This window comes from Lissotriton helveticus, chromosome 1_1, assembly GCF_964261635.1.
Source record: "Lissotriton helveticus chromosome 1_1, aLisHel1.1, whole genome shotgun sequence".
Lineage (NCBI taxonomy): Eukaryota > Metazoa > Chordata > Amphibia > Caudata > Salamandridae > Lissotriton > Lissotriton helveticus.
This window is the reverse complement of record NC_136057.1, coordinates 1,396,871,518-1,397,348,589: the sequence shown is the minus strand read 5'-3', so window position 1 is coordinate 1,397,348,589 and position 477,072 is coordinate 1,396,871,518. Positions and strand designations below refer to the sequence as shown.

Genomic DNA, 477,072 nt, shown 5'->3' with positions numbered 1-477,072 from the left:
AAGATGAACCTCACAATTGGAAAAACATACAAATACTTAGGGGTCAATTTCGACTCCAGGGGTTCCCTTGTTAAACAACGCAGTGAAATATCACTTAAAGCCATGAACCTTCAGGTGACTTTTTCTAAGCTCTCAAAACAACTGTCCGGACCGAGCTTATCACCACTACTGGAAGTCATGAGAGTAAAAATTGGCCCTACTTTGTCGTACGGCATTGAAATATTTAGGGGAAAACTAAATGCTAACCTAAACCAACATGTGACCAAAATCTACAAAAAAATCCTCCACATGCCTAAATCTGCTTCTGCAGCTCAGATTAGATTAGAACTGGGTCCATTAAACTACGAATTTTCAAATACTGGCTCTTATTTGAATCTGTGCCACAAACTAAGACAAGCAGGGCCAGGTTCTCTGGAGTCATTACTTTGGTCAGACATTTCCCAGAAAAACCCAGGGGGGTTGTATGGCTGTTTTTTCAAGGACGCAGTTAACCAATTATCTGTGGGCGAACTACGGGATCTCAACCCTAGTAAGGCCGTTTTTAAAATTAGCATTAAGAAACGCATTCGACTGAGATCCCGAATTGCGGACAAAGCTCATTTTGCTAAACGCAAACATGCCTGGGCAATAATGAATTCCTATGGGCTGGCCACTCCTCTCCCCTATCTGTCTTGCACCTATCCCTTGTATTTAAAGCTTAGCTTCTTGGCTCTTAGATTGGGTGACTCTTAATTTTTAAAGGATTTACCTCACTGGCGTTGTACGTCAGAGGACGTAATGTGCAGGGGGTGCGGTAAGGCGGCTGAGACTTTAGAGCATGTGGTCTGACTCTGTCTTGCAATTGCGCCACAGCGCAGACCAAAACTGAAAGTCGAGTGGAATAGGCTAGGAACCCGGACTTGCAGGCAGGCAGTAATTGCAGCTCTGAATCCTGAGAACACAGTTTTAAACATAGGCCTCACAACTCTCGTACGCTACGCATACCGCAATTTTTCTCAATAACCGGTAGTGCTGGTCAACGTTTTTACTTTAATGGCATACAGTATACATTAAACCGTACTTTATCAACTGCTCCCAAAATTGATTATACTTGACTGCACTCTCTTTCAATCTGCTGCTAGTAGTGGACCATTTGATTGCATCCATCATCATAACACTGCTAATTGTTAAGTCCTCAAACTTCTTTTTTGCACAAATGCCAAACTCTTGAGATCCGGGAGGCAAGATGGCCGCGGGTGGGTTGTGGTGAACGGTCGCACCAAACCTCTCTCCCATCAGTAAGCAGTAATAGAATGCTATAATGATAGCACAAGACTCCCCTGATGGCCTTTGATTCTGTTATCGCTGGAGCTGGAGAGTGCATATCTCCTGATACATCGCAGACATTTGGTGCCTGGTTTAGAGGCAGTGTGATTCTGGAATTTGGCAGGCTCAGAAGTAAACTAAGGTCCCTCGCAAGTAGTTTGCTGCCACAAGTCAAGACTACATCCGATCGAGGAATTAAAGCCCTAGCCTTCTCGCTGCTCCTGAAAATGCCCCTCAGGCCTGGGAGGGCCGACAAAGCAAAAGCAAAGGACGGGATGGAGGTTACCAAGACGACCCCTAATGAGCCGGAGACACCCGTACCACCAAAGACCCTGGCGCCAATGAAGAATCCGGGTGCAATCAGGAAGGTGATCGCACCCCCGGCAAGGAAAAAAATGGACTTAAAGGGGAAAACAGTTAGAGGTGATGAAAACGCCTCACTGAATTCACGTTCGAAAGTGTCAGAAAAACTTGGGACTACTACGAAAGTAAGAAACAGAGGAACCCCCCTAAGGCAGCCCACCTTACCGGAGTCCTTTACCCCCCGGCCAGTCATAGCAGAATCAGCAGCGGGAGCCTCCGGTATCAGAAGCGAGGTGGAAACCGGTGGCAGAAGCGATCAGCAAAGCGTCCTCGAGGACGCAGCGGCAGCAGCTGGAGCAGCAGTGGGAGACGTGCGGAACGCCGAAGCAGCCGTTACCAGGCAACCGTCTTCGGTGAATGCCGGGCGGAATACTAACACGAGCACTGGAGGGACGCCAGGGCAGAGTGCTAATGCGAGCGCTGTAGAGAAAGGAGAGGCGGAGGCTCTGCAGCTGACGGTACCCCCAGCAGGGATTACTGAGAACGATGTTGCTGCCGGTAAGGGGGAGCTACGGGGGCAAGGAAAAGACGATATGTTGGTGGCAATTATGCAGGTCAAAGCTGAGCCATTAGCTAAAACCTCTAAATCCTCATGGGGAAGCTCTGTAAGCCTAGTGGCAGCAAGAACGACGGGCAGACATCCCAGGGACAAGGAAGATTTATGCTCACTGGAGGGGGAACATTTCTTTTCAGTGAATGAGGATTCTGATTCTATACAGCAGGAGGAGGAAATATCAGATGAGGAGGAGGTGGAAAAAGAGGAAGACGAAGATGTAGAGGAATCTTGGTCAGCCACTACCTCCTCGGGAACAGACATAGGCAAAGACTCTACGCAAAAGAGGAAACAGACCAGGGTGTGTAGACACGGAGGGTCACTCATAAGGGGAGCTGAGAAGAGACTGGTTTGGGATTACTCAGCGACATCTCAGACCTATCAGGAAGAGCAAGATGCAGCCCCTACGCAAGAAGACGCATTTGGAATGGTGTTCAGTATGCTGAAGCAAATACAAACAGAAGCAAGATCGACAAGCCGGAAAACAAGGCAAGATTTCAAGAAGATACAAACAACACTTCGGAAAACAAATAAACTTTATGAAGACTTGGCTGGGAGAGTTGCTGAGGTAGAGGAAAGGACTGGCAAGATGGAGGATGACTTTGATAGCCTTCGGGAATTTAAAACAGAACAGGAAAAGAAGGCAGACGATTTCCTCTGGAAGATGGAGGAGTTCGAAAATCGTCAGAGACGTAACAATGTTCGAATTTTGGGGGTGGCAGAAGGGCTTGAAGGGCAGGATCCTAGGGGGTTCGTGATCAACCTGCTAAAGGGCGCATTTCCTGAGTCCCAGTGGCAGTGGGAGACGGAGATTCAGAGAGCGCACAGGTTCCCTTTTGCCCAGCGGAAGACATATGGAGCAGAAGGAGGCTCCAAAGCAATACTCCCCAGGGCAATATTAGTATATGTGGGAAACTTTTTGCTCCGAGAAGAAATTATTCAGAAAGCTAGACCAGACAGCAAAAGAACTGTGGAGGGAGTCACCTTCTTCTCCAGACCAGACTTCTGCCATGTGACAGTTGAGAGGAGGTGGAGGCTCAAGCAACTGATCTCGCAGTTCCAGGCCCTAGGATCAGAGGCATACCTACTGTTCCCAGCTAAACTGAAAGTCATTACAAAGGGAAGAGTTAGGATGTTTATGTCGGAAGTTAAAGCCCAGCAATTCATCCAGGAGTTGGGGGGAGGGAAAAAATAGGAAGTTGTAGAGAAAATGTAATTTTCTAAGATTGCTGCAGGTTTAGTACTATGGGTCAATGATTAGGGGCTAAGAGTGGCCAAAGGGGGGGGGATGTTGGAAATGGTGGGAGAGGGGTGCGACTAACGCAACTCAGAAGCGGCCACATATAGGTCATTGCTGACCTATTTGCCTGGAAGGGGGGGAGGGTTAGGGTCAGGGGGGGGGGAGGGGAGGGGAAGGGGGTCAAAAATCAGTGTCAGTTTGTAGGTTGGTTAAGTTCCTTAGCGCACATTTTTTTCATATATCTTGTTGTCTGTTTAACGGGAAGAAAATATAGAAGAGAGTTTGATGATTGGGAAAGCACAACCGGGGAAAGTGCTAACATAAGTCGGAGATGTAGGAGAGGTCTTTATGATAATTCTCAATGTCTTGTAAGTTAGTTTCAATAAATGTATGTGGCTTAAACGATCCAAGGAAGAGGTCAAATGTAGCAGCCTATATTAGAACTTTACAAGCGGATTTAGTATGCCAACAGGAGACGCACATAGAAGAACAACAGATATACTTAATGAATCAGTTGGGGTTCGATGTACTAGCAGCTAGCAGGCAAGGATCTAGGACAAGAGGGGTGGCAATTTTGGGGAGAAGTAGGGATGTGGTAGTTCAAAGGAAGAAGGAAGACCAATGGGGGAGATGGGCTATGGTGGAACTATGCTTTAAAGGACTTAGGTTAACGCTGGTAACCATGTATGGATCCACTGAAGATGATCCTGAGATATGGCAATTTATGGATGCAGAATTAGCCCAGTGGCCTGAACCAGTGATATGCTGCGGAGATTTTAATATGCACGATCCAACAAGTTCTTTTTTGAATACAGGAGGGGGGTATATCAGAAGAAAGAGAAAAGTATATAGGGCTATTGCTAGTATGGTTAAGCATAATTCATTGGTGGATCCCTGGGTGATACAACACCCCTTTGTAGATAGTAGCACCTTTTATTCTGCACCACATCAGGTTTTGGTCAGGCTGGACTATTTCCTAATCTCAAGGACATTTATCTTTGGAACATTGATTGAAAAACAACCAAGGATCATTTCTGATCATAGTCCGTTAATATTGACAGTGAGGATTCCTCAGACACAGAGCAAGAGGTCGACGTGGACCTTTGAGCGGAGCCTTCTTCAAGACACTGAATATCAGAAACATATGGAAGGCTGGATTAAATTCTTTTGGGAAATTAATCATGGTACTGCCCCTGTAGGACAAACCTGGGATTGTTTTAAGGCAGGGGTAAGAGGAGAAACACTGAGTTACGTTTTGATAAGGCGTAAGAAGGAGAGGATGAAGATTGAAGCTATCCGGCAAAAGCTGATTATTGAGGAAGGGAAGTTAGTCACTGCAGTAGAATCTAAGTCCGGTCTGGAGTATTTGTTGTTAAAACTGGTAGTATTAAAGGCAGAAGCTGTAGAAAGCTTTTCTAGAAAGACGGCAGAGAAGTATCTGGCTAAAAAGGAGGAGGCTTATGAGTGTAGTGAGAAAGTGGGCCATATCCTTGCGGTTAAAATTAGACAACAGAGAGCGGCAGCTGAGATAAAAGAGATATCGGATTCACAGGGGAATACTGTTACTGATCCGGATAGGATTAGAGATGTTTTTAGAGTATTTTATGAAAAGTTGTATGCACGAGAAGATACAGGGGGAATTGTAGAAATTAGTAACTATCTTAGGGATATAATCCCCCCATCCCTCTCAAGGGAGGAAGGAGAAATACTAGAATCTGCCTTACGTTTGGAGGAATTTATTGAAGCATTGGGTAGTTTACCATCAGGAAAGGCCTCCGGGCCAGATCAAATTCCGGTCGAGTTCTACAAAGTATTCCGTAAATGTTTGCTGATATACATGTTTGAGGTTATGGTATATGTACAACAGGGGGGACAACCACCAGTATCATGGGGGGGGGGGCGATATAATTGTTATTGCTAAAAAAGGAAAGCCCCCATCACTCCCTGGTTCGTACAGGCCAATTACGCTGATGAATTCAGACGTTAAGATTTATTCAAAGATGTTGGCAAAGAGGTTAGCAGGGTGTATTGATCATTTGGTGAGCCCATCACAACACGGCTTTATACCCGGGAAGGGTACTACCCAGCATATTAGGATGGCGATAACTATGATTGATGCAGCAGGGGTCACAGGTGACCCTATCTCAGCACTCTTCTTAGATGCCGAGAAGGCTTTTGATAGGGTCGCCTGGGAATATTTATGGGAGGTTATGAAGTGGTGTAGTATAGGACCCGGGTATATACTTGTCATTCAAGCCCTGTATAGAGATCCGGCTGCAAGGATTAGAGTTAACGGAGGACACTCAGATTTAGTTAATATACAAAGAGGGACTCGACAGGGTTGCCCATCTTCCCCGCTGCTTTTTGCCCTATATATTGAGCCACTACTTCGCAAACTGGAGGGAAATCCGGAGATACAGCCTATGTCATTGAATGGTTGTATTGTGAAAACTCTTGCTTATGCCGACGACGTGGCCATATTGACTCCGAATCCGGATATAGCTATGGTAGGAGTGGAGACAGAGGCACATGTCTTTGGGCTGGTTTCAGGGTACAGCTTAAATAAGACAAAAACCCAGATAGTTTTGAATAGTTTCGCAAGCAGCGTGGATAACAGGGTGGTTAACAGTGCAACCTATTTAGGGATTGAAATCTCTACCAATTTGGAGGAGGTGGTCGAGTTGAATATGAGTCCATTGTTGGCAAAGGTTAAAAGGGATTTAGAAAGAATAAATAACTTACATTTGTCCTTGGTTGGATGCACTAACGTGCTGAAAATGGTTGTTTTGCCTAAATTTTTGTATTTATTTAGATCAATTCCTTTAATTTTTGAGAATAAATGGTTTAATATGCTGGAGGGGATAGTAAATAGATTTATATGGGCTCATGGAAAAACCCGCAGGGCTTATAAATGTATTACTCTACCAAGGGATAGAGGGGGCTGGGGTGCACCAGATTTTAGATCATATTATCTTGCTGCTGCACTCCAGTATATGCAGGGGCTAATAGGAGGGGGTGGTGGGTTGCCGAAAATTACTACTATGTCAACTGAAGTCTACGCAGCTGTATTAGGCCAGGATGCAGAAAACTGCTTCCTGTACCACACGGATCTGGGTTATCTTAGAAGACAGTCATATAAGACCCTTAGTGCTGCGCTTAAAATCTGGAGTTCTTTTTTAAAAAAGACAGGTATGGGAAGATTCAATAGGTATACCAAAATATATCAAAATAAATCCTTCCCTGCAGAGATCTTCGCTGATTTAGTAATGGCAGGCTGGGAAGAAAAAGGGATACAACAAATTGGGGATTTAAGAAATTCAGTGGCGATAGTTCAATTCGAGGATTTGGTAAATAGATATAAAATAAGTAGAAGTGACTTTTTTAAATACCTTCAGGTTAGGAGTTTTTTGAGAAATAAACAAGGGGGTCCGGCGGGGTTTGAATCTAATGAGTTGATGGAAGGGATAACTACGGGAGAGGAACATTTTATTAGGTCGATATATGCCTTTTTGTCAAAAAACAGACCGGATGACTTGGATAAACACAGGGATAAATGGGTGGAGAAGGTAGGGATTACCTCTGAATCTTTTCATGAATCCCTGGAATTAGGTCGGTCCATTCTCTGTTCTGCTCCTTTGCAATCCCAACATTATAAGACCCTATTCTCACTATACCACACTCCAGCCAGGATTGCGAAATGGGGGGGTACCGAGGGTATTACCTGTCCCAGATGTAATTCGGTTGATGCAGATATAGTGCATATGTTTGCTACATGTCCTCAGCTATATACGTTAATCAAGGATATTGAGTACTTTTTGGATAACTCATTAAGGATAAAGATAACCCTTAAAGCGAGCTTAATTATGTTGGGAGTTGGTACTGAAGATACCTCATTGGATCCAAATGATGCAATGTTTTTGTTTATGGTGACTGCTGTTTTTAGACTAATGCTAGCTAGAGTATGGTTAGACAAGAGTCCCCCATCCATGCAAACATGGTTATCAAATTTAATTTCCATACACAATTTAGAAAAACATATCTATGCAAGAAAGGGTAGGATTGGGAGGGCTCAGGGTATTAAAATTTGGGGGCCCCTGGCGAGATGGAGAGCAGGGATAGGTTGATTTTTTCTGTTTTTGCTACTATGATTTTGTGCTGACTCTTTGATTCTATTGAAATTTTATTATATTTTACACAATTGTAATGGTACTTCTTTGCGTTCTTATTTTGAGATTAACCAATGTAAGATGGAAAGTTGGTTAATTTTTTTATTTTTTGGAAAAAAAAAAAAAAAAAGAAACGCATTTGACTGAGATCCCGAATTGCTGACAAAGCTCATTTTGCTAAACGCAAACATGCCTGGGCAATAATGAATTCCTATGGGCTGGCCACTCCTCTCCCCTATCTGTCTTGCACCTATCCCTTGTATTTAAAGCTTAGCTTCTTGGCTCTTAGATTGGGTGACTCTTAATTTTTAAAGGATTTACCTCACTGGCGTTGTACGTCAGAGGACGTAATGTGCAGGGGGTGCGGTAAGGCGGCTGAGACTTTAGAGCATGTGGTCTGACTCTGTCTTGCAATTGCGCCACAGCGCAGACCAAAACTGAAAGTCGAGTGGAATAGGCTAGGAACCCGGACTTGCAGGCAGGCAGTAATTGCAGCTCTGAATCCTGAGAACACAGTTTTAAACATAGGCCTCACAACTCTCGTACGCTACGCATACCGCAATTTTTCTCAATAACCGGTAGTGCTGGTCAACGTTTTTACTTTAATGGCATACAGTATACATTAAACCGTACTTTATCAAATGCTCCCAAAATTGATTATACTTGACTGCACTCTCTTTCAATCTGCTGCTAGTAGTGGACCATTTGATTGCATCCATCATCATAACACTGCAAATTGTTAAGTCCTCAAACTTCTTTTTTGCACAAATGCCATTGTTGTTACAGTTGCTGTGTATATCTTTGCCTATTTTAACCCATGTATGTTACTGAAGTCCGCTAATGCAACTTGGAAGTTTTTATGTATCCACTGTTTTTATGTTTTGCTATTTTTAATAATTTGTACTGTCGCTGATATCTTCTGCCCTGTACTTTTATGGATATTTTTTTATCTAAATAAAGTTAACTAACTGTTAAAAAAAAACTGTCAGTGCACCCACTTGCCAGTCCCTCACCTTTCCTTTTCTTACATGTCAGCCACCCCTAAGGTAGGCCCAAGGTACCCCTGTGGGCCGGGTGCAGTGTATGTGAAAGGTAGGACATGCCTTGGTGTGTGTGGCATGTTCTGATAGCGAATTACAGCCAATTGCGTTTTTCGCCATTGCAAAGTTACCTGTTCTGCATAGGACAAAATGGGTAGTTTGTTTATAACATCTTATAAACATAACTGGCCCGGGGAATTTGGTAGGAAAATAAAGTTTAGTATGCCTGAACTCAGAATCTAAAGATGCATCTTTTCGTGAAGGTGATTTTTACATTCTGTGTTTGAAAATACCACTTTTAGGAAGTAGGTATTTTCTTGCTCAGTCATCCCGTGTGCCTCTGCTGGAATGTGGATTGCCTGTCTGGGTTTTGGATGACAGAAGGCTGAGGAGCAGGAGTGGCTCCAGATAGTCTAGGTGGGTCATCAAAGGGCTGAATAGACCTTGGACTACCAACGCCGGCACCATCGACTCCAGTTCGTCAGCCGACGACAACGCTTCACCCACGACAATGCCGCTGCTTGCACTGTGACCTGCCAGCACCGCGACCAGCACCGCCTTCACCTCGCACCGCGACCCTGGCCTCACTGATGACGCCATCTGACGCCGCCACCGAGCCGCTGCTCGCACCACGACCTGAGGGCACCACACACCGCACCGCTGTACTTCGCACCGCAGCACCCGACGCCTGCCGACGCCAGCGCTCCTGACTTCAACAGAGGGGAGTTCAACCTGCAATGAGTGTGACTTCAAGGGCCTGACCTCCGGAACCAACGCCTGCGGACGCCGTGCTTTCAGAAGGTCAACGAGGTCGTCGACGCCCTGCATTTCTAAAAGGTACTGTTTGCGAGTCTTACCGACACCGTAGCCACGAGGCTATATTTATGCTAACTTTGATGCCTTTTTCTCAAAGCTATGAAACGCTGAATTCCCTAACAAAACTATGCTGTTTTCGACAATTTTTTTAATCTTACTTTTCATTTATTTATATTTATACATGTTTTAATGTGATTTTATTGGCTTGGTTTAGTTTGGCCAAAAGGCTATGTCTCTTGCGGTCCCCTTCTTTTGAGAATTTAAATTGTCTTTGAAAAGAAAACAAATTCTGACAAGCTTTTTAGATGTCCCCCCCGCCGCCTCTCGTTGATGTGTTGACATTGAAAGCACTTTCCACCACCATCTTGTTGCGCAAAAGTGCTGAAGAGGCACTGGAGAGAAGGAAAAGGATGATATGGAGAGAGCAGCTTCCCGTCTAGATTGTGGTTTTCTCAAGCTCCCCTAGCTGTCTCCGCCAGGCAGATTGTGAAGCTCTCCCACGCCTGGTGAGGATGCCTTCAAAGGGCAATACAGTATTGTAGTACTGCGTGGTCGAGTTGTGAACAAGAAGATCACACCTTCCCACAGGTAATAGGGACAGGTGCATCAACGTATAGACTGTTGTTACCAGGGACCTCAGATGTGAGTTGCACATGTGCTGGAAATTGGGACGAGTGCCACAATCTATAGACTTCCAATATCAGGAATCTCAGGGGTGAGAGAGTGAACTGTGCAGGTAACAGGGGCAGGTGCATCAATGTAAAGAATGACATCACCAGAGTTAGTAGGTGTGAAATGGGGCCAAGGAGGTAGCAGGAAGAGGAACGGGCACATTCATCTAAAGTGTGACATTAGCAGGGACATCAGGTTTGAGAGAGCGGGCTGTGCAGATAACAGAGAGGGTGCATCAATCTTTAGAATTACATTACAAGGGACAGTAGGTGTTAGGTGGGGTTCTGCAGGAAACAGGAACAGACAGAGGAGTCTAAAGATGGCCATTACCAGGGGCATCAGGTATGAGATGGGGCTGTGCAGGAAACAGGAACAGACAGAGGAATCTAAAGAGGGGGCAAGAGGACCACTGCCAGGGGCATCAGGTATGAGATGGGGCTGTGCAGGAAACAGGCACGTAAGCATCTACAGATTGACATTACCGGTGATACAGGTAGGAGAATAGGCAACATGTACAGGTACATAAATCTATAGGCTGTTACCAAGGGCAACAGGGGAGAGAGGTGGGGCTGTGCAGGTCACCGGTACAGGTAGGGCTTTAAGTGGGATGAAGAAACTGAGGGGGTTTTCAAAGGGGCGTGGCCACTGTAATTAAGGGTGTGGCTTAAAAGCACTTTAGCTAAAAATCTGTGCTTAGCATAGTCAGTGCTTTAAATGGGCCGGTACTCACCGGTACTGAGTACGGGCACTTCCAAATTTTCTACCTGTCATTACTGGCACTTTTCTTTAGTCAGGGAGAGTACCGGTACCCTGATTGATGGCACGGCAGGCTCGGGTTCGGTATCTCCTCCAAATGCCGCTGTGCTTGCTGCTAAAGTCCAGAGGCGCCCCTTTGAGTGTCCCCTCACTGCAAGGGTTTGAGAGGGCTTGCATCACGCTGTGATTAACAGGACAGGGTCTAGGCAGACCCTGCACTGTTAATTAGGTGACCAAAAAGCATTCAGGTGAAAGTGCTAACTGCCAGCATGAGGTCTGCACCTTCCTTGTCTAGAAACGCCTGGCGTCTCGCTGGTGACTGGGCACTTTGGAAGCGTTTTTTTTTCAATGGCATGTTCATTGTTTGTTTACTGGCCTCCTTCGGCCCTGCACTTGTGACCTTCACAAATGCTATTTTGTATGCTGCTTTTCAGAGTGGGACATTGAGACATTTTGGCATTTCCCCTGAAAACTTCAATCCTTGAGTGCGTGCCTTCTTCTGATGGGAGGAGGATGGATTGTCGATATATATAGTCTTGAAATAAAGGCTTAAACTCATACATCCTGATTGTGCCGCCTCTTTTGTCTTTTGATATATATATATATATATATATATATATATATCCTGTTTGGCTTTCATTTTGTTTAAAGAGGTAAACTGTTTTGTTTATATAAACACATTTCTCGTGTTCTAATATGTACTGCAACTTGCATAGAAGTCATTATCTATAATTTTGTCTTGCCCTTAGCCCCGCCCACCTGCCACACCTCTAGCTCATTTTAATGAGTACCTGCACTTATTTTTTCCCATTTAAAGCACTGAGGATAGTGTGCCACCCGACTTGTAGTTTGCTGTTTCTGTCATTGCATCCAGATATATGATACAACTAGTAACATCATAGCTACAAGAAGTCAGGACTATTGGCTTTGTCAATGGTTGTTAGTTGCATAAGATAAATAAGCAGCAACTATGGCTTGTATATAATATTGAAAAAGTTTCCACTTAAAGCCCTGGTGACACCACGACAATGTTGCTGCTCCTGAGTTTCAAAAAGAAGGGAAATCCAGAGAGAAAATGACTCTCTTTAAAGGATTTCCCTTGCCCTACAACGCTCACCTGGCACAACGTCATGCCGTAACTTCTCCACTAGTGATTAGTGAGGAGTGTGAGCAGCGCACATCGATGTGCCTGCTGTCACTGTAGTCCGGAAAAAACGGACCGCCTGTGCCAGGGCACAAAACAGAGCCCGATAGAGACCCGTTTCGAGGCCCCCTTTAAAAAACTGCCGGTGAGACCCGGCCCGCTTAAAGCCCTGGGTACAGGCGCATCAATCTATGGACTCATGTTACCAGCGACAGGGGGGGGGGGTTAGATTGTGCAAGTAAGGGGAACAGATGCATAAATACACAAACTGCCATTAATATATAGACTGACATTACTAGAGACATCAAGTGTGAGGGAAGAGACTGCAGTAAACAGAAATCACGTCCACACGTTCCTGAGGCACACCTGAGCATTGCTAGTTCTTCCCATAATTCCTCGTCTCCAGATTCCGCACCTGCACATTAAAAGCACGTAAGGTCGCTATATAAATAGGCATAACGCACATCATACAGCACAGACTGACTCCCAGCAGGCGATTGTGTGCAACATCTATGGAGACTGGGCTCTGGGCCTGGCCGGCCAGGAAGTACGCGAAAACGACACATTTTTGGCTGACATCAGCATCCTGTTACTTCTGTTGTCTGTTAGTTTTTGTAATGTTTTTCCTTCGTGTTTTAACTGCGTACCCGAAGAGGGACTTGGAACCCAGTAAACTGCTGATTGGATTCGCAAGTGTGTGGTTGTGCAGGGGCTTCAGAGGTGCCCGCCTCAACCCAGAGCGGGGCATCAGCCTTTCTCGTCCCAGTGCGGCGCCTGCGAACAGCTGGAAAGTTACACACTGGCACATTTGGGGGATGAAAGCGAGCGGCTTCGCTTGCGTATGCTCTTTTTTTCCTGGCCGGTAAACAATTGAAAATTGTCCAAGAATACAATTTCTCCACAAAAATGTGAGGACAGAAGAGAGAGCTTTCCGCCGTCTGAATCCGCGGTAGATTTGTTTTTCAGGGAGAAGGACACAGGATGTACCAGAGGAAACGAGGGGGTGTGCGGGCGGGCGGCCTGCGGCCCCTCCTGCTCCATCCCGCGGCCAGTGTTGCGTTGGGTCAGGCCCGGCTATGCTATGGTTTCCGGCCTGTGAGCTGTGCGGCATGTGGTGATTCCTCACTGGGCGCCGGTTCCTGGAGTCGGCATTGAGCAGAGCGCGGGTTCCGGAGTCCAAACCACTCTTCCCTGAAAGCTGCTGACTCGGGGAGGAAGGCCTGCTGGTTGGGGAGGGCCCTGCCTGGAAAGACACGGGAGGGAGGGAGAGACGGCAGGGCAGGGCCTTGAGCGCGAGACATGTATCAGTGCAGGGCCTGAGCTCAGAGGAACCGAGGCACGGGGGACGACGGTCCCGCCAGCCTTCTTGCACGGCTTGCCTGGCCTGCCTGACCTGCTGCCTCGCCCACCGCCACAGACTGTCCGGCCTGAGTCTTTCCTCCTTGACTGCCCCCTACCTTGCTCAGACTGCCTCGACTGGCCCTCCCAGTGGCTTACCGTGCCTGCTGCTCACTGGAGTTCCCGATGGGCATCATAAAGCCATGACAAGCCTCGCGAGAAGAGTTAAGGGAACTCTTGGTATATATACTGCCTGTTCCAGAAGCAATTCAATATCTGCTGCTTTGCTGTCTTCCTTCTCAACCAAATCCACCTATTCTGTTCCTGGGAGCCTCAACACTTCTGCTCTAGCCATAGAATTCGGAATGGATTCCAGCTGGGCCTTTGCCTGCCCTGCCTCTGCATAACTCTGGAAATGTGGGTTCCTCTTGCCCTGTTGTGGCATAATGGAGGTGCATTGAGCATCAGCTTTGCCAGTGGCAGGAATTTATTGGATTTTGGCAAAGTCAATGACAGTGGGCTTACTAGATGCAGAAGCCACGCATGGCTGGAGCTTACTGAAGGCTGACCCTGGAGGAATCTCATTGAACTCCAATAGCCTTGATCAGTGGCAGGAGCTTCCATGCCAGCAATGCTTATCGCAGTGGCAGGAACTTAATTGGGATTAGTAGCCGACGGTGCCAGGAGCTTGTGAAAGTTGACACCAGGTGGAGATTACTGAACTTTGAGAATGCTGATGCCAGGAGTTTTCATGCAAGCAGTGGCAGGAGTCGATTGAATGTTAACGCTGTTGAGATCTTATTGAACATGTACTTGGCTCATCAACAACAGTAATTTTAATGCAATCGATGGTAAGAGCTGATTGATCGATGACTCGAGCAACAGTAGGAGCTTAATGGATGGACGAGCTGATGGTGGTGAACCTTATTTACTGTCAATTCAGTCGATGTCGAAAGCTGAGTGGTCTTCAATATCCGTGGTGGTAGGAGCTTTGATGCTAGCAATGGTGGGTGCATATTGAATGTTAATGCTGCCCAGATCTCAGCAAACCTTTACATTTCAGATTAACAACAGCAGTTTTGGTGCAGTCGATGGTGGGGATTTATTCAACGTTGGTGGTGGGAGTTTTCATGCACGCGACTACTTGATTTTATTGACTCGTCATTCAGGCAGTGGCAGATGCAAAAGTGGCGGGATCTTATTGAAAATGCATACAAGTAGTGGCTGGTCCTAATTGAACATAGACAAAAGCTTGATCTAGGGCAAATTCAGCCATGGAGACATCCTATTTAAATTCAGAACAGGCAATGCTGCTAGCCTTTTGAAATGGCAGTAACTTATTAAAAGTTGAAGCCAGCTCTGGTGGGAACTCATTGAACACTAAAGATGGCGATGGATGGGCATAGAGGAAGTCAACAACAATGATGCAAGGAACTTGTTGCACACCAAATGTTGTCAATGCAAAAGGTTTAAGGAACATTAGGAGTGGTAATGGGAGCAGCTTAATGGACCTTAAAAACACCAGTTTTTAACGATAATTGAATATCAGCAGCAGAGTCGACGGAAGCTTATCAGACACTGACGTTTTCAGTGTTGGTTGCTGCATGAAAGCTAGTACAGGTTTCTAGAAGAATACTTAAATCAACACGGATATCGCATGAATCTGACAGGTTGGCAGGGCCAGAGCCTCAGGGCGAGGGGCATGGCTGGCCTGTACCTAGATGACAGGTGGTACAGTGACGCAGTTCCAGAGAGGGGATGACAGCATTCGGGTGGCCACGAACTCGCCCCATCACCCAAGAAGAGCCCTGCAGTACTCACCGGCCCATAATCACCAGGATGGGTCGTGGAAGGCGGAGTTTATTTGGAGAGCGCCCAGCCCTCTCACGTAGTGCCCGTCGTAGCCTAGATCTGGACATAAGCAGTCGCGTGTCACTCAAGGCCTACAGACCACGCTGCTTGAGTGTTGAAACAGGACTCACAAGTAAGGTAAGTGCACAGTCACAAAGGGGCTGTTTCAACTTATTTAATATTTTCAATGGCTTTCTCTATATCTGTGCATATAAACTACTTTTTGCTATTTTAAACGTAGAATTTTGTTTGCAGTATCCTAACAATGTGTAGTCCCAGTGTGCGGATATGGTGAGAGACCTGGCTTCTCTGTGGGCTGAAGTCAGGTTGCAGGAGTGATGTCACTTTCAGACGTCAGGTGATATCAAAGTCAGACAATATATAGTATTTTTGGAACGATGTCACAAGCTGCTCCCCCATTAATGCCAGTCTAATGGCAAGCTTCTGAATCAATGTCACCAGCTGATATCCGGTTCCTGAAGTGATGCCACAATCTGACGCCCAGTTCCTAGACCAATATCACAATCTGATGCCTGGTCACTAAGTTGATGTCACATTCTGATATCCAGTTCCTGGGCGCATATCGTAATTTTACTTCTCTTTCCTGGACTGATATCACAGTCTAATGGTGGATTTCTGGACTGATGTAATGGTCTGACGTCAGATTCATAGAGTGAGGTCAGGGTCTAACATCCTGTTCCTAGAGTGAAGTCACAATCAGTCGACCGGTTCTTGGAGTGATGCAATAGTCTGAGGTTGAGTTCCTGTTATTATGTCACAGTCTGATGTGCACTTCGTAGAATAACGTCACAATATGACGTCAAGATTCTGAATTGATGTCACAATCTGCTGAAGTGAGGTCAGAGTCTGATGTATCGCTCCTGGAGTGACGTCACGTTCTGACGTCCAGTTATTGGAGTGATACCACAGCCTGATCGGGGTGTCCGGTGCTGAGTGAAACGTCAGTTTCCTGGAGTGATGTCAAAGTCTCGCGGCCAGTACCGAAAGTGATGTCAGGTTTAGACATCAGGTCCTTTGAGTAGTGGCACAGTCTGATGGCCGGTTTTCAAGGTGATGCTACAATGAGGCGTCCAGTCCCCGGAATTATGTCACCATCTGATGGCCGGATCCAGAAATGACTTCACAGTCTAATATCCGGCTTGTTATTTGCTGTCACAGCGAGAAGTCAGGCCCCTGGAATGATATCAGAGCCTGAATACAGGCTTGCTGACTGCAAAAGAAATAGCTTGTTTTCGTGTTTTCATACCTTTGGAACCGGTACATTATGCCTCTTAATCAGTGATCTGCAGATTAATTATACATCTCTGAGGCAGGCACATTAACAACGGTCTATTTCACAAGCGAGCTGTTACTTTAGAGCCCTGCATGCCATGGGATACAAAGAGCAGTGGTGGCCGGCGGCCCTTGCCAAAGGTCCCTGAGAAGTGGCAGGCCAGGCCTTGCAGGGAGTTTAGCACAAGCAGAGGCGGAGGGGGTTGTGGGGGAGAGGAAACGTGCCCTTTCCGCTTTCTGGAAGTCTGTCATCGAAGCATCCGCCCTCCCAAACGGACAAGCACCGGCCCACCACTCCAGTCTCTCGTGTTGTAGCAAAGTCTGTTACGGGGAGGCCTGGGGCCTCTAAAGCCGTCGGGGTTGGAGATGAGCCAATCTCGTTCCAGGCCACGGTGGCCACTGTGGAGGGCTGGACCCGCGTTAGTCAAAATGTTGTTGCCAAAGTAGGCTGGTGAGGCTGGGCTGGAGACAGTCACGTCAGACAACTGTCTCTGAAAGGCGACTATGAGGGTTGGAACAATTGATGGCCGGTAGAGCTGGGGCAGAGCTAGTTTCGTTTCAATTCAGGCCCTTGCCTCTGAAACGCCGCTGGGGCTGGGCGGAGTCGGTCACACGAGAGCCCAGATCTGAAACGCCGGCTCCGCCGGCCGCTTTCCAAGAGGCGGTTATGCTGAGGTGCACAGAGACCACGTGAATGGGCCCTCGGGTGCAGCCTTCATGGTGCTGGTGGCGAGGTCCGGGAAAGATTGGGACCCATAATAACCCCTCTTGGTTCTCCTCGCCACATGGCATCTCTGTAGAATTGAAGAACGACAATTCTATGTAGGTTGAATTAGGTTTAATACTCAAACAAGCAGGTACACAGCTGACAAGAAGTCAGTCAGCGTCAACTGAATAATCATAGAACATATGAAGGAAAGTGGAACACAGTACACGTAATTCTACAGAATGTGGAAATCCCATCCTCGTCGCCACTTGTAGAATTGAAGAACGACAATTCTATGTAGGTTGAATTAGGTTTAATACTCAAACAAGCAGGTACACAGCTGACAAGAAGTCAGTCAGCGTCAACTGAATAATCATGGAACATATGAAGGAAAGTGGAACACAGTACACGTAATTCTACAGAATGTGGAAATCCCATCCTCGTCGCCACTTGTAGAATTGAAGAACGACAATTCTATGTAGGTTGAATTAGGTTTAATACTCAAACAAGCAGGTACACAGCTGACAAGAAGTCAGTCAGCGTCAACTGAATAATCATGGAACATATGAAGGAAAGTGGAACACAGTACACGTAATTCTACAGAATGTGGAATGTGCATATTTAAAGGTACATAACATATTACACAACATAACAATCTCCTCATCTTTTTCACGCGTTACTTGCGTGATGACACTTATGCAATCAAGAACAACCCAGCTAGAGCTGTTTTACAGAAAGTAACTACATTGTTCTGATTTATCAGGCAAAGTCTTGGTGAGTTGTGGCGATTTGCTGTCATTCATAAAGGGTGTGCGTTACAGGGTTCTGACGCACTCTGCCAAGCTGTGATGGCGGGAAGCCCTAACTGTACCAGTTCCATGCCCAAACTAAGCCTAGTTAATAGCCACTCAAGGAACCATTTTACATCAACCAGCAGTACGCAGCTCAACTTCACACAACCTCACAACATCGAACAGATTATCATGCCCACCAAACCCCATCATACATCATCACCACAGTAAATTACACCACAATCTGTAATACGACATGGCAACATGCCACGGCATACAATATACACCTCTACAATCCACAACTAACACAATACAACAGACAATGCCACACCATACCCAACAGACAGCACCATATCGTAATCCCCCAACACATAACCATCACACCTTTGCCCATTAACCAGCATATCACTCCACACAATCCCTCAACATTCGACATCACACCATCCATAACACACTACATGCTCACACACACCTCGCCATACTTACTTCATCACATCTCCCTTCACCACACCAACCCATACATGCGGGTCTTGAGGCCATGGGCAAGGCCACTGGCTATTAGTATTCACACCTAACCTCAGCCCCACACAACATTATGGACAGCACCAATGCACAATGCAAAGACACTGACACCCATACCACACCCAACCACAAGCACACTGACTCAACATGCAAACCTCGTCTCCTACTCCAACACGTTGACAGCTGTAAGACCAGCCCCACAAAAAGAGCCAGGTAGCATAACCCACAGCAGAAAGAAAACAGTTATGTGGCACAGAGAACACCCAGGGAAGAGAGGGACAATGCATACCCCTCTATGAAGATAAAACGGCAGACACAAGAAACGCATACCGCGTAACAAGGTTAGATAATCTGCTCTGCTGGCACCCTCCACATTCATGAAGAAAATGGCAGTCTTTGAATCTTTTCTTGATGTTTGCTACAACTAGCGGTGGCACGGGAAGGTGGCTGCCTTACGTTGTCTTATACAAGCGCTGGCCCTGGTACATATACTCAGGCACGCACGGAGAGTTGTAAGACCTCATTCCGTCTAATGTCTAACCTCCTTTCTTGGCCATTCCACCGCCAGGCTTTGTTAAAAGTAAAAGCTATTGGAAGCAACCAATGTTGCTCTGTATATAACTCTGTAAAATAAACAAGACTTAAATTCTCTCTAAATGGGCCAATTTGCGTCAAAAGTATATACACCCTTGATTTGCACATTTGAATTTTAAACAAACGAGACCTGCCCTTTAATATTTACAATTTTTAGAAAATTCTACTGTCTGCTGGTCTGTGGTGAGATTTTTAATAGCTGTGTATTATGCTTATGCTTGATATTGAAATGGAGTGTATTTACTTAATGACATTATTTGCCGCTTTTACAATTTTTTATGACTGTTTTATTGTACTTTTATGATTGTCAAATACAATCAAATAAAGTAATTATTGAATTGACTTAAAATCTCCATATATGTGCACCCCAGTGTGGCCGGGCCTGGAAAGATTGATACACTGTGCAAGGCCACTTGCCTCGGGACCCTGATCCTAATGCTGTTAGTGTGAGATTAGAGAGCCCTTAAGAGGAACAACGTGGCCTAGCTCAGGCACACACATCTGCATTTATTCCTTGTCACAAAGTGAAATCATGAGTTCGCTCTAAAATTGTACATCTGTCTTTTGGAGCACTGATTGTTGGATCCTTGTTGGCATCATGCCTGCGATGGCTGCTCCACAAACATCAAAGTGCGGAAAGCAACGCAGAAGGCAGCATGTCTAGAGAACCACTGGTCCCCTAGTACACTGAACACTGGCTCTGAAAGTATAACACAATAAAAGCAACCATGAGTGTGTTAACCATTGTGATGCACAACAAGTTGTCTGTTGCTCCCTGAAGACCCTGGGAATGGATGAGGCACTAAGGCAATCAGATAACATAATATGCAAAGAATTCTGGAGTGATGGCCCCCATTAAAAGAAACAGACAAGGTGGCATGCCTTGGAGCCACACTGTCCTTAGCTTTCTGGGGAGTGGGCTTCCAGGAGGCAGCATGCCAGCTGAGCTAGAGCATGCCTAGCCTTAAAGGTAGGGAGGGGCCCTAGCAACAGGGGGTGGAAACAAGCAGACCAGAAGCTGGCACGACTGCTCAGCTGTAGCAGGCAGGTGAAAACTGTCCTTTTGTAACATTAAGATTATATTGCAATAACATAAAATACCAATGAGACATTAACTGTGTAGGTGAATACACACGGTACAACACAACAATATGATAGGGAAACGGATTCACTAGTACATTTTGGGGAATTGGTGGAAGGGTTAGGTAGCGAATCAAACAATTTCTTTTTTTAGTTGATTTTTCAATTAATTTGAATTGGAAAGCACAGGTACATGTACAAGCAGTAACAATACATTCACAATAACCATCTTATCATATTATATAGGTATAAAGTATTATCAGTTATATAGACCAAATGAATTTGATGTTGCCTTTAATGCAAAGGTACCCACCCGCAAAAAGTTACAAACGTAAGATTTTACTGATATACCTTTTAAGAAGAGTTACGGGGGTACGGAGTGATGATTAGGAAGGCTGCGAAGAACCTCCTTATCTGCACAACTTCGTAGAAATACCACATCACTGTAACTACAGTCGGGGGTCCCACCCTACTGAAGTAGGCCGACTGTCCTGAAAGTCATGCAGCGAGCCATGCTGTTTGACAGAGTCCACCCACCATGGCCTGCCTGACTCTGCCACTTATCTACTGGTTTCCTGTTCACCAGAATTACTATCAGCACTACTCTTGAAACAGAACAATGATCTTCCCCGAATACCCACTCGTCGTCTTCCAGGTCTCCAGAGACATCCAGGAAAAAAAGAAACATTCTAGGAATGTATTTTTGTTGAGTCGACTCTAGTCTTTCTAAGCTTCCTGACCAATATCTTTCCCGGACTAGTGCCAGAGTGCACGAGATTCTTAGAAGTGTTGCTGTATGTTCAACAATTCCAGAAGGATATCTGTAGCTCAGCCCCAATCCTCGCACACTTCATCTGTCGAGTCTCGTAAGACACTGTTTGACATCCATTGACAAGTTAAGTCAGGTGGTAAAAGGCTACTCCAGGGTCGGAATGGACAGAAAATATCCACAGGCACCAACATAACAGTGGCCCCATTAGTGAATTCGATAGCTAAACAAGTGGCCCATGTTTGCAAATTGGGGCAGTTCAGAATTGATATTGACACGGAGTGTAAGTGTTTTGTAGGGTATGGAGGACTACATGGATTTGAGCTTGCTGCAGGTAATGCTTGTTTTAATATCAGGGAAACCAACAGCAAAAACCAGCACAGCAGACCATAAAATAGGCCCACAAGCAGCCAAACAACAGCCCGCACGCTGATCTGTCTGAGCATCCCAACGAGCACTGCCCGATTGCCACGCAGACCAGTCCAACCCTCGCCTACTTCGTGTAGTATTGCATCTTTCTGGGCATTTTTTTAAAGCACCACGTTTACCACTTACTTGGCTTCTCAGCTCTCTTTGTGCAGACTGCAGGGGATCAATGTAGGTGCCACCTTTGAGATGGGTGAGTGGTTTGCGTGGTTTGGGTTGTTCCATCAGAGGGTTCTCTAGAGTGCGGGGGAGTCTTCCAGTCTAACCAGCCTGGATTACTGAGTGTGCAGTAGAGTTTCTTTGTGCGGTGACCCGCACTGGGGGTTTAAGACCGCTAGAAAGGTCAAACTCCTAACTTGATCAGTAAGAAAACTTAATTTTCTGCACTGCATCACCCCCTTGTCACTGATGGAAACAATACAGATATTTCATCTTGTTCACAAATAACAAAAGGTTACTTTTGCATTTACATCTGTTGAAAACAGACTGAAGAACCCTTGCAAGCTGTTTGTCTATTTTCTTCATTGTCTGAGAGAATCCCTTTCTTGTAAAGTTTGGGTCTAACAGTATAATATATCATTTTCATGCAACTGGGTATAAATCCTTCATTTAGTCCAAACCTTTCAGTTTAGTTACCCCTTATTAACATTGGCAATGGGGATTTCCCAGAAACCTGTATGAGCACAACTCAAAAGATGAATTCCTTTGGTTCTGAAGACCAGAAAAGTTAGTATTGGCGTAGTCAGAATGTTTGACGTTTGAACTGCATGCTATTAGCCTTGCCACTGCCAGTAATTGCTTGTGTTTTAAGGATTAAACACAGACAAAACCATCTGAAAAATGGATTCTACAGAAAAAAGCAGCTTTTCCTTTAGGTTTTGCCTACAGACAGCTTTTAGTTACATGTTGTCGAAGAAAGATTGCGTACAACACCAATACTAGCAGTGGGTTTGGAGTGAGCCTGTTGCTCATCATTGGTTGGCTTTCTTGTCAATCTTATTTGCTTGCTAATTCATTGGTTTTCCTTCATCTTCTTGTGCTGGTCTTTCTCCTGGAGCATAGCTTTTTTAATCATCTTTTTGACTGGATGACTTGTATCATTCCAATGAAAAACCTACTCTTCTCATGCAAATCTCTATAAACGGAAACCCCCTACCACTGATGCTGCATTGAAAACCCTGAACATTCCGTTTTAAGATTTTGTGAATCTACACCTTTTACATTTTGGAAATGTTGTGAATCGTGTAACGTTTGAAATATTTGTCGACATATGCATAATGGTGATCCTTTTAGTCTGTTACTGTAACGTAACATGAACTATGTCCAATGATTACCCTGATTTAATCGCCGTCATGCTTCTTTACCCAAGTCCCCATGTTAGAGCGATGCTATGTATATCTCTCCTCTGACCCAAAAAACGATATCTCTTTAAAGCAGGATTGTTTAATGTAGTCTCTGAAGGACTGGATCCATGCCAGGTTTTCAGAATATCCACATAAAATAAATGCATATATAACTAATCAAATTGTTATGCATAGTGGCTTTGAGGGAGATCTGGCTCATATCTTGCTGTTATGTATCTCAGTTAGACACCTCTACTCAAAAGCAATAGCACCAAGCTACCCTGACAGCAGGAAGGTGCTTCCCAAAGAGTATATAGTATCATGTTTGTGAGAAGTTGGCCTGATGTGCAGTGCTCACTATTCTAGTGATCACTATATATCAGTCCAAACAACCCTTATTGATGATTGGTTGTAAGTCAACCTTATAGACCAGCTATCCTAGTAGCATGGATACGAGCAGTCTAAGGCTAAGACTCTAGAGGGCGTGTTAAGCCAGCTGTTTTACCATCACATTACCCCTTGAACACCCAGTGAAAGGACACCACACAAGTTGTTATGAAAATAGACAGTGTATTTATTTATAACAAGACTACCCTGGCTCTTTATGAGACAGGGAGCTAAGCACACAACAAAACTCTTACGAAAATACTTTTAAGTTAGCACGTTACACAAATGCCCGAGGGGCACGAAAAACCATATACGCTAAAAGTGGAATGCGAATTACTAGCAGGTAAGTAACAGTTCTAATAGGCTTTGGAATCGCTAGGACTGGACTAGGGAATCGTTAGATTACTACTAGGAGGCCTAGGGGACTCGGGTGCAGAGTGTGCACTCTCACGCGGGATGCGGGACAAAGTCTATGGAAGCTAGAATTCACAAAGTTAGTGTTCACGGGCGAACCCGACCTGGTAGGGAGAAAACAACAGTGGATCCTGACCCTTGGATAGTGAGGCTATGCTGGGACACCGGAGTGCCGAAGTTACCTAGCCCAGGGGCTGCAGCTGCATAGGTCTGAAAAGACGTCGGGGATCTCGTTGCCGGACCAGGAGCCTGGAAGGAAGAAGTTGCTGGCAGGCGACCAGTGAAGGAAAGTTCGATGGATCCAAGCCTGGATCAAGGAAGAAGAAAACCTGAAAGCAGAGGGGACCAAGTTCTTGAATCACTAGCCAGTGATTAAGTGGGCACCAGGATGGCACCGGGCGAAGTCACCGCAGTCAGGTGAGTGGGCGCTGCTGGGCTCTGCAGTCTCTCGGACCAGGAGGCGTTGTCGGCGACCAGGATGGAGGTGCGAGCTGTCCCACGAAGGATGAAGTCGTTGGCGTCGAAGTTACCCAGGATTGGGCAACAAGCCTTGGCTAATTCAAGCCCACGCGGTGGACTCAAAATGGCGTCTTGAGTGGACCAGGAGGGTCCGGGGGGCTCCTCTTCTGGAAGGGAGCAAGGGCCAGTCTGGAGCAACCAGACCAGCAGCAGAAATGTCGTCGGGCGTCGTCAGGAAGGCCACAAGCCAACGGGCTAGTAGCCAAACAACGCGGTGAGCAGCGGAAAGCAGAAGGGCCCCACGCAGATCGTGGAGATGCTGGGGGGCTGCACTTCGGAGCTGGAGCTGCTCAGAGTCGGGGCTTCTCGGACCCCAAAGCACTCACCAGTAGATTACTCGGCGGGCTTGCTGGAAAGAAGTCGTGCAGTCTTGCAGATGGCCGGTCCCTTGAGGTCTCGTCGCACCCACGGTTCTCAGCTGGGCTGTAGAGGTGGGTAGAGGTCAGAGGTGCCAGGGAAGCCGGTTCTCGTCGAGCTGGGCAGTCGGATTCCGGAGGAAGGACTTACAGCAGACCGCAGTGTTCTTAGATGGTGCCTGCGGATGCAGGGTGACTACTCCTTAGTCACAAGGGAGAAATCTTAGGAAGAAGTCTTGAGTTCCTTTCGCAGAAAGTAGTTTCAGGATTCAAAGATGATCTGTTTTGGAAGGGGGCCAGTTCCTACCTTTATCCTGTAAAAAGGGGCTGGCACGCGACTAAGTCCTGCCCTAGGGGTGGGACTAGGAGGGGGGTGGTTACACCCACTTCCTTGGCGGGCTTTTCCCCAGCACAGGGTCTGGAGTGACCCTGGAACTGGTTCCAGCCAGCCTATGCACAGTGAGCACCGGGGTGCCACGTGCAGTCACCTTCCTCTAAAGCCCTGCCTACCTACAATACACAAAAACCCTGTCTGGGACGGTGCTGGCACCGCCCCTGGCAGGAAACCCTTTGTCCTTATCTCCTGCTCTGGGAGGACTCCCAGCAGCAGGAGGGCAGACTTGTGTCTCGGTGGCAGCATCCATTTTGTGGATGCTAAGGCTCTGTCTGATTTTAACCGGGGTTAGGGGTTACATACATGTCGTGTCCCTCTAGAAGGGTGGAATGCTAACCCCGTCGCCAGAATTGGCGAGGGGTTAGTATTCCAATTCGTATGACACCTTACTCGACATGTTTTGATAAAGCGATACCAGAGTTGGCACATAACCGCGAGGATTATAATGTACTTAAGAGTATATGGTATGCGATATCATGGAAACGGCTAAGGGATAGATCCCGAAAGCCGCAGACAGGCTCAGCTCATGCCAGAGCACCATCTCACACGATTCCAAGCACTCTGCCTTCAGGATTGTTAAGGCCTGCCATAGGAGTGACTGATAGGAGATCTGTGTGTCCATTTTAGGGTTAGATATAGGTATACTATATCTAAAGCAAAGGGTGATTACACCACCTTGCCCCAGCTGTCAAGCAGCCAGTTGTGTCAGATTTGGATGGCCAGCCAGGGGTGGCATAATACATGCTGCAGCCCCTGGTAGGCCCTGGGTACACCTATGCCCTGGGTACCTAAGGTACACTGTACAGGGGCTGATAAGGTGACTCAGTATCCAATTTAGATATGTACCTAAGGTACATGGAATCCATTTTACAGAGAGAGCAGTAGGCCTGGGGTCCTGAATAGCAGGGCCCCAGGTCAACTAAGTCAGAAAACCAGCAAAACACCAGGCAAAAAGTTGGGGGCAACCATAGTCAGGGCTCTACCTTCCTACATAACCCCCCCCCAAACGAAAGGAGATAAGGCTAGCCTTGCCAGGTAAGCCTATATTGCCTGAGTGGCCATATAAGGAAGTACCAGCACTGGCATGGTTACCCCCTATCTCATGGTCCACTAGGCAATCCCTCACCCTAAGGGTATCTGAGGGTCTCCACCATAGGGAATCTCTACCTGTGGTGTGTTTTGTCAAAGAAAAAGGCTGGTGCTGAAATGGAGTACTGAAGTGAGGCTCCACTAATTGTGGGCTCAACTTCCTCCAATCATTTTCCACAATAGAGGCCTTTCTTTCCAAGACTGAGTTGTTTTGGGCTCTCAGGGTCAACCTCTGGCTACCTACAGCTGGAGGTTGGGTCCCTCTGTTTGGCTTACTGGAGGGACAGGTCAGGTCTGGGGCCCTCAGGTCCCAAGTTTGGCTGTGCCCAACAGTGTCCATCTGTGGGAGGTCCCTAACTAATTTTAAGGGGGATCCCTCAGGAGTGTGTTTTATTTTCACTTGGCTAGGACTACTAGCTTCAGTGCCCTTAATCTGCTGATTGGGAATTTCTTTTGGACAGGGGGCCCCTTGGGGTCCACCACTGGCCTCCCTGACCTCCACAGCCCTGGGCTGACTGAGGCAGGGTAGAGAGGGGCAGGTTACCTGCTCCAGACTGGGTCCCACCTTGGAAGGGTCCACTGACATCAGGGGTTCTGCCAGGCTAGGCCTGACTACCTCTGTGGCAGTTTCTTCACAAGGGGTCAGATCAGTTCCCTGGGGAGGCTGATCCTTTCCTAAAGTCTGGTGGGAGGGAGATTTCTCTTCCTCCTCAATACTCTCTGTCTGAGTGGAGTGATCCATAGTTTCAGGCTTCACAACACTGTCATCTGTCTGAGTTTGAGCTGTGGCCATCACAACTCTCCCAACCTTTTCAGGAGGGGGCTCAGTTTGGGTGTGGGCTGTTACCATGACAGCCTTGACAACCTGTTCTGGGAAGGAAGTTGTCTGAGATTGGGTTGTGACTGGCACAACCCTCCTGACCTGTTCAGGGAGGACATCTTGGACTGGGGCTGTGGCTATCACTGCCCCACTAACCTTACCATGGGTATTTACCATTTTAGAATGGGTTTCTTGCTCAACTTCAGCCCAGGCTGAGAGCTCTAAGTCATTCCCCAGTAGGCAATCTACAGGCAAGTTTGGTGACACTGCCACTCTCTTGTGGCCAGTGACACCTCCCCAGCTGAGATTGACCACTGCCATGGGATGATCTCTCTGTACTCCATCAATATTGGTCACCTGGTATGTGGCACCAGGTAAAAGTTGCCTTGAGGGGACTAGACTCTCAGTCACCATAGTGATGCTAGCCCCTGTATCTCTATAGGCCTCAACTTTTATACCATTGATGAGGGGCTCCTGTCTGTACTTGCCCAAAGTGTTGGGGCAAGTTGTGAAGTTGGCAAACCCCATGCCAGTCTCACAGACAAGAGTATCTAAGTTTGGGGACCTGGTTAGGCCAGAGTCCCCAGGAACTCCCAAAGTAAATGCACCCAAATTCTTGGGGGCACTCCCACCACCTGGGGGATTACTACTAGTAGTAACAGGAGGTTTGGGAATGTTACTTGGGGGTATGTTTTCCTTATTGTTATTCTTTGGGCAACTGCTGTCAGTTTTTAAATGACCCACCTGTTTACAGGGATAACAATAAGGTTTCTTCTGGTTGTTGGAAGGATTCTGGGACCCATCCCCCTCAGAGGATTTTTGGGGCCCTGATGTGGTTTGATCTGTAGATTTATTCCCACCCTTCTCTTGAGGCTTGGTTGATTCCTTTTTCTGGTCACCACCTTGGTTCTTGGGCCTAATCCTGGTTCTGACCCATTTGTCTGCCCTCTTACCCAATTCTTGTGGAGAGGTCAGATCAGAGTCTACCAGGTGCTGGTGTAATAACTGGGTCTGACAATTATTTAAGACTTGCTCTCTCATAATAAGATTATACAATCCTGTGAAGTCAGTAACCTTGCTACCCAGTAGCCAGCCTTCCAAAGCCTTAGTGGCACAATCAACAAAGTCAGACCAGTCCTGAGACTGAGTTTTCTGGGTGTCTCTGAACAGCAACCTGTACTGCTCAGTGGTTAAACCAAACCCATCAACCAGTGCATTTTTCAGGACCTGGTAATTGTTAGCATCCTCCACTCTTGTAGTGAGGAGCTTATCTCTACCTTTACCATCAAAGGAGAGCCACAGTATAGCTGCCCACTGACTCTGGGGAATGCCCTGCACAGTGCAGGCCCTCTCCAGAGCAGCCATCCATTTCTGGATATCATCCCCTTGCTTAAAGGGGGGCACTATTTTAGTCAGGTGTTTAGTGTCTAAACCCTTCTCTCTATCTCTTGGGAGATTGCTGCCACCAGTGGGAGCTAACCCACTCATCTGCTGCTCTCTTGCCAGGGCAAGCTTCTCTTTGGCCAGGGCAATTTCTTCCCTTTCAATCCTCAGTTTAGCTTGTCTCATCCTTGCTTCATGCTCTCTTCTCTGAGGGGAAGTCAATCTCCTCTGGGGAGAGTTCCTTCTCCCCTGAGAAGAGGCATTAGAGTGCAGAGATCTAATGGAGTCCCTAGAAGGAGATCTATCTCTCCTAACTCCAAGGTTAGGCCTCATTAGGGTCAGTACTGGGGGTCCCCCAGATCCTTCCCCAAGTAGGTCTAAGTTGGCCCTAGTTAGCCTTCTGACTACCTCAAGACCTTTGTCTACCTCATCCCCAGAGAGTTCCTCTTGATCCTCCTCCTCAACTGCTGAATCAGTGTTGGGGAGGTCTGGATCCCCAGAGGTTCCCTCTAAGGCTGGCATGTTCTCATGTAACTGAGAAAGCTTTCTGGCATCATATGTCTCTAAGAGACCTATCAGAAAGGGAGTGGTGGGGTTAGACCCCTGCTTCAGTTTCCTGGAGACACAGATTTGTCTCATCTCCTGAAAGCTGAGAGCTGCATATCTTGAAGTGACCTGTGGAGGGTCAACACTGACCAGGGGAGTCTCAGTAGAATCTCCCTGGGTAGACATGCTTTTCTAGTGAGGTGTAAGTGGTGCACTTACCTACACTATATGTTTGCCTACTGATCCCTTGCTAGAGTTGTAGTTTAGGGTGTGCTAAGCCCTAGGAGCTACAACAGCTGGTTCAGTAGAACTCAGAGTATTCTAAGCTAAGTTATATGTACCTTTAGTACTTATGTGATCTTTCACAAGATATTCTTAGGGCATGTGTGGTAAAACAACAGCAAGCTCAAATCCCAACCGCTGCTCACCAATGTGAGAAGTTGGCCTGATGTGCAGTGCTCACTATTCTAGTGATCACTATATATCAGTCCAAACAACCCTTATTGATGATTGGTTGTAAGTCAACCTTATAGACCAGCTATCCTAGTAGCATGGATACGAGCAGTCTAAGGCTAAGACTCTAGAGGGCGTGTTAAGCCAGCTGTTTTACCATCACATTACCCCTTGAACACCCAGTGAAAGGACACCACACAAGTTGTTATGAAAATAGACAGTGTATTTATTTATAACAAGACTACCCTGGCTCTTTATGAGACAGGGAGCTAAGCACACAACAAAACTCTTACGAAAATACTTTTAAGTTAGCACGTTACACAAATGCCCGAGGGGCACGAAAAACCATATACGCTAAAAGTGGAATGCGAATTACTAGCAGGTAAGTAACAGTTCTAATAGGCTTTGGAATCGCTAGGACTGGACTAGGGAATCGTTAGATTACTACTAGGAGGCCTAGGGGACTCGGGTGCAGAGTGTGCACTCTCACGCGGGATGCGGGACAAAGTCTATGGAAGCTAGAATTCACAAAGTTAGTGTTCACGGGCGAACCCGACCTGGTAGGGAGAAAACAACAGTGGATCCTGACCCTTGGATAGTGAGGCTATGCTGGGACACCGGAGTGCCGAAGTTACCTAGCCCAGGGGCTGCAGCTGCATAGGTCTGAAAAGACGTCGGGGATCTCGTTGCCGGACCAGGAGCCTGGAAGGAAGAAGTTGCTGGCAGGCGACCAGTGAAGGAAAGTTCGATGGATCCAAGCCTGGATCAAGGAAGAAGAAAACCTGAAAGCAGAGGGGACCAAGTTCTTGAATCACTAGCCAGTGATTAAGTGGGCACCAGGATGGCACCGGGCGAAGTCACCGCAGTCAGGTGAGTGGGCGCTGCTGGGCTCTGCAGTCTCTCGGACCAGGAGGCGTTGTCGGCGACCAGGATGGAGGTGCGAGCTGTCCCACGAAGGATGAAGTCGTTGGCGTCGAAGTTACCCAGGATTGGGCAACAAGCCTTGGCTAATTCAAGCCCACGCGGTGGACTCAAAATGGCGTCTTGAGTGGACCAGGAGGGTCCGGGGGGCTCCTCTTCTGGAAGGGAGCAAGGGCCAGTCTGGAGCAACCAGACCAGCAGCAGAAATGTCGTCGGGCGTCGTCAGGAAGGCCACAAGCCAACGGGCTAGTAGCCAAACAACGCGGTGAGCAGCGGAAAGCAGAAGGGCCCCACGCAGATCGTGGAGATGCTGGGGGGCTGCACTTCGGAGCTGGAGCTGCTCAGAGTCGGGGCTTCTCGGACCCCAAAGCACTCACCAGTAGATTACTCGGCGGGCTTGCTGGAAAGAAGTCGTGCAGTCTTGCAGATGGCCGGTCCCTTGAGGTCTCGTCGCACCCACGGTTCTCAGCTGGGCTGTAGAGGTGGGTAGAGGTCAGAGGTGCCAGGGAAGCCGGTTCTCGTCGAGCTGGGCAGTCGGATTCCGGAGGAAGGACTTACAGCAGACCGCAGTGTTCTTAGATGGTGCCTGCGGATGCAGGGTGACTACTCCTTAGTCACAAGGGAGAAATCTTAGGAAGAAGTCTTGAGTTCCTTTCGCAGAAAGTAGTTTCAGGATTCAAAGATGATCTGTTTTGGAAGGGGGCCAGTTCCTACCTTTATCCTGTAAAAAGGGGCTGGCACGCGACTAAGTCCTGCCCTAGGGGTGGGACTAGGAGGGGGGTGGTTACACCCACTTCCTTGGCGGGCTTTTCCCCAGCACAGGGTCTGGAGTGACCCTGGAACTGGTTCCAGCCAGCCTATGCACAGTGAGCACCGGGGTGCCACGTGCAGTCACCTTCCTCTAAAGCCCTGCCTACCTACAATACACAAAAACCCTGTCTGGGACGGTGCTGGCACCGCCCCTGGCAGGAAACCCTTTGTCCTTATCTCCTGCTCTGGGAGGACTCCCAGCAGCAGGAGGGCAGACTTGTGTCTCGGTGGCAGCATCCATTTTGTGGATGCTAAGGCTCTGTCTGATTTTAACCGGGGTTAGGGGTTACATACATGTCGTGTCCCTCTAGAAGGGTGGAATGCTAACCCCGTCGCCAGAATTGGCGAGGGGTTAGTATTCCAATTCGTATGACACCTTACTCGACATGTTTTGATAAAGCGATACCAGAGTTGGCACATAACCGCGAGGATTATAATGTACTTAAGAGTATATGGTATGCGATATCATGGAAACGGCTAAGGGATAGATCCCGAAAGCCGCAGACAGGCTCAGCTCATGCCAGAGCACCATCTCACACGATTCCAAGCACTCTGCCTTCAGGATTGTTAAGGCCTGCCATAGGAGTGACTGATAGGAGATCTGTGTGTCCATTTTAGGGTTAGATATAGGTATACTATATCTAAAGCAAAGGGTGATTACACCACCTTGCCCCAGCTGTCAAGCAGCCAGTTGTGTCAGATTTGGATGGCCAGCCAGGGGTGGCATAATACATGCTGCAGCCCCTGGTAGGCCCTGGGTACACCTATGCCCTGGGTACCTAAGGTACACTGTACAGGGGCTGATAAGGTGACTCAGTATCCAATTTAGATATGTACCTAAGGTACATGGAATCCATTTTACAGAGAGAGCAGTAGGCCTGGGGTCCTGAATAGCAGGGCCCCAGGTCAACTAAGTCAGAAAACCAGCAAAACACCAGGCAAAAAGTTGGGGGCAACCATAGTCAGGGCTCTACCTTCCTACAATGTTGAAATCAGCTAAAAATTAAAGAATCGGTGACTATAGGGATCCTCTTAATGAGCCAATACATGCTTTTCATCTGTCAAACCCTCCAGCATACTATTACTTTGCCAGACGTTTGCTTCCTTTCAATCCCAACTTTTGAAAAACTATACCTTTTGACTAATTGATATCATTTTTAGGTCTCGCCTGTCGATGCGCATGCGCATCGAGCTTGCGAGCCTATTGCGGCTTAAACAACCTTTAACTAAGAAGCAAGGAATCATGGCGATTCCTTGCAGTGCCCGTGACTTTTAAGCTCAATGCGCATGTGCATTGAGCTTAAAAGCGCGTGCACATCAGTTCCCTCAGCCGCAATCGCCGTCTGTTCCCTCAGCCGCATTCCTCCCGACACCTTTTGAAGTGAAGCTTAGCTTCACTTCAAAGGCCCCGGCTTCTTCACACCCACATGCCGCTCTCCCCGCTCCGCCCCCTCCCCTGCCCGCCGTGTGCATTTCTCCTCCACCCCCTCCCCACAGCAATGCCCTCCGTCTTGTTTGTTAATTTCCTCCAACTGCCCATCTCCTTTCAATACGTTTCCATTTAATCGCCTACCTCTCGATGTCCCTCATCCTCATCTCAACTCATCTATCACTCCAGCTATCTCCTCTTACACGTTATACGAATATCTCTCTCTTCACCTCCGTCCCACGATCTCTCATCTCTCTTCCATTCACCCTCTAATCACGATCGTCTATTCTGTTGCTCTCCCCTCGCTAGCCCTCTCCCCCACCTATTAATCTTTTCTGTTTTCTACGCATTTTCACCCTCTTACGTCTTCCTTTTCTCCCTCGTGCTTCCTTCATCTTTCCTTCTCTAACCATTTTCCTCGTCCGCCTCCCGCCATCTCTATACACCTCTCCCCTTCTGTGACCGTCACTCTCCTTCCCTGCATCTCCGTCGCTCTAAGCACCCCTATATCTCAGCCCTCTTACCCCCGTCGCACCTATTTAATCTCTAACTTCTGTCATGTCTCCCCAGTACCCATCTACTCCTGTTGGGTCACCTCGTGCTCTTCTCCTCTGTCCCACATGTCCTTTCATTTTCCCTCTCGCAATCCCATTTTACAGCTGCTCTTCTGATGTGTTCTCTCCATTGCTGCATGTTTCCTCTTTCTACTTTTTCCTATTGTCTGTTTCCCTACCCTCGCTCTCCCCAGCCCCCGCCTCCATTTGTCTCCGCTCACTCTCTATCCATTTCTCTGCACGTTTCCATCTCCCGGTTAAATAATATTTTATTGGCAAGACAAATCAGCTAGACATTCACGGAAGAGAACAGGACGAGCTGCCAGCCCTCCAGCCCTCGACCCTGTTCAATATGCCCTGTTCAGTGACGAGGGAAGGCACATGCTGAGGTGCCATTTCTGACAGGGTGGAAATAAGCCGTTCTGCAGGCCTGTGCGCGTTTCCCTCAGGGGAAAGAGTCCGAGTTTTTGTGCCGCGCTATGTTGCCGTTTGTGGGAGACGTTCGCTTGCTGTGGAGCACGATGCCATGGTGTAAATCTACATGATGTCACCCCGTCCTTCCGAATCCCCCCCCCTCACCAGTTTCTCACAACTCAGGGATAGTCGTAGAAATTGAGTTCAAGGGGTACCCCAGCCTGTCCCAGCCTCCCCCTGCAGGAGCCTGCGCTACGCCCCAGGCTCCATACGATTTTTTTGCTACTCGCAATCACTCACCCTCACTCACCCTCACCCTCACTCACCCTCACTCACCCTCACCCTCACCCTCACTCACCCTCAACGCCTCACCCTCACTCACTCTCAACCCTTCACCCTCACTCACCCTCAACACCTCACCCTCACCCTCACTCACCCTCAACCGTTCACCCTCAACCCCTCACTCACCCTCACTCTCACTCACCCTCACTTACCCTCAACCCCTCTGCCTCACCCTCACTCACCCTCACTTACCCTCAACCCCTCAGCCTCACCCTCACTCACCCTCACCCTCACTCACCCTCAACCCCTCACCCTCACTCACCCTCACTCACCCTCAACCCCTCACACTCACTCACCCTCACCCTCACTCACCCTCAACTCCTCACCCTCACTCACCCTCAACACCTCACTCTCACTCACCCTCACCCTCCCTCAACCCCTCACCCTCACTCACCCTCATCCCCTCAGCCTCACCCTCACTCACCCTCGCCCTCACTCACCCTCACTCACCCTCACCCTCACTCACCCTCACTCACACTCACTCACCCTCACTCACCCCCACCCTCACTCACCCTCACTCACCCTCACTCACCCTCACCCACACTCACCCTCACCCTCACTCACCCTCAACGCCTCACCCTCACTCACTCTCAACCCCTCACCCTCACTCACCCTCAACACCTCACCCTCACCCTCACTCACCCTCAACCGTTCACCCTCAACCCCTCACTCACCCTCACTCACCCTCACCCACACTCACCCTCACTCACCCTCAACACCTCACCCTCACTCACCCTCAACCCCTCACCCTCAATCAGCCTCAACCCCTTACCCTCAATCACCCTCACCCTCACTCAGCCTCAACCCCTCACCCTCACTCACCCTCAACCCCTCATCCTCACTCACCCTCAACCCCTCACCCTCACTCACCCTCAACCCCTCACCCTCACTCACCCTCACTCACCCTCACTCACCCTCACTCACCCTCACTCACCCTCACTCACCCTCACCCACACTCACCCTCACTCACCCTCAACGCCTCACCCTCACTCACTCTCAACCCCTCACCCTCACTCACCCTCAACACCTCACCCTCACTCACCCTCAACCGTTCACCCTCAACCCCTCACTCACCCTCACTCTCACTCACCCTCACTTACCCTCAACCCCTCAGCCTCACCTTCACTCACCCTCACTTACCCTCAACCCCTCAGCCTCACCCTCACTCACCCTCACCCTCACTCACCCTCAACCCCTCACCCTCACTCATCCTCACTCACCCACAACCCCTCACACTCACTCACCCTCACTCACCCTCAACTCCTCACCCTCACTCACCCTCAACACCTCAGCCTCACCCTCACTCACCCTCAACGCCTCACCCTCAACACCTCACCCTCACTCACCCTCACCCTCACTCACCCTCACCCTCACTCACCCTCAACCCCTCACCCTCAACACCTCACCCTCATCCCCTCACCCTCACTCACCCTCACAACACATATTGTGTTACAATAGGTGTCACATTTGCGGAAGATAAAACTATCTAGAGATGTAGCATAACGACCAGAGCTGCCATATAAGTCACGTAAATACTAAACATGTTGCATTCCAAATGCTATAGGTGTCACATTTGCAAAAGTTATAACTATTGGCATTGTAAATGACAAAGCCATCAATATAGCAATTTTAACATCGCAAAAAAAAAAAATTATGTCATTTACAAGACCAATAACTACAACTTTTCTAATGCGATACTTATTGCATTCCAACACCACTCACACACGCAACGCCACTCACACATGCAACGCCACTCACACACGCAACGCCACTCACACACGCTACGCCACTCACACACGCTACGCCACTCACATACGCAACGCCACTCACACACGCAACGCCACTCACACACGCAACGCCACTCACACACGCAACGCCACTCACACACGCCACTCATCCACGCAACGCCACTCATCCACGCAACGCTACTCATCCACGCAACGCCACTCTTCCATTTGCAAAAAGGAAAATGTCTAACTATTCTATTGCGAGACCTATTGCATTTCCAATGCTTGTTAATTTTGCTATTTTGTTGGGTTTCTTTGCACTGTAGAAAAACTCACTCATCAGTCTGTCTAGTAGTTGGTCAAAACAGATTTTCTCAATTTTAGCTGTATATTTGCTTCAGATGCTATTTGTACAACTCCACTGACAGTCGCAAAATCTCCGTAGTCACATACTGTAGGCTTCTCGGAATCTCAGGTCTAGAATAGTGATTTTCTTCCTTCGCCCTCTTTACATTTGAAACAACTCTTTGCATGGCCATGATTTCACACTTAAAAATATTTATTTCTTGCCCCCGGCAAAGCTCACGTTTCTCAGTAAGATTTATGAGGGCTATCTTAATAACTGAGTAATGACAAGCAACTTATTGGATGTATACATTGACTCCCTGTGCTCCACCCTATTTTGAACATGTTTCTAGAACACACACTGCGGGCCCTGCTGGAGCACAAATTACGAAAGGATGCCCAGTAGAAAGTAGTGACAAAAAACACTATGGCAAAAAAGACTTCTGAGTGCAAGCCCATTTGACTTCCTGTAGTAGTGTCTTCAGATATGTTAATCACAGACTGAAATAGAGGAGCTAGAGCTGGTTCATCATGCTTAAAACAGTTGGTCTTGAATGGTGGGATGAGGCTTGCTCTTCACATTCGCCAGAACTGAGTTGACTCAACGAAGCAGTAACTAGCAAGCCGAGAGTAGTCAGGACTGGAGCTTGTACAAGGCGATAATGATTGTAAGGTGTAGACTCAAGTGCAGAAAAATGCAGGAACGAAGAACCTCAGAGCTCAGAGAGACAGACTGAAGGGATTTAGATAAAGCATGCCACAGCGCCAGCAGAATAGCTTACACCGTCATAAAGAAGAAAACCCCTGGCATGAAGGGGCATAGTGCCACACAGCATCATGGATTGGTTCTTCCCCAAAGGGAGAGTGGACTAAGGACCAGATGCCCGAGACATTGTTCACAAAATGCTGGTCACAAATTGTAACCAGCATTTTTGTGATCAATGTGGAATTTGTTTGAAAGTAGATGGTGGTCCTTGTATCACCGCCTACTCACCAAGCATTTTTTTTACATTCACTAAGTGGATGCCCAGAGAAGCATTTTCTTTTCGCAAATGGTTTACCTTCCTCCTTTGGGAGTCGGTAAAATGTAAATGTTTTGCTACTGGATTTGGGTCAGAAAACATTGATACATACCCTAATGAATCACTATGTAGAAGATGTCCTAAACATGCCCCTTCTACATAGCGATCTGTTATGTCCTTCTAAGCCTATTTTGCAATTTGGTAACCTGTTACTGAATCATTAAATGGGCCTCGTACATTCGAAAAGTAATTTAGCTGTCGCAAACCCTGTGATTTAGGGCCATATGTATCAACAAACTCTTTTGCGATTCCTAAATAGCGATTTTTAAGGAATCACTATTTAGAAATCGCAAAATGGTATGTATGTAGGAAATCGCTTCTTATTAGCGATTCCTTAACATTCCTAAATTGCGATTAGCAAATTGCTAATCGCAAATTTCCCATTCATTTCTGTGGGCCAGGAGGCCCATAGGAATGAAGGGGAAATTTGCGAATATTTTCAAGGGTGCAGGGGTGTCTCAAGAACACCCTGCTGCACCCCTGAAAATGACATGTGTGGGCATATGGCGCACATACATGCCCTAAGGGCATGTATGAGCGTCATATGGCACCTTTGGATTTAAAAAAAATTGCTTTTGTAAAAGAATTCGCAACTTACTACCAACTAGAAGTTGGTGGTAATTTGCGAATCCTTATGGGCATTTTTGAATTAATTTTTCTTTGTTACATTGCATTTAAGGAATCGCAAAATTTGCGATTCCTTAAGTGCAATCGCAAAATAAGGAATGGCAAATTTTGCAATTCCTTATTTTGCAGCCAAAATGTTTCATACATACCATTTAGCAAATTAGCATTCGCAAAGGCCGAAATTCTGAGAATTTCGGCCTTTGCGAATGTGAATTTGCTTGATACATATGGCCCTTAGAGAATTGCAGGGTTTGCAACCGCTAAATGACTCCGTGCATCTGATGTTAGATGCATGGCAACACAGGAAGCCTGTAATCGTCCTTGGGAATCCCCGCCTGCAAATTCTTGCCATGTTATACCTTCACGGGGTGCCAGATATTTCTATGCATTTCATGGTACAGTGCATAAATGTGTTGTGTCATGTCAAGAAGCATTTAATGCAACATAGGGTGTCCCGAGCTGGCCTTACAAGTACCTGGATACCAGGAATGAATCTATCACCACCCAAGCATCAAGAAAGCAAGTGCGCCAATGCTCCGTGTGACTATGCAGTAGCTCTACATGTCAGTGAAGGTGATATGTAGCAGTGTGTGAATGATAGAATCAGTACAAGAATCCTGAACAGAGTGAGTGTGTGCAAGGTAATTGTAATGGCTACCATATCTTTACAGGGTTATGAAACTTAGATACAGACTTACCACGGTTCTATGCCGGTGCCGTGTCACAAAAAACAGCGCCAACTGGCACAAAGGTTTGATTTGGAATTCACTTTCCAGAGCAAATCTGATGCGTGATGCTTTGTGCCTGAAAGTACCCCCAAAGTAATGTAAAGGGGGTGCCCCATGGGTGGTACATGGACATTCTCATGCAACCACCCATTGATTTTGACACCATATCTGCTAAAAAGGTTGAGAATGATGTGCGCTAAAACGCTATGCCTCATCCAGGCAGTCTTAATGGTTGGGAAAAGTTTTCTTTTCCCAAAACTTTTTTAGCTTTGCTTGTGTGCTGCAATGTACAGCACACATGCAAAGTTAGAAACCTTTTAAAACTATGTCTAAGCGTGGTATTTTGTACTGGCAAGGTACCCTTCCAGTGCAAAGCCTGTGATTTGACATCACACACACACACACACACACACACACACACACACACCCTTTAACAATCGTGAAAGGGTGGGTTCGTGGAGCAAGGCAACCTGAAGTGCGCCAGTGCAGGAATAGAGAGAAACAGTGTCATATCCTAATAGATATAGCCAGTGCCCTAATGAAACTTGAGGTGGCCCCCTCACAGTACAGGGAGGTCCCCCCAACCACGGCGGACCCAGTTTGGAACTCTCAGGCTAGTGGCCTGCTGCCCGTGCACAGGGTTGGAGGGTCCCCCTGAGCTCGGGTGCCCCCTTCCCCATGGCGGCAGCAGGGGCTATTGTTACACCACTGGATATGGCACTGTCCTGCTCTCTCCCTTTCAAGCAGGGCAGCATTGGTTCCTGCGGTGCGGTACATTGCATTACGTCTGAGTAAATTAGCTCCCCAATGTCTCAAATAGTTATCACAACCAGCAACTTGAACACAACCAAGCACAAATCAGGTCAAACCCTAACTCAAGTCTACTCCCAATGAAACGTAATCAGTGAGAAGCAATATGTATTTTTGGTAAATTTCTTGGTAAAAAAATGGTGGTCAACATTAATATATAAATAGGTCTAACGGGGAGGCGTGGCTGGGCGCCAATGGAGTAGGGCGATTTGGTCCGCATTCCTGCCGGAGATCCCCCATCCAGTGCCATCCAGAGGAAAATAAGGGGTCCTGAAGCAGGCAAAGCGAACCCCTAAGTGCAACAGAGCAGCAGAAACGCCTACCCACAGCTGCGGCTACGCAACGAGAAAGAGACAGAGCAGTGGCAGCGATAGCATCCCTCAGTGCACTTGGAAGACAAGACACAACATCACTGTCCGGGGATGACCTAAGAGATTCGGACTTGGAACACAGCTCTAGCACAGTGGGAGAAGCCAGCTAAGAACTCCCAGTGGTGACTCCTAGATCGGCAGATGAAATCATCTGAACTCTGCGGGGCACGCAAGTATAGCAGGGGGAATTACACATGGGGGGCCTCGGAGAGCTGAGTACATGTTATAAGGGGCTGAGAGGATCCGGGACCAGGATCTGATTCTTGCATGATATATTCACCGGGTGGGGGGGGACCCTGGGGGGGTGGTGGACGTCGCTCTTCTCTAAACTGAGTATCTGACCCGTCACTACCCGAACTTTGGACTATATCTAAAGACGCACGCAAGTGCACAGTTTGAATGGGGGAGAGAACCTCACTTGTCCTGGGGAGGGGATGGGGTGTTTATAACGTTTTATGTTGGGATCACTGCAGGACGACAGAGATAAATTTGATGATTGTAAGCGGTGATCCCACTTGTTTATCTCAATTTTCGGAGAACCCCAGTAGCCAAACAGGTAGAGGAAAGGGATAGAAAGCAACAATGAGTAAAAGAATGACATATAACCTGTTGTCCTGGAATTTCCGGGATATGCACTCCATGCATAAGCGACATAAAGTCTTTTCACACCTGAGTAGACGAGGGGTTTACATGGCCATAGTACAGGAGACTCACACTCTGGCCTCAGAGGGCATTGCACTACAGAGGAGACGGAGAGGCCAAGCATACTACACCTCAGCATTCGAGAGGGAGGTACTGATCTGTATAAGGGCGGGGTGCCTTTCCAGCACACAGGACACAAGATTGACCCAGAGGGCCGACACCTGATTGTCAGAGGTAGGCTGGACAGTCAGGATCTGACACTAATCAATATTTACAGGCCGAACACTGACCAGGTCACCTTCCTGGTGAGGTTGTTCGGTATCCTGGCGCCATACATGACTGACTCAGTCGTTCTGGGGGGAGACTTTAACTGCTTGGCAGACCCTGAGTTGGACCAATCCCATCCTCATCTTTGGGATTCCCAGGTACATAGGACGGCTAAAGCATTTAGAGAGTGGCAGACCCAATGGGGGTTGGTGGATACTTGGAGGCGCACTAGAGAATACTCACACCTCTCACATGCCCATGAACAGCATGTACGGTTAGATACCTTTCCATGTTCACCTGACATGCACACCTTGATGCAAGGAGGGGAGTATCTGACACGTACAATATCGGACCATAACCCACTCCTGACAAGACTACGATGGGGAATACAGCATCAACCAATCCCTACTTGGTGCCTCAAACCGGAGGCGCTGGAGGACCAGGTTTTCCTCCAGGAGACCAGGAGGCACATCACATCCTACTTTACTGACAACGACCAATCCAATAATTCCATGCTGAGGAGTGGGAAGCCATTAAGGTTGTAATCAGGGGGAGGTGCATGGCAACATCTATAGGGGTACGGTGGACACTACTTACGGACGTGGAAAGGGCAGGCGAGCGCTGGGAGGGATAGAGATATGACGCCATGAACACCCGGAGCTCCTGGATGCGAAAGAGGAAGTGGCAGCCCTGGAAGAACGTTTGAGGTGCTTGACTATAAAACATACACGGATGGAACCCACGTGGAAAGAGATAAGGCAGGCAGGCAGCTGATGTGGCTGGTTAACCCGGCTCACAGAGGGAATAACATTATAGAAATAGCTGACCAAGCGGGCCACTCCCTTTATAGACAGGCTGAAATAAATAATATATTCCTCGAATATTACAAATATCTGTATAAGCGCTCAGGGCCCCGAGGGGAAGAGGGGGCACAAGATTACTTGGCTGAGCTTCCTCTGCATTCTTTATCAGAGGAAGAGGCTGACCAACTGGGGGCTGAGATCTCAGAACACACAAGGTTAGAGTAGCTATCAAAGAATTAGCTAGAGGCAAGACCCCGGGCACAGATGTACTCCCTATGGAGTTCTACGCTACATATATGGAGGAGTTGGCTCCCAAGCTGGTAGAGTTATACGCAGTGGCCGGGGAGGAGGGAATCCTGCCAAAAATTACTCGAGAAGCTGTGGTGATCCCTTTGCTTAAACCTGATAAGTCCCCTCTTGACTGTACGGCCTACAGGCCTCTGTCGATTCTTAACCCCAATTTTAAAATACTAAGCAAACTACTGGCCACAAGACTTCTTCCACATATGAATTCCCTGGTCCACCCGGACCAGGCGGGATTCATACTGGGTAGAACACAACTCTGAATATAAGACGGCTACTCTCCATCTTGGAGTTGGGCAGGAGCGAGGAATAAGAAGGAGCGATCTTCACCATAGATATAGAAAAGGCCTTTGACAGCCTGGAGTGGGAATTTCTCTATGCCGTCTTAGCGACAATGGGAGTGGGTCAGGGATTCCTACACTGGGTGAGACTGCTGTACCCGAGCCCCCTGGCTAGGGTGCGCACGGGGCATACAATCTTGGATCAGTACCAGGTGGAGAGGGTCACGCGACAGGGACGCCCTCTTTCCCCCTTGTTATTTACCTTGGCTGTGAAGCCACTGACCTGCGTAGCACGGACCGGCGGCAGATACAGGGGCTTACGGCTGGGAGGTCAAGTACACCACATAGCGTTGTACGCCGATGACCTCCTGTTGTTCCTGAAAAACCCTGGAAGGAGCTGAGAGGGGCTAGAGATATGATGGAGGAGTTTGGGTCCCTTTCAGGACTGAGGGTTAATTGGCAGAAATCTCAACTCTTTCCGATAGTTGCGGACTGGACGCCGCCTGAGGGACTGGGAGATTTACAGCAGTGGAACCCCCCTTGTTTCAGATACTTGGGGGTGAAGATCTTTCATTCAACCCTGTAAATACAGGAAGGAAATATCGGAGGAGCAATGAGGCCATTGAAGGACAACATAGCCTTATCGGGGAAACTCCCAGTTTCTGTAGCGGGGAGGATCTCCTTGTTAAAAATGGTGACCCTTCCCAGATTGTTGTACTTTTTCACCACACTGCCAGTGCAGATTCCCAAGGCATGATTCAGAGAGCTAGATTCATGCCTATCGGCCTTCCTCTGGGGGACTAGAAGTAGGAGAGTGGCCCTGACAACTCTAAAGCGACCTCCTGCAGAGGGGGGCCTGGCTGTCCCAGAGGGTAAGGCATCCTATCTGGCAGGTCAACTGCAGAGACTCACACAGTGTATAGCAGGGAGAATGGCACAGGACGGGAGGGTACCTCCTTTCACCCCTGGGAGGGATGTCTTGATCCACACCTTTTTTTGAGAACAGCAAAGCCACAGCCGAAGATAAGGCGATACAATGGTTATGTTATGTTAAATGTCTTGTAGAGTACACATACACCAATTGGTTTCTTGGCGCTAACTAAGATATTGCTGGAGCCCCATGTGTTTGATCATCTACTGGGTTTTAGGTATAAGCTTGGATATATAACCAAGTCTTGAGAAGCCTCCTGAAGCTAGAGAATTCAGTGCAGGTTCTGATGTCCAAGGGAAGAGTATTCCAGAAGCTGGGTGCCAATGCTGCAAGCCTACAACCACCTAGTCGTTTCTGTTTGTATGAAGGAATGACTAGGAGCTTCTTATGAGCGGGGCGCAAGCTCCGAGAAGGTATGTATTTTTGGACAAGCCGGGATATGAATATTGGGCTAGCACCATGCAGGGACTTAAAAATGAGGCAGCAAACTTTAAATACACATCTTTATGGGATAGGAAACCAATGACATTTTTCCATAATGGGTGAAACATTTTCCCATCTGGGTTGCTGAAATATCAGCCTGGCTGCTTGATTCTGCACCAATTGTAATCTTTTAGTAATATATAAAGGGATGCCGAAATATAAAGAGTTGGCATAGTCCAAATGCGAAATCACCATGGGTTGGACCACCTGCATCAGAGCTTCCAGAGTAAGTAATCTTCTGATCTTTCTTATCTTTCTGAGCTGAATGAAAGTAAAGTCCACATTTGTAAAGCGCGCAATCACCCGTAAGGGTCTCTAGGCGCTGGGGGGCCGTCGGGAAGATTAAGCGAGCTATTGCCCAGAGTCACATGGTGCTGGGCTAACCTGCCGCCGGAGCCGGGGATCGAACCGTGGTCCCCAGATTCCAGCGTCAGTCGCCCTGGCCGCGGCGCCACACCTCTTCCACTGAATGAAACAGGTGGAGGTTACTGCTCCTAACTGGGATTTCATAGTAAGGTCACTATTGATGATAATCCCATGACTCTTGGCTGAGGATGAAGGAATGGGGGGAGAAGCCAGTTCACTTTGCCAAAAATGTGCGTTCCAAGGGTTCAGGGGACCCCTATCAGAATCACTTCAGTGTTGTCTGGATTAAGTTTTAACTGGTTACTATTCATCCAGTCGCGGATGTGCAGCATTGTTGCCTGGATTTCCGATACCGAATCGGGTGAATTATCGATAACGAACACCAGTTGCAAATCATCTGCATAGTTATATGTGCACACCTTCCTGTTTTTCAGGGACCGAAGTAGGGGGACAAGGTAGAGGTTGAACAAATGAGGGGACAACGATGAGCCCTGAGGTACTCTACCTGTCATTTCCTTTTTTGGTGCAGAGAACTGGGAAAGACGCACCGACTGGGTGCGATCCAGCTAGACCCTGCTTCCCATGATGCACTGGGCCAGGGACAGACTAATTTGCATATAGCCAGGTTCTGAGCTGGGATGGGGCAGTGAGATAAATAACGGTGATGGATCAAGCCCTGATCTTTGGACTGGGTAAGAGTGGTCTGCTTAATTCAGACACTCTGTTCATCACCACCCCCTTTTCTGAATCGTTTTTGGCCACTATAGGTGTGGCAGGGTATACTCAGACATGAGTCCCTTTCTCACTGCTCCATCAGGATTCAAGCAAGCCGGGCCGAAGAGGCTGAAATGCCAGAAACCGGTCCCCGGTAGCTTGTCTCCTTTCTGGTGAAGAATTGGCTTGGTAGTTTGGTCTGCCCTGTTCCCATGATGCACTGGGCCAGGGACAGACTAATTTGCATATAGCCAGGTTCTGAGCTGGGATGGGGCAGTGAGATAAATAACGGTGATGGATCAAGCCCTGATCTTTGGACTGGGTAAGAGTGGTCTGCTTAATTCAGACACTCTGTTCATCACCACCCCCTTTTCTGAATCGTTTTTGGCCACTATAGGTGTGGCAGGGTATACTCAGACATGAGTCCCTTTCTCACTGCTCCATCAGGATTCAAGCAAGCCGGGCCGAAGAGGCTGAAATGCCAGAAACCGGTCCCCGGTAGCTTGTCTCCTTTCTGGTGAAGAATTGGCTTGGTAGTTTGGTCTGCCCTGTTCCCATGATGCACTGGGCCAGGGACAGACTAATTTGCATATAGCCAGGTTCTGAGCTGGGATGGGGCAGTGAGATAAATAACGGTGATGGATCAAGCCCTGATCTTTGGACTGGGTAAGAGTGGTCTGCTTAATTCAGACACTCTGTTCATCACCACCCCCTTTTCTGGATCCCTTAAGGCCAGCAGCCCTGACACGGTTGATCAGGATACCATGATCGACCATGTCAAATTCCGCAGACAGATCCAACAATACCAAGGCTTGGGGGGAGCCCTTATCAGCTTTCTCTCGAAGTGTGTCCAGTATAGTGAGTATTACTGCCTCGGTAGAATGGGCTGGACGCAACCCTGCTTGGTTGGGATCAAGATAGTCAGACTGCTCAATAAAAGCACAAAGGCATTAGGCCATGTGAGATTCCAATATCTTGGCCAAATAAGGGAGCAGGGAGATAGGCCGGTAATTGGTCAGAGTCCTAGGATCCGCACCCGCCTTTTTTAGTAGAGGAACGACAGTTGCTTCTTTGAAAGCTCTCGGGACACTGCCCTGCGATAGTGAATTGTTTAGAAGTTCCAAGGCAGGTCCGGGAAAGGTAGTGATAATTTCTTTTAAGATGTGAGGCTGCTAGAATAGATGATTCCAGAGGACTCTGACTAGATACCCATACTCACCTGAATTGCCGTTTGTGATGCTTAGGGCACTACCGCATGGGGGACAATGGCGGGGCCTGGAGGAATGGGAGCAGGCAGGGGCCACGAAAGTAGGCTCCTGGTGCTCCTGGATGTGATGTCTCAATGATCGTTTCTTTGGGCTTGTGTGGCCAAATCTTCCACATCATTTTGCTGAGGAGACTTCCACATTGATGATTGTCCCTTCTCCTCTCCCTTGACACTCTTCGGAGACCTTTATCAAAGACCGGGCCCTCGACTTTCAGGGCACCCACAGCGCTTCAGGGCCCTACAAATCTTCCATCATTAGAAGTTGAATGAAAAAAGCGTAGGGGGTCATGGAATGGATGCCTTCAGGAAATGTCTTCAGTGCCACGCCAAATACCCATAGACTGACACAGTCTGTAATCTCTGTCTCTCCCCAGGCCACGACAACTCCAGGTGTGCCTTCTGCTTGGCATTTAGGTGCAAGAAGGCCCTTCTACAGCAGAGAGGCAGACACTGGGCACACATTAAGATGCAATGGTTGAAGGAAGACATGCAGGACATCTTCAATGAGACCGACCCCCTAGCAGATGAAGAAGATGAGGATGCAGATTCATCAGCAGTCCTGGCCTACCAGCTCAGCCCTGAGGTGATTGAATCTGGCTCCTTCCAGCTGGAAGAAGAGGGTGATGATGGATCATCAACTTCTTTCAACACAGGTCTGCACACAAAATCGACATAGAGAGCCATGAGTGTGATTGAAGTGCATAAGTCTCGCACCAAACTGCACGTTGAGGCAGAGCACGAACCCCAAGGGTCGGGCATCTAGCCCCATGCACAGACCACTGCTGCCTGCAGGTCCTCTGCTGCCTTCGTGCTCCAGTTGGCGCTAAAGCAAGGCATCTAATTTGAGACCAAATCCAACTACGAGCTTCAACACCCATCAGGACACTTTTTTCTATCAGCACAGAGACTTAAAAACAACCTTTGTGGCTGAGTACCCCGTTGGTCCTTCTGTCTTGTTCAGCACCAAAACCAGCATCAGTGCAGAGACCACCTTCTATTGCTTGCTCCAAGGACTCAGACAAACCCATCCTTTAAAAGCTTGAGGAGGAACTTGATGAGCAACATAGACAGATTTTCTACCATCCCCATACGGGAAGATCTATCAGTCACTGCAGAGAATTTGCCCAAAAAAAGGAATCAGGCACACGAGGAACATGCTGTCACTAGATTACTCTTCCCAGCCTGACAAAGCTACCAGTCCCCCCCTCCCTCTCCACCACCTCCACCTTCATCCCTACCATCGCCACCTACTCCAGATTCCCCACTGTCCTACACTGACACTGGCAGTCCCAAACCCTATCCCCTAGCAGAGGACTACAACACCCCCTTTTACCCACACAAGACATGTGGGCGGACTATAATGCAGACCCCCTGGAGATCCAGATATAGAGCATGTTCCGTTCATGTGCTCCCCCAACAACACCACAGCATGCCACACCTTAATACTGAGCACTTTAACCTATTACATGAAGAAGTTCAGGCACTCCAGAAAGATGTTTCTCACACCTAGTTTAGCCACAGGACCAATAAAGTAAATGGCTAACCTTTCCCACAGCTTCATGGGAAATTCTGAACATTCCAGGGGTGCCTGCCAGACCACCTTTGTTTTGTCACTATATGCACATGCCACACACATTTCTATCACAGCTTCGACATCACCATCCATCCCAGGCCACCAATAACACTGACACACTCTCCTCTTTGTCATGTTTCTTCCTGGATATCCTTCATGAGCTAAAGCAACAATTCGATTCCGAACGCCAATAGGACGCACAATATGACTCCTTCACAACACCTTATCCCCGACAGCACTCAACTCATCCCTCAATTTGTAGAATTGCTTTAGATCATAGTTCAAAACTTCATCTTCGTACCAACCTTGAACTATTCTACTGCTCACTTCAGTCAATATCAAATCCTCGTCCATGGCTAACTTCCATTCCTCACAACCTAGGGCCATTCCACTGTCTTCAGAATCCACAATCACCTCACTTTCTCCAAGTTTTCCTTCCAACATCTCCCTCTCCTTGTATTCTCCATCATTCACAGGCAACCTGGATAAACAATCTGCAACAATGTTCCTACAACCTTTGACATATTCTACTTCAAAATTGTAGTCAAGAACCGATAACATCCATCTCGATATCCTCAGTGTGATAATACCTTCTAATCCTCGACCACCTTTGAATATCTAAGTAAGTAGTTTATGATCACTTTTTATCTTAAAAGGAATACCCCACACATAAAAGTTGAAATGTTTGATGCCCCAAAAACAGGCGAGAGCTTCTCTCTCAATGACCGAGTAAGAAGCTTCTGCACCTCTCAACCTCCTCGATGCGAATCCTATCACTCCTCCTCACCATTCACACACTGCATCAAAACTGCCCCCAATCCAACACCACTTGCATCAGTTGTGATGTATGTTTTTCCTGATACTTTGCAATGTCTTAAGGTAGGCGCCTGTGCTATGCACTCCTTAATCTTTCTAAAAGGTTCCGTACAATCCTTCCTCCAGACAAACAATGTTTTTTTGCCATAATCACTCTCAATGGTTCAACAATATCTGTGAAATTCTTAACATATTTTATAAAAATACTCAGCGAGACCAAGAAAAGATCTGAATTCATCTTTGTTTGTTGGTTCTGGTGTGTTTTCAATGGACCTTACAAAACTCTCCTTGGGCCTTACTCCATTCGCATTTAATACATGTCCTAAATTTGTCACTTCCCTTTTTCTCAACTGACATTTCTCTCTTTTAATAGTTAACCCATGGTTCTCCAATCTTCTCATTACCCCATCAAACAGCACATCATGATCTTTTTCATCCTTTACTAATATAAGTATGTCGTCCTCGAAGCACATTACTCGACTAACAACCCCAAATATGGCGACACTGTTAGTGATTTTTGACTTATTTACAGTGCCCTGTCCTTGCTCTCTTCCTTTGCCTGAAAGACACCCCTTTCACCCTAATCCTATCTTTCCTTTTCCTCTTTTTGGTACGGCACAGGCTTGTGTCTTGTTATTTCGTTTGTATTGAAAGATTGGACATTGTTTCTTAAAAATAAACTCCTTTCCCGGCTGGGTTTGGAAAACCTTAAATCTTATAGCTTTCCATTGTGTTCCTATACTGTATTGTTTTTGATTCTCAAATAAGCTAAGGACCTTTGTTCATTATAACACTAATGTAAGTGGGCACCATGCACCAGTCCAGACAACCCTTATGGTGATTTAAGAGGTCTTAGACAACCTTAGAAAGCTCTCTAAGTGGTAGCTGTGGAGAGCAGCATTCAGGCTTAGTCCAGGAGTGTAAATCAGCGTGTTTTACCAGAATGCAATCTTATAGTATAGATTAAGTGAAAAGAACCACACAAAGTATTTATAAAAATATGTATTTATTATATAATACTCTCTAGAATGTTCAAGTATCTCCAACACGGACATAAACACAATGCACACAAAACTTTAGTAAAGAAATACAGTAAATAGCACGAAATAAACGGTGGCCCCTGGTGGGCCAAACCATATAGTAAGAAAGTGGTATAAGAACCACGACTCAAGTCAGGACAATGCGAGAGGACGTAGAATTGCTGGGGAGCCACAGAACCTCCCAAGGTAAGTAGATAGGAACCCCACGGAGTGCGTGTGCAGTGTGGGAACACGACCGTAGGCTCCGTACAAGTAAATGTAAATGTCATGGTACTTATAGAGCGCACTGTCACCAGACGGTCACCTTGCGGTGTCGCCTATTCGGCTTCCTGGCGCTGATACTCATACCGCTGTGGAATCCCTCCTGGCTTTCCCTGTGAAGTGTCCACTCCTGGGCACCCCCAGGGTGAAGCCAGGCATCCTTAGCGCGGTTGGGGCCGGTGTGGAGGCTAAGCAAGCTATTACCCAGAGTTGCAGCGTGGGGCCCATGATTAGAATAGGCACCGAGGCGAGAATTAACAATTGAGCCCGAGACCCCGCCGAGGCGGGAATCGAACCCTGGTCCCTGGCCAGAACTCTGCATCAGGGTCTGCCGCTCTAACCATTGAGCCACACTCCTCCACAAGTCTATGTGCAAGTCACTGTGGGATTCTTCGAGATTAAGGACCCTTCCCAGTGGACCCTGAAGAAACCCCGTGGAAGACAGAAGGTTGGTGAGCCACCCCACCCGTGGATACCCTAGTACCCACGTTACCTACACCAAGGAAGCCGGGTGAATTTGTGTGAAGTGGTGTCGGAAACCGCTGTCGAACCCAATGGAGAACTTCAGGAAAGTGCCGCTACTAGAAGAGGAGAAAGTGTCTGTGGGAATCCAAATGTGGATTCTTGAAGAATAGTACCTGAAAGCAGAGGGCAGAGGTTGGGGTTACTTGGAGTCCAATGCACTTGTCGTAAAGTTGCCAACAAGCATTTGGACTTGCAAAAGTACACAGTGCACAGGGGTTTGGTTAATGCAGCACCCACGAGGGGTTCTGGCCTCAAACTCATTAAGAGGACAGCTCAGGCCTCGAGGGACATAAGAAACCACCACTTATGTTGTTGAACCCTTCGGAAACCTCAGTAGCTCGGGATCAGCAGACCTATCAGCAGTGTGGAGGTGCCTGCAAATGAAGGGAAGTGACTTCTTCACTTCAAGGGAGATTCCTTCAAGTGTCTTTGATGCTCCGCAGGTCCTGCTCGGGTCCTGTATGGTGCACAAGCACAGACGATGTAGCAAACTGAAACGTAGATGAAGTCATGCCCAAACAAAGTCCAGCAAGGTCCAGAGTGCCAGAAGGTAGCAGTGCAGTGGTTTCAGTTCTTATTCTTATCCCATGACGAATCTAGGGGCCTACACCCAGGTAAGCCCTTAAATACCCTAGGGAAAGGGTTGGGAAGATTCAGGAGTCCCTCCGAGCGTTGCTCCCATGTCCTTTGTCGTCCACTTTCGCACCAGAGCGGGAGCCAACGGCTCCCAGAACTGGTTTGAACTGGACTATGCTCAGGGACCCAAATGTGCCCCTCATGCAGGCTTTCAGGCGCTGGCAAACGCACCCACCCGGTCCCAATACACTAAACCCTGTCTGTGAGGTGGTCACACCTCCCTGTGACAGGATGCCTATTGTTCCACCCCCCTCTGCTCAAGCTTGGCTCAGCAGCAGGAGGGCAGGAATGTGTCTCTGGTCAGCAGCAAAATGGGTACCATATACTAGGGACTGACAAGGGTATCGCAGTGTCTACTCTGGGATGTCCCAAAGTACTGAACACACAATTTAGGGAGAAAGAAGATAGACTGGGCTCCTGATTAGTAGGATCCCGGTCAGTCTAGTCAAAACACAGCTTAGTACCAGGCAAAAAGTGGGGGTAACCATGCAGAAGGATCCTACCTTCCTACAACAAGTGACCATCACCACGGGCGTGTCACTCACATGCTGGGGTGTTCGTCTAGCAGACATAACAGTGCAGGGTCTGTGGGTACCTCAAAGCCGTCTTTCAGGACACTCAGGGCAAGGTAGTCCTGATGTGAGCGGACAACATGACTCACATGCACTATCTACACAAACAGGGAACCATACATTCCTCGCAGGTTTCAGAACTAGTGCAGTGAATTTGGCATCAGGCGATTTTCCATCTCATACACCTCCTAGTGCAGTATATCCCAGGGTTGCCCAGCAACTTTGGAGGCATGCTCAGCAAGATGCATCAACAAGTCCATGAGTGAGAACTCCACCCAGAAGTCCTACTCCTGTCTCCTGTTCTTCCATTATTGTAATGTTCCAGATATAGACCTCTTTGCGACTGACGAAAATGCAAAATGCCAAAACCTTGCCTTCAGTTTTCTGCACCCTCACTCCATGGGCAATGCTCTATGGATGAACTGATCAGGAATCTTTGCCTACACTTTTCCTTTTCTCTCACTTCTCCTGTACACAGTGAAGCAGCTTCAGCAAATATCTCTCATGCCCAACCTGGTTGCACCCACCATGGCCAGTCAACCGTAATTCTCAACCCTCTTCTAAATGTCTGTCACTCCCCACGTGAAGCTCCCCAACAGGCCGGACCTTCTTAGACTCAAGGCACGGTGAGACACCCAGGCCCCAGGCAGCTCAACCTAACAATCTGGCTCCTGAGGTCTGAGAATTTGGTTACCTCCATATACTACAGGACTGCATGTACATTCTAAAGGAAGCCCACAGGCCCACAATGTGGGCCTTCTATGCCGCAAAGTGGAAAAGGTTTGCCCACTATTCCATCTCAAATCACATAGAACTCCTTAAACCTGTGGTCCTATAGGTTATATGCTACCTGCTGTATTTACAAAAATCAGGACTAGCCTACACTTCTATATGCCTGCACCTAGCTGCCATCACACCATATATGAAGAACCGATAAGACACCTCACTTTTCAAAATCCTTGTCATCAAAGCTTTCAAGAAAGGCCTTAAAAGGGCGGGGGCGGAGCTTGCTGGCGACAAGAATGGCCGCTTGAGCCCTGAGCTCCCATCTGTCGCTTCACAATTCTACAATTATCCAACAGTATTCCGCAGATGGATACCACCACAAGTACGATTTTGTAACCAGAGAGTATGCGGGGGCAGGGGAGCCGTCTCGGGCCAAGATCCGACAAGCCTGGCTCGAGCTCTCACCGTGAGTAAAGACCTGGCCCGTCTGCCACTAATCCCCGAACTGGTGTGTGGAGGCAGGCGGTGGAATGTCACCCGATGTGCGGCAGGCTCCCCGGACCCAGGCCGGGTCTGTGGGAAGCTGAGGCATCCTGGACTGGGAGCGCGAGCAGTGAAAGCTTCAACCGAGACCCGGAATAATAAAGGGCCCGGCTGTTGAGCGGAGGAAAGGCGGAGTCCAACCCGTGGCCACAGCAGCTGAGCAACCTGAATGCTCTGGGCCGCGCGAAGGCGAGAAGATCGATGCGGGGAATTGGACCGCACTAGCTTTGCCGGGTTGTTCACGCAGAGAGTAGCGGACCCCAAGCTGCTGCGGTGAGCAAGACGCAGCGTAACAAGCACTGTGCAAGTGTGCTTGTCAGTGGGCATGTGAGGTGTAAATGCTGCGCACATTGATCTATGAGGCCAAATGCCTGATATACCAGCGAGGAGGAGGGACCACGCTGCAACCTGGTGATTGAGACCAGACAAGACTGTGTGCACAGTCCTCTCTGAAGGCACCCCCTCTGGAATAGCTGAGGTGAAGGCTGCATGGTGGGTGCTGGCTGCAGGAGGTGGTGCCCGAAGCTGTCTGCAGAGATAGTGATGTACCACAAGGGGAGTGGGCAAGCGAGGGAGCCCCCCTAACATCTAGGTCACATTGGGACAACAATGACTCCCAGAGCATACAGGGCATCAACACTAGGATCTGCCAGCATTGCACGGCGACCTGTGTGAGTGAAGAGGCTAGCTGAATGTTGTGTTTGGACATTGGCAGACCCCCATAGAGCGTGATAAAGGCAGGTAGTTAGTCCTGCCTAAGTGGAGCATTGCCCTGACAGCTCACGTGGCTGGAGAAGCAAGGAAGCTGGGGGCTCATCGCGAGTCCATGTTGACCTGGAGTGGGTGAGGCGGAGACTGGCAACAGGAGAGATTCCATAACGACGGGCCTGGCACACTGCAGGCCTCACTTCCGGATAGAGGTGACACGCACCTGGCCTCCTCTGAAGGTATGTTGCAGAATCAAGTGCAGAAAAGGAAACACAGATTGGCAGCTGAACTGAGGCTATCCAGCCTGAAGTAGCGGACTCACTGTAAAGATGGGCAGAGGAGATAAGACACAAACTAAGCTCACCTTTGATCAGAAGCGCTCTAAATCGCATGACGCTACCACGAGTGAGACCTCATGGGTTACAGGCTCCCGAGAGCGAGGACCCTGAATCAGACATCCGCAGCATACTGGAATCCATGGAAAAAGACCTACACGGAGGCATCTCCTCCCTAGGCACGAAAATAGATGCTCTATCTTACAGAATGGATACAATGGCGGAACGGCTAGACAAGCATGCGGAAAGACTAGATATGACAGAGACTCACAGAAGTAGAGGAGGCACAAACTACCCTGGACTCAGACCACAAACAACTTGGTAGAGTTATGCGCATCCTACAGGCCAAGACGGAGGACCTAGAAGCCCATTCGCGACGCTGCAACTTAAGAATCACGGGCCTTCCGAAGACAACTTCTACTGGGAATATGTAACAGTTTATCAAAAAGCTGTTGACCTCTTTATTGGCAGATGGGGTCTTCTCTGCGATGTTCGTGGTGGAACGGGCGCACCGCGGCCGCCCCCCGAGAGCCCCTCCCAGGCCGATAATTGCGAAACTACTTAACTACCGGGACAGGGACGCGGCGCTTCGGCTTGCACATGAGAAACAAGTGTTAAAGTACGAGGGCTCAGAGATTATACCCGGATTTCACTATTCGGGTACAGGAGGCTTGCAGACAATTTATTCCCGGGAAAAAACAGCTTTGCGACCTCAGCATAGACTGTGCAATGCTGTACCCTGCAAAACTTCGAGTGAACATGCAGGGACGATCCCACATCTTCACCGACCAGAAAGCCCTACAACAGGCGATCAAAGGTTGGTCTAAGGAGCAGCGACGAAGCCCAGACGGCACTACTGGTTGAAGCAGCGGGGGGCGCGCTGGAGGACCAAGACTGAGACAACCGGCCGTTTAATTTCAGATGAGTAAGGCGGGAGGGGGGGGCGTTGGAGGAGCGGGTAGGGTTTGTGGGTCACTAGGTCACGTATAGCTGGGTTTCGAAAACTTATACTGCCCAACTGGTTAGGTGATACCAACTGGCGGTTTGCGGCAGTACAGGTGTATTAGATGGAGCCAGACTTTATGAGACTCTAGAACTGCCTGACGAGATGTGCAGACCTGTCTCAGCGAAAGTGTTTTGGGGCGCCGGGCGCTGTTAAGGACAATGACTATGGAACGCATTAGCAACACAGCGCAAACACTAGTAGGAGGGAAATGTTTAGCAGGGAATACTGTAAATGGTTTAAGATGACGTACGTGGGTTAGGGCACTGGAGTGAGTACTGATTGTAGATTCTGTGGTGTACTGTGCAACCTCCGCCCGAGAGTGCTATGCACAAGAGTTGTAATTTGGGGGTCTTATTTGGGGGGTATGGTGGGGGGGTTCAGTGGGAGTTCACGGGGATGCTGTGCGACCAAGTTGGGGGTGGGCTGCTGTGGGAGGAGGACGGGGGGGGGAATGACTGTTGTGGATTTGGGGTTGTTTGACTAGGGGGTGTTGGGGAGGGGGGTTCTCGAGAAGGGGATTGGTTTTGTTATTGCTTCTTGAATGCTGTACACATTCACGCAGTAAGCAAAAGCTGATGAGTGAGTTACTGGAGATGTTGGTTATAGTGGCAACCAGCGACACACTGTTCTCAAGCACACAGACGGCGGCACACTGCTCAGGTACATTCCAGACTAATGGCGGGTGATAGCGGAAGTAGAGAACCGATGCCGGTGGACTGCCTGAGTGCCATGACTTGGAACGTTAGGGGACTTAACGATTTCCGGAAGGTTCGTAAGGTGCTCAGTTTCCTACATAGAAAAACCAAAGGTGGTGATGGACGGAGCGTTGACAATACAAACACTCACCCCCAGTCAACTGATCTGGGTTTAATCCATCACCGTTCTTTAGCTCACTCCGCCACTCCAGTTCAGACATGGCCATATGCAAATCAGTCTGACCCTGTGCCTCATGGGCAAGCCATGTCTTCCCTGGACCGGAATCAAGCTTCCCAGGACCGGTTTCTGGCATTACAGCCGTCTTCAGCCGGGCTTGCTTGACTCCAGTGGCAAAGTGAGCAAGGGACTCACGTGTGAGCATACCCTGCCAACTTAGGGCGAACAAAGAAAAACTAAAGGTGGTGATGGACGAAGCGTTGACAATACAAACACTCACCCCCCAGTCAACTGATCTGGGTTTAATCCATCACCGTTCTTCGTTGTTCGCCCTAAGTTGGCGGGGTATGCTCAGACGTGAGTCCCTTGCTCACTTTGCCACTGGAGTCAAGCAAGCCCGGCTGAAGACGGCTGTAATGCCAGAAACCGGTCCTGGGAAGTTGATTCCGGTCCAGGGAAGACATGGCTTGGCAGTTCGGGCTGGACTGTTCCCATGAGGCACAGGGTCGGACTGATTTGCATATGGCCATGTATGAACTGGGGTGGCGGAGTGAGCTAAAGAACGGTGATGGATTAAACCCAGATCAGTTGACTGGGGGTGAGTGTTTGTATTGTCAACGCTCCGTCCATCACCACCTTTGGTTTTTCTCAGTTTCCTACATAGGCATAATATTGATGTAGCGCTAATACAAGAGATGCGCCTACCACAAACGAGTGCGATACTGAGAAGCAAAGGGCTACTAGGGAGCATCTACTCAGCAGGGTACACAACACATGCCAGCGGGGTGGTGACCTGGGTTAACCCCAGATCTGCTTTCACGCTAGAAATTCTGGAGTCGGACCCTAATGGGCGATACGTCATATCGAGATGTAGGAGCAGGGGACTCGACTTGATCACGGTAAATATGTATGGGCCTAATTATGACAGTCCCAAGTTTTTCGCGCAGTTAGCTACCGCGATGTAAAGGTACCAAGGCGCACCAGTTTTATCGGGCGGAGAGTTTAACTTGGTTAGGGATCCACGACTAGATAGGTCGGCGGGACAACATAGGAAACCGATAGCAGTCGCGAGGGAGCTGGAAAGGGTGATGACCTACATGGATCTAGACGATGTATGGAGGGCGCGTAACCAGAACCAAGGGGGCTTCACCCACTATTCGGCTTACCATAACATTCACACACGTATAGACTATTGGTTAGCCTCAACCACACTGTTAGAGCATGTCAGATCCTGTAGAGTTCTACAGCGCACTCTCTCAGATCACTCCCCGATGCTTCTGGTGTTGGCCACCCCCAAGAAAACTATACCGCCATTTACCTGGCGCTTCCCGCCGTATTCTTTGCTAGACCCTGTCTTTAAGGCGGAATTAGCAGAGGCAATCGAAACGTTCTTTGAGGTCAATATAGGCTCTGTAGATAGCTTTTAGACAGTCTGGGAGGCCTTTAAGGTGTATATACGTGGAATAGCAATGTCCAAACATTCTGAGGTGTTAAAGACCATAAGGCAGAGACTGAAGGATCTAGAGCTGAAGCTAAAGCAAATGGAGGATCAGCAGTGGACGGTTGAGGACAGGGGGCGGGAGGACGAAATAAAGGTGCTGCTTGAAGAATATCATGAAGCGGCAGATAGTGAGATAAAACATTTGGGCAAATATGCTACAGCCCGCACTTACGAGGAGGGTGATAGGCCAGGCTGCGTACTTGCCCATATCCTGAAAGCAAAACGTAGGAAGACGCTGATAACACAGGTCAGGTCGGATGAGGGAGACCTGCTTACAGAAGAAGCAGATATTGCAGAGAGATTCAGACAATTCTATGCAGATCTCTACACATCACGATTAGAGGACATGGAAGAGGACATGCAGGACTATCCAGCGCATATAGAACTACCCTGCCTCTCTTGAGAGATGAAATATTAGAAGCCCTGGTGGGCATGAAGTCGAGTAGTGCACTGGGGGCGGATGGCCTCACAGCCAACTTCTATAAAACCTTCATAGATATTTTTCTACCTCACTTAGCCACGCTCTTTGATGATCTATGCATGGAGGGCACCATGCCGAGATCCATGAGGGAAGCGATATTCGTGGCTATCCCCAAGCAGGGGAAATCACGGGAAGAGTGTAGCTCGTACCGCCCGTTGTCGCTTCCAAAGGTGGACACTAAAATATTTGCAAAGATTCTGGCCAACCGCCTAGCTCCACTGTCCTCGTCATTGGTGGCCCCAGAACAGGCTGGATTCATACCCAGCAGAAACCTCACTTACAATATCCGTACAACGTTTGGCACTATGCAGCATGTGAGATGGGATACCAAGGCGGTGGCGGTATTCCTGGATATGGAGAAGGCATTCAATTCAGTGGAGTGGGCGTTCATGCGTAGGGTACTGACAAGGATGGGGCTGAGTTCGGGCTTTTTACAGGTAATTGGAACACTGTATTATAAACCAATGGCTAGAGTGCGCATAGGTAATTTGGTCACAGACCGGTTTGCCATCACTAGACAGGGCTGCCCGCTAGCTCCACTGCTGTATGCCCTGGTCACGGAGCCCTTGGCATGTGCCCTCAGAGAGTATCATAGTCACGAGGGCATTGGCTTCCCGTCGTACAGGATCGTGGTATCAACCTACGCAGATGATACACTGCTGTATGTGCAAAATCCTGAACAGAATCTGTAGGCGGTGCTTCGGAAAGTGGTGCACTTTGGTGTGCTATCGGGCCTAAAGGTCAACTGGGCTAAGTCTATGATTTTTCCACTGACTGTGATCACGGAACCATTTCGATATGGAATACCTGCTACAATGGACTACCGAATCAGTTCGATATTTTTGGGGATTAAACTACATACAGACTCAGAGACGGTGCTGCGGGATAATTATAGCATGGCCATGGATAGACTGGAGGACGATGTAGAGGCCTGGTGCAAGCTCCTGCTATAATTGCTGGGAAGAATATCAATCATGAAGATGGTGGTTTTACCTAGGATGCTATTCCTTTTCACAAATATTCTGATGGTGCTGTCACGTGCCTTTTTTCAACGACTTACCCAATTAATGCTAAAGTTGGCATTGGCGGGTAAGCAGGCGAGGGTAAAATGGCAGGTCCTTACGTTACCCTATTATAGAGTGGCACAGAGCGCAAACTTACATTCCTGGATACATGGTGAGGCAGGTGTTCCATTCCTGCACCTGGAAACGTTGTTCGCCGCTCCGATCCCAACTCCAGCGACAATCTTCGAAGCGCTAGATCGTAGAACTGGCTTGCTTGACTCCATGAATGCTACTCGACATACATGGCATTGCTTACTGCAGCAACAGGCTGGAGCGTTATTATACGCGCCGATCATGCCTATAGAGTGGGTTCGCTGGTAGACTCCATGCAGGGACAGAGGAGTCATCAGAGCCCTACATGCGCTGAACATTAAGGTCACGGGAGATCTCTTTCAGGACGGGGTGGCAAAGTCCTGGGAACAAGTTGAGGGGGAAGCGAAAGTGAGCACACAGTTACAGCGCTTTCAGTTTTACCGGGTACGGAGGGTGATGCTAGACCTATTTGGGGAGGACATGCAGGAGCCTCCGTAAGTCCCAGAATTAACATATGTCATTAAATCCAAGTCCCCCCGTAAGACAGTCACCAATATATATAGAATAGCTCTGACACACAGAGCAAACAGATACACGACAGCCAGGCTGGCCTGGCAAAGGGATCTACAGATGACAATAGATGACAAGATGTGGCAGTATTGTTGTTCGAACACACGGCGAGTCTCACTTCATGGAAGGCACAGGCTCATTCATTTTAAATTGATTAACAGAGTCTATTACACACCAGAACGGCTCTGTAGATACGGGCTTAGGGAAGAGGCAACGTGTGAGCGATGCCAAGCACAAACTGCGGATTTCATGCACCTGGCTTGGACCTGCCCGAGTGTATCTGCATACTGGAAAGCTATATTCAGGGAATTGGGGAGGGTATTGGAGGTGGAATTGGCACCAGATCCTATCCTAGCCTTGCTAGGGTACTCCAAAACACTGCCCAAGGCACTACGCAGGCTTGTGGATATGGGACTGCTACTAGCTAAAAGGGTGGTGGTGCTATGCTGGATGAAGGGCCCAATACCAACCATAAAAAGATGGTCACATGATATGCTATATTGCTGCACGCAGAGGAAGAATTATAGTGAATTGCTTCCACCTCGTAGCAGACCAAAACATTTTTGGGGACTATACATGACATATAAGCAAAGAGAGGCTGGGGAGGTGAGTAAAGCCACAGACACGCACACAGGAGGAATAGGTACGAGTGCTGAAGAGATGGTAGAGGGTTAAGACGACAGATACTGGGGTACGACACCCGACATTGGGGAATGGGAGCATCAGCTTTGGAAAGTAAGTGCGACCGCTGAGGGAAAGTGTCTTGATGGTAGCAGACAGGGGAGTGCTGAGGGTATAAGGAGTGGTACGCTGCATCCACATTCTAGCAGTTCAACAGTGCACTGAGATTGGAGGGCCCTACCCCGAGGGTAGGCTAGAACAAAACGGGGGTGTATTGAGAGTTGATGTAAGAAGCCATGGTCACTCGGTCTAGATAACGTAGAGAATGGTGGAAGTCGCTGTCTGCCCAAATCGGGTTGTTGGCTTAAAAGCTGTGTAACCAAGAGATGCATGGGAGTGTTCTATATAAGGAACTGTGAAAGTGTGCCACATGATGACTGTAACTGGGTGTGTAAAAAAAACTTCTTTATAAAAAAAGGCCTTAAAAGGGCAAGCCCACCCAGGGTCCCACCGGCCCCAGCCTGGAACCTTAATATTGTCCTTAACAGGCTCATGGGCCCTCCTTTTGACCTGCTATACTCTTGCCCACTACAATTTCGCACCTGGAAGATCGCATTTCTCGTAGCTATTTCATAGTTTAGACGTATTGCAGGCTGTTCCACTGGAGGAGCCTTTCTTTCAAGTCAACAATGCTTGAGTCGTCTTAGGACTAACCCTAGGTTCTTACCAAAGCTCGTATCACCTTTCCATCTCAACTAAACTATAGATACTTTAGTCTTATTTCCTTAACCAGACTATGTAGCCCGAAAGCTTACTTCACACACTTGACGTTAAACGTGCCATAATGTACTACATCAACAGGACTAAATCTCTTTGAACAAACCTAGCAACTTATCGTTGCTTTTTCTAAACCTAACGAAGGTCATCCTATATCAAAAGCAGGTATAGCCACTTGTATCGTCAAATGTCTCCAGACATGCTTTCTTAAAGGCTAGAGAGCCTTACCTGCCCACACTCCACTCCTAAGAAGGGCCCAACAATGGCTTTCCTAGGAAATATCCCTATAGCTGACATTTGCAATGCAGCTACATGATCAACTCCACACACCTTCACAAAATATTACTGTGTGGACATTCTCACACACCAACAAGCTCAAGTGGACCAAACCGTCTTAAGGATTTTGTTTCAGACATCAGCACCATCTATTGGCTGACCACCACTTATGGGAGCACTACTTTCCATATTAGGCAGAGCATGTGTATCTACAGCCACACATGCTATTATCCTGTAAGCATCTGTTTGTACTGTAGTCCTATAGATTCACCTGCACCCGTCCACATCCGCTACAGTTATCCTTACCTTTAACACCTTTTATCTTATACACACCACCCACGTGGCCAGCACACTGTCCTGCATAGCACTCCATACTTAATCTCACTGGCTGGGCGGTAAACAATCCAATGGAGCCTGTGTCCATGCACATTGCCAATTTAGGGAGGAGGTATATAATACCCAGTGATTCGAAAGACTTCTAAAAAAAAAAACGTTACAGCTTTCTGAGCCCAACACTAGATGGCAGTAGTATGCAGAGCATGAGAATGCAAGCTACAAACAGATGTTTACAGGGTAAGTGACATATTCCTTTTTAGCCCTCTTTTCGGATTAGGGAATTGATTTCACACCTCACCAGAGGGGGCAGACAGAAAATATTTTTGTAATGGTTCTATTTAACAAGCATTAATTAAGAGCTCAGCCTTAACTGCTTCTGTTTAATAAATGTTGCTAATTGATCCATGCCATTAGCATAGATTTGCTTGTTATCATATCAGATCTAGTTTTGGATATGTTGATCTCACTTTCTAAACTGTGATGCCAATTAGCTCGTTATACATCATCCAAGCAAATGTACCTCAGAGGAAATCCTCAAGACTTCTAAATTGTGTATTCTTAGGGTAATTTGTGTGTCATTTACATAATTGTAGTGTATGAGATTAAAGGATTGGATTTGATCAGATCTGGTAAGGGGGTTAAGTAAAGATTAAATAGAAAAAAAGGAGATGATGGGTCTTTGTGGGATGCCGCAGTGCTGGGTGTGACGGGTTGAAGTAAAAGGCAGCAGGACATACAGGCTTTACCTATCCTTGAGGTATGAGGCATTTCCACTTTAGAGCATTCTTGTGCATACCTAGATGCTAAAGTCAAAGTAATAACGTCAGGTGGTAGACAGTGTTCAAAGCGGCCAATAAATCCAGAGGCAGTAGGGAAGCAACGCCGTTTTTGTCCACAGTAAATTTTAGGTCGTGCCATATGGATATAAGGGCAGACTCTGTCTGCCTTGTCTAAGTCTAGATTTGTGATCCAGCAAGTTATTTTCCTCAGCAAAGTTGGAGAGTTGGTGGGAGACCAGTCTGTCAATCAGTTGAAGCAGGAATGGGACACTAGACGTTCGTCTGTTTATTGATGGCTTAGAAGGATGAAGGATTTATGTTTTGAGAAGTGGTCTGATGTAGGAGTCTTCAACTCAGATAGGAAGGGTCCATGTTCCAAGTACTTGTTTACTATTCTCCTGGGTACAGCTCTGACACAGGTTATCAGGTGAATAACTTTAGAAAAATCTTTCGTGGGGTGGATTTAATGGCAATCCTGATGGCTTGTTTGCCATGATAACATAATGGAATTCTTATTCGGAGACTGTGTTGAAGGTGGTAAGAGATGGTTGATATGTAGTGTCTGTTTTGTGGTGGTTCTGTCATTTGAAGGGTGTGTTAGTTGCTTTATCCTTGAGACAGTCTTGTAGTTTTTCAATGTTTGAGATGAGCTCTTTGAAGATTTTGTTGCAAAAGACTTGAGATTGTTGAATTTCCAAGTTGTAACACTGCCAGATCTTGTGCAGTTCCTTTGATGAGCATAATGCCTCCCTTTTACATATTGAATAGTGATGTATTTTAGTAATTCAAATTGCAGCTTTTGCTTTAGCATTGCAGTACATTTTTGTCTTTGTTATCCTGTGATTTCTTCCATATATGTTGAGTCTGTTGGCTGGCAGGTTGTTTTTGAAAGTGATTGTTAAAATCTGTTATGGTGGGACCCATCCCACCATAACATGTTTTGACAATCACATTTGCGGGACACGGGGCAAGCAGGAGATTTTGGGCTAGATGTAGGTAATTGACATTTACCGATTCGAAAATACAGAATTTTACCGATTCGGTATTTTTGAATCGGTAAATGCTATGTAGATAATTTTTCGGTAAAAAATACCGAATCGTTAAGATTCGTATTTACCAAATCGGTAACCGATTCGGTATTTGCCATTCATTCCTATGGGCCTGGAGGCCCATAGGAATGAATGTCAATTACCGAATCGGTAATTACCGATTCGGTAAAATTGGGAAAAAGTCAAGGGTGGCAGGGTGTCACTTTGACACCCAGTTGCACCCCTGATTAGTGCTTGTGTGCACATGTGGCACATATACATGCCCTAAGGGCATGTATGTCTGTCACATGGCACAGGTGTAAATGCACAGATTTGCATTTACATAGGAATTCGTTATTTACCACCAATTAATAGTTGGTGGTAAATAATGAATCCTTAAAGCCAGAAGCACTCTTTGAAGTGCTTTCTACATTTCATTGAATCTGTAAATGATGATTCGGTAAATACCGAATCGGTAAATACCGATTCGTTACTTACCGAATCGGTAAATGTGCCTCCTACATAGGAAAAGTCTATTACCGGTCGGTAACGGGCGACTTCGGACGTTACCGACCGGTAATAGCCTTCCTACATCTGGCCCTTTGGATCTTAAATCATAGTGGTTGGGGCTGCCTACTACAGGTGTCATAAGGTCCATTCTACTATGGTGCTGCAAACTTTGCCAACTACACCACTATCGCACTTGACTCCCAGAACAGTGAGCTGGTCAAGGCATCTCAGGGAGTTAGTGTGCATGGCAAGCTGAATGGCGAAATTTGTTAGTTTGGCTACATATTTTTATATTTCTTTTCTCCTTCATTCTACCAGTGGCAGGTTTTGTTTTGGAGGCGGTGTATCTTTTTTTCTTTCTAAAGCAGGCGTTTTGCTTTACTTAGGACCGCGGTCCATCCTCTTGAGTGCGCTTGTTCATGGGGTGGACGCAGAGCTGCGAATTGGGGTGCATATCTTCACAAGACTTTGCTGCAGTATTTGGCTAAAATCCATCTTCTGCCGTGACCTTACAGTTGTGATGGATCAGTCATGGGGCTTAAGCTCTTGCTGTGCAAGGCCTTGGGTTTTTTCCTTGGGTCGCAACGTGGACCACACCTTACAATGGCCTGCAGTGTGTCGGCCTCTGAAGCACCACTGTCGTAGGAACGGCACCCCTTCTGTAGTGGGTAAACTGTGGCTACTCCCAGCCCTGCAGATTGTATTGTGTCATCTGCTCCGAGTCTCTCCTTGGCTGTAGTGGGGGTGATGCTCCTTCGTTTATGGTGCGTTAGTGAAACCTTGTTCAGCAAAAGCTTTCACTTATGATGGGCTCCTGGTCAGTGGTTTCAGCAATGGCCTCTTTGTCCTGCAATAAACCTCATGTTCATGGCCCTATATTCAGTTCTTAGGGGATCACTGCTTGTTAGCAGTGGTGCCGCCTTTCGTCTCCTTTAACTTCTCATGGTGTCGGCGAGACTCCTAGGCCGCGATATTAGTAGATCGTTTGCGGAGTCTCTTTGCATGTGTTAGCAGCTTGTTCTTTCAGTTTCTCACCGTGTTCTTGTGATTCATCCTCTGGTCTGTTATCAATGGCTTCTTTGTCCAATAAGATCCCGGCGATGCCTCTCGCCCCACAGACCTCCGCAATAGATTGTATTTCAGTTGTCCTGCAGTGTGTATTGGAGAGGGAGCCTCCTGAGTCTTGCGACCCCCCCCCTCCTGTGGTTTGTTGTGACCCGCAGGCCCTCGGTGCATCTCCTCCTCTTGTCCTGCAGTGTGTATCAGTGACGGTGCCACCTCCGCCAGTTAGCTTCTCAACTTGTTCCAGATCCAAATAATCGCTGTCTTTGTTTGCAGTACAGACCGGTTAGTACCAGTCCCTCTCGGTCTTCCTTTCTACCAGAAGAGCATATGTTGCGTTGGAGTGCTGTGTACGTTTATAATGGGGTGGTTAGTGTTAGGCCGGCGTGCCCCTGTTGAGCCTAGTGGGTGGCTCTGTGTGTGTGTGGCTCTATGTGTGTGTGTGTGTGTGTGGCTCTGTGTGTGTGTGTGTGGCTCTGTGTGTGTGTGTGGCTCTGTGTGTGTGTCTGTGGCTGTGTGTGTGTGTGTGTGTGGCTCTGTGTGTGTGTGTGGCTCTGTGTGTGTGTGTGTGGCTCTGTGTGTGTGTGTGTGGCTCTGTGTGTGTGTGGCTCTGTGTGTGTGTGTGGCTCTGTGTGTGGGGCTCTGTGTGTGTGGGGCTCTGTGTGTGTGGGGCTTTGTGTGTGTGTGTGGGGCTATGTGTGTGTGTGTGTGTGTGGCTCTGTGTGTGTGTGTGTGGCTCTGTGTGTGTGTGTGGCTCTGTGTGTGTGTCTGTGGCTGTGTGTGTGTGTGTGTGTGGCTCTGTGTGTGTGTGTGGCTCTGTGTGTGTGTGTGTGTGGCTCTGTGTGTGTGTGTGGCTCTGTGTGTGTGTGGCTCTGTGTGTGTGTGTGGCTCTGTGTGTGGGGCTCTGTGTGTGTGGGGCTCTGTGTGTGTGGGGCTTTGTGTGTGTGTGTGGGGCTATGTGTGTGTGTGTGTGTGGCTCTGTGTGTGTGTGTGTGGCTCTGTGGGTGTGTGTGTGTGTGTGTGGATGCAAATGCAATAGGTCTCTCATTTGCGAGAGATTAAGCCATTGGCAATGTAAATGACAATGCCATTTATTTATCTGTTTTCAAAACCAACACATAAATAAAAATGTTGTCATTTACAATGCCAATAGCTCTAACTTTTGCAAAAGGCGAAGCCGTTGCATTGTAAATGCTTGTTTGCTCATGGAAGAAGTCGTAATGTAAAACGTAATCCTCAGATATACGCAGTAGCTTACTAGGGCGGCACCAGCCTCAGCCTGTCGGATCACAGCCACTTTGACTGCTACCTCTTTTGCAGTGGAACTGCAGACATTTTGCATCCTTGTACATGGGAGAAGACATAATCATGTGAGTCACTGTAATTTCAGTCACCACAAAAGACAGATCTGGGCATTCCAAACGCAAAAGAAAGTATTGTTTTTTGAAGCCTGACATTTGTTGTCCAGAGACTTTGTGAATGTGGCCTCACCTCAGAGTGTGGCTTCTTCCAGACCTAATGAATCTGACTGAAGCTCCAGGGCTCAACAATGAGCGTTGGTTTTCATGGGGAAGCGCAAAGATGTTCTCACTCTGCAGCAGGGGTGCAGTGTTTATGCGCACAGAGCTTTGAATGTCTAGGTGAGCAGCAAATATTACTGCTTGGTTGGGTGCAGGTAGCTGGGCTCACTTACCGGCCTCGGTATCAGAGTTCAGGTTGTCTCCAAGCCCTCCACGAGTGGAGGAGGGCCATCTATGAGGTGGAGCATCCCCCCTGCCTGGAGGAAGCAGAGGGGGCAGTTGGGCCACTGAAAGAGACCTGGGAGCTGGTGCCAAGAGAGGCAGACCTTCTTGTGCTAGAACCTGTACTAAGGGCACCAGCAGCTGCACAGGAGCTCGGTAATGTCCTTCCCAGGGACCAGGAGCAGCCTTCAAGGCCTTTATGTTGTCATTCAGGGCATCAAGAAAAAAGTGATGAATGAAGGCACTCTATCCACTATTGATTATTGTGATTGGGTGACCTCATCCATCCTCCCTTAGTCTGTTGGGTCAGAGGCGTCAGATCTGTCTGCCATGGAGTCCTCTACCATAGATGGGACAGCATGAGAGAACATCTGAAGGAGTGAAGTTCTCAGGAGGTGGACTTCCAATACAGGCTGTATTTAACTTCAGGCCTGACATTTTACTGGGGTTTTGTGAGATCTTTTGCCCTACCAGGATCTGAAGAAGATAAGGGGAAGGAGCAGGGCCGGACTGGGAACAGCAACCAGCCCTAGCAGATTGCTGCTGGACCGGTCCTGCGAGGAGGGGGGGGGGGGGGTAAGGGGGGGAGGTTCAGGGGGGGAGCTAGTAAAAAACACTGCTACCGCTTTTGTTACTGGGGGCCAATATTGCAGCACTACAAACCCCCTCCAGTGAAAAAACTGGCCCCACGGCGAAAAAAACACCATCCGGCCCACCGGGGTAACGCCTGGTGCCCGCTATTGCCAGTCTGACCCTGGGAAGGAGTCACATACTCTCAATGACTGGGACTGGTGCCTTTCGGAGCCTGAGCCTCTTGTGCATTGCTGGGGCGGGGAGCTTTGGGTTCGAGCACCGGAAACAATGGCTGTACGTGCTTCCTGTTGTGACAATGCAGCTCGCCTGCCCTGGAGCCTTCTGTTTCTCAGCAGCCCCCTGCACGGAATAGTTGGTGAAATAAGAGGAGGAGTCAGAGTGGAAGACAACTCATCACGCTGGCACTGCCGCAGCGGGCACCCACTGGAGGAGTCAGGCTCTGTTCCCAGTAGCCCCAGATTGTACCGCGGCTGGGTGCTCTCCTTCACAATCAAGAAAGAGTCGTACCCACGCTCCCACTGCAAGTCATGGGCGCAGCATGGAAAATGAGCAATCTGCCCCCTAGTTAGGTGCTGATAAACTGCCATAGTCGGTGTGCAGCGGGCTCCCTACCCACCTGAGTCCTGGTGCTACTGTACCTGCTGCACTATTGATAGCTAAGCCTCTGATGCAAGGAGTATTTTGTGGAGAGCTAGCCAATAATGAACTTGAGCCATGTTATGCTAAACTAAAACCCAATATGTCGGGAAGCCTAACAGACTAGCATGCACGTAATGCCGAAAGAGCGCTTCAACACCCCATCAGGGGTAATAAGCGTTATATAAATGCAAACCTTTACTCTCTTCTATCCCTCCACTGTCCTTCTGAATCCAAATAACTGACTAACATATCCACCACTCAAATTACTTTCACATTTCACTTTCATATTTCACCATACTAATTCACCACTAATCCTTTATGGGTTCTGGAGTATTGTGCTACTTGCTGAAAAAGGGCTTTGATGCCTCGTCAGGGGTGGTAAGCGCTATATAAATGCAATTACAATACAATGTAATGCAAAAATAGCAAGCAGCACAGCAAGTAATCAGGAGATACTTGCCATTTCAAATGACAAAGTTCTCATCCAAAAAAGCCAGTTGAAGCATGTAATTCTAAAATGCATCCAATTTTCCCGCTTTTTATAACATTTTCTCATTAAAGAAGTCTATAGAGCATAAAGGCTTCAGAGAAATGTGTTACTGTGAAACTTTTCTAATGAGAAGGCGGCAGGATCTTCTCACAGAGAAAATTCTTGATGACCTTGAAACTAAGATATAATAAGTGAATACACTGCTGACTTCATTCATTTCCTGAAGTCACTCTTCTGGGTGTCAATATCTCTAAGTGAGCCTGTGCTTTACCACGAGATTCAGGAAGTGTGCAAATGACCTATCTGGAATAAAATTGCTTCTAGGCCTACAAGAGTCACAAAACTTAGCAAGCACTTTGAGGGCAAAGGGCACTTCGGGTTAGTTCAATAAAAAACGGAATGCTCGTTTGATTATAAAATGTATTAGCACATGTTATAATATACAGATGCAAGGGAACATTAATGTTAAAGCAATAGGAATACAAGGTACGTTTGCACAATAGCATGCCTGCTAAGTAACATCTTGCTTATCAATATTGTTACCGGCCTCTGATCCACATGATGAACCAGCAGCCCAGAAGATGATTCCATGCCAAACCATATGTATCTTAGCATGCTAAGTTAACCCCTTGACCGCGGCGAAAATTCCGCCGCGGTGCGGGTGATTTATGGCGTGGGCGTGGTTCGGACGGCCCCCGGCCGTCGTCCGCACACGCCCACCGTGACGTCGGCCGGCCGCCGGCCGTCCGACGCATGGAAGGGGTTAAAGGCATGAAGGAAAGAACTAGGGGCGGCTCCACCTACATGGCGGAGGAGCATCACCCCGCCTGCTGGGAGCGCAGCAGGCTCACACTAATAAATAAAATGGCATAATAATGCCATTTTATTTTGCCACCAGCTTGCGCTGTGTACAGCGCAAGCATGAGGCAAGGGGGCGGGCTGAATCCTAATATTGCAGGATTACTGCAGGCCCTTTCAGTGCGCAGGTCGGGTTGGCCGGCTGGCTATCTATGGCCAGCTCACATTGCGTACTGTAGACCTAGCAATCCCGGGCTGTAAAACAGCCGGGTGATTGCTGGCACAGGCCCCCAACCTCAAAATGAGCGCTGGGTTAACCTGCTCCCACCAATGCTGGAGCTGCTGTCATGCTGAGAGCAGCTCCAGAATTGGTCAGAATTCGCGTTCCACAGGGCAGAAGGGGAAGTTCTTCTCTTTCCTGCTTGTGGACACCACCATTGCCGGGAAAGCAGTGCTGCACCGGGCGGGAGCATCATTTGTGGCGAGTTGGGTGCATTGCGCCTTCCCATATTTATGTATTGCCAGCCGCCACTAGATGGGACTATGCAAATAAGAACCCGGAAGAAGGCATGGAGGAAGCGTTATAGCTTGCTTTGTATCTCCCTCTTTTGCACTCTTTGTCTCCATTCCGCTCTCTCTCATCGCTTCTCTTTCCCTTTCTGTCAAAGGGCTATGACAGTGGACAGAGCAAAAGGCTATATAGAAGGCATGATGCTTCTGGAACACAGTATGGGCAACATTCTGGAGAATTGGATTTGACAATGTACAGTGTCAAGTACAGTCCACAAAGTGGTGAACCTGCAGAGGTGCAGCATGCTCAGAATCTGCGTTCCAGGGCTCTTAAAACCAACCGATTAATGGCAGTCTAGAAGCTGGCATGGCTGGTAAAGCAAAGCCATATAGAATTCTTGGGAATTCTGATAATTCAGTTCCAAAAACATTTCAGATGGTGGTGTGTATGGGAGATTCACCATGCTTTGCATCCTTGGCAAGTCATCTATCCATAAGTTTGCTCATCCATCCACCCTTTTACTCATCCATCCTCCTTTTCACTCATCCATCCATCCGTTCCTTCAGCTACCCATCCTTTCACTCACTCATCCACCCTGTGACCCATCCATCCACTCATCCATCCATTAATTTAGCATTTTACTCATCCATTCTTTCACTTACTCATCCACCCATCTACCCTTTTATTCATTCATCCATCCATTCACCCTTTCACTTATCTATCCGCCCACCCTTTCATCCAGCCATCCATCTACCCTTCCTTTCACTCATCCATCCGTTCTTTCACTCATCCATTGAGTCACTCATCCATCTACCTTTCACTTGGTCCATCCATCGATCCACTCATCGATTCATCAATTTACTCTTTCACTCGTCGATCCATCCTTTCACTCACTCATACATCCATCCAAATTGCCAACCATCCATCCTTTCACTCATCCATCCATTTACCCTTTCACTCACTCACCCATCCATACATCCTTCCTCCCTTTCATTCATCCATCCTTTCACTCGTTCATTCATGCATGTATCCATCTTTTCACTCACCTGCTATCCACCATTTCACTCACACATCTATCCATCCATCCATCTGTTTACCCTTTCAGTCATCCATCCATCTTTTCACTCACTCATCCTTCCATCCATTCATCCTTTCACTCATCCATCCCTTCACCCTTTCACCCAGTCATGCACCTAGCCACCCATTCACTCATTCATCTATTCTTTTACTCATCTGTACTTACACTCATCCTTTTACCCATCCATCCATCCATCCACCATTTCAACTCGTCCATCCTTCCAACCTTTCACTCCATCATCCATCTTTTCATCTACACTCCTTATCCTCTTTCACTCATCATCCATTCTTTCACCTATTAAATCATCCAGCCATCTTTTCTCTCATCTTCCATTCATCACCCTTTCACACATCCATAACCCCCAACCCAGCTGCAACTGCTAAAGCGGGGGGGGGGGGGGGGGGGGGTCCTGATGACGCCCCTGACTTGGGAACTCCTACACAACAAACCTTGCCCTTTTTTTAAACACAGACTTTATTAGGTTTTACAGTTGCAACATTACATTGTTAAGTATTGTTAATACATGTTGAGTTTTCATTAATATTAGTCTCATATTAAACACGCAGCCTGCTATGAACTCGTTATGCAGGATATTTCAACTGTTAGTAAGCTGAGTCACGCTATTTCACCAGGAATAAATTATCTTCCATTTACGTTATAACAGTACAGCATAAATTACATGTCTAATGTATGTATTGATTAAAACCCAATGCAATCCACCTACCCTATCTCACCCACGTAAACCCAACCCATAACAAAACGAAACCAAAACAAGTACCGCTGTGTAGGTACTACAATTTTGTCCCGGTAAGAGAATCGGGTGATAAGTACTACCGATTGTGGTAAGGAGAAAAAGGGGGGAGGGGGAAGGAGGAGGACAACAGCAATGTGAGGAGCAAAGAAGAAGCAAGCATTGAAAATGCAATAGGTCTCGCGCTTGTTTCAGTTAAAGCAATTCTGCTTGTAATTAGGTGGCTTTTAGCTTTGCTTTTATTAGTGTTTTTCAAACTTTCATGTACATAACATGCATATGTATGCATATATGTATATGTATGCATGCATTCATATTTGTATTTATATAGATATGCAGATGTATATATATATATATATATATATGTTTATATATGTATGTATGTAATTATACACACATACATATATATAAATGCATATGCATATATATGTATATGTGTGTGCGCAGAGAGAGGTAGAGAGGTATAGAGTAGCAGAGAGAGAGATAGAGAGTGGAGAGTGAGTAGTAGAGAGTGAGTAGTAGAGAGTAGCAGAGTGAGTAGTAGAGAGAGTAGTAGAGCGTGAGTAGTAGAGAGTGAGTAGTAGAGAGAGAGGAGTAGAGAGGAGTAGAGTGAGTAGTAGAGAGTAGTAGAGAGTGAGTACTAGATAGTAGAGAGTGAGTAGTAGAGAGTGAGTAGTAGAGAGAGAGTAGTAGAGAGTAATAGAGAGAGTAGTAGAGAGTGAGTAATAGAGAGTGAGTAGTTGAGAGTGAGTAGTAGAGAGTCGTAGAGAGAGAGTAGAGAGGAGTAGAGTGAGTAGTAGAGAGAGTAGTAGAAAGAGTAGTAGAGAGTGAGTAGTAGATAGTAGAGTGAGTAGAGAGCAGAGAGAAGTAGCGAGTGAGTAGTAGAGTAGAGAGTGAGTAGTAGAGAGTCAGTAGTAGACAGTAGTAGAGAGTGAGTAGTAGACAGTGTGTAGTAGCAAGTAGTAGAGTGAGTAGTAGATAATGAGTAGTAGAGTGAGTAGTAGAGAATAGTAGAGTTAGTAGTAGAGAGTAGTAGAGAGTGAGTAGTAGAGAGTAAGTAGTAGAGAGTAGTTGAGAGTGAGTAGTAGAAATTGAGTAGTAGAGAGTAGTAGAAAGTGAGTAGTAGAGAGTAGTAGAGCGTGAGTAGTAGAGAGAGAGTAGTAGAGAGAGTAGTAGTGAGTAGTAGAGAGAGAGTAGTAGAGCGTAAGTAGTAGAGAGTAGAAAGTAGTAGAGCGCGAGTAGTAGAGGGTGCGTAGTAGAGAGTGAGTAGTAAAGAGTAGTAGAGAGTGAGTAGAGAATAGTAGAGAGTACTAGAGCGTAGTAGAGATTGAGTAGTAGAGAGTAGTAGAGTGGGTAGTAGAGTAGTAGAGAGTGAGTAGTAGAGTGAGTAGAGACTAGTAGAGAGTAGTGGAGAGTGAGTAGTAGAGAGTGAGTAGTAGAGAGTGAGTAGTAGAGAGTACTAGAGACCGAGTACCCATACTAGCTCCTTACACTGAGCTCTGAAAACATTTCCTCACACTGAGTATCGATACTAGCTCCTTACACTTGGCTTCAATACCACCTCCTTACACTGAGCACCAAGGCTACCTCCTTACACTGAGCTCCGAAAACATCTCTTCACACTTGAGTACCGATACTAACGCCTTACACTGAGCGCGGAAAACATCTAACACTGAGTACTGATAATATCTCCTTACACTGAGCCCCGAAAACATCTCACACTGGGTACCGATACTAGCTCCTTACACTGAGCCCCGAAAACATCTCACACTGAGTACCGATACTAGCTCCGTACACGGAGCCCCGAAAAATCTCCCCACACTGAGAACCAAGGCTAACTCCTTACACTTACTACGAACACAAACTCCTTACGCTGATCATCAAGGCTACATTCTTACACTAAGCACTGATACTAGCCCCTCACACTTAGCTTCAATAACACCTCCTTCACTGATCACTGATACTAGCCCCTCACACTTAGCTTCAATAACAACTCCTTCGCTGATCACCGATACTAGCTCCTCACACTTAGCTTCAATAACACCTTCTTACACTGAGCACCAATACTAGCTCATGAGCACCAAGGCCAGATCCTTACACTTAGCACCAACACAATCTCCTTACGCTGATCACCAGGGTAACCTTTTTACAATGAACACAAATACTAGCTCCTTACAGTAGGTACCAATAACATCTCACACTGAGCACCAATACCAGCTCCTTACACTGAGCACCAATACTAGCTCCGTACCCTGAGCACCAATAGTCCTTACACTGGCAAGTTATTCAGATTTGTAGAGCGCACTATCACAGGAGAGGGTATACAGGCGCTCAGCACTAACAGTAGCTCCTTATGTTGAGTACCAAGGCTACCTCCTTACACTGAACACTGATAGTAGCTCCTGAGGACCAAGGCTAGGTAGATCCTTACACTGAGCACCGATAGCACCTCCTTACATTGAGCACCGATAGTCGCTCCTTACAATGAGTTTCGATACTGGCTCCTGACACAGAAGCTAACGCTGGTCTCCTTAGACTGAACACCGAGGCTAAATCCTTACACTGCGCTCAATATTATTTAGTTACACAGACCTCCAACGTTAGCTCCTGAGAGCTGGGGCTAACCCCGCACTCCGTTTAGGACACCACCACGGCACACCTGGGTACTCTCACGGATGGGCCCGGGGACTTTGCAGCCCCTCTGCCCGCTCCCGGCACTCACCTCTTTTACCAGTCGGAGGCTCTCGAGTGTTGTGAATACCTCTCTCGTGAACGAAGTGTCCGTGATTCATTGTTAGCCCCGCCCAGTGCATGTCCTCCCGGTGCAGTGGACCTGCTCCGGTCACATGGCAGGTGAGTGTGGTAGGAGCGCTCCTTGGAGTGAGGGTGCGAGTAGGGCGGAAACACGAGCGCAGGACAGGGCTGCCTCTGCCCCGGGCTAAGGACCTGGGACGGGGCCGCCCCTCCCCCTTCCTGTCTCTGGCTCACATTCAAATGAATTTTATTGCCACGACAAGGCAAACGGGGGTTGCCGAAGTTAACCGGAATGGCGAGTTAGCCCTTCCTTCAATATACAACACTAGTTCGGTGGTCAGGGCTGTACATTTTACAAGTTAGACAAGCTGTGGCAAAGTAAATTTGTACAATAGACAAACCACCTACATCTGTTGCCAGGCAATGCTGTGCATTTCTCCACACCTTATCGCTTCTGGCCCGTGTGATGATGAGACAAATGTTACATAACGCCATCTCACTGATTCTGACAGCACGCCAGAGTTTTCCCTTTTTATTTTCGAACATTTTTCATCCATCTCGCTGCAAAGTGCATGTAAATCAGTCGAAAGAAGGATTGCCGTTTTTGATTTTTGCCGAAGTCTCTACAATGTAGCTAGATCAAAGCTCTACAATTTGTGTTTGAAAAAGGATCCGCATAACTGTGATTGGTCGGTGTTTGAAAACGCTGTTACAGGGAGTTACAGCAACATTATTGTGTGTGTGTGTGCGGAGGAGACTGAGAAAAAGTTCTGTCAAAATTGTTATCTACTAAAACAAGAACGGCCCACTTTCACTTTCGTCCATTGTGAAAGCTTTCTTGTCTTTATGGGGCCATGCCCCATAAAGATAAGAAAGCTTTTGTGACAAACGTAAATCAGACGAGCCCGTCCAAGTGTGCCGTCTGAAAAAGAGAAAAGAATACGTCACCATGAGCTCTTTCCCAATGGCCCGCCACCGTTTAGCATAAACGGTGACGCCGGCCAATGGGAAAGAGGGGTGGGGCTGAAAGCCGGCTAGTGACTCTCTCTCTAAATCATTAGATCTCGCCCGCGAGACTGCGCATGTGCGCAGTCTTACTCTAGGCTTCGACCTAAAAAGGGAGGTAGGGAACTGGCTATCCACATTGAGGACATTTGCTATCAACTAAGTCACTATGTGAGGGGGTATCAATTATCCACTTCACTGTTGGTGAGGGTTGTGAGTCCCCTGAGAACTCCTCCGTTTCTGTTTTAAAAAGTTCTATCAAGTGTGCCCAATCTAAGGATATTGGACGCTTTCGTAATCCCCTATATTTTTTCCACTGTAGCTCCTCCCTTTCTGCTGTCGCCCATCGGACGACCTCTTCTCTCCATTTACCCGCGCGTGGAATGCCTGTTGATGCACAGCTTGCTTATCATTCTTGAAAAAGGTATTTGGCAGTGTGGAGCACATAGTGCAATCTAGGGTGTGGAATGCCTGCTGCTCACTCAAACAAATAATGTAAAAAGTAATCCAGGAGGTGGCACGCTTGTTGAGTCCCAGCTTGTTTGGCATTCTGTGGAAATACTCAGACGACCAGAATTTTAAATGGGAAGGCGCTGTCAGGTACTGAGTACCTGCACTTCTTTCATTTGAAAGGGAGAATACCTGCACTTCTCAGCACTGCTGCAATACTTGCAAAGAGAGAGCACCTGCATTTCTCTCGGGTAGTGACTACTCACACTTTTCTTATCCATTTAAAACACAGCTGACGACAAACAGTACTGGGAGAGGAGACATGTTAGTTGAGCTAAAGTTTACTTGCTTGGTGACTGGCACTGCAATACCCAGAAAAATTGAACATTACAAATGAAATACTGTTCATAAATAATTAAGTTAAAAAAATAATGCATAAAAAAAGTAATAATTATTGTTCTTTCATCACATGCCTCCTCGGAGAAGTGTTTAAAAACAGTGTAAGTTATAGTGATTCTCCTTAAAACTAATGTCAAATGTCAAAGGCTTTTGTATAGCGCAACAATTCACCAGAGTAGGTCTCAAGGCGTTTGGCAGAAAGAACGTTGGCCCACACCTCAATCTCCACAAAGATCACGGGATTTAGGCCAGGAACGAGTATCGTTTGAGTCCCCTACTGGCGTGGATATCTGTTAGGGGTAGCAGTGCTTAGCAGCTGTTTATAATTTGGTCACCCCCAGGATTTCCCTTGTGACGTAAGGTCTCAGGGGTCCTTAAGGCTACACATGCAGTAGAAAATAAATGAACTCCAAGATCCCTTTTTGCTTGCTGTAATTTCCTTTCCTTGTCCACCCCTCAGGGGCATAAATCTAGCCCATCAGTGCAGTGGAGGACATGAACCTTTCATGGGACCCCAATCCTTCAGGGGCCTCCATTCAGCCCAAGGCCCATGAATATCTGTGATATACGGAAAACGAAGTGGTTCCTCTTCACATTTTGCAGGGGTGGGGTGTAATTTTGTTTTACGACACCGCCCCCCTGTAAAAGCTCAGGGCGAGATAGGGGGTAGCCTGCCAGTTCAAGGTTCAAAGCCATGATGTCACTAGGAAATAATAAAGTCCTTCCACTACTGGCATTTTGTGAGATTGACATCCATGCCCATATTACAGTCGAGCCCTGTGACCTCAACATCTACATGCACACACAAAAACTGAATTAAGAGATGCTGGTTTTCTCACTCCCCATACATCAAAGGAAAAGGCAAGCAGGGGCATAGCTTAGTTATTGAGATGGGCGGAGGTGTGAATCTCACAACTTCCCAACTAAAAAAGCTGCAGGGTAAATGGGAGAGGTGACAAAGGTTCAGGATGGACTGTTTCCATGAGGAGCAGGGTCAGTACTACTTTGCATTACGTGGGCCTCTAGGGTTTATTTACAGCTAGCTGAACAGGATACTCCTTCGCAACGGTGACAGAGTACCCTGTCCGTTAAACTCAAGATCCACCCACCTGGTTTTGAGTTTCGCGGATTGCAAGTTTTATGCCGACTGAGTAAAATGTATTCTGTTGGTGTAAAACATCCTCCAGCAGCTCAACTTAGTTGGGGATGTCGGAGGTTAGCCATCCAAATGTCCACCCTATTTACAGCGGACTGTCCAATGGCAACTGTCGGTTACCACCAGCTACAGCCTGGTGGTGAGGGACAGCAAAAAAAATAAAAGATAAATAGTTAAAAAAGAAAAATTACCCCCCACAACATGGTAGATAGCTCCCCTGGTGTAGGGGGCATTTGTTTTTTACTTTCCATAAACAAACTGCCGCTTTAGGAGTTTGTGTTTGAAAAATAGAAAACTTTGCAAAAGGTTGATGGTCAGCTGTCATGTTTGACAGAACAGTCTGTTGAAGGCAGTTCCTGCCAATGTATAGAGATGTCTGCTGGGCAGGCATGCATGCCTAAATGTTGCAGGCTGAGTGAAGGCTGCATGCCAGGCATAAAGTCCTCAGCCACCTTGTCTACCTTTAAGCTGTCCACTCAAACCTAACTTTGGCCCTCTGTCAAGCGTGGCACTGTAAGCAAAACCACATCCCTCTTGTATAACCCAAAGGTGAAGTTTGGCAATAACAGCTTAAAGTTGTATTTGTCTCAGTAGTTTTTATTACAATTATTTTACCATAATAAATGCATTAACAAATTAAATAACATATATACATATGCCTACCTAATCATTTCTAATCATGAATTTCACAATGAATCAGTACATTATTCAATTACAATACATCAATTTAATAAAAACAAAATTATACATCTAATTCTACACGGGGAACCAGAGAGACCGGATAGGCAGACCGCTACGCTTTCTAAATGAGATGCTGAACATCTCCTCAAATAATAAAGAGGGATGAGCATTGTGTGACCCTTTGAGGAGTAAAGAAAAGAATCCCTTCGGGCTATCCCAACTAGATCGTGAGACAGTGTTTGAAACGGAGCGTGGCGCCCCTTGGCTAGTAATAAATCCTCTGAAGAGATATAGAGAGGACGTGGAGGTTGAAAATTTACTGTAACCCCTGGGATACACTCGGTACCCATAAGACAAAATGAACATTAAAAAAGAAGATTTGATGTTTTTAACGAAACAGTCCTGAGGAAGGTGTTCTATATTAACAAAGTAGCCGTCGAGCTCTGGGACCTGCTTGACACCTCCGCCCCATATGTTGCCTTCCTGACCGAGACCTGGTGGAACGACTCCTCGGCACCCGACATCGCCATAGCCATCCCGGACGGCTACAAGATCACCCCCAGGGATCACGCCAATGGAACCGGAGGAGGAAAAGCCATCGTCCACAAGTCCACCCTCAAGGTCCACACCCTCGCAGATGACTCACTCTACTCCGCCGAACACCTGCACTTCCAGATCCACACCGACCCCAACACCACCCTCAGAGGAGCACTCGTCTACAGACCCCCCGAACCACGGGCCCAGTTCAGAGACTCCATCGCCGACCTCGCCAGCACCCACGCACTCGCCTCCACGGACTACATCATCCTCGGGGACTTGAACTTCCACCTCGAGAACAACAACGATGCCAACTCCGCCACCCTGATCGACAACCTCCCCAACCTCGGCCTCAGACAGCTCGTCACCGAACCCACCCAAGCCGCCGGCCACACGCTCGACCCCGTCTTCTCCACAAGCATCCACGTCGCCTTCAACCACACCACCGCACTCCACTGGACAGACCACCACTGCATCCACTTCACCTTCAAGAAACCAACCACGCACCACCGCACCCAACAGCTGCCCCGCCGCTGCTGGAGCAAAATCACCGAGGACCAACTGACCTCCACCCTCGCCTAGAACCCACCCACCGACCCCACCGACCCAGCCGCCGCCGCCCGTAACCTCAGACAGTGGATCGACGACTGCGCCAACACTCTCGCCCCGCTCAAGAACCCCTCCATCAACCACCACAGCAAGAAAACCGCCTGATTCACTGAAGAACTCCAGACCTCCGAACGGACATGCCGGAAGCTGGAGAAGAAGTGGCTCCACGACCGCACACCAGACAGCCACACAGCCCACAAGGACGCCATCTGCAGAAATCACCACCTCATCAGAACAGCCAAGAGATCCTCCTTCAAAACCCGCCTGGATAACAATGCACACAACAGCAAAGAGCTCTTCAACATAGTGAAGGAACTCTCCAACCCCAGAGCCAACACCAAAGACATCCCGCCCTCGCAAGATCTGTGCGACTCACTGGCCGCCTTCTTCCATCGCAAGATCGCCAACATCCATGACAGTCTCAACACCCCGTCCGCCACGACCACGACAGACCCCACCCCGAACGCCACCTGCACCAACCAGCTCACCTCCTGGGCCCACGTCAACAACGACGAGACACGCAAGGCCATGAACTCCATCCACTCAGGATCCCCGTCGGACCCCTGCCCGCACCATGTCTTCAACAAAGCAGACGCAACCATCGCCCCCCAACTACAGAAGATCATCAACCTCTCCTTCGAAGGTCATCGAGAAAATCGCCAACATATAGCTGACCTCCACCTCGAGGACAACAATCAATCAATCAATCAATCAATCATGGCATTTGTAAAGCGCGCTACTCACCCGGAGGGGTCTCAAGGCGCTAGGGGGGGGGGGTCTGCTACTGCTGGAAGAGCCAGGTCTTGAGTTGCTTCCTGTGGTGGTCCTGGGTCAGTCGGAGGTGGATGGGGAGGGAGTTCCATGTCTTGGCTGCCAGGTAGGAGAAGGATCTTCCTCCAGTGGTGGCTCTGCGGATGCGTGGAACGGCGGCGAGGGCGAGGCTGGTGGAACGTAGCTGGCAGGTGGGAGTGTAGAAGGTCAGGCGGTTGTTGAGGTACCTGGGTCCCAGGTCGTAGAGAGCCTTGTGTGCATGGATGAGGAGTCTGAACATGATCCTCTTGCTGACGGGGAGCCAGTGCAGGTCTTTCAGGTGTCCGGAGATGTGGCTGTGTCGGGGGATGTCCAGGATGAGTCGTGCGGAGGCGTTCTGGATACGTTGGAGTCTTTTCTGAAGTTTGGCTGTGGTTCCGGCGTAGAGGGTGTTTCCGTAGTCCAGTCGGCTGGTGACGAGTGCCTGGGTGACCGTCTTCCTAGTTTCGGTGGGGATCCAACGGAAGATCTTTCGGAGCATACGCAGGGTGTTGAAGCACGACGACGAGACGGCGTTGACTTGTCTGGTCATCGAGGGGAGGAGTCCAGGATGAAGCCCAGGTTACATGCGTGGTCCGATGGCTTGGGAGCGGTGCCCAGGGCAAGGGGCCACCAGGAGTCGTCCCAGGCGGAGGGCAATGATCCCAGGATGAGGACTTCCGTCTTGTCTGAGTTAAGTTTCAGGCGGCTGTTCTTCATCCACTCTGCGACGTCTTTCATCCCTTCGTGAAGGCTGGTTCTGGCTGTGGCGGGTCGTTGGTGAGGGAGAGGATCATCTGGGTGTCGTCGGCGTAGGATATGATGTTGAGGTTGTGTTGGCGTGCGATGGCTGCGAGGGGGCTCATGTAGACATTGAAGAGGGTGGAGCTGAGTGATGATCCTTGTGGTACGCCGCAGATGACTTCGGTGGCCTCGGATCTGAATGGGGGGAGGTCGACCCTCTGGGTTCTTCCGGTGAGGAACGAGATGGTCCATTCCAGTGCCTTCTCTTGTATTCCGATGTTTTTGAGGCGCTGTACTAGGGTGCGGTGGCAGACCGTGTCGAACGCCGCGGAGAGGTCCAGGAGGATGAGGGCTGCCGTTTCCCTGTTGTCGAGCAGGGATCTGATGTCGTCTGTGGCTGCGATGAGGGCGGTCTCGGTGCTGTGGTTAGCTCGGAAGCCGGACTGCGAGTGGTCGAGGGATCCGTTCGTCTCGAGGAAGGCGTCAAGCTGACTGTTGACGGTCTTCTCGATGACCTTGGCAGGAAAAGGGAGGAGCGAGATGGGACGGTAGATCTTGAGGTCGGTTGGGTCCGCTGTTGGTTTCTTCAGGAGGGCGCTGAGCTCGGCGTGCTTCCAGCTCTCCGGGAAGGTGGCGGTGTTGAAGGAGGTGTTGATGATTTCCCGGAGTTGGGGTGCGATGATGGAGTCGGCTTTGTTGAAGACGTGGTGGGGGCAGGGGTCGGTTGGTGATCCGGAGTGGATTGTGTTCATCACGCGGGCGGTGTCTTCGGTGCTGACCGGAGTCCAGGCGCAGAGGGTGGTGGTGGGGGGCGTTGGCTTGGTGGTTGGGTGCGTGGTCTGTGCGCCGAAGCTGTTGTGTATGCCGGCGATCTTGCTGTGGAAGAACGAGGCGAGTGAGTCGCAGAGGTCTTGCGAGGGAGTGATGTCGTTGCTTCCGGCGCTGGGGTTGGAGAGCTCTTTGACGATGCTGAAGAGCTCCTTGCTGTTGTGGGCATTGTTGTCCAGTCGTTCCTTGAATGCTGTCTTCTTGGTGGTGCGGATCAGCTGGTGGTGTTTGCGGGTGGCGTGCTTGAGGGCAGTCATGTTGTCTGTGGTCTGGTTGTTGCTCCAGGCTTTCTCGAGGGTGCGGCAGTTCTTCTTGGAGTTCTTGAGTTTGTCGGTGAACCAAGAGGCTTTTTTACTGCCGGGTCAGCTGGGAGGGGTCTTCAGTGGTGCGAGGGTGTCTGCCCAGTTGGGGATCCACTGTGTGAAGTTGTTGGCTGCTTCGTTGGGGTCCGTTGCGTTGGCAGGAGGGTTTTGGCTGAGGGAGGTGGTGAGCTGGTCGGCGGTGATCTTGTTCCAGCTCCTGCGAGGAACCTGTTGCGGGTGGTGGTGGGTCGTGGTTCTTCTGAAGCTGAAGTGGACGCAGCTGTGGTCCGTCCAATGAAGTCCGGTGGAGTGGCTGAAGGAGAAGTGCTTGCTGGAGGAGAAGACAGGGTCAAGCGTGTGGCCGGCGTAGTGGGTGGGGGTGTTCACCAGTTGCTTGAGTCCGAGGTTGGCGAGGTTGTCCAGAAGGGTGGTGGTGTTGGTGTCGTTGTTGTTCTCCAGGTGGAAGTTGAAGTCCCCTAGGAGGATGTAGTCCGCAGAGGGGAGGGCGTGCGGGCTGATGAAGTCTGCGATGTCTTCGCTGAATTTTGTGCGTGGTCCCGGGGGTCTGCAGATGAGGGTGCCCCTGATGGTCGTCTTGGGGTCGGTGTGTATCTGGAAGTGGAGGTGTTCAGCGGCGGTGAGGGTGTTGTCGGAGTTGGTCGTGATGCAGATGGTGTTCTTGTGTACGATGGCGATGCCTCCTCCGGTCTGGTTGACGCGGTCCCTCCGGGTGATCTTGTATCCGTCCGGGATGGCGATGGCGATGTCGGGGGCTGGGGAGGCGTTCATCCAGGTTTCCGTGAGGAAGGCGACGTCTGGTGAAGTTGTGTCGAGGAGGTTCCAGAGTTCCACGGCGTGCCTGTGGACAGAGCGGGTGTTGAGCAGGATGCACTTGAGGTGGTTGTTGCTGGTGTTCGGTTTGGCGGGTGCGGTGCAGGTTCGGAGGCAGGTGAAGTGGCAGGCTTTGCAGGTGAAGGATCCGTGGGTGCGTTTCGGGGTGGCTCGGTAGCAGGCGGTGTTCCGGCCGGCATTGAGTGCATTGAGGGTGGCTGCGTCGTAGGTCCGTCGGGTGGCCTTGCAGTGGCAGGGGCCAGGGGTCCTGGCGCTGGGCGCGGGCCAGGCGCCGGCAGGCGCAGACGGGCTTGCCTTTGGCGCGCCTTCGGCGCGCCCGCTGCGCGTACGCGTGAGCGGCATAAGTAGGGAGCCGGGAGGGAGGAGCAGCTGGGTGGCGGGAGCGGGGCGGCGAATGGGCAGGAGTGGGGCGGGGCCCCAGGGAGTCAGCGGCGGGAAAGTGGCGGCTCAGCGGCGGCTGGGGCGTCCGGCGACTGGAGCAGCAAAAAGTGAGGCAGAGGCGGCAGAAAATGAGGCAAAAATCGAGGAAGTAAGCGGCGGTGTGTGGGGGCGACCTCGCCTGGTTAAAGGCTCAGAGGTCGCAACATCTTAGACCCATCCCAGTCCGGATTCAGACGAAACCACAGCACCGAGACAGCCCTCATCGCCTCCACAGACGACATCAGGTGCCAACTTGACAACGGCGAAACTTCAGCCCTCATCCTCCTGGACCTGTCAGCCGCCTTCGACACGGTCGGCCACCGCACACTAAGAACACGCCTCCAAGAAGCCGGAATCCAGAAGAAGGCCCTGGACTGGACCACGTCCTTCCTCTCCGGCAGAACCCAGAGAGTCCGCCTCCCACCCTTCCGATCCGAAGCCACCGACATCATCTGCGGCGTACCCCAGGGCTCATCCCTCAGCCCGACCCTGTTCAACGTCTACATGGCCCCCCTCGCACAAATGGCCTGCCAACACGACTTGAACATCATCTCCTATGCTGACGACATCCAGCTCATCCTCTCCCTCACCAAGGACCCACACACCGCCAAAACCAACCTCCAGGAGGGAATGAAGGCCGTCGCCGAGTGGATGAGGAGCAGCCGCCTGAAACTGAACTCGGACAAGACGGAAGTCCTCATCCTCGGCCCCACCCCTTCTGCCTGGGACGACTCCTGGTGGCCGACCACACTGGGAACAGCACCGACATCCACGGACCACGCACGCAACCTAGGATTCATCCTCGACTCCTCCCTCTCCATGTTACAACACCCTCCGCATGCTTCGCAGGATCTACAAGTGGATCCTGACCGAAACCAGAAGAACAGTGACCCAATCTCTCGTCAGCAGCAGGGTGGACTACGGCAATGCACTCTATACAGGAATCACGACCAAACACCTACAACGGCTGCAATGCATCCAGAACGCCTCCGCCCACCTACTCCTCAATATCCCTCGATGCAGCTGCATCACCTCCCACCTAAGAGACCTGCACTGGCTCCCCGTCAACAAGAGGATCACCTTCAAGTTCCTTACCCACTCACACAAAGCACTCCACAACACCGGACCAGCCTACCTGAACAACAGACTCACATTCTACACCTCCGCCCGCCAGCTCCGCTCCGCCAGCCTCGTCCTCGCAGCCATCCCTCGCATCCAACGAGCAACATCCGGTGGCAGATCCTTCTCCTACCTCACTGCCAAGACCTGGAACACCCTCCCCACCCATCTGCGGCAGACCCAGGACCTGCTCACCTTCGGAAGCTCCTCAACACCTGGCTCTTCGAACAGTAGCAGCACCCCCTCCCCTCAGCGCTTTGAGACCCTCATGGGTAAGTAGTGCGCTTTACAAATTCCCTGATTGATTGAAACAAGTGCCAAGACAAATGCATTTATTTGGGTACTGTTATGTCAAAATGCAATGTAAGAAATCTGCTCTCAGAGAAATTTTGTGCATGGAATGGGCTTAAGGCTGTTTCACTGAATTGTTCTGCCTTATGAAGTTCCACGGAATTTTGTATTTTCTTTGTTTTGGTACCATTTCATGTCCGTTTCGTTTTTTTGTGGTGGGTCACGTACCGCAATGAAATCCCGATACTTTCCAGAAATGTCCTGCCTTTTTTATTCTGTTTAATACACGTGAAAACACAATTTCACGAATTTCAGCTGTTTTATTATTGGATTCCACAAAACAGGGAAAATGCTCCGGTCTGCAAGCCACCACCATCACAGACTTTAATAATAAGAGCAACATAAGTAAAAGTGCACTCAGTTTTGTTTAGTAATATCAAAACAGCAGCATGGCACAGCATGCCATAGGCTGGCCAACCACCACAAGATGTGTTCCTAGTTGCTATTGCCAACCGAAGGGCATCCAATGTTAGTTGGAGGTATAGGCGTCTCGCCACATAACGTTCCCTTTGAGGAAGAAAGTTTTCAGTCGACCACATAGCTTTTGCCTGAATAAAAACTTAGAATTCTGGAAAGAAACAGATGTAAGTGGACTTCCGGTCTGAGGTCGATATACTGCCTACTGAATCACATACAGCTTGCTTAGAAAGGTATTTGTGGTAAGGTCCCGGGTAATATTGGCAAGCAAACCAAAATGTGGTGTGTTCGCTGAGCTGCAGTTTACTTAACAATCTACTGAGACTGCTGTTCCAAGGACCATTGCCAAACGCGATGCCTGCTCGTCTCAGCTCGGGAAGCAACTTGGAAAAAGAACCCTGACAGCGGTTTATGGGCCAAGGAATCCAGACTGTCGCAAGCGGTCAGACCCACAGCTTTCTTAGCATTCTGAGAAAAAGCTCTTACTCAAGTGGTGGGACATGCCCCGCCCTCCTCGTCCCGAAGTTCAAGGGTCTCCGCTGTGTTTTGTGCTCTGTGTTTCTCGAGAGAGCCCTGGGGCGTCGCCCTTTCAGAAGCGATGCCAGCAGAGGCCTTATTTACACAGACGGAGTCCCAGACGGCGCGGGCTGAACCCCTGGCGGTTCCATCTCGGTGGGGCCTGTCCACGGTGCCCCGTGACGCTGCGGAGATGCCTCGTGACGGGGCACTACCGGGCCTTGGTGTCATATGTGTGTACGCTGACGTCTCAGGAGGCCCAGAGTTCTGCCCCCTGGGCTCAGGGCCGAGAAGTTCTCAGAATCCAGTCTGAGAAACATCTGTCCCAGCCAGAGGAGGGTAGGGGTGACGGCGAGTTCAGCCCTCTTTCGGTCCCACGCCTGGGCGAGGCTCTCCTCACCGACCACCACTCGCCATGGTTACTCCTCACCACCACCCCCCATCACTGTGTCACCACCGATCATTCCCTCGCGACCACCTCTCAGCTCCATTCCCCCTCATTCCCTTACCTACCACCATCCAGCCTGGCTCACTCACCACTTTCAGCCCTTGCCACCAGCATCCCCTCTCGCTATCACCCCTGCACACCATCAGGGCCCCTCGCCACCGCACTTCTCACCACTTTCACTCACCCACTCGTCCTCCCTGCTAACAATTACACTCAGTCAAACCATCATCCCTCGCCACAGCCACCACCCACATCAACCCTCACCATCATCGTCCCTCACCGCACCTTCACCATCACCCCCATAGCAACCCCTCACCACAGTCCCTCTAACCAGCCTCCATTATCACCCTAGCATCCGCCAGTCACGCCATCACCCTTCAGAACCACCCCTGCCCCAGTCACCTCCTGACCCCGTGCACGCACATTACCAGAGGGGGGGGGAGGGGGGTGAGTGCTGGTGCTGTGAGGAGCCCGCGTTGTCAAGTTGTGAGGTGCAAGCCGTGAATAAACTGGGCACGTGGACGTGTCTGGTTTCTCAGGTTCAGCGAAGGTGCGGAGAGGTGAGTGGGCGCGAACCAGTCCTCGCTGTTTGCAAAACAGACGTGTGGCGAGGTGTGTGCACTACAAACAGACAACAGTGCGAGCGAAGGGAGCCCCAAACAGAGCGGCATCTCCACTGACTAGTGTGCAGCGTTTCCCAGGCATGTAAACATGTAGGGATTGTCTCTCATTCGCCATAACTGGCCTCACACTCTTCAGTGGAGTCTCACGTGTTCCCTATTACTGGCCTCACACTCTTCAGTGGAGTCTCACGTGTTCCCTATTACTGGCCTCACACTCTTCAGTGGAGTCTCACGTGTTCCCTATTACTAGCCTCACACTCTTCAGTGGAGTCTCACGTGTTCCCTATTACTGGCCTCACACTCTTCAGTGGAGTCTCACGTGTTCCCTATTACTGGCCTCACACTCTTCAGTGGAGTCTCACGTGTTCCCTATTACTGGCCTCACACTCTTCAGTGGAGTCTCACGTGTTCCCTATTACTAGCCTCACACTCTTCAGTGGAGTCTCACGTGTTCCCTATTACTGGCCTCTCACTCTTCAGTGGAGTCTCACGTGTTCCCTATTACTGGCCTCACACTCTTCAGTGGAGTCTCACGTGTTCCCTATTACTGGCCTCACACTCTTCAGTGGAGTCTCACCTGTTCCCTATTACTGGCCTCAAACTCTTCAGTGGAGTCTCACGTGCTCCCTATTACTGGCCTCACACTCTTCAGTGGAGTCTCACGTGTTCCCTATTACTGGCCTCACACTCTTCAGTGGAGTCTCACGTGTTCCCTATTACTGGCCTCACACTCTTCAGTGGAGTCTCACCTGTTCCCTATTACTGGCCTCACACTCTTCAGTGGAGTCTCACGTGTTCCCTATTACTAGCCTCACACTCTTCAGTGGAGTCTCACCTGTTCCCTATTACTGGCCTCAAACTCTTCAGTGGAGTCTCACGTGTTCCCTATTACTGGCCTCACACTCTTCAGTGGAGTCTCACGTGTTCCCTATTACTAGCCTCACACTCTTCAGTGGAGTCTCACGTGTTCCCTATTACTGGCCTCACACTCTTCAGTGGAGTCTCACGTGTTCCCTATTACTGGCCTCACACTCTTCAGTGGAGTCTCACGTGTTCCCTATTACTAGCCTCACACTCTTCAGTGGAGTCTCACGTGTTCCCTATTACTGGCCTCTCACTCTTCAGTGGAGTCTCACGTGTTCCCTATTACTGGCCTCACACTCTTCAGTGGAGTCTCACGTGTTCCCTATTACTGGCCTCACACTCTTCAGTGGAGTCTCACCTGTTCCCTATTACTGGCCTCAAACTCTTCAGTGGAGTCTCACGTGCTCCCTATTACTGGCCTCACACTCTTCAGTGGAGTCTCACGTGTTCCCTATTACTGGCCTCACACTCTTCAGTGGAGTCTCACGTGTTCCCTATTACTGGCCTCACACTCTTCAGTGGAGTCTCACGTGTTCCCTATTACTGGCCTCACACTCTTCAGTGGAGTCTCACCTGTTCCCTATTACTGGCCTCACACTCTTCAGTGGAGTCTCACGTGTTCCCTATTACTAGCCTCACACTCTTCAGTGGAGTCTCACCTGTTCCCTATTACTGGCCTCAAACTCTTCAGTGGAGTCTCACGTGTTCCCTATTACTGGCCTCACACTCTTCAGTGGAGTCTCACGTGTTCCCTATTACTAGCCTCACACTCTTCAGTGGAGTCTCACGTGTTCCCTATTACTGGCCTCACACTCTTCAGTGGAGTCTCACGTGTTCCCTATTACTGGCCTCACACTCTTCAGTGGAGTCTCACGTGTTCCCTATTACTAGCCTCACACTCTTCAGTGGAGTCTCACCTGTTCCCTATTACTGGCCTCAAACTCTTCAGTGGAGTCTCACGTGCTCCCTATTACTGGCCTCACACTCTTCAGTGGAGTCTCTCACGTGTTCCCTATTACTGGCCTCACACTCTTCAGTGGAGTCTCACGTGTTCCCTATTACTGGCCTCACACTCTTCAGTGGAGTCTCACGTGTTCCCTATTACTGGCCTCACACTCTTCAGTGGAGTCTCACCTGTTCCCTATTACTGGCCTCAAACTCTTCAGTGGAGTCTCACGTGCTCCCTATTACTGGCCTCACACTCTTCAGTGGAGTCTCTCACGTGTTCCCTATTACTGGCCTCACACTCTTCAGTGGAGTCTCACATGTTCCCTATTACTGGCCTCATACTCTTCAGTGGAGTCTCACGTGTTACCTATTACTGGCCTCACACTCTTCAGTGGAGTCTCTCACGTGTTCCCTATTACTGGCCTTACACTCTTCTGTGGAGTCTCACGTGTTCCCTATTACTGGCCTCACACTCTTCAGTGGAGTCTCACGTGTTCCCTATTACTGGCCTCACACTCTTCAGTGGAGTCTCACGTGTTCCCTATTACTGGCCTCACACTCTTCAGTGGAGTCTCACGTGTTCCCTATTACTGGCCTCACACTCTTCAGTGGAGTCTCACGTGTTCCCTATTACTGGCCTCTCACTCTTCAGTGGAGTCTCACGTGTTCCCTATTACTGGCCTTACACTCTTCAGTGGAGTCTCACGTGTTCCCTATTACTGGCCTCACACTCTTCAGTGGAGTCTCACGTGTTCCCTATTACTGGCCTCACACTCTTCAGTGGAGTCTTACGTATTCCCTATTACTGGCCTCACACTCTTCAGTGGAGTCTCACGTGTTCCCTATTACTGGCCTCACACTCTTCAGTGGAGTCTCACATGTTCCCTATTACTGGCCTCACACTCTTCAGTGGAGTCTCACGTGTTCCCTATTACTGGCCTTACACTCTTCAGTGGAGTCTCACGTGTTCCCTATTACTGGCCTCACACTCTTCAGTGGAGTCTCACGTGTTCCCTATTACTGGCCTCACACCCTTCAGTGGAGTCTCACGTGTTCCCTATTACTGGCCTCACACTCTTCAGTGGAGTCTCACGTGTTCCCTATTACTGGCCTCACACTCTTCAGTGGAGTCTCACGTGTTCCCTATTACTGGCCTCTCACTCTTCAGTGGAGTCTCACGTGTTCCCTATTACTGGCCTTACACTCTTCAATGGAGTCTCACTCACTCACATTACTGGCCTCACTCTCTTCAGTGGAGTCTCGCGTGTTCCCTATTACTGGCCTCACACTCTTCAGTGGAGTCTCACATGTTCCCTATTACTGGCCTCATACTCTTCAGTGGAGTCTCACGTGTTACCTATTACTCGCCTCACACTCTTCAGTGGAGTCTCTCACGTGTTACCTATTACTGGCCTCACACTCTTCAGTGGAGTCTCACGTGTTCCCTATTACTGGCCTCACACTCTTCAGTGGAGTCTCACGTGTTCCCTATTACTGGCCTCACACTCTTCAGTGGAGTCTCACGTGTTCCCTATTACTCGCCTCACACTCTTCAGTGGAGTCTCACGTGTTCCCTATTACTAGCCTCACACTCTTCAGTGGAGTCTCACGTGTTCCCTATTACTGGAGTCACACTCTTCAGTGGAGTCTCACGTGCTCCCTATTACTGGCCTCTCACTCTTCAGTGGAGTCTCACGTGTTCCCTATTACTGGCCTTACACTCTTCAATGGAGTCTCACTCACTCACATTACTGGCCTCACTCTCTTCAGTGGAGTCTCACGTGTTCCCTATTACTGGCCTCACACTCTTCAGTGGAGTCTCACATGTTCCCTATTACTGGCCTCATACTCTTCAGTGGAGTCTCACGTGTTACCTATTACTGGCCTCACACTCTTCAGTGGAGTCTCACGTGTTCCCTATTACTAGCCTCACACTCTTCAGTGGAGTCTCACGTGTTCCCTATTACTGGAGTCACACTCTTCAGTGGAGTCTCACGTGTTTCCTATTACTGGCCTCTCACTCTTCAGTGGAGTCTCACGTGTTCCCTATTACTGGCCTTACACTCTTCAATGGAGTCTCACTCACTCACATTACTGGCCTCACTCTCTTCAGTGGAGTCTCGCGTGTTCCCTATTACTGGCCTCACACTCTTCAGTGGAGTCTCACATGTTCCCTATTACTGGCCTCAAACTCTTCAGTGGAGTCTCACGTGTTCCCTATTACTGGCCTCACACTCTTCAGTGGAGTCTCACGTGTTCCCTATTACTAGCCTCACACTCTTCAGTGGAGTCTCACGTGTTCCCTATTACTGGCCTCACACTCTTCAGTGGAGTCTCACGTGTTCCCTATTACTGGCCTCACACTCTTCAGTGGAGTCTCACGTGTTCCCTATTACTAGCCTCACACTCTTCAGTGGAGTCTCACCTGTTCCCTATTACTGGCCTCAAACTCTTCAGTGGAGTCTCACGTGCTCCCTATTACTGGCCTCACACTCTTCAGTGGAGTCTCTCACGTGTTCCCTATTACTGGCCTCACACTCTTCAGTGGAGTCTCACGTGTTCCCTATTACTGGCCTCACACTCTTCAGTGGAGTCTCACGTGTTCCCTATTACTGGCCTCACACTCTTCAGTGGAGTCTCACCTGTTCCCTATTACTGGCCTCAAACTCTTCAGTGGAGTCTCACGTGCTCCCTATTACTGGCCTCACACTCTTCAGTGGAGTCTCTCACGTGTTCCCTATTACTGGCCTCACACTCTTCAGTGGAGTCTCACATGTTCCCTATTACTGGCCTCATACTCTTCAGTGGAGTCTCACGTGTTACCTATTACTGGCCTCACACTCTTCAGTGGAGTCTCTCACGTGTTCCCTATTACTGGCCTTACACTCTTCTGTGGAGTCTCACGTGTTCCCTATTACTGGCCTCACACTCTTCAGTGGAGTCTCACGTGTTCCCTATTACTGGCCTCACACTCTTCAGTGGAGTCTCACGTGTTCCCTATTACTGGCCTCACACTCTTCAGTGGAGTCTCACGTGTTCCCTATTACTGGCCTCACACTCTTCAGTGGAGTCTCACGTGTTCCCTATTACTGGCCTCTCACTCTTCAGTGGAGTCTCACGTGTTCCCTATTACTGGCCTTACACTCTTCAGTGGAGTCTCACGTGTTCCCTATTACTGGCCTCACACTCTTCAGTGGAGTCTCACGTGTTCCCTATTACTGGCCTCACACTCTTCAGTGGAGTCTTACGTATTCCCTATTACTGGCCTCACACTCTTCAGTGGAGTCTCACGTGTTCCCTATTACTGGCCTCACACTCTTCAGTGGAGTCTCACATGTTCCCTATTACTGGCCTCACACTCTTCAGTGGAGTCTCACGTGTTCCCTATTACTGGCCTTACACTCTTCAGTGGAGTCTCACGTGTTCCCTATTACTGGCCTCACACTCTTCAGTGGAGTCTCACGTGTTCCCTATTACTGGCCTCACACCCTTCAGTGGAGTCTCACGTGTTCCCTATTACTGGCCTCACACTCTTCAGTGGAGTCTCACGTGTTCCCTATTACTGGCCTCACACTCTTCAGTGGAGTCTCACGTGTTCCCTATTACTGGCCTCTCACTCTTCAGTGGAGTCTCACGTGTTCCCTATTACTGGCCTTACACTCTTCAATGGAGTCTCACTCACTCACATTACTGGCCTCACTCTCTTCAGTGGAGTCTCGCGTGTTCCCTATTACTGGCCTCACACTCTTCAGTGGAGTCTCACATGTTCCCTATTACTGGCCTCATACTCTTCAGTGGAGTCTCACGTGTTACCTATTACTGGCCTCACACTCTTCAGTGGAGTCTCTCACGTGTTACCTATTACTGGCCTCACACTCTTCAGTGGAGTCTCACGTGTTCCCTATTACTGGCCTCACACTCTTCAGTGGAGTCTCACGTGTTCCCTATTACTGGCCTCACACTCTTCAGTGGAGTCTCACGTGTTCCCTATTACTCGCCTCACACTCTTCAGTGGAGTCTCACGTGTTCCCTATTACTAGCCTCACACTCTTCAGTGGAGTCTCACGTGTTCCCTATTACTGGAGTCACACTCTTCAGTGGAGTCTCACGTGCTCCCTATTACTGGCCTCTCACTCTTCAGTGGAGTCTCACGTGTTCCCTATTACTGGCCTTACACTCTTCAATGGAGTCTCACTCACTCACATTACTGGCCTCACTCTCTTCAGTGGAGTCTCACGTGTTCCCTATTACTGGCCTCACACTCTTCAGTGGAGTCTCACATGTTCCCTATTACTGGCCTCATACTCTTCAGTGGAGTCTCACGTGTTACCTATTACTGGCCTCACACTCTTCAGTGGAGTCTCACGTGTTCCCTATTACTAGCCTCACACTCTTCAGTGGAGTCTCACGTGTTCCCTATTACTGGAGTCACACTCTTCAGTGGAGTCTCACGTGTTTCCTATTACTGGCCTCTCACTCTTCAGTGGAGTCTCACGTGTTCCCTATTACTGGCCTTACACTCTTCAATGGAGTCTCACTCACTCACATTACTGGCCTCACTCTCTTCAGTGGAGTCTCGCGTGTTCCCTATTACTGGCCTCACACTCTTCAGTGGAGTCTCACATGTTCCCTATTACTGGCCTCATACTCTTCAGTGGAGTCTCACGTGTTACCTATTACTGGCCTCACACTCTTCAGTGGAGTCTCTCACGTGTTACCTATTACTGGCCTCACACTCTTCAGTGGAGTCTCACGTGTTCCCTATTACTGGCCTCACACTCTTCAGTGGAGTCTCACGTGTTCCCTATTACTGGCCTCACACTCTTCAGTGGAGTCTCACGTGTTCCCTATTACTCGCCTCACACTCTTCAGTGGAGTCTCACGTGTTCCCTATTACTAGCCTCACACTCTTCAGTGGAGTCTCACGTGTTCCCTATTACTGGAGTCACACTCTTCAGTGGAGTCTCACGTGCTCCCTATTACTAGCCTCACACTCTTCAGTGGAGTCTCACGTGTTCCCTCTACTGGCTTTATACTCTTCAATGGAATCTCACTCACTCACATTACTGGCCTCATACACTTCAGTGGAGTCTTATTACTGGCCTCATACACTTCAGTGGAGTCTCACGTATTCCCTATTACTGGCCTCACACTCTTCAGTGGAGTCTCACGTGTTCCCTATTACTGGCCTCACACTCTTCAGTGGAGTCTCACGTGTTCCCTATTACTAGCCTCACACTCTTCAGTGGAGTACCAAGGGTGGCCTATTACTGGCCTCACACTCTTCAGTGGAGTACCACATGTTCCCTATTACTGGCCTCACACTCTTCAGTGGAGTACCACGTGTTCCCTATTACTGGCCTCACTCTCTTCAGTGGAGTACCACGGGTGCTCTATTAGTGGCCTCACACTCTTCAGTGGAGTACCACGTGTTCCCTATTACTGGCCTCACTCTCTTCAGTGGAGTACCACGGGTGCCCTATTACTGGCCTCACACTCTTCAGTGGAGTACCACATGTTCCCTATTACTGGCCTCACTCTCTTCAGTGGAGTACCATGGGTGCCCTATTACTGGCCTCACACTCTTCAGTGGAGTATCACGTGTTCCCTATTACTGGCCTCACTCTCTTCAGTGGAGTACCACGGGTGCCCTATTACTGGCCTCACACTCTTCAGTGGAGTACCACGTGTTCCCTATTACTGGCCTCACTCTCTCAAGTGGAGTACCACGGGTGCCCTATTACTGGCCTCACTCTCTTCAATGGAGTACCACGTGTTCCGTATTACTGGCCTCACTCTCTTCAGTGGAGTACCACAGGTGCCCTATTACTGGCCTCACACTCTTCAGTGGAGTACCACGTGTTCCCTATTACTGGCCTCACTCTCTTCAGTGGAGTACCACGGGTGCCCTATTGCTGGCCTCACACTCTTCAGTGGAGTACCACGTGTTTCCTATTACTGGCCTCACACTCTTCAGTGGAGTACCACGTGTTCCCTATTACTGGCCTCACTCTCTTCAGTGGAGTACCACGGGTGCCCTATTGCTGGCCTCACACTCTTCAGTGGAGTACCACGTGTTTCCTATTACTGGCCTCACACTCTTCAGTGGAGTACCACATGTTCCCTATTACTGGCCTCACACTCTTCAGTGGAGTACCACATTGTAACGGGGTGGGAGCTGCAATCCCGATTGAATGGTGGAAAGCTGACTGTACTTCCCCTCCTTCCCTCCAGTCTGATTGGGACACCCGTCCCCTACTCTCGGACAACAAAGACGACTTGAGGGAAGGCGCCTTTAACTGGGATCGCAGCAGTGATGTGGCCACGCCCCCTCATGACGTAGGAGGACCAGGACTGGACAAAGGCCCGGAAGCCCTCTACTGGGGGTGTGTCGACACCCGGGAGGAAGGAAGTCAGGACGAGGAGGATCGAGGCGGAGTAGATGGCGTGCGAGGAGAGGACGGAGGAGAAAGCATGGAAGACGGAGGTGGAGAGCCAGGAGGCCAACGACCCGGTGAATCGCCGTGCCACACTCCCGAGGGAGGAGTGTGGCTTTCTCAGGTACGGCGGCGTTGGGCAGCTTGGGTCGGGAGTAAAGGAGCCCGTGTATAATATTGTATAGCGTCCCTCCCATTTCCCTTCCCGCTTACCTCAAACCCCCTACCCTCCTATCCGCCCTTCTGATCCTCACTCCCCCCCCTTTAGAACACCGATCACCGTTATTAGTTGTACAGCACAGGTGTCCCTCACTATCACTTGGTCCCCCGTGGTGACACCGGAATCAGTGCATTAACTGACGGTATCCCTCTCTGTTGGTTTTCTCGTTGCGGAGCTGACCAGGCAGAAACATCCCTTGACGTGGAGAGAACAGCAGCGTCATCCCAAGGCAGTACAACCGCCATCACGGACCGGGTGGAGTTTGCAAGAGAACGCTTGACATTCCGAACCAGAAAAACCTTTATACGAATAAAACCCTCTTTACGCAGAATTAGTGTTCAGCCTGTTCTTGAGTTGCCCATTGAACCTATCGAGCCCGCTCCCACACCCTCGCTACACACATGTTCCCTATTACTGGCCTCACACTCTTCAGTGGAGTCTCACTCACTCACATTACTGGCCTCATACACTTCAGTGGAGTCTCATTACTGGCCTCATACAATTCAGTGGAGTCTCACGTGTTCCCTATTACTGGCCTCACACTCTTCAGTGGAGTCTCACGTGTTCCCTATTACTGGCCTCACACTCTTCAGTGGAGTCTCACGTGTTCCCTAATACTGGCCTCACACTCTTCAGTGGAGTCTCATTACTGGCCTCACACTCTTTAGTGGAGTACCACGTGTTTCCAATTACTGGCCTCACTCTCTTCAGTGGAGTACCGCGGGTGCCCTATTACTGGCCTCACTCTCTTCAGTGGAGTACCACGGGTGCCCTATTACTGGCCTCACACTCTTCAGTGGAGTCTCACGTGTTCCCTATTACTGGCCTCACACTCTTTAGTGGAGTACCACGTGTTCCCTATTACTGGCCTCACACTCTTCAGTGGAGTACCACGTGTTCCCTATTACTGGCCTCACACTCTTCAGTGGAGTCTCACATGTTCCCTAATACTGGCCTCACACTCTTCAGTGGAGTCTCATTACTGGCCTCACACTCTTTAGTGGAGTACCACGTGTTCCCAATTACTGGCCTCACTCTCTTCAGTGGAGTACCGCGGGTGCCCTATTACTGGCCTCACTCTCTTCAGTGGAGTACCACGGGTGCCCTATTACTGGCCTCAAACTCTTCAGTGGAGTCTCACGTGTTCCCTATTACTGGCCTCACACTCTTCAGTGGAGTACCACGTATTCCCTATTACTGGCCTCACACTCTTCAGTGGAGTACCACGTGTTCCCTATACTGGCCTTATACTCTTCAATGGAGTCTCACTCACTCACATTACTGGCCTCATACCCTTCAGTGGAGTCTCACGTGTTCCCTATTACTGGCCTCACTCTCTTCAGTGAAGTCTCACATGTTCCCTATTACTGGCCTCACGCTCTTCAGTGGAGTCTCACGTGTTCCCTATTACTGGCCTCTCACTCTTCAGTGGAGTCTCACGTGTTCCCTATTACTGGCCTTACACTCTTCAATGGAGTCTCACTCACTCACATTACTGGCCTCACTCTCTTCAGTGGAGTCTCACGTGTTCCCTATTACTGGCCTCACACTCTTCAGTGGAGTCTCACATGTTCCCTATTACTGGCCTCATACTCTTCAGTGGAGTCTCACGTGTTACCTATTACTGGCCTCACACTCTTCAGTGGAGTCTCTCACGTGTTCCCTATTACTGGCCTTACACTCTTCAGTGGAGTCTTACGTGTTCCCTATTACTGGCCTCACACTCTTCAGTGGAGTCTCACGTGTTCCCTATTACTGGCCTCATACACTTCATTGGAGTCTCACGTGTTCCCTATTACTGGCCTCACACTCTTCAGTGGAGTCTCACCTGTTCCCTATTACTAGCCTCACACTCTTCAGTGGAGTCTCACGTGTTCCCTATTACTGGAGTCACACTCTTCAGTGGAGTCTCACGTGTTCCCTATTACTAGCCTCACACTCTTCAGTGGAGTCTCACGTGTTCCCTATTACTGGCCTCACACTCTTCAGTGGAGTCTCACGTGTTCCCTATTACTAGCCTCACACTCTTCAGTGGAGTACCACGGGTGCCCTATTACTGGCCTCACACTCTTCAGTGGAGTACCACATGTGCCCTATTACTGGCCTCACACTCTTCAGTGGAGTACCACGTATTCCCTATTACTGGCCTCACTCTCTTCAGTGGAGTATCACGGGTGCTCTATTAGTGGCCTCACACTCTTCAGTGGAGTACCACGTGTTCCCTATTACTGGCCTCACTCTCTTCAGTGGAGTACCACGGGTGCCCTATTACTGGCCTCACACTCTTCAGTGGAGTACCACATGTTCCATTATACTGGCCTCACTCTCTTAAGTGGAGTACCATGGGTGCCCTATTACTGGCCTCACACTCTTCAGTGGAGTATCACGTGTTCCCTATTACTGGCCTCACTCTCTTCAGTGGAGTACCACGGGTGCCCTATTACTGGTCTCACACTCTTCAGTGGAGTACCACGTGTTCCCTATTACTGGCCTCACTCTCTCAAGTGGAGTACCACGGGTGCCCTATTACTGGCCTCACACTCTTCAGTGGAGTACCACGTGTTCCCTATTACTGGCCTCACACTCTTCAGTGGAGTCTCACATGTTCCCTAATACTGGCCTCACACTCTTCAGTGGAGTCTCATTACTGGCCTCACACTCTTTAGTGGAGTACCACGTGTTCCCAATTACTGGCCTCACTCTCTTCAGTGGAGTACCACGGGTGCCCTATTACTGGCCTCACACTCTTCAGTGGAGTACCACGTGTTTCCTATTACTGGCCTCACACTCTTCAGTGGAGTACCCCATGTTCCCTATTACTGGCCTCACACTCTTCAGTGGAGTACCACATTGTATCGGGGTGGGAGCTGCAATCCCGATTGAATGGTGGAAGCTGACTGTACTTCCCCTCCTTCCCTTCAGTCTGATTGGGACACCCGTCCCCTACTCTCGGACAACGAAGACGACTTGAGGGAAGGCGCCTTTAACTGGGATCGCAGCAGTGATGTGGCCACGCCCCCGCATGACGTAGGAGGACCAGGACTGGACAAAGGCCCGGAAGCCCTCTACTGGGGGTGTGTCGACACCCGGGAGGAAGGAAGTCAGGACGAGGAGGATCGAGGCGGAGTAGATGGCGTGCGAGGAGAGGACGGAGGAGAAAGCATGGAAGACGGAGGTGGAGAGCCAGGAGGCCAACGACCCGGTGAATCGCCGTGCCACACTCCCGAGGGAGGAGTGTGGCTTTCTCAGGTACGGCGGCGTTGGGCAGCTTGGGTCGGGAGTAAAGGAGCCCGTGTATAATATTGTATAGCATCCCTCCCATTTCCCTTCCCGCTTACCTCAAACCCCCTACCCTCCTATCCGCCCTTCTGATCCTCACTCCCCCCCCCTTTAGAACACCGAGCACCGTTAGTAGTTGTACAGCACAGGTGTCCCTCACTATCACTTGGTCCCCCGTGGTGACACCGGCATCAGTGCATTAACTGACGGTATCCCTCTCTGTTGGTTTTCTCGTTGCGGAGCTGACCAGGCAGAAACATCCCTTGACGTGGAGAGAACAGCAGCGTCAACCCAAGGCAGTACAACCGCCATCACGGACCGGGTGAAGTTTGCAAGAGAACGCTTGACATTCCGAACCAGAAAAACCTTTATACGAATAAAACCCTCTTTACGCAGAATTAGTGTTCAGCCTGTTCTTGAGTTGCTCATTGAACCTATCGAGCCCGCTCCCACACCCTCGCTACACACATGTTCCCTATCACTGGCCTCACATTCTTCAGTGGAGTCTCACTCACTCACATTACTGGCCTCATACACTTCAGTGGAGTCTCATTACTGGCCTCATACAATTCAGTGGAGTCTCACATGTTCCCTATTACTGGCTTCACACTCTTCAGTGGAGTCTCACGTGTTCCCTATTACTGGCCTCACACTCTTCAGTGGAGTCTCACGTGTTCCCTAATACTGGCCTCACACTCTTCAGTGGAGTCTCATTACTGGCCTCACACTCTTTAGTGGAGTACCACGTGTTCCCAATTACTGGCCTCACTCTCTTCAGTGGAGTACCGCGGGTGCCCTATTACTGGCCTCACACTCTTTAGTGGAGTACCACGTGTTCCCTATTACTGGCCTCACACTCTTCAGTGGAGTACCACGTGTTCCCTATTACTGGCCTCACACTCTTCAGTGGAGTACCACGGGTGCCCTATTACTAGCCTCACACTCTTCAGTGGAGTACCACGTGTTCCCTATTACTGGCCTCACACTCTTCAGTGGAGTACCACGTGTTCCCTATTACTGGCCTCACACTCTTCAGTGGAGTACCACGTGTTCCCTATACTGGCCTTATACTCTTCAATGGAGTCTCACTCACTCAAATTACTGGCCTCATACACTTCATTGGAGTCTCACGTGTTACCTATTACTGGCCTCACACTCTTCAGTGGAGTCTCTCACGTGTTCCCTATTACTGGCCTTACACTCTTCAGTGGAGTCTCACGTGTTCCCTATTACTGGCCTCACACTCTTCAGTGGAGTCTCACGTGTTCCCTATTACTGGCCTCACACTCTTCAGTGGAGTCTCACCTGTTCCCTATTACTGGCCTCACACTCTTCAGTGGAGTCTCACCTGTTCCCTATTACTGGCCTCACACTCTTCAGTGGAGTCTCACGTGTTCCCTATTACTAGCCTCACACTCTTCAGTGGAGTCTCACCTGTTCCCTATTACTGGCCTCAAACTCTTCAGTGGAGTCTCACGTGTTCCCTATTACTGGCCTCACACTCTTCAGTGGAGTCTCACGTGTTCCCTATTACTAGCCTCACACTCTTCAGTGGAGTCTCACGTGTTCCCTATTACTGGCCTCACACTCTTCAGTGGAGTCTCACGTGTTCCCTATTACTGGCCTCACACTCTTCAGTGGAGTCTCACGTGTTCCCTATTACTGGCCTCTCACTCTTCAGTGGAGTCTCACGTGTTCCCTATTACTGGCCTTACACTCTTCAGTGGAGTCTCACGTGTTCCCTATTACTGGCCTCACACTCTTCAGTGGAGTCTCACGTGTTCCCTATTACTGGCCTCACACTCTTCAGTGGAGTCTTACGTATTCCCTATTACTGGCCTCACACTCTTCAGTGGAGTCTCACGTGTTCCCTATTACTGGCCTCTCACTCTTCAGTGGAGTCTCACGTGTTCCCTATTACTGGCCTTACACTCTTCAGTGGAGTCTCACGTGTTCCCTATTACTGGCCTCACACTCTTCAGTGGAGTCTCACGTGTTCCCTATTACTGGCCTCACACTCTTCAGTGGAGTCTTACGTATTCCCTATTACTGGCCTCACACTCTTCAGTGGAGTCTCACGTGTTCCCTATTACTGGCCTCACACTCTTCAGTGGAGTCTCACATGTTCCCTATTACTGGCCTCACACTCTTCAGTGGAGTCTCACGTGTTCCCTATTACTGGCCTTACACTCTTCAGTGGAGTCTCACGTGTTCCCTATTACTTGCCTCACACTCTTCAGTGGAGTCTCACGTGTTCCCTATTACTGGCCTCACACCCTTCAGTGGAGTCTCACGTGTTCCCTATTACTGGCCTCACACTCTTCAGTGGAGTCTCACGTGTTCCCTATTACTGGCCTCACACTCTTCAGTGGAGTCTCACGTGTTCCCTATTACTGGCCTCTCACTCTTCAGTGGAGTCTCACGTGTTCCCTATTACTGGCCTTACACTCTTCAATGGAGTCTCACTCACTCACATTACTGGCCTCACTCTCTTCAGTGGAGTCTCGCGTGTTCCCTATTACTGGCCTCACACTCTTCAGTGGAGTCTCACATGTTCCCTATTACTGGCCTCACACTCTTCAGTGGAGTCTCTCACGTGTTACCTATTACTGGCCTCACACTCTTCAGTGGAGTCTCACGTGTTCCCTATTACTGGCCTCACACTCTTCAGTGGAGTCTCACGTGTTCCCTATTACTGGCCTCACACTCTTCAGTGGAGTCTCACGTGTTCCCTATTACTCGCCTCACACTCTTCAGTGGAGTCTCACGTGTTCCCTATTACTAGCCTCACACTCTTCAGTGGAGTCTCACGTGTTCCCTATTACTGGAGTCACACTCTTCAGTGGAGTCTCACGTGCTCCCTATTACTGGCCTCTCACTCTTCAGTGGAGTCTCACGTGTTCCCTATTACTGGCCTTACACTCTTCAATGGAGTCTCACTCACTCACATTACTGGCCTCACTCTCTTCAGTGGAGTCTCGCGTGTTCCCTATTACTGGCCTCACACTCTTCAGTGGAGTCTCACATGTTCCCTATTACTGGCCTCATACTCTTCAGTGGAGTCTCACGTGTTACCTATTACTGGCCTCACACTCTTCAGTGGAGTCTCTCACGTGTTACCTATTACTGGCCTCACACTCTTCAGTGGAGTCTCACGTGTTCCCTATTACTGGCCTCACACTCTTCAGTGGAGTCTCACGTGTTCCCTATTACTGGCCTCACACTCTTCAGTGGAGTCTCACGTGTTCCCTATTACTCGCCTCACACTCTTCAGTGGAGTCTCACGTGTTCCCTATTACTAGCCTCACACTCTTCAGTGGAGTCTCACGTGTTCCCTATTACTGGAGTCACACTCTTCAGTGGAGTCTCACGTGCTCCCTATTACTAGCCTCACACTCTTCAGTGGAGTCTCACGTGTTCCCTCTACTGGCTTTATACTCTTCAATGGAATCTCACTCACTCACATTACTGGCCTCATACACTTCAGTGGAGTCTTATTACTGGCCTCATACACTTCAGTGGAGTCTCACGTATTCCCTATTACTGGCCTCACACTCTTCAGTGGAGTCTCACGTGTTCCCTATTACTGGCCTCACACTCTTCAGTGGAGTCTCACGTGTTCCCTATTACTAGCCTCACACTCTTCAGTGGAGTACCAAGGGTGGCCTATTACTGGCCTCACACTCTTCAGTGGAGTACCACATGTTCCCTATTACTGGCCTCACACTCTTCAGTGGAGTACCACGTGTTCCCTATTACTGGCCTCACTCTCTTCAGTGGAGTACCACGGGTGCTCTATTAGTGGCCTCACACTCTTCAGTGGAGTACCACGTGTTCCCTATTACTGGCCTCACTCTCTTCAGTGGAGTACCACGGGTGCCCTATTACTGGCCTCACACTCTTCAGTGGAGTACCACATGTTCCCTATTACTGGCCTCACTCTCTTCAGTGGAGTACCATGGGTGCCCTATTACTGGCCTCACACTCTTCAGTGGAGTCTCACGTGCTCCCTATTACTGGCCTCTCACTCTTCAGTGGAGTCTCACGTGTTCCCTATTACTGGCCTTACACTCTTCAATGGAGTCTCACTCACTCACATTACTGGCCTCACTCTCTTCAGTGGAGTCTCACGTGTTCCCTATTACTGGCCTCACACTCTTCAGTGGAGTCTCACATGTTCCCTATTACTGGCCTCATACTCTTCAGTGGAGTCTCACGTGTTACCTATTACTGGCCTCACACTCTTCAGTGGAGTCTCACGTGTTCCCTATTACTAGCCTCACACTCTTCAGTGGAGTCTCACGTGTTCCCTATTACTGGCCTCACACTCTTCAGTGGAGTACCACATGTTCCCTATTACTGGCCTCACACTCTTCAGTGGAGTACCACGTGTTCCCTATTACTGGCCTCACTCTCTTCAGTGGAGTACCACGGGTGCTCTATTAGTGGCCTCACACTCTTCAGTGGAGTACCACGTGTTCCCTATTACTGGCCTCACACTCTTCAGTGGAGTACCACATGTTCCCTATTACTGGCCTCACACTCTTCAGTGGAGTACCACGTGTTCCCTATTACTGGCCTCACTCTCTTCAGTGGAGTACCACGGGTGCTCTATTAGTGGCCTCACACTCTTCAGTGGAGTACCACGTGTTCCCTATTACTGGCCTCACTCTCTTCAGTGGAGTACCACGGGTGCCCTATTACTGGCCTCACACTCTTCAGTGGAGTCTCACGTGTTCCCTATTACTAGCCTCACACTCTTCAGTGGAGTCTCACGTGTTCCCTATTACTGGAGTCACACTCTTCAGTGGAGTCTCACGTGCTCCCTATTACTGGCCTCTCACTCTTCAGTGGAGTCTCACGTGTTCCCTATTACTGGCCTTACACTCTTCAATGGAGTCTCACTCACTCACATTACTGGCCTCACTCTCTTCAGTGGAGTCTCACGTGTTCCCTATTACTGGCCTCACACTCTTCAGTGGAGTCTCACATGTTCCCTATTACTGGCCTCATACTCTTCAGTGGAGTCTCACGTGTTACCTATTACTGGCCTCACACTCTTCAGTGGAGTCTCACGTGTTCCCTATTACTAGCCTCACACTCTTCAGTGGAGTCTCACGTGTTCCCTATTACTGGAGTCACACTCTTCAGTGGAGTCTCACGTGTTTCCTATTACTGGCCTCTCACTCTTCAGTGGAGTCTCACGTGTTCCCTATTACTGGCCTTACACTCTTCAATGGAGTCTCACTCACTCACATTACTGGCCTCACTCTCTTCAGTGGAGTCTCGCGTGTTCCCTATTACTGGCCTCACACTCTTCAGTGGAGTCTCACGTGTTCCCTATTACTAGCCTCACACTCTTCAGTGGAGTCTCACCTGTTCCCTATTACTGGCCTCAAACTCTTCAGTGGAGTCTCACGTGCTCCCTATTACTGGCCTCACACTCTTCAGTGGAGTCTCTCACGTGTTCCCTATTACTGGCCTCACACTCTTCAGTGGAGTCTCACGTGTTCCCTATTACTGGCCTCACACTCTTCAGTGGAGTCTCACGTGTTCCCTATTACTGGCCTCACACTCTTCAGTGGAGTCTCACCTGTTCCCTATTACTGGCCTCAAACTCTTCAGTGGAGTCTCACGTGCTCCCTATTACTGGCCTCACACTCTTCAGTGGAGTCTCTCACGTGTTCCCTATTACTGGCCTCACACTCTTCAGTGGAGTCTCACGTGTTACCTATTACTGGCCTCACACTCTTCAGTGGAGTCTCTCACGTGTTCCCTATTACTGGCCTTACACTCTTCTGTGGAGTCTCACGTGTTCCCTATTACTGGCCTCACACTCTTCAGTGGAGTCTCACGTGTTCCCTATTACTGGCCTCACACTCTTCAGTGGAGTCTCACGTGTTCCCTATTACTGGCCTCACACTCTTCAGTGGAGTCTCACGTGTTCCCTATTACTGGCCTCACACTCTTCAGTGGAGTCTCACGTGTTCCCTATTACTGGCCTCTCACTCTTCAGTGGAGTCTCACGTGTTCCCTATTACTGGCCTTACACTCTTCAGTGGAGTCTCACGTGTTCCCTATTACTGGCCTCACACTCTTCAGTGGAGTCTCACGTGTTCCCTATTACTGGCCTCACACTCTTCAGTGGAGTCTTACGTATTCCCTATTACTGGCCTCACACTCTTCAGTGGAGTCTCACGTGTTCCCTATTACTGGCCTCACACTCTTCAGTGGAGTCTCACATGTTCCCTATTACTGGCCTCACACTCTTCAGTGGAGTCTCACGTGTTCCCTATTACTGGCCTTACACTCTTCAGTGGAGTCTCACGTGTTCCCTATTACTGGCCTCACACTCTTCAGTGGAGTCTCACGTGTTCCCTATTACTGGCCTCACACCCTTCAGTGGAGTCTCACGTGTTCCCTATTACTGGCCTCACACTCTTCAGTGGAGTCTCACGTGTTCCCTATTACTGGCCTCACACTCTTCAGTGGAGTCTCACGTGTTCCCTATTACTGGCCTCTCACTCTTCAGTGGAGTCTCACGTGTTCCCTATTACTGGCCTTACACTCTTCAATGGAGTCTCACTCACTCACATTACTGGCCTCACTCTCTTCAGTGGAGTCTCGCGTGTTCCCTATTACTGGCCTCACACTCTTCAGTGGAGTCTCACATGTTCCCTATTACTGGCCTCATACTCTTCAGTGGAGTCTCACGTGTTACCTATTACTGGCCTCACACTCTTCAGTGGAGTCTCTCACGTGTTACCTATTACTGGCCTCACACTCTTCAGTGGAGTCTCACGTGTTCCCTATTACTGGCCTCACACTCTTCAGTGGAGTCTCACGTGTTCCCTATTACTGGCCTCACACTCTTCAGTGGAGTCTCACGTGTTCCCTATTACTCGCCTCACACTCTTCAGTGGAGTCTCACGTGTTCCCTATTACTAGCCTCACACTCTTCAGTGGAGTCTCACGTGTTCCCTATTACTGGAGTCACACTCTTCAGTGGAGTCTCACGTGCTCCCTATTACTGGCCTCTCACTCTTCAGTGGAGTCTCACGTGTTCCCTATTACTGGCCTTACACTCTTCAATGGAGTCTCACTCACTCACATTACTGGCCTCACTCTCTTCAGTGGAGTCTCACGTGTTCCCTATTACTGGCCTCACACTCTTCAGTGGAGTCTCACATGTTCCCTATTACTGGCCTCATACTCTTCAGTGGAGTCTCACGTGTTACCTATTACTGGCCTCACACTCTTCAGTGGAGTCTCACGTGTTCCCTATTACTAGCCTCACACTCTTCAGTGGAGTCTCACGTGTTCCCTATTACTGGAGTCACACTCTTCAGTGGAGTCTCACGTGTTTCCTATTACTGGCCTCTCACTCTTCAGTGGAGTCTCACGTGTTCCCTATTACTGGCCTTACACTCTTCAATGGAGTCTCACTCACTCACATTACTGGCCTCACTCTCTTCAGTGGAGTCTCGCGTGTTCCCTATTACTGGCCTCACACTCTTCAGTGGAGTCTCACATGTTCCCTATTACTGGCCTCATACTCTTCAGTGGAGTCTCACGTGTTACCTATTACTGGCCTCACACTCTTCAGTGGAGTCTCTCACGTGTTACCTATTACTGGCCTCACACTCTTCAGTGGAGTCTCACGTGTTCCCTATTACTGGCCTCACACTCTTCAGTGGAGTCTCACGTGTTCCCTATTACTGGCCTCACACTCTTCAGTGGAGTCTCACGTGTTCCCTATTACTCGCCTCACACTCTTCAGTGGAGTCTCACGTGTTCCCTATTACTAGCCTCACACTCTTCAGTGGAGTCTCACGTGTTCCCTATTACTGGAGTCACACTCTTCAGTGGAGTCTCACGTGCTCCCTATTACTAGCCTCACACTCTTCAGTGGAGTCTCACGTGTTCCCTCTACTGGCTTTATACTCTTCAATGGAATCTCACTCACTCACATTACTGGCCTCATACACTTCAGTGGAGTCTTATTACTGGCCTCATACACTTCAGTGGAGTCTCACGTATTCCCTATTACTGGCCTCACACTCTTCAGTGGAGTCTCACGTGTTCCCTATTACTGGCCTCACACTCTTCAGTGGAGTCTCACGTGTTCCCTATTACTAGCCTCACACTCTTCAGTGGAGTACCAAGGGTGGCCTATTACTGGCCTCACACTCTTCAGTGGAGTACCACATGTTCCCTATTACTGGCCTCACACTCTTCAGTGGAGTACCACGTGTTCCCTATTACTGGCCTCACTCTCTTCAGTGGAGTACCACGGGTGCTCTATTAGTGGCCTCACACTCTTCAGTGGAGTACCACGTGTTCCCTATTACTGGCCTCACTCTCTTCAGTGGAGTACCACGGGTGCCCTATTACTGGCCTCACACTCTTCAGTGGAGTACCACATGTTCCCTATTACTGGCCTCACTCTCTTCAGTGGAGTACCATGGGTGCCCTATTACTGGCCTCACACTCTTCAGTGGAGTATCACGTGTTCCCTATTACTGGCCTCACTCTCTTCAGTGGAGTACCACGGGTGCCCTATTACTGGCCTCACACTCTTCAGTGGAGTACCACGTGTTCCCTATTACTGGCCTCACTCTCTCAAGTGGAGTACCACGGGTGCCCTATTACTGGCCTCACTCTCTTCAATGGAGTACCACGTGTTCCGTATTACTGGCCTCACTCTCTTCAGTGGAGTACCACAGGTGCCCTATTACTGGCCTCACACTCTTCAGTGGAGTACCACGTGTTCCCTATTACTGGCCTCACTCTCTTCAGTGGAGTACCACGGGTGCCCTATTGCTGGCCTCACACTCTTCAGTGGAGTACCACGTGTTTCCTATTACTGGCCTCACACTCTTCAGTGGAGTACCACGTGTTCCCTATTACTGGCCTCACTCTCTTCAGTGGAGTACCACGGGTGCCCTATTGCTGGCCTCACACTCTTCAGTGGAGTACCACGTGTTTCCTATTACTGGCCTCACACTCTTCAGTGGAGTACCACATGTTCCCTATTACTGGCCTCACACTCTTCAGTGGAGTACCACATTGTAACGGGGTGGGAGCTGCAATCCCGATTGAATGGTGGAAAGCTGACTGTACTTCCCCTCCTTCCCTCCAGTCTGATTGGGACACCCGTCCCCTACTCTCGGACAACGAAGACGACTTGAGGGAAGGCGCCTTTAACTGGGATCGCAGCAGTGATGTGGCCACGCCCCCTCATGACGTAGGAGGACCAGGACTGGACAAAGGCCCGGAAGCCCTCTACTGGGGGTGTGTCGACACCCGGGAGGAAGGAAGTCAGGACGAGGAGGATCGAGGCGGAGTAGATGGCGTGCGAGGAGAGGACGGAGGAGAAAGCATGGAAGACGGAGGTGGAGAGCCAGGAGGCCAACGACCCGGTGAATCGCCGTGCCACACTCCCGAGGGAGGAGTGTGGCTTTCTCAGGTACGGCGGCGTTGGGCAGCTTGGGTCGGGAGTAAAGGAGCCCGTGTATAATATTGTATAGCGTCCCTCCCATTTCCCTTCCCGCTTACCTCAAACCCCCTACCCTCCTATCCGCCCTTCTGATCCTCACTCCCCCCCCTTTAGAACACCGATCACCGTTATTAGTTGTACAGCACAGGTGTCCCTCACTATCACTTGGTCCCCCGTGGTGACACCGGAATCAGTGCATTAACTGACGGTATCCCTCTCTGTTGGTTTTCTCGTTGCGGAGCTGACCAGGCAGAAACATCCCTTGACGTGGAGAGAACAGCAGCGTCATCCCAAGGCAGTACAACCGCCATCACGGACCGGGTGGAGTTTGCAAGAGAACGCTTGACATTCCGAACCAGAAAAACCTTTATACGAATAAAACCCTCTTTACGCAGAATTAGTGTTCAGCCTGTTCTTGAGTTGCCCATTGAACCTATCGAGCCCGCTCCCACACCCTCGCTACACACATGTTCCCTATTACTGGCCTCACACTCTTCAGTGGAGTCTCACTCACTCACATTACTGGCCTCATACACTTCAGTGGAGTCTCATTACTGGCCTCATACAATTCAGTGGAGTCTCACGTGTTCCCTATTACTGGCCTCACACTCTTCAGTGGAGTCTCACGTGTTCCCTATTACTGGCCTCACACTCTTCAGTGGAGTCTCACGTGTTCCCTAATACTGGCCTCACACTCTTCAGTGGAGTCTCATTACTGGCCTCACACTCTTTAGTGGAGTACCACGTGTTTCCAATTACTGGCCTCACTCTCTTCAGTGGAGTACCGCGGGTGCCCTATTACTGGCCTCACTCTCTTCAGTGGAGTACCACGGGTGCCCTATTACTGGCCTCACACTCTTCAGTGGAGTCTCACGTGTTCCCTATTACTGGCCTCACACTCTTTAGTGGAGTACCACGTGTTCCCTATTACTGGCCTCACACTCTTCAGTGGAGTACCACGTGTTCCCTATTACTGGCCTCACACTCTTCAGTGGAGTCTCACATGTTCCCTAATACTGGCCTAACACTCTTCAGTGGAGTCTCATTACTGGCCTCACACTCTTTAGTGGAGTACCACGTGTTCCCAATTACTGGCCTCACTCTCTTCAGTGGAGTACCGCGGGTGCCCTATTACTGGCCTCACTCTCTTCAGTGGAGTACCACGGGTGCCCTATTACTGGCCTCAAACTCTTCAGTGGAGTCTCACGTGTTCCCTATTACTGGCCTCACACTCTTCAGTGGAGTACCACGTATTCCCTATTACTGGCCTCACACTCTTCAGTGGAGTACCACGTGTTCCCTATACTGGCCTTATACTCTTCAATGGAGTCTCACTCACTCACATTACTGGCCTCATACCCTTCAGTGGAGTCTCACGTGTTCCCTATTACTGGCCTCACTCTCTTCAGTGAAGTCTCACATGTTCCCTATTACTGGCCTCACGCTCTTCAGTGGAGTCTCACGTGTTCCCTATTACTGGCCTCTCACTCTTCAGTGGAGTCTCACGTGTTCCCTATTACTGGCCTTACACTCTTCAATGGAGTCTCACTCACTCACATTACTGGCCTCACTCTCTTCAGTGGAGTCTCACGTGTTCCCTATTACTGGCCTCACACTCTTCAGTGGAGTCTCACATGTTCCCTATTACTGGCCTCATACTCTTCAGTGGAGTCTCACGTGTTACCTATTACTGGCCTCACACTCTTCAGTGGAGTCTCTCACGTGTTCCCTATTACTGGCCTTACACTCTTCAGTGGAGTCTTACGTGTTCCCTATTACTGGCCTCACACTCTTCAGTGGAGTCTCACGTGTTCCCTATTACTGGCCTCATACACTTCATTGGAGTCTCACGTGTTCCCTATTACTGGCCTCACACTCTTCAGTGGAGTCTCACCTGTTCCCTATTACTAGCCTCACACTCTTCAGTGGAGTCTCACGTGTTCCCTATTACTGGAGTCACACTCTTCAGTGGAGTCTCACGTGTTCCCTATTACTAGCCTCACACTCTTCAGTGGAGTCTCACGTGTTCCCTATTACTGGCCTCACACTCTTCAGTGGAGTCTCACGTGTTCCCTATTACTAGCCTCACACTCTTCAGTGGAGTACCACGGGTGCCCTATTACTGGCCTCACACTCTTCAGTGGAGTACCACATGTGCCCTATTACTGGCCTCACACTCTTCAGTGGAGTACCACGTATTCCCTATTACTGGCCTCACTCTCTTCAGTGGAGTATCACGGGTGCTCTATTAGTGGCCTCACACTCTTCAGTGGAGTACCACGTGTTCCCTATTACTGGCCTCACTCTCTTCAGTGGAGTACCACGGGTGCCCTATTACTGGCCTCACACTCTTCAGTGGAGTACCACATGTTCCATTATACTGGCCTCACTCTCTTAAGTGGAGTACCATGGGTGCCCTATTACTGGCCTCACACTCTTCAGTGGAGTATCACGTGTTCCCTATTACTGGCCTCACTCTCTTCAGTGGAGTACCACGGGTGCCCTATTACTGGTCTCACACTCTTCAGTGGAGTACCACGTGTTCCCTATTACTGGCCTCACTCTCTCAAGTGGAGTACCACGGGTGCCCTATTACTGGCCTCACACTCTTCAGTGGAGTACCACGTGTTCCCTATTACTGGCCTCACACTCTTCAGTGGAGTCTCACATGTTCCCTAATACTGGCCTCACACTCTTCAGTGGAGTCTCATTACTGGCCTCACACTCTTTAGTGGAGTACCACGTGTTCCCAATTACTGGCCTCACTCTCTTCAGTGGAGTACCACGGGTGCCCTATTACTGGCCTCACACTCTTCAGTGGAGTACCACGTGTTTCCTATTACTGGCCTCACACTCTTCAGTGGAGTACCCCATGTTCCCTATTACTGGCCTCACACTCTTCAGTGGAGTACCACATTGTATCGGGGTGGGAGCTGCAATCCCGATTGAATGGTGGAAGCTGACTGTACTTCCCCTCCTTCCCTTCAGTCTGATTGGGACACCCGTCCCCTACTCTCGGACAACGAAGACGACTTGAGGGAAGGCGCCTTTAACTGGGATCGCAGCAGTGATGTGGCCACGCCCCCGCATGACGTAGGAGGACCAGGACTGGACAAAGGCCCGGAAGCCCTCTACTGGGGGTGTGTCGACACCCGGGAGGAAGGAAGTCAGGACGAGGAGGATCGAGGCGGAGTAGATGGCGTGCGAGGAGAGGACGGAGGAGAAAGCATGGAAGACGGAGGTGGAGAGCCAGGAGGCCAACGACCCGGTGAATCGCCGTGCCACACTCCCGAGGGAGGAGTGTGGCTTTCTCAGGTACGGCGGCGTTGGGCAGCTTGGGTCGGGAGTAAAGGAGCCCGTGTATAATATTGTATAGCATCCCTCCCATTTCCCTTCCCGCTTACCTCAAACCCCCTACCCTCCTATCCGCCCTTCTGATCCTCACTCCCCCCCCCTTTAGAACACCGAGCACCGTTAGTAGTTGTACAGCACAGGTGTCCCTCACTATCACTTGGTCCCCCGTGGTGACACCGGCATCAGTGCATTAACTGACGGTATCCCTCTCTGTTGGTTTTCTCGTTGCGGAGCTGACCAGGCAGAAACATCCCTTGACGTGGAGAGAACAGCAGCGTCAACCCAAGGCAGTACAACCGCCATCACGGACCGGGTGAAGTTTGCAAGAGAACGCTTGACATTCCGAACCAGAAAAACCTTTATACGAATAAAACCCTCTTTACGCAGAATTAGTGTTCAGCCTGTTCTTGAGTTGCTCATTGAACCTATCGAGCCCGCTCCCACACCCTCGCTACACACATGTTCCCTATCACTGGCCTCACATTCTTCAGTGGAGTCTCACTCACTCACATTACTGGCCTCATACACTTCAGTGGAGTCTCATTACTGGCCTCATACAATTCAGTGGAGTCTCACATGTTCCCTATTACTGGCTTCACACTCTTCAGTGGAGTCTCACGTGTTCCCTATTACTGGCCTCACACTCTTCAGTGGAGTCTCACGTGTTCCCTAATACTGGCCTCACACTCTTCAGTGGAGTCTCATTACTGGCCTCACACTCTTTAGTGGAGTACCACGTGTTCCCAATTACTGGCCTCACTCTCTTCAGTGGAGTACCGCGGGTGCCCTATTACTGGCCTCACACTCTTTAGTGGAGTACCACGTGTTCCCTATTACTGGCCTCACACTCTTCAGTGGAGTACCACGTGTTCCCTATTACTGGCCTCACACTCTTCAGTGGAGTACCACGGGTGCCCTATTACTAGCCTCACACTCTTCAGTGGAGTACCACGTGTTCCCTATTACTGGCCTCACACTCTTCAGTGGAGTACCACGTGTTCCCTATTACTGGCCTCACACTCTTCAGTGGAGTACCACGTGTTCCCTATACTGGCCTTATACTCTTCAATGGAGTCTCACTCACTCACATTACTGGCCTCATACACTTCAGTGGAGTCTCACGTGTTACCTATTACTGGCCTCACACTCTTCAGTGGAGTCTCTCACGTGTTCCCTATTACTGGCCTTACACTCTTCAGTGGAGTCTCACGTGTTCCCTATTACTGGCCTCACACTCTTCAGTGGAGTCTCACGTGTTCCCTATTACTGGCCTCACACTCTTCAGTGGAGTCTCACCTGTTCCCTATTACTGGCCTCACACTCTTCAGTGGAGTCTCACCTGTTCCCTATTACTGGCCTCACACTCTTCAGTGGAGTCTCACGTGTTCCCTATTACTAGCCTCACACTCTTCAGTGGAGTCTCACCTGTTCCCTATTACTGGCCTCAAACTCTTCAGTGGAGTCTCACGTGTTCCCTATTACTGGCCTCACACTCTTCAGTGGAGTCTCACGTGTTCCCTATTACTAGCCTCACACTCTTCAGTGGAGTCTCACGTGTTCCCTATTACTGGCCTCACACTCTTCAGTGGAGTCTCACGTGTTCCCTATTACTGGCCTCACACTCTTCAGTGGAGTCTCACGTGTTCCCTATTACTAGCCTCACACTCTTCAGTGGAGTCTCACGTGTTCCCTATTACTGGCCTCTCACTCTTCAGTGGAGTCTCACGTGTTCCCTATTACTGGCCTCACACTCTTCAGTGGAGTCTCACGTGTTCCCTATTACTGGCCTCACACTCTTCAGTGGAGTCTCACCTGTTCCCTATTACTGGCCTCAAACTCTTCAGTGGAGTCTCACGTGCTCCCTATTACTGGCCTCACACTCTTCAGTGGAGTCTCACGTGTTCCCTATTACTGGCCTCACACTCTTCAGTGGAGTCTCACGTGTTCCCTATTACTGGCCTCACACTCTTCAGTGGAGTCTCACGTGTTCCCTATTACTGGCCTCACACTCTTCAGTGGAGTCTCACCTGTTCCCTATTACTGGCCTCACACTCTTCAGTGGAGTCTCACGTGTTCCCTATTACTAGCCTCACACTCTTCAGTGGAGTCTCACCTGTTCCCTATTACTGGCCTCCAACTCTTCAGTGGAGTCTCACGTGTTCCCTATTACTGGCCTCACACTCTTCAGTGGAGTCTCACGTGTTCCCTATTACTAGCCTCACACTCTTCAGTGGAGTCTCACGTGTTCCCTATTACTGGCCTCACACTCTTCAGTGGAGTCTCACGTGTTCCCTATTACTGGCCTCACACTCTTCAGTGGAGTCTCACGTGTTCCCTATTACTAGCCTCACACTCTTCAGTGGAGTCTCACCTGTTCCCTATTACTGGCCTCAAACTCTTCAGTGGAGTCTCACGTGCTCCCTATTACTGGCCTCACACTCTTCAGTGGAGTCTCTCACGTGTTCCCTATTACTGGCCTCACACTCTTCAGTGGAGTCTCACGTGTTCCCTATTACTGGCCTCACACTCTTCAGTGGAGTCTCACGTGTTCCCTATTACTGGCCTCACACTCTTCAGTGGAGTCTCACCTGTTCCCTATTACTGGCCTCAAACTCTTCAGTGGAGTCTCACGTGCTCCCTATTACTGGCCTCACACTCTTCAGTGGAGTCTCTCACGTGTTCCCTATTACTGGCCTCACACTCTTCAGTGGAGTCTCACATGTTCCCTATTACTGGCCTCATACTCTTCAGTGGAGTCTCACGTGTTACCTATTACTGGCCTCACACTCTTCAGTGGAGTCTCTCACGTGTTCCCTATTACTGGCCTTACACTCTTCTGTGGAGTCTCACGTGTTCCCTATTACTGGCCTCACACTCTTCAGTGGAGTCTTACGTGTTCCCTATTACTGGCCTCACACTCTTCAGTGGAGTCTCACGTGTTCCCTATTACTGGCCTCACACTCTTCAGTGGAGTCTCACGTGTTCCCTATTACTGGCCTCACACTCTTCAGTGGAGTCTCACGTGTTCCCTATTACTGGCCTCTCACTCTTCAGTGGAGTCTCACGTGTTCCCTATTACTGGCCTTACACTCTTCAGTGGAGTCTCACGTGTTCCCTATTACTGGCCTCACACTCTTCAGTGGAGTCTCACGTGTTCCCTATTACTGGCCTCACACTCTTCAGTGGAGTCTTACGTATTCCCTATTACTGGCCTCACACTCTTCAGTGGAGTCTCACGTGTTCCCTATTACTGGCCTCACACTCTTCAGTGGAGTCTCACATGTTCCCTATTACTGGCCTCACACTCTTCAGTGGAGTCTCACGTGTTCCCTATTACTGGCCTTACACTCTTCAGTGGAGTCTCACGTGTTCCCTATTACTTGCCTCACACTCTTCAGTGGAGTCTCACGTGTTCCCTATTACTGGCCTCACACCCTTCAGTGGAGTCTCACGTGTTCCCTATTACTGGCCTCACACTCTTCAGTGGAGTCTCACGTGTTCCCTATTACTGGCCTCACACTCTTCAGTGGAGTCTCACGTGTTCCCTATTACTGGCCTCTCACTCTTCAGTGGAGTCTCACGTGTTCCCTATTACTGGCCTTACACTCTTCAATGGAGTCTCACTCACTCACATTACTGGCCTCACTCTCTTCAGTGGAGTCTCGCGTGTTCCCTATTACTGGCCTCACACTCTTCAGTGGAGTCTCACATGTTCCCTATTACTGGCCTCATACTCTTCAGTGGAGTCTCACGTGTTACCTATTACTGGCCTCACACTCTTCAGTGGAGTCTCTCACGTGTTACCTATTACTGGCCTCACACTCTTCAGTGGAGTCTCACGTGTTCCCTATTACTGGCCTCACACTCTTCAGTGGAGTCTCACGTGTTCCCTATTACTGGCCTCACACTCTTCAGTGGAGTCTCACGTGTTCCCTATTACTCGCCTCACACTCTTCAGTGGAGTCTCACGTGTTCCCTATTACTAGCCTCACACTCTTCAGTGGAGTCTCACGTGTTCCCTATTACTGGAGTCACACTCTTCAGTGGAGTCTCACGTGCTCCCTATTACTGGCCTCTCACTCTTCAGTGGAGTCTCACGTGTTCCCTATTACTGGCCTTACACTCTTCAATGGAGTCTCACTCACTCACATTACTGGCCTCACTCTCTTCAGTGGAGTCTCGCGTGTTCCCTATTACTGGCCTCACACTCTTCAGTGGAGTCTCACATGTTCCCTATTACTGGCCTCATACTCTTCAGTGGAGTCTCACGTGTTACCTATTACTGGCCTCACACTCTTCAGTGGAGTCTCTCACGTGTTACCTATTACTGGCCTCACACTCTTCAGTGGAGTCTCACGTGTTCCCTATTACTGGCCTCACACTCTTCAGTGGAGTCTCACGTGTTCCCTATTACTGGCCTCACACTCTTCAGTGGAGTCTCACGTGTTCCCTATTACTCGCCTCACACTCTTCAGTGGAGTCTCACGTGTTCCCTATTACTAGCCTCACACTCTTCAGTGGAGTCTCACGTGTTCCCTATTACTGGAGTCACACTCTTCAGTGGAGTCTCACGTGCTCCCTATTACTAGCCTCACACTCTTCAGTGGAGTCTCACGTGTTCCCTCTACTGGCTTTATACTCTTCAATGGAATCTCACTCACTCACATTACTGGCCTCATACACTTCAGTGGAGTCTTATTACTGGCCTCATACACTTCAGTGGAGTCTCACGTATTCCCTATTACTGGCCTCACACTCTTCAGTGGAGTCTCACGTGTTCCCTATTACTGGCCTCACACTCTTCAGTGGAGTCTCACGTGTTCCCTATTACTAGCCTCACACTCTTCAGTGGAGTACCAAGGGTGGCCTATTACTGGCCTCACACTCTTCAGTGGAGTACCACATGTTCCCTATTACTGGCCTCACACTCTTCAGTGGAGTACCACGTGTTCCCTATTACTGGCCTCACTCTCTTCAGTGGAGTACCACGGGTGCTCTATTAGTGGCCTCACACTCTTCAGTGGAGTACCACGTGTTCCCTATTACTGGCCTCACTCTCTTCAGTGGAGTACCACGGGTGCCCTATTACTGGCCTCACACTCTTCAGTGGAGTACCACATGTTCCCTATTACTGGCCTCACTCTCTTCAGTGGAGTACCATGGGTGCCCTATTACTGGCCTCACACTCTTCAGTGGAGTATCACGTGTTCCCTATTACTGGCCTCACTCTCTTCAGTGGAGTACCACGGGTGCCCTATTACTGGCCTCACACTCTTCAGTGGAGTACCACGTGTTCCCTATTACTGGCCTCACTCTCTCAAGTGGAGTACCACGGGTGCCCTATTACTGGCCTCACTCTCTTCAATGGAGTACCACGTGTTCCGTATTACTGGCCTCACTCTCTTCAGTGGAGTACCACAGGTGCCCTATTACTGGCCTCACACTCTTCAGTGGAGTACCACGTGTTCCCTATTACTGGCCTCACTCTCTTCAGTGGAGTACCACGGGTGCCCTATTGCTGGCCTCACACTCTTCAGTGGAGTACCACGTGTTTCCTATTACTGGCCTCACACTCTTCAGTGGAGTACCACGTGTTCCCTATTACTGGCCTCACTCTCTTCAGTGGAGTACCACGGGTGCCCTATTGCTGGCCTCACACTCTTCAGTGGAGTACCACGTGTTTCCTATTACTGGCCTCACACTCTTCAGTGGAGTACCACATGTTCCCTATTACTGGCCTCACACTCTTCAGTGGAGTACCACATTGTAACGGGGTGGGAGCTGCAATCCCGATTGAATGGTGGAAAGCTGACTGTACTTCCCCTCCTTCCCTCCAGTCTGATTGGGACACCCGTCCCCTACTCTCGGACAACGAAGACGACTTGAGGGAAGGCGCCTTTAACTGGGATCGCAGCAGTGATGTGGCCACGCCCCCTCATGACGTAGGAGGACCAGGACTGGACAAAGGCCCGGAAGCCCTCTACTGGGGGTGTGTCGACACCCGGGAGGAAGGATGTCAGGACGAGGAGGATCGAGGCGGAGTAGATGGCGTGCGAGGAGAGGACGGAGGAGAAAGCATGGAAGACGGAGGTGGAGAGCCAGGAGGCCAACGACCCGGTGAATCGCCGTGCCACACTCCCGAGGGAGGAGTGTGGCTTTCTCAGGTACGGCGGCGTTGGGCAGCTTGGGTCGGGAGTAAAGGAGCCTGTGTATAATATTGTATAGCGTCCCTCCCATTTCCCTTCCCGCTTACCTCAAACCCCCTACCCTCCTATCCGCCCTTCTGATCCTCACTCCCCCCCCTTTAGAACACCGATCACCGTTATTAGTTGTACAGCACAGGTGTCCCTCACTATCACTTGGTCCCCCGTGGTGACACCGGTATCAGTGCATTAACTGACGGTATCCCTCTCTGTTGGTTTTCTCGTTGCGGAGCTGACCAGGCAGAAACATCCCTTGACGTGGAGAGAACAGCAGCGTCATCCCAAGGCAGTACAACCGCCATCACGGACCGGGTGGAGTTTGCAAGAGAACGCTTGACATTCCGAACCAGAAAAACCTTTATACGAATAAAACCCTCTTTACGCAGAATTAGTGTTCAGCCTGTTCTTGAGTTGCCCATTGAACCTATCGAGCCCGCTCCCACACCCTCGCTACACACATGTTCCCTATTACTGGCCTCACACTCTTCAGTGGAGTCTCACTCACTCACATTACTGGCCTCATACACTTCAGTGGAGTCTCATTACTGGCCTCATACAATTCAGTGGAGTCTCACGTGTTCCCTATTACTGGCCTCACACTCTTCAGTGGAGTCTCACGTGTTCCCTATTACTGGCCTCACACTCTTCAGTGGAGTCTCACGTGTTCCCTAATACTGGCCTCACACTCTTCAGTGGAGTCTCATTACTGGCCTCACACTCTTTAGTGGAGTACCACGTGTTTCCAATTACTGGCCTCACTCTCTTCAGTGGAGTACCGCGGGTGCCCTATTACTGGCCTCACTCTCTTCAGTGGAGTACCACGGGTGCCCTATTACTGGCCTCACACTCTTCAGTGGAGTCTCACGTGTTCCCTATTACTGGCCTCACACTCTTTAGTGGAGTACCACGTGTTCCCTATTACTGGCCTCACACTCTTCAGTGGAGTACCACGTGTTCCCTATTACTGGCCTCACACTCTTCAGTGGAGTCTCATTACTGGCCTCACACTCTTTAGTGGAGTACCACGTGTTCCCAATTACTGGCCTCACTCTCTTCAGTGGAGTACCGCGGGTGCCCTATTACTGGCCTAACTCTCTTCAGTGGAGTACCACGGGTGCCCTATTACTGGCCTCAAACTCTTCAGTGGAGTCTCACGTGTTCCCTATTACTGGCCTCACACTCTTCAGTGGAGTACCACGTATTCCCTATTACTGGCCTCACACTCTTCAGTGGAGTACCACGTGTTCCCTATACTGGCCTTATACTCTTCAATGGAGTCTCACTCACTCACATTACTGGCCTCATACCCTTCAGTGGAGTCTCACGTGTTCCCTATTACTGGCCTCACTCTCTTCAGTGAAGTCTCACGTGTTCCCTATTACTGGCCTCACTCTCTTCAGTGAAGTCTCACATGTTCCCTATTACTGGCCTCATACAATTCAGTGGAGTCTCACGTGTTCCCTATTACTGGCCTCACACTCTTCAGTGGAGTCTCACGTGTTCCCTATTACTGGCCTCACACTCTTCAGTGGAGTCTCACGTGTTCCCTAATACTGGCCTCACACTCTTCAGTGGAGTCTCATTACTGGCCTCACACTCTTTAGTGGAGTACCACGTGTTTCCAATTACTGGCCTCACTCTCTTCAGTGGAGTACCGCGGGTGCCCTATTACTGGCCTCACTCTCTTCAGTGGAGTACCACGGGTGCCCTATTACTGGCCTCACACTCTTCAGTGGAGTCTCACGTGTTCCCTATTACTGGCCTCACACTCTTTAGTGGAGTACCACGTGTTCCCTATTACTGGCCTCACACTCTTCAGTGGAGTACCACGTGTTCCCTATTACTGGCCTCACACTCTTCAGTGGAGTCTCACATGTTCCCTAATACTGGCCTCACACTCTTCAGTGGAGTCTCATTACTGGCCTCACACTCTTTAGTGGAGTACCACGTGTTCCCAATTACTGGCCTCACTCTCTTCAGTGGAGTACCGCGGGTGCCCTATTACTGGCCTCACTCTCTTCAGTGGAGTACCACGGGTGCCCTATTACTGGCCTCAAACTCTTCAGTGGAGTCTCACGTGTTCCCTATTACTGGCCTCACACTCTTCAGTGGAGTACCACGTATTCCCTATTACTGGCCTCACACTCTTCAGTGGAGTACCACGTGTTCCCTATACTGGCCTTATACTCTTCAATGGAGTCTCACTCACTCACATTACTGGCCTCATACCCTTCAGTGGAGTCTCACGTGTTCCCTATTACTGGCCTCACTCTCTTCAGTGAAGTCTCACATGTTCCCTATTACTGGCCTCACGCTCTTCAGTGGAGTCTCACGTGTTCCCTATTACTGGCCTCTCACTCTTCAGTGGAGTCTCACGTGTTCCCTATTACTGGCCTTACACTCTTCAATGGAGTCTCACTCACTCACATTACTGGCCTCACTCTCTTCAGTGGAGTCTCACGTGTTCCCTATTACTGGCCTCACACTCTTCAGTGGAGTCTCACATGTTCCCTATTACTGGCCTCATACTCTTCAGTGGAGTCTCACGTGTTACCTATTACTGGCCTCACACTCTTCAGTGGAGTCTCTCACGTGTTCCCTATTACTGGCCTTACACTCTTCAGTGGAGTCTTACGTGTTCCCTATTACTGGCCTCACACTCTTCAGTGGAGTCTCACGTGTTCCCTATTACTGGCCTCATACACTTCATTGGAGTCTCACGTGTTCCCTATTACTGGCCTCACACTCTTCAGTGGAGTCTCACCTGTTCCCTATTACTAGCCTCACACTCTTCAGTGGAGTCTCACGTGTTCCCTATTACTGGAGTCACACTCTTCAGTGGAGTCTCACGTGTTCCCTATTACTAGCCTCACACTCTTCAGTGGAGTCTCACGTGTTCCCTATTACTGGCCTCACACTCTTCAGTGGAGTCTCACGTGTTCCCTATTACTAGCCTCACACTCTTCAGTGGAGTACCACGGGTGCCCTATTACTGGCCTCACACTCTTCAGTGGAGTACCACATGTGCCCTATTACTGGCCTCACACTCTTCAGTGGAGTACCACGTATTCCCTATTACTGGCCTCACTCTCTTCAGTGGAGTATCACGGGTGCTCTATTAGTGGCCTCACACTCTTCAGTGGAGTACCACGTGTTCCCTATTACTGGCCTCACTCTCTTCAGTGGAGTACCACGGGTGCCCTATTACTGGCCTCACACTCTTCAGTGGAGTACCACATGTTCCATTATACTGGCCTCACTCTCTTAAGTGGAGTACCATGGGTGCCCTATTACTGGCCTCACACTCTTCAGTGGAGTATCACGTGTTCCCTATTACTGGCCTCACTCTCTTCAGTGGAGTACCACGGGTGCCCTATTACTGGTCTCACACTCTTCAGTGGAGTACCACGTGTTCCCTATTACTGGCCTCACTCTCTCAAGTGGAGTACCACGGGTGCCCTATTACTGGCCTCACACTCTTCAGTGGAGTACCACGTGTTCCCTATTACTGGCCTCACACTCTTCAGTGGAGTCTCACATGTTCCCTAATACTGGCCTCACACTCTTCAGTGGAGTCTCATTACTGGCCTCACACTCTTTAGTGGAGTACCACGTGTTCCCAATTACTGGCCTCACTCTCTTCAGTGGAGTACCACGGGTGCCCTATTACTGGCCTCACACTCTTCAGTGGAGTACCACGTGTTTCCTATTACTGGCCTCACACTCTTCAGTGGAGTACCCCATGTTCCCTATTACTGGCCTCACACTCTTCAGTGGAGTACCACATTGTATCGGGGTGGGAGCTGCAATCCCGATTGAATGGTGGAAGCTGACTGTACTTCCCCTCCTTCCCTTCAGTCTGATTGGGACACCCGTCCCCTACTCTCGGACAACGAAGACGACTTGAGGGAAGGCGCCTTTAACTGGGATCGCAGCAGTGATGTGGCCACGCCCCCGCATGACGTAGGAGGACCAGGACTGGACAAAGGCCCGGAAGCCCTCTACTGGGGGTGTGTCGACACCCGGGAGGAAGGAAGTCAGGACGAGGAGGATCGAGGCGGAGTAGATGGCGTGCGAGGAGAGGACGGAGGAGAAAGCATGGAAGACGGAGGTGGAGAGCCAGGAGGCCAACGACCCGGTGAATCGCCGTGCCACACTCCCGAGGGAGGAGTGTGGCTTTCTCAGGTACGGCGGCGTTGGGCAGCTTGGGTCGGGAGTAAAGGAGCCCGTGTATAATATTGTATAGCATCCCTCCCATTTCCCTTCCCGCTTACCTCAAACCCCCTACCCTCCTATCCGCCCTTCTGATCCTCACTCCCCCCCCCTTTAGAACACCGAGCACCGTTAGTAGTTGTACAGCACAGGTGTCCCTCACTATCACTTGGTCCCCCGTGGTGACACCGGCATCAGTGCATTAACTGACGGTATCCCTCTCTGTTGGTTTTCTCGTTGCGGAGCTGACCAGGCAGAAACATCCCTTGACGTGGAGAGAACAGCAGCGTCAACCCAAGGCAGTACAACCGCCATCACGGACCGGGTGAAGTTTGCAAGAGAACGCTTGACATTCCGAACCAGAAAAACCTTTATACGAATAAAACCCTCTTTACGCAGAATTAGTGTTCAGCCTGTTCTTGAGTTGCTCATTGAACCTATCGAGCCCGCTCCCACACCCTCGCTACACACATGTTCCCTATCACTGGCCTCACATTCTTCAGTGGAGTCTCACTCACTCACATTACTGGCCTCATACACTTCAGTGGAGTCTCATTACTGGCCTCATACAATTCAGTGGAGTCTCACATGTTCCCTATTACTGGCTTCACACTCTTCAGTGGAGTCTCACGTGTTCCCTATTACTGGCCTCACACTCTTCAGTGGAGTCTCACGTGTTCCCTAATACTGGCCTCACACTCTTCAGTGGAGTCTCATTACTGGCCTCACACTCTTTAGTGGAGTACCACGTGTTCCCAATTACTGGCCTCACTCTCTTCAGTGGAGTACCGCGGGTGCCCTATTACTGGCCTCACACTCTTTAGTGGAGTACCACGTGTTCCCTATTACTGGCCTCACACTCTTCAGTGGAGTACCACGTGTTCCCTATTACTGGCCTCACACTCTTCAGTGGAGTACCACGGGTGCCCTATTACTAGCCTCACACTCTTCAGTGGAGTACCACGTGTTCCCTATTACTGGCCTCACACTCTTCAGTGGAGTACCACGTGTTCCCTATTACTGGCCTCACACTCTTCAGTGGAGTACCACGTGTTCCCTATACTGGCCTTATACTCTTCAATGGAGTCTCACTCACTCACATTACTGGCCTCATACACTTCAGTGGAGTCTCACGTGTTACCTATTACTGGCCTCACACTCTTCAGTGGAGTCTCTCACGTGTTCCCTATTACTGGCCTTACACTCTTCAGTGGAGTCTCACGTGTTCCCTATTACTGGCCTCACACTCTTCAGTGGAGTCTCACGTGTTCCCTATTACTGGCCTCACACTCTTCAGTGGAGTCTCACCTGTTCCCTATTACTGGCCTCACACTCTTCAGTGGAGTCTCACCTGTTCCCTATTACTGGCCTCACACTCTTCAGTGGAGTCTCACGTGTTCCCTATTACTAGCCTCACACTCTTCAGTGGAGTCTCACCTGTTCCCTATTACTGGCCTCAAACTCTTCAGTGGAGTCTCACGTGTTCCCTATTACTGGCCTCACACTCTTCAGTGGAGTCTCACGTGTTCCCTATTACTAGCCTCACACTCTTCAGTGGAGTCTCACGTGTTCCCTATTACTGGCCTCACACTCTTCAGTGGAGTCTCACGTGTTCCCTATTACTGGCCTCACACTCTTCAGTGGAGTCTCACGTGTTCCCTATTACTAGCCTCACACTCTTCAGTGGAGTCTCACGTGTTCCCTATTACTGGCCTCTCACTCTTCAGTGGAGTCTCACGTGTTCCCTATTACTGGCCTCACACTCTTCAGTGGAGTCTCACGTGTTCCCTATTACTGGCCTCACACTCTTCAGTGGAGTCTCACCTGTTCCCTATTACTGGCCTCAAACTCTTCAGTGGAGTCTCACGTGCTCCCTATTACTGGCCTCACACTCTTCAGTGGAGTCTCACGTGTTCCCTATTACTGGCCTCACACTCTTCAGTGGAGTCTCACGTGTTCCCTATTACTGGCCTCACACTCTTCAGTGGAGTCTCACGTGTTCCCTATTACTGGCCTCACACTCTTCAGTGGAGTCTCACCTGTTCCCTATTACTGGCCTCACACTCTTCAGTGGAGTCTCACGTGTTCCCTATTACTAGCCTCACACTCTTCAGTGGAGTCTCACCTGTTCCCTATTACTGGCCTCCAACTCTTCAGTGGAGTCTCACGTGTTCCCTATTACTGGCCTCACACTCTTCAGTGGAGTCTCACGTGTTCCCTATTACTAGCCTCACACTCTTCAGTGGAGTCTCACGTGTTCCCTATTACTGGCCTCACACTCTTCAGTGGAGTCTCACGTGTTCCCTATTACTGGCCTCACACTCTTCAGTGGAGTCTCACGTGTTCCCTATTACTAGCCTCACACTCTTCAGTGGAGTCTCACCTGTTCCCTATTACTGGCCTCAAACTCTTCAGTGGAGTCTCACGTGCTCCCTATTACTGGCCTCACACTCTTCAGTGGAGTCTCTCACGTGTTCCCTATTACTGGCCTCACACTCTTCAGTGGAGTCTCACGTGTTCCCTATTACTGGCCTCACACTCTTCAGTGGAGTCTCACGTGTTCCCTATTACTGGCCTCACACTCTTCAGTGGAGTCTCACCTGTTCCCTATTACTGGCCTCAAACTCTTCAGTGGAGTCTCACGTGCTCCCTATTACTGGCCTCACACTCTTCAGTGGAGTCTCTCACGTGTTCCCTATTACTGGCCTCACACTCTTCAGTGGAGTCTCACATGTTCCCTATTACTGGCCTCATACTCTTCAGTGGAGTCTCACGTGTTACCTATTACTGGCCTCACACTCTTCAGTGGAGTCTCTCACGTGTTCCCTATTACTGGCCTTACACTCTTCTGTGGAGTCTCACGTGTTCCCTATTACTGGCCTCACACTCTTCAGTGGAGTCTTACGTGTTCCCTATTACTGGCCTCACACTCTTCAGTGGAGTCTCACGTGTTCCCTATTACTGGCCTCACACTCTTCAGTGGAGTCTCACGTGTTCCCTATTACTGGCCTCACACTCTTCAGTGGAGTCTCACGTGTTCCCTATTACTGGCCTCTCACTCTTCAGTGGAGTCTCACGTGTTCCCTATTACTGGCCTTACACTCTTCAGTGGAGTCTCACGTGTTCCCTATTACTGGCCTCACACTCTTCAGTGGAGTCTCACGTGTTCCCTATTACTGGCCTCACACTCTTCAGTGGAGTCTTACGTATTCCCTATTACTGGCCTCACACTCTTCAGTGGAGTCTCACGTGTTCCCTATTACTGGCCTCACACTCTTCAGTGGAGTCTCACATGTTCCCTATTACTGGCCTCACACTCTTCAGTGGAGTCTCACGTGTTCCCTATTACTGGCCTTACACTCTTCAGTGGAGTCTCACGTGTTCCCTATTACTTGCCTCACACTCTTCAGTGGAGTCTCACGTGTTCCCTATTACTGGCCTCACACCCTTCAGTGGAGTCTCACGTGTTCCCTATTACTGGCCTCACACTCTTCAGTGGAGTCTCACGTGTTCCCTATTACTGGCCTCACACTCTTCAGTGGAGTCTCACGTGTTCCCTATTACTGGCCTCTCACTCTTCAGTGGAGTCTCACGTGTTCCCTATTACTGGCCTTACACTCTTCAATGGAGTCTCACTCACTCACATTACTGGCCTCACTCTCTTCAGTGGAGTCTCGCGTGTTCCCTATTACTGGCCTCACACTCTTCAGTGGAGTCTCACATGTTCCCTATTACTGGCCTCATACTCTTCAGTGGAGTCTCACGTGTTACCTATTACTGGCCTCACACTCTTCAGTGGAGTCTCTCACGTGTTACCTATTACTGGCCTCACACTCTTCAGTGGAGTCTCACGTGTTCCCTATTACTGGCCTCACACTCTTCAGTGGAGTCTCACGTGTTCCCTATTACTGGCCTCACACTCTTCAGTGGAGTCTCACGTGTTCCCTATTACTCGCCTCACACTCTTCAGTGGAGTCTCACGTGTTCCCTATTACTAGCCTCACACTCTTCAGTGGAGTCTCACGTGTTCCCTATTACTGGAGTCACACTCTTCAGTGGAGTCTCACGTGCTCCCTATTACTGGCCTCTCACTCTTCAGTGGAGTCTCACGTGTTCCCTATTACTGGCCTTACACTCTTCAATGGAGTCTCACTCACTCACATTACTGGCCTCACTCTCTTCAGTGGAGTCTCGCGTGTTCCCTATTACTGGCCTCACACTCTTCAGTGGAGTCTCACATGTTCCCTATTACTGGCCTCATACTCTTCAGTGGAGTCTCACGTGTTACCTATTACTGGCCTCACACTCTTCAGTGGAGTCTCTCACGTGTTACCTATTACTGGCCTCACACTCTTCAGTGGAGTCTCACGTGTTCCCTATTACTGGCCTCACACTCTTCAGTGGAGTCTCACGTGTTCCCTATTACTGGCCTCACACTCTTCAGTGGAGTCTCACGTGTTCCCTATTACTCGCCTCACACTCTTCAGTGGAGTCTCACGTGTTCCCTATTACTAGCCTCACACTCTTCAGTGGAGTCTCACGTGTTCCCTATTACTGGAGTCACACTCTTCAGTGGAGTCTCACGTGCTCCCTATTACTAGCCTCACACTCTTCAGTGGAGTCTCACGTGTTCCCTCTACTGGCTTTATACTCTTCAATGGAATCTCACTCACTCACATTACTGGCCTCATACACTTCAGTGGAGTCTTATTACTGGCCTCATACACTTCAGTGGAGTCTCACGTATTCCCTATTACTGGCCTCACACTCTTCAGTGGAGTCTCACGTGTTCCCTATTACTGGCCTCACACTCTTCAGTGGAGTCTCACGTGTTCCCTATTACTAGCCTCACACTCTTCAGTGGAGTACCAAGGGTGGCCTATTACTGGCCTCACACTCTTCAGTGGAGTACCACATGTTCCCTATTACTGGCCTCACACTCTTCAGTGGAGTACCACGTGTTCCCTATTACTGGCCTCACTCTCTTCAGTGGAGTACCACGGGTGCCCTATTACTGGCCTCACACTCTTCAGTGGAGTACCACATGTTCCCTATTACTGGCCTCACTCTCTTCAGTGGAGTACCATGGGTGCTCTATTAGTGGCCTCACACTCTTCAGTGGAGTACCACGTGTTCCCTATTACTGGCCTCACTCTCTTCAGTGGAGTACCACGGGTGCCCTATTACTGGCCTCACACTCTTCAGTGGAGTACCACATGTTCCCTATTACTGGCCTCACTCTCTTCAGTGGAGTACCATGGGTGCCCTATTACTGGCCTCACACTCTTCAGTGGAGTATCACGTGTTCCCTATTACTGGCCTCACTCTCTTCAGTGGAGTACCACGGGTGCCCTATTACTGGCCTCACACTCTTCAGTGGAGTACCACGTGTTCCCTATTACTGGCCTCACTCTCTCAAGTGGAGTACCACGGGTGCCCTATTACTGGCCTCACTCTCTTCAATGGAGTACCACGTGTTCCGTATTACTGGCCTCACTCTCTTCAGTGGAGTACCACAGGTGCCCTATTACTGGCCTCACACTCTTCAGTGGAGTACCACGTGTTCCCTATTACTGGCCTCACTCTCTTCAGTGGAGTACCACGGGTGCCCTATTGCTGGCCTCACACTCTTCAGTGGAGTACCACGTGTTTCCTATTACTGGCCTCACACTCTTCAGTGGAGTACCACGTGTTCCCTATTACTGGCCTCACTCTCTTCAGTGGAGTACCACGGGTGCCCTATTGCTGGCCTCACACTCTTCAGTGGAGTACCACGTGTTTCCTATTACTGGCCTCACACTCTTCAGTGGAGTACCACATGTTCCCTATTACTGGCCTCACACTCTTCAGTGGAGTACCACATTGTAACGGGGTGGGAGCTGCAATCCCGATTGAATGGTGGAAAGCTGACTGTACTTCCCCTCCTTCCCTCCAGTCTGATTGGGACACCCGTCCCCTACTCTCGGACAACGAAGACGACTTGAGGGAAGGCGCCTTTAACTGGGATCGCAGCAGTGATGTGGCCACGCCCCCTCATGACGTAGGAGGACCAGGACTGGACAAAGGCCCGGAAGCCCTCTACTGGGGGTGTGTCGACACCCGGGAGGAAGGATGTCAGGACGAGGAGGATCGAGGCGGAGTAGATGGCGTGCGAGGAGAGGACGGAGGAGAAAGCATGGAAGACGGAGGTGGAGAGCCAGGAGGCCAACGACCCGGTGAATCGCCGTGCCACACTCCCGAGGGAGGAGTGTGGCTTTCTCAGGTACGGCGGCGTTGGGCAGCTTGGGTCGGGAGTAAAGGAGCCTGTGTATAATATTGTATAGCGTCCCTCCCATTTCCCTTCCCGCTTACCTCAAACCCCCTACCCTCCTGTCCGCCCTTCTGATCCTCACTCCCCCCCCTTTAGAACACCGATCACCGTTATTAGTTGTACAGCACAGGTGTCCCTCACTATCACTTGGTCCCCCGTGGTGACACCGGTATCAGTGCATTAACTGACGGTATCCCTCTCTGTTGGTTTTCTCGTTGCGGAGCTGACCAGGCAGAAACATCCCTTGACGTGGAGAGAACAGCAGCGTCATCCCAAGGCAGTACAACCGCCATCACGGACCGGGTGGAGTTTGCAAGAGAACGCTTGACATTCCGAACCAGAAAAACCTTTATACGAATAAAACCCTCTTTACGCAGAATTAGTGTTCAGCCTGTTCTTGAGTTGCCCATTGAACCTATCGAGCCCGCTCCCACACCCTCGCTACACACATGTTCCCTATTACTGGCCTCACACTCTTCAGTGGAGTCTCACTCACTCACATTACTGGCCTCATACACTTCAGTGGAGTCTCATTACTGGCCTCATACAATTCAGTGGAGTCTCACGTGTTCCCTATTACTGGCCTCACACTCTTCAGTGGAGTCTCACGTGTTCCCTATTACTGGCCTCACACTCTTCAGTGGAGTCTCACGTGTTCCCTAATACTGGCCTCACACTCTTCAGTGGAGTCTCATTACTGGCCTCACACTCTTTAGTGGAGTACCACGTGTTTCCAATTACTGGCCTCACTCTCTTCAGTGGAGTACCGCGGGTGCCCTATTACTGGCCTCACTCTCTTCAGTGGAGTACCACGGGTGCCCTATTACTGGCCTCACACTCTTCAGTGGAGTCTCACGTGTTCCCTATTACTGGCCTCACACTCTTTAGTGGAGTACCACGTGTTCCCTATTACTGGCCTCACACTCTTCAGTGGAGTACCACGTGTTCCCTATTACTGGCCTCACACTCTTCAGTGGAGTCTCATTACTGGCCTCACACTCTTTAGTGGAGTACCACGTGTTCCCAATTACTGGCCTCACTCTCTTCAGTGGAGTACCGCGGGTGCCCTATTACTGGCCTCACTCTCTTCAGTGGAGTACCACGGGTGCCCTATTACTGGCCTCAAACTCTTCAGTGGAGTCTCACGTGTTCCCTATTACTGGCCTCACACTCTTCAGTGGAGTACCACGTATTCCCTATTACTGGCCTCACACTCTTCAGTGGAGTACCACGTGTTCCCTATACTGGCCTTATACTCTTCAATGGAGTCTCACTCACTCACATTACTGGCCTCATACCCTTCAGTGGAGTCTCACGTGTTCCCTATTACTGGCCTCACTCTCTTCAGTGAAGTCTCACATGTTCCCTATTACTGGCCTCACGCTCTTCAGTGGAGTCTCACGTGTTCCCTATTACTGGCCTCTCACTCTTCAGTGGAGTCTCACGTGTTCCCTATTACTGGCCTTACACTCTTCAATGGAGTCTCACTCACTCACATTACTGGCCTCACTCTCTTCAGTGGAGTCTCACGTGTTCCCTATTACTGGCCTCACACTCTTCAGTGGAGTCTCACATGTTCCCTATTACTGGCCTCATACTCTTCAGTGGAGTCTCACGTGTTACCTATTACTGGCCTCACACTCTTCAGTGGAGTCTCTCACGTGTTCCCTATTACTGGCCTTACACTCTTCAGTGGAGTCTTACGTGTTCCCTATTACTGGCCTCACACTCTTCAGTGGAGTCTCACGTGTTCCCTATTACTGGCCTCATACACTTCATTGGAGTCTCACGTGTTCCCTATTACTGGCCTCACACTCTTCAGTGGAGTCTCACCTGTTCCCTATTACTAGCCTCACACTCTTCAGTGGAGTCTCACGTGTTCCCTATTACTGGAGTCACACTCTTCAGTGGAGTCTCACGTGTTCCCTATTACTAGCCTCACACTCTTCAGTGGAGTCTCACGTGTTCCCTATTACTGGCCTCACACTCTTCAGTGGAGTCTCACGTGTTCCCTATTACTAGCCTCACACTCTTCAGTGGAGTACCACGGGTGCCCTATTACTGGCCTCACACTCTTCAGTGGAGTACCACATGTGCCCTATTACTGGCCTCACACTCTTCAGTGGAGTACCACGTATTCCCTATTACTGGCCTCACTCTCTTCAGTGGAGTATCACGGGTGCTCTATTAGTGGCCTCACACTCTTCAGTGGAGTACCACGTGTTCCCTATTACTGGCCTCACTCTCTTCAGTGGAGTACCACGGGTGCCCTATTACTGGCCTCACACTCTTCAGTGGAGTACCACATGTTCCATTATACTGGCCTCACTCTCTTAAGTGGAGTACCATGGGTGCCCTATTACTGGCCTCACACTCTTCAGTGGAGTATCACGTGTTCCCTATTACTGGCCTCACTCTCTTCAGTGGAGTACCACGGGTGCCCTATTACTGGTCTCACACTCTTCAGTGGAGTACCACGTGTTCCCTATTACTGGCCTCACTCTCTCAAGTGGAGTACCACGGGTGCCCTATTACTGGCCTCACACTCTTCAGTGGAGTACCACGTGTTCCCTATTACTGGCCTCACACTCTTCAGTGGAGTCTCACATGTTCCCTAATACTGGCCTCACACTCTTCAGTGGAGTCTCATTACTGGCCTCACACTCTTTAGTGGAGTACCACGTGTTCCCAATTACTGGCCTCACTCTCTTCAGTGGAGTACCACGGGTGCCCTATTACTGGCCTCACACTCTTCAGTGGAGTACCACGTGTTTCCTATTACTGGCCTCACACTCTTCAGTGGAGTACCCCATGTTCCCTATTACTGGCCTCACACTCTTCAGTGGAGTACCACATTGTATCGGGGTGGGAGCTGCAATCCCGATTGAATGGTGGAAGCTGACTGTACTTCCCCTCCTTCCCTTCAGTCTGATTGGGACACCCGTCCCCTACTCTCGGACAACGAAGACGACTTGAGGGAAGGCGCCTTTAACTGGGATCGCAGCAGTGATGTGGCCACGCCCCCGCATGACGTAGGAGGACCAGGACTGGACAAAGGCCCGGAAGCCCTCTACTGGGGGTGTGTCGACACCCGGGAGGAAGGAAGTCAGGACGAGGAGGATCGAGGCGGAGTAGATGGCGTGCGAGGAGAGGACGGAGGAGAAAGCATGGAAGACGGAGGTGGAGAGCCAGGAGGCCAACGACCCGGTGAATCGCCGTGCCACACTCCCGAGGGAGGAGTGTGGCTTTCTCAGGTACGGCGGCGTTGGGCAGCTTGGGTCGGGAGTAAAGGAGCCCGTGTATAATATTGTATAGCATCCCTCCCATTTCCCTTCCCGCTTACCTCAAACCCCCTACCCTCCTATCCGCCCTTCTGATCCTCACTCCCCCCCCCTTTAGAACACCGAGCACCGTTAGTAGTTGTACAGCACAGGTGTCCCTCACTATCACTTGGTCCCCCGTGGTGACACCGGCATCAGTGCATTAACTGACGGTATCCCTCTCTGTTGGTTTTCTCGTTGCGGAGCTGACCAGGCAGAAACATCCCTTGACGTGGAGAGAACAGCAGCGTCAACCCAAGGCAGTACAACCGCCATCACGGACCGGGTGAAGTTTGCAAGAGAACGCTTGACATTCCGAACCAGAAAAACCTTTATACGAATAAAACCCTCTTTACGCAGAATTAGTGTTCAGCCTGTTCTTGAGTTGCTCATTGAACCTATCGAGCCCGCTCCCACACCCTCGCTACACACATGTTCCCTATCACTGGCCTCACATTCTTCAGTGGAGTCTCACTCACTCACATTACTGGCCTCATACACTTCAGTGGAGTCTCATTACTGGCCTCATACAATTCAGTGGAGTCTCACATGTTCCCTATTACTGGCTTCACACTCTTCAGTGGAGTCTCACGTGTTCCCTATTACTGGCCTCACACTCTTCAGTGGAGTCTCACGTGTTCCCTAATACTGGCCTCACACTCTTCAGTGGAGTCTCACGTGTTCCCTATTACTGGCCTCACACTCTTCAGTGGAGTCTCACCTGTTCCCTATTACTAGCCTCACACTCTTCAGTGGAGTCTCACGTGTTCCCTATTACTGGAGTCACACTCTTCAGTGGAGTCTCACGTGTTCCCTATTACTAGCCTCACACTCTTCAGTGGAGTCTCACGTGTTCCCTATTACTGGCCTCACACTCTTCAGTGGAGTCTCACGTGTTCCCTATTACTAGCCTCACACTCTTCAGTGGAGTACCACGGGTGCCCTATTACTGGCCTCACACTCTTCAGTGGAGTACCACATGTGCCCTATTACTGGCCTCACACTCTTCAGTGGAGTACCACGTATTCCCTATTACTGGCCTCACTCTCTTCAGTGGAGTATCACGGGTGCTCTATTAGTGGCCTCACACTCTTCAGTGGAGTACCACGTGTTCCCTATTACTGGCCTCACTCTCTTCAGTGGAGTACCACGGGTGCCCTATTACTGGCCTCACACTCTTCAGTGGAGTACCACATGTTCCATTATACTGGCCTCACTCTCTTAAGTGGAGTACCATGGGTGCCCTATTACTGGCCTCACACTCTTCAGTGGAGTATCACGTGTTCCCTATTACTGGCCTCACTCTCTTCAGTGGAGTACCACGGGTGCCCTATTACTGGTCTCACACTCTTCAGTGGAGTACCACGTGTTCCCTATTACTGGCCTCACTCTCTCAAGTGGAGTACCACGGGTGCCCTATTACTGGCCTCACACTCTTCAGTGGAGTACCACGTGTTCCCTATTACTGGCCTCACACTCTTCAGTGGAGTACCACGTGTTCCCTATTACTGGCCTCACTCTCTTCAGTGGAGTACCACGGGTGCTCTATTAGTGGCCTCACACTCTTCAGTGGAGTACCACGTGTTCCCTATTACTGGCCTCACTCTCTTCAGTGGAGTACCACGGGTGCCCTATTACTGGCCTCACACTCTTCAGTGGAGTACCACATGTTCCCTATTACTGGCCTCACTCTCTTCAGTGGAGTACCATGGGTGCCCTATTACTGGCCTCACACTCTTCAGTGGAGTATCACGTGTTCCCTATTACTGGCCTCACTCTCTTCAGTGGAGTACCACGGGTGCCCTATTACTGGCCTCACACTCTTCAGTGGAGTACCGCGTGTTCCCTATTACTGGCCTCACTCTCTCAAGTGGAGTACCACGGGTGCCCTATTACTGGCCTCACTCTCTTCAATGGAGTACCACGTGTTCCGTATTACTGGCCTCACTCTCTTCAGTGGAGTACCACAGGTGCCCTATTACTGGCCTCACACTCTTCAGTGGAGTACCACGTGTTCCCTATTACTGGCCTCACTCTCTTCAGTGGAGTACCACGGGTGCCCTATTGCTGGCCTCACACTCTTCAGTGGAGTACCACGTGTTTCCTATTACTGGCCTCACACTCTTCAGTGGAGTACCACGTGTTCCCTATTACTGGCCTCACTCTCTTCAGTGGAGTACCACGGGTGCCCTATTGCTGGCCTCACACTCTTCAGTGGAGTACCACGTGTTTCCTATTACTGGCCTCACACTCTTCAGTGGAGTACCACATGTTCCCTATTACTGGCCTCACACTCTTCAGTGGAGTACCACATTGTAACGGGGTGGGAGCTGCAATCCCGATTGAATGGTGGAAAGCTGACTGTACTTCCCCTCCTTCCCTCCAGTCTGATTGGGACACCCGTCCCCTACTCTCGGACAACGAAGACGACTTGAGGGAAGGCGCCTTTAACTGGGATCGCAGCAGTGATGTGGCCACGCCCCCTCATGACGTAGGAGGACCAGGACTGGACAAAGGCCCGGAAGCCCTCTACTGGGGGTGTGTCGACACCCGGGAGGAAGGAAGTCAGGACGAGGAGGATCGAGGCGGAGTAGATGGCGTGCGAGGAGAGGACGGAGGAGAAAGCATGGAAGACGGAGGTGGAGAGCCAGGAGGCCAACGACCCGGTGAATCGCCGTGCCACACTCCCGAGGGAGGAGTGTGGCTTTCTCAGGTACGGCGGCGTTGGGCAGCTTGGGTCGGGAGTAAAGGAGCCTGTGTATAATATTGTATAGCGTCCCTCCCATTTCCCTTCCCGCTTACCTCAAACCCCCTACCCTCCTATCCGCCCTTCTGATCCTCACTCCCCCCCCTTTAGAACACCGATCACCGTTATTAGTTGTACAGCACAGGTGTCCCTCACTATCACTTGGTCCCCCGTGGTGACACCGGTATCAGTGCATTAACTGACGGTATCCCTCTCTGTTGGTTTTCTCGTTGCGGAGCTGACCAGGCAGAAACATCCCTTGACGTGGAGAGAACAGCAGCGTCATCCCAAGGCAGTACAACCGCCATCACGGACCGGGTGGAGTTTGCAAGAGAACGCTTGACATTCCGAACCAGAAAAACCTTTATACGAATAAAACCCTCTTTACGCAGAATTAGTGTTCAGCCTGTTCTTGAGTTGCCCATTGAACCTATCGAGCCCGCTCCCACACCCTCGCTACACACATGTTCCCTATTACTGGCCTCACACTCTTCAGTGGAGTCTCACTCACTCACATTACTGGCCTCATACACTTCAGTGGAGTCTCATTACTGGCCTCATACAATTCAGTGGAGTCTCACGTGTTCCCTATTACTGGCCTCACACTCTTCAGTGGAGTCTCACGTGTTCCCTATTACTGGCCTCACACTCTTCAGTGGAGTCTCACGTGTTCCCTAATACTGGCCTCACACTCTTCAGTGGAGTCTCATTACTGGCCTCACACTCTTTAGTGGAGTACCACGTGTTTCCAATTACTGGCCTCACTCTCTTCAGTGGAGTACCGCGGGTGCCCTATTACTGGCCTCACTCTCTTCAGTGGAGTACCACGGGTGCCCTATTACTGGCCTCACACTCTTCAGTGGAGTCTCACGTGTTCCCTATTACTGGCCTCACACTCTTTAGTGGAGTACCACGTGTTCCCTATTACTGGCCTCACACTCTTCAGTGGAGTACCACGTGTTCCCTATTACTGGCCTCACACTCTTCAGTGGAGTCTCACATGTTCCCTAATACTGGCCTCACACTCTTCAGTGGAGTCTCATTACTGGCCTCACACTCTTTAGTGGAGTACCACGTGTTCCCAATTACTGGCCTCACTCTCTTCAGTGGAGTACCGCGGGTGCCCTATTACTGGCCTCACTCTCTTCAGTGGAGTACCACGGGTGCCCTATTACTGGCCTCAAACTCTTCAGTGGAGTCTCACGTGTTCCCTATTACTGGCCTCACACTCTTCAGTGGAGTACCACGTATTCCCTATTACTGGCCTCACACTCTTCAGTGGAGTACCACGTGTTCCCTATACTGGCCTTATACTCTTCAATGGAGTCTCACTCACTCACATTACTGGCCTCATACCCTTCAGTGGAGTCTCACGTGTTCCCTATTACTGGCCTCACTCTCTTCAGTGAAGTCTCACGTGTTCCCTATTACTGGCCTCTCACTCTTCAGTGGAGTCTCACGTGTTCCCTATTACTGGCCTTACACTCTTCAATGGAGTCTCACTCACTCACATTACTGGCCTCACTCTCTTCAGTGGAGTCTCACGTGTTCCCTATTACTGGCCTCACACTCTTCAGTGGAGTCTCACATGTTCCCTATTACTGGCATCATACTCTTCAGTGGAGTCTCACGTGTTACCTATTACTGGCCTCACACTCTTCAGTGGAGTCTCTCACGTGTTCCCTATTACTGGCCTTACACTCTTCAGTGGAGTCTTACGTGTTCCCTATTACTGGCCTCACACTCTTCAGTGGAGTCTCACGTGTTCCCTATTACTGGCCTCATACACTTCATTGGAGTCTCACGTGTTCCCTATTACTGGCCTCACACTCTTCAGTGGAGTCTCACCTGTTCCCTATTACTAGCCTCACACTCTTCAGTGGAGTCTCACGTGTTCCCTATTACTGGAGTCACACTCTTCAGTGGAGTCTCACGTGTTCCCTATTACTAGCCTCACACTCTTCAGTGGAGTCTCACGTGTTCCCTATTACTGGCCTCACACTCTTCAGTGGAGTCTCACGTGTTCCCTATTACTAGCCTCACACTCTTCAGTGGAGTACCACGGGTGCCCTATTACTGGCCTCACACTCTTCAGTGGAGTACCACATGTGCCCTATTACTGGCCTCACACTCTTCAGTGGAGTACCACGTATTCCCTATTACTGGCCTCACTCTCTTCAGTGGAGTATCACGGGTGCTCTATTAGTGGCCTCACACTCTTCAGTGGAGTACCACGTGTTCCCTATTACTGGCCTCACTCTCTTCAGTGGAGTACCACGGGTGCCCTATTACTGGCCTCACACTCTTCAGTGGAGTACCACATGTTCCATTATACTGGCCTCACTCTCTTAAGTGGAGTACCATGGGTGCCCTATTACTGGCCTCACACTCTTCAGTGGAGTATCACGTGTTCCCTATTACTGGCCTCACTCTCTTCAGTGGAGTACCACGGGTGCCCTATTACTGGTCTCACACTCTTCAGTGGAGTACCACGTGTTCCCTATTACTGGCCTCACTCTCTCAAGTGGAGTACCACGGGTGCCCTATTACTGGCCTCACACTCTTCAGTGGAGTACCACGTGTTCCCTATTACTGGCCTCACACTCTTCAGTGGAGTCTCACATGTTCCCTAATACTGGCCTCACACTCTTCAGTGGAGTCTCATTACTGGCCTCACACTCTTTAGTGGAGTACCACGTGTTCCCAATTACTGGCCTCACTCTCTTCAGTGGAGTACCACGGGTGCCCTATTACTGGCCTCACACTCTTCAGTGGAGTACCACGTGTTTCCTATTACTGGCCTCACACTCTTCAGTGGAGTACCCCATGTTCCCTATTACTGGCCTCACACTCTTCAGTGGAGTACCACATTGTATCGGGGTGGGAGCTGCAATCCCGATTGAATGGTGGAAGCTGACTGTACTTCCCCTCCTTCCCTTCAGTCTGATTGGGACACCCGTCCCCTACTCTCGGACAACGAAGACGACTTGAGGGAAGGCGCCTTTAACTGGGATCGCAGCAGTGATGTGGCCACGCCCCCGCATGACGTAGGAGGACCAGGACTGGACAAAGGCCCGGAAGCCCTCTACTGGGGGTGTGTCGACACCCGGGAGGAAGGAAGTCAGGACGAGGAGGATCGAGGCGGAGTAGATGGCGTGCGAGGAGAGGACGGAGGAGAAAGCATGGAAGACGGAGGTGGAGAGCCAGGAGGCCAACGACCCGGTGAATCGCCGTGCCACACTCCCGAGGGAGGAGTGTGGCTTTCTCAGGTACGGCGGCGTTGGGCAGCTTGGGTCGGGAGTAAAGGAGCCCGTGTATAATATTGTATAGCATCCCTCCCATTTCCCTTCCCGCTTACCTCAAACCCCCTACCCTCCTATCCGCCCTTCTGATCCTCACTCCCCCCCCCTTTAGAACACCGAGCACCGTTAGTAGTTGTACAGCACAGGTGTCCCTCACTATCACTTGGTCCCCCGTGGTGACACCGGCATCAGTGCATTAACTGACGGTATCCCTCTCTGTTGGTTTTCTCGTTGCGGAGCTGACCAGGCAGAAACATCCCTTGACGTGGAGAGAACAGCAGCGTCAACCCAAGGCAGTACAACCGCCATCACGGACCGGGTGAAGTTTGCAAGAGAACGCTTGACATTCCGAACCAGAAAAACCTTTATACGAATAAAACCCTCTTTACGCAGAATTAGTGTTCAGCCTGTTCTTGAGTTGCTCATTGAACCTATCGAGCCCGCTCCCACACCCTCGCTACACACATGTTCCCTATCACTGGCCTCACATTCTTCAGTGGAGTCTCACTCACTCACATTACTGGCCTCATACACTTCAGTGGAGTCTCATTACTGGCCTCATACAATTCAGTGGAGTCTCACATGTTCCCTATTACTGGCTTCACACTCTTCAGTGGAGTCTCACGTGTTCCCTATTACTGGCCTCACACTCTTCAGTGGAGTCTCACGTGTTCCCTAATACTGGCCTCACACTCTTCAGTGGAGTCTCACGTGTTCCCTATTACTGGCCTCACACTCTTCAGTGGAGTCTCACCTGTTCCCTATTACTAGCCTCACACTCTTCAGTGGAGTCTCACGTGTTCCCTATTACTGGAGTCACACTCTTCAGTGGAGTCTCACGTGTTCCCTATTACTAGCCTCACACTCTTCAGTGGAGTCTCACGTGTTCCCTATTACTGGCCTCACACTCTTCAGTGGAGTCTCACGTGTTCCCTATTACTAGCCTCACACTCTTCAGTGGAGTACCACGAGTGCCCTATTACTGGCCTCACACTCTTCAGTGGAGTACCGCGGGTGCCCTATTACTGGCCTCACACTCTTTAGTGGAGTACCACGTGTTCCCTATTACTGGCCTCACACTCTTCAGTGGAGTACCACGTGTTCCCTATTACTGGCCTCACACTCTTCAGTGGAGTACCACGTGTTCCCTATTACTGGCCTCACTCTCTTCAGTGGAGTACCACGGGTGCCCTATTACTGGCCTCACACTCTTCAGTGGAGTACCACATGTTCCATTATACTGGCCTCACTCTCTTAAGTGGAGTACCATGGGTGCCCTATTACTGGCCTCACACTCTTCAGTGGAGTATCACGTGTTCCCTATTACTGGCCTCACTCTCTTCAGTGGAGTACCACGGGTGCCCTATTACTGGTCTCACACTCTTCAGTGGAGTACCACGTGTTCCCTATTACTGGCCTCACTCTCTCAAGTGGAGTACCACGGGTGCCCTATTACTGGCCTCACACTCTTCAGTGGAGTACCACGTGTTCCCTATTACTGGCCTCACACTCTTCAGTGGAGTCTCACATGTTCCATAATACTGGCCTCACACTCTTCAGTGGAGTCTCATTACTGGCCTCACACTCTTTAGTGGAGTACCACGTGTTCCCAATTACTGGCCTCACTCTCTTCAGTGGAGTACCACGGGTGCCCTATTACTGGCCTCACACTCTTCAGTGGAGTACCACGTGTTTCCTATTACTGGCCTCACACTCTTCAGTGGAGTACCCCATGTTCCCTATTACTGGCCTCACACTCTTCAGTGGAGTACCACATTGTATCGGGGTGGGAGCTGCAATCCCGATTGAATGGTGGAAGCTGACTGTACTTCCCCTCCTTCCCTTCAGTCTGATTGGGACACCCGTCCCCTACTCTCGGACAACGAAGACGACTTGAGGGAAGGCGCCTTTAACTGGGATCGCAGCAGTGATGTGGCCACGCCCCCACATGACGTAGGAGGACCAGGACTGGACAAAGGCCCGGAAGCCCTCTACTGGGGGTGTGTCGACACCCGGGAGGAAGGAAGTCAGGACGAGGAGGATCGAGGCGGAGTAGATGGCGTGCGAGGAGAGGACGGAGGAGAAAGCATGGAAGACGGAGGTGGAGAGCCAGGAGGCCAACGACCCGGTGAATCGCCGTGCCACACTCCCGAGGGAGGAGTGTGGCTTTCTCAGGTACGGCGGCGTTGGGCAGCTTGGGTCGGGAGTAAAGGAGCCCGTGTATAATATTGTATAGCATCCCTCCCATTTCCCTTCCCGCTTACCTCAAACCCCCTACCCTCCTATCCGCCCTTCTGATCCTCACTCCCCCCCCCTTTAGAACACCGAGCACCGTTAGTAGTTGTACAGCACAGGTGTCCCTCACTATCACTTGGTCCCCCGTGGTGACACCGGCATCAGTGCATTAACTGACGGTATCCCTCTCTGTTGGTTTTCTCGTTGCGGAGCTGACCAGGCAGAAACATCCCTTGACGTGGAGAGAACAGCAGCGTCAACCCAAGGCAGTACAACCGCCATCACGGACCGGGTGAAGTTTGCAAGAGAACGCTTGACATTCCGAACCAGAAAAACCTTTATACGAATAAAACCCTCTTTACGCAGAATTAGTGTTCAGCCTGTTCTTGAGTTGCTCATTGAACCTATCGAGCCCGCTCCCACACCCTCGCTACACACATGTTCCCTATCACTGGCCTCACATTCTTCAGTGGAGTCTCACTCACTCACATTACTGGCCTCATACACTTCAGTGGAGTCTCATTACTGGCCTCATACAATTCAGTGGAGTCTCACATGTTCCCTATTACTGGCTTCACACTCTTCAGTGGAGTCTCACGTGTTCCCTATTACTGGCCTCACACTCTTCAGTGGAGTCTCACGTGTTCCCTAATACTGGCCTCACACTCTTCAGTGGAGTCTCATTACTGGCCTCACACTCTTTAGTGGAGTACCACGTGTTCCCAATTACTGGCCTCACTCTCTTCAGTGGAGTACCGCGGGTGCCCTATTACTGGCCTCACACTCTTTAGTGGAGTACCACGTGTTCCCTATTACTGGCCTCACACTCTTCAGTGGAGTACCACGTGTTCCCTATTACTGGCCTCACACTCTTCAGTGGAGTACCACGGGTGCCCTATTACTAGCCTCACACTCTTCAGTGGAGTACCACGTGTTCCCTATTACTGGCCTCACACTCTTCAGTGGAGTACCACGTGTTCCCTATTACTGGCCTCACACTCTTCAGTGGAGTACCACGTGTTCCCTATACTGGCCTTATACTCTTCAATGGAGTCTCACTCACTCACATTACTGGCCTCATACACTTCAGTGGAGTCTCACGTGTTACCTATTACTGGCCTCACACTCTTCAGTGGAGTCTCTCACGTGTTCCCTATTACTGGCCTTACACTCTTCAGTGGAGTCTCACGTGTTCCCTATTACTGGCCTCACACTCTTCAGTGGAGTCTCACGTGTTCCCTATTACTGGCCTCACACTCTTTAGTGGAGTCTCACGTGTTCCCTATTACTCGCCTCACACTCTTCAGTGGAGTCTCACGTGTTCCCTATTACTAGCCTCACACTCTTCAGTGGAGTCTCACGTGTTCCCTATTACTGGAGTCACACTCTTCAGTGGAGTCTCACGTGTTCCCTATTACTAGCCTCACACTCTTCAGTGGAGTCTCACGTGTTCCCTCTACTGGCTTTATACTCTTCAATGGAATCTCACTCACTCACATTACTGGCCTCATACACTTCAGTGGAGTCTTATTACTGGCCTCATACACTTCAGTGGAGTCTCACGTATTCCCTATTACTGGCCTCACACTCTTCAGTGGAGTCTCACGTGTTCCCTATTACTGGCCTCACACTCTTCAGTGGAGTCTCACGTGTTCCCTATTACTAGCCTCACACTCTTCAGTGGAGTCTCACGTGTTCCCTATTACTGGCCTTACACTCTTCAGTGGAGTCTCACGTGTTCCCTATTACTGGCCTTACACTCTTCATTGGAGTCTCACGTGTTCCCTAATACTGGCCTTACACTCTTCAGTGGAGTACCACGTGTTCCCTATTACTGGCCTCACACTCTTCAGTGGAGTCACACGTGTTCCCTGTTACTGGCCTCACACTCTTCTGTGGAGTTTCACGTGTTCCCTATTACTGGCCTCACACTCTTCAGTGGAGTCTCACGTGTTCCCTATTACTGGCCTTACACTCTTCAATGGAGTCTCACTCACTCACATTACTGGCCTCACTCTCTTCAGTGGAGTCTCACGTGTTCCCTATTACTGGCCTCACACTCTTCAGTGGAGTCTCACGTGTTCCCTAATACTGGCCTTACACTCTTCAGTGGAGTACCACGTGTTCCCTATTACTGGCCTCACACTCTTCAGTGGAGTCTCACGTGTTCCCTAATACTGGCCTTACACTCTTCAGTGGAGTACCACGTGTTCCCTATTACTGGCCTCACACTCTTCAGTGGAGTCTCACGTGTTCCCTATTACTGGCCTCACACTCTTCAGTGGAGTTTCACGTGTTCCCTATTACTGGCCTCACACTCTTCAGTGGAGTCTCACGTGTTCCCTATTACTGGCCTCACACTTTTCAGTGGAGTCTCACGTGTTCCCTATTACTGGCCTCACACTCTTCAGTGGAGTCTCACGTGTTCCCTATTACTGGCCTCACACTCTTCAGTGGAGTCTCACGTGTTCCCTATACTGGCCTTAAACTCTTCAATGTAGTCTCACTCACTCACATTACTGGCCTCATACACTTCAGTGGAGTCTCATTACTGGTCTCATACACTTTGGTGGAGTTTCACTCACTCACTCGTTACTGGCCTCATACATGTCAATGGAGTCTCACACGATCCCATCACCGGCCTCATTCACTGCAGTGAAGTCTCTTTGATTTGCACACATTTATTATATACAAACTCCAGTCCACTGACGGAGGTTCTAGGTAATCCTGTCTCACGACCCTTACCTACACAGGTTGCGCCAAGAGGCCAATGCGACTGAAATGTCCATGGGTGTACGCTTATAAGGACTTACGGGGCTTGTGGCAATCTAATTATTTATTTTAAGTGCCCAAGGGTTTGGCAAAGAAAGATTTCACTTTCTACACGAGGTAGAGCTCGTACCATGTTATCTTAGTTTTCTTGGCAATTTCTTTTTCAAAGAAGAAGTCACTGCAAGGGATGAATTCAAGTGTGTCTGCATTCATTGTCAGCTAGGAGCAAACCTGTCCAAGTTCAATTCCGAGAGGCTGGCTTGGATTCATGGTTGGTTGTTTCTAGTAGCAAAGAAAAGACATCTGCCTTGGTTAAAGAAAATACATTCTGCCTTGGTTGTGTTGAGTTTTTAGGTCTCGCCTCTCAATGCGCATGCGCATTGAGCAGAGCGAGACTATAGGGGCTTAAATAAGCTTTACCTAGACTGGCGATTGACTGGCGATTTGATGCTGTGCCCGTGCGCTTTTAGGTCAATGCGCAAGCGCATTGACCTAAAATGCGCGTGCACATCATCAAATCGCCATCTGTTTCCCAGCAGCACTCCTCCCACACCTTTGAAGTGAAGCTTAGCTTCACTTCAAAGGCCCCTGCTGCTTCACACCCTCATCGCCGCTCTCCCCGCTCCGCCCCCTCCCCTGCCCGCCGTGTCGCATTTCTCCTCCCCCCTCCCCCCTCCCCTTCTCTGCCTTCCCTCCGTCTTGTTTTCCTAGCACCCTCCCACCTCCCACCCCCACCCCCCTGTCCCCTACCAGCCTCCACTGAATGTTCCGATTTTTCTGTGAAAGTAACTGGGCTCGTGAGAAGTTACGCTTTTCTCCTTCCAGTCCTAATGTGCATTGAGTGCGGCTCCGGCAGCTTTCAGTTCTGCAGCACTTCGTCTATTGCTTTTGGAAAGCTGCATTTCTGTAATTTTGGCTCTCCCCGCTCTGCCCCCTCCCCTGCCCGCCGTGTCGCTTTTCTCCTCCCCCCTCCCCTTCTCTTCCTTCCCTCCGTCTTGTTTTCCTAGCACCCTCCCACCCCCCACCCCCCTGTCCCCTACCAGCCTCCACTGAATGCTCCGATTTTTTATACCAGTCTCAGTTTTCATAACATACGTGGTGGCGGGGAAGAGGGAATGGCAAGCTGGCTTATATTTTTACATATTCTAAAATTTCCAAGTAACGGAAAATGTGTAGTATTGAAGTCCAACTTCACTCAGTTTTGCTCCTTTTTTGTATGTAAACAACTGAGAATTAAGCACAGATGTTGTGATTTTCTTTTTTTAAATATATACGCATCGAGTCCTAAATACATTTTACACACCGAGCACGTGTCCTTTCACTACTGTTTCCCCCTTTAGCGTGCTTCTGATTTCAAGAGAAACTGGAGTTCTTTTACTTCTGCTTGTCACACCACTTAATGTAGTAGTACTCTGTGCTGCAGGTAAACCGCAGATGTGGCCTAACGACCAGAGCTGCCATCTAAGTCACGTAAATACAAAACATGTTGCATTACAAATGCTATAGGTGTCACATTCGCGAAAGTTATAACTATTGGCATTGTAAATGACAAAGCTATCAATTTAGCTATTTTAAAAACCAACACATAAATAAACATTTTCATTTACAAGACCAATAGCTACAACTTTTCTAATGCGAGACCTATTGCATTTCCAATGCTTGTTAGGCAGGCACTGGTTCTCCAAATCCAAGTAAGACTGAAGCAGGTTTTGAGTTGGAGATTGTTGTGAACAGAGGACATTTTCAGGTGGTGTTGCATTTCATCCAAGATTCCAAGCCAGACCAGGCAGGTTGGGGGATTTAAAGGTTCTCGTTTGGAAGAGTTGTTGATGTTTGGTGAAGTAGAAATTGAACCTTTGCAGGACCCTAAAAAAAACAGCCTGTGCTTGGTTTCAGTGTTGTGATCACAGAGTGGAGGTTGACCGAATCAAAGGCTGCAGAGAGGTCAGGTAGAATTACATGAAAGGGATAGTTTCTTTGACGCGATCAGAAGAGCATTGTCAACTACCTATAGGGCAGCAGTCTCTGTGCTGCAGCCTGATCAGAAGCTGGATTGGAAGTCCTGAATGAGGTTTTCTTGCTGATCTGGTTTGAAGTATAGTTTTGGACATGAATAGAGGCTGCTTTCTCGAGGATTTTGTGGTATTTGTCAAGGTTGTCTGGATTCAGGGTGGTGTTTTTCAGAGGGGGAAGGGTCTGTCCCGCTTTAAGTTCATCGCAGAAGGTTCTTTAACAGAGGGAGGAGTTGATAATGTTGATGAGAAGTGTCAGGGCACATCCATGTAGGAGTTTACTGATGTAAGAGGGAAGAATGTAGTGCGAGTTGGTGGTACCCTTGAGGGATTGAGGATGTCAATGATGTATGTGTGTAGGAGCAGGTTGAAGGTTGTCCATTTAGAGCTGAATTGTGGGGGAAATGTGGCAAAGTTGTGCCTGGTATTGTTGATATGAATTCTGATCCTGTTTATCTTCTTGGTAATCAAGTTACTGATTTTTTTTTTTAAACAGACTGTATTTCCATTTTCTAGTTAACTATTGTCCATTTGTATAATTTCATGTCTTGTATATTTCTACAATATTTTTAAATACCATTTTGCAATGATTTAATATATTACTTCTATGTCATGGTTCTGTCAGAATTACAACAAACTCCCTCAACTCCTCCATGTTAATTAAGTTACTGATGCAGTTGCAACTCTAGATTGAGTGTGGGGCTGGGAAATGTGTCAGGGAAGTGGATGGTGCAGATGTTTGTACGCCTTTAAGAGCTAGCTGTTTATGATGGCCTTCTAAAAGTGGCTTTCGCTGAAGTGATGAGGAGCCTGACGGTTAAGTAGAAAGGGATACTCAAAGCCTTTCTATGTCCCTTTATGTTATTGTACGTGTCCCATAAAGGAAGAAGAACATCGATTTCAATTAATGGCCCAACGTGTGACGCATGTACCCCATTTCTATACTTGTTTCTTTCAGTCCCTAAGAGGGGTGCCTTCCCTTCCTGGCCCAGTGGGAAGGACTCGTTTTATCCCTATGCATTATAATCTATACGACCTCTGGCCCCTCGGTGAGAGGTGCTTTGCCTTCCCTTCCTGGCCCAGTGGGAAGGACTAGTTTTATCCCTATGCATTATAATCTATACGACCTCTGGCCCCTCGGTGAGAGGTGCCTTGCCTTCCCTTCCCGGCCCAGTGGGAAGGACTCGTTTTATCCCTATGCATTATAATCTATACGACCTCTGGCCCCTCGGTGAGAGGTGCCTTACCTTCCCTTCCCGGCCCAGTGGGAAGGACTCGTTTTATCCCTATGTATTATAATCTATACGACCTCTGGCCCCTCGGTGAGAGGTGCCTTGCCTTCCCTTCCTGGCCCAGTGGGAAGGACTCGTTTTATCCCTATGCATTATAATCTATACGACCTCTGGCCCCTCGGTGAGAGGTGCCTTGCCTTCCCTTCCTGGCCCAGTGGGAAGGACTCGTTATATCCCTATTCATTATATTCTATACGTCCTCTGGCCCCTCGGTGAGAGGTGCCTTGCCCCCCTTCACAGCCCAGTTGGAAGGACTCGTTATATCCCTATGCATTATATTCTATAGGTCCTCGGTCCCTCGGCGAGGGCTGCCTTGCCCTCCCTTCACGGCCCAGAGGGAAGGACTCGTTTTATCCCTATGCATTATATTCTATATGTCCTCTGTCCCTCGGTAATAGGTGCTTTGCCTTCCCGGCCCAATGGGAGGACTCGTTTTATCCCTATGCATTATATTCTATATGTCCTCTGTCCCTCGGTAAGAGGTGCTTTGCCTTCCCGGCCCAGTGGGAGGACTCGTTTTATCCCTATGCATTATATTCTATATGTCCTCTGTCCCTCGGTAAGAGGTGCTTTGCCTCCCCGGCCCAGTGGGAAGGACTCGTTTTATCCCCATGCATTATATTCTATAGGTCCTCTGTCCCTCAGTAAGAGGTGCTTTGCCTTCCCGGCCCAGTGGGAGAACTCACTTTATCCCTATGCATTATATTCTATACGTCCTCTGTCCCTCTGCGAGAGGTGCCTTGTCTTCCCTTCACAGCCCGGCACAGTGGGAGAATTCGTTTTATCCCTAATCATTATATTCTATATGTCCTCTGTCCCTCGGCGAGAGGTGCCTTGTCTTCCCGGCCCAGTGGGAGGACTCGTTTTATACCTATGCATTATATTCTATAGGTCCTCGGTCCCTCGGCGAGAGGTGCCTTCCCTTCCCGGCCCAGTGGGAGGACTCGTTTTATCCCTATGCATTATATTCTATATGTCCTCTGTCCCTCTGTAAGAGGTGCTTTGCCTTCCCGGCCCAGTGGGATGACTCGTTTTATCCCTATGCATTATATTCTATATGTCCTCTGTCCCTCGGTAAGAGGTGCTTTGCCTTCCCGGCCCAGTGGGAAGGACTCGTTTTATCCCTATGCATTATAATCTATAGGTCCTCTGTTCCTCGGCGAGGGGTACCTTGCCCTGCCTTCACGGCCCAGTGGGAAGGACTCGTTCTATCCCCATGCATTATATTCTATAGGTCCTCTGTCCCTCAGTAAGAGGTGCTTTGCCTTCCCGGCCCAGTGGGAGAACTCGCTTTATCCCTATGCATTATATTCTATACGTCCTCTGTCCCTCGGTAAGAGGTGCTTTGCCTTCCCGGCCCAGTGGGAAGGACTCACATTATCATTATGCATTATATTTTATAGGTTCTCGGTCCCTCGGCGAGGGGTGCCCTCCCTTCATGGCTCAGCGTGGAGGACTTCGCGCGTTCCCCTCCAGCGCCGCTCACCTGGGGCCGGCGCCAGCGCTTCCCATGTGAAATGGCGGTCCAGCGGTGACCTTTCTCAGCTGCGCTCGGGTCAGCCCTCCCCTCCTCCGCCCCTCCACCCTCGCCTGACGCTGCCGGCCGGGCCTCTCTCCTTGGCGATGCTATCAGCCTCGAGTATTTAAAGAAAGCACAATCTCGGCACAACAAGCGCCGGCCGGGAGTGCTTGAAGGGCACCTGGAGAGAGAGGCCGGCGGAAGAGGCCTCGCTCCCCCCGGCCGGGCGGGGGCACGCCCCGGTGCGCCTCTCCAGACTTGGCACGACGTGGGCACACCCCAGTGAGCCAGAGCAGTTCAGCCTCGACAGGACGAGGGCACACCTGCGCCTTCGCTCGTACCTACAGCAGCTCGCCCTGCCTGTGCGCCCGGCGCAGCCGCGCCGTCGTGCGCCTCTCGGCCTCCGCAGACCCCGCTCGTCCTGGTCCTGGTGAACGTCTGGAGCTTAGCTTCAGCGTGCTGCACCTCTCCAGCCTCTATCATCTGGCTCGCCCTGGTAAAAACCCTTCAGTCTTCACTCCTCATTTCATTCCTTTACTCTTCATAGCCCTGCGGTAATTGGTGAGTGCAGTTCTCTGGCCTTCACAACCCTAACTCAGCCTGGTGGACCGCTCGGACCGGGCACAACACCCTCTTCCGTGGCCACGGATGGGACATCTTTCAGGGTGACCTCTCTTGCACTTCAGCTGTGTTGAATGTGAGCACCAGATGGCCAACTCTTACTGTCCACCTGCAAGCACAGTTGGTGACAAGATGTCCGCGATGGAAGTCAGTGAGCCAGAAAGCCCTGGCATGGGTCGAGAGCGAGCGGGGAGATCACCAGAGAGCCTGATGCAGGCTTTCAGACCAATGGATAGTGGGGAGCACCTGGGGAGACCGTCGGAGGGTCGAGAGTCCCCGTGGAGGCCAACAGAGACCAGAGAGCAAATAGAGAAACCAAGAAACACCCTGGAACAACTGGAAGAGCCAATAGAGAGTCGAGCTCACCCAGGAAGATCAACCGAGAGTTGGGGACAACCGATGAGACCTACGGAAAGCCAGGAGGAACCCATAAACTCAGCTGATTTCAAAGAGTCCGGAGAAAGTCCTGCTCAAGAGCAGGAGCAGACACCTGAGGCCCCCACGAATATATGTGCCCCCCGGGGCCGCACAGAGAGGGTCATGGCCAAAGAGATCACCATGGTAAGTTCACATTTCTACATGTGTTGGAAAATGGGTTGGTAAAGTCCACGAACACTGTGCCAGACTGGTATAATGCATTTCTAGTGCATACTCCACTGACCTACTTACCATTATGTGTCCGTGGGCATAGAACTCTGGGATTAGCCCAGGATACTTTATTGCCCATCAGAAGAGGATGGTTTAGGATTTACTGTGAAAAGTGCGGCGGCACTCTTGACTAATCTAAGGCTTCAGGCAGAGACCAGAGTAAAGAGAGGAGTCCACTGCCTTTGTTGCCATTCTTGCCTGGTGGTAACTAATTGTTAGGTTGAAGAGTGACGAAACCAGGTGGCATTGGGATGGAGGACACACCCTTGGGATTTATTTTTGTGGGTTTTCAGGCTTGTTTCCCTAGAAGGCTCTGTGCGTTTGGGGGGTTGGGGCGGGAGAGATTTTGCTCAGTGGGGCCAAAGGTTTCATTTTGCCCAATAGGGAGACTGTGGAAAGATGGCTATGTCCTCAAACATACTGTCACGGGCCTTCATCTAAACAAGTAAAATTATTTCACAAATGTACTGCTAGTGGAGGGATTTTAATGACAAATGTGCAGCAAGTGGAGGAATGTTAATGACTCTAATAGATTCACAGCCAGAGGAAAGTTGTTAATAGACTCCCAACCATTGGAGCTATGTTAATGATCTGGATAGATTCACTGCCAGAGGGTAGATGTTAGTGTCTTCTGACCGATTCACTGCCAGTGGCGAGATGCGAGCGGCTCTGACATCCAGAGCCAGTATTAGGAGATATGAATGATTCGGACAGATTCACAGCCTGTGAAGAAATGTTGACGAACCTCTGTCGGATTCACAGCCAGTGGGAGAGATGTTAATGACTGACATATTTACAGCCAGTGGGGACAGGGCACAAGTCCCATAAAAGGAAGTGGGGGGACTGCCAAATGCAAATGACCTCATGACGTCACGTGCTGAACGTCTCGCGGTGTCTGAAAATTACACTGGGACACGTTCAGCATATTTCTGTGGGGCCCAGCTTCTTGGCAGGGGGGACGGGGTCCTCCCTGCGAAAAGAGTGGGGGGACGCCGTGTACCTGCGTGTACCTCCGACTCGAACCCTGAGTGGGGGGATGTTTCTGACTAGGTCAGATTCACAACCAATGTAGATAGAGATGTTAGTGCCCTGTGACACATTCAGTTCAGTTTTTAACGTCTTTATTTCGAAGTTTTTCTTCATAAAAGACATACATATAAAATTCATAATCAAAACACACAACCAATATGTACAGGTTTATACAAACAATTAAAAATTTTCTCTAAGAATCTTGTTTAAAAAACAATTAAATAACATGGAAAGACGTTTATGTCAATGTTAATACAAATATAAAAGGTCAATTCAGGAATACTTCCCAAGAAAAATTAGTTAAGTTTGACACTCAGCTATTGGCTCTACATAATTACATATAATATAAGTTGAAAAAGACATGAGCCCAATCTATAGGAGCCTTTTCCTTGCTTATGAACGTGCTACATAGAAACCACAATACTGGTTACACATTCACAATTAGTGGGGAGAGATGGTAATAACTCTTTTACAGATTTGCCGACAACGGGGAGATAGATGTTAGTACCATCTGATAGATTCAAGGCATTTAGAGAGATGTTAGTGACTTTGACACAGTAACATCAGTGGAGGCATCCTATGGCTCTCTGCCTGGTCCGCATGGGAGAGTTGTTAGCGTTCACAGACAGACCGCCAGGGGTGTTTGTCTGTCCACGGGAACCCCACGGCTCCTAAAGAGACATTGGGGAGATCTCAGCGTCTGAGTGGCTGCAAAGGAGGTCTACCTCAAGGAGGTCTTCTATGGCAGCTCTAACTCTGACCACTTTATGACCGAGATTTGCAGATTTTATATAGCGCGAACTCGACCCGACGGTACTGGAGCGCTTTACATGAGCACCGGTTACTTACACATTCAGGCACTGGGAGATTAAGTGATTTGCCCAGAATCACAGGATGCGGACGCGACACCGAGGCTTGAACCTTGGTTTCCAGCACCAAAGTCGGCAGTCTAGCCGATGGACCACATCCTCTCCCCTGTTACAGAGAGGGCAGCATTACGTGCCAGGGGGTAACATTTAAAATAGGAAAGGCACTCTTCTGCAGCGCACGGATGAGACGGCGACTCGGTGTTTTCGCGGCAGCAACAATATAGAACGGGCAGTTTGATTTCTGGACGGGAGTTGCCCTTTGATGATCCTGTCGGTGACATCATAGAACAGAAAGAGGGAAAACTACTGTCCATTTATTTAGAGTTAAAGGAGTGACATTTTCGGAGTTTCAGAGTGTGGAAATGGGAACAGTGTTAGTCAAAGACAGCGCTAAGTTGGTCATCAGAGAGAATGATCATGTGAGCGCTGCGAGCAGTGTTAGTGCGTGCCTGAGGGGGCTGGGGGCCTGAGGGGGTAGGGGCTGGGGGCCCGGGTGGTCTGTGCGAGGGGACACGGGTACGTCTGCACGGCTTCTCCCCCCCTCCTGATGCCTTCGCCTCTGGCAGCGAGCTTCTCCCGCCGACCCCTGGCTGCACCTGCTCTTACACAGGCATTAGGCCATCCTTTGGGAGTTGAAAGTTTAGCACCAACACCTCCCCCACCCTCGCATCTGTCGAACGCGATCGGAAGCAGAGGTGGGGGGGGGGAAGGCTGTGCTTAGTCGGATCTGCTAAAAAGATATTATTTTATAAATAATAGGACTCCTTGCTGGCCCCGTGGCCAGGCCGCTTCTAGGTTCTGCTTGGGAAGCCGTGCGTGGTCGGTGGGCGTCGCTCCAGCAAACACTTAAGTGGCCCTTAAATGCGTACAGGAAAACGTCTCCCCTGGCCCCGGTTCGGCAGAAAGGCGGCTATTAATGGGGCGCACTGGACTTCTCCCACCTTTGTGTACCGGTGCCACTGCACCCGTTGCGCTAATGTGAGCCAGCAGTCTGCCAGAGGTTGTCTGCCCTTCCCTGCACACCCGGGTGAACACGAGCTGTGCCGAGGGGCCTGTGCGGCCAGCTGTGTTTGTGTGGCCGCAGCACTGAAGATGAACACATCTGTATTACCTGTAGTGATGCTAAGAACGAGAAATGCGATGAGCTACAGCGAAGCAGCCTCACCCCAGCCGGGAATGGTCTGAACCAAAAGGGACAGGCCCCAAAGTCTCTGACACAGGGGCCCATCCGGCATCAGCCTGGTTGGATGAATGGCTAGGCACTGCCCAGCTCTCGCCGCTGGCCACCAAATCGAGAGGCCTTACTAACTCTGACTTTATTGGGCGGAGGGATGGCAAAGACGAGAGGGAGTCCCCTATCTAGGGCTTCCTTCCTTGTCTTTGTAAGGCTCGCTGCTCAAAACTTCAAGTCTGTGCGAGGTGTTGGTCCAGGGTCAGTAAAATGCATCTCTTTAAAAACTGACAGATCATGCTTTTATAGGACAAGCAGCAGGAGGCAATATTCATGCTTAAACAGAGCATGGCTTGCCCTCAGTCCTTTGGAGGCCTGCATAGGGACGTCGCCAGGGCCGGCTTTAGGGCAGTGCCACAGGTGCGGCCGCACTGGGCGCTGACCTTTTGAGGGGGCGTTCACAAGCGCTAAAGCAGGCCCTGGACGTCCCAGTCCCTTCTCCCTCTGCCCATACCCCACTTTCCTCAATCCATTCCACTTTCTGCCTTTCCCACCCCTTCTTCTCTTATAGCAGTTAAAAGTAGCATCAACATCTAGATATACACCAAAACATGTACAAGACACACCATGGTGTGTTGTATTAAGTGCTGATGGCAGTAAGGGGATTGTATCAGAGCTCACATCTCTGGAGAAATCTGTGTGAGGTGGAGAGACGACGATGAGAAGTTAGGCCACTGTGCCCATTCTATCTTTGGCCTCTGTGGAGGGGTCCCTGCAGTAAGGTTTTCCGTTGGGGAGCAGAGTGTGCTTGTCCGCATGCCACCAATGTCTGCTTTTTAAGTTATAGTAATGCCATTTTTAGGTCTCCCTGTTAATTCTGTCCTTTGTCCCATTCTGGAAAGAACCTGGTAAGAGCAGAGGCTGAAAGCGTTTAAGTGTCTCTGGCTTTGGCCTCTCTCTGAGGAGTGTCCGTGACGGACCGGGAGAGGGGGGCATTTTCAATATTCATTCTAACTTAAGGGGTCAGTTTGAGGGCAAGTCACATATGTGCATTCCACAATTTTGTAGAGAGTATTAGCGCCAGGCTCCAAAAGGACTACGGCTACATGAACATAAGTAGCCCACAAAATATACATTTAACTAGCTTACCCGTCGGGCGTTGCTGCGATCTCCGAAGAAAGGAAATTCAGGGAAACTCGTTATGATAACATTCAATTTACATTGTGTCATTTTTATTGAAACGTATTCATTTTAATATGGAAAACATTTCAAAGTGTCATTTTAATTCTATTTATTTATTCGAGTGCTTGTGGATACACAATTTTTTGTTTTTCCGTCTGGTGCGTAAATCAGTATTCGAAAGATTATGAGGGCCCTGGGGGGGCCGATATTTAAAAAATGTTATGCCAGAAACCTTCGCGGGAGTGTACTCAACAACTTCCCAAAGTTTCCTGGCGATCGGATGAATGCTGTTTTAATTCTGTTTATTTATTCGAGTGCTTGTGGATACACTTTTTTTGTTTTTCCGTCTTGTGTGTACATCAGTATTCGAAAGATTATGAGGGCCCTGGGGGGCCGCTATTTAAAAAATTTTTATGCCAGAAACCTTCGCGGAAGTGTACTCAACAACATCCCAAAGTTTCCTGGCGATCAGATGAATGCTGTTTTAATTCTATTTATTTATTCGAGTGCTTGTGGATACACGATTTTTTGTTTTTCCGTCTTGCGCGTATATCAGTATTCGAATGATTATGAGGGCCCTGGGGGGCCAATATTTTTAAAAAATGTATACCAGAAACCTTCGCGGGAGTGTACTCAACAACTTCCCAAAGTTTCATGGCGATCGGATGAATGGTGTTTTAATTCTATTTATTTATTCGAGTGCTTGTGGATGCACGATTTGTTGTTTTTCTGTCTGGTGCGTACATTAGTATTCGAAAGATTATGAGGGCCCTGGGGGGTCGATATTTAAAAAAATGTTAAGCCAGAAACCTTCGCGGGAGTGTACTCAACAACTTTCCAAAGTTTCATGGCGATCGGATGAATGGTGTAGTAATGCATAAAGGACAAACAGACAGACAGACATACATTCGTTTTTATATATATAGATTAGATTCACTTTTTTAAAATCACAGTTATGTGTGTTTTCTCAGCTTATATGTTGCACTACAGCCATTCACTATGAAGGACGGCATTCTACCCTTTGACAAGGAGCACATACTCGCACAAAGGAGTTACCTAGAGTATCAGGGACTGATATGGCAATGTGCGCTTTTTGAGTCCTAAAAATATTTTTACTTTTAGCCAGTAGTTGTTTTTAGGTTGACGAGGGTCGCAGCTTCCCCAGCAATAATGTTTTTCAAAAACCATGCCAAGCAAGCAATGGAAAATTTAAAAGACTGGCGGGGGCCTGCGTCAGATCTATTGGCATTGCCAACGCTTGTTTTTAAATGGTTATATTTCTGCTATGCGTGCTATAGAAATCACATCTGTTACACTTCCAATACTCCATTCATTTTATGGAGCATTGGTGAATTCTAAAGCTCCAAGAAAGAACTCGTCTTTTTCTTATTTTCTGCCTGGTCAACTGTGTTGGGCGCCTTGTTCTTTTGGCTTTTCTTACTTTGTGACAGTGATCAGTCAACCTTTACTCCTTGGGCCGAGAAAAGTCAGACACTAATAATTTTATGCTGCTTTTCCGGCCTAAAATGTGTTTCCCATTATCTTCCCAGTTTCTGCCATGGCAGTGACTTGTGGGTAGCATTGCCTGCATGTTCTGTGCTCAGATTCTTACGTGTTAACAAATTCCTTACTCTTTTCAGTATTGCATTGAGGACTCTTGTTTGCCAATGTAACTTTTAGAAATTAAACTTTGAAAGTGTTGGGACCTGTAGCCCCCTGAACAATATGCACAACACGCCTTGGGGGGAGGGGGGCGGGGTCAATGTATGTATGTATGCTTTCTAAAAGGACAGATTGCAGGAGAGAGAGAAAGGACACAGAGATGGGGAGAGAGGAGGTGGGGTCGGGGTAGGGGGAGAGAGGAAAGAGTGAGCAGGTTGTGGTGAAAGAGCCTAGAGCAGACTTCTCCAACGAGTAGCTCGCGAGCTACTGACAGTTCCCTAGCTAGCTACTTGTAAATAGCTCTCCTGTGTGCAGCCTACTCTAGTACAGCAGAAGCTTTTGTCTGGCTTAAGTAATATATTCATACCACAATTGAACAATGTGTGTTTGAGAAGAAAATGTGAATATTCTCAGAACTCATAAGCTGATGTTTGGAGAAAAAAGGTTAAATTTCCAAAATATTTGTATGCCTTATAGTTGAGAGATATATAATGTGGCATTATTGAGACTTAACTGCTATTATTAGGATTGCCTTGGTACCAGGAGCATCCCAGCTATGGTTGTAAAGTATTAACTATGTAAAGACATTAAAAAGTGAAAAAACCCTTTTTGATATAACTGCTGGCAACCCTGCCTAATGCACTGAGACAATCACCGCTGGTAGGCATGCCTAGGATGGATCTAATGTAATCTTGTCTGAAATGGTCACTATTAGAACACTAATCATATCAGGAGCTCCGATGATATTCATTGAACATAAGCAGCTCTTATTACAGAAATGGTTGGAGACCCCTGGCCTGGAGAGAGACGAAATGACATCCGGGGTGGCCGCACACTTTGGAACTCTGGGTCATACAAAACTATCCCAGTGAATAATTTCCCAAATTCCTAATGTGTAACCTGTCAGGAAATATGTTCAGCACACCTTGGCATCTAAGTAGAAATCCTCTATAATTTCCTAAGATTGTACCAGAAGGCAAAGTAACACGAGGTTAGAGGACATGCAGGGGAAAGAGCGAGATGCACACATGCAGCTCTACCCTGAGCGTTGCACATCTGCCATTCCAAACAGGACCCATGCACAGCTCTGTCAGTGCACCTCACTGCTAATCTGTATGCGCCCAGCTATTGGAGAGCTGGAATATACATTCTGCTAGTGCACCACAATCCTCTTCTGCGACACTCCTCTTTGTAATGCATTGGGATGCACATACTCTGCCAGTGCACATCTGTCCTGACAACCAGCTACTCGACACTTCCAAATGCGGCTTCCGCAGCAATCACAGCACTGAAAACGCTCTGATCACACCTACCGAAGGCAACCGAACCCTCCTCCACCAAGAAGAAACAGCAGCTTTGATCCTTCTCAACCTCTCGGCAGACTTCAACACCATATCCTACCACACACTGATGGAAAGACTCCATCACATCGGCATCCAAGGGGACGCGCTAAGATGAAGGACTTCCTTCCTCACTGGTGAAACCCAGAGGATCCACTTCCCAACTTTCACCTCTGAACCCAAGGAGATTACCTGCGGGGTCCCCCAGGACTCATCCCTCAGCTCCATGCTCTATAACGCATATATATGACCCCGCTGGCCAACATCGTCAGATCCTCCAGTCTCATCATAAGTTCCTACCTAGACGACACCCAACTCATCCTCTCACTCACCGACGACCCCGGCCCCGCCAGAACCAACTTCTAGAAATGCATGACAAACGCAGACGACTGGATGAATAAAAACTGCCTGCAGCTGAAAACAGACAAGACAGAAGTACTAATCTTTTGCAACAAATAGCAGCAACATATGGATTGACTTCCGGTGGCCATCAGACCTAGGACCCACACCCACTCCCTCCAAACACGCCAGAAACCTCAGAATCATCGACAACAAGCTCACAATGAAATCACAGATCAACACCGTCTCCTCCGCCTGCTTCCTCACTCTGTGCATGCTACCTAAGATCTTCAAGTGGCAACACCTACACACGAGACACACCGTGACACAGGCCCTCATCACTAGCTAACTGGACTACAGCAATGCCCTCCACGTAGGAATCACCACACACCTTTTACAGAAACTTCAGACCATATAGACCACTGCAGCCAGACTCATCCTTGGTTTTCCCCGATAAACCCAAGTCCCACCCCACCTCAGGAAACTCCACTGGATCCCCGTACAGAAGAAAAGCCAATAAAACCTGTTGACCGATGCACACAAGTCTCTACACAACCAAGGAACCGCATACATTAACCATTGCCTGAACTTCCACCAACCATCGAGAAGACTACGCTCTGCCTCCTTTTCACTTGCCCATACTCCCCGCATCTACCAAACAGAAGTGGAGGATATTCCTTCTCCCACATTACAGCAAAGACCTAAAACAGCCTCCCCACCATCTCCGGAACATCACCTCACTTCTGGAATTCCGAATGGCCCTCAAGGCTTGGCCGTTCGAATTAACCTCTGGGGCTTGCAAGTATTTGGATACCCTATCGGGTGATTAGCCATGCTTTATAAATCCTGATTGATTGACTTACATACAGCACTCCATGCTCTTCCTGCACTTTGATACACTGGACTCTGCCATTGTACCCCAATCCTAGCTGGTGTAAGCCCCGAATTGTACAGTATAGTGCTCCACAACAAAACTCTACTAGTGCACCTCAGTTCTGACCTGCCGAACCCCTGGTCCCCCAGTACTAGTACTCCGAGCCAGCTCTGCCGGGCACCTCATTCCTGACACTGACAGACAGCATAACCTGTCATTCATGTGCTGGGGCTCACGCACAGTCCTGGGGCAGTTTATCTCAATCCTAGTCCCCTAGCTCTCCTGTTATTATTCCAAGTACTGCAGCCCACTCACAGTTCTGCCACTGCACGTCATTCCTGGCCTGCAGAAAGCCCTTCTAGTTAGTAAAGTACAGAAATCCAGAGACAATCCTGCCAGTCAATCAATCAGTCAATCAGACAGATTACTTGCAAAGTGCAACTACTCAACCATAAGGGTCTCAAGGTGTTTTGGGGGGAGGGGCTGTTCGCCAGGGACCCTGTGGGTCAGTCGAAGAGCCAGGTCTTAAGGTCCTTCCTCATTTGAGGCAGTGACGGTGATTGCCGGAGGTGGAAAGGCAGGGTGTTCCAGGTCTTTGCCGCAAGGTTGGAGAAGGATCTTCCTCCGACTGTGGTCTTGCGAATATGTGGGATGGTAGACAGGGCCAGTGGGCAGAGTGGAGGTGTCTGGTGGGTGCGTGGAATGTGAGGCATGGTTAAGGTTTGCAGGTCAAGCAACGTCTAAAGCTTTGTGGGCATGTGTGAGGAGCTTGAAGGTGATTCTTTTGTTGACTGAGAGACAGTGGGTCTCTCAGATGGTTGGTGATGTGGCTGCAGCGGAGTATGTTGAGTATGAGTCTGGCGGAGGCATTCTGAAGGTTCTGCAGTTTCTTGAGGAGTTTCTGGGTGATGCAGCAGAGAGTACGTTACTGTATTCGATTCTGCTGCTGATGAGTGCACGTGTGACCGTTTTCTGGACTCGGTGGGGATCCACTTGAAGATCTTTCGGAGCAGGTGTATCGTGTGGAAGCAAGATGATGAGACAGCGTTGATCTGGTGGTTCATGGTGAGCAAGGAGTCCAGGATGATGCCTAGGTTTTGTGCGTGGTCTATGGGTGTGGGGTGTTCCAAGTGCTGCGAGCTACCAGGAGCCCATGATGAGGACTTTGGTCTTCTCTGAGTTGAGCTTTAGGCCGCTGTTCTTCATCCAGGTGGAGACAGCCTTCATCCCATCGTGGCAGTTGATCTTGGCAACTGTGGGTTCGTTGGTTAGGGATAGAATCAGCTGGGTGTCGTCAGCGTAGGAGACGATGTTTAGTCTGTGGTTCCTGACAATGGCAGCGACCGGAGCCATGTAGATGTTGAAGAGAGTGGAACTCAGGGCGGAGCCCTGAGGCACAGTGCAGCTGATCTCTGCAGGTTCAGAGAGAAACTGTGGTAGTCTGACTCTCTGTGTTTGGCCGGTGATGAAGGAGCGGATCCATTCCAGGGCTTTGTCGTGGATGCTAGCGTTGTGGAGTCTTGCGCATAGGATGCAATGAGAGACGGTATCGAATGCGACTGACAGGCCCAGGAGGACAAGGGCTGCAGTTTTGCCTTGGTGGATGAGGGTGCGGACGTCGTCTGTGGTGGCAAAGAGGGCGGTTTCGGTGCTGTGGTTGCTTCGGAAGCTGGGTTGGGAGAGGTCCAGGATGTGATTTGCTTCGATAAATTCAGAGGGTGTTGATGGCCTTCTCGATGACCTTGGCGGGAAAGTGAAAAGAGCGATGGGTTTAAAGTTCTTGAGGTGCATCGGGTCGGCAGAGGGTTTCTTCAGCAAGGAATTGATCTCTGCATGTTTCCAGTCTTCCGGGAAAATGCCGGAGGTGATGGAGCAGTGATGGTGTGGCAGAGTTCTGGAGCGATAGTGGTGCTGGCTCTGGTAATGATGTGGTGCGGGCAGGGGTCCTAGGGTGTTCCGGAGTAGATGCTCTTCATGATCTTGAGGGTGTCGTCCATGGTGAAGGGAGTCCAGTTGAGGAGGGTCTGCTGGGGTCTGGTATCGTTGGGTGCAGTTGTTGATGGTGGGGTGGGAGGGTCCTGGGTATCGAGGCTGTCAAAACTGTCATATATCTCCTTAATCTTGTAGTGGAAAAAGGTGCCTTGCTTGTTGCAGAGGTTTTGGGAGGAAGGGATGTCTGCTGTCTCTGTGCTGGGTCTGGGGAATTCTTTGACCATGGTGAAGAGTTCTTTACTTTTGAGTGCACTGGTGTTGATCCTTTCTAGTAGGGCCGCTTTCTTTGATGTTCTGGTGAGGTGGTGGTGTGTGGTGACGGTGGTTTTGAAGGCTAAGTGGTCTTCGGGGGTTTTGCTGCTCCTCCATCTCTTCTCAAGCCGTCTACAGGTATGCCTAGATTTGTGAAGGGTGGGAGACAACTAGCTGGCTTTCTTGTGGTGCTGCTTCTCTGAGGCTTTATTCAGGGAAGCCAGGGTGTTGGCGCAGTTGGAGATCCATCGGAGTAGGCTGCGTGCTGATATGTTGGCATCCACAGATTTCGGTGGGGGGTTTTGCTGAGGCAGGTGGCGAGCTGTTCTTCGGTGACCTTGTTCCAACATCTGCGAGGCTATCGGTGGGCGTGGTGGTGTACGGTAGGTTTGGTGAGGGAGAAGGGGGACGAGAAGTGGTCGGTCCAAGGGAGCTCGGTAGTGTGGCTGAAGGTGATGTTGTTGCTGGCTAAGAAGATGGGGTCGAGTGTGTGTCCAGCTGAGTGGGTTGGGGTGGTGACCGGTTTTGAGTCCAATGGTGGCAAGGTTCTCTAGCAGAGAGGAGGTGTTTTTGTTGTTGGAATTGTCCAGGTGGAAGTTGAGATCATCGAGGAGGATGTAGTCTGTGGAGGCGAGAGCGTGGGGTGCGATGAAGTCATTGATGAAATTGCTAAAGGGTGGGCAGGGTCCAGGGGGCTTTTAGATGAGGGTGCAGCAGAGGGTGGGGTTCGGTTTAGTCTGGACCTGGAAGTGGAGGTGCTCCTTGTTGGTCTAGTGGTCGTCTGCGTGTGTGGTGAGGCGGAGGGTGCTTTTGTGTACGAGGGCAATGCCTCGTCCCCCTCCCCCCCCCCCCCGGCTCCCCCTCCCCCAGTTTGTTGATGCAGTCCCTGATCTTATAGTCGTCCAGGATGGAGGTGTGCGATGTCCGGGCCTCAATCCCTTGGCTCGTCCAGCTAGAGAAGATCTACAACATACAACTAAGCTGTTGCACCTCAGTCCTGAGCTGCATCTTCACCAGATGTTTGAGCACTGGGGTTCACGCGCCGCTCTGTAAGTGTACCCCAATCCTGATTTATAATGATTACTGACTGCTATTCCAGTGCTTGAGCACACGCAACGCTGCCAGTGCAGCACGGCGAACTCAGGGCTCGTTTGACTTAGTTCATACAGCCCTTTTAGCCAACACCACGTTGCATTCTGGGGCTTGCAGTTTCACGTTAATAATCTATGCGTGGACTAAAAAATCCCGGCAGAGAAAATGCTGTCTAGAAAGTCAAGCCTAGCTGCGTGTGAACTTTGGCCACTTGAGAGCCAAGGTTCACCTGAGACAAACCTACCCCGTCACTAAGATTGCATCGAAAGGCAAAAGTGGTCAACTGTGACTCTGAAGTTTAATTCTGCTGAACACAAGTCCTCGCCTGACCTTACCTGCTTGAGCACAGCCGGGTTTCATGTGTGTGTCACTTCCAAACAGTGTGCGCCTAGACCCCTGAAGTGAGTGCTGTACCAATAAATATCAAATGTGTCTTTAAGGCGGGAAGGGTTCCAGGCAGCGCCAGCCTGCGGTTTGCCCGATCCAGCCTAACTCGTTGGGCAGCTCCGGGGCTTCCTCGTCTTCCCAAGATGCCAGGGTGGCAGGGCGAGGCAGCCAGCAGTGGCGGGGCGCGGAGGCATGCCTGCGAGGGTAAGAGGGGAGCGGGCCTCAATTGTTTGCTTCTTGGGACAGTAGGTGGTCAATAAGGGACAGCGAGCTCCGGGCCACAAGGTGCGGGGGCAGTGATGCAGCTCATTGGGTTAAGGTCGCAGCTGCAGAAATCCGTGCCTAACCCGCAGGTTACAGGGTTCATGTTTGGAAAAATAGTTGATCAGATTAACGAAGATACTGTAGAGATATGTAGGTAAGCTGTGGTCACCGGTTCCAATATCGGATAGCTCCGTGGGCTAATGTACCAGCTGCAGAGATCTTTGTGTAAGCTACAGGCCACAGAACCAAGACGTAGCAAGATAGCTCAGCTAGTTAATGTGAATGCTGCAGAGATTTGTGTGTAAGCTGCAAACCTCATGTTTAAAAACTGGCGGCTCTTCTGCATAGCTATCAGAATATATCTATCCCCCATGTTGGGTTCAGCATCACTCTTTTGTGTGTGCTGTTGTCTTCGTCATTTGTATCTCTCCCTGAAATATTTGGGGTGCTTTTGTATTCATTTTTTGATATAGATGAATAATCTATAAACAGTTTTGAGATATGTGATCATTTGTTACAATTTCCCCAAAATGTGAGAGGGTGTGCGAAACCTCGTGTACTGGTGCCTGGAGTGATTTCTGCACGTTTCTGGTTCCTCCGGAATTTGAGGTGCGTTGTTGACATTTCTGACGTGTCGGATATATTTAGGGCGCCCTGTGCAAAATTCAGAAATCTGTCATGTGATTTCTTTAATTTTCTGACACAAAGTTAGACTGTATCTTGTGATTTCTGTCCTACCCAGTTTTGAAGTATTTTAAGATTCTTTCTGAGAATGTTTGAAAGTTGTCAGAGATGTGCTGTAATTTGTAGCAGTTCCTTAGACGTGTGAGTCACTGCCGGCTTGAGAGGGATTCCTGGTAGTCGAGTATCTTCTGCTTGAGTGCTGTTCATTTGGTGGTAGAAACACATTATTTAGTGCGCTTAGAAACTGCAGAAGTAAGGTATTGGGCGCTAGATAAAAACATGGTATTATTTTAGTCATTATAATTGTAGTATATGGCTTTCACAGGAAGTCTTTATTGTGAACAACCCGTCCAACATCGGATTTCTTTTGCAGTGATGTCACAACAGTGGTTCACCAAGGTGGTGAACCACTATTGTGATGTCACCCGGGGAAGTGTTCACTTCCCTTTGAAGTGAGCACTTTGAATGCGAGGGTGGTATTGCTGCTGGCAGTCTGTAGTATATTGTTGTATCTTATATCTTCCTGCTGCTCAGCTAGAATGCATGTGATGTGGAATGTTGGATGAATGGAACGTTAGTGGTTTGTGAATGTCAGTTGGGTGAGGGCTGAGCAGCAGGACAGCGGCTCCTGATGGGGTTATCTTTATATCTTAACATCTTTACTCAATAAAGTAACTTAAATAATCTATCTGAAGTATCCATCATCTTTCGGAATACATCATATATCACTTTAAGATCTGTGTAAGTATATCACTTTAAGATCTCTGTATTGTGTGGAACTTTGAGTATGTTCCAGATTTGTTTATATGTGTATGTGCATTCTTAGAGAGCAGTCTCACCCGCCTTCTCTGGATGGAAGCAGTAGGTGGCGGGGAGGGGGGTTGCAAGTATGAAGCCCTGCTGCTTTTGTTACTTGGGTCGATATTGCAGCACTGCTACAAAACCGAACCCCACCAGTAACAAAACTGGCCCCCGCTGCTGCAAAGCCGTCCCCCACTCTTCCAGCCTCCCTGGGAAATGCCCGTTGCCCTACGGCCAGTCCGGCCCTGGTCACCACAGACCAGAGCGAGACAGGAGACTGGCCATACGCCGCCCGCCTTCTCTCTTGTCAGTGTGCGTCTGACAGGCCTGCTCTGGGAGGAAAAGGAAGATGCGTTCACAAGGGCCTCTCACCGAGCTCTGTCGGGGCTTCAGCGCCTATCCACCCGTACTGTGAGAAGGGCTTCAGCGCCTATCCAGCCTATCCACCCTTACTGTGAGAACGGGCTTCAGCGCCTATCCAGCCTATCCACCCTTACTGTGAGAACGGGCTTCAGCGCCTATCCAGCCTATCCACCCTTACTGTGAGAACGGGACACATACGTTTGGGCTGGGCGGGGCCGGGATGACGCAGAGTTCAGTTTCAGTTTGGGCAATATGGAGGGGGTTTTACAGAGCATGGTGAGGATGGGTGGCAGGAGGCTGGGTATTCTTTTCCTGTTTGGAGTGGCCGGATGTTTATGCAGAGGGTGGTGTGGGTGGGTGGCAGGAGGCCAGGAATTTTTTTATACTTGAATTTGGAAAGGGAGTTTTTCAGAAAGCGGCGTGGGTAGCAGAAGACCAGATTTTTTTTAATTCGGGGAGGAGGGTATCTTAAGGGTTGGTGGTAGGGGTGGCATGAGGTCAGAATTAAAATATTTTTAAAGGTATTATATATAAGGCTCCCTATTTTCCGTTTTTACAAATTTTTACAGATAAATACTGACAGAATACATTGTGTTTTCTGTCTGCATTTATTTTTAAAGGTGGATAAATACAGAACATTGGGTTTCTTTTAAGTCCCTTTGTGCTGCCTTTCATGAACTATATGCCAACAGCTGAGCAGATGGACAGCACAGGAAATTTAAAAAAAGATGCAATTTCATTAAATAATGCCATGTGTCAACATACGTTTGTGGTATAATGCTATTTACCAGTGGATGTATTGTTATATAATATGCAGCAGCTGAAAATAGCTAAAACAGACAGACATCAAAGTATGTGTGCACGTCTATCAGTTAAATAAATATGGAAATATACAGTGTTACCACTTCATTTATCCGCAAAACACAAAATAAATATGGATAAATACAGAAGTGGGTAAAAAATAAATATGGATAAATACAGATGGAAATGCTAAAAAAATAAATACCATAAAACCGGAAGCCCGTATTATATATGGCTCCCCTATACTCCTCTGCCCCTTCACATAAGCTGGAAGCTGAGTTAAATGATTTGGTGTGGGGTGGCATATACAACATAAAATTATAGATGGGTAAATTTAAGAAACAGGGATAATTGTCCCCATAGAGGTTCTGAGTAACATCATAGACAACTCAAGCTCAACTCTCATTTATTTGATGTCACTCAGAACCCCTCGGTGATAAACATCCCTGTTATTCACAGTTGCCCATCTGTACTTCTATATGTTATATGTGTCTCACTCTGAGAGTAACTATTGTGAACTCCAGATTAAAAAACGGGTTATTCACTACTATGGTGTAGCAACAGCGGGGAACAAAAGTTGTTTTCCACTGTTGCTATATCATAAAAGTGTTATAGGCTGCTCTGATATGCTCCCCGAGAGCCTGTCACTGCAGAGCTAAAGAGCAGAAAGCACAGCTTCAGGAGGGAAGGGAAAGAGGGCCGAAGGCACAAAGCGTGGTGGGGTGGGTGGCAGTCAGTCAGCTTTTTAAAAAAAAAACATTTGAGATAGGGAAGAGAGGCCATGTTTTTTATGATTCCCTCATTATGAAAACAGGTGAAAGCAGGAGCCGATAATTTTAGGGGCTATACATGACGTAAAATTATAAATGAGTAAAAAGTTAATAATGGATACGTTTTTTACCTTGGGTTTCCGAGTGACGTCATAGACAACTCCAGCTTCGTTCTTGTTGTCTATTTATTGTAGCGCGGAAACTACTTGATGTAAAACAAACCTGTTTACTGTTACCAACTTATAATTCTATATATAACATAAATACCAAATGAAAAGTTATTGGAAGTCACCTCCTAGTTCTTCTCTTAGGTCACAGAACTTCTTGGCATCTGCAGTAGTTTTAAAACATGGTCATACTATGCACATTTTAATGAGCCTAACAGAACCATTCATTAAAAAGGTTGTAAGGGTAGGCAGTCCTTTCTTCCGACTTTAATGAGGGCTGTTGTCTGCCACCAAAATATCTCCTCGGAATAAGAATGGCAAATGTTTAACCTTAATATCCCCTCACTTTCCAATAAACCAGTCTCTGTTTCTCTCTTTCACATTCTTTTTCATCTCCCCCTCTCCTTTCTCCCCCAGTCTCTCTCCTTTCTCTACATCTCTTTTGCTCTTTCTCTCTCCCTCTCTCTCTCTGTCTCTTTCTCAGGCTCTCTTGTTCCCTCTCTTTCTCAGTCACTTTTGCTCTGTCCATCTCTTTCACCTTATATTACTTTTGGTCTCACTTCTTCTCGAACCATCCCTCACCTCTTTATCTCTTCCTCACCACCACTTAATGCCTGTCTCTCTTCTTACCTCCCACTATATTCTATAGTCTCCTTTATCTCCTCTCTTTCCTTCCCTCCTCTCTTTCTCAGTAGACTTCTGTCTACACCTCACCTATTCTCCCTCTTTCTGTCTCTCTCAGTCTATCTGTTTTCTTATGTTTCTTTTTATTGCTTTCTCCTTCTTTCTCTTTCCTCTCCCTTCTGTCGCTCTCTCTCCCTCTCTCTGCTTTCTCTACTCACGCCATCTCTCTTTTTTGAGATGGTCAATCGTCTGTTTTGGAAGATAACATAATTGTTATATTAATCGTTTATTCTCAGTTTTAAATTATCTAATATAAAAATCTACCCACCTAAAGGCTCACAAACCCACCTCTAGAATTAAAAATGTAATACATAATTCAACATACTGTGAATCATTGTAACAAAAAATACAAAATTAACAGTCATATTTTACACTTTTAAACATTCAATTAAAAAACATTAACCATTTTCCCCATTATCCCCGAAAACCCACAACTGATCTTAAAATCAATATTTTTTACATATTTAAAAAATATAAAAGTTAATTCCACAAAAATAACAGATATAACATAATCATCAAATTGACCAACTAACAATACCCTGTGATGTTAACAAGAATATGTGATTGATAAAAACAAGCTCTACCCACTCAATATCCCAATAAATCAAACAAAATGAAATAAAAAAGTATAAAACATTTAAAGAAAGAACAATTAAAAATACAATATAATAAAACAATGAATTAATCAGTACAAATTCAAAATATAATTAAAACACTACCCACTCAATGCCCATATAAATCCAACACGAAAAAATATGCACTGCGATAATACTTTAATAATAATAATTTTACAGTAACATATGTTATAAAAAAACACAAAACAATGCAATAAAACACCATAATTAAAAATTGTTTGAAAGTTAAACATATTTTAAACTTTGATATGATGGTAAAATAATTAACAATTGATATACTTACTTTCGATATTTTGATCTACAATATTTTTGTAGCCAAGATATTTTCACCACGATTTAATGGTTATATTTATTTATTTATTTCATCCCTTATAAAGCGCACTATCACCCCACGGGCATTTTGGCAATATCATACGTGTGCCCAACTGGGTTCATGGTACATGGGGGGTCTCGTCAGTTAAGTCAGTTTATACACTACGATAGAGCCATGTATTTAGTCTCTTCCTAAACTCTAAAAGATCCTCCAGCTGTCTCATCTTGAGTGGAAGACTATTCCAAAGTTGTGCAGCAGACATACTGAAAGCCCTACCTCCTGATTTAAAAAAAAAATCTTGGTACCTTCACCAGCTTAGCGCAGGAGGAGCGGAGACTCCTAGCTGGTGCATACTAGACACATTTATTCTATATTGGTTTAGGTCCAAAACCATGCAGAGCCTTGAATACTATGCAAGGGGACTTGAATTGAACTCTTTGCAGTATGGGAAGCCAGTGCAGCTCCGACAAGGTCAAGGAGGCACATGAATGTCTTGGCCTTCCCAAGGCTAGCTTAGCTGCTATCGTTTGAGTCGTCTGGAGCCTCTCAATCAAATATCTTGGGGACTCCAGCAGCAAGGCATTACAATAGTCCAACCTGCTTAAAACGGTACTACGTACTACCAGTGCTCAAGCTTAAACTGGCAGAATCGGAAGAACCTTATGAAGGTCTCTAATAATCGAGAAGCAGCTCCCCACTGTTTAATTACTTGTGATTCAAGGGTCACGGTTTCGCACAAAATTCTACTTCAACGTCTACGAGAGGCAGGGGTTGAGGGCACCGCTCTCGATTGGTTCCGCTCTTACCTATCTGATCGGACCTTTAAGGTTGCCACTCCACCGTTTGAGTCCAAACTCTACCCCCTGGATCTGGGTGTGCCCCAGGGTTCGTCACTGAGCCCCACATTATTCAAACTTTATGTGAGGCCACTGGCTGATGTCGTCAAGCATTGGGGCCTGACTATGGCCTCTTATGCTGACGACATGCAGCTGGCGGTCACCTTGAGTGGGGACTCCGACCCTGATGCCCCCAGATTTCAGGAAGGACTCTTGGCAGTGGCCAGCTGGATGAATACCAACTGTCTCCAGCTCAATGCCAAAAAAACAGAGATCATGATAGTAGGTAAGCAAGCGGATCTTTGGGATGATAAGTGGTGGCCTCCTGAGCTGGGTGCAACCCCTACCCCTGTGACAGAGGTAAAGAACTTGGGGGTTTGGCTTGACCCTGCCCTTAACTTCTGCGGCCATACGAAAAAAGTAGCGGCCACCTGTTTCGGCATATTACGTGGGCTGAGACCTATCCTTAGGTTCTTTGATGCCCCAACCAGGCAGCTGGTTATTCAAGCATCTATACTATCACGGCTTGATTATGCCAGCTCATTACTGCTGGGTGCCAACCAGGCCGAAATTGCGCGGATGCAACGTATCCAGAACGCTGCAGCCAGAGCCTTGGTGGGCTACCAAGGTTCTGCTCTGCTGAGAGTACCATTCGTTCTCTGCATTGGCTGCCGGTGGCACAAAGGATTCACTTTAAGACACTGTGCCTGTCATTTAAGATTCTCAGGTTGGCCTCCCCTCCGATTCTTGACAGTCTTTTGAAACCTTATGTTCCTTCGCGTCCTTTGAGATGCATGGGCCAAAATCTGGCTGTGCTTCCGCAATTTAGATTGTGCAGAGCGGGAGGACGTTCCTTCCGAGTCCTGGCCGCGAAGCTGTGGAATTCTCTACCGTCCCACATTCGCGAAATTGAGGAGCTGCTGAAATTCAGGAGAGCCATCAAGACGCATCTGTTCCCCCATTCCTCTTAGGATTCTGTCTTGTTTGCCTTCTCCATCTTTTTGTTGTGTTGTGTCTGGATTCCCTTCCAGAAGCGCCGGGACGCCCCTTTGCTGGGGCATCTGTGCGCTATAGAAGTGTTATTAACATAACAAGTGTTATTAACAATCTGTTATTGAACATAATTCCCAAATTACACACCTTCTCCAAAGAAGTTGGTGGAATGGCTGTGGGCAATGACCAAAAATGAATGGGACGTGGTGAGGGAGACTTCCCTGCTGCACAGTAAAGAATCTCGGTCTTGTCTGCATTGAATTGTAGAGAGTTCTTTCTTTCTGATATTGTTGAGTCAATATTTAGGTGGATAACGGACACGCAGTGTTTAGCCACTCTTCGAAAACAACAAGTAATAGCAATAGTTTCAGGATCCTTATTTATAAGTCTACCCCTTGCCCACCCCCCGACCCATGGCTGACTATCGGGCAGGTACCTCGTACAGGCCTGATATATCTGGGCTTAACCACCCTGTAGCCCCACGGATATCTTCTTAGAAAATTTTGACTTTATTGTTAATTCCCTCCCAGTCACTATCCTCTCCAGGTACTGGGTAAATTCAACCTTTATATGAAGAAATAACAAACAACTCTTATTAATATGCTACTGTCCACCTATAGAACCTATTTAGGTCTTGCGTAGACAGCACATTTGCTGTCTTTTTGAGCCTTTTGTTTACTGTTAGTGGGCTTAGAGCCCTCCCATTATTTATCATTGTGGGCTTTAAAGTCACTCTCAATTGCTTGCTTCCTGCTGGTCAGTTCTGTGGTTGGTACTTCCCTCTTCTTGCATGTGACCCTTCCCTACAGTACGGCCCAAGTACTCGTGTCCTTACAGTGCTTGCATTATTAGGACCTATTTTTTTTATTTCTGTTGAGCCACTCCCCAGAGTGCATCTGTCCTAGCAGGCTCTATCATTTGCTTATTTTAGGCTTTCCAGCTTGACTTATCTCTTTGTGAGTACTCGTTATCTGTAAACAGGCCTTTAAATCTTGTTCTTATCTTGTATCATTTGCTGTGCAGATGTCAAATGTCATGCTTTGTATTTCAAGGAACTGGATGTTTTCTTTGTTTCACTGACTTAAAAGTGAGAGAATTTATTTGACAATCAGTCTTGCCGAGTACTCATGCAAGAGTAGAGGCTGTAGGATGTTATCTTTTCTAGCACACAACAACAATTAACTGTGCTGATATTTCAGAATACATCACAATGAGAGCATTATAAAATGAAGCACTTTTTTTGTAATTCTGAAGTTTGGTGGAAACAAATATTTTAATATGATCAATACAAATCAATATACTTGATGATAACATTTCCAAACATTATCATTTGTGTGCAGTAAAACTGAATGTCTGTGCAAATATAATGGCCATTTTCAATTGGAAATGTGTTGTCTGTAATGGCAGTGCACCATCACACCATGCATACTCCTCACTACAAGACTCAACTTTACACTACTACTCTACAACATTCTACACCACTTCACTTTGCTCCATTCTATGTCCTTCCACTCTGTGCCACTATATGCCCTGCCACTACATTCCACTGTACCTCCACTCCAATCTTCCCCAATGCAAGCTACCCCACTGCACTCCAATCTACCCCAATCCACTCTACCATACTCTAATCCACCCAATCTACTCCGCTCCAATGTACCCACTCCACCCTAATTTAGCCCCACTCTACTTCACTCCAATCTACCTCACTGTACTCCACTTCACTCCAATCTAGCTCACTCCAATCTACCACAATTCATTCTACCCAAATCCACTTCACTCCAATCTATCCCACTCCAATCTACCACACTTCACTCAGATCTAACCCACTGCACCCCAATCTACCCCACTCCAGTCTAGCCCAATCTATTCCACTAAAATCTACTTCACTTCTTTCTAGTCCACTCCACCCCACTCTACCTCATCCCACTTTACTCCACTCAAACATACTCTACTCCACCCCACTCCACTCTACCCCAAGCCACCCCACTCCATTATACCCCAATCCAACCCCTACAATCTACTCCAATATACCTCACTCCACTCTACACCAATTTAACCCAATCCGCTGCTCTCCTATCTACCACAATCCACAAAAATCTACTATCTACCCCATTCCATCCAAATCTACCTCACACCGCTTCAATGTACCCCACCCCACTCCACTCCAATCTACCCCACCCCATCCCACACCATTCCACTTCAATCTACCCCACTCTACGCCAATCGACCCTACCCCACTGGATTTTTACATCACATACATTAGGGCTCCGAAGAACCAGTGGTGCCTGTTGCTCTTGTTTCATTTTGGGTTCCTCATGGGCACTGTTTACGCTATCTGTGTGCATTCACTCAGGGGCCACTTGTTTGTGCACTGTGCCATCAGTCCTTCACACCAGACCTGTGATGATATTGTGATGTTTTGTATACACTCTATGACTATTAATAAATATGTATACACATAAAAGTAATATATAAACATACATGTACCTGTATGTTTTTCCTTCCGGAAATAGGCGCAGCAAGTAGGGGTGCAGGAGTTGCTGCATCACTTCCAAAATAACCATGCTTGCCATCAGAAGGCGAATGAGCAATAAAGAAGCCTTTAAAATGTTTTTAATCTTTTCACATCTGCTGTGTGTTCAAAGACAGAGGTAAAATGTTAGGTTATGTCTTCTGGCAAATAGCTGCTTATTCTTTTAACATGCAGATTGGTGTTTACTTTACTTTCTGTGACTGTAAAGTGAGAGCGTTTTGAAAAGGGAACTACATAACAGTCTTGTTGGCGTACAGGGAGAGTGAAAAGAAAGGCTATAGTATGTCAGCTTTTTAACACAACAAAATGTAAATACCATTAAATGAACTGTACACATTAGTTAAAATATATCTGCAGTTAGGAAAGCACAAATGAGGCATTTCTTGTAATTCTGAAGTATGATGGAAACATAAATTTTAATATGATCAATACAAATCAAACACTTTACTTGGTTATGCACATACAATAAATAGTTGTGAAGCCCAGTTTCTACATAGTATTGTTTGTTGGCTGTGGCCCGTGTTACTTACCCTGTAAGCGTCTGTTTGTGGCATGTAGTGCTGTAGATTCACATGCTTGTATACTTCTGCCATCTAGTATTTGGTCCGGATGTGTGCAAGTTCTTCTTCCTTGAGGAAGTCTTTAGAGTCATGGCACAAAGTGATTTCTTCTCTTGGTGATAGTGCACAAAGGCATCGACTCCATTGTTAGATTGTTTTGCCACAGGCGGGTGAGAATGGAGTGTAAGTAAATAGCAGTGAAGAGATGTCCATGCAAATGAAATAGTGTAAAGGAGCTGCAACAACCACTGGTGTCCAGTGATAAGGGTGGGCACATGTGATTCTACAGCACTACATACCATGAACAGATGCTTACAGGGTAAGTAACATATTCTGTTCGAGCAATGTGTGGCTGTAGATACACATGCTCTGCATAGACTGTAAAGCAGTCCCTCTCCAAAAGAGGTGGCTATCCTTTGGGTGTTGCAGTTGTTTGAAAGAGAGTACTTAACACTTCCTGTCCTACATTGGCTTGTTGGTGAGCTAAAACATTCACAAAATAATGTTTAGTGAAAGTGTGTGGTGTAGACCATGTAGCTGCCTTACAAATATCCGATATTACCCAGGAAAGCCATGGAAGCCCCTATCTTATGAGTAGAGTGTGTTCTAGGGGGTGTAAGCAAAGCTTTGGCATAACATGTTTGAATGCATTTCACTATCGATCTAGAAATGCCTGTTTTAGAAATGGGCTTTCTGGTGTGAGGGGGCAAAGAAGCAACAATGGTTGTTTAGATTTACGGACATTTTAGTTCTGTCAATATAATACCTTAGAGCTCTTTTGAAATCTAGTGTATGGAGATCTCTCTACGCAACTGAATCGGGGGTTTTGGAAAGAAAATGGGTAACTCAACTGACTGATTTAGGTGATAAGGTGAAACAACTTTTGAAAATTATTTTGGGTTGGTTCTAAGGACCACCCTATCTCTATCTAGCTGGAAAAAAGGTTCTTCCAAAGTTAATGCCTGAAGCTCACTGACACATCTAAATGAGGTAATGGCTATTATAAAAACAACTTGTCAAGACACAAATTATAGGGAGCAGTTGTGCAGTGATTCAAATGGTGTGCAAATAAGTCTGGTGAGCACTATATTGAGATTCCATGCTGGTGGAGGTAGAACTCTATGTGTAATTACTAGTTTAAAGCATTTCATGAATGCCTTCAAAACTGGTACTTTAAGCAAGAAGAGTGCTGACCTAAGCTCTATTTTTTGTATGTATGCATACACATCAGCTTTCTAATGTGTAATCAGCACCTTTGGTAGTGGGTGATTTGAGCTGAAAGCACCTCAACCTGACTGAAAATTGGTATACTATTGATTCACACAAGATTTGACTATACTTAACGCTTCATCTTTGAGGTGCGGTCATTTTCCTAACTGGGGAGCACTACTACCTTATTCCAATTCATTACAAGGGCAAATGTTGCTTGTTTTTTAGATAGGCAGCAACTGTGGCTAGATGTGACCGTATGGAAATGTACGCAAGGCCTGAGATTTGTAAATATGGAAGGTAACAATGTTTTGCACAGTTGCTCAAACTGATTAATTTGTTTACTGCGACAGTAGAAAGCAAATCTCTTCCACTTTGCTGCGTAAAACGCTCTAGTTGTAGGTTTATATGTTTCTTTAAGAATGGTCATACATTCAGGGGAAGATTAAGGTATCATAATTCTATGACCTCAGAAGGCAAATCACAAGATTGAGCTCCTTTGGATTTGGGTGCCTGATTTCTCCATCGTTCTGAGTGAGAAGGCCAGGGTTGAGGGAAAGATCCATATAGGGAATTACTGAGAATTCGAGCAGTGCAGTGAACCATAGTTCAGAAGAGCAAGTGGAAGCCACAAGAATAATGATGAGAGACATTTGTCTGAGTCTCCGAACCACAAACGGAAGAAGAGAGAGTGGTGGAAAAGCATAGGCAAATATCCCTGACCAGTTCATCCATAGAGCTTTGCCTTTGGATAGAGGGTGTGGGAACCTGGAGGCGAAGTTTGAGCATTTAGCTTTGTCTGCTGTTGCAAATAGGTCTATTTTGGGAACCCGCCACTTCTGAAAGTATGGGAAAAGGGCCTGTGGGTGGAGTTCCCACTTGTGGACTTGTTGCAGTATCCTACTGAGAAGGTCGGCAAAGAGGTTGTCCATCCCTGGGAGGTGTTCCGCCAGCAGATGGATGTTGTGATGTATTGCCCAACGCCAAATTGTCTGAGATAGGCGTGATAACTGTAGAGAGTGAACCCCCTGTTTTTGTAAATAGTACGTACATGGTTGTCATGTTGTCTGTCCAGACTAAGACAACCTTGCCTGTGACATGAGTTAGAAATGCTTTTAATGCTAGGTGAACAGCTTGAAGTAGTTGATGTGGAGACCCTGGTGAGTGGTATCCCAGAGACCCTCAACTGTGAGATCCTGAAGGTGAGCCCCCCATCCTGTAAGGGATGCCTCTGCTGAGAGAATGATCTTGGGAACAGGGTAGAGGAACGGCCACCCTTCTGTCAAATGTTGTGTGTTCCACCACTGCAGAGAGCAATGAGTTCAGCTGTCTACCAACATTAGATCTTGTAGCTGACCCTGTGATTGAGACCACTGGTGTGCCAGACATTCTTACAGCGGCGGCATATGTAGTCGAGCATTTGGTACAATGGCTATGCAAGATGCCATCATGCCTAAGAGTCTCATAACTGTTTTAACTAGTATGTGGTGGTTGGGTTGAAACTACTGTATCAATGTTTGGATGTCTTGAATTCCGGCCATATTTGGGTATGCTAATCCCAATTGTATGTTGAGCATGGCCCCTAGATATGGTTGAAACTGTATGGGTTGATGGTGTGAGTTTTATATGTTGACAGTAAATCCTAGTTGATGTAAAAGATGGAGTGTAGTTTGAGTGTGCTGTTAACACAAGAAAGGAGTACTGGGTTTGATTAGCCAGTCATCTAGATATGGGAAGACATGAATGTCCTGTTTGCGCAGGTGTGCTGCTACCATTGCTAGACATTTAGTTAACACCCTTGGTGCGGTAGTGATTCCGAATGGAAGAACTATGAACTGATATTGCTTTCCAGCTATAACAAATCTGAGGTATTTGCGATGAGCTGGGTGGATTAGTATGTGGAGGTAAGCGTACTTTAAGTCTAGTGCTGACATAAAGTCACCTATCTAAAGCAGTGGAATTACATCTTGTAGAGTGACCATGTGGAATTGGTTTGATAGTGTGTAATGATTTAAGGGCCAGAGATCTAATATAGGCCATAGTGAGGCATCTTCTTTTGGGAATTAGAAAGTACAGAAAGTAAACTTCTGTCCCTTGATGTTGAAGAGGGACGGACTCCATGGCTCCTTTGAGTAAAAGAGCCTCCACTTCTTGTTTGAGCAGGTTTTGGAGTTCTGTGGAAAGATTGTGTCTGCGAAGTGGAATGTTTGGAGGTGTGTTTGTGAGCTCCAGACAACCATGTTGGATAATGTCCAGCACCCATTGATATGACGTTATGGTTGTCCAGGCAGGGAAGAAATGTTGCAGTCATCCCTGACAGACGTTAAGGGGTCGGGGGGAATGAGCAGAGAGTCACTGCTTGGAGGTGGAGGGGCCGAGTGTGTTTGAGGCTCCTCTACCTTTTTAATTATTCCCTCTGTAAGTACCCCTGTAGTACCGCCTGGATGGGGAGGTTTGAGGTTGCCTGAAGGAGGGGGTAGGGACATCAGGTGGCGTTGTTTTGGCGCCCTGTTTATAAAAGGGACGCTGAAAGGAGACACTCGAAGCAGGGGTTTGTAGCGCCCCCATTGATTTAGCTACTTCAGTGTCCTTTTTCATTTTTTCCAATGCGTGGTTCACCTGGGGACCAAATAGTTGTTCTTTATCAAAAGGTAAATTTAATAATGTTTCTTGCACTTCTGGCTTGAAACCAGAGATACGTAGCCAAGCATGTCTACTCAACAAAACACTTGTGTTGAACGCTCTGGCAGTTGAGTCTAAAGCGCATTTAATGGAATTGTTGGATATTAACTTTCCCTCATTTACAATGTCATGGCCCCTCCTTCTATATCCTCATGGAGATGTTGGAGGAGTTCCTCTATTTCATCCCAATGTGCCCTGTCGTATCTTGCTAACGGGGCTTGAGTGTTAGCGATCCACCAATGATTGGAGGATTGAGCTGCTACCCGCTTCCCTGAAGCATCAATAAGTTTTAATTTTTTTATCAGGAGGCGGAGCATCTGCTGAGGATTGAGAGTTGACTCTTTTTTACAGGCATTAGATACAACTAATACGTCTGGAGAGAGCTGACCCTAGATGTAAATAGGGTCTGAGAGTGCAGGCTTATAGTTTTTGCCGGTCCTGTGTGTGATTATGTGTGCATGCACTAGGTCTTTGAAAATGTCTTCAGCATGTCGAAGCATATCTTTAAGCATAGGCAGGTATTTACATACTCTGTGCATATTGGACAAGGTTCCAAATAGGAAATCATCTCAATAGGGTCTTTGTGGAAGGGGAACCTGGTGGTAAGCTGCTGTTCTAGCAATGAGGTCTTGAAAAGATAAAGCATCATTAGGGGGTGATGGTCTGGCCTGGTAGAGATCTGGATCAGAATCTCTCAGGAGATTAACACCATAATTATCCCAGGGATCTATGGGCGGAGGATATGAATCCTCTCCTACCCCCTGATCATCAGTAGGAGACTGTGGCGACCCTTGTGATGTGAAGTCGTATGGTTCTGGTGGTGCGGAGGGTGGAAGAGGTGGCGGAGAAGGATGGAAAGGAGGATACAAGGGACTGGTTGCAATGTCCTTCTTCATTTTAGCAGGTACTGGAACAGCTATGGCTTCCACAAAGGAAATGGGGAGCTTAGATGATTTAGACACTGAGTGCACAGGCTGAGCTAAAATATGGCCAGTTCAAGGCTGTATTTGTAGCTTTTTCTGCTTCAGATTAAGTTGCGGCTGTATGACGTAAAGGATGGGTTCTGAAGGCAACTTTGATGAGGAAGCCAAAGTTTTGGTGCCAAAGCTGGCTTCTTTTTCGGATCCAAAAGCAGTGGTAGCGGCTTGCTTAGAACCGAAGAATCAGATGGTCGACTTTGTGCAAAGTGAGATCAGCTTGGTGCGTGTGCCTCCTGTTTCGATTTGGCATTTGGGGCTGAGCCTGAGAGCGGGGCGTCCAAAGTAGATGATCGGTGCCTAAAATGGCTTGCTGACAGTGGTAGCCTGGTAGCTGAACCATCGGTCGAAACACAATATTTTTGCAGAGGTGGAACAGGGGCAGATGTACTCACTGTCTGCTGGCCCGAAGGAAGATCTTGTATTTGGTATCCAGAGTCGAGGTCAGAATCAAAAGCAGAGCCCGAATCAGAGTCATGAATGAACAAGCATTTACAATGCAACAGTCTCGCCTTTGAAAAAGTTAGAACTATTGGCATTGTAAATGACAACATTTTTATTTAAGTGTTGGTTTTGAAAACAGATCAATAAATGGCACTGTCATTTACAATGCCAATAGCTTAATCTCTCGCAAATGCCACACACAAACACACAGACCCACACAGAGTCCCACACACATACATACCTACAGAGCCACACGCAGAGCCACACACACATACACAGAGCCACACACACACATACACAGAGCCACATACACAGACACAGCCCCCCACCCCCCCCCCCCACCCCCCGTCGGGACGCACCCTCCAGGGCCAGCATGGACGGGAAGTCCTTGCAGTTGGAGATGCCGTTGGAGTCGGTGATGCAGGTCTTCCACAAGTTGGACCAGAAGGTGGCCGTGGTGATGACTGTGCCGTCGATGCTCGACACCTTCCAGTAGTCGGTGGACAGCGCGGAGCAGACCAGCACCCAGCCCGACAGGGCCAGCAGTAAGGCCACGATCTCCCCCGCCGTGCTGGCCATGGTCACCGGCGAGGGTCACAGGGCACAGGTGTCAGAGCTGAGGGCACGGGTGAGGGCAGAGGGCACAGGGGTAAGAGCTGAGGGCAGAGGGTTGAGAGCTGAGGGCACAGGGGTAAGAGCTAAGGGCACAGGTAAGAGCTGAGGGCACAGGAGTCAGAAGCGAGGGCCTAGGAATAGCTGAGGGCACAGGGCAGGGTAGGAGCTGAGGGCAGAGGGGTACGAGCTGAGGGCACAGGTAAGAGCTGAGGGCACAGGGGTAAGAGCTGAGGGCACAGGTAAGAGCTGAGGGCACGGGTAAGAGCTGAGGGCACAGTTAAGAGCTGAGGGCAAAGGGGTAACAGCTGAGGGCAAAGGGGTAAGAGCTGAGGGCACAGGTAAGAGCTGAGGGCACAGGTAAGAGCTGAGGGCACAAGGGTAAGAGCTGAGGGCACAGGGGTAAGAGCAGAGGGCACAGGGGTAAGAGCTGAGGGCACAGGAGTCAGTGAGGGCACAGGTAAGGGCAGAGGGCAGCGTGGTGAGGGCTGGAGGCCTGGGTTGAGGTCAGAGGGCACAGGTGCCAGAAGTGAGGTCCTAGGAAGAGCTGAGGGCAGAGGAGTAAGAGCTGAGGGCAGAGGGGTAAGAGCTGAGAGTACAGGGGTAAGAAGTGAGTGAGGGCCCGGGCTGAGATCAGATGGCAGGGGATTCAGAGCTGAGGGCACCTGCGAGGGCAGAGAGCAATGCGGCTCGCAACTTTAAGGAATGCCTGGAACGTTGGAGTCCCGCTCGGGGGACACTGAATCAGAAACTGCCAAAGAGATTCTCACAGGCACTAAAACAATAATGCCCCAGGATGCTGTGGCGGAATGATGGAGCGGCCCTCTGCCCTCCGTGGCCGCTCTAGAACCACTGCTGAGCCCACCAGACGCCCACACTCACCGGGCTGCTTTGGCGGGGGCTCCTCGTCGTTCCTGCGCTGCTCCTCAATGGCGGCGGCTCCCTTCACTGGCTGCGGGGCTCTCCCTTTACTCTGGGAGCCTCGCGGATCTCGCGGTTGGACTTCTATCTCTCCTCTCACTCCCCGGGGCTCTCCCACGCTCTTGGGAGCTCGGGGGGGGGGGGGGGGGTTTGCGGCAGCAGTATCTCTCCGGACACGCAGCTTCTAGAGGAGGCGGGGGGGGCTCCCGGCCTCTTCCTGTGGTCCCGCAGTCCCGCCCTCGGCCTGCATGACTTCCGGTTCGGGCGCCGGGCGGCGGGGACATTCTCGGGAAAATGAGGGGTAGGCACCCTCTCTAATTTAAATATAAAGCGAGGTGGGCACTCGCTCGGGCAATAAAAAAAGAAATCGCAGCAATGTCCCTGGCGGGGTTGGGCACTCGCCAGGGATTCCAAACTTGGCAATTAGCGAGGAAAATGCCGGGTGCGCACCGGCTACGAACAGAAAGCGCTCCCAAGGCACTGAAGACAAGTACAGCGCTTCCAGACGCTTTAGAGAAGAAATAAATCTCTCCCAGCGCTAAAGGCACAATAAAGCGCTTCCGCGACCCGCCCGCCCCAGCTCCATGAAAAAATGGCGGCCGCAAACATCCTGAAAAAAAAAAAAGGAAACACCCACAATTGGCCACCTCTTCATGATGAAACAAAGGGGGCGGGGCTTAAAAAAACCACAGAAACGCCCACAAATCTGCTCCAAGAATGAGTGACATTATTCTCTTCCAATGGCTAGCCTCCATTTATGGAGCTAGCCAATGGAAGAGGGAGGCGGGTTCAACCCCAGTAACTGAAAAACAAAATTTTGCGAGCTGTGTGACACTGCTGCGCAGTGTACGACAGTCGAGACCTAAAAAGGCCTCCTCCTCCTTCACTGTAGAGGCCCCTGAAGCTCTTCCAGTCCGACATCTTTACCGAAGATCTCAGGTGTCTCTTCTATCTCTTTGCGCTGCATATTTCTGCGACACGCCCGGAGGTCCCATAATGTCTTCTTTGATAAAAAAGATTGACACGTTTCACAGTCCGCCTCATGATGGTCAGAAGACAGACATAGGTTGCAAACCTTGGTTTAAGTCTGTTCCCGGGTACTTCGCTTGGCAGCTGGAGGAAGAATCGGAATGGCGTTCATTCCATTAGTAGCCCCTTTTTGGTCAAAGCTGTCTGAAACAAAGAGTAGGCCCGAACGGGTGAGGCCCGAAGTCCGTGATGGGACCAAAACGAATCAATGGGCACATTTTCTCTGATTTTCCGGACACAAGGATGACAAACGCAACTGAAACAATACAGACGAAGGGTGGAAATGAATAGCAACCGAAAGGAACTGAAGACAGTCTTGAACTGGAGCGCCAAAAAACACGTCTGAACCAGACATGAGAAAAAAAACAATCTAACAACGGAATCAAAGTCGATGCTCATTTTCACCAAGAGGAGGCTTCACTTCGTCCCGTGACACTTGACTTCTTCGAATTAAAATAACTTGAATGCATCTGGACCCAACACTAGATTGCGGAAGCATGCACAGCATGTGTATCTACAGCCACTCATACCTTGAAGATAGTTTTACCTGTAAAACTACGCGTCTCTGCAAATTTAGTGGCCATTTCAATGGAACATGTGCTGTCTTTAATACCATGCTTAAGTAATATATGTGTCAGTGTGCTCCATAGTATGCACCACGGTATGTACCACGCCATTACCACTCTCCTGCTTCATGAGCATGGCTCATTTGTTACACTTATTTTTAGTGTGATGCTTGACATTTTAACAATACTGATGGCTTTAGTGTTGCACCATTGATGGCAGCTTCCTCACTCTGAAACTTGTTCCAGCGCCACTGCTCTTGAGTGATCCATTCAGATTGTACTTTGAAAATTGAATTTATGACGGACCTTTCAGAAAGATAACTGCAGTTTCTTCTACATTGGACACACCTTTCATGTACTTAAAAGGAGTAGTATTATGCAGAAAATAAATTAATCTTTGGATGTACGTGTTTTTACAGCATAATCTTAAATTCCCAGACCTGTTGTGTTTGTCTTCTCGTTAGTGTGAGGTATATACATCTGTTTTGACTGCTTCCTAGACTTACCTGCAAGGTCAGTGTTTTTCTAAGTAGAGAAAAGAACAGTCCGGACATAGCAGGCAGCAGCAGCAGCCTGGGGTGCCAGAAACCTTGAGCAAGTTTAGCAGATGATTGATACATAATGTTAAAGAGCTGATGTGGCAACCCGCCTCCTTCCCTCCTGCAACTCATTACCCGTTATTCAGGCCACCTTCCTGCTGACTGCAACGCTTTTGTGACATCACAGGTTTTTTCCATCCATACCAGTTTAGAGCAGTTCGTGTTTCAGGTTAGAAAGCCAGATAGAGTATTACATCATTTTAGTAGGTCTGGCCTAGTGGGATGTTCGCTTTGCACTTGTCTCATGTAATGAAACCAATAATAATTAAGCAATATATAAATAAATAGAATCTATTTAGGTTTTGTTCCATTGGTTTGTTTAGCCGCCATTCACATTTTTTTTACGCCCCTAACAGCACAGTACCCGGGCCTAGGGGTCAGCCCACTTCAGCCAGTAGCTCTACTACACTGTGAATGACTGCATTTTATCTTATCACATGATCAAATCCACCTAAATAGAAGCTACAGAGCAGGTGGCTAATACTTTACTTTGCCAATGCGGGTTTTCCATGCGTCATCCTTTTACGTTTGTTTTTAGCCATCCTTTTCGGCTTTAACTATGCCTTCATGTTAAAGTAATACAACTCTAGTTATAGTCGTACCTTTTCCGTGTGCCAGTATGAATCATATTTCCCTGCAATGTGCATTTAAACTAAAAATGGTCTCTAAATCTGTTCTCAGTACACCTGCCTATCACCAAGCAACCTTACTGTTATATTACAATTGTATGCAAAGGTTATTTTTTTTATTTAAAATGTTCTTGCAAGCGTATAGGATGGCACCCATCAGCAGTATGAACTGTGGCCATCCCAATCCATCATGGCACCTTCAGCCAGCGATTGGCTGATGTTACACATTTTTATGAGGGCAGACACACAGCACTGAATAAAGTAGTGAAGCCCGGTTTTAATAGTGGGGTTACACCTCTAAATTTCCACACCCGAGCACCAGTATCTTTACATTTCTATCCTTTGTATTGGTTTTTGCACATCACACAGTTTTATTCAGGTTGGAGGTTTCTGATGATGAGAACCTGAGGTAGTAGGCGACTACCTACCTACTTACCCCCATGGCGTTACTTCCGTGAGGCACCTCCTTCCGTCTCCACACATTTTCCCTCTTTTTCTTTATGTAGCCCTTTGACACTTTATTCTCATAAGTGGGGAGGGTGAATTCGGATAACACAGAGTTTGGAAACAACGCAACTAATTATAAAATTCTTTAAAAAAAATTATTTTTAAGTGGTGACCCAGATCTGGTAAATATAGACGGTACTGTTTGCAACCGCTGTTCCTCGAGAAGTTCAGTAACGTGGTACGGATCTGTAGAGGAAGCTCATCGAGTGAGCAGGTCGGTTGTTGTGTACATGATGTTACACATGACCATTTTTCTGTTACATAAGGTACAGTCCAGATGCATCTCAGCTCAAGTATTTTTTCAATTGATTCATATTCATCACCCTCCGGTCTTTTATATTTCCCCCCGCTTTTATCTCTACCCTTTTTTCCATTTGTTTGCCCATTCCTGGTTCCGAATCGTGGATCCTGACAACCCTGTTTGGTTGTCCCATGTTAGCCTGATGTCCATACGCCCAGTTCACCACTGAACTCATTATTACAACCATCTACCATTCCAATGACATCTTTTAGCAGGGATTTAACCTCCCAGGAGACTCCTCTACCAAGCAACCTCACATGTACGTGAACACTGCCCACAATGGAAACCAAAGGAAGAGATCATCAACCTCCTTGATACCCTGAACCTCAAATAAAGCAACAATAAACCCCTTGACCTAATCTTCCCTTCCATGAAGCATCACTAATGCCACTACACTGGAAAGACCACTGCACTATCCTGACCCTCATCAACCACACACCCACCATAGTCAACTTAAACATCTCCGTACAATACAATTGCAGTACCGCTTCATCAAGGAAACCCTCTTTGCCACACATAAACAAGCCATCATCACCCTGGTGACCACAAACCATTACACAACTGTCTTCACCCTATAGGACATACTGATCCTCACCCATGAAGTTGTATTCTCCATACAAAGCCCCTTCACATCTTAGTACACCCAAGAAATGGAACAAACCGGAGTTTCACATGACTTCAGAAAAATCTAGAATCTTTCAGCTTATCACATAGCCTCACCACCACAGCCAGCCAAGACTATTAGTGTAAGCCAAAAAATGCAGAAGACTCCAGCATCTATGTAGCCCTCTTCAAAGCAAACACATATTCCATTAGTTTGCACCCAATAACAAACATGCTTCTCTCTCTCCAGAAAGGTAGAACACCATTAACTAATTTTACACCAAAAAGTCAAATTATGCACCATATACACCATGCCCGCAAGTACCCCTCCATCACATAACATAATAAAATAAACCACCTTCAGGCTGCTCTTAAACAGATACCTTATTGACATTGTTACATCTACCATCATGAAACCCATTACCGGAGAAGCATTTACTCACCTACTAAAAGTAGTTATCACTCTTTGCCAGACAATACAGCTTATTCAAGCATGACACATTCTCCTACTAGCAAAGAAAGAACGTTGGCTCAGACAATCCTACTAACTACTCAGCTACTGTTCACCTGCTACTTTCTAGACGATAACGGAGTGAGAATGTGCCATCCAACTGCAAGACTAAATCATGAACAACTGACTTTACCACAGGACTACTAGCTGGCTTCAGATCACGATGGGGTACTGAGACAACAACTAAGAAAGGCATGTGTAAGGAACTTCACATTACAGTAGATTGACATTCCCTGCCCTTCTCGTTTTCTATGCCCCCTTCACTACTACTCATCACCCTAATCCTGCCAACAAACAGACAGGAGATTCGACAACAGTTCTGCACTGGCCCTCCTCTGATACTTTCAACCAACACGGGTTCATCTAGATGGGTGTCTCCAGATCCTAGAGGATTACTTGTGACTTATGGAATATCTCAAGAACCTTTCCTCATCTTACACCTTCAACTTGTTCACAAAGACTCTTGGAGCCATCTCTGCAGCCATAGAACATAAATTCGAGAGGATGCTGATACTACACAACTCTTTCTGAAAATCTCCATAGTAATGGATGCTAACATACCCACAGCCTTCCTCCCCTCATCAGCCAAGCCTGGGTATCAGGTGCCTTGGCTAAGCTGAACCTGTTGAAGTCCAAATTCATCCTTATTAGAAATATGGTCGGTGGTTGGCAGTCGGTATGCACCCTGTCCAAGTAGGGACCCTCACTCTAGTCAGGGTAAGTAAGTTACACAGCTTAGATAACACCTGCTTACTCTCTTGGTAGCTTGGCACACATCTCAGAGAGATATGTGCCAAGCATGTGTAAAGCATTTGTTCATACGCACAGTAACACAGTGAAAACACTATAAACGGAGTCCACACCAGTTTAGAAAAATAGCTAATATTTATCTGAGTAAAACAAGAACACAACGATAAAAATCCAACCTACACAAGTAAAGATATGAATTTTGCAAGACTAAACTAAAGATACAGGGGCATATGTATGTAATTTACATTTTGCGATTCTCAAATAGCGATTTTTAAGGAATCGCTATTTGAGAATTGCAAAATGGAATGTATGTAATAAATCTGAATTTTTTTGCGGATCTCTAAAATTCCTTAATTGCGATTCGCAATTAAGGAATGAGTGTCCCATTCATTCCTATGGGCCAAGAGGCCCATAGGAATGAATAGGGATACATTCTCAAATTGCGATTATCTATGAGAAAATTGCAATTTGAGAATCGCAAGGGTGCCAGGGTGTCCAAAGGACACCTGTTGCACCCCTGGAATGTGTATGTAAGTACATGTGGCGCACATACATGCCCTAAGGGCATGTCTGTGCGCCACATGGCACTTTGAATTTTAAAAAAAAAATGCATTTTAACAGGAAATCGCAAAATACCATCTACTTGGAGTAGGCGGTATTTTGCGATTCCTTAAGCCAAAATCGCAATTTGCAAGGCACCCCCACATAGCATTTAAGGAATCGCAAAATTGCGAATCCTTAAATGCTTGAGCAAAATAATGAATCGCAATTTTTGCGATTCCTTATTTTGCTATGTAGCCCATACATACCAAAACGCCGTTTGCAATTCGCAAACAACGGAATTCTGAGAATTCTGGCATTTGCGAATCGCAAACGGCTTCTTACATATGCCCCACAGTTCCTTAATGTCGATAGCTCCAACCAGGGCTATCACAGCATCATGAGCAGCACAAATCCAAAAGTTCAACGGTGTAGCATCGGGTAGACCCACAAAACAGGCGGACGTCAGTTTTGAAAGTCGGGCAGAAGTCATTCAGGCCTTGGCATTACACACATTGCAGATCGATCTTTGCGATGCCGAGGTCAGGAGCGCTGTCGTCGGTGGGGCCGGTACTGCGATGTTGTCACAGTCGATGCACCATGTTCTTCACAAGCGAAGACCACGGTTTCAATGCAGGCAGCAGTGCAGCATCGGTGCTGAAGTGCTGGCATCGGCAGACTTGAGATGGGGCGATGCGTTGTGCTCTTCACGAACGGTGCCCTCGTCATGGTGCAGGCCGCGGCGTTGGAGTGGAAGTCCTAGTCTACGGCGCTGTTGTTAAAACACCAGAGACTGTGATGTCATCGAGGCGAGGCGCTGTGCTCTTCACAAGCAGTGCTCTCGGCTTCGGTGCAGGCAGCGGTGTCGATGACAGCATGAAGCTGTCATCGGTGTCGTCGGTGGTGCTGGTGGTTACTGTTGATGTGTTGCATTCTCAGCAAGCAGGGACCACAGCTTTGGTGCAGGCAGTAGCGTCGATGGCAGCGGCGGAGTAGTTTCACTTGGTTATAAGGGCCCAGGACTGGATTTGTCACTTTTTGGCAACACAAAACTCTCGGCAGAGGAGCACTAGTGCTAGAAGAAAGTTGTAGATAAAGTCTTTTCTGGCCCTGAGACTTCAAATAGGTGACAAGCACACACAAGCCCTTGGAGAAAAGTCCATCCTTTCACTGCTCAAGACAGAAGCAGCAAGCAGCAGGCCAACACAGCAAAGCACAACAGCAAAGTGGCAGTCCCTCCTGACAGTTCATCCAGCTCTTCTCCTTAGCAGAGTGTCCTCAGTCCAGAAGTGTTCTGAAGTTATGGTGACACATCAGTTTCGGCCTTTGAAGTAGGCAAGTTTCAAAGATAAGAGCACAAGACCCTCCCTTTCCCTGGCCTGGCTTCAGACACACTACAGGGGGGTGGAGACAACTTTGTGAGGGGACAGGCACAGCCTTACTCCGGTGTCAGTGACAACTCCTCCCATCACTCTAGCTCAGGAAGGCCCATCAGCCTGGTGATGGCTCTTCAGGATATGCAAGGCACACCTCAGCTCCTTTTGTGTGACTGTATAGAGTGAATGCACAAACAGCCCAAGTGTCAGTCCAAACCAGATGCAGATTCAACAGGCAGGCAGAGGAACAGAATGGTAAAGCAAGAAAATGCCCACTTTTTAAAAGTGGCATTTTCAAACATGCAATTTAAAAACAACTTTATGAAAAGATGTATATTTAAATTGTAAGTTCAGAGGCTCCAAAACTCCAAATCTCTATCTGTTCCCAATTGGAAGTTACACTTGTAAGAGGTTACAAGGCAGCTCCAATGATAACCTATGGAAGAGATAGTCCTTGCAATAGTGAAAAACGAAATTAGCAGTATTTCACTATCAGGACATGAAGAACACACCAGTACATGTCCTACCTTTTAAATACATTGCATCCTGCCAATAGGGCTGCTTTGGTCCTACCTTAGGGGTGCGTTACATGTAATAAAAGGGACGGTTGGGGCCTGGCAAGTGAATGCACTTGCTTGGTCGACATGGCAGTTTAAGACTGCACACACATACACTGCAGTGGCAGGTTTGAGACATGCTTATAGGGCTTCTCTTGGGTGGCACAATCAGTGCTGCAGGCCCACTAGTAGCATTTGATTCATAGGCCCTGGGAACACACAGTGCACTTTACTAGGGACTTACTAGTTAATCAAATATGCCAATCATGGATAGCCAACCACAGATAGAACTTAAGCAGGGAGCACTTTAGCACTGGTCAGCTGTGGTAAAGCACCCACAGTCAAAACAACAGGAGGTCAGATGCAAAAAACAGGGGGAAAACAAGCCAAAGATGCCAGGTCCAACAATCCTCATGAGCAACAGTATCAAAAATGCATTGACGAGGGCTGTATTTTTAACATAAAGCTAGATTGCTTCACATTGAAACTTTTAGAAGGTACACAATTACATGGATTCATTGTCGGTGCCATCCTCTGCTCTAAAGTCCACGAGAACAAGAAAACTCAACCAAGCTACTACCAGCTTGCCAATCCCTGCAAAGGAAAACGAGACCCAGATTTCAGTGCTAATGTCATTGCAATTGTTCTGTCACGGTGACACTAATGACATCCCTGAATCCAATCTGGAATCACTGAAAACTATCTTTCATGTCTGCCTGAATAAACACATCAATATTACCCCCACTTTGAAAAACTGCATATGCAGCCTTCATGTGTGCCTTGCTTGAAGATATGCTGCTTCACCTAAAGAACAGCAAAACCCAACACATATGTTTTCCTGGCCAAAAAACTAACCATCTCCGGAGGCCAGCAAATATTGTGAAGCCATGTCATCAGACTTGAAATCAATAAATGCCAAAAGGAAAAGACCAAAAAACAACCCCTCTAAAGCTGTACATCAAATGCCTGGAGCTAAATACAACCACAGACCAGAGTCACCAGACTCACTCCACCCATTTAGAAGGCACTGAAAATTCCTCTCCAAGGAGGACTTCAACTGGTACAGATATGGAACCTCTAAGCTCCTCAGCGCCCATGGGCCAAATTACATGAACATACACATCTCACACATCACCCTTCTACACCTGATTTGTAATTCCACTATTATGTATATCAGTTTGTTACTCCCATGTTAGAAGTGTCCTCTTTAGTTAACAATACCAGTATTATGTTACGTTAGACATTTTATTGGTTAGCATACTGCTATTACTATAGTCTTGGATAGCCAGCTATGGTACTATCTAGCTCTGATTTGAGGATTCTGACATTGAGAACAGTCGAACTAGGTTTGTGATTTGTAATGTCAGTATGTATCTGTGGTTCTATTATTGATTACAACACTCATTGATTCGTTGATAGGCTATGGAGTTTAACATGTGTGACTGGAGGTTTCGTCAAAGTATTTAGGGCCTGATTTGGATGTCGGATGGTCAGGTCACCGACAGGCCGTCGGTGGGGGTCTGCCCAATGACATCCCTTCAGTCCAACCGCCGCATTACGATGCTGGTGGTCGGACCCACTTCTGTACGACACAAGACAGCCGCCTCCACCAGGATCAGAGATCCCAACAAGGTGGCGGTTGGAGCTGCGTCCCAGAATGGCACAGTTGCCAAGGCAGGCACCGCCATCGGGATTACAATATCCCTTTCCGACAGCCTTTTCATGGGGACAACACCGCCATGAAAAAGTTGTCAAAAACGGATTAGGGGGTCCAAACAGGGCCCATGCCTGTCGTAGGCCACTGAATAGGTTCCCTGGGGGCACATGTAGAGTCCCTACACACCTTTGTGCACTGTGTGCTATGTGCATGGCACATGGTGCACAGATGTGCAGGAGGTGTTGCCCGGGGGAGGCATGTGCTGCGGCCCTTTTACATGGGTGCAGCATGCCCCCACAGCATTTCCGACCGCCATCCCGGAGGTCGCATCATAATGTGGCTGTTGGACCGCCCGGTCTCCTGACCGCTGCAATAGTGGTCGACGGTCTGACCGTCCGGCATCATATTGATAACCTTAGTCTTTCTATGAGTTCATTATCTTGCCCAGTGCCCCGCATATATTTGAGTGCATAACTAGAGTTTTGGGAGGTGATGGAGAGCCATAATACGCATCAATGGCCAATGCACCCCAGTGGGTGCAGGGGGCTTTGTTTAACATGTTCTCTTATTGGCTGGTGTGAGGGGTAACTGATAGGTAGATAACAACCGAGCATTTATTTCAGATAAAAATACAGATTTCCTGGCTCAAGGCCGGCAGTTAAAGAGTGATGACAATCAAACCTACTGGCTGTTGGTGGGCAGTGAAGGTAAAATATGCAGAAAGCTGAGACCCTCAACATTAGGGCGAGTAGTGACCACAGATTTTGCTGGTGGTCATGACCTCTGGTTGATGGTGGGAAGGAGAATTTGTATTAATTTATGTACATTGGATTTCTACAGTGCTTTAATCCAAATGTTTTAATAAAATAAAATAAAATGATACATTATAATTTTGACACGATGTTGAGAGAAAACAATATTAATTGAAGGAAATAATTCCAGCAGAAGAAGTAAGGGTGGTTAAAAAGGAGGAAAATGAGAAAATCCTGCCAGAATTGTATAAATGTCAGAAGTTGTAAAACCAAGGGCATGATTTAGAGTATTGTGGATAGAGTACTCCATCACAAATGTGAAGTAGTACCCCGGTCACCAAACTCTCGGTCCCCCGCTCTATTTTGAGTCAGATGAACTATCGGCTGGGGGCGGTGCTCTGTTGTATTTTCTGTCAGAAAACTTACTCTGATGGCTAGACGGAGTATGGGCTGGTGGAATAAGTCCATGAGACCGTCCATTGTATTTAGAGTTGATGGTCTGATGTCCTTTTTAGGTCTCGTCTAGGTAGCGCTTGCACTGTCTCATCGAGACATGCTGTATTCGGGTATGGATGTTAAACTTCACCCATTTTCCCACCCATCTTTACAATTGGCTTCTCTTCCTGTCCTTTGTAAATGATGGCTTGTGGTTCCCGAATAGGCTTAGTACTCCCTCCCTGGTACCTCCCTGTCTTCGGGGGCGGCTCCTCCATTAGGGCAGAGGAGCATTGCCCCACTGCTTTCTCACAGTGCGAGAAGCAGAAACATAAAGTGGTAAAACTACCATTTTATGTTTTTGCTTCTTGTACTGCGAGAAAGCAGAAGTGTTTGGTTGGGGGCGGGCGGGGCGGGGAGAAGTGACTTGCTCAATGTTGCGAGCCCAGACTGTTTGGTTAGCCCTCTGGGGCCGACCAAATCAGTCATGCTCACTCGCCTACATGGAGAAAATAGCCTCCTCATAGGCACCCGGCTGGGCGCCGTCCCCACCAATCACAACGCTGCCATTGCAGCATTGTGATTGGCTTAGGGGAGAGGAGGGAGGCTGCATGCTCCCTGTTCATCAGGAAAGCAGGAACACAGGACCCGGCCAAGAGCTGCGATGGTGCAGGACCAGGGAAGGTAAGTTAATTTTTTTATTTTATTTAAGACCCCACCCGCCAGTCATGCTGGCCGCGACTGCTAGTCTTCTGTTGTTACCTCCTATGAGGATCGCCCCTTTTACATGTGTCCTTACGCTATAGCTTTCATTAGCAGTTAAGGAGCACTATTTGCTTAATGCCTTGTTGTACCTTGTCTAAGAGCAGTTCACACAAGGGAGCCTCTGTGTTTTCTCTGCTCTGAGCGTTTGTTTAAACAGGGCCATAAATTCTATCTCGTTGCATTTGCTATTCATGCAAGACCGAAATCAAATGTCCCCCACCTTTCCCCCAGCAGTGCGGTGTTGATCTTCAAGTGCATCTTTTATAGCTGGCTCTGTTGTGTGCTCCCTCCCTCCGGCTGCGCTTGCTTGTTCGCTCTGCGTTGGCCCCCCATCCAGCACAATAAGAGGCCAGATGCCTTTGTGCTCATGAAAGCCTTCGACTTTTGCTGAAGTTTTTATATAGCGCCACATCTCCCCTGCACCCTACTGCTGTTTCTCCGAGCACGGGTGATCTCAGACAAGGGTGAAAGCCTATTGTGGCTTATTACTGCTTTGATAGCTCATGGCGCCCCTCCCCCTTAGTACAAAATGCCCAATTAGCTCCTCATTTCTGCTCCCCCCCAAAAAAAACATCAGACTCTGCATAATGAATTTTACAAAGTGTAGCAGGTGGTTTAAAAAAAGCCAGCAGGGTCAGGGTCAAGCTCTTGCCTAGGATCGGATGGCACTGACTAAATTCACCGACTGAAAATACGTATTGTGCACGCAGCATAGCGGCGCCCATAGGCTTTTGCTGTCTTCTGACTGTCGCATGCTGAGCATCCCGGTGCCCTCTTCTCTTATCACACAGTGTGCACGTTCGTCCCTTCCTCCGGTAGAGAGATGTAAGTCTGAGTCAGGCAGAGAACGGGTATGTAGATTTGCAGTAGAACTAGGAACAGTGAAGGGCCTGATTGCAGGCCGCTTTGCAGTTGTTCTTTGTAGTGTGCAAGGGCCAGCAGCTTAGGCTCTGGAGCCTCATATAAACAAGCATTTGCAATGCAATATGACTAGCATTTACACAAGACCTATTGCATTGGAAACAGGACTGCAGGCGGGCAAGAAGGCACGAACGGGAATGGGGGTTGGGGGACAAGACGTCACGGACTGCAGGAGGGGGGGGGACAGGAAAGAAAATAATGTTCCGAGTAGAGGGGCAGTAGCCATGGAAGGATACAAATGAGGACATGTCCATCATGAGGAGGGACAAAAAAGCCTAAAACCAATTGGAAGGCAGCATTTAGGACCTAAGCCAAAGAAAAAGATGGGTTGGAGAGTGGGCAGAGCTTCCACGAAGCTTCCACACTATACTGAATACTGCATGCCTCGCAAAGCGAGCAGCGCATGCACTGCAACGCTAGGCTCGACCTAACAAGCGAGGATCTAGAGCTCTTTTAGACAATGTAGACCTTTAAAAGACAATAACAGCCTTTACCGAACATGTAATACTTTCGCTCCCGTGTCCTTCTCTTCATATTTTAATAGGATCACCGGTGGTCGTCCTTGCCAAGGAAACAAAGTGTCATGCCACCAGGCCCTGAAGCTGTGTTTTCTTTTCCTAGCATTATGAAGCCCTCAGCATCTTTAAGGATACTAATTGTATTTGTTCTGTTGCACAAAAAAGGGGTAACCAACCAAAAAACTTGCAAGAGATGTGCGCTGTGTAGGACATGATTTTGAAATGTTTCTTCTGGTTTGTGTAAATGGTATTAACCAGAAGTTGCCAGATTACATTAGCGTGCTATTTAGTGCGTCCTTGGCCATGTATCATTCTTTTGCATTGAAGGACTATTGAGGGCTCCGGTGCATGCATCCCTAAAATATATCACTTGTAAATGCTCACTTTTTGGTAGACTTCATGCTGAAAGCTGGGTGTTCGAAATGTTTTCAGTGTGAGCTGTGCTTGTGCCTTTCACTGAAATGTACATGTTTTCTCATTCCCTGCTATTTCATGGTGCATTTCTTTTGGAGTAGTAAATGGGTGCCCAGCAGCTCTTACTTTTGTCTGTCAGCTCCAGGCTGGTCCTATCACAGGGATCTAATCAACGAAGGGAGGGAGCCTCAACATGTTGTCATGGTCTCGCCTGCCAGTTGGGGACACATATTATGTTCCGACTGTGACTGTTTTAAAATGGGTGAGTTTTTAGGGCCCTGTTCAGTGTTTCTCTTAACTACAACATTCTCCCTTTCAGTGTGAGGGATTTCGGCTTCTGTTGAGATGTGTACAGACAGGGGACGTTGAACATCAGCTCTGCTTTTCAGACGCTGCCTCAGCAGGATTTGCAGGTTGAGGTGCTCCGTGTTCCATGGGTGGGAAACTGTATTCACTGTTCTGCAGTTTCAAACGCCACAGAGCGGTATTCTTTGAACACACTCCAGGTTAGCGAGTTACTTCTAGCACATTACCACATTTGGGCAGAGCACTGTTCAATTTGATCATTTCTTACACGTTTCCATTCCACACCACATAATTCAACAACAAACCACATAATTCAACTCAACAACGCAATTACACAACAGACCCGACCCATACATCCAATCCACACCTCAGAATGCTACATCATGCCACAAAATTTAACAGCACACCACATAATTAAACCCCACAACATACCACTCCACAACATTACACTCTGACACCCAATCCATAATTCCAGTACACTCAATACCACATAATTACTATCCACATATTTCCACTGCACACCATGCCAAATAATTCCACAACACAAATCCACTCCACATTACACAATTCCACAACTAACAACTGCAATCCAATCCACATAATTCCACTCCACACCACATACATCCACCCCACTCCAAACCAAAACACATGGGTAAAAGACTTTGTCATTTACAACGCCAATAGCTCTAACTCTCACAAATGCGAGACCTATTGCATTGCAAATACTTGCATTCTGTCTGTCCTAGGAAAATTAAAATGAGATGGAAATGGTCCATGCAAGGGTCTCATATCCTAGCCTATCCTAGGCAGACGTGTGGAGTAGTGGACTGTGAGCCACGGGATCACCTGTGTCAATGCAAAACAGCATGCAGACTACTCCTAAACGCTAAAACCACAAGTGGTTAAACGCCCGTCACTGACATCTGCTGTGATCTGCTGGTCAGGAGATAAAAATCCCACTCGACGTCCGCTCTTACAGCAGCCGAGGTAAATAAAGCTGAGGAGGCAGTAAGCCGCTCCAGACCGGCTCCCAATCTCGCAATAATATACATGTGTAATGCACTCTGGCAGAGGGTAGCGCCACGAGTCCCCGAGGCGCTCGGTGCTTCACTGAAAGGAGCAGGCTTTGCTTCTCCAGGCGGGCTTGTGACGACGAAGCGTCTTGAGTGGGGGAACTTTGAGGATGTGTTTGATGGCGATCAGTCTATGCATTATTATTAACAAACTCTAACCGTACATATAATGGCGCCATAGAAAAGGGTACTAGTAAACCTATAGCGTTTTATTGGCTTTAAATCGATTGCATTTTACTAGCTCTGGTAGTTGAGAACTGCAGAGATCTGCGATGCAGTGTATAACACTGGCGTGTAAAATGAGCCCTTACGTTTGACTCTTTAAATAGGTTGGGGTGTCGCTGTATCCTTTGTAGAAAATTACCTCAAGTTCCATTTTTCACAGGATAGCGCAGCGGGTTAATGCTTGTATTGCGACGATCCTCATTTAACCAGCAAATGAGCATATTGGGTCAGTGAAATATGCAACCAATTCATATATCTGCATGCTACTTGCAAGTGATAATTATCTAATTCTTGCAGAATTTAACACAACGTCAGTTAGGATTTTAATTTGAGTACTTTGGCAGGGATCAATAGTCCCATTAAATGTCTAAAACATTGACGTTTTTAGGTCTCGCTGTGTTAACGCCCATGCGTTCTCAGCGAGACTTATGTAAAGGAGCATTCAAAAATGCTGCCAAGAAGGCGGATTGCCTACAGTGCATGTGTGCAGGCTCGTGCACATCAAACACCATGTGGCAGCCTGTAAGCCTCTCTTTGCACTCACAGTTCAAAGGAATCCGCTCCCCCGCCCACCTCCGCGCAATGCCGAGATCTTGTTGTTTACACACAACACCTCAGCTGCTTTTGATCCGGAATTTGCTCCCCCATCCCACTCCGCACAATGCCAGAGCTTGTTGTCCAGCAGATCACTGCAAGGCTTTATCATACACCTTCTTATAACACACATCCTCTGGTCTCAGGCAAGGAGAATAAACGTAAAATCTGTAGTGTGAGCGAACAGGCCACTGATCGGTTTACACTTTGTTGCAAGCACATACCATAAGACGTTCAATGTATGGTAATGTGAAGATTTATTCTCGCTTTTTCTTGGTGAATTAAGGAAGTGTAATGAATAAGTCATCTTAGATAAAGGATCTCCTTAACTCTCTCTACACCCCTCTCTCTACACCCCTCTCTCTCTATACCCTTCTCTATACACCCCCCTCTCTACACCCCTCTCTCTACACCCCTGTCTCTCTACACCCCCCTCTCTCTACACCCCCCCTCTACACCCCCTCTCTACACCCCCTCTCTACACCCCCTCTCTCTACACCACCCCACTCTCTACACCCCCCTCTCTACACCACTCTCTCTCTACACCCCTCTCTCTACACCCCTCTCTACACCCCTATCTCTACACCCCTCTCTCTCTACACCCACTCTCTCTACACCCACTCTCTCTACACCCCTCTCTCTCTACACCCCTCTCTCTACACCCCTCTCTCTACACCCACTCTCTCTACACCCCACTCTCTCTACACCCCACTCTCTCTACACCCCTCTCTCTCTACACCCCTCTCTCTCTACACCCCACTCTCTCTACACCCCTCTCTCTACACCCCTCTCTCTCTACACCCACTCTCTCTACACCCCACTCTCTCTACACCCCACTCTCTCTACACCCCACTCTCTACATCCACACTCTCTACACCCACTCTCCCTACACCCCTCTCTACTCCCCACTCTCCCTACACCCCTCTCTCTACACCCCTCTCTCTCTCTCTACACCCCACTCTCTCTACGCCCCTCTCTCTACACCCCTCTCTCTACACCCCTCTCTCTCTACACCCCTCTCTCTCTACACCCCTCTCTCTACACCCCGCTCTCTCTACACCCCTCTCGCTACACCCCTCTCTCTACAGCCCTCTCTCTCTACACCCCTCTCTCTACACCCCTCTCTCTACACCCCTCTGTCTACACCCTACACCCCTCTCTCTAAACCCCTTTCTCTCTACACCCCTCTCTCTACACCCCTCTCTCTACACCCACACTCTCTACACCCACTCTCCCTACACCCCTCTCTACTCCCTTCTCTCTCTACACCCATCTCTCTCTACACCCCTCTCTCTACACCCCTCTCTATCTACAACCCCCTCTCTCTACACCCCACTCTCTCTCTACCCCACTCTCTCTACACCCCACTCTCTCTACACCCCTCTCTCTCTACACCCCTCTCTCTCTACACCCCTCTCTCTCTACACCGCTCTCTCACTCTACACCTCTCTCTCTCTACACCCCTCTCTCTACCTCTCTCTCTACACCTCTATCTATCGCCCTCACTCTATCTATCTATCTATCGCCCTCACTCTACCTATCTATCTATCTATCTATCGCCCTCATTCTATCTATCGCCCTCACTCTATCTATATATCTACTGCCCTCACTCTATCTATCGCCCTCATTCTATCTATCTATCGCCCTCACTCTAGCTATCGCCCTCACTCTATCCATCTATCACCCTCACTCTATCTATCTATCGCCCTCACTCTATCTATCTATCGCCCTCACTCTATCTATCTATCGCCCTCACTCTATCTATTGCCCTCCCTCTATCTATCTATCGCCCTCACTCTATCTATCTATCTATCGCCCTCACTCTATCTATCTACCGCCCTCTATCTATCTATCTATCTATCTATCTATCTATCTATCTATCTATCTATCTATCGCCCTCACTCTATCTATCGCCCTCACTCTATCTATCGCCCTCACTCTATCTATCTTTCGCCCTCACTCTTTCTATCTATCTATCTATCTATCTATCGACCTCACTCTATCTATCTATCTATCTATCTATCTATCTATCTATCTATCTATCTATCTATCGCCCTCACTCTATCTATCTATCTATCTATCTATCTATCTATCTATCTATCTATCTATCAATCTATCTATCTATCTATCCATCGCCCTCACTCCATCTATCGCCCTCACTCTATCTATCTATCTATCTATCTATCTATCTATCGCCCTCACTCTATCTGTCTATCTATCTATCGCCCTCACTCTATCTATCTACCGCCCTCTATCTATCTATATATCTATCTATCTATCTATCTATCTATCTATCTCCCTCACTCTATCTATCGCCCTCACTCTATCGCCCTCACTCTATCTATATTTCGCCCTCACTCTTTCTATCTGTCTATCTATCTATCGTCCTCACTCTATCTGTCTATCTATCGCACTCACTCTATCTATCGCCATCACTCTATCTATCTATTGATCGCCCTCACTCTGTCTATCTATCTATCGCCCTCACTCTATCTATCTATCTATCTATCTATCTGTGTATCTCCCGCACTCTTATCTATCGCCCTCCCTCACTCTATCTATTGCCCTCCCTCTATCTATCTATAGCCCTCCCTCTATCTATCTATCGCCCTCCCTCTATCTATCGCCCTCCCTCTATTTATCGCCCTCACTCTATCGCCCTCCCTCCCTCTATCTATTGCCCTCTCTCCCTCTATCTATCGCCCCCCTCTATCTATCTATCGCCCTCCCTCTATCTATCTATCGCATCACCACAGCATCACTCAGCACCACCACAGCATCGCTCAGGGGCAGCACAACATCACTATGCGCTACCACAGCATCACTGAACGCCACAGCATCACTTGTCGCCACCACAACATCACTCAGCGCCACCACAACATCAATCTGTGACTGTGCAACCATTCAACAACTGGTTCAAATATGTTCTCTCGATGTTTCAAGCTTTATTACAAATGTCACAACAAGATGTTACTATTTCACTTCTGTTCTTGGATTTTCGTCACAATAAAATACACTGAGCATAATCTTCACAAAAGTTATTTACAAAAGTTTAAGCTATTGCCATTACAAATTACAATAACTTTTATTTAAGTATTAATTATTTAAAAAAAATAAAAGCCATTGTTATTTGTAATATCAATACATCTACGTCACGTAAATACAACACATATTGCAGTACAAATGCTATAGGTGTCACATTTGCGAAAGTTAAAACTATTGGCATTGTAAATGACAAAGCTATTAATTTAGCTATTTTCAAAACCAACACATAAATACAAAATGTGTCATTTACAAGACCAATAGCTCAAACTTTACTAATACGAGACCTATTGCATTGCAAATGCTTGTTACTGCGTGCTTTGGAAGCGATTATGAGAGTAGATAGACGCCCATCATCTGCTTGTCTGAGAAGCACACGGGCCTACAAACAGAGAGAGTTCGGGTCAAAACACTTTCAAATGTCCTTTAACCCCTGGCCATCTTGTACATCATTGACACTTAAGTGCAATTTTGTTTGGAGCTGAACCCGAAGCTCCGGTTGACCACCCCCAGCTGGGGTGGTGTACCCGATCAAAGAAATGAACAATCTTTCGACTAATGACGGGCAGGCCAGGAAGAACAAGCATTAACAAGCATTGGCATAGCCAATAGGTCTCGCAATAGAAGAGTTTTACATTTTTCGTTTTGCAAATGGATGAGTGGCGTTGGTAATCACGATCTATATGTTGTGCTGACAGTGCAGCCAGAAAATTTACTGTGTAGAAGCGATATAGTCCGTGTGTGCGCACCAAAAGGTTACAGAGTCAAAGAGACCCTTGTTGTGCTTTTATAAAAATCCATTCTGTTAATGATAACCGTGAGTTTTACATGCGCTTGCGATAGTCAGTGCCAAAACTGTGTGTGTTTTTGTGTGTGTGTTCATGCTATCACAAATATATACAAAATGAAAAAAAAAAACATGCCAGTGATGCTCTAAGCAGAGTGATAAACCCATGCTAAACCCATGCTTACAGTGAATAGTGGACACGTATGACGTGTTTGATAGCTGCCGCCCAGCAGCACTGTTTGAAAGTGGAAGTGTTTACCACTGTGCAGGATTAAAACCTATTAGCCCACCGTGAGCCACATGCAGGCGTCATAGTGAAAAGCCAGAAATATTTAAAAGTCCCTTGACCCAACCATGTAAATTCTGTGAGAAGCGCTACAAGGCTTTTATTTTGATCCGCTGTGCGAGTGCTTGCTATTAAAAGGTGCGCAGACTTCTATTAAAAATAATTGCCCAAACTCTGAAAGCATACAGCTACCTCCTCTTGTAAAGTGAAACTAATTACAGTATTCTTACTGCATGATAACCGCCAAGTCTATTGAACGGCCGGGGGGAGTTTGAAATCTGCAGGCAGTCAGCGAGCTTTGTGCAGGGGTAATTTAAAGCGGCAGCACCCTGTGTATAACTGTGCGCATTGTTGAAAGTATCGACAGAGGGGGAAAGGTTTAACAGACCTGACATACCACCGCCATAAGTAAACCGAGGCAGGCAAAGGGCAGGTGGGGGCAGAGGGAGATACGGCATCCCACGTTTATTTATTTATTTTTTATCTGCAGTGGAGTGCATGTTAAAAAGCACGCATCCTTCGAATAACAAGCAGGGGGGAGGAGTAGGGAGCCGCATCTGAGGAGACAGAACAAGTGACGGTATCAGGGGAGCACGAGAGAGTAGGGGGGAGGAGAGCAAGAGAGGGAACCGGTGTAGCGTCGCCTTTGGGATCCACCAAACACATGCCAGGCGGAAGGCAGCAGATGGGGTGCCTGGGGCTTTGAAGTAGGGTGTCCAGAATTTCAAAGCCAAACAAGACGGAGGGCATTGCTGTGGGGAGGGGGTGGAGGAGAAATGCACACGGCGGGCAGGGGAGGGGGCGGAGCGGGGAGAGCGGCATGTCGGTGTCAAGAAGCCGGGGCCTTTGAAGTGAAGCTAAGCTTCACTTCAAAAGGTGTCGGAGGAATGCGGCTGAGGGAGATTGTGGCTGTGCACGCGCTTTTAAGCTCAATGCACATGCGCATTGAGCTTAAAAGTCACGGGCACTGCAAGGAATCGCCACGATTCCTTGCTTCTTAGTTAAACGTTGTTAAAGCCGCAATAGGCTCGCAAGCTCGATGCGCATGCGCATCAACAGGCGAGACCTAAAAATGCAATAGGTCTCGCCTTTCATTAAGTTAAATCCATTTGCTTTGCTATACAACAGCATTAGCAAAGCAAATGGCTTTAACTTAATGAAAGGCGAGACCTATTGCATTTCCAATGCTTGTTTAATTATTCTATTCCGATAACATGAGCTTTGACTCGCAACAAAAAAAGCTGTCTCTAGCCAGACGTAATGCCTTGCCAAGGATAAAAGGCGTCGAAGGTCTGCTGGGGCCTTGCAATGATCAGTGAAGAGGGGTTTCGCCCCCTTACTAAGGGAGGGCGGGAGAAGTGACGTCTTCATGGAAAGCCGGACCCTCAGGCAGCAAGAACTTGTTGACCGACGCGCCAGGCAAGTGTTCTAGCTGCCGTCTGCCGGTGCCGGTCCCTGCCTATCCCCGATGCCCCTATGCCTGAAGCAGGAGCTTACCAGCAGCTGAGTCACGTGGAGTCGCTGGGGACATCGGGGCCTTGTGGGCAGAGAGCCTCGTGCCCACAGCCATTGGAGGCCATCAAGCGTGACGGAACTGGGCACGCTTCCCAGACTCGAGAACAACTGGCGAGCCAGCCCTTGAGCATCCTGCGTTACACCGGTAGGATAGCCTGGCGGGTTGAGCATCTGCTGTGGATATATTGGTGTCAGACTAGACTAGGGTATATATGCTGAAATCCTGGTCGAAAATGTCGTTGGATTACTGAGTCTGCTGTAGAGGTTTTTGAGTAAGCTGTGTGTGTGTGTGCCAGGTTCAGATCCTGGGAAGTTAGCACAGCGGGTTAAGCTCCATCTGCACCGATGTACGGGAAAGGCGAATAATGCCAATTTACATTGCGTGGGTTAAAGGTACTTGCTGGAGAGAGGGGTGCAAAAGACTGGGAGAGTGCACCCCGGAGATGAATGGGCTTGCTGCACGGATTTTATGTGTACATTGACGGTCACAGTAAGAAAGCTTGCTGGTTAAAGGACCTGACGTAGTGAATCGTGTTTCATATGTTGTGTTACTGAAGAGTAAAGAACCTTAAGAGCTTACTTCTCCAACAAACAGGAAGTTCCTCGGGGTGTGGGAGGGACAAAGAAGAAACCTGAAAAATGTGCACACCCCTAAAGCACAAGAACAGATCTCACCTTCCCGGTTCTGCCGCCTGAGGTTGCACAAGGTAGCTTCGAGGTCAGGAAGGAAAGCACTCGATTCAAGATTTCTTTTCCTCTTGGGAGCGCTCCAGCGTGGGAAGGAACCTTCATTGGCGGCGAGGAGTCAGAGCCACGCTCTGGTGCAGTGGGCGCCAGACTCACTCAGGCGAGGGCAAAGCGCCAAGTACAGCAGAGGAGGTGAGTGTATGAGGCGCCCTTCCAGAGCAAGGGATCACGACCGAAGCAATGGGCGGAGGCTAGAGATGGGCAAGCCAGCAAATGCATGGGAGCCGACCCAGGGCTTTGGCATCGCTCCAACAGACAGAGGAGTGTGGGCTCAATGGTTAGAGCGGCAGACCCTAATGCAGAAGTCTGGCTTGGAACCAGGGTTCAATTCCCGCCTCGGCGGGTCTTGGGCTCAATTTCCCCGGACCTGATAATTCTCGCCTCGTTGCCTAGTCTAATCATGGAGTCCCACTCTGGGCAATAGCTTACTTAATCTCCACAACGGCCCCCACAACGCTAAGGATGCCTGGCTTCACCTTGGCTTCACCTTGGGGGTGGACATTTCACAGGGAAAAGCCAGGAAGGGTTCCACAGCGGTATGCGTTACAGCGCCAGGCCAGGGTATAAGTGCGCTTTACAAGTACAAATTTCATTTCAAAGCACGAGTATGCAACAGCTGGCACTGCATTACAATTGTGTGCTCTATTTTCAGGGCCGCTGGATTTATGCAGCAAGGGAGTACGAGATTATGCGGCACTAAAAGATAAATAATGCGGCACACTTTCTGAAAATATTGCTTCGTTATTACACATGGTCACACTGTCTGGGCAAATATTACACCTTATCAGTACCAGTTTAATACCCAAATACAGCAAAAAGCAATTTAAAGATGCCCAGTCAACCTTTGTGAAGGGATTTCCACTGTGCGGGGACACATCACACGTATTTAATGACCTTTGATGCGTTTGAGCTAGAAACCTTTTTTTGTTACAATTTGCAGATTATGCAGCAAGTGATGGGTTACGTGGCAAATGCGGGAAATCTAGAATTATGCGGAAAACGACGCAGCCACAGAATCGCATAATGCCAGCGGCCCAGATTATATTAGCTGATTGTATTGTGACAGTAAAGGTTGATGACTCTATATATAGATTTAAGTAAGCTCACATGAACGAGTTTGCCATATGTGAGCCAGACTTTGGTATGTTTATATTTTAAATTGTATATCTAATAACTCTATCATAGGAAGCAGTAGTTCACTCTATTCAACTATATTTGAATTCCTATTTTTATTGGCCTAACTTTGGGCTCATTTTCTTATGGGTGCAATTAAGGAAAATAAGGTATAGTGATGTGAGGTTGCTTATCCAGGATCACACCGTTTACTCTAGTGTCGAAGCCAGGATTTCCCATCACACATTATGCAGTTCAGCCACAGGAGTTACCGCCTTTTCCATCTGATTTTACAGACATGAACAATGCTTTGTTCACAGCTCACTTTAGGTGGCTGAATCAGATTGCTGTGCTCAATACGATGATTAAATAAGACTTTAGAAAGTATATTAAACACATAATGAAAGGGCTTGGTACTAAATATATATTTCTAGGAACAAGGTTGAGGAATTAGGAGTGAGTGATTCCCAAAAGATTATTTGCAAGATTAGTGTGGGGCCTGACAACTTCAAGCCCCAACTGGAGTGTTCACCACTCAAGAACCCCAATGACCACATAGTCCAAACATTCCAGAATACCCTGGACGGATCCCTGTCCACACCATGGGCCCGATGTAGGTAATCCCAGATTATAGATTCTTAAATACCGAATCATACCGATTCGGTATTTAAGAACTGGCAATCGGGATGTAGGTAATATTACCGAATTTCTTACCGAATCGGTATGATTCGGTAATTAATGAATCGGTATTTACCGATTCGGCAATTGCCATTGATTCCTATGGGCCTTGAGGCCCATAGGAATCAATGTCAATTACCGAATCGGTAAATACCGATTCGGTAATTGGGGAAAACATTGAAGGGTGGCAGGGTGTCACTTTGACACCCTGTTGCACCCCTCAATTGTGCATGGGTGCACATGTTGCAGACATACATGCCCGGCATGTATGTCTGCAACATGGCACTGTTTAAAAAGCAAAAAAAATGCTTTTTAAAGGGTTTTCATAAGCTACCACCAACTTCTAGTTGGTGGTAAAGTGAGAATTCTTAAACCCCTGTAGCACTGATTACAGTGCTACCTACATGTCAAAATACTGATTCGGTAATTATACCGATTCGGTATTTTACCGATTCGGTACAATTACCGAATCTGTATTTTAACATGCCCCTACATCCCAAACTCCAAATACCGGTCGGTAACGGCCGAAATTACTGAATTTCGGCCGTTACCGACCGGTATTTGCCTACCTACATCTGGCCCATGTGTCTTTATCAAAGGATTGGACTCCATCAGTGAAGCTCCCACTCTGATTCTGAACAACTCAAAGTTCGTAGTCACGTACCCAGACACCTGGAAACGGACCGCAGTACTAACCTTCCTAAAAAAACCTCAACAGACACCGAAGACGCCAGTCAGCTACCAGTCTATGTCCCTGCTGCCCTACTAGCAGAAGTCATGGAAAAAAATAACAAACAGAAGCCTAGCCACCCACCTTAACAACAACCACCTCCTCTATACTACTCAATCCTGATTCAGGTCCAACCATAGTACAAAGAACGCCCTTATTGCCGTCACTGACAACATCCTGATGATCATGGACAGAGGTGACACTGCGGCCCTCATCCTTCTTGACTGTTCCGCATCCTTCAACACCAGCTCCCAACCTATCCTTATCCAATGACTCCACATAGCCGACTGCCGACTGCCGACATCCAATGACGCACATTTGGCTGGATTTGCTCTTTTCTGACAGGCTGCACCCAGTCGGTTAGCCTGCTCCCTTCACCTTGGCAGCTGCTAATCTCATCTCTGGAGTTCGACAAGGATCTTCGCTCAGCCCCTCCTAGCTCTTTGCCAACATCATACCATATGCTGGTGACACCCAGCTCATACTCTTCCCTTCTGACGAGATGCCACACAGCTAGACCAATTTCTCCACTTGCATGTTCGAAGTTGTCAGATGGATGAAAAGCAGCTGACTAAGGCTCAACACAGACAAGACAGAAGTAGTAATCTCTGGCAAAGACACCTCACTCTGGGACTCCACCTGGTAGCCTGCTGAACATGAACCCACACCCCTTCCGGCAACATATGCAAGAACCTCAGAATAGTAATCGCCAAACAACTCACCAAGACCAGCCAAGTGAATGCAGTCTCCATTTCCTGCTTCCACACTTTCAAGATGCTTAAGAAGATCTTGAAATGGCACCCTACTAACACTTGCAGAACCCTAACCTAAGCCCTCATCACCAGCAAGCTGGGCTACTACAATGTACTCTATGTCGGAATAAACACTCAACTGACCAGAAGACTCCAAACCATGCGAAACTCAGTGGCCAAGCTCACCCTCTGCTCCCACCCCACACTCCCATCACTGAGTATCTCTAAGAGCTCCACTGTCTTACAATGCACAAACAGGTACTCTTCAAATTCCTCACGCATGCATACAAAGCTTTACACAACATTGGCCCTAAGTACCTCAATAACTGTATAAACTTCCACTAACCTACCAGACACCTCTGCTTTGCCGGACTCCTACTTGCACACACCCCTGCAAATATAGACTCAGGTTTGGCGGTTGCCTTAAGCCTGGAACAAACTGCTCCTGCACACCATGGCTGCCATCTCATTTCTTGAATTCCACAAGAAAATGAAGACCTGGCTCTTGACCTAGAACCTACCCTAGCTCGGCCCATACAGCTTCTATTTCAGTACAGGAATACCCTCCTGGGTGAGGTGTGTGCTAAGCAAATACATATAGCATAACAATGTAAAACAGTGTAAAGTGCACAGATTAAACATGCAAAGCAATAGGTCTGGGTTTAATGTGCTAATGCATGTAGCGTTAGTGCATTAGAGCTAGAGACAGCGAGGAAGTTGACAGCAAGAGCTATAGTTGTAAAGTAGTGCCTTGGATGAGAGTGAATACTCCACTGGACTGAACAAACTCCTAATCCAGTGGCTAAAAAAGGCTGTTTAAAGCAAGCCAGTGGTTGAACGGAGCAGACCCAAAGCCCACTATATGTATAATGTTAGCAATATGTCTGTTTTACAGGGGTGCTGTCCAAACCCAGACCAAACACAAACAAGCATTGGCTAAGCCAATAGATGTCACCTATGCAAGAGCTATTGGCTTTGCCAATGTGTTTTACCCATATTGCACACCTGCCTGGCTGCTGTTCAGCATGGCTAAAAGTTAGTGGCATAACGGAGAGTGGCATAAAGTGGCGTTTCATAAAGTGGAGTGGCTTGGAGTAGAGTGGAGTGTTATGAAGTGGTGTGGAGCGGCAAAGAGTGGCATAGAGGAGAGTTGAGTGGCATAGAGAGTTGTTGAGGGAGTAGAGTGTCGTAGAGAAGAAAGGTGTAGAGTGGAGTAGAGTGTCATAGAGTGGAGCAGAGTGTCGTGGAGTAGAGTGATGTAGAGTGGAGTGGCATAGAGTGGATTAAAACAGAGTGGGGTAGAGCAGAATGGAGTGGCATAGAGGGTTTTGCATAGACTGTTGTTCAGAAGAGTGGCGTAGAGCTGAGTAGACTGTCGTAGAGTGGAGTGGCACAGAGTGGAGTACTGAAGTAGCATGGAATGGCATGGAGTGGAGTGGTGTGAAGTAGCGTGTCATAGAGTGGAATGGCGTAGAGTGGAGTAATGTGTCATAGAATAGAGTGGAGCAAAGTGGCATGGAGTGGCATAGAGGGAATTGTGTAGAGCATCGTAGAGTGAAATAGTGTCGGAGAGGTGGCATAGAGTGGAGTAGAGTATTGCGGAGTAGCATGGAGTGTCATAGAATGGAGTAGAGTTTAATGAAGTAGAGTGGAGTGTGGTGGAGTAGAGTGACCTAGAGTGATGTGGTGTAAAGTACAGAGTAGATTGGCATAGAATGCTTTGGCAAAGAGTGCATTTTTAGTAAAGTGGTGTAGAGCGCATTGGCATAGAATGCAGTGACTTAGAATTGAGTTGCATACAGTACAGTTGCTCAGGGTGGATTGTTTCAGAGTAGAGTGAAGTGGCGTAGTGTGGAGTGGTGCAGTGCGGAGTGGCACAGGGTGGAGTGGTGTAGAGTGCAGTGGTGTAGTGTAGATTTTTTCCGAATCAAGTGACCTGGTATAGAGTGGAGTGGTACAGGGCAGAGGTGTACAGTAGAGTGGCGTAAAGTAGAGTGGAATAGAGTACAGTGGTGCAGAGTAGTTCAGAATGACGTAGAGTGCAATGGCGTAAAGTGGAATGATGCAGAGTAGAGAGGCAGAGTGTAGCGGCATAGAGTGCATTGGCATATCATAGAGTTGAGGGGTGCAGAGTGGAGCGCAGTGGCATAGAGTGCAATGGTGCAGAGTAGAGTGGTGGAGAGTTTAGTGGTGGAGAGTGGAGGCTTGCGGAGTAGAGTGTCGTATGGTGGTGTGGTGTAGAGTGCATTGGCGTAGAGTTCTGGGGTGCAGAGTAGAATAGAGTGTTGAAGAGTGTGATGTCATACGGTAGACTGTTATAGAGCAGAGTATAGTAGCGTAGAGTGCAGGGGTGCAGAGTAGTTGGCACAGAGTGCAGTGGCGTAGAGTGCATTGGTTTTAAGTAAAGTGGTGTAGAGTGCATTGGTGGAGAGCTCAGTGGTTAGAGTAGAGTGGTGTTGAGAGCAATGGCATATAGCACAGTGTTGCAGAGTAGAATAGAGTGTTGAAGAGTGTGATGTCATAGAGTAGATTGTTGTAGAGCAGAGTATAGTAGGGTAGTGTGCAGTGGTGCAGAGTAGTTGGCGCAGAGCACAGTGGCGTAGAGTGCATTGGTTTTAAGTAAAGTGGTGTAGAGTGCATTGGTGGAGAGCTCAGTGGTTGGAGTTCAGTGGTGTAGAGCAGAATGCTGCAAAGCAGAGTAGAGTGGAGCAGCGTAGAGTGTAGAGCATAGAGTGCGGTGGCGTAGAGTGCAGGGGCACAGAGTGCAGTGGCGTAGAGTAGATTGTTTCAGAGTAGAGTGAAGTGGAGTGGAATGGTGAAGGGTAAAGTGGAGTCATTCAGAAAAAAGTGCAGTAGCATAGAGTAGTGGCGTATAGAGCACTGGTGTGGAGTGGTACAGAGTAGAGTGCATTGGCATGGAGTGCAGTGGCATAGAGGGCAGTGTTGCATAGTAGAGTAGAATTGAGCGGAGTGTCTAAATTGTAGCAGTGTAGAGTGTAGAGGCCTAGACTGGAGTGGTGTAGAGTGCAGTGATGAAGAGTGGATTGGTGATCAGTAGAGTACAGGGGGTAGAGTGCATTGGCATAGAGTACAGTGGAGTAGAGTAGAGAGGTGTAGAGTGTGTTGGCATAGATTGCGTTGGCATTGAGTGCAGTATATTTTATTTTAATTTATTTAGAGTTTTTGATAAAGCATGCACATGACCCAGGGGTATCAGAGCCCTGTACATAGGGCTGAATGAAACAAGATGAAAGGTATAGACACAGATATCTCTAGAGTAAAGAGCTGCATTGGGCTGTTGCAACAAATATCATAATTATAAAACTGTCAGTCCATTAAAATTCCATTAGTCATCGTAGCTCTAGCTGCTTCGTGGTGGGTATTAACTGCTGCTCTGAAGCTATTCACAACCACGTACCCAGAGGATCATAGAGTTAGAGGGTTCTTCAGTAAGCGACGTGACTCTTACCAATCTAGAGGTTGCTGGCATTCAGACGTCACTTGTGCCCTGTCTCTCCAAAAGACTATACCAGGAATCTATTCATTAGGATCTTTTTTTACCAGTTTTTTAAAGAAGTGGATCAATGGATTTGGGCGTACCGTGGGTGGTAAGGAATTCCAGATCCATGGCACTGCTCCCGAGAAGGATCCAGTGTACGTTTTTTGCTTTCGGAATCTAGGAGGTAACGGCCTGAGAGAGTTAGCGCTTCTTAGGTAGCGCCTCCCACCGGAAATTCGTATCTTTACTGCCAGGTAACTTGGTTCTTTAAAATGTAATGCTGTGTGTGTGAGGCAGGCAATTTTCAGTTGAGCTCTTGCTTCAAGGAGAAGACAATTTAGATGCCTAAGGAATGGGGTGATGTGGTCAAAGCATCTAGTACCTGTTACCAGTTTTGCTGCTGTATTAAGAGTCGGTTTGAGTGGAGCTGTTCTCGTTTTGGGTAGTCCTGACAGTGCAGCTGCACCGTATTCTAGTCTGGAGCCCACAAGTACTTGTACTGTTTGTTTGAAGTCTGAAGGTGGTAGAAATGGTTTAAGTTTTTTCAGTATTCTGAGTTGGAAAGTGGCCCTGCGTGTGATCGCACTGATGTGAGCTTTCATATTTAGACTTTTATCCAGTGTTATTCCCAGTGATTTTGTGGAATCAATGAAGGTAGGTGTGCAATTGAATGCGCCTAGGTGCTTGAACTAATCATGGATGCCTGAGGAGCTGTTTGGTGGGGAGAACAGAAGGAATTCAGTTTTCAGAGAGAGTTCAGCTTTGGCTTTTTTTGTTAGAGACAGGACTGGGTTTTGACTAAAGTGTCATTTAGTTGAATGACTTCGTCTAGTGAGGATATCTTTAAGTATAGTTGTGTATTGTCTGCGTACATGTGGTATGCAATGTTTGATTGGTTGAGAATTACAGTTAGTGGTTTCATAAATAGGTTAAATAGTGTGGGTGAAATGGTCGACCCTTGGGGGACTCCAAATCTCACTGGTGAGGAGTCAGAGAATGAGTTGCCGAGTTTGATGCACTGTGAGCGATTATGTAGGAAGGAAGCAAACCAAGAAAGCACTTTCCCTGATAACCCCATTCTGTGTTCTAGTACTTTTAGTAGGATGTTGTGATTGACCCTGTCAAATGCTGATGAGATATCTAGGAGGATGAGTAGGCACGAGTTGTTGTTGTCTGGTATCTTAAGTGTGTCCTCCATTTTATGCATGATGGCTGATTCATTGCTGTGTCCTGTTCTAAATCCTGATTGAAATTTGTTAAGTAGGTCGAATTGGTCAATGTGCTGGCTCAATTGGTTGTGCACACATTTTCCCAGCAATTTTGCTAGAAAGGGGATATTTGACACCGGCCGAAAGTTGCTCAGGATTGTAGGGTCAGCACCTGCTTTTTTCAAGAGGGGTGTCACTTGACCGATCTTCAGGCTTTTTGGAATCCTTCCTTGTTTTAGTAATGAGTTTACAATCTCAGTTAGTGTAGGTGGGAAGATGTGACTTAGTTCTTTCTTTACTGTTGTGGAGGGGATGGGGTCATTGAAATGTGAAGTTGGTTTCATAGATATTAAAACCTTGTAGACCTCGTCCTCTGTTGGTGTTTTGAACTCGCTTCATGTAGTTTGATTTTTGGTTTTGGAAGGGTGGTTCAACAATGGTTCCCTACCTTGGCCAGTAGGGTCATAGATGGGATGGCGATCATTGACTCTATTGTCTTGTGAACTGTGACTGTCGGTTGCAATTTCCTTTTCGATTTCTAAGATTGTTTCATTGAAAAATGAAGCAAACGCTTCACATTCTTCCACTGCGTTAATACTGAGCTTAGTTACACAGTTTGCTCTAGTTTGTTGGTTGACAATTTCAAACAGTCGTTTTGGACTTTTTTTGCATTATCTTGTTGGATTCTGAAGTATGGTGCTTTGGCTTCCCAGATGCTTTTTTTGCATCAGTTTAGTCGTTCCTGAAGTCTTCTTAGAAGTAATGTTGAGGGTTCCTGTCTCCATATTCGCTCCGCTTGTCTGAGACTTCTCTTTTCCTCATTTAGGCTTTGAGTGTACCACCGTTGGGAAGGTTTGTTTCTTTTCTTGAGTCTCAAGGGGCTACTGCCTCCATTATATTTGATGCTGTTCGGTTGTAGTGTTCGGCTAGTTCGGACACATTCTGTTTTGATGCTGGAGAGGTGAGGTTTCTTTTGCACAATTCTGTCAGTTTCACTTTATCTATGTTTTTAGTGTCTCTGACCCAGTATTTTTGTTTGGTTATTTGCCCTTTGGTTGACTGTGTGTGCGTCATTAGGTGGAATAATATTGAGTAGTGACCCGGCCAGTCAATGGGTGTTATTGAGTTTATTGACAATGCCCCTTCTCTGGATATGATTAGGTCAAGCGTCGAGCCTTTATTGTGTGTTGTGCTCGTGCAGGATTGGGTAAGGTTTTGGTCCTCTAGGAATTGTTTAAGGGTGGAGACCTGTGAATCATCCTCGTTGTTCCAGTGAAAGTTAAAGTCTCCGAGAATAATCGCATTGGGGTGTAGCATAGAATGTATTGTGATTGTTTCCATTATCTGTTCAATGAACAGCTGGTTGTCTCCTGGAGGGTGATAAAACAGGTGTACTTTGGTTAGTGATTTCTCTGCTGTGTAGATTTCTGCCCCCATTTATTCACAGGATGTGAGATTGTCTACAGGGAATGTTTGATTTGAAGGGAGTTCTCATGAATGACTGCAATCCCGCCTCCAGGTTGATGCTGTCTGTATCGGTGTTGGATGGTGTAATTTGGAGGAACAAGTAAATCCAGCATGGGTGCGGACCATTGATTTAGCCAGGTTTCTGTCAGGAAAAGACTGTCCAAGTCGTGGTGAAAAATGGTTTCGGCAATGTCTGTGGCATGTTTGATCGCTGATCTGCAGTTTAGTAACATACATTTAGTGGACGGTTTTGAGGGGGACGATGGATTGAGATTTAGTTCCCTTGGGATTTCAATTAGGTTCTCATGGTTTGTGTTCTGTGTTTTTCCCGCGGGTTTCGCCTTTCATTGAAATTCACGGTCTGTATGTTGAAGACTTGTGTGTTGGATGGTTGTGAATGGACGTTGTAATGTTGAAGCAAGTTTTCAATGTCTTTCGTGGATAGATGGTTCTGTGCTCTCTTGGGTCGACAAGTGGATGGCCAAGGTTGGGTGTCGTAGCAGCATGCTGAAGGTGATATGTTATTAGCAAACATGGTTACTGTTACTGTATACTCGTGCAGAGTAGAATGAAGTGGTATAGAGTGCAGCGGCGTAGAGTTCAGCGGCAGAGAGTGCAGTCTTGCAGGGTAGAATGCCGTAGAGTACAGTGGTATAGTGTTGAGTGCACTGGCGTAGAGTGTAGTGGTCAGTGCTTCATTTGTAAAATATAAAGTGCAGGTGCTCAAATGTTTGTCGGAGGCTACACCTACTTTTCTCCAGCTCCACCCACTTCCTGCACTGGCTCACCTCACTTCCTCAACTGGCACTGTTAAGTCAGATGTAATACCCAATCTGAATTTAAGCAAGGAAGCCTTCCTCATAATAAGGTTATGATCACACTAGAGGAATATTTTTTCTACTGAGCGAAATAAGTACATTTTCACTATAACCTTGCCCTACAAATTACAAGCATCGCTCAAAAGTATTGAACAATTAAAGATGTGTAACGCCCTGTTTGGGAGCATAATGTAGAGGATGCTATAATAAAGGGCGAGGATTCAGCTCAAAACGTACGATTTAGACAATCTTGATGCACAAATGGGTATAACGTCTGACAGATATGTTTCTAATCTCTCATCTTCATAGCTTGATTTTGCTCACTAGAAAGTGTCATTCATAGTCGTTGAAATGTCACCATAATTACACTGAATTTACAGAAATTATGAAAATGGCACTCTTAGCAATCTGAAACCTTGGCAGCTGTGCGGCGGTGTCAGTGTCACTGTCACTACCTGGCAAATAAACTCTCCACTGTGAGCCCTGCTGCCAAGAGAAGACCGGACACTTCCTTCCAGGCCTGGCTGTTCCCCATTTACTCATCCAGCCTCTGCCTGCGAGAGAACCAAGCTGCTTCCTTCTATACTTGCTGTTAAAAGCCCCCTACCCGAGTTAAGGGCCCAACTCGAAGACCTATAAGGGATAACGGGTGAACCCTTTAATAAGTGGTATTGACATACATACACAGAAGGTTAATAAGCTGTTAGCATTTTGCCCAATGGTAATATGATATTCTAAACTGGAGCTAAAAGTCTTCCAAGGCAGTGCAAGCAAGCACCTCAATCCATCGGTCTAGGTAAATGGAGAGAACACATTATTCGGCTGTGTCCGGCCAGTGGCTGTCTGCTGATGCCAAACTACACTCACCTGCTAAAGCCCCCAGGACCCTGCTATCTACAGAAACCTAAAGAAATGCCTCCATGCAAATAAGGAAAACCTTTCTCTGTGCACCCTCTCTATGCGACTGCATGGAGATATCAGCGCAGGGCAAAGGAGCAGGCAGGGGCCACACTGGGTGCCTCATATGAGTTGGCGCACTGACTGTGGCCACCGCTTGAAACGGGGAAAAAAGGAGGTACTGTGGATGCCCTAGACATCCCTCTCCGGGCAGGTGCAGTGACAACAGGCCATGTTGCCATTGCATTGTGAAAAGTGGAACAGCTACTTTAGTCAGCTGGTCATTTTTTCACTAATGTGCTGTCTCCATAGCAGTTTCAGTCAAGTGAGGTAGGGTTTCAATCTACTGAGGTGGAGGGTCCCTCCAGTGAGGGGAACGTTTCGGCCCATTCATTTAAGGGTCTCTCAGACTAACAGAAAGGAGTCTAAGAGACCAGTGAAACAAGAATGCAGCTGAGTGAAGAGGTCTTTGACCATTATTAAGGCAGGTATTTAAGGCTAGTGGCATGCTAGTATCAGTCAAGTGAGTCAGGTGGATGTCTCACAGGTGACAGGAGGTGTATCAGTCTATTTAGGAGGGTTGCTCATTGTGACGATGAAAGAGAGTGTCTAACCAATGTGAGTAGGTATTTTGTAGTAAAATGGTGTCTGAGACTAAAGGCCTGGTGTCTTGGTTCACATTGTTACTTGGGGGGCTCACAACAAGTGACATAGGATGCAAACACATTGCGGAAAGGACTCAGAGGCTTTGTGTGTAATCTTAGAGTTGCAGATTAGATGAAGATAGGTTGAGGTCTCATAATATTGAGTTTCGAGTCTTATCTGGTCTGCAAGTATGGAAAAATCACACTCCTTCTGGTTAAGGGGCATCAGCCATGGCATTAGGATCCGGGTCTCCTTTGGGGGCCGGGCCCACATCCTCCCTTGCTTGCTATCATGATTCTTTGGCCGGGGCATACATGAGGCACTTTATTTGTCTGTGATGCTGATAGGTGACTGGCTTCCAGTCCTTTTAAATACTTTAGACTCCTCAAACGTTCGCCCCTGCTGTAAGACCAACGGCAGAGGAGCAGCTTTAAAACAAGCACATAGGCAGGAAAATGTCATTCTGATGTTCAGTATATCCGATATGGCCTCTCCAAATCCAATATACAAATGAAAAGGTGTATGGAGCCAGTTGCACACAGTTGGGCGCCACACCTTTGTGGACTGAAGGCATTACAAATTGATCTGGTACTTGGTAGCATGTCATCAGTATGGAAGCATTGGTAACCAAATGAATATTAATTGGAGGCTGATGGAGGCTCATATGAGGAAATAGATGCATGGGCTTTAGAGCTTCTTCACAGTAGACACAATTACCTTAAATTCAGCGGTCACGCCACTATTTCATTCTGGCAAAGTTTCACTACTGGAACTTGATCTATACTCATTGTCAAGTAGTCATACAATAACTGCAAGAAGTGATGGTGAGCCAAACATAGAGGGAGACCTACACAGTCAGGAAAACCACATTCTGAGTGCACCCTGGTGCCCCTTGAATCGTAGTGAGTGGAGTACATGATACATTGAAACTCCTACACTCTGGCACAATGAATGAGTAAAGGCTTGGGGATACGGGTTAGGGTTCCAGCTTCTTGTCTCGCAAGTGCGGGGCAGGAGGTGGATGGCAGAAAGGTGACTGCGCAAGCTGCCTGTGCGACGTGCGTCACTCCCGGTGTTGCAATGGTAATGGGAAGCCTGCATCGGATTGGCCTTTCCAACTAGGCCATCGCACCATCATGACTGGAACTGCTGTTGTGCCCACAAGAATTGCTTCAATAATACAGGTCCATTTTGCCATTTTTGTGTGCTAGGGCCTAGGGCGGTTGATAACACATTCTCAGTTGGGTGGACAGTGGACTCCATGTGTCTATTTATTTTGGAGCAATACTAAGGGACCAGAATAGGACCACATTTCAGTGATTGCTCTTTATTTACTGATAGCCATCCATTCCAATTTCAGTACATGAACAAGCGCCATCAAATAATGTTTGTGTAACGGCGTAAGAAAACTGTAATTTAAACAGTATCACGAAGCTCGATAGCCCCGTACACAGACCCTGGTACAGTGCCACACCAAGAGGCTCATTCGGCAGCCCAAGCTATGCCACTGGCTGGGGGCGGACAGTAACGATGCCACGTTTATGGCTACTACTGCTTACTGTTAAATGAATACTGCTATTTAATAGTACTTACTGCTTACGGTTACATGTTGGACTGGGCCGGGCACACTGCCTTAGAGTCATAATTATTAAACCAGCCTGGGCCTGGTGCTAATGTCTGCCGCCTACCCTCAAGGTCATCGTTGCCTTGAATGATGATGGCTGCGGGTGTGAAGGGGCGTGGCAATGTGAATGAAATCTGCGCACATTGCCGCGTGCACACCTCCTACCCCGGAACAACCAAATCCAGCCCAATGCCTCAATCTCGATTTCCCGCCCACGGCGTAGAATACAGTCAGTGGTGCAGAGTAAAATACTGTAGCATAGAGTGCAGTGGCATAGAGTGTTTTAGAGTAGAGTTTTCATAGAGTGTAGTGGTGCAGAGTAGTTGGCGTAGAGTGCAGTAGAATAAAGTGCATTGGTTCTGAGTACAGTGGTGTAGAGTGGATTGGCAGAGACAGCAGTGGTATAGAGGAGAGTGGTGTAGTATAGAATGGTGTAAAGTAAAGCAGAGTGCAGAGTGCAATGGTGTATGATGCATAGGCGAAGAGTGGAGGAACGCAGAGTGAGTAGAATGGCGTAGAGTGCAGCGGCATAGAGTTTATTGTTTCAGAGTAGAGGGAAGTGGATTGGTTTGTAGTGGTGCATGGTAGAGTGCAGTGGCATAGAGTAGTAGCGTAGAGTGCACTGGCGTGGCATGGTACAGAGTAGAGTGTATTGGCGTAGAGTGCAATGGTATAGAGTGCAGTGTTGCAGAATAGAGTGGCATAGAGTGGAGTGTCATAGAGTAGAGTGGAGTGGTCTAGACTAGAGTGGCATAGAGTGCACTGGTGAAAAGTGCACTGGTGCATAGTAGAGCAGAGTGTGGTAGATTGCATTGCCATAGAGTAGAGTGATGTCTAGGAGAGAGGCGTAGAGTGTAGTGGCATAGCCTGTAGTGGCATAGAGTGCAGTGGAATAGATTGCAGTAGAGTGGTGCAGTGTAGAGTGCTGTGGCACAGAGTAGAGTGGCATAGAGATAAGTGGCAGAGAGTGCAGTGGTACTGAGCCGAGTGTCGTAGAGTGCAGTGGTGCAGAGTAGAGTAGCGTGGAGAGCAGTGGCATAGAGTACAGTAGTGCGGAGTAGAAAAGAGTGGCGTAGATTGTTGCAAAGAAGCGAATAGAGGCATAGAGTACAGTGGTACAGTGCCAATTGGGGTAGAGTGCATTGGTTTTGTGTTCAGTGGTGTAGATTGCATTGGCGTGGGGCTCAGTGGTGTAGAGTGAGTGGTTAGAGTAAAGTGCAGTGGCATAGAGTAGAGTGGTGCAGAGTAGAGTTGAGTGGCGCAAAATGGAGTGGTGCAGTGTAGATTGCAGTGGTGTAGAATGGAATAGCGCAGAGTTGAGTAGCGCAGAGTAGATTGTTTCAGATTAGATTGAAGGGGTGTAGAGTGGAGTGATGCACGGTAGAGTGGAGTGATGCAGGGTAGAAAGCAGTGGCGTAGAGTAGAGTGGCACAGATTGAAGTCATGTTGAGTGCAGTGATGCAGAATAAATTAGAGTGGCATAGAGTGGATTGGCATAGAGAGCACTGGCAGAGAGTGAATTGGTACGGAGTAGAGCGTATTGACGTAGAGAGCAATGGCATAGAGTGCAGTGTTGCAGTGCAGAGGGGCATAGAGAGGAGTGACATAGAATGGAGCGGTGCAGAGGAGAGTGGAGTGGCCTAGCGTGCAGTGGTGCATTGTAGAGTAGAGTGGGTTAGAATGCATTGAAATAGAGTAGAGTGAAGTGGTGCATTGTAGAGTAGAGTGGGTTAGAGTGCATTGCAATAGAGTAGAGTGGGGCAGAGCGGAGAGGGGAAGAGTGAAGTGGAGTAGAGTGGAGTGGTGCAGAATAGAATGCAGTGACGGAGTGTGGAGTGGCGTAGAGTCGAATGGCGTAGTGTGAAGTGGTGCAGAGTAGAGTGCAGTGGGGTAAATTGTAGTATGCATGGTGTGGTAGTGCTCTGCCATTACAGACAACACATCTTAAATTGAAATGACCATTACATTTGCCCAGACATACAGTTTTACTGATAAAAGTATACAGAGCACCAGCGGTAATTGTGGAACTGTCATCACACATTGTATTGATTTTTATGATCATATCAAAATATTTGTTTCCACCACACTTCAGAATTACCAAAAAAAGTCCTTCATTTGTGCTTATCTAATTCTGAAATATTGTGAAAAATCTGCAGTTAATTTACAGACATTTAAATGTCATGTGCTAGAAAAAATCCAACATCGTACAGCCTTTCATCCAGCACGCCCCCAGTAGCCAGCATGATTGTCGCATAAATCCTCTCACTTTGACATCTGATAAAGAAAAATAAACACCAAGCTCCCTGGGAATCAGAGCCTGCCATTTGACCTCTGTCTTTGAATGCACAGCAAATGTAACAATATATGAACAAGATTTAAAGGACTGCTTACAGAAATGGAGCCCAGGTGGAAGGTTGCTGTAAATAGGATATGGACCACGGAAGGGATGAACTCAAGCCTAAAACAAATTAAGCCAGCACCCTATCTATGCAGGACCAAGTATGCACTTTGTGCGGAAAAGCCTTTTTTACACTGAAACTTTTCAGACAACTCTTTCCCTGGATCCCATTAAATTGCAGACAAACGGTAACACAGGCTCTGCTCTTGAGCAGACTTGACTAAGGTAACGCCCTGTATGTTGGCATGGCTGACTATCTTTTCTCCGGACTTCAGGTGCTCCAGAACGCTGTCGCTAAATTAATATGCAATAAAAAAAATACAGTTCAGCTTACCACTGCTTGAAGGAATAACACTGGCTACCAGCCCGCCAGGGAGCCAGTTTCAAGCTCCTTTGTTTTGCGCATAAATCCTTGCATAAAAAAGGACCACACATTTTGCAAGATAAGTTACAATTCCATGTCCCTTTGCACAACTTGAGATCGTGCCATCAAGCCCTCGCCTCAGTCAAGCGTACATCCAAGGTTAGAATGGGGGACCGGTCCTTTTCCAAATCAGCCGCGGTCCTTTGGAACAACCTACACCTTGATCTTCGCCTGACAGACGATCACCTGCTGTTCAGAAAAAAACTAAAAACCACCCTGTTCCCTAGATTCTGATCCTACCTAAGAACAAAATTAACTGCATTCTAACCCGTCCTAGCGCTGTGATGTCCCTTGGAATGAATGATGCGCTCTATAAATACTATTAAATACAAAATACTCAGTTCAGAGAGCTAGAGCTGTCGAATATCAGTCATGGGTATCCTCTGCTTTCCAGATGTCTTAAGTGCTGCCATGCCACGTTCAAAGTCGCAACCTGGTGAATGATGTCACAATATGCCTCATAACCTACCATCAAACAAAGGAAGTCCTGGAATTACCTATTGCCGATTGTTAATAAGGTAAGCCTGAGTAAGCAGAAATGTTTTTTTCTATAGTGTCTGACCCCATTGGGAAGCTTATCGAATCAGATGTGAGTATTTCACCCCATGCACGGATCGCAATCGGCCTAAAAGTCCAGTGTGAGTAGCTGACTAACTCCAGAGGTCTCTAAGGTATGTTATGTCAGATGAGAGTCCTTCACCCAGAGCACAGAGACAGTCCTGTTCAGGCACATTCGTTCACAGTCTGAAACATGATCCTTTCCTGTGTCGTGTCTGTTCCGTGCCAAGGGATATCTCACATTGCTGAAGCCAGCACACATTAATGCATTTCTAGGTCTTGAGGGACAAAGTCCACCAAGAGGTGGTAAACAACCAAGAGGACATGTGTTAATAATATCTCTTGGCCTGCAGACTCGAATGGAGATATGTCTTTTCTTGGTCTGAGTCGGAATGAGCTTTTCTCTGCCCAGGTAGGAATGGGTCTTGGCATTTGGAGGAATGGGCTTTTCTTGACCAGGTCTGAAGAGTAATGTGCTTTATTTGCATGGGGTAGAATTGTCCTTTCTTGGTTTGGTAAGATTTTGTCATTTTTTTGTTCATAAGAGCAAATGTTTGCTCGGCAGCCTAAATTATTTTATTCTTTCCAAATAGTATCTTCGTGCAATTTTGCAACTGAATTTACCTAATGATTTGTACGGTATTGTATAATACGATACCTAATGCTTGTTCCTGCATTGTAGAAGATTTACCAAAGTATGCCAGTATGACTTTCAGGAGAAATGAGAAGTTTTTTTTGTCCAAAACGTCATGCCTCAATAATACAATGAAAGACATACCAACTGCTCCTAGAGCATTGATTTCATTGTGATGGTCACTGGGAGGACCTTTCTCTTTAGCTCTTTTAAGAAGCCATGTGTTAACAGGGCCCGTAAAGACAATATCTCAGAGAGAGACTTCCAGTAGGCCATGACAGCTGAAAGTTGAATTCTTAGGGAAGAATACTGCAAGACCACAGTGGATAGATGTAATAGTTAATGTGCTTATCACACCTTGTAACAGGGAAGAGGGTTGTGCTGCTTGCTATTTCACCTCCAGTTGTGAAACTTTTTCAACTTAAGAAAGTATGCCCTTGTGGAGGGGTCTGTAGGAATCCCTTAACCGCGGCTGCAATTCCGCCGCGGTGCTGGCGTTCTATTGAGTGGGCGGGGCTGCGACGGTTGTTGGCCGTTCGCAGCACTGGGGAGGGAGTGCTCCCGTTGGCCGCTGGGACTACGGAAGCGGTTAATGTTCTGTGCGGTCTACAGTCTGTCGTTTCTGGTGGCGACCAGACACAAGCTGTAAGAAATTGGTTGATTGTTTGTGGTGGGTGACTCCCCACCCCAAGATATCATCACAACCTTTGTTAGGGTGAACCCTTAACTCAACTAAATTAACCGGAGCTCAATCCCCTGGTAGGTGTACTATACTTAGGGCAGAGTGTAAACCACCTATGCAATACCAAAACAGTAATTAAGTAAAAATAAAAAACAAGAAAAATCCAAAAGCAAATAAGAAAAATTTAGTAAAATGTAATTTAACAAATGACACCAAAATGAGAAGAATGCAATAAAGGAAACTGGAGATATGAATTGTTTACGTTTTAAGTAGGACTGGCCGAAGAATCACAAAGTGTCATTGATAGTTGATGGGCACAGTAGACCGGGACCTAGGAACAATTTGAGGCTGGTCGTGCTGGAGCTGGCATCGGATACACCAACCAGGTTCGTACTGGTCAAAAATTTTACCTTCTGACTTACAGCCTGATTTAGAGTTTGGCAGATGGGAATTTATTCTGTGAGAGCAACAGAGTCTTCCTGCGAGAGTAGCCCCCCGCCACATTTTGAGATGTCCACCAGACCAATGGACATCTTTTGAAATTACAGGGACCGCCGTACATGCATTGAAAGTTTGACAGACGGCTACATAATCCATATGTCAAACTTTCAACTATGTTTTTATATTCCATACGAAAATATAAACAAGAGTGACCCCGTTGGGGGTCATTTTGCATTTTTTATTCCCCGTTGCTGCCTGGCAGTGATGGACAGTGACAACTGGCCATGTATTCACCCACTCTAAATAGGGAGAGTGAGCACATGGTCAAACCTCAGACAGTCTTTACTACATCGAGGTGTATGTAGGTGGCGGGACACAAAGTAGTCTGCAGCACAGAAGTGTCTCACGGAGGTCCAGGGTGGTCGTATAATGAATGCCACGTTTTCAGGATAGTCAGTTAAAGGAAATGTGCATACAATTTCTAGAAACGGAACTGCTTTGTATAGTTGGTGGTTATCATACAAATCCGTCCTTCCTTTGGACACCCCTGAATATATCTCTTTTAATGATGAACGTCAATTGCTCCGTTTCACAACTTGCCATCCTATAACTTTTTTATTTATTTCTGTCCTGTAAATTCTTCTGTTTGGGATTATTTTATTCAAGCTTCTCCCCGGTGCAAGCTCTGATGTTCCACCAGCTCGCTGCACTATGCTTGATCGAAGAGTACCCAAACTGCCCTTCACTCTTCTCCAGGGAGTGATGTCTTTGACTCTCTATGAGCGACTGCCTGGTTGATGGCAATGTGAATAATGCTCCTCATTGGAATGGACCCCGACCAGCTACTATGAGAACCAAGTATATGCTGGACCACTAGGTACAGGCAGGTAAAGTGATTGGCTTAGGGGTATAGGTTATGGTTCAGGAGGGATGCTAAAGTTAAAACTAAGGTGATGCAGAACACAGACTAGCGACTGGATCTCCTTTAGAGAAGACAATTATTGAGAGACGGGTAATTTCCCAACTCACTGATATCTCTCTCAAACTGGTACGCGTGGGGCAGAGTCATTGACATGGGATTGATTGACACGTGTCTGAATGTAGCCCAGTTCATAAACTGAAGTTGGTCTCTGCTAAGAACAGTGAGAGTCAGCGAAATACTTTGAAGCCAGGAGTAGGGGACTTTAAATATGTGAAGTAGGAATTGTGCAAATATGCAGAACCAAGATGGGAAAGGAATGCATTTCCCCATGTTGGCTGAGGGTGAGAGAGTGAGAAAAGCTTTCCTCATGGAGAAACAAGCATTTACAATGCAATGGTTTCGCCTTTTGAAAAGTTTGAGCTATTGGCATTGTAAATGACAACATTTTTATTTATGTGCTGGTTTTGAAAATAAATAAATAAATGCCATTGTCATTTACAATTCCAATAGCTTAATCTCTCGCAAATGGGGCAGGGCCATGACGAAGTTGTTGCTACACCGATTTTCAAGAAAATGATATAATGTTACACTGGAGCATTCTGCGCAGGTGAAGGCAGAGCTAGGTCTTGAAACCCACTTCATACCCTCATGCACCCCTGGAGAGTACCAACACTGTAAGCAAGGCTGTGCTGCTTCATGATTTTATCGGTCAGTTTATAACTGTAAATATGTTATGCACACAGTCTTCATATTACATACATCTACTAACAAAACGGGAAGACCCCACACACTGGTGTGAGATGGGATAGGAGAACCAATCAATGTTATATTATCCAAAAGAGGAAAACAGCGACACTTTAAAATCCAAACACCCTGCGGCAGCCCAGACATAAGTTGATTAATTAATCGCTTCTGTGAAACTTGAGAAAAACCAGCATTTAGGGCCGGGGCATCAGGGCAGTGTGCCCTGGCCGTGCAAAGGTGAGCACATACATTTGTATTTGTTTCTAAATCCATTCTAATAAATACACTGCAAAGGGAGAGGGTGTAAGTTCTTGAGTGCAGGTCCACGGAGATTACAACATAAATCAGATGCATTGGTATCACCCAAGCAGCTTGTTATTTTGTCAAATTGTCTGGGGATTACCCATGAGAATGTAAATACTAGTGATAAAACGAATTCGTTTGGACAGGAACAACGCAGATCCGATGCGTAGACTTGTGCGCCTCGGCTCTTTGAAGCAGCGGAGCCATGACACGAGGTGATTGACAAACTGAGGGGTAAATGGCGCACCTGCAGGTCTTGTCATACTGAGTATATGAGAACGCCCATGCAAAAAGTAAGTGTTCGAAAATACGCAGTTACTGGCCCAGTTTAAAAATGTTCTTAATGACCGAAGGTGTCACGAAGTTGTGTTTTAGGCCCGCCCCCTGACGATTTCCATCTCTTGATGCCTGCATGTTTATATCATAGAAGCTGCCTTCAGACTTGCGCCAAGTGTAGAATTTTCAACATATGAAAGCTGTTGCTCCCAACAGTGCTGTATGTTTAGAAAAGCCCACTTGCCGTGGCGTTGCTCAAAAGGAGGCCCCCCACTTGCAAAAGGATGCGCCTCACTCACGGGAGAGCATCTCACGCATACACCTCACTCAGAGAAGGGCATCTCGCCCACATCCCTCACTTGAAAGGGCATCACACGCTCACAACCCCTCCGTCCTCGGCACTCACTCAGGCAGAAATACTCATTAGGCAAGCCCCACGCCGGCCAGGAGACCCAGTCGCCTCACCCATCAGACCTTGCTTAAACGGTCATGTATTTCTTGGGCGGAGATTTCAGAATAATTCAAAATAATTACAATATCTACCTTTGCCAAACAGTTTACTTTTTAATTCTTTTTAGTGGGGATGGGGAGAATGTGTAGTAGTTTTAGATGTGCAAGCTGGTTTGCGTTGCGTTTTTTACATTTTGCATTTTTTAAAATTAATTTGTGTGCTCCTGTTTTCCCCGAAGTGGTCCCTTGCAGAAAAAAATAACATGATTGTGGAATTTATTTTAAAGTGTGGTATGTTGTTTAAACTCCACAAACATGTCCTGCATGCACAGGGTGCAATCTTCGGTCACCGTCGCTCGCGGTCCCCGGGGGATATTTCTCCGTTTTTACAGACTTCGTTTAATGAAAATGTGCGGAAAGAGACAAAGAAGACATTCTTTGACCCGCGTTTCGTTCTTTTTTTGTGGGGAGCGAGATTGGGCAGATCTTCGATTAGAGATGCAAATGGGTCTCTTCACCCCAAGGCCGGATCGGCCCTCGAATATTTTATTTAATTTGTAAGTTTGAGTGCTTAGATTTCTCCGTATTCAAAGCCAGTGTAAATTCCCAAGCGAGGCGAAGTCTGTCCAACATACCAATACATTTGGGCAGTGGTCGTTAAAATCCTCGGGGAGGGGGCTCCGGGTTGAGCGGGCCGGGCGAGATGGATGTTTCAACCAGGGCTGGGCACTGTAGGGGGAAGTTGGATGGGCGGGGTCAAAGCGTTTTGTGAATACATTAAGAGACAGTCTCAACCTTTGGGTGGGAAGTCAGGGGTGAGACAGAGAGAGGAGGATGAGACACAGGGGGGTGAGAAACGCAGGCAAAGGGCGTGAGTGGGTGAGACTAGGCAGTAAGCGAGAGACAGGCTCGAGGACACAGACGGGTGTAAGTGTGAAACAGGTATAGTGAGAAAGGCGGGGCGGCGAGTGAGACGGGTATGAGGTGCATGGGTCTGAAGACGCAGGTCACCGGTAGCCTAGTATAATGCGTGACACAAGGAGAGGTGGGCAGCCTGGGCGTGAGACAGCTTGCTTCAATATGGTGTTAATGTGTGAGGCAGAGTGCAAGGGACTGAAAACAGGGAGGGTGTGAGTGAGTTGCTCAGTAAGAGACCCTGACAACACACTTAAGGGTCGAAGCTGTGTCAGATAGAACACTGAGGGGCAGATTTACAAGTCCCTTGCGCTACTTTTGCGTCATTTTTAACGGTGAAAATGACGCAAAAGTGGCGCAAGGGGTTTGTAAATCTGTCCTCAGTATAGAGTGAAGGAGAGACATGCACGCTGAGTGAGTAGGAGAAATTAAAACAGTGGATCAGTAAGAGAGACAAGGCGCCATGGCAAACAAGGTAGGATTCGGGGGGGCGTGTTTTTCGCCCTCTCCCCTTCCCATTGGCTGGAAGGTAAAATTCCAGCCAATGGGAAGAGTAGAGGGCGGGACTTAAAAAAAGACCCAGAAACGCCCCCGAATCGCGTCAAGGCGGGCCCTGAACTCAGTGACGCTCCTCTCCTCCAATGGCTGTCCAGCATTTACGAGGCCAGCCAATGGAGGAGAGGGGCGTGTTCAGGCCCCCATACTACAGACATAAGATTTCGGCTCCGCCCACTGCTTACGCAGTGCGACTGTAGCCGAAACCTAAAAAGGTTTCCCTGCGGAGATATTTTTTATGTTTGCCCAGGAGATTCATGAGTAGAATTCTGTACAGGGGAAATAGGAGCTCTTGGGACATCTCACATGACATCCCCAGCAGTACGCCTGGAAACCTGTGTACACTATGGGAATGTTTGTGAATAGAAATAAAACATAAAAGGGTGCTTACACAGAGATGTAAATCTTTGTCTGTACTTTTATGTGTTTTGCTGAGCAGGCCGCTACCGCTCTAGGAAGTCCTTATGATGGCACCACAGAGAGCCACAAGAGCCCATCTGATTAGAGCAAATGAACGAAAAAAAGGTTTTGATGCTAGGGAAAAGTGAGCAGCAAAATATAATTTTTGGGGGGCACTCCAAAGACAAATGTCCTCACACTGTGCAGGCAGTTATGCAATTTTGCCCTTCTGCCTTATCGTGATATGCCCTAATGAAATTCATCAAGTGAACTTGAGAATCTGCAAGTCCACTCCACATTTTGATGACATTCCCCTATTATAGATGTGCTGGCCAGGGGGCGCTTCCAACGTGTAGTTCATCTTCAGCGGACTACAACCCGCTCATGCGAGGTTGTAGTCGATTGATGGCAGGTAGCAGTTAATTTAAGATCCATATCAGAATGCGCCTTACTTGTACACATGACGGTAAGGTTGCTCAGTCTTGAAATACATCTATCCCTCGCTAACTCTCTTGCCCTTGCCTCTCATCATACATAGGCACTGAATGCGTTTCACTTGAATGACCTACACAAACCCAGGAAGATACCCAGTGAAGGTGTACTCGGCTGTGACTGGCTGTGTTTTAAACTTTAAAGAAAGCCTGGGGCAAAGCTAGCCCCTGCTTTCCACCAGTGTTGTTAAAGTACTATAAATCCTGACCCTCATTAGCGAGAAACAAATCAGGTCTGAACTCCGAGGAGAAGCTCTGTGGCACCAGCACAGATGGGGTTTTGTTTAGGATTTGGAGAAGTGCTTCTCCTGGTGATTGCCTTGAGAGGAGAAGGAAGCTGAACTACCCTGTTTGAGTGGAGCAGGCCTCTAATCAAGAGTACAAAAAAAAGGACCAGCAGTCTGATGCCCGCATGAAGGTTTTCTTGAAGAAGTGAGCTGCCAATAAGCTACTAAGACTTTGCAGCCTCGCTGGTCTGAATCAACCCAAGGCCACCTTTGCTGCAAGAAGGTTGAGGGCCTGTAAAAGGAGTTGTAGGACTGTGAATGTGATGGGGCTACATTGTCCCCGACCGGTCAAGTACCACCACTCACTGTTCGTTTGGTCAATGTGCTTTTTGAGAAAGGCACAGATGTTTTCCTCTTCATCCTAGGCATTAGGGTCATGTCCTGATGTTCCAAGCCTTTCACAGTGTACCCAGAATTGTTTCAGCCACAACTCTAGCCATGACGGTTCTGGTAATATTGCTGTTTCAAGTCGCAATCTGCACTCGAAAATTAAATCCTAGATCCACTGTCTCAGATGGAATACCACTGAGTTCTACAGATTCACTAACTCAAAATCCCTATCTGTGACCCACCACCTTTGATACAAAGACCTGTAAACTCTATTAGCCCGACGCTAGTATGAATACTCCAACTCCTGAGACCATTTGGGATAGGAACACGCCTTTTGACATGAACTGGTCCCTGTACCCCAGACGCAGGCCACTAGCACACCTGTGGCTCTCCGTCATTCCATGGACATCGAAACTTGGGCAGATAATCAATTGGCATATTAATCCTACCGTTTTGACTCAGGTGGAGACATTTTTCTGACTCTTGGCAACCTGCGCTCAAAACTAGAGCTACAGAAACACTATCTCAAAGGATAGGTTTTTTTTTTGTCGCCGTTTGGACACATTATAATGTTCTATCTGACATCTTTTCTCCATTGACATTGATTAGAATTGAAGTGCAAAGTCTATATTAAAAAACTTGAGCCAAGTCTCCATCCATTGTGCTGAGGATTTGAATTTATCAATCCACCTAAATTGTTCAACCTGTAGACTTACAGCGTGCCAATTGGTTACTCAACAGTCATCTGTGTCTAGGAACTTTAGTATATTCGAGGCTGGATCTCTGTGACAGAAGGTGGTGGCACAGGGTTGTCGTAGGTGGATACAGGAAGGCCAAATCCATAAAATAATTTCAGAATAACCACTAAGTATGTAAACAATTTTCATTGACATTCATTGTATTTAAATTTATCGTATGAGGTTATCCTGCAAATCTAGCATAGGTCTGTTTCTCTTCAGTCTGTGAGGACTGACCAGTGTTGGAACCTTCTGGTTTTCTATGGGGTGCTTTATTTTATCTGTAGTTGCCACACACGGAGTTGACCTTTCTACCAGTGTTAACAGACCTTTGAGGACTGACCATAATCTTCGAGAGGGACAAGGCGAAAGGGTGACAGTTTGTACATGGATCTCATTAGGAGATATGCCATCCATAGCCAAGGGTTACAGTGACCAGAAGATTATCTTTGTGGAGATGAAGCATTTCAGTCGAAAATCAGCCTACCAAGGCCTGAGAGCATGAGAGGCTTTAGATATGTCCTTTCTCTATTTTTACCAGAAAGGTTCCTCATAACTTTATCGCTCAACAGTATCTGTAAGCAGTGGAGCCAGGTGCAGGTGGCAAGCAGCAGAAAAGGTGCCTATAGTATCCTTCTTTACCCGCGTCTTCGCATGATGCTGTTTCAGCAGTTGGAAGGGGGAGCTGGGAGATGATGGAACTGTCAGTAGACCTCTGGAAGTTTATCTGAAGGGAAAACGATATAAATGGAGACAGTAGTTATACACTCTTTGATATCAACCACAAGTAGTTTGGAACCCTGTTTAGTTTGGATTGTGAATTCCACACATTGTTTTTATCTTACCCTCTTAAGATTATGCATAGTGCACTTTAAGGTTGCCTTCCCCTTGCAATGTTTATGGCATCATGATTTGCCTCCCTTTCTCTGTGATAATGTCTCTAAACAAAGCACAACTTATTTTATTTTATTTTATTTTATTTTAAGGTTTTATAGAGCGCGAACTTGACCCGTGAGGGTATCAGAGCGCTTTACATAGTCAAACAGTAGTATAGAGCGTAGTATATCATAGGACCTTTACATCATAGAGCTTACAGCAATTGAGGGGTCGTAAGGTAGGCAGGAGCATTCAACAATACATTTATATTTGGGGAAGGAGAGACTGTACAACGGGGCATTTTACAAAGAACAAGATACATATAATTGGCAGGAAGTCACACGAGAACTGTACAAAGTCGCAGGATGAGGCAATAGTCTCTTAGGTAGCTGAGGAGCAGGTTTAGCCAACTCACTTTACATTATTTTGCCCACTGGTATTTAGCACCTCGGTCCCCCTTCTTGGCTCCTATCCTGCATAGTACGAATCAGAAGCAGGATCAAGAAGGACTGGTGTTCCTACAGAAACTTTACAAAGCAGACATTTGTTATACTTTCTTAAATTTGATAAGAAAGGCATTCCCAATTAGGAAACATTATGAAGAGATATATATGTGATTTCAGAAGGTTTCTATGCTCTTATGATTATTTGTTTTTTCTGAAGGATGGTCTTAATATTGCCTTTTGTTACTTTTACTGTTTGTATGCATACATTTTATATATTGTATAATTATGTGTTACTTTTATGGCTTTTGCTGAATAAAGATTATTGACTGTCTAACTGATAAAAAATAATCATATAAAAAAATACAAATCAAACAGACGGTGGTGGCCCATGTCATTAACAAAGAATTCCTGAACACAAATTAACATAACAATCAGATTTTTATTTAACGTGAAATTTCTTCGACCATGAATTGCTGCCCACAGTGATTATTCTATTTTTCCCCAAATACTTTCCCGGTATGATTTCACAAGTGCTTAACCCTAACGCAAATGCTATCCCTTTCTCTAGCTTTCATCCTCAACCTAACTGTTTTACCTTATCCCTTTCCCTGCTAGTAACCCTCCATGTCACCCATACAAAAATCAAACTCTTATCCTAAATCCTGACCTTTCCCTAATAGCTTCCCGTACTCTAGCTCAAACTATATCTTTTTGTAACATATATTTTCTCATTTCAAGGACAATTAAAAATAATCTTTGTGGGGACTTTCTTAATTTTCTCCTCTCATTGCATAAGAATTCTGATCAAGGTATTCTCTGTCATTGATATAATCCCATGCTGACATTAAAAGTAAATCACTACTTACATTTTGTTACGACAGTTTATTTTCACGTAATTTCCGGCACTACGCGTACGCTTTTGATGTGAAATGCCTTAAATTACACCACGTTGTATATTTTCCATACATTTGGGGAAACATTTTATTGTTGGGGTATAGGAACACGAATGAACAGAATGCAAGTGGCTGCAATTCATGTATGAGCGGTTTAGCGCTATTTTCACAGCACAAAATGCGCCCTAGCGTGACGCATTTCGCACAAAAATAATTGCTAAATCTGAGTTTGTGCTTTGCTTGATTTCACATAAGTTCCTGAAATGTAGCAAAATTACGCAACAGGAAATTAGGTGAATTTCATGCCCCTTCAAAATAATGAAACACTCGAGCCATTGCTCTGGCAAGCCATAACCAAGAACCCTAATAGTAACGACCATGCTTGAAGTTCAGGATCAACTGAAATGTTCCTTATTTTCATTTGGAGTATTCGTTTTATAAAAAAAAAATATTGCCCCTGGAAACAGCCTAGTGACTAGGAACTACTGTAGGTTTATAAGATATGAAGGAATAGGCCATTCTTGGCCCACGTTGGAATGGCTTTAACTGCCACTTGTAGGAATGTGCCTCAACTGAAAGGGCTGGGAGCACCTGGTGGTAGGCAAGCATGGTGTTTGACAGCGGGTGAGTGCCGGATGTGGGTTAATAGGAGCCCCACACAGCCTCCGTTTATTCTCATTCTCCTTATTTCAGAACCCGCTGCAAGAATGGGGAGAGGAGGTGGAAGATGGAGCCATTTATGGTGTCACCTTGAGGAGAGTCAAGATGGAGCCGGACAGCGCTGATGGCGGGGGACATACGGTAAGGAGGGTGGCACTGGGCATACACGGTCTTGCGCATGGCAAGCAGTGGTAATGCTTGGCAGTGTCCAGGCCGGCAGCAATGTTGGTGAGTGTATTCATCAGGGCTGGTAGTATTGCCAGTGGATATACTGCTCAGCGTTAGCGGTGGGTATATTGCTCAGGGCTGGTAGTGTGAACAGTGGGTATGCTGCTCAGAACTGTCTGCGTTAGCGGTGTGTGTAGCATTGTTAGCTGTGGATAAACTCAAAACTGGCGGCATTAGCGGTGTGTTTGGCATTGTTAGCTGTGGATAAACTCCTCAGAACTGGTAGCGCTAGAGGCGTGTGAGGCATTGTTAGCTGTGGATAAATTCAACTGGCAGCGTTAGCGGTGTGTGTGGCATTGTTAGCTGTGGATGAACTCCTCAGAACTGGCAGCGCTAGAGGCGTGTGAGGCATTGTTAGCTGTGGATAAACTCAACTGGCAGCGTTAGCGGTGTGTGTGGCATTGTTAGCTGTGGATAAACTCCTCAGAACTGGCAGCGTTAGCGGTGTGTGTGGCATTGTTAGCTGTGGATAAACTCCTCAGAACTGGCAGCGTTGGCGGTGTGTGGCATTGTTAGTTGTGGATAAACACCTCAGAACTGGCGGCGTTAGCAGCGTGTGTGGCATTGTTAGCTGTGGATAAACTCCTCAGAACTGGCAGCGCTAGAGGCGTGTGAGGCATTGTTAGCTGTGGATAAACTCAACTGGCAGCGTTAGCGGTGTGTGTGGCATTGTTAGCTGTGGATGAACTCCTCAGAACTGGCAGCGTTAGCGGCGTATGAGGCATTGTTAGCTGTGGATAAACTCAACTGGCAGCTTTAGCGGTGTGTGTGGCATTGTTAGCTGTGGATAAACTCAACTGGCAGCGTTAGCGGTGTGTGTGGCATTGTTAGCTGTGGATAAACTCCTCAGAACTGGCAGCGTTAGTGGTGTGTGAGGCATTGTTAGCTGTGGATAAACTCCTCAGAACTGGCAGCCTTAGCGGTGTGTGTGGCATTGTTAGCTGTGGATAAACTCTCAACTGGCAGTGTTGGTAGTGCATGCACTTCTCAGGATTTGGTAGTGTTTGGAGTCTGTTGAGTGCTCTGAGCTGCATTGTTAGTGGGTTTACTAGTTTGAGCTTGCATTGTTAGAAGGACGTGATCTGCCCAGGGCTGGAAGTGTTCGGAATGGGGATATTGCCCAGGGCTGCAGTGTTAGCAGTGAGTTTGCTGCTTGGAGTTGGCAGCGTTAACAGTGTGAAGGCTGTGCAGTACTGGAAGTGCTAGCAATAACCAACCATATTGCCTACAGCTGGCACTGTTAGCATTGGATATAGAGTCAGGGTTGGCAGAGTGTGCACTTGGCGCACCGTTTACATTTTCACTCTACCTAAAATCGCTGTTCCATGTTGAAGCCCAGTCGCCCATGATTCAGTTCTCATCGTGTGTCTCATTCCCTGTTCTTGTTCATCTTCCAGGTGGACCCAGAGGCGCCTCTAATGCCCGGCTGTGGGTTCGTCCAATACAAGACATGCAAACTGCGCACGCTGAAGGCCGGAAGCTTAGAGAAGCTGGTAGAGAACCTCATTGCCACTGAAGGGGGCAGTGACAACACCTACGTACCCTGTTTCCTGGCCACCTACCGGGCGTTCACCTCCATTGAGGCAGTGCTGGCTCTGTTACTGGACAGGTGTGTACTTAGTCACTACAGGAAGTGCTATGGGTACATATCCTCACTGATGGTGGGCTACTATAGCTCTACTTGTCCATTTCTGGTCCACATGCTGGGCATTCACCTCTATTAAGGTTTTGCAGGCACTATTTCAGTACCCTCCTTTCTAGTGACCCATTGATCTTCAGGTCCACCACGGTGTGCTGGCATTGCTGTTCACCGTACAGAGAATCTTGTACAACAAACATGGCCATCTCTAAAGGAACTGGGAAGGGTAAGGATATACACACACACTCTCAGAACAGGGCATTGGTCTACAGTCCAACATGCCATGTTTCCTAGCCCTCTACCAGTTTTTCAGCTCCATGAGAAGGCGCTGGTGCTGCTTTGCGAAAGGATATAGCTTTGCCAATCATGGGATATTTTAATCTTTAAAGAATAAACATGGCAGACAGTCCAGGAGCTGGGGACAGAAGGAACGAATCAATCAATCCTTTCTTTGTATGATTAATAAACACCATTGCAACATTCTCTAATTCCACATACTAAAAACATTAGGAAGTAACTTAGCATTGTTTTTAAGCATGTTTCTCAATAAAGAACATAAAATCAAGAAAACTAATTGCATGTCCCTTGAGGACTACATAAAAAGGGCTAGCTGTGACAGTCATGACCACATTCTACTACTGCCTCAGGATTATCTGTATACATATTGTGTGATGTCTAGAAGTAATGGCCAATCGCGATGATGTAAAAACATATATGTTAAGACATACGTATTAAAACATGGGTATCAAAACATTAAAATCAGAGCATACATATCTGGACATACGCCTCGCTAAAAGAGTAGGTAGGTCCCCTAACTGCGTTAAAAAAGTGTAGTGCTGCTGAATATTGCTACGGCTTAGGTCTGAGTGGCATTTCAAATTACTCTATTTTCCTGCCACTCTTACTTTTTTAATATAAATCAGATCTCAATTAAATTAAAAACAGTCATGGTAATGAACTGTGGTTACAAGGTAGCGGCCAGGAGCACAGGCCCTGCCTCTGGGACAGTCATCTGGTCTAACCTTAACCTAGACAGTGGCAGTGATGCAAAGCAGCCCAGACGCTTGCCACCCGCACTGCCCCGCAGATGGTACAATTATACCTGGCTGTCAGCTCTGAGGAGGGAGCAGCAAGCAGGCCTACATCCCTTGAATCCTGGACATGTCTCAAGTCTTCCTCTTCACCAAACCCTTCCCACCACTGCATCTAGATTACAAATGTGTACTTCGACCACTAACGACGTACCTAACTCCACCCAACAAATATATGCACAGTAAGGGGGTCCAGTACCCATACTGAAGAAGGAGTAGTAGCCAGCTCCATGTGCTCCGTTCAGTGCTTACTGTCCACACAGAGATCTTTATCTCCACCGCATGATGTTGGCACTATTGCGCGATAGGTGCTAGTCAAGTGTCACTGTCAAAGTTATGCATTAAATATGGTGGACAGCAAGGAAGCAGGGAATGGATAAGGATATCGATGGAAAAACTGTGAAAACACCTAGGGCTACATCTCTGGTATCCTGACAGCCTCACCAGCTCCCTCTCAGTGCAATACAACACATACATGATGGATACTATAGTAGCTGTGAGGAGGGACACACTGAGGAGGGAGCAAGGAAAAGGGAAAGCTAACTTGGGAGTAGGCGTGGCATTGGGGGGCAATAGAGCAAGAGATCGACAGAAAGGAAGCAAGTGAGGGAGGCAGAGGTGCTAGCGGAAAAAGGGCGCAAAGTAGAGGAAAAGGTTATTGAGGGGGAGAGGTGAAGGAACTGAAGATAGAAACAAAAGAAAAGAGAAATAAATAAAGCACGATGAGAGGAAAGGATGAATGATGAAAGAATATTTATGTAGAGAAAAGTGGTGTAGAAGGAGGAAAACCGAAAATGTGAGGCTCTGGCGAGGAGGAGGGAAAGCAGTGTTAATGCATACTTGACTGCCAATTCGGAAAATTTGGCAGGTTTAAGAAGACAATTAAGTGCATTATTTTTCCACTGTTGAAAGAAGTAGAAGATTTTTTAGGTTGATGTGGAAAATGCTGGTAAAACCATGTCAGTTCGGGGCAAATTATAGGCAGTATGTCAGCACAATAGGTAGAGTTGGCGACACTGATCAGATGTTAAGGTCTCCTATAGTCTAAATGAAGTCAAACATTATCCAAGTGATTTAAATGGACATATAGAAGTGTAGGCATTCTCTACCCCAGAGTACCTGTCTGCTACTGATCTACTCCTCTATTAAAGCTTCCACACAAGGACTGGAAAGTGGGTTCTCTCCCTTTCAAATTAATGAACAGGTACGCAGTTCCTGGCAATACCTGCCCATTTAAAGCACTACCCTGATACACCATGTTACTAAGATGGCACAGAGAAAGACCCTCCCTGTTTCTTGATCCAAGAATACTATATACCTGCATTAAAGATGACAGACTGTCTGCCGAAGTATCCAAAATGTCCGTTTGTGGAAAGCTCCTCACACCAGATGTCCATGAGCTCCAAGGACTTCAAACTACTTGTCCATGTTTTCAAAGCTCCTCGCACTGGCTATCCATGTGTCGCAATGTGTCGTAAGCAGCTTGCACTGTTCATATGCATGTGTATGCACGTGCCATAAGCTCCTCACAACGCCTTATGTCCCTTTCTTCTGATGTAGTGCTATTATTTGTCTTTCTCTCGCAGGAAACTTGGATGCCAAGAGGAGGACCGGTCTCAGTGGCCTGGCTCTCCTGCCCCAAACACAGCTGGAATACGCAGGTAAGAGTAAGCACGACCATGTGGAAGGCACTGGGCTTAAGAGGGCTGGCAGGTAGGCTATTATATTAGAGCAGTAGATGCTCTGGGACAAAAACATCAACCTTTTTGTTGGAGGGACTCTCCTGCTATTCAGCCTAGAATTGGTCATTTTTATGATGTACAGTTTCTTTCCCACTCTTTTCCCGCCCACGTGTTTTAAGAGGGGACCAAGAATGTTTGGTCTTTCTCATTCAAGATTCCCCTCTTTACACCTTCCTGTGGTTATTGAGGGGATGTTTTTATGTATTTCATTATTTACCTGGCACTAAATCCCATCGAGGCCTCAGACTAAGGAATAAATAACAAACTTGAAAAAGTTTGCCATTCTGTTGCAAAAGTGGAAGATCGGATACAGTGACCTAAGAGTAGGGGGCTGATTTAGAATTTGGTGTACAGGGTACACCTCTTCGCAAATGTGTTGTAGTACCCTGTCTACCAACCCCTCCCCCCATATCTGCCTGCCTCATTTAGAGTTGGCAGACCGTCACTATTCTGTCTTCAGCAGAGCCCCGGTTGGCTCGTCACAGAAAGCTTCTTCCGGTAAATTAGGGGCAGTTGGAGGAAGGGCAATACGCTGTCCACCTAATTTCAGATAGAAGGAGTGATGTATTTTTTTTCTGTCTGTCACTGCCAGGTATAACTTGTGTTTAAATAACAAAGTCTCACTTTTTCTTTGTTAAACTTTGATGGTTGACCATCAAAACTAAACATAATTTTTATTGTTTTGCTGCAGTCTCGCAAATCCAGCACAATTAAGAGCCAAGACAAACGTGTATATCAACATATTCCAGTGATCTTAATAAGCATTCAGGATTGCCTATGCAATTAAGTCTGTTGCGTTATCTGCGGCAGTCTCAATCTTCCAGTCCTGGCGCAGTTCGTGTGTGGATGCCGCTCTACTGTTCGTACCCAACTGACCCTAATCCCAACCCAAACTCGATTACCCCCAACCACCCCCTCCCTCCCCACCCCCCCAGGCGTGTCACTTTTGGATCATTCACTACTGCCCTTGGAGGCTAATACCATGAGTGTTCTATGCAACGGGACCAACGAACATCCTATGGTGTCAAGCATCCCACTTATGGGCCGAGTGCAGCTCTGTGCCGATAAGGTAGAGTGTGATGCACCAGACTGCTTTGTTAAGCCGTGGTGGCCTCAGGACCAACTGCTAGGACATCATCATCTGCGTCCTCAGGGGCTATAAGTTCCAGAACTAGCCTCTCCCAGGCTCTCACCCTCTCCAATGCCTTCTATGTGCTATTTGTAATCGGATAGTTCCCTCGCACTCAGCCCACTTTTGGAATTCTGCCTTCAACTTCTCTATACTAGGACCCTTTTTCGCTTTCCAATGGGTGGTTATAGTTGTAGTTGTATGTACTTTATTCGATACAAAAGATATCATAAAAGCATGGGTGGGTATAGTTCTTTTGACCAATAGGAACCCCAAATCAATAAATTTGCTAGTGATTTTGTTCTTTGAGGTGTGGGGGAACCAATGTAGGATACAATGTGTCATGGAGGGTTGTAGGTCTCTATCAGTATGACCATCAAAACTAAAGACCACTGTCCACCAAACTTTGGAATAAATGTCTTTATTTTTTTTTACTTTGAAGTTCAGAAGGGCAGAAGTATCTCCAACAAATGAGGCAGAGAATTCCACAATTGAGGTCTAATACAGCACCTCATGCCGCCTGTCCATGGGATAACATGGAAACCACCATCATTTGATTGGAGAATACAGTGAGTAATTTTTTCCAGGAGGTACACAGGAGCAATTCCAGCCATGATTTGTAAACCAGTTATAGGGTTTCAAAGAAGATCCAACTGGAAAAGTGTTTGTGGTTGGGTTGAAACACTATCACTCTTTTTTAGTGCAAGGACCAGGTCGGCATTTTCATTTGGCACCTGCTGTACTCAAGCACTCAATTTGGAATTTGGGGAGTCCCCTGAGTACTGCATATGTGTAGTCAACATTGGCATTAATCAACTTCAACAGTTCCTAAATGATTCATTTGATCTAGGAATGGCAGAATTGTTTCAGCTGCCTCAGCTCACAGGTAGCTGATTGTAACGCTGCCCCAATATGTACCACTAAGTTCGTCAGTTTCAAGTTACCATTTTAAGAAGAGCGCGAGAATAGATTTTTGGACACAGGAGGGCACATGCTCTTGATTCAGAAACTGGTTGATCAATTCAGAAACACACAATGCAATAGTGGCTACCATTTGTGTGGCAGACACAGCAGGAAAAATATTGAAATCATAGCCTATTAGCTGGAATTTTGTAATCATGGTTTACATTTCTGGTATCTTAAGGAATGTAAACTGGAAGCTTTTAAAGTGCTTTCTTTTCAGGAAACTGAAAATTGCACACAAATTGCGTATGCCTGTGAGATAGATAGTTGCATGTCTTGCATTATTTTTTGGAAATAAAAAGTGGTTTAGACTCCTTTTGAGAAATGGCTCATTACCAACTCTAAAGATAAACACCTCATTCCTGATATTTATCAAATCCTCCAGAATATCGCTCCTATGGGAAGTCCTCTGCACAGAGGCAGTGTAAGGTTGAACTGGAGCACATACTTTCTGACGAACAGTGGCGGCTCCTCTGCTGAGGTGGAGGAGCGTCGCCCCACTGCTCTCCGAGCAGTTAAAAAAGGAAAAACAAAATGATAATAACGCAACATTATTATAATTTTATTTTTCCTACTGCAGGCGCTCAGTTCGTTTCCTGCAAGCAGGGCTGGGCTTCGTGACGCTAGAGCACTGCAGGGGTAGGAGTGGTGGCACTCTCCAAGTGCATATGACGATTTGACCGGCCGTTTTGGGCCGGACAAACTGTCATGCACACTTGGCATGTTCTCCACCAACTGTATTGTACAGCCTGGGTGGAGAACATGCCCTGGCTCCCAGTCCCCGTCTGAGCACCAAAACCACAGCACTCAGACCATTCACAACACTGCCATGTAGCGTTGTGATTGGCTTTGGGGAGCCGGGGAGCCCCAGTGTTTCCTGCTGCAGTCTCCAAGAAGAAGATGAAGAGGACGGAGAAGAGCCAGTGGCTGGCCATACTCAGGTAAGTCCTTTTTATCCCCCCACCCCCATCGGATTGCAGCCACTACTGCTGACGAAGAATGGCCAGATATCTTCTACATAGACCCCACCTCTGCCACAAGTACTGCAGGTATGAAAGCCATGACCAAGGTCACTTTGCATTAGTATTACACCGCAGCTCGAATGCCGGCCCAGTCCCACACAAAATCCTCTGCATGTTAAAGGAAATGTGGGCACAGAAGAAGACTAACACACTTGCTATGGAGATGTTTCAAGTTACAGCATTACCAGCAGGAAGTCCTCACCAGTAGGAACACTTTATTCTCCACTAGCAACCAACTTACTAGGCTTACCTAATGAGCAAACACACCCACTCTGTTCAAACAGAGGCAACATGATCATTGGCTCTGCTAAGCCAGTGTTCATGGCACTATGGAGAAAGATATAGAACAAATTACGATGCATGGCTTAACAGATTATGACAGCTGGTGGGTATGGAGAAACTTTCCTCTAGCTGAGAGGGTAAGGAAACCCACTTTGCATAGCCTTCCTAATTCAAGAATTTAGAGCACTTACATGCCCTAGATCAATGCTCAGTTGCAAGACCAGCAAGCCATCTTCCGCAAAGATAGATCTTGAACAGACCAGAGTGTAGCACTGCACATCATCATTGAGCAGTCGATGGAATGGAACTCCCCGCTCTATGTTAACTTCATCAGCTATGCGAAGGCATTCAAAAGCGTGGACAGACAGACCCTTTGAAAACTCGTCCGCCACTATGGTGTGCCAGATAAACTTGTCATCACTCACTCTTACAAGGGAATGATATGCAAGAAAGTCCATGGAGAACAGCTCACTGAAGCCTTCCAGGTGAGGATCAGAGTCCGCCACGGTTTTTAGCTCTTGCCTTTTCTCTTCCTGTTGGCCATAGACTGGATCATTAAGGCATCCACGGCAAGGAGAAGAAATGGGAACCAATGGACACCTTGGACGCAGCTTGACGACCTGGAATTTAAGTCATCATTTGTAGAGTGCAGCACTTTCACCCCTGGGGGTGTCTGGGTACTGGGGTGGAAGGTCTCAGTCGAAAAGCAGGTCTTGAGGAAACGGTGGGAAGAGGTAAGAAATTAGCAGAAAAAGGCAAAACAGAGGGCAGGAAAATGAGTGAGCAGGAAAGACAAAACAGAGGGCAGGAAATCTAGCAGAAAAGGCAAAACAGAGGGCAGAAAAATGAACAGTAAAGGCAAAACAGAGCAGAAGAGGGAAAAACAGGGGGCGGAAGAGGGAAAAACAGGGGGCAGAAAACGAGCAGGAAAGATCAGAAAAAACAAAAAAGGGCAGAAAAACAAGCAAAAAGGCAAAACAGAGGGCATAAAAATGAGCAGAAAAGGTGAAACAGAGCACGAAACTAGCAAAGGAGGCACAAACAGAGGGCAGCAAGTAGACAGGCAGCAAAGGGTAGCGGACTGCAGGGAAGCCGGACAGGGGCACTGTCAAAGGTGGGAGCTGGCACGAGGACCTGCTCCAACTTTGCAGACGACCTGGAAAAGGAGAAGGGGGTCCCCTGAGAGGATTGTTTGCAATGTCTTCTGATATGGTAAATAGTGCAGGGCAAGTTGTCTTTTTTCTTTTGGAAAACTGCCGGAGGAAAAGGGGAGAGGGGGTGGGTAAGTTGGGAGAGTTGGGGTTTAAGGATATTTTTATATACCGTCTTCTGTGTTCTCACTGATCAGTTGTTGTCTATGAGAACCAAACAAACAACAATAAAACAGATATAAACCAAAAAAAGTGGTTTATGCTTTGCCAATGTCAGGTGAAGGCATGCGTTGAGGCAAAATACACAGGGATTAAAACATCAATGAGCACATTGAAAATGCTCTTTGAATAAGTTCACAACCTCCTACTCACTTCATGATTAAGATAAGTCTGTTTCCCCAAGAAAATATTCTTTCTAAAGACCTAGATCATCTGCCCTGTATTTCCTCAACTTGGTTCCAATCTTCAGTAGTGTCAGCATTGGGTTGCTGGCCAAAGCGAATATGGTAGAATGTCTAGCATGCAGACAGCAAGATTATTTCCTATGAATTGCCTTGAAACCTACCCATCTACTCCACGTGCCCTCCAAGTTAGTTGTATGTGCCTCTCTGAACTGCACTTCCATGGAGTTGTTCATGCTTACCTTGTACATACCTACACACTTATTAAACTATCATTCAATGGCCTCTAAAGATTGCAATGGCAGCTGGAAGTCCCATGACATGGAGTGAGATAATGAACAAGTGTCCATCGGACCCAAACACATCTCGATTTTCTCACAAGTGTGGTAATTGTTTAGGTTATAATAATAAACGTCTTGCAAGGGGTACTAAGCACTATACAAATGCAAATACTAATCTGTGAGTTTAGGAATCGACAGGTCTGCATTTTTCTTTTAACTTGAAGGCTTATACTGGTTCCTGTTGTACATTCCCAGTAGTCTGAAGCGTGAACAGAGGAGAAACGCAGCCTTTGGATCCTACTTCATTTGCAATTTAATATTAGATTACCCACCCCATTTATTTTGAAGATTAGTGATTTGTGGCTTACACACAAGAAATATTGGCACAACCTGAGATGGAAAACTGTGTGATTTGGTGAATTCTCCCATTGCAGGGTCGTGAGGCGCATCCTTAGCATTTGGATGGCGGAGTATCCAGAGGACTTCCGGCAAAAGCCCCAGTACTCATGTCTGAAGATAATTCAAGATTACCTGAGGGAAGGGTCTCCGGGAGCGGAAGAGGATAAGGAAAGTCTGCAGGTCTCCAGGCTTCTGCAGAGGTTTCACGAAGAGGGCACTGAAGAAGAGGGTAAGAAGTCCAGAGACTGAGGCAAACACCCCAAGTCTTTGGGAGTTGGGTGAATATTCAACTAGCAATCAGTGTGCTATGAGGGGTACAGTACACCTCTCACCTCTGAAGGAAATTTCGATCTCAAGTGGATAATGTCTTTCACTAATGACTACTCCTGCTAAACTATACATGCCACCAGGGAAACAGTGCTTATTTCACTAAGCAGCACCTATTAAATCAGAACGAAACCTGTGTAAGGACCATACCTGCTCTCAATAACACCTCCTAACACGTGTGTATATACATCTTTTCGCTAACACCACCCATCTCAGAACCACACCAACCTAAATAGATAAAACCTATCTAAGAATCAGATCACCTGCTACTTCTTCTCACTAGACAGCACTTTCTCTGAATGGCAGATACCATCGAGCAGAGCACCTTACTACTAACCAGAGCACTTTACCTCTTCTTCCTACTAGGCATCCAGAGAAAGCCTATGCCTATGCCACACTGCTAATCAAATGAAGGGAGGCAGAAGCTAATCCCTGTGTGCACCCTGTTTGTGCACTTACTACCACAACATCACAAGGGGTGTCCATGCCCTACGGGGGACTTTTTATCAAAACCTAATCCTCCCTGGCAAACCTATTAGTTTATCTTATGGAATGTCACCCACTATGTTTTCGCTCCAGTCGCGTTCTTCATCATCGAGCCCATGCCACAGATATTCTGAACATATCTGGGTAGGCTGTCCCAGTTGATGCAGCTATTTGTAGGCTCACAGTATCTACTGCATTTCCTGCTACACAGTGCTCAATTCAGTCACCCTCAAAAAGGCCATGCTTCAAACTTCTACATCTCGCTTCCTTGATGCTATCCTACCGCTTTTCAAATAGACCAAGGGCTCTACCACTAGTCCCAAGCTCCCTCCTGTCACCAAATACCCCACCCCAAAAGAACAAGGTTTATCTAGCTTTTGTTTATGGGAAGTCTGTGAGGGAGATACATGCTACATTTCTATGATAACTACTGTGTACATCACATACAATGTATTAACATACATCTCACGTTATTGCATGAGGAGAAATCTGAAAAAGTTGCATAGGTCGACCTTTGATGGGCCAAATACTGTAACTCTGCAGTACGTTCCTCATCTTTCAAATACACTCCACCTTCTCCCACTGAATCAAACCCCCTCCCACAAGTTCACATCACCTCCTTAAAAATCACCTACTTCCACTCACTCATTTTCTCCTCACACTAGATAATATGTCCTGCCATGTGACATCACCTGCTTGCTTGCTCTAGACAACTCCTACCACTTCTTAAACACTTCCACATATCAGACCACACCGCACTTCAGACTTATTATCTTTCTGCTACGCCCTATGAATGGGCCTCACTTTTTCCGGCTAGATCTACCCTTCATGGAAATTCTGCATTTCTTCTACTAGGCCCTGTGTTCTCCTACTATACCTTACATTCATTCATTAACACGTGCTCTCTAATTAGCCCCCAATACCCCATACTGTAACTCAACTTATCAGACATCACCTCTTATCACTAGACACTGCACTTTATCACATAAATTAACCAGATTAGAACAAACACTGTTTGGAACACTACCTGTCCATATTTGGCGGCCTTTGCTAGCTAGCATCTGAGAAAGGATCCTGCGTGTCTCTGTTGCTCCTCATATTCCAGGGCAGCGGTAAGATTGGCACACTGAGATTAGATACATTTGATGTTGCTGTTACCCTCTTCCACTGTTTTCATATGTCCCTTTTCATATCAATCTCTATTATTATGCAGTTAGTTCGCCATATCGCTTTAGCTTCATTATGCCAGAGGATGAAGCAGAACCTGACGTCTCAGAAGAGAAGGCTGATCTACTCGCGTTCCCTGCAGAGGAGGTGGCGGAGCAGCTCACACTGATGGATGCAGTGAGTCAGAATAAAGGGTGGGCTTAATGCAGAACATCTCAAAGGCATGTCGTTTCTTTCACACATTAACAAACTACAACCTAAGATGAGAGCAGTGTTTCTGTTTGACTCAGAGACAGGGACCTTCTCTTTTATTGTCTATGAGATGCCTGCACATCTCAGAGACTGAACACTTTGCTTTCATTAACAAAACCCAGTGCAGTGTGCCAACTCACGCGGTTTCTTCATTCATCACGCAATAATTCGGTGATAAATACAGTCTGCAAAGATTGGCTCCAATCAAACCCTACACAGGACATGGGAGGTGGCCCAGATGAATTAGGTCTTTCTGATGGGGAGGGCCGGTGTGACTGTTTGAGCAGTGTGGGCATCCAAAACCCCACTGCGCATGTCCTAGCCTCCTTCTCCCATATGATCACACAGTGAATATTATTCCATGGGTGGCAGGTATGTTCCACACATCAGGGCAGGGGACTTTATGTGTACTTTTTTTGTTTTTGATTTGCACGGTTAATGAATCATAATTCTAATATCCTTCTGCACTTTCCTGCAGGAGCTGTTTCGGCGTGTCGTACCATTTCATTGCCTAGGCTGCATCTGGTCACAGCGAGACAAAAAGGAGAAAAAACATATTGCACCCACAGTGCGTGCTACTGTAGTCCAGTTCAATGCTATCACCAGCTGCGTCATGGCATCCGTACTTGCAGACGTCCAACTCCGGGCACAGCAGAGAGCCAAAATCCTGGAGAAGTGGATCTCTATTGCTCAAGTATGTTTAAGTCTCAGGGAGAAGAAGAGGAGTGGGATAAGACTGCAATTAGGAAGAGGTGGGAAATATATATCAATGCTACTGATTTCATTATTGTGAGTAATAAAAAGCTAAAGAGGAATTTTCATTCTACACTACAGTTCTGCAAGTCTTCACTTTTCCTCCCTCTTTTGTGTGAATCATGTCCGATGACCTAATTATGTCAAGGGGGATAGCCACAGTTAATTGAATTGTCCTGGGTGCTTTTGGAGAGAGGCGCGTGGAGCCTATCACTAAACGTCCCCCTTTCCTTTGTCAATGAACTGAGAAAGAAGGTTTCATGAAAGGCTGGAAAGAATCCAAAACTAAGTAGCAAAAATACTACTAAATGTAAGTATACAAGCCTACATCTCTCCAGCCCTAAAGGCTATATAATGGCTTCCAATTGCAAGAAGACCCTCTTCTAAACTAATATGCACTACATACAAAGCTATAAATGGCAAAGGATCAAAATTCTTTCAAACAACAATTGTAAAATACTCCCAACTCAGGAACACTCCAGACTGTCATGACGCTCAATAGTTCTTGCGTACTGGAAGAAAACCATTGGTGGCACTACTTTCTCTGTTCAACCCTCAAAATGTTGGGACTCCTTACTTGCAAATTCTGAGCCACTGATAATCACTTAGAGTTAGGAAGTGTGGTTAAGACCTGGTTATTCCCAATGTGATCCAACAAAGTATCTAAATGAGCTCAATTTCAGGTCACAGACAGATACCCTCCAAAAGCCTCTATGATCAAGAAAGCACTAAACCAGCAGAATTAGTTTACAAACAATCCCTACTAACATCCCCCTACAAACATACCACCCATTCATCTGTCTCAAACAAATACATAAAGGAATGATCAATGCAAATCCTAGAGATTGTCCATTCCTCAAAATCTTACCAGATAAACCGCAAACAACTGCTATCTGAATATGCCACATAACTCTGTACCTCATATTAGAAAAAAAGTACAAACAATCTCAATAATGTTCAATATCTGTGTAAAAACAGACAGACTTTACCAACACCATCAACAGCCAACAAGAACAACCACACTTCGAAGCCTCGTCAGGGGTAGTAAGCGCTATATCAATGCAACAGATGCCTCAGATTCCTTTTTCCCAGTCCTGAGGCAAAGTAGCCGGGAGCTGGAGGTACTTTTCACGCAATAGTCAGAAAATTGTTTTTAAATAACTGCTTTTATCTTGTGTGGTGTCACTTACCCTTACTTGTGTTCTAAAGCGCCTCTGTTCAAAATGTGTTAGCGCACAGCCGATTTAACGCTGATCGCGCTTTCTGCTTCTTCCAGCGGCCGCCATCAGCCCAGGCGTGCTCGCGGGACATGCCCCTTTTAGGCCACGCCCCCTGCCCTGACTACAAAAACGCTGCTTAACGAGCGCCTGACAGATTCCTTTTTCCCAGTCCTGAGGCAAAGTAGCCGGGAGCTGGAGGTACTTTTTCACGCAATAGTCAGAAAATTGTTTTTAAATAACTGCTTTTATCTTGTGTGGTGTCACTTACCCTTACTTGTGTTCTAAAGCGCCTCTGTTCAAAATGTGTTAGCGCACAGCCGACTTAACGCTGATCGCGCTTTCTGCTTCTTCCAGCGGCCGCCATCAGCCCAGGCGTGCTCGCGGGACACGCCCCTTTTAGGCCACGCCCCCCTGCCCTGACTACAAAAACGCTGCTTAACGAGCGCCTGACAGATTCCTTTTTCCCAGTCCTGAGGCAAAGTAGCCGGGAGCTGGAGGTACTTTTCACGCAATTGTCAGAAAATTGTTTTTAAATAACTGCTTTTATCTTGTGTGGGGTCACTTACCCTTACTTGTGTTCTAAAGCGCCTCTGTTCAAAATGTGTTAGCGCACAGCCGATTTAACGCTGATCGCGCTTTCTGCTTCTTCCAGCGGCCGCCATCAGCCCAGGCGTGCTCGCGGGCCACGCCCCTTTTAGGCCACGCCCCCACTCTTTAAATATGTGCATGCATAGGACGCGCAGCGGACGAGCGCAGCGGGAGCGCCGTTTACGCGCCGAAGGCGCGCCTAAGGCAAGCCCGTCTGCGCCCGTCCGCGCCAAGACCGCGCCAGGCACAGGAAACCCTGCCCTAATCCCTCCACTTATTAGGTACACCCCTATCGACCTCCGCCGACTCCAAGGTTCCTCCTGCTGTTCCTATAAACTCGACCTTTCAAAGGCAGTCGGTTCCGACAATTGCCCCAATTGTTGCTGGACACCCACCATCGATCCCGACCAGCCAATTCCCCCTAAGAACCAGCTACCACTCTTCAAAAGCGGCCTGATAAATGCCCGGTCTATGTGCAAACATAGCCAAGATATTCATGACCTCATCATAGAACACGACTTCGACTGCCTCATGATCACTGAAACCTGGCTTACAGAAGACAGCAACCCTGACATAGCCGTAGCTCTCCCCCAGGGTTACTCCTTCTACAGACAGGACAGATTGAAAGGAAGAGGAGGAGGTGTCGCAATTATTTTGAAGAACACTTTTAACTGTCACACCTTCTGCCTCGACCCACTTACCGACTCAGAGGGGATGGGCTTTTCCATCAAACTCAGCCAATCCCTCTCCCTATCAGGAGGTCTGATTTACCGCCCTCCCGGCAACGCCTCTAAATTCCTCGACTCCCTCAATGATGCTCTGGGTCACTTTTTACTTCGTTACCCACATTTCACCCTTCTAGGAGACTTTAATCTGCCTCTTGAGTCCCCCCTCGATCCGCAAACGAGAAATTTTCTTCAAACACTTGAAATTTTCCAACTACAACAAACTGTCACGTTGCCTACCCACTCACTAGGTCATACCTTAGATGGTGTCTGCACTAATCTCCCTTCTTTCACCATCCTGCCTCCCTTGCCCCAGATATGGACTGATCACAGCCTGATTCCTTTCCACATCTCCAGCAGCTTCCCTCCACCTGTCAATAAATCCAATTCACATCATGGTCACTCTGCCAATTGGAAAACCGTCCAACAAAATCTCACTACTAATCCCATTTCCCAAGCCCACTCCCCTCCTCTATCCGGTAACATCGAAAGTGATGCCGACCTCTTCCATACCTGGCTCTCACAAGAAATTATTAAACGGAGCCCCACCAACCGCCATGACAGAATACAGAAAAAAACTAAAAACAACGCGCCCTGGTTCACACCTGACTTAGCCTCCGCACATCTAATCTGCAGGAAAGCCGAGCGCAAATGGCGTCGAACCTATGGCAACGACGACCGCCGCGACTATATCCTCCAGAGGAAAAATTATCTCTCCGCCATCAAATCGGCCAAGAGAGCGTTCTATGTAAAAGCCATCAATGAAGCCAGCCAAAAACAAAAAACACTCTTCACGATAGTAAAAACCTTCACCCATCCCAAAACCCTCCAACCTGAAATCCCCCCCTCCCAAGAGCTATGCGACAAGATCTCTGAATATTTTGATGAAAAAATTACCGCCATCCAAAAGAGCTTCCCCCCTCCTCAAACGCTCTATGGACTCTCCAATCCAGATCAACCTTGCTCGACAGCTGGCAGTCTTAAAAACTTCACCCCAGTCACCCTGGCCCAAACCAGAGATGCTATTCTCTCGTGCAAATCCGGCGCCCCTTCCGACCCATGCCCCCCCAAGATCCTCCACCAAATCATTGATGAGATAAACCCCATCATCAATGACATTATCAACCTGTCTCTCAGTTCTGGATCTGTTCCTCGCTTATGGAAAAGGGGTGTTGTCAAACCGCTTATGAAAAAAGCTAATAAATCCCCAGTGGACTTGACCAATCTCCGTCCTATCACCCTTCTCCCAGCTCTGGGAAAAATAACAGAACAGTTAGTACATAATGAACTTAAATCCTTTCTGGAAACCCACAACCTACTTCACCCTCAACAATCCGGGTTTCGGCCCAAACACTCAACCGAAACTGTTTTAATTGAACTGACCGACTCCATCAAAACGCTGCAAGATCAAAGGAAGAAGGCCATTCTGATCCTTCTCGACCTCACGGCAGCATTCGACACCATTTCCCATTCCATTCTGATCAACAGATTAATGGATATCGGAATCTCGGGCTCAGTACTATCATGGATCAGATCTTTTCTCAATGACAGGTCCCAAATTGTCGCCTTGGGCCCCTTTCAATCTAAAGTGAAAACAGTCTCCTCCGGAGTGCCCCAGGGGTCCATCCTTAGTCCCCTTCTTTTTAATGTTTATCTCATCCCTCTCCTCACCCTGATTGAATCATTCGGCATAACTGTCACCTCATACGCCGATGATACTCAGTTGATCATCCCCCTAGACGATAACTCCAACTATGCTGAGCTCAATCTCAAACATTGCTTAACTGCTGTATTCCATTGGATGGACTCCAACCACCTCCGCTGTAATTCAAATAAAACAGAGATCCTTCCCATCGGAAAGAACGCCTCTTTCAGTCCTGCTCTCTGGTGGCCTGATAATTCTGCCGCCCCCCCCCAGACCGTCTCCACCGCTAGAAACCTCGGGGTATTCTTCGACTCCGATCTCTCATTTGACCATCATGCCACGACCTTGGCCGGCAGATGCTTCGGCATTATTAAATCCCTCAGAAAGTTTTTTGACTTTCTCCCTTTAGATTCTAGAAAAACGGTAACAGCAGCCCTCATTCTTTCACGCATGGACTACTGCAACGGCCTCCTGGCAGGGACCAAGAAGTCCACCCTCTCCAAACTCCAAAGTATTCTGCATGCCGCTGCCCGTCTGGTCTTAAAACTACCTCGCAAATCCTCAATCTCTTCAGCCCTAAAGATCTTACATTGGCTCCCCCTGCACAAGAGAATACTCTTCAAAATTCTCATCATTGCCTTTCGGGCCTTCAACAAAACAGGCCCTGTTTACCTCACTAGACGCTTCAAACATTACAACCCTAGTCGTCCCCTCCGCTCTGCCCAAGAAAATCTAATGATCTCTACCAGGTTCAACCTGAAGTCTAAAGGAGGTAAAACCCTAAGCTCCCTGGCTATCAAAGCCTGGAACAGCATGCCCAGAAACCTAAGGCATCAGACTCTTGAGAAACCGTTCAGAAAACTTCTCAAAACATGGATTTTCAATCTCCCCGACGAATGGGCCAAAGCTTCCATCTAGCCTCCCCCCTTACCCTCTGCGACCTGGACTCAAGGATCACTCAGCGCCATGATGCTCCCTTCGGAGCGAACGCAGCGCTTTATAAATACCCCTCCAAATATCCAAATATCCAAACAACATGTATCGCCTGCCTAGAGATAACCAATGTCATCTTTCCTTTCTACACTTTATATTTCCTTTGATTGCATCCTTTCTCAATTTCCTACCCCCACCATATACTTAAAAACAAAACACTGCATGAAAACGGACTTTGATTAATAGCTAGGGATTATTCTCGCTCCTACATTGTCTATTTAAAAGATACTCTCCTAGACTCCATCCTTTGCCTGCCTTAGTACCTCTAAGTGTGCCCTCCTCTGTCACACACCTGCCTTTCTGAGTAGCCATTTCTGCAATAGCTAACCTTTTCTAGCCTTTCAATTCTCCCCACTGTAATAAATCATGAATTCTTCTCAGTGTTAACTCTTCTTGAAAAATCACAGTATCTAACCTCTTGTACTTTATTTACTTATTACATTTTTTCCACTTGCGCGAACTCACCCTGATAGTTACACCTAACTCCTATTAGCTTAATACACCATTAGAATCAACTAATTATTTCAGAGCACAGGACTAACCTAATAACCAACAATATCCTGCAATAACTAATACCAATTAACTTTGGGTCACGGGCTAGCATGCTACATGACATAAAGTGCTCCAATACCTTGTCAAGAGTAGTAGATCTATATAAATACAATTATAATACAATACAATGACACTGTGGGAGATAGGTAACTGAAATTGGACACATCACCCCTGCCACCTATCCTCCAAGTAAATCAATTATCAGACAGAGTTCCTAGGCAACACGACTGTGTCGGCAAATTTAAGGTAATTTTCATGAGGAGGGTGTTCCAGAGTACATGCAGGAGCCTTCAGTGCTGAGATCTCCAAAGCATATTCTGCATCTCCCTGGACCTGCTCCAGCTGCTCCAGTTTTCCTTTAATACCAATTACCGTTCTTTTCCAACAGCCTTCATGGAGCATGTTGAACATGTAAGCTGTGCGGGGGTACACCCATTCTCCCCACTTTGCATCCAGGAGCCTCTAAACTGTTATTTGTTATTGATAAAGCCCTTAAGCTCACTGCAGGGTAGATTACTCTTGTTCACCAGGCCCATTTGTTTCAGACAAGCATCCATGTTACTCCTTGTTGTCTAATGCTTGCTCCCACCTGGAAAGCAAAGTCAGACTGTGCTGGTATGTCATCCATTTGTCCTTCAGCCTTCATAAGGTGGTGTGGTTTTCTAGAGACTAGGAGCCATGTTCCTATGGGGTGGCCATATGTTGCTGCTCTCACTGAAGGAAGGTTGATGCATCCTGATGGAGTGCACCCTACTGTTACAACCGTTCCAAATGAATGTTCATTTGAGACATGGCTGCAGGTTAGAGGGACAGCCTTGCAGCTTGGTGCTATTTACTGTAGCGGCTGGAACGCCTCACATGTGATGTTGCTCAGACAGGGGGGTTGGGCTCAATCATTTAGCTTAGGTGTGCATTGGGCAGAAACGTTCTGGCCATTCTTCCTTTCTGCTTCCAATATCTACTTACGTGCTTCCTCTCGCTTACCTTCAGTGGATGACAGCCTTCTGAACATCTCATTATTTCTCACTGAGCTTCACAGCTAGGAAGGCAGCATAATAAGACCATGGCAGGATTTTGGAAGGTGTGTTTGTTTGGTTGAGTCACATTAGAGTACTTTTCATTGTGTCTGATTGCAAGGGGACGAGTGCTGCCCAAATAAAGATTCACTCTATTTGTGTTTTTAAGACCTGCACCAATTGACACAACCTTTCTGAAAAGTATTTTCAAGAAAGAGACTCACAAAATACTTAGATCTACTCTTGGTGGACATTTCTTCAGATACTCTCTACTATATGGCCCTGGGAAGGATATAGGTCTTCCCTGTATTGCCTATAGTTTCTTGTGTACATTCCAAAGCCGATCTGCCTCTTTACAGCGCTAGATGTGATATTTATGCACTTTGTTAAATCTGCCCTACTGAAGGGTAATGCTTGTACGACTGTAAAAGAAACAAGGGGCTTTAAGCCACACTCCTGCAAGCTTGTAGTCCAGCTTCCAACATAGCAATCCAAACTACCAGGCGAGACTGAAGGCCTGAAATAGTCGGATTAACTAATAGTCCAGAAGAAAGACCCCTCTTCTCGGATGAAATGTGCATTTTTGTATTTCGTAAAACCATGAAACATTGCTGAACTGTTGACAGTACCCAAAATGTAATTTTAGCCATTGTACACAGGGGCCCAAACATCCCCAGCCACCATGTTGGAAAATTGCTCCCAAAAGTATGTTTTTTTCCACTCGTAACACTTGATTTCATTCCTTTTTTCAGCTGTCAATTCTTTATTAAAAAGGATAGAGCAGCATTTTTACAGGATCAATCTTTACCTCTGAAACTCTTAATAACGTAACAAAACATGGATATTTCACACAGTAAGCTCATTATTTTACTGTTAGAAAGTGAAATGGCATAAGTAGGTTTCTAATGACACTTAAGTTCAAATATCAAAGGCATTTTTTATTGTTAGTAATGTACCAAAGTCAATTACATTGTATGATCACTTCACAACATGAAAACAAAGTTAACTAGGAAAAATTGTTTAGTTTTCTTCCTTTGTTCATTTCTGTCTCTTGTAAACTTTATTTTTCTATGAAGTAATAAAAGAAATATAAAAACATTATGTCAACATAAAGGATTTTTCTCTGAAAATGTAAAAAAATACCTATGTCCATGAAATTAAAAATCATCATGTCACAACCACCACTTAAACAAAGAGCACTGTAGGGTAAATCAGCCTTTATGTATTTGACCAGCAAAGCATATCCACCTTTACTCTTGCATATGCTCAATGATCATAACTTCGCACCTGCAGGCGGTAGAGTGATCCTTTGTGGGTGCCACAGTGAAGACTGTCTATCTCTGGTCCAAACCAAAAATATTTATGTCTGGAAGTTTAAGTTATTTCTGAAGGGCCTGGTCCCAAATATGTCCTGCTGACAGCCTACTTTGAGCACATGCTGTTGAAGGTCTTTCAGAGTTGGTTAGATATTATCTCAATCCCTGTGTTTCTGTGCAAATAATCCAAACCCGACCTTATTCACACTTGTTTCATGGCTGCAGCAGTCATATAGAAGAATGGCCAACTTTGACTAGTAGTCATATTTTTTACTGTCTCTTCCAATGTAGGTGAGCTGGATGGGGTAATAAAAAGGGACAGTGTCACTTCTGCATAATTTTTTCCATTTTTCCAGAAGTTTAGTTTACCTCTTTCTGAAAACTTTGATGCAGTGTCACTTCCTGTCAGTTATGAAAGGGTCGTGGGTGGCGTGCATTGGGCAATATCCAAGGCCTCAGCCATTCCACTTTTATCAGGAGTATGACAAGGTTTGCCTGCATTGAATGCAACCTATAGCTGGTCCTAGATCATGCTCTTTGCAAAGTGTATAGTCAATGCAACATTATTAGTGTCAGCATTATGTATGAAATTATCTTCTTACATTCAGCCATGCCATTAGCCACATGAAGAAACATTCTTGCGTCATCTTCCTCCTGGGTGTAGGGTTCCAGTCGCTCAGTTTTAGTTAGGGTGCCTTATTATGAACATATTACTATTTCCACGTGTTCAACTATAATCATAGTATGATATGGTGTTGCTGCATTATGGACAGTCAGCAGGTAAAAAGCTCTTGTTGTTTTGATAATCGTCAGGGAATTCAACCACTTTCTTTGGCAACGTTTTGCCAGCTTAAATCATCTACAAATGTATTTGCCTCTTTTAGGTCACAGAAAGAATTTTAGGTTGTTTGGTTAATGTTCAAAGACAATAATTATGGGGCACAGCCTGTCTTCACGTACTTTAGGTCTCGCACTGCGATTTGCAGGCCAAAGGCCTGCAGTCGCAGAGCGAGTCTTTTGTAATCGTTTCACGCGTTTTACTTTCAAGGAGTAGGCAGAGCGGACAAGAGGCTGTTACGCGCACGCAGCCGGCCGCAATGGGATCAGGTCGCGCGCTCACCCTCTCCTGTCTCTTCTTTCTCTCCTTGGACGCCTCATGCATACACACACACAGCCCCTGCTTTTCGCACAAGCACACACACAGACACACACACGGGCACACGAGCGCACATACACACACACACACATGCACACATACAGACACCAACTCCCCCCCCCGCCGCCGCCTCCACCCCCCAAGGGTGAGATGTCCCCCCCCTCTTTCCTCGCACTCACCTGAGAGGTCGGCGCGGGCCCCACCGAGCAGCAGGAGGCAGGCGGCGAGCAGCAGCGGCGGCTCCATGGCGCTTGGTCCGTCCGTCTGTCTGACTGCCGGCGCGTGCCCCCTTTCGGCCTCCTATACAGATGCGTGAGAGAACAAGGCCCAGTGCGCCCCTCTTACGCACTGAGCGAGCGCGCGCGTGCCCGCCCGCCACAGAAAGAGAGCACGGACAAGGACCCGGGTCTAATATCAGCTGCGCACGACCCGAGCCCGAGGACAGGGGGCAGACCAGGGCCATGGAAGTAGAAGGACAAGGGCCGCGAGCCCGCCTGCGCTCGTGTATCGCTTTGTGTGAGCACAGAGGCAGTCTACGCTGCCAGGTAACAGTGAGTATTCCCAATATTCGGCATTGCTTTGGGGGTGACCAGACACTCGTTTGTTTTACTTTTAGCGCCCACGCACGCACCACTCACGTGCTTGTTTTACCTTGTGTTCCAGAGCTCTCACCAGTCTCCTTTCATCATTCAAGCCTGTAGACAACTGAGAGCATTTATTTCTGTTTTCTCTCTTTTCGATAGTATTGGTGGAGTTTATCGCTGTAATTAGATGTTCTCTACGTTTTTTGGTAGTGAGGTCTGTTGAGCTGCTGGGTTTCCCCAGAGAATCCTCATTGATATTGTCCGGGTCTCTGCATGTGGTCAGAGAGCGCCTGGGTAATCCTCTAACCACTGTTTGACTGACAGGTCACCCTTGGAGTTCAGTCACATGATAAAATGTGCAGGAGTAGACCCTGCCAGCCTTATACGTGTAACTCTTATATGTGCTTGTGCTCATGGGGTGGGGCTGGACATACAGTGAAGCTCTAAGGCGCGCACGCGCAAGCACTGTGAGGCCCTGACCTGAATCTATTTTAGGGACTTCAGTTTTATTTAAGACTATTAGTAATGTTCTTTCTATACATTTTCCCTTCTCTCCCATTCACTCATTATCTCTCTCTCCCTTTCACTCGTAATCTCGTTTTCTGACTATATCTGTCTGTCAGCCCTCTTTCTTTCTATAGTTCACCCTCGTTCTCTCTCGCTCTCATATTTATACAACTTACTAGCTGCTCTGATTCTTCCCCCACTCTGTCCCTTCTTTTTTCTCTCCCTCAAGATTCCCCTCTTCTCTCCTCGTATGTCGGTCTCTCTCCTTCTGTCCGTCTTCTCCCCCCCCCCCCCCCCCCCCACCACCTCTCTCGTCCTGCCCTCGGTTATGTAAGAAGCTCTCCTTCAGATTTCTAGCAAGTACACACACAAGGGCCCTTACTTAATACACGTTCCGTAGGATAAATCTGTTTCTGGCAACTCCTTGGAAACAAGAATGGCGCAGATCTTTCTATCCCTGGAGTTGAATTTGTAATTTTCAGAACCTCGCTGTCTCGAGCAGAATTCTTGAATATAATTCTTTATTTTTACTAACGTTTACCTGGCAGATAATTTATTGCGACGCTCTTAGCATTTGGAACAGTTCCAGTCTCCCAAGCTGTCCGAGGAATCCACAGAACTAAGGGGCATATTTACAAACAAGAATTTGCAATGCAATAGGTGCCCTCATTTACGTGAGTTTGAGCTATTCACATTGCAAATAACAATGCCTTTTAGTTTTGTTTTCGTTTTTAAAACTTAAATAATAGGCATTGTCATTTATAATGCCAATAGCTTAAACTCACGTAAATGCGAGACCTATTGCATTGCAAATGCTTGTTTTATGTAGGCAATGCATTTGATGGTGTAGTTCAGAAAGATACTGGTTTTGTGTGATGTAATGGTATGGAGAATGGCAGGTCCATGTAGAATCATCTTATTGACATTAAGATCATGATGTGCATCATCCTCGTCGTCTTCTGCTGGAACCAAATTCTCAGACACTTGAGTAGGGCAGCTTTCCCATTACAGTTCTATGGGGCATGGTCTGACAATAGGTGGGCAAATATTTTTTTAATGAAAGAATAAAGTCATGTGTATCTCCATGGCGAATCGATAAGCTGTGTACAATTTGAGGAACACAGTTCTGTCTTGCAAATCTACTGCTATTGAAGAATGTCAAGGATTTTGCTGTTTGCGATTTACTTCTGAATAGATGGAACGTGTTCTGGTGAAAACTTTTTCTCTGAGCTTTATTGTTTTCTGTTATTCATTGAAGAAGTTTTTACTCAAACTTGTCCCAGATCTTTTATTGACTTTAAGGAATCAGCAATAGTCTCATCTATAATTTCCGCTGTATTTAAGATCAATAGATCTTCACCTGTGTCTGAAAATAAATCAGTTATTTCTATTATGGTGGCTTCCAGATTAAAGACAGAAGGTTTTTTGCTTGCTAAGAGTGAACTTACGGTGAGAGAATTGCTTTTTTTCAGCTGGTGTGATTAGACTCACAAACTCATTCACAATACTGGCTAACTCTTGTCCACACAACATCCACCTGAGTAGGGGATCAGATTTTTTGATAAGCCTACTGCTCCTACAGTGTCTTTTACTATAGCATTATATTGTCCATGCCTTTCATTGAGAGTTGTGTTGGAAAATCAACAACTTGTTTTATTTCAGGATATCAACTGCCTCCCGTGAAAAGCAACATGCCATATATAGATATGGTGATCAGGGGACATGGAACAGCCACCAACGCTTATACAAGGAGTATATGTGCAAACCAAAATCGACCTTCTGACCATCTGTATCCCAAGAAAATAAGTGTGTTATGAGTATAAGGTTTCAAAACTGAAACTGAGGGTATTTTTACCTCTTGAGTCTTACACCAGTCTTCCTCCGAAAGAATGTCAGTTTGGGCTCTACTTGCACAGTACTACACTTGAAAAACGTCCTCCCTAAGCCTGTACAAAGCATATGCTGTAATGTGATGTGCTTGTAAGGTTTTCTTAACACGCACTGCTTTCAAGAAAGTGCCTGCTGTCCCTGATGATGCCATCTTTGCTTGTTCGAGAGCTGCAGTCCTGCTACTGTTACCTAACAAGTCACCCGAGCACTTCAGGAGTGCCAACTTGATGTAGAACCCACCAAGAATAACAATAAAGTGATCATCTTCATAGACATCAGCCCAACACTATTAATTTTCTTTGATAAGTTTGTGGAATGGTTGATCACGTGGACTCAATAGTATTTGTTGGATTCAAAATGGTGACTGCATTCCTAATAACATTCATGGAATGATGTAGTGTACAAATGACTTAGAATCACCTTGAAAAAAGAGGAAGAGAGCAGTTTTCACGAGGGTGGTTTCTCTTTATTGTGACCAGAATGGAAAGTGGACCAACTTGCATGAATATTTGGCTTGACATCACTCTCCTTCTTTTCAAGCAGCTTAGAAACATGCATGCACCAACCAAGTATGCTGATTAACAACTCTTTCATCTACCAATTCTAAGGAAGCATTTCAAAATCAGGGTTTTTTGGAGGAGAGCCTTTCAGCTTGGTAACAGCATCTCGAGCCACTAATGAACAGCTTGTATGTGATGTCATTACCTTGTTGGAAGACTTTCTGCTAATTTCAATGATATGGCTTGTACCACTGGTTTCCTTGTCAGGAAGTTGGTAGTGAAAAGTACTAGTTCCATGGAATGGTCCCTTTGCACTAGTTGGATGTGGTTGTGATCAACGGTATTAACAGTAGAGGATATAAAGACACCGGGTTTTAAGTTTGGAGAGCTTACAGCACCAATATCATGAAAAGGTGCTGCAGTCAAGTTCCCTTGTTCAGTGGATAACCTTAAGACACAGACTGAAAAAATCACAGTTGTATGACAATGGTATGCTGAAACTAAAAAGGAGGTCCAAAGGTTCTTAAATCTTATTTTAAGTGAAAATAGGAGCTTCTAAATAATGCAAATGGTGTCTCTTGGACTTGATTGTGTCTTATAACTTTAGAGAACCGATTCTCCTCTTTAAAGGTATTGAAAGTGGTTAATTATGCTCAGGTTAGACTTTGTTGGAATCCATATGTTACTTCTCATTGTATTGTTGTGTCATGCATTATCATTGCTTTTAGAGTTAGAAGTGTAGAAGGGATCAATATTGTTTTGCATTCTTTGAATGATCCAGAAAAGTGTGGTTGTCTTGTAAAATATTTTAGTGTAATATTACTGCTGCTTGTGCCACGATCAATGCTTCTAAGGCCTCATCAAGTGTTCATTGTTGGCTCAAAGAGTACCCGACTTCTTTGTTTACAACTTTTAACAAACCTCTACCATATGTGTATGCCTCACGTTAGGGGAAATTAGCTAGAATGCTTTATTTTAGCCTTGTAGAATGAAAACTAGACACATTTCCTACAAGGTGCGCAATTCTCCTACTGCTGTGTCACTTACATTCACAAAGGTTTAAAACTGGCATATTTTCTTCACATTCTTTAGTGGATTGAATAAAAGCTATAAGTTCTACAGATGGTTTCTTGAATTTCAAACACTGTGAATCATTCTTTCCATCTCTGCTTGTTCTTTCCTATTTTTACAATACAAGCATGTGAGTGACCCTACATAGTGTACCGTACCCCTAGAAATCAAATCTCCCTCACCTAGCTTGGCAATGAGCCGTTCATCTTGTTGGTTCAAAGCACACTGCCTTCCTTTTGATATCCTACATGTTTTTCTGGGGGGGCTCTTCTCCCCTTTGGAGTTCACAACATATGGAGGTGGAAATTCATTGACTTGACGGTTGCCCTGGCTTTACAAATATTCACAACTAATTGGAAGGATACAACTAAAATTACTTATATCGGATGGGGGAATATGTTATGTCATCACCATAGACTGGATCAAGCACATGCTACTTCTCTTCCTTTAATGATCAAAAAAGATTTATTATGGTCACGCCTTACCTCATTCCTTTCTAGGCAATCGGCTCAATCCATGTCTAGGGTTTTTAAGTATGACCCCCCTTCAAAATTAGAATGTTTATAACACATTTATTTTTATTATTGCATAGTTGTTAACTGTTCGCTCTATAATTTAAATATAGCATTATATCTTCTTTTTCCCCTCTCTCCCTTTTCTTCTCTCTTCTTCTTTCCACTTTTCTTTCTTTACTGATCTCTTTTTCCTTTCCTTATAAAAATGGCTAAAATGCAGTTTGTTCTCAGCATTATAGTTATATATTTCAATTCAAGTTTTTAGGCTCATTGTCTATTATTATATGCTATGTTTACTTCACATGGTTTAAATACGTGAGTTTTTCTCCCCTATATTTATTAGATTTGAGTATTAGCCCATATTATTATATTTTTTAATATTTGCTTGGATTGGGGTAATGATGTTTCTTTTCATTTATTGTAAATGCTTTTTGTTCTTTGTTCTCTTTAATAAAGCATTTTTAAACTTAAAGGCACACTGCCTTACTCGGGGATCCTCTTTAAAAGTTGATGTGAGGGACAATGTTTCTTTCTGCACCTCAGTGTCTTTATTATCAAAGAAGAAACATTTCTGTTGAGACTTGTCATCAATTAAGGTATCTCTTTCCCAAATAAATCGATAGTAGAAGGCGCATCATATTCAATTGCTGATACTACCTATGCAATATTAGAATCAGAAGGATCCTCTTACTTGTAGCTTGGACCACTGCTTTCTGATTGTAGTGTACATTTTTCTACATAACTTGTTTTTAGACTACAGGAGGGTAGCAGAACATATTGGTTTCTGATTTTTGACCATAAAATACATTTCTTCCAGTCCATAGCTGACCTTGTGGGTCAGATGTAGTACCACCTTCGACTAATTTAAAACTTCTCTTCATATTTTCTTCGCATACAGCCAGTTTCCAATAAACAAGCTCTTCCTACGGGTACAGGTCTCAATAACGCCACTGTTCTTGAACCTGGAGTCTTGGAACCTTGTTAAGCTAGTAATAAAAAGAACCACTGCAATGACTTACATACTGTAACTGCTGTTATAAAAGTACACATTTATCATCTATCCCCTTAATCACTTCATTTCATGAGCGTTATTTAGATAAAAGATATCTTGAAAGCTGTGCAATCCAGAGTAAAAAATAAATATATATATATATATATACAAATAAGCCAAAATACTTTTTTTTAAATATACAATATACAATAAAGACATTAGAATAGCAAAATTCATTAAAAATAGAGACATTAAATAATTAATCATACCGCCACTCTTTTGTGCATTAATTTGGACCTTCTATTGGGTAATTAAGCCACAAATTGTTGTCCTTTTTCTTTTCCTTACATCTATTCTTTAGCATGATTATGAAATACAGCGGTAGCCGTTTTCAAATTTGAAGACTAGTAGTGCTTGGTGCCAGTGCCTACACTGCCTGAGTTTACAATTTTAGATATAAACAACACTTCTGACAAGTTTCAGCCTTATTGTTTAAAAATGTACAATTTTAGGCATAACTTTTACGACTCCTAAAATGGGATTAGTACTTAGGAAAAGTAATGTTATCTGCTGCAAACGCTGAATGTGAGTGTTTGCGACTGTTAAAATGCTTAGTACATCTGGCCCATTGTTCCCTTCTCTTATTTATGTTGCTAGAGCTTTGGACTCTGCTGGTGAGCATATGAAGTCAAAATACTTCACCATATTCATTCTGTTTATTACTAGTTTTGCTTCCCACTGTCCTGAGCCTCATACCTCTCTTTCTCTCACTCTTCTAGAAATGTCGGGTCCTACGCAACTTCTCTTCACTCAGAGCCATCTTATCGGCGTTGCAGTCTAACCCCATTTACCGGCTGAAGAGGGCCTGGGCTGCGGTGAACAGGTAACAGGGGAAACTTACTCTGACCTCTCTAAGCACCTGCACAAACGTCATTCACGACTGCCTATAGTTAAAATCTTAAAGGGAACAGACTGACATCCTACAATCAGATTACAGAGTTAGATGAGTGGCTGGTGGGAACAGACCTTCAGTACAGCACAGTGAAGCGTGTCATTATTGGCAGGATGCCCACTTTAGGCCCAGGAGTGACAGTTTGATGGCAGATTTTCAGAATATCCACATGAGATACATTTACATGCACTGACCCTCAATGAATTTGTCTTATGTATACAGTCATTTGGTATCTAAGAAATCTATCCACCTCGGCTGTCACACCTAGTGTGTAACACTTGTCAACAAGCATTTACAATGCAATGGTTTCGCCTTTGGAAAAGTTAGAGCTTTTGGCATTGTAAATGACAAAATTTGTATTTATGTGTTGGTTTTGAAAACAAATAAATAAATGGCATTGTCATTTACATTGCCATTAGCTTAATCTCTCGCAAATGTGAGACCTATTGTACCCTACGGACGAGCTCAGCAGACAGCAATTACTACCACACACACACACCCAGAGCCACACACACCCAGAGACAGCCAGACACACACACCCAGAGCCACACACACACACCCAGAGCCAGCCACACACACACACACCCAGAGCCAGCCACACACACACACACACCCAGAGCCACACACACACACACACACCCACCCAGAGCCACACACACACACACCCACCCAGAGCCACACTCACCCACACTCAGGAGAGCAAGCACAGCGAGGGGGCAAGGAAGCAAGCACAGCGAGGGGGCAGGGAAGCAAGCACAGCGAGGGGGCAGGGAAGCAAGCACAGCCAGGTGGCAGGGAAGCAAGCACAGCCAGGTGGCAGGGAAGCAAGCACAACCAGGTGGCAGGGAAGCAAGCACAACCAGGGGAAGGGGAACCAGGGGAAGGGGAACCAGGGGAATGGGAACCAGGGTAAGGGGAACCAGGGGGCGGGGGAGCAACCCACCGAGAGCCACACACACCCACCGAGAGCCACACACACCCACCCAGAGTCACACACACACACTCAGGAGAGCAAGCAGAGCCAGGGGGCGGGGAAGCAAGCACAGCCAGGGGGCGGGGCAGCAAGCACAGCCAGGGGGCGGGGCAGCAAGCACAGCCAGGGGGCAGGGGAGAAAGCACAGCCAGGGGGCAGGGAAGAAAGCACAGCCAGGGGGCAGGGAAGAAAGCACAGCCAGGGGGCAGGGAAGAAAGCACAGCCAGGGGGCAGGGAAGAAAGCACAGCCAGGGGGCAGGGAAGAAAGCACAGCCAGGGGGCAGGGAAGAAAGCACAGCCAGGGGGCAGGGAAGCAAGCACAGCCATGTTTCCAGTGCATGGCTATTCTGAGCAAACCACACGTGAGGGTGTTACCATCATAAATTGATTACTGCAAATATTCCTCTCATAAATGTATAGCTGCTAGCTCCAGTAATGTGGATGCATATAAATGTTGATATCTTTTAAAAGGAAAAATGTATACAATTAATTTTTAACTGTTTTGAATTATTCCTTGATCAATTCGTACTGTGATAACTACTTGTACTTTTATGCATTTACTAAATGCGAATAAAGTTATTTGACTGATTGACTCAGTTCGTCATCCCACCTTTGTACCAGCGTCAGAGAAGGACTCGACATTACCTTTAATACGTAGCTCACACCTGTGACACACCTGGCACATTTCCTCCTTGCCTAGTTAAAATGCTCCCTAAAAGTCCATAATGCGCCACATGATGTCATGACGTGAAACTCAGGGCAACATGTTGCACACCCAAGTCTGTTCCATGCCAAACACAGCGATGTGAGCATCAGAACCTTAACATTTGGTGACATTTTGTTCTAATGCCATGCTAGGTACCATGTACGCATTTTAATGCACACTGTTCCATGGAGCTGCCAACCACAATGACATGCTCAGCCCATTCCAACTCCTTAAGGATCCTCAGCAGAGGCCTGGTTTCCCTTATGCCAACTCCAAAAGTTCACTTCATCCTGTTTTGATGCCAAGTCACGCTAAACAAATGCCACGGTGTCATGATGCCAGCCCCAGAGTCACCTTCATCACATACCAGCCGGTCCTGTGGCTATTCCAAGTGACACAATCTTAACACCAACCGCAAAGACACCATCAGCACATGCCCCTTATGCCAGCCACGCAGACATTCAGCCCATGCCAGCCTACTCTCATGTCAAACCCAGAAAACACTCTTCGTATGCCATTCCTCGTTAATGCCAACCTCAGAGTAACACTCAGCATGTGGCTTCCTACCTTATGGCAACTGGAAAGACACCTTCAGCACGTAATGCCTACCTCAGAGGAATACCCAGGACATGCCATGGTGCCCTCATTCACACCCATGCCTACTTTGGGCATGCCATCTTAACTTAATGACAACTCATGAAAGCACTTGGTACATTCCATCCTCTCCTTTAAACACCTCTGAACTCTGCCAGGTGGCCATGATGCCAAACCCAGGGTTACATTCTGCACATGATGCGAGCCTGTCTTAATGACAACCTCTGAGGGCACGATCACGACATGCCACTCTGCCCCCCTTACATCTTGCTCAAAGTCACCCACAACACATTGTACATCCCGGATGCCACTGGAGAGGCAGTTCAGAGTCGCCAAACAAGCACCTCCTGACAGTAGTGCCCCGGGCCGCCACCCGCCATCAGCTGCCCCCTTACCGGTCTGGGCGCGCAGCACAGGATCCCAAAGGTGAGCCAGAGCAGGGCACGCTGCGGCGGTGGGCGCCAGGGTGCCATGGTGGCGCACCCTCCCGCGCTGGACAGGACGCCGCCTGTCGGCCGGAACTATCCCTTGCTCTCCGGATTCCCCAACCAGGTTATGCTCCCTACGACAGCCCTGCAGCGGCGAGAAGCCCTCCTGACGTTATCTGATGCTGGGGTAGGGGACCCTCTTCCACACAAGGCACCTCAGACTCCAGCCATGCTGTCTCCGCTCTGCACCGCAGGGTTCAAATCCCTCCCGGACTCACACGCCCCGCTCTGGCAGGCAGTCAGTCAGCGGCGCGCCACGCCACAGCAACTCCACGCTGTGCTCGTGGCCAGGGGCAGCGGAGTGCTCGAGGAAGCGCCGTGACTAAAGGCAGGCCCAGGCTGATCCTTACCTGATCGCTGCTGCCCTCCTCCTTGCTGCCGGTACGGATTTGCGGTGGGGGCGGGCACCACAATGTGCCCCGCGCCCCCTCCGCTCCACCCTCGTCAGGCTCCTCTCCGGTCTCCCTCCAGGCATGGGAGACCGGCAACACCGACAAAGGCTTCCCCCAGGCAGGGGGAAGCGGCAAACAGCAAGGCTTCCCTTTCCCTCCCCCGGGCTGCGGGTGCGGGACTTCCGGCCGGCCGCGAAGGGATTGGCCGGCCGGCCAGGTACTTCCGGGTCGCAGCGGGCAGCGCGGCGGCCCTCGCTAGGCAGGCAGGCGGGCAGAAATCGCGAGGTGGGCACTCGCTGGTGGCGTGAGAGGACACGGACGGCGGGAGGGGGCGGGAGAGGACACGAACGGCGGGAGGGGGGCGGGAGAGGACACGAACGGCGGGAGGGGGGCGGGAGAGGACACGGACGGCGGGAGGGGGCGGGAGAGGACACGGACGGCGGGAAACGTGCACAGGACAGCAAGGGCGGCGGAAAGGCACACGGAGGGGGCGGGAATGGACAGCGCATCTGAATTCACTTTCAGTGAAAGGGGAGGGAACGGGAAAAAACGTAACTCCGCCCTGGGAAAAAATCTCCGGAACGCCCCCGAATCTGGTCCAGCCTTGATGGACAGATCCGGCACTCAATGGCTAGCCTCCATTTATGGAGCTAACCAATGAGAGCCGGGGGACGTTCCAGGAGTCCTTATTGACGACATAGGATTTCACCTGCGCTGAAGAGCTGCGCAGAGCGCAGCCTTCGGCAGGCGAAACCCAAAAACCTAGAAGGGATCAGAAGTTGCCAGATATCACTGTATATTTCTTGCCAGTTTCAACAGGAAAGGCAACTAAATGGTTTGGGGACTGATGGGCACAATCTCATATTTCCAGTGTTTAAATGTCATACCATATGTAGGATGCTGGAGGTGATGTGATGTAAGCAGGAGGTGAATGCTAAGACAATAGCACGTTGGCAATGCCAATATGACTGGCTTTAATTTGCTGCACCCAGGGCTTACAAACGCATGACGATTCACATTGGCACACCTCCCACCCTGCACTTATACAGACACACCACTCACCCTGCACTCAGAGCCACAGTGAATGCAGGGTGAGTCCTGCACCTCTCACCCACCACACATGCTGCGTTTCCCCGTTAGTCAGACATCACATACTCTGCACTCTTACAACGCACACCCTGTACCCACCTACTGCTCATCCTGTGCTCAAAACACCGCTCACCCACCTCTCACTATGCACTCACAAACCACTAAAACAAAACTTCCCCTGACTGCTTACCCTTTACACACACTCAATTCCCCCACACCACTCACCCTACGCTAACACACCGCTCACCTACAAACAGCTGCTCACACTGCACACTTACAAGCCACACTCACTACAGTCACACACTATTAACCCTCCACTCACTACCCTCACCCTGAATTCACACTGCTCACATACTTCTCAGCTTGTACTCACATCAGTAACATACCTCACCTAGCTCATCTAGCACTTGATCCTTCAAACTCTTACGCAACTCACCATGCACACTCAAGCACTGCTCATTCCCTCTGTAGTGGTGCTTCCTGGTCGTAACTGACCACTGTGCAGTAGATGTTCTTGTGTCGCCACAGGGTGGTGCACATACGTTTTCTTACCGCCTGGGTGAGGTTCGGGCCGGGGTGGGGTGGGGCGGGAGGGAGGGGGAGTTTCTGGGATCTATGTTCTTGCTTTGACATGTATAGATCTGCATTCTTGTATGTGTATTTCCTGTGGCATGTCGTTGATAAAATTGATAAATAAAATAAAACATTTTTTTTAAAAACACTGCTCATTCGGCACATATATCCTGCAGGGATACTGCTCACCCTGCATTCAGACACATCTCATCCTCCACTCAGACACTACTCGCTTTGCACTCTGACAGTGCTCACACACCTTGCACCAAGCACTGACACACCTATTACTCAGCACGCACACATCTGTCACAATGCACCGGAATCCCATATGCATCTCACTTTCCACTAACACAACACTAATGTTGACCGCTCAACCTGCACTCAGTTGCCTCTCACCCTGCACACTCATATACACGTTTCATCCTGTACATTCACAGTGCTCACCACGAACATTCACACACTACTCGCACTGCACTGAGGCACCTCTCATCCTGGACACTCAGCCTGCACTGCTCACACACATCTCACCTTGCACTCACACACCAATCATACACCTCTCACCCAGTGAGGGCGAGGTGTGGTGCAGCAGTCAGAGCGGCTGACTCCAGAGCTTGGGGCTCAGGGATGGATCCTTGGCTGCCTGCGGAAGCTCAGTTCAGCAAGCTGTGACCCTGGGTAATAGCTCACTTAGGGCCAGATGTAGGTGGCCAATTACCGGTCGGTAACGGCCGAATTCGGCCGTTACCGACCGGTAATTGGATTTTGAGATGTAGGAGCATGCTTTACAGAATCGGTATTTTACCGAATCTGTATTTACAGATTCGGTAAAATTACCGAATCGGTAAATACAGACTCGGTAAAAATACCGAGTCTGTAAAAGCATATGTAGGTAGCACATCTTTGAGTGCCGCAGGCCTTTCAGATTCGGTATTTTAACACCCAATCCAATTGGGTGTTAAAATACCGAATTCAGGTGTGCATGCACATGTGTGCATGCACACCTAGCCATGTGACAGACAGACATGCCCTTAGGGCATGTCTGTGTGCCACATGGCGCACATGCCTATTTTTGGGGTGCCAGAGGGTGTCAAAGTGACACCCCCTGCACCCTTGCTAAAATCGGTATTTACCGATTCTGTAATTACAGAATCGGTATTGCCCATTGATTCCTATGGGCTTCACAGCCCATAGGAATCAATAGGAAATACCGATTCGGTATTTCCAGATTCGGTAAATACCGAATCTTAAAGATTCGGTATTTACACATCTGGAAATACCTACATCTCCCCCCTTCATATTTACCACTTCTTAAATACCGAATCGGTAAAATTCGGTATTTAAGAAGTGGTAAATAAGAATTACCTACATCGGGCCCTCTATCTCCCCGACGGCCCCCAGCGCCTTGAAACGCCTAGCGGTGTATAGTTCTTAATTTACAAATACTGGATACACACAGCATTCACTCATTGCTGACACTGCACTCACCAACTACATCCTGCACGCACTGCTCACAGTACAACTCATACACCACTTATGCTGCACCAACCTCGCTCACCTTACATTCATGCAGAGCTCACACAAACACCACACATTTTACACACCGCTCACCCAGCAGCCACACACAATTTACAAACCTCTGCAGCTGCACTCAGACTACTCACACATCTCTCACCCTGCACTCAGAAACCTCTGAACACTGGTCGCAGATCTTGCCCTCATATATCTCTCACCGTGCACTCACACACACTCAAACCTCCCATACCTGAGCACTCACATGCTTGCTACTCATGCACTCAGACATTTCTCACCATTCTGTGAAACATTGCCTAGCACTCAGACACTGCTCACCTTGCACAGAGAGCGCTCAAGCTGCGCTCATAAAGTCATGATGAAGACAGGCCTTCGTTCACTGTCGGATAGTTGTGCTAGTTTCTGTTCAATTTCATAGTAAAGTGATCAAGTACATTAATATATTATTACCATTTCGTCGCCAGACTCGTTTCAGACACCTGTATAAGGCTTGTGCGAAACAAAAAAAGGCAAGTCTCTCCGATTTTACAGAATCCAGTTACAAACAGAACAAGGTGAAAAAAACAAGGCAGGCGTATGATACTCCCTAGAAATCCATACTCTTTTAAGATAATAAGGTTCAGAAAATTAAATGTAGGCGCTGTAAAGGAAATAAAAAGTGCACATATTTTATTACAGAAAACAGTCTACATGTATGAGAAACGTATTTCACTAGATTAAAATGAGGCCCAACACAATCCCAAGAAAAGAAGCAGTTGCGTTTCTGGTGATTTATAAATGTAATAATATATTACTCTTTCCTCACAAACCGAAATACTGGTTCGTTTCTCCTTAAAATATATGAAGGAGTCACTTACCAAACGTCCGCCTGCACAATCACCTGGAGTACGTGGAACTCTTGGTTTTAAGGAATAGGTATTAAAGCCACAGGGACTACTTGTAAGCACCAAAGCCGCCAGGCCTGCCAAGTGTCACGCATCAGGCGTGACACTAGCGCATTTCCGTGTGGTAATCCGCATTACCGCACTGAAATGCATTGTCACGCATAATCGTAGTGTCTCAGCTGGTGTCTAAATGTGAAGTGCTACCACGGTAGTAGAAGCTGTGCTCCATTAGGTGAGCAGCATGAGCTTGGTGCGCTGCTGGCAGCATGCAGTTGACAAACTGTGAGCTATCTGACCTCCGCCTGCTGCACACAACCGAAGCATTGCAAACTAATGTATGGTTTGTAGCAGGTGAAAACGGGAGTGGCGGCCGCGCCATCTTCAGGGCTCAGCTGCAGCTTTCATTCTCACAGCTCTGCTCAGGAGGCTCAGCCCGGGCGGCAGCGGCGGCATGTTTCGCACTTGGGTTCAAGGAAGTCAGGATATTTTAGGTTATGTATGAGGGATATAGCCCCGAGGTTTTTTGAGGATTTGGTTGCAGAGGGAAGATGATTGTCGTGACATTCCGTCGTTGCGCAGCAGTTTCACTTTAGTGCCTTGCACAAGGAGACTCCTGGGCCCAGGCAGCCGTGATCAGCTGCTTGGAGCCAGTGCCGGTCATGAAGGTCTGCCCTGGGCATGGCTGAAGGCTCGAGGCCCCGGGGGTGCTTGCCCTGGGCATGGCTGTAGGCTCGAGGCTGCGAGTGTGCCTGCTGGTGTCTGCCGCCGTTAGTTTGACTTCGGCCTCGGCCAGCCAACAGCCGCCTTTACTTGGGCTAAGGCAGCTCATCTCTGCCAGCTTGGCTCTCTGCAGCTCTTCTACATCTCACTGCAATAACAGATCACAGCGAGGGGAGAAAAAAAACACTTGCAGCACTCTATAGAAAGTAGAGATTTCTAGTTTATACACAGGGCACGTTTCTTTACTGGGCTCAGGTGTGAGTGGTGTACGAGAGAGACTGCACACTGGAAGGGAGTGTGTATTCCCGGTGGGTGAGGGGGAGTGCTTTGTCGGGGCCCCGAGTATTGCAAAGGGTTTCCTTGCCTGAAGGAGGGGGAACATCGGGTAGGAGAGTTGTAAGGTGAGCACACAAGAGCGCATCAGGGCTGAAAGTGTTTGAGTTAGTGGAAATGAGGGAGGGGCTTCGGTGCAGAAGGAAAGGGGGTAAGAAGAAAGCAGAGGAAGATAATGGAGCAGTGACAGATGAAAATAGCAGGAATGAAAAATAACCTACAAGACTGAGATAAGAACACAGGAAGTGCAGGGTGATTGAAAAAATAAGCATGACGTGGAATCAAAATGTATAAGCCTTGGTATTGTCTGAACCCCTACATTCGGCAGCATGAGTGACAGCCTCTTTAGAAAAAGTATGAGCTCCGTCTGTTTTTAATTTGATTGCAAATTAGGCATGGCACATGTATAAAATACCAATGAACTTGGCCTAAATGCCATCAAGGCAAGCTTAATGGCACACCAAAAAATTATACATGTATCAAACAGGGTAATGTAAAGACTAGCATTTGAACATAGCTCAGCAAACCTAAACTATGTAGGATACTTGAAAAAAACCCAGAACTCATGCCCAGATGCTCAAATGGATGTAATATATGATATTGATATGTTTCCCTGGTTTTCATTGCTTGAGTTAGTTCACGAGAAAGTGTCACTCATGGTCATTAAAATGTCACTCATAATTGCACTGAAATTATGAACATGTCGCACATTGCAATGTTAATGTTAATGTTAATGTTAATATTCATTTATTAAGCGCTCGTACGCCCAAGGGCTTCATGGCGCTATAGGAGGGAACTCAACACAACGGTTAAAAGTAGAGATAAAACAACTCAGCAGTAAGCCTGGGAGAAAAGCCAGGTTTTGAGAGAGTGTCTAAAACACAGAGTGTTACCACTCAGTTTCAATTGAAGAGGAAGGGAGTTCCAGAAGGTGGCTGCAAGGTGATCAAAGCAGCAACCGCCTAGACGCTTCCTCTTGTAAGAAGGGACACTCAAAAGGGATTTGTGAGCGGACCGAAGATTACGAGAAGGATCATATCTGATGAACAGATCTCTGACGAATTTAGGGCCAAAGTCATGTAGGGACTTAAATAAAATGCACCCTGTTTTGAAAGCAACTCGCTGCTCAACAGGCAGCCAATGTAGCTGTTTCAACCCTGATCTAACGGACTGCCTTTTAGAAAGGTTCAGAATAAGTCTGGCAGCCTGGTTTTGGACCAGCTGGAGGCGTTTTAGCTCTCCAATTTGGAGCCCAAGATAAAGGCTGTTGGAGAAGTCTAGTCGCGACAGGACCAAGGCAATAATGATCTGGGTAAGGGCATCCGAAGAAAAGAAACAAGCAATTTTCTTAATTTTCTTTAGTTGAAAAAAACTGGATGACACCACCGCGCCTACCTGTCTTTTCAGGGACAGATCCTCGCTAATAAGTACTCCCAGACTTTTAACTGAAGATGACTTGGAGGGTGGCGCCCCCATGCTGGATGGCCAGAAGCATGGGTTCCAGCTAAGTACACTCTGCCCAGGCAAGACCAATTCAGTCTTGCCAGGGTTAAGTTTCAAATGATTGCAACTCATCCAACCCTGGATGTGAGACATGGTATTTTGAAATACCTCCACTGAGTCCTTGGTGTTCAAAGGGAAGATGAGTTGCAAATCATCTGCATAATTAAAGATGGTAACTTTCGCTTTTCTTAAGGAGTACAATAGGGGGCGTAGGTATAAATTAAAAAGTAAAGGTGACAATGATGAGCCCTGAGGTACTCCACAAGTGGTGGAAATAGTGGGAGCTGTGAAAGAGCCCAATCTTACAGATTGAGTGCGGCCAGAGATGAATGAACGAATCCAACTCAACGCAGGGCCCCTAAGACCAGCTTGCTCGACACGGTTGACCAAGATGGTATAGTCAACCGTGTCGAACGCGGCCGAGAGGTCCAAGAGCACCAGGGCCTGGTGGATCCCGTTATCTGCGTTCCGCCTCAGGGTATTTTGTACCGCCAGGATGACTGCCTCTGTCGAATGACATGGGCGAAAACCGGCTTGGTTGGGTTCGAGGTATTCACTTTCTTCGACAAATTTGGACATATTGTCACAGACATGAGCCTCCAAAAGTTTAGCACAGTACGGCAGCAATGATATAGGCCTATAGTTGAGCGGGTCGAGCGGGTTTGCTCCGACCTTCTTAATCGGGGGAATGAGTAGAGCCTTTTTGAGGTTGTTGGGGACTTTACCCTGTGAAAGAGATCCATTCAGCATATAAAGCATGCCCTCAGGAATAGCAGTTCCCACCTCTCTCAAGATGTGCGGAGGGCAGATGTCATCGGGTGAGCCTGATTTGACCCTAGTGAGCAGCTTAGATAGAGTATCACCATCAATGAGGGGAAATGATTCCAAAGTCGAAGAATTATAATACGCATCAGCCAAAAGGGGGGAGGACAGAGTAGTGGAGATGCTTTGTTTTATAGTACAGATTTTATCAAAGAAAAAAGAATTAAGTGAGTTACAGAGGTCCTGAGTAGGAATCACAGATTGAGTAGTTCTATCACTGCCGCTAAGACCTTCAACGATATTAAACAGTTCTTTTGATTTGTTACGGGAATTCAGAATTTTTTCCGAGAAGTAATCTGTTTTATGTTTTTGGACAAGTTTCTGATAGTCCTTTCGAGCCCTGCAATAGTTGGCTTTATTTAGTGCCGAATAATCCGTTCGCCACTTCCGCTCTTTTTGACGAACCTCAAGTTTTAAAACCTTCAGGTGAGGTGTAAACCACATGTGGGCGTCATTAGGGCGGGAGCGGGGTATATTAGAACAGGGGACATGAACGTCAGCTGCTTGACGTAGCCAGTTGGTAAAGGCTTCTTCAGTCCCATCAATGTCCTGATCCAATGGGGGGAGGGATGAAGTCAAAGTGTCGATGAAGGCTGAGATGTCAATGTTCTTCCAAATTCTGACTTTCCCACCTTTCTGGAAAGGCTGCTTTCTACTTTTCGCGATAATGATGGTGAAATGTATCAAAAAATGGTCCGTCCAAATACAAGGAGTAATGGAACTAATAGCCAAGGGGATATTCTGTGACCATATTTGATCGAGGCTATGCCCTTTTTCATGGGTGGGTAAGTGAATCTGTTGGATCAAGTTCAGGTCTAATAAAATCTCTTTCAACGCGGCTGCCTGGGTATCCAACGTAGTAGAGTTCAACCAAAGATTAAAGTCGCCCAGCAGCACGATTTTTTTGTGGTTGATAATTAAGGGGGCTAGGTGTTCTGCCAAAGATGCCGCAAATGTAGGCATATTTTGAGGGGGGCGGTAGATAAGGATCATTAATAGTGATCCACTATCAGTATCCATTTTAAAGATCATATTATCTGATCCTAAGAGGTCAAAAGATGGTAAGAGTGAGAATTTGTGGGTGTTGCGAATAATAGCTGCTACTCCTCCACCCCTTTTGTAAGCAGGTCTATTAACATTTAAAATGTAGTAGTTAGAGGGAATAGCTGCTAAAATATAGGGTAAAGAATCTGCGTTAAGCCAAGTCTCTGTGAGGAGTAAAAGATCAGGTTGCTCGGCTTGTAGCAGGAAAAATATATCCATATGGTGTTTGACCATAGACCTGGTGTTTAAATAGTAACATTTAAGCGTGGTCTCTAAGTCCAGTGAGGGTAGAGGGGGGGTACAAGGATTAGGGCGCATGGCTTTACCAGCAATGTGCTTGGGTTTAAGAATGCCATAAGTGGCGGCGCGCTTTAGTACATACGCTGGTAGAGCTGGAACCAGATTGTCAGTGGGTCTAAGTTGTATCAGGTCCTGGCAATCTGAAACCTTGGCAGCTATGCAAAGCATGCAGAAGATCACACAAGCTAGCAGCTAGGGTATGGGACCAGTGGCAGCCACTACTTAAGGGGGGTGGCGGGGTAGGAGGATAGGGGTAACGAAAAAAAAAAAACACTTACCTACAGGCCGGCCGCCGCTTCTCAGTTCTCGGTTCTCTTCGGTCACTCCAGGAGTCCAGGAGCAGGAAGCAGGAACCAGAAAGCACACAGGCTTTTAGATTTCCCTAGCCAATCACGATGCGGCGTTATAGCAGCCTTGTGATTGATCTCAGCGCCGTGGTTCGGCGCTCAGAGAGGGACTGGGAGGCTCTGCATGTTCTTCACCCAGGTTGTGCAATATAGCCGGTGGAGAACATGCAAAGTGTGCATGACTGTTTGGCCGGCCCAAGAAAGCCAGCCAAACCATCAAGCGCACTTAAAGCGTGCTCACCACTCCTCCCCCTGGCGCCGGCTCTGGCCAGCCCCACCCGCACCTAAGCAGGTACAGGAAAAATAAAATGATAACATCGTAGAGCAGTGGGGCGACGCTCCTCCGCTTTAGGTGAGGAGCTGCCGCTGTATGGGACCTGAGCAGATGAACCCCACCCCACAAAGATGAAAACAGGACTGAAAATACTGCTTGCATGATGCATGGCTGAGAACCTTTTTAAACTTTGTTGTTATTCTTTTGTGCGCAAGTATTTTCTTCATGACTGAATGGAAGAAATGAATATTAAATAGAGACAGGCATATCCCTTTTAACCCCTCCCATGCTCGTGACGGAACGGTTTCGTCACGAGCCACGGGTGGGCTGTGCTGGTGACGGAACGGTTCCGTCGCGGCCCGCTCGCCGCGCCTGAGCGGCGCGAATTCCGTGCCTGCGCTGACGTTCTAAAGAGCGGGCGGGGCCGTGACGGAACTGTTCCGTCACGAGCCTTGGGTGGGCTGTGCTGGTGACGGAACGGTTCCGTCACGGCCCGCTCGCCGTGCCTGCGCGGCACGAATTCCGCACCAGCGCTGACGTTCTAAAGAGCGGGCGGGGCCGTGACGGAACCGTTCTGTCACAAGAACAGCTCACCCGAGGGCCGTGACGGAGCGGTTCCGTCACCAGTACGGGAGCGCCGCGCGGCCCCGCCTCCCCCTTAGCGCTGCGGTGGAATAGCCGCCGCAGCGAAGGGGTTAAGATAACTGAGCAGGATATGCAATTTGTTTTTTTAACTGGAATAGAAGTTACAGGCACGATGCAGCAAACCTTTTCTATAGTGTTTATGCTTTAGCTTTTATGGCTCAGAAAAGGGGGTGGTGATGAACAGAGTGCCTGAATTAAGCAGACCACTCTTACCTAGTCCAAAGATCAGGGCTTGATCCATCACCGTTTTTTAGCTCACTGCACCATCCCAGCTCAGAACTTGGCTATATGCAAATTAGTCTGTTCCTGTCCCAGTGCATGATGGGAACAGGGCAAACCAAACTACCAAGCCAATTCTTGTACTGGGAAGGAAACAAGCTTCCGGGGACCGGTTTCTGCCATTTCAGGCGTCGTCGGCCCGGCTTGCTTGAATCCTGATGGTGCAATGAGCAAGGGACTCACATCTGAGTATACCCTTCCACGCTTATGGTGGACAAAATGATTCAGAAAAGGGGGTGGTGATGAACAGAATGCCTGAATTAAGCAGACCACTCTTACCCAGTCCAAAGATCAGGGCTTGATCCATCACCGTTTTTTAGCTCACTGCACCATCGTACTGGGCCAGGGACAGACTAATTTGCATATAGCCAGGTTCTGAGCTGGGATGGGGCAGTGAGCTAAATAACGGTGATGGATCATGTGGGCAAGTAACAATTAGAACGCACGATTTCTGAAGCCACAATAAACAAGTTAATAACTCGGCTCACCGCTCTGCAAAATAAATATGCTTTTGCCCCCATTTAACCTACAGCTCACACGAATATTTCAGGAGCTTATACATTAACCCATTGGGCTAACGACTGCACCATGCAGGTAATTGTGTAACACATATATTTTTAATATACTTACAAATCAAATGCAATGTTAATTTCTCAACAAAATTGAACAGTTTTTGCCGTAGTGGAAAAGGGCAGCCAGAAATACACATGCTCTACATACTCCTGCCATCTAGTGTTGGGCTTCGACTGTTGCAACTTGTTTATCTTCGAAGTCTTTCGTGTCACGAGGTATCAGTGATTCCTCCTCTGGTAGTGAATGCACATGGGCTCTGGTTCCTTTGTTAGATTGTTTTTCTCTAGTATAAAGTTCGGACATGCATTGATGTTGCTCTTGGTCCCCACGCATTCGATACTGATCGTCGCGGTCTCAAAACTTGTCTGTTACTTCCCGACGACAAGAAGCGTTCCACTTGACGCCTCGTCCCAATTTCATCTCCTTCGCTCAAACTGCTCCAGACAGGGTTGGATTGGGATTAAAAATCGGCCCGGGCACAATTAAAAAAAAAACAAGCATTTGCAATGCAATAGTTCTCGCATTTACGCGAGTTTGAGCTAGTGGCATTGTAAACGACAATGCCTTTTATTTATGTTTCGGTTTTTCAAACATAAATAAAAGGCATTGTTATTTACAATGCCAATATCGTAAACTCGCGTAAATGTGAGACCTATTGCATTGCAAATGCTTGTTTTTTCTTTTCATAGTGCTCCTTGCCGGCCTCACCTTCATCCTACTCCTCACAAGTTTTTCGATACAAATGCATTTTTTTGTTGCAGTTTTATATAGCGTGAACTCGACCCGAAGGTATCACAGTGCTTTTCATGAGCACCAGTTGCATTACAGAAGGAGGCATGCATTTCTAGGGACGGGGACATTAAACGATTTGCCCAGAATCACTGGATGTTTGAACCTCCCGCCAGACTGGAACCTGGTTGCCCAGCTTCAAAGTCGTCCGTTCTAGCCGTTAAGCCACTCTCCCAAAGAGGACATGTGGGGGCACCAAGTTTGGTTTTGCCCAGGGCGCTCTCTGACCAAAGGCCAGCCCTTTCGCGGCGACCGGAAGCCCCGTGCTGTTTTTTTGCCTGTTTTCTTCCTGCAGGTCCTCTCCCTCACACCAGGCCGCGGGGCGCAGTTTGCGCAGGAAGAGCGCGCAGACCCCGTACACTCTGAATAATTTTTCCTTAGGCAGCAAATCTTTTTCAAACACCCCTGAGTAATGCTGCAATAAACCAAAACATGACCACATGACACCTGAATCTGCATTAATTTTTCAGCGGTCATCTCCTTCGGGCCAAACACGGTGGGAGGAAGGATTGCGTTAGAGACTGAGAGCAAAGGCAGAGCAGGCGAATATTGAGCAGGCCACTGGCAGAACGAGCCTGTCTGCTGTCCGTGGTTGAGTATTCTCAAGAAATCGCGCTGTGGACAGTATCGAGTTTTGTTGTTTATTAGTGTAGTGCTTTGTGCTACTCAGACTGAGGGTGCCTAAAAGCGCTCAGAGAAAAGGAGGGACGCAAAGAGGGACAAGATAGCGAGAGGAGGGTTAGTGGATCGAGATCTGTCCCCAAAATGCTAGCGTTTGACTGGACCTAGCCTCTTTCATTATGAAGTTCTTCTGTAACAGGATGGTCTTTATTACTTCATACAAGGGCTGGTACTACTTTAAGGCAGCTGTAAGAAGCTGCCTTGCGCTGATAATGCAAAGGGCCATTCGTAAAAGGGTGCAGATTATAGTAAATTACATCGAAATAGAATGTCGCGGGGGGCACTTTCTTGTTCATTGTTTACTTTTGCTAAACGTGGCAGTCCCGCTAGTGGACTACACTATGATAAACAAGCACATGTTTGTTTTGTACGTTGTTTATTGTCTTGAAACCCAATCAAATAAATTTAAACACAAAATAGAATTTCGTCAGTGTCTCAGAACATCCCTGCAGCAGAGCTGATGGGCATTGTTTTTCTGCACTTATTAAACAAAACAGGGTTGAAGTCCTGGCCTCCACTGTACAATCCATGTGATCTAGGGCAAGTCACTTGTACCTACCGGTAACTCAATTGTAATTTCAAAGAAATTTCACATTTCCGAAAGTTACAGGCTAAAGTAATTTGAACAATTTGGACAAAAACGTAACTGTTTTCTGTGCGAAAACACCTGACCAGGCATTACTTAAGCGCTCACCATTGGAAGCAGGTAGTAGTGGGAAAATAAACTTACCCTACAATTCTGACAGGAGTTTGTACAGAAGGATACACGTTGAGTAGAGACAGTCGAGTAGGTAAATACCAGGCGATATGATGCTAGTTGTGAAATCATATGTTCATATACCTTTGGTGAGGCTTTGGTGAGGCTCCAATGGCTGTCAGGACAGCTCAGTAGGTTTAACGCGTTGCTGCGTATATCTGTATGAAACCCGAGGTTGATTATGCTATAATACAACTGATTACTATTAATTATTTACTGTGCGTAAAAGCGCATGACATGAGTATATTCCAGTTGAGTGTGGCGGAAGGCCAGGCTTTTTCATAAAATGAGATTTGCATGGGAGGCTCAGTAGTTACTCCCTGTGATCCTGCCTCAGCGGACACTGTGGTGTACGATGCCTCATGTTTGACAAGTTCATGCTACGATTCCAGTCATCTCTGTGGTAAGTGCTCGACTGCTTCTCAGTGCTACGTCGTTATATCAACAGCATTACGTGTGGAACATTTTTATCAAAGGAAGGGCGCCCTCTGTTCCGTATCGACCTCTGCTGACCCCTAAAGCCCTTTAAACCTATGCACTGTTGAGCGACCATTAGCTACAGAAGACAAGCATTCTTCGAAGATCATAAGGGGTTTCTAGGCTCCTAGTCACAGGGACTGAAAACGCTTCCATGGACGTCAAGCGTTAAAGGCGAGACTTCACTCTAAAAGGCGCAGACGGAGTCTGTGGCCACCGGGCTCGTTTCTCTGGTGCCATGTGGCTGCCTGCAGCAGACTCTTGCCCTATAGGAGCACAAGCAGCGCTGTGAACGCAAGGAGCTGTAAAACCTGCATGATATACGACGGGATGAAAACACAGCTTTCATTTCCGTTCCTCGCCAAAACGATTTCTTGTCTTTTTTGGGGCCATGTGACATGACCCCATAAAGATAAGAAATCTTTTATGACCAACGGAAAGCAGGCGAGCCAGTCCAAGTGGGACGGCTCAAAAAAACAAAAGTATACGTCATCAAAAGCTCTTTCCCAAAGGCTGGCCACCGTTTAGCATAAACGGTGACGCTGGCCAATGGGAAAGAGGGGTGGGGCTTAAAGCCCGATAGTGAAGCTCCCTCAAAAACATAAAATCTCTCCAGCGAGACTGCGCATGCGCAGCCCACGCAGGCGAGACCTAATAAGTATCCCACATTTGCATATTGCCTTTACAAAACAATGCTTCAGCGACATTTTATAAAAAAAAACAAAAAGGTGGTGGGTAAAAAAATGCACGGATTAGCTTGCCCTGGTGAAACACACCTGAATACAAGTGAGGCCACTTCTGCCCCGGCCCCCTGCCCTGCTCAATAAGCATATATTAATGGGCCGGCCCCAGCGAGAGAAAGGGAGTGACACCTCTGCCCTTTGATAAGGAAGAGAGGCCACCCAGGCACCCACTGGGCCACTGGCGGCATCCGAAGAATGCAGAAACTGCCAAATCACCCCTAGACTGCTCAAAAAAGCAGCCCACAGCTGGAACTGGACAACAGCCCCTCGGGAATTGCCCGAGTGCCCGCGTTACCAATCCGACACTGGCTCCAGATATTGTGTTCGAAGTTTGGGCTCTCTGCCTTCTTGGTGCTCCGAAAAATTCGGGGCCCTGCTCATTCCTAATCGGTTGCTCTGGAGAATGAAAAGGCATAGAGGGTGATGGAATGGAATCCCTTAGAGAGATGCTCTCAGCCCCTCTCCCATTATCTGTGGGCTGACCCCCATGCAGCCTGTAATCTGTGCCTTTTCCTAGGGCATACCGACACCCCCTGCGACTCCTGCTCTGCCTTCAGAGCAAGAGGATAATAAGGCACGGAGAGGCAGGCGTTAGGCCCGCAACAAAATGTACCACTCCTCATCCGAGACGCCTAACACCTTCAGAGAAGCAGATCTGCTCAGCCCCAACAAGAAGGAACACAATGTGCCACACATATACCAGCCATCTACCCAGCTTGTAAATAATCGGATCCGAGTCTTTGGAGCCAGAAGAGGAGGAAGCTCACGAGCAAGAAGAGCAGCTTAAGGATGCCTCTGTCGACCCCAAACCTCGCACTGAGGTCCCCTCAGATGCATGAGTACGTTTAATTCCCACACTACCACCCAATCCTCGGGACGTTGAGCCCCATGCACAAGCTACGGCCGCCCCCAAGTCCACTGTTGCCTTTGGATTAAGGTCAGCCCTGAGGCAAGGCATTAGAGCTGAGACGGGTTCCAGCCATAAACCTTGCTCATAGCCCCCCATATACACATCAGCCTTCAAGCCTGGGAGCACATCTCTGCACCAAGACATCGAAGTCTACACCTCAGTCAAAGCCAAAGGAACAGCCAGCTCCAAAAATCAGCGTTGGGTCCTAGACCATCCTTGGCCGATGCCTAGGAGAGGCCCACCCGTGAGAAACTCCAACAAGAGCTTGATGACAGAAAGTGATGCATCCTCATTAATTCCCGCACAGGCAAGATCTTTTGCCACTGAAAAGACTTTGCCTAAAATGCAGAAGTTTGCCTTTGAGGACATTCCACAATTGGACACTTCTCTTGAATTGGCACCAGCCAAGCGAATAAAGGAGAAAGCAGTAAGCCTCCCTTCCTCCTCCTCCCCCCATCTTCCACCACCTCTTCCTTATTTACTTTCTGCAACTCCTTCGCAGGGATTCAGGCAGCCATAGTCCCTCCTATGCAGCAGACGACTTTGGGTTGCCCATCTACCCACATCCTACAGACGATCCTTAGGAGGACTATGATTTGTTGCCCCAGGGGAACCTGAACTCCAGCACGTTCTTGTTAGGTTTTCCCCACCTGACGATACCACTGTATACCACTGTGTCATCCAACAGGCAGTTGCCTTTCACAATGTAAATATGAACGTCATCCTGGAGGATGATGATTCCTTCGTGGAGATGTTGTCCAGAACCAAGTGCTTCCTCCAGTATCTCCTTATGTTGAAGGGCACAGTGAAGTCAGCCCAAGAAATTTTTAAGGAAGCCTGTGAAATCCTGGTTGTTAACACCCCGGATTGAGATCAAAATTAAAATCAGCACCACCTGATCCTCTCTATACCAAAGGTCATCTTCCATTATATTCCCTGGTGGTTTCCACCACCCGAAAGAGAGCAGCAGCCACAGATGATGCTAAAAGGGTGGGAGCTTGTGCTGTCATTTACTGGTGCATTGCCAGTTCAGAGGACCTCCTGTTGCATTACGCAGAGCGTGAAGGGAAGAAATGGAGGCTTTACTCCAACATCTCCCTTACCAATATCGCAAGAGGGGAGAAGAGATTATTGAGGAGGGTAAAGCCTTATTTAACACCACCATAGGGTGTGAGCTGGACTCAGCTGATACAGCTGCCATAAGGGTAAATGCCTCTGTCATACTCTGCTACCCCTCCAAGCTGCCTATTTCTGGCGTTAAGCTAAAGATCCCAACAATATCTCTTCTACCTCCCATTTGATTGAGAGCACCTCTTTGCCTCACACGTTGCTGAGGTGCTGGACAAGATAAAGAAAGACACAGACACCACCAAAGCCATGGGTGCCTTTCTAGTACCACTGTCCAGAGCCTCCTTTCGGAGGCAGCAGACAATGGGTGGGTCCAAAAACCACCTCCCTCGGCCCAACACAGTTATGCCAACGACAACAGCAGGCATATTACCAATTTGGAGGTAGGGGATACACATTGGAGCACCTTTAGTGGTGGCAACTCCAAGGTCCAAGGAAGAGGCACCCCCTAGACTGGAGCCTCTACAGTCAAACATTGACTTACCCTGCATGCTCCTGGTTACACTACATCTGTCAGGGGAGGCTCCAAGGATTTCATCATCACTGGAAGGTAATCACAATGGACCTGTGGGTTTTATTTATCATTGAGCAGTCCTGGTGCCTCAAACTCACCTCAGCCCCACCAGGCATCCCACCTGCACACACACCCTCAGCCCAGAGCACTTTGCCCTTCTATAAGAAGAGGTCCAGGCACTCATTCTCAAAGGAGCCTTAGAGCCAGTACCCCTCAACACCAGGGCACTCCCTCTACTTCCTCATTCCCAAAAAGAACGTCTCTCTCGGGCCAATCCTTGATGTCAGGCCTCGCAACAGATACAGCCTTGAAGGAACACTTCCACATGGTTCGCTTGCAGGATATCACCCCTCTGCTGCGGCGTGGTGACTTTAGTGCCACACTGGACCTGAAGGACGCCTACTTTCACATCACTCATCCATCTGGCCCATCAACCCACCTATTCTTCAAGGTAACTGGTCATCATTACCAATTCAAAGTGTTACCTTTCAGAGTTACCAGAGCTCCAAGTGATTTCACCAAATACCTAGCGGTGATAGCTGCCCGCCACAGAAGAGGGGTGACTCAGGTATTTCCCTACTTAGATGACTTGCTGATCAAGAGTGCAATCAAACAGGAATGCCTAGCCCACACCCTATTCTACAGCTTACACATTACAGTCCACACCACCAAGCCTCCCCTTCCGCCATTTCAGATCCAACTCTTCCGAGGGTCCGTTTTAAACTAGTCACGTCTAAAGCCTACCCAAGCGATCAAAGGGTAGCAGCATTCCAGCAGCTACTCCATTATTTTCAGTGACTCCGTCCACTCATAGTTCGAAAGGTGATGTCCCTCCTACACTTGATGATGATGGCCTCATGTATAGCCATGGTCCCTCACGCAAGACTCCTTATGTGTCTGCTCCAAGAGTGCCTTTGAGCACAATGTTCACAAGCGGAGAGTCACTGGGAAGATCTAGTGTTGGTAGGGGCCAGCACCCATCGCTCTCTGCAGTTGTGGAACAGCAACAACCTGTTGCGGGCCGGAAGTTCGTAGACCCAGTTCTGCAAGTAAGCATCATCACAGATGCATCAGTTGCTGGAGATGGGGTCCATCAGGCAACATGACAGTCCAGGGTCTTTGGCCACCTCATCAACGGGGTCTCCACATCAACCACCTGGAACCCTTACTATACACCTAGCCCACAAAACCTTTCTCTAAGACATTCAGGGCAAAGTAGTTGTGTGGACAGACAACATGGCCACCTTGTTCTATCTGGAAAAGCTTGACGGCACACATTCTTCTCAACTGTGAGCCCTAGTGCAGCAAATTTGGCATTGGGCTATCCACCACCAGGTGCATCTTCTAGCACAGTACCGTCCAGGAGTGAACAACGACTTTGCAGACCAGTTTAGGAAGCCACATCAACAATTCCATGAGTGGGAACTCCATCCACAAGTCCTACTTTGCCACTTGCAATAACATGAAATGGCTAAACTTCGCCTCCAGGTTACCACACCCCCAGTCTATTGTGGTTGAAGTAGTCCGGAATCTTTGCATATGCTTTTCCCCCTCTTCCATTTCTACCAGATGTGGGGCCATATGTAGGTGGCCCAATACTGGTCGGTAACGGTGAAATTCGTTAAATTTCACCGTTATTGAACGGTATTTAGGCATTTGAGATGTAGGGAGAATTCGGTATTAAGGAATCTGTAAATACTGATTCCTTAATACTGATTCCTTATGGCCTTGCATTTAAGGAATCAGTAATACCGATTCCTTAAATGCAATGTAGGTAGCACATAAAACAGTGCACCTCAGCCTTAAGGAATAGCTATTTACCACCAACTCCAAGTTGTTGGTAAATAGCGATTTCCTTTCAAAAAACACTTTTTTGCTTTTTGAAATGTGCCATGTGTCACACATCCATGCCCTTAGGGCATACATGTGTACACATGCACATTTCAGGGGTGCAACAGGGTGTCCTTTGGACACCCTGTCACCCTTGAAATACCTCCAGGTATTACAGATTCGGTAATACCGAATCAGTAATACAGAATGTCTTCACATTAGGAATGAATGGGTAGGTATTCGTTATTACCGAATCTCAATTACCGATTCGCTAATAACAAATATTAAGAATTCTGTATTTTTTACCGAATTCTTACCTACATCTGAAATACTGATTCCTAAATACCGAATCGGTAAAATTCGGTATTTAGGAATCGGTATTTCCAAGTTACCTACATCTAGCCCGTGGTGAGGGAACTTAGGTAAACATCCATCACCCTCACTCATGTGGGCCAGATAACCATGGTTCTCAACCCTTCTAGAGATGTCTAATGCTCCACTTGAGAAGCTCCTTAACAGCCCCGACCCTCTCCCACAGAACCAAGGCAGAGTAAGACACCCGAACCCCAGGCAGCTCGACCAAGCAATCTGGCACCTGACATTCGAGAGCTTGGTTACCTTAATTTGCCTCAAGTGTGTATGGATATACTAAAAGGAGCTTGTAGACCTCCACTCGCACTTGCTATGCCGGTAAGTGGAAGAGTTTCATATAATACGGTACCTCTAACCACAAACACCCTCTTACACCAAAGGTTCAAGACATCATTTGTTATTTTCTGTATTCGCAAAAGTCAGGTATAGGCTCACCTCGATTCGGCTACACCTAGTCGCTATCACCCCATATATGCAGAACAGGAACACTCCGCACTGTTTGAGATTCCTTTAGTTAAAGCCTTTAGGTAAGGCCTCAAATGGTCATCCCATTTAGGGTGCCACCTGCCCCAGTCTGAACCTCAAAGTTGTCTTTATAAGACTCAGGGGTCCTACTGTCAAACAACCATACTCTTGCCCCTTACAGTTCCTCTCCTGTAAGGTTACCTTCTTAGTAGCCATAACCTCCCTCAGGTGCATTAGTGAGTTACATGCAAACATACAGCAAGAGCATTTATTGCATGCCCACAATGATAGGGTTATCCTTAGAACCAACCCCACATTTCTACATAAAGTGTTTTCCCGTGTTCACCTGAATCAGACAATTGAGATTCCAGTCTGTTTTTCCTCAGCCTGACTCCGTAGCAGAAAGACCACTACACTCACACTTAACGTCAAGTGTGCTCTTATGTATTACACAGATAGGTTACAGCTCTTCCATAAACACAACAGCTTTCTGTTGTCTTTGTGCTGCCTCATAAAGGTCACAGCATATCAAAGGCCAGGTACAGCCAGGTGGATAATCAGATGCATCCAAACCTAAAGGACCCCTGGCCTCACCCCACCCGCAAACTGGGCGCCACTATAGCCGTCCTTAGGAACAGACCAATAGCTGACCTCTGTAAAGCTGCCATATTGTCAACTCCTCATACCTTCAAAAAACACTTGTGTGGACGGTCTGGCATGGCAACTGGCTAGAGTAAGCCAATCTTTCAGATTCTGTACCATGCACTAGCCAGCAACTGCTTAGGATAGCACTGCTTTACAGTTGATGCAGAGTATGTGTACCTACAGCAACGCAAGCTACAAAATGATTATGCTACTTACCCTGTTAGCATCTGTTCGTCACATGTAGTGCTGTAAATTCACATGCACCCACCCTCTAAACCGGAAGCCAGTATTTGCTACAGATATCTTCAACCTATATTCAAGGCTCTATTACTTAACACACGTTCCTTACCGAAACATGAATCTCAGATCTTTGATCTACTGCAAGAACATCTTCCTGATTTGATATTTCTTACGGAGACCTGGCTCTCGCAATTCTCAAACCCCACCCTTGCAGCAGCAATTCCACGCGGCTACAAGGTCCTAAGGTTGGACCGCCTGGTCAGCAAAGGAGGGGGTGTAGCTATTATTTATAAAGATCTATATTTATGTAATCCTATTACCCTGGATGAGCTGTCAGGTGCAGAATGCCTAGGATTTAACTGCTCCCTATCTGCACAGCAATCTGTGATTTATAGGCATCCAGGCCCTGCAGGCTCATTTCTCAACTCCTTAAATGAAGTGATCACCACCCAAGCCCTTAGGTACAGCCACTTTATGATTTTGGGTGATTTTAATATCCATATGGATACTTCAACGGAAACTGAAACCATTCACTAGACAGAATCTCTCTCAGCCCTCAACCTTGCCCCTTTTGTCTCTCATCCTACTCACAATAGGGGTCACACCCTTGACCAGATCTTTTCTAACATGGAGCTTGAAGAAGGTATGCCTCTGCCTTTGATATGGTCAGACCACTATCTTATTAGCTTTAGGGTTCCTAAGCTGGGTAAAGGTCATCAGGTACCCGTAACTACGAAAGAATACAGTTTCAGAGCTTTCCATCGTGTCACATCCTCTACTCTACTGGGAGATGTGTGAGGCTTCCACCCCTCTACTCTCGGGTGACCCTGAGAGAGACACCCTTCTTTTAGACACATGGGTGTGTTCCAGCGCTCATGAATTAGCTCCGCTTCAGACATGTACCCCTAAGATAATTAAAACTTCTGCTCCCTGGTCCAACACGGCACTCAGATCTAGTAAGAGTATCTGCAAACACTTCGAAAGGAAATGGAGGAAAAACTTTGACCCAGATGCCAAATGCGAGAACATACGGGCACTGAAGTCCCACTATACTAAAGTTTATCTTTATCTGACAAGCACAATTGAATCATCCAGTAACCAAAGTAAGGAGATATTTAAAATCATTAAAGCCTTCCCCATCCGTCTTCTGTTGCTAAGGCTCTACCCCTTTCTCTCGAATGGACGCATCAACTTGCAACGTTCTTTCATGGGAAAATTCTTACCATTCAAGAGTCCTTTATCAAGGGGTCCCCTGAGATCATGTTCTTAAAGCTTTGCCAGATGCGACCTCAGTATTTACGCCTGGAGCTTCCCTTGCTCTCCTGCAGTTTCCATGGCTGCACCCTGAGGTTTCCCTGGCTTTCATCAAGGACCTTAAGTCCGGCTCCCCTACTGACCCATGCCCCGCAAAACTGTTGGCAAATGTGGCCACGGTAATCAATCCGGCGGTAAATAAAATTCTTAATTCCTCTCGAAACACTGGCCATATGCCTCCTATATGGAAATAGGCCAAAATCTTGCCACTGCTTAAGAAGCCTTCAGCTGACCCCAAAGTATCAGCGAATTACAGGCCCATCTCCCTGCTGCCAGCTTTTTCCAAGGTCCTGGAAAAATACGTGAACAAGGTTATTGTGGACTTAGCAGAAACTATTAACCTCCTACATATCAGCCAGTTTGGCTTCAGACCCAACTATAGCACAGAGGACGCATTATTAGAGGTCTCCGAACACATCAAAGAGAGCCTTGATGGGAGTGGGAAGGCCATACTGATCTTATTAGATCTGTCAGTGGCCTTCGATACCGTCCCCCATAATAAGCTCTTGGACAGGATGCAGGCAGTCAGCATTGGCGGCACGGTGTTAAACTGGCTCTCATCTTTTTTGAAGGATAGAGGTCAGGAGGTATGTTCACCCCCTATGCGGCTGCTATCCCCAGTCTTAATGTCGGGGTCCCTCAGGGCTCCATTCTGAGCCCTACTTTATTTAATTTGTATATGTCCCCACTCGCATCTTTGGCAGAAGCATACAGTGCTAAAATTATCTCTAACGCCGACGACTTGCAGCTCCTGTTCACATGTGTCAAAGGAAAAGACTTTGAGAGTGGAAAGATCAGAACCTGCCTCTCTAATGTGTTTGCGTGGTTTGGGAACAACCAATTGAAATGCAACCTGGAGAAGACAGAAATTATTTTCTTTGGAACCCCACTTGCGGTAAAAAACCCTGGGCGTTATGATAGACGATTCTCTATCTATGAGAGCCCAAGTCCAATCTGTAGCGGGAACCTGCTTCAGCCTCTTGGGGATTTGAGGAAATTTCTTCCACCTCTTTCAGTGAACTGTAAAAAGACTGTGGTCCGGGCATTGGTCACATCTAGATTGGACTATGCCAATGTTCTGTATCTGGGTGTGCCTGATTACCTGCTTAGGCGCCTGCAGGTGGTCCAAAACATAGCCGCTAGAGCAGTTCTTTTGCTGAAACCGAGGACCCATATTTCCCCTCATATTAAAGCTCTTCACTGGCTCCCAGCGGTAAAAAGGATCAGGTTCACGGCCCTGGTGGTATTCTTCAGGGCTTTTCATGTGAGCGGCACGCACTACCTCAACAGGAGGGTGGCCCAATATGCACCACCTAGAACCCTGAGATCCTCCTCCCGGAACCTAGCTTCTGTTCCAAGATTATTTCGCACACGACCAGGAGGCCCCTCCTTCAGGTTCTTGGGTGCACAGGAGTGGAACTCTCTCCCGTTGTCATTAGGATCCGTAAAGGACCTAGCCACGTTTAGGAAATCACTTAAAACCTGGTTATTACGTCAATAATTGGTCGTTTCTTTGCAGTCTTCTACAGCATTAGCGACAAGGTGTTTGTTGGCTGTCAGGCAGGCTGGTCTGAGCACCGGGACACTCTAGTTGAGTAGGTGTGTGCTATACAAGTGTCATTTTACTTTCCTACTCACTACACCATACCTTCTCTCACCTGCTGGGTGAAAATTAATCTAACAATGGAGGTGGTGCCCATGCCTGTTCACAACCAGAGGAGCAGTCACTGATACCCTGTGACTCAAAATACTTCTTTGAAGAATAATAAGTTGCAACAGTCCAAGCCCAACTATAGATGGCAGGAATATGCAGAGCATGTAAATCTATAGCACTACATGCAAAAAACAGATCCTTACAGGGTAGGTAACATAATCCTTTTCCCTGTAGCTGAAGCAGCATTCATTTTCATAAAAGTGTTTTTCCATTACTCCATTGGTAATTATGCTGTTGGTATGATAGCATGTACAACATCATGCTAAATGATCTGTGTTTTTTAACAGGTTGTCTTTAGTGTCAATATACTGGGTAACAGTAAAACCGTTATTTAAAGTTTGTAATGACAGAAGTGTGGTAAATTAATCATATTATTACGTGGATAAACTGTGCAGAATCTATGTACATACACAAATAACTAGTGCTGATTCTGTGCTATTTAATGGAAAATATTATAGGTGATTTTGTATTCATTAACAGAATATCAGGATAAATAGTGCAGAATCTATTTAGCCAGCTATGTGCTGTATGTGAGATATTTAACAGGGAATTCAGAAAAACAATGTAGTGCATCTTTGGTATTTAACCCAACACTCAACTAATTTTGAAGCTATACCGTTTAAGAGGTCAAAAGGAAAAAATCGTACACAACCTGTGCTATTTAACAGAATGTCTGGTACATAGTTTAGAATATGTGCTATTTAACAGTATTCCCAGATGACTAAAGCACAAAGCACAGCTGTCGCCAGACCTTAATTGATTAACCTAAAAAAGAGCTTTCAGGAGTACTACAGAGAGAGGCTTTGGCCCTGCCCACATGTTGGCGGACACAAGTACATGATTTGATTGGGCAGAAGTTGTGTGCTTTTACAGAATAAAGTGCTTTCCCTCCATGCAGCGGTGATTGTTTTGTTTATTCATCAAGCTGCATGAGCTAGAAGCAAAGTATCAAGCTTCTAATTGGATGGAGTTTGAAATTTCCGGGTCACGTACATGGCACTTAAAGTGTCATAAATGAGTAGCTTATTCACAGTGTTTGATTTTCTCTGGGAGCAACACATATCCCTTTCCCTTTCTCTTTCCCTTTTCATGTTCATCATTAAATTTAGACTTCGGAGTGCAGTTGTGTGTTTGAGAGCAGTATGCTATATTTAGGAGTACAATAATCCACAGGCATTTTTAGGTCTGCCTTGAAAGTGTAGCTGTCGCTAGACCTTAGTGCTTAACAAAAAAGAGCTTTCAGAATACTATGGAGCGTGGCCCTTAGTCTCCACCCACATGCTGGTTTTCCTGAGTAGAGGATCTGATTGGACCGGAGTGTGTTTTCACTAAATAGAGTGCTTGTGTTGCACTTTTTTGCTTGTGGCAAAGCTTATACTCAAACCAGCAGGACTGAGTTGAATATGGAGGCAAGCCAATGAGCATGGCGATAGGCCTAATCTAATGTGCGCCACTCTACAAAACTCCTCTCTAACCACTCCATTTTACTCTACGTCATTCCATACCACTCTACATCATTCTACCCCACTCTACACCACACCACTCTAGTCTATGCCATGCCTGTCTATGCCATTTTACTTTACTCCATTCTACTCTACACCACTCTACTGTTTGAACTTCGCTTTATGTCACTCCACTCTATGCCAGCCTATCTATGCCACTCCTGTCTATACCGCCCTACTCTACACCCCTCTACGTCACTCTACTCTGCTCTACACTTTTCCAATGTACTCTATGCCACTCCATTCTACGCCACTCCACTCAGCTCTATGCTACTCTACTTTATCCCACTTTAATCTAATTCACTCTCCTCTACACCACTCTCCTCTATGCCACTCTACTCTAAGCCCCTCTACCTTATGCAAACCACTAACTTTTAGCCAAGCTGAACAGCAGCCACTCTACTGTACAACATGGATAAAAGACATTGGCGAAGCCAATAGCTCTTACATAGGCGAGATGCACAGCTGTCTTTAATCATGGTTTGGGTCAGTCACCTTAAACCATTGGTCTTTTTGGACAGCTTGCAAACTTGTGAATCACATCTTAGATCAGCCCAGAGCAGCATTTTTGTCTTGCTGTCATGCTCTTGGCTGTTTGGTGCATAATTCTGTCTATTGTGGAGCACTTGCATTCAAGTGCATGAGGGACTATTTTACATCTAAAACTACACTCAATCGCCACCCTTTTATCACATGCATTTGTTTTATACAGGAAGTATCTTTTTTACTAGAGATGGCTTTTTTAATGCTTTTACTGTGATATGAGTGGGAGTCTGAACTTAACATGGCCTTTAAATTGTATTTGTTCATCACATTAGATCGCCATCTTGGGGTCACGCTGTCCCAATGTAATAAAAGCAATTAGGAGGTGTGCCCATGTTGATACCACCAATACCATCACAGCAATACCACCACCACTTCCGATATCACCACTAATGCTACCATCAATACAACACCAACATCACAAACTACCAGTACCACCACATAACATACCACAGCACCATTATCACCAATTCATCCTGGTCCACTGCTACGAAAACGACAGCTAATAACACAAACATCACCATCAATACCATTACCAATACAACATAACCCTCAGAGCTACACAACACCAATACCACCGCCAACAATAACTTGGCCACCACCAATACCACTAATTATGGCACCTACACCAAAACCACCCTCATTAATATTAGTACCACCAACAATCACACTAACACCTGCACCAATACCAACACCCGCACCAATATTACTGGAGCACTGGTGTCACAGCCAATACTTCCATCACTAATACCACAAATTGCAGCACCTCTCCCAATACCACTAATAGTATCAAGATCATACCTCCACCACCACCAACACCAGACCATATTTACCACCACTACCAACACCATCTTCAGTACCACCACCGCCAATACCAATGCCACACCACCAACATAGCTACCATCACCACAAACACCAACAACGTCAGTAATAGCACCTGCACCAATACCACCATAAGTACCATAAGTACCATCAACATTCACACTAACACCAGCACGAATACCAATAGCAGAACCAATACTACCACCAATACCACCCAAGAACTGCTCCTACCATCTGTACTTCCCTCACCAATTCCACTAAAATCACCTTCACCACCAATGCCGTCACAACCTATACCACCACAACCAGTATCACACCACCTCCACCATCACTACCAATACTGCCTCCAATACCACCATAAATACCATTCCACCAACACTGCAACCGTCTGCATGCTTCCGTACTTGAAATCCAGACTTATTGGCTGTGCCAATGCGTGTTCTAGCATAACTCTATGTAATGGATTAGTGGAAATTATTTCTCCATTAAGGAGAGCCGTCTCTTATCTTTTGCTCAGCACAGACCCATACAATATTATATAAAGCACTCGCATGATAAACACAGGCCACAGACTTTGCTGAGGCAGGAGTTTACTATTTACCTAGTTCATCACGCAACACAGAACTCAGTAAGACAGGTGCTTTCTCGAACAGGGGCAACCTTTCTTCCATTCCATTAACCTCCCTGTTTCATTAAGAACACCCTCTGCTGCAATATACAGTACAAAATCTGTGTCTACTGCAGCAAACAACATGTGATGCTTCACATTCTCCCTGTGGAGCACTGAGGTCTGCATGGTGTATTGCATATAAAACTGAACGCCAATCAGAAACTGTGCACACAACATAAGCCATCGATGTACTGCACTGTACATACAATTTGTTCTATGCAGCTTTGTGCTAAGCACACAATTCTGTGCAGTCTATGTCCCACAGTTTAAAGCACACACTTAGCGCAAATCTGTAAAGCTAATGATACCTTAAGAAAACACTAGGTTGGCATATTTGGTTATACACAGCTAGTAAACATTTGACATGGGGTCTGTTGCAAAAGTGTCAGTGTGCACAAACTCAACCGGTTCTTTATTCACCTCTTTACAGAGAAAGCGTGTCTACCTTCCACAAGCTCTCTGACATATTCTCGGATGAAAACAACCACCTGACCAGCCGTGAGATCTTGCTCCAGGTAAGGCCTACAGACATGGTTTCCTCCACCTTCTTTCACCCTAGTAAACCTCTGTGTCTACTAAAAGCATCTCCTTGCTCTCTGCTACAGGAGGAAGCGTCTGCAGTGAACTCCAATGAGCATAGCTTCAAGGAGGACTTAAAGCCAGGCCAGAGGTCCAGTGCGCAAGACCGGTACACGGTGAGGATGCAGGCGCGTCATGGGCCAGTAGCACACCCAGTGCAGATAGTTTGTGGTAGACCTGTGCTAGAGGCAGACAGCAATATTCAAGAGTGTGGAAGGGTCCCGGATGGAGCTTGCACTCTGCCTCTCGCCCACGGTGGGTGAGCTAACATGTGTTTGTGTATTGGGAAGGGGGTATCATTGAAATAACTTCAGGGGAGTAACGGGGAGCCCACTTGTCCATCACACACCTTACTCTAAAACACAGCTCACGCAGTAGGTTCTGATAATTACTGATGATCAGAATTCCCATCCCCCACGAGGAGCCATGCCCAGGGCATCCATCTTTGCAGTTTGTCAAGGATTCCAGTGATGCCCAGAACCCCCAACACTGGGGGCCGTCACCAGAGCGTGGGAACCTCCTCACAGCAGACCTTTTGGGGAGCACATTACTGTGCGCTTCTAGCCTCACATCTTGCTGTCCTCAAACCTGGCTGTCTGCCATGACTCAGAGATTCCTTATTACGGGCTGCGATGTATGTCTGACAGCCCTCTGGCTGTGGTCTGCCTGCTCTGCCCAGGTTGCTCCTCAATATGGACTGACTGCCATGTTTGAGATTCTCTTCTGTGCAGTTACCACCCATGTCTACTTACTCTGAGCCCAAAGCCACGTGGTGACCATCTTCACTGTGGCTATCAGTAATGGCCATAGATCCTTCCATTGAGATGGCCAAACATGTCCGGGAGCGTCTTTGTTGCCAACAGACAGCCAAAACTGAAGCTCCCTTCACCATGGCCCTTAGCCATCCCAAGAACACCCTACACTGTGAGTAGGCGCCATACCACATCAATATAGTCTTGTAGCCTCATCCTTGAGACTCTTCAATCTAGTTAGGTTTGAGCTTACAGCAGCATTCATGTGGTCTGAGCAAAATCTCAAATCTATATTGTCTTCCAGAGGCCTCTTCAAGCCACTGTGCCATACCTTGGCACCTTCCTGACGGACCTCATCATGCTGGACACTGCCCTGCCAGATTTTCTCGAGGTAAGTTCAGACACCTAATTCTCACTTTCCTACTACATATGGTGGTATGTATATAGCGGCAACTCACTAAATGGTGCTTTGCTATACACATATCTTCGCTCGCAAAGTGTGATAGGCTATATAAATCCATTACTAGTGCTGTGCTGGGAAAGTTGCACAAGCTCACAAAAAGGAACTAACTACTGATTTTCAAATGCAACATAGTGCAGTTATCTTACACCATCAGCAAGACCCCGCTGAACCCATGCGGACATCACACTCAATAGCAATGAAGCAAAACCTGTTTATTTCAGTATTTACACCCAAGGTGAAGGGCTTTCTCATTTACTATGATCTAGAGACTATGTACTCTCTGAAGTTCACTTTGGATTACGAACTCCTTCGTTTCTCCTGCGCCTTGGGCATTGTTGTAGTGTACTGACCCCCGCCACATTCTCCATCCCTATATGGCTTTGCCGCTAAATGGATGTAGGTCTCTCCTAAGACACGCCCTCTAGCACATCTTTGATTTGTAAATCATGAAATATGTGTGGTACTGTGGCAACCTGTTGTTTCTATTGAAAGTTATTGATTGGCTATAAAATGTAATGTTGCATTTTCGAGACTATTACTATGATGTACATTGTGCCTACGGAAATAATGACAAAAGCAATAAAAGATATTCAAACAAAAAAAAGGTGGAGGGCTTTCTCATACATCCATGTGTGAAACTAAGACATATGTTGTAACTTCAAATTTTGATAAAAGAGCAGCATATGTTACTTGCTTGAGTAACTAAGCCTGAACTACTTACAAGAAGTGTAAAACGTATCACTTGGTGGACTGTGCAGGAAATGTATGCTGAAGGTACTAACCAGACAGATGAAAGGCCCATGGGCACCTCCTCTACGTACCCCTTGCATGCCTGCTCAAACAGTTCCTTAATGATCGCCAACAAAAGAATGGACTGAATCTGAGTTTGTTTATTTATGTATTTAGCAGCATGATGTTTCGTACCAAGGTGGAACAGTAGTACATAGCAGGTGTGTGGTTAAAAGAAATTGTACACACCGCGAGTTCAACAGAAAGGAGACACAAGTATTATTCAAGAATACAAACACATGGCAGCATTATATATGCATAGCTTAAAAGCAGCCAACATGCACAGGGGTGCGAAGGTAACTGAAATTGAGATATTTTATGTGTGTGTGGGCAGGCAAACTTTAGAGTGAACCTTTGTCTTCCAGTGTCTGAGGGTAGTTCTAGAGGACATATTTTAATTCCTGCATAGAGAAGGAAAGTGTGGTTGTCGCAAACGGAGAAGGGGTGAAGTCAAAATTTATTGAGGCTGTTGACTGGCTTTTCCTAACTCTTGCTCTCTGCACCTTGCATTTACATGAGAAAGTTTGTAAATGCAATGAATAGGAAGATGGCAGAAGCAACATCCAGAACATATCTTCTCATAAACGGAGTTTGAGTAATTGTGTTTGTAGAGTTGTTGTGAGGTACTCCTGGTGCATACTACATCAACGACCACATGCCTCTGGATCACCCATTGAGGTGTGAATGTTCACAATCATTCCCCAAGAGGAAGTTCTGATGATGTTTGTTCAACCCAAGGAAAACGTGATAGTTCTTCCGATCAACAAAGTTGTAAAGAGCCTCTTCCACTCCAGGTGTGTGGTGCCCAAGGTAGAAGTCATGTCGAACTGCTGGGTGGCTAAGAGGTTCAAGGAGGCCAATTTCAAGTGTATGTAGGATTCATGTCATAGACGTTGTGTAAGGACAACTCTGTTTTTGTTTTTTAGGTCGTCCATCTGCTTCAGGAACAATTTATCTGAACTTTAACCAAAGTTCAGTCGGTGAATATGAAACTTTAAAAAAAATACCATCCCTATCACGGGGGTCTCAGAACCAACTGCACGAGGTCTTCAACTATTTACATTAAATTATGACTGCAGGGTCTGAACATCAGTGAACACCCTGCACCAAATCCTTCTGCTTGGACACTACAGTGGCCAGCCTTCGGCGATGAGTATTCCTCACTTGGTGCAGGGCGTGGGCGCAGGCCAAATGCTACTCCCGGTCAAAATGCCTCCGAACATTGTGTGCAATGCTATACGTTGTGCCCTCTGCATGTACGGCAGGACCTCTGACCGTAATGTGTACTCATTTGTTATGCCTCTGAACCCACTACCTCATTCATGCATAGTGGTGACTAAGCACAGGAAATGGCTTCAGTCCTCGCCCTCCACCCAGGCCTCGTGCATCCAAACCCAATGGGCCTAGATTTTCAATATGTACGGTTTGCACTAGGTAGAAGGCTTAGCCCTACGTCATGCTTTATGCCCAAACCACCCTGAATCGACTGTATATGGCCCATGGCTTCTCACAGCAACACCTAGATGCAAGCCGTAACCTGTTCCCAAGCTCTGCAGCCAGTTTTTAATTCTCAAAGCTGCAGCTCTTTGGCCATACACCGTAACCACTATCCGCAGGGTGTGGTTTATGCCATGCTTTCAGCAAAGTATTTTCCCTCTGAACCCCCTGATTTCACCTCTGTGCAGCAACCATAGGGCATAGGGCTTCCGGTCATATTTTGTGTAAAATCAATGTTCACTCGAACTCACTGTTCTCTGCAATTGTCCATGGCAGCAGCCACAATGTGCCAAGCTTGGTTTTTGGCACAGCCTTGCTACAGTCCTTCTGTCCCTGAACCACTGCACACAGCCTTCAGCTGTGCACAACTCGAATTTGTGAGACCATGTCCTGACCCACACCTTGTACCCCTAAACTCACTGTGCATGGGGTCTGGCCATATGCAGTGTCACAGGTTGGGCAGAGTGACCACCGGCCATGCTCAGCTATAGATCCTTGAGTCGTTGCCTTGTTCCCTGTCTCTTCATACAGAGTGAGCCTAGAAGTAGGATATGGTCTTTGGCCTCGGCATACACCGTGACCTCACTTCACTTAACCTACTGCATGTGTGGCCACCAGCCACACACTGTACCGATTCATCATTTTTCCAACCCTACAGCGTACAACTTATGTCTGCATGTAGCTAGCACTAGGCCCACATAATAGACACCAGACATGCCTTCGATGAAGTCCCTGCACCCATAACCGACAGCAGATCTATTTTTTTGGCCATACTCTGTGGTCACTCAATGCAGGGTGTCGTTTCTAGCAATGCGGTGACCTAGTTCTTATGCCTCTTAAGCCAATGGGTGCAGGGACCTTTTTTTAATTAACTTTATCTTGTTTTCCCTTTTTTTGATACTTTATTCTCTGTGGAGCACAGCCAGCTCCTGAGATAGTATGTGTTGTCTTTCTGGCTGAGGGAGTGGTGTCTGTGGTCCTGTAGATTTGTTTTTAAAACTCTTGACTGCTGGGCACCACAAGAGTCAGCTGGGTTCAGAAAGTCCAACTCCTTCTTCTCCCGTAACCTCCTATGATGGGTGTAGAGCTGTGCAGGAGTCTGCTCTCCAGATGCGAATTTGATACTTGGACACCAGTCAGCTTCCTTGATTCTTAGGAGGACCATGAAGCTGACAGCTTCCAGAGTGCCCCACTCACCTTCTCGGAAATGGGCATCAGTGGGAGGGTGGGCATTTTGCTAACAGGTCGCTCCAAGTCATTTCTCATTTTTCAGAAGGTTAGCAGGATATGCACTTACTTGTCCAGTCTTTGGGCAAGTCCAGGAGAGGGTTCAGGGGCTCAAGGTGTGGGCGAGTCCATTCCTTCCGGTCCTTAGGCAGCAGTGGGACTCCCTGCTGTGCATCTGCAGTGGGTCTTTCCTATGCTGAAGGTTATAGTCTCTTAAACTCCCTTCAGTGTTCACGAAAATTGGGAGGGTATGTTTTTTTAAAGGTATGCTATACCCTGTTCTTCATTTTCGAATGGTGTTTCATGTTTGGTCTGATCTTAGTTTTAGCTCCAGGGCACAGGTCCTATTAATGAGAAGGTGTATTTTTATTTTTCAAATATCTAAACATTTTCGATAGCTGAATAAAGTAACATACTATCAAAGTTTCAAGAGTTTGCAAAATGATTGATCAATCTTATTATTGTATTTGCAGAACGGAATGATTAACTTTGAAAAGCGTCGGAAGGTGAGCCCAATAATGTTGTTTCGTCGAAGTGCCTGTAGTCTTCTTAGGTCTACGCATGTCCTCGTAGTTCCCAGTAAAAAAACTGAAAAAAAACATTACAACACAAAGTAGTAGTGTCTTTGGAAAAAAAAACTGCATACAAAAAAGGTTGTAAAAGTTGAGAATAAATGCAGTATGTATGTGGGTAAGAGTTGCGATAGGGAAAGAGGAGGGGATTGTATAATGAATGCTGTAGGGTAAGGGCTATGTTTAGGATTGGGGTAAGTGTGCAGAGTAGGAAAAGCAGTAGTGTCAGGGTTAAGGTTTGGGTCAGTGTTGGGATTAAGGTTAGGCTATTATTAAGCGAATGGGCTAGGGTTAAAGTCAGAGATAGTGTAAGTGATAGTGTGATGGTTTTAGTTAAGGCAATAGCTATTTAGAGATAAGAGTTAGGATAGCAGTTGTGGGCTGGGTGAACGGAGTAGCATTAGGATTAGGCTGGAGTTATCGCTAATAATGATTCAAGGGCCCAAGCAGTAAATGTTGACAGTTTGACCACATTTATGCACTTTGTATAGAAATACATGTTATTCACAACTTTTTTGTTTCTACATTTCTGGTTTCTATATATTCCTCCTCACCAGTGCCTAATTTGCAGAACAATAAGTGCTGGGGCCCTCGTCAGGAGGTCACCGCAGTTTACACCACACATTTCCACGTACTTACTCAACTACTAACCATCACACTGTTACAAGTGTGACAATTCAGAATGTTTGAGGGCGCCAAACCTTTAAGAATGGCTTGGGTGGCAGGTATTAGTTGTTTTGAATGTATATCGACTTAACAAACAACAGTTTTTCTCCTCATCTTTAAATTACACAAACAGCGTCACCATGTGTCAGCTGTCGTAAGTACAGGTTTCGGCAATTAAGTGCTGATGCCGGAATTAAGTGCCGGTGCCGAGCACTGGAAACCACTGGCTCCAATTAAGCACTGCTCCTCACCATTCTTCATGGCAAGAAATTATTCTGAGGTGTATGCACAGTATTTCGCTCTAGCACAGACAGGCTTTTTGTGAAGGTCTCCAGTGGTTATAAACCACCTCAACTCGCCTCCTGACCATCACCCAAACACAATCCCTCTGCCACCAATGGGAATCTTTCTTTTTTTAGGCACACCTAAATTGACAGCCTAACTTCTACAATCTGCTAAACAGAGGAACTCATATCTTCCATAAAATGTTTAGACATTTTCCATTTTAAAGCAACATCCTCCTCACAGTGGTGTGCACCCAGTACAATTTTTTATAATCTTCTGTTTAGTGTTCTAACCAACACTGGCAGAACTAAAACTGTATATACATATGAATAGTCATCCCACCTTTAAACAAGCTCTATTACAGCCATCATTCCATTTGGGCCTTGACCGGGCATCTCACCCCCCATGAGCAATTGCACTTTCCAGTTGCCCCCTTATATATCTTGAAAATGTCATGGATACTCTCTCCCCTCCTCATCACATCCTCCACCTCGAAGCGGTCTATTATTTTGTTGGTCAGAAATTCTGGTCATCATTTCTGCTCATTCAGCCAAATCTTCTGTCACTTTCTTATCTCGTCACAATTTTGTAATGTACAGTTCATCAGCCAATGGTCAATGTTGTACATTCTTTCCCCACCTACTGGCTATGGAGGTCTTGGGGATGTTCAATGAATCGCTATTTGCCTTTTTGCTAATAACGTCCCCAATGCCATCATTCATGTTTTCATTGTATGCTTACATCTAGGAAATGTACCCAACAGGCACTGTTTTACTGCAGTAGACAACCCCAATCCAATGATGTGTGATAAACTAGCAATAAACTCAACGTTTGAGCAGGTTCAAGTCTGATGTAGAAAGTCTGGCCCATTTGAGCACAACTCTTGCATGCTTATGACCTGTCTGGATACATCCTTACTAGCCGCTGGGGGGTTAAGTACGTTCTGTGTAGAAAGTGGAATTGTATCAAGCGGGCGTTAGGAGAAACACTGTCCACATGTTTACAGGCCCTTCCCTATTCAGTCAGTGATTCTGGGAAGTCCTCTACCCATTTATCCTAGGCCTTCTCTGTAGTCCCATCCCTGTCCAATATTAGAGCAGCGTACAGTTGTGTTATAAGTCTCCCACAGCCTCCCAATGCCACGAGTTGTTGCATAATACTATGTTCCGGCTGGGCTTCTGGGAAGGTATTACAGATGTCTCTTACAATGTACCCTATCGAGGCATATTGTAAACTTTGTCCTGCCCCACCTTGAACACCTCCTGTGCCTGTGTGAAATATACAAATCTGTAACTAAGGAATAAATCTCCTACCTCCTGACACCCACTTTCTGCCACATCCGAAAAAGACATTTCCTTCATCATATTTTAAACAGGACGTAGGGCCCACAGCGGGATGTCCATCACAAACGGTTTTCTCTTAAGGACACCTACAACAACCCTATACCACACCTCTCCCATCTGCCGGACCAGATAAGGTAGATCTTCTATTGCTCCTTTTCCCAACATAAGGAGTTCTGGCAGAGTGTGGGTGGCACATGTTTGCAGAACTAGAGATTTTTCCTCCAAATGTAGGCCGTCTACACACCAATGAGTCGCATGTTGCAGCTGGTCTGTTGCATCATGTAAAAATAAGTCTATCATCGCCAGGCCCCTCTTTGTCCATGGACGTTTAAGTGTGGCCATCTTCATTCTACTTTTTTTACCAGCCCGTTTCACAAGGAAAGACCATCCAACTCCTGGAGTGTGGTACTAGGTATAGGGAACATTGTGTTTTGTAAAATGTATAAGCATTGCGGCAGTAACACAATTTTGCCTAATGCTATTTTCCCCTTGATAGAGACGTGCAGGGTTCTCTAGAATGCCACCATGTTTTGTAAGTATGCCATTACTCTCCCCACATTACAGGCAAATTGGTGCCCCGGTCCCGTGAGAATCACATTCCCAGATATCCAACCCCCACCCCCCGCCACCTCCTCCCCCGGCACCCAGTCCAGGCCCATATCCAGAGGTAAATCATCCAATCAACCCGCCACACTGCGATCGCTTAAAGGAAAAAGCTTGAACTTACTCTGGTTTGTTTTCTTTCCAAGAGACCTACAAACCCCTTCAGCTCCAATAACAAAAGCGGGACCGACCAGGCCTGATCTAACAGGTGAATTAACGCGTCACCGGCTTATAAAGACATGGTGTGTAGCCTATATCCCATTGTGATGCCACAAGGTTGCAGATACTCTCACAGTCTACAGGCGAGTGGTTCTACTGCCAGTACAAGGGGCATAGGGAACATCAGGCACCCCTGTCTAGTTCCTCACTGCAATCTCCATCAGATATCACCCTTTCCATTCAGACCAGGGTCGTCGGGTTCACATATAGTATTTTACCCACTGTATGAAATTAGGGCCTCATTCCATAGTTTCGACAACCACCCATATATTACTTCAGCTCAACGTATCAAAAGCTTGTTCCAGGTTCAGTGTTGCCAATGCACACTGTTATTCCCCCCCCCCCCCCTCCACCATGGCATGCATAATATGTGTTAATCTTCTTATATTAAACATCATGCTCCTACCAAGAATACATCGAGTCTGGTCATCATTCACCAGGGATCCCACAACCAAGAGTAGTCTATTGGCTAATGTTTTAATTAGCACCTTAGCATCTGTTTTGAGACCACAAGATGGACCTGTAGCCTGACATCTGAGTATGATCCTTATCCTCTTGGAGCACCAAGGCTATCAGAGCTTGCCCCTGATTGGGGGGCAGGTAGCCTACCTGCTTTGCCCCCTCAAAGACACCCAGCAACTTAGACCTGCCAACTCTTGGTAAAAAGTCAGCAGGAATACCACCTGATCCCATGGGTCAGTCCTTTACCATCTTTTCCAACGCCTTGTTCAGTTAATGAGCGGTATTGGTGCATGCTCTCTTTCTATCTGCCCTTCTGTAAGTTGCGGAAGCCCCACCCCACCCATATAACTTTGTATTTTCTCGTACCTGCCTGCTTCTAGTCTCATATGTTGCCCTCCTATGAACTCCCTACAAAGATCATTGATGCAATCCCGTCCTGTAACTACTTTACCATTGTCTTGTTGCAGTGCTAATATATGTGGGGTCTCTTGCGCTTAAAAAGCAAGGCTAGGAGTCTGCTGGACTTGTCACACTCTCTGAATAATCTACGGTGATTTTGTGTGTATGTATATCTGTCCAAATGCTTCCAAGAATCCTCCATTTGTCGCTTGCCATATAGTATTTTGTTGGGAAACCTTCGGGTTCGTGCAGCCTATTTTTTCAAATCTGCCAGTGTTAATTCTGTATCCACAAGCCTGTCTTCCAATTGGCCCCTTACCCTAAAATGCACTCCTCGCTTAAAGCTACTTTATATGCCTCCCCTTCCATAGCCCTGTTGTTTGATGAGCCAGGATTATCCTGAAAAAACACTTTAGTAAAGTCTTGCATATTCTCTTGGATGATCTGATCCATCAGGACTTCTAATTTTAAACTCCATAAGGGTATATTAGGGTTGAATTAGAGAATGGTAATCGTGAAGAGCAGTGAGGAATGATCAGACAACTAGCTGTTTGAGAAATTCACATTTCCAAACAGTTCCAAGTCATCTCTTCTGCCTCGTACATATTCTATTCTGCTATCGAGCCATTTGCATGGGAAGAATAGGAGTATACCTTATCCATTTGGCGTTGATGCCACCAAATATCAATTGAATCTTACTCTGTCATCGCATTTACAATTACCACCTCCAAACTCGGCTTTAGACCCATCTTGGAGTGGGTGCTTGTCAACCTGCCAGTCTATCACACAGTTATGGTTTCCTTCCTGAACAATACGAATTCCTAGGTAGAAACAGGCAGCTTTCATTATACTAGGCCTTGGTGGAGTTCGCGAAGTTCCACGAAGCAGAACTCCGCGAAGTGACAAAAAAACTCTGCGGAGTTCCGCATGCAGCGGAGTGCTGCGTGAACTGTTATTCGAGCTGATCATCTGCCACTTGGGTAGAAATTCTACAGGAGCGGCAGATCGTGCTCGGCAACTTACCATTGGCGAACGCGAGCGGAGAAAAAACTCTGTTTTCTGCACTTTGCGGTGTGCAGAAAACTCAGAAAACTTTGTGAACGGAGCGGAGTTCACCGCCCAGGCCTACATTATAACGGGAAATAACAGTTTTACGTCTGCATTTGGATTAATCGGATATGCCTCCACCCCCTCTAGAATTCACACTATAATAACACATTTCCCCTGTAGGTCCTTTTTTTTTACATCCTGGAGCTGAATGGGGACTGTGAGAAGTTGGCCTGGTATATGATGCTCACTAGTTCTAGTGATCACCTTGTACCATGCCAAGCAACCCTTATGATGATTGGTTGTAAGTCAACCTTGATAGACCAGCTATCCTAGTAGCGTGGACAAAGCAGTCTTAGGCTAAACGCTGTAAAGGCATGTGAAGCAAGCTGTTTTACCATACACAATCCCCTTGAATACCAAATGAAAGGACACCACACAGATATATATTGAAAATATATATATATTTATTTACTACAAAATCCCCTATACTCTTTATGAGCACAGAAGCAAATGCGTTAAAACAAAACACAGTTTAAATATACAAAAGTTGCACAATATGGATGAGCCCTAGGGGCCACTTAAACCATATACTAAAATAGTGGTATAAGAACCACCAATCTGAAAGGAAAGAGGCCTAGGGCCTGGGGAATCGCTGGAGCTGTTCGGGACTAACAGTGAAGAAGTCGGGAAAGGCCCGCGGGACTCGGGTGCAGCGCTTAAAGTGCACGCATGCACCAATGCAATGTCAATGGTGCGTACAAGTTACAAAGTTAGTGTTTTAGGAACCTTCCGACTGACCTAGGAGGACAAAACTTTAGATCTAGGCACTAGAGGTGTGTACCAGTGTAGGAACACCGGCTTTGCTGAGTTACCTCACCCACAGGAAGCGGGTGCACAGGTGCGAAGATGTGTCGGGTTTCGTCACGCAGGTCGATGGTGCCTGGAGATGAAGATGCTGCAGGCGGGTCGTCGAGGAGAGTTCCGGTGGATCCAAGGATGGATCTGAAGATGTGAAGACCTGAAAGCAGAGGGGACAATGTTCAAAGTCACTAGCCAGTGACTACCGTGGAACCAGGATGGAACCAGGCGATGTCGGGTGCAAACAGGTGAAGAGGTGCAGCTTGTCTCCGCAGCCACGTGGACACAAAGAGGTCAAGGACGTCCAGGAGTCGATCACGAGCTGTCCCACGAAGGCTCTAGCTGATGGCGGTGTCGGCAACTTGATTGGAGCAAACAGGCCTTGGCTAATGCAAGCCACGCAGGAAGTGGAAAAAGCTTATTACTCGGACCAGCAAGGTCAGAGCGGGTGCTCCTTTTCAGAGGAGCAAGGGCCAGTCTGGAGCAACCAGACCAGCGGTGTAGTTCGTAGATTTCGTCGCCAAGATGGCCGCTAGCCACGTGGCAAGTGGCCGGGATGGCGCGTCGAGTGGCAAAGTGCAAAAGGGCCCCACGCAGATCGTGGAAATGCTGGCGGGCTGATCTTCGGTGCAAATGCTGCTCGGTGGTGGGGCTTCTCAAACCCCAAAGCACAGCGTCGAGGGTGCCTCGGGTGCTGCGCAGTCAGCTTCTTGGGGGTCTTTCGAGATGGCCGGTCCCACGTCTCTCGGTGCCTCCACGGGTCTCTTCTTTGCAGGGACTGTGGATCGGGCTCTGAGATGTCTGGGAGTCTGGGTCTCGTTGGGCTCTGGGCTCGGGCTCCGGCAGGAGGCGGTGGCAAAGCAGACATCGATATGCTAGTTGGTGCCTGTATTCACAGGGTGGTCACTCCTTGGCCACAAGGGAGATTCTCTTCAGTCTTCTGTGCAGCAGAATGTCGAAGTCCAGTTTTCTTCTTAGTTTCAAGTCGAGTTCAGGATGATCTGAAGTCTTGGGACACAGCTCCTACTCTTATTCCAAATCTAGGGGCCGGATTACCTGCTAGGTCCCTCCTCTGGGTGGGACCAGGAAGGGGGGTGGTTACACCCCCTTTCCTTTGTCCAGCTTCGCGCCAAGACTGGGGCTGGAGAGCCCCAGCACCGGTGTGAACTGGCATATGCACAGGGACACCTTGTGTGCCCCAGGCATGTCTCATTCTATTCAGCCCTGTCCTACCCAATACACAAAATCCTGTCTGGGGTGGTGCTAGCACCTCCCAAGGCAGGAAACTCTTTGTCCAAGCCTCCCTCGCTGGAAGGACTCCCAGCAGCAGGAGGTCAGACTTGTGTCTGTGGTGGCAGCATCCATTTTGTGATGCTGAGGCTCTGTTTAACTTTAACCGGGGTTCGGGTTTTGTACATGTCGTGTCCCTCTAAAAGGGTGGAATGCTACCCCCGTCGCCAGAACTGGCGAGGGGGTAGTATTCCAATTCGTATGACCCCTTACTCGACATGTTTTGATAAAGCCAAACCAAAGTTAGCAAATAACCGTGAGGATTATAATGCACTTAAGAGTATATGGTATGGCAGTATCATGGAACAGCTACAGGAAGTGGTTCCGAAAGCTGCAGACAGGCTCAGCTCATGCTAGAGCACCATCTCACATATTTCCAAGCACTCTGCCTCCAGGATTGATGAGGCCTTCCATAGGAGTGGCTGATAGGAACATATGTGTCCATTTTAGGTTAGATATAGGCATACTATACCTAAGTAAGGGGTGATTACACCGACTTACCCCAGCTGAGTGATCAGCCAGTTGTGTCAAATATGGAGGCCAGGCCAGGGGTGGCACAATATGTGCTGCAGCCCCTGGTAGGCCTTGGAAGCACCTATGCCCTGGGTACCTGGGTACACTGTTACAGGGGCCTATAAGGTGAACCAGTTCCAATTCGTAATGTACCTAGAGTGCATTGGTATTAATTTAGAGAGAGAACAGCAGGCTGTGGGTCTGATTGGCAGGCCCACAGCCACATTAAGTCATAAACCAGTGAAGCAAAAAGCAAAAATTTGGGGTGACCATAGGATAGCAGACCCTACTCTCCTACACAACCAGTTGTGTCTTCATGTTCTAAGTGGAAGTACCTGGAGAGACCATCTGCGTTACCATGGTCTGTCCCTGGGCGGTGCTCCACTGTAAAGTCCATCCCCTGTAGGGAAATGGACCACCTGAGCAGTTTGGGGTTTTCACCCTTCATCTGATTAAGCCATAAGAGGGGCTTATGGTCGGTCTGAATCTTGAAGTGAGTGCCAAACAAGTATGGTCTCAACTTCTTCAGGGCCCACACCACAGCAAAGGCCTCCCTCTCAATGGCTGACCAACGTTTCTCTCTGGGGGTCAGCCTTCTGCTAATAAAAGCAATGGGCTGATCTTGACCATCTACATTAAGTTGTGAAAGCACAGCTCCCACTCCCAACTCAGAAGCATCTGTTTGGACAATGAACTCTCTTGAGTAGTCAGGACTCTTCAGGATAGGTGCAGAGCACATGGCCTTCTTCAGGTCATCAAATGCCTTTTGACAGTTTACTGTCCACTGAACCTTTTTGGGCATCTTCTTTGATGTCAGATCATTAAGAGGTATCACAATGGACCCATAGTTCTTAACAAACTTCCTGTAGTACTCAGTCAGGCCCAAGAAGGCTCTGACCTGAGTCTGGGTAGTTGGAGGGGACCAGTCCTTTATGGTCTGGATCTTACTCTCCAGTGGTTGAACTTGGCCTCCACCTACAAGGTGGCCCAAGTATACAACCTTACTCTGCCCTATCTGGCACTTTGTGGCCTTGATAGTGAGGCCTGCCTTTTGCAGAGCCTCTAGCACTTCCTTCAGGTGGACCAGGTGATCCTCCCAGGTGGAGCTGAAGACAGCAATATCATCAAGATATGCTGCGCAAAAGTCATCCAACCCAGTAAGGACTTGATTCACCAACCTTTGGAAGGTGGCAGGTGCATTTTTCAAACCAAAGGGCATCACCACAAATTGGTAATGCCCACCTGGGGTAGAAAATGCAGTTTTGGCTTTAGACTCCTCAGCTAACCTGATTTGCCAATAGCCAGCTGTCAAGTCAAATGTGCTCAAATACTTGGCAGAAGCCAATTTGTCTATGAGCTCATCTGCCCTTGGAATAGGGTGTGCAGCTGTCCTGGTGACAGCATTGAGTCCTCTGTTATCCACACAGAACCTCATCTCTCTCTTGCCATCTTTGGTGTGAGGTTTGGGGACCAGAACCACTGGGCTAGCCCAGGGGCTCTCTGAAGGCTCAATGACACCTAATTCCAGCATCTTTTGCACCTAAGTATTTATACAGTCCCTGACATGGTCAGGCTGCCTGTAAATCTTGTTTTTCACAGGAAGACTGTCACCAGTGTCCACCACATGGGTACACCAGTTAGTCTGACTGGGTGTCAATGAGAACATATGTCTGTATGACTGCAAAACTTGTCTACAGTCATTTTGCTGATGTTCAGTGAGGCTGCCATCTAAGGCCACACCATCAACTGACATAAACATTGTAGGTGGTCCGCACTCCGTTATTCATCCGTTTCAGTCCGTTTTCTTTAAACTAGAAAATTTCAACCAGATGCGTGCGTCCCTGGGTTGTGCAAGCCCGAATACACTACTTTAAAGCATAGACATGTGGGGAGCGTGTATGAACACACTCCACTCCCAGGTGCACTGCTCATGAGGATATCAAATCCAACGTCATTTTAAACCATTTCACCTCTTCACAATTTAGACATTATTCTTCATTATTATTTTAACATTATGTTCTTATCGCTTTTGGCCAATCCACGTAATACTCGTACTGTATTTAAGCAACTTCTCGTATTTCCATGTGTCCATCCGGACCTCTTTTGAAAATAAGATCTTAATACACTAGATTGTTCAGAGCAGCAATCTTTTATTTCATTTAGAACCCAATGCATTTCGGGCTATGGTCCAGCCCTTCGTCAGGGGTAGCTGAAAATGGACAATTTTAAGCAATGTATTATTTTTGGATGGTATCAATATTATTTACAGCCTTTTTAAAAAAAAAACATCTTAAAATAACATTTTCAATACAAGCGATCTTATACCCAGTGTTACTTAATATTACATACATCAATGCTACCTGAATATATGAAGCACATCCTTGTCCCAATCCTAAATTACGTGCATAAACAATGAATTTAACTAAACTTACATCACCCTAAAATATCTATTCTGTCACACATCGGGGGGTTTTCTTTACCAGGCGCTTAAAAACTTGTTTGACATTACGTTGGAAACTCAACATTAAACGGTTGCTTTCACAAATTATTTCTACTCGCTTGTGCACTTATCAAGGACTACAATCATCAATAAGATCTTAATCTAGTGTATTAAGATCTTATTTTCAAAAGAGGTCCGGATGGACACATGGAAATACGAGAAGTTGCTTAAATACAGTACGAGTATTATGTGGATTGGCCAAAAGCGATAAGAACATAATGTTAAAATAATAATGAAGAATAATGTCTAAATTGTGAAGAGGTGAAATGGTTTAAAATGACGTTGGATTTGATATCCTCATGAGCAGTGCACCTGGGAGTGGAGTGTGTTCATACACGCTCCCCACATGTCTATGCTTTAAAGTAGTGTATTCGGGCTTGCACAACCCAGGGACGCACGCATCTGGTTGAAATTTTCTAGTTTAAAGAAAACGGACTGAAACGGATGAATAACGGAGTGCGGACCACCTACAATGTTTATGTTAGTAATGGAAGCCCCCCGCTGGTCATTGCACCCATAATAAAATCTTAAAAGAAGTATGATGAACATTCACGAGTCCACATGGAATTGAACAACGTGTTCGGAGCCACAATCTATAGAGGCGGCAATTGTAAACACGGAAGGACAATAAAGCATCCTGAATTTAAATTGATTACGGACATTTTGTGCAAGCGGTTTTCTTAATAAACGTTTTTTTAACATGCGCTATTAGGTATAAGTATTGTGGTGCACTGTGGGGAACGTAGTTAATGGTTCTAACTGAGAACACATCAAGCTTGGTGAGGAGATGGGTGGAGCAGGATGTGGTTATAAAAAACGCAGGTTTGCACATGTGGGAAATTCAATTACCGGCAGCGCGCAGCGCGAGCTAAAAGAGACGAGAAAATTAGCAGGTATGACAGGCACGAGAACGGGGTTGCTTTTTAATGTTAAGACATTCTAAGAGGGTAAAAGATTAATGTGTACGGTACTAGCGAGCATGAAAGGCAAAATGATTGTAGTCCTTGATAAGTGCACAAGCGAGTAGAAATAATTTGTGAAAGCAACCGTTTAATGTTGAGTTTCCAACGTAATGTCAAACAAGTTTTTAAGCGCCTGGTAAAGAAAACCCCCCGATGTGTGACAGAATAGATATTTTAGGGTGATGTAAGTTTAGTTAAATTCATTGTTTATGCACGTAATTTAGGATTGGGACAAGGATGTGCTTCATATATTCAGGTAGCATTGATGTATGTAATATTAAGTAACACTGGGTATAAGATCGCTTGTATTGAAAATGTTATTTTAAGATGTTTTTTTTTAAAAAAGGCTGTAAATAATATTGATACCATCCAAAAATAATACATTGCTTAAAATTGTCCATTTTCAGCTACCCCTGACGAAGGGCTGGACCATAGCCCGAAATGCATTGGGTTCTAAATGAAATAAAAGATTGCTGCTCTGAACAATCTAGTGTATTAAGATCTTATTTTCAAAAGAGGTCCGGATGGACACATGGAAATACGAGAAGTTGCTTAAATACAGTACGAGTATTACGTGGATTGGCCAAAAGCGATAAGAACATAATGTTAAAATAATAATGAAGAATAATGTCTAAATTGTGAAGAGGTGAAATGGTTTAAAATGACGTTGGATTTGATATCCTCATGAGCAGTGCACCTGGGAGTGGAGTGTGTTCATACACGCTCCCCACATGTCCACACCATCAACTGAGCCATCTTCAGGGTTCTGAGTCAGCAGGTCTGGGAGAGGGCCACTCTCTTCCTCCTGCCCCTCATCTGTAGCCATGAGCAAGCCCATGTCTGCCCTGTCAACATATGCCTTCAATCTGTTAACATGGAGCACCCTGTGGGGGCTCCTGGGAGTTCCTAGGTCCACCAAGTAGGTAACCTCTCCCTTCTTTTCAATGATAGTATGGGGTCCAGACCATTTGTCTTGGAGTGCTGCTGGGGCCACTGGCTCCAACACCCATACTTTCTGTCCAGGCTGGTACTCAGTCAAGACAGCCTTTTGGTCATATCAAGCATTCTGTAATTCTTGGCTGGCCTCAAGGTTTTTGGATGCCTTCTCCATATACTCAGCCATCCTGGAGCGGAGACCAAGTACATAGTCCACTATGTCTTGCTTGGGTTTTCTGAGAGGTAACTCCCATCCTTCCCTCACTAAACACAGGGGTCCTCTTACAGGGTGCCCAAACAACAATTCAAAGGGGCTGAAGCCAACCCCCTTTTGTGGGACCTCTCTGTAAGCAAACAGAAGGCAGGGTAGAAGGATGTCCCATCTGCGCCTGAGCTTTTCTGGTAATCCTTTGATCATACCCTTTAGGGTCTTGTTGAACCTTTCAACAAGCCCATTGCATTGTGGATGATAGGGAGTGGTGAACTTGTAGTTGACACCACATTCCTTCCACATAGCTGTTAAGTATCCTGATATGAAGTTGGCACCTCTATCAGATACTACCTCCTTAGGAAACCCCACTCTGGAGAAAACTCCAAGTAAGGCCCTGGCCACAACAGGAGCTGTTGTGGTCCTAAGGGGAATTGCCTCTGGGTACCTGGTGGCATGGTCCACCACCACCAGTATGAATCTGTGCCCAGATGCTGTAGGGGGATCCATTGGACCTACAATATCAATCCCCACTCTTTCAAAGGGGACCCCCACCACAGGTAGTGGTATCAGGGGGCCCTTTGTTGTTCCACCTGCTTTGCCACTGGCTTGGCAGGTTACACAGGAGCGACAAAACTCCTTTGTATCTTCAGACATGTGAGGCCAGTGAAAGTGAGGGACAAGCCTGTCCCAAGTCTTGTTCTGGCCTAGGTGTCCTGCTAAGGGAATATCATGGGCCAAGGTTAGAAGGAAGCCCCTAAATTGCAGAGGTATAACCAACCTCCTGGTTGTACCAGGCTTGGGGTCTCTACACTCTGAATAAAGGAGCCCGTCATCCCAATATACTTTATGGGTACCTTGAGCATTCCCAGCAGCCTCAGCAGCAGCCTGCTGTCTGAGGAGTTCAAGAGAAGGACAGGTTAACTGAGCCTGCCCCAAGTCTGCCCTAGAAGGTCCCCCTGTCCACAGAAACTCAACCTGATCAGGTTCAAGCTCTTCAGGGACAGTTCCGTCAGGGGTCTCAAGATCATCTTCCTGTGAAGGCTGATCCTCACTTGTAGGCAGTTGGGAAGGCACAGCCTTTACCCTCCTGTTCTTCTTCTTGGAAGGTGCTTGGTCCATTGTTCCAGGATCCAAGACCTGAGGTTCAGAGAGGCACTTTTTGGCCTGTGACCTGGTCACAGCAAGGACATGTGATGATATCCCTAACATCTCTGCATGAGTCCTGTACTCAACTTCTGACCATAGAGAGTTCTCCAGGTCATTGCCCAACAAACATTCTACTGGGAGTTCAGCACTAACCACAACTCTTTTTAGGCCAGTTACCCCTCCCCAGGAAAAGTTAACAAGTGCCACACTATGTGTAGTAGTGACATTGCTGGCATTGGTCACCAGGTAATTATCACCTGGTATGTATTGTCCAGGGTCCACAAAGCTAGGTGTCACCATGGTGACACTGGCACATGTGTCCCTGTATGCTTGAGCCACTTTTTCATTAATCAAAGGCGTCTGCCTGTACTTGCCCAGATTACTGGGGCTGACAGTAGTGGACAAATCTATGTCCACATCACAGATCAGAACAGCCTGTGTAGGGGTTCTGACTAGGCCAGAATCTCCCTCAGTTCCTAAGGTGATACCTACTACCCCCTTAGTTTGTGGACCAGCACTGCTGACTGTACTATTGGGTGCAGGTGCCTTAGGGGCTGCAGTGTTGGGGGCTCCACCCTTTTTACACTCACTTGTCCAGTGAGAGGTGTTTTTACATGTACTACACCAGGGTTTTCTTTGACCTTCTTTCTTCTTCTTGGAAGTTTGGGACCCACCCTCAGTATTAGTTTGGGGCCCTGTTGAAGACTTCTGGTCTTTAGCTTTCTGCTCCCCACCCTTCTGGTCTGTTTTCTTTTGGTCACCACCCTGGTTCTGGTTCTTTCGCTTAACTCTGGTTCTAACCCATTTGTCTGCCCTCTTTCCCAATTCTTGGGGAGAGGTCAGATCTGAGTCAACCAAATGTTGATGCAACTGCTGGTTCTGACAATTATTTAAAATTTGTTCTCTCATAAGCAAATTGTACAATCCTTCATAGTCTGTAACCTTACTTCCCAGCAACCATCCCTCCAGAGCCTTAGTGGAACATTCAACAAATTCAGACCAGTCCTGAGTCTGTGTCTTCTGGGTGTCTCTGAACATTAACCTGTACTTTTCAGTGGTTAATCCTAACCCATCAATCAGAGCACTCTTCAGGACCAGGTAGTTTCTAGAATCCCCATCACTAACTGTGAGGAGTCTGTCTCGGCCTCTACCTTCAAAGGAGAGCCACAAGATTGCTGCCCACTGCTCCTGAGGGATCTGCTGTACTCTGCAGGCTCTCTCAAGTGCAGTCATCCATTTGTGGATATCATCCCCAGCTTTGTAGGGGGGCACAATCTTACTCAGGTTTCTATTGTTATAGGACCTGTCTTTATCCTTTTGGATAATGCTGCCACCAGTGGATCCTAATCCACTCTCTCTAGGCTGTCTTGCTCTAGCAAGTTTCTCTTTGGCCAGGGCTACCTCTAATTCTTGCTTCTGGATCCTAAGCTCAGCCTCTCTCATTTTGGCCTCATGTTCCCTTCTCTGAGGGCTAGTCAACCCCCTTCTGGAGTGACCATGAGAACCTCTAGAAGCTTGGGAAGTATTGGATTCACCTGAGTGATTCCTCCTCCTCCTTTTCTCCTGGTTAAGTCCACTTGGGGGGTCTGAGTGGGTTTGACCCTGACTCAGTCCCAAATAGGCTTAAGTTAGCCTGGCTAAGCCTTCTGGCTGGCACCTGACTAAGTCTCTCATCATCAGAATCACTTTCTTCCTCCTCCTCTTCCTCTTCCTCATCCTCAGGCTGAGTATCTCCAGTGTTCTGGTCTTCCTCATCTATCTGGACAACAGGGACAGGGGCATCAGTGTTATCATCTTCAGCGGGAGAGCCTCCTTCAACATTCCCTGTGGGGTCTGTTTTAGAGATCTTTAGAGCTTCAGACTGGTCTAAAAGCTCTCTGAGGTGTGCTGTGGTAGGGGCTGGACCCGTCTTGAGACCTCTTAAGGTACACAGCTGCCTCATTTCTTTAAAATTTAACATAGCAAATTTGGATGGTGCCCTTGGAGGGTCACTCTCAACAGGGACAGGTCCAGTGGATCCCTCTGCTCCAGACATTGCTCTAGTGTGGGTGGATATGTTGCAATCTACCTACACTGGTGTTTACCTACTAAACCTATCTAGTAGTTGTAGTCAGGGTGTGCTACTCCCTATCCTCTACAACAACTAAGTTCAGTAGAACTTAAGTATACTAGTCTTGTTTTATATGTACCTAACAGGTACCTGTATGATCTTTCAAATGATACTCTCAAAGATTGTAATGGTAAAACAACAGCAAGCTCAAATCCCACCGCTGCCACCAATGTGAGAAGTTGGCCTGGTATATGATGCTCACTAGTTCTAGTGATCACCTTGTACCATGCCAAGCAACCCTTATGATGATTGGTTGTAAGTCAACCTTGATAGACCAGCTATCCTAGTAGTGTGGACAAAGCAGTCTTAGGCTAAACTCTGTAAAGGCATGTGAAGCAAGCTGTTTTACCATACACAATCCCCTTGAATACCAAATGAAAGGACACCACACAGATATATATTGAAAATATATATATATTTATTTACTACAAAATCCCCCATACTCTTTATGAGCACAGAAGCAAATGCGTTAAAACAAAACACAGTTTAAATATACAAAAGTTGCACAATATGGATGAGCCCTAGGGGCCACTTAAACCATATACTAAAATAGTGGTATAAGAACCACCAATCTGAAAGGAAAGAGGCCTAGGGCCTGGGGAATCGCTGGAGCTGTTCGGGACTAACAGTGAAGAAGTCGGGAAAGGCCAGCGGGACTCGGGTGCAGCGCTTAAAGTGCACGCATGCACCAATGCAATGTCAATGGTGCGTAAAAGTTACAAAGTTTGTGTTTTAGGAACCTTCCGACTGACCTAGGAGGACAAAACTTTAGATCTAGGCACTAGAGGTGTGTACCAGTGTAGGAACACCGGCGTTGCTGAGTTACCTCACCCACAGGAAGCGGGTGCACAGGTGCGAAGATGTGTCGGGTTTCGTCACGCAGGTCGATGGTGCCTGGAGATGAAGATGCTGCAGGCGGGTCGTCGAGGAGAGTTCCGGTGGATCCAAGGATGGATCTGAAGATGTGAAGACCTGAAAGCAGAGGGGACAATGTTCAAAGTCACTAGCCAGTGACTACCGTGGAACCAGGATGGAACCAGGCGATGTCAGGTGCAAACAGGTGAAGAGGTGCAGCTTGTCTCCGCAGCCACGTGGACACGAAGAGGTCAAGGACGTCCAGGAGTCGATCACGAGCTGTCCCACGAAGGCTCTAGCTGATGGCGGTGTGGGCAACTTGATTGGAGCAAACAGGCCTTGGCTAATGCAAGCCACGCAGGAAGTGGAAAAAGCTTATTACTCGGACCAGCAAGGTCCGAGCGGGTGCTCCTTTTCAGAGGAGCAAGGGCCAGTCTGGAGCAACCAGACCAGTGGTGTAGTTCGTAGATTTCATCGCCAAGATGGCCGCTAGCCACGTGGCAAGTGGCCGGGATGGCGCGTCGAGTGGCAAAGTGCAAAAGGGCCCCACGCAGATCGTGGAGATGCTGGGGGGCTGATCTTCGGTGCAAATGCTGCTCGGTGGTGGGGCTTCTCAAACCCCAAAGCACAGTGTCGAGGGTGCCTGGGGTGCTGCGCAGTCAGCTTCTCTGGGGTCTTTCGAGATGGCCGGTCCCACGTCTCTCGGTGCCTCCACGGGTCTCTTCTTTGCAGGGACTGTGGATCGGACTCTGAGATGTCTGGGAGTCTGGGTCTCGTCGGGCTCTGGGCTCGGGCTCCGGCAGGAGGCGGCGGCAAAGCAGACGTCGAGTTGCTGGTTGGTGCCTGTATTCACAGGGTGGTCAATCCTTGGCCACAAGGGAGATTCTCTTCAGTCTTCTGTGCAGCAGAATGTCGAAGTCCAGTTTTCTTCTTAGTTTCAAGTCGAGTTCAGGATGATCTGAAGTCTTGGGACACAGCTCCTACTCTTATTCCAAATCTAGGGGCCGGATTACCTGCTAGGTCCCTCCTCTGGGTGGGACCAGGAAGGGGGGTGGTTACACCCCCTTTCCTTTGTCCAGCTTCGCGCCAAGACTGGGGCTGGAGAGCCCCAGCACCGGTTTGAGCTGGCATATGCACAGGGACACCTTGTGTGCCCCAGGCATGTCTCATTCTATTCAGCCCTGTCCTACCCAATACACAAAATCCTGTTTGGGGTGGTGCTAGCACCTCCCAAGGCAGGAAACCCTTTGTCCAAGCCTCCCTCGCTGGAAGGACTCCCAGCAGCAGGAGGTCAGACTTGTGTCTGTGGTGGCAGCATCCATTTTGTGATGCTGAGGCTCTGTTTAACTTTAACCGGGGTTCAGGTTATGTACATGTTGTGTCCCTCTAAAAGGGTGGAATGCTACCCCCGTCGCCAGAACTGGCGAGGGGGTAGTATTCCAATTCGTATGACACCTTACTCGACATGTTTTGATAAAGCCAAACCAAAGTTAGCAAATAACCGCGAGGATTATAATGCACTTAAGAGTATATGGTATGGCAGTATCGTGGAACAGCTACAGGAAGTGGTTCCGAAAGCTGCAGACAGGCTCAGCTCATGCTAGAGCACCATCTCACATATTTCCAAGCACTCTGCCTCCAGGATTGATGAGTCCTTCCATAGGAGTGGCTGATAGGAACATATGTGTCCATTTTAGGTTAGATATAGGCATACTATACCTAAGTAAGGGGTGATTACACCGACTTACCCCAGCTGAGTGATCAGCCAGTTGTGTCAAATATGGAGGCCAGGCCAGGGGTGGCACAATACGTGCTGCAGCCCCTGGTAGGCTTTGGAAGCACCTATGCCCTGGGTACCTGGGTACACTGTTACAGGGGCCTATAAGGTGAACCAGTTCCAATTCGTAATGCACCTAGAGTGAATTTAGAGAGAGAACAGCAGGCTGTGGGTCTGATTGGCAGGCCCACAGCCACATTAAGTCATAAACCAGTGAAGCAAAAAGCAAAAATTTGGGGTGACCATAGGATAGCAGACCCTACTCTCCTACAGGGACCCTGTTGCAATCTATGTTAGGAGCCCTCTCGAGTAGTTTGAATAACTTGCGGCGTATACTTGCTTCCTCCATTTTTTTACCCAAGTTTAGTGCATCGGCTCGTAGAAAGTGGTTCTCCTGAAGCAAATCAGCTTGGATTCTGTGTCTTTTTAAGTAGGAGACTCTATATCTTTGTGGGAAAGCAGCAAGCCCATTCACATTCCAAGTTTCCTCTGTTCTGTGTCTGGCTGCCATCCCATATGTGATGAAGAGCACTGGGGAATACCGATCAACTCAGTCAGGTTTGTGGTGGGTCTGGTCAACTACTACAGTTAATGATGCAGTTAGCTCTCGACATCTCTGTCATAAACAGTGTGCCCGCCCAAGCCCCTCCTTTGGGGCAAGTGCAGGCCAACTAAAAGCCGCATTCAGCCACGTGTGTCCTGGGCCCACTTATACTATCAGATGACCATACACAAAACCATCCCTCCGTAAACAATCAAGGCACACCCTAGGTTATGGAAAAAGTTGCAGGTAGTTTTCACCCTGTAGGGCCTTTGTTTCCTCTCTGCCGCGGTTTTCATGGAGTAGGAATCGCCATGAAAACTGTGGCGGTCCCGCCAAGCATTGCAGGCCTCAAAACCGCCGTGGCACTGTCAAGGACCTCTGATCCCTGGCGGTCGCGGCGGTGTAATGGTGGTCTGACCGCCCTAGTTGTAATAAGGTGGTCGGAAGACCGCCGCACCCCCGTGAGTCTGGTGGTCATTTATAGATTCTGAAAATATGTGGGTCCTGAGCAACCCCATGTTGGGCCTGAGCAATCTAAGCCAGTGGTGCCAAATATGATAGCATTGCAAATGAGAAGAATGAGAACATGCCTTCGAATATAGACTATCACAGCAAACATTCCAAGCCATTCTCTGTACAATATCCCATCTGCGTCGAGCAAAAGAAATGATTGTCTGTCTTTAAAGAAGGAAGATAGTCATCTTTAGATTAAGAAATGCACAACTGTGCCTCCGTGTAATCTTATGTGAACCGTATGGATTAACAACAGTACTGCACATGAATAATTTAAATGCTCCTCCTCACCCTGAGGAAGTGTCTGCCTTATGCTTACAATACTGGCTCCCACTCTGAGGAAGCGCACCCTGTTATAGAATACTTTAATTTCTAGAGTTTCTTAACCCGAAGCTTTGACATGAACACTAACATTTGCAGAGCTCAGCTAGCTTCGAGTTTAAGTGTAATGTTTACACTTTAAATATCACAAGGGGCATTACTCAAAACTGCATCACAAAATGTAGTGAACTTTATATGACTTACTTTTAAATTAACGTGAAAAAAGTTTAGTTCCAGCTATATTTAACTCAAAAAATAAATGTGAGGAAAGAGAAATAAAGAAAGGATAAAAATAAGTATGAATGAATACAGAAAGAAAGGTCAAAGTGATGAATACTAATGGCAACAACTGTGTGTCTAAAATGTTCATTTACGTGCGGAAAGTTGTATTGTACATGTCTGAGGTTCATAGGTATGTGTATGTATTTCTTCCTAACTTCTTTAGGAGTATGATGTCCTCTCACTGATCCTGAGGCTGCAACAGACATGCCAGCATTACTGCTTGAGCCCGCGGCCCCAGATTGTGAACGTGTTTGTTCGCCATCGGCAGCTCACCGACGACCAGAGGTATGGATGACAGGGATGGGGAATGCTTCTAGTCAACCTGAAAACAAGTATGAGAATAAACGAATTTCTGGGATAGGCCACCCTGTGTTCTCCTCTGCTGTTCTTAAGCACCCCTAAAAGATCTCCCTCGTTATCGATCAGCTGATGTTTAGCACTGCCATAAGAACCTGTGGATTCACCGAACAGACTGATGTAGGTATTTTACCTTTCGTTGGTGTTTAGCTGGCTGGAAGATCGTGGACCCTTTACACCTTATCTGTGGCAAGGAGATGCTCTACATATACTCACACCTTATTTGTTTATACACGGGAGAGGAGAGCACATGTTCTTATTATAACTAAATTATCATATCAGAACTCGCTTTTAATAAGAAACAGTCACCTGTCACCTATAATGATTTATTACTAGTGACAAGTGACATTATGAAGGCTTACCAGGCAAGGGTCTCCATTGGTATGCAACTCCCACTGCATTCTTCAATTTCTCACTAACTGACAGTGAGAAGAGAAGGAGGCGGGTCATCACCGGTGCACTCAGATTCTAATATTTTCTGCTCAGTATTGTTTCAGCTCAAACCACGTTCCCAAATGAATAAAATATTGGCAGTATAACTGCTGCAAAACTACACAGCAGTGGCGCACTAAAGTCTGAGGGGGAGCCTTCTCTGGAATATGCAGAGCGGGGCCACCCACACCCTGCCCTTTCCACCTTCAGCACAAAAACCGGTGCCTTTTACATTTTCTTCCTTACTTTGTGGATAAAATCAGCAGCTGGACACTCGTGGCGGAAAAAGAGAGGACAAAACAACAATCCGGAGGCGATTAGATTCACATATTAATTTGGGTTAAAAGCGAACAAGAAAAGCATTTTAGAAATACAGATGAGCCAGCAACAGTTTAAAGCAGCCACAACACAGACATTCAGCCACTCCTAACTCATTCTCATTACTTACTGCTGTTTTCAAGGCACTTTTTGCTAGAGCCAGAGCCTGCTCACCAGTCACAGTTCTGAACCAACGGAGGTGCTACTCAACTCTTAGGATCGGCCTCCACTCTCAGGATGATCCTCTCCTCCATCTGTGTCTAGTACGCCCGGGGGTTCACTGCATCCCCAAAGGTGCCGCCGACGTTCAGGGTGCCCTGTGTCGCTAGGGCTGCCCATCTACTCCTGTGGTGTCCTGTACTTCAAAGGGTGCCTCAGATATGTCCCTACTGGGGTTATTCCCCCTCCAAGGGTGCTCCCAATGAAACTCCTCGTATCAGTGTGTTACTCACACACATGCGTGCTTTGTGCATCAGTGGTGCTTTCGAACTCCTGCGTTCGCCACTTCAGTGGGTGCGCTATGTGCACCTTTTGGGATGCCACTTTATTTTCTGTGTACGTTTTAGGTGTCTGTACTTTTAGAGATTATCTCTACTCAAGGGGTGCTCTTTTGGTCTGTACCACTTGGTGTGGTCCACACTACTGTAGTACTGGGTACTTCTAGGGGTTCATGTTGGTGGGTCCACTGGGTCTGCCTCTCTGCGGTTGGTTCTTTTGCTATGTACTGCAGAGAGTGATTCTCCATTCTGTGTGGGTTCCATACTTCCAGGAGTGCTCTGCACCTTCAGGGATATGTAGCATGTGGTTCCAGGTGCGTTTCACACCCTCAGGACTGCTGTTAACTTCTGTTAGTCCTCCTTTGTTCTCGGGCACTCTGTGTGCTTCTAGAGCGGCGCTTACCTTCTTCAGTTGTCTCTACGTCTCGTAATGAGCGTTGCCTCTTGGGCTCCTCCGTACCTCAAGGTAATCCTCACCTCCTGGGGTGCCTGGTGTGTTTCGCACCCTCAGGACTGCTGTTAACTTCTGTTAGTCCTCCTTTATTCTCGGGCACTCTCTGTGCGTCTAGAGCTTACCTTCTTCGGTGTTCTCTACGTCTCGTAATGAGCATTGCCTCTTGGGCTCCTCTGTACTTCGAGGTGATCCTCACCTCCTGGGGTGCACGGTGGATTAAGGCCGCTCCTTACCTCCTGAGCCACTTTGCCCCTATTGAAGGGTTCCTCAACACCTGGGATGTTATCCCCACTAAGGCTGCTCCTTTACTCCTGAAGTTCTATGTCCTATAGTCGTGCTCCTTTCCTCCTGGATTGCCTTGTGCGTTATGAGTGTTCACTGTAGTACTGTGTAGCGCTTAAGGTGATCATCACTTCCTGGGTTCTCTGTACTCCAGGGGATACCCACAGTGTACCTTTAGGGGTGCTTTTTCCTTACTTAATCCTCCCTTCCTGCAATACTCTGTCCCCCTAGAGGTACTCTTCACCTTCTACGTTAGTGCTCCTCATTCATAGATGCTGCTGCAGTTGCAGGGGTGCAACATGTGTACCTTTGAAAGTGCTCTAAAAATGCTCCTCACATGTGCCCTTAATTGGCTGTAAGCACCGGTCTATCTTCTGCTCCTGCTGTATTGTATCGTAATTGCATTTATATAGCACGTACTACCCCTGACGAGGCGGCAAAGAGATTTTATGGCGAGTATCATACTACTCCGGAACCCATAAAGGATTAGTGGTGAATTAGTATAGTGAAAATATGAAAGTAATTTGAGTGGTGGATATGTTAGTCAGGTATTTGGATTGAGAAAGATAGTGGATGGATAGAAGAGGGGGAAAAAGCTTTGCATTTATATAGCGCTTGCTTCCCTTGATGGGGCGTTGAAGACCTTTTTGGCAAGTGTCACGCTACTCCTGAGCTCATAAATGATTAGTTGTGAATTAGTATAGAATTTAAACTAACTGGCTGCAAGGCCGTATGCTGGAGCTTACTCTCTCCTTCCTAGAAGGGGCCTACCAGCATAGACACAACCAGCCCACCTCCAAGCTCCCACCCCACAACCCACTCCAGAAGTAAACATGGCGGAGGGCCTCGCCTCATGATGGATCTTTTCATCAGAGGAAGTCTGGTCATGCTTAATGCCTGTGAACTGCTACACATTGTCTGTTTCTTTTCTCTCACTTTTAGTAGCTGCGCTATCACACTGCTTGCACACAGTTAACAATAGGCTGTCGGTTAGTTTTACAGCAGCCTGGCAAGCTAGTGGTCTAAGGTGACAGGTGAAATAGGGGGATCACCAGGAAAGGGAGGCCAGCACACCCAAGCCATGGGTTGGGGGGCGAGGGCTCTGTAACATATGTGTTTTTTGCCTTCCCTCCTGTGTGTTACTTTCCCCGTCACATACCCCTGCGCGCTCTCCATGTTGTTCTTCAACCTATTTTTCTGCTGATGCTGAACAGCATTGCCAACACGCATTTGAAAAGAGAATTGTTGACTAAAACTATTGAAAGTGGAAACCTACTGATTTTGTCAATGCTTGTTTACTGACTTTACCAATGCTTGTTTCCTGAATTTCTTTCTTTCCAACTGAGGCCTCTTGTTTCAAACTTGGTTCCACAGAGAATGCTTGTTTGAGCCTGCACACGTTATACGCTAATGTGACATGACTTGTAGATTGCGCTGGTATTTACACCGCTGCCTGATCCCCGGCGCTGTGGACGCGCACAAGATGACAGAGAAGCTAAGTGTGCTAGCACACTGAACGTAATCTGCTCATTGTTTTTAAAATTGTACTTAATCTCTGTGCTGCTGCATTTTTAAAATCACTTCTCCTACCTTCCTGTATGATCTGCACTGCTCCCCGGTCCACCACTGGTTTTACCTGCTTGAGTGGAGGGAGCACGGGAAACATCCTTTACAACGCAACTTTTACCACGCAGTGCCTTTACGACGCAACTTTTACAACGCAAACCATTACAAGGCATTGCGCTGGGGGGCGCTCTAAGATAGGGAATACGTTTAATTTACTATCCAACACCTTCCCTAGTGTCCACGGGGACTGGAGTTGGAATAGTAAATTAAACTATTCACTATCCAGCACCCCAAAGCGCTATGCGTTGTAAAGGTTTGCGTTGTAAAAACCGCGTTGTAAAGGCATGCGATGTAAAAGCATGCGTTGTAATGTCATACATCCGGGAGCACCCACCACCTTTCTCCCCCCACCCGCTTCTAGCCAGGAGACCGGAGGGGGCGGAGCTCTCTCCCTATTCACACTGATATCTGATCTTCCGCGCAGAGGGTGCACCGCTGGCGCGCCAAAGGCAAGCCCGTCTGCGCCCGGCCGCATCCAGGGGCCACAACCCCTGCACGTTCTTCCAGCAACATCATAACTTACAGCCCCCAAGAACTACTTTCGCTGAGAAAGGAGGTATACCTAAATTGCAAGCACTCATTCAAGGCCACTAACGGACAATCTCGTTACCTCTATTGCAACTTACTGTCCAACCATCCAACAAAACCATGATACCTGTGACCACCCAACCCCCTCTCAGGATGTTCCTCCTGAACTGCAGATCACTACCTAAACATACAACCAAACTTGCCCAAAATTGACGCCCTTTTTTTAACCGAGACTTTGTTTCAGGCTGAAGCTGACCCCGTCATTATCCAAACCCTCCCCCCCTGTTATTCAATACTGAGAGCTGATCGCAAGAATGGTAGAAGAGGAGGCATAGCAGTGGTGTACAAAGACCTATATAACTGCCGCACCACCACAGACCCTTTATCGGAATGCGAGAGCCTGGCCTTCTCCTTGGAGTTTTCTCCAATGAGTACCTTCTCAGGCCTATTAATTTAACGCCCGCCCGGGGCTCCAGGCGAATTTCTCACGGCCCTTTCCACCTCTCTTGCTAACTTTTTTTTTTAAAACTATTTATTTGTGGCTGCATATTATAATTTACAACTTATCATTGCCTTTGCATACAACATACAGTCCATTTTAATTTTTCGCCCCCAACATATCCCAACAGGTTAAATGCTGGTAACTGAACAAGTACCGTTTCTTAAGAGGTATAAAAAACAGAAAGTTGAGTGCATTTGTATACTATGTGCAGAAAAGCATCAATTTGTTTAACATCATTATGCAGCACATCATAGTATGCACAAGTCATGCAGGATTGACCATAATTACTCAAGTCCGTAACCTGTCCCTCCCCCCCTCAACCTCCCCCCCCCCCCACGTCTCCTGGTGCATCCAATTTAGAGGGTAACATCTCATAACTTAATTCTCAAGTGACTTAGCAAAGAACGTGCAGAGTCTAAGTGGTTCCACCCTGCGTGGCTCTGGGATCCTATGCTCCCGCATCTCATTCGCCGCACTCGTAACCTAACCCACCATTTACGATCCATCTACTTGCGATGGTCCAAGTTCCATCTCTTCTGGTTCTAGTAGCATACGTTCCCAGTCTTGTGCAATTGGGTATTTCCGCTGCCCTCTTTGCTCCTCTCTGCGCAAGGCTGCTCCTTCTGCCCTACCCCATTTCAGCAAATCAGAGTGCCACCCTGTTAGTCCAGGGGGTCTGGGAGATTTCCATCTCATTGTTAAGGCTCTGATTGCTATCAGTAGAGCCAGATCTAAGAATCTCACTTGGGCCTTATGGTGTTTGGGACGTTTACGATGCCCCACTAAACAATATAGTGCATTCTCTAGCACCGGCAAGGCGGTGACTGTACGCAGTGTGTTGCAGACTTCCCCCCATTATCCGCGCAATCGTGGACATGCCCAGAGCATATGAAGAAAGTCAGCCTCATCCATCTTACAACGAGGGCAGTAATGAGGAGAGTCTGGGAACATTCTGTGTAACCTGTGGGGGGTAAGGTATGCCCTATGCAACACCATGACCTGGATACATTTAAATTTAACATTCCTGGATACTTTCCTGGGGTGTTCAAGGATAACTTTCCAGGCCCCATCCGATAAAACCTCCCCCGTGTCCAGTGACCAGGCCTCTCTAAGTGTGTTGAGTGGAGTGGCTACATGTTCCCTGATCCCGGTGTAAAGCCATCTGACCAGGTGTCCTCCTGTCCCCATATAATAGATTAGGTGGACCAGTTCATGTTGTATAGGTTTATCTCGTTGTGGGGCCCATGTGTGTCTTATGTAGTGTGATACAGCGGCATGTAGAAGGAATAAACCTCATGGGGCCCCTGTGGTTTGCAGGAAGGAGTCGTGATCTAGCAATGTGTCGTCCCCGAAAAAGGCCCCTATGTCTTCCACCCCAGCTTCCATCCAGGGCAATAGCCTACTTTGGTTAAGCCGTCCGTGCGGCGTTGGGATGCCTATCAGGGGAACATTCGTTGCCAAGGGCGCGGTCATGGAAGTGTATGCCAGAGCCTTCCTCCAGCACCACAGGGCCGTGCGCAGGAGAGGGTGGCAATCCTGAGGAATCCTGGTCTTAGGCAGTAACAGATAGTGGAGCTCCCCGCTCGCCATTCTGTCTGTTGTAAAGTCAATCTCGTGCAGGTTTCTACCCACCACCCATCGCGTCAGCCATTGGAGCTGACTAGCATAATAGTATCCACGCAGGTCCGGCACGCCCAGACCACCCAATCTAGTGCTTAGTTGGAGTTTTCGGAGGCTGATACGTCTCCGTCCGGACCCCCAAACTAGAGTTATCAAAATCGTATTCAACGTGTTAAATATCTCCTGCGGTAGGATGACCGGCAGATTAACAAAGTAATAGAGCATGCGGGGAAGCATGACCATCTTTGAGATGGCGACCCTACCCATGACGGACAGGGGCAGTGACGTCCAAAACCCCACACTACTGCGAAGGCTAGTAATAGCTCTTCTAATGTTGCCCTCAATTTGGTCTTCAGGCGTTCTATAGACTTGAATGCCCATATATTTGAACGTGGTCTGGGCTATTGGGAACCAGTATCGTCCAAATTGAATGAGAGGGGGGTGTTGCGATTCCCTGAAATAAAAGCCGGTAGACTTTTCGGGGTGAATAGCTAAGCCAGATATGATCTCGAATCGTGTAAAGGTGTTGGCTATGGCCGAGTGACCCTCTTCCAAATCACGGAAGTACAGTAGGATGTCGTCTGCATATATTGATATTAGACTGTGTGTCCCCCCAATGGTAATACCCATCCTGTCTTCACGAGCCCGAAGGGCTATTCCCAGGGGTTCCAGCGTTAGCACAAATAGGATGGGTGACAGGGGGCAACCCTGCCGGGTTTCTCTGTATACCAGGTAGCTGTCTGAAATGTACAGACCAGTGCGCGCTCGGGCAGAAGGGTCCGTGTATAACAGACGCACCCATTTCAATAGGGACTCCGGGAAGCCGAAGCGCCGCAATACCTCAAACATGAATGTCCATGACAGAGAGTCGAATGCCTGCCTGAGGTCCAGCGCAATACAGCCAGCCCGGGGAAGATCTTGCGGTGTGGCAGCCATGAGGGCGTGGAGTCTCCGCGTATTCTGGGATGTACTCCTGCCCGGGAGGAAGCCACATTGGTCTGGGTGTATCAGGGCGGCGAGATGGGGCTGTACCCACAGAGAAATTACCTGAGTATCTTGTACTCTGTAGATAACATCGAGAGAGGCCTATAGTTAGTCAGTTCGAGCGTATCTCTGCCAGGTTTAGGTATGGACGTGAACAGAGCTTGCATCGTCGAGACGGGTAGATGACCTTCCGCAAATGACGTCTTATATACCTTCTCGAGAATGGGTACCAGTGTTTCCGAATATGTCTGGTAAAACTCTACTGGGAGCCCATCCATGCCAGGCATTTTATTACGGTTGAGGGATCGGATAGCCAATCTAATTTCCTGTTGTGTTATGGGGCCGTCAACTTCCTTCTGCACGTCCCGAGACAGGGCTGGGAAGGGCAATTCCTGCAGGAATTCCACGATTGCACCCGAATCCTCTGCGGGTAAGGGAGCGTATAATGCCTGCAAATGGTCATGGAATGCCTTATTAATGTCGGACTGCGTGGACACTATGTCACCCGACCTGGTACGGATCTGTGTGATTACCGGGGGGTCAGGACTATCTCAGACCAGGCGGGCCAGCAGGGCGCCTGACCTATCCGCTTCAGCTTGTTGACGGCGTAAGTATTCTTTATGATCTATGGTTATCAACGTTTCCAACAGTTCCGTGTGTTCTATATTCCCCGCTTGCAGTTCCCCTTTCCGTCCCGGGTCTAAGCTTGCCTCCCTTTCTAATGTCTTCAGGCGGCTTTCTACCTCACAGAGACTCTTATGGATTTCCTGTCGTGCTCCCACCAACTGTCCAATGGCAGCACCTCGTACAACTACCTTCATGGCATCCCACACTATCAAATTGGATGCCGCTGTATCCCAGTTCTCCCTAAAATAAGTATCCAAAGTACCCGAAAGGGATGCGCGGAAGGGGGCATCCTCCAACAGCATCGGATTAAGTCTCCAAGTGGGCACCGGAGATGGCACCCTACCCCAGAGAAGGTCAAGTGTCAGTGGTCTGTGGTCGGAGAAGGTTTTAGCCAGATATTCTGATGCACCGATCTTAGACAGCAGAGAGCTAGAGCACATAAATCTGTCAATGCGCGTGTGTAAGTCGTTTACTGGGGAGTAATAAGAGTACTCTTGGTGGGTCGGATTTAGTGCGCGCCAGGTATCGACTAGTCCCCACCCTGCGGCCCATGTCTGAAACGTCTCAGCTAGTTTAGTGATCCCAGCCATCTGGAGAGGTGGGTGCGACCTATCCAAGCCTACGTCTAACACCATGTTCCAGTCTCCCCCTAGAACCCAGGGGATGTCCACCCAGTCTGACAATGCCCGCCCCACCTTAGTAAGGAATTTACCCTGATCAAAGTTCGGGGCGTAAATACTGCCAAGAACCAGTAGCGTGCCATCCAATGTACCTTTCACCATAATATATCTCCCCTGGTCGCCCACTTTCCTTTCTGTTTCTATAAAGGGTGTTCCATGACGCACCCAAATAGTCGCCCCCCCTAGAAAAGGCAGAGTAAGAAGTAGAGTATATAGTACCCCTCCATCTCTTTCTAAGCGTGTGTATTTCGGATACCGTTAAATGAGACTCCTGCAGGAATGTGATCTGTGTATGGTGTCGCAGTAAGAATGCATGGATCCCATGTCTTTTTTGTATGGCCCCGAGCCCACGCACGTTCCAGGTGGCCAGCTTATATTTCCCAATAGTGTCAGCCATAGCCATTTCCAGAGTGTGTTCTAAGTGTTACCATTTCCTTTCTGACGCATAATGTTAAAAATAACCAGGAGACGTATCCCTTCCCACCCAAGAACAAAACTAACTTGGCGCAGCCTAAGAACATCACTGAGCCTGACAAGAAAATTCTAAACAAAACGAACCAGGTATTGGTGCATACGCCATTGGGGGGGGCCAAGCACTGTCCTATACATTGGGGCTGTCCATCCGGACGCAGCTGGCTCAACGGTTCGCCAGCCCAGGGATATCATTATCAGGACATTTTTCACAGTCGTCTCCTGGAAGAACCCAGTAGTGGAACTACAGAATCTAGCGGGACCCAGCATTCCAGGTGGACCTACCTTCTGGACTCACCCTTCAGTAAAACTTGTGTGCCCTGGGCCCATCATATAGAATTTTAATCATAACTAGTCCATCCGCCTCCCCATACTCGTGCCTGTGCTACAGACACTAATAACCACCAGGTATTACAAAAAGGATATCAAGGGTCCTCAGGGGAGCCATCCAGCTCTCGTAGAGTCTTGTCTCCTTTCAATTGTCCAGTATGTCATCTGCCGCCCTGGGTGTCACGGTTGGGAATAAAACCACACTGTTCTCCGAGTCCGAGTGGAGCGTGCTGTCGTCCGTGTCCGTGTTAATCTTCTCCTGCTCCTCTCTGAAGTTGCCCACCAAAGCAACTGCTTCCCGCTGCTCTTCTTTCTGTTGCTCCCGCGAGGGTCTATGTCGTCCGGAACTCTTCCCTAGGCCAAGAGAATCTCCATCAGTACGTCCCGAGTCATTCCGGGATCGGCCACCAAACATGTCCTGAGTGGCCTCCTGGCTACTTTCTATGCCCATCACCTCGAGCCACTCCTCCACATCAGTGGGACTTTCAAAAAAGTGTGTATTTTTGTCGTACACCACCTTTAGTTGGGCCGGGAACAGTAACGCATAGCGCAGTTTGACCTTTTGGAGCCTTTTCTTGACCTCTAGGTATGAAGAACGTTGTTTTTGTACCACGTTGGTATAGTCCGGCTACAGCGAGACGCGGCGGTTCTCATATTCTATAAGAGATTTCTCCCTCGCCTTTTGCAAAAGAACATCCCTGTCCCGATAGTTAAGTATTCGAACAATCAAGGGACGCGGCGGTTGACCTGGTTTGGGCCTCCCAGTGGGGATGCGGTGCGCTCTCTCCACACAGAAAAGTGGCGACAGGCCCTCTGTGGTGACGTGGTCGCGGAACCATCGTTTCATGAAGTCCGCCTCGTGGGACCCCTCACAGCGCTCCGGAAGGCCAATCACGCGGGTATTGTTGCGTCGATTACGACCTTCTGCATCCTCCACGCGGTCCATCAAGGAGGCAACCTGTTGTTGCAGTTGCTGGATGGAATTAGTATTGGCCTCCACCGTCAGGGTTATATCCGTTATCGCCGCTCCTTGGTCCTTGACCTTGTCAGCCAATTTTGAATGATCTGCTTTGAGCAAGGAGAGGTTGGTTGTAAGAGTTCCCAGTTGTGACTCCATCGCTGACCTGGAGTCTCTGATCTCTTTTAGAATCAGGTCCAGTTTGTCCATGTTTTGCCCCTCCGTGGGGTTCAACTCCGCTGCCCCCGATAAAGCCTCTCCTGCGTTCGTGTCCTGATTGTGCTGATTGTGCTGCATCGCAGTCGGGCCATCTCGGCCCTCTAACGCTTTCGCCCCTTTCCGGACCATGGTCAGGGCAGTCCAAGGCACTCCGTACCTCTTCACACCATTCGGCAATCTCCTTTTGCGCTGATGCGCAGTGCGTCCAGCAGAGACCCACCACAGCACTCCTGCGTTAGTTCCTCGTGTCCAAGACCACGCAGCCGCTCCCCTCGTTGTTCTCGGGTCTCCTGCGCGCCGTCTAGGCAGTGTTCAGGTGTGTCCCCGGTTCACGAGCCAGCAGGGTGCCCCCTCGGGGGGTGTGGGGGGAAAATGGGGACCAGGGGACCCCAGTGCCTCTTCCAGCGCCGTCACGACGTCCAGGCTCCATTCGGCGTCAGCATCCCCCTCACTGCGGCCATCCTTCTGCAGCGCCGCTTTAGCATGTGGGGGAGGGGGGAAGAAGAAGAGGTGGGCAGCGGGGGGTCTCTCCCCTTAGGTATCGCCCCCCTTACCCCCTACCTCCAGGCCTCCGTCCTCAGGGCCGCGCTCCAGGCACCCAGGTTTCAGGATTCAGCCCCTCTCTCAGGCCGGCTGCCCTTGGCCACCTCGGCCTGGCAGGTCAGCCTCACGCCGGTATCTTCCTTTTACAGGCGGCGGTCCGCTTGGGGCATATCCACAGCCCCTATCGCGCCTCACTCGGGTGCTCATGCGCCAGAGCACGTCGCGTCGCCCCGGGGCCCAGGTTCCGGCACTTCCGGTCTCGTTGGCCCGGGACAGTCCGGGCTCGCCTTGCACTCCAGCCCCCGGCTTCGTCCGGGAGGAAGGCCGCAACAGGCCCACGTTTGCCGCCGGCTCTCCGCAGCTGTCGGAGTCTCCCAGCCCCTCCAAAAGGCTCCGGGGGTACAGCGCTACCAGGTCCCCTGCACTGGTATGGTCCGGGGTCCGCCAGAAGCGCTCTGCAGGGTGTCAATCCCCAGGTGGCACCGGAGCTCTAGCTGCCTCCGTCCGCCATCGTGGCCTGCTAGCCACGCCCCCCCATCTCTTGCTAACTTGGCCTTCGCCCCTTCCAATTTTACTGTACTTGGGGACCTTAATCTTCATTTAGATGACCCTAACAATCACACAGCCAAGGAACTGATCACAAACCTATCTGCACTTCAGCTCACGCAGAAAGTCCTTTCTCCTACGCATGTCAAAGGCCACCTTCTCAACCCGGTCTTAAGTAACCTACATGAACTCATTGTAGGCACCCCACAGCCGCTCCCATGGTCGGATCACTACCTGGTTCCCCTAACCTGGGCTGTCCAGCCCCCCTTCCCTCCCCCAACTCCATCCCGGTTCTGAAGCGGAATCGGCCCAAACTCCCCACTGACCATTGGATGTCAGTACTCGAAGCCTCTAGACCAGTTATTGATCCCAATCCCACCCTGGCCAACGATAAGTTCAACCATTGGATCACTAGCTCCCTTGACTCAGTTCTCCCAAAAAGACCCACCCTCAAGAAGTGCAGGCTGAAATCGGCCCACGGGTTCTCCCCTAAGCTTAGAGAATCAAAACAAGAATGCAAAAGACTTGAGTGAAGGTGGAGACAGAACTATTCTCAATCCAGAAAGCTAGATTACAGAAAATCAATCAGACGTTATAAATCTGAAATGAATGCTGCCCAAGCTACCTTCCACCAGGAGAAAATCCACGCAGCCGCCAACTGCCCCAAAGTAATTTTTCAAATTGTGAAAGCTGTCTCCAACCTGCCCCAGAAACAACAAACCTGAGAGGGGGCACTTACGCGATGTAACAACCTAGCGGAATTCTTTAAACAGAAAATTCAAAATATTTATCTGTCTTTCCCAGCCTCCCAGTGTGAACCTCCAGCTCCCCATATCTCAGGTATGCCTGATGAATCTCGAATCTCACTAAGCCAATTCCCTCTTCTGGACCCAGCCTTACTGGATTCAATCATGACTAAAGTAACCTCAGGCTCACCCACTGACCCTGCTCCCCCTCAGTCCCTTAAATTACTCGCCAACATCGTCCGTCCCGCAATACTTGATCTCTTAAACTCATCTATCCACTCTGGCACGGTCCCCCCCTGCCTGGAAATGTGCCCTGGTCAAAGCCCTTCTAAAAAAACCAATCTTGACCAGGCCAACCTAGCCAACTATCGCCCCATTTCCCTGCTTTCCTGGCTGAGCAAAGTGTCAACGTCTTGGCCGTTCCTTTGTTTTCGTATGATGCAAAAAGGGGTCCACCTCCAGACTTCCCCAACTCTGGATATCAACCTCAGAGTAGTAAGGTAGTCAGGCGAGGGAAAGAAGGAATTAGGGAGGGAACAGCGGGGAGCGGGAGACCTGTAACAAAAGAATACAGAATTAGCACAGATTCTACAACAGTCTACTCTCATGTGATCTCACTAGGACTAACTAGTACCTTTGACTTGGCAGAGGGAGGTCAAACGATCATACACCACCCTGGCCGAGATATCGTGATCTAAGACTGGATACAAACCTACAATAACAACACACAACAGATTAGTGCTCATTTCTCACCACTCTCTCCTAGCAAATACTGGGATATTCTCAACATACATACCCAGACAATTTCTTGTAGGCAAAAACAAACTCAAAACTAAAGGCAAGGCTTCTTTCCCCTCCGAACAGGATGTAGGTAAGTTCCACGATACTAACAAAACGCTCCTCTAGATCCAGAGAAGAACAGTAATATGAGAACGTACCAAAATATAATAAACTCAAGGTCCGTATAGTAATGGTCAGGAAAGCACGATATCAAGTTATGCCAGAACAGAGTTGCGCTATACTAGCGCGGAGAGACCGCAAAGTTCCAAATCCAAAGGTCAACACAAATAAGGGCTTCCTTAACAACCAAATCCGATAATGAAGGCTTACCGGAGATGCGAGGATTTCATAGCGCTTCCATCAGCGCGAAATGTTTTCTGAACAAAGTCTCCCCAAAGTAAATCCCAGAGCTACCACGGCGCGGTGAAGTCATATAGCGACAACCTCGTTGTCGTCCCAAGCGCTAAACAACAGCGCGATGCTCCTCAAAGGAATGGTCTCTAAACAAAGATGTGCGCTTCCCTTCAGCGCGATGTCCGGAAACGAAACAAAACCAAAGAGGGCGCTTTTCCCACAGCGCGAAAGATCTGAACTTCCGTAGTTCCAAAAGTAATTCGAACTCCAAGGACACTAAGAGCCTCCGCAGATCAGAGCGAGACTCGGACACCCAAACCGCATACACAGGTGACGGAAAACAAGCCACAGAGTATTCCGAAAATGGCAGATTACGCGCACTTTCCTCAGTGCACCACTGGGTAATATAACTAAGGCTCCGCCCAATTTCTGGACCTTCTGGGAGTTGTAGTTCCCCAATGTCGTAGCAGTCGCGATATGCTAGGAGGGCAGGATTCAGCGCCTGACACAAAGTGCTAGAAAAGCACATAAACTCCGTGCTGGTTGAGTACTTAGAATTGAACGTTGTCCTCCACCATTCCCAAACCGGTTTCTGCCCTCAGTTGGGGACCGAGACTGATCTCCTTGCCGCAACTGAGGAGGCCAGAAGGATACTGGACCAGGGCAGCACTGCCGCTATCATTCTCCTTGACCTCAGTGCCGCTTTTGACACTGTCAATCACAACACCTTGATCCTCCATCTTAAGAACCTAGGAGTATCTGGCACTGCACTAACATCGCTCTAGTCATTCCTCAGCCACCGCTTTTTTCAGGTGTTTGAAGGAGATGTTGTCTCCAACCGGCTGCCGTTTAGTTGTGGGGTACCTCAGGGCACCTCCTTAAGCTCCACACTGTTTAACATCTACATGAGACCCCTGGCAGAGAGATTGTCCATCCATCTGGCATAAAGAACAACACCTATGCAGATGACACGCAGCTCGTGGTGGCACTAAATCACCCCGAGCGGTGATCTAGCACCCTAGGCCCTTGCCTAGAGGAGGTTGCCAAATGGATGGAACTCTCCTGCCTCAAATTGAACGGGGATAAAACCGAGCTCATGCTTCTTGGCAACTCTCCCTCCTTCAACCCTGCACTGCTATGGCATCCTTGTCTTGGTCCTGCACCAAACTCTGAAGACCAGATCAAGAGCCTCTGCATGTGGCTTGACCGCTGCCTTAGCTTTAACTTTTAGGCTACTAAGCTCTCAGCTACCTGCTTTGGCCTGCTGAGGATGCTTCGCAAGATCCTCCCCCTTCTCCCATTCCAGGTGAGAAGGATCCTGAACCAAGCCCTCATCCTTTCCCGCTTGGATTATGGAAATGCTCTTTATCTGGGAGCCCCTCTATCCACTATCTTCAAGCTCTAGATCATCCAAAATTGTGCTGCCCGTCTGTTTCTTCAGCTCCCTCGCAGGCAATCTGCTAAACCAGCACTAAGGAACCTTCACTGGCTCCCCATCAGGGTAAGGATCCTGTTCAAAGCCATGTGCTTGGCACACAAGGCCTTCTGGAAGTGTGGCCCTGCTATTTCCCAATCCCTGGTCACACCCTATCATCCGGCTAGGAACCTCCGCTCCAGCCTCACCTTCTCTGCCGCTACGCAAAGAATACGGAGAGCCAGATGGGTCGGGCGCTCCTTCTCTTTAAAGGCTGATAACTCCTGAAATTCCCTCCCTCTCCATCTGCGAAAGGAGCCCAACCTGTTAGCATTTCGAAAACTCCTGAAAACTCATCTTTTTAACATCCCCCTCTATCACTTGCTCCCGTTCTGCTTGATCCGTCTGCAGCGCTGGGAGGCCTCAGGGTAGTCATGACTATACAAGTTCTACTTCATTCATTCATTCAAGTTGAGGTGACTATGCTAGTAGTCATGTTGCACTTGTGCAGTAGCATTATGTTCCAATCACAGGGTCACTACTGGAGGAAAAAGCCTGAGGAGTGTCGCAAAGGAAACCAGGGACAGGACATCACAATAGAAAACTGAAGAGAAACCAGATCCAAGAAGCAAAACGGATCCAAAAACAGTAGGGACAAAGGAGAAACAAGGGGTGTAGACCTTACGGAAAAAAGGCTCCAACTGTATTGGCATGCAGTTTCTTCTGATTCCTAGACCCTTAAATTGTGGCAACAGGAAGTGGGAAATAGTAATGAAACTTTACTGCAAGTAAGCCATCTTGGATTGGTAAAATCAAACTTCCTGTGAAAATGGACATTTTAGAAAAGTTAGGAACTGTGCTCATCTATAATTCGAATGCCACCATTCCTCTTAATCTTCCCTGTTGTAGTCAAAGAGTGACAAGGAGGATGTGCAAGCTTCCGGAAGGTAGGAGAAGCCCTGCCTGCGCTTCCAAAGCCGCTGCTAACACACAAAGTGACAATACGTCACAGAAAAAGGCTGCCATCCAGCAGGATAAGGTAATACAATTGACAAGCCTCCCATGAGACTGGCCTCTGTCTAGAGATGTGCTCTGTTCTGCCTGCTGAAGACAGCATGAGAATTGCTGCACTCATTGCCTGTTAGAAAGGCCGGTTCGCAGGGCCCCCGGAGACAAAAGCACCCCTTATTTGAGGATCTCGAATTATAAAGTTTAAAATACACCTAAGTGTACAAAATGAGGAAATATCAAGTCCACTGTGGAGTTCGCTGACGTTATAAAAACACTTGGCCTGTGACTTCGTGCATTTTATATAGCCAAGGAATTTTGGTCGGTTGCAATTTCCTGACTCAGCATAGTTTGAGGTATTTTATTTGGTATATAATTAGTGGGAAAACATTGTAATCCTATACATTGAGTACATTATTTTCTTATTAAACACGTTTTTGGATGTCAGAACAAAAAATAGCATCAATATTCACCTGTAATAACTTATTACAAACTAGTAGCCATGTTCTGGAAGGCGTAGCCCCGCTTTTGGCTTCTAGTTGCTGTAGACACCCACTTACACTACATCAAGACATAGATTTCACTAACATGCCATTTGTTGTAATATGTTTGCTTACGCCTACTGATTATATTTAAAAACGTACCACCCAACTTGGGACGTTAACATATTAGTTTGATTCCTTTATAAAGGTACTTGGACTGTGGTTCTATGGTCATGAAAGGCATCAGTGAATTGAAATATCCGCATAATTTACAGTTTGGGCACATATTCCCATCTAAAGTTGTTCCATATTAAAACAATAGTTTTGCCTTCAACTCGCCCCAGTGAGTTATGGCAGCTGCTGCTGAGATCTGTGTCGTCATGCAGGCCAGTGGCTCCAATCTTGGAGAGGACAGCTAAGTGTTTGAGCCCCTACTGCTAGGTTTCTCTGTGTAACCTGCAGATCACTAGTTCAAATCCTAGTAAAATGTCTCATTAGGTTACGAGGCTGATATTTGCCGATGATCTGCTGAGCAAAGGTTTGAATTCTGCTATGACAGGTCAGTGGTTTGATGATATGCTGCAGAGATCTGTGCTCGTTTAGGAAACAGTCAGAAATCCATTTAAGGCACGTCTTTGGGTTAATGCATCTCCCGCATCAATCTGTATTTACTGTAAAGGTCGCTGATATAAATCCTCGCTGGTTTGAATCAGCCTCTTATCCTTTTCAAGCAGACAAAAGGAGTACCCTTGAGTAAATTAATAAGAGCACATGTATCGTAATTCGAGAACGATAATTCGATCAGCTAAATGTATGCTCAGTATTGTTTTTGTCTTACCGTGGTGACAGAGCAGTCTGTGGTCCTTACAGCTCTGTTCTCAGGACGTGTGTGTATTCAGTCACTCAATACATCTTTGTCAAACACCTGAAAGGGAATGAAATGCAAATTCAGTGGGCCGTATGTCATCAGTTCCTTGCTCATTATTCACACGATTAATAATTTACTGACTACTTTGTGTTACCAAGGCCCACATGCATCAACAATGCCATTTGCGATTCCTTATTAGCGAAAAATAAGGATTCGCTAATAAGGAATAGCAAAAGACTACGCATGAAGAAATCGCTAAAGAAATTGCGATTTCTTAATATTCCTTAATTGCGACTCGCAAATTGCGAGTCGCCATTAAGGAATACCTCCCCATTCATTCCTATGGGCCTAGAGGCCCATAGGAATGAATGGGAAGACATTCTCAATTTGTGAATCGCAATTAGCGAATCGCAAATTGAGAATGCAATTTCAAAGGTGCAGGGGTGTCCAAAGGACACCCTGTTGCACCCCTGAAATTGATCTGTGCACATATGTTGCGCACACACATGTCCTTAGGGCATGTGTGTGCGCAACATGAAACATTGAAAAATGCACAAAAGTGCATTTTTCAAAGTTTTTGCAAATTACCATGAAGTTGAACTTCATGGTAATTTGCTACGCCTATTAGCGAAATCGCTAATTTTTTTACTTTGATGCATTGCATTTAAGGAATCTCAATTTGGGATTCCTTAAATGCAATCGCAATTTAAGGAATCTCAATTTAGAGATTCCTTAAATTGCGATTTTTGCATTTGGGATGATGCATCCCAAATGCAAAAATACCGGTCGCAAAGGGGCAGATTCTCAGAACCGTTTGCGACCGTTTTTTAGCTTGATGCATGTAGCTGTAGGGGCACTAGATTGCAATATGGAACAGAAACCGTGTCAGCCAATGACCAGCAATATGATTGGAAATCCCACAGTTGCAAAATGTACTCAGAATGAAGAGATAACAAGCATTTGTAATGCCATAGGTCTCGCATTTTCGAGAGTTTAAGCTATTGGCATTGTAAATGATAATGCCTTTTATTTATCTGTTTTGCGAATTAACACATAAATAAAAAGCATTGTCATTTACAATGCCAATAGCTTAAACTCTTGTAATGCAAGCCCTATTCAAAGAAGCGGCTGCCATTGTCCCAGACTGCTCGGAAAGTGAAAGTATGCACGGCGCACTAAATGTTGCAGGAAAGCATGTTGTGCCTGCAGTAGGAGAAACTCATTAAAGAAAATAGTGCTTACAGACTAAAAACAAGCATTTACAATGCAACGGTTTCGCCTTTGCAAAAGTTTGAGCTATTGGCATTGTAAATGACAAACTTTTTATTTATGTGTTGGTTCCCTAAAGCAGCTGAAGAGAGGGACCTTGAAAAACTGGTATTGGGCATATCCTTTGGGCTGAATGAGGGACATCCACTCATACAAAGGGTCATCTCTGAGACTCTGGGGGCTACAGGAAGGACCACCACAGCACTGGCACTGGGTCAACCCTAGGGGGCTGGAACGACACTGCACGCATGGCACTGGGCCAACCCTGGGTCTGAAAACGGGGAGAGCGCAAGAGTGACACATTCTTTTTTGTTAAAATCTGCAAAGCATGCAGCAGATGTTGGATTATGTGGCAAATGCGGCACATCCTTTACTTTGCAAAAACAGACATCTCTGTCAGTCCATTTCCGAATGCGCAGCATTAGAATATTCATTCTATGTTAAACCAAGTGATAGAACACACATGGCTATAACCCGATCTATGCAAACCGAGACCTCGATGCTCATAGATTAGACATTCAGGATTCTAGGAGCAATGTTTTACTTGCGGTTACTTTCACTTTAAACCCTTGATTTGTTTCTTGGATATTTGATTGATATTACATAATTCAAGCGACATTCCAAAGTCCACCAATAAAAGCAGTTGTCGACAAATAGATAAACATTACATCGAGCAGCTTTTTAAAATTTCCAATCTTGCAGATGAGCGCATTTTTAAAACGGCTATTTGAAGACAAAAAACGTTGGCACAAAATAATGCGCACTTACCCACAGAGATTCGTCACTCGTTTCCATTCAATTTACTGAAGGCCACATTCTAAAGAACACTTTACTGCACTGTTCAGCATAATCTTTTCAACAACCATATCCAACTAAGTACATTATCATTGATTGATGAGGTGTGCATAGAGGGCGTAGCTACAGTCCGGGATATGGGTTGGTTAGCGTGTGCCCTGTGCACTTCACAGGCGCGCAGCATTTTTGACTTGCATGGTAAATGGGGCCGCTCGGGGCAGCGCAGTCTGCGCCATTTGAGCGGAGTTTTTCCGGTCTAGCGTCTCTCTTTCCATTAGAAACGCATTTCCGTTGTGCGCAGGAGGAGCAGTCCCTGCTTTGTTCTGACATCTCCAATCAATCCTTTCCACACCTTGCGGGGCTGTACAGCGCGGTCAGCTTCGTGGTTATTGAAAAGCGCAAAGCAGACGGTTAAATACAGCGCCAAAAGATAGCTTCAGGGCACAGGGTTCGGAGTATTAACCCACGTCAAAAGTTCTGAGTTTTATCGATCTTGGAAGGGGACATTCTGAATGGGCCCCTTCGGGATTCCTTACTACCTGTGACCTGCTGCCTGACCTCCCAGGCAGCAGGCGCAGAGCACACAGACCTATTCTCAGCTGAATACAAATTACACGTTTTTGAAAAACCTATGAAAGGGCAGGTGGAGCAGTGGTGCCTGCGACAGGCGGCATACTAGATGTAGTATGTTTTTCGGTAGTATGTTGTCTTTAAAGAAAAGTCTGGGAGGAAAGAGGCTTCCGTCCTCACAACAAAAGACAAGTGGCGTGAACACTCTCAGGGTGAATCTGAGTCAGAGAAGGGCCCATTTGGCGATCATAGCAGTACTTTAGTCAGCATAATATAAATCAATGCACGAAGACCGTGGAGTGTATTGACAATATAAAGACGTTATCCGATAACCAAAAACAAAAGTATCTGACTTGAGAATGAAACAAGTCAGGTCCCGAGCGGGCAGCCAATCACGGCGCGGCCGGGGAATGACGTCACGGGGGTGTCCCGGGCCGGCTGCCAATCACAGCGCGGCCCGGGAAATGACGTCACGGGGGTGTCCCGGGCCGGCAGCCAATCACAGCGCGGCCCGGGACACACGGCAACAAGGGGTGGGACTTAAAAAAAGAGTCAGAAACGCACACGATTCGCGTTCTGACCGGGAAAGAGTGATGGACAACCGTGTCTTCCAATGGCTAGCCTCCATTTATGGAGCTAGCCAATGGAAGAAGGGGCGGTTTCAAGTCCCCACTATTGAGATTACATTAGATTTTGCCCTGGGCGGAGCAACTGCTATGCAGTTGCAACACCAGGGCGAAACCTAAAAAGACGTACCGTGTAACTACCAAAGTAACAGTGCCAGTCCTCATGAGAGGTTAGAAATTAAGACAAGGCAGTACTAATGAGGGACTAACAAGCCTATTGACGAATCAGAAGCCCGCATTTATGAAGGGCAATGACACAAGCCAATGACAAATATGGGCAGAGAGTGGGCGGGGTTTCTAGTCCATACTCCAATACAGCATGCTGCAGAGCAGCACATGCGCTGCCCAGGCGTGACCTAAAAAGCGCTCTAAAGGAGTCCTTGTTAATGGTGTTCTTTAAAAGGGATCACATTAGTAAATTGTATAGTATTCAAATTTTTAAAGGCATGTTATTCCCGCCTATAATCTGTGACAAGGAAAGCAACAAGAAGTTACTTACATGTAAAACTGGTTTTGAAGCTTGCTATCTCCTGTAGACTTAACTTTACAGACTTCTCTAGTTCGGTGGGCTGATCCGTAATAGTAACCGAAAAAAGCTAAACAATTACTGCTGGTATAAGCAGTTGGAGTGTCACCAAAAGTGTTGACATTGTATGTTGAAATAATGTAATGTGTTTGAAAGACACAGTAAACATTTACAGAAATGGACCGAAGTTTCACTTTTTTCCAAGGCGAATGCGATTCAGTTCAATTGATTGTTTGCAGTCTGTTCTTTCCATAGTTTCAAATTGAACTTGTGACTCCAGTTCATTTCACCTTGACACCAAAAATTGTTCAAGAAGCTCATTAGTTCACATAAGGTATATGGATACATCATAAGCTGTGGATAGACAGGTGTGTCATTTGTCTTCCACTGATTGGAAGATATGAGCCATTACAACAATTCCACAAAGATATTTCTGTGTCACTTGATTGCTCAGAGGAATGCTGCATATGTCCTGTAGAACACCCATTTTTATATATTACCCATAACATTCATTCTATCAGATGCAGAGACTTTATTGGAAGAATTTCTTTCCTAAACATGCCATATAATCTTCCCCTGATAAAGTTACTTTTCTGTATTTACAGTTACAGGGTTTCCCGGACCATCGAACCACCTGCAGACTCCTGCCCCAACTCACCTAGGATACGAAGGCGGTTAACCAAACGTTTCAGCTCGTGAGTATCTATGGAAGTGTGGGAATGCCTCCATTTGTATGTATGAGACAGTATTCAAATGGCAGTGTGAACACGTGATAGGCTTAGACCGTGTGTTTCCGTGTTAATGTGATAATGGAAATGTCAGTCTGTTTATACGTAAGCATGTGCACATGCCCATTTCCCCATTTTGAGTTTTTAGAAATGTGTAAGGCCTTTATTTTGATGTCTCAGAGCACAAGTGCAGGGGAGTGGAGTAGACATTGCACAGCCCCTTTATCTTCTCCACTTGTAGTGATTTGGCATCTATTAACAATGTTTTGTTTTGCAGCCTTCTACTAGGGTCAGAGGTGTTTGGACCACGCCAGAATGGGGATCGTGGTGGCATCTCTCCTTCAGGCTCCAGCAGCAGCTGTGACATGGAAGATGGCCTTCTAAGCCCCATGTCGTGTGTCCTCGACGGGGCCTCAGCCTTCCCCAAGGTGGGCACTATCACATGTTTTCTCTTGCAAGTTGGTCTACTATGTGAGTATGTGGGAAGGATGGGAGTAACTCTGTCTTTCTCAAAGTGGAAGCCATCACCCATACTCAGTGTTTAATTTGAGCAGGTGGGAGCCACCAGCACTTATTTTTCTGCATCAGACATTTATCGAGAGCAAGAGAAGGAGAAACAAACTAAGTGGAAAGACGGAGGAAGAGAAGATGGAAAAACCGTCATACAGGGGGAAAGCTTAAGCCTGCAAAAGTGAAATAAAGGGGCGGGCATGTCCGGTTGTAGATTTAAGAGGCATGAGTTGGATTCAAGACTGGGCAGCCATAATATTGAGTGCACTGACATTTAATTGCGCCCCCTGTTGATTTCTGAGCAGAGATTTGTGCACCGGCACGCATTATTTTACAAATTAAGCACTGCCTATACTTCGCTACATATCAGCTTCGTGTAAAGATATTGTGGGAGAGAGGTTGAGGATGTCTCTCTCTTCCTCAGGGTTAGAGTCATCATTTACTCTCCATTACATGACCGTATAAGCTACAGGTGTGTATAGGAGAATATGAGTTATGTACGTTACTCGTGTAGGGGTCATCATGTGTTCTGCTACACGGCTTCCTATGGTGGATATGGCTGAGGGATTGAGGTCGGGACTACACTGGTTTCACAAAGGTGAAAACTATCAGTAGTGGGAGATATCACATGCTCTAAGATACACATCATTTGCCTACGTTGGGGTGATAGGTTTGGGCTGCTGCATCGTTCCTCATAGTGTGAGCTACCGTCTGCTCTCGACTACTTGGCCCCGCATCATGTTTGTGGAAGTATGCTGAGACTGCGTCGGTCTTCAGCAAGGGGCAGACAGCATGTACTCTGTGCGGCACGGCCCTCTATGGTCGCAGTGGTGTGGACATAAAGGTAGGACAGCTGCCTTAAAATGATACACTGGTATTCCAGGATGTTGACTTGTTACAGTTTAAATAAACCAAGCTGGACAGGTTCCATATTCCATTGGGGATGCAGGTCCATGCATTTTACATCCATTGCTTGACAAGTCCACCAGTTGGCAGTTTCTCCATTTCACAGAGCTTCCCCTAGAGCTTTCTCGCTTGTGCTGCTATGACTGATGTCCACTGACTGACCAGGACTGATAAGGTTTCAATAGCAGGTGACAATGTATCTTGATTGTCACTGTGGGAGATAGGTGGGCCAGGACTACAGGAGTCGGAAGGAAAGGAGAGGGGGTTTCAGTAAAACCAGTGGAATTGTGGTAGTACAGGGCTGTCAAGGGGTCGAGAGGGTAGGGATCAGGTTGAGTTCTAAAGTGTTGAAGAAAGATGGGCTGGATCAGGAATAAATAGGGATGCAAGAAGGGTGGCAGAAAAAACGAGGGTTAAAGGGTGGTCAGGACTACCAGCTTTCTGTGGGGAGGGAAATCTGGTAGGACAATATGGAGAAAGGAAGGAGGAATGCCAGGTTTGTGAAGAGCAAGAAAGTAATGTGGCTCTGACACTGATTATAAGGGGTCGAGCAGCACTGTGACAGGACCAGGAGGATGGCGACGAGAGACCGGTGGGATTTGGAGGCTGTCCTTTGCATGACACAGAAGCCTTGATTCTGAGTGGCACATAAAATCCCATCTGCCTATTAGCAGTAGTTACAGGGTCCATGTGGATTATAACTTGTGCTGTTTCACACAGAGATTTCGATTGCTAAAAGTAGCCAAAAATCTCCATTTAGAACACCAGGGAAAAACGTGCTAATCAGTGCTGAAACACCGATACCTACATGTTATTCGCCAAAAACTTGTAACTCCTATATTTCACCATACCCAAAATAACCTGAGCCCCGAGTAACAGTAATTGCGGGGCATGGATTTTAAGGGATTATTTCAGGCCGCTCATTATTGAGACCGTATCCTTCTATTTTTTCTTCCCAGTGAGAGGAAAACACTATAATAGTATGTTCTAGGCATATGAGCTGCAGATTGCACACTATCAGGCGCGCAACACCCATTGGGCTCACGGGGCTTCAGCCCCCCCCCCCCCCCCCCCCGTCGTGTGTGTCAGCCCGGCCGGAGACAGCTTCGCGGGCTGGCGAGCATTTAATTGCAGCCGCACCCGAGTACTTAACAGGTCTTTAAAAGACCATTTACGTGTAAAGGAGGCTTTTGTTGTGTGTTCGCCCCTTCTTACAGCCACTCTGTCTATGTTTGGAAGAATTAGCCCCCCCCCGAAATATTTTTCACCCCCCCCCCCCCCCGAAATTTGGCTCCAGTTGCCAGCCTGCACACTATGCATAGATGGCCACCTAGTGTTGGGCCCGGATGTTTGCAGTTTGGTTTGTTGTAGAAAAGTCTTTGGAAGTCCCAGTGACTCCTCCTTTGGATGATATTGCGCATGGGCATCGGCTCCATCCCCAGATTGTTTTTTTCCGCCACCGGGCTCGGATGTGTTTCCAGCGCTCCGTGTTGGAACTGATTTCCTTCGGCGCGCAATCCTCACCGACTTACAGAAATTAAGTTTTGAACGCTTTCCAGTCGACGCTACTCTTCAACACCGAAAACTTCGATTCCGGTTGTCGTCGACGACCTTCGGGCCCAACTAGGTCTCGACTCGAGCTCATGGAAAGGACGCCATTTAAAAAGTGTCCTCAATGTGGGTCGAAGTTTCCCCACACCGACCTTGATGAAGTGTGTAACCTTTGCCTCTCCCCAGAGCACGAGGCCAAAGACTGTTCTGCTTATGCCTCTTTCCGCTCCAAAAAGACTATCCGGGACCGAAGTGCGAGGAGAACAATGGCTCGATCTTCAGCTTTGATTCCGGACGACATCTCTGAGGAAGGTGTCAACGTTCCAGAACAACACGACGTCGACAGCAATTCCGAGGCAGAAGACTCCAAAGTCGAGGACATCACTTCAGCGCAGCGGGTCGTAAGTAAGACTGTCGACCCCGACCCTTCCTCGACACACCCAAAGAAGGCCCCGGTCACATCCTCGCCCTCGGGTGCACACCGATACACTGCTTCTACTGCCCCACCTTCGGACCCGGCTAAGAAGCTAACTAAGCCTTCAGGCGACTCGGCCTCGAGTCGGCCTTCGCACGGTGCCGGCGCACATTTACCAGCACCGAAAAAGACAACTTCACTGGCTACGCCAACATCCAAACCATCGGTGCCGAAACAGACTACCACCCCTTTGGCACCGAAACCCAGGTCGGAACCAAGCAAACCCACTTCGGATTCGAAAAAAACACCGGAACCGAAAAAACCTTTGGATCCAAAAAGTATACCAGAGCCGAAAAAATCATCGGAACCGAAAAAAGCTTCGGAGCCGAAAAAGACTCCTGCTTCTTCGGTTAAAGACATTGCCAAAATCCAAAGCAAACCACTTCGGTGCCGAAACCTTCCTCTGCACCAAAAGATCAGCCTCCTGCAGAGGACTTACTTTATCCTGACCCTGCTCAAAAGACTCTAGCTAAAGATCCAATTACTGGACAGCTAATTTTGGCTTCAAAAAAGCGACCACTGGACACACCAGCTCCAGCTCCGCATTCAAAGAAGAAGGACATGGCTACGTCTCCCTTAAGACTGCCTTCCCCTTCCCTTTCACCTGTACCATCACCACATCCTCCCATACCACAACATTCCCCAGCATCTTCTATTAATCCAGACGATGACAACAGGGATGATAGCTCTGATGATATGGGGGGTAACATACCTGATCCAGCTACCCCTACAGGATCACTTGACCCGTGGGATGATTATACCACCCCAGATGTCCCAAATGTCCCTCAGGATGACATATACCCCTCAAGGCCTTCCCCACCAGAAGACACTATGGGTTTCAATCAATTCACAGAGTTGAGCAATACCATGGGGTAGACATGCACACAGACCTTATAGATAAAGACTTCCTAATGGATACCTTTGATAATGCGCAAAGGTCCTCATCCATTTTACCAATGCTCAAAGGAGTGATTAAGCATGCTCCTGAAGTCTTCAAGGACCCAGTCAGAACTCGGGTCATTAAGTCTCGTATAGAGAAAAAATATAAAGCTGCCCCCTCAGACCCAGCATATATTAAAGGTCCAGTACTGCTAGACTCACTTGTAGTTTCCAATGCACGCAAGAGAGCAAACTCACAAACATCAGGGGAAGCTCCACCACCAGACCAAGAGTCTAAGCTACTTGACGCATCGGGGAAAAGAATGGCGTCTCAAGCAGCAAACATGTGGCGTATTGCCAATACACAGGCATTATTAGCCGGATACGACAGGGCACATTAGGACGAATTAGAATCACTAATAAGGCACCTCCCAGATAAATTCAAGGATAGAGCAAATGAGCTCATCCGAGAGGGGAAAAATATTACAAACACCTCTATTCGGTGTGCACTTGATGCAGCAGATACTGCCTCTAGGGCAGTTAACACCAGCATTTTATTACGTAGACTCGCCTGGCTACACATATCAGGGTTCAAGCCTGAAGTACAAAGTGCCATTCTTAATCAACCCCTTGATGAGCAACACCTATGCGGACCTAACGTAGATGTATCACTTGAAAAAATGAAAAAGGATACAGATATCGCCAAATCTATGGGAGCCCTGCAGTCGCAGGCTCCCAGACGTTCATTTCAACGCTCATCCTATCGAGGTGCCACCAGGGGATACTCTTCAGACACACCTCCTACCTCATACAAAGCCCCTACACAGTCCACTTACAGCAAGGGCTACCAAAGGGGTGGGTACAGGGGTAACAATAACAAAGGCAGAGGTAAAAATAACAACTCCCGCTCTGCCTCTACCCCTGCCCAATGACTCCCTTCCCCTTCCCCGTCCCATTCCACTCCTGTTAGGGGAAGACTTCAACAATACCTGCCAGCCTGGGAAAACATCACATCAGACAGGTGGGTGCTCCAAATAATTCAATCAGGTTACTGTCTAGAACTAACATCCACCCCCCCAAACATACCACCCAAGCAGCATCCAATGTCACACTGCTCACACAGGAGGTAATATCCCTCCTGCAGAACAATGCAATAGAAATAGTTCCAGAGCATCAGAAAAACAAAGGAGTATACTCCCCATATTTTCTAATCCCAAAGAAGGACGGATCTCTAAGACCTATCCTAGACCTCAGACCTCTAAACATTTACATACAGTCGGATCATTTTCATATGGTCACACTCCAACAAGTCCTTCCACTCCTGTTACAAAACGACTTCCTTGTCACTCTAGATCTCAAGGACGCCTACTTCCATATTCCCATCCACACAGCGCACAAAAAATATCTCAGATTTGTGCTAGACGGGCAGCACTACCAGTTCAAAGTGCTCCCATTCGGAGTCACAACAGCGCCAAGGGTGTTTACAAAATGCCTAGCAGTAGTAGCAGCACACTTAAGAAGACAACATATTCATGTCTTCCCATATCTAGGCGTCTGGCTCATAAAAGCCAGCTCATACAGCCAGTGTGTACAACACACTCATGCTACTATTCAACTGCTTCACGACTTGGGATTCACAGTAAATCACACCGAATCGCATCTGCAACCCTCGCACATACAGCATCTCGGCGCTACAATAAACACCCAACTATCACTAGCTTATCCCTCTCCAGCCAGGATAACAAGTGTACAAACTCTCCTAACAAAATTCAAACTGCAACACTAGCTACCAGCTCGAGTGTTCATGCAGCTCATAGGAATGATGGCATCTTGCATATATGTAGTACCTCACGCAAGACTGCAAATGCGTCCACTTCAGGAGTGCCTAGCATGCCAATGGAACCAGGCTCAAGGTCAACTAACAGACCTAGTGTTGGTAGACAGTCAGACTCATCGTTCTCTGCAATGGTGGAACGCCAAAAACCTTTCCAAAGGGCGACTGTTTCTAGAGCCAGTTCCTCAAATAGTCATGACAGCGGATGCATCGCTCTCCGGCTGGGGAGCTCACTTACTGCATCACACGATGCAAGGCAGGTGGACACTGCAACAATGGTTACTCCGCATCAACCACTTGGAGTTACTAGCTGTATTTCTAACCCTAAAAGCATTCCAAATGCAAGTTTCAGGCAAAGCTGTCTTAGTCCGCACAGATAATATGACAGCTATGTACTACATAAACAAACAAGGGGGAACACACTGCAGCTCTCTCAGTTAGCACAGCAGATATGGAGATGGGCTATACCACTAAAGATCTTCCTCTTAATCTAACACGTCCCAGGAGTACAAAACACTATGGCAGATCTGCTAAGTCAACAAACACAGCAGATCCACAAATGGGAACTTCATCCGCAAGTTCTTCATCCGTTCTTTCAAATGTGGGGACAACCTCAGATAGACCTCTTCGCCACCCACGAAAACACAAAATGCCCAAACTTTTCCTCCAGATACCCACACCCATTGTCCAAAGGCAATGCGATATGGATGAACTGGTCAAAACTATTTGCGTACGCATTTCCTCCTCTCCCACTACTTCCGTTAGTGGTACGCAAACTACAACAACATTCCCTGACGCTCATTCTAGTCGCTCCAACTTGGGCCAGACAACGTGGTACACCAGGCTGTTGCAGATGTCTGTAGTACCACACCAAAAACGAAACCTATCTCCACGCCTATTAACACAGAACCATGGAGAGATCAGACACCCGGACCCAGCTCAGCTCAACCTAGCGATCTGGCTCCTGAGGTCATAGAGTTTGGTTACCTCAACCCTCCTCCAGAATGCATGAACGTTATCAAAGAAGCTAGACGTCCCACTACTAGAGCATGTTATGCTGCTAAGTTGAAATGGTTTGTCATATACTGCCAAAACAACTAAATAAACCCTTTAGACGTTTCTATGCAACACATCATAGGATATCTATTACACCTTCGAAAGTGTAACTTAGCCTATACATCTATCAGACTACACCTCGCTGCCATTGCAGCATACTTACAAAATAGACAACATCTATCTCTTTTTAGAGTACCAGCTATAAAAGCTTTCATGGAAGGACTTAAAAGGATAATTCCTCCCAGAACGCCACCTGCACCAGTGTGGAACTTAAACATTGTTCTCACAAGATTAATGGGACCCCCCTTTGAACCATTACATAAATGTGAATTGCAATTCCTAACCTGGAAAGTAGCTTTCCTAGTAGCTATTACTTCTCTCAGAAGGGTTAGTGAACTACAAGCATTTACCATTCAAGAACCCTTTCTGCAAATGTATCATAACAAAGTGGTTCTTCGTACTAATCCTAAATTCCTTCCTAAAGTCATTTCGCCATTCCATCTAAATCAATCAGTTGAGCTGCCCGTATTCTTCTCGCAGCCACAAACAGTCGCAGAAAGAGCTCTACACACCTTGGACGTCAAAAGAGCATTACTGTACTATATCGAAAGGAGACAAACTTTTCGTAAAACAAAACAACTTTTTGTGTCTTTTTCACCGCCACATAAAGGCAACCCCATATCAAAATTAGAGATCGCTAGATGGATTGTTAAATGCATACAAATATGCTACCACAAAGCCAAACGTACATTAACAATTCCTCAAAAATCCCATTCTACAAGGAAAATAGGGGCTTCAATGGCATTCTTAGGGAACATTCCCCTAGAAGATATATGCAAAGCAGCTACATGGCTTACACCGCACACATTCAAAAAGCATTACTGTGTAGATGTGCAAACTAAACAACAAGCCACTGTGGGCCAGGCTGTACTAAAAACACTGTTTCAAACAACTGCAACAGATACTGGTGGTCGCCGCTAGGTGTGGGTACTGCTATACAATCTATGCATAGCGTGTAATCTGCAGCTCATATGCCTCGAACGGAAAATGCTACTTACCAGTATGCATCTGTTCTTGGCATGTAGATCTGCAGAGTTACACACGCCCACCCGCCTCCCTGGCTACCTTTATCTGGTCCAGTATTATCTTAATTAGATACAAATAACTTGGACATCACTACCTCTTGTACAGCTCCATCCCTTCCCTAATGGCGAAAAACAATCTGGGGATGGAGCCGATGCTCATGCGCAGTATCATCCCAAGGAGGAGTCACCTATCCCTTGACTTCCAAAGACTTTTCTACAACAAAACAAACTGCAAACATCCGGGCCCAACACTAGGTGGCCATCTAAGCACAGTGTGTAACTCTGCAGCTCTACATGCCAAGAACAGATGCATACTGGTAAGTAGCATTTTCCTAACTAGTCACTGCCTGGAAAGTCTTGTGCGAAAGGGCAGGGTCTGGCATCGGCACTAATGTGGATTTGCCTTACTGCGGCTGGATAGAGAGGAAGGAACTGCTTTTGAAGGAAGCAAGGTGCCAATGGCTTTTCAGAAAAGGGAAGGTGCATTGGTACATAGTGATGTGAGGCGAGGCATAGCAAGAAGGCAGCACTCTGCGAGGATGCTGTAAATAGAGGGATGCTGTGGGTGTGGAGCGTGGGAAACAACGAGGGAATGGAACACATTTTAGAGCTACATGACTCTCAGTCACCTCATGGCTCTGTTGGCAATGGCTTTGAATTTTCATGACTCTGTATACAGGTCCCTTAAACTATGTAAAGTTTTATTGACATTTACATCCGTGTCATTTGAATGCTGTCTATACAACATGGATAATGCCAACGTCAAATAGCTGAAGTAAGCTTATAAAGCAGGCCTCCTTGTCCTGCAGGTCCTTCTGTTTTGCAATAGGGTTCACATGCCAAGGTGCACTGACTAGCCACATGGCAGTGCACAAACTCATATTCAATGCCCTGCCTTATTTATCTAGCTGTATCATTTCCTCAACTCTATTCTTCCTTAATGGCATTTGACTTTTTCTCCATTTTGAATCCCTCAGAGCATGCTGGATCTGCCCTTGAGCAGTCCCACCTCAGTTTGCTCCCTGGAGGATTCCTCCACCCCTGCAGTGAGCCCCACCCAGCCCAAGCAGCCCTTGGCCAGGGTGTCATCGCTTCCGGTCTACAACCAGCAAATCGCAGATCTCTGCATCATCCGAGTCAGCATGGAGAACAACCACGGCAACCTCTACAAGAGCATACTGGTGAGTGTTGGGCAGTGTGAGCTTGGTGTATAAGAGATCTTCATATGTACTGTTGGCAGAGTGAGCACATTGTAATTCGCATCTGGAGAGTCCTGTAGGGAGTGTGACCACATCGTACAAGAGCATGCAGTGAGGGAGCTACGCAGACATGGCGAGCACACTGTACACCATATAGCGAGGGAGCTATAGAGACATGGCGAGCACACTGTACAAGAGCACACAACGAGGGAGCTATAGAGACATGGCGAGCAGACCGTACAAGAGCAGCAAGCGGGGGTTATGAAGACATTGTGACCACACTGTAAAAGACCAACAGGGACTGTGTTATGTAGACATTGTGAACACACAAGAGCAAGCAGGAGGTTCGAATGATGTTGTGGGCAGATGATACCGGAGCATGCAAAGGAGCTCTTTTGGTTCTGTATGCCCATTGCACAGAGCTGCTGCTGAACATTTAGGGTACGGTGAACACAATGTACAGAAGCGTACTGGGGTTGGGATATTGTGAGCACAGAGCACTGAAATACGCAAGGGAGACTGTGGGTGTGCCCACAGAACACCAGTGGATAATCTGGTACACACAAAGCCACAGTTCCCCTGTGGTTTGTGCTCACAATGTCCCAGCCCCAGTACACATTGTAGAGGAGATTACAGGGGCTGATGTGGACGAAGTCCATTCAAGGTACAAGAGGGAAGAATGAAGACAATGTCAGCACAAGGTACAAGAGGGTACCATGAAGCACAGCACACGGTTCAATGAAGCCCCCAGTGCATTGGACTAAGGAGCTATTTTGCAGACGCCGCTTCGAGACACACGCTGTGGATTGCTGCTCTACCCGATATTTCGGTCTGAACTCGGTGTACTTACCGGGATCTCGGACATGTTCACTTGCCTTCCAGTATGATGAGAGAAGGAAGTTTTTCATACTGAGGAATTTGAACTAGTCTGGGCGTATGGCCCTTGGACTACTCACTGTATTGTTCTGTTACACCTAAATAGTACACATATCCTTGCCCTGATGAAGTCTGTTGGCATAAAAGCTTGACCAAACATATGTTGGCAAGATCTTTTGGCTTTCCATTGGCTGAGAAATTTCCTATTTATGGATTGTGGCAAGAATTTCTATTTGTGTTACCCTGTGGCTGGAAAGAATTGAGAATTTATTCAATATGAAGAAATCATGAAATAGTAACAAAATACCTGACTGCAGGTTTTAACACAATGTAATAAAATTGCACCTTTAAGGTCCTCCTGATTTTAACTATGCTTTTCACAAGAAATAAGTGAAGTGTACCGCCTTTGTCATAATTTCTCATACTAACACAACCACATCAGACCTCTGGCATCCCACTAATCAGGCCTTTAGCTTTAATCTTTGGCTTGTAATGAGCACTTTTTCCCACAATTCTGCCATCAGGCTTACCGTCATAACATTAATTACAGTTGGCAAAAAATATTTATCTCGTCCTAAAAAGGATTCTTACAGTGCAAATGTTCCACTCTCAGGTTTCTCAGAGGGGGCAATGAACACCAAAATCCTTACCCACAGTGGTAATTTGTGAGTTTTGATGTTACAAAACATCTATCTAGATGCTTTAATACTGTTTCTAATACCAGTCCAAGTTTGAAGGCCTACTGACTTTAAATATGCTTTTTCACAAAAAAATGTCATGCCTACTTTTTTGTTGTTGTAACTTTTCAAAATAAATAGATCAGACCTATGGCATCTGACATAACATTTCCCCATAAAACAGATTTGACCTTCAGCCTTTATCATTTGCTTGTAACCCCAACCAACTCAAGCATCGTGTATTCAGTATAAGATTTCCTACAAGGCAACCATCAGGTACACATTTATAAAAATTACAAATATGTTCGACGTTATAGTTGGCTAACAATCCATATCCTCTTCTCAGAGCATCTCGCAAGAATTATCCTAGTACTTTTCTACCCCCAAAGTTAGTCAGTAGTGGTTACCAATACCAAAACCCTCGCCTTCTATAGTAATCTGTAATCGTCCAAGTAATTAATTCGTTGTCTACTGGCTTTAAAATAGTGTAATAACAATCCTCCCTTAAAGGCAAAGTGCATTTATGCTTTTCACAATAATCAGTTCTATGGTACCTGGCAAAACGTATCCCAGTGAACCAATCAGGTCTATAGCCTCAATTTTTGGCTTGCAACGAACCACGCAAGCCTACAGTATTGAGCATAATCCAGAATTAATGTAATATAAGCAACATTTATTATTTGAATTACACATTTTCTACTTAATCAAATCCTGTCAGAAGGAAGAACAACTTGTTAGTACAGCCAAAGTCCATCCATCTCTTAAGTGGTTCTTAATGCTATTTTTCTGTTGTTCACATAAGGTACCCAACAGTAGCCCTGCCAAGCCAGGCCTAAAGATGTGTTGATCTTTGTATTTTGGAATTTTCCACAGCAAAATCCAGTGCTGCTTGTCAGGAGAAACCCAAACGTGTGTTTCTTGTGGCAAAGGTTCCTGGCAGAAGCACAATGCTTGGGTTTTGGGGCAGGAGGGAAGAATGGGCAAACGAGGAGAGCACAAGGAGCCAGTGAAAATGCGAGTGGGGAAGACGTCAGGGGAGGAATTTCCAGATATCTCCCATTTGTGAAACAAAGGAGAGACAAATGAATAACTTACAAAGCAAGCTTTGGCAAAGCCTATACTTATTGGCTTTATCAGTATGTTTTAACAATGGTTTCTGTTCAGAATGGCTAAAAGTTAGTAGGGTAAAGGAGAGTGGCATGGAGTGGCATAAAGTGGAGTGGACTTTTACGGAGTGGCGTGGAGTGGTGTGAAATCGAGTTGAGTGCCGTGGAGAGAAATGAAGTGTTATGGTGCTGCATTGTGTTGTGAAGTGTCGTGGAGGAGTAGAGTGGAAGGGCGTAGAGTTGGGTGGATTAGAGTGGAGCACAGTGTCATAGTTGAGTAGAGTGCCGTAGAGTGGAGTGTCGTGGAGTGGTGTAGAGCAGAGTGGAGTGGTGTAGAGGGTGTTGTGTAGAGTGGATTAGAGTGTTGTAAAGTAGAGTGGTGTACAGCAGAGTAGACTGTCATAGAGTGGCAAGGCATAGAATGGAACAGTGTGTCAAGAATTAGAGTGGAGTAAAGTGTCATGGAGTGGCACAGAGGAGAGACTCATAGAGGGCAGCAGTGTCATACAATGGCACAGAGTGGAGTGCTGGAGAGTGGAGTAGAGCATGGGTACTCACAAACTTTCTGTCGGGGGCCAAGATTACAGTGTGGTTTGTGGCCGAGGGCCGCACCAGTAGGGGTGGGGTCAATGGGGTGGGGGGGGCGGGGCTAGAGGGAAAAAAACGTTTTCAGAACATTGTGCAATGCTGTATTTCAAAAGCAGATGTAACTACAAAGAGCACATTTTGACAATACATTTTTTTAGCAGACAATAGCAATCTAAAGAGGCATTGCATAGCTACATACACACTTTGTCACCAATTCCATCACAGACTCTCTCTCTGTAAGTCAGTCTCTCTCTCTCTCAGTCAGTCAGTCTCTGTCCCAGTCAGTCTCTCTCCCTCAGCCAGTCTCTCCGTCAATCAGTCTCTCTCTCTCTCTCTCAGCCAGTCAGTCTCTCCGTCAGTCAGACTCTCTCTCTCTCTCTCTCAGCCAGTCAGTCTCTCCGTCAGTCAGACTCTCTCTCAGCCAGTCAGTCTCTTCGTCTGTCAGTTTCTCTCTCTCTCTCTCTATCTCTGTCTGTCTCTCTCTCTCTCTCTCTGTCAGTCTCTCTCTCCAAGTCCATCTTTCTCTGTCTCTCTCCCTCTGTCAGTCTCTCTCCCTCAGTCCATCTCTCTCTCTCTGTCAGTCTATCTCTCTCAGTCAGACAGTTATGTTATGTTATGTTATGTTAATTGATTTTTTGAGCGCACAGCTGCCCCAGCAAAGGGGCGTCCCGGCGCTGTATCTGAAAAGGTAACATAACTAACAGAATAGACAAGGTAGAACATTTTTTAATAAGACAGGGGAAAAAGATACGTTTTAATAACCTTCCTGAAAGCAAAAAGATCTTCTAAAGATCGAATATGCACAGGAAGCGCGTTCCAAAGCTTGGAGGCCAACACAGTAAAAGAACGGCCACCCAGTCTGCATCTCTGGAAGCGCGGAACAAGTGCTAAATTTTGACCTGCAGAGCGGAGGCTTACGTGAAGGCGTGTACAGGGTCAGGAGATGCTGGAGGATGGGAGGGGTGTCGGTTTTAAGAATTTTAAACGCGAAACACAGAGTCTTAAACTCTATGCGTCTAATTACAGGCAGCCAGTGTAGTTTAGAAATTGTGCTGCGGGCAGAACAGAACCGTGGCAGGCCTACCAGAGCCCTGGCAGCCGCGTTCTGCACCCGTTGGAGTCGCAGGACCTCCGCCTGATTAACACCTAGAAGCAGTGAACTCGCATAATCAAGCCTTGATGCAATGCTAGCTTGAATCACCAACTGGCGAGTGGAGGCATCGAAAAATTTGAGGATAGGCCTCAAACCACGAAGGATGCCGAAGCATGTAGATGCCACCTTCTTAGTATGACACGAGAAGGTAAGTTTGGAGTCCAGCCACACGCCAAGGTTTTTAAGTTCGGAGACCGGTTTAGGGGGGGGGGTCCCAGCTCGTTAGGCCACCAGCTGGCACCCCACAGATCAGGATGTTTCCCTAATACCATCACCTCGGTTTTGAGGGCGTTGAGCTGTAAACAATTGGTGGTAAGCCAGCCAGCAACAGCCCTCAAACCATCCGCAAAATTTGATGCCAATTGGTCAGAGTCCCCATTGAGAACCACTGCCAGCTGGGTATCATCGGCGTATGATACCATTGTGAGACCCCAACTCTTCGCAACCGCCGCCAACGGTTGGACGTATAGGTTGAAGAGAGTGGGGCTCAACGCCGATCCCTGTGGAACTCCTTGAGCGATGGCATGAGGTTTAGATCTGAACGGTGGCACTACTACCTGAAATGATCGTTCCGAGAGAAACGATTGGAACCAATCCAGCGCCTTGCCAGATATACCAGCCTCACCAAGCCTGCGGATAAGAATGGTGTGGGATACAGTGTCAAAGGCGGCACTGAGGTCTAATAAGACCAGTGCCGCCGTTTGACCTGCATCTAGTACAGAGCGGAGATACTCAACCATATATAGGAGTGCCGTCTCTGTACTGTGCCCAGATCTAAAACCATTCTGTGTAGGGTCCAGTAGGTGTGCAGAGGTCAGATGTTTCGTTAAGATGTTATTCACATGAGCCTCTGTGATCTTTGTCACCCATGGAAGGAGGGAGATAGGTCGATAGCTCTCCGGCTTCACTGGATCCAGCCCCGGTTTCTTTATAATGGGCATAACACAGGCAGCTTTCCAGCTAGGTGGGACTAACCCGGTGGTAAGGGATTGATCCACCAGTTGTCGAATCGGTGGGAGGCAGATAGACGCCGAGTCCAAAAACTGGGCCGGTCTCAAAGGGTCATCCGGCGAACCAGACTTAACCTTGACCGCTAGGAGATTAAACTCCTGTTCCGATGGTATGGGAAGCGCAGCCAAGCACTGTGATGTACGCAATGTAAAAGTCGTACTGTCAGGATCAGCTTTGGGAAAAGAGCGATAGATGGTATTTACTTTCTCCACAAAAAAGCTAGCTAACAACTCACAGTGAGCAAGGGAGCAAATCTCCGTAATAGGAAGTCTGTTCGTCGTGAGCTCCTTTAAGACTTTAAAGACCAGTTTGGACGGATTGGAGCTCGCCTGGAACTCTCTAGCATAGTAGTCAGCCCGAGCCCGGCAGACAGCTCTATGATATATCTTTACCCTTGCCAGGTAGCAAACCTTTAGATCACTGTCATAGTTCTTCCTCCATGCTCTTTCGGCTTGACGGCAGGTGGCTTTAATCCGCCTAAGTGCCTCCGAGTACCAGGGGTTAGGCTGAGAAGATCGATTTCTACTCCAGCAGGCCGGGATTAGTGCATCAAGCGCTTGGACAATCCAGGCGCAAAAGATGTTGTACCCAGTTGCAACGTCATCCTTAAGAACCAGAGGAGTGGTGGCCAAAAGACGGTGGAAATCCTCCAATTTAAGCTTTTTCCAGGGACGCCTGAAAGATGTTTTAGCGGGCTTCCCGGTAGAGCGAGTTGCCATTGTAACATAGAGCTCAATGATATGGTGATCGCTCCATCCCATAGGTCTAGGGGGAGAGACCTCGGCCAGTTGGAGATTGGTAAAAACCGGGTCAAGAATATGACCACCCTCATGGGTCGGGAGACGGACCAGTTGGGACAGCTGCAGTGCTTCAAGATCATCCAGCAGGCTTCTAACCACTGGTAACTCCATGGCATCAAAATGTATGTTAAGATCGCCGATGATGGTGATATTGGAGGAGGACAAAGACAGAGAGCTAACCAGCTCCGGAAGAGCTTTCCTAAAGGCACAGTCACTCCCTGGGGGGCGATATATCAAAAGGCCTGATAATGTTTGTGTCTGACCAATGCTGATGGAAAAATGAGCACACTCAGCACCAATCAAGTCCATGGGCTTCCAGGTACAAGTGTGGCAAGTTTTAAAAGCCACAGCTATACCTCCTCCTCTCCCCTTGCGATTTAATGTGTGGATTGCGTAGCCCGGAGGAAGGGCCAAGTTGATAATAGCCACATCCTCATCGCCTAGCCAGGTCTCCGTCATAAAGAAGGCATCAGGGCCTTCTAACGAGATAAGCTCGTATATATCTCGGTAATGCTTCGGCAGGGACCTGACATTATGGTGCCAGAATTTAATGGCACTGGGGGGAGGAAGTATCTTATTCCGATGTAGTGGTACCTGGCTGGGGGCCATCAACGGTGCTGTTAGTTCCCACCGGCCACATGGGCAGGTATAGGGACCACACAAGGGATGCTGCACTGATTGTAAGCAGGAGGGCAGACTATGCCCAATCAGATGGAGGGCCTGACTGGAGTACTGAATACTCATGATAACACCACACCAGGGTCCTGCCGCAGTCCGCACGTCCTTGGCGCAGACGGGCGCAGACGGGCAGGACTCTGGCTTGACTCCGGCGCGAGTCAGGCGCTACCGCTGCGCGTTACCGCTGCGCGAATAGAGCGAGCTTTAAGTATCGGCTCACCTGGGCTCCTAAGGAGCGCTAGAGCGCTCAAACCAGTGGCACGTTCTGCACTAGCCACCCCCAAGATGGCGACCAGGTGCCAGCAAGAAGGTAGGAAGAAACAACAAAGTCCGCTAAAAACGCGGTGGGGGGCCCAATTACAGTGCAAGTGTGTGGGCACAGCGACATGTAATTAAAAGCAGGGGAAAATACAATTTAGGTAAAACAAAATACAATAAGCGGTAATTTTAAAATTAAGCAGCGCTATGCACTAGGATCACAACAGCGTAGCGCGCGTGCGTGCTATCACCTTTTCAAGGCCGAGCAAATGAACTGCTCGCCTTAAGTATCGGCTCACCTGGGCTCCTAAGGAGCGCTAGAGCGCTCAAACCAGTGGCACGTTCTGCACTAGCCACCCCCAAGATGGCGACCAGGTGCCAGCAAGAAGGTAGGAAGAAACAACAAAGTCCGCTCAAAACGCGGTGGGGGGCCCAATTACAGTGCAAGTGTGTGGGCACAGCGACATGTAATTAAAAGCAGGGGAAAATACAATTTAGGTAAAACAAAATACAATAAGCGGTAATTTTAAAATTAAGCAGCGCTATGCACTAGGATCACAACAGCGTAGCGCGCGTGCGTGCTATCACCTTTTCAACAGTCAGTTTCTCAGTCAGACAGTCACTCAGACAGTCACTCTCTCAGTCACAGTCACTCTCTGTCAGTCACTCACTGTCAGCCTCTCAGTCAGTCAGTCTCTCTCAGTCAGTCAGACTCTCTCTTATAGTCAGTCTCTCTCTCTGTCAGTCAGTCTCTCTGTGTCTGTCTCTCTCTGTCTCTCATAGTCCGTCTCTCTCTCTCTCTCTCTCTCTCAGTCTCTCTCTCTTTCAGTCAGTCTCTCTCTCTCCCTTAGTCAGTCAGTCTCTCTCTCTCTCCCTCTGTCAGTCAGTCGGTCACTCTCTGTCAGTCTCTCTCTGTCAGTCAGTCTCAGTCAATCTCGCTCTCTCTTTAAATAGCAGTATTTCTCTACTATAAACAGACACGCAACAAAACCTAATTTTTAGATTGAACTCCGGCGATGTATACACATAACTGAAACGGATCGCCTGGGTACAGGGTTTTAAGTGGGATGAAAAACCTGGGGGTTCTCTGAAAGGGCCATGACCGATAAAATTAAGGGCATGGCTTAAAAACATGTAAACAAAAATCTGTGCTTAGCATCTTGTGCCACCCTACTTGTATTTTGCTGTTTGTCATGATATATCAGATACAACCAGTAACATTATACCTGCAACAAGTCAGGACTATTGGCTTTGCCAATGGTTGTTAGTTGCATAAGATAAATAAGCAACAACTATGCTTTGTTGTATATAAATTATAATATTGAAAATGCTTCAGCTCTGAAAAGATGAGACAGTGAAAGAACTAAAACTAGTATATTTGAAATTACATCACAATCTTTGTGCAATGATGCTACTGAGATAAGATTTTTTTTTTGTTCACCCTGAGGGCCAAAATGGAAACCCCAATAGCTTGTTGCATGAGATAAATAAGCCAGAACTATGACTTTGTTGTACATAATCTATAACATTGAAAATGCTTCAGTTCTGAAATGATGAAACTGCGAACAAACTTAAACGAGCCTATTTGGAATTACATCAAAGGCTTTGTGCTGCTGTTGAGTTGAGATTTATCTAAGGGCGAAAATGGAGACCCAAGTGGTTGTTAGTTGCATAAGATAAATATGCAAAAACTATGGCTTTGTTGTATGTAATATTGAAAGCGCTTCAGGTCTGAAATGATGAGACTAAGAATGAAAACAGTCGATTTGAACTGACAAAGGTTTGCTGAACAGTAGTGCTGCTGCCGAGTTGATATATATATTTTTTCACCCTGAAGGCAAAAATGGAGCCCCAATAGCTATCCGTCTCAGCACCTGCTTTGAAGCACCTGGCCCACTAAAACCCCTGCCTGTTATCTTGGGGAGAGTAAACTCTCATAAAAAGTAAATTTCAGCTGATGATTAACTCTCAATTGGTCACAGAAAGCGGCACGTTCGCCTAAATTAATATGTAAAACCTCCTAACCACTCGCAATAAATCGAAGAGAAATACATACATATCTCTGCCCAAGATTTTAAGCCCCCTCGAAAACCACAAAGGATATATTTACCTTTTGTGCATGAACAAGGAGGTCTAGCAACAGAAAACCACAAAATATGGGGCCAGCAATAATAATGATGGCATTGGCTAAACTTACTGCTTTCAGAGGCGAGGATGCTGCAATTTGTGCCAGGTGCTGGTGAATCTCGGCTCCGTTTCAGCTGGGCACAGGCTCTGGGGTGAGCATCTAAGACACTATTTGTCTGCGCATGCCCATTTGACCCTTTCCTGGCAAATGTGGCCCCCGAGGAATTAATTACAACAGCAGTAATGGCGCCGAGTCCCTGACTGCTGTTGTTTTCGATGGGGGCCGCAAAGGAAGGTGTGGCGGGGCGGGCCGTACTATGAGTACCGCCGGAGTAGCGTGTCAATGGAGCAGAGTTTAATGGAGTAGAGCATCATAGAGTGGAGTGGAGTGTTGTAGAGTGGCCTAGAGTGAAGTGGCATTAAGTACTGTGGTGCAGAGTAGATTGGCGTACAGCGCAATGGCATAGAGTGGAGTGGTGCAGAGTGGAGTAGAGTAGCGTAGAGTGAAGTGATGTAGTGCCCAGTGATGTAGAGTGTAGTGGTGTAGAGTGAAGTGGTGTAGAGTGGCGTAGAGTTGAGTGATGGATAGTAGAGTGCAGTGGCATAGAGTAGAGTGGTGTAGAGCGCAGTGATGTAGTGTGCAGTGGTGTAGAGTGTAGTGGTGTAGAGTGTAGTGGTGTAGAGTGGCATAGAGTTGAGAGGTACATAGTAGAGTGCAGTGGTGTTGCGTAGATTGCCGTAGAGTGCAGTGGCATAGTGTGCAGTGGTGTAATGTACAGTGGCGTAGAGTGTGGTGGTGTACAGTGCAGCAGTGTAGAGTGGAGTGCTCCATAGTATAGTGCAGTGGCATAGAATGCTGTGGCATAAAGTGCAGTCATGCAGAGTATGTGCCACAGTGCAGGGTTGTAGAATGTAGAGCCATAGAGTGTTACAGAGTTGCGGAGAGTAGAGTACACTATTGCTGAGTAGAATAGAGTGGCATAGAGTGCAATGACGTAGCATGCAGTGGTACAGGCTGACGTAGCATGCAGTGGCATAGAGTAGAATGTTGTAGAGTATAATGGCATAAAGTGGAGTGGTGAAAAGTAGTTGGTGTAGGTGCATTGGTGAAGGGTGCATTGGTTTTGAGTAAAGTAGTGGAAAGTGCATTGGCGCAGAGTGCAGTGGTTTACACTATAGTGGCATACCATCGACTGGAGTGGCGTAAAGTGCAGTGGCATAGAGTGCCAGGGCATAGAGTTGATTGTTTCAGAGTAGCGTGGAGTGGTGAAGAGTAGAATGTAGTGGCGCAGAGTAGAGTGTAGTGGTGCAGGGTAGAGCGCAGTGGCATAGAGTAGAGTGGCACAGCATTGATTTCCGTTGCGTAGAGTGGAGTGGCACAGAGTGGAATAGAGTGCTGTGGGATAGAGTGCAGTGGCGTAGAGTAGATTGTTTCAGAGTAGAGTGAAGTGGTGTAGAGTGGAGTGATGCAGAGTAGAGTGAAGTGGTATAGAGTAGTGGCATAGAGTGCAGTGTTGCAGAGTGGAGTGGCGTGGAATGGTATAGAGTTCAGTGGTGCATAGTAGAGTGGGGTAGAGTGCATTGACATAGAGTGGTGCAGAGTAGAGTAGAGCGGGGTAAAGTGAAGTGGAGTAGAGTGCAGTGCCAGAGTGCAGTGGTGCACAGCATATAAGAGCGGTGCTCAGTGCATTGGTGTAGAGTGCAGAAGAGTGGCGTAGAGTAGTGCTGTGGCATAGAGTAGAGGGGCGCAGAATAGAGTGGCATAGGGTTCAGTGGCAGAGTGCAGAGCTGCAGAGTAGAGTCTTATAGATTGCAATGGTGTACAGTAGAATGGCATAGAGTGCATTTGTTTAGAATGCAGTGGCATACAGTGGTGTAGAGTGAAGTGACAGAGTGCAATGGTGTAGAGTGCAATGGCCTAGAGTAGAGTATAGTGGCGTACAGTGCAGTGGTGCATAGAGTGCAGTGGCATAGTGTATTGGTTTTGAGTAAGGTGGTGTAGAGTGCATTGGCATAGTGTGCAGTGGCATGGTGTGGAGAGGCGTGGTGCAGAGTGCGATATAGTTGCGTAGACTGCAGATTGTTTCAGAGTAGATTGTTTCAGAATAGAGTGAAGTGGCATAGAATACAGTGGTATAGAGTGGAATGTCGTAGTGTGTATTGGTAAAGAGTAGATTACAGTGGATTGGCATAGAGTGCAGTGGCATATAGTTCAGTGGCGTAGAATAGCATAAAGTTGATTGGCATAGAGTGCAGTGTTGCAGAGTTAACTGTCGTAGAGTGCAGTGGTGTATTGTAGAGTGGCGTGGAGTGTCGCATAACCAAGTGGCATAGAGTGCAGTGGCACAGAGTAGAGTGCACAGAGTTCAGTGGTAGCAAGTTCAGTGGCAGAGAGTGAAGTGCTGCAGAGCAGAGTGTGGTAAAGTGCAGTGGTGTACAGTAGAGTGTTATACAGTGCATTTGTTTAGAGTGCAGTGGAATACAGTGGTGCAGAGTAAAGTGACGTAGAGTGCAATAGTGTAGAGTGGAGTAGAGTGCAGTTGCATAGAGTAGAGTATAGTGGCGTACATAGAAGTGGTGCAGAGTAGACTGGCATAGAGTGTAGTAGCGGAGAGTGTATTGGTTTTGAGTACATTGGTACAGAGTGAAGTACTGTGGCATGGTGTGGAGAGGCGTGGTACGTAGTGGCACAGAGTGCAACAAGGTGACGTAGACAGCAGTGACAGAGTAGATTGTTTCAGAGTAGAGATAAGTGGCGTAGAATGCAGAGGTATAGAATAAAGTGTCATAGTGTGCAGTGGTGCAGAGTAGAGTAGAGTGGCTTAGAGTGGATTGGCATAGAGTGCAGTGGTGTAGAGTTCAGTGCTTAGAGTTCAGTAGCGCAGAATGGCATAGAGTCGAGTGACCGAGAGTGCAGTGTTGCAGAGTATACTGTTGTTGAGTGCAATGGTGTAGTGTAGGTTGTCATGGAGTGCATTGGCGTTAGGCGCAGTGCAGCAGAGCTGAGTGGCATACAGTGCAGTGGCATACAGTGCAGCGGCACAGAGCAGAGTGGTGTAGAGAGCAGTGGCATAGAATACAGTGGTGCAGAGTAGAATGGAATGGCATAGAGTGCTGCGATGCAAGTAAAATAGAGTGGCATAGAGTTCAGTGGTGTAGAGTGAATTGGTGCAGAGTAGATTGGCATAGAATGCACTGGCTTTAAGTAAAGCGGCGTAGAGTGCATTGCAGTAGAGTTCAGTGGGATAGAGTGCAGTGTTACAGAGTAAGCTGGCATAGAGCGGAGTGGCGCGGAGTGATGTAGAGTGGAGTAGCGAAGATTGCAGTGGTGCACAGTAGAGTAGCGTGGGGTAGATTGCATTGGCATAGAGAAGAGTGGGGTAGTGTAGAGTAGAGAGGCTTAGAGTGGTGCAGAGAAGAGTGCAATGATGCAGTGTGGAGTGGAGCAGTGTAGTGTGGAGTGGCGCAGAGTAGAGTGCAGAGGCATGGCGTGAAGCGGTGTAGAGTGGAGTGGGGTAACGTGGAGTATGCATGGTATTGTAGCGTACTGCCATCACAGAAAACACATCTTGAATGGAAATTACGATTACATCTGCACTCCCATACAGGTTTACTGATAAAAGTATACAGCACACAAACGGTAGTGGGGAACTTTCATCACCCAATTGATTTGATTGTCAGTGCAGTTTATTTACAAACATTTACATTTTATTGTGTGCTAGAAAGAAAAATAACATCTGTACAGCCTTCCTCAAGCAGACCCCACTAGCCAGCAAGATTGTTACATAAATCCTCTCATTTTGAAGTCAGAGAAAGAAAAATAAACACATACGGCCACATGCATCAAAGTGCCCATTTGCGATTTCTTAATTGCGAAAATTAAGAAATCGCAATTAAGAAATCGCAAATTGGTATGCATTAAAAATTCGCATTTTATTTAGCGATTTCTTAATTTTCCTTAATTGCGATGAACAAATTGCGAATCGCAATTAAGGAAAACCCTTCCCATTGATTCCTTTGGGCTAAGAGGCCCATAGGAATCAATGGGAAGGCATTTACAATTTGCGATTTTCAATTTGCGAATCGTGCAGGGGGGGTCCAAAGAACCCCTCCCTGCACCCCTGAAATTAAACTCAAGTGCAATTTACACACACACATGTCCCAAGGACATGTGTGTTTGTAACATGCAACTTTCAAAAATGCATTTTTGTGCATGTTTGAAGGTTTTCGGTAAATTAGCATGAGGTTCAACCTCGTGCTAATTTACCATTTCCAAATTGACAATTCGCAAATTTTAAATTATCATGCATTGCATTTAAGAAATCTGAAATTGCGATTTCTTAAATGCAATCGCAATTTTAGAAATCGCAACATGGTTGCGATTCCTAAAATTGCGAAATGCATGATGCATTCCAAATTAGTCAATTGCATTCGCAAACGGCCGAAAATTGCGATTCGCACCGTTTGCGAATGCAATTGACTTTGATGCATGTGGGCAATAAGCTCCCTGAAAGGCACAGCCTGTTATTTGGCCTCTGTCTCTGAAGATAAAGCAAATGTGGCACGATAACAGCAAGATTTAAAAGCCTGTTTACAGAAAGCGAGTTAGTGAAAGAATACAGTAAACAGGGTTTGGGGAACAGGAGTGACGAACTTGAGTTGACAGCCTAAAGCAAATAAAGCCAACAAATAGCCAGGAAATGTGGGTTACAAACTACAAAGCCAGCCGTAAACAAAGGGAGAAATGCATTCCTAGGTCAACTTTTTGAATGTCCCCAAGACGTCTTTATCAAACCAGGCTACGACCTACAAAGGATCATTCAAGATCAACATTTAAAGAAATGATTACAGTGTATAAAGAGCACTGAAATGTGATACAGTTTTGTATGTTGCATGGCTGTGATCACAGTGGACATGCATGCTGGTGTAGAGCAAGCTTAATAATATATCTTCTTTTTTTGCAGTTGACCAGTCAGGATAAAACCCCTACCGTCATTCTCCGGGCACTACAGAAGCACAACCTAGATTCCTGTGCTCCAGAGGAATTCCAGCTCATACAGCTCCTGGATGAAAACCGAGGTGAGAGTCAACCCTCACTGGCAGTGGGAGGACAGGCTAGCAAGAGACAACCTTGCCTGGCATGATAGTAAGAGGGCAGAACAGCAAGAAAGAGCCCGGGCTGGCAGGATTGATAGTGACCGACATGAAAGGGAATGCCAAGTCTGAAATGGCAGTGAGAGAGCAGCATGATGTGATAGTGCGAGACAACCCATCTTAGGCTGCCAGTCTAGTCTGGCAGAGAAGAAAACGTTACTCTGTTCGCCACAATGGGTATCTTCATTAATTTCATAAACATTGACTATGTCCTGTAATATCAGTTTCTGGGACATCACCTTTTACGAGAAGATAGTGAGTCGTCACCAACAAGATGACATTAGATGATTGTGCTCCCACAATTAGGTCTATTCACAATGGCAAAATACACCAGTGCATAGACTTCACGTTGGGATATTCATAGCACAAATCCAGAGGTTGGGCCCTTTTGATCAAGTGGCCATACTCCTTCCTGTACGACTTTCTCCCATTCTATTCAATTTTTCAAATTTGTCTGCAAGTGTAAGCAATCAAAAATAAGAATTATCTTTAACTCTTGGCAGCCCTTGCCAATGGTGGTATCCATACTTGTTTCTCCTATTGGACAAACCACACAAGTGATTGTAGTGCAGATGGGATCTTTCACATAGAATGGTCACCAAAATCCTCCATAGCAGAGTATATTTGGCAGTCGTTTGAGCTCACTCCTGACTCAGAATTTTTTTTTTTTAGTTGAGCATCTGGCAACACGTTCTTTAAGTACAAAGGGTTGTGCATGTGTTGTCGTGGGAAGCAGAGCGAATCAAGGACCTTGAAAGAAAGACAGTCCTACCTTTTTCTTTATTCACTACATTTGGCTTTTCTCCATAAAAATTCACCTGCTATCTATTATAGCCTTGTAGAAAACATCCCTCACCAACATAGTTCTTCATTCCAAAGACCAAAGATTTTTTGGAGGATTTTTAAATATGTTTCCTCCCTGGTGAGAAGACCACTTTCCAAATGGAAATGAAATAGTATTCTTATAAAACTGAGGTGTCTCCTTTTTGAACAAATGCATACATCAAACCTTAACACTCGCCTTACAAGGTAGCTTTCCCAGTGGCCATTACATTGGCCAGAAGGATGTGCGTGATACAAGCCTTGTGTTTCCATAAGCCATGCATTGCTGTATTTGTACTGTTGTTTTCCTAACTTCTCCTCAAAGGAAGAGGGGTCTCTACAGACACTTACGGTGACTAGAAAAATTAGATATCACCTTCACAATACTAAGCACATTAGCAACTAAATGCAACAATGTGTAACCTTTATGAACAGGCTAGTGTACCTCTCAACAGTCAATAGCCAGGTGGATACTGGTTTTCTTCATTATATAGTATCAAGGGTTCAAAAGACCTCTACTAGGTAGAAATAGAGACGTTTCAGTAAAAACAAGGTACTACTATCTAACTCTGGCAATTGCAGGCTGGGCACTTAGAAATCAGTATACACATGTGCCAATTTCAAAGATTGGATTATGGTTGCAGAACCGATGTGTGTGTCCTAATCTTTTCTGCTGACTCATTTAAATAATCAATCTTTTTTATTCCTCTGCTCTATTCTACTGAATGATGCAAGGGAAAACCCTGTCATTCTATTTACTGTTTATGAACATGAATAAATGAATGGATAATTGAGAAGGAAAAGGTTCTTGTTTTTCATCATGGCACCTTCATTAGATTGAAAAACCATTCTGGCGGTCCGGTGAAGTCAGAAGAATGGACAGAACGTTTAGGATCAAGAACCTATCTCTATATCTGGCCCTTGAAAATATACCGACTTGGACAGCTTGTTTGTCTTAATGTCATAATATGTAACTTTCCGTTCTTTAGGCTAATTTCCCTTCTGCCTATATTTACTGTGCATTATCCTGGGAGAATCAAAACGGCTTTCCGTTTTAATTGCTTACTTAACCTTAGATTTAATTCAAAGTGTATTTTGAAAAAAGCAAAAAACTAAAAATATAGAATTTTGATAGTTATTTGTTTAAAAGTAGGCAGAGCTATGTAATGTTTCTGAATATCAATGAAGACCCAGCAAAAAGGAGAACTCAGCTTGACATGCTCATGAAAACGTAGGGCTGGTATGTGAGAACAGCCTGGTAAGTTAGTGATAAGTCACCCTGACTTGCACTGACAGGATGGCAGTGCGATCCCCGCCTCGTCTGGCATAGACAGTCAAGTCTGGTATGGCCGTGAGAGCCCAACATTGCCTTGCAGTGAGAGGCCAGTCTTGAATGCTAGTGAGAGAACTGCCTGCCACAGAAATTAGAGGCAATTCTGCATTCATGAGTGGGCAGTGAGGTGTGACATTAAAGTTCAGCTTGCTTGCAAGACAGTGAAAGCTTAGCCCGGCAAGGTGAAAATAACTTCTTTGACTACAGGTTCAGGCACTTTGGCTCATGCAGTGCGCCAGACATCTTTCAAAAACCTATGAGCCAATCCTGAATCAATATAAAGTTGCCAAATAGAGGACATATTGATACACTCAAAGATCTTAAAGGAACGTCAACAACATTCTCCTACCACCCTGTCTCAACTGCAACAAGATCATGTGCCGTACAAGCCAGAAAAATGCAATTTAAAAAGGAAGTCATTGAGTCTTTCCCCTAAAGGAATTTGAGTGGATCCAAAGAAAATCTCCATTCTGGACTAGCCTTCACCGACCTTTAAAGTTAAAGAAACACAGTGCTTTCTGGGCTTGGTTAATTTGTATCATCCATTCATGAATGGATTTGCTCTTGAAGCTAGCCAACTAACTCAATCCTTAAAAAGGCCAACTTGATAAACATATTTAATTGAAGCACAGAGGCAGAAACGACTTTTTGAGATTTTTACTGAATGAAAGCACCTGTTAATGGAAAAACATGAACCTTTTTAAGTGAGAACCAACCAAAGAAATATAAAGTATGTTCAGATCATGCAGTGTCGCAACAGTTGTCAAGCTCACTGTGCTTTTTTCTTTTCGCAATTTGACTTTTAGATCATCTATAGTCTTGGTTCACAAAATCGTCTTGGGTTGGTTCACTCTTTTCTCCAAGAGTGAAAAATGGCTAAATTCAGTGAGCACCAAGAAACTTAGAAGACATTCAGTTCAAGACACCTTTAGTTAATTGGCAGACTTTTAATTCCCAGCAACAGGCATTGTTTATTCAAACTAAAGAATTAGAAGAGTCACTGAAAAATGTGCCATGACACAATGATTTCTCGTCACAGATGAGTGAGGCCCACTTGTGATTTGTTTTGTAGCTCTTTTTAGTGGCCAACAGTACAACACTATGTGGAATTGTATATTTGTACATCTCCAGTCTGTGCTCGAACCATTTGGATATTTACAACCTTTTCAAGTAGGTCCTCATCCTTGCAATACCATACATACTGACTTTGTGTTGATCTGCCTTCTTTTGATAGTTACAAAGTAAGTATGATTACTGTAGTCAATTATTCCAAGGTGGCACATTTCACTCCATTGAAGTCCTTACCTTTTGCTCCAGCTACGGTGAAGCGATTTGTTACAGATATTTCCTGCTACATATCATTATTTTTGGTAGGGGTTTGCAGTTTATTTCCAGTTTCATGAGAAATCTATGTTCTACTCTAAAGATTCATCAGTGGCTTTCTTCTGAGTTTCGTCCTCAAACCAACGGACACATTGAAAGAGTAAACCAATGTTTAGAGCAAAACGTGTAATGTATCTCTGATGCTGCACAATCCTGAATGTATACAATTGAGAGAATTTGCATATGATAATGCCTTTTCTTCTGCAACCAAAATAACACCCTTCTATTGCCATCAGGAATATTATCCTTGTATGGGTCCTTCTCCACCTCTAATAGATCTGTTAGTTCCAGCTGCCTTTAATTTTCTCAAACGTTTACATGAACGTAGATGAATTATTGCCAAGACTCTATTAGTTTCTAGGTAGTCCATAAAGAATGCAGCTGATGCTCATTCAAACTGGAGACAAAATATAATTAACTTCAAGTAGTCTGCTATACTGGCAACTACCGATCAATATATGGCCATGTTTCTTTTGGCCTTTACCACAAGCAAATTTATAATCCTGTAGTGTTAGACTATAACTGCTAGTGTCCAGGAAACATCATCCAATTTTCCTGGTCCTCAATCAAAACATTATCTGATAGATCAATGTCAACTGTTATCTCCCCCGCCAGTTCATTTTTTTTCCTAAACATATTGTATTGGCATTTTCATAGCATAACTGCACAGCAACAGTGGTATCGGGTACGTCATAATCCTCCAACAATATATATACAATTCTGGTATACATAGTAGAAATACTTCTCCCACAGTAGTTGCACTCTTTCTAAGAAAGGACCAACGATCTGGTCACCCTGCCAAAACAACCCTCCCCTTCTCCAAATTCACCCCCCCTCCCCCCCCCGCCCATCCCTCCCAACTCAGGTTGGCATGAGTAATGACTAACTAAATGAAAGTAAACACAAGATGAGAGTGCAGATCAAGAGTCCTTCCAGGTAACTGCACGGTCCAACTGTTCTATTGACCCCTTGTTGTGGGCTTGGCGCCCTCAGAGGGTAACACAACGACAATCGCCCTGTCTGCATGAAGATCCTAGGAAGCCGTGTGCCATCTCATCAAGAGTATTACACTTTTGGTGACAGTGGCGCAGCTGTATCTTCACCCTCACTCAGTATCGAGTCCCCATTCGTGGTACTATCCCCATCGGAAGCTCTGCCAGAAGACCCTCCCCTGCCATGCTCTAGCTACTTCTATGGATACCTGACACCTTTTAGCCTCTCTAAGGAGAGTAATGCTCTCATACTCCCCCCATCAAGTTAATTCCCTGGTCCACCCATTGACTGTGGGACTCAACTCTGCCTTCCATTTAAGGGTAATCTGCCGCTTAGCTAGGATAAGGCCCAAGTACAGGAAATATGATGTTACCTTGTGTTTAGCCAGGCACAAGAATAGCCCCAGGATACACACCAGTGGCGACAAGGAGATGCCACGGTCTGTGCCATCGCTAAGAATGTCAACCACCAGTATTCTGTGAGCTGGGCAGTTCCAAATAATATGCATCAACCCTGCCCCGAGAGCTCCGCACCTTGGACACATAGCCTGAACTGTCAGGAAGAACCTAATAATTCACTCCAGTGTGAAGTACGTTCTAGGTAAAATATAGATGATCAATGTAAATCTTGCATTTCTGGATACCTTTGGCTTATGCTCCAGAACCTTCACCCACGCCTCCTCTTCAATGGGTGTCTCCATACCAGTCTCCCTCTCAAAGTAGCCAGAGGGGCCTCCATGTCAGTCCACAAGGCCCGATAAAAGCTCGAGACAAGCTTATCTGCTTCTTAGTAACTGCAAAGAAAATGGCAGCCCAGATGAGTCATAGGTTCCATCAGTTCACCTGGCCAACGGCGCCTTAGTGCTGCCGCCAGAGGTCCATATAGGAAGAAGTGACCCGGCGCTATATCAAAATCGGCCTGTAATTCTGGATAAGACATCCATACTCCCAGCCTTGTATACATTGCCCAAGCATACTATATCGCGCTCCGCCCATGTGGCCAGGTTACTTGGGTGATGCAGTAGGAGAAGCGTGGACAGCCCCTGCAGAGGTATATCTGGCGAATATGGGCTCCGCACTTTAGTTTTGTGCAACCAGCGAGTCCAACAATACTGAGTCACCACCATACGTCACCCGGTGATGCCTTTAACCATCTGGGCTCCAGTAGTAACTGAGCAAGCCACCACCATGGGGAGCCTACAGTGACATTCCAGGCCGCCTCTTTGTTCCCCATGCAGATCCATTGCACCACCCATGGGTTTCTGGGTTGCTAAATAGTATGGCTCATTATCTTGGGCCACTAGCCCCCCTTCCATCACCAGGCGCTGCAGGTTAGTAAGCGCCACCCTACGCCTACCTTTTTCCTCCTCCAGTTCATGCCAATGATCAGAATAGGAGATTTTGCAGATCTGTGAGACCTGCAATTTTCTAAAGAAGATACAGTTTTTCGGTCACTGGAAACCAGATCTACTAAGTGAAAGTTCTTGAATTCCGGCAAATGAGGTCCATGCTTCAATCATGATACGCCCTTTCTACTGCACCTTTCCAGATAAACTTGAAGCATCAGAGAGGGTTATTCTGTAAAACATTGCTCAGACCTACTCTTACTGGTGACATTTCCCACAGTTTTTTCTGCATTCGTAGTGCACTGTGGCCTTGCCTCAGTGGCCTTCCTCTAGGACGTGTCTGTGGCTCCATTTCACCAGAAGTCTCAGAGGGTGGCCTGGGCTTTTCCTCTGGGGCGCTCATGAGTGGCTGGGCCTCAGCACAAAAGATCATAAAGGGATGATAACCTCTTAATTATAGATAGGATCTGGTCTGCACCTTGTTCCAGGATCTTCTAAGTTCCACTCCACAAGCACTCAGGCTCACCTGGCTCAAGGGAAGTTTTGGTGCTTTACAGATGGCAACATCTAATTCCCCTTTGATGCTTTGTAAGAGTCTGAGAATCAGAGTATATGGTGTCACAGAAAAGTGAGAGCATATTTTCGTCTGGATTGTGGTCCCTTGTTTCCGTTTTATCCACTGTTTTGCACCTGCCTTGGTCATTGGATCCTCCAGTTTTCTCTTATGAAGTTTAAGCCCTTGTTTCCTTTGATACTATCCTTCAACTTATGTTTTCTATCTCCTGGAGGTTTTTTTCTGCCATCAAACTTTTTCTTTCATTGGTGAATCTTCTCTACAGGCACATGTCCTTGGTAAGTACCATTATTGTAATAGGGCTTCATGACTAACAGAAGGCATCGCCCAGTTTTTGAAAAGCCCTGCAAGATCTATGATCCACATCGACGCTTCCCATAACAGTCTCTGTTCCTGTAGTCTGAATCTTTTCCAGTGAAGGTTTTCACATGGAAATCAGTCTCAAAGTTATCGATGATGCACGCCAGCAAAACTTTGGCTGAGAAATTGGGCCGAAAATGGCTGGGTCTGAAGTTTCCCAGTTGAGTTTTTCAAGCAGGAAGTGACCTCTGCAGTTTTTAAGTTAAGGGACAAAATACCAGATTGGAGAAATCTATTTAGCAAATGGCAGAAAGTGGGGCATTGGATATGCCTGCTCTTTTATTTTTTAAGTTGGACAGGGTTCATGCAAGCAGATGGTGCTTTATACGAGGTCATGGTTTCTTGAAACAAAAATAGATGCAGAATGCTACGAAGTGAAAACAGGAATTTAACAATTAGTAGAAGATTGCAAACAGATAGTAGGAATATTATTAGTGATGGGGCATTCTGCGGGTGAGCCTAACCTGGCAATGGGTGGCCAACTGTTCAACACAGAGTTAACCCACCATGGCATGTCATGGAGGTCAGTCCCACATGACAGTGAGAACAGCTTGCAAGACAATCAGAGTCCAGCCTGGCATGCCAATTAGAGCCTGATTTTGCATGCAATGTGTCCAGCCTGGCAGGGTAGTGACGCCCAGTCTCAAAGAATGGCGCTGGGTGTGAGCCTTGCAAGTCTAAATACCCATTCTTCCACCATCGACCTCCCAAGGTCAGTACTTAATGGTGCCCCAGTTAGACCTATACAATCTTTCTGATCGCTCGTCAAGTCACTGGAGATGCTGATTTGTGAACGGACTGGCATATAAAATGTATGCATTGTAGTATGCATGGCTGTAGGTATACTGAGTTTATGCATCTATATTTCTGTATATGAACTCATGTTTGCATATATGATTTCATGTTTGTGTGTTTGCACATATATGTATTTATGCATTATATGAACACGTACCTACTAATCTTGTCTTCACTCCTTCCGTAGAGTTCGTCATCCCAGAGAAGGCCAATGTCTACTACGCTATGAGCACATCTGTAAACTTTGACTTCATCCTGAGAAGAAAGACAATTAGTGGGCCACTCGCACGCCCATCGTCGCTTGTACCTCTGTCACGGGTACCCACCTCCCCATCGACCCCTGTATCTCCATCAAGGATACCCAGCTCCCCGTCGACGCTGGCACCCCCGCCACGGACGCCTGTCTCTCCGTCAGCACTGCTACCCCTGCCCCGGACTGTAAACCCTCCATCTGCACTGCTCCTCTTGGATGGGCACTCCCTGCAGCGGTTACTCTGACATCCAAACCTAGCCAAACAACCTGCCCCCAAGAACAATGGGGGACTTGGGTGTCGGGTCAAAATGCTGCGTGGGGCACTGCTGAAAGGAACTGCATCCCTCGTGGTCAAAGACCTGCACAGCGAATGCTTATATATCCAGCGGCAGTATCTGCATCCAAGCACCTGGGGACAGAGCCAAATACGCTATGGACCAGACTATGAGAAGGAAAGATGAACTGTGACTCCTCGTACCCCTGCGACAGCTGCCCAGTCAGCAAGGATCTGGCTAACAGTTGGCTTTGTTGCCTGACTTTCAGAACTAGAGATGAATCTACTTAAAAAAAAGGACTGTCATATGGATCCATTGACATAAATAGGGTCTCCTACTTGTCTTTTCTTTGTGTCAGAACAATAACGGTTGGTCAAACCGGGGAAGTCTCAAAATACTCTGAGATCTGTGAATCGGAAAAGGGCATTTATAGAATTTAAGAACCTGAATAGCAACACCGCAGAAACACACATCATTCAAGGTTGATGCCCCTTTTACTTTAAGGGCACCAGGGCGAGAGCCTTCCGACATGACATCAATACCTTGTTTCAGACAGCAGTGCTTACAGAACGCATATGAGACTGCCCAAGTGTCTGCCCTGCAGGTCTCAGCCCTTGTTTATGACAATAAGAAACCATCTCCACAGTATCAAGGGCTCTCGGATCTGGCTGCCCAGCTTTCACAATCCATGGGAGTTTGGCGCAATTATGGAGTTACGTCAAAGACTGTGTCTTGGAAGTTTAAAAATCTGTGTTTAGTGTGTCCCAAGTCCTGTTCACACCCTGACTCCGCACCTCTTACACCTTCGGTGCACCTCAGGTCTTTGTTTTACACCTGCACTTACATTTCACTGGCTTTTTTAAACCTAGCTGAAACGTTTTGGTCATTTTTAGATGCTTGCACTTTAATGTTTCACCTGATGGTGGGCAGGGCTCCGCCGCAGAAAGGTATGGCATTCTTTGCTGGAGTCACTGGCACAAAAGGCCAGTCCTCAAAACGCAGAGTCTGGGCAGTGCAGCTATGAAGCTGGACACCTACGGCAATGCTCCTGATGTCACCCTTCCCCTCCAGCCTCTTGGAGAAGCTGTGGTAGAATCCATCAACAAAAGACGTCTCTTTCTGAAACCTGCAAGGACGCCACTTGGGCAACCCCCGATGTTTTTTCGAACCCTCCTCTCTGGGGGCAGTTCCGAGAACAGATGTTCAGTCCGCCCTCAATAATTGGATCCCATATGATTCATTCAAAAGTGGTAGAGGGAAGTTATTTATATGTACTGAATCTGACTCTTGATATGCCTTCCATTTCAAGCTGAGATTCTGAGCACGCTACAAGAGGGCGTGAAGTGTCCACTAATTACAAAAGGAAGGCGACAAAGGACTGCCGAAGTTACTACTGTGGTACATTGCCTTACTTCTACAAACCAGTAGTGTACGCAGCACCCTGTACAGAACTATGTCTGACAGCACCCTGTTCATCGCTAGGACTGACAATAGAAAGGGAGACAGCACACTGTAATGGGCCAGAATGGGCAAGATCTTTTGAAACAACAATCCAGACATCAAAAGGAAAGTTAACAACCTGTGCAGCACTAAAGTGGACAGCATACTCTTCTCAGTACCGTGACTGATAGTAGCGAAGAAGGAAACACCCTGCACAGCAGCACCACAGAGGAAGCAGTGCTCGCTGCTGCTATAGAACTGACAGGTAGCTAAACAACACTATTACTCCTACAAGCACCATGCTCAAGGAGGGAAGCAATTCCTACATAGCACTAATACTGACAGCAACCAGCACCACATCAGGGATAACTGTATCCTGTGCATCACTGGGACAGCCACCCTGCACACCATGTCTGACAACAGCAAGGAAAGGAGCATCTTGCACAGCACTAGCATTGTCAGCATATTGCACAGAATAATGACTGGCAGTGTCCTGCACAGCACTACGCCAGGTGTAACAGGGGAGGCATCACACTACACAGCAGCAGCATACGAAGCACTAACTACAAGGACCAAGAGGGAAGCACCTTATCCTTGAAGACTGCACTCCGCACAATTCTACGACAGATTGTAATCTGGAGAACACTACACCCTGCACATTAAGGGTCAGATGTACGACCGTTTTTAGCAGTCACAAACGGAAAATCGTGCCATTTGCAAGCTCTAAAAAGGGTTGTAACTTGCAGCCTATACAAACCCTATTTTGCAAGTCGGTAACCTATTACAGACTCGCAAAATAGGTTTTGCGAGTCGCTATTTGTAAGGGGTGGGCCAAGGGCGTCCCTTCCTAATAGCGAGTCACAAGGGGATGTACAAATGTTTTGTGACTGCAAATGCGGTCGCAAACAATTGCAGTTACCACCAATTTCAAATTGGTGGTAAGCCAGTCGCATTCGGGAAGGGGTCCCCTTTGTGTTTGGCAGTGAAAATATTTTTTGGGAGCAGGCAGTGGTCCCGTGGACCACTGCATGCCCTTAAAAAATTAAAAGAATACTTTTAATTTTTTCTTTTAAAAGCATCCTGTTTTCCTTTAAGGAAAACAGGCTGCATTTGAAAAACTAAAAGTTGCTTTATTTATAAAGCACTGTGGTGTATAAGAAACAAGGGACACCCTACTCACAAGGAACCAGGGTACATACTATATAAACAGAGACAATGGCTCCTGTGGACAAATGTAATTACTAGTCAATAGCAATCATAGGCTCAATGGCAATAAAAAAGAGGGTAGGTGGATGATGAAGAGAGATATTACCCTATAAACTGCAGGATGTTTATGAATTCAAATGTTTATATATACAGTTTCAATATCTAATCACAATTAAGTGCATAGCGTCCCCAGCGAACATGAAACATACATATTTTGTGAAATTTTGTGAGATACATAAATGGTTTCTATACATACAAAGTTGACCAAGACATAAATAACAAATGGTCACAGCCTTCTGGTGCAATGACTGAGGCTGATATATGGTTCACTTTGAAACTGTCCTATTTCAAAGTAAACCATATAGCAGACTCAGTTATTACACCAGAAGGCTGTGTCAATTTGTTATGTATGGCTTAGTCAACTTTGTATATATAGAAACCATTTTTGTATGTCACACAATTTCACAAAATATGTAGGTTTCATGTTCACTGGGGACACTATGCACTTAATTGTGATTTTATATTGAAACTGTATATATAAACATTTGAATTCATAAACATCCTGCAATTTATAGTGTAATATCTCTCTTCAACATCCACCTACCCTCTTTCTTATTGCCATTGAGCCTATGATAGCTATTTTCTAGAAATTACATTTGTCTACAGGAGCCATTGTCTCTGTTTATATATGATTTATAAAGCAAACACAGAGATGGTGGCCTGCTGTACCCAGGAAGCCACCATCCCTGTGATGATAGCCCATTCCCAATGGGTCGCAAATTGCCACATGACTCATGGATATTGATGAGGCAGGTCATTTGCAACCACATTGGGAATCGCTAAATGTGTCTGAGACACATTAGTACTTTCCGTTTTGAGGGTTGCAAATTACAAGTTACAAAAGATTTCGCAATTTGCGTCCCCCAAAACGGAATGGTCATACACCTGGCCCTTGGAGTAGAGGCAGCAACCAGTAAAGAGGCCATCACTCTACACAGCATTAGGAATGACAGCACACTATTCAGCATTAGGACTGAAAGCAACAAACATAATTTTAGGAGATGGCATCTACCCAACTATTATACTGACAGCACAAATGACCAGCACAGTGGGTGCAGCACTCTCATAGCAAAAATACTTGTAGTAGGAAGGACCAGTAGGTCAAGCACCTCTTGCACAGTACCATATTGGAAAGAAGCAGGTGGCAGTACCCTTACAACACTAAACTGACAGCAATATATACTACTACATGGAATGCAGCACACACAGCTGCACTATGGCTGACAGGTCCACCCTATTCATTGTTAAGACTGAAAGCAACTTGAACAGCACCAGGACCAAGACAGCACTACATATTAATGTCAGCAGCAAGTGACACAGCACTAGGAATTTCCCTGCCCTTTCCCCCACCGTTTACCGCCAAAGGTACCCACAGCCCTAGGGCCAGGAGAGCAGACAGCGGAACCCGGATTGTGGTCTCCGTGAATGAAGCTTCAGTGATCGGCCACTAATTCACAAACATGATCATGGAGGCAACTATCAGGGTACAAGGCAGTTATTGCCTTGGGCTGATGGGGCATCAATAGCAGTCAGAGTGATTGAGACTGTACAACAAATGACGGAGGTACCACCTGAAGTTCAGACTGAAAACACAAAGAAGCACTACTCAAGAATTATTTTTCAGATCGAGCTGCCTCTAATCAAGACCTTCAGAACTCTACCCAACACCCCAGCCGTGTCCTCTAAACCCTGACCCGGTTCGCCAGATGAGGTCTTCGGGTTGAACACAACTCTTCAGGTGTAGGTGACCTTCAGACTTTGTCAATGTACTCCACCTGAGACCCCATTAAAATCTGTAGTGAGGTGAGGATGGTGTCCTCCTGCTTGTGTTAGGCCCTCAAGTGTAGGTCACCATCATGTTTCAGGACTGTTAACTAGTCAGCTACTTCCATTCTTATGTTAAATGTTGAACTCTGAACAATAACATTATGGTTGACATTATGTGCGTGCCACCAGTTCTGGGTAGAGTGTGTGTTGTGCTCCTGTATTTTCACACACACACACCCACAGCATATGGACCCTCACAACTCCCATCCCTCATGGAGGATTGGTACAGGAGACACCACATCCTCCCGCTTCCAGAGCAACGTGAACCTGAATGTGGTAGAGTGCACAAGGCAAACATTCCTTTCAATTGCCCATGTGGACTGCCAACCAATCATTCTTGGCAGAAGCAATGAAATACTTCATTAAAAAACTGATCACGTAACCATGCTCTGCTGTCATTTATGAGTGTACTGTAAATGCCCGTCCTTTCTGGACGGTTCTTAACGTGCTCTTGTCTTGTTGTACATGTTATTTGCGTTGGGTGGGATGGTTTGAAAGTCATCGTAGGGTCTCCAGAGCACAATACCCTCTTAATTTACCAACAGTCTACCTAGAAGTAAGACCGAGTGCCAGATTTTTCCACAATTGATTAACTGGTTGATCTGGACCACTTGAACTACTTTGTATCGAGGTACTTTACCCATTTAAAAGGGCTGATGGAAAACGTTTGGGCTTTCGTAAAGCGCTGCACTGAGCATCCTTCTGAAAAGAGGCTGAAAGCTACCTGCACCAGGGCTACTAGTAAAAGGGAAATGTACATCTATCAATGGGTCAATGACAGAATTAGATTTCAGGTGGGGTTTAACATCCCCTCCACTGAACCAACTAAAAGATACTGCTTTAGAGTGTTGGAGACAGAAATCCTTTTGATAGGGTTTCTAGCCATGGGCGGAGGAGCATCACCCCACTGCTAAAATGCAGCAGGCAGAAGAAAACTTAAAATGACAATAAAACTACTTTACTGTCATTTTATTTTTGAATTCCAATCCGCGAGTCTAGGGCAGGGCGGGCGGGCCATGTTGCTCCAGCAGCCGTGGGGAGAGTGGTAGGTGGCACTAGAAGTGTGCATGTCGGTTAGGTCGGCCGTCCACGGCTGACCAAATTGACATGCACTCTTGGATATCTTGAACACCACAACTGGTTTGTCAGCCTGGCACATGACTGATGTGCTCTCTCCGGCTCTGCTCCTTCTTAAGAGTACAGACAAAATTTCAATCCACATACTTGTAGTACTACATGTAGAGATCTCTGTCGATGCTAGCCAACATCAGTAGTCATGAAGGTTTTCTGGGCTTCGTCATAGTTTACGGCGATATGCCTATCTGATAACCGGAGGTCAAGTCGAGGGCAGACGCCATATACCCACTATTTTTCAAGGTTAGACGCTGTCTACCCTGCCAAAAGGTTGGGCACCACAGAAACATACTGAACTCGTCCCGGTGTAATTTTCTGACACAGCACCAGCACGTTGTCTGCTTTTATCACGAGCAGCAAGGTGCAGGCAGTGGACGGGCTTATCAGACTCCAGCTGTACCCATAACAAAGGCCGAAGTTAAGGGGCCATCATGCCTCTTTTTGTTAAAGTATCCTAGCTGGGAGTGATCGGGAGCCTCCCGCCTAAATACAATGGAGGGGAAACAAAGGCTCAGAGCTTATCACTTCGAAGGTACTTAAAAGTGAAATGCTTTTGACTTTAAACTGATATGGGTGAATAAGGCAAGTTAGGGGCAATGGAACATAGTTTCCATAATAATTGAAATGTAAACAACCAATGCAGTGCTCCAAAGAGTAGGGATGTCAACCTGCATCACCAAGTAAACATCAATTGAAACGAGCTCCGCGCACATGCGATCTTTAGTCCAAAAGAAAGTACTCCAGCAGTCTTCAGGTTCATTAAATCTTGTCTTTAATCAATTAGCCCCTCTCGCACCAGCCAACACGTGTTTCGTCTTTGGGTAAGTCACCCTACGACTTCCTCAGGGCTGTAAACTCAAAATTATTCGCTCTTCACAAAGTATGTCTCTGAATCATATGTCCCATATTGTTGCTATTTATAGCTGTGATGAACGTCTCACTATCAGTTATAATTTCTCAAAAATTATCAGTTTCAATAAAATCCTGCTCGTTCCTCCCGAGTGCCGGCTGGTGTTTCTGATTCTCCCAGCACTTTGTTTGAATCAAGCGGTTCTACACGCCGTGCTGGGGGAATTGGAGACCCAGAACGCACTCGGGAGACGCAAGCCAGATTTGATTGAAACCGATAACTTTTAAGAAATTATATCTGATAGTGAGACGCTCATCACAGCTGTAAATAGCAACGATATGGTACATATGATTCAGAGACTGCTGGAGTACTTTCTTTGGGACTAAAGATCGCATGTGCTCAGAGCTCTTGTTTCAATTGCTTTTGACTTTGTTCAGTCCCTGTATATAAGAGATATGCAAACACTGTAACAATGTCAGATGTGTTGGTCACCACAGTATTTACACAAATAATTTAAATATCACTACTTTGTTTTATTTCGTTTAGATCGCTTTAGCACTACTCAGCCCAATGCAGGGTGTCAGATAGCTTTATTTCACACTTACATATTAAACATTGACAATAAATCATATGTGTGTACATCAATATAAAGGATGTGTTACATGAGACAGTGAAGCTTACAAGGTGTAGGAGCCACATGTCCTTCATACTCCACTGTGCTATATTAGAAGGATTACAATTTATGAACTGCGAGTAACAAAGGGGTCTCTTTCTTAAAAGTAGGAACTCACTTGTCTATTTACATAAAATAAAAAGCTGTCATCTGCGTATTACATAATGTGCCATGCAGGAGGCATATTAACCCTCTTTGCTACTTTGATTCAAAACTGGGAGTGCACAAAACACAGATCTCTCCAGCAAACACGTTATCCTCCAAAGTTATTTTACCATTATTATTATTTCCTGAGATTTAGCTGGCACACAAAGATCTCTGCAGCAGGTGCCTTGCCCCATAAGATATTTTAAAATACAGACATTGCAACCAATTAAACAGAACAGAATTACTGCCACATTTCTCCTTGCAGTCAATTTCTTTGTGGCAGGGTGTAAAAAAAATTAGTGTTTAAATTGAGGACCGGATCTTGCGTCTGGGTTGCGTCAATATTTTGGCCCAACCCTGACGCAAAATCTAATTTGTTAAATATTGTAATGCGCTCATATGTACTCATGATAGCCCTGCTAAACGTATGTGAGGTCTTAAGATCTGATGTCACTTCCTGTGAGGTCATGGGTTGTGATGCCACATGCTATGCCAGACGCCATGATGTCATTTTCTGTGAGGTCACATGAAGTAATTTCACTTCCTGTGATGTCATGCACTGCGCAGTGATGCCACACCCATTCTGCCTAACTTCGGTGAATCCCCCCCAGTTTTTTTTATGACTTAAGCCTTGCTGATACCCTCTGTGCTTATGGAGCAACCACCTGCCACTCGCAACTATTATAAGTTTGCCCTTTCTGCAGCTCAGTTTGTAGGGCAAATGACAAGCCTAGGTTCATAGGAAAATATGAAAGATGAGCAAAAGGGAGATAGTTCCGTTTTTTGCAACCACCGTGGGTCACACGTTCTAACCCTTTCTATCTTCAAAGTTTAGCAAAAGCAGGGCGGGCTATAAAATAGCGTTGAAGCATAAATCTACGAGTGACCTCGGCGGTTTTTAAAAAATGGTAAATTAAAAGAAAAGGCGGTCACCGTAGCGGGGGGAAGTAATTCGTATTGAAAAAGAAAATTCTATCATTTCGAGTCGCATTTTTCTCCGAGCTCAGCTGTCAAGTTTCCCAGGTCCTTCAGTGAACAGATTATAGGGTCCCGTTTTGTTTTCTTTTCATTTTAGGACGTGTACTGCTGATTTTACAGATGAAAAAGAACTGCAAGCCCCAGAATGCGAAGCAAGAGCCTGGGCAAACTGAGCGACTCTGGCACGGCTATTATCTAGTGAAAGGGGACTGAGAGGTCATTTAATCCAAATTCAGAGGCGGGGAGGAGTCAGTCCTGAAGACTTTGACAGCTCCCCGGGTGCCTGTGACTTCAGGTAGACTCGCGCGGTTTAAATCACAATAATAACACTTACACTCCTGTCTCCCTTTGGCCACGCCTTCCCCACGGCATCAACATGTTTTTGTTTCTTATCAGTCCTGCACAGGACATGCACAACTGGCAGCGCGGCGCTGCTGGCCCACAACCGCCGACAAAGGCCTTTAGCCAACACGAAACACTGACCCACCTTCTGGGAGGTCTGCGGCCCGTGTTGTGCTACTTGTTGGTGGCGAGATTTCGAAAAACAAAAAAAAAGGGATATTCCGCCAATATAGACGTAAGACTATAATGTGGTATCCGTCGAGAGGCATATAATTACTTAATAGACAGCGCTAACCAACAAAGAGACTGACCACAAATGGTAATTTACATGTAGCTTTTTTACACAGAGGATCATGTATGTTAAATTGCTTTCTCTTGTTTCCACAGACACGTTCCGGTAATGTTTATTATGCCTTAGTTACACAGTATTAAAGGGGTAGGGCTCCACGTAGCCTTATGTCTGGGGAACCGAACGCCATGCTAGTGCCCACACCGTCATCCGCTCCCCCCCTGCATTTTATACACTTGCCCATATAATGATTACACAAGACACATTATTATGGGTAAAGAACTGCTGCAGGTTTATTTTCATACAACAAAAAGTATGACGTTTTTTGTGGGTTACCTTACGGGCGATCCAGGGCAGGCAGCCCCTCGCTGCCCCGCCCGCCTTATGAGCCAGCCGGCACGGTGGGTCGACGCCCGGACAGTGCAGCCTTTGCTGATCCCCCTACGGATCACGTGATCATGTCTTATACTCCCGCCCCCCCTTTCAGGGCGGAGCGTGGTGTGGCACACCCCCGGTTGGTAAGGCCCCCCAACCGCCCAAAGGACTAACGGGGCGCCGTCGCGGTTTTCCCGGAACCTCCCTGCGGCTCCAGGTCTTTGGCTCAGGCACCCTTACTGTGCCAGGCAGAGGTACCCTTACTGTACCCGTCTGCCGCAGAGGTACCCTTACTGTACCAGTCTGCCTCCAGATCGCCTTGTAACTCCGCCACAGCTGTGGCGGAGGCTACCGTCGACGACAGAGCCCCCCACCAAGAGTTCCCTAGTTACGTCACGCAGCTTCTAGTGCCTCCCGCACGTCAAGGAGAAACATGTCCTTTCTGACTTTGTCACCTTGACGAGACACTTTCAAGTTATGTTCACGTCATCCTTGGCGCCCTGAAAATGGGGTCACCACCGGAATGAAGGAATAAAGCACGGTGTCCCATCTAAGTCGTTGCACATTTCGTGGGGTGCAAAACCTACCGATGGACCCTGTTATACACCTGTACACCTGTGACCGTGGATACTTGCACAATTCGTGAAGTGCCAACCTGCAGATGGCCGGACCCTGTTGTCCGCCTGTGACCCTGGGTACTTTTGTCGGACTACCGGATAGTGGGTCACTGGTTGGCTTACGAGCGATGGGCGTGAGCGTCCATTTCTTGGTGCCTGCTTGCAACCTTAATGTAATCTCCTTAGTAGGTATCCGTCGAGAGGCATATAATTACTTAATAGACAGCGCTAACCAACAAAGAGACTGACCACAAATGGTAATTTACATGTAGCTTTTTTACACAGAGGATCATGTATGTTAAATTGCTTTCTCTTGTTTCCACAGACACGTTCCGGTAATGTTTATTCTGCCTTAGTTACACAGTATTAAAGGGGTAGGGCTCCACGTAGCCTTATGTCTGGGGAACCGAACGCCATGCTTTCACTCGTTGTCTGGGGCTGACACCTGTTCCTTAGCTTGCCCTTGTGTTAGGGTAGTGTTCGTGTTTGCTGATCGATAGTTAGATGCGGGCACTCCACTTGAAATGCCGCTCGCCCGCCCTTTCCTGTAGCCATGTGACTCCATCTCGTCACTGTCATCCGAGAACCAAATGTATTTTGTAGTGTTTGTGAATTGTTTCTGTTGAATCAATTAGATAAGAACACACTATAGGAATATTTTTTAGGTCAAAAGCCCAGGACAGGAAACAGCGTCCATGGTGATATACTACAGGAGTCATGTTCCAGCAAGGGACGTAACTTACTTTTATTACAACACTACAGGTGAGGGCTGGGGCCGATATAGGGGCAATGGCTGATATCATGAACTTTTCATGCATCAATGTTATAAAACGTATTTTTATACAAATACAAAGTCTAAATTACTATTTTGGTTGGGGGGGAAAAGGGCAGAATAATAAAAAACTAAGTGTTATTTAACATTTTACAGCACTGCCAAGTTGCTCTGTCATGTGTAATACCACCTGCCGTTCCTTACTCTTCAGCCAACAGCTAAATATATATATCATAGTGTCATACAATCTAACATGTAAAGTGATGTTAGCTAAAATGTGCAGACTGAGAGAAGGCAACACTAATGCCATGGTCAAGCTTGACTGCTATATTTTAAAATATTAAAAAACTCTACAGAGTAATCCTGTCTTTTAAGATAATTCACTGCTTTTGCATGGAAAGGGCTCTACAGAAGTCTCAGTAGTAGCACAGTAGTGCCTGTTGCAGGCAGGTATGGAAGTGCGAGAACAGGGGTATGCAGTTCCTAGAGAAGACAGGGAAAGGAAATGCGGAAGGGGGCCGGGCGGGGGAAGGTGGGGTGATGTACCGGTGTCAGAAGGAGGAAGGATAGAGGGGGGATAGCTCCTTTTAGGAGCAAGGGCCCTCACACACCCCGAGAGGTGGCATGCTTCATCACGGGCAGCTCCTCGTTGGGCCGGCGCTGCAATGCCCAATGGGTCCCGTGAGGGAGCTCCTTGCCAGAGGTTCTTTTCTTTTCGCTGATGTGCAGTCTGAGGGTTGGAGAGGCATATGTGTAGAGAGTAATATGATTAGTAGTGGGAAAGAGTAAGTGCAGGATAAAAATAGCTAGAGGACCCTTGCTCCTAAAAGTAGCTATTCCCCTCCTCTATCCTTCCTCCTTCTGACACCTGGTACATCACCCCACCTTGCCCCCACCCACCCCCTTCTGCATTTCCTTTCCCTGTCTCCCCTATTAACTGCATACCCCTGTTCTCGTCATTAATACAGAGGGGCACGTATGCTGGACCGCCCGAGTCCCTCTCCTTGTGATTCATATTAGGTATGGAAGTGCATCATGAAATCTCTGTGAATGTCAAAGTAGTGGGATATCAGGTCATGGTTCCGGCCTGAATAAAGGAACATTGAGTAGTATATCCCATGAATGCGTTGCCAGAGTCGAATATGCAAGATGGTTTTGTCAAGGTGTAGCATGTCAACCGCTCAAATTAGTTTCCTATTTCCCTATACTAATTCCCCACTAATCCTGTTTGGGATCTGGAGTAGCATGCTGCTCGCCGAAAAGTGCTTCAACACCTCATCAGGGAGTCGCTAGCGCTATATAAATGCAAACCTTATCCTCTTCTATCCCTCCACTATCCTTCTCTATCCTAAGAACAGACTAAAATATCCACCACTCAAGTTAATTTCATATTTCATTGTACTAATTCACCACTAATGGGTTCCGGAGTAACATGCGACTCGCCGAAAAAGCACTTCAACGTCTCATCAGGGGTAGTAAGCGATATATAAATGCAATTACAATACAATACCCCAACCCTGACCTATAAAGACAGCAACAGTGGACTAAACTGGGACCCACATACATCTCTGCCAAATCAATATACCTTAAATGTGTCTTGTATCAGGCATGACCATTTTCTCTTTCCAAGCAATCCAGCACAGGACCAAAACAATAAATAGAATTTCAGGTTGGACAACCCAATGCAGTTGATGATCATAAGAAATACTATTTGTTCATGATCATAAGCAGTGGCAGCTGGTGACATTTAAAGTGGTGGGCCTAAAATAATTGTCATACTGCACTGCGGTGAGCAAGCGTAACGAGCTTGCCCAAACAACATACTGGGGTTCGGGGCGTTCTCCCCTCCCCCGAAGACAATTTTGAAACAGTAGTGGACAAATGGTGCATTTGCAAGCAAATTTGAGAAAGCAGGAAGATTAATAAAAAAAAATGGTGAATCTGTTCTAATAAAGACAGTGACTGGCAAAACTGTCAGTCTAATCGGATGCATATCAGACGCCAGCCTACCACATGCTCAGTCTATCTGTGCCACTGTGTGCTGTTCTTTCCCAGTAAGTATGTGGTTGTTCTATTTCCATTGATGCTCTAGGTCTTTTTGCAGTGATATCTCAGGTCTGTGTGTGGATGTGAGCATACAGCCCTACGCTCAGTGGGGGAGCAAGCACAGACTTAGATCAAGACTCCTGCCAAGTCAAGCTGAGACAGAAAGTGTGAGCAATCACTGCTTGAAGCCTTCAGGGCCCCCTTCGAAAGACTGAGCCAAAGACTCTGTGGCTGGCAGACAGCAACAGTTATAAAGCGGTGCAATTTAAAAAGAAAGACTGGGACATAACCACTTTACAGGTCCTCTTTTTAGCACATTGGTCCCCAAGATGGTATCCCTGTTGTGTGAAGGTGCATGTTCTAGACCTCATTATTCGCATTACCTATGAGCGCGTTAAGAGCTATTCCGGACATTTATCTCTGGGGTGCTTGGTGGACGCCTATGGGCATCTAAGCCCCTTTGCATAGATCTTCTAATCCAAGGGCATAAGTCAAATGCTTCCGTGAGCACTGTTAGCCTCACCCTTGTGTAGGCTGCATCCAAACTCAATTCGTAACTCCACCAGAGCAGTTAGGGGAATACAGGAACTAACAAGCATGACAAGATAAAACAGAGAATACATAAGGTCCAAGCAAAGGTAGAAAAATAAATAGTAAAGAGCAATAATAATAAAATATCACTAAAAGATCGAGAGGTGAAACTTTTAGATACATCGTATGTTTAGTATTTAATTAATCTAAAACGTTTTTCTTGCTTGATCCTCAATGAAAATCGTATCTGCTGTAATTTAAGCATTTTCATATATTAAAACATTAAAAGCTGTAACTGCAAAACACAACCAAATGAATGCAAATCTGCAGTCTCGCGGGAGCTCTATAAAGTTGGAATGTCCAACAGTATACTTGTCTGCAGTTTCCATGTATGAGAGCTCCACTATGCATATGCAAATCACTTAGCGGTCTAGCCCATTCCGTAGCCTTTGATTGGGCATAAGTAACTATGGGCAACACTAGAAAGAATTTGGCGAATCATTTGAAAATTCTTGTCAGAATTGAAACAAGGCATGAAACAGCAGTCACAGCATACATAGTGACTGACCCCGTGCTGCAAGGTAACGTCCGGAAGTAAATCTGCACAAGAAATTACCGTTTCGAGCTGTATTTTCATGCCACTACCAAGCTGTTCTGAGTTAATGGTTCTGTAAAGCTGCAAAATTGTTGACATATTTGGGCATGAATTGCACTTGTTTTTAGGAGGGTGAACTGTGATCAGGTTATACTATACCCAGTTATTCCTAGAAAATTGTACTCCAATTTCGACCGGAAGCAGGAGTTTACGCCTGGGACTAGATTAGCGTTTCACTTGTAATCACTCAAGCAGAGTCACCACAACCAGGGAGAAGACTAGCCACACCCTGCAAATACAGGGAGGTAGGTTGAATGAGCTAGGAATGCTTTCAGTGAGGAATATCCCCACACCGTTCTGGCACCAAGGGATGAGATGTATCCTTGCCATCCAAATCATACGACAAAATAACTGAGACTCTATACCCAGAGAGAGAATCTCTTGTACTATAAAGAGGGAAGTATGTGCTTTAATGCATTTTATGTCCAGGTGTACCACGCATAGTGTAATAGCGCACCGTCCACCCTGAAAGCTGTTATCACAACTTTCTGCGTTTTGGTTATTACCGCATTAGGGTTATATAATTGTAATGTATTTGTGTGTAGAAGTGCCTGGGTGATAGGCGCACATGTGTGTTCTATTTCACACTGTCGCTGGCACCGCGTTCTTTACTATTTATTGAGCAGTTGGTTTGATAGCCCCTACTTGTCTGGACTCTATATTTTTAATATCTCAATGTTTGTAGGTTTTGCCGTAGAGAATATTGTAGGCACGCTTGTCTCATATGTGTACGTCATAGTCCTTGGGTATTTTGGGCACTTCTGCTGAGGGAAATGTATGCTTATCTTCCTTTATGTGTGTTTTGTGGCATACGTTGGCAGTTCGGGCTGGACTGTTCCCATGAGGTACTGGGTCAAGACTGATTTGCATATAGCTGTGTCTGAACTGGGTGGTGAAGTGAGCTAAAGAACGATGATGGATTCAACCCAGATCTGTGACTGGGGGTGAGTATCTGAAAAGTTTCAGCGCTCCGTCCATCATCTCCTTGTGTTTGCTTTGTTCGCCCTAAATTGGCAGGTTATGCCCAGACATGGGTCACTTACTCACTTTGCACCTGGATTCAAGCTAGCCTGGCTGATGAGGGCTGTTAGCCCTAAACTGGTCCCAGGATGCTTGTTTCCGGTCCAGGGAAGACATTGCTTGGCAGTTCGGGCTGGACTGTTCCCATGAGGCACAGGGTCAAGACTGATTTGCATATAGCTGTGCCTGAACTGGGGTGGCAAAGTAAGCTTAAGAACGATGATGGATTCAACCCAGATCTATGACTGGGGGTGAGTGTCTGAAAAGTTTCAGCGCTCTGTCCATCATCTCCTAGTTTTTACTTTGTTCGCCCTAATTTGGCAGGGTATGCCCAGACTTGGGTCCCTTGCTCACTTTGCCAATGGATTCAAGCTAGCCTGGCTGATGAGGGCTGTTAGCCCGAAACCGATCCCAGGATGCTTGTTTCCGGTCTAGGGAAGGCATGGCTTGGCAGTTCGGGCTGGACTGTTCCCATGAGGCACAGGGTCAAGACTGATTTGCGTATAGCTGTGTCTGAACTTAGGTTGCAAAGTGAGCTAAAGAACGATGATGGATTCAACCTAGATCTATGACTAAGGGTGAGTGTCTGAAAAGTTTAAGCGTTCCGTCCATCATCTTGTGTTTGCTTTGTTAGAACAGATTCACAATTGCTTTATTAACCTTCCTGCTTTCTCAAATTTGCTTGAAAATGCACCATTTGTCCATTTTTTCTTCAAACTTTTCTCAGGGGTGAACCCCCCCGAACACCCTTTTAGGTTGTTTGGGCTCATTCGCTATGATTGCCTGCCGTAGTGCAGTACGACAATTATTTTACATTCACCATGTTCAAATGTCACCAGCCGCCACTGATTAAATGGTAGCTTTTCCATTTTATGTTTCTGCTTCTGGCACTGCGAGAAAGCAGTGGAGCGACACCCCTCAGCCCTAATGGAGGAGCCGCCCCTGATCATTAGAAATATCGTAAAAGGAACCTGGAAAGTTGTAAGGGACACTGGCACTATTTTTGTCCATGCTGCAAATGTTGTGTGTGTAAGTGGAACCTGCAGTGCAGCTGCATGTGCTGTGCTCGACCTGTATGCATGGGGAAGTTTACTTTGTAGCTGCTTATATGTGTGTTTGTGAGTATGAGCTAAGTTTGCATTGCTTCTACAGAACCTGCCAGCATTGTATATGAAGACTTGCAGAGCAGATGTTTGGCCTCTTCCTGCTCTAATCTTATGCTGCTGCCTGTGCAGCCCTGACTATTCTGTGTGTGAAGGAAACCTGTGCTACCTGCGCTGTACCTGTTTTATGTGAACAGAAGCTTGTGTTGGGTGTTGCTGTTATATGTGCTGTGTTTGTTCTGTGTTTGAATGACGCTTGTATGGTTGCTTCCATTGCTGTATCTGTTCTCTGTTCTCTGGCTAAATGTTGCTAAATGTTGCATTTCCATTTCAAATGCTGTCAGTCCAGCCACAACCACAGTAATAATTAATATCACAGTAATCCACAGTAATACTGTCACAATAGTCCACAGCAATATTATCACAATAATCCAAGGTATGATATTACTGTAATCCACGGTATGATATCACAGTAATCCACAGTGACAATTCACAGTAATCCACGGTATGATATCACAGTAATCTACAGTGATATTCACAGTAATCCACAGTGTAATATCACAGTAATCCACAGTAATATCACAGTAATCCACAGTATGGTACCACAGTAATCTACAGTGTAATATCACAGTAATCCACAGTAATATCACAGTAATCCACAGTGATATTATCACAGTAATACACTGTATAATATCACAGTAATAAATAGTAATAAGGTCACAGTAATCTACAGTATAATATTACGGTAATCCACAGTATAATATCACAGTATTCCATAGTAATAATATCACAGTATTCCATAGTAATAATATCACAGTAATCAACGGTATGACATCCCAGTAATCCACAGCGATAATATCAGTGATCCAGAGTATAATATCACAGTAATAATATCAGAGTATTTCATAGGAATAATATCACAGTAATCCACGCTGTAATATCACAGTAATCCATGCTATAATATTTTAGTATTCCATAGTATTAACATCACAGTAGTCCATAGTGATAATATCACAGAAATCCACAGTAATAATATCACAGTAATCCCCATTAATAATATCACAGTAATCCATGGTTATAATATCACAATAATATGACTGAACAAGATGGGGATGTTACTGTTGGACTGTCTTCGTTTCCTGTGTCGTACAAGAGGCTTCTGTGACAGTTTTGTAAATGTTAAGCAGGTTTGTTGCTTTATACAAATGCCCGCCAGATCTTCAGCGAGGGGCAGGGAGTATGTAGTACTCAATTTCTTATCTCAGGAGGAGCAGTTCCCCAGTGCGTGTGAAGGGAGAGAGATAAGAAATGAAAAACAGAAACGTGTTGTGAGCTCTAAAAGGACGGGCAGAAACTGGGAATAACAGACTGTATCAGCACCAGAGCACAATAACAACAATGGCCGATACCTTGGTCATTGCATTGGTTACAGACTGATTCCCAGCTTAACACCAAAATGTGATAAAAGCAAATTCCTCAAACCTACCCCTTCTCTAGGGCCCTTTCATGGCCACTAACTGCATGATCATAAGGAGAATGAACTTTTGTATCATAGAAGCCAGGTTCATAAGATTATTGGCAGGGCCCCAGTCACCTGACCCAATTTTGAAAATAAATCGGGGAGAATAGCAGGTAGAATGAGAGTACGGCGGTGTTATCCACTTGTGAAATGTAAGCAGTCATCCATTTTAAGAGGGGACAATGCTATTAATTTTATTGACAGACCTAATTGTAGCCAGTGATGTTTGAAAATGGTATTGTATAGTGTTGTAATTATATAGTGCTTACTAACCCTGACGAGGCGTCTAAGCGCTTTTTCGGCCAGTAGCACACTACTCCGGAACCCATAAAGGATTAGTGGTGAATTAGTAGGATTTTTCTGAAGAGAGTGAGCCACACTTCTTCTATCGGAATTCTCCTCTGAGAACATTTTGTGAAAACAAAATCTTCAAATAGCGCACTTGAAAGGGAAATTTTCAAATACATTTGTTAAAAAGCTAAGGACTTTGAAACGGAACTCATGAAATATTCCAATAGTTTCAAGGTGTGCCAAGGAAGTCAGATCGCCCCCAGGTGGTGACCCCACTTTTTACAAAATTTGCCATTGGTTCGTCACATGTCAGGAATATGCCAGGGCCAGCATTTTGTAATGGATGTCTCCCCATATTCCACTGGTGAACGTTGAAGGCCAACAATTACACACAATATATCAGTGACAGAATTTTGCCATGGAGGCCCCAATATACCACGTGTGCCCCATATGACAAAAATGGCCTACAATATACAAAGGCCAGCATCTTGCCATGGATGCCACCATATCATGGTTGCCCTCTCTTATGCCAAGAATTGCCTCAAGCATACAAGATTGCATTAGTGGTCACCATACGCAAAGATTACCAGCTGTGACCACTTCAGTGCCTCAGGCACGGTTGTCAGCACTAATATAACAAGCATTTGCAATGCAATAGGTCTCGCATTAGGCAAAGTTTGAGCTTTTAGTATTGTAAATGGCATTGGCTATTTTTTTTGCAGTAGTTACGTTTTGTTTTTATAAAAAGGGACATATAAACCCAATACAAGGTAGGTCACTTGGTTAAGTGGAGCTTCAGGTCTGGACCAGACTGACAGCTGATACGGACTTGCTGTGGCTGTTAGTGTCGGGACTGTGTTGGAAGGTGCAGGGGAAAACAATCATGGGAATTTGGGAAACGTACGCAAACAAATGCTGTCGTGAAATAGCCAAATGACAAATGTCCAAACAGACGCCCCACTCCACTGCAGTTTTCAAAAATAGGTCGTGTGCTGGATTACAGACAGCTTCCTGATGCAAAACTACAGAAATGTTATTCAGCATAATTCCCCTGCTAACATGAAATGGAATGGTGCAAAACTGTTTGTGCGAGGAAATATTACAGGAAGATTTTCAAAGCATGAGCAGAAAATGCAGCAAACCAGTTTATCACTTGTAAAATATACAAGTTAAAACCGAGCGTGAGGCTAAATCAGTTAGCTGAGCTCCCTTTCTTATTACAAAATAAGCAACCATTGGGCAAATATAACGGTTGCTTCATTTGTGTAGTCATTCACGGAGCAGTCGTTTTACTTGCTAAGAACTGTATTCATTTAAATACTGAATAATGTACAGTTTTAGTTTGCTTTACATTTTTATTTAATCTTACCCAGAAAAAAATGTCGAAGTAGCGAAGGATAAAGGAAACACGTTTGCATTAATCCATGTTACATAAGCAGCACAATCAGCGCCAACGAGCATTTTCGACGTTTTGCATAGTGAAAAGTTTATGTAATACAGTATATGTATGGGTTTCGACACAGCTTTACACAGACACCCCTATAATGGATTAACATGGGTTTCTGCATCCCCGCTGCACCTATATATTAGGGTTTTGTTGCGGAGCGCGGGCACCTGCTCCGAGTTCGGCAGCCCCCCTCCGGATTTCTCTCTGCTCCGTGTTTCGAGGGCACATAACGGCCCGCGTATGCCAGAGAGCACGGCGATGGGGCCGGAATAAAAACCAGGAAACTCATTGGTGCTTTCCAGAGATCACGAGCAGATAAAACATCGTAAAAACGAAACAGCGCACATAAAAAAAACAAGGTTTTCAATCCCGGGCGGAAGTCAGGCAGGCCGGGGGCGGGACGTGAAGACACACCGGAAGCCCGGGCGGGCTCCCGTGAGGTGAGAGAGCCTCGCACGCACAGAAGGAAGAGACCGCCGCCGCTTGCAACGAGCCCTCGCCTGAAGACAAGTACCGGTGAGTGGGGGCCTTTACTGAGCCTTTACTGAGCTGCGAGGGCGGGGGGCATGTGTGTGTGCGTGGGGCGGCGGGGGGCTCTGTATGTGTGTGAGCGTGCGTGTGTGTATGTGTCTTGGAGTCTGTGTGTATGCGTGCGTGTGTGTATGCGTGTGTGATGACTGCGGGGGGGAGGGAGAGAGTGTGTGCGAGCGAGTGTCTGTGTGTGTGTATGCGCATGCATGTGTGTATGTGTGGGGATGTGCACGGCGGGGCCTTTACTGAGCCTTTACTGAGCTGCGAGGGCGGGGGGCATGTGTGTGTGCGTGGGGCGGCGGGGGGCTCTGTATGTGTGTGAGCGTGCGTGTGTGTATGTGTCTTGGAGTCTGTGTGTATGCGTGCGTGTGTGTATGCGTGTGTGATGACTGCGGGGGGGAGGGAGAGAGTGTGTGCGAGCGAGTGTCTGTGTGTGTGTATGCGCATGCATGTGTGTATGTGTGGGGATGTGCACGGCGCGGGAATTGCTGTGAATGTGGACGGAGCCGACGTGCGCGTGCAAGCAGCTGAATCCAGCCGGGGAGAAGCGCGTGCACCTTCTCGTCCGTCCTTCCCTCGAGACAGGTGACTATACGTCTCCGTCCCTGGAATGCATCCTTTGGATGCTTATTCCAGGGCGAGACCTAAAAATGCTTTGTCAATATGGAATGCCTCTACGTGGGTAATATATAACAGCTATAGATTCAATGCCCCGGTCACCAAGTTAATCATATTAGTAATCAATCTCTCCAACACTGTTCGATTTTCTCACTCAAATATAATTTTTAACTATATTTTGGCAATTCAACTATTTTCACCCACAAATCAGCTTATGAGTTCTAAAAATACACACATATTTGTCTCAAATAAATGCTTTTCTATTTTGGGTTACATATATTAATTCAGCAAAACACAAGCTTCTGATTTAGTTGACTAAGCTGCTCACAGGAGAGCTACTTACTGGCAGCTGGAGAGCTATTAGTAGATCACAAGCCATTTGTTGGAGAAGCCTACTCTAATGCTTCAATTACTTACCAGTAAGTGCATTACTCTGAGTCCTTCCCTCGCTTTAATTTATTACAATGTGAGGCAGTCATGCCTTTCAGACACCACCAATCAGCACCAACTTTCCCTTAAATCACATCCTGTTTGTACCAAGCCACATACCCTACAGTTGACCTGGAAACAATTGGGTGGGAGGGAAGTAATGAATTAAAGCAAGAGTAAGACTCAGAGAAATGAAATTACTGGTAAGTGATTAAAGCATTACCTCCTTGTCCCCCTGTTAAAATAAAGAATCCAGGTGGCTCTGAAAGTATTTATTTTCTTAATGCAGCACAGCAACCATAGCGCGACTGACCAGCAATAAGGACCAGCGTAACTGAACTGTTCGAGCTAGCAGCAGCCACAGGGTTACAGATGGAATTAGAACACACATTGTAAAATGCACATTGAGGTGATGCAACAGTGAAGAGAGATACAAATAACAAGCATTGTTAAGTGCAAAATATAAACCCCCCTTCTATGACTTCATCAGGACGTGAAATGTACCCAAGCAAAACACCAGGACTACTGGGAATCACTCCTCCGATCTTCATAAACATGGGTTATTCAGTGCCAAGATACCCTTCTGGGTGAACGTGCGCTTTACAAATACACGTTAATACATAATATTGTATGCTATCTTTAATACAAATCAAGTCTTTCTCATATTCAGTCCATAGAAGAAAGTACTTTGAAACCGAAAATGTCCTTTACATCGACTTCTTGCATTATCCTGTAATTGTTCAGAAAACTAGAGAGAGTTGTCCAAGTTGCTGCCCTGTAAATTTTGCTAGTGAAGCTTTCTGAACCTCCACTAAGGATGAAGACAAGACTCCGCTCTAGTCAACCTACTCTGAACACATAGAGAAAAGGGAAACCCTGATTCTTTGTATGTCAAAGTTATCAAGGACCTAACTCATCTGCTATAGGTTTGTACTGTAGGTGTAAACCCCTTCTCAGCTGTCCCAAAATTATCAAAAAGAGTAGAGGAAACTCTGAAATCATATAGTCTGTCTAAATAAACGACAACAACCCTTCTGATATCTAAAGTGTATAGAATGATCTCTTTTGGACTCTCAGTATTGGGATAAAACTGGAAGCACTACCTCCTGCTCCTTATGAAAAGACTGATATACTTTGGGACAGGGACGCAAAATTATTTTGTCTTCAAAAAATTTGAAAAACGAATGTCTACAAAACAGGGAACCAACCTCTCCCAGACTTCTGCCTGATGTTTCTGCTACTAGAAAGAAAGAATTCAGAATCAACATCTTAATATCCATTAACACTAACAGTTGAAATTGTGAATTCCCAAGAGCCTCTAGAGCCACAGAAACGTTCCAGGATGGAAATAAAGGCTCTGCCGGAGCTCACATGTTGTTAACACCATCGGAACTGCTTCTGGACCAAACCCTGTTCACCCAACAAGTTTTCCCATGACCATCTAAATGCCTTTATTGCTGCCCACTGAATCTTTAATATTGAAACCTTATTCCCAACATACATCCAACCAGCAAAAAAGAGAGAGGATCTGAACCCACTCCTTGGTCTGTTGCTTTATCTGGCGTGCTATACACAACTTACTAAATGTGTCCCAATGCTTAGAATACGATTTTAGCGCAAACGCGGTCCAAAGAGCAAAAGCCAAATGATATTAAAGACCCCTCTTCTTCAGTCCTGCTCTTTCAATCTTCAGTTTGGTAGTCTCAGCCTCACCAAGAACTGAGATGGAGAGGAGGAAAGGTCAGAGGAGAGGGGGGCAACAGGTAGGATCCACTTTGGTACGCTTCTCATTGGCATCAGGATAGGTACCACCATGAGCAGGGCCTGGCTGGTGCAATCAGAATCGCTGCAGCGCTTTCCTTCTTTACCCTGATCAAAAATGTGAGAATCAACAGAACGGAAGGAAAGGCATAAGCAAAACTCCTGGGCCAAGGACACAAGAATGCATCCACTCCCCAAGCCCTGTCTTCCTTTTCCTATGTTATGCACTGAAAACAGATAGAGGGGAGTTTTTGGGTGAAACCAACAGGTCTATCATCCCCCCTCCCTCTGACCTACAAATCTGAGCAAACACACGAGGATTCAGACAAAACTCCAGGGAGAATGGAATGATTCTGCTTAACCTGTCCGCTAATGTATTTGGTACATGCTGAATGTGTACTGCTTCCAGTGACCTGATCTCACACTCTGCCCAACTAAATATCTGATCTGATATCATAGCGAGAGAGAGATGCTGACATTGTCTCTCTCGCTCGGTTGATGTATGATTTAACTGTCATATTGCCCATCCTGACAAGAAGCTAACTGCCCAGCATCAGGGTAGAAAGCCGGAAAGGCTATAGAAATGACCTCCAATTCCCTCCAATTGGAAGATCTGAACCAATATGATCTGAATATTTTGTGAATCCCTCATTCACCCCATCCCCCTGCCCTGGCGTCTGTTTTTACAGTTAAAGGAGGCAGAGCGAACATTTGAATACCCTTGAACACATTCTGTGGCTTGAATCACCATTGTAATTCCTGTCTCATTTCATGAGACAATGGGATCTGCAGTGAAAGATCTTGACATGATGACCTGTAGTGGGTGTGAATATGTCTCATTACTTTGTGGAAACCTGGCTCAAGGAACTAGAATCACAGTCACTGCCAGGTGCTGATAGGATCTTTGGGGACGGGCATAGGGATGACTCCTGAGTCTGGAGTCTAACCATCAAAGTTGATCCGATAACTATTTCTGACTATGTTCAATACCCATTGATCCGAAATGTTTTTCTGCCACCTTCCGTGAAACCTCATGATCCTTGTTCCTACAGTGTCATAAGGATGACAGTAATTTTCAGGATTTGCACTTGGAGGCACCTGTAAACAAACTGCTGCTTCTGAAGCATTTAGCGTCAGAAGTCCAGATATGTGTTCCTAGATCTTTTGAACCATCTTGTCAGAGTTCCCAGACCTGTACCGAACCTCCCTCAGGTAATCACCCTATCCTGAGAGGGAGCCTGTTGGGAAATGGTTATGTTTATCAATACCTGTGATTCTTCAGTACATACAGAACCTTTTCTGTTTGAGAACCTGTTAGGGTCCTTGTCACAGGATTGAGTAAGCAGTCATCCAAATTGAGTTGAATATACATCCACATGGGTGTCGGAACCTTGGTTGGGACCTGTAGTGCAGATTTAAGCCCAAATGATACAACTCTGACTGGAAGTACTATTCACTATTAAGAAGCGTCAAAACCGCTGGTGTTTTGCACAATTAGGCACATGAAGCTAGCATCTTGTAGATGGAAGGTGGCAAGAAAATAGCCTTCTGAAATCATCGGAATTATCTTTTGTAGCGTGATTATCCTGAAATGAAATGCCTTTCTCCAAGAACAGACTCTTTTGAGGACCAGTACCAACATTTATTTATCTGAGGCCTTTTGGACCAGAAAGAGTATAGAATAGACACTACTTCTCCTTTCTTGATAGGATCTTTGGGGACGGGCATAGGGATGACTCCTGAGTCTGGAGTCTAACCATCAAAGTTGATCCGATAACTATTTCTGACTATGTTCAATACCCATTGATCCGAAATGTTTTTCTGCCACCTTCCGTGAAACCTCATGATCCTTCTTCCCACAGTGTCATAAGGATGACAGTAATTGTCAGGATTTGCACTTGGAGGCACCTGACATGTTAGCAGAATCCTGAACCGTATCCAGCTTCCTGTGCTGAAACATCTTTCTCCACAATGTAGAGGATTTTGGATCTTTCATGGAAGCTCTGGTTCCAGGACTTAAGGGAACGAAATGGTTGTCCTTAATATGGCAAAGTGTACTTCCTATCAATGAAGGATTTTGTGATCATAGAGTCTAACAAATCTCTTTTTGACTGCAAACCTCAATTTTCCCTTGGGATTATTTCTCTGAAAAGACTGTTTTCCAATCCCTCATTCACACATTTGTCCTGGCCAGGACTGTAGCTTCTAAAGCTTCCGCTGTTGATCTCAAAATGCCCAAGGAGATCTCAACTAAGAATTTTGCAAATTGTTCAACCTGAACCAGGAGATTAGAACAATATGTACCCTCTTGGATTGGTACAGTAAGTGACTTGAAGTCCCTGACCAGGGTCTGAGATATATAATCCGCGTAAGCCGATTTAAGGGGTCAGGTTGTTTGCTGCAAAAGACCTGTTTAAAAAGCTATCCACCTTTCGTTCCACTACATCACATGGAGTACAGTCCTCTGTATTCACCACTGTCCACCCAACAAAAAGAGGTAAGATGAAATCAAATCTGACATTATGCAAAATGACTTTCTAGGAGTCTTCTAACATATAAGTTTTGATTGAGCCACCTCCTTCCATTGCCAAAAAATGTATTCTTTAATCATCTTATGCATGGTGAGTATTACGGACGAAGGTATAATATGCTGCAAAAATAGACCCTCTGCATCATTTGGTACTGGAGCAGGATTAAATCTGAGGATCTCTTTTATATGGTCCAAAAGCTGTGGAATTTCTTCCCTCCTCATTTACTTACCAGAGGAAGAAGCACTTGGGGCCTCTGTGTCATCAGTGTCTAATAAAAGTTCAGAAACGACTGATTTTGCAATCGTTTAGCCTTGGTTTTTTGTCTTTCTACATAGATTTAGCTACCAAGGCTTATAAACTGTGCTTTCTATGATACCACAAGCAAGAAAAAGGTAACATTTGTTGCAGCCACTGATCCTCAGTACTCTGCACACTGTCCTAATTTGGAGTCCAACCAGTGCCTATTGTCACCGAAGAGAACACAATCCTATCTAAACATTCAGAGTTAGGACCTGCTATGTACTGATAACAATATTTTGGAATGAGTGAAAAAGTCCCCAAATGAGCTATGGGTTCATATCAAGCAGACGTCTAAGCTTCTAATGAAAGAGGGCAACGGTTTCCTTACCAAAGAAGAGTAGTTGGTGCTCTGCCTGCAAACAGCTCTGTCAGGTCAGCTGTTTAGGTGAACTGTGTACAAGTTCTGGGAAAGCAAAAGGAATTGCTCCATATCTAACATTGTTTCAGAAAAGTGCAAACCAACATTTTATAGAATGAGTTGTCACAGGTTAAAACCATTGCATCTACTTACCTTATTTTGGTGGAGTGGTCGGTTTGTTTCTCTACTCTCAGAACTGTAGCTATTTCACCAGGACTCTGTACTTAAAGCACTCTTTACTTAAAGAACCCTGCAGTTAGTCATGGTTTGCATGCCTGTGAGGTTGGTACAACGTGAGTGCTACCGTCCTGGATCCTGCACTGCTTGTCATGTGATCTTAAACGTGTGTTAAAGAGGACTCTTCCTGCGGTCTTATTTTCAAATATGGGCTTGATGACTCGAACTGTACCCGAAGCCAGCCGAGATGTAAGATGAAGAGCGATACTGCTTATGGAAATCTTTCTGTCAGCCAAATGAGTAAGCAAATTATCTTGCGATGTTTTAAGAATTTTGTGATTTAGGGTGCACAAACCAGGGAATATATCTCAGCGGGTGGGCTGCAAAATTAGGCCTCTCTGTTGAAACAGAATGTACTCCTTAGTGGTAGAATGTTTGGGGGGATCTATCCAAAGTATGCGAAGATCCGGAACCAAAAATCAAGCCAGTAGGGTGCTACCGCATGGAATCCATGTCTAGTTCTCAATTTGAGTGTAATATTTGGAATCTTTAGAGGAAGAGTAACAGAGGGAGTGAAATTGCCTTCTCCATTATAGAATTAACACATCTCTTGAACAGTGAGGGTATTGTGATGTATTCCTATAGGTTCTGTATCGATCCCCCTATTCCTGACCCTGTTCTGGTTAACAAGTTAACTAGCAGCCATCCCATGATGCAGAAACCGTTATCTGATTAAGCCACACTACGGCACAGGAACGTGTTATCTGATTAGGTCATAACGCTTGCCATCTAATTAGACAAGCGATATTCCTCCAGCCCCTGATAAGGCATACGGAGTTCTCAAAACAAATCAAACCTATGACAACCTGGGAAAAACCCTGCGGCCATTGTTTTGATTTCGCCGAGAACTTCAGCAAAAGAATGTGCTAACGACCAGCTCGTATGACATCCTTATTGACGTATCTATGTCCATCCTTACGTCAATCTCGGCACCTTACAGGTATAAATATTACCGGTATTGCCTTAAGCAAACACACGCGGTGGTGACGAGATCGGAGCAGCCAGACTTGCCGAAGCCCAGAGCAGAGCAGACCCCGCTGGCGCAGCCCCGCCTTCCTGACGCGCTGAGAACGACACGCTGCTTTCTCCTGCCGAGAAATCCAGCTCCAGCGCTTCCGGGTAGCCCTCGCAGGCAGCCTGGAATATCGAGACCAGAGACGAGAGATACCATCCCTCATTCATCCTAGATTCCAGGTACAGAACTGAATAACCCCTCGCAGAGAATTCTTTAGTCAGTCACTTGGCAAAACAAACTTAACTTAAACTGATACTTTCTATTCCCGCCCACGTATTAGGCTTAGGTCAGGTACACTGGGGTAGGCGTAGTTAGAAACACCAGTTGAGTACGTTTAGTCAAATGTATATGTGTATATATCTATTTTATCCATTTTAAACCTTCATATGGCTTAGAAACCATATAAATGTTTTTACAGTATTATTTTATACTTCTGCTTTTATTGTATGCACTTTACTTAACCATAAGTATTGCGATAATATCGATCCATTTCTCTTGTATGAGAAAAGAGACTGATCAATAAATACCATCTTTTATGGAACACGCCCGTCTCTTCCTTTTCTCTACAATCTGGTGAGACTAAGAATGCACCTACTGACTGAGTAAAATAAGTTGTCTTTTGTTTTCACACGACTCTAGAGATACACTCTTGATTAGGGGAGAGCAAAGTTGTCATGTTCTATGGTTGTCAGAAACTAAATCCCTTCTTGTCTATCCAGGGAGGTTCAACTCCTCCTTGCCTATTCGAGAAAGTTTCTAGTGAACTCTGAGCTAGCTGGCAAACCCAAAACTTTAAGTCTAATATCGACAGTAGAAGACCTAGTTAACGTCTGGTCTAGGCCTATACTATTGAAGGTATTATTCCAATGCGCAGAGCCTATTGGGATAATAGGAACTACACTTCATGGCGCCCAACGCGTTTGGCATAGGCGATAAAACTAACGCAAGACATTAGAGTAACTCAGTCGTGCTTTTTCACTCAGACCCCTTTTTTCCCATAATACTCCAAAGACGTCTGGAGTGGGTGAAAGGTCATATCCGCCAAACCTCGCAGGAGGAAACTCCTATGTATGGTTCTTGGTTTAGTCAACGTTGAAGGATACACTGTTCCAAAAATATTGTGCATCTAATCTTTGTTTCCATAAGAAAACCTGATCTGCAAACAAATAAAATAACCTTCTGGACAGTACAATGTCAGACAGTGAAGGAGAAAGAGAGGCAGCTAGAATAACAGCTGAACTCGTAGCAGCTGATAATGCTATGCAAGAAACAGACCCGAATATAATACTCATCCCGGTCAACATAAGAAAATCTATAACTTTAAAACTTATAGAAAATGGACTGACACCTAGAGGTGGCACAGTCATATTCGTAATAGAGGCACACGAATATCGGCAGACAGAGGTATTCTATTCATGGATAAACTTTCCAGCAGCTAATGCTGTAACAAAGGTCTTCCACTATTACAAAACAGAGGAACCTCCTGAAGAGTACACTCCTTTCGAGGAGGTGGAAGTACCACTTAAATTTCAAGAGCACCTGCTCTTATTTAATGGCGCCCTAAAACACAATAATCACATCACCAGGCTCGGTCCGTTAGGTAGACCAGGAGCAACGTGGCCGGTCCTAGCCGGATACACACCACATCCAGACATCGATGGGATGTCTGCAGCAAATCTTTTAATACAACTAAAACAATTAATAAAATTACACAGACAATTAGTCCAATATGTAATGCGGACTTCAACAATCCAACCAGCAATTAAAATTCCACAGCTGACCCCTCATCAGGGGAACACAAATAAAATTACACCACAGAACATACAATCCTGCCTAGGTAAAGTACCAGCTAAACGGGAACAAATACCATTCTGGTTAGCACAAAAAATCACCCAAATAGAGGCGGTGTTTCCAGACACCACCCCGTTAGAAAAACACAGGATTCTGACTATCTGTCTTCCAATGGGAATCGCACCACACGTGGAGGACTGTGACACTTGGGGTACAGTCTTTGCTTCCATTTACACAAAAACGCATGGCGTTCCATCCATCTCGGTAATACCAGATGTGCTAAAACAAATTCAAGATGAGTACGGTCCAGAACCCGCTTTAACTCTTGGTATGAAATTACTGAAAGACTTCAAGCAGGTCTCGGCTATACTATTAGCCAACATAAAGGGAGAAGCAGCAAACGTGGCGATCCGCCAGAGGTTAAAAGAAATAGATATTGCAGAACAACCAGCTGAAATTGCCAGAATCATAGAAAAATCCTATGAGGAACTAGGTAGAGATAGTTTAGGTGGAATACCAGTAAAACCACAACTGATTGAAAGTCCTGAAAAAGTATTTTTTAATAATAATTTAACATCACAAAAAAAGAGCTGGGATGGAAACAAACAATCCAATCCTAAAAAAAAGAAATTCCAGTCCAGAGGAAGGTCTCCTCGGCGGAGAGAAAGATCTCCTAACCAAAGACACAGGTCTCCCCAAAGTGATCCCTCTGGGAAAAGATATAACCTTAGAAATAGGGATAATATAAAGAAGCCTGATAGATATCAAGATTTTGATACACGCCCCTCTCAATCTTTTCAGACTTCCTCGCAGAAATCGGAAAGAAGAGGACGATCAGAAAAAAGAGAAGAGCACGCCAAGTCCAAAGACAAGGAACCTGCTCATCTAAAAAAGAAATTACAATTTCCAAAAAAGAAGGTAGCCAGTATTAAAATAGTTAACAATGCCGAGAATACTGAGGACACAACTGAAAAACGGAGAATGGGCTCAGACAATGCTAGACAGCGCAGCAGAAGTGAGCATAGCTCGCAAAGTCCTTATGAATCATCTGGAGACAGTGGACACGAATGAATATCTTCAAGTGGAAACTGCAGACACCAGAGTTAGCAAACCTCACAAAATATATGAAATAACATTAGGTATAGAGGGGGATAAGACTAGAAAAATAAGGGGACTATTTTGGGATAATCTCTCCAAGGGCTATGACATCCTTCTAGCTGAAAAAGACTGGCCACCAGAGTTTGTCAGGGACTGCCCTCATGGCGAAGAAATAATTATGCCTGCCTTCTCAAATCATATCCCAATTCATAAAAAATACACACTTGCTAGAAAGTGGGCAGTAGCTCAAGCTCCTGCTTTATATAAAAATCATGTAGGATGGGATGAGGACTCTCCTCCTCACAAAATCCAGTTAAAATCACAACCTACTGCACAAAGACAGTACCCAATTAAGCAAGAAGCTAAAAAACAGGTAAAAGAAATCCTAGATCAACTAAAATACCAGGGGGTGATTGAAACTTGCACCTCACAAATGAACAACCCTTTGTTTCCGGTCTCCAAACCAGACAATTCATATCGTCTAGTTTTGGATTACAGACACCTTAACTCATGTTGCAAAACTTTTGCAGTGCAAAACTCGCATAGTGCTGCACTAATGAATAACATAGTGCGCAAAAAATACAAAACAACATTAGACATCTCTAATGGATTCTTTTGTCAAAACATAGCACCAGAGAGCAGATATTTATCCGCGTTCTCAATAAATGGCACTCAAAAACAATTCTGTCGGTTAGCCCAGGGGTACAAGAACAGCCCAGGAGTATTCTCAGCAAGAGTGACAGAATTACTACAAACATATGATGACGAAGCATTATCGTATGTCGACGACATATACTTAACAGATGATGACTTGGATACTCACTTGAAGAGAGTGAACACCATAATACTTGGATTTGCAGCAGAGGGTTACAAATTCAACTTTAAAAAATCTAGAATTGCCCATCTAACAGTCCTGTTCTTAGGATACGAATTATCAAGTGAAGGCAAAAGCCTGGCCGACAATTTCCTAGAGAAATGTGCCGTACTCCAAGCACCTAGAACACTAAAAAACCTACAGTCAATTCTAGGCTTCCTAAATTTCGGAAGAACATATATTGCAAATTACGCAGAAAGGGTCAAACCCCTTTATGATCTAATAAAACCAGATTTTAAAAGAACCAATTGGACTCAAATACACACAGAAATTCTGAGATCCTTACAAACAGACATGTTAATTAAAACAAAATTAGAAACACGTGATAACACACGCAATCTTGTGATTCGAGTCATCCCAGGAAGATGCGGATTCACATACCTGACCTCTAATGAGGGAGAAAAGGTACCAATTGCATTCAAATCACACTTGTACACAGAAGCTGAAAAGAAGTTCAGTATTAAAGAAAACATTGTTCATGCAGTTCAAACCGCAATAGCTAGAGAAAAAGATAAAGCTGACGGTAGACGTATCACAGTCAGAACAGCAGAATCAGCCTTTGAGGCATTAACAACAACATGTAATTTACCAACAACAGCATTGAATCCTGAATGGATACAATGGGTGAATTCAATTACAACGGACAAAGTATACTACTATTTTGATCCAGAATTAAAGGAATTAAAAAACCTAGAATATGAGAGAGAATACCCTCTGCCAACCGACATTCTATCCCTTACGACAATACGCTTGTGTAATCTATACAGACGGACATGCTCAACCCTCCGTTTGGGGAGAACAAGCATACAACCCCACATGTGAGATTACAAAAGAAGTGTGGCGCGGAGGTAAACTAAGACCTCTATTAACAAAAACACACTCAGTAGAAACTAATTCAGAACAACAGACTGAAATAATAGCATTGAAAATCCCGCTAGATAATGCAGATCGCGAATTCCCGACACTTATAGTGTCCGATTCATATTACTGCGTCAAATCATATAACAACGATTTGCAGACATGGATTCAAAACGGTTACAAAGATGACACAGGTGCAACAATAAAGCAAAAACTGCTTTGGGAACAAATAGTTCTGTTACAAAAAGAACTACCAAAGACTCACGTGATACATACACTGAGTCATAACGTGATGGCGTTCACGTTGCCGGGAATTCATTGGCTGAGACAGCCAAAGCGGTAGCAACTAAATCGGCTTCCGTAGCTAGAAAAAAGCGTACAATGAAATACATTGACGGTGAAACAGTGCTGGCGGTGAAAACGTCATCAAAAGGCGACTGCTCAGCGCTACCGATCAACTATCCACTCAATTATACATACATAATCGATGCAAACTCCGTCCCTTTTGCTCGAATCCCTGGAGTGGGGGATAGAGTAATTCAAAACATGGACAGGAGAACGTTGTTAATAGCAGACGCACATATGGGCGAGGGTCTTAGACACCTCAAACTAAAAGATTCTCTGGAAGAATTACAATCAGTGTACTGGTGGCCAGGCATGAGCCTGCAGCATCACATTTTTGTAAAAAAATGCCCGGACTGCAACAGAGATCGCAGTGGCGAGAGAAACGGTATACTACCGTGGCGTTTCACTCCAGAAAAGATCACCAGTAAAAAGCAAAGCGTCCGATTAACATATACAGGCTAGTTTCCACTTATAATGTAGATCCCCATTACTCGGCTGACGTCTGGACTGTTATACAAAGATTTGCGAGTCTTTATCGGCACATACGCAATTGGCATGCTGCATTCTGACCAGGGTCCTGCTTTTAGCTCTCGAGCTTATAAGGAGGCCATGACCAGCATGGGCATTGCATTGCGGTATTCTTGTCCATTTCACCCTGAGGGGAACGGAATTGTTGAAAGAAAAAACCGTGACATAAAGCAATCTATAACAGCAAAGGTATTAGGTTCGGGAGCTGGGTGGGTCAAACATCTAATAAGTGTCCAACGTAGTCTAAATAACCTGCCAAGAAATTCTCTGAAGGGATTCAGTCCGTACGAATTATTGTTTGGAACTAGGATGTTAGTCTTAGATCTCGACAGTCAGACTTCAGTGGTGAAGGAAAAAAGCTTTGATATCAAAGATCATTTGGCTATTTTGCAGGACTTAAACAAAACAAGAAAAGACCTGAGCAACATAAAGTTGAAACAGCAGCCAACAACCACTGAAGAACCACCACCTGTCCCAGCATGACCTGTCTGGATTCCAAAAGTCGGGGATCTAGTCAGAGAAAAGATCGCGGTAAAGAAGGAATTTGGGCCTTCTTACGGAAAAGCAGTTCCTGTCTTGTCTATCAACGGGACAAGATCAGTTGTACTACCGCCGCTTGCTGGTAAAAAGGAGAACCGAGTTGTATCCATCGACCTGGTAAAACCACAATCATGTGGCCGATAACAAATAGTAGGCCAAGTGGACTCCCGATAAGTAGTAGAACACCAAGGTTTGCTACCAATACAGAGGTCCTAACTAAGAGGCTAATCACATTCGAAACGCCTACAGAAGAACAACAAGGACTATGCAACAATGCAATGGAACTTAAACCTCTGAAAACCCAAATAAAAACATTTAGCAGAGACACACCAACCTACAATGAAGTAACAAACGAATATGCAAGAAACAGTAATCCTGAAGCAATTGGAGCAATTGACAGAACTGCATCCGGCTACTTTATAAACTTCGATGATTCCTCTGAAGACCTCAGTGAATCAAAAACACAGCCATCAACAAAAACCTTTAAAGATAAAGCTAAAGAACTTTTGAAACAACTGAAAGAAACATATCTGATTTCTCCATGGACTGAATTTTGGGTGGGCTTTGGTGCATTTATCCTCATACTTTGGCTCATCATGGTACTAACTTTGGGACGCTTCATTGAGGGAAAATATGCTAAAATGGACACAGCAAGTCAGAAAATCAACTTGATCCTCAAACCACACACATCTTCACACGTCGAGAAAAGAGAACTTTCTTCAGTCAACTTCACAGCCAATCCTATACCGGGTGGGGTAGCATGGGACAACACTGACTACGAAATGTATGGTCCGGTCGAAATCCTGAAATATCCACACCAAATCAAGATCTCATTGAGTGACTTTGTAAAACCAAGCTCATTTGCTGATGATTGGGACTTTGAAAGCATTAATAATATGATGTCTGACTTAGTGATGTCTGCTAAATTTACTAAACATGATTATTTGCAGGGTTCGACTAATTATGATCGTATGTACTGTTACAACCATTATGGTAACCATTTCCTACATAAATCTGCACAACCTAGAAATGTTTTAAATTATAATCAATGGGAACATTGTGCAACCCCTCCAAAAGGAAGCTCAAGAGCCTTTTATGACAAATATTCATACTTTTCAGGTTTCAACACAAGTAATGCTGAAACATTTTATTTCAAATTGTCAAATAAGACCGGGACAAAGACCATGCTAACGAACACAAAATTGATACATTCAGACTCATTTTTTGAACAAATGAATACTTTTGGTTTCGATTATTGGGACAAAAATGTTGAAGTAAAAAGTGTTTGGGGTACAAAAGAATGGCAAGTACAAGGTATAGAATCATTGTTTAGAGCTTGCATGATCCCAGAACAAATTATATTTTTAAATGACACTGTTCAACAAACTACCTGTCTTGGCCTAGCCAAAATCAAAGACTTAAATAAACCGTCTATTCCAAAGCCAACAATGAACAGCAATAGCTCTACAGATGAAGAGATAGACGTAAACTATGTATTGAACCAAAACAGAACACATCCTGATTGGAAACAGTGGTTGATCTGGCCCACAGATACTAATAACTGTCAAGACAGATTCCTGAACAAAACACAGGGGTTCAAATTGACCAGGCCAGACCCTAGATATTCCCAAAGACAACACCCAGGGATAATAACCACCTACAGTGTGGGCAAATTATGCCTTCAATGGCTGCAAACTTCCACACTGACCGAAATTAAGCAACACCTAACTTTACTTACTGATGGTGCTGACTTGCGTGATTTCATTATGGGACCGCGCAAACAGCGTCAAAAACGCTTCATAGCAGCCTCTGTATATGCAGCTTACAACGAGGCCTGGAAGGTAACTCAAATTGAGACAGCAGAAAGTATACGGGAAATTGACCGTATTAATTTGGAAAAATCACTTTCTGTAGTGGACAATGGGTTAATGACTCTGTCCTCCAGAATTTTTTCTTTGGACAGCATTGTGTACAGCTTGGCTGGACGTTACAAAATCTGCGTTCAGGCTATGTGCCTTGGCGTTTAATCAACACAACGTCACTATTCAATATCTTTAACCTTACTGATAAACAAATCAGTATGGCACAGAAGGGTGCTGATTATACAATCCTGAGCATTGAGAAACTCGAAAGATTACCAGTGACAATGTCAGAACGACCTGTCAGTGAATGGATAATACATGGGATAATTAATATTCCAATATCAACCTTCAGGTTTCAATACTGCCAAAAATATATACAGGCTAGCATGTACGAAAAATTGGGAAAAGGGTACATTAAGACAACATGGAACTTGCCCTATTCACATGCATGTGTCAGTAATAAAGGACAGAAAGTGTTTCTTAGTGGCAATAATTGTGCGATGTCACTAAGCGGTACACTTCTGTGTAATGGAATTAGTTTGCATGGAGCCTGTGAAGGGAACTCAAATAACCTTTCATGTCACCAGCTAGGCGCACCTGCAACAGAAATAGAACCATTCTTTAAAAGACTCTATAATGGGAGTTACATTCTAATTGTGGATCGCAGATGTTGTAGTCTTATGCCCGGGACTCCTTATCTCGTAACTACGGCTGCGAAGGTCATGTGCTGTGGACACTCATTGTTCCCCAGCTCCTTTCCAGACAGGGAGGCAAGGGCATGGCCTAACTTGAAAATTACTTCTATTCGAATAGATACTTTAAGCAGAATGAAAACAGTGCTTCTTCAGACGCCGACCAGGCTCACGTCATCAAAAGGAACGTATGATCTCCTAGTCGCAAGGACGACTGCAGAGATTCACTCATTGTTATCAACTAATTCCCCCATACATTTTGCAGAAATCCTGAATGAAATCTTAAATATTTCTGATACCAGTGGAGTCTCAAAGGTATTTAAGACAGCATTTTCGATGGCATTAACACCATTCAAAGCCATACTGGGTATTTTTCCAGATTTCGTCCATTCGATTTTTGGCGGACTTCCCCTCATTTTGGGACTAATTGCAGGAATCCTATTCTTGGTCCTAATATTTCGTTATGGCAAACCGTGTCACAGACAAAACACCTGCGACAAGGGAAGAAACAATCCGAGCCATTGGATACCGGGACCGGATATCAAAAATCCTGGGACTATCCCGGCTTAGAGACCTGAACATGACTTGGTTTCTTTCATTTCGACCAATGTGGCATCGATGTGTTTTACCTGTATTAAGGTGCTTGCTATGCGGAGAAGAATGCGTGTTGGACACCTGTCTGACGCTACAATCGGATGCGCCAATGGATGCAGAAACATTGTTGAGTCCAATAAAGGCTCATGCTTTGTGCTGCCCTCAACGGCTACCAATCCTGATGACGGCATTCGTGGAAACTTCACCACTACGATTGAGGGGTAGTGAAGTTCAAGATGAAAGCAGCATTGATCAGGTACGACCTTCTGTCAGCAATACTAATCAAAACGTCAATGGAGACAATCATGCGCACGAATGCATGGTTACACCTTTTTCCGAGTTAGTGGAACTCTCCCAGGAAGCTGTTGACAGCTTTTTCGACAGTCTAAATGATATGATGTTCTCACCAGAGCAGAAATAGAGACTTTTGAGCAAGCTAACACACGGCGTTCCCTGAATTTGGCCTTCAACTTTAATAATAAAGTAGCATGAACAATTCCCCCTCCAGTTCACGGACAGCGATTTTTTCAGCAGCCCCAAAATATTTCTACGATTTTTCGGGACACTTATCTTCTGCTTAAAGTAAGAACTATTCTTAGAGAACTAAAATTTCTATTTTTAGATACTTTATAGACATTAGCTGCCCGCTGGTATGTTCATAATTATTTTACTCTGTGATGAAATGGTCTCGAACCTTTTTTCTGTATTAAGAGCCATTTCATGTGTAAATTCTCATATACCTATTAGCAATAATGTATACATATGCGTGATTACTTTAGCATTATTCTACAGCTTGAGTGCATATAATACATGTGACTGTTTTTTCCGTATATTTGATAATTTCAAAATGCATTTTATGTATTTTGGGGTGGTAAGGTATACACGATACTCTACAGTATGTTTTACTATGCCTAGATTCGTAAAGATGGCCATAGTTAGCTTGGAGTGGGTGTGATGTATTCCTATAGGTTCTGTATCGATCCCCCTATTCCTGACCCTGTTCTGGTTAACAAGTTAACTAGCAGCCATCCCATGATGCAGAAACCGTTATCTGATTAAGCCACACTACGGCACAGGAACGTGTTATCTGATTAGGTCATTACGCTTGCCATCTAATTAGACAAGCGATATTCCTCCAGCCCCTGATAAGGCATACGGAGTTCTCAAAACAAATCAAACCTATGACAACCTGGGAAAAACCCTGCGGCCATTGTTTTGATTTCGCCGAGAACTTCAGCAAAAGAATGTGCTAACGACCAGCTCGTATGACATCCTTATTGACGTATCTATGTCCATCCTTACGTCAATCTCGGCACCTTACAGGTATAAATATTACCGGTATTGCCTTAAGCAAACACACGCGGTGGTGATGAGATCGGAGCAGCCAGACTTGCCGAAGCCCAGAGCAGAGCAGACCCCGCTGGCACAGCCCCGCCTTCCTGGCGCGCTGAGAACGACACGCTGCTTTCTCCTGCCGAGAAATCCAGCTCCAGCGCTTCCGGGTAGCCCTCGCAGGCAGCCTGGAATATCGAGACCAGAGACGAGAGATACCATCCCTCATTCATCCTAGATTCCAGGTACAGAACTGAATAAACCCTCGCAGAGAATTCTTTAGTCAGTCACTTGGCAAAACAAACTTAACTTAAACTGATACTTTCTATTCCCGCCCACGTATTAGGCTTAGGTCAGGTACACTGGGGTAGGCGTAGTTAGAAACACCAGTTGAGTACGTTTAGTCAAATGTATATGTGTATATATCTATTTTATCCATTTTAAACCTTCATATGGCTTAGAAACCATATAAATGTTTTTACAGTATTATTTTATACTTCTGCTTTTATTGTATGCACTTTACTTAACCATAAGTATTGCGATAATATCGATCCATTTCTCTTGTATGAGAAAAGAGACTGATCAATAAATACCATCTTTTATTGAACACGCCCGTCTCTTCCTTTTCTCTACAATCTGGTGAGACTAAGAATGCACGTACTGACTGAGTAAAATAAGTTGTCTTTTGTTTTCACACGACTCTAGAGATACACTCTTGATTAGGGGAGAGCAAAGTTGTCATGTTCTATGGTTGTCAGAAACTAAATCCCTTCTTGTCTATCCAGGGAGGTTCAACTCCTCCTTGCCTATTCGAGAAAGTTTCTAGTGAACTCTGAGCTAGCTGGCAAACCCAAAACTTTAAGTCTAATATCGACAGTAGAAGACCTAGTTAACGTCTGGTCTAGGCCTATACTATTGAAGGTATTATTCCAATGCGCAGAGCCTATTGGGATAATAGGAACTACACTACAGTATAATGGGTTGAAACAGGTGTGTGTTAGAATTCTCAAAAGTTTGATAACAGAGGAGCCAACCAATACAAAAAAGCTCCTGCTCAAAAGGAGCAAGGGAAAGTGAGTGGAGCCTATATAGTCGCTCAGTGGGCGGCGGAAAGTAACATTGACTGAGGCAGGCCACATCTACAAAGAACAGGAGGTGGGTTCCTCCACCTTGTTTACATAAAACACTACAATGGGCAAGTTGATTAAGAAGAAAACTCTCTCCTTTCAGAAATTAAAAGAAGACTTAGGTTTAAAGATAACCTACAGAGCAGAACATTTATATTCAAGGCTGTGTTCATGAAAACCACACAGGTGCAACTGAAAGATCCGGGTTTGTGCTACAGCCATAATCTGAACAGAACATTTTTATATATACAAGTCTACTGGTTGGCCCACACCATGACTTTTACTAACACTTAAAAGCTGTAGAATGAGACAAAACTAATATACACCAGACACAGACACGCGGGGGGAAAAGCTTTACGCATGTTTAGTTAACATGGAATAAATGCAACACGTCTAAAACTCGTTTTACCTTAGAAAAAAGCTTTGCGCATGTGCAAACCTGAATTATGTAGAAGTAACGTGACTAACCCGCTTTTAAAGGGAAAAAACTCTCACGCATGCGCAAGAAGGACTAAAATGTGGTTGTGAGGTACCACATGCACGGCATCTGCTTGCTTGAACTAAAAAGAAAGCTTCTATTATTAATGCTTTTGCTCAAGAGAATAATAGTAACATGGGATAGAGGAGAAGTGGGTGGTGAACAGTGAGAACTATGTAGCCAAATACCGGTCGGAAACGGCCGAAAATACCGATTTTCGGCCGTTTCCGACCGGTATTTGGATAGTGAGATGTAGGGGCATGTTAAACTACAGAATCGGTAATTTTACCGAATCTGTAATTTTTCCGATTCGGTAAAATACCGAATCGGTAAAATTACAGATTCTGTAATTTAACATGTAGGTAGCACTGTAATCAGTGCTACAGGGGTTTAAGAATTCTTAATTTACCACCAACTAGTAGTTGGTGGTCAATTAAGAAAACCCTTTAAAAAGCATTTCTTCTGCTTTTTAAACAGTGCCATGTTGCAGACATACATGCCCTAAGGGCATGTATGTCTGCAACATGTGCACCCATGCACAATTGAGGGGTGCAACAGGGTGTCAAAGTGACACCCTGCCACCCTTCAATGTTTCCCCCAATTACCGAATCGGTATTTACCGATTCGGTAATTGACATTGATTCCTATGGGCCTCAAGGCCCATAGGAATCAATGGCAATTACAGATTCGGTAAATACCGATTCATTAATTACCGAATCATACCGATTCGGTAATTAATCCGGTAAATATACCTACATCCCGATTGCCAGTTCTCAAATACCGAATCGGTATGATTCGGTATTTAAGAATCGGTAATCTGGGATTACCTACATCGGGCCCAATATATTTGTTTATGATTCCTTTATTGATAGTGCACATTTGGGCCAGCTATTGTGCACGAACGAAAGAAAATGGCGCTGGATGAAATGTGAGCCATGCATGCTCAGTGGATTCGCAATGTGAACTAATGACCGCCAAGTTGAATGGCTGCCAAAGAACAAGGACAGAAGTTGTGAGAAAGAGGAGATGTGTATCCCTCGTCAGTGGAGCCTGTATTTAATGTTAATAAATATTGCAACAATACCTATATGAGAATTAAAGTGGTGAATGAGCTAAAGGGGAAGGGTTTGCAGGACAATAAGAATGTTAATACAAATTAATATGTCAGCATGGTGTGATGAAAACTCCCCTGGCCCTGTCCAATCATATTCAGTATTTCATCAATATTTGCCACTTTTGAGGGTGGAACATGTAGAAATAAAGACTCTAACTAGAGTAACATAAGTTAGCAAGGTAGACATCGATGCTGAGAGCGAGAGACAGAGAGGCGAGAGCTGCTTGAAGAAGAGAGAGCAGACTGGGAAGATTCAGATCCAAATGACAGCCTGATTAATTTAGAAGATTCCGGAACAACATCGAGGAGGGAGGGAGTGTAAGAGAGGAATGTGCCCTGGTGCGTTGGGTTGATAAAGAAATCTAGTAAGTATCTGTCCTGTCCTATAGTCTTTGTCACCTGACCCTAATTCAGGGGACCCCCACCAGTCCATTGGCCAGAGGGGTGTTTTTTCAGTATTTCTTTAGGTAATTATCATTCTGTCTCAAATTTGCATATTTTCTTTGCTTATGTATTTTATCTATATGCCTTTTGTCTCTACATCTATCCACCCTTTATGCATTTAATTTTGTTGAATGAAGTCTGTGTTAATGTGTGTCCTTGCTAAATGATTTTTTCTCTCCCCTGTTAAGAGTGATGAAGCTTGCACTGTGAATCTGTAAATAAGCGTTCAATTTATGACTAATATCCTAGATAAAGCTTATGAATCTTACCCAGAGTCTGTGGTTATTTCCCTGAGATCTGTGGATTAGTTAAATAGTTGTTAATATCAACATCAACTAGCTCAACTAATGGTCCATCGACCAGAGGAAAGAGTGTTGATTTGTGAGGATTAGTTAGGCATTCAAATGTTAATTTAAACCAAATTTGTGATTACAGGGAATTAACTATTAAGAACTTAGGTGAATTATAAAACTTGACCCCCCCAGCGGATTGGCCAGGGAATTTGAATGAATGCAAGAATCAACTCTGTTTGCTGAAGGGCTATCTGACAAGCTTGTCCATGACCTCTCCAATGAAATGGAAAAGTTGCAATGACACCAAAGAGTGTCTATGCTTGTTGCCTGGAATTCCAAATGGAATAGTAGTGGAAACACCTGATGGATGGAGGAGGCAGTTTACAATCCAATAATCCTATCATCCATGTGTGGGTAGTGTTAAAAGTATGACATCCAAAGTAAAACACTCTCCTGCAGTGACGTTGGCATTAAATTGAGGTGCAGATCAACTTTGAAGGGGTTTTGTGTAGGCCTCTTGGCATGACTCAGCTGCAACGGCCAGAAAGGACTGAACAGGAGACATTAAGGGACATGGGGCCTCATTTAGATGGCGGCGTTTACAAGTACCCCATCAAGCTGACAGATTCCCGCCCACCATATTTAGATGTGGGCTGGCTGATCCTCCGACTGCGTTGACAGAGTGTTTTCCGTTACATAAGCGATTCACCTCCGTCGATGTGGTTGACTCCCCTTCTGGCTAACATTACTACATCACCATCAGGGTGGCTGGATTGCACCAAGCCTATTTAGATTTCTCAGGTGTGCCGGAATTGTCCTACCGGCGGATTCCTGACAGAGGGATTCCATCAAGGGACGTGTTCCACATTGCATTATTATTCCTCTGGCTTTTGGATGAATGCTAGCATGACACACTTTAAAAAATATATATACTCTATTGAGCAGATTGCTATCATACAGAATAAAACATGAGAAAGAAAAAGAAAGTACTTTTTCAAACCAGATAGCCTACATGTAGCAGAAGGCATACTTCAACAATGCTACATATATATTTCTTGTGGCCCGAATTACTATATACCTTATTTCCAAAATTTTGACTAAATTACATTGGATCCCATTAAGTACTTCTGCCCTGCCATAGAGATAACAGAAAGAATGGGCACATACATACATTACTATAGTGCAAGTGTTGATGCCTGTTACAAAATGTAGGAGAAAATAATGTGCAAAAGAGCATCATTGCGATAGATTACATTAAATCACATTAGCATACCCGAGTACTAACAGAAGAATGGACACTGACAGTCATTCCACTATGTTAAAGTGCAAATGCAGATTCATGATGCAAAGTGTAAAGGAAAACGTGCACTTTTTTTTATACACCCACGTTGTCTGTTGGTAAACCACCACAACAGTTAATTATCACCAAGAGTTACTGTCTCCAAAATAGAGATTGGTTACCGTATTTGAAGAGATAAAGATAACTCAAAAGAGTAACTACACAACCTGCACTTAATGGGTGTAGGAAATTTGTAATGAAACAAAACAACACATCAGGTGCAAGACCTCTCACCTCCTGGTCAGAGACCTACTCTCTCCCCCAGCAGCTTCGCTGTTGTGCTACTGCCACTGCCCTGTGCAGGTAGGTGTTCAAGGCCTCCTCCACTCGCAGGCTGCTGCCTGCGCCTCATCCCTGGTGCTCCAGTGGGAGAGCCTTGCTCTTCTGCTGGTCCCGCTGTTGTCTGTATTGTGTTGTGCCCGTTCTCTGTCTTTTTGTGATTGTGACCTTTCTATATCTTTTTGTGATTGTGCCGTACTCTGTCTTGCTGTTATTGTGCCTCTGTATTTTTTATTTGTTATTATTGTTCTGCCTGTTCTCTTTCCCGCCGCTGCTGCCCCCGGCCCTTCCCCCTGCCGGTCCCCACTCCCGCCTCCCAAATGCGCTTCCCTCCCCCTACCTATTTAATGCTGGTCGCTGCTCGGGTGTCTGAGCAAGACTTCTGTACTCCTGATCAGAGACCTGCTGTCTCCCCCAGCAGCTCCGCTGTTGTGCCGCTGCCCTATGCAGGTAGGTGTTCGAGGCCCTCCTCCACCTGCAGGCTCCTGCCTGCGCTTCATCCCTGGTGGTCCAGTGGGAGAGCCTTGCTCTTCTGCTGGTCCCACTGTTGTCTGTATTGTATTGTGCCCATACTCTGTCTTTTTGTGATTGTGTCAATTTTCAGTCTTTTTGTGATTGTGCTGGTTCTCTGTCTTGCTGTTATTGTGCCAGTTTTCTGTCTTGCTGTTACTATGCCTCTGTTTTTTAAATTTGTTATTGTTGTTCTACCAATTCCATTCCCGCCGCTGCTGCCCCCCATGGCCCCATCCCCTCTACTGTTACCCGCTCCCGTCTCCCAGCTGCGCTTTCCTCCCCCTTCCCTATTTAATGCAAGTGCTGTGCAGTCACGCGCAGCAGGTGCGCCGCTGGTGCGCTGAAGGCAAAAGACACACAATTGATGAACGGAATGCAGAACAAATCAAAACATTCACCCCCAGTCAAGAGACCTGGGTTAAATCCATCATTCTTTTGCTCACCATGCCACCCCAATTTAGATCTGGCCATATGCAAATCAGTCTTGACCCTGTGCCTCATGGGAACAGGCCAGCCCGGACTGCCAAGCCAGTTCCTCCCTGGACCGGAAACAAGCATCCTAGGACTGGTTTCGGAGTTTCACCCCTCATCAGCCAGGATAGCCTGATTCCAGTGGCATAGTGAGCCCAGGATCCATGTCTGGGCATACCTGGTGCACTTAGGGCAAGAAAGCAAAAGACACACAATTGATGGACGGAATGCAGAACACATCAAAACATTGACCCCCAGTCAAAAGATCTGGGTTAAATCTATCATTCTTTTGCTCACCATGCCACCCCAATTTAGACCTGGCCATATGCAAATCAGTCTTGACCCTGTGCATCATGGGAACAGTCCAGCCCGAACTACTAAGCCAGGTCCTCCCTGGACCGGAAACAAACATCCTAGGACCGGTTTCGGGGACTCACCCCTCATCAGCCAGGATAGCTTGATTCCATTGGCACAGAGAGCCCAGGACGCACGTCTGGGTATACCTGGTGCATTTAGAGCGAGAAAGCAAAAGACACACAATTGATGGATGGAATGCAGAACAAATAAAAACATTCACTGAAGGCGCACCAAAGGTAAGCGTGTCTGCGCTCGTCCATGACCCAACCACGTACAGCGCCAGGGACCCTGAATCTCCAACCACCCACCGCTACAACTCTGCTGACCTCCTCGGACTCAACCCTGGAAGGAACAACAACTGCCAGCTATCTACGCCGAACACCACCCACGGCCAGTTCTCCTGCCATCACTGCAGTCATCCACACACCAGATGCCAGCACCCCCGAAGCCCTGTGATGCATCCTCCTCAACATGCACTCCCTACACAGACACGCCGTAGATATCTGGGACCTCATCAACACCCCCACATCAGACGTCGCCATCTTCACAGAAACGTGGACCAACCCCGCCTTCGACCCTGACATCACCACCGCCATCCCAGACTGATACAAGATCCAGAGGAAGGACTACCCCAACTGCCCAGGAGGAGGACTTGCCATCGCACACAAGAACTCCCTCTGACTCACCACCTCCAGCTTGAGCAACAGCCAGCCCACCACCGAACACCTCAATTTCCAGAGCCAGACCAGCCCCAGAATGACCCTATGAGGCACCCTCGCCTACAGACCTCCCGGACCACAAACCACGTTCACCACTACCATCGCCGACCTCATCGCACCCTACACCTTCACCTCCATGGACTACATTCTCATCAGAGTCCTCAACTTCCACCTCGACAACCTCATCAACCTCAACTCCGTCACCCTCCCGGACAACCTGGACAACCTCGGACTGAAACAACTCGTCACCACCCCCACCCACAAGTCAGGACACACCCTCGACCCCATCTTCGAAGGAGGTAACAACATCCACTTAAGCCACACCACGCCACCCCCTGGACGGACCACCACTGAGTACACTTCCACGTCAACAAACCAACCGCCGCCAAACCTGCACCCTGCCCTCCGCGAAGGAACTTAAAGCAAGATCACCGAGGAGCAGCTCAATGCCATCCTCAACCGTGATACCCCTAACCTCGCAGCCAAAGGACTCCACAAATCGATCAACTGTGCAGATGAGCTCGCAACCCTACATAACCCGGACAGACAGCGCCCCAGAAAGGCGACCTGGTTCCCCGCCAACCTCCAAGAATCCAGACACACCTGCAGATGTCTCAAGAAGAATTGGAGAAACAGCAAATCCTCGGAAGACCCCACCACCGACAAGAACGCCATGACAGAATACCTCCAACGCATCAGATCCACCAAAAGGACCTTCATCCAGAACAAGATCCTCACCTACTCCAGCAACTGAAAGGAACTCTTCAGCATCATCCAGGGCTTCACCAAACCCTCCAGCAAAACCACGGACATCACCCGCTCCCAGGACCTCTGCAACAAGTCCTGCTCCTACTTCTATCTGAAAATCAAGTGCCTCTACGACAACTATAACGATCAGACACCTGACTCAGAAACCACTCCCTCTGCCAGCCCACCATCTCCTCCTGGATCTCAGTCACCACCGAAGTCAACACATCGACCATAAAATGCATTCACTCAGGAGCCTTATGGGAAATAAAACACCCAGGCAACAACTGTACACTGGCAAAGTATCAGACAACAAGTTAAATAGAAAATGATGAAGCACTGAAATTAGCACAGAGGTTTCAATTTAATAAATTGTATAAAAATATCATGAACAGACTCATTGACATATGGATTAAAAAAGCAATAAAAAGGTTTCTCAATTGATATAATACAAAAATATGTTTTGATTTCTTTAGTCAGGTGATACAATGTGGAGATGGTTCCGTCACTCATGAGCCCCCACGGACCCCTGCCCTCCGCACATCTTCCACAGAGCTGCTGCCGCCATCTCACTGGAACTACGACGCACCATCAACGCCACCTTCGAAACGGGCACCTTCCACAATGACTCGAAGCGCGTGGAAGTCAGGCCCCTACTCAAGTAGCCCTCAGCAGATCCAATGGACCTCAAGAACTACCGAACCATCTCCCTCCTCCACTTCACAACCAACTAACAAAATTAATCGTAGAGAACTCTATCCTCAACCCCTCCCAATCTGGATTCCACAGCACAGCTCTACTCGCCGCTACAGATGACATCTGCACCCTCTTCGACCAAGGACACACAGCGGCCCAGATCCTGCTCGACCTCTCTGCAGACTTCTAAACCATCTGCCACCGCACGCTAACCGCCAGACTCCAAGACGCCGGCATACAGGGAACCGCCCTCGGCTGGCTCCGATCCTTCCTCACCGCCAGTACACTAAGAATCAGACTTCCACCCTTCCTCTCCGAACCCAGAGATCAACTGCGGAGTACCCCAAAGATCGTCGCTCAGCCCTATGCTCTTCAACACCTAAAAGGCACCCCTCTTCGCCATTGTCAGAAACTACGGACTCGGCATAGTATCCTACACCGACGAAAGCCAGCTCATTCTCTCCCTCACCAGGGATCCCACCACCACCAAACTCAATTTCCATGCAGAAATGAAGGACGTTGTATCCTGGATGAGCAGCAACTGCCTGAAGCTCAACTCGGAGAAGAGAGAGGTCCTCGGACCCTTCCCCTCTGCATGGGACAACACCTGGTACCCCACTGCCCTCAGAAAGCACCCCACCCCCACGGACCACGCCAGAAACCTCATCATCGTACTCAACTCCTCCCTCTCCATGACCGGACAGGTTAACAACGTTGCCGTCGCATTCACCTCTTTCAGCACCCTCCGCATCCTTTGGAAGACCTTCAAATGGATCCCCCCTGATCAAGGAAGACTGTCACCTAAGCACTCCTAACCAGCAAACTGAACTTCTGAAACGCCCTCTATGCCGGGATCAACATGTCACTGCTCCACAAACTGCAGACCATACAGAACACTGCAGCCAGACTTGTCCTCGGCATCCATCGACACAAACACATCACCCAACACCTGGAAAACCTCCACTGGCTCCCTGTCGAGAAGAGAGTAACTTTCAAGATACTCACCCACGCCTACAAATGTCTCTAAAACACCGGAACCCAATATCTCAATGATAGAATCTCCTTCCACGTACCCAAGAGAAACCTTCGATCCACCGACCTCTCTGTCGTCAAACCCCCGCGCATCAGCAGAGCAAGAATGGGTGGAAGAACCTTCTCCTACATCATGGCCAAGACCTAGAACGAGCTCCCGATTGACCTCAGATGCGCCCCCACCCTGCACATCTTTAGGACGTCCCTCAAGACCTGGCTCTTCGACTAACAGGGGCTGCTCCCCCCTCCCCAGCGCCTTGAGACCCTCACGGTTAGTAGTGCGCTTCTAAATTCCCTGGTTGATTGTGTGATCAGGTTATCAAGGAGGTAATCAGAGGTGAAATAATTTTTTATCATGAATACTTCCATCAATTTATTTTCATCTTCCTCCCGGTTAAAGACAACAACCACGCTTGTAACAAAGACCTGAACATGAATGTACTTACCTAAGCACTCATTTAACATTAATATACATAGGGATCTACTCTACAAAGTTCTGATGAAGGCCGACTGACCCACAAAGGCTCAAATGGCCGAAACATGTCGTTCGAATCACTAGATGCCAAGGATTGGTAATACGTCTGGGCAACATCACAATGTTTTTAACCTTATCCCATTCCTTCTTTCACATAACATTCACATTAATAAGCACAGGAGGTAATTGTATTACACTGTTCAGATCCCACCATTAACTTCATCCAGACTATCTCCCTCCAGGTGGAGGCGTCCCTCACCTAGTAGATCCAGTTTCCAGGTGGAAAACCCGATGATGACACTGCCCACAATATGACTGCAGTGGAGATTATATACATTACTGGTAGTAAATAGTAGTTGAGGATTTCCAAGACAATCTTTACGGAACTCTGGCTTCAAGACCAGTGTGGTTCCCTCCCCCTTTGATCTGCTTTGTGAAAGGGTGTCACCACTTTCAGCAGGAAAGAGACACATGTTCTCAGAACCATTATATCTGGGAAACAAGTTGCGTAAGGAGGGTGCATTGAGAGTGCGTCCTGTTCACTAACCCTTCTGGCCGATGTAATGGCCACTGGATAGGTTGTTTTGATGGTCAAGAGATGCATAGCTGTATATGCTGGAATGGTGAGCAAATCAAAAACGTCAAAACCAAGTTCAGTTCCCATTGGAGCATTATGAAAGGTTTAGGGGAAAATGTGTTGGGGACTTTTGTGAAAATTGATGACAACAGGTGTTTTGAACAAGGATGGCTAATCCGGCAGCCATAAGAAAGCCAATATGGCCGAACTATCAACTTTAACAGTGCCCAAACAAACGGCTTGCCAGGCTAATGAAAGAACAAACAACAACACATCAGACCGAGGTGCAGCAAGGAGACCAACATTTGTGGTAGTACACCAGGCCACAAATCTGCCCCAATGTCAGGCGGCGTATGCTGTCTTGACTGAGGGACGCCTGACTGCCAGAATGACATCGCACACTTCTGCAGGAAGGTCAAAAACTGTCAACTGCCTTAGCTCAATATTTCCATGCATGAAGTTGAAGTGTACGCAGCTTGCGGTGCAGGACCCTGCCCTGTTGCTGGGACAGTAGATCCTCCCGAAGAGGCAGCCTGATCGGAGGACCAATGCTCATACTCAGGAGTTTGGAATACCATACTCTCTCTGCCCAATCCCGAGCTACAAGAATGACTTGGGCCTGGTCGTTGCTGATTTCTTGAGAACTCTGGGCAGGAGTGTTATCGGCGGAAAGGTGTTCCGGAGGCCTGAGCTCAACTTGAAATGAAATGCATCTCCGAATGAGAACCCCCTTGGAAACCCCGGCATGCAGAAGAGCTGACATTGCGCCTTCTCTGCAGTGGCGAATAGATCTAACCAAGGTTCTCCCTAATCTCTGAAGAGACCCTCCACCACCCCGGATGGAGATGTCATTCGTGAAACACGAGGCATCGATAGCAGAGTTCCTCCACTCGGGTGTTCAAAGAGGCTGACAGATGTTAACCAGCAGGAATATGCCCTGAAGTTCCAGCCATGTCCAGAGGGCCTTTTGACACAGGGTCCACGACTCCACCAAGCCCTATTTGTTGCTATACCACATGGCAGTGGCATTGGCCCTGCACACCCGAACCAGCCTTCCCTTAATGGAAGGAAAAAAGGGCTTTCAATGCCAGTTGAACAGTTCTCAACATTAACAGGTTGATGTGGAGCTGAGACTTTGCCAGAGACAGGAGTCCTCTAATCTCCAACTCTCCCAGATGGCCGTCCAAACCCAGGAGTGACTTCGCTGTCACCACAGTCAGTTCTGGTCGGGGAAGTGAGATGAGTCTGCCGCTGATCAAATTGGGGTTCTTGAGCCACCACTGCAGATCTTTTACAGTCCACTCCAAAATCTGGAGCAGGTTGGAAACATTTCCCTGATGCTGTATCCACTGGGAATTCAGGTCTGTTGTCAGGCAGCTAGGAGACACAACCACTAAGAGACTTTAAGTGCACAAAACAAAGGATTTCAATGCAGATAGTCCTCTGGTTACAATAGGAAAACAAGGATATAGATGTCTGGAATCAATTGGTAATAGTTCATAAGGTCTTTCTTGGTTTGACGTTCTTCTCTCTCCTCCCGGAATTCTTTCCAGCTCTGTATCCATGGTATGGAGATCCTTGAAAAGAATGACACAAGTATACACTTGTTACTAGGGTTGTCCTCTGGCGGGTTCCTTGACCACACCAAAGTGCTATGGGGGGCTTCAGGGGGTGAAAAGGGATTCTTGGGACACAGGAGTGAAGTGCTCAGGGAGTTTCAGGGGGGGTGAAGAGGGTTTCTTGTGGTACAGGGGTGAGGTGCTCAGTGCCCTTGGATTCAGAACGGCCCTGGGCGTCGTGAGGTCCTCCCTCCCACCATTGTTGGACAATATATCGTAAGAATGGGACTTGCCTGAAGCCACGACCCTCCAGGATCGTGGCGCTAGTCGTCTTCACCTCCTCTGCCTCACCCAGGCCTTTCAGCGAAGGTCCTTCTCCTCCTCTTCTGTGTCGCTCTTCTGGACTGGACCTCTTTTGTGCTTCCCTCTCCCCGTTTTCTCGTCTCCAGCTTTCCACGTCCTCTCTCACACACTCGCTGTTCCGGCCGCTGTCGTCTTCCTGAGCCGGCTCCGCGCTCATTGGATCGAGGTCGGGTGACCTCGTGACGTAGGCGCCGACCGCTGGACGGCGTAGCTGGGTCACATGTGTCCATGACGCCGGATCACAAGGTCCCATTGCAGAGCCCACATATGTCAGTAGGCATGAGTTACAGCAGGAGGCCATGAGTCAGACTTACCAAAATCTAGGATAGAGGCTGAAACATCAGAATCATAGCCTGAATATCCTAGACTCGCTACTCTGGAGGAATGGCTCGAAACGGCACTATGTCCAGGAAGGCTCTGATGAAAGGTAGCATCAGAGAGGGAGTCAGGTGTGAATTTGGCACATTGATAGAGGTGGGAGGTGACTGTCTGGGGCTAGTCCACCTTCAACAGACAGTTGTCAAGGTAGGGGAAACTGGAACCCTGACCATTGCAGATGGGCTGCGACCACTGTCATCACCATGGTAAACAATTGAAGGACGCTGGTGAAGTGAAAGGGAAGCACAGTGAACTGAAAGTGCTTGTGGCCCACCGTGAACCGCTGGTGATGCCTGTGGGCAAGCAGGACAGGTATATGAAAGTAGGCGTCCTGAAAGTCCAGCGCTACCATCAAGTCTCCAGGGTCTAGGACAAACAGGACCTGAACCAATGAGGGCATCTTGAATTTCTCCTTCTTCAGGAAGAAATTGAGAGGGCACTGAACTAAAATGTGGCGGAGACCTCTGTCCTTCTTAGGCACCAGAAAGTAGTGGGAATAGCAACCATGACCTACTGCTGATGACCGACCCTCTCAATAGCTCCCTTGGCAAAAAGAGCCTGCACTTCCTGACAGAGCAGGGAGAGTTGGTCCTCCATCAGCTGGTCTTAGGATGGTGGCATGGGCAGTGGGGATTCTACAAAAGGATGGAGTAAGCCACTGAACAATTTGAAGTACCTACTTCTCCGATGTTATGGATTACCAGCAGGGTAGGTGGTGTCAGATCCTGCAACCAACAGTAGCCCATATTGGTGAGAGGGCAAACTAAAGGGGTTTGGAGGCTGTGGTTGCCAGGTGGGTTGCAGACTGGATAGACCTTTGGCTGTGCATCCCCTGGGCTTGTGGGAGCCGCATCCGTGGCCACGAAAGGACTTTGGAACCTGTTGGTCTTGATGGTTGTGCAGGAATGGGCGAGGCTGGTAGCCCCTACCATAGCCACTGAAGAAGTGAAAGACAGAATGGGGTTGCTGTGGGGCCATGGGAAGACCCAACGACTGGGCAGTGGCCCTGCTGTCCTTAAAGCGCTCCAGTGTGGAATCTGCCTTATCGCCAAAGAGGAGGGTGTCTTTAAAGTGTATGTTTATAAGGGATGCCTGGACATACCTAGAAAAGCCAGTCGATCTCAGTTAGGTGTGGTGTCTGAATGCCTTTGTTGATAGTCGTATCTAGTCCGCAGCGAATGGTTTGCTGCATCCTTGCAATCGGCAGTAGCCTGGGTTACGATGGCTTGGCATCTGTCTCAGACAGGAACCACAGGGTTTAGAGCTCATGTTTTTTTAGGGGACATCCTTAGCACAAAGGGAGACAATGTTCAAAAGAATTTGACAAAATGTTGAAAAAAGGCATATGGGCAGAGGTAACTCAATCCGGATATGCGCTGATGGTGTGGAAAGAAAAGGACTAATGTCAGCTCGCTGGGGTGGAGCCAATTTAGGCACCAAGCACATCACTTTCAGTGCTGATGATGCCAACAAAGTGTTGCTGAAAGATGCCACCTGCCGGTGATCAGAGGTACTGTTCAAGAATTTTCTGTATCCAGTCTAAGGCCTAGGGAATATTCTATAGTAAGGAATCTGTGGCTAGAAGTCTCTATCAGATACCGAAGACAAGAAATGTTTTGTCTTTGCACAGTACTGAATGGATGGAAGTAGTTTGTTAGTCAATTAAAACCATAAACATTGTGAAAATCATATGTTATAAGATATTTAACTAAAAAGGTTCAAAAACGTATTATACATCATAGCAACCGTTGCACATCTTAATTGAAAGACAGTTTCATTATTTGGTGCCCTTCATAGTTATAAAAGTAAAAATACCAGTGTACAAAAGGTTAGTGGGGCTCAGATAAGGCGAATCAGTCACATCACCTACCTTCAAATCTAAAAGTAATTTCTCATAAGCCAGTTTTTTCCCCGATTAGCTAGAATTTATACACTTGAGTGACTGTGCGGCTAGTTGTAAATATACCGATAAAGTGCAAGTGTGCAAGGCTATAATACGGTTAAAGTGCCAGCGTGCAAGATTACAGAGCGGATAAAGTGCCAATGTGCAAAAAATAACTGTTTGTTAGGCAAATATTTCCATAACTTGACGGGATAGGGAGCAGCTTCTATTGCTTTTCCTAGGAGCCCGTCCTTACACATCAATTTACCAGTTCACAATTCCTAGCAAAGCTTGACTGGATTGACCAATCCTGGTACCAATTTCTCAGCAGCCCATACCAACAAAACGGTGAGCCCGCTAGGTGCCTATCAGGTCAATTCACCGCTCCCCCGACCCAAATCCAACCAGGACCGGACCTATACTTCTATCAGGTTTTTAAAAACGGACAGAAACAGCACTAATCTAATCTTCAACATTATTTTCTTGGGTTCAATTACTACATCAGAGCAGTCACGCAAGACCTGATTCTCAGATCGATGAAATCTCTTCTTAATAGGCTTCTTCGCTGATTAACCAGTACTGGACAAATACATATGACGTGCTGTAGAGTCTCGAACCCCTGATGGCATAGTCTGTAGCTCTTGTCTATGCCTAGGGCGCCTTTCCTCCATTTTGGCAAGAAGTCTAGTGTGGGTATCTCACCAAGTCTGAGAACTTTTTTTTAATTTTCTTCAAAAAATATATGAAGTGTTTAATTTTTTATTTTTAGCATTGCTTTCAAATTTATATTTTCATTTAAATGAAAATATAAATTTGAAAGCAATGCTAAAAATAAAAAATTAAACACTTCATATATTTTTTGAAGAAAATTAAAAAAAAGTTTGTTGTGTATCTGTCACCTTCAACATGAATAATGTGATGTATACTTGTAATGAATAATTGTGGCCAATGAGGGAACTTCTTTCTAGTTGTACTTTATCTCTTCCCCTCTGTTCCCTGGCCGTATTCCGTATTTTGAGGGGGTCCCATCATTACTGCTTTAATGCCGCCATTTGGTCCAGACCCTTCGAAATTTTTTCGGGCACCCCTTTGCTTTATATGTCACTCTCTCGGCTGCCATGTAAAGGTCCAACCCTCTTCTCCATTCCTCTAGCCCTGGCGGCTCCGGTGACCCCCAGTACTTTGCAATATCCCTTTTCGCTACTACTAGTGCAAGAACTAGGAAGGTGAGGAGTGGGCGTGGCAAGTCTACCTCATTAGTCATACCCAATAGTGCTAGCTTGGGTTCCTGTTGGAGCGGGACCCCCAAAACCTCCCCCAGTTCCGTGAATATGTGTGTCCAGTAATTTTGTATCTTGTCGCATGCCCAAATGGTGTGATAAAAGTCTCCGTCGTGTTGACAGCATCTAAGACAGTGCGAGTCTTCTATTTTCCCCATTCTATGGAGTCGCATTCTATCGTAGTAGGTTCTATGAAGCACTTTGAACTGAATTAGGCGTAGTCTTGATTTAATTGCCACCTCCCGGGGTTGCATTAATACTATATCCCAGTCTAGGTCGTCCATGCCTCCCACCTCCGCCTCCCACGTGTGTTGAAGCCTCGCCAGGTCACCTAGCATATTGTTAGTTAAGGTTTTGTATGTGAGGGAGACCGTCTTCCCTTGGATCCGTTCTTGGAGGAGCCGTCCCTACAGTGGAGCATATTCTGGGATATCGCTTAGTTGGAGGTTCTGGGCCCGCCACACATGTCGCAGCTGTGTGTATTTGAAGAGCTGTGAGTGGTGAAGCCCAAAGTCGGACTTTAGAGCCATAAAGGATTTCAGCTCCCCTTTGGCGATCACATCCCCTATAGTGGAGATACCTATGTCGTCCCATCTTCGGAAGCCTCGTAGTTCATTGAGCTCCGTTAACCACTGACAGTGCCATAGCGGCGTCTGCCGGAAGGGCTTCTTCTCCCATCCCATACGCTGTGTGGCCTTAGTCCATGTATTTAGTGTAAGAGTCGTCGCTGGAAGGAGCGGTGCCCGTCTCGTGCCCCCATAAAGATAGTATAGTAAGTTCTGTGGCGATAGTTTAAGTCTCTCTAGTGCATAAGTGGGGTGGTCCGCCGGGGCATGTAGCCAATCGTTAATTGGTGCCATGTGTTCCACCCAATAGTAGGCCTCCAGGTTAGGGAGTGAGATCCCCCCACTATATTGGTGTCTTTGGAGCGTAGTCAGGGCCACTCTAGGTTGCTTACCAAGCCAAAGAATGGTCCTCAGGTCCCAGTGGATTTTGGCTATTAACGTTGTCGGAAGCGGGTAGTATTCGTTTTGTAGGGCATAGAGATATTTAGGTAGGATGATCATCTTATACATGGCCGCTCGGCCTAGAAGCATGAGTGGGAACTGTCTCCAGCGGTCCATCTCCGCCACGGAGTTCATTATGATCCGTTCCAGGTTCTTTTGGAATGATATCGTCTTATCGAGGGTGATGTATATCCCAAGATACTGGAAGCCCTCCTTCGTCGTCAGTAGTTGCCCCGGCAGCCTCCCCCAGCGATCTCGTCCCCTAGGGTCGTACAAGATAGACTTGTGCCAATTTATTGTGTATCCCGCTCGCCTACCATAGTGCTCTAATTCCCGGAAGAGCTCCGGGACCGTAGTCTCTGGTTTCGTAATATACAAAAGGACATCATCCGCATAGAGTGATATCTTTTCTTGTGCAGGGTCTGCGTCAATTCTTTTAAAACCGGAGATGCCCTCATTTTGTCGGATCCTGGCTGCAAGTACCTCAATGGTAAGTGCAAAGAGAAGGGGAGATAGGGGGCAGCCCTGACGGGTCCCTCTCTGGATCTGGAATTCACGCAAAAACCTTCCGTTTACCCTCACCCTGGCTCTTGGTGCAGTGTAGAGGAGCTGGACCCACCTCTGGAACCTAGGGCCAAAACCAAATTTGTGCAGCACGGCATAAAGGAACGGCCAGTGGACCGCATCGAAGGCTTTCTCCGCGTCGAGGGAAAGAAACCAGTGTGGGTCTTTCCTTCCCTGTACTTCCTGTAGCCAATTATGGGTACGCCTAAGGTTCAGTCTGGTAGCTCTGTCCGGTAGGAAGCCTGTTTGGTCCAGATGTATAAGGTCTGGGATCACTGACCTCAGGCGAAGCGCCAAAATAGTCGCTAGAAGTTTCACTTCTGTGTTCAGGAGGGAGATGGGGCGGTAAGACGCACAGTCCTCTCGCGGTTTGCCCTCTTTATATATCGGGACGATCGTAGCCATGGAGAGGTCTGGTGGGAGCCCCCCCTCCTGGTAAGCCCCGGTGAAGAGACCCTTTAAGTGGCGAGTCAATAGGTCCGCCGTGCGTTTAAAAAACTCAGCCGGGTAACCGTTCGGCCCTGGTGTTTTACCCGGTCTCAGTCTGGCTACAGCTGCAGATATGTCGTCTACTGTGATGTCCGCCTCCAGCACCAGAAGGGCCTCGGGAGACAGCGTGGGCAGGTCCGTCTGTGCCATATAGTGTATAGCTTCCTCTCGTGTCCCCAGGTCCCTGGCTGCGTAGAAGAGTTCGTAGTGTGTTGCGAATGTTTCAGCTATTTATGCATCAGTACTGACAAGCATCCCGTCTGCATTCCTAACGTGATCCACCCATCTAGTTGCACGCTCCTTTTTACTCAGCCAAGCTAGTAGTTTGCCTGACTTATCCTCCACATCGTAAAGACGGTGAAGGGTGGCCAGGGATTGAGTTTTCGCCTCATTAGTGACCAGCTCTCTGTACTGTCTCTGGGCATTTAGCAGTCTTCTAAGGGTCTCAGCGTGTTTCAAGCTCTGGTAGTCCCTCTCTAAACCCAGTATAGTCTGTTCTAGTGCCGTGACCTCGGCTTGGAGTTTTCGTCTTTCCTCGCCCAGTCTGCTTTGTATTCTATCTCTTAATACCGGTTTCAGGGCTTCCCAGAAGGTGACATTTGACTCTACTGTTCCCTCATTTTCGGCAACATAAACCTTAATGTCTGCTCTCAGGCCTTGCAGGATCGTTGCATTTTGAAGATCCCAGGCTGCAAGGCGCCAAGTGGTCCCCAGAGTGCCCCGGGTGTATCCTACCCTCACTAACAAAGGTGAATGGTCAGAGATGCCCCTAGCCTTATAGTCTGCAGTGTCGTCCACCTTCAAGTACTGTCTAGACATAAATATATAATCTAACCTCGAGAACACCTTATGGGCCCCTGAGTAGTAGGAATAGGCTATCTGAGTAGGATGCAGACATCTCCAGATATCAGTAAGCCCTATATTAGCAATCTGTTGGGACAGAGTAGTCCGGTTCCCCCCTCTACCTGCAGTCCCTGACCGATCCTGACTTATATCCATCACATTATTAAAATCACCCCATGATTTGGATAGTGTCAGCCGTTTCTAGGAGGATATGCGCGAGAGCCTTGAGCGTATTAGCCTGTAGCTTGGGCGGTGCATAGACTGATATGATCGTGTATGCACGCCTATTCCATGTCCCCTGGACCCCTGCATATGTTCCCAGTGGATCTATCCAGGTGCGTGTGGTACAGAATGGGGTGTTTTTTTTAATAATGACAGCTACCCCTCTGGAATCGGTTGTATAGCCCGCATGAGCCAGAACTTTATGGCGGCCCCTGGCTATGAAGGCACAGTGTGTTCCTTTAAGATGGGTTTCCTGCAGTAGGGTTATATCTGGATCTAGCCTCTTATGGTATGAGTTCACTAGACCTCTTTTAACTTTAGAGCCCAATCCGTTCACATTCCATGACAGGACGCTAACTCCCCTGTCACACACCTGCGAAGCCGCTAAGTCACTTGCCATTCAAGATGGGGATACTGTAAGGAAGTCGGTCTCTGGTTTGGATGTATGGTGTGAAGCACCAAAGTGCACAACTGCATTTCTTCGACTGTTACCCCTCACCCCAACTCTTCCTCCCCCTTCCCAACTTAAGTTAACGTGGAACGCCCTTACCCCTCCCCCCACCCCACCTCCCTCCCCTTCCAGTCTCATCCCCTCACAAGATAGAACTGGCAATAGGAGAAGGCCTGTGGCCCTCCCGCACATCCCCCCCTTTAGTCTGCTCTAACCAATTCCTCCCAAAACATGCAGCACTACTTTCCCCAGACAAGCACTGTTATCAACAATCTGGAAAGTTGTGTGGTTGAGAACAAAAACCAATGGAAACAATAAGTGTAGTTATAAAAGGGCGTGTCAACTTGCGTACTACCCAGCGACGAGCTGCAGTAACCATACTCAGTTCCACCATTGTTCATGAGTGAGAGTCTTGAGTGTCTGTTTCAGGGACGCTGTTTCGTCCCGACGTGTCGTGTCCCAGGTCCCGGATCGCCTCTACCAGCGGATGGATGGAGCGCAACCCCCCCTCCTCTTCTTCTCTCCCAGAAGTACGGCTCCCAACCTCGTCCTCGTCATCTCCCTCTGATCGAGCATGGCTTTGTAGACAGCTGTATCTGGATCCCGCCGTGGCGCTTCCTCTCGGTGAGGCCGATCGTCCATGCCATGTGCCTCCTGAGCCATGTCCCTGGTAAGGTGTAGCCGGGGTTTGTCTCTTTGCCCTTCGGGACTTCAGTCTCTGTGCTTTCGGCAGTTCCCATTGGGGTCTGTGTGACGGTGACCTGTCCACCAGTTCGCGACCAACGGTCTCTCTGCCATGGAGTATAGGGCTTTCCTCCAGCCATTGCCAGGCATCCTCCGGATGGTTAAAGAAAATTGACTTTTACTTGTAGATTAACTTTAGCATCGCAGGGAAGAGGAACATGTAGGAGATATGTAAATCCCTTAGTTTCGCCTTCACTGCATCGAAGGAACGGCGTTGTTTCTGCACCTCCTGGCTGTAGTCCGGGAATATCATAATTAGGCTGTGGGGTTTTAGGTTTAAACCTATAATAACTGATGAAACCCCACTGAAAGAAAAATAGCCCTCACCGGTGAAAACATATAAACACTGAAAAAACACCTGCACAACCACAAACTAAATGCCATTCAAAGAAAGGAAAAAGAAAGTGAAAGAGTCATTTTGTTCTTACTGAAGGGGTCAATAAAATGTAACTTTGTAATACAAGCTAGCAGTAAGAAAGACTGGCGGACATTATTCTGCTTGAGTTTTGTTCTGATGCCACTAAAATATTGTTTCTTGTTCCTTTTACTTTTTTCAGTTTTATGGCCTTTGGTCTAAAGATGCAGGGTTTAGTTTCAGGTTTTAGGTTTAGTTTAATTATTTTATAAACTGTAGAGAATCAGGACATATCAAACCCACATTTGATATTTTGACTACATTTGATTCTTTCACTGATAGGTAAAATGGCTAGTTTCATAAAAATCTTTCCTAATATGTGTCATCACAGTTACCCACAGAGAATGGGTAAAAACCATTAATACATCAGACCATAGTTTCTAGTGGGTCAGTATTGATAGTAGGTGAATTGCAAACACCTCAGACTTTAAACATTAAATGCAAGGTATAGTGACATGTATATATATCACCAAGCATCTGGGATAGTGGTGAAAACGTTACACCAGACTTTTGGAAAACATGGAACGCAGTGTCACTTGTTATGCTCTGCAAAAAAGGTTCTTTCCAAGTTCAAGATTGGAGTGATATTGTTTGTATTTGTAGTGATTCAGCTACGTATATAAAAAATGTGTGTGATGACCTGTCAAAATTGATACCCGAGCTGAAGTGATTCCCTGTAGGAGATCCTTGCCTCTTGTTAGATGGTATGCTGAAAGCATCTTTACAATCTTCAGAGTTAATGAGGGACGCTATTGACTTTTTAGTTCATTCTGGTCCACTGTTTTCTTATGCCCAGGATCTAAAACGCAAATATTTATCATTTCGTGCTTTATGTGGCATCAAAGAAAGAGTCATCCCAACTGTGTCCCTTAGCTGACGATTCTTAGCCCAAGGGGATAAGAATGCTGAGAGGGCCTTTTCACGTAAATTTACATGGGAAGGAAAGCGCACATGACCTAAGACTCACTGAAGAAGTATTTTATTTGTATGGTGTACTACAATAAGATTCATTTGGACCTCTCTTTGAACCTCATAAACACTACACGTGCACCGTCTATATAGCATGTTCTTTCAGTGCAGAAAGCAAGCAATGACGTTCCATAAACACCAGAAAAACACTTTTTCTGTTGTTTTTAGTGGCGTGAAAATGTGTAACCACTGATAACAACTGTTTTTTTAAGATATTGAAAACACTGAAAAAACCCCACCAGAATTTACCAAAAATAGAAACTGAAAACAGGACAGCTTAATCATAATGTTCGTGTTTTCCAGTCGGATCTCCCCCAACTTTCTAGCCTCTCGCAGAATCAGGTCCCGGTCCGTGAAGTTGAGAAAGCGTGCGATGACCGGTCTGGGTCTCGCACCCTCCGGCGGCTTTACCAGGAGGGCCCTGTGCGCCCTTTCGATGATGAAGCAAGTTGAGAACTGCACCGTCGGGAAGGTTTTAGTCAGCCAGGAGTGGAGGAATGCTGTCATGTTCGTCCCTTCAATTCCCTCTCTAAAACCTACAAAGCGCAGGTTGTTGCGTCTCGCCCTATTCTCGCCATCGTCCACCTTCCACATCAGTTGGCGATGGGATGCTTTGAGTTCAGCCATGTCTTTTCTTAGGGTGGAGATCGAATCTTCGGCCTCGCCTATCCGTGTCTCAGCTGTAGTCACCCTGTCTGATAATTTTCGGAAGTCTGGTCTCAGTAGTGTCACCTCGGATCCCACTTCCCCAATCTTGACCTCTAGGGCCGCCCGGGATTCCTGGATGTCGGCCCGTGACTCCTGAATGGCTCCCATTAGCAGTTCAGTATCTGAGCGCACGCCAGAGGCAGCGGGGAGGACATCCGCCGACTGTCTAGGCGCGGCGAAATTGTCCATAGGCCCCTGTTTGGAGGGTTTGGGAAGTGTATCCTTCTTCCCCATGGCTTGCGTTACCATGACGTTGAGCCTGCGGGGCAACTTGTGTTTCACGCCGTCTCTGATACTCTGGCCGCAGTCTGGGGCCAGCGACCTCCTCAGTCCGCTACAAGGTAGTGCAGTCCAGCCTCCTCTCGCTGCGGTCGCCGTGGGCCATTTGCGTAGTTTTCCCGCTCCCCGGGGGCCCCGGCTCATGTGTTTAGCTGTGTGCCATTCCCGGACAGTACTCCTATGGCTGCCTCAGCTCAGGATTACAGGCCTCGTCGGCTGCCCCACCCAATGTCCAGGGCTGCCGCTCCGTCGTGGGGTCCGGGGATCGCCGAGTGTGGAACTCCCCCGTGTTTTCGACTCCCGATGTTACCAAGGGTCTCTCTCAGGGGGGACAAGAGCTCCCCAGCAGGATACAGGGCCGCGGGGACACCACTGGGAGACCCCCTCATAGACAGGGGCAATGCAGAACCGGGGGAGTCTGAGAGCAGCACCAGACGGCAGACTGTGGAGAGTTTTTAGGGCTACAGGGCATAGGCACGGCGACGGGACCAGGAGCAAGTCCGGGGTACTCCCAGGCACTACTTCGCGGCTCCGGTTGACATCTTGGTGAAGTGTCCGCTCGTCGGGGAGGTCCCAACGTCTCCACAGGGGCCTTTCCCCGATTCCACACCACCACGCAGGCCCCGCCAAGTGCCCCTCTCGCTCTCACCTCCTAGCTAGCCGGTCAGCGGCAAGATGGTCCCCGGGCCCGTTCTATCCTTGCGGCACCGCTCCGGCCGCCATCTTGGTGAAGTTCGCCGGTCCCGTCGGGACGCCCAGACACCGCACCGGAGCCCTCACCGTCGACGTGGCACCACACAAGGGCTCCCACACTCGGATTCTCACCGTGGTGGACCACCACAGGGCCTGGTTGCCTGTCTTCAGCGCCGTCCCCGATTCTCGGTCACGACGGCCGCCATCTTGTCGCCGCCGGATCTCCCGAGGCGATGACACAAAGTCGGCGTTTTGCTGGCCACAATCGTGCAAACTTCAGGGAAGTAGTCTCTACGGAGTCTAGCTGTTCCGTGGCGACCCTCTCGTTATTTTGGTGGAGTAGGGTTAAGTATAAAGACGGATTTGGATGCAGCTCGCCGGGAGCTCCGGTGAGGCACGTCCTAGCAAGCCATGCTGTTGGCCACGCCCCCCCCCCCAATTTCGACAAATTTGAATCCCATAATATACATAGGTGGCTGCCTCATCAATTTTATTTCCACGGAGATGCCACTTATTTTTGTTGCTGCACCGATTAAAAGCCTTGCATTTGTTTTTTTGTGATTTACTTCCAAACCATTCTTGCCTGCATAGATACCAAGGCTTTTAAGTAGCCTTTGAAGACCTATGTGAGGATTACTAAGCAGAAGTAAATCATCAGCAGAGATGATATTTTACAGTTGTTGAACACCCAAACTCGGTGCGTGAGTTGGCTGCCCATCTAACTGTGTTGAAAGATCCGTGATATATAGGTTGTACAGATAGAGGATAATACACAGCCTTGTTTTAGGCCTGTTGTTGTTTGAACTTTCTTTGATACGTGAGTACCATCTCCGATTTTAATCTTGACCCATGTGTCTGAGTATATTAACCTGATTGCTTGCAAGATGTTAGGTGGGATACCCCATCGCTGGGGCTTGGCCCATAACATAATTTGTGGAACACAGTCATAGGATGCCTTAAAATTGACGAAACACATTTAGAGCATTGTGCCGGTTGCCTTTGCTCTATTTAAAATGAGGCTCAAGGTCATGAGATTGGTTATTGTGCCTTGACCCCTTATAAAACCGGTTTAATTTAGTGGAAAACTATTTAAGATTGACATCCATGAGAGCGATTAGATGGTAATTAGTTGGCGATCGTGCCAGTCCTCCCTTAAAAATGGGATAGATTATTGAGCCCCTCCAGCTTTCAGGAATAACAACCCCTTTGGTGCTAAGGCAATTCCAGCAATTTAATCTAATTTCCATTCAAATGAATGGGCACTGCATGACGAGCTGACCTTGTCATTAGCATGGAAGTGGTTTTAATTTGCCAAAATGTAGTTAAACATTGATGCAAAAAGGCTGCCCACCTTGATGTGGAATGCTTAAAGAATGCCTGTGGAAGCCCATTTGGGCCTGGTGCACAATTTCCCAGCGACTTTTTGATAACTTTCTCTACCTGCCCCAAGGTACATACACATGGTGGCAAGTTTTTTTATAGGGCCAGTGAGAACTTGTTACGTCCAGAGAACTTCCCTTAAAGTGTAGTTTTAGATATTGAACTCACTCCGACTCACTGATATTTGTGTTATTCGCTGCTCCCGAACCTTTCTCGATATTATTGACAAGGTTCCAGAAGCTTCCAGATCTTTTTGAATCATTTGTTTTCGTGGCATGTAGCAGCTGGGCCAATAGTGTTTCTTGCTTGGCTTTTTTATACACCCAAATCTCTTTTTTTAAACGATGTCTCTCGGTGTGAAAATGCTTTAGTAATTCTATGTCTCCTGAAGTTTCAGGTAATTGTCCGAAGAGTTTGCCTACTTTGTTTTTTGAATATGGAGTGGAATAATTATAGTTTTACAATGAGCCAGGAGAGCTCCCTTAATCCGACTATTATATTTATAGATTTTGGTCAAATTGTCGGTGAATATCTCCCATGCCGCGATTGTAGGCTGTTGGGACTAAATCCTTCTGGCTTACTACTGCTTCCTCTGTTAAGCTCTTAACTGTGCTTGAGGACCACTTAAGACGTTTCAGATTTCCCGTGCCAATGTTCCCCTGTAACATAGATACCGCTTTGTGTTTACGTATGATTGTATTTACTGTAATCACCTGGGGATTGTGGTTGCTCTCCACACGACGAACAATGCTAAAATCGAGTACCCGATTGAATAGGAACAGTGAAACAAGTGTGTAGTCTATAATGGAGACTATGGTGCCCCAGACTCTTGTCCAGGAGCGCAGGGTGTTGCCTGTTTTCCGGCCATTCGGGACCAGTAGGCCCATTATCTCACAGGCCTTTATTAGTTCTTCTCCAATTTTATCCTTCCAGTTTTTGGGTGGCATTACTTGCACAGGAAGGTTTTCAACTGCGTCAGTGTGTTTCTCGGTTGGCTGATGGAATAGGTTTAGATTAACGTCTCCTGTTACTAGCCAGCATGATTTGTGATGTATATATTTTAGTTGGGTAAATTGAGCTGCCATTCTTCTAACTATTGCTGCTTTTTTCTTTGGATTGATATATAGATTAACAAAAATAATGGATTCTTCTGGATTGCTAGCTCAACCATACATTTTCAATTCCAGCATACCTCGATCGTCCACGTACAGTTCTACGGTCTTCACTAATAGGTTAGTAGTGATGTACGTTGCCAGGCCACCTTTCGCCATGCTGTGTATCCGAATGCTCCATGCACTCCTAAATCACACTGCAGGATTTTGTACCTAAAGTGAAGATACCTTGAGCTAGACGCTGCTCTTGGATATAAGAAATTCTGAGATCAACATAGCTTCCAAAAAAGCCTTAAAATATTTATTTTTGTTTAGGATGGTCAGCTGCTGCATGTGTTAGACCATTGTGTGGATCAGCACCTCGAACTTGTTCAGTATTCGAGTGCTTTACGAATAAATAAATAGATACAAAATTAATACATAACTAAATATGGAAATTGTCTGGCATTTCATACCTATAGATGGAAATATCTAAGTTCAATTGGAAATGGTTTCAATGATTAATCTTTTATAATAGCAAAGACATGTTTCGTTAATATCAATTTGTTGACTGAATTGATTTACAAATTTATGAACATCCCTAGCATTACTCCTAAAATGTACTTTACAAACTTGAACAACTCCATCCTTCATTTAGAATTTCAAGCAATAGAGGTTATCCAAAGCGATCCTACATTTAGGGATTGAATACAAATGGGAGAATATTGGCTCTAAGCTCAAATTTCACACATTTGTTAAATGTTATCGTTACACAGATGGGCACTAGAATTTGATAGTCATACTGCACAATCTCAATGTTAAAAACCACTCAACTATCTTAATACTGCAACAACTTAAGAAGAATGTAATAAAAGTACATTAACTTATGGAGAGAAGAAATAATATAGAAAAAATCTCCAAGTAAGTACCTTCACTGCTGAGTCTACCTCTTTTGTCATCATCAGAGTATGAAATTGGTAGACATCGACCACCATGGCTCTCTTAAAGACATGCTTAATATGGTTAATTCCCTCCTGTACAAATACTGCTTCATAAATACCTATGGGCCTTGATATGAAGGGAGTAAGATACTATAGAAGGTGATATTCGTAGCAGAATAACCTCTTGATGAATAGCTATTATAAATGAAAAGTGAAATCGTGATCTGGCTTTTTATGGATTTTGTAACACTCCAGTAACAAAAACAATTACAATACACATGTAAAAACAAAGTTTCTTTCAAAGATTATATATCATTACTTAGTTAAGCTCTAACACACAAGCAATTACCTGGTTGAATTTGTTCACCTCACCATGTGTGATATTCCTTCTGCAGTATTCAACCTTAGAAATTGACCATTGAACGAATTGGTGAATGTCACAGATTTAAGTTAGTCAAAAATTTAATTTAGTTGGAATACAGAAGGGTCACTCTGTTTCCTCCCCTCTGATTTCTTTACATATAAACTCTTTTTTCCAATCCATATCCTTAATCTCAAGGCTTCTTCTGAGTCTGCGTTTGGGGTATGCGACTTTCAATAGGAGTTTTCAATTGAACGACCTCTTTCCTTTCCTCTGCGAGTTCCTTCACTCTAACAAATTTCTTCTTAGGAAAGTCAAATCTTTTTTTCTCTGAGCACTGGACATCGTCTACCAAAGAATGCCTGGTAGAGACACAAGGTTGAAGAAGAAAAATGTGATCTACACGATTAAATGTCCATGTGGACTTTTATATGTAGGTAAAACTTCACGGAAAGTTAAAATTAGGATCACCGAACATAAGAGTACCATTCGCACTAAAAGCACAAAGTCATACTTTGTTGCACACTGGACAGAGCACCACCACGCCAATGCTCAATTGAAATTCACCATTTTAAAAGTGTCAGCGCACAAATCAGGTCAAGACACAAACAGATTGCTAGCACAGAGGGAAGCTTGGTGGATTAAGTACTTACAGACCCTCACACCAGGGGGCCTCAATGACAGGATTGAAATACTGTGTTTTATTTAACTATTTGCATTCGTTGTTTCCATCAACACTGTATGTCGGACGGATGTTAGCAGGCTCCATTATGTTGCAGATTGTACGTGTGTCTTCTTTTGGTCAATTGCAGCAAACGCCAAGTGGTTATCTAAGGTAGTGGCACTCTATTCTTTATTATTAATTTTCTTTTCATTGATCTATTCATCTCTTTTGTTGAATCACTTTTATTTTGTTTCACCACCAGGTTTTCTGGTTATTGTTTTCATCATGACTTTGTGTTCTCAAAATTTTCGAGTAGTAGACAGTGTCCTATAGTGTTATTTTCAATTACAAAATTCATGACTTTTCCCAGGTTCTCGGGGCATTGTTCTTCTTCCCTTTTGTATCCAAGTGATGGTTGCTCACTAATTATGCCCATTTAGGAGCAGTATTAAGAGTGACATGTTGCTTTTCAATTTTGATATAAGAGTGAGTATTAGCATTTTCACATTTTCTGAACATTGCTCAAATCAGTCCGCTTCTGTGACCAGTTCGTTCTTGCTATTGCCTTACTCAGCCCCATACACTATCGGTTTGTTATACACTCCAAGATGGTTGCTTAGATCAGTCCGCTTTCTGTTTCCAATCCGGACTCGGCCCCCACATCACCGCGTTTATTAGTGTTACCAGAGAGTAATGGCTACACGCCTCATCGTGGAGATGCTGTTGCGCATTTTGGAGATTCTTGTCACTTTAGAGGCAGGTAAGATTTGTTTGCAAGTGGCGGTGGACTTTGTGGGATACGGAGTACCAGTATTCAGGTTGAAGGCAGCTTCTTTTCGTTTTTAGGTCTCGCTGAACCAACGCGCATGCGTTGTTCTGCGAGAGTATAGTAGGCAAAACAGCTCTTGAAACCAGCGAGGATTGTCCCCAATGCATCTGAGGTACTCAAGCGCGACGCTTCCCCAGCGCGCGCTTGAGTACCTCACATGCATTCCCTCCCGCTCACTCGCACATCAAAGGCTGCTGCTCCCCCGCCAATGTGCTCCCGCCCGCCCCCCCACAGCAATGCCAAGAGCTTGTTTTATTGCCGCGCGGTGTCACTTTTACAGCCGCGCGGCGCCAATGCTTGTTATTTTATTTCCCGTGCTTTCCCCTCAGCCTCCGTCCGATCACTTTCACTTTCACGGCTTGTTTCAGCACTCCACATGAGTGCTTTGTTTTCTCCTCTACCTCCGTCTGATCACTTTCACTTTCGCAGCTTGTTTCTGCACTCCATATAATTAAAAGCCCTTCCTGGGCTCTTGATTGAATATATCATATTTAAGGATTTTTGATTCCTTAAGCTGGCGACGTTTCCGCACAGAACAAAACTAAATATTCTATCATGGGCTGCCTTATTAAAGAGCCCCTCAGTTCTTCCCCGTGAACAAATGAGGGCGCCCCCCCCCTTGTCTTGCTGTGTTACTACAAGACTTGTAATTAACTACAAAAATGAAATGCCCGTCCTCCTTTTCAGAATGCGTCAATGCGATGATTGCTCTGTCGTGTTTATCAATTAATGTCTTACATTGTGAAAATGCAGTTAGCCGTCTAGCAGATTTAATTGAATTTGCAAGTCTTTATTATTTTTAAGCGCAGAAAAGCTTCTCAGAACATACATTTACTTTCTTTGTTGGCTGCAGAAGCCGCGAGCACAGTCATGATTTAAGATTTACGGATATTGCTTTTTTCTTGATGTTGTCTCCCGTGAAATGTGAAGTTGCCTACCAACATTGGAACCGAAACGTGTCAGAGAAATATATGTATAATTTTATTACACAAGGGAACCCAAGGAAGCAATATGCTAGGGACCTTAGGAATTTACGTCTTTACACAGGACAAGGGTCCCTAGACAAAAAGGTATTCTGCAAAATAAATATAGGCTAGATAGCAACTATATTCTTTGTCCAGCCGGATAGTATTTAATTTCTGATAAGTAAAATGTAAACAGAGTATAGTGCAATACAAGCAGGACACCAGCCGATGCCCAGCTGACACACTTATGAAAGGACAAACAAGAATTTACAGGCAATTCAGGTAGTCTGTGTATCACGATTCACAGTCAGACGATATAATTAGCACACTATTGTTTGCATACATTAGCATAATTCATATACATATAGTGTGACTGATGGAGCAAGAATTCGTGCGTAAAGCGGCTTGCTTGTATTCATGAACCTCGAATAACATTAATGAACTAATTCAACCTGTTTTGTGTTACTAATATTGCACATTTTACATTACACGGGGTGTCCCAGAGACGCTTGCCTATGTGCTTATTAATATTAACAACGCTTGTCATTAAAATGGCCGCTGCTTGGAAGGGTTTTCTTCTGCGCATGCGTTGGTCACACTCACGTGACGCGACGTACTCGCAGTTCTGGTGGGAATCTTTGCGCTTGCGCACTAGCATTAAGATGGCCGCTTTTTGTTCTCACATGCCGAAGCTTGCGCTGCTGCTTTTGCGCTACTGTTCGTTTGCATTAATATTTATGCTATAAGTTAGTATAAAGTAAGGGGAGTCATATAGGGATTCCTGGTATACAGTGTATTCATTTATTTCTGTGTTTTAATTTGTTCTCGCTTACTTTTCATGTATCGTAACCCTTAGGCCTGGGAGGGAGTCCAAACCCCATCTTAGAAGTCCCTACTGCGCATGTCATCCTGGCAGAGGGAAGAAAACCTTGTACCAGTGGAACTCAGCCAGCTGGCAGCCACAGTCAAGATGCTCATGAGAAAGTGACCTGCGACCTAGCAGAACGAAGCTGAACTGTCCTGCAAATGCAACAATTGTATTTTATTCATTGTATTCTGTAGAACATGTCATGGGAACCCCAAAATCAATAGGCGGTTCCAGAGTATGTAAATTAGGACTTGTAAAAATGAAATGTGGTTGGTGTGTTAACCTGGCCTACTTGGGGACCAATCGAAATTGGGGATTCTGACACTTGCACCATTTGGGGGGTGGTACACTGACCCGAAAACAGTATAACTAGCCTAGGTTTAGCTAGAGAAATTGTCCGACTTGTCCGAATAGCTGACCTGTCACTGACCCAACGCACTCAATAGGTGATTGATACAGAGAGCAGCGGAGCACTCTGTCCGTAATTTCCTTAGACTCAAGCGGGGTCTTGGAAACCTTAAGTGCTGGCAGAGCACTTTGCTGGGGAGTTCGTTAACCCAATCGGGGTTCTGACTGATAGCTGCAGAGAGGGTGGAGCTCAGGCGTTGCTTCCGAACTGCGGGTGCTGGTCTTACCTTGGTGATCCTGTCCTGATCCTAATCTGGTTTTCCTGTCCTGTCCTGGGGTGTCCATTCTGCACCTGCTGGCCCACTGGCGACTGTCCTTCCTTGGGGTTCCTCCTGTCCTTAACTGACCCGTGGCCAGGGTTGGTCTTCACACCATACTATGTAAATATAGAGCTGAGAAATCTATTCTGCATCTCCTATTTTTCCTTTCTTTGCTTTAGTAAAGTCATACTCTTGCATATTTGATTTTCCATGCTTTTCGCACCACTATATGAGCAGGTCATATCTTATCGTTATTATTTTAGCATGTTCCATTGTCTTACCCATCCTTTTAGGTACATTCTTTTTTTAGTTCGTGATATATAGATGTTCCTTTTCTTTACCCAACCTTTAGTCAATTCAAGTAATTGCACCGTTTTATTAGTATGGTCCATTCTTACTTTACCTATGGTTCCTCTTCATGGGGAAATATTTCACTGTGAAATTCTAGTATGTGCCTTATTTTTCCCGTCCTTTAGACAACATACTGAGTCTAAACCTTGAAACCTATATTAGTATATTCCCTGTTTTGACCTTCCTTTAGACTCTTAAATGTTTGGTCTCATCCACTTTCTATATGGATATGTGCTCTTTATAATTTTAGTTATTGATAGTTTATTTGCTGTAAACCTCATGCTTTCTGAAATTGAAGAAAACTAGATAAAGGTTTTAAAACTTCCCGAGTCTGTGATTATGTTATGAGTGAAAATATAGAAAAGTATTTTGGTGTCTGCCTTTCTTTTACAGCTAGCTCCCTGATCCTTTGTGGTCATAGGTACCCGTAACGTTGGATTGGTAAGTCGGGTACAGTAGGAATAAATAGGAAGGAACAAGGGATACTGGTAGTAGAGTGTAAGGTCACCTGATTAATAAATATGGTAAATTGAAATATATGGGCCCGATACGTATATGGTAAAATTGTTGGTTAGGTGACTTGCGCGCTCTATCAGTATTTTTCTGGTAGCAGAGCTATGGTTAGGGACTAGTTAAAGTTAGGTAGGACTAGTTAAGATAGGTAGGTAGGTATATGCTGCTAAAAATGTTTTTGCTGCTACAAAGATTGATCAATCGTACTGTTTTAAAATTGTTTTGAAATTACTATGAAATGTTTTAAATTGTTTTTCTTGCTGCTATATTGAAAATGTACTAATAAAACTCGTTAGTGATTGTTATATGTTTGTCTGGAATCCCCGGGGAAATTGAATAACGGGTGGTGAGGAGAATCCACGCCGTAGAGAGGTCACTTGCTAGAGGAAAATTGGTGCAGGTTAGGCAGAACTGCAAGCACTAATTAGGGTTTTCTGAATGTATGTCTGAATAAATGGTAGCAAAGAGTTCGCTGGCAAAACTTCTATTGTGATATAACCTAGTAAGGGTCACACGGAAGAAGTAGCAGGTTCGTCTAAGCTTGATTGTTAGCAAAGGAGTTCGCTAGTGAAACTTTGGACTTAGTATATATCCCGGACAGAGTGGATGAGTCAAAAGAAGTAGCAGGTTCTCTAATGCTTGAGTGAAGGGTAGGCAGAAGAGATCTATCCGTAGTGTATGAAAAGTAGACAGAAGAGGTTTACTTGCAGTAAAACAAATCTTTCCTTTCTAGACACTCGAGTACAGTGGCGAATGTTTTACTTTGTAAATTAAATACAGCACTTGCACTTTAAGAAAGAAATCAAGTTTCCGTTACCTTGTGAAGGAGGGAGTCAGTTGCGGAGCTGCTCTGACGTCACTCTGTGCCGCGCTGGTATTGGTAGAGGCAGCGGGGGTGTAGCGGAGCTGGAATTGTAAAGGAGGGGTGAGTGCCGAAGCGCCAGACCCTGTCTCGCGAAAAGGCCGCGCACCCATTGCCTGAAGACATTTTGAATTCACGCATTTGATTGGTTGCATGGTTTGTATTGGAAGTGATTTTGTAAACAAAGAGAAATTGCGGAAAAGTATATGTGGTATCCAGAATTTTTACCTGATCCAAAATATTTGGGATTTGCTAAAGAACAGATGCTAAAAGGCAGACCTTACAGTATGTACTGAATCAAGAGAAAAATGACATTAGTAGACAAAGTAAAGAATTATTTTAAAAAGGACAAATCTATTAAAACTAGAGAAGGTGTTGTCATTCCGCCACCTAATACTCCCGCATCTTTCATGATGTTTGATAAAGGGTACCACTCGTGTGTATGGTTGGAAAATTGGGTGGAATACACGAAGAATTACGGAATTTTGGCATTTCCGTTAGACGGTACTTTTAATAGTCGGATTCTGTTCAATTTGAGAACCCGAATGAATGATTTACACCCCAGACCTAGACTAACGCAATATGAAGCTTTAGAGGAATGGGAGATAGAGGCCTTTGAACGAGACAGACCTAGAATTGACAAAGGAATAAGTAAATGGTACCCGAAAATGCGAGGAGAAGCTAAAGAGAAAAAGATGAAACAATGGAGACAGAACATGATAGTAGAAGGATTGTACCCTATGATGGCACTAGGAGAACCCATGGGAGAGAAAAGGACAGAGAAAACAAAACATTTAGGGCCAGATGTAGGTAGCCAAATACCGGTCGGTAATGGCCGATTTCGGCCGTTACCGACCGGTATTTGGCTTTTGAGATGTAGGGGAATTGCAACAGGCCATTTCGGTAATTTTACCGATTCGGTAAATATACCGGTCGGTAAATTTACCGACCGGTATTTTTACAGAATCGGTAAAATTGAGATGTAGGTGGGACTCTTCTGAGTCCCACAAGCCCTACAAATTCGGAATTTTACCATCAAATTCAATTTGATGGTAAAATACCGATTCAGGTGTGCATGCACATGTGTGCATGCACACCTGTGCCATATGACAGGCAGACCTGCCCTTAGGGCAGGTATGCCTGCCACATGACCCCCGAACCATTTTTTGGGGGTGCTAGAGGGTGTCAAAGTGACACCCCCTGCACCCTTGTCAAAATCGGTATTTACCGATTCGGTAAATACCGACCGGTAATGCCCCATTCATTCCTATGGGCTTCAAAGCCCATAGGAATGAATGGAGCATTACCGGTCGGTATTTACCGAATCGGTAAATACAGATATTTACCAATTCGGTAAATGGAACATCTGGATGTTCCTACATACCCCCCTTCTTATTTACCGATTCTTAATTACCGAATCGGTAAAATTCGGTAATTAAGAATCGGTAAATAAGTTCTACCTACATCTGGCCCTAAGTGACCAGTGGGGATTCAGATGATGATTATTTGGAGGAAATATTGATGAAGAACCCACCTCCTTATAATGAGGGGTTAAGACCCATAGGTGCCAGAGATGCCTGTCTAAGACCACCTTTTAGTGGAGAGTCAAGATATTCAGTTGAAAGAGATTTCTGTCCAAGACCTCCTACGAGGATGAGACAAGACCCTTAAGCACAGGGAACCCGTTCATGAAACCAAATTATGGTGAGGGACTCAGTATGACGCATCCAACGGCTCCGACTTATGCCCCAACTTTGACTCCGCAGGTAGTGCATGAGAACTCTCTGGAAAGAGTATTGCAGGAAAGAGAGCGAGAGGCTCTAGCCAAACAGAGAACCGAATTAATTCAGAAAATCTCCCAACTAAATACAAGTCTTGAAGCCTTGACAATCCCAGTAATTATTGGATCGGTTGTCCCTTTGTATGGGGATAAACAAGGGAGCCCAAAGACTCCGATCATTTCCCCAGCTGTAGTGCAGCCGAGAAAAGAGCCCTTAATCGTAGATGATCAGGCGAGTGAATGTGAATCTGAGATTTCTTTAATGGATTTACCGATCAGGGAACTAGGAAAGGGGTCGCAGAAAAGAAACACTCCTTTCACTTCCGGAGAAATTCAAATGGAAACAACTTCAGGTACTAAAAGTGCCACTGTAGTGACTCCTGAAGAAATCGAGAGGTGGAGTCGAGAACTAGAGAGACAAACGCCTCAGTCAAAACCCTTAGATATTTACAAATTAAGAATAGAACTGGAAGAACTGATGGCTGGAAATGTGGGGTTGGACAGACTAAATACCTTTTCCGAGGAAGAACTGCTGTTTATCTGTAAGAGTATCACCCGAAATACTAGGGTGTTCCATGAGAAATTAACGGACACCGCGGCTAGTATGGAAATTGATATTGGGAAATCTAAATCATTGCAAAAACCCTATAGAGCAGAGTTCTCAGACAAAGATTTAGAAAATATGAATGTGTCAGGGAAAAAAGTACAGATTAGAGAATTGTTGAACCTGTTGCAAAAATGGGGAGATTTAGAAAAATGGAAAGCCAGATGGGCGAAGAAAAGGGAAGACCTTAGATCAAAACAGATGACTTCTGAGTATGTTTTAAAAGAAGCTGACAAGCCAGAACAAATATATCCTATGCGAGAAGTACCAGGTGGAAAGTATGTGCACGTTCCATGGTCCCGACAGGATATTGTGTCCTTTACCAATGACTTTCTGAAATTACGAGAAAAACCTGTAGAGTGGTACAGACAGGTAGAAAGGTTTGTAAAAGTACAAAAATGCCTTTGGAAAGATCTGGATGGGTTTTTCGATATCGTAGTTCCCGTAGATTTGTGGACAGAATGTAAAATTGCTATTGGTTGGCCTAGTAAGGAATACCCGAGGGACCCTATTACAGGAGCTCCTTCTGATAATGTAATGACCAAATACAACCAGGTAATGTTGCATCTGAAGGGAAAAGTGCCTGCAAAAGAAACTGATTGGACCCGAATAGATAGAACTACCCAGGATAGAGATGAAACTGTGCATTCCTGTTATGAACGACTGTTACAGGTGTTCAAAACTTACAGCGGCATAGACAAAATTAAGATGAAGGACATGACTCACTTCATTTACAGGTTTGTAAACGGTTTAAGACCTGAAATTTGCCAATGGATCAAAGACAACAAAATCTGTTGGCAGTCTAAGAAAATTGATGAAGTTTTAAGGTATGCAAAATACTGCGAAGATGAGATGGCTGACAAACGAAAGGCTTTAAAGGAAAAGGTCATGTGGGCACAAGTAAAACTAGCCGAACAGCAGGAAAAGCAGTTGAGTAAAATGAACAATAATACCCAAAACCAAGGTTCTGGGGGTGGAGGGAAGCCCAAAGTAAAAATGAGCCGAGAGGAGGCCAAAAAGAAGTTCCCCTGTCACGGGTGCGGACAGATAGGGCACTGGAGAGACGAGTGTCCATACGCACAAAATGATAACCCCAAAATTAATGATTTAAATCCACAGACGCAGAATGAAAAGCCAAGAAAGACCCAGCAACAGGTAAAACAGAGTCAGTTGCCCCGTGCACCTAGACCGAATTTTAAGGGTAAAGCACCGCAGGGTGAAGACATCGAGGTATGGGGAGGAAAGGAGGTTAGAAATGCAGCAACTTCACAATTTTTGTTGAATGATACTTTCCTCTGTGATGAACCTTATTGACGGTGCCTGAGGGGGGAGGACAAGGAGTGCGTGCTTGGCGCCTCCTTGCCGGTAGACCAGTCAGGGCCATACATTGAAGGAAAGGTTGAAGGAAATGATGTCACCTTTCTGTTGGACACTGGGGCTACCCGTTCTACTGTAAGAACAGTAGACGTTCCAAACCTACCCCTCTCGGGAGAAGCGATCCAAGTAGTGGGTGTATCTAATCAACTGATTAGTACCCCAGTTACTGAGCCCATGGAGATTACAATAGGGAATTTCAAAGAAATGCATAGATTTGTTGTCTGGGATTCTAGTCCTGTAAACCTATTGGGACGTGATTTGTTGTGTAAAATGAACTGTACCATCTTTTGCACACCAAAGGGCGTCGAAATACAAACCCCAGACGAAGATGGAATATACAAATTAATGCTAATAAGGCCTGACTCAGAAATTAAAAGACTGACAATCCAAGACTTACCTGAAGAACTTCAACAGACAGTGAAACCAGAAGTATGGGATTTTACTGGAAAATATGTAGGATTAATGGCAAATGTAGACCCAATTAAAATAGCCATAAAAGAAAATGCAGTTTACCCAAATACTAAACCATACAAAATGAGTGCAGAAGTGAAGGCAGGAGTTGCCATTGAAATAAAAAGATTGCTAAAAGCAAACATCATACAAGAAGTGTTGAGTAGTCCTTGCAACTCACCCATAATCGAAATCAAGAAACCTAGTGGGAAGTACAGGGTAGTGCAGGACCTGAGAAAGGTAAATAAAATTGTTGTTCCTTGCTGTCCTATTGTTCCAAACCCAGCAGTGATTTTGTATCAAATTCCCTGAAATGCTGAGTGGTTCACTGTAATTGATTTATGTCACGCATTCTTTTCAATCCCATTGCATCCAGACAGCACATTTCTATTCTCATTTGAATTCAACAGTCACGCGTTCGTTTGGAATCGCGTCCCTCAGGGGTATACAGAAAGCCCCTCAATCTTTAATCAGATTCTGAAAAAGTGCCTTGAATCCTTGGTTTTACCTGGAGAATCAGTTTTGGTGCAATATATAGACGACCTCTTGGTGGCGTCTAAAAGTCAGAAAGACTGTGTTGTTGACAACATTGCCTTACTGAACCACTTGGGTGAAGGAGGACATAAAGTATCACCTGACAAATTACAGTTCTGTACCTCTTCAGGAAAATATCTGGGGCACCAGATAGAGAAAGGTATCAGGAGAGTTACTTCAGAAAGAATTAGGATAATTCGAAACATGCAATTACCCAACACTCAGAAAGAGATCTGAATGTTCCTTGTGTTGGGAATCAGGTGGTTTAGGCACCCGAGGTACTGCGTTACCTTTCTCATCCTTCCTTTTTCTTTCCTCAGTCCTCTCTCTTTGTGCATGGTGGAGGTCACGCCCCTCTTCCTGCGTCTCCCGTGTGCTATGTAAGCGAGGCCGGCGGGGTCAGTCCTTGCTTGGTTTCTGGAAGGTCACGTTGTTTTCCTGTTGTTTGTCTTCGTGACCATAGCGTTGGATTCCTTGTCGGGTGGGCTTCATGGGAATGCAGACGCATTGGAGAAAAGCAAAGCGAGGCTTCGTTTTGCGCAGCGCTACAAATGCGGTAGTGTGACTATAATTGGGACTTTCGAACTCGTGGACCGGGCAAACTGCGCTCGGACTTGGGATTTGGAACTGTTAGAGTCTGTACGCGGCTGCGTGCAGACCGAAGAGACGTCAGAGACGTTTGTTCCTGGAGTTGTGTTACCTATCCGCCTCGTTGTGAGATATTCAAGATGTTTTCTCAAGCCGGCTGTTAGTCGGTGTTTGCTTTTGCTTTAGTTTTGTGGCCACAAAGTAGGATTTTCGGGTATCGGGGGTGTTCACCGCGCCCCGCTTGGATATTTACGGGGTTTTTTTAGTCTAAAGATTTTTTTTCCCCCTTTGTGAAAATAGAAGAAACATTATTTTTGGGATTACCGTTTTGGATCATGCCCCTCTTTCCAGCTCATTAGTGGATTCCCTTGGTGAAGTTCTCACTTCTCGGACTGCTGAATCCCGAAGACTGGTAAGACAGAGAGGAGGGGTTGTTGTTATTGTATGAACAATGCGCAAAGAGAAACGACTTATCTGAAAGCTGTTTAAGTTTCTGACTTGGATTTTGTTTCTTTTCTCCTCTGTGCAGTGTGGGAAGTCAGTGTGCTACAGAAGTTGGGATTAATGGGAGCTGGAGAGTACCAGGGTCCATCGACATTGTTTCTTTTCCCTTGTTTCTTTTTACCCTTCCCTCTCCCCGGACTCAGCCTGTATTGAGTTGCGTGTATCTGCCTGCACTCTGCAGTCTGGGTGGGGTAGCGGGTTGGGAATATCGTTGCTCCTGCAGCGTGGTTCTGAGTGGGTGACAACTTGACAGAAAACCAAGCCCACGAATAGATACGCTGCCCGAGCGAGGATGGATGTGGAGGGGTCAGGCAGTAGTCAGGAGGAAAGAGTTCCTACTATGCAGGAACTTATGGGGGCAATTACGGCCTTGCAGATGCAGTTGCAGGATTTAAAACAGGAGAACCAGGGATTGAGGCAGGAATTAAGTACGGCTAGATCAAGGGATCAGGGAGGATGGGGATTGGGGAAATCGGTGCTTCACCCTGCTACATTTCAGTATGATAGGGGTACTGGAAGCAGTAGCACCCCTTTTACTGTTAACGTTACCACTCCTACTCTTGTACCCTTGGCGGTTCCGGAGCGCTACAGAGGGGACCCTAACAAATATGCAGTCTTTATGAATCAGTGCCATCTTCATTTTATGTGTAGGCCCTCTGCCTTTCCTAACGACTCAGCAAAGGTGGCGTTTGTAATTTCTTATTTGGCTGGAACTGCGGCAACGTGGGCTGTGCCGTTGGTTGATACCGATGACCCTGTACTGTATAACTATGCTACTTTTAAGGAACAAATGCATAGTCTATTTGCCAAACATGCATTCATGCAGGCCAGTGATACGGAGCTCTTGAAGCTTAGACAGGGAAAACAGGACTTATTGACCTATGTGTCTACCTTTAATAGGTTAGTTTCTGAGACGCATTGGCCTGCTAACAAGAGAACCTCATTGTTCTATCAGGGGTTATGTGAGGAGATAAAAGACGTGGTGTCACAGGTAGTTAACCCTCCTGAAGACTGCTCTGAGTTTATTGATTTGGTTGTGAAACTAAACCATAGATTGTTGGAAAGAAGGGGAGAAAGGAACAGATTCCCTTCGTCACGTCCCGTGTCGTTTCGGAGTGATTTACGTAGCACCGGGGAACAGAAACAAATATCAGAGCCAATGGAGATAGGTGGTGTGAGGGGCCCCCTGAGTCATGTAGAGAAGGAGAGGCGTCGTACCAACAACCTGTGCTTATACTGTGGGTTATCAGGTCATTACGCTAGGGATTGCCCTGCTAAACCATCCAATCCACCTCCGCGTAAGGCTGTGGCATGTGTCAAGACAGAGACGCAGGAAGAGGAGGTTATGGAAACTGAGGTTTTCACTCCTTATCAGATTTCTGGGACCGTGAAGAGGGCGCCGAGACATTTCACTATCACTGTATGTTTGGTTATTTCCAATAGTCATAGGGCTCCGGTGTCTGCTTTACTAGATTCCGGCGCCACAGGGAATTTTATGGACATCAAGTTGGCAGAGAAGATGTGTGTTCCTTGGGTGTATAAAGAACAGCCCGAGCCTGTTAGAGCCATAGATGGGACTGAGTTGTCTTCTGGGACCATTACACGGCAGACGAAGTCTCTGGTTATGATTTGTGATAACGGTCATTCAGAGGAAATCGGGTTCGATTTGATTGATGCCCCCTCTTTTGGTGTTGTGTTGGGGGTTCCCTGGCTGCAGACACACAACCCTAAGATAGATTGGATTAGGCGAACGGTGACTCTCGACGCTGTCCATTGTTTACACAGTTGCTACAAGGTTGCCACTGATTGGATATCACCTTTGACTTGTGCTGTGGGTACATGGGCGGAAGTGGAGAAGAGATCCGGGTCCCCGAACCTTACATGGAATACAGCGATGTGTTCGATAAGGGGAAAGCTGGGGATCTCCCCCCTCACCGATCATTTGACTGCCGAATAGATCTGTTGCCTGGTGCATCTTTGCCCTGTTGTCGTATTTACGCTCTTTCTGGCCCGGAAGAACAGCATCTGAAAGTATATATTGATGAGATGCTTGCGAAGGGTTTCATTCGTCCCTCCTCTTCCTCTGTTTCTTCGGCCATCTTTTTCATTCCTAAGAAGGAGCATGGGCTTCGAGCCTGTGTGGACTATAGGGCGCTCAACAAGGGGACGATTAAGAACAAATACCCCCTTCCCTTAATACCTGTGTTACTAGACCAAATGAAAATGTAAATGTATTTCGATTTATATAGCGCACGAATCACCCAGGGGTCTCAAGGCGCTTGCTTAGGGAACCCGTCCTGGTATTCCCCTGTGAGATACCCCGGCAGGGTATCCACAAGGTGAAAGCCAGGCATCCCGCCGCGAGGGGCCGTAGTGGAGATTAAGCAAGCTATTGCCCAGAGTCGCAGAGTGTGACCCCGTGAGTCGAGTAGGCACCGGAGCGAGAATTGTCGAGTCCGTGGAATTTAGAGCCCGAGACCCGCCGAGGCGGGGAATCGAACCCTGGTCCACGGCCGATCTCAGCTTCCGGGTCTGCCGCCTCTAACCACTGAGCCACGCTTCTCCACAACCACCAACTGAGGCATGCAACGGTGTTTACCAAACTTGATCTCAGAGGTGCGTACCATCTAATTCGGGTCCGTGAAGGCGATGAATGGAAGACTGCCTTCCGGACCAAGTTTGGCCTCTATGAGTGTTGCGTTATGCCTTTTGGGCTATGTAACGCACCGGCAGTGTAACGTGGAGTGGTGGAAACCCGGAACTGACCACGTGATGCCTCCTTCCTTGCAGACGGACCCCTGGGAACCAGAACAGGACGAGCTTGAGGAAGAGGAACCTGGCGCCTTTAATTGGGCGTTCACTGAGGAGGAAAACCCTCCTTCTGCAAACGTCAGAAACGCCGGATTGGATAAACCCCAGGAAGTGTTGTTTGTGGCGTGTGACATCACCCCGGTGGAGGAGGTGAGGAGCGGCGTTGGAGAGCGGGTTGGAGATTGCAGTGCAGGAATACGAAGGTTTCCCGAAGAACACCCAGGAGGAAACGGAGGAGGATCCCACGGAGAGCCAGGAGGCCAACGACCCTGTGAGCCGCCGTGCCACACTCCCGGGGGAGGAGTGTGGCTTTCCCAGGTACGGCGGCGTATGGCGGCTTGGGTGGGAAGCAAGCGTGTGTGAATAGTGTACATAGCCCCCTGATAGTCCTCCCTTGTCTTTCCCTTCCTCCCGTTTCCCGTTTCCCTTACCCCACGTTTGTCCCCTCACTGTCAGTAGTTCCGACTCACCTCACCTACTTCTGCTAGATGCACGTTGTCACCGGTGAACCCCAGTCTCACTACACCCGGCCCCGAGGTGCAAACCCCCAGACGACATTGGAACTAACGGCTCCCTCTCTGTTGGTCTTCTTTTGCATGGGAAACCGGAGCCTGGGGAGTCGCCTTACAGACCAGACCTTGAAGAGCAGACCTACACCCAGAAAACCAAGCCGGAAACAAACAGAACGCCAAAACGGATTCAAGTCAGTTTGCCAAGGAAAGACTAACATTCAGAACCAGGAGGAATTTGATGTTAAAGTCAAATCGTGTAATTCCAATAAAACCAGCATTACCTAAACAACCGGGCGTTTCTCTCATCCCTGATCCACAAACCCGGTCCACAGGCTGCCTTTCAGTTTTTTATTAACGAGGTGTTAAGGGAATATCTGGATTTGAGCGTCATTGTTTACATCGATGAAATCCTTATATTTTCCAACTCAGATAAGGAACATGAGGTACATGTCCGTCAGGTCCTGCAGCGCTTGAAGGAACATCAGTTGTATGTGCGGTTGGAGAAATGTTGTTTTCACACCTCCAGGGTGGAATTTCTAGGGTTCATATTATCAGCGGAGGGGATCACGATGGAACCTAAGAAAATTTAGGCTATAACATCTTGGCCGTCTCCAACTTGCATCAGAGATATCCAAGTATTGCTTGGTTTCGCCAATTTCTATCGGCGATTTATATCACACTTTTCGGACATCGTAGCCCCCATGACTGTGTTGTTGAGAGAGTGCCTTTTGTCTGGTCGGATCATGCTCAATCCTCCTTGGATGTTCTAGTCGAACGATTTACTTCTGCCCCTGTCTTAATACATCCTGATCCGACGTTGCCGTTTTTTGTGGAGGCAGATGCCTCTTTATGTGCGGTTGGAGGGATGTTGTCGCAGAGAGACACAGAGACAGGGTTTATGCATCCTGTTGCCTTTTTCTCAAAGACCTTATTGCCCGCAGAAAGAAATTACACCGTGGCGGAGCGTGAATTGTTGGCCATTAAGTTATCATTCGAGGAATGGCGTCATTACTTGTGGGGAGCTCGATATCCTATTACGATCTTTACTGATCACAAGAACTTGGAGTTCTTTCGGTCAGCACGGGCTTTGACCCCTCGCCAAATGCGTTGGGTTTCTTTTTTTAACGAGTATGACTTCATCATCACTTATAGGCCGGCAGCTCAACAACTGAAGTCGGATGCCTTATCCCGGATTCATGTCAACCATGTGGATCTTGCTGCAGAGAGGGAAAAAGGGTTCTTCATAGCTCCAGAAAGGATAGTGGGCAGCATTACTGTTGACGACTTTATGACCTCGATACAACAGAAGATGGTTGGTACAGATTTTACGTCTTGGCTGTCCCAACCTTTGTTTTCAATGAGAAATGGGCTGTTATATCATGAGGATAGGTTGTTTATTCCCTCTGACCTTCGGGAAATGGTATTGGAATGGTGTCACTCGTCTTCCTTGGTGGGCCATCCTGGTATGAATAAGACAAAGGAATTCTGTCTGCGCTGGTTTTGGTGGGAATCTTTGGCACAGGATGTGCAGACTTATGTTGCAGCCTGTCCTGTATGTGCGATAAATAAACCAACACATACTAAACCTTCTGGGTTATTGCATCCCCTGCCTGTACCTCCTGCACCTTGGCATACGATAAGTATGGATTTCGTGACGGATTTGCCATCTGAATCCGGATTCACTGTGATACTTGTCGTAGTCGATTCCTTTACAAAGATGGCACATTTCGTCCCTTTAGCAAAACTACCCACAGCGAGGGAATTGGCTCTGATATTTGTATCCTCGGTGGTGCGGTTGCACGGGTTGCCTTCTGCTATTGTGTCAGATCGAGGAGCCCAGTTCATTTCCCATTTCTGGACTGAGCTGTGTACTGCATTACAAATGAAATTGTGTTTATCATCCGCATATCATCCGCAATCAGACGGCCAAACCGAGCGCACCAATCAGACCATGGAACAATATCTGAGGTGTCTTATAACAGCGTTGACATGTAGTTGGGTTATGGCTCTTCCTTTAGCGGAATTCGCTTATAATAACAGTGTGCATTCTGCAGTGGGTATGACCCCTTTCTTTTGTTCTATGGGGTTTCATCCTAGGGCAGTGCCAATTCAGCCCTCGGGCCAGGTGCCAGCTGTGACTACCTTGGGGCTTTCGTTAGTCCAATTATGGAACAGGGTAAAAGACAATCTAGCACAGGCTAAGGAAGACATGAAGAAACAGGCCGAAAGACATAGAGTGCCAGGACCCTGCTATCGGGTTGGGGATAGAGTGTGGCTGTCCACAAAAAATCTAAGGATAGGCGGATCAAGAAAACTGCAACCCCGATATGTGGGCCCATTTCCCGTTGTGAAAGTGGTGAATCCTGTGGCAATTAAGGTGGGGTTGCCGGATGAGTACGGAGTTCATCCTGTATTCCATACTTCCCTGTTGAAACCTTATACGGACACCACCCAAGTATTGCCCCCCTCCCCCTGTAGTGGTAAATGAGGAAGAGGAGTTTGAGGTGAATGCTATCCTGGATTCCAAGAGGAGGAGAGGGAGACTAATGTACTTGATTGATTGGAAGGGATATCCCCCTGAGGAGCGTTCATGGGAGGCAGCTGCTGGGGTTCATGCTCCCCGCCTGGTGAGATTGTTCCATTTACGTCACCCTTCCAAGCCACGCCCGGTAGGGAGGCCTTTGCGGGGAGGTACTGTTGGGAATCAGGTGGTTTAGGCACCCGAGGTACTGCGTTACCTTTCTCATCCTTCCTTTTTCTTTCCTCAGTCCTCTCTCTTTGTGCATGGTGGAGGTCACGCCCCTCTTCCTACGTCTCCCGTGTGCTATGTAAGCGAGGCCGGCGGGGTCAGTCCTTGCTTGGTTTCTGGAAGGTCACGTTGTTTTCCTGTTGTTTGTCTTCGTGACCATAGCGTTGGATTCCTTGTCGGGTGGGCTTCATGGGAATGCAGACGCATTGGAGAAAAGCAAAGCGAGGCTTCGTTTTGCGCAGCGCTACAAATGCGGTAGTGTGACTATAATTGGGACTTTCGAACTCGTGGACCGGGCAAGCTGCGCTCGGACTTGGGATTTGGAACTGTTAGAGTCTGTACGCGGCTGCGTGCAGACCGAAGAGACGTCAGAGACGTTTGTTCCTGGAGTTGCGTTACCTATCCGCCTCGTTGTGAGATATTCGAGATGTTTTCTCAAGCCGGCTGTTAGTCGGTGTTTGTTTTTGATTCAGTTTTGTGGCCACAAAGTAGGATTTTCGGGTATCGGGGGTGTTCACCGCGCCACGCTTGGATATTTACGGGGTTTTTTTAGTCTAAAGATTTTTTTCCCCTTTGTGAAAATAGAAGAAACATTATTTTTGGGATTACCGTTTTGGATCATGCCCCTCTTTCCAGCTCATTAGTGGATTCCCTTGGTGAAGTTCTCACTTCTCGGACTGCTGAATCCCGAAGACTGGTAAGACAGAGAGGAGGGGTTGTTGTTATTGTATGAACAATGCGCAAAGAGAAACAACTTATCTGAAAGCTGTTTAAGTTTATGACTTGGATTTTGTTTCTTTTCTCCTCTGTGCAGTGTGGGAAGTCAGTGTGCTACAGAAGTTGGGATTACAGGGAGCTGGAGAGTACCAGGGTCCATCGACATTGTTTCTTTTCCCTTGTTTCTTTTTACCCTTCCCTCTCCCCGGACTCAGCCTGTATTGAGTTGCGTGTATCTGCCTGCACTCTGCAGTCTGGGTGGGGTAGCGGGTTGGGAATATCGTCGCTCCTGCAGCGTGGTTCTGAGTGGGTGACAACTTGACACCTTGGAGTTGTAGGATACTGCAGACAATGGATTGTGGGATTTGCAGTCCTAGCAAAGCCTTTGATAAAGATGACAAGGAAAGGAGCAAAAGACCCAGTAGAATGGGATGAAGAAAGCATGACAGCATTTACTAAATCACGAGAATGTCTATGTACAGCCCCCGCATTAGGAATGCCTGATTATTCAAAAGAATTTGCACTATTTTGTGATACACGAGACAATTGTGCTCTGTCAGTCCTAACCCAAGAGCATGGTTTGACTAGACGTCCAGTAGCATACTTCTCTGCTACTTTGGATCCAGTGGCTGCTGGATTGCCTGGATGTCTGAAAGCGGTAGCTGCAACTTGCATGAGTCTTGAACAGAGCGCATCCATCGTTATGGGACATCCTGTAACTGTGTATGTTCCACATGCAGTTGTAATCTTACTGACCAGAACTAAAACCCAGTATCTCACACCTAGTCGGCTGACTAAATATGAGAGGATTCTTGTGGGTGCGGCAAATGTAATCATTACTCGGTGTAACATATTGAATCCAGCAACCCTATTACCAGATTCACTGATTGCAGAAGCAAAGGGAGAGGTCGAGCATGACTGCATTGACCTGACTGAGTTTAGTACCAAACCACGCCCAGATATCAAGGAAATGCCCCTGCCTGTAGAAGATTACGAGCTGTTTGTAGATGGCTCATGTCTGAGACATGAGAATGGAGGCTTAAGTGCTGCCTATGCTGTAGTCACAGTATCCCGTGCTGTAGAAGCATCCTATCTATTTGGAGTAAAGTCTGCACAAGAAGCCGAATTGGTTGCATTGGCAAGAGCCTGTAAAGTTGGGAAAAATAAAAGAGTAACCATATATACTGACAGTCAGTATGGTTACGGGGTTGTGCATGACTTCGGCCAATTATGGCTGCAAAGAGAGTTCCTGACTTCTTCAGGTACTCCTATCAGAAATGGGAAAGTGGTACAGGAATTACTGGAAGCAATCCAGTTACCAAAAGAATTGGCAGTGGTCAAGTGTGCTGCTCACAAATCTGGCGATGACAATGTGACAGCAGGTAATCAATATGCTGACCAACTGGCCCAACATTGTGCAAGACATCAAATGTCAGTCAATATCAAATTGGGGGGATATGGAAATAGCTGCCAACTTATGGTGTTTGAGAATGTGCCAACATGGGAGGAACTGAGAGATTTACAGAATGCAGCAGGACCAAAGGAAAAGAGGAGATGGAGAAAGTTTGGTTGTCAACAGAGGAACGAGGATGGTGTCATTGTTTGCTCTGATGGTATGCCTGTGTTGCCTGACAGCTTGCTTGCTCCTATGGCCCGGCTAATACATGGAAATACACACATTGGTAGGGATGCCATGGTTCGTGTCTTCAAACAGACATGGTTCAATTCGAAATTCAGGAAGGTAGCGGAGAGACTCTGCCAGAGGTGCCTGACATGTCAGCAATACAATGCCGGAAAGAAAACAGTAGTTTCACTGGGAAAAATTGGGAAAGCAGAAGGTCCTTTTGTAAGATTACAAATTGACTTCATTCAGTTACCCCCTTGTAAAGGAATGAGATACGTCCTTGTCATTGTCTGCCTGTTTTCAAAATGGGTAGAGGCTTACCCGGCCAAGAAGAATGATGCCATCACTGTAGCTAAGTTGTTATTACGAGAGCTAATACCTAGGTACGGGGTTCCAGTCACAATTGAATCAGACAGAGGTGGGCATTTTCAGAATGAAATAATTGGTCAGATCTGTGAAGCATTCAAAATTACTCAAAAACTGCACTGTGCATATCGTCCAGAGGCTTCTGGAGTGGTGGAACAACTGAATGGCACTATCAAGTCCAGACTAGGAAAGATGTGTGAATCTACTGGCATGAACTGGATAGAGGTTTTACCTCTTGTCCTAATGGGAATCAGAAGCATTCCAGACCGAGAAACAGGCCTGAGACCCCATGAGATCCTGATGGGAAGAGTAATGCGACAAGCATGGGTACCAGGACACAAACTGATAAGCATTTCTGATGATTTGGTACTAGAGTACTGCAAGCAACTGGGCGACCAAGTGCGTTCTATCTCTCACCAGATTGGGGAAGACGCCGTCGCCAGCCCAGCAACTGCAGTCCATAATCTGAATCCAGGTGATTGGGTGGTCCTAAAGAAACACACCCGTTCAAGTTGCCTTGCACCGAAGTGGAGAAAACCAAGACAAGTGATTCTGGTGACCACAACAGCGGTGAAGTGTGCCGGTGTGCCAAAGTGGATCCATGCCAGCCATACGAAAAAGGTAACCGAAGACGAAGAAACTGACGCTGAAGGTTGTCCAGCTGAGGGGTCTCCAGACGTTGGTCCTGAGGTAGCTGATGACGAACAACCGAGCACCAGTCAAGATGGATGGATACCTGTAATCGACCTGACATTTGATCCCATAAGAACCAGAAGCCAGACATACTCAGACAGAGAGTGGGATAGTGAGGAGGAGACAGGAATAGGAGGAGACAATCAGATTATCGAAATCCATGTCAAATCTGATGAGGAAAAAGATCATATAGGGACAGAACAGGTGATCGACACACCTCCAAGAACTCCTGAGATTGAAAAGGGACAGATAGAAATTAGGGCGAAAGTTCAAGCGGAAGAAAATCAAAGGGTCGAAGTGCTTGAACAGGATCAGATAGAAATAGACGAATGTGTTCAGGACACAGAAGTTGAAACATCTAAAAGTCAAATCCAGTCTACACCTGAACAAGGCCAGATTAGCAACCAGGCAGAAGAAACTGAAATAAGACCTGGGACTAGTCAGATAGAAAGGGAGGAAACAGAAACAGAAGTGCCACAACAAAACGAAAATAAAAGAGCATTAGAAGAAAGCCAAACCACAGTGCCAGTTAAAAGATTCAAGAAAAAGAATATAGAACCAAGGTACATCAAAAGACTGAGACTAAGACTAAAAACAGTAGAAGAAAAGCTTGAGCAAAGAAAACAAGGCTCCAGTAAAACAGAACAAACTGGAGAGAACTCCAAGCGAAGAAGTGACCGAATAAAAAGGCTGAACAAAAAGTATCGGGATCCTGAATGGACTTACCTGGTGTTGGAGAAATTTGAGGATCTTGAGATAAGTGACGAAAGTGATGAAGAATTGACTGCTGACCCGTCTGCCGAAGAAGAAGAACCAACCTGAGGTTGCCCAGTGTAAGCAACTTGTGCAAAGTTAGAAAGAGGGGTTGGAAAGCTTCTTATGAGTGAAAATGTCTGATTCAAATGTGAATGAAAGACCGAGACGAAGTTGTTGTAAAACATGCTGCCAAGTATGTTTATGTAGTGTAGCCATAGTACTGATCCTTTGGATAGGACTAACAGTAACCCTTCCTTCTATAATGAGTAAGAACCCAAGTTTGTACCCAAATAATAATTTACCTGACGACACTGTAGAATCACACACTAGAATTACACCACGAAGAGTAGACACTTTGGACAAGCCACTTAGCCTGTAACGAAGACAGTTAGATTTAGAAGCACCAGATGAGGAAGTATTACACTTTAACAAGATTAAGAACAAGACTCATTTAAACGTTTTCGCAAACCTGTTATTGCATTATGTAGAAACTATGGAAATAGACGACTGTTATGTCTGCATGAAGCTACCTACTTCTGTAGCTGAAGGCGTGACTTATCATCACTTGCCCTTAACCTATGGAATTTCCTGTAGTGTACTAACTAGCTTATTTTACAAAAGAGGACCTTTACAGTATTACTATTCAAACTCTGACGTAACATTTTCTGAACTTCCTGTTCGAAGAAACCTGAACCCTGTACATACAACTAGAGATGTAGCTAAGTTCATGAGTGATTATTTTCTAACTGTAGGAAAAATTAATATAGATGATGCACATAAAAATAACCTGACCTGTTCTTTACATGAGAAGGAAAAAGAGTTTCTGGACATGGTAGAGAAAAGAAGAGAGAGTTTCCAAAAGAAAGCCAAAGACAGGAACCATAAAGTTCCTAAATGGGCAGAAAGTATAGGGAGCACCTCAAATGGTGGGGCAACTGCTGCTATGCTCCTTGATTTCGAAAAGAAGGGGAAGCTCTGTCTTAAAAGGGAAATGACTAGTTATTATAACAATGTTTTCATTGGTTCCAGTGAATGCGATCATAATTATAAGGTAATTGGAGGTTGGGGTTTCAAAGATGGGACAGAGCCTGTGTTTCCTGGAATTTATTTTATTTGTGGGAACAAGGCTTACTTCAAATTGCCCGACCATTGGTACGGGAGTTTCTATTTTGGTATTGTCTTCCCAAAGATATACCATGTGGGGAAAATCACTGGAAGCAATGAAGAAACTAACCAATTAGTACGCAATAAAAGAGAAACTGCTGGTGAAATTGTAGGAGATATTTTTAGCGCAATATTACCTGCAGTGGGAGTGGTTCTGAATACAAACAAAATTTGCAAATTGTCAACAGTAGTAGATCGGTTATCTACTGACACTGCTGGAGGTTTCTTAATGGTCAATACCGAAATGGTTGCGATCAGATCAATGGTTTTACAAAACAGGCTTGCTCTTGACACTTTATTAGCGAAAGAGGGCGGAGTCTGCAGAATGTTGAAAGCGCAACATTGTTGCACTTACATACCTGATAAAAGCGTAGGAATCCAAAGGTATGTGAGGAATATTACAAATTTGGAAAAAGAGCTCAAGCCACTGGAGGTTGACAGTGCTTGGAAGAGACTTACTGATGGTCTCTCCGCTGTAGGTCATTGGTTTGCAAAATTAGGTAGAGGTTTATTGTTTAAAGTACTGATGCCAATTGCAGGAATAGGTTTTATCATAATCCTCATATTTGTCTGTTGCAAATGTCGCAAACACCAAAAGAAATAGAGGAACTGAATAATCAGATTTATAAAAGGGTGAAGAATTCTCACCCTAACAAAGAAACCAAAGATAAGCTGAATCGAATGTTGGAAGAGATTGAATTAGGCAAAATGTGAAAGTTGGCATCTGGTTCTATTGATTTGTGATGATATAAAATATCATCAAAGCGGGGATTGATGGAGCAAGAATTCGCACATAAAGCGGCTTGCTTGTATTCATGAACCTCGATTAACATTAATGAACTAATTCAACCTGTTTTGTGTTACTAATATTGCACATTTTACATTACACGGGGTGTCCCAGAGACGCTTGCCTATGTGTTTATTAACATTAACAACGCTTGTCATTAAAATGGCCGCTGCTTGGCGGGGTTTTCTTCTGCGCATGCGTTGGTCACACTCACGTGACGTGACGTACTCGCAGTTCTGGTGGGAATCTTTGCGCTTGCGCACTAGCATTAAGATGGCCGCTTTGTGTTCTCACATGCCGAAGCTTGCGCTGCTGCTTTTGCACTACTGTTCGTTTGCATTAATATTTATGCTATAAGTTAGTATAAAGTAAGGGGAGTCATATAGGGATTTCTGGTATACAGTGTATTCATTTATTTCTGTGTTTTAATTTGTTCTCGCTTACTTTTCATGTATCGTAACCCTTGGGCCTGGGAGGGAGTCCAAACCCCATCTTAGAAGTCCCTACTGCACATGTCATCCTGGCAGAGGGAAGAAAACCTTGTACCAGTGGAACTCAGCCAGCTGGCAGCCACAGTCAAGATGCTCATGAGAAAGTGACCTGCGACCTAGCAGAACGAAGCTGAACTGTCCTGCAAATGCAACAATTGTATTTTATTCATTGTATTCTGTAGAACATGTCATGGGAACCCAAAATCAATAGGCGGTCCCAGAGTATGTAAATTAGGACTTGTAAAAATGAAATGTGATTGGTGTGTTAACCTGGCCTACTTGGGGACCAATCGAAATTGGGGATTCTGACACTTGCAACATTTGGGGGGTGGTACACTGACCCGAAAACAGTATAACTAGCCTAGGTTTAGCTAGAGAAATTGTCCGACTTGTCCGAATAGCTGACCTGTCACTGACCCAACGCACTCAATAGGTGATTGATACAGAGAGCTGCGGAGCACTCTGTCCGTAATTTCCTTAGACTCAAGCGGGGTCTTGGAAACCTTAAGTGCTGGCGGAGCACTTTGCTGGGGAGTTCGTTAACCCAATCGGGGTTCTGACTGATAGCTGCAGAGAGGGTGGAGCGCAGGCGTTGCTTCCGAACTGCGGGTGCTGGTCTTACCTTGGTGGTCCTGTCCTGATCCTAGTCTGGTTTTCCTGTCCTGTCCTGGGGTGTCCATTCTGCACCTGCTGGCCTACTGGCGACTGTCCTTCCTTGGGGTTCCTCCTGTCCTTAACTGACCCGTGGCCAGGGTTGGTCTTCACACCATACTAGGTAAATATAGAGCTGAGAAATCTATTCTGCATCTCCTATTTTTCCTTTCTTTGCTTTAATAAAGTCATACTCTTGCATATTTGATTTTCCATGCTTTTCGCACCACTATATGAGCAGGTCATATCTTATCGTTATTATTTTAGCATGTTCCATTGTCTTACCCATCCTTTTAAGTACATTCTTTTTTTAGTTCGTGATATATGGATGTTCCTTTTCTTTACCCATCCTTTAGTCAATTCAAGTAATTGCACCGTTTTATGAGTATGGTCCAATCTTACTTTACCTATGGTTCCTCTTCATGGGGAAATATTTCACTGTGAAATTCTAGTATGTGCCTTATTTTTCCCGTCCTTTAGACAACATACTGAGTCTAAACCTTGAAACCTATATTAGTATATTCCCTGTTTTGACCTTCCTTTAGACTCTTAAATGGTTGGTCTCATCCACTTTCTATATGGATGTGTGCTCTTTATAATTTTAGTTATTGATAGTTTATTTGCTGTAAACCTCATGCTTTCTGAAATTGAAGAAAACTAGATAAAGGTTTTAAAACTTCCCGAGTCTGTGATTATTTTATGAGTGCATATATAGAAAAGTATTTTGGTGTCTGCCTTTCTTTTACAGCTAGCTCCCTGATCCATTGTGGTCATAGGTACCCGTAACGGTGGATCGGTAAGTCGGGTACAGTAGGAATAAATAGGAAGGAACAAGGGATACTGGTAGTAGAGTGTAAGGTCACCTGATTAATAAATATGGTAAATTGAAATATATGGGCCCGATACGTATGTGGTAAAATTGTTGGTTAGGTGACCTGCGCGCTCTATCATGACACGGTCGACGACGTTTCGAACCCTATACATATTCAAGGTTCATCTTCAGGACAAACAGTACATGCCTTCTTATTGAAAAGTCACAATTAACTTTTTTAACCCATACTGCAGGGCTAATATCGAGAGCCCAAGCCAGAATAATAGCGTGGTGGTCCGCCAAATATATAGACGGCCAGCAATCAACCGTGATAGGGGTGTGGGTCATTCTTCCCCGAACGCGGACCGCATTGACCCGTTCCTTGCGCCTTGTCGTACTGCCCCTATCACGGTTCATTGCTGGCCGTAAATGACAAAGCTATTAATTTAGCTATTTTCAAAACCAACACATAAATTTTAAAAAAATCATTTACAAGACCAATAGCTCAAAGTTTCCTAATGCGAGACCTATTGTATTGCAAATGCTTGTTTCGATAGGAGACATTCTCGAGTTGGTTAACAAGGGTGGAGTAATTCTATAAGTTTGGTAGAGACGGCACTTCAATGTGATTTAATCACCAGCTATTCTCATTCCAGAAGCTGGACATTACTCATCAAACATCATTCGTTTTCTCAGGTAATAGATGAGTATTGGTCGATCATATTGTTGTTTTTTGTGATAATCAGCAACACATTACTATAAGCTGATTGTTCTTTTCTCACAGTGGTACAGAGCAAGTCTGTTACATCGTGGCTGGAGTTGTCACACCACCCGCATTCTTGATAGTAAGTTAACTTGTGTTCGCAAGGTTCTGGCTTTGGTTAGGTCTGGCTTTTGGTCAGCTAGCTCATCTAGTATACATGTTATCTTTGTCAATAGGGATTACTGTCACCCACAGCAGAGAGAGGATACTCTATTGGATTTTAGGTTACATGTGAGTGTCATCCCCATTTTTGGGGGCTTAGCATGAATTAACAATCACTTTCTTTTTTCTTCTTTCTTTTCACTAATTAACAAGTATACTCGTTTTTGGTGAGTTTTCGTCACTTATTCTCTCTATTTTCTCTATTGGGGGCGTTTTCATTCTTCACACAATTGACTGTGAGCAGTCACACCAGGGAACCCCTTCATGTTACTCTTTCGACCACTGGCCCAACCCCCTGGTCATTTTGGCGTATCTTCACATTGGTTAAATATTTTAGTCTTGTAAGATTGTTGATAAACAGTATGTTTATGGATATTTTCTTTTTTTGGTTCTACAATGCCCCTGAAGAAGGGATTTTATCCCGAAATGCACTGGGCATGACTAAGAATTCTGTATAATACTGAAGTATTATGACAATATTTCTGTTTGATTCATCTTTGATTTTCTGTACATAATAGAATGTTTATGACGATTGTAAACAATGTGTCTTTTATGATGATTTAGCTTTTTTTCAATACAACTAGTAATATTCTAGTATGTTGTATCTGTGATTAATTTCTTTGAACAAATAATTTGTTGAACATAGACTTGATTCATTGGTTTTTCAAGAAATTGTTTTTAAGTATGCTGATAGCTTAATACTTTAACTTTCGCAGTGCGCCTGGCATACTGGTGGTATTCCACCAGCCCTTTTTCAGAGACAAAAGGTTGTCCATATGAGCAAATGTTTTTTCAGTTTCAGAAGAGATGGCTTGGCAGTCTATGGAACTGCTGTCTAGGAGGATCCTTGTCAGTAGGAACTTGGTAGAACGTCTCTTTATCAAGAAGATTGTTGCAAGTAAGGTCTTGCTATCTGATCTCCTCAATCAATTAAGAAATCACTGACAAGTCCTTTGTGGATGAAGGCTTCCTAGTCTCACTAATGACAATAAGGTATTTCTTAAAGAGGAAAACACCACAATGGTCTGGACTTGTCTACGGTGTGAGGTAAATGGAATCCCTGTCAACAGAAACATGGTTAACCAATGGTGTTTCTCTTCACTGTTCCTGTACCCTTGATACTCTTGCCTGAAAAGATTAGTGAGGATCCCTCTGTTTCCTTGACTTCCCAGTCTTTGCTTTCATTGGCAGTAAAAGCCTATACTATGGGGTAGTTAGGTATTTGGATTCAAATCAAACAAAAAAGAACGTATTACACTCAATTACAATCGGATGTATTTCTTTGAAAATACATGTTTTTTAAACACCACTAGACTAGAGATAACGCCGTGCATTAAATAGAAAAACAGAAGTTCTTAGCAGTTATGCCTGCTGAGGTTTGACACACACTAGTGTTAACTTATGAGGCCAAGACATAATTCAATGAAACCCTTATGGATCTAACTTTATGTTTCACTTCCGAAGGCATTGGGTCTTGAGGTTACTATTATTTGTACTACCAGATAGCCTAGAAATGAAGGGATATGGCTTCATGCGCAGCAAATCTACAGCAGGCTGGTAGATATTTAAGCACTGTCTCCAGCTGTTCAGTTTTAGCCTAGAAGTCAAGCAGTGTCCAATCACAAACTGCTGAAAACAAAGTGTGAGGGTTACCTGTCCCTTCTTTGGTAGACTAATACAGTATTTCCATATCCCTGATTCTCTCCTCTCTAGGCTTCTCAGTAAGATTAGCAAGAAGTCAGAACAGGTAACAAACTCCAGTACTGTGTAATGGCCTGGTTGTGAATGAAATGTTTGGTGCCTTGCATCTTTGGACAGAACCTCTCCCAGCTTGTTCCCGGTGAAGGAGGGGATATGGTGCATGGCACTCTGATGTCTTGGAAATTACAGCAAAATTCCCACAGGCACATGAGCTAGAAAGGGCTGCACTCCAATCACTTGTACTTCTTCATTCAAAATCTGTGTAGCAAGCCTTTCAGGGTCAAGGAGTGCTTCACATGATTTTCACTGGAAGCTGATACAGTGGATCTGTTTTGGGGAGGAACTTAATATTGCAGGTCACAGCCAAAAGCTCCCTAGTTCGTCCTGCAGGAATTCAGCTGTAAGAAGAGCACACAGGCATGTAGACAATGGAGCCCATTTCAAGTATGCAGCAAGTGTCATGCATCACCTTCCTCTGTGTTTCGTTCATCTCAATTGAACATGTACAAGGTACCAGAGTCAGATCCGAAGCTGTTCTTCAAACAAGCAAATCACTGTGCTCCAGTGAGGCTTTCCCAGTGGTTGGTCCGCAATGAGAATTAAAACATTTCTCTTGGCACTCGCAAAAATATCCACCTGGGGCTCAGGGAGCACCAAAGGCAGCTCAAATGATGGTGCCGGTGTTGGCCGTGTGATTGGTGCCAAATGCAAAAGTGTTGACACCTTGGAAGACATGGGCTTCCCCAGAAGCAGCACAGAGACCAGAGTCTGTAGCGGCACAGAACAGGGAGTTGTTGAGGTTAGAGACACTAGATTCGCAAGCCCTGCAGGATCAGGGTTCCCCATAAGGATTAACCCATTGGTACAAGGGCCATCCTGAAGATAAACAACATGAACCATCATAAGTCCTTGACCTCGGAAGTATCAGCTGAAGGAGCCTGGAACTTTGGTTTCATCTTTTTAAGCACAGTAATAAGCTCTGAAGCCAAGGAAGTAACCAGCATCAAAGGACAGCAGGGTTGAGCCTGTAAACGAGTGGGAACCTTTTCTAGGGAAGATGACCTTTCCTTTATGTTTGTGTTTTTTAACACTTCATTCCTACTACAGCACACAAAGAGTATTTTGTACATAATATTCTTTAAGTGTGAGCGGTATACATTTCTTCAGCACGGCGTATATTTTGTATTAAAAGAAAACATATCTGGATCACTTCACAGTTATAATATGTATATACTTCCACTGTTAGTAACCCCTTTAATGGAGGTTTTCCTACCAGTCTCTCAAGTGTGGAAGTGCAGGATCAAACAGAGTACTCCTGTCCTGTGTGGTGTTCTGTAACTAAGCAACGAGGTAATACTCTTGAATGTATGGTTGGATGCTAACATTAGGATGTTTGTGCTGTCATCGATGCGGTGCACCAAAGCAGCGCGCTTGGTGGTCAGAATCATTTGGTAGTAGCGTCTGAGGGGAGCTTTGAATGTGCTCCTGTTTGCATTGTCCTGACTCTTTCTTCATTTGTGTGCCAGTTGTTTGCAGTGGAGCTTCATTAGTCTTGGTTCCTCCGTGTAATGCTGCGTTTGAGGAGAGCTAGGAAGTCAGCACAGTAGGTTATCTAATTGTTGATATTCTTGATGGCTTTTGGGATGCTGTCGCTTTGTTTGGGTTGAGCAGTGTTCCAGTCTGTCGCCTTCCCCATATATTACACGGGAGCCAGGAGCAGGTTTACAACACCTCTTTATTCTCTGTTCTCTGCTCATCTGGTGCCCGGGCTTTACCACGCCCTTCCTCTTCCTCCCCGCGCCCCTTCCTGTCTTGCCTGCCCTGTCGCAGACACGGGTCAGGCAATGACGATATGACACCTCCCCCTTTTGTACAGAGTCTTACTGTCTCTTAGACCTCTTCAATGAGGCGCTTCGGCCGTCTGGTCTGTCGTCTGGGGCGGTCACGCTGTTCCGGTGTCCAGGCTCGGTGACTCGTGATGTCATCTTGTCTCGCTGGGCTGGGATGATTTCGATCACTGCTTTCGCTTCGGCTTTCAGAATCAGTGAAAGACTCACATTGCGGGCCTTCATTTTGTCCATGGGAGTTACATTTCTTGAAGTATGAAACATTTCGAGTTATCCGTTTGTGGTCAGCTTCTGCCGTGATCATAGTTCCTTTCCGGCTGCTAACTTTCAAAGGGTGAGTGAGATAGCGACTATCTGCCTTTGTTCTTCGGTCGCGCCGAACCATCACCCAGTCTCCTTCTTGGATGTCCGTGTGTCTCGCGTGTCTGCGCCGGTCAGCATAGGTCTTCATTTGTAGTTTTTTTTCATAGTCTATTTTGACCAACGTGTCGTGATCAACATTCGCAGTTCGCGGTTTGAGGTTATTGTCCAAAGTGGGTAGGCGAGTGCGAGGGACTCTTCCTAGCATCAGCGTTGCTGGGCATTGGTCGGTAGTATTATGGGGCGTGGTGCGGTAGGCCCGCAGCACTTCATTTAGGGCTTGTTGAATGTCTCGGTGAGTCAGTTCCGCTTGTTGCACTGCCTTTTTCAGCGTTCTCATGAAGCGTTCCACCATGCCGTTGGCTTGAGGCCATAAGGGTGTGATTTTTTGATGTTTAAAGTCAAGATGTTTTGCGAACTCTGCAAATTCGTGGCCATTGAATGGTGGTCCGTTGTCCGATTTGACTCTCAATGGAATGCCCCATGCTGCGTATGTTTCATCAAGAACGGGGATCACGGCCGTCGCTTTAGTGGATGATACTAAGTGTGCAAACGGGAACCGGGAGTATTCGTCCATAATGATAACAATGTATTGGTTTGATTTTAAAGGTCCAAAGAAATCAATGGCAACTTGCTGCCATACTCCTTCTGGTAACTCTGACATCTGTAGAGGGGCCGGTGGTTCGTCACGGCTTACTAGTTGACATGAGACACAGTCTTTGAGTGTGGCCTCCACCATCTGGTCGAGTGTTGGAAACCAGACGCGTTCTCGCAGAGCCTTTTTGGTGGCACTGATCCATCTGTGGCCCTCATGAGCAAGGTTGATCACTCCTTGTCAAAGTCTGTGAGGAATTACAACCTTCCCCCTCTCAGGACGAGACCATCTTCGCTAATAGACAATTCTTCATGGATATGCTCGAAAGCTGTCAGGTCCTGGGAACTCTGGCTGGAGTCCTGAGATGTGTCCTTCACGTGTCGCCATGAGTTGCGGCGAATGCGATCCATGACGTCCTGTAGAATTGGGTCTTGAGCCGATGCTTCTCGGATCGCCGTCAGGGGGACTGTAGGCTGACACGCCGTGTCGATGACAAAATGGATATACTCTTCAGCCAACGAGCATTCTTCGTTGGTAGATGGCTGTGGGTGTCGGGACATGTAGTCCGCCGGATTCTCAGACTTCCCAGGCTTGTGGACGATAGTGAATATGTAGTCTTGGAGTCGTAGGCCCCATCGTTCAATGCGTGGGGGCATTTTTGCTTTAGGATTGCCAAAGATGGTGACAAGCGCTTGGTGATCCGTGACGATGGTGACCGCTCAGCCCTCCAAAGGGCTTGGTCGCCCCACTCACTGCTGCCGCTCCTGCCTGCCTTTGCCACCTCTGGCCTGCAGATTCCTTTGCTCGCTGCCCGCTGCTCCTGGGAATTTCCCGCTGCTCCTGGGAATTTCCCGCTGCCCGCTGCTTCTTGGAATTTCCCGCCGATGCCTCCCTGCGGCCCCACCCCCCTGTGATTCCATTCGCCGCCCCGCTCCCGCCACCCAGCTGCTCCTCCCTCCCGGCTCCTTACTTATGACGCCCCCAGAGCGACCGCGCAGCGGACGCGCGCAGCGGGAGCGCCGATTGAGCGCCGAAGGTGCGCCAAAGGTAAGCCCGTCTGCGCCCGTCCGCGCCTGGCCCGCGCCCAGCTCCAGGACCCCTGGCCCTCCCCGCTGAGGCAAGACGACCCGACTGACCTACGACGCCGCCACTCTCAACGCACTCAATGCCGGCTGGACCCACGCCTGCTGCCGAGCCACCCCGAGACGCACCCACGGACCCTTCACCTGCTGCACCTGCAAGTTCACCTGCCTCCGAACCTGCCCCGCACCCGCCAAGACAAACACCAGCAGCAGCCACCTCAAGAGCATCCTGATCAACACCCGCTCTGTCCACAGACACGCCGTGGAACTCTGGAACCTCCTCGACGCTACATCACCGGACGTCGCCTTCCTCACGGAAACCTGGATGAACGCCTCCTCTGCACCCGACATCGCCATCGCCATCCCGGACGGGTACAAGATCATCAGGAGGGACCGCATCAACCAGACCGGAGGTGGCATCGCCATCGTCCACAGGAACACCATCCGCATCACGACCGACGCCAACGACTCCTTCGCCGCAGCCGAACATCTCCACTTCCAGATTCACACCGACCCTAAGACGACCCTCAGAGGCACCCTTGTCTACAGACCCCCGGGACCACGCACACAATTCAGCGAAGACATCACAGACTTCATCAGCCCGCACGCCCTCCCCTCCACTGACTACATCCTCCTCGGGGACCTCAACTTCCACCTGGAGATACAACAAGGACCGCAACACCACCGCCCTGCTGGAAAACCTCGCCAACCTCGGACTCAAGCAACTGGTCAACACCCCCACCCACTACGCCGGCCACACGCTTGATCCCGTCTTCTCTTCCAGCAAGTACATCACCTTCAGCCACGCCACCGGACTCCACTGGACCGACCACAGCTGCGTCCACTTCAGCTTCAAAAGATCCACGACCCACCACCACCCGCAACAGGTACCTCACAGGAATTGGAGCAAGATCACCGCAGACCAGCTCACCACCTCCCTCAGCCAGAACCCACCCGCCAACACAACGGACCCCAACGAAGCAGCCCGCAACTTCACACAGTGGCTGACCGCCTGCGCCGACGACCTCGCGCCACTAAAGAACCCTCCCAGCAGACCCAGAAGCAAGAAGGCATCCTGGTTCACCGACGACCTCAAGGACTCCAAGAAGACCTGCCGCACCCTCGAGAAAGCCTGGCTCCTCGACCGGACCACCGACAACATGACCGCCCTCAAACATGCTACCCGCAAGCACCACCAGCTCATCCGCACCACCAAGAAGAAATCCCTGAAGGAACGACTGGACAACAACGCCCACGACAGCCAAGAGCTCTTCACTATCGTCAAGGAGTTCTCAAACCCCAGCACCGGCACCAACGACATCACTCCGTCACAAGACCTCTGCGACTCCCTCGCCTTGTTCTTCCACCGCAAGATCGCCGACATCCACAACAGCTTCGGCGCCCCACCCACGCACCCAACCGTCGAACCAACGCCCCCCACCGCCACCCTTCGCACCTGGACCACGGTGACCACCGAAGACACAGCCCGCACGATGAACACCATCCACTCCGGATCACCGACCGACCCCTGCCCACACCACGTCTTCAACAAGGCCGACTCCACCATCGCACCCCAACTCCGGAACATCATCAACGCCTCCTTCAACACCGCCACCTTCCCGGAGAGCTGGAAGCACGCCGAGATCAGCGCCCTCCTGAAGAAACCTACAGCGGACCCCACCGATCTCAAAAACTTCCGCCCCATCTCGCTCCTCCCTTTTCCTGCTAAAGTCATCGAGAAGATCGTCAACAGACAGCTGACCGCCTTCCTCGAGACAAACGGATCCCTCGACCCCTCGCAGTCCGGCTTCAGAGCCAACCACAGCACCGAGACCGCCCTCATCGCAGCCACCGACGACATCCGGACCCTGCTCGACAAGGGGGAAACAGTTGCCCTCATCCTCCTGGACCTCTCCGCTGCTTTCGACACGGTCTGCCACCGCACCCTAGTCCAGCGCCTCAGCAACATCGGTATCCAAGAGAAGGCACTGGAGTGGATCATCTCGTTCCTCGCCGGAAGAACACAAAGAGTCCGCCTCCCCCCGTTTCGCTCCGAGGCCACCAAAGTCATCTGCGGCGTCCCGCAAGGATCTTCACTCAGCCCCACCCTCTTCAACATCTACATGAAACCTCTCGCAGCCATCGCACGCCAGCACAACCTCAACATCATCTCTTACGCCGACGACACCCAGCTGATCCTCTCCCTCACCAGAGACCCCGACACCGCCAGAACCTGCCTACACGAAGGGATGAAAGACGTCGCCGAGTGGATGAAGGACAGCCGCCTGAAACTGAACTCGGACAAGACGGAAGTCCTAATCCTGGGATCTTCGCCCTCCGCCTGGGACGACTCCTGGTGGCCCCCAGCCCTGGGCACCGCACCCAAGCCAACCGACCACGCACGCAACCTGGGCTTCATCCTGGACCCCTCCCTCTCAATGACCAGACAAGTCAACGCCGTCTCCTCATCGTGCTTCAACACCCTGCGTATGCTTCGCAAGATCTTCCGCTGGATCCCGACCGAGACCAGGAAGACTGTCACCCAGGCACTCGTCACCAGCCGACTGGACTACGGAAACGCCCTCTACGCCGGAACCACAGCCAAGCTACAGAAAAGACTCCAGCGCATCCAGAACGCCTCCGCCCGACTCATCCTGGATGTCCCCCGACGCAGCCACATCTCCAGCCACCTGAGGAACCTGCACTGGCTCCCCGTCGACAAGAGGATCACGTTCCGGCTCCTCACCCACAAGTCTCTCCACGACCTGGGCCCCAAGTACCTCAACGACCGCCTGACCTTCTACACGCCCACCCGCCAGCTACGGTCCACCAGCCTCGCCCTCGCAGCCGTACCACGCATCCGAAGAGCCACCGCCGGAGGAAGATCCTTCTCTTACCTGGCTGCCAAGACTTGGAACTCCCTCCCCATCCACCTTCGGCTGACCCAGGACCATCTCACCTTCAGGAAACAACTCAAGACCTGGCTGTTCGAGCAGTAGCATACCCCTCCCCCCAAGCGCCTTGAGACCCTCCTGGGTGAGTAGTGCGCTATACAAATGGCATGATTGATTGATTGATTGATGGTGAAGTGTTTGCCATGCACAAAAAGGTGGAAATGTTCACAGGCCCACACCACCGCGAGACTCCCTTTCTCCGGTTGGGAGTACTTTCTCTCCATGCTGGTGAGACTGCGGCTGGCATATGCAATGATGTGGCGTTGTTCCGAGTCCTCCTGATATTGTGCCAGAATAGCGCCCAGACCCACCGGGCTGGCGTCAACAGTGATCTCGGTCTGTTTCTTTGCATCAAAGTAAGCCAGGTTGATGGCAGAGCTGACGGCTTGTTTGATTTTGTGGAACGATCGTTCACAAGCGTCTGTCCATTCAAAGGGTTGACCTTGCCGGGTGAGTTCTCTGAGGGGATGGCTGATGGTGGCAAAGTCCCGGATGTACCGCGCACAGTAACTGGCCATTCCAAGGAAGGAACGGAGATCGCTGACATCATGTGGCGTTGGGGTGTCCGCAAGAGCCGACACTTTTTCTGGATCCGGTGTCATGCCATCCCTGGAGAAGATGTGGCCATAGAATTTCAGGGTTGATCTGTGAAACTCGCATTTCTCCGCTTTCAAGGTCAAATTTGCATTCAGTAGAGCGTGGCATACCCTGTCTAAAGCCGCGTCGTGTTCGGTTTGATCTTTGCCGAAGACCAACAGATCGTCACTGTAGTTGAATGCGTTAGGAATCCCTTGGATCACTCGTCTGATGGCTTCCTGGAAGATTTCAGCAGCGGAAGAGATGCCAAAATTCAAGCGCTTATAGCGGAAAAGTCCTTGATGAGTCGTGCAGGTAGTGATGTAGCGTGACTTGTCATGGAGTTCTAACTGATGGTACCCCTTATTAAGATCGAGTTAGAGAATACCGTGGCGCCATTGAGGCGAGCGATCATGTCGCATTGAGGCGAGCGATCATGTCGCTGATGTGTGGTCCAGGGTGGCGTTCCCTCTCAATGGCCAAGTTGGGTGCACGCATGTCCACACACAGGCGTACCTTGTTGTGTTGCCCTTTCTTGGGTACTACCACTACGGGCGATACCCATGGGGTCGGCCCCGATGTACGCTTGATGATGTCATTCCTTAGTAGGTCTTGAAGTTCGTCATCAACGGCCTGCTGCAAGTGGAATGGCACCTTCCTGTGATGTTGCGCCACTGGAGTTACATGCTCATCAATATGTAGTTTGACTTTGAATTGATTCAACTTCCCTGATCCGTTGAAGAGATTCGGAAATTTTGCGACAATGTCCGGGGCATCTTCCGTCATGTAGAGGAGTTCTACGAGCTTCAGGCATTCAGCTGTCGGCAAACTGAGCAGACAGTCAGCCACGTCTGGACCCTCAACAACGTGGATATACGCTGGGATTGTGCGGTCTTTGAATGATAATGTCGTGCTGAAACGGCCTAGGCAGGGCAGTGGTTTCCGGGACATCCACGTGAATATTCGGACAGCGGCAGGTTCCAGTTTAGGTCGTGGCTTCATGCTTTGGTATTCAAGTGCGCAGATGTAGTTTAGGGAAGCTCCCGAGTCCAATACAAATTTCGCCGGGTGTTCTCCTATCCGGATGTCTAGTTTCGGGTACTTCTTGAGTCGGTCTGGGTCCGATACCATACAGATGTATTCGTCACTGTCTTGTGACACAGGTGTGCGTGACGATGACTCACTGGACGTTGATCTCCGGGAGCGGTATGAGCTCGTGGACCTTACGCTTGACCTGGAGGAGCTAGAGGAACGTTCTTCTCGTCCTTTCACTGCGCGAGCGTGACGCTGTGTGGTAGTTCGAGGTCTGGATGATCTTTGCCCTGAGCGTTGGGTCTGACAGACAGTTTCAAAGTGGTTCTTCCTGCCGCAGCGATGGCACCTCTGACCGATGGCTGGGCATTGTCCTGAGTGAGGGTAGTCCTGGCCGCATCTGTAGCACGTGGGTGCGGACTTGATGGATTTGTTGTGCCGCGACTCATGTCGTGATGACAGCCTCCGGGAGGACGCAACATGTGTGGGTTTGTTCGTTCTGTGGAGATCCGTCCGGTGTTTCTTGTCATTATGTATTTGCATCCTAAAGACTTGTTCCTTCCTCTCGGTCTTGTTGGTCTCTATCTTCTTCGCGTGATCTTCCGCTTGGTCGTCAATTCGTGTTAGTTCTTCGATTTCCTCTAGAGTGTAATGCTTCTTCAGCAGCCGCCGTCGTAGCGATTCGGATTGGCAACCTTCAATTATGCGTAGCCTCAACGCGTCTTCAGTGTTGAAGTTGTCGAATTCACAATGGCGGGCTAGCCGTCTGATGCGCACGATGAAGTCACACATGCGTTCATCTTTCTCTTGGCTGGCGAGATTGAAAGTATATCGTTCGTAATCCAGATTGCGTTTGTGTAGAAATCTTCTGTCAAGGGCTCCTTTAATCTCATCATATGAAGCGGTTGCTGCGTTGGGCAGTTCTTTGATGATCTGCGCTATGTCTTTTCCTACCAGGTTCCGTAAGGCAATCAACTTATGTTTGGGGTCTTGTACTTGAGACCCGGTCATGTAGTCTTCAAAGTCCTCGGCCCAGATCTTCCATTTAGGGCCCATGCTGTTGCCGGACGTCAGCTCCAGGGGGTCCGGTGGCCGCAGGTATGGCACTCCCATGAATGCCTGAGGAGCGAAAACCAGTGGTGCTGGGTTGCCGGGAGCTGCTGGTCCTGGTGGATTGCCGGGAGCTGCTGATCCACCCCCTGAGGTGCCTGTCGAGCTGGTGACCGACATGTCTGATTGTGAGGCTGCTCAGCTGGACGTTGCCGCTTGATTTGGCGCTTTTTCGGCGTTCCCAGTGTCCACCTGGAAGCTTGGGGGTTTAGTTTCGGTGACGCCTGACTTTAAGATGGCCGACGCCAGATCTCTGATGAATTCCTATGGGTGGTGCCTGACTATAAGATGGCCCCTCTTGTTGCTGCTCGTGGCTGGCTGTCCTCACGTGTTCTCCTCAGCCGCGGCGCTGATTCGCGCCGATTTTTCAATTTTCTAGCTCCCGCAGTGTGGACCTGCCGTTTGGCAGGGAGGCACGGTTCTTCAGAAATAGCGCCGATTTTCGCGCTCGTTTGGCAGCATACGCACGCCGCGTGAGGCGATCCTGATTTCGCGCCCCCCGCGTGCCGCGCCGATACAGGCTGCAGGCTCACCGTGTTCATTGGCCGTTCACGGACGGCAGGGATTCAGGCGTGTGGGGGTTTTAACACATCCCATCCTCGTCGCCAGTGTCGCCTTCCCCATATATTACACGGGAGCCAGGAGCAGGTTTACAACACCTCTTTATTCTCTGTTCTCTGCTCATCTGGTGTCCGGGCTTTACCACACCCTTCCTCTTCCTCCCCGCGCCCCTTCCTGTCTTGCCTGCCCTGTCGCAGACACGGGTCAGGCAATGACAATATGACACCGTCCTTGTCAGTATTGCTGTTTCAGTTTCGGCATGCTGGTCTGGCAGTGGTGCATGTGCGTGGGACTGGGACTGGAATACTGAATTTGATAAGGGCATTATCTGTCCAGGACACTGGTGTAGGCTCGTGGACTTGGATGTATGATTGTATTGTTTTCTATTCAGCCCAGAGGTGATATCTGCGACCAAAAGAGAGGTACACTAAACAGGTATTTCACTCAGTTGCTTTTGAAAGTTCCAAAGTACACTGCAGCAAGTGTATTGCCTTTTGGCATCTTGAAACCATAGAAACAGATATTTATTGTAACCTCCCAGCCCCCGAGGAGATCCAGGGAAACACAGAAGTGGGTTAAGTCGTTGCAGGGATATGTTCCTGCACAAGGGAGTGTTGCATTCTGTAGTATTTTCTTTCTGCCTTGTTCTGTCCCATTGCCTTTCCCTGTCTGGATCTGCTGCCTGGAATGTATGATGCGTGCCTGCATCTTACATCCTGGGTTCCAGATTCCAGGCCAACTGATTTTATGATACCTGTACCTGAACCTGTTATGATGTGCTGTGCTTCAACTCTGATTCATGCATTAAACTCTTCATGAAAAGCTACTTTAAGTTTCCTTGGATCTTTTTACTGGCGACGAGGTAAACCCTACTATTTCTGCCACCATCCTTGGAGCACAGGAGCAGAATTATTCATTTTGAAACTACGTACTAAGGAAGAAACCTATAATACATATTCATCAGCCTTTTCTTCTTGACAGCACTGGTTAATGCTTCTACATCGAAACTACGAAAATTTACGAGCTACCAGTGTTTTCCTACCTATTTTTAAAACTTTTCGTTTTACCAACTGAAAACAGAAAACTACAAAGATTCTTCAAAAAGCATCGCTTCTACCGTTTTATTCAGCGCTCCTCCGGATGTTTCCTGCGCTTCTGCTCCGGCGATCCGGTGAAGTATAAAACTGCTTTTATTCAATTTCAAGCCTTTTTCGACATTTCTCCATGCGCGAGGCTTTGCTTGCGCGAGACTTCCTCTGCAGACGCGCGCTGTGAGGCTTCTTCGTTACACGCGCTGCGTCATCATCACGCGCTGCGTGATCACGTGACGCGTTCTTCCTGCCTTCACGCTGCACGCCTCAGCGCCATCTTGGTTGCCATAACAACGGAATACACGGCAACGCATAAGAATCATTGTCGAGGCTTCCTAAACGTTTCTACTCGCCGGAAGGTAAAATAAAACTGTATATATACGCCGGATGGGAAAATAATAACAGATTTATCTTTATTATCGTTTTGATTTCAGTTTCAAGTACTTTTGCCGCATTTTCATTCAATTCAAAGGAAAGGATTTCTCTCTTCTCTTCGAACTGGTGACTGTACCACTTAAAGAACTATTGTTAAGCCCTATTTACGTTATTCGTTTTGTGTCTATTATTATTTGGTGATAATTTTTTTTCATTAGTTAAAGATTGGAGGAAGTACCCTTACTTTCTCTAGCCACTATGCAATTTGACCCACCTTCAAAGTTTTTGCAAACCAAAGGAGATCCACCCATCCCCTGGACTAGGTGGAAAGAGGAATTCTTTACTTACCTTAAAGCCATGGATGGCGAAAGGATGTCAGCGGAAAGGAAAAAGAACATTTTCTTACATTGTCTTGGCTCAGAAGGACAACTTGTCTTTAGAACTTTACCTCCTGTGAGATCTGGTGGGGATTCTAATGTTTATGATGAGGCTGTACACAGAATAGAGGGAAGGTTTAAACCAGTAACCAGTGTAGCCTTAAACAGGTTCAAGTTTTATACCAGAGTACAAGATGAGAATGAGTGCTTTGATGATTTCTTAACTGCTTTACGTGCACTTTCTCTCCATTGCAATTTTGGTCTTATAACCGACGAAATGATTAGAGACCAAATAGTGGTGCATGTGAAAAGCAAAAAAGTACAGGAGCAGTTATGGATTTTAGGGGATCCTAGTTTAGAAACTGCCATTAGTACAGCTAAAGCATTAGAACAGTCCGACAAATGGATCAAATCTTTAGACAAAGCCTCTGTTCAATCTGCCCCGTCCACATCCACTGGTGAGGTTAGCACTGTGAATGTTAAAACTCAAAGTTCTAACAAATACGAGGGCAAAGGTAAACAATTTTATTGTTTTAGGTGTGGAAGTCCGGATCACATAGCTTCTTTTCCACAGTGTCCTGCTCTGAATAGACAATGTAATAAGTGTAATCGCACTGGACATTTTTCTAAATATTGTAAGACTTCGATTAAGCCAGTTAATGATTACAAGAAACCTTCCTATGCCACTCCCAGACGTGCTAATAGTAATGTGTCTTATGTTGCGGAGAGAGAGAGTGACGATCTGCTAGTCAGAGAGTCTGGTATTGTAATTTCCATACAATCTTCGTTCGACGTGACACTTGCAGATACTTTGCCTCCTCCTAAGAGTTCAGTGAACATACTAGGTAAAACTCTTGAACTTATGGTAGACTCCTGTTCACCGTGGACCATAATCACTCATGATTACTGTGTGGAGTCATTTGGTAACTTAATTGATGTGAATTCTTTGTGTGAACCTGATATCGATGCCTACAATTTTGATACTTCCAAGATCAGTTTTATTGGTTTTAAAGAAGTCCCCATTATTGTTAAAAATAATTCAGCTATCATCAAGATGTATGTAGCGTCCAAAGGTGTGAATGTTCTAGGTTGGCGGGACCAAGCTAAGTTGGGGATCTCGTTAAATCCTAGGTTAAAGGATCCTGTATGTGTTCTTGCTATAACTGATGGGGACTATGATCTAGCATCCATGTCTAAAGAGATATCTATCGCCTTTCCCAATGTCTTTTCCGAGAAACTTGGGAAATTGACTGGTTTTATGCATAAAATCAAAGTCAAACCTAATACTGTGCCTCTGAAGCAGAAGTTGAGGGGCGTTCCCATCAGTGTCAGAGAGGAACTCAGAGTCATGCTTGACAACATGGTTAAAGATGGTGTTATTGAAGAGGTAGAATCCTCCGAATGGGTTTCGCCTATTGTTTTGGCGATTAAACCCGACAAAACTATTAGGTTGTGTGTAGACCTGAGAGCGTTAAATAAATGTTTGGTTACAGATTGTCACCCGTTACCTAACATAAATGAAATGTTATGTATGCTTGATGGTGCCTGTGTGTTCTCCACTTTAGACCTTAGGTCTGCATACCACCAGATAGAGCTCACGGAAGACTCAAAACATTTCACCGCCTTCATCACTCCCCATGGTGTGTTTCAGTTTAGAAGAATGCCTTTCGGCTTAGCGTCAGCCGCTTCTGTTTTCCAGAGGGCAATGTATCACATTTTCAGGGATCTGAATGTCTACGTCAAATGCTTTCAAGATGATATTCTTGTCTTTTCTAAAAATATCTCTGAGCATGATGGTCACCTTAGGGAGGTTTGTTCCAGGTTGGAGAAGTTTGGTTTGACCATCAAAGCTAGTAAGTGCAAGTTTTTTTGTAAGACAGTAGACTATTTGGGCCATTCGCTTTCAGGGGATGGAGTTGTACCAAAAAAAAACCTTGTGGATGCTATTGTTAAGGCTCCTTCCCCAGACAACAAGGAAAAGTTACTTTCTTTTGCAGGACTTTGCGAGTATTATAGCAAATTTATCAAAAATTTTGCGAACAAAATGGAACCTCTCAGAGAACTTACTAGGAGTTCAGCTAAATTCATTTGGTCAGAGAAACAGGAACAAGCTTTTAAACAAATCAAAGAGGAAATTGTTAATGCTCCTACTTTAAAGTCCTTTTGTGTCAATAAAAAGTGCATTATTACTGTTGACGCCAGCCTTTATGGCATTGGTAGTGTGTTAAGTCAGTCATCAGGTAAGGATGAGTGGTGTGTTGCCTTCTCCTCGAGGACTTTGTCTCCCACGGAGAGAAGGTACTCCGTAATTGAAAAGGAACTTCTGGCCTGCATTTGGGCTGTTGAGCACTTCAGGAATTATGTTTGGGGAAATCGTTTTGTACTACGTACCGACCATAAACCCTTAGTTGGGATTTTATCTCCTGGAGGTGGATGGAACTCCACTGCGCGTATAGCTCGTTTGTCCTCACGCCTTCAAGAGTATGATTTCGAAATTGTGTATGTTCCTGGTAAATGTAATGTGACTGCTGATTTTCTTTCAAGGTTTCCTTGTGAGGAGTCTCCAAAGATGGATATTGACCTCGATGTGGTTGCCTCTGTTGGAGATTGTGTTTCCAAGGAGTTTATTTCATTGTCGGAAGATGAATGGTTTCTTGAACTTGGCAAGGATGTGGTTTGCCAACATCTGTTTGATTTTGTCAGGAATGGTTGGCCACCCCATAAGGGTATTTCTCCAGATATAGCTCCTTTTTGCCAGGTTTCTTCGGAAATTGAAGTGTTTTCTGGTTTACTCTTCAAGTCTGGTAAATTAATTCCACCTCAATCCTTACAAGAGAAGATTCTTCTTCTCGCTCACCAGAGTCACATCGGCATGTCATCGATGAAACGTCTAATTAGGGAGAGCTTTTGGTGGCCGGGAGTGGACAAAATGGTGGATAGGCTGGTGAGAGACTGTTCGCATTGCGTTAACAGTGATAAGATGCTTCATGTGACCTCTGCTCCTCTCAAGCCTGTGTCTTGGCCCACCTTTCCCTGGCAGAAAGTGGGTTTTGATATATCTGGTCCATTTAAACAGTTGCCTTTTAATGCTCGGTATGCTTTAGTTCTGGTGGACTACCACTCCAAGTGGCCCGAAGTCAAGTTTGTCAGTTCTGTTTCTTCTCAATCGGTCATTCTTTTCCTTAAGGAAGTCTTTGCCAGGGAAGGATTTCCTGAAACCTGTGTCACCGATAATGGTGTTCAACTTGTGTCAGATGATTTTGAGAAATTCCTCAGTGCTTGTGGTATCAAACATTACACCACCTCTCTCTATGAGCCTAGGGAAAACGGCCAAGTTGAACGCTTTAACCGTGTTCTTAAGGATTGTTTGAATGTTGTGCAGTCTTCGGATGATAACTGGGTGGATGTTGTGAGGAAAAGATTGTGGACATATCGTATCACCCCCCACTCTGTTACCGGTGTTAGTCCCTTCAAGCTCCTTAAGGGTAGGGAGCCTCCTTCTGATATATGTCCCTGGTGGATTAAAAAACTTGATGTAAAACTTGATGTAAATAACTCTGTTTGTGACCTTGCTGCTGTGGCCAAACGGGTTGAAAACAAACAACTACAAATGAAAACCTTGTTTGATTCCAAAATGAAAGCTAAAGATAATGACTTTGTGGTGGGGGATTGGGTACGAATTAGAAAGCCTGGCTTTCTCGTCAAGGGTCTTTCTAAGTTTTACCCTCCTATCAAAATAGTTAAAGTCTTTAAAAATAGCGTTGCCACGCAAGACGGTAGGGTATGGAACGTCCGCAGAGTAGCTAAGTTTTGCAATCCTGAAAATGTACGTTTCTCTCCTTCCTCCACTCAGGGTATTTGCCTGAGGAGACCTGATGTTTTTCCTCTTTTACCCTCTCCCAGTTCTGTTCATCTAGATTCCTCAGTTGCCTCTAGAGTTAAAGTTTCCAATAGGCAAAAGTGTGTTCCCAGCAGATATCTGGATTAATGTTTTTTTTTAGGGGTAAGATGTGTTGCATTCTGTAGTATTTTCTTTCTGCCTTGTTCTGTCCCATTGCCTTTCCCTGTCTGGATCTGCTGCCTGGAATGTATGATGCGTGCCTGCATCTTACATCCTGGGTTCCAGATTCCAGGCCAACTGATTTTATGATACCTGTACCTGAACCTGTTATGATGTGCTGTGCTTCAACTCTGATTCATGCATTAAACTCTTCATGAAAAGCTACTTTAAGTTTCCTTGGATCTTTTTAGGGAGATTAGAGGGAATGGCCATGTTCTGGAAAAAAAATTGGAAATCTGCCAAAGGGCATGTTCAGCACACTCACTCGACCAACTAATTAAGATAAAGGAAATCAGGCTTGCTCCACCTGATTGCTAAAACTGTACGGCATTAGAAAATATATGATTTGTAAGCTTTCAATATAACCCTGAATTTTACATCAGTCAAAAAGTGAACAGTGCAACAAAAAACAATGATTCTGCCACAATGTAGTGGTCTGTGCTAATATTACATAATTCGTTGTGCAGACTACATTCCCAGCAAACCTCACATATATTAGGCATTGCTGGACTACAGATATTCAGGGCAACACTTCCTTTGAAAGCGTTCCAGAATGTGTTTCTTCATTTAAGAAATGCAACAGAATGTTGAGCAGATGTGTTAAAAATTACAGAAAATATCTCCACATTTACCATTATATTATCAGAATGCAATGAGATATTGATGGGAGGTTTGCACCCATAAATAGTCCTGAATGTGCTTAAAACAACACATAGTTTGTATGGTTGCACTAAGAGCCCAAAGAGGTGCTGTTGTGTGAAAATTCTAATACGGATTTTTTCCAAAAAGCACTGGCACTCAGATGCAGTAACACTCTGATTGTGAAAGGGTTAGCCTTCAGAAGCAAATAAATGAGGGCAACAACAGGGGTAGGTCAGTCAACAATCAATCAATCAATCAATCAGGGAATTGTGATGCACGCTTTTATAAGGTCTCAAGGCGCTGGGGGGGGGGGATGTTGCAGCTCCGGTCAGTCGAAGAGCCTAGTCTTGAGGGTCTTCCTGAATATGTGCAGAGTAGGGGCGCATCTGATGTTGATCGGGAGCTCGTTCCAGGTCTTTGCAGCGATGTAGGCGAAGGCTCTTCCACCTGTTCTGGCTCTGCGGATGCACTGGGTTTTGGCGAGGGCAAGATCGCAGATCGGAGGTTTCTCTTGGGTGAGTGTAAGGAGATGGCGGATAATGCCTCTATCAAGCTCTAGCCCAAAGCTTGATAGAGTGCATCAGCAGCTGTTTCATCATTCCATGATGCATCAGAGGTGAGTTGTTGAAAAGATCTAATGCACGGGACCTGTTCTTGCAAAAGCTGTCCCATTCATACGGTCCTCTTGGATAGTCTAGTCTGTCTTGCTTTAAAACCAGCCCAAAACAGGGCCAAAAAAGTAGTGAAGAATTTACTGCAAGATTAGTGCACAAATCTAGAGAATATTTCGTCACATGACAAAACACAATTTACACTTTTGGTATGCCATTGGGAAATACCTGAGGGCGGCTCATGATATGCAGCCAGTATT

General features: G+C 46.9%; 1 protein-coding gene across 5 annotated transcripts; it reads left to right on the top strand.

The window, feature by feature from the left end:
• Nucleotides 1–13,318: 13,318 nt before the first annotated feature.
• Nucleotides 13,319–371,243, top strand: RGL3 (ral guanine nucleotide dissociation stimulator like 3). Of its 5 annotated transcripts, none has more exons than XM_078684184.1 (18): nucleotides 13,319–15,382; nucleotides 226,723–226,830; nucleotides 228,315–228,526; nucleotides 231,234–231,308; nucleotides 237,053–237,246; nucleotides 239,044–239,174; nucleotides 239,728–239,943; nucleotides 256,051–256,154; nucleotides 286,839–286,923; nucleotides 287,014–287,103; nucleotides 288,044–288,130; nucleotides 292,189–292,221; nucleotides 312,296–312,417; nucleotides 334,150–334,239; nucleotides 334,550–334,700; nucleotides 343,546–343,749; nucleotides 358,006–358,120; nucleotides 365,988–371,243. In XM_078684184.1, exons 1-18 carry the CDS (start codon nucleotides 15,152–15,154, stop codon nucleotides 366,296–366,298), a joined length of 2,559 nt encoding a protein of 852 aa, XP_078540310.1. In that variant the 5' UTR covers nucleotides 13,319–15,151; the 3' UTR covers nucleotides 366,299–371,243. The 5 variants fall into 5 exon arrangements, with proteins under 5 accessions (XP_078540310.1, XP_078540312.1, XP_078540309.1 ...); XM_078684186.1 differs by lacking the exon at nucleotides 13,319–15,382 and adding an exon at nucleotides 85,427–85,538; XM_078684183.1 differs by lacking the exon at nucleotides 13,319–15,382 and adding an exon at nucleotides 146,740–147,307 and having other exon boundaries at nucleotides 287,014–287,100; nucleotides 288,041–288,130.
• Nucleotides 371,244–477,072: the final 105,829 nt, after the last annotated feature.

What these genes read in the sequence shown, in the direction of transcription:
- RGL3 (XM_078684183.1), top strand. Translation starts at nt 146,834, where the DNA reads ATGGCCAACTCTTACTGTCCACCTGCAAGCACAGTTGGTGACAAGATG. An exon ending in GCCGTGAGATCTTGCTCCAG is followed by an intron (nt 286,924 to 287,013) that starts GTAAGGCCTACA and finishes TCTCTGCTACAG; the next exon opens with GAGGAAGCGTCTGCAGTGAA. An exon ending in CCAGTGCGCAAGACCGGTAC is followed by an intron (nt 287,101 to 288,040) that starts ACGGTGAGGATG and finishes TATATTGTCTTC; the next exon opens with CAGAGGCCTCTTCAAGCCAC.